The 538,170-nt window shown below is 37.5% G+C and overlaps 54 protein-coding genes, 2 long non-coding RNA genes and 1 other non-coding gene across 96 annotated transcripts in view; 27 read left to right on the plus strand and 30 right to left on the minus strand.

Annotated features, from left to right (window-relative positions):
* The first annotated feature begins 2,982 nt into the window (after window positions 1–2,982).
* On the plus strand, window positions 2,983–22,779 carry Kis (chromodomain helicase DNA binding protein kismet). 3 transcript variants are annotated; one of them, XM_076392630.1, is made up of 23 exons: window positions 2,983–6,287; window positions 6,363–6,787; window positions 6,864–7,217; window positions 7,305–7,593; window positions 7,679–8,179; window positions 8,374–8,598; window positions 8,685–9,001; window positions 9,073–9,547; window positions 9,634–9,998; window positions 10,127–10,322; window positions 10,561–10,866; window positions 10,951–11,242; window positions 12,535–13,054; window positions 13,611–13,700; window positions 14,342–14,533; window positions 15,113–15,527; window positions 15,600–15,885; window positions 16,443–17,701; window positions 18,071–18,314; window positions 18,382–18,658; window positions 18,736–18,880; window positions 18,977–19,759; window positions 20,126–22,779. In XM_076392630.1, the coding sequence occupies exons 1-23, from the start codon at window positions 3,018–3,020 to the stop codon at window positions 22,085–22,087; spliced, it is 13,188 nt and encodes a 4,395-aa protein (XP_076248745.1). In that variant the 5' UTR covers window positions 2,983–3,017; the 3' UTR covers window positions 22,088–22,779. The 3 variants fall into 3 exon arrangements, with proteins under 3 accessions (XP_076248745.1, XP_076248754.1, XP_076248763.1); XM_076392639.1 differs by having other exon boundaries at window positions 10,951–11,236; XM_076392648.1 differs by lacking the exon at window positions 14,342–14,533.
* Window positions 22,780–23,229: 450 nt separating this feature from the next.
* Window positions 23,230–25,333, minus strand: Prx6a (Peroxiredoxin 6a). The gene is made up of 6 exons (XM_076392717.1): window positions 25,317–25,333; window positions 24,512–24,680; window positions 24,084–24,240; window positions 23,744–23,961; window positions 23,588–23,660; window positions 23,230–23,510 (listed from the first exon to the last, which is right to left on the minus strand). Exons 2-6 carry the CDS (start codon window positions 24,595–24,597, stop codon window positions 23,373–23,375), a joined length of 672 nt encoding a protein of 223 aa, XP_076248832.1. The 5' UTR covers window positions 24,598–24,680; window positions 25,317–25,333; the 3' UTR covers window positions 23,230–23,372.
* Window positions 25,334–26,266: 933 nt separating this feature from the next.
* Window positions 26,267–60,287, minus strand: LOC143188420 (solute carrier family 2, facilitated glucose transporter member 1). Of its 6 annotated transcripts, XM_076392687.1 has the most exons (9): window positions 52,558–53,135; window positions 50,960–51,429; window positions 47,480–47,510; window positions 47,347–47,406; window positions 47,228–47,251; window positions 33,003–33,101; window positions 31,412–31,976; window positions 29,984–30,384; window positions 26,267–29,731 (listed from the first exon to the last, which is right to left on the minus strand). In XM_076392687.1, the coding sequence occupies exons 3-9, from the start codon at window positions 47,498–47,500 to the stop codon at window positions 29,384–29,386; spliced, it is 1,518 nt and encodes a 505-aa protein (XP_076248802.1). In that variant the 5' UTR covers window positions 47,501–47,510; window positions 50,960–51,429; window positions 52,558–53,135; the 3' UTR covers window positions 26,267–29,383. The 6 variants fall into 6 exon arrangements, with proteins under 6 accessions (XP_076248802.1, XP_076248784.1, XP_076248775.1 ...); XM_076392669.1 differs by lacking the exons at window positions 47,228–47,251; window positions 47,347–47,406; window positions 47,480–47,510; window positions 50,960–51,429; window positions 52,558–53,135 and adding exons at window positions 57,765–57,953; window positions 60,271–60,287; XM_076392660.1 differs by lacking the exons at window positions 47,228–47,251; window positions 47,347–47,406; window positions 47,480–47,510; window positions 50,960–51,429; window positions 52,558–53,135 and adding exons at window positions 57,765–57,953; window positions 59,337–59,612.
* A 1,102-nt stretch (window positions 60,288–61,389) lies between these two features.
* Window positions 61,390–67,515, plus strand: LOC143180123 (uncharacterized). Its single transcript, XM_076379658.1, has 12 exons — window positions 61,390–61,494; window positions 61,772–61,842; window positions 61,928–62,066; window positions 62,146–62,323; window positions 62,387–62,494; window positions 62,571–62,843; window positions 63,049–65,846; window positions 65,930–66,113; window positions 66,199–66,357; window positions 66,430–66,582; window positions 66,879–66,971; window positions 67,046–67,515. Exons 1-12 carry the CDS (start codon window positions 61,450–61,452, stop codon window positions 67,273–67,275), a joined length of 4,431 nt encoding a protein of 1,476 aa, XP_076235773.1. The 5' UTR covers window positions 61,390–61,449; the 3' UTR covers window positions 67,276–67,515.
* A 5,365-nt stretch (window positions 67,516–72,880) lies between these two features.
* LOC143177135 (uncharacterized) lies at window positions 72,881–134,129 on the minus strand. Of its 2 annotated transcripts, none has more exons than XM_076374947.1 (7): window positions 133,930–134,129; window positions 87,803–88,480; window positions 83,203–83,374; window positions 77,281–77,342; window positions 76,261–76,393; window positions 75,849–75,957; window positions 72,881–74,497 (listed from the first exon to the last, which is right to left on the minus strand). In XM_076374947.1, exons 1-7 carry the CDS (start codon window positions 134,021–134,023, stop codon window positions 74,399–74,401), a joined length of 1,347 nt encoding a protein of 448 aa, XP_076231062.1. In that variant the 5' UTR covers window positions 134,024–134,129; the 3' UTR covers window positions 72,881–74,398. The 2 variants fall into 2 exon arrangements, with proteins under 2 accessions (XP_076231062.1, XP_076231054.1); XM_076374939.1 differs by having other exon boundaries at window positions 75,849–75,960.
* Window positions 134,130–139,816: 5,687 nt separating this feature from the next.
* On the plus strand, window positions 139,817–146,757 carry Ir8a (Ionotropic receptor 8a). The gene is made up of 16 exons (XM_076382914.1): window positions 139,817–139,838; window positions 140,873–141,025; window positions 141,579–141,782; window positions 141,871–142,037; window positions 142,465–142,656; window positions 142,764–142,934; window positions 143,020–143,217; window positions 143,294–143,515; window positions 143,911–144,010; window positions 144,087–144,264; window positions 144,610–144,793; window positions 144,997–145,118; window positions 145,201–145,348; window positions 145,640–145,809; window positions 145,870–145,991; window positions 146,311–146,757. Exons 1-16 carry the CDS (start codon window positions 139,829–139,831, stop codon window positions 146,586–146,588), a joined length of 2,619 nt encoding a protein of 872 aa, XP_076239029.1. The 5' UTR covers window positions 139,817–139,828; the 3' UTR covers window positions 146,589–146,757.
* Window positions 146,758–147,692: 935 nt separating this feature from the next.
* Window positions 147,693–151,660, plus strand: LOC143182797 (uncharacterized). Its single transcript, XM_076384038.1, has 9 exons — window positions 147,693–147,705; window positions 147,851–148,049; window positions 148,102–148,229; window positions 148,271–148,389; window positions 148,468–148,690; window positions 148,737–148,901; window positions 148,966–149,031; window positions 149,066–149,967; window positions 150,389–151,660. The coding sequence occupies exons 1-9, from the start codon at window positions 147,693–147,695 to the stop codon at window positions 151,658–151,660; spliced, it is 3,087 nt and encodes a 1,028-aa protein (XP_076240153.1).
* Window positions 151,661–154,766: 3,106 nt separating this feature from the next.
* On the plus strand, window positions 154,767–178,678 carry LOC143183319 (uncharacterized). Its single transcript, XM_076384847.1, is given in 12 exon segments — window positions 154,767–155,035; window positions 165,936–165,958; window positions 166,338–166,420; window positions 167,033–167,486; window positions 167,730–168,205; window positions 168,470–168,768; window positions 168,843–169,018; window positions 169,561–169,686; window positions 170,057–170,113; window positions 170,197–170,322; window positions 173,607–176,071; window positions 178,181–178,678. Coding segments are annotated over 12 exon segments (4,371 nt in total). The 5' UTR covers window positions 154,767–155,012; the 3' UTR covers window positions 178,244–178,678.
* LOC143183308 (uncharacterized) lies at window positions 159,152–160,138 on the plus strand. The gene is made up of 2 exons (XR_013002581.1): window positions 159,152–159,580; window positions 159,677–160,138. It is a non-coding gene; the product is annotated as an uncharacterized LOC143183308 (long non-coding RNA).
* Window positions 178,679–179,439: 761 nt separating the features above from the next.
* On the minus strand, window positions 179,440–186,137 carry LOC143183330 (heparan-alpha-glucosaminide N-acetyltransferase). The gene is made up of 12 exons (XM_076384857.1): window positions 186,056–186,137; window positions 184,859–184,993; window positions 184,611–184,744; window positions 184,386–184,501; window positions 183,396–183,558; window positions 183,127–183,331; window positions 182,000–182,185; window positions 181,764–181,885; window positions 181,346–181,506; window positions 180,426–180,600; window positions 180,251–180,363; window positions 179,440–179,654 (listed from the first exon to the last, which is right to left on the minus strand). The coding sequence occupies exons 2-12, from the start codon at window positions 184,985–184,987 to the stop codon at window positions 179,473–179,475; spliced, it is 1,686 nt and encodes a 561-aa protein (XP_076240972.1). The 5' UTR covers window positions 184,988–184,993; window positions 186,056–186,137; the 3' UTR covers window positions 179,440–179,472.
* A 1,052-nt stretch (window positions 186,138–187,189) lies between these two features.
* Window positions 187,190–191,525, minus strand: LOC143187998 (gamma-glutamyl hydrolase-like). Its single transcript, XM_076392056.1, has 8 exons — window positions 191,384–191,525; window positions 190,687–190,813; window positions 190,210–190,260; window positions 189,370–189,444; window positions 188,530–188,684; window positions 187,998–188,104; window positions 187,682–187,910; window positions 187,190–187,396 (listed from the first exon to the last, which is right to left on the minus strand). The coding sequence occupies exons 1-8, from the start codon at window positions 191,475–191,477 to the stop codon at window positions 187,260–187,262; spliced, it is 975 nt and encodes a 324-aa protein (XP_076248171.1). The 5' UTR covers window positions 191,478–191,525; the 3' UTR covers window positions 187,190–187,259.
* A 5,714-nt stretch (window positions 191,526–197,239) lies between these two features.
* Window positions 197,240–237,457, minus strand: LOC143188370 (synaptic vesicle membrane protein VAT-1 homolog-like). Its single transcript, XM_076392583.1, has 7 exons — window positions 236,914–237,457; window positions 210,446–210,575; window positions 205,037–205,252; window positions 198,836–198,984; window positions 198,598–198,757; window positions 197,592–198,018; window positions 197,240–197,380 (listed from the first exon to the last, which is right to left on the minus strand). Exons 1-7 carry the CDS (start codon window positions 237,216–237,218, stop codon window positions 197,355–197,357), a joined length of 1,413 nt encoding a protein of 470 aa, XP_076248698.1. The 5' UTR covers window positions 237,219–237,457; the 3' UTR covers window positions 197,240–197,354.
* A 4,517-nt stretch (window positions 237,458–241,974) lies between these two features.
* Puml (pummelig) lies at window positions 241,975–245,743 on the plus strand. Of its 4 annotated transcripts, none has more exons than XM_076391927.1 (7): window positions 241,975–242,175; window positions 242,922–242,998; window positions 243,065–243,271; window positions 243,566–243,895; window positions 243,975–244,092; window positions 244,164–244,350; window positions 244,422–245,743. In XM_076391927.1, exons 1-7 carry the CDS (start codon window positions 242,144–242,146, stop codon window positions 244,656–244,658), a joined length of 1,188 nt encoding a protein of 395 aa, XP_076248042.1. In that variant the 5' UTR covers window positions 241,975–242,143; the 3' UTR covers window positions 244,659–245,743. The 4 variants fall into 4 exon arrangements, with proteins under 4 accessions (XP_076248042.1, XP_076248133.1, XP_076248079.1 ...); XM_076392018.1 differs by lacking the exon at window positions 241,975–242,175 and adding an exon at window positions 242,347–242,561; XM_076391964.1 differs by lacking the exon at window positions 241,975–242,175 and adding an exon at window positions 242,535–242,612.
* Window positions 245,290–246,560, minus strand: LOC143187883 (uncharacterized). Its single transcript, XM_076392041.1, has 3 exons — window positions 246,397–246,560; window positions 245,711–246,278; window positions 245,290–245,640 (listed from the first exon to the last, which is right to left on the minus strand). The coding sequence occupies exons 1-3, from the start codon at window positions 246,522–246,524 to the stop codon at window positions 245,341–245,343; spliced, it is 996 nt and encodes a 331-aa protein (XP_076248156.1). The 5' UTR covers window positions 246,525–246,560; the 3' UTR covers window positions 245,290–245,340.
* A 796-nt stretch (window positions 246,561–247,356) lies between these two features.
* On the minus strand, window positions 247,357–254,500 carry LOC143187616 (retinoblastoma-like protein 1). The gene is made up of 8 exons (XM_076391873.1): window positions 254,346–254,500; window positions 253,021–253,552; window positions 252,651–252,947; window positions 252,065–252,163; window positions 251,799–251,893; window positions 251,324–251,707; window positions 249,860–251,245; window positions 247,357–249,677 (listed from the first exon to the last, which is right to left on the minus strand). Exons 1-8 carry the CDS (start codon window positions 254,481–254,483, stop codon window positions 249,492–249,494), a joined length of 3,117 nt encoding a protein of 1,038 aa, XP_076247988.1. The 5' UTR covers window positions 254,484–254,500; the 3' UTR covers window positions 247,357–249,491.
* Window positions 254,501–255,713: 1,213 nt separating this feature from the next.
* Asx (transcriptional regulator additional sex combs) lies at window positions 255,714–264,132 on the plus strand. Of its 3 annotated transcripts, none has more exons than XM_076382551.1 (8): window positions 255,714–255,889; window positions 256,051–256,296; window positions 256,373–256,632; window positions 256,923–258,044; window positions 258,125–258,406; window positions 258,492–259,316; window positions 259,412–259,651; window positions 260,793–264,132. In XM_076382551.1, exons 2-8 carry the CDS (start codon window positions 256,113–256,115, stop codon window positions 261,207–261,209), a joined length of 3,330 nt encoding a protein of 1,109 aa, XP_076238666.1. In that variant the 5' UTR covers window positions 255,714–255,889; window positions 256,051–256,112; the 3' UTR covers window positions 261,210–264,132. The 3 variants fall into 3 exon arrangements, with proteins under 3 accessions (XP_076238666.1, XP_076238677.1, XP_076238662.1); XM_076382562.1 differs by adding an exon at window positions 260,198–260,241 and having other exon boundaries at window positions 255,714–256,296; window positions 260,793–260,917; XM_076382547.1 differs by having other exon boundaries at window positions 255,714–256,296.
* On the minus strand, window positions 262,700–281,088 carry Spir (spire type actin nucleation factor). 3 transcript variants are annotated; one of them, XM_076382575.1, is made up of 16 exons: window positions 277,833–278,010; window positions 276,965–277,293; window positions 275,935–275,966; window positions 275,723–275,846; window positions 275,488–275,645; window positions 275,185–275,406; window positions 274,769–274,798; window positions 274,063–274,326; window positions 273,851–273,992; window positions 270,391–270,524; window positions 270,060–270,318; window positions 269,349–269,659; window positions 268,657–268,905; window positions 268,288–268,574; window positions 267,438–267,790; window positions 262,700–263,173 (listed from the first exon to the last, which is right to left on the minus strand). In XM_076382575.1, exons 1-15 carry the CDS (start codon window positions 277,874–277,876, stop codon window positions 267,547–267,549), a joined length of 2,829 nt encoding a protein of 942 aa, XP_076238690.1. In that variant the 5' UTR covers window positions 277,877–278,010; the 3' UTR covers window positions 262,700–263,173; window positions 267,438–267,546. The 3 variants fall into 3 exon arrangements, with proteins under 3 accessions (XP_076238690.1, XP_076238708.1, XP_076238699.1); XM_076382593.1 differs by lacking the exons at window positions 262,700–263,173; window positions 277,833–278,010 and adding an exon at window positions 280,790–281,088 and having other exon boundaries at window positions 264,519–267,790; XM_076382584.1 differs by lacking the exons at window positions 262,700–263,173; window positions 274,769–274,798 and having other exon boundaries at window positions 264,519–267,790.
* Window positions 281,089–282,075: 987 nt separating this feature from the next.
* Eif2beta (eukaryotic translation initiation factor 2 subunit beta) lies at window positions 282,076–285,404 on the plus strand. 2 transcript variants are annotated; one of them, XM_076376885.1, is made up of 6 exons: window positions 282,076–282,264; window positions 282,758–283,018; window positions 283,109–283,274; window positions 283,629–283,816; window positions 283,886–284,170; window positions 284,254–285,404. In XM_076376885.1, the coding sequence occupies exons 1-6, from the start codon at window positions 282,247–282,249 to the stop codon at window positions 284,296–284,298; spliced, it is 963 nt and encodes a 320-aa protein (XP_076233000.1). In that variant the 5' UTR covers window positions 282,076–282,246; the 3' UTR covers window positions 284,299–285,404. The 2 variants fall into 2 exon arrangements, with proteins under 2 accessions (XP_076233000.1, XP_076232990.1); XM_076376875.1 differs by having other exon boundaries at window positions 282,077–282,264; window positions 283,626–283,816.
* Window positions 285,405–285,457: 53 nt separating this feature from the next.
* On the minus strand, window positions 285,458–287,338 carry LOC143178306 (putative malate dehydrogenase 1B). The gene is made up of 7 exons (XM_076376867.1): window positions 287,181–287,338; window positions 286,924–287,127; window positions 286,542–286,855; window positions 286,182–286,471; window positions 285,925–286,106; window positions 285,728–285,863; window positions 285,458–285,665 (listed from the first exon to the last, which is right to left on the minus strand). Exons 1-7 carry the CDS (start codon window positions 287,325–287,327, stop codon window positions 285,472–285,474), a joined length of 1,467 nt encoding a protein of 488 aa, XP_076232982.1. The 5' UTR covers window positions 287,328–287,338; the 3' UTR covers window positions 285,458–285,471.
* A 127-nt stretch (window positions 287,339–287,465) lies between these two features.
* LOC143178328 (uncharacterized) lies at window positions 287,466–288,932 on the minus strand. The gene is made up of 5 exons (XM_076376895.1): window positions 288,786–288,932; window positions 288,315–288,565; window positions 288,052–288,241; window positions 287,887–287,982; window positions 287,466–287,805 (listed from the first exon to the last, which is right to left on the minus strand). Exons 1-5 carry the CDS (start codon window positions 288,832–288,834, stop codon window positions 287,690–287,692), a joined length of 702 nt encoding a protein of 233 aa, XP_076233010.1. The 5' UTR covers window positions 288,835–288,932; the 3' UTR covers window positions 287,466–287,689.
* A 530-nt stretch (window positions 288,933–289,462) lies between these two features.
* On the minus strand, window positions 289,463–291,057 carry LOC143188476 (stress-associated endoplasmic reticulum protein 2-like). Its single transcript, XM_076392767.1, has 3 exons — window positions 290,682–291,057; window positions 290,249–290,321; window positions 289,463–290,166 (listed from the first exon to the last, which is right to left on the minus strand). Exons 1-3 carry the CDS (start codon window positions 290,763–290,765, stop codon window positions 290,129–290,131), a joined length of 195 nt encoding a protein of 64 aa, XP_076248882.1. The 5' UTR covers window positions 290,766–291,057; the 3' UTR covers window positions 289,463–290,128.
* Window positions 291,058–292,614: 1,557 nt separating this feature from the next.
* Window positions 292,615–295,755, minus strand: Tm9sf3 (transmembrane 9 superfamily protein member 3). Its single transcript, XM_076379484.1, has 10 exons — window positions 295,489–295,755; window positions 294,942–295,137; window positions 294,687–294,809; window positions 294,367–294,611; window positions 294,034–294,273; window positions 293,675–293,959; window positions 293,385–293,593; window positions 293,173–293,319; window positions 293,017–293,100; window positions 292,615–292,946 (listed from the first exon to the last, which is right to left on the minus strand). The coding sequence occupies exons 1-10, from the start codon at window positions 295,573–295,575 to the stop codon at window positions 292,802–292,804; spliced, it is 1,761 nt and encodes a 586-aa protein (XP_076235599.1). The 5' UTR covers window positions 295,576–295,755; the 3' UTR covers window positions 292,615–292,801.
* A 500-nt stretch (window positions 295,756–296,255) lies between these two features.
* Window positions 296,256–297,896, plus strand: LOC143180020 (pre-mRNA-splicing factor RBM22). Its single transcript, XM_076379505.1, has 3 exons — window positions 296,256–296,446; window positions 296,536–296,589; window positions 296,683–297,896. Exons 1-3 carry the CDS (start codon window positions 296,393–296,395, stop codon window positions 297,808–297,810), a joined length of 1,236 nt encoding a protein of 411 aa, XP_076235620.1. The 5' UTR covers window positions 296,256–296,392; the 3' UTR covers window positions 297,811–297,896.
* Window positions 297,897–298,296: 400 nt separating this feature from the next.
* On the plus strand, window positions 298,297–305,795 carry Rpii215 (RNA polymerase II subunit RpII215). The gene is made up of 9 exons (XM_076379475.1): window positions 298,297–298,603; window positions 299,324–299,593; window positions 299,677–302,338; window positions 302,565–302,770; window positions 302,852–303,508; window positions 303,591–303,979; window positions 304,055–304,173; window positions 304,253–304,441; window positions 304,523–305,795. Exons 1-9 carry the CDS (start codon window positions 298,526–298,528, stop codon window positions 305,662–305,664), a joined length of 5,712 nt encoding a protein of 1,903 aa, XP_076235590.1. The 5' UTR covers window positions 298,297–298,525; the 3' UTR covers window positions 305,665–305,795.
* Window positions 305,796–305,915: 120 nt separating this feature from the next.
* Mah (solute carrier family member mahogany) lies at window positions 305,916–309,876 on the plus strand. Of its 2 annotated transcripts, XM_076379498.1 has the most exons (9): window positions 305,916–306,867; window positions 307,733–307,853; window positions 307,913–308,025; window positions 308,100–308,232; window positions 308,336–308,470; window positions 308,542–308,651; window positions 308,737–308,943; window positions 309,022–309,234; window positions 309,316–309,876. In XM_076379498.1, the coding sequence occupies exons 1-9, from the start codon at window positions 306,732–306,734 to the stop codon at window positions 309,720–309,722; spliced, it is 1,575 nt and encodes a 524-aa protein (XP_076235613.1). In that variant the 5' UTR covers window positions 305,916–306,731; the 3' UTR covers window positions 309,723–309,876. The 2 variants fall into 2 exon arrangements, with proteins under 2 accessions (XP_076235613.1, XP_076235609.1); XM_076379494.1 differs by having other exon boundaries at window positions 309,022–309,876.
* Window positions 308,107–309,023, minus strand: LOC143180027 (uncharacterized). Its single transcript, XR_013002071.1, has 3 exons — window positions 308,735–309,023; window positions 308,311–308,657; window positions 308,107–308,244 (listed from the first exon to the last, which is right to left on the minus strand). It is a non-coding gene; the product is annotated as an uncharacterized LOC143180027 (long non-coding RNA).
* An 893-nt stretch (window positions 309,877–310,769) lies between the features above and the next one.
* On the plus strand, window positions 310,770–313,913 carry LOC143181922 (pyruvate dehydrogenase E1 component subunit alpha type II, mitochondrial). 3 transcript variants are annotated; one of them, XR_013002356.1, is made up of 8 exons: window positions 310,770–310,972; window positions 311,134–311,151; window positions 311,803–312,039; window positions 312,117–312,335; window positions 312,559–312,807; window positions 312,879–313,127; window positions 313,201–313,512; window positions 313,640–313,913. XR_013002356.1 is itself a non-coding variant. In XM_076382637.1 (7 exons), the coding sequence occupies exons 1-7, from the start codon at window positions 310,922–310,924 to the stop codon at window positions 313,384–313,386; spliced, it is 1,209 nt and encodes a 402-aa protein (XP_076238752.1). In that variant the 5' UTR covers window positions 310,770–310,921; the 3' UTR covers window positions 313,387–313,913. The 3 variants fall into 3 exon arrangements, 2 of the variants coding, with proteins under 2 accessions (XP_076238752.1, XP_076238767.1); XM_076382637.1 differs by having other exon boundaries at window positions 313,201–313,913; XM_076382652.1 differs by lacking the exon at window positions 311,134–311,151 and having other exon boundaries at window positions 310,773–310,972; window positions 313,201–313,913.
* Window positions 313,914–314,041: 128 nt separating this feature from the next.
* Window positions 314,042–316,108, plus strand: LOC143181931 (uncharacterized). The gene is made up of 3 exons (XM_076382665.1): window positions 314,042–314,401; window positions 315,273–315,395; window positions 315,484–316,108. Exons 1-3 carry the CDS (start codon window positions 314,241–314,243, stop codon window positions 315,659–315,661), a joined length of 462 nt encoding a protein of 153 aa, XP_076238780.1. The 5' UTR covers window positions 314,042–314,240; the 3' UTR covers window positions 315,662–316,108.
* Window positions 316,109–316,826: 718 nt separating this feature from the next.
* On the minus strand, window positions 316,827–341,946 carry LOC143181911 (zinc transporter ZIP3-like). Of its 3 annotated transcripts, none has more exons than XM_076382615.1 (8): window positions 341,781–341,946; window positions 332,869–333,156; window positions 331,657–331,824; window positions 331,192–331,353; window positions 330,941–331,105; window positions 330,230–330,437; window positions 329,426–329,552; window positions 316,827–319,358 (listed from the first exon to the last, which is right to left on the minus strand). In XM_076382615.1, the coding sequence occupies exons 2-8, from the start codon at window positions 333,126–333,128 to the stop codon at window positions 319,093–319,095; spliced, it is 1,356 nt and encodes a 451-aa protein (XP_076238730.1). In that variant the 5' UTR covers window positions 333,129–333,156; window positions 341,781–341,946; the 3' UTR covers window positions 316,827–319,092. The 3 variants fall into 3 exon arrangements, with proteins under 3 accessions (XP_076238730.1, XP_076238740.1, XP_076238720.1); XM_076382625.1 differs by lacking the exon at window positions 341,781–341,946 and adding an exon at window positions 341,603–341,621; XM_076382605.1 differs by lacking the exons at window positions 329,426–329,552; window positions 330,230–330,437; window positions 330,941–331,105; ... (2 more) ...; window positions 332,869–333,156; window positions 341,781–341,946 and adding exons at window positions 323,843–324,890; window positions 326,236–327,050.
* Window positions 341,947–352,514: 10,568 nt separating this feature from the next.
* On the plus strand, window positions 352,515–374,268 carry Jar (Myosin heavy chain 95F jaguar). 2 transcript variants are annotated; one of them, XM_076383179.1, is made up of 18 exons: window positions 352,515–352,605; window positions 366,520–366,713; window positions 367,041–367,114; window positions 367,221–367,350; window positions 367,431–367,595; window positions 368,160–368,572; window positions 368,874–369,133; window positions 369,204–369,361; window positions 369,431–369,595; window positions 369,669–369,892; window positions 369,982–370,173; window positions 370,250–371,233; window positions 371,445–371,584; window positions 371,812–371,856; window positions 372,191–372,311; window positions 372,405–372,522; window positions 372,612–372,827; window positions 373,310–374,268. In XM_076383179.1, the coding sequence occupies exons 2-18, from the start codon at window positions 366,533–366,535 to the stop codon at window positions 373,459–373,461; spliced, it is 3,738 nt and encodes a 1,245-aa protein (XP_076239294.1). In that variant the 5' UTR covers window positions 352,515–352,605; window positions 366,520–366,532; the 3' UTR covers window positions 373,462–374,268. The 2 variants fall into 2 exon arrangements, with proteins under 2 accessions (XP_076239294.1, XP_076239304.1); XM_076383189.1 differs by lacking the exon at window positions 371,812–371,856.
* A 101-nt stretch (window positions 374,269–374,369) lies between these two features.
* Window positions 374,370–377,010, minus strand: LOC143182805 (fatty-acid amide hydrolase 2-B-like). The gene is made up of 10 exons (XM_076384047.1): window positions 376,971–377,010; window positions 376,539–376,711; window positions 376,238–376,457; window positions 375,833–376,050; window positions 375,606–375,717; window positions 375,226–375,524; window positions 375,055–375,153; window positions 374,815–374,982; window positions 374,548–374,760; window positions 374,370–374,462 (listed from the first exon to the last, which is right to left on the minus strand). Exons 1-10 carry the CDS (start codon window positions 377,008–377,010, stop codon window positions 374,370–374,372), a joined length of 1,635 nt encoding a protein of 544 aa, XP_076240162.1.
* A 350-nt stretch (window positions 377,011–377,360) lies between these two features.
* LOC143182303 (fatty-acid amide hydrolase 2-like) lies at window positions 377,361–380,911 on the minus strand. Its single transcript, XM_076383244.1, has 10 exons — window positions 380,252–380,911; window positions 379,773–379,945; window positions 379,413–379,632; window positions 379,031–379,248; window positions 378,845–378,956; window positions 378,447–378,745; window positions 378,280–378,378; window positions 377,996–378,163; window positions 377,752–377,934; window positions 377,361–377,680 (listed from the first exon to the last, which is right to left on the minus strand). The coding sequence occupies exons 2-10, from the start codon at window positions 379,938–379,940 to the stop codon at window positions 377,588–377,590; spliced, it is 1,560 nt and encodes a 519-aa protein (XP_076239359.1). The 5' UTR covers window positions 379,941–379,945; window positions 380,252–380,911; the 3' UTR covers window positions 377,361–377,587.
* A 150-nt stretch (window positions 380,912–381,061) lies between these two features.
* On the minus strand, window positions 381,062–387,742 carry LOC143182290 (fatty-acid amide hydrolase 2-B-like). 2 transcript variants are annotated; one of them, XM_076383231.1, is made up of 10 exons: window positions 387,571–387,742; window positions 384,122–384,297; window positions 383,819–384,038; window positions 383,419–383,636; window positions 382,796–382,907; window positions 382,405–382,703; window positions 382,180–382,278; window positions 381,932–382,099; window positions 381,450–381,632; window positions 381,062–381,370 (listed from the first exon to the last, which is right to left on the minus strand). In XM_076383231.1, the coding sequence occupies exons 2-10, from the start codon at window positions 384,287–384,289 to the stop codon at window positions 381,278–381,280; spliced, it is 1,560 nt and encodes a 519-aa protein (XP_076239346.1). In that variant the 5' UTR covers window positions 384,290–384,297; window positions 387,571–387,742; the 3' UTR covers window positions 381,062–381,277. The 2 variants fall into 2 exon arrangements, with proteins under 2 accessions (XP_076239346.1, XP_076239341.1); XM_076383226.1 differs by lacking the exon at window positions 387,571–387,742 and adding an exon at window positions 384,709–385,227.
* Window positions 387,743–388,179: 437 nt separating this feature from the next.
* On the minus strand, window positions 388,180–396,066 carry LOC143182281 (fatty-acid amide hydrolase 2-A-like). 2 transcript variants are annotated; one of them, XM_076383203.1, is made up of 11 exons: window positions 396,003–396,066; window positions 394,822–395,001; window positions 393,893–394,112; window positions 391,392–391,609; window positions 391,212–391,323; window positions 390,665–390,822; window positions 390,438–390,575; window positions 390,251–390,346; window positions 389,808–389,975; window positions 389,523–389,705; window positions 388,180–388,997 (listed from the first exon to the last, which is right to left on the minus strand). In XM_076383203.1, exons 1-11 carry the CDS (start codon window positions 396,060–396,062, stop codon window positions 388,890–388,892), a joined length of 1,641 nt encoding a protein of 546 aa, XP_076239318.1. In that variant the 5' UTR covers window positions 396,063–396,066; the 3' UTR covers window positions 388,180–388,889. The 2 variants fall into 2 exon arrangements, with proteins under 2 accessions (XP_076239318.1, XP_076239327.1); XM_076383212.1 differs by lacking the exon at window positions 388,180–388,997 and having other exon boundaries at window positions 389,539–389,695.
* A 10,183-nt stretch (window positions 396,067–406,249) lies between these two features.
* On the minus strand, window positions 406,250–412,086 carry Mats (MOB kinase activator-like 1). Of its 3 annotated transcripts, none has more exons than XM_076376783.1 (5): window positions 411,858–412,086; window positions 410,476–410,633; window positions 410,160–410,387; window positions 409,917–410,080; window positions 406,250–409,834 (listed from the first exon to the last, which is right to left on the minus strand). In XM_076376783.1, exons 1-5 carry the CDS (start codon window positions 411,869–411,871, stop codon window positions 409,754–409,756), a joined length of 645 nt encoding a protein of 214 aa, XP_076232898.1. In that variant the 5' UTR covers window positions 411,872–412,086; the 3' UTR covers window positions 406,250–409,753. The 3 variants fall into 3 exon arrangements, with proteins under 3 accessions (XP_076232898.1, XP_076232886.1, XP_076232890.1); XM_076376771.1 differs by having other exon boundaries at window positions 410,476–410,642; XM_076376775.1 differs by lacking the exon at window positions 411,858–412,086 and having other exon boundaries at window positions 410,476–410,656.
* A 365-nt stretch (window positions 412,087–412,451) lies between these two features.
* On the plus strand, window positions 412,452–419,207 carry Glo (heterogeneous nuclear ribonucleoprotein glorund). 2 transcript variants are annotated; one of them, XM_076378313.1, is made up of 10 exons: window positions 412,452–412,577; window positions 412,645–412,944; window positions 413,331–413,597; window positions 414,217–414,360; window positions 415,181–415,319; window positions 416,472–416,644; window positions 417,147–417,358; window positions 417,441–417,560; window positions 417,635–417,734; window positions 417,872–419,207. In XM_076378313.1, exons 3-10 carry the CDS (start codon window positions 413,339–413,341, stop codon window positions 417,955–417,957), a joined length of 1,233 nt encoding a protein of 410 aa, XP_076234428.1. In that variant the 5' UTR covers window positions 412,452–412,577; window positions 412,645–412,944; window positions 413,331–413,338; the 3' UTR covers window positions 417,958–419,207. The 2 variants fall into 2 exon arrangements, with proteins under 2 accessions (XP_076234428.1, XP_076234436.1); XM_076378321.1 differs by having other exon boundaries at window positions 417,165–417,358.
* Window positions 419,208–420,646: 1,439 nt separating this feature from the next.
* On the plus strand, window positions 420,647–422,781 carry LOC143178764 (myotrophin homolog). The gene is made up of 3 exons (XM_076377592.1): window positions 420,647–420,823; window positions 421,034–421,144; window positions 421,549–422,781. The coding sequence occupies exons 1-3, from the start codon at window positions 420,755–420,757 to the stop codon at window positions 421,723–421,725; spliced, it is 357 nt and encodes a 118-aa protein (XP_076233707.1). The 5' UTR covers window positions 420,647–420,754; the 3' UTR covers window positions 421,726–422,781.
* A 92-nt stretch (window positions 422,782–422,873) lies between these two features.
* Egg (SET domain bifurcated histone lysine methyltransferase eggless) lies at window positions 422,874–427,824 on the minus strand. The gene is made up of 13 exons (XM_076377579.1): window positions 427,594–427,824; window positions 427,392–427,521; window positions 427,172–427,315; window positions 426,727–427,088; window positions 426,419–426,648; window positions 425,949–426,357; window positions 425,646–425,876; window positions 425,013–425,357; window positions 424,598–424,765; window positions 424,202–424,510; window positions 423,726–424,000; window positions 423,336–423,666; window positions 422,874–423,248 (listed from the first exon to the last, which is right to left on the minus strand). The coding sequence occupies exons 1-13, from the start codon at window positions 427,822–427,824 to the stop codon at window positions 423,042–423,044; spliced, it is 3,372 nt and encodes a 1,123-aa protein (XP_076233694.1). The 3' UTR covers window positions 422,874–423,041.
* A 1,696-nt stretch (window positions 427,825–429,520) lies between these two features.
* Window positions 429,521–437,295, minus strand: LOC143179513 (serine/threonine-protein kinase SIK3). Of its 4 annotated transcripts, XM_076378828.1 has the most exons (14): window positions 437,143–437,295; window positions 435,833–436,129; window positions 435,578–435,748; window positions 435,391–435,514; window positions 435,199–435,319; window positions 434,891–435,128; window positions 434,498–434,822; window positions 434,298–434,428; window positions 434,063–434,222; window positions 433,045–433,182; window positions 432,655–432,876; window positions 432,083–432,276; window positions 431,716–431,896; window positions 431,449–431,570 (listed from the first exon to the last, which is right to left on the minus strand). In XM_076378828.1, the coding sequence occupies exons 1-14, from the start codon at window positions 437,293–437,295 to the stop codon at window positions 431,560–431,562; spliced, it is 2,466 nt and encodes an 821-aa protein (XP_076234943.1). In that variant the 3' UTR covers window positions 431,449–431,559. The 4 variants fall into 4 exon arrangements, with proteins under 4 accessions (XP_076234926.1, XP_076234918.1, XP_076234934.1 ...); XM_076378811.1 differs by having other exon boundaries at window positions 429,521–431,896; window positions 432,655–432,873; XM_076378803.1 differs by having other exon boundaries at window positions 429,521–431,896.
* Window positions 437,296–438,022: 727 nt separating this feature from the next.
* Zip102b (Zinc/iron regulated transporter-related protein 102B) lies at window positions 438,023–439,991 on the plus strand. Of its 2 annotated transcripts, none has more exons than XM_076393380.1 (5): window positions 438,023–438,609; window positions 438,763–438,889; window positions 439,050–439,276; window positions 439,376–439,510; window positions 439,601–439,991. In XM_076393380.1, exons 1-5 carry the CDS (start codon window positions 438,514–438,516, stop codon window positions 439,844–439,846), a joined length of 831 nt encoding a protein of 276 aa, XP_076249495.1. In that variant the 5' UTR covers window positions 438,023–438,513; the 3' UTR covers window positions 439,847–439,991. The 2 variants fall into 2 exon arrangements, with proteins under 2 accessions (XP_076249495.1, XP_076249503.1); XM_076393388.1 differs by having other exon boundaries at window positions 438,030–438,609; window positions 438,710–438,889.
* Window positions 439,992–441,048: 1,057 nt separating this feature from the next.
* Window positions 441,049–446,311, plus strand: Lkb1 (Lkb1/serine/threonine kinase 11). Of its 2 annotated transcripts, XM_076392528.1 has the most exons (7): window positions 441,049–441,468; window positions 441,958–442,078; window positions 442,378–442,563; window positions 442,689–442,825; window positions 442,944–443,287; window positions 443,852–443,977; window positions 444,327–444,461. In XM_076392528.1, exons 1-6 carry the CDS (start codon window positions 441,125–441,127, stop codon window positions 443,926–443,928), a joined length of 1,209 nt encoding a protein of 402 aa, XP_076248643.1. In that variant the 5' UTR covers window positions 441,049–441,124; the 3' UTR covers window positions 443,929–443,977; window positions 444,327–444,461. The 2 variants fall into 2 exon arrangements, with proteins under 2 accessions (XP_076248643.1, XP_076248635.1); XM_076392520.1 differs by lacking the exon at window positions 443,852–443,977 and having other exon boundaries at window positions 444,327–446,311.
* Window positions 446,312–447,457: 1,146 nt separating this feature from the next.
* On the minus strand, window positions 447,458–452,620 carry LOC143188306 (vesicle-fusing ATPase 1). The gene is made up of 10 exons (XM_076392508.1): window positions 452,430–452,620; window positions 452,114–452,202; window positions 451,495–451,719; window positions 450,787–451,414; window positions 450,476–450,700; window positions 450,088–450,387; window positions 449,732–450,022; window positions 449,470–449,654; window positions 449,225–449,383; window positions 447,458–449,146 (listed from the first exon to the last, which is right to left on the minus strand). The coding sequence occupies exons 1-10, from the start codon at window positions 452,439–452,441 to the stop codon at window positions 449,029–449,031; spliced, it is 2,232 nt and encodes a 743-aa protein (XP_076248623.1). The 5' UTR covers window positions 452,442–452,620; the 3' UTR covers window positions 447,458–449,028.
* Window positions 452,621–453,196: 576 nt separating this feature from the next.
* On the plus strand, window positions 453,197–455,583 carry LOC143188158 (WD repeat domain phosphoinositide-interacting protein 4). The gene is made up of 7 exons (XM_076392243.1): window positions 453,197–453,399; window positions 453,750–454,017; window positions 454,102–454,342; window positions 454,570–454,718; window positions 454,813–454,914; window positions 454,990–455,108; window positions 455,190–455,583. Exons 1-7 carry the CDS (start codon window positions 453,351–453,353, stop codon window positions 455,297–455,299), a joined length of 1,038 nt encoding a protein of 345 aa, XP_076248358.1. The 5' UTR covers window positions 453,197–453,350; the 3' UTR covers window positions 455,300–455,583.
* Window positions 455,140–456,236, minus strand: LOC143188165 (uncharacterized). Its single transcript, XM_076392254.1, has 3 exons — window positions 456,048–456,236; window positions 455,755–455,874; window positions 455,140–455,668 (listed from the first exon to the last, which is right to left on the minus strand). Exons 2-3 carry the CDS (start codon window positions 455,870–455,872, stop codon window positions 455,607–455,609), a joined length of 180 nt encoding a protein of 59 aa, XP_076248369.1. The 5' UTR covers window positions 455,873–455,874; window positions 456,048–456,236; the 3' UTR covers window positions 455,140–455,606.
* A 139-nt stretch (window positions 456,237–456,375) lies between these two features.
* LOC143183394 (U6 spliceosomal RNA) lies at window positions 456,376–456,482 on the plus strand. The gene has a single exon (XR_013002594.1). It is a non-coding gene; the product is annotated as a U6 spliceosomal RNA (small nuclear RNA).
* Pig-u (phosphatidylinositol glycan anchor biosynthesis class U) lies at window positions 456,417–458,724 on the plus strand. Its single transcript, XM_076378715.1, has 4 exons — window positions 456,417–457,201; window positions 457,392–457,594; window positions 457,669–458,368; window positions 458,450–458,724. Exons 1-4 carry the CDS (start codon window positions 457,072–457,074, stop codon window positions 458,701–458,703), a joined length of 1,287 nt encoding a protein of 428 aa, XP_076234830.1. The 5' UTR covers window positions 456,417–457,071; the 3' UTR covers window positions 458,704–458,724.
* Window positions 458,725–458,935: 211 nt separating this feature from the next.
* On the minus strand, window positions 458,936–462,190 carry LOC143179455 (putative helicase mov-10-B.1). Its single transcript, XM_076378702.1, has 11 exons — window positions 461,932–462,190; window positions 461,786–461,843; window positions 461,286–461,726; window positions 461,040–461,204; window positions 460,801–460,957; window positions 460,583–460,719; window positions 460,391–460,513; window positions 460,104–460,312; window positions 459,745–460,021; window positions 459,383–459,677; window positions 458,936–459,301 (listed from the first exon to the last, which is right to left on the minus strand). Exons 2-11 carry the CDS (start codon window positions 461,839–461,841, stop codon window positions 459,161–459,163), a joined length of 2,001 nt encoding a protein of 666 aa, XP_076234817.1. The 5' UTR covers window positions 461,842–461,843; window positions 461,932–462,190; the 3' UTR covers window positions 458,936–459,160.
* Window positions 462,191–462,885: 695 nt separating this feature from the next.
* Bbip1 (BBSome interacting protein 1) lies at window positions 462,886–463,542 on the plus strand. Of its 3 annotated transcripts, none has more exons than XM_076379075.1 (2): window positions 462,886–462,998; window positions 463,299–463,542. In XM_076379075.1, the coding sequence occupies exon 2, from the start codon at window positions 463,306–463,308 to the stop codon at window positions 463,540–463,542; it is 237 nt and encodes a 78-aa protein (XP_076235190.1). In that variant the 5' UTR covers window positions 462,886–462,998; window positions 463,299–463,305. The 3 variants fall into 3 exon arrangements, with proteins under 3 accessions (XP_076235190.1, XP_076235182.1, XP_076235173.1); XM_076379067.1 differs by having other exon boundaries at window positions 462,888–462,959; XM_076379058.1 differs by having other exon boundaries at window positions 462,910–463,027.
* Window positions 463,543–463,611: 69 nt separating this feature from the next.
* Window positions 463,612–467,044, plus strand: LOC143179722 (LMBR1 domain-containing protein 2 homolog). The gene is made up of 10 exons (XM_076379047.1): window positions 463,612–463,785; window positions 463,868–464,208; window positions 464,270–464,480; window positions 464,552–464,728; window positions 464,806–464,983; window positions 465,051–465,232; window positions 465,309–465,548; window positions 465,623–465,824; window positions 465,892–466,011; window positions 466,090–467,044. The coding sequence occupies exons 1-10, from the start codon at window positions 463,612–463,614 to the stop codon at window positions 466,332–466,334; spliced, it is 2,070 nt and encodes a 689-aa protein (XP_076235162.1). The 3' UTR covers window positions 466,335–467,044.
* Window positions 467,045–468,241: 1,197 nt separating this feature from the next.
* LOC143180328 (glycogen debranching enzyme) lies at window positions 468,242–478,329 on the minus strand. Its single transcript, XM_076380023.1, has 26 exons — window positions 478,056–478,329; window positions 477,137–477,406; window positions 476,097–476,220; window positions 475,823–476,012; window positions 475,553–475,760; window positions 475,336–475,470; window positions 475,031–475,249; window positions 474,713–474,948; window positions 474,418–474,630; window positions 474,149–474,343; window positions 473,944–474,073; window positions 473,744–473,867; window positions 473,390–473,655; window positions 473,155–473,313; window positions 472,883–473,091; window positions 472,606–472,809; window positions 472,296–472,528; window positions 472,138–472,227; window positions 471,881–472,058; window positions 471,461–471,817; window positions 471,239–471,386; window positions 470,810–471,173; window positions 470,428–470,636; window positions 470,156–470,341; window positions 469,834–470,070; window positions 468,242–469,742 (listed from the first exon to the last, which is right to left on the minus strand). Exons 2-26 carry the CDS (start codon window positions 477,257–477,259, stop codon window positions 469,677–469,679), a joined length of 4,803 nt encoding a protein of 1,600 aa, XP_076236138.1. The 5' UTR covers window positions 477,260–477,406; window positions 478,056–478,329; the 3' UTR covers window positions 468,242–469,676.
* A 678-nt stretch (window positions 478,330–479,007) lies between these two features.
* LOC143180161 (proteasome adapter and scaffold protein ECM29) lies at window positions 479,008–487,844 on the plus strand. Of its 3 annotated transcripts, none has more exons than XM_076379815.1 (28): window positions 479,008–479,348; window positions 480,000–480,247; window positions 480,326–480,444; window positions 480,526–480,675; window positions 480,737–480,973; window positions 481,063–481,258; window positions 481,325–481,410; window positions 481,515–481,704; window positions 481,792–481,937; window positions 482,021–482,327; window positions 482,424–482,610; window positions 482,687–483,037; window positions 483,099–483,274; window positions 483,349–483,450; window positions 483,513–483,719; window positions 483,790–483,904; window positions 483,987–484,170; window positions 484,434–484,722; window positions 484,801–485,034; window positions 485,111–485,455; window positions 485,531–485,687; window positions 485,778–485,933; window positions 486,002–486,133; window positions 486,202–486,511; window positions 486,584–486,767; window positions 486,841–486,973; window positions 487,055–487,264; window positions 487,335–487,844. In XM_076379815.1, the coding sequence occupies exons 1-28, from the start codon at window positions 479,324–479,326 to the stop codon at window positions 487,532–487,534; spliced, it is 5,376 nt and encodes a 1,791-aa protein (XP_076235930.1). In that variant the 5' UTR covers window positions 479,008–479,323; the 3' UTR covers window positions 487,535–487,844. The 3 variants fall into 3 exon arrangements, with proteins under 3 accessions (XP_076235930.1, XP_076235856.1, XP_076236014.1); XM_076379741.1 differs by lacking the exon at window positions 479,008–479,348 and adding an exon at window positions 479,808–479,902; XM_076379899.1 differs by lacking the exon at window positions 479,008–479,348 and adding an exon at window positions 479,808–479,902 and having other exon boundaries at window positions 486,847–486,973.
* A 179-nt stretch (window positions 487,845–488,023) lies between these two features.
* Peng (Pumilio and CPL domain-containing protein penguin) lies at window positions 488,024–490,586 on the minus strand. Of its 2 annotated transcripts, none has more exons than XM_076392901.1 (2): window positions 490,384–490,586; window positions 488,024–490,098 (listed from the first exon to the last, which is right to left on the minus strand). In XM_076392901.1, the coding sequence occupies exon 2, from the start codon at window positions 490,090–490,092 to the stop codon at window positions 488,203–488,205; it is 1,890 nt and encodes a 629-aa protein (XP_076249016.1). In that variant the 5' UTR covers window positions 490,093–490,098; window positions 490,384–490,586; the 3' UTR covers window positions 488,024–488,202. The 2 variants fall into 2 exon arrangements, with proteins under 2 accessions (XP_076249016.1, XP_076249017.1); XM_076392902.1 differs by having other exon boundaries at window positions 490,366–490,586.
* A 665-nt stretch (window positions 490,587–491,251) lies between these two features.
* Sec24cd (COPII coat complex component secretory 24CD) lies at window positions 491,252–498,283 on the minus strand. Its single transcript, XM_076377115.1, has 18 exons — window positions 498,164–498,283; window positions 497,310–497,579; window positions 497,109–497,233; window positions 496,921–497,029; window positions 495,840–496,846; window positions 495,646–495,768; window positions 495,378–495,557; window positions 495,110–495,305; window positions 494,858–494,973; window positions 494,375–494,785; window positions 494,172–494,298; window positions 493,940–494,100; window positions 493,688–493,867; window positions 493,405–493,606; window positions 493,134–493,328; window positions 492,726–492,917; window positions 492,220–492,413; window positions 491,252–492,155 (listed from the first exon to the last, which is right to left on the minus strand). Exons 2-18 carry the CDS (start codon window positions 497,569–497,571, stop codon window positions 492,012–492,014), a joined length of 3,924 nt encoding a protein of 1,307 aa, XP_076233230.1. The 5' UTR covers window positions 497,572–497,579; window positions 498,164–498,283; the 3' UTR covers window positions 491,252–492,011.
* A 255-nt stretch (window positions 498,284–498,538) lies between these two features.
* On the minus strand, window positions 498,539–499,842 carry LOC143181017 (uncharacterized). The gene is made up of 4 exons (XM_076381162.1): window positions 499,773–499,842; window positions 499,032–499,625; window positions 498,699–498,958; window positions 498,539–498,633 (listed from the first exon to the last, which is right to left on the minus strand). The coding sequence occupies exons 1-4, from the start codon at window positions 499,840–499,842 to the stop codon at window positions 498,625–498,627; spliced, it is 933 nt and encodes a 310-aa protein (XP_076237277.1). The 3' UTR covers window positions 498,539–498,624.
* A 517-nt stretch (window positions 499,843–500,359) lies between these two features.
* LOC143177842 (steroid receptor RNA activator 1) lies at window positions 500,360–501,605 on the plus strand. Of its 2 annotated transcripts, none has more exons than XM_076376091.1 (3): window positions 500,360–500,500; window positions 500,654–501,139; window positions 501,212–501,605. In XM_076376091.1, exons 1-3 carry the CDS (start codon window positions 500,482–500,484, stop codon window positions 501,373–501,375), a joined length of 669 nt encoding a protein of 222 aa, XP_076232206.1. In that variant the 5' UTR covers window positions 500,360–500,481; the 3' UTR covers window positions 501,376–501,605. The 2 variants fall into 2 exon arrangements, with proteins under 2 accessions (XP_076232206.1, XP_076232214.1); XM_076376099.1 differs by having other exon boundaries at window positions 500,417–500,560.
* A 222-nt stretch (window positions 501,606–501,827) lies between these two features.
* LOC143188561 (uncharacterized) overlaps window positions 501,828–538,170 on the plus strand; it is a 121,208-nt gene continuing 84,865 nt past the window's right edge. Inside the window, exons 1-2 of one of the 2 annotated variants that reach the window (XM_076393399.1) lie at window positions 501,828–502,205; window positions 502,270–502,371. The gene's annotated coding sequence lies outside the window, so the exon portion shown is untranslated. The remainder of the gene's footprint in view (window positions 502,206–502,269; window positions 502,372–538,170) is intronic. The other variant, XM_076392922.1, reaches the window with a different exon arrangement.
* Window positions 509,006–538,170, minus strand: part of Tet (tet methylcytosine dioxygenase-like) — a 129,419-nt gene continuing 100,254 nt past the window's right edge. The window contains exons 3-12 of the mRNA XM_076393638.1: window positions 536,268–536,507; window positions 517,800–518,037; window positions 516,759–516,994; window positions 515,149–516,608; window positions 513,881–515,040; window positions 513,329–513,504; window positions 512,456–512,809; window positions 512,055–512,282; window positions 511,789–511,943; window positions 509,006–511,709 (exon numbers count right to left, since the gene is read on the minus strand). Of these exons, the coding sequence (XP_076249753.1) occupies window positions 509,075–511,709; window positions 511,789–511,943; window positions 512,055–512,282; window positions 512,456–512,809; window positions 513,329–513,504; window positions 513,881–515,040; window positions 515,149–516,608; window positions 516,759–516,994; window positions 517,800–518,037; window positions 536,268–536,507 (6,882 nt within the window). The 3' untranslated portion in view covers window positions 509,006–509,074. The remainder of the gene's footprint in view (window positions 511,710–511,788; window positions 511,944–512,054; window positions 512,283–512,455; window positions 512,810–513,328; window positions 513,505–513,880; window positions 515,041–515,148; window positions 516,609–516,758; window positions 516,995–517,799; window positions 518,038–536,267; window positions 536,508–538,170) is intronic.

A 538,170-nucleotide genomic window follows, 5' to 3' on the forward strand; every position in this document is an offset into this window, starting at 1 on the left:
ATCGCAATGCGTGCTCGCGGCACGGTAACACCGAAAACTTCGGGGGAACGGTCGAAAAAAGCGATTTCATACGCGCCAACCTAACGAAACAAAGATTTAATCAACTCGAACGCAAACTGGGGAACGTCTTATTGCCTCCTTCGTGTGTACACGTCCCGTACACGTGTGTGCATGTGCACGGGAAGTTTTATAAGCGGGCAAAGAGAGATGCGCGCGCCACCAGGTGGTGCAGCGGGTGAGTGTGTGCGCGCGATGCGAAAGGTAACCCTGCGGTCCTGTGTTTGTGTGTTTCTACAGATGTACGGCGCGTAACCTGGTGCGCGTGAACGTACGTGTGGCGGCCTCCGTCGCGCGTTGGACAGGACAGGATAGGATAGGGTAGGGTAAGAGAGAAGAGTAGTCCTTCGTTTGTGAACTGTCGTCGGGCGACGGGGAGGGGGAGGATCGACGCGTGGGGAGGGGGGACACGACGATGGGGGAGGGTAGGGGGAGGGGTAAGGGGACAGAGAGATGTGTAGAATGATTCGGACCTATGGACACGCTTGCACCTCGACGGTCCGTGCCGCCGCAGCCGCAGCCGCAGCCACCGTCGGTGAAAATCGTGTGAACGCGCGCGCGAACGAGGGTGGTTTTTCGATAAAACGTTAACACCGTGGCCACTTTCGGCGAGCAGCGGCGTTCTACAGGCGTCGCGATCGCGTACACGACGAGGCACACGAGGAACGAGTGAATCGTGGTAAAAGTGAAGTGACGCTTTGGTGGCTGGAATATCGAGCGTCGCGGTGGCCGCTTCGAGGTTCTCTCTCTCTCGGAAGCCCAAACGGAAATCTCTCCACGATAATGGCGTACTTTCCGCGACGATCCGTGCTTTTTTTTCGCATAGTCGCCTCGATTCGCCTCCCAATAGCGTAATATCGCGACCGTATTTTCGACTTTTATGCATCGCTCCCGGCCCTACGCCGGATTCGAATGGGAAATAATCGCCGTGGATGAAATATTAATCGGTCCCGGGTAGTCGAAGTGTGAGAACTTTCTATACACCCGTCCTCTTTGCCAAGTTTCTTTTCTGTTCACCCTTTGTAACATATACTTAATATGCGCACGTTTCGGTACGTTTTCGAATGAGAACGAGAATATTCAGTCGTACGTTTTAGTGCCGCTGTCAGTGCTTCAGGTTTGTAAGGTGCTACTTCTTTTTTTTTTTTTATAACCCATTATATTTCCTCCTATGGTTTTATGTTTGTGTTTCGGGTGGTATGGATGTTCGGTGATTTTTGGACATCGAACCCTCAATTCTGGCTGACGTGCAGTAATACCATATTGTTGCCGTTGAGAATTTTTACTTGTTTTAAAGGCTCGTTTAATAGCTTCAATTTCCGGTACTTTTTTCGAACGAATCGAGCAGCGAGAATCGTTGCCTTCTTGGAAATAATTCAGGGTTTCGGTGAAAACTGTAGAGATTACTTTTGTCGAATGTAGCAGCAGTTTTGCAATGTATTGTCGATATATTGAGGAAGTTACAACTGTGTACTACTCGATCGTGATTATTTTGCCTCTAATGTGCCTTTATGATAATTTTTCTGTATCTTCTTTGTAAAACTTTGTGAGTGGAAGTAGTAGTGTACAAACATTGTTTTTTATCAAATATGGAATGCAGTTGTATTTTATGGTATTTAGATTGCGTTAAATATCCTTTTTTCATGAATGTTAGGTTATGTTGACTACAAATTTTCATTAAGCATGAAATTAGTATATAAATTTATTTGATACTTATGAAGGTCTTTAGTCTTTAAACATCATAATCAAAATAAAATTATGAAGAAAAGTAAAAATTTTGTGTAACACAGATAGAGATATTTTTCAGAAAAGTGTTAATGCAGCCATTATTAGATTAAAATGAAGTTTGCAATTCTTTGTACTTTCTATTTGGAAAAGTAGGAAAAGTAATTAAACTGTACATATTATGTATATTATTTCATTGATAAATTTACTTTCTACACATACATAGTATAATACACTTATACATGTGTACATAATAACAAGTTTTAAGGCTTCTAGTAGTTTTTCATTATTACTTATATTAAATTTAAGAGCATTGAATCTATGTTGATTGAGAGACATTATCATTCAAAAATATGTCTTGAAATTCAGATGATAGATTTGAAATTTATGATTAAAATATCTGTGACTAAAAGAGATTCTATGTTTCTGAATAACATATAGATTCTTCCAGTCACATTAGTTTTACAAGGTAAATAGTGTATATATATAGTTACAAACCATAATTACATAGTTCTAAAAGCTTTATGTAATTGGAAATGTTAATGAATTGCATATGATAGTAATAAACCTTGGTGTATTTAATGATATTTTTTATTGTACATCATTAAGATTCTTGTTTACTATAATAGACTTATAAGGAAGTACAAATAATGGAAGATGTAAATTAATCAATTCTATGCATATACTTGTATATTATGTATTCTTTGTTACTTTATTCCACTGTTTGTATAAGGAATGAATATTTTAAACTTTTAGGTACATTAACTTTGAGTTTCTTTTCTATTGTAGTATCTTTTTATTTATAGGAAAACATAATGGATATATATGTACGTAACGAACCTTATTTGGACATATGCTTCATCTGCTTGAAAGTAACATTGGAAATCATGACATATTCCAAGGGGGAAAGGTTATAGCGATTATGAGAAATTAAGCCATAAGCGTATAGCTTTTCCCCTTTGGCATTTGTTACAGTCATCGGAGATTTTTATGTCAGTTTATTTAAAGCTAATAATTATATTAATGATAGAAATATTTTTGTAAGAAATTAAAACTATCAGCTCTATGAAATTATTAAGATTAGGTGTTTCATTCAATCATAATACGAATTTTCTTACACATTGTTTCAGGCAAAAAAGACGTGGATCAACAATGGGCACGTTAATGACTATAAAAGAGACTATACGATATCCTCTTAAGCCTGAAATAGAGGCGAAGAGTCCTGCAGCATAGACATGGACTCGTACGATCTGTTCGGTGAAGATGTTAGTGGCTCGATGCTTGATGCTCTTCCTGACCTCGGGGGGAACGATCATTTTGACCCTGCAGGCACGAATAATTCTGTGGTAGTATCTAGAGATGGTTCAAACCCTGGCGTTAATGGAGGAGGGAGTTATATTAGTCAATCTTATATATCTCAAGAATCTCCGCTTCAAAAATTAACTTCATTTGGCGGATCTGAATTTGGGAGTTCTACTCAATTGCAAAATCCATCACAACGCAACATGTTTAATCAGAATCTTGGAACGTTTGATAGTGGTGCGCCACAGCGTGCTATGGTGCCAGGAGCTTTTCAAAATCAAGCTCGGAATATGGCACCGCAACATAGAGGGCCTCATCCTGGTAGTGGAGGACAGTATCCTAATTATAATGATAATATGTATTCAATGGAACAGCAACACTCTATGACAAGGGCTAATATGTCTATGGATCCGAGTATGCAAGGCTGGCCAGGTACAGGAGGTGGTGCTTACCCACAAATGCAGAGACATTACAATCAAATAGCACCACAGCCTGGTACTTACAGGCAACATATGCCTCCTCAGTATTCTCATCAGCAAGACCAAAGTGGAGTTATGAATCAAAAGCTGCAGCAACAACATTTTGGTAATCAACAGGGCATGATAGGAAATATGGGTGTACCACACCAAGCGATGCAAGCTGGTGGAACTGGTAGTGTTTATCAGCATATGGTTGGGCAGCAACAACACTACCAGCAAGGGAATTCTGTACCAATGTATCAGACATCTCCTGCCTATCCTGGCTTTGCCTCAGCCATTCATCAACAACAGCAACAGCAGCAACAACAACAACAGCAGCAGCAGCAACAGCAGCAGCAGCAACCTCAGCAACCTCCACAAAGGATGCCACATCATCATCCACCTCATCCAAGTCATCAATCACATCCAACACACCCTCAACAATATCCTCAACATTCACAGCATCCAAATACACAACAACCACAACAGCAGCCACAGCAGCCACAAATGGATCCTCAATACTCTCATCATGCAACTTCAATGTTCAATCAACCACAACATTCTGGACCAGCATCACAGTTTGGTACAGCGAAACATGCTACGAGTCCTCAGTACCGAGCTACTTTTCCGCAATTATCACCTCAGATGTCACCTAGACCTCAAATGTCGCCGCGGCCGCCAGCGGTTCAGCAACAAATGTCTCCAAGACCTATTATGTCACCAGCTAAACCTAACACACTGTCTCCACATCCTCATGTTCAAATGCCGCATCAACAATCAAATCAACCTGGTACAATGTCTGTGTCGCCTTGTCCTTCGACTCCGATGCAAATGAATCCATCATCGCAGCAAACCACCCTTCAAGCATTGGAGCAAATGGTGATACCAGGCGTTGCTGTATCGAACTCGAGTGTCTCTACTACAGACTACAATCAATTTCAAGCACGTCCAACGATATCACAAGCGCCAAATATTTTACCTCAACCTGCCGCACAAAACTCCATGCCACCTATCACCGGCCCAAGGATGCCAATGCCAGCTCAGTGGCCTCATCCGCAGCAACAACAACAGCCGCAAATAAGGCCGAGTGTAAGTGAAGATAGAACTGTGGTGGAAACTCAGCCTCCAGTTTCTGAACAAAGTACACCAATGTTCCCAGTAGCTGGAACAGAACCCATTCATAGTGTCCCAGAAACTACAACTAGAGATTCTGCAGATTCGATTCATACTCCAGTCGAACCACCTAAACAGGAAAATGAAGCATTACATCAAAATGTACAGGACCCACAACAAGATTCACTTAATTCACAGACTGATACTTTGATGCAAAGTAATTCGCAGAGTAATTCGTCGTTGGAACATGCCTCTGGAAATGTTCCTCAGATCGAAACTGTACAATCCTTACCAGCAACTAGTACAAACGGAAATGTTGAGTGTTCTAGCTTACCGACATTATCTCAACAACAATCGACGCCAAGTCAAATACAGAATCCGGTTTCTACCATCGAAAGTCAACCTACATGTGACTCGAAACCACATGATCAACATTTGGAGATAAACTCAGTAAATTGTCCACCAACTAATAGTAACGTGCCTGCGCATCCTCAGCAACCAGCAGTTAGTAGTCAAACGACGCAGCAACAACAGCACAATCAACAACAACCCATTAATTGTCCACAAGTACAACCGATGCATGTGACTCAACCTCAAGTAGTTCCACCACAGCAGCCACCAGTACAACCTCAACCATCGTTACAGCCTGCACAACAGCCTCAAATCAGTCAAGTGCAACCACAAATAAATCAACAACCACCTCCTCAACAACCAATAAGTCAGCAACCAATCACTCAACAACCTATGCAACAAATGAGTACCCCTCAACAGCCAGCGCAAATTGCTCAACCTCAACCTCAAGCTCAGCCTCAAGCTCAGCCTCAGCAACCGCCTCAGCAGGCTACGTTAAATCAAACGCAACAATCACAGCCACAAATTTCTCAGCCTCAGTTAGCGCAGCCACCGCCGCCACCTCAGCCAATTCTACCATGCGTAACGCAAGTTCAAACAACTCCACCGTCTCAGCCTCATATAAGCCCACAAGTTAACATGATTCCTCAAAGTGCGCCACTGATTTCACCTCAGATACCGCATCAGCAACAGTTGCAATCGCCTATACAAAATCCAACCTCGCAATTGCCGAGCCAAACTAATCAAGTTCCACCTACGCATTTAAATACGCAACAAATGCCCGCGGTTAATCAGGCTAATGGTATGGTACTACCTCCCCATCAAGCTGCAGTATCAGTGCCAAATTCGCAAACGCCACATCCAGTGCAACAAAATTTCACGGACTTTACGAATATTCCAAAAAATAATATGTATCCAAATGATATGATTGTGGGTTCTGGTCAACAATATCCTCCTGGCAGTGACATAATTAGTGGTAGTACTATGCCGAATATGTACAATATACCAGCAAATCCGACATCGACGGCAGTTACGTCTGGTGGCTTTGGTACATCTTGTACTCCAGTTACACATCATCAGGAAAGAGCAGCATTGCAACAGCAATTACAGGAATTGTACTGTATGCCTCCAGCTACTGAGAATCAGGAGAAGATTGTTGCCCTGCAGGAAAAGTTGCAAGCATTGCAACAACATGAGACTAATGATCAGTGTAATGGTGGACCTCAATGTATATTACAGACTCCTATGTTTACTACGACAGCTGTCGTTGATAGTCCACAGGTAAATTCAGTGTCTACTTTGTGTATTTTATACGAAAACTAACACATTATTTCTAAAATGTCTTTTTTTAAATAGGTTTCCAGTACTACTGGTCGTGGCCGTAGTAAAGGTACACCCAGGACTAAAAAAAGTAGGAAGAAGGCTGACAAAGAGGCTGTTACTCCTGCACCAATTACTCAACAACAACCGGAACAACCAGTGTCAGACAATCAAGTAACTACTGGAGATAGTAGTAATATTGTTGATAGCGCTGCAGATTCTGAGGATATCAAGCCATCTTCTGGTGACATAGAAGAGGAATGGAATAAAAGTCGGAAGTCACGACCTCCTAGAAAGCCACGAAAACCAAAGGAGCCAAAGGAACCGAAAGAGCCGAAGGAACCGAAAGAACCAAAAGAGCCGAAGGTTAAAAAAGAACCAAAACCACCAAAGGAAGCGAAGTCTCCTAAGGCGCCAAGGAAGAGAAACAAAGATAAAGATTCGACGAAACGTAATAGGAAGTAAGTCATCTCAGATATTCAGTTTGTAATTTCCTTTTGAAGAGCAATTATCATTAAAAATATTGTGCATTCACAGAAAAGTTAATCAGTCTGAATCAGCTGATGACGACGCTATACAAGAAACGGAAGAAACTGCAGTTTCTGATTCTAGCGCAGTTAAAGAAACAGATACGAAACCATCTGAACCGTCCATTCAAGGTGATCAAGAGCAAGTAGATTCTTCGACCACAGAACCTTTAGTAATTGAAACGAAAGATCAAGATAAGCAAAAAGGAGAGTCAGAAGAAAGCCCAGCTGATGAAAAAAAAGAAGAAAATTCAGAAGCAGCTCCAGCCACGGAAACTGCTACTCCTAATAAAAAGAAAGCTGCTGCTCGGAAAAGATCTTCTGTTGGAAAGGTTTCAGCGGGGAAATCTCCTAGAAGTTCAAAGTACGTTATTTATACATATTTTTTTATTTTTCCATTATCTCAAGTAGAATATAATATTCATTTGTGATACTTTATTAAATTCTTTAGGAAACGTAAAAGTCGAATTGCTCCTGACTCTGATGGCGAAGAATTAGCAGCAACACCTCCACCATCTCCAGAAGCGGGAGATGACAATAAAAGACGTTCTGCTAGAAATACGCATCGTAAGAAATATGTTGATGATGTAATGCTTAGATTCTCGGACGATGACGTACCTCTTCAAGATGCTCAGCTATCTAAAAAAGTAGAGGGTGTAAATGTAGCAAAGCCTGTATCTGTTAAAAAGGAAAACGAAGGTGGTGAAGTTGGCCCAAATAAGCCTAACTTCGTATATATAGTACGTACTACACATGCATTTATTGCTTAATATCTTCTTAATTCTATATACAAAGTTTCAAACAATATTATTAATGGTCTTATAGAATACAACGGATGAAGATTCCATGGTTGTACAACATATATTATGTTCTCGAATGGGAAAAAGAGAAATTAAGCCACCAGCGCCGGAAGTAAAAACTGAGGCATCCACAGAGAAAACGGAATCAGATAGTAAAAATAAAGAAGACGAAAATCCGACAAAGGAAGAAACGACTGAGAAGGAACCAGATTCTGAGTCAGATAATAAGGATGTAAAAGACATTGAAACTTCTGAAGATAAAAAGGATAGTGACACTGAGAGTAGTGCTAAAGATAAGAGTAAACATGAAGAGGAAGTAACTGAATCCAAGCAAGAAACTGCTGTGGTAGAAGCGAAACCTCAAATAATAGAAGTTGAAGAATATTTTGTTAAATATAGAAATTTTTCGTATTTACATTGCGAATGGAGAACGGAGGAAGAATTGTATAAGGGTGATAAGCGAATTCAAGCCAAATTAAAACGATTCAAGCAGAGGCAGCAGCAGAATACTAATATCTTTGAAAATGTAATTATTAAATTGTTGTTCTATATTTCAATTATTTTTGTCTTCTAGAATATTTTTCGTTTAACAAAATTAATATCATAAAACTTTAACTTTCAGGTGTTTAATATTTATTGAAATGTTTAAGCTATTAATGATAATAAGAACTAGAGAAAAGTACATGCGAAAAATAGGAGATAATTTTTTTCTTTTTACAGACTGAAGATGATCCATTTAATCCAGATTTCGTAGAAGTCGACAGAGTACTCGACGAGGCGACACACACTGATCCAACTACTGGGGAAACTTTAAAGCATTATTTAGTTAAATGGAGATCTCTTCAATACGAAGACTCCACTTGGGAGTTGGAAGAAGATGTTGATCCAGAAAAAATAGCTCAATTTGTTAGATTTAATAAACTGCCCCCAAAAGATCAGTGGAAGGTAATCCATAAAAAATAATTCAAGTGAAATTAACTTTCGAAATATTTGTTTATATTCTGTTACTAATAAACTAATTTTTTGTCTAGCCTAAAAAGAAACCGACTGCATCAGCGTGGGTCAAATTAGAAGAGTCTCCAATTTATAAGAGCAATAATAGTTTACGACCGTATCAATTAGAAGGTCTTAATTGGTTGCTTTTCTCATGGTATAATGGTCATAATTGCATTCTTGCGGATGAAATGGGTTTAGGAAAAACTATTCAGTCCTTAACATTCGTGGATGCGGTTTATAAGTATGGAATTCGTGGACCATTCTTAATTATAGCGCCTCTTTCGACCATTCCAAATTGGCAACGTGAATTCGAAAGTTGGACTGACATGAATGTTGTCGTCTACCATGGCTCGTACGTTCTATCTATTTTTTTATGAGTACTATAATTAAAACGCTTTTTCTTACATAATTTTTTATTTATAGCGCAGCGAGTCGGACTATGCTTCAAGAATATGAAGTCTATTACAAGAATGAAAAAGGACAGCAAATCAAAGATTTGATTAAATTTAACGTGTTAATAACTACATTTGAAATAATTATAACAGACTTTAATGAACTACGGGGATATAATTGGAGACTGTGTGTCATAGATGAGGCTCATAGGCTAAAAAATAGAAATTGCAAGTTACTTGAAGGTCTTAGGCAATTGAACTTAGAACATAGAGTGCTGTTATCTGGCACACCTTTACAGAATAATGTCAATGAACTTTTCTCGTTACTAAATTTCCTGGAGCCAATGCAGTTTTCGAGCAGTGAAGCATTCCTTAAAGAATTTGGTAACCTCAGTAGTGAAAGTGAAGTTCATAAATTGCAGCTTCTTTTGAAACCAATGATGTTGCGTCGACTCAAGGAAGATGTGGAGAAATCATTAGCTCCAAAAGAAGAAACTGTTGTAGAGGTAATTTTAATGATTAATAAGCTTCTTTTTGTATTAATTGGTGAATCGCTAAACAATTCATAATAAATGATTTGTTTATTCGTCAGGTGGAGTTAACAAATATACAAAAGAAATATTATCGCGGTATATTGGAAAGGAATTTCTCTTTCCTTGCAAAAGGAACTACATCAGCTAACATTCCGAATCTCATGAATACAATGATGGAATTAAGAAAATGTTGTATTCATCCATTCCTACTTAATGGCGCGGAAGATCAAATACAATTAGATTACAAGACTGGTGAAAAAGAGGACTCTGAGGCTTATTATCATGCATTGGTAAACAGTTCGGGAAAGATGGTTTTAATTGATAAATTATTGCCTAAACTCAAAGCCAGTGGACATAGAGTATTAATATTTAGTCAGATGGTAAAATGTTTAGATCTGTTGGAAGATTATCTATTATATAAAAAGTAAGTACTAATTTTTTTCCCTTATCTAATGTAAGAAGCTTTAGAATGTTTGATCTAGGAGGAAAATAATTTTATTTTCAAAAAATAAATAAATTATCTGTATTTCTACAAAACAAAATTTTCTCTAGATATCCATATGAAAGAATTGATGGCCGCATTCGAGGAAATTTAAGACAGGCCGCAATTGATCGTTATAGTAAACCCGACTCTGATAGATTTGTATTTCTTCTTTGTACTAAAGCGGGTGGTCTTGGTATCAACCTTACAGCCGCAGACACAGTCATTATATACGACAGCGACTGGAATCCACAAAATGATTTACAGGTTCGCAGTTTAATGTTAATTACAATATTAAGTGCAAAGTCATTCTATTTATTCCATCTCTTTCACAATAAGCTAATTAACAAATACTAGTATTGGTTATTCGAATCGTCGAAGCCTTTTGAAATTCAAAAACTTTCGAGAATTTAAAAGTTAGGTTTCGATATACTCCTAGTAAATACATTAGTAATTACAATATTATGTGCATTGTCAGCTTCTAACATGTGCGGTAATTATCTAGGCGCAAGCTCGATGTCACAGAATTGGTCAGCAAAAGATGGTAAAAGTATATCGGTTGCTCTGCCGTAACACTTATGAAAGGGAAATGTTCGATAAAGCTTCGTTGAAGCTTGGATTAGATAAAGCTATTTTGCAATCAATGAATACCAGTCAAGGGGGTAAAGATCCCAGTAATAAACAATTGACTAAAAAAGAGATAGAAGACCTACTAAAAAAAGGTGCTTATGGTGCTATTATGGATGATGACAATGCTGGTGATAAGTTTTGCGAAGAGGATATAGAACAAATTCTTGAACGAAGAACACAAGTGAGTCAAACGATTACCATTTTATTTACTAAAACTGTTTTCTTGTACATTGATACTAATTTGAGGAAATTTCTTCATATATAGATTATTACCATAGAAGCGGAAAAAGGATCCACATTTTCCAAAGCTAGTTTTGCATGTTCCTCTAATAGATCTGATATTAATATCGATGATCCAGATTTTTGGAAAAAATGGGCGAAAAAAGCTGAAATTGATACAACAGAGAAGAAGGAAGAGGATGAATTAGTGATATCAGAACCAAGACGAAGAACACAAATTAAACGATATGGTCATGATGAATCAGTTGTTATGTCGGACCTCGATAGTTCAGATGATAATAGCGACGATGAAACAAGTAGTGGGTTAACAGGTAGAGGTATGTTCATTGTTGGTGCATGTTAAAGCACAACACCATTTCTTAGTATTATTACTTCGTAAAATACATCACTTGGTTGCTGGAGTGGATTAATGGTCTTCAATAATTGTGAAGGTATCAGACCATATTCAATATCCTTAGTTTCAAAAGTTTTCACTTTTTTTATTGCAACTTAATAATATGGCTACCAACCTAACCAATTTTACATGTATGAAGCTACTTCAATTCTTGTTTGATGAAGCAATATTTGAGTATTCAGAAATTTATAAGTATTGTTACTTATAAGCATTACCATTCTTAATACAAATACTGTGATACCTAAATGTTATGTGTTTGTTATACACAGTACTTCCAAGATTTTAATAAGAAAGTTATTTTTTTTTCTTTTAACATTGAGAGTTTCAGTTATATTTAATATTCAGTACAGCATTTTATATATAATTTCAAAAGATAAAACCCTATCTTGAAACTGTGAGTATATTTTATCACAACTTTTATAAAAAAAGATTATATACTAAATATTTTTACTATGAAGAAGTTAACATACAGAAAAGTAAGATTTCTTATTTTTGATTTATTTTCATAGATGCGGATATACACTGAATAATCATAGTAAAGAAATAATACTTTATTATTCTAGTACATACAAATATACAAACACGTTTACATGCATGCATGCTCACAGTGCTAATGAATACATTGATGTTACACACAACTACTTTCACAACACAATATTACTGTTTCTCTATCATATTTTCCAATGCATGTTAAGCAACCTTGTAATTTATAATACTCATAACTTCAGCTATCACAAACTGTAAAGAACATACATTATCATAATCAAACTGAACATACAAAACAACATTTAAAAACAAAATATCATTTCTACATACTCATATATTTCTACATTAACAGTGTATTTTAATTTAATGACAAAATAAGAATTCTATATTATTTATCAAACATTACAGATTTTAATTATCTGTTTTCATTTTGACATTAGTTTTATTATCTATATCAAAATGGCAAAGTTATTTTTAATCATGAGGGTAATTTATCAATAGTTTCACTTCATTTTACAGTATTTAAGTGTTTTAAACGATATTCATTCACGATATGAATACAAGCATATCACTTCTACGAATCTTATCCTTCTTATATCACTTTTGAACTATGGCTTGCTGTTACTATAAATACACTGTGTTGCTCTATCATACAAAGTAGGATTTTTTTTTTTTTAAGTATTAGCTTCCTAATAAAAAATGTAAAACATATTCTTTTCTTATTATAAGGTAAGAAACGACGAGACAAATTCGGCAAGAAAACTCGAAAATTCTGTGATGAGTACGTCCCTCGTGAAGGTGAAGTAGTGTACGGCAGTTGGGCACGAAGCGAGTGCTTCAAGGTGGAACGAGGCCTGCTCACGTTCGGTTGGGGCCGATGGGAAGAAATTCTTCAGCATAGCCAATTTCGTCGTGGATGGCGTGAAATCGATGTCGAAGACTGTGCACGAGTCATACTACTCTACTGCCTTCGTTATTACCGTGGCGACGAGAAGATTCGTAACTTTATTTGGGACCTTATCACTCCCATGGAAAACGGAGAAAAAGTTAAGAACGTGTGCGTCAATACTAGCGGAAGAAATAGTAGACAGAAGAAAAAAGGTCGAGTTAGAGAAGGTCGAGAAACGCGTGGATCAGTCGTCAATGGAGGTCCAAGTGATCCTAATCATTGGAGTAATGCTGAGAAGTATGATGGAGACATATTCCTTGAAAGTAACTATAGGAAGCACTTAAGCCGTCATGCAAATAAGTACGTAAAATACTTTTAAAATTACAAATCTTCGTACTTTGTACATACAGTACCGTTCATAAGTATTTGGACATTTGACGTTTTTAGAAATGCATGGAATACACTTTTTTATTCATACTAACCAATATTAAATGTTATTCTTATAGCTATTCGTAAACCTTATACAAAATGATCCTCTTGCTTGGAGACTCAGAGACAGTGCCACAGAAATATCGCTGCAAAAACACGGAGTTTGTATGTAGGATCTATCGATTTTTAGTTAAAAAACGCACAAGAGCACTGTGGACCTCTTAGGTCATAATAAAGTCCCGCTGCGATGTTTTCATGGCGACACTGTCTTTGAGTTTCCTAGCGAGAGGATCACTCTGTACAATAATCGTCTAAGATAATACCTATAGCCAAAGCTGTATTAGAGAATTTTACTTGAAGTGTATTTTATACATTTCCCATAACGTGAAAATGTCCAAATATTTATTCACGGTAGTGTAAGAATTTTTAATAAATATTGTTCATTTTTCTGAGAAAATATTTTAATTACTTCGTATGTTGTGTACAGAGTACTGCTACGCGTCCGAATGCTTTACTATATTAAGCACGAGATCATCGGGGATTTAGTTCAACATATATCTGATGGGGTTCACGTCAGGTTAGTGATTTCGTATTTACACATCATTTTATGAAACCTTCATTATTCTTTGCTAAACTGACCTATCATGGAATATTGTGCACTTACATATGTGCTTATACAGAGCTTTCATAGTTGCATGTGCAATGTCTTTGTTTATCCCTGGGAGCTGTAATTGTATGAGGAATGCTCATAGAGCTGAACTATGTTTACTTCGTAGCTCTGTAAACGGCTATCAGTCGCTGATCCTACATTACTAATATTTATCAAAATCTTCCCATCTTGTTCTTATAAACATGTACACCAATATACACACGCAAATTTTCAAATGATATCGTGAACACTTTGTACGCCTTAAAATGGTCAAAGATGGTCGACTCAGCAGTACCGTGGTAAGAAATAATTAAAAAGCAGTGCACTGTATTACAGGGGCGTACCGATAATAGGTATTTAACGAACCGTATATATGCCTTAATTTAAAGAAAAGATAATTCTCTAAATTTATGTTTCAATAAAATAAGCTTATTCGGTATATTCGTCTGAGAAAGAAGAACGTAGTTTGAAATATTATTAAGACTTATTAGAATGAAAAATTTCTGTAATCTTTTAACATTCGATTGGCATACATAAATTGGCAAATTGTAAATGAAACCGCCCTACAGTGCGTTGCGGATAAACCCTCCACAGTTGATGGAACGACCAGCGAAATGGTGGGACACGCAAGCAGACATATCCTTAATAGTTGGCTGCTACAAACACGGCTACGAGAATTACGACCAGATGAGGATCGATCCCGCTCTTTCTTTCATTACAAGCTGCCCTCTCCCTTCCCAGTCTCAGATCGCACAAAGCAAGTGAGTAATCATTCTTTTTTACGTTTATTTGTTTCTCTTCTACATATGTGCCCACCGCTATATCATTCTAACCATATACAGCTTTTGCACGCTTTTTAAATCTGCTTACAATGATGCCCATGCTAGAACTAGTCTACATTCTTTCTTTTCATTTTCGTTTCATACAGTTAACGGCAAAGAATTTTTCTATTACTTTCTACTGGCCTTTATTTACAGCAAGAGAGAATGATGCATATATAAGCAGACAATATGCAGAGATCCTTATGCGTTCTTTATAAACATCAGTTATATTGTATATATATATCTACGTCTATTTTTTTTTTATGTTTATAATATATCTTTTTAATATCTACAGCATTCTAAAATGGTAAATGTGGAAGTTCGTTTAGTTTTAATGTTGTGTATCCATAGATCATATTTTAAAAATAACTTGTATTTACAATCAGTTAAGTATTATGTAACTGTCTTTACAAATGCATAAATATTAGAAGTTTTTTATTTAGTAAAGAGTGAATTAAACGTAAAAAAAATGTATGTAATTATTGTATCAATTAAAATTGAGAATTGTTGAAATTTCAGCAACAGCAGCAGAGATGATGCTAGCTTAGAGAATGATATTGATGACAGTGAATCTCTTGGAATGATGAAAGATTCGAAGGATTGTGATAAATTTAATCGAGATACACCCACTGATTCACCTGCTATATCCAATAAAGCGGACACGCCTGTATCAGAACCTAGAGGCAGCCACGAAGGGAATGATGTGCTGCTAGACGACGATAAAACTTGGCCCTCCGTCGTTGATCTTAATACTCGCTTACGCAGAGTAATTTCCTCTTATCAACGAAACGTGAAAAAGGAGGATGTAAAAGTACTGCCAAAATCCAAGACTGGTATGGAGAGTGAGACCTCTATGAATCATAGTCCTTCAATGAATGAGCCACCATTAAATATGCAAGGATGGGACTTGCAACAACTTGCTATGTATCTTTTGGTAGGTGATAGCATTTAAAACAGTTCATTGTGTAACACGTTGATGTGTAATACAATTTCTTGTTCCACGTAGAAAATGGAAAGAAGAGAGAAAATGGAAGCGATGGTGAAAGAAAGGGAACGAACTCGTATCGAAGAACAAAAAGCGAAATGGTCTCGTCGGGAAGAGAGTGAATTTTTACGAGTTGTGTCGACGTATGGTGTTAACTATGACAGGAAAAAGGCGCAATATGATTGGACTAAATTTAAAAGCATTGCTAGATTTGATAAAAAGACAGATAACGATCTGACTGACTACTACATGTCATTTAGAGCAATGTGCAAAAAGGCATGCAACGCTAAGTTGAACGATGAGGAAGGTATGTTTGTAATATATACTCGTATCATATTGAACATATCCTACATTTATTTTAAGAGTGACACAACTCAAAAAACGCAATTTTCGAGTTACAACTACAAATCAAATTGGGTAAATACACCTGTATTCATTGAGCAAATTTTGTCAATTAAATTTCGAAATTGTAGAGTTTATTTAAAGAACTCTTCGAATGTAAATTTTAAATTATTTAAACAATGGCAAGAAAATGACGTATTGCTATTCTTCGGATGAATTATTCAAGCACAATTATATTTAGTAGATAAAACAACTATTTATGTTAATATCATTTATTGAGTAAACAGTTTTCTTCTACGTCCATAAATAACTTTTTACTTTTAAGAAACCACTTTTTTGAGTTATGTCCCTTTTGAAATAATTTTCAATATTCGTAATATTGTATAGAAAACTTCTGGAAGTGAATTTGATTTTTATATGTGAAAATATTGGCTACATATAGATATTATTTTTCAACTCAAAATTGAATAGTAGATTTTTGTTAAGTGTCAAAGTATTTTGTATACATACTAAATTTTTCAGACGTTCCTGATCATCTCAGCCCCATGAAAGCAAGGCAAATATTAGATCGAGTGGATCTTTTAAGTAAAATTCGTGAGGAAATTTTATCTCACCCTCACTTGGAAGAGCGACTCTTATTATGTCAGCCGTCGGCTGACACGCCTGATTGGTGGCAGCCTGGAAAGCATGACAAAGAGTTGTTGCTTGGAGCTGCAAAACATGGTCTAGGACGCACTGATATAACAATTTTAAACGATCCAGACTTCTCATTTCATAAGATTCTGAGCAAAACTATGTACAGTAATATTCAGTCGAAACTCGCAGAGAAGCCTGAAAAAGCAATTAAAATAGAAAATAGGGAAGACATATTGAAATTTGATAAGGATGAAATACTTGTAAAATTGGAAAAAGGCGAAGGCACCTTGAAAATAGAGAAAGTAGGAGCAAAGAAAGATAAAGATTTAAATGTCATAGACAAGAAAACAGAGAATGCAGATTTGGAAAAGAGTCAAGTAGAATTGACCATTATAAAAGCTGAAAATAAAGTCGAAGAAAAGCCCATAAGCAACGCATTAACGATCACAACCATTCCAAGAAATACATCAGTAGATAAAGAACTCGTGGCGAAAATAAAAACTGAAGAAAAAAGCGAGATAATAATAGAATCGATGAAAACTGAGGGTCCTCCTAAAGTTGATCAAATTGCAGGAAATAATAACAAAACAGATGAAACGAAAGTAAATAATGTGACTGCAGATGTTGAAGAAAGTGTACCTGTAGAAACAGAGAAAGAAAATCAAACTAAAGAGAAAGATCCGCCAAAAGAAGATGAAAAGGAAACTCGGGAAGAAAAGCCTGAAGAGTCACAAACTCAGAGTACTTCGAAAGAGACGACTGAGAAAAGTGTAGTAGAACAAAAAGAGAATACAGAAACGACAGAAAAACCAACCGAAAGTACTGAAAATCCAACAATTGAGGATAGTAATAAAGTGACTATAAAATCAGATGTTACTGTTGTTAAAGAAGAAGTAGAGACGCCTGAAGGAAAACCAGCAGATACATCCAAAGATAAAGCAAAAGTGTGCAAACTCGAGGATAAATGTAGTGTTCAAGCAGCAGAACTTAAGGCAATGTTTCCTGACTTGGAAGTTATTCAACCTTTGTCACGGTTAACACAAATTGATACGTTTGTTCTTCGGGACAAAGCAATAGATTATAATGAACCTACTGTTGTACAGCTTTTGTCACACAATTCTAATAATGCTGTGAAATGGCCGAAGGTAAATAGAATCCCATTTATTTATACAGTGTCTTTATGTACATTCTACCTTGATTCAAGGAGTCGTGGAACGTATGTGGCATATTTAACGTTATTAAAGTTGCTCTAACATATGTGGGGCAGTAGTCGGTGGAAAAATTATATTTTTGGAGTTTCTAAACATTTGATTGATGCGTTAAGACACGTAAAAAGAAGATTGGATATTAAAGAGAGTCTAAAACGTTTCTAAGAGACGATTACACTTGTCAAATTTGGCTTGTGTAAGCAAGTCTATACCAGATATATACTCATACTCATTTTGTTTATGCAAATATTTTCGTTATATATCTATCTTACTAGTCATATTTACATTGCTGTTTTATTTCTTTAGGAGCATGCTATCGAAGCTCGTTTGATGCATATCGTTCACGCGATTGAGCACAAAGAATGGCCAGTATCTGTAAACTTCACTGCTGGAGATGAAGTGGATACTTCTTCAAATGACAAGGAATGTTCAGAAGTGATAACTATAACTACAGATCATGGGGTATCGCGAAATACAACACCTGGAAATAATATGTCGTTGTCGAAGAAACGTAAAAGGCACATTGCTATCGATGTGGAAACTGAAAGAGGTAGTTAAAACAAAAGCGAAATTGTTTACTGGTTTTACGAGTTTATTGATTGTTTTTTTGTTTTCAGCGAAACTTCATGCCTTGTTAAATAGTAGTCACACAACTACTCAACCCCCTGCGGCTTTAAGTAAGCCTGCAGTATTGTCTGGATCTAATACGTGGGAAATGAATGATGAATCACAGTCTGAAGAATCTAGGCGCTCGACGCCAGTTCAGCCGCCTCCGGCACATCAACAAATACGAACGCCAAGTATACCATTTGATTTGAAATACACAGTTCCTGGGAAACCAACTGTGATTCCTGGCACTTCAAGTACTTTAACTCCCATCGATTTATCTGCAGGGTAAAATTTTTGATTTATCATAAACATACATCAATATATTTCTTACGATTTTTCTATTATCGTTTCGTATTTTACAGGTATCCAAAAACCAACACTGATACTAGCAAAGATATTATGAACGAAGTTCAAGACTTCTCAATGCCAAATAAAAACAAACAAATTAGTAGCAATAAAGGGAAATTAGATAGTATGTTAGACAAATTAATAAAGAGAAAAAGCTGTGTATGTATAGCTGTGTTATTCAATTTACAATTTAACTATTTGTAATATAAATTAAATGGGAACGTAAATTCGACCATGTATTCTTGTTTTTATTAGCCAACGGACGAACCACCTGTCATTGGAAAAGAGAAAAAACGTAGGAAACTTGATGAAATTGTACTAGGACTAAGCGCGGCAAAAGAACAACAAAGTACTCATTACCCTGAGCACAGTAAAAAGAGTACAATCACACCAAACGTTACTGTTACTCCGACATCTGCACCAATGGGTCTTCCAAATCCTCCACCAAGTACCCAGAAACCGTTTTCTATTACGGTCACGTCGATTCCTTCTTCACGTGCATCAAGCTCCACTTCTGGCTTGCCTCCTCCATCTTTGCATTCGCACAAAGACAGTTTCTCAGCTTTGCTTGCTCAAGCAGAGCAACAGAATCGTGAATTCAAAAAGCAACAGCAACATCAGCAATCTCAGCAGCAGCAGCAGCAGCAGCAGCAGCAACAGCAGCAGCAGCAGCAACAACAGCAGCAACAGCAACAGCAGCAGCAGCAGCAGCAACAACAACAGCAGCAGCAGCAGCAGCAGCAAAGTTTCAATTCAGCTCATTCATCGTCGTCAAATAGTCACCGAAAGAGCTATGAAGCGATGATCGCGGATATAAATAAGGTTGCTGAGTATTCTTCCAAAATTGGATCGTATTCCCATGAGGCTAAAGTGAACAAATGGCTGGCTGAACAAACTGCTATGTCCGAGCAATTGAGTGCAGAATATTTGAATGCACCTAGGCGACGACGTCCACGCGTTGATCCATCGCTATTGGATTGGAAAAAATTAACTGGCGATGAGAATGTTGCTGTAATTAACAGATTAACAGGAAAAAAGGTTTGAACAAAGTTTTTGTGTTTCTCTTTAGAAGTTGCTTTAAATGATATATAATTTTATACAAATTTAAAAAAATTTTTTTTTAATTATTTCCATTATACATATTTATTTGTATTTTAACGTTTTTATTTTAATTGCGCTGGTAAAAGTGGCCTAAGTCATACTTCCTGTGTTTAGAAATATTTAGACTCTTCCGTTTGGATAGATTTAAAAAACATTTTGCTGTTATACAGTACAACTTTCTGTTGAATGTTTTACGAAAATCTGTTATGGAAATACGCATATCAGAATCTTACATGACTCAGACCATTTTTAAGATCATCGTACCCAGAATAGTATAATAATTCACTCTACATGTTCTTTCAGGTTACTGGCAGTAAAGCCCCACAACTGAAACGTTTAGGTCAATGGCTGATCGAGAATCCTATGTTCGACGTAGACCCGAAATGGGCTGAACTAGTGAAAGAACGCGGTAACCTTCCTCACGATTTACAAAAGAGACTATCAGGAAACGATAGAAGTAACATGAACAAGGGTAAGAGTCCAGGAAGACCTCCAATGATGCCGAGCCCTACTAGTCAACAATCAGCGAGCCAAGCAAATCTAGCAGCCACATCGATGGCTTCTGGTTTAAATTTCCCTTCGCTGGGTAACTTAAACAACTCTCTTCTCTCTGGCCTTTCTCTCGGCAATTTCGACCCGAAGAACAATCCTCTATTAATGCCATTCGGTGGACTACCGAATCTGGGAGCACTGAGTGGCCTGGGGAACCTCGGCAATCTCAGCAACATGAGTTTAACAAACTCTCTGTTCGCGAATCTCGCTGGACTCGGCTTGCCATCTTTGGCAGGCATGGAAGCAGCTTTAGGTGCGACGGCGACTAGCACAGCGACCGACACGAATCCTGTCGTTAGTTCTGTCAGTAGTAAGAACACAGGTTTGACTAGTATTAGTAGCGCTGGTAAATCTCGTAGCAAAATGGAGCCCCCTACGAGCAAGTCCTCGGTGCCTTCGACTTCATCAGCATCGTCTACTATACCAACAACGACGCCGTTTCCTTTCTTCTTTCCGAATCCAAGTCTACTGTACACGCCACTGGGCCTGGGCGGCTTGAATCCCTTCTCGATGCAGCCTGGCGGAGTGTCATCGGCCTACGAAAGCCTCGCTCAGTGCGGTCTCTTGAATCCTCCGACGTCGACCAGTTCAGCTACGCGAAAACCCGCCTCGTCGGGAAGCAGCTCGAGACAACGGGACACGCTTACGGACTCGACAGCAAAGAGAAAGGACGAGAAGAAGTCCAGGTACTCTGTGGATCCTGGAATAGCCCTGCAACAGTACACAGACATGGCGCTGCACAATGAAGAGAGGCGCAGAGTGGAGCACGAGAAGAGAGAAACTGTGGAGCAGAATGACGTGGCGGATCTTTCTGACAAGCGAGTCGAGAGGAAGAATAAGGAGCAAGAGATAAAAGAGGCTCTGGAACATTTAACTAGAACCAGTGCTGAATTACTGACGAGGAATCTGGAGGATATTCAGCGATCCAGCGAGAAAAGAAGTCGTAGCATAGATCACAGTCAAGGTTCCGAGCAACAGACATCTGGCATGCTCGAAGTGACTCTGGAACCCGTGAATAAGAAACCGAGAATCGAGATTGAGGTTACGACAAAGCCCGTGACAACGACGACAGTGACAACTGTGACGCCTGCTGACGTGTCGGTGGTCGAAGTGGAACCCGCTGCGCGGTTGTCGTCGGCGACGGCGTCGTCGTCGTCGTCGTCGTCATCGGTGACGATCAAGCCGAACCCTACAGAGGAGAATAACGCTTTTAGTGACGCGTCTTCAAATGCTAATAAGAAGGAAGCCAGCGAAACGGCTGCTTCGGTGACGACGACAGTATCAACCGCGGTCACAGCTGTTACACCGACAGTTACGCCTGCACGTACGCCCACACCCACGCCAATTAATACACCCACGCCAGCACACACGCCCACGCCTACGTCTACGCCGATATCCACGCCGACCCCCACGCCCACGCCCACTTCTACAACGCCTGTAACGACGGTTTCGGAAGAGGCAACCGCGTCCCAAAGTGCTGCAAGTAGCAAGGGAGATGCGTCAAAGCCTCCATCGGAGATTGAGGAGGATAACAAAGGTACTAAAGGGAAGAAAGCGCGAAGTGGGAAGCGGCTGAGTGTGGAGCCCCCTCTGGAACGGAAGAATCTTCGTTCAAGCGCAGGGAGGCAAGCAAGAGCAGCGGCTGAACGACAGGCGAGAATGGAGGGCGAGTTACAGGCTGAGCAACAAGAGACTCATACGACGAGCGAGTGAAGTGAACGTTCTTTTTAAGTGAGTTTTGAGAATAGTATAGAAGTGACGATGAATGAACGATCGAATCTTCCGTTGTCGCGACTATTTTTATTGCAATAATTCTATTATGCAGTATTCGCACAACGATCCTTTTCCAGGAGATCGTCGATTAATAGAGACATTTAATAATAAATGACCCAATAATGCATCGACAATTGTTAGTTAAATAGAGCACAAGTGCATTCGAAGAACTTGGGGGAAAAAAGAACGAAACGTTTATAGAATTTGATTTCTTCTTCCAGTTTAATATGGAAGGGGGAACGCAGGGGACAAATAAGAAACGAGGTTCGTGCTCGTAAATGCACATGGCCACATTACCAATTACTCTGTCAGTGTGAATATATAACACGAAGCTGTTTTTGATGAATACGAAGGCTGGCAATAGTATTTTATCACTCGATATATTGTGTGGTAATTAACTTTTTAATTATATATAACATTACAGTAACAAAGTATAGTTTTGTTAAATTTATTATTCTTTATGATCTTTATTGGTTTCGACGAGGGACTGTTTTATATAACTGCTATCACACTATTGCGTAGTCGTGCAACAGTTTGCCGGATCATTCAGGCATCAAATTTAAGATATAACCGTAATTGTAGTAAAGTAAATTTAGTAATAACTTAATAAAAAGAAACAGAAACAGTGTAAATATTATATACATTATGCCTAGAGACCTTAAGCGATCTGTACTTGGAGAAATGTATATAACACAGTGTACTTTTAATTACAATTAGGTGATACAATAAACAGCTTCTTTTGTTGTTTGCAAATGCCAACATTAGAATCTTTGTTTTGATAATTATGCGCACCTTTATCGACACGGACCGCCTTAAGAGGAAAATGAATCAGAGAATATGTTCATAATTCTGTTCATAGAATCGATGAAAAAAAATGTGCGTTGAAGACATGGATAGCGGAAAAACCCGAAGGCACGAGGAATTCGAAGAAACTATTTTAGCGCATTATTTTCAATTATTTTTGTCGTAAAGTAAAAAAAAAGTTTTTAAATAAAAATTGTTCATTTTTACTGTATTCTCTTTAAATGATACGCTGTTGTGTACCAATGTTATGGCACTAAATGAATACGCTTATTTATAATTATATTTCAAAGAATATGACAGTACTGTAATATTACAAAGTTCAATATATTATTAGAATGTGTACTTTAATTTTTACAAACATTAATTTTGGTAATGTAAGGAAATACATTGTAAAATACGTTGTTTTTCATATTTCAAAGGATTATTTATCTGTAGTTGGCTGAGGTACGATACGCATGTAAGTTTTACCCGATGGTAATGTTACAGTTTTAATATTGTCATATACCGTTTTCGCTTCTTCGTCGGAAACAGTTGGCTGTATCATGACATTATCACCTTTCTGAAAATAACGAGCCAAAGGTTAATCAATTTTCCAAAACGCGTAATAGTGACGATCGAAATTAAAAAAGCGCAAACCTTCCAATCGACAGGAGTTGCGACCTTATACTTTTCCGTCAGTTGAAGCGATTCAATCACTCGTAAAATTTCACTGTGTCAAACAAAAATCATTATTAATAAATATACAATGGTGGAAATAAAAATTTGGAAATTGGAGATAAAAAAAGGGATTACTCGAAGTTTCTTCCAGTAGTTGCAGGGTATAAAATTGATAGTCGCATCTTTTTAGCGGGATCGATGATGAACACTGCTCTAGCAGCCAAAGGAATACCCTCGCTGTTAACTTCTGCAGGATCTAACATTCCCAATAATGTTGCGAGTCTCCGACTTTCATCCTCTATTATTGGATAAGGGAATTCTTTGTCGCTCAACTCGCTATAAGCCTTTATATCCTGCGTGTTTAAAATATGCGAATAGCGTTCGTTAAATTCTTATTTCGTTTGTATTAATTTATTACTCTTATAAATTCTCGAATAAATCTTTGAAACAAATGGTACATTGAAAAGAAACACACCTCTATCCATTTACGATGGGAGTCGACCGAGTTACACGACAGTGCAATTACTTTTACTCCCAATCTCTCGAACTCTGGCATCAACTTTGCTACACGACCCAATTCTGTCGTACACACTGGCGTGAAATCGTGTGGATGAGAAAATAAAATACCCCATCTAAAAGAAACATACAAATTTAATTCAAATCAGGCTCATGCAGTTACATTTTCAATTTAAATCCACGTTTGCGCGCTGCATGGTTTACGGTTGTATATTAAATAATTAAAGTATTTAAATAGTAATTACTACTTAAAGAATAAATACCAAAAACAAAGAATAATTCATAAAAAGGTAATAGTATAAGAATTGTCGTGTATTTTTAGAGAATTCTCTTATTACTTAGGTAATGAGTAATGTAGAGGTTATGTTTGGTATATAAACGTCTTACGAATTGCCTAGCCAGTCGTGAAAATTAATTGTGCCGATTTGTGTCTCCGCCACAAAATTTGGGAATGTTTCTCCTAGGAGGACCATGTTAATCTAAAAAATGTATTTCCCAAGTTATTCTCTTCTGTTCCTTTTAATATTCGAAACGATAACAGCAGGCTCTCACGCTTCTGTGAACATTTGAAAATTTGACTGTCTCTGATAGAGAACTGTTGTTAGGCAATCGTTTGATAATATCATTTATTAGAGTAAGATACTGCTAAATGGAAGCATGGATGTAGAAAATGTAAGAAAAAATTGTTTTTCTATATTTTGTGAAGAATTTCAATTACGATCTTATAATATTGTAAAAAGTAGACTAACTAATATGACCAACTTAATTATTTTCGTGATTACTAAATCGATCAAAATGTTTAGCTTTATCTTTATGAATTTTTACAATGATATTTGTTTTTTTGTATCTCTTTTTTAAGTTTTTAAGGTTATTTTTAACTTTTTTATGTATAATTTTGTAATGTCTTTTGCTATGAGTTAAGTGGTATCGATTCGAATTGATTCGAATTAAACGAGTTCAAAAATTAAGTATAGATTGGACATGCAATGCTTTTTTCTGTCCCATATCTTTGGGCTTTAGAACCTCATTACCACTTTCGTGTCACGTCCAACGTTACCGATTGTGTATGAAATAAGAATGCAGCGCTGCGAGCGGTAAAAATTACAATTATAATATCGATTCGAGATTAAATACATATAGAGGGCGTGCAGATACTTCGCTAACAGTAGGGCCTCTAGTCATTTTTACGTACTGCCAGCAAATCTGTACACACTTGTTCGCTCTTAAATCACTCAACGCCAGTTACGCGTTAATTTTAGACAATTTTCGCTAATGTTCAAACGCCTCACTGAAAACTATTTATTTCTAAGTGTTTATTTTCGCCGCGTTTTTGCAATTAATCTCGCGTGGCAAGTGGCCAATTGCAGCCTAGGCGAATGAACGATACTTAAATTCGATCAAAATGGAACCATTGACTAAGGATAGAGGTACACTTGACCTTGATAATTTATATATTTCGTCAATGATGGAACTTGACTGTTGCGTTGAACACGAAGGATGCAAAAGTAAAAGTTGTTTATTTCGATAGTTTTGTATATTGGCATCAAAAGTCATATAATGCGCGACACATATTCGTATAATAATGTTCTATGAGAAATCGTGAAGCTGAGCGAGACTTATGCAATCGTTTTAAATAATCGTAATGATCGCGATACAATGAAATCCTGGCAAGCAGGCTGACGATAATTGAAAACTATCGGAGAAGAACTTGATAAGTTCATTCTGCTTTTTATATTATATAGTAGTCAAAAAAGGAGTATTTCTGTGCAGGAGTTAACAACTATACATTCAAATATTTTAAAGGATTGTAGGAGATTAGGAGAGCTCAAATGGAATATAAAATATCCTATGACATAATATCCAATCTGCCTCCATTTTACAATAATAACTTTCCCTATATGCTAAACTGACAATTAGAGAATTCTGTAATTCTGCAGATGCATTAAAGTGTAGGAATAGAGCAAAAAAGTCTGAATACATTTTCTTGTATCTTCTATGGTTTAACTTTTATAAAGCTTTAAAAATCTGAGATCCATTTTCTTGGATTTTTAAATATACCAGAGATGAAAAGGTAAAAATCTTGAGAAACTCTAAGATATAGCTATTTTCATAACGAGTGTATGAAAAATAATTTGATAACTCAACGAGGAACTTGTATTTATTAAATAGTTTCTAATAACTTTATTGAAGAATGTTGGCTGCACTGATTGCACAATTCGTTTTTGGTATCTTCGCGTTTGTTTCAAACTTTAAATTGCGATCCTGTAAATTTTAGAAAATATCACTTGTCAAGTTCTTCCCTCGTGAACTTCGATTAGAAATAACGCAGTTTGAGCGTGCGGTTTTTATAAATCATCCATTATTTCTTAGAAGAGATATGTATGACCGATCTCTCGGGATAAAGAAGGATAACTGACTACAGGTGATGCGTATAAAAGAACAGGCTAACGACTAAATGCTATAATTGTACCGCAAAATACTTAGACGATAAATGATCGATGAAGCAACACTTGAAGCTCAGTCGCGAACACTGCACTCGTTCCGCAATTGAACTCAATTTGTTCTTGTTTTATGACATCAGCGAAACACGTATATGTGCAATAAACTTCGATTATGGACGAATTTTCTTCACTTTGACATCCAGAGTTGAAATACAGACAGTTTATTGCCCGTTACAAATTTATTTCCTATATATAACAAAAGCTAACTCATACACGTCAGCCAAGGGAAAGCGACTTATTCTCTTTGCAAATATTCATATACTTGTCTTTTTCTGCTATTTCTCATTGCTCAACTGACGTCTATGAATATCGTTCTATAATTAATATAAAATTAATTGGGAACACGAAAATCATTTCTCCGATAACACAGGGTAAACAAAAGTAAATCGAACGTTCTAAAATTTCAAGCTTACGTTATTGTATTGCTTCCGAAGGAAAGCATTTTGAAAATGTAATGAATTAAATTTGTAGTTAAGTAAGAAAAATATTTCTTCTTTAAATTCGATTATATAGGAGCTCTTTTTTTATTCAAAACGCTCGATTCTTTTTCGGCCACCCTATAAATCGTGCCGAGTACGACCTCTGCTTTTGTATTCTTGCAAGTTTATGTAAAAAAACGATAGATGGCGCGATGGGAAGAGCTAAACAATGGTGGGGGTGATTTCTAACGACTATAGCGGGCAATTTAATTTATCTCTACGACAATTTTTGAACAAAAACAAAACTGGGCTTCTTAGCTCCTCTGCTTGTTAAGTTTAGTAGACGAAAGTATTAACTACTTGTTGCCTATTTGCATTGGGTTTCAATAGCATGTCGGTGTACCTTATGGCAATTATTTAATTTCATCCATTTTAATTCGGTCATTGCCCGAAGCTTAGCTTCTAAAACTGTCTATGCGATTGATCGCGAAATAACATTACAACATCGTCAAAAATATCTCTCATTAATTATATTTTAAAAAATTTAATCAAAACACGAAACAGTCGTTATTTAGCATTTCCATCGCGCAATGATCTTTCTAAAAATTGAATTTCTTTAACAATATCGTTTGATCGACCTTTTTGCTAGAATTGTAAACCTAAAATGATCCGAATTTACATATCGCAGCTTTTCGATTCTATGCAGAAGGCTTCTATGCGTAAAAAGAAATGAGATTACGTGTTTTTTTTTGTTTTCATTTTCGTAACATTCACCGGCACACTGTAGTGTCTTCAGTATTAAAAAGTATATAGCTATGTGTATGAGTATTATACGGATCCCATGGATGCACACGATAAGTAACAAAAAAAAAGTCACATCGTCGATCCGCGGTTCGTTGGCGCAACGCCGCCTTCCTTATGCTTTCCTAAACTATGTGTACGATACTTGAAACATGGCTTCTTTAACCATTTACGGTTTACAATTAATTAAATATCTAATAAATATAATAACAACGGTTTACAATATTTAAACAGTTAACTAATTACATGCATACATAAATATAATTATACTATTTGCTATACGATGCTATTCTAACATATATTTCTATGTACAATTGTTATATAGTGCTTTTAGTTGCTCTTTTTTTCTCCTTTCAATAAAATTTCGGCCGCAATGACACGCATAACAAAACTTTAGAATTGCCCCTTAAAAACGAAATCTTTTTCGCTAGAATGAATCTCACAAGTTCCGAAGAGTTTTCCCAATAGACTTTTCGAGGAAGATCGAAACGCAGTTTACAATGTTATCTTCTTTAAAAAAAATCAAAATTTTTACCAATCCAAAGGACACAGAGTTTTACTAAAAAATGAAATTCTTCTGATATGTTTCGATGGAAAAAGAACTATTCTCATGACTAGAGTTAAAACTGTTTAGTATCAACGCGATTAAATAATATCGTTCCTTAACTCTTTTTTCTCTCAAGCACAGTGGTGTCATAGGAAGTGTAAAAACGAATAATAGATTCACTTAGTTAATTATCCAAGACAATCATAATCAATTCACTTAGTTGATTACTCATAAGGAACTGTGAGTTGAAATATTTTTTTTTTCCTTTTTTCGTTAATTACTCATAGAATGCTTCCTTTACCTTCAAAAATATATAATTTTGTCAATAAAATATTCATATTCCTAGAATTGAGCTTCGCTCGATTCCCTAAAACTAAAAAGTTTCGCATACGTTCTATCATAACATTTTGATTCGAGATTTCTGCAGCGTCTACGAAAGAGAGTGGCAAGGAACCGAGCAAATTTTACACTAAACAAATAGTAATTCGTAACACTGAGTCTGTCGCTCGTAACTCGATATTTTCCTGTCCTGTCACGATATAAGTTCACTGTGCCAGTAACAATAGGAACTAGATTTAAGTCTACAATGAAACATCAAACTCCTTCGAAAGCGTAACACGTGGCTCGACAGCAGCGACCAACGCGCGGTAAAAACGAGGTCATTTGATTCGTCATTACGTTAAAAACACAAACAATGTTCCAAACAATGTTTCTCTTTTTTTAAAAAAAAAGGAAAAGAAAGAAACAATGAAATGTACTTAACATTTTTAACGTTTGCTAAAACGCAACGGCAGCACGTGAATATCGATACAGAAACGCAGACGTCATTCGAGTCTAGTCACAGATTCCTCAAAGAAATTCACACATGTACGTTCGATTCATTCTCTATCCATGAACAAACGTTCCCCATTAAAAATAATTACTTGTTTGCTCATTTCTTTGCGTTGCAATCGATGTCTGAAGCGCATACTGCGAGACTCGCGCAAGATCCTTACTGATATGATATTTGTCGGAACATGCTACTGATCTCCTCCATCGTCTTGTTCTTCGTCTCGGGCACCTTTTTGTAGATGAAGAAGACGAAGAACGCCTGCAGCGCGGCGAATATGATGAACACGTAAGCGCCTAGCGCCTCTTGCAGAGGCAAGAAGCCGATACTGACGATGAAGTTCGCCGTCCAATTAACGGCGATCGCGATAGACGTTGCCGCGGGTCTTGCAGACTGGTTGAACAATTCTGACACCAAGAACCAGGGGATGCTTCCTGGTCCAGTCGCGAACAGGACCACGAACATGATCACCAGGACAATTGAGAAGTAGGCTGCTGTACGGGACGTGTCCTGGAAAAGAATTAAAAAATTAATCAATAAACAACGAGATAATATCTGACAGAAGAACTCGAAAGCCCAGGTGTTAACAGATTTTTACATCTGAAAGTTATATTTTCATAACTATCTATCAGAGATATCTAATTTTTGCAGCATGCAGAATTGCAGCTACATGAAAAATCAATTTTCGCTAAAAAAATGTAGTTGTTCGGTTCTTGCACTAAATCCTTCACTGAATTTAGCAGTAAACAAAGGAAAACTTACAGCAAATGCAAGACAGATCGCCAGCAGTGCGGTGTCAATGAACATTCCAGTGAACCCAATCATAAGCAACGTTTTCCTGCCAGCTTTCTCGACGAGTATCAATGAGATAAAGGTCATGAGGACGTTCATCGCGCCCACGCCCATCGTCGCGTTCTGGGCAGCGTTCTTGCTCAGCTGCGCCATCGTGAAGATCTTCGTCGAGAAGAACATGACGGCGTTTATACCAGACAATTGCTGGGCGAACATCACCATGATCGCGATTATCAATGGGATCCTGAGCGCTGAATTCACGAACAGCTCTTTCAGCGTGACCTTTGGCACCATCTTCACTGACTCATACTCCGACCTCATTTCCTCCATCTCGTCGTGAACTTCGATCGTGCCACGGAGCCAGGACAAAGCTGCAACAACAACAACAGGTCAAGCTGGCTCGTTAACCGATAAACGTTTCGCTCTAAATAATGCAAACACGATCGGTCGGCCCGTTAAGATCGATCGTGGATCTCGTGACCCAGCTATGGTAACGCGTAATATGAATTGAGGAGGGAATTTCTTCTTCTTTTGGTAAAAAATCGATTTCTTTAAGATTTTTTATTGGAGGAACTATATGGTAATATTTTCTTAAAGAAAATTCTAGGTATATATTAAGAAAATGACTAGGTATATGTTTTCCTCAACCACCATAAAGAAAGACTGAAGATAGTATGCCATATAGCTTCTTTAATAAAAAATCTTTAAAAATCGATTTTTCACCAACAGGAAAAGAAATTCTCTACTCAAATTTCGTGGTAGGGTTTTCTACATGGAAAAAATGTTAAGCTGAAATTACTGAAGTACTCTAACAGACCTGAGTTTAACAGAATCAGTAAGAATCGACTTTGTAGATTTGAATAAAAAAGCTACTTTTATTGTAGTCAAGCTACTTTTGTTAATCTAGATCTATAAAAAGTCTATAAAAGGTCTGTTACAGATCCTACAAGTCTACTCTTCTTGACCCTTTCAGACGTGGTACATATTACAATATACATTACTTTACTACTTCAATATTTGACTTAAAATATTAAAACTGTGACAGCAATCATGTATACGTCTCTCTATTATATTTTTGTTTTTCAAAAATCAGGTCTGAAGGGGTTGAATTTACTTGGGAGACTTTTGCAAGATCCTTATGTCCATTTTTTCCATGCAGGTTGTCGCGTGCGTTCTGACCGCTGCTAGGCCCCCGTTGCGTCAGAGTTCAAGCAGCAATCGAGATACCAAGGTGATTCAGATAAACGCAACGCTCGCCATGACAATAGTCCCGTTTTTATTACACCACAAACAATGCCAAGCAATTATTGCTCTTATCTGTCGGTTACGCACAAAACGTCGACGATAGCGGAACCACGCGACGACAACCGTTAATTAACAAACGATTAACAAACGTACCTCTCTGAGCTTCCATGTCCTTGCCTTTGCTCAACAGCAGATACTTAGGACTCTCGGGGCACAGAGGAAGCGTGGCGACTTGGAAGATCGCGGGAACGATCGTCAAGCACAATAGAAGGGGCCATTGATCAGATGTGCCCAGAATTTGCTCTAACCCGAGAATCTGCGATACCAGAATAGAGATAGTGATGACTAACTGATAAACAGTGCCGACGGCTCCTCGCAGGTGAATCGGTGATATTTCGGCTAGATACATGGGCGCTAAGCCAGCGTTCAATCCAGCGTTGATACCGATTAGGAAACGGCCGATGATTATCATCTCGTAGCTCTTCGCTGTCTTCGCGCAGCCCTCGAAGATGACTGTGAGGAGGACCAGGATGTTGTTCAATAACAAACCACCCTTTCTACCGAAACGATCGGCTACCGAACCCACCATCGAACCGCCGATCATACCGCCCACGCAGAATATCGACACAGCTATCGACCATATCATCGTCACATCTGACTGTTTCGTTGGGACACCGGTACGGTTCATTTTCAGGTCACTGATCCAGTCTTCGATGAGCTGGAATGAGACATTAAATAGTTGTAATTAGTTATGGTGTATTAATAATAAGACCTAGATTAAGGAGGGCTAGAAGGGGCTACAGGGGCTTCTCTATCTTTTTTTAAATATTTTAGTGTAGTATTAGCCCCAGGCCTCACAAGACCTTAATCCAACTCTATTAATGATGATCACCCGTGGTATAATGGGGTTAAGTTATATCTATACTGACAAGGAACATTAGTGTCACCTTCTGATTTTGATGAAACTCGGTATACCAGTAATTAAAAAACTATGCGTTTTCGGGCATACATGTATTTGAACTTTTCATTGTCTTTGTGTTTGAAACCTATCCTCCAATAGTACTCTACGTTTTTCTGATTTTTACACAAGAGGCAACAAAATGGTCCTCGATATTGCCTCTGTATAGATATAGCTTTAGATTATTTTGTCGCTGTAAGACAAAACGACTCGTGTCACATTTTTAAAATATTCGACTATAGAACTTAATTGAGATCTAGAATATAGTATTTATGTTTTCAGAAACAGGAAAGGATATTAAAAGATTTTTTTCACTTAAAGTATTTTAAGTGACTAGCTAAAATCTCATCCTTGCTAATTCCACGCGCCCATAACAAGAAAATAAAGCTCATAACAATCTTCGGTATTTCGCAAAATTCTGAATAATAGATTCCATAATCCATCCATATTTACGCGTACGATATGCGTCAAGTCGATGACTCGAACAGTCTTGCGATCTTCTTGCAAAAATCGGAACTCGATTGAATTTAAAACAGACATCAAAGTGCAGCTGCAGAAAAACAGTCCGTGACGCAAACGTAATTGAAAATATCTACATAAGAAAGATTAGTAGATTCTCGTGACTCGAGAAAAATTCCATTTCACAATTCGTTTCGTTGGTGAACGCGTGACGATCGATGATCAAGATCGCCAGCAAAAATGCGATCTGAACGTGCGAAGCCGCGCATCGGTGCCGTGAAGGAGTTCGACGAAAGTGCTGACAATGTGTCTTGTCTTGTGAAATACCTGCTGAGGTGCATTAACGACACCAGTGTTGTACCCATGTTGGAACGATGATCCAAGAGCAGCAGCCGCGATGGCGAACGCCAATCGTCCATTCAGACCCTGCAAAAATAATTCATTTTCAGCTTCAAGATGATAAATATATACTGGCTTCTGTCCTTTTAATAATAATAAATTAAATGGAATATTAAAGTAATATGAGGGTTCCAAAAAATTCTTAAGAAATAAAGAAGAAAATCTGTAGGTTTCTATGCTCCAAAAAAAACTGGAATTTTAACTGAAATTACTTAGTTACTATTACTATTATTCAAAATTAAAAACAATGAATATATGTAGTAAGATATACTCCAAGCGTTTAAAATGAAAATTTTTCATTTTTGACATCTCGCAGGGAAGCAAATTATTTCTGTCTTCCTTAATCCTAGAAAACAAAATCTGCAGGTTTCTAAATTCCAAAAAATCTGGAATTTTAACAACACACAAATGAATCCTTGCACCAAACAATGCAAGATGATAGAAGTGAAGAAACTAAACATTCTCCCTACAGAATCACGACCCCTTATCACTCGTATAAATTCAGAAACACGCTACATATATCTATAAAATAATTCCACGCGCGTAGGTCTAATCATAAAGTTAACATCATACTTCGTCCTTTATTCGCGATAAAGTTTCGCAGTCACCACTCAGCGAAACGAAGACTCGGTGGATCGAATCGCGAAACTAACAATTTCATTCTTTTCTCCCTCATGGAAAAGCTTCTCCGTTAATATTTCATTTGTCATCACTTTACTCTTTTCACCCCCTCACACAGTAGAATGGGACAGCGTCTTACCGTCCTTTTGAGATAAGGGAGGTCGATGTCGATTTCGATGGTTTTCAGAGTCATCGAAGGAGCTCTAGTTGATTCACAGACTCGAGAACAGTACTGCACTAAACAATTGCTAAAAAAAGAACGCTCGGAGGCTGCTTTATGTTAAATATCGTGCTCCGGTGTTTTCAAACACGTGTCAAAGACTATTCTGCGGGTCGGTACCCCCGCCGCGCATTTTTATACCGCTCCTGCCCACCGGCGCGCACACACGCCTGCTGGATAGGCGATACGACACGCATACACTGCGAACCTTGACGAAGCTAACGGCCAGTGGTTCTCAAATTCTGGACTTTTCGAACGGCGAAGCTTTCCATGCAATTTCTTTCGAAACTTTGGCTATCCTTTCAAACGAGCTCTAAAAAATATACTATAAGTGTCGAGTTACTCTGACAAATTAATCACAACAGAAAGTACTGTAAATCAGAGTTTCTTAAACGACGTATAAAAGATAGGATTCGAAGGGAGTAGTATTCCAACGAGATACATTCCTCTTATTTCATTACGCAGTCAGTGTGCACCCTTACTATCGAAGTACTAAAATACATTTTCCACGATCGTTCGCCACGAATATACAGGGTGTCTCAAAGTTGAACGTTTGGAAAGGCGGCGGCGCCAGCATTTAACATAAATACAAGGTTCGCGGTAATTATCTAATCTGTTTGCAGTTGCTTTAGAAGTGTATGCAAGGTGGTTCAGACGACTAAATATTGTGGTATAGTCATGATCTGATAATATGAGAATTGCTAAGTAACGTGCATACGTAGCAGCGTGAACAGGAATTTTTGAACGAGAAGAAGTCTGATGACTTAATTCTTAACACGTTTAACGAGGTGGAGATTATTAAATGATGTAAGATTGTGCAAAAAGGGAGACGAAAGAGAGGTTAAACCAAAGATTAACTTCTCCCGTGATGGAGAATCTCTGCAAGAAACGAAGATAAAAACACGACTCTCGCACGATCTTTTATTTTTCATGAATATGCACATTATGAAACATATTAAAAGCGACTCCCGTTTCCATGTGGGAGCATTGCCACAGGCGACTTCTAGCGCTTCCCTCGGCTCGGTCTTTAACCGATTTACTATTGCTCGGAGTCTAGCCAAGATCTCCCCTCGAATCGTCCAAAAATTCGAAGCATAGGGCGACGATGATGGACAATTTTCGGCGCCAAGGAAGACAAAGTCGCGATCAGTGTTTCTGCCCGCTTTGATATCCTTCGAATGTCATCAAGGTCGTCTACTGTTCACAAAAATACACGTGCACCGCGGTATTGTGTAATTACTTATCGATCACGACTCTCGAATATCTCGCAGAGGAAGGTACACAGCTTCCTTATCGGTGATTATAAATAATAAATCCGTCCCGAAAGTTTGGATTCAATCAATCCTAAGAAACATGAGCTCTGATTCGTTGAAAGTGTTATCGACGATGAAAAACTGAATTAGTTAATCTTAATGTCGATTCGAATCAAACCGACCAGAGATTAATTTCGAGAATATGATACCATCAGAAATTGCTTCGTCGATGAATTTCAATGTCACGATTCTACGAAGAACTTTGTCCTACATTCTACATTTACGTACATGCATAATTTGGACGATACTATAGTAAATAATATTCCCAAAAAATGTATACGCACTTTTGCAGCTTAGAATTTTCTATATCTTCGTTCTTTTCTTTTTATTCAAAAATATAACAGTCTAACCTCTTAAAGGAAATTGAGACATATGTGTGCCTTTAATTTTTCTTAAATTCATGCATAACTGCAGAAAATACAATTAAATGTCTTGAGGACAGATATTCCCTAGGAAATTTCCTACTGTCTATTGTTTTTGATGTCTTTAAATGCGTCTTATACAAAGACATTTACAAAATAAAATACAGTTATTCTGTTTATAGTGGCCTTAAAAAGAATTCCTCCTTCAAAAGGAGGTTAACCTCCTTCTTTAGAAGGTTAAAGAATTAGAGGTTAGAAAGGTGTGCATACGTTTTCTCGGGACACCCTATACATGTTAGCTTCGAAAGCATATTCGGCACATGCACGCGGGCCAAACGTGAGTGTTAAAGCAGCGGTAGGGACAGTGATGGTGGTAGTAACGAAATTCCATTCCGTTTCGTGACGTCAGGGAGCCAATTCTGAAATGGGAATCGTTACGACACGACGAAACAGCGAAAATTTCCCGCTCTTCTCGGCTCTTGGACGCCGATTGGCCGAGACAGAGGCGTGTCGCGCGGTCGGCGTCGCTGATTGGTCTGTGCCGCCGAGCCTTTCCTAACCAGTCTCGTGGCGAAGCTTGTGGCGTCCTAATTATAGAATCGACACGCCACACACGGGATACGCGAAGATTTTATCGTGTGCTTCGATTCGCGATAAGCGGTGTCAATTAACCAGAGGATTCGGTGAAATTCACGTGCTGTGAATTTAATGCCGTCGTAATCGTGCATGGGAAATCGCGTGGGAGGAGATCCAAGATTTTAAATTGCATGCGTAGCAATTTAATTTTATGGATTTATAGAATTTTATATACATGCGTTGGAATGTAGTATATTTACACTGTTCAAAATTCTTAGGGAATTTCTCCAAAATCAAACTATTATTGAAAGACAATATACAAAAAGAAAACAAGTCAAATTAATGTCCAAAATAATCTAAATTAGTTTAGACGTTAATAACCTAAAAGTTGATGCAGCTTAAAGCACAAGAAAAAGAATTAGGAAATCGCGTAGTTTAATGAAATAACTAATATCTAAATATTCTATTCTATTATTGCGTATGTATAGCACGTGTAGCGTTTTTTTTTTCATTTTTAATGTTTCTGATTAATTCTGCTGTTGTGCAATACTCTAACTATTCTGAACAATATGCAGATTATGTGTGTATAATACGAATTGGATTTTAAATATGTAATTATGTAAATCTGTATATATTTTTGTGCAGCTGTTGGAACCAAGGATAGTCCATATTCTAATACGCTATTTAGCAGCCTTACGTATCTACAAGTATGCACAACTTGTAATTATGCAAATGTTACAGTAACCGCGCATATAACGTAAGTAAGCCTGGAATTTAATTTAGACAAAACTTTCATTTATCCAACCCAGAAATTCTTAGGTTTTGTGTTTGCACTTATACATATATGTCAACGAATGGTGCGTTGGACTCTAGTCTTCTATCCTTAACCTCTAATCGTAGAGGTTAACCTCTAACCTAAGTACAAGATTTAGAAATTTACGATACGAGTGTGTGAATGCCCTGCTCGTTAAAAAAGAAAATAAAGAATTAATGAGCACAAAGGTGTGTTTTCTTCATGGCGAAAGGCTTAATAATGTCTGAAACCGGAAATATTAAGTGTAAAAATAGGGATTGTAGATAAAAGAATAAGCCAGAGATGTAAATTTTGGTCAAAGTTCAAACTAAAATTTGCTCAAAGTTTCAACTCAATATTCTTCAGAAGAAGACATAATAATAAAAAATGTTTTTCATAGTTTTGATTTACTTTCTCAACTCTTCAAAACTCTGGGGCACGCTGCATATAAGCTAAAATCTCGAAGAGCTGTGGCTTTGTTTGATGACAAATACGAAACACTTTCAAGAGACGATAAGAGAGCCAGATTGTGTTCTAAAATAAAAATAGCTTCACGCGACAGTGCGTAGTTTAAACCGATTCTTTTCTTCAGTAAACGTTCTTTTTCTACAATATAACCTTGATGCATTTCTAAAATTCTCCGACATATCCGGTAAAACCCTGTTAGCTCCCGCGCATGCGTACTATTAGAGATCCAGAAATTCCATTCGCGCCAATCTTCTAACAATAAGTTATGAAACCGAAATTTCAAATGCAAGACACATTCCTGTTATACCTTTAATCTTCCTTTATGTACACTTAATATGTATGATATTAAAAAGCATTGCGTGCTTACATTGCTGATTAGTTTGCGTCACCTTTCGTACGATGGAGAGAATATCGATTGTGGTTCTCAGACGGATGTACGAACCGATGTCACGAATGTCGTTCAGTTTACTATAATTTATTTAGTCCTTGAATGCATGATCGAAATATAATAAAATAAGATTGGACATTAATATGAGAATTGGAGCTGAAGGATTATCCTCATGGCTAATTTAAATATATTATTAAACTTAAATATATGATTAAATATATCACTACTATTACAGATACCTATTCTGTATATATAGAATCTAGATTCTACTATATTTTTATATTCTCAATTAATGTGCCCAAAAAAAATATAGAAAAATAATTAATGAAACTACGTGTGTTAGTAAATAGTAAAGTTAATAATCTAGTAACGACGGAAAATATCTAAAAACTGCAGTAAACTGTGCAGAAATTAGATCTTCCTCAAATCCCAATAAAAAAAACAAGATTAAAATAACAGATAAAAAAGGTTCTTTATTTCCTCTCCAATGATTCTTTTGGAAGACTATTTATACTGTCATGACGTGTGTATGAAAAAATTCGCTTTATCATCCTCCACCTTTCGAAAAAGGCGCTTCACCGGAAGTTCTAATCGATTCCATGAACCGCAACAGTAAATTCGCTTATCGAACACAGGAGAAAAATTCCCAATTTATAGGCAATTATCTCTCAATGAGAACAAGAACTCTATTATCGTGACCAATTATCGCAACATGTGTCCATCTCGGCCGAACGACATCGTTCGAGGGACATTTCCATAGACGTAAGCAGACCCAGGGAGTGGTAATTATCACTTTTGTCGAGCTGTCCTTTACAACGGTATTCTCGCACGCAGACGTGCCTCCTGTGATAGACAGGAAGCGTATGGTCATCGAGTCATCGAGTACGTAACTACCGAGGGGTAATCAAATTATTATGAACACTTCGATATTACCATTTATTTGAAGTTTGAACAAGACTAGAACATAAAATGACGCCTTTTTTTATTACAAAATATATTGCCGATTATTCAATAATATATAACAATTTTAAAGCTTCTGCAATCTTCATAAAAAATATATCAATCCTTATTTTTCTTTCACGCACTTTCAATGTTTTCTATCGTTCTCAAATCTTCAATGTAAAATTAGTTATAAAAACATTTATTCGTATTTCGTTCTTACGTCATCCTTCTCATCTATAATTGCTCGAATAAATCTCGACGTATGTAATCTGTACTCACACTATTATTTAACAATGATAGAGTACGTATATAATAATCAGAAAAAGCCGAAGTTAAACAAACACAAATTTATGAATCAGCAATATCAAGTCACATGCTCAAATGATCAATAGCAATATAATACAGAATAGTAATTTGTCACAAATCTGGGTCTTATTATAGACTGATTAAACAAGACACTGTTACAAATATATCACGTATATTCATATAATTAAATTGTATATACGTATACGTGTTAGAAACAAAAGAAACGATATAACTTCACCAATATTGAAATCATAGGACCACTGAAAGCACAGTTTGCTTATCCATTCATCATAATTTGATCACCCACTGTAATTGACCAGTACCGTTTACTTCCGGCACGCAACGCACCGACTGAATCGTAAACAGAAAGTAAAAGGGAAATTGCCCGTGAGTGGGAAAAACTGTTACAATGTTACTACTGGCAGACGTGTGACATACTTGAGTTTAGCCAGTGGTTCCCAACTTGTTTAACGACAGGACTCCCCTTCTATTGAGAGGCTATTCAAGGTCAGATTCGTCTCAAAATAATAAAATACAGAGTACACAGAATGGCCAGAGGAGAAACGGTATTATGCAATGGGAGGGGAGATTCTGTGTGAAAAAATAAAGGAAAACTATTTTTTCTAAATTGCGTAGGATTTGCTAATTTGAGGCTCTTGATCTGGTACCTTAATTAACTTTCTTTGATTTTCAAATCTTTGAATTTTCAAATCCCCACACTAACAAATTTGTAATACTTTAAAAGTTTAAACTCATAAATATCTAAATTCGATTTTGGGTTTCTTCTCTGTGCTTAACTTTGAACTGTGAAACTGTAGAACTTCGACTAACCAAATTAGTATGAGATTCAAACCTAAAAGATCCTCTATATATTATTTTGTTTATTTTTGTAGTTTAGTGTGAAATTCTCATTTATTTTTTAACCAAAATCCTACTGTTTTTTTTATCTATAATTATATAGTACGGCAAATAATTGAGAACTTAGATACCAAAAATTCAGTTTCCACGATTCCTAGAGACCTTATATGTAAAAAGAACGTTATACTAGAAAACTTCTCAAAACCTTTGTTTCCTCAGCTTTCTATTCTGGGAAAGAGTCCTTTATAGTAGTTTTAACACACCCTCGGCTTCCCACAGCGGAACCTAACTGGACCTGACCCTCCAGGAGCGATATTCCTGTTACTAAGACAATGGCTGCTTGTTCGTATCCTTCACGAGCTCTTTTCAAACAGATCCAGACCAATAAAGCGTACGTAAGTACCAAATGCTGGTCTCAAGCGGATGTTCGAGCTGTTTTGTGCTGAAGATCGTATTCAAATTTTATTATAATAAATTCCCACACAGCCAGACTGCTTTTAAGAGCTTTGAAAAGTATTTGGTTACCAGCGAATGGTACCAAGCCTCGAAAACAGTACCTCTGGTTCCAAATTATGAACTATTTTCAAAGCACTGATGCTGTTCTTTTCAGAGAAGACGAAAATCACTAAAGTTTATTCACCTTTTATAAAAGTAATTTAGAAACACTTGTAGTAATAATAATTACTAGCAGATTTGTACATTAGAAATGCAAAAAAAAATGTCACAACATTCACAGAAGATGAAGTTGTGTGAGAAAACATTTGTCCCTTCTTGGCGGCAAATTTGGAAAAAATCTGGTAACGAGCTTAAACTTTTAACAAAGTTAAATGGTTAAAGACCAGGTAAAGAACCACTGACCTAGAATAAGGTGAATGACGCATCCTCGGGCACGACACGACGCGTAACACAGTTTCAGATTAATGTCATCTCAATTTATCAATATCTATTCACCTACTCGAGGGGAACTGGCAACGAGATTCGTAAAATTGTGCGGTCAGACTAGGATTCAGAATCTTGTCCATCAGTGAACGTTATGCAAATTGATAGGATACTCCTATTTTCTACTTTACTCGACTATTTGATACTTAAGAAGAGGACGATTCGGGAATCTTGCCAGACAGTGACGTTTCACTACCTTTCGCGATTATAATACGAAATAAGATTCAACCTGCTAATCGAGTTTAAAATATGCTAATTAATGTGCAATATTTTTGTCAAATCATTTTTTTCTTTCCAGTTTTGCTACCTTTGGAAAGGCAATTACAGCTTTGTAATTTTGAGAACATGATCTGGGTCTTTTCCATAGTTTGAACACCTTTAGGGTCTAATAGAAAATTTACATACTCTGTTGTCACATTTGTTCAACTGTCGTCATTTAGGCTGCCCTGAAAAATTTCTTAACGTCACGGGTGTCTTTATATAGAGATAAATGAACACATCCAATCTTCCGAATGCAAATGACACTCCAAAACGAGTATAAGCGTCTGATCAACTAACTCAATTTGCTTTCATCATCCTCACGTTGGATCGAAAAATACATCGAGACTAAATCTTCACGAGACACAAACAGTTTACGTTCCCCATTTTTATCACGATTTAAATCTCTCCGAGTGATAAACGTGTCCGTTGCTTAAAATATTGTTGCAGGAGATTCTCATCGCTCAAAAAACCAGACATCTGATCAAAGTCACATATTCAATCTCCAAAAAAAAAAAAGAAAAAAAAATACGAATTATTCATGGAGGATGCAATGGTCCACAAATCTCAGTACCCTCATCTTTTGTATACTATTAGTCAATAACATTATTCTTTCCTCATGCGTACTTGGTACAAGGAAAAATCAATCGATTTTGAAAAATTCTCTCGAGCAAGTTTATTTTTACCCTCCGAGGAGGTTCCCTCATGTTTCAACGTCAACTTGTCAAATAGATACCACGAACTGTGGTGTCAAAGATCAAGACGAGGTCAACCTGTCCCCATAGCCAGAGAACGAGGGCCAGAGTAAACAACAGTTAAGCGTTGAAGAGGTGAAATTGCTATAGATTCAAGTCCTTCCGCGTTTCAAAGGTCTACCTATACCTCGAATGTTCAAATTGGGTATTAGCGTTCGAACGTTAATAATATTGTAGGCTGAGACAATAGGTCCTTTCAAGGCGTCAGAGACAGTAATAATTCTCGATCTCTGGAATTTTTTATGTGCAGTTAAATTTATATTGACTTAATATTTCTGGTGGCGTTTACTGGAATTCAATATATGAGCAAAAACAAAAATATTTATATTTATTTTAGATATAAGAAGTTAGGCATCTTTGGCGCTAATATTAAAAAAAAATTTTTTAAACGGTCTACGAATCGCTCATACATAATTAAGTATAGGGAATCAAGAACAATTTGAATATTTAATATTTCAAAAGTCAGCTCTTGGAAATCTAAAAAGGGCGGGAATAAATTTGAACATAGAATCTGCCTCTTCAGAGAGGATCAAGCGAAACACAAAAAGTGTTCCAAGGAAACATGATTGTACTGAGCTTGTTTCGAGGCAATTGAACTTGCAATTTAGAGTCAAAAGCTTCACGAGTTCAAAGAACTGATTTCCAAAAACGGTATAGTCACCAGTGAGTTGGACTTCTCATAGAGGACCAAGTACTTAAAAAAAATAGTATTGTAAGGAAACTGTAGTATATCGAGTAGAAACTATAACAATAAATTAACACGCTACTTATTTTCTATAAACTTTTAACTCAGAATCAATTATATTATTAAAACCGCCATTAATATAAAAGATTCCAAAGCCAGTACAACCACCAACAAATGCTCCACCAACCAACCTCCTCAACCAAGAGGACACGAATAGGTACAATCTAAACCTTCCAAGTTAAAAACCTAGTAACATACCAGCAAAACTAAATCCCCAAATAAATTCTGAAATTTGAAGAAACGTGAATTCCCCTCGTTACCTGTAGCCACGATTGACTCATGATCGCTAAAAGCCTCGAAGAAACGCTGTTCGGTCACAGTTTAAAAGGGAACTTCTTCACACCCGCGAAAACCACATCGAACGGTGGAAAGTAAGAGGGCAGAGACAACGACCGACTCGTGGTCCGTGTCACGGTCGCGTTTCTGAGACTACTGAGACGACATTCGGTGCCGAGAGCGGAACGAAAGCCGATTTTCGAAACCAGTATCGTATCTTCCCCTACTCTCTGGTTCGCGCGGCACTCCAGCCTGGTCGCGGTCCCTGCGAGCGAATCCCATTGGGCGAACGACACGCGAGGGGACGGGGCATTCCCTGAAGAAAAGGAATTCACTGGAGGGCCGTTCTCGATCATAAGCCCGACTCGTTCTCTTCACCCTTTCTCTCGGTAACGAGCTTTCTTCTAAGGTGAAGGAACTCTCGGTAGACTTCTATGCCTCGGACAGACGGAGGCGGGAAATTTTTCTTTCAGGTGGGGTACTTGGTCATGTATCTATACCCGTACCTATTTCTAGATTAAATCCTACTTTGGATTCAAATCATTTACGAAAAAAGAACTTTTGTGTATACACTGAGGGATTATCTTTTTTATTTAAGTTTATTTGTTAATATGTAAGGTAAAAGAAGTGTTAGTTTTAATATAAGCTCTGTTTTTGTAACTGATTTTAATCTGGAGGTACAGAAATATGGACAGCCTATCTATAACAGTACAAAGAATGGTTTAAATTAAAATTTCTATATGCAAGTAGTGGTACCTGTTATATTAAATGTATGATTATATTTGAAACACTTATTTATTTTAGTTTAGCTTTCAATCTCTCCTTTTTTTTTTTAGAATTTGTTCTATTTACCCTATAAATCTACTTTTGTTGCCACTGTAAATCTTTGAGTGTTCCTACACAGCTGTTTGCCTTGGGCTGCGGTGTTGAACATCTCGCAGCTGGCGACAGTGTCGATTCAATCGACCAATTTTTATTGTTATGTGCTATTGTTACTAGGTACAGTGATATTTTATGGGATGGTTATAGACTGAGTAATGAATTGATCTAATTGAGGCGATATTTTTACTAATTTTGAGAGAAGTATAATATATTTTGTTTTTTTTTTTTTAATCTGAACCGCTTTTTTGTTAAATGGTAGTTTCTTTGAAATAATAGAAATTATTTTGATTGTTGAAACTCATTTTGATTTCCTGTAGTTAAGCCTGAAGTGTTCATAAAGGAAAATTCAAATTAAAATTTTTCCCGCCTTCTTACAATCTACAAGTAGTATCGACTTTTAAAACAGTAAATGGTTACCAACTGTATAAATATAGAATTCCAAAACAAACAAAAAAACAGAATCTTTAAGAGAAAGAAGTCTTAAGAGGAATTCAACTGAAATAATCCCACCAATTTTCACGACTGCCTCACCGTACAAGATTTTGGATTTGCCTCATTACTCCATCAAGCTCAGAACGCTCGCGGGAAATTCAATTACAGAGCAGTCGCGTTAATATCGTCCCATATAACAACGAGGTACCAACGGCCCTGAGTACTGAGTCGAATCTCGAGAGGCGTATTATCATAAACGACCTCAACGAGCGTGTATCCTCTTAATACGCGTTGGATGAAACACAAACTGGTTCAGTGGAGCATTGGTATCGATGAAATCGAGACGCGGATAAACACATCGAACGGGCAAGGACGAGGAGCCTCGAGAAACCGAGATGCGTCTTCGATACGGATGCACGTTACTGCGTCTTGCCGCGCAGAATGCACCATAATTATGCATCGATACGCGATACATTCGTTCCGACCGCTTTGTTCGCGTTATCTATATCGCCGTACTGAATGTTTCGACCCTGACGTCGATTGCTCGCCTTCTGACGCGCCTCCATGCTGTTTTCACTTTCTTCTTTTTCGGTCGAACACCGACTTAATGCTTCCGGTCTTTGAACCGCGGGTCGACGTGGCTTCCGTTCGAAATTCAGCGCGCGTTGTTCTTGCATTCATTGAAGCCAGTCGGCTTGGGTACGACTTCCGGTCGAGGGTTATACGAGTCTTAGGAAGGAAGATGAACATCGAGAAACTGGACTCTTTAGTCTTTACCCCTATGTTGCATGATATTGTATTTTATATTGTATTTTAGCGCAGAAGAATTAAATAATGAATATTTTTGTTCCTGATGGGATTGTGTATGTGCAATATTGATCCTTGAATAGTACTTGCCTATTTATCAATTTTTATGTGAAGTTTATTTAGAATATTGTTATTAAGGGGCGATAACCATTTTAAGGTTTCTAAACATCAAGATTTTTTTATATATTTGTACTATAGTTTGACATTTTAACCCCTTCATGTATAATTTTCTTTTAGGAGCGCACGAGACTATAATAGCGGCCTTCGAGCAAGTGATCCAATTAACCCGACGAAAAAATCCAAATTTACCAAGTCACGCGAAAGCAATCCCAAAGACTTCGTTCGTTCGAAATCTTCCCACAGAGTCGTGAGTCGAGGGAGCACGCGAGACCGGAAGTGGCTAGGCACCGACGCTACATGGATGCCTTTGCGCACCAATTTTCCAATTAAGGAACATTGGAACAGACCGCTTATCAGCTGGTACCCTGACGATCTCTAAACGACGCATTTGTATTCTACTTCTCGAGCACGATTACAAAAGGTAACCGATGCCCTCTGACGATCAATTCTTGGAGCGAGGAGCACTGAGAACTAACGATAAGAGTACAGAGAATATTTCTCTTTAGCCGTTTATCAAGCTTGCTGGAGCATTTTTTATCTTTTTGAAGGAAAAGCCTATTGTGCATGAGAAATCACCAAGAACAATTGTGCTGGCAATTATGAAAGAGGTCTAAGTCGAAAATCTGAAAAAGTTGAATTAATCACCTATTTGGTAATGCAAATCGATGCAACAGTGACTGATGAAATCGACTTCCTTACATTTTTTACTTAGGCCACTTTCATAATTAGTGGCAAAGTTACGAATGAGAACTTTCGGAGATAATCGAAGTGTGATTCACTGGACGTAAAAAGAACTCTAATCGATTGGTAAAGAGAAAATTACGTATCTCTAAATTCGCTATAAACTTGACTAAAGGAGATTTCACCGAAGGAGTACCTGATAATGAAAAATAATTAACCATACGTGTTTTTAATCAGTCACCCCCAAGATCGATGGAATTAATGCTTCCTTTCTTTCTTCTCTGAGGATGTTTTCTGAGCTACCTATTCTGATCTACCTAAATTTACCTATAGAAAAGAGGCTGACGAAGGTGCGAGATTGTCAGCATCCTCCTAGAATGGGAAGTCAAACGGCGACGCAATTAAAATTAATTGACTGACAATTTTCGAGTGCAGCCGCTCGTTACGGGCAATTGTTGCTAATTGGGACAACGTACTCCCTGGAATGTAAAAGTCTGTAAAAATTTACATGTCGCGATTCGGGGCGTACCCCAGAGGGCACGGGAGAGAGGACAACGAAATCAGTGGGGACAGAGAGAGGCACGACCTTTATCCGTCCATTCGGTTTGAATCAGAGATTCCACGAGAAACAAGATTCTGCTTCCACGTGTGGGGGCGTTTCGTGAACTTGACGCAGACGAACTTTTTATCGTCAGAGTTTCGACACAGTGGAAATTTGGACTTTACGCGAGATTAGATTCCTCTGACTGTGTCTCAATTTTATGCGTCAACCTTCAGACGATTGATCCATTTATGATCGAGGTTACAAGTTAGAGATGTGTTTCTCAACCTCCTACGAATTATGACATCTGTTTATTTTTGGATTTTTCTTAATTAGTTTGGAAACTTCAATCCTTATACAGATACACACTGTTACGTATGGGTCATTTATTATGGAAATTGTATAAGTCCATATTTCCTAAATTAAAATTAGATGCCAATTTTTTTAATATTAAATTATATAGAAATTATTGGGTTTCTCAATTTTTTTGAAAATAGACTTACACCACTTTCATAGTAAACGATCTATATGTGCCAGTAACTATGAAAGTGGTCTAATTGTAAGTAAAAAAAATTGAAGGATGCTGAATTCATCACCTATTTGGTATTGCATCGATTAACATTATAAAATCCATGAGAAATTCAGTTTTTGTGAAGTTTTTTTACTTGAATCACTTTCAAAGTCAAATCAGAGGATTCCTCCGAGATACCAGTGAAACCAACGTAAATCGAACGAACAGGATGCAGAAACGTTGAGTTTAAAAACAGAACAGAAATACAGTATAAAATATTCCCAAAGATTTCTAGCACTGTGTCCAACCGAAGAGACCTTCTACACAATATTTAACTTCAACTTATCGCGTGTACTCACCCACTGCTTATCCTCCGTAGTAGACTGCGTGTAAAAAGAAAGCAAACAAGAGAAGTAGAGAGATAAGCGGTACCGGTTCGACAATGTTTGCTAATGAATTTTTGGAAATATTTCGTTACCTTCGGCGCTGGAGCCAAAGCGGTCGGCGTAGTCGCCTGTTCCTGAATCTCGTTGCTTGACTAAAGTGAAAATCGCTCGGTTAAACGCTTCAAATGCATCGCTACTATTCGTTGTAATATCGTAACACTCTACCTTGTCCTTTTCTGTCGCCATTGTAAAGCAGCTTGCAAAAAAAGAAACGAATTATCTTTCTATTCATTCTAATATTCAACATATACTATATTATTAAAGTATTGTCTAGAATCTAGACCATTCACGTTTTATGTCTACACATTCCACGCATACTTTTTTCACGTTTTTTCCCTCTAAAAATATATATCTGTGTATGTACAGTGCTTTCCAGGAAATTCAAATCTTTAGGTAGTGTCTTGAAATATCGGAGGCTTTCACTTCCCAATTTGATATTTTTAGTTGAACTTGGACTTGGAAGTGGAATTGGTATTTTTGAAATAATATTTCAAATAACGTCATTTCAAACTGTTCAGATTTTCCCGCTAAGCACTGTGCGCGCCAGTGCAACACATACGACGCACAAAAGCGTGTCGCGTGACTCAGTCATGCGCCACATATTTTGCACGAGCACTGAATGGACTTAAAATCCCAACAATCAAGGCCTTAGGCTTCTTCTCTTCGAGTTCCAGCAATGTGGTGCAACGAAATCGTGAATTCTGCGCGAATAGACAGCAGCTGCGAAAAGACAGCTTCGTGACAGTGAATGGAGAGGAGCGTGATCGTACATACGCGATCTATATTATCCATATTCATCCTGTCAGTCCATGTATGTAGGGACTGACGGAGCAATGGATCAACTTGCAACCGTGACGAAACTGTCGAGCAGCCTTTCTACGCGATCGAGGACTCGATCCTGGATCACGATTGACCGAAATCAGTGGGTAGATCGGTGTAGATCGAGCACAAGGAAATTGATACCAAAGGGGCAGGGGGAGAATAGAGAAACCGATCGCTGCATTTTTTAGAGAGGATGAATTTGAAAGAGTAAAGGCTTGTTCAGATTAGCCATGTTAGTCGAATTCGAGACACTTGTGTTCAAGTAGCTTGATATCAAGTTTGTATTCACATATGTTAAGTTACTTGAAGGGCTCGTTCAGATTAGTTAAGATACTTAAATTCAAGTAGCTGGATATCAGCTTTGTGTACATACAAGTCAGGTTATGATACTTGAATTCAAGTGAGGTATTACGCGTCAACAATGTTTCTACGTAAGGACTTATAAAGATTTTAAATGTTGAAGGAACTTCAACTTTACTTGAAGCTTGAAATGATATTCTAAGACAAGTAAAATAATATGTCTACATTAGTTAAATTGCCTTAACTGGCACTCAAGCTACTTGAATTGGAATATTTTGACTAGTCTAAACATACTTAGGCGAAATGGGAACTTAAAAGAATATTTCAAGTCAAGTTAATAACATGTTCATATTGGTCAAGTTGTCCAAAAATACTATATGTGTTCCATGAAAAATCTCCTGGAAAGCATTAAATACAAATAGTACTTGAATTCAAGTAATTTGACTAATCTGAACGAGCCTTAAGAGCAAAAAGGTATACTGAACTCGGGACTCCAAATTTCGAGTTACAATGTATGTAATTCCGAGTTTATAACGAGAGAACACTGCAACCCTTCATGTTACAGATACGTTATATGTCGCGGTTCAAGGAACGCGGTGAGGATTGATTGGAAGACTTATTTCTATTTGCTTCTCGTGCTACTGTTAAGTGTATCGCTCGTGTACGTTACCCATAATGATCCCTCGGCAATTGAACGTGATTATGATGCAACGCGATACGAGAACAAAGCATGAAGATTATGTTTGTTTGTTCTTCGCTTCAAACGTGTGCCTCTGCGTTACCAGAACCCACGCGATTCGCGATCGAGCTTCGGCTGATACACTGGGTGTCTCAAAAACACGTGGCTTGTTATTATATTTGACGTGCTTTGATAACGAAAGATTAGTACAACCACTATAAGTGTTGATAATCATGACAGTGTCAAGTAAAGTGAGCTAACAAAAAGATAGGAAAGATCACTTATTTCGAAATGTAATTTTTTTAGTATACTATACAGGGTGGGGACCACCTGACATGACCAATTCACTTACTTTCATTGTTAGTATACCGATCCAGATTTCTTTGAATAGATAATACGATTTTGATAAACAATCGGGAGCTTATTTAAAAATTTACTTTAAAAAAAGGGTACAGGAAAAATCAGCCATCTTGAAGGCTCCCCAAAATCGTATCATCTATAACAAAAAAATTCTGATCGGTTCACTAATAACGAAAGTAATTGAGAGCTGATTATATGGTTCACTTCTACTAAAAAGTCTTCAGAGTATTTACTGCGAACTAAAGATATTCGTAAGTGGAAAAATATATTAAAACATTTTTTATAGATTCTTGCAAATATTTTAAAATAAGTTTCCCTGTCCTTGTAGGTTATGTTTAAGACACCCCGTGCATCATCGTTGGCATGGTGAGTGGTGAGGCTATACATAGGGGTTATCGAAGGGGCCTTTAAACTCGCGTGTATATAAACTGTATAGGAACAATCTTAATCCCGATCAATACAAAGAAAACAATATCATTAAACATAATACACGTGGGTCGTGACCCGTAATAATTCGATGTGTCATTGCTGTCTGAAGAGATTAGATTAATTTCTAGCTAAATGGTGGTTTACCGACATCCTTAGATAATAAATCGTGATTCTCCGATTTCTTTTTACGGATCAGTCGGCGTGACATCGTTCAATCATTACTTATCCTCACGTGACTATTTTTATACACATACGCTAAAATAACTCTAATTTTGATTAAAACTATCTCATTCAATCAAATATGGCATACAACACCCATTAATTATAAAATAAAAATCTTTATAAAAGAAGAATAAAAGAAAAAATAAAATATTGGTTATAATATATAAACAAGGGACTTTCAAGAAGTTCCTTACATGTTCTCAAAAAAGTATTTACTAGTCTATTAATCTGTTCATCTAACCACAAAACGAAGTAAAGAGAAGACACAAACAAATCTATTTATTCATGTTCTTATCTGATCTTAGTCTAAACAAAACGATTACTCTTCCAACTCAGGCATGATTATAAATCTGCAGTTCGAAACGAATTCCTAGAATACACTACCCCAGATAGCAACAACGAAAAACTCCCAAAGTGTAACAGCTAGGCTGGAACTACTATCTAGACTTAGACTCTCAGGTTATGATAGGAAGCACAGCTGACTCTAATACTAGCCATGCTGACCGAAAAACAGCAGCACTGCGAAAGTCCGATTTTGCACTTGATAGAAAGGGTACGCAACATTGCGTGTCTCTGTCTATCCAGTGAAAAATCGAATTCTCGCAGTGTTCCTGTTTTTCCTTCAGCATGGCTAGTACTAGAGTCGGTTGTGTAGGAAGTCTCATTGCAAGAAAGGTTGGGAAACACTGTATTATGGCGTCCCGAGTCGTTTCTCAAATTTTCCCTCTCCCGTAACCGAGCATTTCGTGGAGACTTGGAGACTTCTAAAAGGAAGTGGTGGCGGTCTTGAGGCCCGAGTGTATCAATGGGAAATCGTATATGTATGTACGTACTTGCTGTCGGTGACGTAGCGGAAGGAAACGTGCGCGGGCTCGGCTGTTCCGTCAAACGTTCGATCCTCGTGCTCTTATAACCTCTGGATAAATGCAACGGCCGATGAGCGAGCTGTTCGACCGGCTCGTATGTATTTTCGAGCGCAGGCGCGAAAATTGACCGGCGTGCCCTTCCTTGCACCTTCCGCTGCAATCCCGTACCTAGGGTTGCTTCATCTTTACGACCCGTGCGCGATGCGAGAGGTTATGACCCCCGAGAGAAATTTTTGCGCGGGAATTACGGCGATCTGACGAAACAACGCTGGGGTCTGGCGGCGAGCGATGGTGGTTGGACCTGTTTTGAATATGGTCTGGAACACCGATCGCTTGGCGCAAAAATGGCTGGTTTGAAAAAGCTCTTGCTTCGATGTGCGTGCCAATTTTTTCGAACGTTATTTACGGTTGTCGAACTTTTTGGGGGTGGGAAGAATCTGTGGGTGTAAGGCGAAGTTATTTACGTCACGCGTTCCTTTTTTTTTTTTGAGGCGGAGTTTAAACTTTAAACTTTAAAGTAAAGGTGTGGTGGAACCTAACTTTTAAATTCTCGAAACCCGAATTTAAAACTTCGCGAGATTTCGATATTCTCGAAACTTGTTTTATGAGAGGAATTTTTTAGGACTGAAGTCTCAGCAAGATTTTTGTATGTTTTTACTAACCATAGTTAAAGAAAATATAAACGAAGACATTAGTACATAAAAAAATAGCTAATCCAAATTCCTGTTTAAGAACACTAATATTCGAAATCTGAACTCTTTCTTGATCTAATCTAATTCGTTTTATCGACTTTCAGAAAATTATATAAATAATTTTTGATAAGTTTTGATACATTTTTCACCTAGATTTCGAGAATTTCGAATCACAGTATTTTGTTATGAAAATTTGTCAACGCTTCAAAAAACGTGCATTTTTCCTGTTTTCTGTTTTCTGTTTTCCATCTTCAAGGTTATCATAGGTGGAATTTTACCTTCTGTAAATTTTGATTTAGTGTTATTAGAAGGACCATTAAGACTGATAAGTGTAACTGGTACTCGTTTAGGCGATAAAGTGTGATAATGTTATTTTAAAATTTATCAACTCTTTTACATAAGTACATGTATACTTCGTTCTGCATGTACATATGGAATACAGTTGGTAGACCCTGATGAGTTTTTTAGAAATATGAAGTAGACTACATACACTCAATTCTGCTTTTACATGGTTTTTATTTAACAAATTTAGAAATCTTTTGCATAATTTGTATTTAACAAATTTAGAAATCTTTTGCATAATTTTTATTTAACAAACTTAGAAAAAGAATCGAGTTCTCTTTTTCCATCATTTATTTCAATTGATCAAGAGCTACACATATGTTATACACATATGTATATTCATTGTTATATAGAATATTTTTTCCGATGTAAAAATCTGGTTTAAAACAGAATTCGCCAGCAATCTCTTACGACATCCAAATTTACATACATATACATATCAAACAGAAATATTTCATAATTTCCATAATCGCTGCGATTTTTTCCCTGCGTTCTACTACGTCTCTAAATAGAATATTAATTGTAAATAACCTTTGGCCTTTTGATACACGAGTCTCGCCACCCAAAAAGCCGAATAACCCCGAATCTTATCCGTTACGAAGTTTATTGCGTAATATTGTCTTACGTTTCTGGCAATTTTTACGACCCCCCTTATCCAGACGAGTTTCACTAACTCTTACGTAACAGACGTGGTCTAGGGATATTTTTTTATCAAGAGATTACGACACGAACTCCTACAAGCGATCACAGAACCTCCTGAGATTGAATTCTCGAACAAGTCAGGGGAATTCTACTTTAAGATTCCTGTAAATACTTGTCACATGCTTTTACTGGACGGAATGGTGTATTAAGCGACATGTTTCGTCGAGTAAGGACATGTACGCGCGCGAAAGGTACGAGGCATACTGGCTACCCAGTTTTGGCCGTTTTTGTCGAGCCTGCGCCTCCAGAGATTCTTATTTGGGACAAACATCCTAGATCGATATTGTTCAAACCGCCGCCTATAATACATTCTCATTCCTGCACGAATGTTTTCGGGCCATAAGCAACCATTCTGTAATTCTCAATCCTTGAACCAAAAGAATCACCAAGGGCGAGACAGTCTCAACGACTTTCCCTATTGATCGTTAAAACCTTCGAACACGTCCCATTTACATGTGCACATACACTTGGTCATACAAGTATCCGGCCACTTTAGTTATCAAGCAATTGTCACGTACACTGGCTCACAAATTCGTTCTTATGCAAAGCAAAGCGTTAATTCATTTTGAAAACTAGTGTAACCTATTTTCTCTTCTGACTCATTTTTACTTGTAAGAGTTAACTGTTGTATAACTCCCTTAATTTAAGTATAAAGAATTCGAATTTGTAAATTGAATCATTTTTAACGAACCGATTTGTCACTTAGCGTACATCAATGAAAAAATAACTAGAATTTTATACGTGACGAATATTACAATAAAATTACGAAATATTATCCTATCACTACTAATTGAAATCCATAGACCATAACAACCTACATGATCTAAAAAAAGATACTATTCAATACAAAGAAGGTAAAACTATAGCAAGTGTCATTGAAACTTAGAAAAAGTTATTTCAGTGTTGTTTATTCAACTCTGAGTAATAAACTTTACATAGTGAGGCAGAGGAACGGAATTTAGGTTTTTCCCTGCTACAAGAGCAAGTGTATGGGGTATAAGGGTATCCTAACCTCTTCATGCAGATAGGTAACGGTACTGTGCGTCTAGGAAACGTGCGTTCACTTCTGATTCAAGAACCGTTTACTAAAGTATTGACAGAGAAAATGGGGAAAGACACGTGAGCGAGTGGTAGAACGCACTTGGCTGTCTTATCTCAGGTAAAAACGACTGGCGCTTCTGCGTGGGCGAGGGACGATGGCTTCGAGCTCGGCGCAGCCTACGACACGTCACTGCTCGACAGATGGCGAGCCCCCAACAATTTATTCTCTCTCTCATTTCTCTAACCGTCTTTATTTCTCCTTCAATATTACGAGGGGAACGATATAGCTAAACCAAGCACAGTGCCAAAACAACTTGAACCTCGATGATGAAAATTATGGGATACATTGTACCTATCCATTCTGTAAACTAGCTTTTTCTAATTTTCTTTTTTTCTTAAACTCTGAATGAACTTCGATGCAATTCAACGAACTGAATAAAACTCACCTTTTTTACTACTAGAATACCTAACACGAACAAATGCAAGATTTTATTCTACTTCTTTCTCGTATTGAATAATTTCGAAAAAGTAACAAAAATGTTTCGGGAATGATTAAGTGGTATTATTGGTTATTAACGCATTACCTTTGTCAAACTTCGTAAAAAATTCAAAGTCATTTCCTTCAACACGTTCAAGTTGTAAAGCAATTATTTGCATTTTAAATTACGTTTCACAAGCAACTTAAGCCAGTGACGATCAAAGAATCCAAAGTTGCTGAGATATTCAACCGTGAACTATAACCTATAAACGGTCGCGATCCCATACAGAGAAAAATCGAATTTAATTTTTTTGTGTACTTAAAGAGAAACGATTCTATAGATTCTGCGTTTCAAGGGGAGTGAGTAACTTTACCGAGAAATTACGTTGCGTAGGACGTGCTACACGTAACGTAAAAATTTCAGGCGTTTCAGAGATGTGACATGAGAAATGTATGAGCTGGATTCGTAGTAAAACATTACTGTATCGCTGTCAACCTTTCCATCATATTAGCTGAAGTTTCATTAAAAATTAAAAATAGCTTTCAATACGTAAAAGGCTTCATTGATTTTTATTCACTTTTATTCGCAAGGCGATCTGTTTCTATGCATTATGCAGAAAGTTTAAAATTTGAAATACTTAAGAATATACAAATTTGAGAAAGTTAAAATTTAAAATTTTTAAATTTGAGAATCTGAAAATTTGAAAATTTGAGAATTTGAAAATTTGAGAGTGTGAAAATTTGAAATTGTGAGAATTTGAAACTTTGAGTATTAACCTTTGACCACGAACACTCAATTTTAATGTAAGAAGACTTTAACAGAAACCTACTGACATTAAACGTTTACAAAATTAATATGTTAATTGCAATGTAGTTTAAGTCTCTCAGATTTAAAGGTCAAGGTTGCGAGTTAAATATTTTAATATTACAAAATTTGAAACTTAAAGATTTGAAAATTTGAAAATTCGAAACTCCGGAATTCTAGAATTGCAAAAGTAAAGAATAATTCGTAACGAAAATCGTAACAGCTACTATGCATCTCTATCATTAGTAATTAGTTAAGTACGGCCTCAAGAAGAACAGGTAAACTTTCCGCGAATTAAAGAGTACGTAAACTTGTTTAGAGATATATCTATAATTCTGATCGTTCTATCGTAATTTTTATGTCTGATTGCGTCAGACGATATTAGATCTCGGAGGGAATTGAAGAACATCGACAGGTGACGTGCCTCAGCACACGCCCACCGAACGGACCAATGGCGTACTAGGCTATCAAGTGTTCTCAAACCGTCGCCTACTTGGGATCTCTTAAACAGATGTTCATGGAATCAAGGAACATTATTCGCGAAACGTTTATTTCTCTTTAGAATAAATAAACGATTACCTAAAATTAAAGGAGAAACGAAGGCTATAACGTTTTAAACTTAATAAATTCGCTTGTGAGAATACAGTTCAAGAACCACTGCTGGAGTCAATAAAACCGTCCATAGACTTGTATCTCTAATATAGAGGGGCCAATGAAAGGGAAAGCCACCTGTTGACGATATCACATAAGATTCTAACCTCTATAGCATGCAACGAAACTTAATTACGAAAAAAGTTCACGCGAGTCGAGTCCATACTAACCTCGAATACATTTGAAATTCAATGCACTTGGGCAGAGTCGATTTCATTATACTTCCAGCGGCAGTTAAAGCATTCCGTTTGAGAAACGCACGTCATTCGTCGCCATGAAAATTTATTACCGTTTATTTCGGTTTAAACGCGTTATTTTTAATCGTCGTGTACTCGACCCGATGACAATCAATGCAATTGCATTGCGTTGAGAGCGTCCCTTGTCGCGACGATTTTCAGAGGAACGGATTGCAATATTTACGTGCCTGTTATTAAGAAATACGAGACTGATTTCGTCACGCGTAATCTATCGCGTCACCGATACCAGTTTCTATCTTGTGAACGATAAGTATCGTTTAATTATCCGATAGGTACTAAGGGCATATTAATTGAATGCTTAGAATTCCATTAACTAGGGTCAAGTACGTATCTACGTGCGGTAGTTGAGAACGCGTCTTGCGTCATTCGCAGAAACCACACATAGAATCGTCCGATCATGACAGTATTACTGCAGCTGATGATATTCTCTGAGTGAAATCGATCAATGATCTGCGGCGCGCAAGGTCATGAATTGCTGAAGAAATTCTGCTTTGTCTTTCACCGTTCTACATGGCGATACGAATGTAGGGGGATCGTGGAAATGTTGTTTCTTCGTTATCATCCGACTGATATCGGCGAAGAAACATTCCTCAAGTTCAACGCTTCAATATTTGCAAGGATAATATTAGATGAACAATTAAGTGTATTAGAATCTCTATTATCTGGAATACCTAGAGATTCAAACCTAAAGTACCCTTAGTTGAATAGGAGATTATAATAGGCTCAGAAAATATCTTGTTAATTAAGGGATTACTCTACATTAACATCTCAAAAAATAGTGACAATTTTTTTGTGATTTTTCTCCTGATTTTTTAAAAATTCTGACTCTGAAGTCACGTAACCCTAATAAATGTTAATATTTTTTCTAATACTTTAAATATGTACTTATTACGACGCAAATTAATAAATACTCAAAAATAAATAAAATCGCATTCGTTTTTTTTTAAATTAATTCTCAAAATGTCCACTGTTTTCTGAGGGCGCCACAGTAAGGTGTCCCTTAAGGTATTTAAAGTTCCTGTATATATGGAAGAGAAAAGACAATACACCTGTTTGAGCCACCAATGCAACGCCACATCAGTCACACCTATTTATCATGAAAATCGCGCTATATAATTTTTCCTCACGATAGTTGCCATGTGAGTATCGCGTTTCCTCAGCTGTCCGCGAATAGATACAATTTCGACAGTTCTCTAAATATAAAGCGTGTATTTCGCGCTCACTTTTATGCATACACGCGTGGTTACACAGAAAGTAATCCCATTTGCACGGCTACCTTCGCTCTCCCATTACTCCATCTAGCAACGTGTTTCAAGATTACCCCTACCCTCCCTTATCTATTCTACGCACGCACAACCTTCTCGATGAGTGCATTTCGAAACGTTCTCGTCTACAATGTTGCTATTCTATGCCAAAATGTTGCGTTATTAATTACCCGTGAAGCTATGTTTATTTATCACAAATCTACATTACAACAATCCATGTACATCTAAGAGCTTTTCAAGACACTTGTTCTCAAGTGTACTCTCAACTTCTGTGTCCATTCTACTTTTTTCGGATAATGCTCTCTGATGAGCACTCAATAATTATGCAGATTTGATTCTTGAGAGCAACTCATGATGGTTACGTATACTTTCACGTGAACACCTGAAGCCTGCGTAACCTTACAATTAGCCACAACTGTTTTATGTTAAACCCTCATCGCAACAAGTAGTTAAAGCTGAACTTAGACAATCTACTTTTGTCAGGGTTGAACTTGCAGCCAGATGCTGACGAATCGGTTCAATGGCACACGTGTACTTACTTTCCTCGCGGAAACGGGTATAGTGGTCTCTCTGGTGTAAATTGGGACATCTAGATCACTGACACTGCTGCTGATACTCGGTGCTCTGGAATCGGGCCGACCACTGAGGGGGACAGATAGATGCGTCGGCCTGAGTGGATGGGATTCCGTGATGAAACCCTCTCCGAAGTCCTCGTCATCTCGATCCATCTGCGACACCACCGATAAACGATTAACATATGCGTCGATACCTAAGTGCAACAATTATATGGCTGTAAGGCAAAATGACACAAGTCACGTGTTTTTGTTTACGAGATATTGATATTTTAAGTTTTCCATTTCAATAGTGTCTTTTTAACTTGTGTCTTCTTCTTATTTTTAAATGAAAAATTTGTTCTCCCTTTTCCAAATATAAATCCTATATTCTAGATCTCAATTAAGCCTTCAGAATCCGATTTTTTTGCTTTACAGCCACAGAATTATCGTATCTCAGTTACTTTGTATGTACTTCGTTAACAGTTATCTATTCGAAATCGAAATGCAGCGTTCGCATAATATAAATGTCGAACGATTAAGGAATATTGATAAATGTTCGGTATCTGCGCGATGGTAATGTGATTAGAGCGATTAGAGCGGAAGACGATAGCGATTGTTGCAAGTGGATTTAGGGTAGAGCCGCCATTTTGGTTGTCACGAGTTTGGATGTACTTGTCGAGCGCAACGTGTCGGCTTCGATTAAATTGATTTTTAGATGGCTCGAATTTCAATAGGTTCCTTTGTTTTTTTTTATAAATTATTAAAGGCATGATTTGAGACACCGATGACAATTGTCAATTTGCGCATCGTAGATATTGCACCGGTAAAATTAGCGCGGGAATGTGACAACATTACGCTTTCCCTATCAATTATTTGGCAGACGATCAAGGCTAGTGACTCGATGACACACTCCCCACCCTTGTCCGAAAGCTCGTCCTACGATCATTCAAGAAAATCGGCAAGAAACGATGTTTCAAACGCGACACCAGTTGTAATAATATAACCAAGTCTCGTATTATTATATTTTCTATTTAAAAACTATATGAACAAACTCACGATTCATTGTATATAGAATTCAAACTCGAACGTGACCGAATAACTACAAAAAATGTATCTCGAAAGTTGCTTGAAATTAAAATTCAAGTTAAAATAAAAATAATACAGATAAACTTGTAAATATCTCCCTCAAAAGCGCTCGCAGCTTAGCATATATCGATAACAAACTCGCGATCGCGCTTCGACTATACCAGCGTTATTTGCAAATCATTCGTAATGAATTGGCAAACTCCACCGTAGCGTCCAGCTTCGATCGTCACTGAATCGTTCGCGACGAGAGCTAAAATAAAAAAAAAAAATGTCACAGGAAAAGTCGTTCTTCCCAACCTAATCCGTCTTCTGCACGATATGAAATATCCGTTCACCCGAGCCAATAATATCAACAGCGAAAAATCGGGACACGGACCATTGACGTCAATTGGACGCTCGAACCTGGTCTGCTGGCGCGACGTTTTCTTATTTTCCCCTCATTTTCCTCTTTCTTTTTCTTTGTTTCGTTACCTCGTGCTCGAGCGAAGCGCAGGAGGAACAGAGAGAAGAGACGAGTTCGGTAACACGGCCGTGGTATTCTCAACTAGGGAATTCTGCACCAACTCGGGCCGCCGATTGCGAAAGAGGACGTCGTCGGAGAATCGTCTTGGTCACCGATGACGAACGACGACTATGGTGGTCGACGACGGTACAGACACGAGTGTGCGAATGAAGCAAAAGATACGAGCGGAGGAAGAAGAGAAAAAAGATACAATGTCGAAGATCGGAATACACCCGTACAGCCGGGGTGTGCTCTTGAGACTGAGCTAGAGGACGCATCTCGTCGCGACGTCGCCGTCGTCGTCGTCGGCAAGACGTAGCCGTCGGCCTCCGGCTGGATTTAATTTTAACGCGTACGTCGTTAGACGAGCCTCCGACTTCCTCTAACAACGAACACACAACTACGTTCACGCGTTCATCTCTCCCCTCCCTCTGCCCCTCTGTTTGCCAACTCCTTCGATGTCGCTGCATCAATTGATTCCTGCTAAACTTCGCAATTGATTTCACTTGACCCGACGATGCATTCTACCGGCAGCTCACGACTGTCCGGCTAGCGATTGGAAATATCTTCGCGGAGAGTACCGCGTGATTTCTTGCTATTTTTCCTCGGGGACGCTCGAAATCGTTGGTCCAAAGAATCGTGGAGGGGATGTCCTGTGATCGTCGATAGAAAGAGAGTTGACTTTAGAGAAGGCGATGAAAGATTCATTTCTGTATCAACTTCGAGTTGGTTTTTTTTTAGCGATGGAAATTAATTTTGAAACGAGATGATTTATTTTTCATTGGTGTACCGAATTTTGAGGCATCCTGTAGATTCATTAGGGTAGCCAGTTGAATTGGTGGTGAAAAGGAAAAGGCTTCCGTAGGTTTTAGGGCTTCCTATTATTCTGCGAAGTTATTGTACCTTTCTTGTAATAAGCTGGTTTCTTCCAGTCGCTATGAAAACTTTCCGCTATGTGTCGATATTCTTGATAATCGAAGATACTCTTTCCTGATGGATGGGATCTGATAAAGGGGGATCTTCTGTGCCTCTTGCGTAACTAGGGAGAGATGCAACATTGTGTTAGTTATTACAGAAGAATACGCAAAAGTGTTTCGGTCACGAGCTATTAATCAGCGTTATCTAATGGTACTGATTATATTGCAAATACGTTCATTATACGTACTTGTATGCACGTGTATAAATGTGCTGATTTGAGTGTGTAGAACCCCATTTTGTTTTGCGCTGAGTAATAAAATAAAGTTTTCCTTGGACCTTGAAAAGATAACCTCAAACTTTCTATCGGAATTTCTTGTGTTAATGATGATGTTCCAATAATACTAATGAGCAATTTAACATGTTTCCCTGCTTTGGAGTTTAAATTGATCGCAAGTGGTACGAGTCAGTGAATATGAGGAGGAGAATAAGCTCGTTTTGGGCCTGAACGCATCAGTAGGGCCACCTACCAGTCCCAACTTTAAATGCAGAAATATATACAGCAGCAATAAAAAAATTAGGTTCGCTTTCCTCTGTCTCATGAAGCTAGATAAGGATCAAACTAGCTAGATTAGTCTTATGTCATTCAATATAATTCTTTCTCACTATAAGCTTACATATAATAGATGATATTATAGAACAAATTTATATACGTTTCTGACGAAGCCAACTCCTATTTTGATAACTTGCATTAATTTCGCTAGATATGTGAATAATAGTACTTAGATAGATTAGGTTTCTACTGTAGATAATTTTTTAAGATTTCTTGTATAGAAAAGGATGAAAAACCTTTGAAAATAATATAAAGGTGCTAAAGAATTCTATACTGACTATAAAGAGAACAAAAAAGATATTTGAAAGGGGCTATCTCATTGGCTGACCAGATATGGGTTTCTATTGGCTCCTTACAATCGATTTATATCGCGACTATTTAATTTAACGAATCGCGGACAACTTCAAGTACACTCGGCTATAGTGATTTTCGCTTTGATTCTAACTGGAATTGTAAACATCAAAACGAGCGCCGTCCAAAACGTGTTTCTTATTCGGCACTCGTAAATATAAATAATATTAGAATAAATAGTACTCCTTGTCATTTAAGCTAACATGGACAATAATCTTCAGGAATTGAAACCAAATGAACCTGTTCAAGTGTGTATTTTTTCCTTGAAGAGTTACCCTTCAACTGAATTTAATAATACTGATTGTCTAGGTTATTTTGAGGTTATGCTACCTGTAACCTCGCCGACAATTTTATATAAAAATGCGATTTAATGGTTTTGAGTGCAATATAATTTGTTGTTACTATCGATACATGTTTAGAGATTATTTCCCCATTTATGATTTTTTGTAGGATACATAAAATTACTCTTAACTATTATTTGTAAGAGTTTTGTGTGTCTATATTTATTTATTTATTTCGTTGCAGGATGATTTTTCCAATGAACACAAAATAATGGAATCCTATTTGTTATTGAAGCAAAAAATTTGTGAAACTCAGTAAGTCTTATGCCATGAAAATTATGAATTTTTCTTAATGCGTGATTTTACACATGGTATTTTAATGAATACTATACTTTTTCAGTGAAGTCATTAAACAGTATAATGATAAGCTAAAAGAATGTGAACGTTTAAAGGCAGATTTAGATATTGCGAATAAGCAAATAAAGAAAGTGACCTGTAACTATAATTCTACATTAGCTAAGGTTATTAAATTAGAAATGGTAAGAAAATATATTATTCTTAAGTATTCTTGCTCTGATTAACTCTTATTTTAACTTTGAATTAACATTTCCATTCTAGCAAAATACAGAATATAAAAAGAACATTGAAACAGTGACTATAGAAGTGAATGACTATAAAGTAAAAGCAGCAGCTGACCAACAACACATACAGCAATTAATCTGCAAGATAAAAGATGTCGAAAATCAGCAGAATGATAAAATTATGCAGTACGACTTAGAAAAGTCCTCTCTTCAGGGTGAGTTGCATAAATTACTGTTCTGTTTTTTTATATCTCTGTAATATTTTTAATCTATTGCAGTGAAAGTTAAAGAATTGGAACAGGAACTAAAAAATATTAAGAAATCCTATGATATGAAGATTAAGAAGATGGAGAAAAAAATTCCTACAGAAAATAGCAACAGTAACAGTAAGTAATGAAAATGAAAATGAAACTTTATATTCACCGTATTTTAGTATTAAGCATAATTTCATTCTTTTTATAGAAGTAAAAATGAAAGACATTGCAATAAATACAGTCACACCTAATGAAGTGAAAGTGAAGAAGCCAGAAGTCAAAGAAATATGTATAATGACTGATGAATTTTACAATACAAAAAACAATATGTATCCCATATTTTGTGATAAATGCGAGGATCTGTTAGAACCAGCACCTCTTGAGAAAATTTGCAAAATTATGACAAATTCGTGTCCACAGCTTATAGACAAAATCTCATCTCCTCCCAAGAAACCTCCACCACTATTTCCAGGATCATCCGGTAAGATATCGTTTAAAATCCGTGCATATAGTGAAAAATATGAGATAATAATAATAATAATAATACGTCTTTATTACATCACTAATTATATAAAGACATGATTTTTCTTCTTTTACAATTAGTGGCGTAATGGGCAAAATTCAGCATAATGCTGTTTTTAAATCTTACACTTATATTATTATACATTAATGCCTTGTGATTTTAGTTATCAATAATGAAGAATGTAAGACTGAAAATCCACCAAGATTATTAGAAGCACCGATACCACTTTTAGAGATTCGCGAAAATCATACAGACTTTATCCCAGCGAACATTTTATCCCCGCATACACCAATTTCATTGAATCGCACGGATTATTGCAACAGCTTCCATCAGACGCCCAGTTTAATGAATCAAAGCGCTTATTACATCGGATCGACGCCAGTTAATCCTTTATCGCTAACAAACTCGACTGTGGCTAATCAGAACAACAGTTGCGAGGACATGGGAGCAGTCGCATCTTCATTGTCGATTATTTCTTCGTTGCAAAAAAGAATCGATTCGTTGGAATTGAAGATGAAGAAACGTAATAAACGTGAATCAGAACAGAACAGTAATTGCTGGCAGCATATGCGTACAAATCCTTGTTGCATGTACGACATCAATAATTCTGTGCAATTCAATTTCATGGAAATGTGGAAGAGGATGACTGACTCTTATGATAAGAAGGATCACAGACGAATGGACGTAAATAAGTGTCGAGATGTACATTCGAAGCGTAAGCTATCTCGATTGAAACTTAAAAAAAGATTACAGAATGCGTCTAAGTGTTCTTGGAAGGTCGAGCCAGTTGCAATGAAACCTGAGCAAAGTCTTAGAAAGAAATCTAGGAAACGGAAGCATCGACATATTGTGCTTCTAAATAAGTCTGATGCCGAAGATTTAGATAATCCCGAAGATTTAGATAAGTCAGTGAGCGACTCAGATACAAATTTGTACGACGACGTATTCAATGATACTGTTGTTAATGTAAATGTTAGTACAGCGTCTAGAAAGTCTAAATCGCATGCAAGAACTAGTAACTCATTGCAGACATTAAAACATTCCTCTCAGTCTTCAGATATAGACGAAGCCGAAGTCGATGAAACGATACAAATTTTGGCAGAAGCATGCAAATCAGCGGGAGGTGAAACTGATTCGGGTATACTGTCAGATTCAGTCGAATCGAATAAATTGGGTCCAGTGGAGAGTAAGAATGTGACAACCATGAAGTCTTCCATGCGGGATTCGATTGTTAATGAATCGAAATTAAGGATCTCCGAATCTACAGAGAAATCTACGAAACTAGGGCGTAATAATCGATTGAAAGCAAGTATTAATTCGGATATATTACAATTGGATGACCAGATTGAAACAGCGGAGGATGAAAATGAGTCATTTCAGTTGAATGACTCAGTTCCTCTTACAACAAAAAGAAAATACTCTAGGAAAAGAAAATTATCTGAAACTCAGGAAGTGAAGAAGGTTTGTAATCGAGGAGGGTTATTGAAGAAACTGAAGAATTTAAAGAAGAACAGTAAAACTGTGAAACCATGTCAAAGTATTTCAGATCATCAAGAGGCACACAATATTGAAAATAGTAGCGTTTCTGTCTCACAAGAAAAAAAACATTTAGGTAATGATACAATTGTTAGTAATGAAGACGATTATATCCCCAAAAAGAGACCTCGTATTGCACATGTTCCTAAAAGCACAGTAGTCGAACAGAAGACCACATTAAAGGATTTGCAGAAGAGGATAAAAATAGCAAGAAGTATAGCAAGTAAGACGAATTCATCTAGCATTCCTGTTAACAATGTTGAAGCTAATGCAAACATAGTAGAGGAAAGAAAAGTAGTGCAGAGGAACTCTGTTGATGCAAATAGATCGTCTTTAGTTGTACAGGAAATAGGTAAAGATATTAATAAGGAATTACAGAATAAGTGTAACAACTGGGTGGCAAAAACAAAACTAAATTGTTTAAGTATATCAAATCCTAAAGCAATCGATGTTACAGAAAGTAGTAACACTGATACAGTGTCTAGTGAAGGTAGTAAACAGTTACCAAAAGAAACACTACCTGGTACTCCACTTAAATCAGATGTTAATGATTTGCCAGAAGAAGCAATAAAATTGAACAACATAAAAACTGACCTAAGCAGCCAGTGTGAGAATTTGAAACAGGAAATCGAGGTTAATTCTGTGGATCCGATAAAAGTGATTACCGAAACCAGTAATAGTACAAATAAAAATATGAGCGAGCCACTTGCAAATAAAGATTCAACTGTTGATCAATCAACCAACCACAGAAATGAGTCGTTGTGTCAGTTAGAGGTACAGCCTAGTCACAATGAAAATAATTCCTCTGGCAGTATCTCTATTTCCGAAATTGATTTCGACATATCTGACACCTGCATGCAAGATATCATAAAGAATGAACAATTACATAATTACAAGAGTTCATTAAATCCAGAAGAGTCTTTAGACGATAGCCAAAAGTGTGATGAAAAAGTAGCGGATTTAGATGTGAAAGAAGAAACAGTAAACAGTATTAACCAGTCGTGCAACCCGCTTGCAAAGTTGCAACAGTATATTACTCCAAATAAATGTTTAAGTAAAAGCTATAAGAATCAATATAAAAAACTTCTGCATGTACGTTTAATGACAGATAAATTTGTGAAAACCCAATTACAAAGGCTTGTGGATAGCGAGTGGGAGGCTTCTGTACATTGGGATGTAATTGAAAAGCTGAAGTCTGCTGCCTGTCCTCCACGCATCATAGCTAAAGGAATTGTTGACTTCTTAAGCACAAAACAAGAATGTAACGTGACTTTGGATAAGACTTATACACCACCTGCACCATTAATGACAAAAGCACAACAGAGAATTGCAGCGTTATTAGTTGACCTGCAAGACCCAATGACCTTCCGCTTTACTCAGACTGGCATAGAGTACAAACTCTTTAGACTCAATCAATCACTCGAGGTTGTATATAATTTTTTTTTTAAATTATGTTAGTTTACTACACAGAGCCTAATAACATTAACTTAATATCTTTGAATGTTTAGAGGTCGGTGATAGAGTCACTTGCGAGGATGTTTACAGTTCTGGCACGCATTAAGAAAGACAGAGAAAAAGTAAGGATATTTTGTTGTGATGCTCTCTACTGTTTGGGACTTAATGCTGTTATCGTTTTGTATACAGTATTTATCTGTTGGCCAGAAGTATTTCCAAATAACGAGACAAATAGAGGTATATGTATTTTTCAATTCATTTAGATTTAGAGATACTTTGTGAACTCAATTTTTCTACTATCATTATTAAATACTGTTTGCAGAATTACTACCAAAATGTATGGGGCACTTCATCACATCGCAACAAGCTACAGATTACCCTAAATTGTATGCTTTGAAAAATTTGGTCTCAGTGTTCTACAAATATCCAATGGGAACTTCCTCAAAGGATTTATTGAATGAACTTCTAATAGCTTTACAAGGTAAGTGAATAAAAATATTTCACTTTGGTGGAACACTATTGCGCAAATTTACAGTTACACAATGTATTCCAGAGAAGTCCTGCAACAAGGTAGAAACGGCTATTATTCTTCTTGCAAAGAGGGAAGGTACAACGTGGACGTATAAAAATATAATTCGTGGTGCAATATTACCAATGATAATTAATAATAAACTTCCCAGTACCTACAGAGCATTTAGCCTGCTTGGTAAGTTTAATTCAGTAAATTCCTTCGATTTATATTTCAATGCATCTTTACCTAATTGGAGTTCAAATAACATTTTGAATAAAACAGAATTCACATGACATGTTGAACGAATTCTTCGAATACAATTTTATTCGAACAACATTTTGGATGAATTCTTCGAATAAAATTTTATTCAAATAACATTTTGGATAAATCCTTTAAATAACATTTTACATAAATTCTTTGAATAAAACATATCCAACTCTGTCTCTAATGCAGTGAAAGCATTGCTAACATGATTATGGCTATTATTACAGGTAATCTTATGCGCGTATTCCCGACAGAAGATAAGGATAACTCAGTTGGTGAAATCGTGGAGCAATTATGTGACTTAATCAATTCTGGAGAAGGTATTTTAATTCTTAATTTGTTTTATACTAACATACCGAAAGTCATGCTAATTTTTAACAATTGTTTTAATTAGGGTCAGATGAACAACAAGAGGGTGTAATCTCAGCGTTGCTGAGTTTGTCGAGACACAGATTCGACGAGGTAGTGCAGAATGTAATAAAATGGAAACCAAAAGGGCCCCTGCAAGATCGAACAAGTGAACAACTCAATGGACTATTTAATTTGCGTACTATAGAATTTTGGAAGGGCTATTTAAGGAAGCATAAACTCATACCAAATTTCTCGAAACAGACTAAAACGTAACACTTCATTTTATTTAACGCAGACGGTACACGGTTTGTGATATTTGTTATAAAATAATTTATGTTATTTAGGTGTTCGAATTCTCGCGTTAATTGATTTGATTGATGCGTTCATTGATTTACCTTGTTTCGCGTTTGTTAATGTGTTCGTTAGAGTTAACTAAGACGAACGAAAATTATTTTTAAACGTACGATTTTTATATGTATTGCTTACTAATAGAGACACATCCTGTGTAAATAATCTCTTTCGAAGATCAACATACTGCTCTATTGTACATATTTACGCATTAAGGTAAATTCAAAGTAATGGAATTAATAACGTACAAGTAAACACTCAATGAATTTGGCGAACCAAAGAGAACGTGATTTGTGTAAGGAAGTCAATTTAAACACGAATGTGCAACACTTTTATGCATGAAACTGTTTTTCAGTTTCCTTACTAAAAATCGAGAGAACTGTAAGATTTCAAATGGAAAAATGAATGACAGCCATTTTGTTATACAATAAACTGAAAAATTGATTTTATAATTCTGATCTCTTCCATAATCCTGCCCATTTTAATGTCTGTGTTTTTACTCAGAAATTAAATGTTCGGACAAAAATGAACAAAATTAGAGTAAAATTGGATTGCAACTCGTTATACGTCCAATAAACTGGGGTTCTGTAATTTTTATCCCCGTATGTTTTTCGAACGCAGAATCTTGCTTAGAGAAGGATGCAGTGAAACGAAACATTGGTCGGACAAGACTGAATATTCATGAGATTCCGGTCTATTCGCATGAACGAGACCATTGACCTGGACTCAGGATAGCGTTCATTATCGGCGTAATGAACATTAAATAGTAATTAGAAGGTGTGCAGACTTACATAGCCGAGCGATTCTCAGCGGGAAAGATGACGCCAGCATTTCCATAAACCGCCACGGGAAGTCCAGTACCTTCATAATAGTAAATGGTATTTGAGACGATGTTAACTGAAAGACACTGATTTCACTGGACATTGACAGTGATTCTAACACTGCCAATTTACTAACACTGCTAATTTACTTATGGCGGTCACTGGTGACCTATAATTTAAGCATGCAGCTATTTTTTAAACACACTCGCGATAAAAACAATTTTAATCTTGTATTAACTATTAGTCTTTAAAAGATTTCTTTTATTCTAGGAATATACAGGGTGTCCTAGAATTGGCGGTACAAGCGTGAAAAAAATGAGTTGAAATGATGTAAGATACAATAAATCTGATTCGAGGAAGTGGGCTTCGAATTTTGACCGGAAGTGAGCGTCTAAAGAGCACCAAGAATTCTGGGTAACTTGATGCACTTGTTATAGGTTAAAATTCGAACTAAATGTTTTTGGAACAGGTACTCTATTTTCATTAGTATAGCGTAGTATGGATTAGTGTTACGTAGAGTAGCATAATATAGAATAAAATAGTGTTATATAGGATAATGTAGTTTAAAATAACGTGGAATATGATTAGTGTACAATACTAAAGCAGATTGTATATTATATAAAATAATAGAGTAGTGTAGGAAATGATAGTATATCACACTGTAGGCTAATATAATGTACTTACAATGGTACAGTGTAGCATAGTATGTGTGATTCTTAGACACCCTGTATATCACTCAAATCGAAAGGCCGCGAAAACTACAAAAAATGAACGACGAACTTTTACAATACGGTGGCACTTTAAACGGAAGTCAACGAATGGCAGAGATAAAACGACTGTTTAAAAAGAAAGTTGACTGTTGATGCGTTAAGTTTGACTATTCACGCTGTTTTATCGGCGAAGTCAAAATACGTCAAGACACTTAGACGATCACGCGAAGAATGACACTGTCTTTACCGCGACATTGTTTATAACCCCCGGAGGTAATTGTGGTTGGGTTCCCGCACCGGAAGTACTCTCAAGTCAAATGTACAAAATGTAAGTCAAGCGTCTGCTTATTACGATAAAGTGACTAACATCACTTTTTCAATTTTTTTAAAGTTTAGCGCTAAAGCATTTGACTGACGCTTAGTTTCTTATATTTAAAATAAATGTAAATATTATCGTTTTGTGTATTTTTGTTAACCGATCTGGCTCAATTCTAGAATGAAGAAAACTGATTATATTAATCAAGTTAATGAGTAGATTACAGATCTTCATGCGTTTATGAGTAATTTCAATATGCAAAAAATTCCATATAATATGCAAAAATGTACAATAAATGTAAAATATTGAAATTTAAATATACTTCATAATATTTAAAGGTTGAAAGAAATTCTTAATTAGATTTCACTTTTCTAATCGTGTTTACGAAAGCAGGAATTTGCATAAACATCTGTAATTTATTAATGAGTTATGCTAGCGTTAGTTTTCAAATTAAAGGTTAGTTGAAGTAATACTCAAGCAATGGTCTTTCGAACGTAGTCACTCAACTGACTTTGGCGCTGATTTGAATTTTGAAAGGAAAGGGCGCGAAGGACAGCGAACGCAAGTTTCTCGGTAATAATGACTCGAGGTGAATTAACGTGTAAGACATCTCGTCGATATTTATGCTAAACATTTCGGGAAACAAGATTACAAGTTTTTATTCCTTTCAATATAATAATAATAATAATCATAATAATAGATAATAATAATAATAAAAATAGATAATAATAATAGCAATAATAATAATAATAATCAACATATCGTAAGCTTCCATACGCAGAGCACGCTAAGTTAATACACATGTACATGGTTTCATTTACAAAAATAATAACAATGTTTCGATGCAACATTGCGGATCCGATGATCAATCTCGTCTAGCTAAATGACACTTTAGCAGCTTCCTTTGGATAGAATAACTTTTATATATGTATATATATATATTTATTTATTTATTCATTTATTTATATTCATTTATATATGTCCCGCATTTAATCATCGTTCTTCGCTCTCGCCGGTCGAGAGCGCTCTTGCGCGCGCGCGCTCGCGCCTCCCTTCTGCTTTTTCATCCTCCTCTCTCTCTTCCTTTTTTTTTTTTTTCACTTTCAAATCCTCCCTTCCGATCAACGCCCCACTCTTTCTCTCTCCCTTTCATCCTCATTAAATAAACTACTTATTATTTGTCAGTTAATCGACATTGTCTTTGGTACATTTACAACGAACAGCATTACAACCGCGCGAGAGACAGAGAGTACGGATTTTGGTAATTCGGACGGGGTACCTACCATCCGCCGTCGTTAAGCGTAGCAACGCGATCCGCGAATTCGACGTTTCGTTCCTCGTGGGAGACCTTGCGCGTGTCTCTGGCCGCGAAGGTGTCCCGTCTGGGGATGTATTAAAAAAAAAAAAAGAAATAAAACGAAAAAAAGAGGGAAACACGACTGCTAGAGACGAAGGAAAATGAACGGAGAAGAGAGAAAACCGACGGTTGAGAGACAGAAGAGGAAGGAAAGAAGAGAAGGGAAGCGATCACTTTCACAGAGAATCGATCGGTGGTCGAGGCTCGAGCAACGCCAGAGTTGTGCAGTTCCGGCGCCCCCGAGGCTTTCGATCGATCGCAGATCCTCTGGGATGGTTCGCCCAGTACGCCACGACCCAAAGAAAAATCGACGAATTTCTTTCTTCGAGGAACACTGTAAGAGAACGGTGTTCCTTTTTATTGGTCGAGCCACCAGGCGCCATCTTTCGTTCTCGATCTTCCCCTCTCTTCGACTCTTCTTCCTCGTCTTCGCGATACAAGGCGCTGTCTGATCTACTGTGATACGGCTCGGTCGATCTCGAGGCGATCGCGGAATACACCGATTGCTTCCGAGCAATCGCGATTTTCTTTCCATCCTGAAGAAACGGAGAAACCAGGGATACGTCTTTTGCGAAGCTGCCACGTGGCGATTGGGGAAACTTGAGCGAGCAGATGACGAGGATGAGCTGAGTGCTGATTTTAACAGATCGTGAAATATGGCGACTGTTTTTGCTCGGTAATCGAAAGATGTTTCTATGATATATGATTATAGAATGCAAATATTCCAGAGAATTTTAAAATAATTGAAGAACCCTGAATTTTGAATTATTTAAGGATGGACTGAGAAGAAAATTGCCGCCATTTGATTGGTTCTTTTCTCGATCGCGATTCAGCCCGCCCACGTTACCGATCTTTCCTTTCTCCCATAAATAATAAACGCCCCGTGTCCTCAAAACGTACATCGTTAACCAAAAGATAGCATTAGGAATATTAACTGACTAATCAATCGTTGATCGATAGCGATAATTAAAAAAAAAAAAGAAAAGGGAGAAACGAATAATTAATGATCGTTAACTAATGATCGCAATTAGTAACACTAATTATAATAATTACGAAAGTAAGAATAAATTAGGAACCAAGTACACGAAGTATCGACGAACATCGCGATGCGGGGGTGGAACAAAGAGGAAATTAAATTAGAAATTACGCTGTTATTCCGGCGTTGATTACGACTACTTATAAATTATGAACGTTCGAAGAGCGAAAGGGGCGAAGGAACACCCTCAGGCCACGATTCTCGATTTTCAATTACATCTTCATCCTTCTCGTCGCGACTCGTCGCTGTCTCTCGTTCTTCCTCCACTGCCATCGATTTCAGCCTTCCTCAAATAAATCGACAACCTATCGACGTCAGAGGGATGGAAGAAGGGGATACGATCTCGCTGAAGCTAGAGCGAACGGAAGAGACGAGAAGGGATCGATATAGATCACGGATCGATCGCGACGCGTTCTACTGTCGCGCCAGAAGAAGAGTTAAACGATTTTTCATGTGTTTCAGAGCGTTTGGAAGCTTTCTTCACTCGACAATGTATCTACAAATGTACAAATCAGAATACAGGCAGATTTTTTTAAACAGAGAAGCATATCTTCTCTCGTCGGGGACAGCGACGTTGCTTCTCAGCGCATCGTGGAATAATTTCAATAATTTTCATCATTGACTTCAAAACAGTGCTGATTTTTTGAAAGGCCACATCCACGCTGCGCTGATGAATGCATTATGGATCCACTACCGCCCTCTAGGACGCTTCGCAAGCGATCGCAGCGCCCCAAGGACCGCCGAAGCTCTCCCCGCTTAGGTGACCGAATTCCGAGCAATCGACCCCGACCACCCCATCGATTCGTCTTCTAATGAATTTATTTGCCGTCGAACTCGTCAATGAATCAGAGTGGTTAACGATAAGAGGGCTCTAGACACCTTTGTCATAATTGTAGTTCGTTCGCTACAAGGATCCTGAACGTCAGATAAATTCAACGAAGAACGAATCGATTGACCCCTCCACAACGGATAATTTACTATTTACAAGCGAGAGGGGTATGGCGCGGGTAGGACTTAAACTCGACAGCGGCCATTTTGGTTCCTCATGGCGTCGTGTCCCCTTGTTTTTTTCTTTTTTTCTTTTTTTTAATTCGATCGGTCCGTTCGTCGACGAACAATTAAATAATACCGCAACTCGCGCGCAGATATTCCGAGGCTTTCTCGTTTCTCGGCTGCACACGGAGACACCCCTGAGCGTCTTTCTTCTCTCTTCTCGATATAAATTATAAATTAAATTACGGCGTATTGTGCGAAAGTAACGGATAAAAGTAAGTATACGCTTAGACGTAGGACTTCGTTAAATAAATAGGGTTGCATTGAACGAACGAGTTGCACGCGACTTTATATACAGTTAGGCGATGTGCTCGCGGTCAAGGAATTCGATTAACATTCTGAGGGGTCTGGGAAATCATTGCCAGCAATCGAACCGAATTTTGGTCATTTTGGAGGGCGGGGAGGAGGAAGTCGATTTGGAGCTTTTGATAAACTAACTGAATTTATGAACTTGAAAAATAATTGACACTGAAACTACAGTTGAACAAAAATTCTCAAAGATGAAGGAGAAATAAAAAAATCGATGAGTCTCATGTTGCCAAGAAGAGAACAGAATTTTTTTCAGCAAATTTAAGTTTAAAAGGCAAAGCGAATATGAACCGAGAGCTGCTTAAGATAAATTTTCAGCTGACAGAAAAATCAACGAAAGAAGTCTGTTTTATAAGAATTGAAAAGAAATGTAAGCTCCTCCTCGACTTCGTCGCAAAGAAACGTGTGAAAAAAGAAATTGCCAGCATTTCAACAGAATTTCCCTCGAAGGAAAGAAGCGTACTCGGGGCTTAAAAAATTCTCTTCGCTGCTCGAGCGTAGGAGAAAGTTCTTTCGTCGATTCGGAGGCTCGAGTGCTGTATCTACGCTAATCCGTTCGACACGTGAATCGTTCTATTTTTTGCGTTTGAGTGGCGCTGAATTTACGAGGAACTTGTTGTGCTGGGCTCCGAGGATCGATCGATGAAAGAAGAAACGAAGGCAGAAGGAAACGGAAACGCACGGAGCAAAAAGAAAGAGGAAATAGACAAATAATAAGAAGCGCATCGAGGATAAAGTTTCCCCGCGCAAAATTTCCCGTTGAAAGTAATCTCTTCGACTCTCGTCGCTGAACCTCCGTTATTAATCTCTCGGTTATTATTGTCTGATCTAAACTATCTCCCTCTCTATTTAGGAACAATTATCCACGGGGTATTCTTCGGTCCGCTCTCGCGGCGAATCATCAGCTTCGCCTACTGGCTTTATTTTTAAGCCTCCCTTTCTTCCACTTTCCTCGTCCTTTGTTTCTTCCGTGTAGAGTCCAGCTATTTAAAGTTTAACCTACGTACTCCCTTTTTGCCTTTCCTCTCCCGCTCTCGATCCTTCCTACCCTCCACCGTTCTGCCGAGAATCGTTCTCGTGGATCCCGATCCACGCGTGTGTCTCTTTCTTCTTTCTTCGGCAGCCATCGACGCCTGGGGAGCGGCGCCAGGACGCCTGGGCTTGAAGACAGGTACGGGGGGACAAGGACGATGCTCTCGTGGAACGATCCTCCCTCGATATGCGTTCCGACGTGCACAGTTTTATTTGTGCACCTTTCGGCTTCTCTTCGCGAGCCGTCGTGAAGAGCAGAGGTCCATGGACGGAGACAGAAAGCAGGACACCGATGACGATGGCTGGGAGAGCGACCGTTTCAGTTCTTCTACACGTGGACACAGAATGTTTTGTCTACGCGGACACACCTCCACGGCTCCTCTCCGCGGTATTCAGGCACGAGCTCCTCGGTGGTCATTGGTTCGAACGCTTCCCTTCGCTGATGGACGCCATTCGCATCGACTCCGTTTCCGGGCAGCTCCATCCAGGCATTCTCGTCTGCTCTATCGGCGTCTGAGGACATCGTGGAGAGGATTTGCGTTAGTATTTTCAAAGTGTTAACATTAAGCGTAAATAGGGTAGAAGACAGTAGAAAAAGGAGATAAAGGGTTGCTAAACGATACAGTAGATCAGAGTTGCTGTAGGAATTCCCTCGTTGGGAATAGTGGGGGAAATTGGAAGTTGGAGGAAAGTACAACTGTCTTATCTAGGATCTAGTGTCTAGTGTCTAGTGTCTAGTGTCTAGTGTCTAGGGTCTAGGGTCTAGGGTCTAGGGTCTAGGGTCTAGGGTCTAGGGTCTAGGGTCTAGGGTCTAGGGTCTAGGGTCTAGGGTCTAGGGTCTAGGGTCTAGGGTCTAGGGTCTAGGGTCTAGGGTCTAGGGTCTAGGGTCTAGGGTCTAGGGTCTAGGGTCTAGGGTCTAGGGTCTAGGGTCTAGGGTCTAGGGTCTAGGGTCTAGGGTCTAGGGTCTAGGGTCTAGGGTCTAGGGTCTAGACCTATACAAATAGAATATCCGTTATTTCTTCCCTCACTTCCCAATTTTCCCCACTATATTCTAAGAGGGAATTCATATTGCAACCCTGGGGAATAGCAGCATTTCTCAAACATTTTGTTACGTGTTCCTACAGGTATATTCGTTTATAATGGTTCTGTTACTCAAATGTCTGTAATACAAAATTTTTTAAAACCTGGTAGGTTGGAGTCACTGTTCATTATATAAATGAATAAAATTATAATACTATTCAGTATACTATAGACTTTTTCTGAGGGCGATACTGGCAAATTTTAACTTACAATAAATATTGGATTTAAGCTTTAATTATGGAAATCTGTAAGACCTTCATTGATGATATGTATTATAAAATCATTCCTTAATATACTTAAAATCATTTTACCAGCTCTTTGATTTATCGTAAGGTAGCACCTATCGTATCATGACCCATTAAACATTTGATGTGGTCCAATAGTGAGTTGCGATCCATTGGTTGAGAAACGCTGCTGTGGATAGTATTGGCAACACAGATAGTATTGGTAGGATGGATAGTGTGGATACTATAAGTAGTGTAAATAGAATAGGTACAGTAGCTAGTATAAATAGTGTAAATAGTACAGATGGTGTAAAGAGTGTTAAATAGTTTACATAGTCTAGAAACCACAGATTCTATAAATAGTGTAAACAGTACATTGTAGATTTGATAAATATTTTTAATTGCGTAGGTAATCTAAAGAGTATAAAGTATAATTACAAACAGCGTAAATAATACACTGAATGTACATAGATAGTGTAGGTACTCAGAAACAGAAAGTCATGCGACACAGGACGATGGTTACATAACAGAAGAATGTTCTCCACTTGCTCTTCACTTACCGAGCTGTTAGGATTCTTGGTCATGAAGATCATGAGGGAGCGGCTACGGTTGCTAAATGGCCTCAGCTCCAGATCTCGGCCAGGACCATCCACCGTGTCGACGCAGTTACTGCTGGCACAGAAATAACGTCAAATGTGAAATTCGTGCACATTTAATACCTATAATACGAGAACACTAATTTCCTCTTTACTATAACTCCTCTATGCAATTTTGGAGCTATCTCTAAGATCAAACTCCAATGACATTCTAGATCCATATTCTAGAGTCAATTACACGTGCGTATATTCTCGTATTCAAATTCGAAGGAAATCTACTCTGATTATGCAGAAACACATAGCCGTCACAGTTCTCTGTTAAGTGGATTCTTTGGTGGCAAGAAACGAGGAAGAATAAAGGTAAATAGAGGCATACCTCGACCGCAATTCCTTTTGCTTTCGCTTACAGTGGATGTAAGCCGCTATGCAAATGATAACGACCAGAAATACTGCTATCGTGGCACCGCCGGCGATGCTTGCTGTCTCCAACATCACACGCTGCCGGGAAGCTGTAACACAAGATCGGCTTCTTAAGCTTCCCAGACGCGATTTCCTGTTTCTCAGACTCGCTCCGACGCCTTTTAGATTCAATACCAACTAATTGCGTGATCCTGGCCATTCGTGCCACACGCATACATGCACACCCAGTCACCAAACCAATGAGAGCTGCATCAAGCTTCCTGGTATGAATTCCAATATTTTCAGTAATTTGCATTTAAGTGTGAAGCTTTGTCATTAGATTAATAGGTTCAACTTGGAAGAAGTTTATGTAATAAAAATCTGAAGGCATTCGGTCATTTTTATTGAAATCACACGAAAGAAAATATAATTTTTCTTGATCCTTTTTGATCAATTTTTCGTTCATACTTTTTGTGTTAATTATTCTGTTTTAAGGGAACTCACATTTGTATTTTTATGTATTATATATTTGAAACGCATTTCAAATTATTTTCCTCTTTACTGATACAATCCTAGATAACCCTAACCAAGTAATGGGGCTGGATATTTTTATAATCAGTAACATCAATGTATAGCTGAGTCCCAAAGCCAAAGTGTACAGTATTTTCTCGATACAGGCTCACTACTCACCGCTGATCTCACAGCGTGAGACATCTTCCTCAAACTCAACCGATGCTCATTCCACTTTCGTTTTATCAAAACCTAAATATGCATGCAACAGCAACTCTCCTACCCTAAATAACTTCAAATTATAACAAATACATCCACGAGCCTATATCGAAGAAACACTGCATTAAGTCCACTCTTTATCCACGAGGATTAACAGGTACACTTTGGCTCAGCTGTCCAGACATGGAAATCCTCCATGGAAGCTCGACGAGCACTCAACTCTCCAATAACACGTAACACGTCAAACAATTCACGCGAAGACACTTACGTAAATAGGAACCATCTAAATCCTTGAACTCGCATCTCTGCCCGATATAGCCGTTGGCGCATCTGAAACAGAAGAAAGAAGCCCAGGGGCTTAGACACGGTGTGTATCAACCAGTGGAACGTCGACTTTATTGTTCCTCCACGCCGGCAGGAACTTCCGCGAAACACGCCGCGAGAAATCCAGGAAGCCATAAAACGTACTCTTTAGGCACGAACCGCTTTTAGTATCGGGCATTAATCCGATGGGTACACCGTCGCTCGAACCACCCAATTAGTACACTTAATTATAAAAAAGTCGGGAGAAGAAAAATCCGCAGAAAGGGGGAAGAAAAATGAGAAGGGAATAAAAAGAAAGAAGGGGGGCAGATATCGGTTCGCAAGGGCCCAGCAATTACGAGATAATTAAAAGGATTCTCACGGTCGATTTCGTTCAACGGTATCGCGCGGCGATTCGCCCTTCGAGCGGAATAATTAACCGAATACGCGTTTACCGGTTCCAGGAGAGACCGCGCGAAATGATCTACGATTAATCGCGATCGACACGCTTTGGTGAGTCGAACATCGTCGCGGACAGATTCGGGGGAACTGTTTTCTCAGATGTAATCGTCACCAGGGAATTTTTTCAGCGAAGACTTCTTCAATTCGGTAGAGAAGAAATGTCTCTCACTCTTGAAGTTGAAGTAAGATTGATTATATTTTTCATACAGAATAATTTTGTTTCCTAAGTCACGTTGAATTACTCTTCATTGGAAAGAAGATTGTCTATAAATTTCGTTTTTTTTATAGAACTTTTTCATTATAATCCTAGGCGACCTTTTAGTTTCAAAAGCAATAGAATTTTCTTAATTATCTAAGAAGTAAACGAAAGTTACAGGGTTATTAATTCAATGTTATTATTTCATTTCAGATTCACCAAGAGAATCACTAATTTTTTCCAATCGATAATAAGACAGAGTTCACACGATTTCTTACCTTCACCGAAAACTCAATTCTCACACTTGTTCCTAGTTCCTTTATTCATACAGAAATGTGTGAACAGTGAATTCAATTATTACTGATTCGGGAAATGACCGATTGGGTCAAAAAACCGTATCGTCTGAACTAGCTGTCAGGCTCGCTTCTTTCTTTCGCAGAATAAACCGCTTGAGTAACGCTTCCGTTACTCCCACGCGACCAAACGTTTGCACCGCGGATCCTAGAAGACCCTGCGACTCTTGTAAGCAGAGATTTCAGTGGAGAAGGTTTTCACGTGAGATGATAAGAACTTGGAGAGTTAGAGGACCTTAGCTAGCTGACAAATATTGTCTTTTAAAGAACACTTCTTGAGATATCAAAGTTTGTTAAGCTTTCTATTATGGAAGCAAAGAGTGGACTTCCTGTATAGGTCGCTTAAACAAATTTGAAACTTTCTTTGGGAATTCCTGCACATATGTTACCCTATTTAGATGACTTCCATAGATAAGTAACTAACATTCTAATTAAGCTTCCTCATGGTCCACGAGTCGTGGATTAAGATTGATATTCTAATGATCTCTAGTTTTGAAAATGATTTAAAACGACGCTAATATGGCGTCAAGCAGACATAGTATTGTCCTCATAGTATTAAGAAACATAACACTAGAACTACAGTTGTTTCGTTATAAATTAGTATTGCATATTTTTTACTAAGGATGTAGTAAATTCAGAAATTCACATATTACATATATATTATTATATGTGTCACTTTTGAAGTACATGTGTGATATGCAGGTACTAAGATGATGCCCTCACAACAGCAAACACTATCAATCTTCCGCGATAAAGAAAGAGGACACGAACGTGTAACAGTAAAACGAGGTCCAAATCGAAAGCACTGCGTTGACACAGTAAACAAACAATCCTCATCGAGGAACAATCGACCAGAGAGCGATCGTGGCGCAATGATTTACCGCGGCTGGCTTTCCGCGCCGTTTATCGATCTGATCGACGACCTTCCAGTATATTTCCCAAGCGGTCCCGAGCGCATAATTATAGCGGTGCCGATGATGAAAAGAGATTTGCGCGCCTCCGGATACCGTAAATCTCGTTTCCTCGACCGTTTTTCTCGCGTCTCTTGACGTCACACGCGTCCGCGGTGCAAATGGCGCGGAAAATTACGCAAAATCGTGATTTTTCACGCGCCGATCGTTATCTGGTCGGATCGTTACAGAATAACGCTCGTTTCGCGATCCGAAGGGGACTCGCGGGGAATCTGGGAATTCGAGGCGCTCGACGAACGCCGAGTGCCGTCAAGAAAGTGGAAACACGCTTGTTACTCAGCACTTTCCACGCCGAGGAATTTTCTCCGCGACTCGAGCAGGAATCCTCCTGTGCTCGTCTCGCGGAAATAATGGGAGCGCGAATGGGGAAAAAAGTAGCGCGCTGTCACGCGAGAGGAATCGGCCTCTCGCGATTGTCGTCGAGGATAGCTAATGCTGGGTCCACACTGCTGTTGGCGAGCAGCTCGTGAAGAGTTCGTGAATTGTGTTCGTCAGTAGTGTAGACGTTTTGGGAAATAGTGAATAGTAAATAGCGTGATTCTTAGCGAACAGTTAACAGATCGCGAATACTGTTCGCAAATATGTCTGCAAACAGTTCGCTAACTTTTTATCATACTTTTACTCGATTTTTCCACGAACACTAAGAACAGTATATGACTAGATACGTGACAGAGAATTTCTAGAAAATTGAATATCCTTACTGTTCGCGAAAGACGGTTCGTGAGCTGTTCGCCAACAGCAGTGTGGACCTGGCATAAAGCTTCTGCCAGTTCTGGTTTAATCCTTAGGCTGCTTGTTTAAATTTTTGGACGAGTTTTGAAACATGTTCAGTTTAGAGGAAAAGAAATGTAATTTCGAATTATTATTTTGCTGTATTACACTTATTAATACTAACATATGTATGTAAATATACTGTTAAAAAAATAAAGGGACAGTAGTAAAGTTGAATCTGCGAACAGGAATACAGTGGCGTTCGACTATATATATAAATACAGGAGAAAAAAAAATGAAGTAGATCTTCAATCTCCCCACAATTCCCCACCGAGAAAAAATATTAATGCCTCATAATGCCCCCCTCCTCAACATTCCAACTTTCTTAAAGCAAAAACATTTTCCTCATAAAATGACTTGTTTAAAAAAAATTCCACCCACAGCCTTAAAACACTCATCCTGTATGCAACCCTCAAACCCACCAAAGACCCAAAACCCCAGTTTCCCTCGAACCCTTCAAAAGCCATTCGAAATCGCCCGTAAAAGTGACCCCGACTCCCTCTTGCACTTTGCAGCGAATCAATCGTGTTTATTGATCCCTGGCAGAGCCTATCTCCTCGAAGTCCACGGATCGAAGGGAACCAGCGGCGAGGACGTGTCGGTCCATGATCGCGCCGCCGTGAAAAAGGGAGAATTTCGTAGAATACTCGAGCTGGGGGTGGTTTCCATGGGATTCCCGCAGGAATGCCAGCGTACGTGTCGACGACGCGCGAGCAGGGATTAAGCGTCGGCTGGAGGCGAAAGGAGGACGATCGGTCCCTTTTCCCGACGCCTTATTGCCACGAGATTGTTCCACCCACGCTCGCAAACGGATTCAACCCCACGGAGGGTGCGCGTGAGCGAGAAAAAAGTCGGCTCCCTGTAATGAATCCGACGGATCCTTTCCCTGGGCCGCCTGGACGCGCTCGGGCATTCGTTTTCCACATTTCGACATTCGGGGAATCCTTTGGGAAAGAACGACTCTTCAAGGCTGGGAAAAGGACGAGTCGTTGGGTTGCAGGTGCAGAATAATGAGAGGCGTTTCGGGGCAGTGCCATTTCTGACGCTTTCCTCGGTTTTGTGTTAAGCAGGTATTTGTGTCACAGATAGATCAAATAGTTGATTTTGACTTTTGGTGAAAATTCGTTACGTGTGGAATATTTACTACTGTTTTCCAGTTTCAGCGGTGAAAATAAAGTTTCTAATCGAGTATTTTCAAGTATGCATGAACTTGTAATTTTCGGATACTTGAACATAATATTAAAATATTCAACAGTTCAGATATGCAATTTTCAAAGTTTAAATTATCAGGTATTTAAATCTTCAAAATTTTGAAATAAAAATTTCAAAGTTTCAGGTATTTAAGGGTTTAAAATTTCAAATTTTCAAATATTTGAAGATTCAAAATTTCAAACAAATACTGAAATATTAAAAACGTATTTTTCAACCTACGTAAGCTTCTAAATCTCTCAGTATACAGATTTGAAATCTTTAAACATTTAAGTATTTAAATTTTCTAATAGGTATACAAAATTTTAAAAACTAAAACTTTTAAATGGTATTCTGTGCATGCATCCGAAAAATGTCCACACATTTTCTTGATACAATTTCTTCACTTTAATCCTCGCCTTTGAAAAGGAAAATTCAAACTTTTGGTGCAAAAAGTGACGACAGAATCGAGTCTTCTATATTCTCTAAGCTCCTAACAGACCCCAACTCACAAAGTTAATAGCGAGGCAAGCACTTACAGAAACAAGATCAAATATCTCCTTTTTACATTTGCCGTTATTGCAGGCATTCAAATCACTCAAATTAAAGCCGCTCGTATCGCGTGCCTTTGCACCTAATAAAATGTTCTATTATCGCTATTGCATTTACCCAGCAAGTTACCATTCCTTTTTAGAAATCTACCGTGAATAATAGCTAAAGCTAACTGCTCATCAAGCTTTTTGATCCTCGATGCCATTTGCACCTACTGTGCAACGCTCACGTGCTAAATAGTTGGCGACTCGTGTTTTGTCTTAAGTACTTTTCAATGTTGCTCGCGCTGATAAACATCGAGCTTCGATGATTATCTCTAGCCCCTTATCGCGAGCTTTGAGTATTCTATGGTACTTACTCCACAAAACTCGAAGTTTCCTATTTTTTTAACGACTTGGTTAATTGTGTCCTTGAAATAATTTACGAGCTCGTAAACCCATCGCCTCTGTTTATGAGGAGCTTATCAGGGGCCATTTTTAATTTCCATTTAACCACGCTTCACTTTCACGGGACCACGATTCTTTTAATTGTTTTACAGTCGAAATACTGGAAAAGTCGATTTGGAATTCATGGAATATCTTCTCTAACGCGAATAAGACGGTATCATTGTTTGCTCGTGTATCGACTGTGGCTGGCGATAAGATAGACTTTCTCGAATCGTCGATTTGGAAAAGAATCTCATGAAGAAACGATTGCGACATTACGACATTGCTACGTGCCTGGAATTCTAGCGGCGTGAAGACGTTCTGAGACTTTACGTAACGAGGCACCACCCTTTGTAAATATTAGTTGGATCTATTCGATGAACTGCTAGTTGGATTGGGACAATTGGGACTTGCTATTATCATTTGAAAGAGTCTGAGAAGAGTATCGAAATTCAATGGAATTTTTGTCGAAGCCATGTTGTGAGAATTGAGGTCTTTGAAATTGGATTTATTATCGAAGAATACCGTGAAAAGAACTGTAGGTGTATTGAGTGTATTAAGAGGCATATCTCCTTCAAGAATTAAAAAAATAGAGAAAAAGAATTTTTTAAATGTAGAAATTTTGAAGAGTGTCATAATTTTTATCAAATTTAGAAAAATAAAAAATGGTACCCAATTTTCTTAACACAAAAAAGCTTTCTTTCTTCATTGAAGAAAATTAATTTTGAATAATTAAGGTTCGCAGCAGCTCTATCAATTAGCTAAACTTTTTGCTACTTGTAGATAATTTTGTGAGAAATAATTTTTCAAAATTTGAAGACAGCCAAATACCTAATTTCAAAGATCTCGTGGGCGTCAAGCAAGAAAACATGGTTTTAAGTCCTCAGGTCAGATTATAAGACACGCAGTTTTTCACTCTACAGTGTACTAATTTGATCGATTATTAAAATACAAGTGAAATGTACTCACAAACAATTGTAAAGGAGGGAATCGACGATTTTGACGGTGAAACATGTGGCACCGTTCAGGCAGTACCATTCCGCATAATCCGGTGGACACGTGTACATGTGGAATGTGATATTTGGTCGCGGCGTCGGCGTCGGTGGCCGTGGCTTCGGCGTCGACCGCGATGAACAGGCGTCTGTCAACAAAAAATCACAAAATGTTACTTTTCCATACGAAAAAGTGCGTTAGCTTAACTCTTTCGAAACTAAATTTCGTTATACACCCTTACATTTCATCACAGGCATACGTACTTTCTATTAGATACTGTTAGCCAATGTGAACTATGTAATTCTGTACCAATTTATTCTTTATCTATGATTAATATGGTGGCTTCATTACTTTATTATTTAATTTTCAATGAGTAGGTAACATTTACTCTGTTATTAGAGTCTGGCCTCATACTTTTGGCTGATGTGTATTGATGGCTTAATACATAAGTGTTGTATGTCCACTTTTGGTCAAGTCTGAGATTTTATATTGACCAAGTTTGAGATTTTATATTAAAAATAAATTTTATATTGATCAAGTTTGAGATTTTATATTATAAAATATATAATAATTATAAACTTGACCAAGAATGGACGTACAACGACCGTGCATTGAGCCATCCCTATGAAGAGTAACCGATTGCTAATAAACATAGCAAAGTAATAAAAAAAGTTGCTTTATTTCCCAATAAAAAACAAGAGTTCCCAGAACACCGTGAACCTGACACACTTGGCAGGGGGCAAACATGTTCAACCGCGAGAGACAGTGCAGCGGTAGGACTGAGGGAAACTCAATGGCGTCAGCGGTGATACTCATAATCAGAGGGGGCCATTGTCCACAGTGAAATCACAATCGCCCCGTTTAACCGTGGATCAATGGAAGCACGACGAGAAAGCGGCGACGGGCAAATTTGCTCGATTAAGTTGTGTAACGACTACAGGCCAAGCATCGTTTATCCCATTAACAGGCACGGGGGAGAATTGTCGAATGGGCCCCGCTTTAGAAATATCCAAACGGCTTCCAGAGGCTTTACCTTCGGGCACAAAGGACGACCGTGTTTCGGCCCGGGTCCAAAAGTCCTCCTGCCCCACTCCCCCATTCTTGAAAACTTAACTCCGAAAACCGTTCCCTCGCCCCCCGCATTCCTGCGTTATCCCTGGCGAGTCTTTGTCACTTTGCCGATCTAAATTAATGTCAGCGATCTTGACGTCTTTTAGTCTCGGGGAATTTGATTGTGGATCGATGCTGGACTGAGGCTAGAGCAAATTGAGTTTATTTCTTTTGAAATTGAGATCTGATTTTTTTTTAATTTTGTTGGAATAATGGGAACGTGTTTATAACAGGTCTATGAAAAAGAGTTAATTGTATGAACTACATTTTTATCCCTGACGAGTCTTTGTCACTTTTGTGATCTAAATTAATGTCAGCGATCTTGACGTCTTTTAGTCTCGAGGAATTTGATTGTGGATCGATGCTGGATTGAAGCTAGGGCAAACTGAGTTTGTTTCTTTTGAAATTGAGATCCGATTTTTTTTAATTTTGTTGGAATAATGGGAACGTGTTTATAACAGGTATGTAAAAAAGAGTTAATTGTATGAACTACATTTTTAGGATAATGTCGAGAAATTAGTTGAAAAGGGTGCTTCAGAGACAGTTATTGTTAAAGTCATGTCATTGTAGCAAGTCAGAGATATTCTGAATATACATATGTGAATGAATCTGTGAGGCACTGTAATCCCTACAGCAGCGAGCTTACAACAAACACCTACTCTATTCATACCATCATTCCCTCTGTGAAGTTTCTCCCAAAGAACAGGTGCGGAGACGCTTCTAAAAACACGTACGTATGTACCAAAGCAAAAAATCGGTAACTACGAGTGCACCATCGATCCTCATCATCCCCTCAGACGTAATCATTGCACCGAGTGCTCACGATTTTCGCTGAACATGCAAGAAGGCGTCGAGAACTATGCAAGGAATCCCAAATCTCCAAGTATGTACACGACGTACAGCAGAGCCGAACGCGATAAAATTTTCGAAGACTCGCACATGCCGCGCAATGGCGAAGAGGATCGTCAAGGGGTGCGTTCCTGTGTGCACAGGAGTGCAGCACGTTGCATCCGCCCGTGTGCGGGCCTCCGCTCTATCTGTCACCTGTTATAATTTTGCAATCTGCTGTACGGCTCGTATCTGCCCCTCGAAAGGGGACCCGACAGCGCTGCGCGTGCCTGACGATCAGCCTACGCGACAATGCTCCCCCCCTCTTTGCAAATTTGCGCTTCACTTGCTGTCCTATCAAACGCAATGGGAAGAGAGAAAAGAAACTGACAATTTAGCAGGGATGGGCTCCTCGAAACGTAGAACACTCGAAACCCAAGAATGCTTTCAGTTTTGTGGATTCGAAACTTTGCGTCGGTTTTGTCTTGTTAATTTCTTTAGAAAGGGTCATCAGATCTACAGGTTCAAATTAGATAGATGTGGTTCTAAATATTCTATTATTTTTTGCATTAAAATTAGCCTAGGCGCAGAAGATGGACTATTTTGTCGATCTAAGTAAGGATCGATTACAGACTTAATAGAATTTTATGCAAGTTGAAACAATTTAATCTCCCAGGGTAAATATCTCGAAAAATATGAATGATAGGAAGATATGTTTCGGACAGAAGTTGTATTATTACGAGAGGGACAATTTGTGCTGTTATTTACTCCACCTTGTGGTGATTTTCGAAAAGCCTACAAAAGGCAGCTTCGAATTTTTAAATTAGAATCTGTATTTTTTATTACATATTGTAGCTGACATCAAGACGTTTACAAAACAGTACTTAAGTGTCTTCTCAAATGGATATGGATTGTATTCTTATCTATTAGATAAAAAAAGAAAAGCTGTTCAGTCTTTAATCAGCCTTTAGATAGACCGAGAAAATTGCTGGTCGTGGGCGCCTAGGCTAAAAAAAATTACTTAAACAGGTAAGAGATAAATAAGAAACTTTAAAAATGAGAAAGATAAGCTAAATTTAGATAAATGGGAAAAGTCGTAATTAAAGAACTATTAACAACAAAGCCTTTTGACTTCTTTTCAACCATTTCGACATGGTCCTCTTTTTCCTTTCTGTTAGTAAAAAACCGTGTTCTTAACTTCAATCGAGCCAGTTACTATGTTATTTCGAAAAGTCGCACGGTGGTAATTTGTGTAACAATTTGCGGGAATTGTTGCCATTTTGTGCACCCTTCTGACACGAATGCTTCGCAGTAGCTTTGTTTGAGAGAGATCCGAGACTTTTGGATACCATGTGTTCAAGTTGCAGCAATTGGCTCGCGGTATGCGTTGCATAGGTGCACGTGTTGCACTCTCGCAATCTGTCGTCGCGCGCGTCGAGGATCGTGTTCTACGCGGACGGACAATGGGCTGAGCTCTTTGTGAGACAGCACCGAAAAAACTTCGATCTAGCAGCAAGTATTCGGGGTCAATATTCAGGGTGGTTTTTGCCGAGAGGGATGGAGCCATGGAATTTTGCAAGCTGAAGTCTGGGGCAGATTCGAGAAGATCGCGGTATGTGTTCTGGAATTTCTAAATTCTGATATTCCTAAGTTTTTACTTTTTGAACTTCTTGAATTTTCTAAATCGTGAATCATTGAATTTTTTAAACTTTGGTCTTTTTAATTTTTTGGATTATTGTAGTACTGAAATCTAAGTTGTGTTGGGATTTAGAAAGATTGTCGTACAAATTTATGTGACGATTTAATTTCAAATTTTAAAATAATTTGGAAGTAATATCTCACGAAATATTTTTCTAGAAATGATAAAGTGTTCTTAAATAGAAAATTTATGTCGCGAGAAAATAATGCTGTTCCTACAAGCACTTATCTACAGTACTATAAAGCACACAGTGGCAGATGAAATAGAGTGCAAAGGGTCTACTCAAGAATAGACACGTTGACAATATAAGATGAATACACAGAAATGAAAAAACACTAGGTATTTGTACACATAGATATTAGTTGCAATCTTTTATCTGTCACTGTAGACTACGCAAACTTGACTCAAAAATCTACCTACTTAAACAAAACCTGCTGTTAAATCTCAAATCAGAAACGACCCTACAAAACATACCTACACTATCGTACACAAATATTTGGACACTTTCACGTTCTTAGAAATGCATGAAAAACACTTTCTTATTTATACCAATCGATATCAAATATTATCCTCATCAAACTTGTAGCCAAAATTATATAACACAATTTTACTTTAAGTCTACTTTACGCATGTCCAATGATATGAAAGTGTCCAAATACTTATACACAGTAGTGTAAGTTAAACATCTATCACTTCTCACGATCAACAAACAAAAAAAAGGGAGAGTCCTTGACTCACTGTACACAAACCAATAACTCTAAACCTTCCCAACCCTAACCCTAACACAAACCCACTTTAACACGTCTCCCAGCCCTCCCCTCAACAAAAATCACTCATCACTATCCACAGTGTCTCCACTAGGTCCAATCTCCTCGTCGCACCGAGCAGAAATAAACCAAAAAATGAAGAAGAAAAAAAAAAAAAGAAAGTACCACTAACCTGCTATACCGAACAGAGTGTAGGAGAGGATGAGTAGAGTGGCGAGGTAGGGCGGGATCCTGCATCCTCTCGTCATGGCAGTGACGGTGGCAGGGTGGTCGTCGATGGTGGTACCATCCGAGTGGCAGTCGCTGGTTGGAACCAGGCGATCCTCTCCGTCGTCTCTGTCGCGGTGCTCCTGTAGCCGCTGATGGAGACGATGCAGATGATGGGGGTGGTGGTGCAGGTGAGGGAGCTGGTGGATGTCCCGATGAGGAGCGTGGACAGGCTGGGCCTGACACGATGCCTCATCGTCGGCTTCCCCGTCGACGACGAGCTCGTCGCTGGGCCCTACGCAGTCCCTTCGACAGCGTTCACTGCGCTCCGATTGGCACTGCTCCTGCTGGTGCTCCTCGCTCGAGTGGCGGCCGTGACGGCGATGACCGAGGCGTAGGTGGTGCGGACGGTGGTGGTAGTTGGTGGTACTGCTGTCGCTGCAGCAGACCTCGCCATCCGCCACCGGTGAACTGACAAGAAGCTCCTCGATCAGGCTGGCTCCTACGGCCTCGCATCCTCCTGCTCCCCTTCCCTCGTCGCCACGCTCGCCTGGCCCTCCCACCCCCGCTGCCACCTCTGTTCCTTCAACGGCACGAGCTCCACCACCTGGCCCGGAGCTCCGGCGCACGTGCCGCCGCCTCCCTGTAACCAAATATCCGACCAGACCCGGCCGTTTACAGTGTGTTTTATCTCGACGGCCCTCTACTTCATCTAGCCGGCTGATCCACGCACGCACACCAGCAGACGACTACGTACGAGGCCGAAAGGGACAAGGGAGACAGGGCCAGACGTGCGCCCTGTCCCGGAGGGGTGGTTGAACGCGCGCGCGCGACCGCACGCAACGTGATGCCGGACAGGCGCTAATAGTGTCTTGCGAAGGCGATTTCTTCTTTCGAGGATTTCGAGGTATTGGGTGTGGAGCTTTTTTGGTGTTGATGAGGTATAGGAGGGGATTTTAGGGTTTGAGGGTTTTTGGGGTTATTGAGTTTTGGAGGATTTGGAGGCTGGGGCGAATTGCTGATTGGAGGAATTCGGGAGATGAGATTTGTGGTTCTTTTTGGTGTTGATGAAGTCTGAGGGTTTTTGGGGTTACTGAGTTCTGAGGGATTTCGAGTTTGGGGGTGATTTGGTAATTGGAGGCATTCGAGAGATGAGATTTGTGGTTCTTTTTGGTGTTGATGAGGGCTGGGGGTTTGAGGGGTTATTGAGTTCTGAGGGATTTTGAGTTTGGGGGTGATTTGGTAATTGGAGGAATTCGAGAGATGAGATTTGTGGTTCTTTTTGGTGTTGATGAGGGCTGGGGGTTTTGGGTTATTGAGTTCTGAGGGATTTCAAGTTTGGGGGTGATTTGGTAATTGGAGGAATTCGAGAGATGAGATTTGTGACTCTTTTTGGTGTTGATGAGGTTGGGTAGGGGATTTGGAGATTCTTGAGGTTATGGGATTTTGGAAGCAAATTTCTATTTAGAGAATTTTGAGGCATGAGGTGTGAGGTTTTCTAGTGTTGAGGTTTGGTTGAAGATTTACGGATTCTTGGTCAGTCGTGACAGATTTATCAACTATAAAACTACGGTTACTCCAGAGTGTCCCACTTCTCCCCCATTCCTCTGATAATTTAATGCAGATATTTGCTTATGCATATACAGCTTTTTTATAAATCACGATAAACCAACAGTACCTAGAAATATGCCCCTAGCACGCGATTATGTATTAACATTCACGAATTTCATCCGCTATGATCAACCGAAAATAAAAATGAGGTGAAACGCGATGGCCTCCATACATGATTGCGAAGTATTAAAACGATAGAATCTCCATTATTCCAGGGACCTATAAAACCCCCATCTCTCGACTGCCATCTAAACGTCCACAAGCCCCAATACACAGACTCCTACACTAAAAGCAACTTAAGGGTTTGCGTTTCAATTGATTCAAAGCCCCGCTGAGTCAACAGCCCTCTCTATCCTCGACACAGGAGACTCCCAGCATTGTACATAATTTACACACAAATAGATTAATAAACGCCGAAATTCCTCCAAATTTGATATCCCTATTCAAACACTCCGCCCAGATACTCGAAGTCCCCTGAACAAACACACTCGAACTATGGAACTCGTGGCCATATCGTGATCGACAAACTATCGCCACAATGGGGGAGTCGAGTGGCGGCACGAAATCTCGCGAAAAACGGAAACGAGGCCCCGATAGGGCCCACCAGCGCAACCTGATCCAATCACCCGTGAGGGAATAATCGCGAGCAGATGGTCTCAAGGGGGCACGCGGCAAAACAATTTCTTCTCGCGGGGCAAATATTTTACTTTCAAACAGAACGTGCACAATGCCAAGGGGCCCACAATGGCTCGTTTCGGCAGAGGAAAAGTCTGGGTTTGTGGAAACGTTGACCGAGGTTTTCGTCCTCAAAAGTATCGCGTTCGCGTGGCTGGCAACCCCGATTACACGTCACGCCCCTTTGGAAGAGGCGACGACCCTCGAAACCATGGATAATATTTGGAGCCTTGATTCTTTCAGAGGGCCCTTCATGTCTATTTATTGGTGGTTTGATAGGAAAATGATATAAATGAGAAAAGAATATTTCTTGGGAGGTATGTATAGGGGTTGAGTGGATTTTAAGTAGGGGGGAAGAAAAGTGACTGATTAGTATAATTAGTAATTAAATATGAATGTAATTCAGGGTTACCACGTGAATTCCTTCCTTGGATATATAGGATGATTAGTTTAACTGGAAACCCTTCGAGTCTTGGTAGCATTACATTAGTATATGTGTTAGATAGATGTTATAACATTTCTATGTAATGCATATTCTATTGTGTTGTGTTGCTAAGGTCTCGCTTAAGTACTAGAACCTAGACCTACACCAATAGGACACTCGATATTTCTTCCTTTACTTCACAATTTCCCCCACTATATTCAGGGAGGGAATTCATGTGACAACCCTGATGTAATTCAGAGAAGTCTCAAGAACTGTAATAAGTAGAATTTTAATCACTGTTTCAATTTATTTGAATTTTTGATTACTTGAATCCTAAATGTTTCAAAATCTTTATATTTGAATATTAGAATATTTGATTTATTTTCAAAAAATCTAAATACTTCAGCTCTTAAATAATCCCGAACTTAAAAAACTTTCTAAGAATTAAGTCGATAATTAGCTGTCCATTTTTTAGTATCCACTTCATTGCGCGATTAGATGCGAGATCTCGACCGGAATCGTTTTTCAGAAGACATTCCAGATTTCACGGCAACCTTGTCCCAGTAATGGTCGTGTCGTAAGCAGTGTACGATACAGCAATCAACAGTTACGAGGTTGAGTATCCCAGCAGTTCCTCTTTCCCGAAGAAAACTTCGAAACTCGCGCACGATGGGAAGAAAACGCGATAAAATCATTTCATATGGTACCAAAAAATTGCCTCTTGCCTCGAGTTCATCGTCACTCACAGAATGACTCATATGTCGCGCACCAACGGTGGAAAATCAGCAATTACCGCCTCGTATCGCAACGTTTTCACGGAACTGGAGAGTTCGGCGCTCCTATTCGACTGGCATGTTAAACGTGACACACAAAACTGACGTGTTTTGCGTCAGATGTGACGTCAATCGTCGCTGAAACGTTCCCACTCGACCAGAGTTTCTCACAATTACCGAGCAATTAACGGCGTCTTCTGACAGCCGTCCCACGGAGACTATATTGACGCCCAAGATTGGAACTCCTCGATTTGCATGACAAGACTCAGGTTCAATTCAGTGTATCAAAGTATTATTCTGAAATGGAATATTTTATGGCAGAGAATGGTACTCTTGGAAGTGAATCCTCGGGGAGAACTATCAGGCTTTGTGTTTTCTTTTTCTTATTTGGATTCAAAGTCGAAATTCGGTGCAAGTATGATGAGGAATTTTGAGAGTTTTTTAGAGAAAAGGTTCAGAATTGTTCACTATTTATTCTGAAAGATCAAAAGAATATTTCTTTTAATTGAACCCTGTAGATTTTAAACTTTTCTAGGCTAATTTTGTGACTACAATTCTTCCTCAAGAATATGACAATATATTTGCAAAATTCTGTGAGATTTTAATGACTTCAATTTATCAAGTACAGATTTAGAATTTTAAAATGTTAGACTAGGGTCTTTGAGAGATCCCGAGTCTTCAGGAGGTCTTCGAAAATAAAAGTACTTCTTGCATCAACATCGAAGAGTCTTTTCATTTTTTGAGCCAATTTCCTAATCACAATTTTTCCTCCAAAATACGATACCACAATTACGAAAGTATCGTGTGGATATTTTTAATGACCACAGCTTACCAAGAAATTTCAACTTAAAATATTCTCCTTCAATTTCCTCCTCTTTTTACCTTAAACCCAGCGAAGCAGGAAAGAAAAATTCGCCAATATCTCGACCAAGGATTTAATACTCTCCTATCTCGAGGTGACTCGTATAAGTGATCGAGTAAAAGTAAAAACCACCCGTTATCTCGTCCCTGATCCCGAGATAGCGATCGATCCAGCGAAAAAGCCGCAACCTCGCGGAGGCTCGAGACCGGAAGTTACGGTAAAGTGCGTGCAATTAGAAAATAACCTAAATTCACGGCGGTTCGCGAGCCTCTGGAAGGAGATCTCGCTGGGAAGGCGAGGAGGAGCAGACCAGAAGCGTTTAACGGCTTGTCGACGAGGGAAATGGTCAATTATCAAGAGCAGACCACGTGGGCCGCACTTTAAGCCACCGTAACGTCGTGTCACCTACTTATAAATAAGTTTCCTCTCCACCGCGTGAACAATGCGAGCAATCTCACTCGAGCGACATCACAGTGGCCCCTTTGTCGAAACTCAGCCGAACGATGAATAGAGAGCAGTGAATCGATCGCTGGTCTTATCGGGCAAGCGTTTAAAGAGAACGGTACATAATTAGAGACTTCGATGCGCGCATGAAGAGTCGCGATACTTGTATCGATTCTGGTTTTTGGCTGAGCACGAAGAAACGTGGGTGGGTTTGAGGGAAATGAGGGCGTTCGAGGTTGAGGGTGGTTTAGAGAAAGAGTTCATTGTAGTTCGATGGAAGAAATGGATTGGAAAAATATGTTCTGGGGGAGAAAATTCAGCTTCAGCTGGAAGTGGGCTTCTTGATCTTTCTGAAGAAAATTGTGGAGAAATTTGAGAAGAAAAATGGAAGATAATTGCAACTGGGGATTTCTAACGTTACTCTACTTAAAGTCACCTTAATTAGAATTAATTGGTGAAGAAACAGAGGCTATAAGTTTACATTATCTCACTTAGAAGTATCAAATTTTAATATGAAAGGTATCAAGAGATAAAAAAAAGCTAAGAAAAAGTCTCAAATGTGACGAAACAACGTAATTAAAATATAAATGCAACCAGGGGCCAGTAATTTCCATCTGAAACCACCCCGTAAAGTGGAAAAAACTTGTAGACAACAGTTGCTAGACCCAACACGCGAGCAAATTAAGGAAAAAAAATCCAGAAAAAGGCCCGATAAAATAATCAAAAAATAAATGAAAGCAGGGGTTCCTAATTTCCATCAGAAACCATCCCCACAGCGGAAAAAGTGCTCCCGGCAGCAGTTGCTCGACTCAACACACGAGCCCCTAATTTGTTAAGGCGATTCACAGCTCAAGGACACACGTCCTCGAGAGAAGCGTCATACATCTCGATCCAAGAGGCGTGCAACCCTCCCGTGAACCGGATAAATGTATCCAGACAGCAATTCTCGAGTCGTAGAAGAAATTCTGGGCGTGCCTGGTCACGTGTCCCCCGAAAAGCTGCAGCTTCTGACGAAAGGGAGTGTGGTGGCTCGAAAAGGCGAAGGGGGAAGAGGGGGTGATTTTCCAAAGGGGGTGAAGCCTCCTGGTCCTTCCGGGACCGGTCCAGTATCAGCTGCGCCTCGTTTAAACACAGAAATTCATAAGTCCGAGTATGTTGCACCCTTGAAAAAACCTCCTGTCTGGCAAGGGGGATGGAAGGGGCGAGATGGAACAGGAGAGATCGTGTCTGGACTAGTTTCAGCCTCTCGAACACCCCTTGCGATTTCCACTCCCTTGATTTTCTACTTCCACGCGAAATCGACGGAGATCGAGGGGTGGAGAGAAGAATTGCTTCTTTAATTTTTTTAGGGGTGTAGTGGGATAAAGAGGCCAAGCTTTTTGATTGGTAACTTATATGTATATGCACAGGGGATGATTTTCATCCCTACTTGAAATACTGAAATGGGTAACTGGAAGCACAGGGGTTTAGGATACTACTTATTTCTTTTTTTAAATAAAATTTTTGTGGCAGAAGAATCTATATTTTTTGTCTTAAAATCTCGTACCCCGAAGATATATATGGACCCTATTCTGCATTGGTATGCTGACAAATAATTACCTTCAATTTAACTAAAATAACCTAATCTGGCAATTCTTTAGCATAATTGCTAATATTATTCATTAAAATAACTGTTTATAACACTACATTCATAATTCAAAATTCAATTTATTCTGGATTAACACACCAATATAGAATAGGGTCCATACTTAAGTTCAATTTCTTTTAATCATATTTGCGAAAACACGAATTTGCATAAAAATCTGCAGTCTATTTACACTGTTGCCTAAAGTGCTTAAGAAAACATGTCCCTCCATAATCTTCGCCAGGGGGCTCAATGCCCAGACACCCGAGAGGTCAAGAGACAGAACCAGGGAGGGTTAAATGCCCTCCGAGGCTGCTTTTTAATTATCCCCTGCCTCTGGCCCGCCGTCCGTTCGCCCGTTGCATTATTTACGAAGGCGCAAGGACGATTGCTCTCCGCGAGGAGGGGCGGGGTGGTTGCTGGCCGATTTGCAAGCGGCAACGTCTTGGGAGGGTGAGCGTCCTCGGGGCAGACAGAGCAGCTGCCCCGTGTCTCGAAATCTCTTCGACCCCGCCACCCTCGAGATCTCTACTTTATAGTCCCTCTCGACGGGGGAGGGGCGAGGTTGAATTAGAAGGAAGGGGCGTTGGGGTGCGGAACGAGAACGAGGGGGGTGAGAAGATCCAGATCTATCTGGCTTTTTTATTCTTTTTAAAGTAGCTGTGTTAAGGTAAATGTCCCAGTAGTTGACCGTGTCCCAATACCTAGACACTAACATTAATTCTATTCATTTTTAGGCACAGATTTTAATGCATTAGGTAATGTAATTGAAAATAAAAACTAGTGTCATGAAATAGTAGATATTCTCAGTTTCTGGGATTTTATAATTAAAGTATAGGGATATACAGTTTTATGTTGTTTAATTACTGGGACATTTGATATCTTAAGTGTTATTATTTTTTGGGCCTCTTCAGCTTTCTGTGGTTTTAATTTTCTGGGGAAGTTTGGGTGGTGACTCTGATAGGGGGATTAAGGGGTGAAATTAGTACAATGATCGTAATTAACTTGTAGAAATTTGTAGAGCTGTGATTAATCGAAAATAAATATGAGGTGAAATCTATCTCTCACATATCTCAACCACCATTTCAATAATTCAGAGTTAATGTTATTCAGTGAACTTAATCTAATAGTAATCTATTGTAAAAAGTAGTTATAATTAGCCATCATGAGGATGCTTAAGGTTTAAGTCTCTTCTCAAGTCAATTTATAAACGATCTGTTCTATTTAAAATATTTTTCCAAAGCCTTACTGAATTCCCCTATTCGAGGATTTTTTATTTTTACTTTCCACCCTGCTACTAGTGGACAACTGGAGAGTTCCATTACCACCGCCATCCCTAAATTTTTCTAAGCTGACTTAACGTCTGGCTGTGCAGGAGCAGCTGGCAACGTGGGGGTGGCTCCAGCCACGATCTTCGACTGGCATCTTCTACGATTTCACTTCTATCGAATTCTGCTTTCATCGTCACAGAGGGGATGTAATCGAAATTGAAATCTCTGGGGCGATTGCTGAGCACCCCTGGGGTGAATGAATATTTTGGGGTGTCCTTCTGGGAGGCTGGATTCGATGGATGTGTCGTTGATGAAGATGGTAATCGGAGATCGATTTGAGATTTATGAAAGTTAAGTAGATCGTGATGACCATGAATTTTTAATAGAAAATTAAGTACTTTGGACGTTCAAATTATCAATTTTCCAAATATGTTACAGAAGGAAGGCACACGGAGTAATTTCAAATATTTAAGAATTTAAATAGCTAGATTTGCAAATATCTGTATTTTCGAATTTTTAAAATTACAAATATTCCATATCTAAATTTTCAAAGTTTCAATTGCATTAATATCTGTCAAACAACTGTCCATACATTCTCCAAACTGAACACAAACACACTCCCCTGACCCACCCTCAAAAACAGGCAAAGACTCACCAAAAATGGAGCGTTCCATAAAAAGCTAGCTTTCCTACGCTCCAATGCCAAAAATAATTAAATACCACCAGCGACTAACCACATTCACCCCGACCAAGAAACGACACCTTGAGAGTCCCTCGCAGCGGTTCGCGAGTTGCCGCGTCATCGACCATAGTTAGGCCGCGTGTTAGTCCCAAAATTTGCCCAGTCGTCGGGAAACGTATAAATGTCGAAAGGGAAATACGTATTGAAGTGGAAGGGGGCATGGTGGCGAAAAGAAGGCAGAGAAGGAGGGACAGCGATAGCTGAAAGAAGTCCGAGTGGATGAAAGGGGCGATGGGGGGGAAGAGGAGGGGGGAGAAGCAGGGAGAAATGGGCCTCTCCTCGAGTTTCGGCTCCGAGGGGAGCGGAATTTTGAAAAACAGGTTATGGAGGCAAGAGGCGCGTGCCGGGCGACGTGTCCGTGGAGTTGGGCAGCTGCGACCGTCTGAATGGGACGTGCCCCGGGACCATGTGCGATCCATGGTTTTCTGACGAGGCATATGCGCGTAGGAACCGGTGGGCCCACCACGCACGCCTTCGAATCGTACCGAAAGATTACGAAAGTGTGCGCGACTTCGCTTCTCCCTCCTCCCTAGGGAGCTGCCACCCCCCCATCACTCCCCCTGGGGCCCTGAAATGAGTCCCCTTTTCTAAACGAGGGATTTAACGAAGAGAATGAAGGGAGAAAAAGTTTCACCAGTCGTCTCTGTTCTTTTTTAAACTGTGGGGTAGGTTAAACTGCTTTTAATATTTGCGTGGATCGGGCCTTGGTTCTGGGAGCGAGGGGCCTGATGATACTGCAGAGGGGAGGAACTTGGAAACTATATGAAAAAGAGGAACAACCTGTTTTGTAGCTCATAAAATTGAGAAGTATTACAGGACCTCGACTGAGGGACTTAAGGCCGAATTAGAGACTGTAGTGTTCATCGAATAATTTTAAAAATTTTGTTAATTCGGAACTAGAGTTTTATTCTCATTGGGAGTTCTACTGTACTCTTACTAATCTTTAAATAATAGAGCATGTTGATCATCAGAGCTTGGTTAATCGAGGTTGGGCCAGAATGTATATAGATCATGGAAGAGGTTAGCGCGGGATTTTCATAACCTACAAAAATAGAGCCACCAGAAGCACAGTGTTCCAATTTTTTTCATCGTTTTTACTAAAGACCTACGTTTAAATTACAAGTCACCCCATCATCGAACCGTCATTTTCTATGCCCGTTTCCAAGAAATTACATCAGACGATTAAAAGTGCCGAAAGAAGAGGGAAACCGTCCCAACTGGGCATCGCGATTCCAAACAGACGAAAAACGAAAGAGGGACGGCAGCCTGTTCCAGCCAGCTGGCGGATGGATCCCAGAGTCGATACGATCGACAGAAATCGATCTAGCTGGTTAATCACCGTCGGTTATGCTATTCCACTTTTCACGCCGCGATGCGAGCTTTCGTCACGGCGCTCGTTCTGCCCCTTATCGCCGATCGTTTCGATCGTTCAGGAAACGGCAGGCTTTTAAAACCGATTTTAATCGTTCTGCCTCCTGGCTCCGTGGCCAGTCGTAATTTAAATTGCAATTAAATCGGTAATAAAAGTCGTCGTATTGCAGCTTCTCACGGTTGCGAGGGGAGCGCTTCGATATCTGGGAAAACGTTTACTGTCTGGACGAGTAGCGCCTCGTTGTTTATTCAATTGTGAGAATTGAATGCTCGTTCGAAGGATAAACTGTGAACGACTACTGTTTGTAGTATAGAATAGTCTTATTAGTTCTTAGAGAAAGTGATCGCGCAGCGCGATCGATTAAACTTCGCGCGAAGCGATGCTGCGTCTGCGCACGACGATTCCTGCGTGGCTGAGTAACTGCGCAGCTTGGAGGGAAGTTTAATCTTTGCAGTACAGCAGTTTATGAAGTTTGAATAATTGTAACTAGAATTTTTAATTGTGGTACACAGTTTTACCATATTTTGCATGACAGGATACCCTATGGTTATGAAATCAGTTTTAAGTATAAGTATACTTAATATACAGGGTGATCAGTGTAATTGGGAACACTTATTGTAAATGCTGTTAGTATTGTAAGTGCTGCCAACACTCATTAGAAGATTTCCAGATAAACTGATTATTCTGTATTATACTTACCACTTTAACTTGTTAATAATAATTATTTTAGCATGAAACCAATCACTTTTTACCACATAATCACTGTCTTCATAGTAGATGCTATTTAAAAGAATTTTTCTAAATACTTTTGGAATAATTACAGCTTTTTAAACATGTATCTTTCATTTCCATTTGCACATTGCTTCTAAAGATAAAAATACCCTATCCTTGGAGAGTTAAATAACGAATGACTCTATTCTGACGATGAAATCACTTTCTTACAGCGACTAAAGAGATGAAGGAGGATGTATCGAAGATGAGATCACCGAAGTGGATGACCACCAACGGGGTGTTACGAGGATCATCGTCTTGAGGACACCAACGAGGTGGCCCACTAGGAAAGGTACAGAGAAGGAGCGTGGCTCCCGTCGAGTGGAAAGAGGAGACGAAGAAGGCGTATCGTTAACGATACTATCGCAGAGTATCTGTTAGCTAGTTGAAAGGGAATCTCCGTTAGAGACCGATCGGACACCTCATCCACTGGGACCAATTTCAGAGAAAATGGAACTAGTTGAAAGCAGTGTGAATTTTTGAACCTTTCGAGGGTTCAACTCCTAGAACTTGAACTACAAAATAGACAAAATACTTAGGCGATTTTTTCAAATAACTATTACAATATTTAATAGGATGAATATTAAAGAAAATCAACACTAAGCTCATCCTACATTAGCTACAGAATACTTATCCCTCAGAATATGTTATTAGTCAAAGATGGTTCATAGTAAGTGGCCATTTTGTAATTCAATAAATAGTGGGTTATTATTTTATTTTCTTACTTCTGTTGTATTATTATACCAAAGAATTAACCTCCTGGTTTTATATGAACATCGGACGATAGGATCGTCCCGATACATCACGCGGATTATCCTCAAGAGGGACGCTTCACGCGCCTCTTCACCCAGAGGAGGATCAACGAGGTGGCCCACTTCAGGGAGATATAAAGAAGAAAAAGGGACGCGTCGAGAGAGGGTTGAAGAAGGGTTCACGGCACGTCGGCGTAAAAAGCGTCGTTCGTGGCCAACGAACCGACTGGGAGGACATTTATCGTCCCATTAAAGACCATTCCTGTTTACCTTTAGACCCTAGACTCGCGCTACATTACCAATTAGGTACGTCCCATTGCCACAGAAAGTGTACACAATAACAAATCTGTCGAACATAGTGGAGGGTGGGTTTTAGACACCAGACGAGTGAAAAAAAAGGCACGAGAATGTATGTTTTGAAATTAATTGTGTAAATATAATTGCATTAATAGGATTTTTAATTATATGACTATTTTACTGTACAGTATTGTTCAATAAAATATATCATAGCGTTCTAAGAGATTCAAGAGGTCTAACACAGTAATAATTATTTTTTGCAAGCAATAATCGTTGAGTGTCACATCATTCTGCCTGACAATTTTTTAATTTTTGTTTAGTGTTTATTAATACTTTTTCAGAATTACGGTAGAAATATGAATTATTATATTATTTGTCGTGTAAATAATGTACAGATTTTTCTATTCCTTTGAAACTGATAAATCATAAAAGAAAGAGTACTATTTTGCTAAAAATTACAATTAAGTATTAAATCAAATCTGCTTTACATTGCACCACACGCCATATGCTTATTAGATATTATTTAGACAGAAATATTAACAACTTCAGTGGGGGTAGGTAAAAAGGCAATTTTCCTGATACATTTCCCACGTCTAGTCTATTTATCTACTCCAGTGCAAATCTGTAATCGGATTTTATGTCATTTTTCTATCAAAATTGATATATATACTCTTCCATGTTTATCTAGGTGAGATCTATCAGTTTGCAAAAGATGATACCTTATCACATAGTTTAAGAAAAAAGCAAGGTAGTAATTCTTAATATGAGTCTATCTAACTTCAAAATTATTGCACTGAAAAATTAGAAAATCATGATATATTAGATTTAATATAAATACCCTATATTGCAAACTGAAATAATATATGCATGCCTCATCTGTGATTTTACAACTTTTATTAAAATAAATTTCACGTATGCTTTTAAACTAACCAAGAATTAGGTTCTGATCAGCAACTAGCTCTTTGACGCTCACATCTAAATACAAAAATCATCAAATCCTAAGTACCCATTAAGTACCCCATTTTTACCAACTCCACTCTACCCTACACTTCGCTTAGGATAGAACAATCTTAGTTTCATTCAAATTTCTGTGACTGTAAGTCAAAACGACCCAAGTCACAAGTTCTTCTTTTCAACACACTGTCATGTAAAATTTTCAGCTTCATTACTACCTTCTACACTCATATCATCTTGAACCCTTATTTTTATCTAAAAAAATTCTTTGAATGCCCTCTCTTCATTCTGAAAACACAAACATTATATTCCAGGCCTCAATTAAAACCCCAAACTTCTCAAAAATACGACATACATCTCGTTTCGCCTCACAACCGCAGATCTCATCGTTCCACGGCCACCGAAAGCAGGAAACACTACAGGCCTCTCGAGCGTCCGAGGATCCCGCGTTGAAACAGAGGTAGGTCGCTCGCGAGCACGAGGGGTGGCTCGCGGGGGCGTCGACGGCAGAAGTGTCGAGGAGACGGGGGAGAATCGTGTCGGCCCCGTAGGTCGATCGATGAAGAGATAAAAAACGTCGAGCTCTCGATAGCATAATAGCCCCTCGGGGCCGGATAGACGAGCAGGACGTATCTTTTCGACTGGATAGGGCTGGAGTGGGCCCGTGCAGGGGCATCGTGTGTGCGGGCATGGGTCCAAAGGAGACGGCTGCTCGCACATGTTCCTCGCCTCGTGCACAGGGTATTCATGGCGTGCAGCTGCCGAATGCACTTCAACGCCATTACCTGTTTTTCGCAACGCTCCCGCTCGTTTGCGCCTGGGCACGCGCCCGCCTCGTGTGCGACTCGCAACCCGCTACACGAAATGCAGCCCGAAAATCGAGGCGGCGGCTAATGCGTGCCGAAGGGCTCGGCTCTGCTCTCCTTTCTCTCTGTCCTCCTCGCTACCACCCTCGCTTCGGGGGAATAATAAGGCTTCCGGGTGTCCCACAGACTCTCCTCACCTTTTCGACCAACTTTTATCTACGTTTTCCACGGGATCGGCGAGGATTAACCCTCACCTGGTATGCTGGGATGGAGAATTTCTATTTCTGGGGGTGTTTCTTCTTCTGTTGTTGAAAAATAAGTTTCCCTAAGATTTTTTATTCATGAAATTATATGGTAAATTTGTTTTCAGTACTTCTGGATGTTCTTATTATATGTTCAAGTAGTTGTAATATGTTTCTGGAGAAGATTCGGTTGAATATTCTGAATATGCTTCTCGTTAATCATTGTGTCCCTTTTTTGCTGGTTGATATGACGAAATAAGAAACCATGTTCACTGTTTTACATGGTCTGGAGGAGAGATAATTATTTCGTGTAATATGTTGTTATTTGATGGAGAATAACAGAGAAATTAAAATATTAGAAAAAATAGTGACTTTTTGAGTCAAATAGTTAATTTTATTCTGAAAAATGATCCAATTTTTTGGAGGGTTGTTCTTTGGTGAATTTAGTTGAATTATTTTTGTTAAAATGGTAGTGCTTCTTTTTTATTTGTTTGAATCAAAGTAAGACTGAAGAAATTTTTCTTTAAGAACCATGATTTTCTGGGTGATTTTAGGTCAAGTAGAAATTAACCCAGAAAGTACCCACTGAATTACTATACAGTAGTGGCTATTGAAATTGCAGCACCTTAAAAATATCAATGCTTATGGTTTAATTGTCGCATAAGAAGTAATCGTCTGTGTTATTTACCATTAGAAATCTAATTCCCTTCTTCACTTGAAATTTTAATTTGCGTAACAATTTATAAAATATACAAGATGACCCATTTGAAGCTTCCCTCCACTAATTTAAACTGTGACCTAAAATGGCATCGAAAAACTACAAAATTGCCAACAAATTGAAAAGTTCTAAGCGTTGTGGAATATTCAGAATAATTACTCCTTGCATAATAAGCGCTAAATGGGCAACGATGGCGTCCCATGAAACAGAAACGGAGAGACTAATGCGCGTATGGCCCTTCTCGAGTTTAAGGGAAACAATAAGGCTTCCATGCGTACACAGTATCGTGGCGATACGTTCGATGAGAGTAAAAAAGTGGCGGTCGCTCATTATATCGAAGCGATTGGGCCCTCCGATGAGGAAAGTATATAAGTGCCGAAAGAAATTAGCGTTTTTGCCGAGGAAATGAACATGTTCACTTTAGCATCTTTGATCAACTTGCACGTCTGGTTATGATATTCATTAAGAACAGTTTTCTTTCATTTACTTCGATTAACGTTCACCCACAAATTACAATTACACTGTTAATCCTTTACCTTGAGATTGTATTAAGCTCCAAACACCCCAATTATTATAATTTAAGCGAAAAAAGAACGCATATAAATGAATCTGTTCCTAAAAAACAATAAATTACTCAAAATTCTACAATTTTATTCTCCTCTTTTATTCGCCTCGTGAAGGCAACACTACTTGCTCCAATATTCAAAATATAATTTTTATCGCGAGTGTATTCGTTATAAGGTAAGATGATCGTTATAAGATAAAGAGCAAAGAACCGAGTAAAGGATACTGGATGCAAGAGTGTCCTCGCTGACGCAACGTAACTGATATTCTCTTATTTAATATGCGCGTTAGCAGCGGTGCAAGTCGAATAACAACAACTGTTCGTTTTCTACTACGTTATATTCCCAAGCAACAAACAGTGCCCTGTTTTCCTTAATACGTCGCCAAGGACTTCTTGCGCAGACGATTTCCGTCACTGAGGTCGCAAACACAATCTCGAGGAGACGCGACTTCGCGGACATTAAGTAACAGCAGGTGAACTCTCCGTTCTTAAGTCTGACTTTGAGTCAAATTTATGTGTCTCGAGTTTCATGCTATGTAATTAATGACGATGGTTAATGGGAATGGGAAGTCCACGACTGTTACATAATTAGTCGACCCAATATAATTAGGTCAGCTTCTAAATAATTGCTTGTGTCCTGGGTCTTATATTAGGACTCGAAAAAACAGGGTTCTACTCGAATATGGGTCCAAATGTGAGCTGAAAATTGTATAAAATGGGGGTTTCACATGTGGAGTCGAAAAAACAGAATTTTATACAAATGTGCTAGAAATTATGGAAGTGGTCTAAGTCAGAATACTTAGAAAATTGAATTATTATAATTTATAAATAATACGTGATAGCTACTGTTGTCCTACGTTTTAGATTTAACTATAGACTCGTGAAAAGTCTCCTGGAATGCATTGCTCCTAACGCGTTTGAGAAGTCTTCTCACGACCTTACCCCTCTTCTAATAACCTAAATCAAGAAACATCGAAAGCTCGACGACTTAGAAATTCGAGATTTCCGAAACCTGAAGCTTTCAAAATGGAAATTCAATCGTATCGCGAAAATACGACTGGAATCCCCGAGTGACCACGCCTCGGATTAACACGAATGGAAAGTCCACGATCGTTTCATAATTAGTCACCGACGTCGAATCAAGCCTCTTTTCCTGGTCTCCAAGACAGTCGGCGTCAGCCAACGAAAATAGAGTCGACGTGTTCCGCAACGCGTTACAAAACACCGATCGTCTTCCGCGCGGGAAAGTAGGGCGACAAAATATCTGCCCCCTCCCCTCCCCACCCTCCTCCCCCTTCCACCCCACTGTTCCCATTGTTCCCAGTTTTCGAGCGATCGGTATGGAGTTATGGAGCCGAGAGCCATTGCGGAATCCGCGATTTCCTATCCGCGGATCGGCGGCAAGAAAATAAGGGAAAAAGGATCGATGGGGTACGAAGAGGGGGGAGGAGGGACAAAACGAAGAAGAAACGAACGCGGTTTATTGTCCGTCGTAATGAATAGCGGTTCCCGATTCCCTCTCTGTTCGTTCGGGACAATGAGTTTCTGAAAAACCGAAAGAACTCTTGCCTCGCCTACGGAAACAATGGAGGGGCCAGAGGAGATTGTAGGCGCCCCCCTTTGCGGCGTATTAATTTCTCCCGGGCCTCCTTCGAATTGCGACATAATCAACGGCTAGGCGGCAATCGGATGCTTTTATCTTTGGCTCGGGAGGACGCTGGTTCCCTTCCTGGCGGAACGAAGACACGATTTGGCGCGTTTCAACGCTCGGGGAACACCTTTCGCCAGGGAGTCCTGTTTTAATCTGATTATTCTACTTCTGATGCTTTTTAGGATGGCGTTAAATGGAGTTTTGTGTTATTAGATGAATGGGGCCACTCATTTGCCAAATCTGTTAACTCTATAAAATAAGAGTAATTGTATTTATTTTAATACGAGAAGTTAAGCTTTGGCACCAAAATTTAAAAAATTCAATAAGTCTACTTATGTGTTTGAAGTAAAAAGTGTCTGAATTTTTTAAAACCTAAGCCCCTTGCATCCAACAGAACAATAACTGTTCCTTAAATTGTCCTATCTCATCATTTCTAGACATATAATTGTTTTAAAGGAATGAAGCTTCTACTAACGATTGAATCAAATTTCAGTTCGCGGGCCACTGTGCCTACTGCGCAGGCGCACAGAGATAGCTGCGCGTGGCGCAACCGCGCAGGCAGAGGAGAGCACTGCTCGTTGGAATCTCCGAATTGTCTGATAACAGGGAATTCTCACGGTTCTGGTTTCACCTTCGACCTTACAATGTTAAATCGTGAAGCCACAATATCTTCTCCAATTAACAAAAATAATGCAAACAATTTAATTAGCAGGAATTCCGCATAACACGACGCCAGCCAAGTAGAAACTTCTCAAACAAGACCCTTTTGTCTTGTTTGCCGTTTTCTACGCTGTATCCTCAGTACGAAAACTTTTTGATAAGCTATCGCTTTATCTACCCTCGAAGATAGCCAAGCGCCACCTGTCGTGAACAATTTCGCTATTCAAGTAGAAACCTGTGCAGAGAATAACAGAGACGCTGTCTTTGACGGCACTCCCAATGTTAGACTACAGAATTATCAGGTTTTTGCGCTCCAATCGTAAATAAAGCTATCTGATAGCGACACTAATCTCCAGCGTATCAAGTGCACTGAAATGGCGCCGCCTTGAACCTCGATAAAGTCTCGATTTCTTTATCTATACTACGATAGAATCTCTGATCGTGCATCTCTCGTTGATCACTGACCACTCAATTCTCTCTTCACTATCATTCACAAATCCTTACGTGAAAGACCATAGTACTTATATATCTGGACTCCAGAGTCAAAGTATATTAGATCACGCAGAAAATACATGGACCTAATACACTCTGGCTCCAGAGTCTTCCAATTGTGATAACATAAAAAATATTTTATATGCAATTTGAATGGTAATTGGAATACCGAAGAACCTTTCCTCTTTTAAAGCGATCTTTTTTGGACTTTTCAGGATACCCTTCAGATAGCACAATAAAACATTTTATGTTTCATCGCAGTTGGAAGCGATATTTAGGTGGTCTTATTTCAGTGGATCACCCTGTATTGTATAAAAAAATCCTCCCCGAGATCCCTCAACGCCATTTAACCAATCGAAAGGAGGAACGTGGCAAAAACAGAATAGGATTATCGCCAATTTTTCGTCGCGGTTTCGAAGCCGCCGAAAGCTGACCCTCGACGGCAAGGTGAACGCGCGCGCGCGCGGGAACATGTGTAGGTGTACATCGTTCAACGACTTGCAGCGAATACTAAGGGAAGAGGGAGAGGACTCGAGTGGAAGAAAGAGAAGGGAGAACAGCCAGGTTATGAAGGAGCCCATACACGTTGGAAGGGTATCGTTGGCAGCCGGCACATGGTCCGCATCATGATTTTCGAAGCCGCAGATGGTTTCTCCTGCCGGCACACGATTATGGTTTTTTGTCAAGCACGCCCGGGGAGCAGGCGGCAGGGCACGTTGTACTTCTCGATCAATTTTCGCCGCAAAATTGACGAGCAACCGGGTCAGGCTCGATCCTGTCCAGCAGCGACTCCTAATGTACACACTGAGCGGTCACGGGCACCTTAGGAATCGTTTCTTGGTTATTTTCGAGCTGATGGAGGGGTAGAATTTTGGCTGGAGGACTTGACGGATGATTTATCGACCTTGGAAAGTGAAATTTGATGCTGGGATAGAGGGACGCTTGATATTCTGCTGGAGAAGATGGAACTTAAGGCTGGAGGGAGTTAATGGCGAGCTAGAGGGCGCAACGATCGCGTGGTCAATTCTGGGAGAGAATTGAGCGATTTAAAAAGAACAGTCTTGTCAATTTTTACTTTCCTTCCTTTTGAGGAGAACTTCTCCTTTTTTCTTCTTTCTGTCTTTCTTTTCCTCTCTTTTTCTACTACGTTAATTATGTTTCTACAAATCTTCTCAGTCACACTTGTTTAACATCTCAAGATCAAACTATCTTCGAGTAGCATTTCTAGTTTTAGATTTTCGTAACCTTTGCACTATTCACTACCAATAGAACAGTGACCTTATAAACATATATATCCTTCTAAAACAACATCAGAAACTTCCCACGAATAAAGCTTTCCCTACAACGCCCAGAAACACAGTCCAATGACCCAGCCACAAGAAATCAATCCACCCAATCACTCTCCCCTGCACCACAGAGAACCCTGCTCCACGAGGTCCCCGTCCCAAAAACTCGCAATTTCTCTCAGCAAAGAGTGACCATTTAACGACCTCCATCCTTCATTCATCTCCACACTAGCTTCCTCAAGGGGAGACCTCCCTGAAAAGGCGACAGGCCACGAGAGCGGGTCGATCAGGAAAATTACAACGCAGTAGGTCGCGTTCCGAGGGGTGGACGAAGGGGTGGTGGGTCTCAAAGCATCGATGGTAATTGGTCCAGCGAGAAAACGCGTCCCGGTCAAGGCGGACGGTGTTTGTGCGCGTTTCAATGCCGCCGAGGCAGCTCACGGCTAATCACGTAGCCAGGAGAGCCGGACAGACGGCGCGGGCTGACAAACGACGGCATTATGCTCCCGTCCTGGTGGGCCTGCGACAATAGCCAACCGTTAGGACACACAGCTCGAGATGAGAGCGAGAGAGAGAGAGAGAGGAGGTTGGCCAGGGGGAGGAAGCGAGAGGGAGCGCGGAGCACAATAAAAAAAAGAAGGAAGAGGAAAAAGAAGAAGAAGGGAAGGAGAGAAATAGGGAGGCAATCTTCCTCATTTCTTCCCATCTCGTCTCGTTTCGGCTACCAGGGGCTACCCCTCCTGTCCTCCCCACCGCCACCCCCCACAGTCCGGCCAATCTTGTTCAGGATGACTGTCGGCGAGAGCCAATCCTCTTATTCCGTTTCATTTGCCGATTGCGAGAGTCCTGTGTGCGACCGCCGCGTGTGCCCCCGCTTTATTATTCCGCATTGTGCCGCTAACCCAATTCAATGGCCTAATCTACTTTTCGTTTGGGCTTTTCTCTTGCTAATCACGGGGACCAGTCGATGCACCGATCGCTCCCTCTCCCTGGGGGCCCTTTCGTTCACGCATACACGTGGGAAACTTGAGGAATTTTGCTAGCTTTCCCCCTCCTCTCTCGTTCTAGCGTGTTTTTGCACGGTGAGGTTCAGAGGGGGTCGCGAGGACGATGGGCCTCGTGGGCCCAAGGCCCAGGCGTGCTTAGGTTTCCACGACTTCGATATAATAACGCAATCTACTGGTGCTTGTAGCATCCCCCTTGAGCCTGTATGTACAGGAACGAGGCAATTAATTGAAAAGGCCCCGACGGTGGGGCCCAGCGCACACGTGGCCGCGTTGGCTCGTCTTGATTTAAGCGGGGCCCAACGAGGAGTCGTTGAAACGGTGGATCTTGTGTTTTGGACCGGGGTATTAAGAGGAGAGACGGCCATGCCAGGATAATTGGGACGGCGGGAAAATTAAAGGGAGCCTCCGCGACTCTTGACTCTTCGGAGCAAGCGGAACGAGGCGGAATGATCTGCCTTGTCTTTAAGAGATTAGGTTCTTAACTGGCTCCTCTCTCTGTCTCTCTCTCGCCGCTTTGGTGTTCTAGCTGTGGAATACTTTTCGTGCCTCCTATAGAAACTCATCGCGGAACCAGGCTGGGCCTGTGTAGCGTTTCGGGGCAAGCGTCAACGCGCGAGCAGAGGCAAATTGCTTGGACCGAGAAGCTTGACCTACAAGCAGCTTCTCGGAACGATAATTAAAAGCAACGTCTGTGAAGAACTCAGAGACTTTGAAAGGAAAATTAACGGGGAATTTTGGAGCTAGGTACACCTGATCCTGTCAAGGTCTGTTTGGTATTCTTGCTAAGAGTGTTCTATAAAGATTTTTTAATTTACAGAGTGGGATACATTTTGGAGCAAAACACATTTGGCCCAGTCAGAACTCTTGTATCCGAATGAAATCTTCTCCTTAAGGGTGTTCTACAAAAATTTTTAGATTTATAGACAGTGGAATAAAGCTCAGAAAGGACTGCAAATTACTCCAACTTTTCTATTTAATTTACTCTTAATTTACTCGCGTTATACTTTCTGCTCAGAATACTTAATATTTAGAAGTACTGATTTTTAATTTTGTTTTGTCACAGTTTTCAAATAACAAACCTAGAATATAATCTCAAACAGTAATTCCTTATTTTCATTTAAAAGAAAATTTATCCAGGGCTATCGAAGAGAAACCATACCACCCTCAGTGTTATTAACATCATCGTGAACGGGGCGACGGTCAATGCGGAGGAATCATAAGACACATCGATAAGGATTCCTCGGCTTATACTTTCGGGGTTAATATTCATGAATGTCCCCGTCCCTGGACTCTAAGCGACGAGCTTAATCTTCTTCGATCGATGGTAAACCGGTCGATCCCGCGAGAGAGGTGTCGTTCCCGTTGTGGACGTGGCCTAAGGATACTTTGTATGCCGTGACTGACAATGAGTCACGGGGGACGAGCTTGTTAAGCGCGCCACCGATTATGCCGTTAATCCACTGACTGCCTCCAGTACAGCTCTGACACGTTTGGTTCATCCCCGAAGCTGTGGCCACTGACGATGCTGCACAGTACCTAAGTGTGATCTGGTGATATCGAGTGTGCTGACCCTCCTATCAGTCGAATATGTAATTTGGAGAGCTTGTTTAGGGTGGTTTGGTATACCGTAGTGTGAAACAGAACTCGTGGGAATTTGTGAAATAAATGTTTAAGAGGAGCAAATTTTCAAATATTCATAAGTTTTAAATAAGTGTCCAAATTTTTCTATTTTTAGATAATACAATTTTGAAATTTTCAAACTCTTAAACATTCAAATAAAGAAACAATTAAACACTCAGGTATTAAAATTCATTAACTTCGAAATATAGGTAATTTCAAAAATTCATACCTTCATGAATTGAATCAGATCTTCCAAAACAATGAGCCTCACTAATCATCAGCAGCTATTCTCTCGAACAACCACAGAATTACACTTAAGAATCTCTCGCCGCTACTACACACTCTGCTCTGATTTCACTCAATTCAAAGAGTAATAACCGATTGATACCTCAAGAAGATTAGATCAATCCGCAACTTTCTCAAATCGTTCCAACTATGCCCAAGAATTTTCACCACTAGACTACCCACGCGCACCTATTACCCCCATCGCTGGCAAGAAAGAAACCCTGTGAAAGAGTGAGCGCTACACCTGAGGACCTCCCCCAAGCGTATCCTCTACAATCCGAGTGCCCGCTAATTACGTTCCCCCGGTTGGGAAAAAGCGAGGGGGAGAGGACGAATTAGTCCCAAGAGCTTCTCACCCCGTTAATTTGTTCCTGGGTGGCCACCCTCGCCGTGGCCACCGAGCATCATAAATCAAAAGCGGGCAGAGACGCCATTGACCCAGTTGCGCTAATAGGTGGTGGCAGGCGGATACCTGGCGCGGAACGCCCGGTGGTTTTGCATATTCCCGAGTATCGTTCGGTATTTTTAGCCGGCCGTGGCCCCCACGGGCCCGCGCGTTTCGTTAATCGGAAATATGGATGACTAATATGTGAGTCGCGTCGCGACGCGCGCGAGACACGTCTCGCCGCTCGCTGTGTCTCGAGGTACGAGAGTCTTCTCTGTAAGTCTATAAATGTAACGAGATGAAGGAGCGGCCGTGGTCTGCCTCGTAAGGATCTACAGGGTGTGGGGAAAGTAACGATCAAGCAGCCCTTCGCTGCTGAGCTTGCGAACAGATGGAAGACATTCGAAGAGAGATATGGGTGATGGGATCTTTTCTTGAACGGCAAGTTCAAAGAAGGGGAGGGAAGATTGGGATTAACAGGGACTTCAGATTCACTCTGTGGACAAGATTTTTGATCGAAGTCGAGGGCTCTGTATTACTGGGTATTCTACTTGAAGAGGGGACTAAAAGTTTAGAGAAAACTAGGTGTCATATATGACTCGTTTCGACCAATCAGGTTGCGTAGAGTTGGTTCGAGGGCGGAGTGTTTCTCCCACTCTATTGTCTACAGCTGTGGCTCCACCAATCAATTGCTCTGGTCAAGTGGAAGTACATGGAGTGGAGGAAACGCTCTGTCCAAAAGGGTCTAGACTGTACAGATTTGATTGATTAGAATTTTGGTCATACTGTTCAAATACAGAGGACTTTCTTGGGTTTCCAGATTACCTATGGTAATCTTTGGAGCTAGTTTCTTTAAAGCAATGAAATGGAGTTAATATTGGGAATTGAGAGCCTTACTTTCTTCACACCCCGTGTGCACAGTGCACGCGATCGATGCTGCTCCGAAATCCGGGCATTTTTACCGCCAGACGACAAAAACGAACGCGAAGAATGGCTGACGCGCGCCGCTCTCGGCAAATTGTCGTCGCTGCTGATGGTTTTCCGAACGATTTCGTTCGAATTTCGTTTCCAACATTTTCCTTATTTCTACCTATAGTACTCGGTGAAAAATTACGATCAGCTATAACTTCTTCTTGAACAAACGCGAAGAAAAATTGTGAAGAAAGACGTTGGGAAATATATAAATCCTTTTTAAGTCCTCCTCTCTTTTCTAATTTTCCAATTTTCCTCCTCAATTTCCCAAATTTCCAAATAAACAAAATTCCCAATCTTCAACTACGTATTCAAATATTTAAATATTCAAGTTCTCAAACAGTCTGATATTCGAATATTAAAATTCTTAAATATGAATCATCATATGAGTCTAATTTAATATTTCCTGTACCCATTTTCCAAAGGAAAAGTTTTTTAATTACAGTTAAATCGTTAGCTCTGAAACTCAGGGATAAAAGTAACACAAGGTGATTCCCACAATTTGAGGTTATTAAAACATTGCGAGAAAAATTCCCAAGTGACACGTAATTCGCGATTAACATTCTCCGTAAATCGATCGCTCGGTTCGTTAATCGAGGATACTTCCTTATCGCATCTATGGCTTGTCGATCACGACGCTCCCATTTGCGCCGCTTTCTCGTGTAGTTTTCCACGCGATCGGAAAACGTGTCATCCATTATTATACGTTTAACTTCTATCCACTTTCCACCATTTCAATACAAATGATAGATACAATATATTTAGTATGAATTGAACAACCCCCTATGGCGAAATTCGTGAATCACTGTATACAAGAATATATAGTACACATTACTAATTATTGACTTAGAATAATAAGCTGATTTGCAGTAAGACTTATCCATAATTATTTTAAATCTAAGTACTTTTGTGTACTGACTTTTCTGTCCCAGAGGGTTTATCCCCTAAATAAGTAAAATAAAATAAAATTAAATATTTTAAATATTAGGTAATTTAAATATTAAGTAATTAAATACTAAACTTAAACAAAAATTTCCATAGTAGTTCCATTTCCAGGTACCACCACTTTTTACTCAAGACTCGCGAATTCCCCGCCCAAAGTCGCGGTTTCCTCTTTGACCAGCGCGAGAAACCGACGAGTATAAATAGTAGAAAATCTACCGACGCGTTGCTCGCGCTAATCTACTTGTCGCGTGTGATCCTCGACTTCCGAGAGTCTGGGGACACCTCAATCTGAGCCTCGAATTTGGGGTCTGAAAGGGACGAGCGCTCGCGAGAGGATCGCTCGCGATAAGGGGTCGCGGGCGCCGAGGACAGCTATCGATGCAGGTTCCTCGCAGCCAAGCTAGAAAATTCCAACATTCCTCGGGCTTCCATATCCATTTCGAGTGTCAGCGAGAATCGATATTCGGCGTTGGCCTTCGTGGTCCGGCGGGGCGTTGGTACGCGTGAGGTTGCACGCGCCTCGCACTTGCTTGGGTATTGTTTCTGCATGGCACCTGCTGGGAAACGCGATAATTCGTCTAATATCATATGCAATGGCTTCTCGCCAGTCGATTTGGCCCTTGACTATAACTGCATCAAGTTGAAGTTGAGTGAATTTATGGATACTATGTGCAGATGACCTTAAATGGAGAATGGAGATTCGAGCAGCAGGTAGAACAGAAACAAAATGGGAAACTTTGTCAAGTCTGTAGACTGCCACACTAATTCACTAAAAATTCTAGGTACCATTTTGTCAATTTTGGCAACAAATTTAAAAGAATTTATCTTACAGCATTCACATTTTTCTAGTTAAATATCGTTATATTTTTTTGTTAATACCATCCATAATTGTGGCGTTAATTACGAAAGAGGTCCAAGTTGAAATTCTAAAAAAATTGAAGTTATCACTTATTTATTGTTGCGTTACTGAATACTACAAAACAAGTGATAAATTTTACTTTTTTAGATTTTTGATTTAGACCACTGGCACAATTGTGTACGTTAACATTATTCACAATGATATAAATATGGGTGACATGACAATGTGTGTTAATACTGACTGTGAACCTAAGTAGCTAACAATAAGTTTCAGAAGAAATAAGGTCTCGAAGTTAGGCAAAGCAAAGAGCAGCAAGCAATTTTCGGTTGCAGTTCGTGCGCCCATCCGTTTTCGTGGTACGTGCGCGTGCACCGACAGGCCAGCCAGTAAATCTTCCCTATCTAGGGGCGAAAATCTGTCTCGTGCCGATGGCTAATGCAGACATTTTTTTATTATGCATAGCGTCGCGACGTGGAGCGCCGCTTTTACGGTCATCGCGTGAATCGCCTTCCTTCGAGATGGAAACAGAGGCCGCTCATAGATTTCACTGATTGATAACTTCGAATTTAAAAGGGACACAACGTAAAGCGCATGGCAACGCGCTGGTTCTGTGGACTGTTAGATCAGATGCGACGATTGGCCTTTGTTTCGCGTGAGGCTACTGGCGAATCGAACTTTCCAGTGGGCTATAAACACTCGTTGACTCGTTCGTGTTTTCCGTGATTCTAGGTGGATTTCAGTAAGACTGTAATCCTATCCAGGGAGTAAAGATTGCAGTAATGGAGACCCTTGGAGGCTTTGAAAATTAGTTGCAAGTGTTTTTAAAATGATAGTAGCGGTGATTGGGTTGGGTCAATTTCCAGACTTATACGAATGTACAATTTAGTATTATATAACTCTGGAGACTCTACGAAACATAGATTTTAATATTAGAAGTATACTCTTAGAATAGAAGTGGAAATTGCAATATTATGGGCCTTAGAAGGTTTTGGAAATTAGTTACAAGTGTTTTTGAAGTGATAGTAGCGGTGATTGAGTTGAGTTGGTTTCCGGACCTATACGAATGTACAATTTAGTATTATATAACTCTGGAGACTCTACGAAACATAGATTTTAATATTAGAAGTATACTCTTAGAATAAAAGTGGAAATTGCAATATTATGGGCCTTAGAAGGTTTTGGAAATTAGTTACAAGTGTTTTTGAAGTGATAGTAGCGGTGATTGAGTCGAGTTGGTTTCCGGACCTATACGAATGGGCAATTTTTCATTCCTTTCCTTCACTTTCACTACTCTCTTGCATTCTCAAATCTCCCATCTTCTTCTTCGAATCATTATACAGAAATTATAACACACCCTACCTTTCAGTACATAGTATGTAATATTAAATAGATCGCTGAAAGATTAGCGACTCCTACTGGGAAGTACTAGGTGTTACTGGAACATAAACTAAAGAACAAACTGTAAGCCAATCTTTATCTCCACTTCGTTAAGCAAAGCCCAAAATACCTTGTCCCTGAGTAGGAACGCTACATTCGATAGCAAAGGTGCTAACTTGAAAGTATGTATATGAACGACTACTCCGCACGTGATGCAATAAAACCTTATCTCGTCCGATATGTTGGATACGTTCAAGGCGCCTTTTCAACGCCCTGGGCGATTCAGTTTTATCTGTAACGAAGCTCGTTAGGGCAAGGATCATTGGGAACTTGTCGCAACCTGGAATTGGGGATCAAGTGGCTCTTCTGAGAATTTTCAGATTTCTATCTCAACAAGAACGTGTTTCCTCCAATAGCGAATCTGCACGAGTCGATGGCAGGCAGAGTGGGGGAAATACTTCACCCCCGCAGAAAACTTGGCACCATCTCATTGGTCAAACCCTAAGCGCTGTTACTTACCCTAGGACACGTCCTTTTTTGCATTGTCGTTGAAAGGAGCACAGTACTATCTCCAAAAACAAGCTCGTGACTTGAAAGTGTTAAGAGCTGTTAAGAGATCAGAACTTAGAGGATCTAAGAAAAGCATTGTCCATCTTAACGACTTGGCTTGCAGCTTCCTAAAGTAAGTTTGAATCCTCACATGATGAGACAGAACAGTTCCAAGAGATTCTAAGTGCCGAACCTTCATCAAGACAAAGCTATTCATATGGAAATGGCTCGATTCTCGAGCAGATCGATGACGAAATCGAAATCTCCTAGCAGGTCAACGGAACGCTGCAACAGCCCAGAGGTGCGAACGCGAGTTCGCGTTCCGCTAAAAGATCCCAACGAGCCTCGTTACGCAACGCGATAATAAGGCACCCCGTCGCGTTCCTCACAGCAAAAGAGGTGCAAATTACAGGCAACGATGGCGTCGCAGTGCAATAGGTCAACCGTGCTTGCAATAAAAAAGATGATATCATCGACGAGCAGACGTCTGCTGCTAGGCATGCTAATTCGTCAATTTAGTCGCTCTAACGATCCTCTGGCGACGTTCCTCGTTGCGACTCTAGAGTCTCTATTGATCAACTATCGAAGCGTTTCGTACCAACCTCGGTAAAAACTTTGTTAAAGTTTAATGATGAACACCCGATGCACTTCATCTATTATTCTCCTTTTACTAGAAGTCTGATGTACTGCTTTGAAGAGGCGGTATAATTTCTTTTCCCTTTGTTGGAGTACAACCCTCTTAGTACAATCGATGTTTAGGTATATGTAGATGTTCAATAGTGGTTTTTATTGTTTTCTACGATTAGCTTCGTGGTAGGTCCAACGTAACCTGTGAGGATAATTTAGTGAGCTTCTTCTAGCTCAATCTTATATCAAGACAGTACTGTACAATTTCTTGAGGAGTCCTCAGCTACCCAAGAACATCTACTTAAGCTACTAATTAAGCTACCCAAGGACTTCTTATCGAGACAGCACCCTCTAACCTTTCCAATACCCATGGGCTATGCCTAGAACATCAAAACCTTCTTAGAATCTGTTCCACTAGCAACCAGCTACTGAAGAACACCACAACTGTCTAAACTCTAAACAGAGCTTTGCTCTACTGCTTCAAGTGTCATGAGGAATAGAAATACTGTCTAGAAGTATTGTAGAATTTCTAACTTTTCCAAAGACCACAGGCCACCTATAACACCAATGCCTTCCTAAAAGAGTCATCCATAGAAACATTACTCTTCCACTCACAAGCTACCCAAGGACCTAAGTACGAACGTTTCCACTGAAAATCTCGCGGCAAGGGGCCTCAGACGAGCACCGCGACGCCTCAGCCGAGGTCGTCGACGGCCGATGGCGTCTCTCACGCTCGCAGAAACGCGAACCGTCGCGGCATAGTCCGAGGGTATAATATTACAGGGCTCGAGCCGCTAGGACTCTGCTCCTGGGTGTCCGTCGTTTCTATACCGGGTGACTTCGATCGTGCCAACAAGCGCCTAATATCGATTTCCCCTCTCGCCGTCGCTTTCGACCGCGACACACGCCGTTTCCCTCGTTCGATCCCGTTCGAGGCATCCGCTGATCAATAAGAGCGCAGCGACACGAAAGCAGCCCTTGGCGAGCCTCTCGGCCCTACGCTGTCCCTAGGAGCGGCGATAATGGGAGCACCGCTCGGTTTATTGCGGCCTGAGGGACCTGGGGCGGTGGTCCAGGTCGGAATTGCGAGATGACCGACACTGGGGGACCCCCCTCGCCTCGCTGGTGGTCTTGGACCAGGCTCCTTTGACACGGGGGCGGCGGCGTGTCCAACAGAAATGGGAGTTTGAGGAGAGCTCGAGATTCTGGGAAGACCAAACCGTCTATTAAGTGGGCATCACTGCTTGGGAGGCTGTCTGCAGGCTAAAGTAGTATTGCGATGTCTTATAGGAAGATGTCCGCGTAGGCTGAGCCAGGACGTGCAAGTGTTTGATTAGAGGTAGGACTCTCGGTTCAGTTTATGGTCGCAAGTGATACTCTTTCGAACTTTTTAACTCTTCTGTGGCGAAGTATTTCAATTAGGCATACTGAGGTAGTGTGATATTTCATTTCGGTTTTTAGAGTTCTTTCTCAGATACAAAACTCAGATGTTCTTACTGTATCGAATTTCCAAATATTTAAATTGTCAAGTATTCAGGCAAATTTCTATTTTACTAATGCTTATCGTAAATCCCATCTTGTCCTCCAATTTTCAGGCCAGTTCAACGCACAAACAGTTCAATCTTCCATGGTCTACCAGTAGTCAAGACACCCAAGTGTAAACCACGTTCCTGAGTCCTCAAACTTGCCCCAGAACGCCTCAATTGGGAAAACCTAAAGCGCCCCCGCACTCGTTTCACGCCAGTTTACCATTGGCAGCGATTCGCCACGCGACACCCGTTATAACGGGGGATCTGTCGAAACTATAGAGGCAGAGGTCTCAGAGTGGGAGGTCTGAGGCAGGAGGGCGGAAGAGGGACAAGGAGGGTGCAAGGGTGCGCAAAGAAGAGAAACAGGAGGCAGAGGGAACGTGCGGTCTCTATCCGCCACGGAGGGAGCATAGGCAGGGGGTGGTTCCGTTCTATGGTGCCCCATGGAACACCTGGCTCTGCTGGCTGTCCCGTGCTCTCCGACCGCCTCATGCCACCGATCCTCGTCACATTATCCTCGAGCTGCATTGGCATCCCCCTGGGCCCGACACCAGGGCACATCTTTGCACGTCAACCGACGCGGCGACTCGTTATGCCCTCGAAATATGTATCTATATATCCAACGAGAGGCGACGGATCGGACAGTGCTCCTTCACCTCCATTGATCCAGGTGTTGCTCTATCGCGGTTGGAATCGAGCTCCCAGCTAGCACTGGGACTCTGAGCCTCTTTGATCTCGTTCGGCGACCCCCGCGCGTTCAATGGACTTGTCCCCGTTTCGGGGAACCGCGAGGATAGGATAATAGGTGAATATCGAGCGACTGGAGTGCTACTGACGGTCGAATAATTTAAGAGTCGAAGGTTTTGATGAACTTTGAGGAGTGAGGATTCAAATGGAGGGAATTTGTTTCGAGTAGCTGAGAACTCAACTGTTACATATCGATGAACTCTGAATAATGGTGAGTTGGAATTTTATAAATAAACTTAGAATTCTTGAATAGCTGAATATTAAATATTCACCAAGTTTACAATCTTTTCCATAGCTTATTTTCTTCAAAAAATAAGTTTTTATTCTAATTCTAATATATTCTAAGTTTATTTTAATTCCCATTGTTCTTATTTCAAGCAAATATTGGAATAATTTTAGATACTTCAATATTGTTCTCCAATGGAAGAAAGTGACCAAACTCAATTCTTTAATTGGTCTTTTTTTTGTAACATTCTTAATTTCAAAGTTAAAACTAATGTTTTAATGGCAAAAGACTCTTCGATTAATCATCTAATATTCTGTCTCGACAGAATTCACCTAAAAAACTGCAGTGAACAATATTTTCTAATTTCCAAACATCAGAGTACTCAAACATTATCCAAACTACATTCGCCAACTGATTGAACTCCCGAAGCATTCAAATCCTCAAACATTCGAGTACAGACAAATTCGACAACTAGTCCCCCAGCCTTATTCGAGGCTGCAGTCAGAACGCGGGGGTCCCCAACAGAAGTGGGTGTGTAACGAATGGTTCGTTGCTTGGGACAAGGAGGCCCCAACGTGTATATACGCGGATCGGTGACGTCTGAGACCTCGCCTGGGGCGTAGAATAAATGTAGGTGTCTTAAAGGTCTAATAAACTTGAGCAGTGAACGATTGGGCGGTATAAGTTTTGACTAATCACGTACAATGAATGAAATCCTCGCTACAGGCTCACGGTACATATCCGAGTTTACAGCGAGGTCATGCTCAAACAGTATGAGCTTATGCACACTTGACTCTTATAAAAAATGAGAGTGATAGTTCGCACCTGAGTAGAATTTTTACGTTCTGAATAATTTATGTGACTGTTACTGGGTCCATCTTCATGATCTAATTGGACCCAGGTCTAGAGCAAAATTAAATCTAAAAACGTCAAAGATAATTTGCACCTATGGAACAAAAATGGAGGAAAATCGACTATTTTGTATTCTCCAGAAGAAAAAATCTTCCCCTCGCAATAACTCACAATCAGACGCTAATTTTCGCGTCTTTCAAGACTGTTCGATCGTTCAGTCCCTCCACAAACCGATTCGATCAATGTGGGTGATCCTAACGGTTCGCGGAAACCGACAGACAATACAGTAGTTTTTCGAGAGCATGGCGCCAAGATCCTCTGAGCAAGGAAAAGCCGAGGACCAAATAGAGACAGGAAGACGTTGGAATAAGAGAAAGGCGGAGGGAGAGACACGTCGAAGGCGAAGAGAAACAAGAGGTCGGCACCTACTCTCGCTCGGCGAGCGAAGCAAACGAGCCGAGGAATCGCACAAAGCGTTCTTAGTAGCGTGGACTTCTCTGGTCGCGTAGGCGGTCTTAGGATTGCGCAACGCCAAGGATTAGGATCTGCACGCGGGAGAAAGGGGTAGGTGGGAGGCTCGATTTCCGCAAATTAATTCATAAGAACGTCGCCGGCTGACGTCACTTCCTGGATACGCGCCGGCAAGGCGGGATACGCTCGTAGACGCGAGACGCTCGTAAGACAGTCATCCCCTGGCCCCCCTCGCCGCCAATTCGCCACCTCAGTCCCCCTTTCGTACGTTTCTCGTTCACTCGCTCCGCTCGTCTCCCTCCCAGCCGCGCTATACCCCTGGCGTTCACGGCGTCTCGCCTATACGGAGACAGGCAGGAACTAAAAACTGCCCGGTCTGGGCATAAATAGATTCCTGCTTAAAAGCGCGAAAATAAGGGCACTGACATTCGCGGTTCCTGGCCGAATCGGGAGATCTTCGCTGGCCACGGAACGACCTCGGGGTCCACGCTCCGAGGGCGAGAAGGACGGGGGGGATGGAATGCGGCCTGAGGCGAGATAATTGGCCGATGAAAGAGAGATTCGACCACGATGAAATATTTAGACGGGATAATGGGGGCTGGTAACGTGTCGTGGCTTCGGTCTCGTGGATGGCTATCGGGGCCACCGTCGAAATAAATCGGCTCGCTGATTAGACTGGATGATGCATGCCGCCGACGGTGTTCCGAGTTCAAAGGGAACTGCTGAGCCGAACCTCTGTTATCTACCCTCGGGCCCAGTCGATGAGAAAGCTCTTTTCGGCGGATCACGCGAATCGCTCGTAATACGTCAGCATTGTGAATAAATTAAATCGAAGTCCTTGCTCCGCTCTGATATCGACCTTTTCTTTTTTCTTTCTCTCTCTCTGTCGCGCGCGCGCCAGCGACGGCGTGCACGTCAACGCACACGTGATGCGAAAGGAAAATGCAAAAACGGAGACTGCATTTGATCGAGCGATAGGGAACGAGACGCTGAAACGCGAGCAAGAAATTGCGAGCTCGTTTCTTTTGTCGCTGGCGAGTGCCAGTGACGCGTTGCGCTCGTTCTTTGACAGCGCTGCCGCACTGGGCGGAGCGAGATAACTCGTCGATTCAAAGTAGGGGGGCTGTGGATGAAATAGTTCCTCTCACGCATGAGGTGAGACGACATTATTCGTCGGCTGGGAATAACAGTGGAATGGGCATGACGAATTAACTCGTCGGTGGAGAATAGTGTCGTAGTAGGCAAGACGAGTTCATTTGTCCGTGAAGGAAGGTACACATGACGAGATAACTGATCACGTGAAGATATTACCGCTGTGGATAGGACGAGTTAAATCGTCATTGTAGAGTAGTGTCATATTGGGCTAAATGAGTTCATTTGTCGGTGGAGGAAAACAGATATGACGAGTTTATTCGGTGATAGAAAAAAATAGGCATGACGAGTTATCTCGTCATGTGGAAACATTCTAATGGACAGGACGAATAATCTTCTCACGTGAAAATATCGTTTCAATAGACATGACGAATTAACTCGTCGTGTGAAAATATCGTTTTAAAAGACATAACAGTCAACCTCGTCAGTTCAGAATGGTATCACACTAGGCAAGACGAAATAACTCGTCAACTGGGAATAACACTACAGTAGAGACGACGAATTATCTCGTCGCGTGAAAATATCGTTTTAAAAGACATAACAGTCAACCTCGTCAGTTCAGAATGGTATCACACTAGGCAAGACGAAATAACTCGTCAACTGGAAATAACACTACAGTAGAGACGACGAATTAAAACGTCACATGAAAATACCCCCATACGGCATACAACGAGTTATCTCGTCCCCTTGGAAGTGTTTTCACACTAGATAAGACAACTGAACTCAGCTAAAAACATCAGAGCACGGAGTTAGACGAGTTAATTCGTTCGCCATCGTTCGAAAAGTGGCCCAGTCGGCAGGTTAACGTACGAGCTCCCTCTAAACTCTAAAGTGTCGATTTGCTTTCACCGTCGGATCCTAGTTGCGCGCAGCCTGTGAAAAACTCTCTGAAACGTCCTTGAGAAATCGAGGTTATTACCTAGTGCCCGGGCACGTACACAACTACAAGTATCCTACCGTGGATCTTCTATTTTTAAGGCTCGAACACGGGACATTCGCCCAGGCGACACGTGTTTCCCATTTCGACCGATCTGAATTAAATCAGAAAAATGCTTCCCATTCTACGCCGCCATTCATGGTCGCCGACGACGGAACTCGGCTTCGAGGAAATCCACTTCCTCGGAAAAACAAGATCCACCCAGGGCCATCGTCTTTCGAGCTCAACGAGCCACGAAAATCGAACAAACGCTCGGCATCTGGCCCCCAAGGAAGCGGATTATAATCCCTCAAAGCTCGAAATCTCGATTCCAGCCGAACACGAGGCCGCAAATCCCCCACGAGAGATCGATAATTCGAACGAGCAAAGCGCCACAGGATCGCCGTGAGACCTCACGTGCCCGAAGGCACGATCTCTGTAATTTATCACCTTCTTAACAATCCTCGACCTCTTTCCCCCCTCGTCGCCGTGTTCCCCGTTGTCAAAGAGATCGCACAGAGCCCGAAAGCAGCCGATAATGGCGGCGCCGCGCGGGTTTCGTGATCGCGAGAGGGTAATTTAGCATTAGCGCTGTGTGTCTCGTCGAAGAAAAAGCGTTCGTGAGGGCCGTGGCGTGGCCAGGCGAATCGGAAGGTCCGCCGCATCGAACAGGCCGAACGAAAGACACGCGGACGTGCACGCGAAAGCCGAGCAGCGAATTTGCATAACTTCACGCTGCAGGTGCCCGCGCCCGCGTACAGGGCGACTCTTATACGGGGTCTCGAACGAAGATCGTTTCTACGAAAGTCCGAGGACGTCTTGGGGATCAGGCACGAGGAACGACTGGCTTCGAGGACGTCGGGATTACCTCAAGGTTGCTCGTGTTTCTCTGACAGGGGAGGCATCGGACATGGCTCACAACGATTTCAATGAAATTTGGCAGAGTGGTACGTCTATGTCTACAATAAACCTATCTGTAATTTTAACTGTAGATATGGAACCAATTATGAGAAAATTAGGTGTGAAGCTTGTATGAACCGCGTAGTCAGGTATATTTGAATAGTAAGGGGAGCCACTCAAGGGCAGTTGTGATGAACGTCAGTGAGTGGCAAATGGTCGCTGACTGCACACTTTTTCTTTGGAGTTGATACCATCACGAAAATATCTTATGTTTTATGTTTTCTTCAAAATTTTGTTGCGTGAAAGTAATAGCGAAAAATCACTTGCAAATTGAAGCAGTTAATAAAAGGTTTCTGAAAGAATGTATCGCGAAGAAATTGTCTTGCAAGGAAAATAATGAAAATGAGATAAGGTTGAGAACCAGTGAGTTCAATAAAAAAAACTGATAACCTCCATTATTCGAATTTCAATGGCCCTTATTCTTTCCTAAGTTCAAAAGCCACCGAATGATTTAGGTGGCCCTTTAGGTGTACGCGCGCAGTTGTGTATCAGTGAATGCAGAGAGGTCGAGAGGGAAGAAAGGATTTCTTACAGAGACGGTTAGAAAACGTTGGTTTTCGTGCCAGACTGAAATCAGGCCGCGGCAATATATCGTCGCTCTTAACCCCGCGATGCCCTGCCACGCGGGACTTTATTTCCACGAAGCCACGACTTCCGCAACTCGCCGCGGCTTTTACACCCTCAGGGACTGCTGCAGTGGACGCAGTGCAGGCCTACTGCACCTGATGCACCAAATAATAATACTGGGTCGGTGCAGCCCTCCAGGTACTGTTGTAACGTACCTTCGGCGAATATATTTGTAATACCCCTGTAATATATGGCTTCCATCGCGACTGGTCTGAATAGAACCGAACTTTCACGAAAATTGGACAGTACGTTGCGATTTACAGGCAACGCATATTAAGAGTTTGAATAGAGAGGTGACCGGTTACAGTCACGCTTTTTGGATCTGCACGCCAAATTATTTCAGAAGTGGTAGCTAATAGTGTAATGGGAAAATTATTGAAATTGGTATAATGACTTCGAACGGCTGGAAATTAACAAATTTGAATATTTGAAATATTAAATATTCAAGTGTTCGGATATTAGAAAATTGAAAAGTTGAGGTATTTGGAAACTTCAATATTTAGAGACTAGAATATATACAAGCTCGAAAATATGAATATTTGAAAATGTAGAGATTGGGATATTTGAGAATTTGAAAATTTAGAGATTGACACATTTAGAAATCTGAATATTTAAAAATTGGGCTATTTGAAAATTTGAATATTTAAAAATTGGGCTATTTGAAAATTTGAATATTTAAAAATTGGGCTATTTGGAAATTTTAAATTTTGGTATATTTGAAACTTCTAATATTAGAATATATTTAGAAATAAGAATATATGACTGTTTCAAAAGCGAAAATGTTATACATAAGTATAATTTCAGACAAGAAAAATAATTTTGAAATAATAATAGCAATCCCCACAAATACCTAAGATTCAATTATTTCCCCTGTTTCCAGGCTTTCTTATTTCTGACAAATGATTTCATGCCACACACTTTAAGCGAAGTTCTACAATGCAATTAAAAGACTGCCTCGTTTAGTTCAAGCAAACACAAGAGTTGCACTCGCATCGAATAATCGACCATTCTCATAACTCTTGCCAGGCATTATCGTTCGAGAATCCAGTAACAGTAGCCGCAGCAATTTTTTTCTAAGCTTTCAATTCCATCGACTTCGATCCTTTCGAGCCCGAACAGTTTTGGAAGCGGATTAAGCCTTCAGAGATCAGCTATGGGGGACCGTCGTCGGAAGAATCAACGACCAGCAAGGATAATGCGGCGAAGAAAAATATTTTATGAAACAGAATCCCCGCAGGCTTTTCAGCAAAGGAAAACACGATTTTCACGGGATTTTACGACCTGCCGTTCGACGAGCAGGTAGACAGTTCTGGCACGCAGTTCACGCCGACGATTTTCACCGTTCGAGATCGGACCCGATACCGGATACACAGCCAGCATAATCATAGAAGCATCCTCGTTAGCGGACGCGGCGGGATCGCCCTTTCACATCGTCGATTCCAGACAATTTGCCTCTAAACCCACAATTAATAATAAAATTCAAGAGCTGACTATAATTCATTTCTACGACCATACTAAGGAAAGAATGCTATTTGACCTAATAAAAATCTCCAGGGGGACTGAGGATTTTAGGAAGAATCACTCTCGCCAATTCTTGGTAAAAAATACAGTATTTCCTCGATATAGGCTCACTGTTCAGTAATGATTTTATAACGTGAGACACATTTATCAAGTTGATTCATGGTCAGTGTTCCATTTTGGTTTTATGAAAAATTGTAGATGCAAATACGACTCCCCTATTATAAGTGACTTCATATTGTAACAAATGTAACAACGAGATTATAACGAGGAAATGCTGTAAATTGAATTTTCCTGAAAATGTTTTCAGATAAATTTGATTTTTAAAGAAACCCATTAATGTATCTATAATAATTTTTTGCTAAAAAAGAGGTCTGAGAGTTATTTTCAGGGCTATACTCTTCCTCCTCGTCTAACGAAACTATAACAGAATTCTATTTTTTTAATCTAGACTGGTAATATAATAGACGTACACATTTACAAAAATCTAAGTGTGCATAAAAGTGCATAAAACCCACAACACTAAAAAATGTACAAAATCTCCAAAATGAAGAATATGTACGCTACAGTATTCAAAAACTGACAAAAATTCCAATTTAAGTCTCATTTTTTAAAATATACATATTCATAAAAATATGAATCACAAATATCCAAAGACTTGCGATGCTTAAAGCCAAGACTTACGGATTCAACGATGCGCCACGTAATCCATGATGACGAAATGCGATATTTGGAGAAATTGAGGAAACACGGTCGCACCTCTGAACACATCGATACACGAAAGTTGAATACTGTTTAAATAAGAAATACGATACTTTCAAAATCATAAGTAGGCATCCCTGTAAGGCGCTTAGAATAATTATTTGCCAATTATTTCAGTATACATAATCTTTATCAATCAATTAGTAATAATGAGTCTTCCCAAAAGTGTTCTCTCTTAAAGGGCCAGCAGTCTTATAAGATTTTTTGTTTCTAAAATAAGGTGAAATCAATCCTCAAGATTTCAGCACTTATTTATGCTTAGAATACAATAAATTATGATCTAGGAATTTCTTTTACAACAGGCTGATAGAGTACCAAAAATGAATAAATTCTTGCAACCACAGATATAATCTGTTATGCTCTAGATGCAAACAAAATTTCACTGAATTCAGAATTTTCGGATAAAATGGACTTCCTTGTACTCAACGCGTGTACTGTGTCTAAACTTCTGTGACTGACAGTAAACGATAACTTTCATTTGATAAACCACGCTAGAACAGCCAGTCGTTTATTTATTGGCTGACCCTCGTACGAATCAAGTGCGTCGATGATCATCGATTAGCGCCAGATTTTGAAAGGCTCGGTCGCTGGTGATCCGTCGATATGATTCACGGTTCCGGTCAATCGATCGCGACGATAAAACTGTGCGTACTACCGGCGGCGATCGCGCGAGCGGCATATGAAATTCGCGCGGCATAAAAGCGTCCGAGAGAGTACTTCTGTCCCCATTAGCAAATAGCACATGAATTATACATGCTGGGTCTGTTAATTAGTAGCGATGTGTTATGTGTCGGGTTTATCGAGTTGGAAAATTAAATGGTTCGATACTCGCGCGTATAGAAACCGAGTAAGAGATACAAAAAATGGTAGAGAGGTCCTCGATGAAATTCTGCTTTGCGATTCTATCGATGGGTTTCGTTTGGAATTTGATCTTTGTGAATCTGAGTTGAGGTTTGTTCAGATTGGTCAAGTTACTTGAATCCAAGTAACTTGAAGCTGGATATCGAGTTTATGTTCGTGGAAGTCTATCCCTTTCCCTTACAATTTTCTGTCGTAATATTATCACCTTTACTGCCGATCTGAAACGTGTAACTATCTTAAACTGCCAACAGTAAAGCTCCCATTGCGCGAACATAGACGTCTCACGCGATGGTGCGTGATCGGTTACTTGCGAAAAATCCTCATCACGCATTAACGCGTAACCGGCAGCGAAGATATTGTAGAAAGTACACGAGCCAGGCTCGTCAAAGTAAGGCAAGGGGCTATTTACTTGGATTCGAGTGGTTTGAATTCAAACTGTCATGAGAAAATAATCAAAATGGCGTCGGAAGAGGTGATCGATGCTGGTTACTTGGTTATGTATTTTCCAAACGAGATATATACTTTTGATAGATTTCTTGATGTTCATATGTTCGTCGATTTACTTGAAATTGTCTTGTACGGTACAGTATACATCATGATGTATATTCAATTAATATGTATTTCAAGGCAAGGGAAAGTTGTAGGGACGTCAACATCACTTAAAGCTTGAAAGGATATTTCAAATCAAGTAATGTAACAGTTCACATTGGTCAAATTGCCCCAAATCATTTGTATTCAAGTCCCTTGAATTCGAGTAACTTGACTGATCTGAACAAGGCTTTAGGGAGCGTGGAAAGTTCGGTTAATAACCGATGCAGGTTGATGCACCAGCTTCTAGCGAATACGAATGATAATGGCTATGAAGAATTTGGTTGCGAGTAGTCTCGAGTAGTTAATAGTGATTAATAGTGGCCAGGAGAATTATGGGCGAAGCTGGGGCAATTAAAAGTGTGCGTCCTGTTGGTAACACGAAGAGAGCCTTAAGCTGCAGTTCTAGGTTTATGGGGAGACGATTAGGGAGCCATTAGGCTGCGGTCTTACAACTCTATTGTGAAGTAGATAGCAATATTTTCGAAAGTAAATTATAGATGTGGGAAAGGAACGAAAGGGGTGATAATATGGCCCTTTAATTTTGTATTTCTCATTCGTAAGTTAAACTATCCTAAACTTTTGCTTAAAATGTAGATAAACTAAGAAGTTAATGTGGCATAACAGGTGAAAGCAAAAGAAAAATAATTTAATCGATTTTAAGTTATCTATTATAAACGTAAATCATTTTAAGATTTCTAGAAAAGTAAGGGTAATAGGGTTCCTTAACAAACATAAAACAGATCTTTAGCAGAAAAATTTAGTAGATCAAAAATGAATCGATATCTAAACTAATTTTTATAGTAGGCAGAGTATAATGACGTCTTTTGCTGATGAATGTCTTTGCTATAAATATGTGCTAGTAACTGGACCTTGTTCTGCATTGGTATATTAACTCACAAAAAATCGAATTTCGAGTTATGGATTTAGTATTATTAAAAATAATATAATTAATGATATTTTTACTAGAAACTGCTTGAATAAAAATTGTTGTAATTTTGGAAGTCTAAAACTGTTTTTATGAATTGTCTTATCAAACAATTGTTAGCTTACATTCTATGTATAATTTTGTGTGCAATTTTGAGTGTAATTAGAATCTTTAATTCTTTAATATTGTATTCTTTATATTACTAGCAAGTCCAAATAAACAAATATTAATGATATATGCATGTATACTACCCTCTTCAGATCCTATCTAATGGTAATTAGACAATTAATTACCTCTCGCGTTTTAAACGAACTAGGTTATATTTTACTTGTAACCTACTATCCATCTATCTATAATTATTTTAATTAATAATATTAGTAATTATTCTACTAAATTTGCTAGAATAGGTTACTTTAGTTAAATTAAAGCTAATTATTTTGGGTTAACACACCAGTATAAAACTATACAAATGAATGATACACCATTTCACAATAATAGTTTTTTACATTTTTTGCAGTTTTTACATCGAATTAAATTTACCATTTATTTAACGTTGCATCGATTTATATTACAAAATATCTAACAAATTCGACTACTTTCGATTTTTAACTCAGACCACTTTCATAATTAACAGCAAAAATATGAAAGTTACGAGGGGGTCACATTTCCAGCAAGGGGCCACCCCTATTATCATCTCTTACCACCCCTTCCTCTACTATTTTCTCTAAATTTCTGAGTCTAATTCTGTACATACTCATACCCAAAATTTGTACCCTCACAATAAATTAATAGAATATTAAATTCTCAACACGAGTGTTCCATCGAGCTCACACCGAGACAACCCTTTACACAGTGCTATCTCGATACAAGTTCAGTGGTACCTTTTCTTAAAATTATTCTTTCACTCGACTCACCCCTTGCCTTTGAAAAATCAAATTCAAGTTTCTATCGTACACGTAAGCTTCCAACTCATTCAAAACCGTGAACTTCCGTCGACACAATAATCTAACTCCATGTGGACACGGTCCTCGAACTAATATCGAGGCAAAACTGTACCCTCATTCAGCGTTATTGCCCTCAGCCGACGGATCCTCCGCGCGAACCACCCCGAAAATAAATTTCGCGGGGTATTGCCGGTTCATTCTAAAGCCGCATAGAATGATAGCTATTTCCGTTAAGGAGAAAAAAGAGGCTGGGTGCTGGTGTCTCTGTCTCCGCGGACTTCTAAAGATAAAGCGTCTGGGGGCGATTCGTCAGGAAAATCGTCGATTCCCTCCAACCCCCGAAACCGCTGAGATATCTCTTTTCGTGAGATCCCCCGATCGAAGGGAGAGGGAGAACAGAACGATCTGTCCTAATCGAGGGTCCCATCGTGGCGCTAGAAAAATAGCCAGCCGCGGATGTTGACTCATTGCCACTCTCACTTTTGCCACGGCGATTTGCATCTCGCATATTTGCGCGCGATGCGCGCTCCGAACGCGAAACGCAACGCTCTCGCGCGCGGGTGCACCTTCCCCGTCGATGCATCGGATACTCCCTCCAGTCGGCGAGTTTCCTCGCGTTTCGAGCGTGTCTCGCGATACTCGGGACAGTAAATTCTCGCGTGGTTCGGTGAGCCCGCTGCGTCGACGCCCGGGGTCTCAGACACTTCTATTTATATTTTGATGTATTCGGGAGACGATTTTTGCGTAGAGGTTACTCATTCACTCGTCGATGAATCGGGACAGGTAGAGGAAGGGAGGCTCGCTCGACGGGCGTGTCCTGTTTAATTGAAGCGAGAAGTGTACGCTTCCCGAAGCGGGCTTGGAGCTCGAGAACTGATTCACTGTCTTTCGAAGGTCTGAGATGGGGACTCTTGCTGGGGATGTTTCGATTTCTCGTTAAGTTGATGTATGTCAATGAAGTAACTTGGCGAAATAAATAGTAGACTGAGGTTACAGTAAATTAGATGAATGTGTGATCAGATGGCAGAGTCTGACATGTGATTAGAGCTGCAAATGTTTCTGTGGGAGTAAGATAAAACGACCTGTGTCATATTTTTTAAAAATTCGAGCTGAGGCCTTCATTCGTACTACAATATAAAATGTAGATAGTCAAGGTTCTTATAACGTGATTAATTCGTACCACGTTGTAAGAAACTCAGAGCTAATGTAAATCAGAGTAATTCGTACTGTGTTATATGGAAAAGAGAGGAATTTCTCGTTAAGTTGGTATAAGTTAATGAAGTAATACCATAAAATAAATAATAAACTGAGGTTATGGGAACTTAGATGAATATGTAATCAGATAGCAGAACTTGACGTGCGATTAGACTGCGAATAAACTTAGGTAAATTAATTTGTAAATCCATGTATCATGAAGTATCACCTTTCGTTTTTCTTAACACTTTTAGGTCCCACTATTCTTGGACTGTACGATTCCTTTTCTGTTCTTTATTAATAATAGTAACCTAAACAAGTTTCATTTATTTATTTACGAGAAGAATCCCATTGGTACACAATAAGAAAGAAATAACAAATAGTAGAACCAAGCAAAAAAAAACGAAAGTATGAACAAGTCACCACATCCGATTTTTAATAAGTACAAGAATTATAATAATCTTATCATAAATCTTGTTATAAAATAAAATATAAGGATATTATTATATAATCTTCAAGTTTTCCTTATCTGTCTACAGAAATACTGTATTTGAAAATTATTCTTGAAAATATAAATGACTAAAAATAAAATACTGACAAAGAAAAGTATTTATGATGCTTTTAGAACACTGCCTGGGGCAATAATTACAATTAGTGATATTGTTCGAAAATCCTATGCGACAATAAATGTATAAATAACCCGACGAGTGAAAGGGTCGAAAGAAATCTGCGATTGGATCTACACGTTTCTGATTGGTTCGAATTGGTGATGCACATACCAAGCCTAACGAATTCAATCCCCCCACCTTCCATCCGGAATCATGACTTATCCTTTTCGTCGAATGCCCACCTAATCGATATAAATAACCCATCGATCCGATAATTGACACCCCCCGAGGATCAATCTCTTTCTACACGACAGAAATTACTTCTAGATAAGCTTAATCCTGCTGCACGAATTCTTATCGATAATGGATGCTCGCTAATCGCGAATAGTGACGAATCGACTATATCAGTACTGCAACTGGTGCAGTTAAAACGACAAATATTCTTTGAAAACATTACTTCTACATTTCGTGCTAAATTCGTGGTTGACTAATACATTGGCAGCTTAGTGCTTTTTTAAGGAGAGTTCAATTTACATAATATTCATTAACTTTTAATAACAGTAGATGTTTAAGGTACAGATTCTTATGTGAAAATATAATTTGCTCTGTTTTATACGATAGAAGTTTATTCACTTGTACTTCCATGTATGAAGACTGCACAAGGGTTGAAGTCTATAGTTATTTAAGGGAATCCTAGTTCTACATTTAGAGAATATAGTTCTACCTTATTTTAAAATCCACGCCTAAATATCAATATATAGTTATTTGAAAAATGTACTTGACGAATGGGTTAAAAAAGTATTCTCGCTTATTTGTTAAGGCTTTTTAAAGAAATCAGTGGATCGTTTTGTACCGACTTCTAACATGTATTTACTAAACTTAAAAGTACATAAATTATTTTTCCCAAGTGAAAATAATCTATTTTAAGTAATAATACAGTATTAATTATTTTCGCTTAAAAAAGATAATTTAAATAATAAATTTTAAATACTAGTAAATATACACTACCGCTCTTAAGTATTCGAACGATTTCACAAGTTTGGAGAATTACAAATTTACAAGAATACACACAAGAAGCTCGGTACAAAAGTTTTCAGATTTCTGCAAAAAATTCCCAAAGAAGACTAAAAGAAAAAGCGTGTAGACCAGAATATCCCTTTAAAGCAAAGTTTGCTTAGCAAACGAGAAGTAGCGATGTCTAGAATTGTCCAAGGATCGAACATAGGTACGAAGAATCACCCATCATGTATGCAAAAGAATTAGATGCCTGGGGTGGTCGTAGGACGCGGGGAAGGTTAATTTCACGCGACACGATGGAAATTCGAGTCGATACGCGTCAATCCTCTCTACAGAGGGGCTACACGCGCCTCGCGCGTCTAATACCCGCGACGCGCGTTATCCGAGTCTGTCTCGTTGCGTTTTGTTCCTCTTATTCTGTCTACGCTCGTCCGCTCGCTGTACGCTCGCATTTCACCGACGAACGGGTTAGCAGTGCACCGACTCAATGGTCCCTAAAATCGAAACGGTGCACGGATTCCCTCGTCGATGAAATACAGTATTCCCTCGTTATAAGCTCCTGGCTATGTTCACTATAACTCAAAATTCCAGGAGAACCCCGATTATCCAGATTTTGATATTATCTGGAGTCTCTGTTATTCAAGGCTTCGATTATTCGATATATAAGTAAGGCTAACGAAATTTAGAAAATTGAATATCAAAAGGTTACTTTATCTGCGAATTTAAAACATTTCAAGATTGGAAATTTTTTCCTAGAAAAGCACTGTACAAATTGAAATAAAAATTATACAGTAGAAAGTGTGTTTTCTGAAGTAAAAAACTTGCATGTTTTAGAATTAATAAAGAATTATTTAGAAGTATTTTCCTAAATTTACTCATAGTATGCACATTATGTATATCTGAAAAGTTTTGTAGGAAAAATGGAAATTCTTAGGAACTAAAACTGGGGAATTTCATCGTTGAGGGGTAAATCTTAAGTCCATTGATAAAAGTCATGTTTTTGCTTACATATACTGCCATTCGTATCTCTGACGACGGAAAAAAGAACTATCAGTGTATTGGTTAACCTTAGAATCGTGATAACGACATTATAAAACTTGTCAATGAGCTGTGGGTTTATAACGAAGAAACAGTCAGCGCAAGAGGAACCCAGAAAATCTCGCAATCAGATGAATTTCGTCATTTCGCAAAAATTCACGTCGATTACAGTGGGCACGAGAGAAGGTGACGGAAATAGGCGCGACAAAAAGTAACCGAGGCGAGCTGTCATAGAAACTGTCATGGAAACGGAACGTTTCGCGATCCTATTCGTCAAATCGGGAACTATGCACTACTAAGTAGGCATATCTCGTCAATGGATAGTTCGTGGCACTGCGACACACGCGAGATCACCTTCAGTCTCTCCTCGGTGACTTTTTGCTAAATCTTCAGAATCTAACTGTGTGTTTAGACCAAGCGAAGTTGTTCTTTCCAAACTTTATAAAACTGGTCGATAGTTAAAGGTCTTTGATTAATAATTGCTCGAAGCTGAATAAAAGCCTCGATTTTAAGCCAAACGAGCACGAATGAATATTCTAACTCGTTCAGCCCAAATGCACCTTAATCTCAGAAACATTCGCGAATTTACGACTTTTCTTAAAATTATATTTTTATGATACAATGCTGTAAACTGAATTTTTAAGTTATGCATTAGAAATAAATTATCTGGGACAATTAACAGCAGATTATTTGTCACATTAGTGTTTTGTGTAAGAAATTTCATCAATCGTAAAGACGAGTGTTTCTAGGGTTAAGAAACGCAATGGATTAGGAATCTCGCGTGTGGCACACGTCATCGCAGAGGACTTCTGCAGTGTCGAAACTCCTTCCTTTTTCGGGTCCCAATTTCCCCCGCGCATGCTCTTTAACTAGTATCGCGAACGTGGCCCCAAATTTAGCGATATTAATAGTCAAATAAAATGGGATTCATGAAACCGTGAAACACTGTTCCACGTGACAGTAACGAGTAGGTACTTGTCCACCTGAGAGGTTTTCACTATTAGTTACTCTCGGGAGCACTCTCAATACCATGTGCCACCATTCGAAAAGTACCTTGCACTCGACTCGCCACAGGTTACTAGCTTTCTCGTGTTACTACGCCAGATATTCATCAATCGCTTGCACAGTAGCAAATTCAACCCTAAAAAGCAACTTGCGGCGTCCGTGCTCTCAGGTGGACACGCTACTGAACATCACTTCACGAGGAACTATACTCAAGATAACCTCTCGCGAAATCACGCTTCAAATACTGCCGCGCTTCCCACCGTTTCTCCAGTGTCATTCCTCCCTCTAATCCTCGAGCCGCTAAAAAGCGACATCCTTACCCAAATCCTTACGCACGAACATCCCCAGCACGAACGAACCGTCGCCGCAATCTACGCACACCCAACATCGACAAGCTACACGTTATCCCAGAGCTCGAAGAGCACGAACGTGAGACAGTCCCCCGAACAGCGAAGTCTCGCCTGTGTCCTCTGCGATACTCGTATTCCCCGCGACGTGTCAGCTATAGTAGAGATGAGATTGCGTGCTAACCTGAAAGTCTAGCGAGGAATCGAAGCATGCCAGCGGCGGAAGACAGGCAATGAGCCGCGGTTCCAGCGACCAGAATTCCACCGGCGATCGGCATTTGCGTTTTTCCTTCTCTTTCCCCCGATTGTCCTGCGTGGTGGTGGTGGTGGCCCACTCGGCTCGGTCTCTCGTGTGTCTGCCGCTGCTGCTACTGGCTGCTGCTGCGTTCCTCCTCGCGTGTACGCCACAGCGAGAAAGAGAGGCTGGTGTAGGAGGGGAGGGAGGGAGGGAGAGAGAGGAAGGGTACAAGAGGAGGAGGAGGAGGAGGAGGATAGGAGGAGGTAACGGTCGTGGGAGCGACAAGGACGGACAGAAGAGTGCCGGGGGTGACGCGCGAGTGTCCTAGCCTAACCTAACCTCTCTTCCTCGTTCGGGTAAAGGGACACACACGGGGGGGCACACACACCGGATGAAATTGCAAGCTGCTCTGCCCGAGAACCGATCCCCGACGGCGTGACACACAACCGGGGAACACCAATCTTGTTCGCGCACTGTTTCAGTCCACGGCACACACTGTTCCCATGCCCCGTGATTTTTCTCCTCGGGATCTTTGACACTCCTGTGTTTCGTCTCTCTTGTCTCTCTTTCTCACACGCGCGCGCACACACACACACACTCTCTCTCTCTTTCTCCTCGTCTCTGTCCGTCTTTCTCCCCCTGACGGCCGGTTTCGTTTACGTGTCGTGGCGGTGTGGCGAGCGCGCGTGCCGTGTCGCGCCAGTGAAAACTCTGCTAGCGCGCGCGCGCGCGAACACGCACATAGAGCCCGACGACGGGGTCTGTCGCTGTGCCCGTGCACGTCTGTAGACGTGCAAGAGAGGGAGTGAGAGAAACCGCGAGGTGGGACACGCACCGGCGATACGGGACAGATAAATGGGCCTGTGGCGCGAGAGAGAGAGGGAGAAGGGACGAGCTGGGGGGGAGGGGAGAGGGCGTACGACGGCGTAAAGTCCCGACGGGATTCTCCTCTCCGTGGGTACACGCTCCGAGGGGCACACGACGCGTCGTGTCACGATTCACACGCACTCATTCGATTCCCGACGCTCGGACTGTGTGGAAGGGTCTCGCGCGCGCGCGCGCGCGCACACACTTCGCGAACCGTTCCCACACCGTTGGAGAGAGGAACGACACACCAGCGCGACGATACGCTTCGAAAACACTGTTATTCCTCTTCGAACCAGCCGACTATCTCTCTCTCTCTTTCTCTCTCTCTCTCTGTATCTCTTTCTAGGCAGAGGATTATATATGTTTTAGAGCGGATATCGAGGAGGAGTGAACACACAGTGAACGCTCGCTATCGTATTAACGCACGATGATAACGTGTCTCTATGATTGTCACAGCGATGATGCTCGTGCTGCCTGCTCGCGACCCTCTCGAGCTTGTCATCGTGAGAGCGCGGTGCGAGAATCCACGGCGCGGCGTAATTCGCGGGCCCTGACGGGCCCCTCGCGACTCTTGTTCGCAGCGACACCGCACTATCGGGCACGGACTACGACCGAACAGCCGAGCGACGACTGACTCCTCCGCTCGCGAGCCACCGGCAACGTTGCCACATCACTACTACCGAGCCACGATCGGGCGAGCCTTCGGCCACCGACGGACAGGTACGACGGTCACTGCGTTCTTGGTGCTGGCGCGCGACCGACTGTTCCATTCGATTCTATTTCTCTTCTTCCTTTCCACGATCCACGACGCCCTATCGATCCTCCCGCCGATCTCTTCGTACACCCGCTCCTTAATTCCGCGTGTCCCCGAACACGCCTGACCGCGCGACTTGTCAACGGGACTGCGAAGGCCTTTAAGCTCGCGGCTGTCCGAGGGTCAGGCTCGCGAGCCGCTAGTTCTCGACTGCGTGGAAGTCCACGGCACTCCGTGATCCAGGCGAGCACAGTGCACAGAGCTAACTGGCCACATCTGTTGTCGATTCGTCGCCGCGAGTGTGCTCCGCGAAGTACAGCGCGGCCGGCCAGTCCGCTCCCTCGCTTTCCTTACTCTCTCGCCTCGACAGCCTTCTCGATACGACCGAGCCTACCTCTCGCGTATTCTCCCCTCGCCCCTCTCCAACGCGCCGCTTTCTTCTCCCTTCCTCTCTCTCTCTCTCGCCCTTCCCGCGTCGACGCGCTCATTCACTCGCTCCCGCTCCCTCGTTCCGTTCCTCTTCCACCGTTCCTCTCGCTCGCGCTCGACACCTTCCTATCCCCCTCTCAGTCCCACTGCGCCGATCTCGCTTCGTCGAATGAATGGCTGTAGTTCGGGAGGGCGGCCGCGGCCGGAAACTGCCGATTGCATCCGGAAATCAACGAGCTTGGACTTCCCGCATTAGAGCGCTTCTTGAATAAAATGCCATTCTTTGAGGATCCTTCCTATGCCTGAGTCATGAAGCCTTTTGGTTCTGCGATTCTTTGAATTTTGTTGCTGTAGGGTTATGGCAGGGGGAAGTGTCCGCGATTTTTAATTGGGGAGGTGTTGTTGCAGGTCGATGGTGTGTGCGATTCGTTGCAGCCATCGCGAGTTCCTAGCCAGTCTTTCGGTGTACGTACCTTTTCGTGCGTGAAATTGTAATACCCTACGTTTTGACGCGTGCATTTCGTTTCTAGCGCACGCCTGCGCATTGTTCCTCTCTGTCCCTCTTTCTAGCGCCGACTCTCTCTGCCTTCGTTGAATCGACGGAACTGCGACTTGGACTGTGTTCCGTAACGGTGAGGTGGATCCTGTAGTTCTAAGGCGAAATTACCTAAGTCACGTGTTTTTGTTTTTGAGGTATCGGCGTTTAAAGTTTTTGAGTTGGACACTGTTTAATGAATTTGTGTCTTTTTGAAATAATCCTTTTAATGTTCTCTGTTACTCTTACAAATAGAAGTTCTAGATATATTCTGAATCTCAGTTCAGGCCTCTATTCAACTTTTTTGAAAATCGGTCAAAAGTCGTTTTATATTAAAGCTAGAGAACTGTGAACCGAACGTGGGTTGCGCGAATGTTGGATGTTCCGAGATCAATTGTACACATTTCTGTCGCACGAAGAGCTGTAATAAGTTCGAAGCTTCACACGCGGACTGATATGATATCTTCGCGATTTCGCGCCAAGGACATAATTTGTTTACCTGAAAATGTAATTACGTATCGCGAGTTGCTCTCGAGAGTCAAATGTACTAATGTTCACACAATTAAATGTGCTCCCGAAAGCACCTATTGTAGAAAACTCAGGTGGACATGACCCTTAGGGAAGTTATTGGCGAAGTTAGGGGGCGCTTGTTGCACGTTCCACAAAAGTGGAGCAGTATTTCGAGTCCAGGATTGGCGGCATTTAAGAGAGCCACAGCGTGTGGGGAAGTAAATTATGCAAAACAAATATACCGAAACTCTTCGTCGGCATACGTCAGCGGGGAAAGGCTACCGTTCTCCCGCGCGTATTTTTCAAACATCTCTTTACGATCCATTTGAAGCGAGCACGCTGAATGGGGCGCAATTTATGGGTACATTTATGAGGACTCGACTGAAACATCTCTATCCGAATTCTTTCCTGTTTATTCACGGGGAATTCTTTCGCGGATTCGAAAGGAAAGACATGAATTCAAAGGTTTACTGGCTTTTTTCCCCCTCTAACGAGATTGGAGGAGGTAGCAAAGGTCGGCGACGGTCAAGTGCAGTTTCTCTTTTTCACGGCGGCACATTCAGTCGAGGAATTACGCAGGGCGATGATGTCACTCTCTGCTTTATCGGCCACCTTTTATTCACCTTCTCCAGTTGTATCAAATTTTATTCACGCGAGCTACGATAAAATCTTGCGTTACGCAAGGCGTTGTGTGACGTAACGAGCCGATTCATAAAGCGAAATGCAGCGTGTGGAACGGTAATCAGATTTGTTTCCTCGGATGCACCGCTGGTGCACACAGCGACATCTACTGGTTTCAAATAAAGGAAACCAAGAAGGACTTGCCAGCGAGTACAATGTGTCGCCCCCTAGCGTTCCTATTAATTTCAATTTCGTAATATTCAATGCTAAAAATTTATTTCCCTCAAGCATTTCGAAATATTAAAATAAAATCTCTGGAAACAAGTAAAAACGATATGGTAGCAATTAATTTTTCAAGAAAGAATAATAATATAATTTACTAAAACTAAACATAACTGAAATTCCCATCTAAAAGGAGGAACTGAGGGTACTGTGTTCCCTCGATATAGACTCATTGCTTACTAACGAGTTTATAACCTGGAACACTCTTTAAAGACTGATAATATACACAATTAAAACTATTTGTAATAAGAAAATATACAATACACTATAGCATGAAAATGTCCTAAAACTGTCCAAGAACGAGTAGACAGTCACTTGCTTCACAGAATGATGAGTTCCTCTCGATCGCTTCGGCATAAAGGACACCGAAGATATATTTAAAAATAGTGCGAGACTATTGAAGCATTTCGCTTCACCTGCCTCCTGACGAGGAACATCTGCGCTGGTCAATCTCGATCCTCGCGGCATTATCCTTCGTGACCGCGCACCGTCGATTCGTCGGTTTCCTCAACCATGGAAATTAATCATCCTTAGACGATGATCAGAGAACTGATAATGGGAAAACGTGACGTCTGTTCGTTCGACTAGGATGCCCCGATCGAGGGAACCGATTCTTTCCGTCGTCCCTTCCCTCCCCTTCTCGTTCCTCTTCTTGCAATTCAATTTCTACGTTCGATCGAGCGATCCCGCCTGAAAGTGATCTCAGGGGGTTTATCGTCCAGCGGTCGTGAAAATAGCCGGAGTCGCGCGAATCGAATTTTTACGGTGTCCGTGAGCATGGAAAGAACGCCTCGGAGTCACACGCGATGCCTTCGTGTCGCTTCGACCGCGATACAATCAATTATCGATCGGAAAATTGGGGTTTTCAGCGAGCGATATATATATATATATATACACATGTGATTGCAAGCTTTTCTTTCGTAATCGTCCCATTTGCCACGGGACTGTAAACCTACGTGCAACGAATCAATACTATGCGTATCGATCATTTATTGCCGTGGAAAAAGGGTTAATGCGGTCGGAGAATGGTTGCTTGAAATATGTTGCAGTTGGGTGTAATTAATGGGTCTTTGGAGACGTGTTTTTGGAGTAATAGTATACTGTCTGCATTAACTTCGTTTTATATTTTTAATGGTTCCATGAAACCTCGCCCCTTTTTCTAGTGAAGGAGTGCAGCAGGAGGCGTTTGGTCGTCCATTTTCTTCATTTGATATTTCTCATAATTCATCACATACATAATTCATCTCATAATTCATAGGGTGATCAGTTTATCAGGCAACCCTCCGAGTGTTGGCAGCATTTATACTAAACACCCATTAGAGGGTTTCTACTTAAACTGATCACCCTGTAGTTCCCATAAACCCTCAAATCACTTCGAATTCACCTCGAATGACTCAAGCTCATACGTAAACGGTACCCCCTCACAGCAGTCAGCCTGGTTCGCCTATGAAATCCTTGGCAGTCGACGGACAGGTCGTCCAATAAATCGATGCCCCGTGGAAGACGCGACCCGCGGCCAGGACATCGTTGTGTGGCCAGGTTCTTCGTTCCCCTGTGCGACTGCGAACGCGTATCAAACGATAGAAATTCACGGGGGGAAAAAGGATCGTGATTTGATAGGCACCGGTGCAATATTCATAACTCAGCCGACGTGGCCATCGGGCGCAGGCGTCGTCGTCGACGTCGTCGTTGTCCTCCGGGTCTCTCTTCGCTCGTTTACGTTTCGAATACGACCGCTGCTCGTTCGTCCAACATCGACACGGTTCTCCACGATGTCGGCGACGACGCTGGTGACGAGCCTCTTCATCCTTGGCTCCCTCTTCGACTGCGCCTTGTGTCAGACGCCGATGACCATGCGTAAGTTTGTCGTTTGCAATACTTTCGGAGACTTTTTTGGTCATGTTGTGTATAATGAGAAGGAAATTTGCGTTTTTGTGGTAGCTAGAGCTGAAGGGAAGTGGAAAATAATAATAATAATAGTTTATTCATTGCCTAGATCCTTTAATATCAGAGTATAATACATGAAAGGGAAAGAAAAGATGTTGAGGAGATGTCAGGAGCAGTTTGGATCTTTGATTCAGGATTTTTCGAAAGATTTCTGCATTTTCTAGACCTGCGATGAATTTATTGGAATTTGATTGTGAAAGTTTTTTTGTTAAAATTGTTCTGAAAGTTCTATCGGAGGATTTTCCAACGAGTTTCAGAAATGAGTGCTTGACTTATTTGATTGGTACCCCATTCTCATTGTTCCTCAGGACGAGGGAAGTGTATATAGGGATAGGAAGAATTAGAATCGTTGACTGTATTTCGATCATTGATTGACTTTGACATGAAACTTTGATTTGTCCCCAATAGGAGAAGTTTCTATACTTTGTATGAATTATGCATGCGGCGTGTCTGTCTAGGACTTGTCGCATCCCCTGCACCTATTGCAATTCTTTTGACCTTTGAGAAGCATACTGAATACAGCAGTTTCAAAGTTTCAACATTTTAGATAATACACACCGTACATCTCAGAAATAAGCAAAGTCTTCAAATCCATTGATACACCCTAAATACACAGTACTTCACAATTTGCTCAAAGAAACACAGTGAAAATATTCCGCTGTCCGCTCGATAATTTGATGCAAACCCTTCCATAATTGGCATGCAATTTCTCCATTAATGTATGCAGATACCTGTCACGCTGTTCGATAGGATCTATCAGACCTACCTATATTTTCATATTTACCAACGTAGCAGAAAATGCACAAAACGCAAGCAGAGTATATTGAATACTCTCACACTTCTATCAAGAATCTTAGATCTTCTACTCTACTGTTTAATTACTTTTAGTGTTCCACAGACTCTCAAATTAACTCACACCACTGATTTCTTACTGTCTCATGCAGTGATAGTGGTCGAAGAGCCAGACGCGCCAATTTTAAGTGTCCTGAACGACGCAGTGCCCCAAGCAGAGAAACATTTCGGTGACGACATCATCACAGTCCACATTTCCACTGTCGAACTGGATCGAATGAACCTGGCGGCCAGTTTCGAGAAAGGTTAGACTGGTAACAGTGTTCTGAAGGCATTGGGCCTATTTTGAACACTGTCTCTATCGATAACAGGTGTCGTGAACCGTGTGCAGGCGAAAAAGAGCCTACATTTTAATTTCTATAACATATTTTACTTTGAACGAACGCTGAGTTAGTTTTGATTCGTGCAACCAAAGAAAAATCGTAATACAAAGGATCATGAGATTCCATTCCTTAAAACCCTGACTCCAGACACCTGGCTCAGTGAGTAGCTCCAAACACGCTTCACGATCTAACGCGCCAGTGATCGTTAGTGATAACTGGACTGCGAATATTTATGGAAATTTCTCTTTTCATAAATGCAATTAGAGAAGTGGAAGCTAATTGAAGGTTTCCTTCAACCTTTAAGTACTATGTAGTACATTTTTGCATATTATATGGATACTGTATGTGCTTCCCTGAATCCATAAAATTTCTCATAAATGCATAAAGCTCCGCAGTCTAGTAATAACATTACTGTTTAATCTCCACCGCAACAGTCGTTCGTTCTTATTCTGGTTTGGTTAAAATCAACTTGCAGTATGTGCTGCCTTATTTAAGGGAATCAGCATGATACTCGACATGACGTGGACAGGCTGGGACAGGCTTCGGAACGTGGCCGACGAGAACGGAATAATATACAAACGTGGCGACTGCAAGATAAACCCGTACGTCCAGGCGATCGATGATCTTTTGATGTTGAAGAACGCGACCGACGTCGGACTGATTTTCGAAGATGAAAGGGGTACGCGCGACCTTCGCCTCGCTTTCTGATCTTTCCCTCGCGCGCGACCTTCCTGCCAGCTGCTCGCCAAACGGCCCCCTTGTTGCAGAGCTGAACCAGAGCCTGTACTATCTGATCGGGAACTCGATCATACGGTTGGTGGTCATCGACGAGTTCACGGAGAAGACGGTGTCGAAGATACGGAGCATGAGACCATCGCCATCTTATTATGCGATCTACGCGAGCACGACCAAGATGGAAGACCTTTTCAGAACGGTGAACAATTGACTCTGATAGGTCCATTGTGAATGTCTATGTGAACTAGGGTCTTATATCGATGATTGGCATCACGTCATGTGAAAATTTGCAAAAATATTTGAGTTTTCATGTGACATCCATGGTGTGAGTCTATGTTTTTTTTTTGCTATAGAAATGTGCTCCAAGATGATAGCTAACCATCTAGGAAGAATTGTTAAAGAATAATGAAAATTATTGATACTATGTTCCTTGCTTACTTAATTGAAATATTTATATGGTAAATAAGCAAGAAAGTGTATTCCAGGATTTAATGAAAATCTTTGAAGCCAATTTTCTGAATTTGAGTTTAGTGTGACTTACGTTTTTATTGTTCTGAATGTTTCAAATCTACTTTCTTGTAATATGAAACAAATTTGTTACAATATGCAACGTGATACGCTTGCAGGCTGTTCAAGGAGGGTTGGTTAAGAGAGACGGGATCTGGAACCTGGTCTTCACTGACCACAACTACAAGGACTTCAAGTACATCGGCGGAGAGATGAGAGTGAATGTATCTGTGAGCGTCATGTCGATGAAGATGGAAGTCTGCTGTCGCCTGATCGGTGAAACTTCTTGCAACTGTCCCCCTGAAGTTCAGGTATCTTGAAACATTTTTTAAAAAAAAAAGGGTACCTTGGAACTGTGTATGCTTTATGTCAAATATATTTTGAATTCAAGGCTACTTGTTTCTGTATTATTTTTTAGATATTTTCTTATTACTTCAAGCGATTACTGGGTCTTGTAGTGAGTTTAATGAGTGAGCTTCAGAAGTCAGGGATCAGCGTAGAAGCTAAGAGTGGTCGGTGTACGTCATCAAATGGCACTCGTACCATTTCAAATGTCACATCCGAAGCGTTCAACAAAAATTTACTGGCAGTGAGTTTTCTCATAGAATTCAGATACAGAGAAGGATCTTATCAGATTTGTACAATTTAAAGTTTTTAATATTTCCTTCCAACAGAAGTTAGGAAGCAATGATACCTTCGAATACTGGCCCGACAAAGGAATGATCACATACAAGGCAGAGATCGAACTGGAGACTTTAAATGACGGTGCTCTAGAGCCACTCGCTACCTGGACCAGATACACGAAAGTAAAGGAAGTGGAAGGAAAAAAAATAGAGCCTGCGAGGAGATTCTTTCGTATTGGAACTGCACCTGTAATTGATGAACTCTTGTACGAATATCGATGGACCGAAATCAGCTAGGGAACTTCATAAGAATCTTTTGTATCAGGCAGTTCCTTGGACGGTGCCCAAAGTGGATTCAGTGACAGGCCAGGTCATAAAGGATGAGAATGGGAAAGAGATTATGGAAGGTTACTGCATAGATTTTATTAAGAAGCTGGCAGAGGTTATGCAGTTTGATTACGAGCTTGTTGTGCCAGAAGATCGACAGTTCGGGAAGAAGTTGCCTAATGGACAGTGGGATGGCTTGATTGGTGATCTAGCAAAAGGGGTAAGAAGTCATCATATTGTGGTTTTACTGAAGCAATGACACAATAAGAAAAGAAAGGTATATTTGGAGTAGTCTTAGTTCTAAAATGTGATACTTAGAAATTAATAATGGTTCAGGGCTGATCAAAAGTTAAACCAAGGAATAGTCCAAGAGCTAAACCAACTTTACAGTATTCATGGAAGTAATTCAGTGACTTACAGCATTTTGATTGAAACATTTCATAACACTTATTTCTCTATTATAGGTTTATTTAAACAGTGCTAATGATAAGTTTATCCCATACTTTGTTGATAGTGTTATTCGTTCCAGCATAGTGACAATGTATTAATCTCGCTAGCGCCAGTAAATGCAACCAGTCACGCATTCGTGCAATTACATAGTTATATCTAACACAGGAAACTGATATCGTGGTAGCAGCCCTTACGATGACGTCAGAACGCGAGGAGGTCATCGACTTCGTTGCCCCTTATTTCGAGCAATCTGGTATACTGATTGGTAAAATTAATTTCTACTTCTAACAATACTTTTCCATAGCTTCTATTTGTATTGCTATAACATCGCTCTGTTTAAGTGATAAGGAAACCAGTTCGCAAACCATCCCTCTTCAAGTTCATGACTGTCCTCAAAGTCGAGGTCTGGCTAAGCATAGTAGGAGCATTGACGCTAACGGGGATCATGATTTGGATACTGGATAAGTATTCTCCGTATAGTGCAAGGAACAATAAGCGCCTGTATCCATATCCTTGTCGGTGAGAAGTGTCAATTTTTATATAAATACTTTATTTTTTTAATACTACTGTATAACTATATTGTATGTATTGAATAACTATTGTACGTTGTTATATCTATTTAATGTCTGGTTCATCACTCGTAGGAACCAAATTTATAGATTATTGTAATTTTTTTATTACGACAGTATTTTGTTACCTTTTCTTTTTTTTGCTTAAATGCTCTTCTTTTCTTCATGTTTAAATATGTATCTTATTATGTATTACCACACTTATTTAATTAACTTTCTGTACATTAATGGGATATTAGTGTTTATAAATAAAAGTATTAATATGAATATCGATGCTATTATTCACTGTTTCAAGGGACTTCACGTTGAAAGAGAGCTTCTGGTTCGCGTTGACTTCCTTCACACCCCAAGGTGGAGGCGAGGCTCCTAAAGCACTGTCGAGTAGAACATTAGTGGCTGCTTACTGGCTCTTCGTCGTCCTCATGCTTGCCACGTTCACTGCCAATCTGGCAGCGTTCCTCACTGTGGAGAGGATGCAGGTACCTCTAATATTCCTCTAAACTTCAGAGGAACCTTGAAATCTAAAATAGCTTTCAAAAGAGCTAGAATCTTTTTTTCTACAAGCTGTCATCTAATTTTAATTTTTTCGTTTCACTCTACTAGTCAAAACTTACTACAATTGTCATCTTTTAAATCACTTTCTAAAATCAAATCTTCTAAATTATCTTGTGTAAACACACAGACACCAGTACAGTCGTTGGAGCAACTAGCCAGGCAATCTCGAATAAACTACACAGTTCTGGCCAATTCCAGCGTTCACCAGTACTTTATGAATATGAAGAACGCTGAGGATAAACTGTACACGTGAGTTGAAATCCCTTTTCTTGAGGTTTCCTTGAAAATTTTATAGTAAGTTATTCGAGTTGGTTATTGAACCTGTTCACAGCGTGTGGAAGGAGATCACACTAAATAGCACCAGTGACCAAGTGGAATATCGTGTATGGGACTATCCTATCAAGGAGCAATATGGACACATACTTCAGGCGATCACACAAGTGGGCCCAGTGAAGAGCTCTGAGGAAGGGTTTAGAAAGGTAATCCCTATAATGTTAGATACACAGGGTGGTAAAGAAAAAGGTCTAGAACTGGAAGTGCTTATAGAACTCTAGAGGAACAAAAAATGTCTAATCAACATACATATGTAGGTTTTACATATGTATATTCTCTTAAAGTCTTGAATTCTGTTTTTATCATCTTGCATATTATATGTAACATAAGTCTCTATATTTTTTATACAAGACAAATTTCAAATTCTCAAATTGTCAAATTCTCATTTTCCCTCCAAGAAATCGCTAATACCATATCCTCATTATTTTTCTCTTCAGGTGATAGAGAGCGAGTCTTCAGAGTTCGCCTTCATCCACGACTCATCTGAGATCAAGTACGAGGTAACAAAGAATTGTAACCTGACAGAAGTGGGTGAGGTGTTCGCTGAGAGACCCTACGCCATCGCCGTGCAACAAGGAAGCCATTTGCAGGAAGAAATAAGCAGAAGGTAGCTGAAGAAACATCATCCAAAACAAAAAGTATATTTTCTCTGCTTTCCTTTATCCAGGATCCTCGATCTTCAGAAGGACAGGTACTTCGAGACGCTGACCTCCAAGTACTGGAACCAGTCCCTGAAGGCACAGTGCTTGGACTCTGATGACAACGAAGGAATAACACTCGAGAGTTTGGGTAAATCGAATTGCAGGCTTGATGACAATTAATTCCTTAAGACATGCTGGTAACGTGAATTTAAGTGTCATGGAGACAGATTCACTAATGAAGGTTCCATGAAAAACTACATTTTTTGTCAACAATCTTGGACAATATTAAAAGTAGCAGAAATAATTATATTACCCTTTAACTGGTATAGTGTTAGTATTATAACACAATGTGAGCAAAGAATTCGCAACTTCTCGGTCTATTATTATCTATAAATAATCAATTTCTGTTAACAAGAATCTCTTTCGATTCTGAGTGCTCCTTTAAAAGTAATAATGAACTCTTCCAGGTGGAGTATTTATCGCAACCCTCTTCGGCCTAGCCCTAGCTATGATCACTTTGGTGGGTGAGGTCCTCTACTATCGAAAACGCAACGACACGCAGAAGGACAAACGAAAGAAGGAGAAGCCAAAGGGCATCGATAACGAGAAGATCATCCTAAAGAAGATGGCCTCGAAGCTGCAAATCAAGCCAGCTCCTACGAACGTGTTCTTCGACAAACAGACGAATCCTCCTCGCGTGTCTCACATCTCTGTCTACCCACGTAACTTTCCCTTCAAAGAGTGAGAACTATCGTTGTTAGAAGGGAAATCCCATCGACGTCGCAGTGATAGCGTTTTTACGGTGAAGAATGGTAATAGACGAAACATTGATTTATTCTGTACGATAGCGGTTGCATATTCCGAGCGTCTCAGTAACACACGTTGTTAATAAAAATGATCGCAGCGCAACCAGAGTGGAAATAAACCTCACAGCGACCCTTTACAACTGCCAGTGTCTTTCACTCTTTCATAACGACTTTAATATCGATCAGTCGCGTTCGACGATTCTTCACGGTTCTCGCGAGTCCAGGAACCAATCGACTGACGATCTCTCGTTTTTTAACTTAGGAATCGTTAAGGGTTCTTGCGAAATACGACAGACGTTGAAAGCGAAGAAGTAGTTAAGCCATATCCCCTCATTTTTCCTGTTCAAATCTTCAAGTTCTATAACAGTCTCAATTTTCAAACTTTCTAAGTTTCAGATATTCAAACACCCAAAGTTTCAAATATTTCTGTTTTCGAAGTTTGAACATTTAAATTTTGGGATTTTTAAATATTCGAAGTTTCGAATCTTTTAAATTTTCAACTATTGAAATTTCTATATATTCAAACTTTTTAATCTTCCACATTTTCAAATATTCAAATTTTTGAATTTTAAACATTTTCAAATACTGGGATTTTTGACGAATCAAATTAAAAAAATTATTATATATTCAAATTATTAAATATTTTAGATCAAATGTTTAAATATTTTAAATCCTTTAATTTTTCAAATTTTGAATTTTTAGAATTTTCAAATTTTGAATCCTTTAAATTTTCAAATATTGTATTTTCTAAATATTCAGATTTTCGAATCTGTCAAATATTCAAATTTTTAGTTTATCCAACCCTAAAAATCGTTTGCAATAGAAATCAACTGAATTCGAGCGAAAGATTTTCAAGTAGAATTCTAAGGTCTCGCTTGAAAAGCGTCGATTACGAAGAAACGGATTAGCGGTTTCTGGCCTCCAACAAAACTGCTCGCCAGAATTCCCTTTTTTCGAGGCCTCGTCTATAATCGATCGCGCGTTATGGGTTAGTGTCCTGACGCGCGACTTTTTTCGTCGGTCGCGGTAACGGAATTGCATAAATGAAAGTGAGCAGTTAGCGATCGGTCGGCTGTGTCGCGATTCGCAACGTTCTTTCGCAGTGACGGACCCAGAATCGCCCTATCAATTTTCAGTCTTCATCTAAAATTAGAAATAACCCTTCCCGACGAAAACTACTAAATAAACTACTAAACTCTAGGTTCCACAAATAAACTTTTCTATCTGAAATTTTCCATTCTTTTCGAATCCCACTTTCTCAACGTTCAACTCTTTCAAACGCGCAAGCGTGAAACGGTGGAGAACAAAAAGAGTCAGAAAATCGTTTCAGAGGTCTTTAGAGTCCTCATCTTGCAAGAACTCTCTCCCTTTGTGTCTAGATCAGGCCTAACACGAGCGCAGTCAGTCATTTCCCCTTTTTTTTTTTTGCTGTTAACGAGGGAAACGCTCGAGTTTTGCCAGTCGCCACGGGCGGGCAGGCAACGTCCGTCACTGTTTTACGCTCGCTGACTCAAATCTTTCTGATCGGCCGATGTGCTCACTGACTCTGATCAGCTCGAAGGCGGCCACCAAGGTGGGGTGTGTCCTTTTGGATCTCTAAGTCGATATAAAGCCTTTCCAGTCGACGCAGAGATCACTTCATGGGAAAGTGATGTGGCTCGTCGAACCGGAACCGGAAGCTTACTGAGTTCATCGTCTGTGGATCAGCACCATGACCCCTTACAAGGTTCGTCTGAACACGTTATCATCTTCATTTCACTTTTAGGCTGTTGACAAAAAGCTTGGAATTATAATACTTTTATTAATTTTTACTAAAAGCTATGTTGCTATGTTAATAATAATTTGGCTGTATTCATTGAAAACTATGGGGGAACCACAGTTCAGTTCCAATTATTAATGTCTCAATTCCTATTAAATTCAAAAAATGATTTTCTATATCTTTTCCCTGAGATCTTAAATTATTTCAAAATTCTTTATAAAAGGGTGTATCGATATTTCTTATATAGGATCTTTAACAAACTAATATTATTTTTTCTTGTATGCAAAATGGTCCCAAACTTCGGTCCTTGATCCATATTATTTCTCAGATCTAATGTGGACTCTGCACGATGAAACTTGCCTCGAGGTATGCCTCGCGACAAGCATTAGGTTTCAGACTACTTGGAATTATTTCGAATTCCTTTGCTTCTTCGAAGATCCAATAAGAGTCAAAATGATTCGAAGTGGTCTGGTGTCATCACTTATTGCGATACGTACCTCGAGATAAGCCTCATCATTAGGAGCCCGCATAAGACTATAAAATAGACCAATTTGCAGCAGACCAAGAATCCACATCCAAGATAAGAAAATCTCCTTCTAAGGCTACTGATTACATTTCCTCAGGTGTGCCTCGCTCTGACCATCCTCTGCGCCTCAGCAACCGCCAAGTACCAAGAGCGGTTCAAGTCCCTCGCTCACCACGATCTGCCATGGTCTCAAACCAGCTTCAATGGCCCTCAGAGCTTCGACCAGTCGCCCTCGTACACTCGCTATTTCGAGTCAAAAGCCAAACCCAGTTTCGACTCCATGGAACACTTCGATGGTCCCAGAGACTGGTACCCAGCCTTGAAGAAAGAACCCAAGGAGGATAAGCACTTCAAGAAGATGATTTCTCCATTCTACACCATCACTGATAAGGACTCACAACGATACAAGGACACTGTACTAAAATCTGGTGTCCCTTATTGCCAAGAGATCAAGACTAAGAGGATGAGCAAGGACAGCAACTCGAAAGACAGCCTCGTCTGCTACAAATGCAAGAACCCGAAGAATGGAGCCACTTATGAGCAGTGCTCTTATGTCTCTCAGCCTATGGCAGAGGCTAGCAACGTGGACGAGGTCCTCGAGACGCCTTCTGGGTACAGAAGCAGGAGGTCCAGTTCTGAGGGAGCTTCTTCTGGCTTTGGAGACGATGGTTACAGGAAACGCGATAGTCCTTACAGGTTCAGCGAAAGGATTTTTTCCGATGGCACTGAGGAGGTGCCCTCGGAGTACAAGGACAAGGATGAACGATGCGAGAAGATCATGAAGGACTCCATGGTGTGCATGGTCTGCAAGAATACTAAGACTAATGGCAAGTACGAGCAGTGTTCGTATGTCCACCAACCCAGCGAGAAAGCTTATGCCTACAGGAAGTCCAGCTCTTTTAAGAACCCGAGGAAGGACGATGAAGAAGATGGTAAGGAATTGACGGGTGGATCAGGAGAGCGACATCAATCGTATACTGCGAGCAAACCAGTGAGGGAGCATTCGAGTGGCGAGTCACGAGATGAATCTAAGGTAAGGCTGATAAAATGAGATTTGAGTTTTCAGTTTTCGAAACTCGAGCTATAGTTGAGGCTGTGTTCTCTGGAACACTTGGAATTTGAAGTTTAGACTACGAATTAAGGCCTATGTTTTAAAATTTAGGTATAGATATTTGAATAGTGAAATATTTGAAATTTTGGAGATTGAAGTACTTGAGAATTTGAATATTTGAATATTTGAATATTTGAATATTTGAATGTGTGGATATTTGAATATTTAAAAATTTTTAAACTTGGCAAGTTAACAACTTCTAAAATTAAATATTTGGATTTTTGACTATTTGAAAATTGAACAACTTGACTACTAGACAATTTGGCAATTTGAAGACTTAGCAATTTGAATATTTGAATACTGACGCTTCAAAAACTGAACCTTTATGTCTCACTAGTCTCAGGACTCCAGCAACTGCAGAAAAGTGGAGAAGGACTCGAAGACCTGCACCATCTGCAGGGACCCAGACACAGGCGGCAACTACGAGAAGTGTTCCTACACTTACCAACCCAACGACAAAGTATACAAGTTCAGCAGATCCAAGAGCTTCGGCAACCCTCGAGGAGGTTCCAAGGAGGACTCGCCCTACCAAGAATCCAAGCCTTCTCAAAACCTAAGAAGCCACTCTGACGATTACTCCAGGGATTACTCCATCCCCAGCAGCTATTACGAGAGGAGCCACTCTCCCAGATCATCCTCCTACTTCAAACGCGACGAGCCTGAGTCCAGCTACCACCAGGCTGCCTCTGAGGACTCAAAATCCTCACCAGAATCCTCCTCCTCAGGCTACTCGAACTCCAAGTCCGAGTCAGAGAGAATCGCCGAGAGCATGGACCCCAGCAGCTGCAGGGAGGTGCAGAAGGACTCGATGACCTGCAAGGTCTGCAAGGACCCCAAGACAGGCAGCAACTCCGAGCAGTGCTCGTACAAGTACCAACCCAGCGACAAGAGCTACTCCTTCACGAGGTCCAAGTCCTTCGGCAGCCCCAGCGAGTCGGAAGACAAGTCCCACGAGGCTGCTGAGTCCCGTGAGCCTTCCTTCAAGGACCGTGCGTACTTCGAAGAAAAAGGGGCCAGTGACAGGGACCTGAAACGTGAGTTCCACCAGTTCGCTGCTCCTAGTGAACCACAATCTCAGGTGAAGGAGGAGTCGTCCACGAAACCAACGCAAAAGAGTGACGGTGACTTCTACGATGCCTTCAAGAAGAAAGCTGAGATACAGAAGTTCCTGCAGGACTTCAGGAAAGAGGATCGCTCCAACTGCAAGAAGCTGATGCGAGATAAGATGACTTGTTACCAGTGTGTCGACGAGAAGGGCTTCAGGAAGGAAGAGTGCGCGTTTGTGACGTCTGAACCGGAAGAGGGTAAGGCTTCTGAGAAGGAGGAGGTCGAAGTGGAGCCCACGAAGAAGGTCCCCAGAGCAGCCATCTTTGTGGACGAGCTTCTTCTGGAGCCAGAGGCTTCAGCTAGCGAGAAGGTTGATGAGCAGGTGGAGAAATCGGCGATAAAGGATCTGGGAAGCACACAGGAGGCGAAGGAGGCTGAGCCTTATGAATACGTCGCTGAAACTAGACCTGTGTTTGATAAAGTCCTCGGTTTCACGCTTCCCGCTTTCATGCTGAGCACTTCGGAGCACGAGAGAGAATTCGATAGGGTTATGGCGTCTAGTTACTAAGATATTTATGATACGATGTTTCATGTATTTAATTTTGCCGTACGATTGCTTTCTGCGGTTTATGGATCGCGGGAGATTGACGCGCAGAGCTTTTGGCGGGAAATTTGAACGAGGTTCGTTTGTAGGAGTAGCAGTCGACAGAATATCTTCTAGGGGAAATTAGACTACAGATGATATTTAACGTTTTCATGGTCCTATGTCTCATATATGCGTCAAGACAATTTGATTAATGACACCCTACTATATTTTCATTAGTTGACTGAGAGTTTTTATGCAATTTCCTATTTTCATAAGTACATCAATACTACAAAAGAAGTGGAATCTGGTTAAAAATTTGTTTCAATTTTCATATATTGTAAAGATTATCTAATTTCCTATATTTTATACATTTTTATTCATTATGTGAATTCTCTACTTTTCTGCATATCGAAATTTCTTATAAATGTGTAAAAATTCGCAGTCTGTTTATTTAATTCTTGCTTATTTTCTGATTAAAAGATCTGTGGATCTCATTGACAATTTCTTCAGTTTTCACAGTGTCTTTTGGGTACCTATTTAACAGTTTTAATAACTTTGTGAAATTTGTTTCGATCTTCTGAATATAAACATGAGTTAGAATCCTTTTGGACTGTGAACGTGTTAAGTAATCATCGACTCTGCTCCATTTTCGCTGCACTGGAAAACGGAATTGATTACCGCAAGAAATAATTATACAATTGGTGTAAACCTAGACTAATTGCCCATGGTGCTACTTATCCGAAAATTGTCGCGATTATCGACAGTAAAACAGTCGATTAACGACGACACGCTATTAGCATTGTTATGTAGCGTTCATAGCTCGAATGTTTTACGGTTCATAATTAAATACTTTTCTTGTTTAACCACCGATGGAATCGATTCTTTGCCGAGTTAGTTTTCGTAAAATTGCGACAGCGGCTGGCGGTCGATCAAAGTACTTTTCTCTTTCTTCCAGGTAGTTTCCCTCGCTGTGGCAAATTTTGCGAAACGCAATCCTGCTTTTTTTTTATCCAGCCTTTTCGCACGAGACTCAGTTCTTGTTGGCGTTTCGTGAGAAGAAAGCGAACGATACGCGTTCTTATTTATTTCCGCACCTAATCCATCGCCGTTTTTCTCGTCACAGTTGACCAACAGCGAATAAACCCAATGATCGCGAGTGTAATACCAGATCGAGAAGAAGCGTTTTTACGGGACAGGTTCGTTTTGTCCAGCGAGAAAACACCTGCCGAGTTGAACCGTCGCGACGTCGATCGGCTGGAACCAATCTTGCTTTCCATAATCGCCTGAATCACCTGTTTTCACGTGGAAAGAGGAAGCTGTTTCTGTATCACTGCGTTTGTACTTATGTACTTTATGCTTTCGAGGAATTTGAATCCTTACGCCTTAGTCCTTGGAAACTTTATTTAGTTCTATGGGGTTTCTAATGTGTGGAGTGGATAGGTCTGATCGCTTTAATTGGTTGCAATTTTAGGTGAAGTTATAGTTGTATATCTATTGTCAGCTTAGTACCAAAATATGGGGAGCTTGAAATATTGAATTTTACAGATCTTGGGTTGGATCTTAAAAATCCAGCCGAGATTTAAAATTTTTGAATGTTTGATGTACCGAATACTTGGAAATTATTACATTTAAATGTTTGAGAATTTGATTATCTAAAGGTTTTAAGATAGTCGTTTTTAAACGTGCCAAACTTTTTAAAAGGTTAAATAGTTGAATATTTGAAAGTTCGCCAATTTTAAGATTTGAAGAATTGAATATTTGAATTTGGAGTGTTTGAAATCTTGAATATTTTAGAAATGGGATGTTTAGAAATTAGGATACTTGGAAATTTAAAGACTTGGAGATTTAGAAAAGTGAATATACGAAAATTTAAATACTTAAAGATTTGGAAATCTCTATACTAAAAAATTTGAATATTTTAAGCTGTCAATACTCCAATACTTAAAACACTAAAATCCAAAATACTCTAAGTACATACTTCAAGCTACTCAAATACTTGAAAACCAAAAAATGTCTAATCTTCAATACCCAAATACTAACTATTCCAAAATTTTAAAAGTCTCCTAATCCCAACTCCTTCAAATCCTCACTCCATCCAACCTTCCACATTTCTCCCTACCCAAACCTCTAATCCCACACACTCTTCACCCTAACCCATTTCCCACAAAACCCACCACCTCGAAAAACCTCACCCACCACCTCTTCTACAGACATACCAAGCAAACATGAAGCCTAGACACATAAGCTTTACACTGTGTCCAGGCCTCAAGCTTGCTCAGCAAAATAAATGTCCCAGTAGCCAACCATGTCCCGATCCCTGGACACTGACTCTAATTCTATTTCATTTCAAGCTTAAATTCTAATATAAAACAAGTACTACTAATAAAAAAAAGAAAACAAGGAATAAAATAGTTCATAAAATAATTCAATCACTTTAACGCAATTCAAGTATTAACCCAAATAGCACAGAGACATCTTAAAAACATCTTAAAAATATCCAGTAAAGTCCTAAAAATATCCAAAAGACGTCTGTAAGACGTCCAATGTTACAAATCAGTATGTCTTTAGGACGTCTTAAGAAACATTTATAAGACGTCTTAAAGACGTCCAAATTACGTATATAAGACGTTCAGACAACAATTAGACGTTTTTAAGACGTCCAAAAGCGTAAGTCTTTAAGACGTCCATGTAGTGTGTCTTTAAGACGTTTTATAGACGTAAACTTTGCATGTCTTTAAGATGTACGCTCTTGGATGTTTTTAAGACGACTAAATTATGTCGTAAGACGTTCAGGCATAAAATGAACATAAAATAGACGTCTTCAAGACGTCGTGTGCTATCTGGGAAGACATGTGAATTTCTCGGTTGTTCATTTACTGAGTCATTTGACATCTTAAGCCTCCAGGTACCGAGACATTTACCTTATACCAAAACTCACCCCAACTTCATCTCAAGAATCTTCCTTCCCCCATCACCCTTCACTCATTTCTCCTCCACGCATCACCTCCGCCAGTTCGCTCGTTCAACCGTGCGCGCCATCGAGGATCAAGCGTGATCGAGGCATGGCGTCGGCTGAGAGCGCGATGATCGAGCCAGGGGATCGACAGGCCGCAGTAGCAGCGGGCGCGCGCTAGTGTCGGCATCGGTGCTGCTCGTCCCTTTCCACGTATCCACCTTCCACCTCCTCCGCACGTTCAGGGGCCACCGAGGAGCAGGCACGGCCACAGAGAACCGGTTCCCATCGTCTGGTGGAAAGCGGCACGAGGCGGCGCGATCTGAACCGACAGGCATCGGGGATTTCGTATCGTCCAGCGGGTACCAAAGATTAAGCGACATGAGCACCTCGACGTTCGTGGGGTAAGACAGGATTTTCCCTTTGGATATTTCCCAGCCCTGGACCGCGCTGTCCCCTTCATCCTACGCGCCGAGAGGTCAGAGTTCCATGAAGGTTGAGGCAGCAGCCACCGAGGCTGAAGAAGTTCGGAAAGTTTGGGGTTTAGGGGTTCTTCTATTCGGTGTGACTGGTGAGACACGTTTCGGCTGGTTCAGCCTCAGCTGTTCGAGGATTCGTCGAGACTATGGCCTGCCAGAAATGGTAGGACGGGTGGAACTGGTTTCTTGTTTGGCACTGTTTTGCTTGGGAGCGAGCGAGGATCGAGATTCTGGTACCTTGTATAGTCATCCCTCCTGTAACACAGGTAATTCGGTGTTATTAGAATATCGTGATGTACGAGGCTTGCTCGAGTTTAAGTCGTGTTGTATGGACAATGTTTTTAGAGTACCGTGTTATGGAAGGGTTGAGTGTACTTGGAGGTCCAATTTGGAGTGTACTACTGTTTCACTTTGCCGAAGAATGTAGAACGAAATTCTGTTCCCTTGTATTTAGAGTTCAGTTTGGTTTTGTATTATTTCGTGAACGAGTGAAAATCGAAATTTGGTTCTCTTCTTTTTAGACTCTGATTTGATACTGTGCCACTTCGTGAACGAATGAAAATGGAAATTTAGTTGCTACGTTTTTTGGAATTTAATCTGTTACCAGTTTCCTTTAGGAATGAGTGAAGATTGAAATTCTGTTCTCTTTTATTTAGAGTTTAGTTTGATGAAAATCCAAATTTAGTTCCCTTGTTGTTTGAAGTTCAATTTGCCACTATTTCTCTTTGCAAACAAGTGGAGATTGAAATTCTGTTCCCTTGTATTCAGAATCTAGTTTGATGCTGTACCACTTCATGGACGAGTGAAAATGGAAATCGAAATTTGATTTTCTTCCATTTACAGTCCAATTTGGTACAGTACCACGTGACGAACCAGTGAAAATAGAAATTTCGTTTCCTTGCATTTGGAGTTCAATTTACTACTGATTGAAGTGAAGATTGAAATTCTGTTCCCTCTGGTTTGAAACCCAGTTTGAGTTTACTGTAGCTGATCCAACATGACTCGCCATGTTTTTTCAGAGATCTGTGTGTAGACCTTGTTGAGAGCATTGGAAGGTATCAATAGTTTGAATGGACAGTGGCGTGATGGTACAGTTTGGAGAGATGAGTTAGCTCTTAGGCTAAGAGGCGTTTGTCGCGATTTCGCTGACCCAGGCAATCTGTGCAGTCCATTTTCTCTGTTTCCAGGCTGCACGGAAATAGCGACAGCTTTTTGGAACACGTTAGGGGGTTGGGAAAGGTCGGTGTTTCGTCTCGCTTTCGTGCTGCTGGCGCGCACAGTTTTGTCTTCTGATAGGAATTCTGCAGCAGTGGATAATGAAATTGCGTCATCTTTTAAATTCGATTCGCTGAACGTGCCTGCGTTGCACATGTTTCAGCTACAGGAGATTTTGTTTAGAGATTTCGACTTACAAGAGTTTTATAAAGCCTTCAATTGAAGAAGATAAATCAAGACTTTCATGTCTAGAGTTAAACCAAAAATGCTGATTTCTTTAAGTAGTACAATTTCGATGACCACAGCTGTATATTATTCCATATAAAAGGAATTTCACCATCTTTCAGTTGATTAACTTCCATGCCTTATCTGTGGATATTTTCTACATGGAATATTAGAATTCTACGTAAAATATTTAGTTAGCATAAATACTGTGAGGCCATTATGTCATGCCAGGGGTAAAGCTTCTATTCTCCCGTTCGGATGATTTATTCTGAGCGTAATGACTCGTTCAAGCAGAAACGAAGTCTGATCCCTGAGAGGTCCGAGCGAGGTCCACTCGAGGCAAACATGGTAAATCGCGTGGAACTCGTTCTTTGAAGATGGTCATGTTTAACATTGGGCCTCGCGTCGGTTCCAAGAACGAACTTCTCGACCTATATTCCCTCATCCAAGAGAACGCATTGAAAGAGTCCGTTAAGATCGCTCCGAGGTCGATCTTAATGTATTCCATCCTTATTTCGCTTGTGGTGGAAAACAGGAAGACAAAGACAGAGAGTGGAGACATAAAGTGTCCTCTGTGAAAAACGAAACAGAGCTCCTCGAGAGGCATGAATCTAACTATCAGGAAAAAATATTGAGAGGAAAATTTCCCAAGTATAATGTTCACTTTTCAATAAATCTGCTAGGTTACAGAATTTGTCAGTATTCAGTTTTTGGCTCATAGCGCCAGTTGTTTACGAAATGTTAATAACTGAAATTGCTTCCTATGTCTTGTTTTCTTGAAAAAGTTGTGTCTAAAAATTTGAAGTAGGTAATAGTTGAATATTTGAATATTTGAATATTTGAGTATTTGAGTATTTGAGTATTTGAGTATTTGAGTATTTGAGTATTTGAATACTTGAATATTCGAATATTTGAATATTTGAATGTTTGAATATTTGAATATTTGAATATTTGAATTTTTGAATTTTTGAATATTTGAATATTTGAATATTTGAATATTTGAATATTTGAATATTTGAATATTTGAATATTTGAATATTTGAATATTTGAATATTTGAATATTTGAATATTTGAATATTTGAATATTTGAATATTTGAATATTTGAATATTTGAATATTTGAATATTTGAATATTTGAATATTTGAATATTTGTATATTTGAATATTTGAATATTTGAATATTTGAATATTTGAATATTTGAATATTTGAATATTTGAATATTTGAATATTTGAATATTTGAATATTTGAATATTTGAATATTTGAATATTTGAATATTTGAATATTTGAATATTTGAATATTTGAATATTTGAATATTTGAATATTTGAATATTTGAATATTTGAATATTTGAATATTTGAATATTTGAATACTTGAATATTTGAATTCTTGAGTATTTGAAGATTTTAGAGAACTCGAATACTTGAAAAATTGAGTATTTCATAACTGAATATTTCAAACATTGAGCACTTGAAAAATTGACTATTTCATAATTGAATATTTCAAACATTGAGCACTTGAAAAATTGAGTATTTCATAATTGAATATTTCAAACATTGAGCACTTGAAAAATTGAGTATTTCATAATTGAATATTTCAAACATTGAGCACTTGAAAAATTGAATATTTGAATAAGTTTGAATAATCTGTCTATATGAATACGTATTTAAATATTTGGATATGTAAATACTGGAGGAGCAAATGAAAATTAGATTACTGTTTGAGAATTTGAAAACTAATAAAGTCGTTCTCATTGGCCCACAATTCGAACTATGGGAATTGGAGCGTTAAACAAAGCTATAGGCATTACTTTAAAGGAAGTGGGGGGCTACGGTGCATCGAAGCAAGGAAAGCTTGGATGCGTGTTTATAGTCGCCACCCACGGCGAGTTTCTATATCGAACTTGGATGAGTAATCGCAGCGGGCAGCTTGATGAAATAATCGATGCATCCAGATCGTCCGATTACCCTTTCTGACACTGTTCAGTCTCCATTGATCAAAGCTCCTAGGACAGAAACACCAGCTCTCTTCTTTCACTTTCGCTTGTCTTCACCTCTATTCTCAAGTCTCTGTACACTGATCACTCTTGCCTGTCATTCGTCATTATAAAAACTAACTTGCGCATGCCTGTGACTTTTTACATATAACTATCCTATTTACTTTAAACATATTTTGTTCCTATATAATTAACTAATAGAAAATAATTTAACAGAATTTTCTAACAAAACTAGGTATATTCTCCAAAAATATAGTTCATAGGAAATTCTTCATTTCATCTGCAATATTTAAGTAAACAGTTATTCCATAAATACAATATTCTAGACTTTCTACTACACAGGGTGAGTCACACAACCCTATCACTTGAATTTTCTTTAAACCATTTATTGCATGTGAAAATATTTCAAACTAAAATAGTTTCGTGTTGAGGGTACACTCGTTTCTGATATCCTTCTCTTGATATAAGACAGCTTTCGTTTGAAACATTTGTTAATGTAACGAACAGTTTACAAGAAAATTCAGGTGATACAGTTACGTGACTCACCCTGTAGTAGATAAGAAATTAATTTAAAACTTCTTTTCCCTCAATTCCATCAGCTTTCTCAAACGCTTCGACGCCAGTAAAATTCCGTGTCCCCTGAGCTAGAGCGATGGTGCGCGTGTTCCCTTCCCCAAAGCGATCGACGCGATGGAAATACACCGTCGCGGGTTTCTAGGTCCACCGCCTACGAATCGTCCAATTTTGAACGTCTTGGAACCTTGCTCGAGCCGCTGGCTATCAACATCCCCGATTTCGTTCTACTCGTGGACGAACGACCGAGAGTGATCGAGGCAACTCGTCATCAGGGAAATTCGCAGGGGTGGATGACCCTCTTGATCGAGAGGCCGCAGGGAAATTGTTGTTCATTGCCACGTGCCATGGAGGGCTGGCACCAGTGTATTTTTAACGGTGCGTCCATCGCGCTTCGACGTCGCTCGAACGACCAGACGAACGCTCCGAGATATAGTCAAGCCTCTATTACGTTTCGAGGTATAGTAAGGCCTCCATTACGCTTCGAGATATAGTAGGACTGGCTTAACACGAGACTCAAACTTAAAAGACATTCCTGATAGTTAATGTTTTTAGTTTCAGTAGGCTACTGTTGACCCTTGAGGGGAAAATGTAGGGTCATTCAAAGGTCTGATAAGGGTTTATTCAGGAAATTGAGAGTGATATTTAAAGAGACTGTAAATTGGGAAAACATGGAAACTGGAGATTTAAATAGTGAACAAATTTTAAATATGGAGATATACAAATTTGGTGATTTTGGAGAATTTGAGAAAGTTGAATATTTGAAACATTGAACACTTGAAAAACTGAATATTCGAAAAATTGAGTAGATACTAAAAAGATTTTATATTTGGAACATTGTACGCTTGAAAAATTGAATCACTTAAAAGTTTGAAAATTTCCAGTTAAAAATATAAATTTCCATAAACATGGTCTGTCTTGTCCCAAATAACCCACAACGCGGAAGTCTGCACAAATCGATTCAACTTATATCCATGGCTCCAGTGTACTCTGATCAGGCTTTGAAGTCAGTTTAGACGGTCCATTCACCGATCGATCGACGTAACGCATCGCACGAGTGGACCCCTTTTTGCAGTCCCGCGCTTTCTCTTTCGACGCCAGGCACAATGGTTGCTGAGCTGTACGCCTCTTTTTTGCGAAACCAGCTACTTTCGCATTGACAACGCTCGCAGATTACGTTCTTCGTATGAACGCCGATTCACGATCGAGCGCACGTACTGTGGTTTAGAGAGTTCTATTCAGGGAGCTTTTTAATCAGTTCTTCGTTCTTTTTCTTCGACGCGTACCTGACTCATGAATACCTTGGAAACTAATTCGATCGAAATGTTGGAGCCTTCTTATTCTTCTTTTTTTTTTAGACGGAAGTTAATATTTTTGGACACAGCTGGCAGAAAAGTATTGAAAGCTGACTTACAGTCTCCTCCAAAAGTATTAGGACACTTGCTCCCATCATACACATTTGGAAAAAGTTCTAAAATCAGTAACGAATTGGACTTAAAACGCCTAAAACTTGTGCGAAATATGTCTGATTTATTCTACTACCGATGTACAGAGCGTGGTGAGTCTCAAGTCAGTAAAATCAGTGTAATAAGTCCCAAGTCAGACGTAGTAACACCAGTAGAATAAGTTCCAAGTCAGGACACAGAGAGATAAGTAGAATGAGGCTTAAACCAGACACAGAGAAAACAGTAGAATAGGTCCCAACTTGAGTCCCAAAAATTGATCAACAACTCAGGAAGGGCACTGACTTCCAGTACATACCTCTATCCAATCAGTATTATTAACATAAAGTATTAAAAACAGTTTGAAAAGCTCGAGCTGTCTTCCAAGACTTCCAAGAATCTCAGGCTTCGAATCACCTTCGAAGCGATTCGAATCTTCATAGTCTTGAAATCTTGAACGACTTCGAATCGCTTGAAAATTGAGACTCGAACTCCCATCGCTATTCTCAGGACTCCAAAAATCTTGGAGGAGATATTCCCAGTTAGCACGTTCGATTTTCCTGGTTTCGCGAGTCATTTTGATTGGGCACCGTCAGGTGTCTTCGACGCGGCGGAAAAACCGCGTCGTACCCTAAAAATAAAATAATCGGAAGCATTTTGTGCGGCGCGGTAACGCGCAGGTCGGCCCGCTCTAAATTTAACCGCGCCTCGCGTATCTACCTAAATACACTTGCACGATCCACGGCCTGTTGTTGGCTGGGTTCCGAGCATCGCGACATCGCGCCTTCGATTTCGCCGTGACCGAGCTTTTCCAAGAAACCCACGTTTTCGTCGGCGATCGCGATCGATCTTCGTTTACACGATAAAGCGTCTTCGAAATGCGCGCTGACGAACGCGCGGGAAAATTTTTGTACTTCAAGGTTGGTCGAGAGCTCGAAAGAGGGCGTGATTGGAGCTGTGGCGGGAAAAGGAGACCTTTCAAATATTCATTTCTGAATACGCTGTGCCTGGAGTATTAGAATTGTGGAGATTCGTAGAATATTTTCTAGAATCATTTTTTTGCTTCAGATTATTTTCTAGGTTCTTTTGAAGGAGTTTTTTAATTTTGCGAATTTTTTGAGGTTTTTTATTGTTTATTTTTAGTCGATACAGAGTGAGCAGTTTATCTCGAAACTCTCCAAGTGTTGGCAGCATTTAGAATAAATGCTGTTAGCATTGTAAGTGCTGCCAGTACCTATTAGAGGGTTTACAGTTACACTGATCACCCTGTACATGAAACGACAAATAATATTTGTTATGGAATGGAATTATACTCGGTTAATATATTTATTAAATTTCAAAATTCAAGATTTTCCACTGTGCTGTTACCAAATAGATTTAGAGTTCACAATTTTACAGAATAAAATTTGTGTGACACAATTTTCCTATCTTGTCAGATTATGTTTTTCTACCAGAGAGTCGCCGAAGGAATGTTCGATTCCTTTTTCCCAAAAATTGAATTCAAAGAGTTCACAATTTTACAAAAGAAAATTTCTCATCTCATTAGATTATGTGTTTTTACCAAAGAGTCACCATAGACAATGTTGAATTGTTTCTTCGAGAAAGTCGAACTCAAAGAGTTCACAATTTCGCAGTACAAGATTCTCATAATTTTCTTATCTCGTCAGATTATGTCTTTCTCCCAGAGAGTCATCGAAGGAAACGTTCGACTCCTCTTTCGAGAAAGTCGAACTCCCGCTGAGAATTACGATCCACGGATCCAAAGCCGCTACCGGTGACGTCACCCCTCTGATTCAATGTTAAATTTAGTGGAAGGCTCAAGATCGATGCGTCTACGGTCATTCGCGCGTCCCCCAGCGATTTTCGCGAAAATACCATCGACAAGACGTTGTAAACGATCTTCGAGTTCACTGCGACTCTGCTCGGGAAATTCGTAAATTTTCCACGTACCAGCCACCTGGCGCTCGCGCGCATAAACAAGAATATAATCGACACGTGCCACGATCACCGTGCCAAAATAAAAGCGCCTTCCGTTTCGCGGTGCTTCTCCAAAATTCTATTATTAAAAGCTGTCGGATGTGTGCGCGTAGACTTCGAGTCTGCCACGTATTCGCACGATGAATTGTTCTCTTGGCAGCGTGGATTTTAAGACAAGTCTAGGAGATTTTCGTATATTTCTTCCGATTGGTTGCGAATTTTCGAGAAGAAATTTTGTAAAATGGGATTACGATTTATAATCGATACTGACCTAGTCGAGTCATAGATATTTTCTGTATATTTAATTTAGACTTGAAGACCTAATTTCAAACTTCGAAAAATTTTAAATAGTGGCTATTCTACTATAGTGTGCATTGCGTTGGTATTCGATACTGACCTAGTCGTCGATATTTTCTGGGAATTTAATTTAGAATTGAGGATCTCATTTAAAACTTCGACAAACTTACAATAGTGGTCACAATACTATACTGTGCATTGCATTCGTAGTCAACACTGACCTAGTCATCAATATTTTCTGTGTATTTAACTTAGAATTGAGGACCTGATTTATAACTTCGTAAAATTTAAAATAGTGACCATACTTCTATAGTGTGCATTGCATACTATATCTACTATGTTATGAATTTTTGGCGAGCAAGTAGTTCGCTAAATTTTGCTCATGTCGTTTATTATCTCTTAGAAATTTTACTCCATTGCACATAATTTTGCTTTTATTCGTTAGAAATTTTCCAACTTTACGAGATGAACGAACTCTTCAATTCTAGTTATAAATATTGAAAAATGTTTAGACTTCTCGGTCATTCTTCTATGACTAACTCAAGAGTCAGTCAATGTCCACTGACTGTCAGACTTGAGACACAGAATAGCCTGATCATTCTCAGGGGTCCAATCACTCGGCGAATAGTAAAAATAGAGAACTTTCAATACGAAGCAAACAGCGGCTCTTCTCTGAATCTGTTATAAAAATATCGCCTCTTGAAATAGAGGATCACCATAATCATAACTGAATGCTGTTTCATCAGTGAAATAACTTCTGTCCACTTTCCACGTCATCAATATTTAATTACTTATTTAACAACGAAACAAGTCATATAAATAAAAAACACAATTTTCGAACCTTTTAGCAGAACAGTTAGAACAATTTAAAAATAATTAACAGAGAGAAAGAGAGAGGAAGAGAGACAGAGCGAGAGACATTCCAGAAACTTCTCAAAGTAGAATCAAAATTCTTCAAATAAATCTTCGCTCCGCAGTCCCAAAGAGATATCAAGATGTCGGCCACCGCTGGACCACTCAGCAAATATCCGACAAGATCCAAGCTATTTTCTACCGGTTCAAAAATAATCCATTGTCTTGAACTTCTTCCAATGTTTTGAGCTTTGAAGCTTCCCAATATCCTGAGAAGTAACTGCATAGTTCCACCACGGTTATGATAATTAAGCGAGGCTACCTAGCGACGAGGATGACTTCCTTGAGAGGATTAGGTAATGAAGTAGGGTCGGGTCATCGCGAGATAACGATGTGACAGTTGGGTTCCACCTTTATCCTGCTCGTTTCTTGATAACTTCTAGGCAACCGAAAGGTAGTCGCTGTAGTGTCACATGAAGATAAATAAGTCTCCATTGACGAGCGTTGTTGCACGTGAGAAGAATCATGGCTACATGCTTCAGATTAGCCTCTTTCAGATTATTTCTTATACTTTGTTGACTCAAGTATTGCTCGTGTTTTCTGAAATGTTTTACAAAACTTATCGTGAAATATGAATAGTACTTGTTAACATGTGTTTACAAGTAGATGTATTAGTAGATACGAGGTTTAGAACCACTTACCTGTATAAAACGCTAGAGAGTATACTAGTAATTGAAGAGGTCATAATAAAAATTACTCTTGTCAATCTTTGTATTTTTCTAGGAAAAGAAAAAATTAATTCCTGTCTAATTTTTATTAAACAAATAATTTTTAATTTTTAATTTTTGTTCAGTTTTTATTAAACAAATAATATTCGATTTTCAAGTACTGAATTTTTTAAGTGTTTAATGTTTCAAATATTCAATTTTTCGAATACTTAAATTCTCTACAATTTTCAAATCTTCAAACTCTCAAATATTTGATTCTTTAAGTATTCAATTTTTCCAGTGTTCAATATTTCAAATATTCAATTTTTCAAATATTTAATTTTTTACGTATCTACTCAATTTTCCAAGCATTGCATTTTTCAGTTTTTCAAATATTTAAATATTCAAATATCCAAATATACAAATTCTCTAAAATTTTCAAACATTCAAATTCTTTAAAGTCTTCAAACTTTTAAATCATAAAATGTTCAGTTATAGAAGTGCGACCTAATTCAAAATTCGACTCTCTATATTTTGCATATTGGAACTTGCCATAAATGCACAAAGATCCCCAGTCAAGCTACACGTCCTCCAATTGGTCAATTAAGTGTCAACATTCTAAAAGACACTATCCACTCGTAACTCGCTACGACCACTTCGGTGACGAAGGTCCCCTAATTACCGTCGCAGCAAAAATAGCCCTCAACGATAGCATTTCGTCAATTTACGTTCTACGCTGTCCATGAACCGTGTCGACATAACTTGATTCAGCGTGACGGCTCCGTTTCGCGGCGCCTACGTCCTCGAAACGCTAATTGGAACGCGAGCCGACGCAATCGCGAAGTCATCGGAATGGCCCGTTTTGACAGTGGCCGTGCGAGCGATATGCTCGCAAATATCGCACGGCACACGTAGCCTGCACCGAAATACACCGATACGAGGCGGCGTGACTCAACCGTCTGCGCCACCGCGTTCCACAGATAAGGCAGGAATGCCTGAGCGAGCGGCGAATCTTGCCAGATATCGGTCTTGCATTTTCCACGGTGCCGATCGCCGCGATCGACGCTCCTTCGCGCTGAAGAGTGCTTGAACTCTGAGCTTTCGAGATAAGAGTCGGGTGCATGAGCATGGCGCTGCACTTGAGCGCGATTCGATGTTTGGGATTGTTTGGAGGGTGTTCGCTTTGAATAGGTGTGGTAGAGACGCGTGGGAGGTATGATGAACGATCTTCTTGAGGTTCAATGATGAGGAATATCTTACCTACTGTTTTGGGACAGTGTCGTTATTCTCTTGTAAATGGTGTACTATCAAAATTGGCGATAAATAGAAATGAGACTCTTTTGATACTTTGGATTTATGGGTACTCGTGAATTTCCTTGAATTGAATTTAGTTGAATTGAAAAGTTCGTAGATTTGAGATTGCATTACGTTCACAAAAGTGGAATATTTATATGTATGTTTATTGAGAAAGATATTAGAGAATAGTGATAATTACAGTATTGATTGAAGCAAAAGTACTTATACAGATTTCTTTTGCAGGAATTCGGACGGTCTAGTGACAGGTACGTAAATACCTTAATTATGTATAAACATACATTTATGTTATGCTTACGCTGAATACTGAGATAGAAAATACGATGCCCTGTATTATTTAAACAAATACGAAATTTCTAAAATAATAACTTAAACCCTTCTTAATTTCACAAGAACTATATTAATATCTCGGTTTCATAAAAATCCTTATCATTAATCAAAAGACACACCCAGTCTTTTCTTCTTTATTTTTTATGGTTATTCATCCTACCAAAATAAACAGTTTATCTGATAACTAAAGACAGATAAAAAATACAAGCAATGAAATAAGATAAAAGCAATTTTTTATGAGCCAGGCGGCAGAAGCAAGGCGGTTCATAATTCACAATAAGCTGCTACTCGTTCCAGGACTTTGTCCCGCGCCTCCTCCACCTCCACCCCCGCCTCCAGCGCCTGGTCAAATGCCCGCCATGAGGATCAACACCGTGGAGGTAAGCGGAGTTCGGTTAGTTTGAGTTCGTGGCTCGTCGCGTGCGAACATTCGCGTTGAAACGACGTGTCGCTGAATTTTCGTGAAAGGAAGCCTCTTTCTTATCGTTCAAGTCACTGGTACACTGTGTGCTTCATATTTCAAACTATTTTTTAAACAACTGCTCTTCGTTTTGCGCGATTCAACAGATTCAGCATGGTGAGAACCACGTTATAATAACACTCATTGTCAGTTACTTGTGACAAAAGTGACTTCTTTCAAATAATCTCGACAAAACTTTTGCAAAATAAAATATTTTCATGTTTTGTTAACGTAGAGATAAGTTCAAACATACACACTCATGAGTAGCATGTATTTAAATACCCAAGCCTCGTTTAAACTTCTTCAAACTCCTTCAAACTCTTTCAAACACATTACTACAATTTGCAGACTGTATGTACAACTGCAACAAAAAACAGTAGAAAGAAGTTTTGTTCACTGAGAAACTTTCTTCGTTCTTTCACCGACTCCAGAACGTCTGCGACCTCGACAGATAAGAGCCGCGCCGCGACAGTAGACGTCACTTTGCATACATGCATATAATCATAACGACTATTTTTGCCGTGAATCGTAGCCACCCACGATAAGGAGACCTCAGATCGCTAACAACGATGCATACGAGCCCCCAGCGGCCATTCAGAACGCGATGCTGACGAAGGACAAGAAGCCTTTCACGTATACACCCGGAATGGGTGGCAAGCTGGACCTATCTCAGATTCGAAGCCCTCGAATGGCCCGACGAGTGGCGAAGAACGCCAACGACGAAGGCATCGAGGGTCCACCCAAGTCAGCGATCGAACCGAAACCGACGCCAGCGAATGGTCCAGGGGCGAATCTGTTCGTTCAGCCCCAGGTGGCGATCCCAGTCTTCCCGACCAACGTTCCAGTTCAACCCTCGGCTAACAGGACTCCCGCGACACCGACTGGCAATAGGACACCGCCGACACCACCTGCTAACAGGACACTACCCACACCGCCTGCCAATAGGACACCCCCCATGTCGCCTGCTAACAAGACTCCAACAAATGGTGAGTACTTTGTGTGTTGTTGAGGGTAGGTGAATGTGAGCTTCAGTTCAGGAGGTAAAGTGAGATAAAGGAGAATTGGTATGCAAAAATCTGTGGCTTCATTTGGCATCAAGCGAGCTTGAATCTCAGACTAAGGTTGATCATTGACCTGACTCTCAGTAGGAAAAGGGCTCGTCACTTCTAACCTGTACTGCAATACCAATATCTTATATTTATTTAGTATCACTTGTCCAAAAAATTCAGGTCCAGAGAGGCAAGCAGAGCCACCCAGACCCGTAACAAAAGTGGAGACCAAAGTGGCGTCAGTGTCGCCTCCTGTTCAACCGAGCAGCCCCGACAGCCCCAGCACACCGACTCAGGTGACCCTGGCGAAGGCCCCGACGCCGTGGCTGCAGAACAAGAACAAACCCCAGGAGGAGCTGCCTGAGTGGGCGAAACGATCAAACGTGAACAAACAGAGCTCGTCACCTGAGAGTCCAACGTCACCGCCAGTTTATGTATCGGTTCAGCAGCCATCTCAGTGGCAGCAGGCTCAGCAGCCACCTCAGTGGCAGCAGGCTCAGCAGAGGCCACAGTCGCAGCAGCCTGTCCAGCAGAGGCCACAGCCTCAGCAACCTCAGCAACCTCAGCCGTTTACTCAGCAGCAGAGACGTCCATATTCTAGTCCCCCAGTGTCGCAGACGAGTCCTCAGGGTCAGGAACGCATGATACCCATTCGTGTGAGTTCCATATTAAAAGAATGCAATACGATTCAAGAATTTATGTTGTCTTCTGATATACACTGTGTCTTAGGGAAACAGAGAATTCTGAAAACTGTGTTGGCAGTCCCAATATTATTTTCTTATAAATTTTTACTTTCCAAGATCTCCCGTTTCCCTGAGACACCCTCTATTAACACTATGACGACTAATCACTTCAAATGACAAGAATATGGCATCAAGTAGTCATCAAAGTGTTAACTTCTGCTTGATCGATCTGCCTAGATCGAGGACAGACCATCAGTGTTCGACGCGCCCCGCGAGTCAGGTCATCACCAGTTCAAGCAGCCGAGTTCTCACCATCAGCAGCGCTGGGGTCAGCCATCGCAAAACCAAGTGGTCAACCAGGTGCAACAACCTGTGGCACCCTCTCAGTCTCAGCAATCAGGTGGTGGGTATATCATCCCCATCGTAGTAGAAGGCAGCGACAGGAAGCCTGTTGGGGGGCCAGTCTCGAACGTCTCCTATCCGCAACAAGTAGTCAGAAACAGTGCGCCCAATATGGAGAATCAGACTGTGAAGGTGTAAGTTCTTGGCGGTTCTTTCAGAAGAAGATTTCCTAGAGTATGGATCTTCATGTGTGTTGGAATTATGACAGGGTTCCTCAACGTGGACCAGCGCCTCAGGAAGGAGGTCCAGTTCAGTCTCGATCCTTCCGTGTCCTACAGAAGATCACTGACACAGACTCGGCGAATGATATTGAGCCAGAACAGCTACGCAAGCTGCAGCTGACGGAAGATGACAGGAATTTGATGAACAGAGTCAGAGAACAGGGTACGGATGTATTTAGAGTATTTGTTCCTATTTCTTTGTTTCTAGGTTAGAATCATTTTTAAAAGGGAACTTTTATTAAAAGTGTGGTACTTTTTTTAAGCTTACATGTCAATAGGTAAACGTAGTGTAAACTTAATTCTTCAGTTTATTTATAGGAGTTCTTTTTTTGTAAATAATTTTAATCTGAAGGCACAGAAATCGGGATAAGTACCCTACTTAACACTCACAGGGCCCTCGGTAAAAAGAGTCTTTTTAGATCCTAGTCTTTCTATGCTAATATTTACGTAAAAATACTTATTTACATTTTCACTTCTGTAATACTTTAAAACACACCATTTTTTTTAAATTATACCTTAAAAATACTTCTTAGAAAAAGATTAAGCAACGAAACTCTAATTCCTGGGTCTATTAAGCCCCGCCAACAGCTCTGCAAATGTTGAAGAAAGTGGATTATCTTGAGTTTTGTTTAGTGATTCTTCGTTTCTCTGTTTTACTAATTTTTTTGGACTCTTAGTGAATTGTTGCTTTCTATGCTTTTGCAGTTGACAATGACACTTTCCTGCATCACGAGGAAGATCCCAGATACCGCGGTGCAGCGATCCCTTCTCGCGCGTTCCGCTTCTTGCAGACCATGACGGAGTCTGGGGAAGTTCCTGTCGCGCCTGCAAGTAAGTTTAAGACTCTTCTATAATATTAGGTCGTCTCATAAATAATGCTTCTAAATACAATATTATTTTATTCATAAAGAAATTAATACTGTTATTTGTAACTGCAGTTCTGTTAAATAATTATATTTTAGTGCTGCTTTCTACATATTAGATAATTTGTTAAGCTCTTCTTCGAAGGATTCATAATTCTATGAATTAAAATGTAAAACAGAACGAGAAACAGATCAACGAGGATCTATAAACTTTTGACTCTAAATTAAACAAAAATTATCCTTCAAATTCCCCTGACCCACACATGGGTCATAGAACTGTGAACTTTGTGACTAGTCGTAAAATAAATTTTATTCTAATAAATTCGATTGCATTGCAGCTCCAAGACCACCATCCGCCATTAACAAGCGACAGAACAGAAATTCGAAATCTTTTGGTAAGTACATTCCACCATCTTGTTTCTCTTCAACTGGTCAGCGATTCGAATTGAAGAATCCTCATTGTGTGAACAATTTTCAGAGGAAACACAAGCAAATCTACCACCCAGCGAGCAGCAGGTCCCAGAGCCAAAGAAATACATGGGCAGCGCGATCCCCTCGAGATCCTTCAGAATATTGCAGGCGATGACCGCGCCAGAGAGTGTCGGTGAGTATCGACAGACCGGAAACCATCCGGATGTCGTACCGCCATCTTGAACTCGTTCTCCGTTCAGCGTACACACACCACGTCATGTCGCACATGTGTTTCAAAAGTGACACAATTCAAAAAAAGAAAGTAATTTTTGAGTTACAACGTTATAAGCATAGAGCAGTTTAATAAACACGTATCTATTTATTGTAAACATTTTCTAACTATCTGAACTTTGAAATTGGAGGTTCTATTCGAAGAATTTCTTAAATAAGTAGCTACAAATTATTTCAAATAATATGGACAAAATAATTTATTGTGACTAGAATTATCTAAGAATTGCAATAGTAAGATTTTTGTTACACAATTCTATTTTCTTGTGGTTTTACTTTTTATTTTATTTTTGCAATTTTATTTAGATACTAATAGAGTTGGGCATTATTCGAGTGACATTCAATTCGAGCACTTTCAATCAATTTTTGGAATAAAATTTTATTCGAATAACGAATAAATTTTTCGAATAATATTTCAAATGAATTCGTGTGATAAAATTTTATTCCTTATTCGTAAAATATGCCAAACTCTGGGTACTAAATATAAGTATTTGTACATTATCTAAATATGTGCTCTAAGTACATTCATATATATCTCCTGAAAAATACACCCGAGTTCCGTCACTTTTCAATCATACATGCGATATAATACTTCACGCAGGAAGGTAGAAACACGCTAAACTCGTCCATCAGATTAATCGCAGAAAGCTTCTATTGACCAGTTTCGTTTCTTTGTACCATTAATTTGTTCAGTGACAAGCGTTCTAATCAATGATCAAAGTAATCGTTGCGTCGCTGGTACCATTCCCGAATCCTGTGTTCACAGGAATAACGAAAATTCCTTGGTGTTCAGGTCGATTCCAATTCTCAGACTCCCTGTCCAAATTTCTTGAGATCGGTAAATGATAATTTCGACGACAATTGCGAGTGCTATCGAATGAACGTTACGATCGCCGCAAAGAAATTGAATTTCAATTTGAAATCAGTTCCAACGCGTGCCCGGTGGATCATCGATCTATTCCACTGTTCGTCGTTGAACCTTAGCCACGTGGTGCAGGAATATTATGTTTATATATATTATTCTTAGAGATATTAATACGACAAGCTACTACGAATGGACTTGGGTACTTAACCGGGAATGTTGCATGTTACATTAATTGGTTTCACGTGCTCACTATCGCTGGGATTTACTTATAATTACAAGTGATCACTTGCATGTATCTGGATACGAATATTTTGGACTCTCTGTGTGCAGGACAGAACGTCGAGGGGATAATTAGAGAGCTTTTCGTCTGTCTCGAAGGAATAATCCCAGAATATTATATTCCTATTCAAAATCGAAAATATCTTCCCCGAGGCTGTGGTAGATTTACTTAAGGCAGAACAATATAAGTCACATATATCTGTTTTCGAGATAGTAATCTTCAAAGCTCTGAATCTTAATTCTATATTTTATATAGACCTGCATCCCATAATAGTGATCTACAATTTTTTTGAGACAGAAAAGTTCATTTAATATAATGTGAATTAAGGTGTAAAAACACTTTAAAAATGTGAGCAATGTTTCGAAAATGTGACTTACGTCATTTTGCCTGAGAATCACAGAAACTTCATCCAATTTCCTGAATTTTTCTCTACTTCTTCCCCCTTTTGATCACTGTCATGACATACCCAGCATTTCCTGGGTGTTTTGCTCGAGACAGACGAGAGCAGAGGAGCAGAGTAAGAGCAAGTAGAATACCTCGACGCAAGAACTCCGTCCAGAATATTGCTAGCATGTCTTCCTTATCGAACGCAATCGTCGCTTGTTACACGAAGAAACGACGAGTCATCGACGAGCTGGTTGTTGCGTCGACGAAATTTTCGATGGTTTCCTTTGAACACAGGATTTTTTTTTCTTTTCTCGTTCACTGTGCGATTACACGTCGCTTATCCTATGCCGTCAGATGCTCCAGTTTCGTGTCACCTCGCTTGTCTATCGATCTCACGTCACCGAAAGCACGTACGACATGGTCCTCATTTCTTGTTCGATCTGTACCATGGACCCAAAGAACGGTGCAAGAAGTAGGCTTTTACAAAGGGTGAAACTTAAAAAGGAAGAGGGAAAGTCGTGCAGGTGTCTTTTATTGCTTAATTGGCGGTGCATTCTATGGGCAATTGTAATTACTTCTATTTCTTTTTATTGTCATGGAATATTGCCTTCATTTAGAAGCAATATGTGTGAAATTATGTCTCAGCAATGAACAATTGTTCGTATTTCTATACAGGGTGAGCAATTATTAGTGTCAAAAATTTTAAGAGCTGATTCTACATGTCAAAATAGCACGAGAGTCAAGAATGATGAAATTTCATTTGGGACTTTGTTTCAGAGTTATTAATTATTGCAAAAACCTTTAAAATTCGAGTGAAATGTGTCTGACTTGGGACTTCTGCTACTACTCGCGTGCATTAGTCAGATCTGGTGTAGAAATCAGTAGAACAAGTCTCTAGTCAGACACACTAAAGTCACTAGAATAAACTCCTAGTCACACGCAGCGAAGTCAGTGGAATAAGTCCTAGATCAGACATAGTTCATCTATCTTCACTTTTGCCATATTTTAGCGTGTAGAATCATTCCTTAAAATTTCTGACACCAATTGTTGAACATCCTGTACATCATTTTACTGTTGCATTTCCTCTCTCATGTATATATTGTAATGTAAGCAATTTACAAGAGTAAGAACAATAATCAACTTCGAATTTTTATGCAAGTACATGTATATTTTCAAGAATGCAACCAAAAAAAAAATAGAAACTAAATAAAAATTTGTTTCACCCTTCATGTAACATAATCTGTATTTTACATTGTATATTTTGTATTTCATATTTTTGCGTATAATTTGCATATTCCATCTTCACATAACCAGGCACTGTCTTTTAGATCCATGGTACATGGAACTCTACTCATAGGAATAAACGAATCACAAACATTGCTACTTTAGAGTACTCTAACAGAGTTCTAGAAAAGAAGGTTCTAGGAAGAGTTCCATCGCGATCAGATAGCGAGGATAAACCTCGTCGTACGTTCTTGAAAACTAATTCCGTGCTCCAAAGAGCTCGAGGACGCGCGTGGAGAAGAGACCGAAACGAACCACGAAAGACAACAGATTCGTTGCTGGAGGGGGAGGAGCCCAGGACCACACCACAAACCCCCAAAATGGGAGCAGTTTGGAACTCTTTGTCTGAATGCCATTGTGCTGTTTGTTGTAGCCACGCAAGAAAATCGTCAAGCAGATTACACCTGCCAAACAGAGAATAACGTGCCGGGCAATCAGCAGGGTGTCTTCCTCCCTCCCTGTCCGCCTCCCTTTTGGACCCCCGAGGGTGGTTGGTGGGGCTACTACCCCCTCCCCTGTCCAGGGACGCCCAACGACTCCTACCCCTATCATCCCGACAACACTGCCTACATTTACTTCCCTATTTACAACCAGGGCTACACAGGTTACCCTCAGTATGGAATCGATCCTTCAAACAATGGGAAAATCGCTTGCAACAACGTTTATCCGCCATCTTACGTCGTCCCTGTTTCTCCTCCGAGCAACTGTAGCAATCAGACTCGTGGACAAGCAATGGGAAACGTGTCCAATGGGATACCAAAGATACCAGAAATTGACCCAGTGACAAATGTCACAGGCTCCAAAAGCAACGAGGCCAAAGTACCCAAAGACAATGGCGAGCTGAATGGTTTGAACAGTGTCCCTCGATGGGATCGAGGGAGCAGCGTGTCTAGAACTGCTAGCACCAACAGCAGAGACAGCGATTGCACCACAGCGATGAATATAACTGATGAGGAGGAGATCCCTGAAACGATTCCAGAAGCAGATGGTAGTGTCCAAGAGGCTGGGTCAGAGAAGAAGCCCTGTCCTAATGGTAGCCTCAACGTCACAGTGCCTAATTATACTTACATTGACACTAGTGACTCCAGTGACTCGAGTGACTCGGAGAGTCAGTTTGACAATGAGTCTATTATCGAGTCTTCCAAGGTTGAGAGCGATTGTGATGACACGTCTTCGGATAGTGATGACTCTGATTCCTATCTGGCATACTCTACTGGATTCAATACTCATGGGAGGTTTGAGAAGGAGGTTGAACGAAGTGGAACCAGAGCTAGCTCCAGCAAGGTATCTACTAGGGGTGAGTCTGAGTCCTCCTCGGAGAAGAATAACACTGACTCAGAGGAGGAGCAAGAGGAGGCTGATGAAGGGAAAACAAACTGTGGGACGTTTCCTCATAAGCTGAGTGTTATTTATGAGGACGTAGAGCAAGCAGATGCTGAGAGTCCCCGGCTGCACGAAGCCAGGACTGTTCAGGGGTGGATTGGAACACCTTTTGAAGCCACTGATGATCCTCCCGATGAACAGGCGACGACAACTGTCAGTGTTAGTTTGCCATTGAGGTTCAAGTTCTCTGTGTCCGAGAACAACGAAGATGTCACTACGGTGATCGTTGGGGACAGCACTATCAAGCCTGAGAGGCCTTGCGGTAAGGAGGATGCTAGAGGCTCGAAGGAACACAGGGTCAACGAGGTCTCTGCAGACTTCCAGGTGAACAGTGACACTAGTGTGGACTTCACTGTCACGAGGGAGACTATTGACAGTAAACAAAAAGCGAAGAGTCAGAAAGAGGAGGTAGTTGAGAGGAAGGTGGAGAAGAGCGAGGAGCCAGAGGTTCCTCACGTGAACTTCACTTTAAGGAAGATTCCAACTAGAACGAGCAGGGTCAACTGTGAAGAAGTGGAAACAGAGTTCACGATCAGGTCGAGGAAAACAATAAAAAAAGAAGAAAGTAAACTCGAAAAGGAGTTGGAACAACAGTGCTCTGTCAACAAGAGTCTCTCGAACTCTCAAAGTTTTGACAGTTCGAAGAAGGAGAAGATATTTGAATCTCTCAATAATTCTACATACCCTCTGAAGGAAGAGACTTCTCTTCCCTTCGAGACTCACGCCCACAACAAGAACATCCAGAAGCCAGAGGTCATAGTCTCCGAGTGCAAGGAGACTTCAGCTAGCGTCCAGAGGTCTAAGGCAACCCAGCAAGAAGAGTCCTGCGATTCTGGGCAAGTTGGAACCGAGGTCGAAGAAAAGAAGGAACCAAAGCACTTGCTAAGTGTACAGAACTCCAGAGACGAGACCGACGATGAAGACAGTGGCGTCACTTCTGACATGAGCCGAATGATCTCCGAGGTGGACACAGACTCAGAATGCACTTCATCGAAGAACCTGCGCAAGTACCAGCGCACCCAGACCCACTCTAGACTTTTCAAACTCCTGAACGACGACTCGATCTTGGAGAACTCAGAGCCCAGCAACGACGTCCCCTCCAGGAGGAACTACTTGAGCCTGCCTCTGAAGACCACCTCCAACTACGACGACAATTACTGTTCAAACTACTCCAGCTGCCACACCTCGCCAGACTACTCCCCCGTCTGCGAGCAGTCATGGCGGAGGCTCCACGACTCTGACTCCAGCGCCTTGACCTCTGGTCCCAGAGTGCCAGAGCAAGGCGAGGCCCTTCGCCAGGGCCAGGCCCTGACCCGCCAAGACCGCCTCTGCAAGGACGATCCCTATTATCAGGCCTGGAAGAGGTCCAAGTCGCCAGCGCCTGGTGACATCGACGTGGTGCCTTCCTTGGCCTTCAAGGTCCTCGAGAGCAAGAGGCCTCTGTGGGCCTATAAAGTCAACGTGCTGTGTCCTCGGATCAAAAGCACGAAGAGTGTTCCCCAGACGTTGGAGGGGAGGAAAATGAGCGATCTGTTGATACCACCCTCGTCGACCAATCCCTCGATGCTACCTCCTGCTCCTCCCACTCCCGTGATCTTGAGGAGCGATCATTGCTGATGGCCCGGGACAGAATGAGGCCGCGAAGTTTGGCCGCGAGCAACCGGTCCACGGACGAGCCTCGCGCAACTTTTCTCTAGATTCGCAAGACTGGGCTGACGTTTATTGCCCGGGGGGCTACAGGCTACGTGGTTTTTTTTTCTATCGGTACATATCGTTTGCATACTCATATATTCATCTATACCGCTCTGTACTGTATTCTTTATTATTTTGTTCTTGTACCTTGTTTTTTTTTTATCACTATCTTCCCTGTTTCTTTTGTTTCTTCTTCTTGTACTCTTCTACTGTTATCTTCTTGCCCTGATCGGTGTTCTGTTTCTTCCGTATTCGCAACTGTTTCGTTTTTGCTGTCGACGGCCACCGACAGGTCCACTTGGTGATCGTTTGACTCTTTTTTTTTTTATCTATTTTTCTGTTCTTTTTGGTTTTATTTTGGAGAGATTTGTTTCGAAGTAGCACTCGACCCGTCTATAGTCGCGTGACTATGTTCCTTTGTATCATGTCCTTTTTTTTTTGTTTTTCTTATTTGTTGGAATTTGTTACTAACCAGCGAGGAACGAGACGTTCGCCTCGACGTGTGACTCGGTTTTGTGTTTACGATTTTGGAGCGGATTAACGCTTGCGTTGATTCTTTTACCTGGGAGTGTTTTTTTTTTTTGCCGAGTTCTTAGTGTACAAGTTCGAAGAGGTTCAGGAGTCGATTGTCCGTTTTCGTTTAGTTTGAGAGCGTCGATGGCATCGCTGGTCGAGGAGAAAAGGAGGCCAGCGATGATTGCAGTTTTACAGGAATCTGCAGGCGATCTACTCTGGCGACGCCTCCAGTCGCAGAGGACTTGCGAGATGGTCATACACGGGATGTGTAATTTCGTGCACGATTTACTGTGTGCCATATTTGCATCTTGCGGTACTTGCACGATTATCAGGAATGGGAGACATTTCTAATTCTTTTTTAGGGAAAAAGGAAAGTTCAGCTGGATCGAAGCGGTTTCAAGAGCTTCTGAATGGGTCATCTGATCTTACTTTTTATTAAAATTGATGAGTTGAAGTACAGTACAAGTCCAAAACCTATATTTGACTTAAACAAGTCATTTCAACATTGACTCTACTTTGACTCACCATTGACTAAATATTGATCAAATATGGACTTGGTATTAACTCAACTTTGACTTGAGGTCGATTTAACATTGACTCAAAGTTGACTGAATCACCACGTAACATTGACACAAGTTCAGATTAACTGAACTTATCAAGTCACACATAAAACAAGTGGACTTAATAGACTTTGTTTCTAGCGTGCAGATACAGCTTTGAAATTATTTGAGAATAGCTAATTTTAGACGTGTACTGTTCTTCAAATCTGATCACGAAGGATATTAAAATTCCAGCTCATCTTCCAAACTCATCCTGCACTTGCATTATCATTAAAAATGCATGAATTGCATGGTTACAGTGTGCCACATTAACATTTATATGTATCTTGATCAATAAGTATTAGTTTATCCCATTGAAGCAATTGATCCACCCGAACAGCGAATGCTATTTAATAATCGTTAATAATTAGATACTCTGGATAATCAGTCATCAATTTGACAGCAAAGCTACGATCGTTCATTAAAATAATCCACGCTTCGCGAGAATGCACATTAACGTCATTCATTGCCTCGAATAGCTTCATTTTGTCAACGAAATTACCATTTACGCGACTGCAACTAGAAATATAGTACTTGAAGAAGTTATACTGACAGTGAGAGAGCATAGACGTCACTCCTGCACGAACAATAGATAATTGTTTCACGAAAGAAGTCGTGGAGGAGTGAAATAAAGTGTCATGGTATGCTCAGTACAATATAGAAGCACTATATTATTTTTTTGTTTTCTTTTTTTTTTTTTTTTTAAGAATGTTATCTCAAGAAGAAATGCTAATTGTCTTCCTTTCTCGGTTTCTAGGTCCCGATGCAACTGACTACTGAGCGAAGATGGGTACCACCTTAGGAAACATGGCATTGCTAGTGTGTTTTCTCTTTCTTTCTTTTTATTTTATTTTCTATTTTGTTTACGACGACGATCCGTGGCGATCGTAAACGCGATGACTATCGATGCTTCCCTGCGTCTTTGCCCTGAATTTATCGACCCTTCCCGAGATGTTTTCCCTTCTGTTTTCGTCTCCTTTCCCGATCAGCCACGGTGTGCACTTCATTGCTAGGGAATGAAAGAGCACGAGAATCGTGACGCGGCTCGTTCAGCTAGTGAATCGTGAAAAATCGATCGTTGCCCTCGATTTGCCTCGCGCATTCTTCGTCGTTTTTAGAGAGAAGCGAAGGGAGACAAGTGAGGCGATGTAACCGTTCGAGCGTGTGATTTGTATCGATACTGTCGTTACCTCAAACTGTCATTGTGCTATTTATGTAAGTTGTGTAAAATAAATTATTTGTAAAGTTCACCGAGTGCGAGGCAGACTTCAGTTAATGAACCTAAGGGAACTATTGGGATAGAGAATCGATGATGACCTGAGCTCGACGTGACTTCAGATTGACTTAGGATTGATTTGGTTGGGACTTAACTATGACACGACTATGACTTAAGACAGATTCAACCATGATTTAAACTTGACCAAAGGTTGACATAACATTGACTCGACTTTAATTCATAATTGACTCAGGGTTGATTTGATATTTACTCAACTTTGATTCAAAACTTACTAAAGATCAACTTAATGTTGTCTCAACTTTGACAGATTGTTTGACTCAATTTTGAGTCAAAGTTGAGTGCAGATTGACTCAATTTTGTCTAAACTTTGACTCGTTTTTCTCAGCTGTGACTCAAAGCTGGCTTGACAATCATGTAAAGTTAGCCCAATTTTAAGATTCGAGATTGGCTCAACTTTGACTGCGTGTTGATCCCAGTTTAGCACAACTTTGACTTGGCCTGAGTTCACCATTGACTTAAAGTTGACTTTACATTGACTCAATCGTAACGCAAGATTGACTTGACTTTGACTTAAAGTTAACTGAAGATTGTTTCAACATTGACTCAACTGTGACTTCAACCTTGACTCAAGACTTACTTAAGTCAAAACTAACTCAAAACTCGATACTGACTCCCTTCTGATTTTGGCTTAAATTTAAGTTTCAGTATTAAAAAAATACAGTTGCATACAATCGCGTTTGTTATACCTTCTAAAAGAAAAACCATCTTACACTGTCGCGTCTCTCCTCCTTTATTGTAACACTTCTTCCATTTCACAGAGTAATATAGCACCGCTTTCTGTGCATAATGTAAGCAATAATCGTCCACAATCCAACGCCCCAAATCGCTTCGAGTAAGCGCATGGCTCGACTACTCATGGTACCAATAGCCCAATGGAAAGGGAACATCTTGAAGCACACAGTATGCCCAACGTACAGCAATAACGCATTCATCCCTATAAAAAAATGAACCATGCATTACCATCTCTTAGAATATCAAACAACAGAAGTACAGTATGTATTAAAATAACAGGTTGAACGTAGTGGTACAATCGTAATACAATTAAATAATTCACAATATCCTGGAACTTGTAATAGTTACCATATTAAAAACTGCGGATTTTTATGCATTTATGAAGCACTTAAATGTGCAAACAATCCATATACCTAATGTGGAAAAATATAGAAATAATCGAAAAATAAATACAGTTTATAATATTCGAAGACTGAAACAAGTCCTCAATTAGGTTCCATTTCTCTAATTTTGTGTATATCAATCAATTCGTATTTCAAGGCAAGAAAAAGTTGAAAAAATGTCAGCTTCATTTGAAGCTTGAAAGGATATTTCAATTTAAGTAATATGAATTCTACTAATCTGAACAAGGCTTAAAGTACCAAAAAACAATGGCTCTTTAATAGACCACAATCGAACCATTACCCAATCCCCGTGTCAGCTCAAGCATACACGTGTTTCATAAAAACGAATTCTTAAATCTGGCTGTTCAACCTGTTTGCTCTTATTATTACTCAATCGCGTGAAAGTATCTTATACCAGGTATTCGGAAGGGACCACCGTTCCATACTTTAACCACGTCCACCAGCAGATAACAGGCTGTAAGTAGAGCGAGAGAGAAGGATGTGGTGACGAGGACGAACGACAGTGACCTGTGCAGAATAAAAATTCAAGTGACGCCGACGCATGGCACTGTCAACGTTCCTTCACGTACCATAAACTCTTATTGACTGGGATCACGTTGGTGAAGTGGAGGGCGCATCCGATGCAGCCGAAGAGTGCCGCCCACGCTAGCCACCTGACCACGCGTTGTTTCCAGTCCTTGTACGACATCATAATTATGCCAGCGTGCAGGCCAAGGAACACGTGGAACGTTGACGTAAGAGTACCTTGAAAAGAGAAACTTGTTCGCGAATTTCATTCTTGCGGGATTCGCGAGTACAAATGGGGTAAAGTTGAGGATGATGTGGGCCCTCGCTGATTTCAATGATTTTTAAGTATGTTATAAACATTGCCACTTTGTACAACTTCTTCCTTTGACAAAAATGGCGGTCGACCTTAGTTTCTGAGATATTCATAAAAAGCTTGTTAGGTCTAGGTTAGGTTTAGTTTAGGTCTGGGTTAGGTCTGAGTAGGTATATAGTACTAAAAGTAGCGTGTTCAGAAGTGCATGAGTTGTTTGAAAAATTTATTACCATGTAACCAGCACCACATCACTTCTTCCGACTCGATTTTTATTTTTTTTATGACAGCTTGGATTCAAGATACTTTTAAATTCAAACTACTTGAATTCAAGTAACTTGACGTATGAACATAAACTTAACATAAAGCAACATGAATACAAATGGCTTGATTTCAAGTAACTTGACTAACCTGAAGGAGGCTTAATGTAGTGTTAAATTATTAAAAATATTTTAAGACCCAAATTTGTAGATTAGGGTCCTGTGTCATAGAACATTTTGTGATCCACTTGGGGTACCCTATCACCTCTTAAAATATTTAAATGTATACTTGTTACACTCTGTATGATACGATATTATAAAATACTAAATGTAGCATATCTTCAGAATATAATATTGAACGAGTCATATCGACATTGAGTTAAATACGAATCTTCAATTCTCTAAATCTTACCCAAGATTCCCTCTGGATCGTATGGTCCAGACTTATAAACAGTCTTCAAATAGAGCAGATGATCTTCCTTCAGCACGAGTCTGTCGATATATCCAGCAGCTCCGCCGACACAGCCAAAATGTTTCCCTTCATCGTGGAGGCCTCCAGGTCCAAGGTATCCGCTGGCAAGAATTCATTCAAAGACTTGGCTAGGAAATAAGAGTGGCTTAGGGTGCGAACACATTACTATCACGTCACGTGAGCTCATGTTACATTCTACAGCAAATCTATAGTGTGAACCGCGATTTTTCCCTTGTTTTAGACCTATTTTGCTATAATATGTAAAGTGATTTCACGTGACGTGTATTTGCTATAAGACGTGAAGTGATTTCACGTGAGTGACAGTAATGTGTTCATACCCTTACTGACCTATACGTACGTGGGACATCCAGGGACAGTCAGGCAGAAGGTGAGGACGCAGTGAGTGGCCAATATAGCCAGCATCACGCACCATTGAGGCAGCAGCAGAAGCAAATCTTGCAGATGCCTCAGCATTGGGGACTGAAACAAAAGTTTCTGTTAATTTCATCTTCTGGCTTTGATTCGGTGTGCACTTAAATTTTTCACAAGTCCATAAGGGTGCACAAAGTGTGTAAGGATAGTTAGGATCCTAACTCTTTTGGTTATGTTCATCTGCACCTTGAATGGTTTCTTGGACATCAAACACAGATACGTTACAGCGACGATGAAGTAGGTGATACCGAAACGCTGAAGAACGCCGAACACGCGGATACGTTCCAGCTGAGGTCCACGGTATGCTGTACCCAAGGACACTCCGATAAGAAACAGAAGGATGCTTCTCTGTGAAATATAATGAAAAAAAATAAGCTTTAACGTTATGCAAATGGGCTTCGAGTTCTGAGTTTTCGAATGGCTATTGGAAGAGGTATCACTTGGAAGGTACTACTGGGCTTTGTGTAAAAATCCCTTGAAGTCCTTATTTAAACTTTAAAGCTCAAACCGAATGGAAATAAATAAAATATATCACAGAGTCATTATTACTTTCATTAGTTTCACCACAACAAGCTTTGAGGGTTCTAAACTTGAAACACTTTATGATATTAGTCAGCTGAATTCCATATAATGTTAATTTCAAAAGCTAAACCTTTGAAAGTTGATCTTCAGAGCTTCGAAAACTCAAGTTTTGTACAGGGTGTTCGACAACAGGTGTCAGAAATGTTAAGAGGTGATTCTACTTGTCAAAGTAGGACGAAAATGAAAAAGCAACGAATTTGCATTCGTGGATACGTTTCAGAATTATTAATCGTTGCAGAAATGTCTGTAATAGAATTTGCTTGAAATGTGTCTGACCTGAGACTTATTCTACTGACTTCTTTATATTTGACCTGAAGCTTATTCTATTGATTCCACTATATCTGACCTGAGAGTGATTCTACTGACTACATTTGACGTAATTATTTCGTAATTAATAATAATTATCTAAGTCATTCTATATCTGTCGTAAGATTTATTCAACTGACTTTGTTATGTTTAACTTCAGACTTATTCTACTGAATTCCTCTATCTGACTTAAAACTTATTCTACTTACTTCTCTGTGCCTGACATAATTAACACTAGCAGTAGAATAAGTCCCCAGTCAGACATATTTCAAGCAAATTTTAGAGATTTTCACAACACTCAGTAGCTCTGGAACGAAGTCCCTTAAAATTTCTAACTAACACATTTCTAACAAATCTACTCTTTCTTGTCGACCTAATTTCTTCCACAAACTATTAATCACCCTAATGATTCCATATAATATAGTACTCCTCGGCGTCATCCGTTTCATCTGACTGGACAGCGCCACAGGGATGCACACTCCCATGATCCAAATGAAACAAGGGAACACCAAGTCCCCAAACAGCAAACCGTTCCATGTCGCGTGGCCCAGGATCTTGTAACCACCCGATCCATCATTCACGAATATCATGAAGAGGGTGCTCGCCCTGGAACATGGAACCCTACGTGAGCAGAACGAACAAGAACTGGCTTAGCTCTCGATAAGCGTACCCTCGAACGGTGTCGATAGCTTTCACTCGACGTTTAGAAGGCTGCTTTGCTTCCTGGTCCACCTCACGTTTTAAGCACTGTCCTCTGCAAGCGCGCCACAACGATCTCAGCCCCGACAGGCCGAACAAGACTAATATCAGCACTCCGAAAATCACGAAGAACTCTGGAAGAAGTACATTTCAAACTTAAGTGTACAGTGATTTGAAAAATGTGTGGATGGGAACTGTTCTGATACAGGAGTAGAAATGCAGAGATGAGAGAAATTAAATGAATTTTGAATATTGGAAAATTTGAATATAGGAATGTTTGAATATTAAACAGATTGAATACTAGAAAAACTAAATACTTGAAAAGTTGAATATGTGATTGAAAGTTTTCAATATTAGAGAATTTGGACATTTGAAAAAGTGTATGCTTGAAAAATTGAATACTTAGAAAATTGAATACTTGAGAAATTGAATATTAAGGAATTTGAATACTTGAAAAATTGAGTACTAGAAAATTTAAATATCTGAAAATTTGTATGCTTGAAAGTTGAATATTTGGAAAGTTAGAAACTTGAGAAGCTAAACAATTACAATTTTGAGTATTTGAAAATTTGTTTGAATATTTAAAAGATTCTATATATGAGGAATTAAACATTTAAAAATGAGATACTTGAAAACTGGAACAAATAATATTGTACAATCGACTCAGCATAACAGATAGTACATTTTGCACTTCCAAAGAAGATTTTGATAACACTTTGGCTTATATCACCAACCAAAATCGTTTACTATAACGTTTTTTAATTCAAATCGAGGTCAACAAGAGGAACTTGAAATTAGTTCAGCGCGATATTCGTTATCGATTATCTTATTATCTTCTACTCGTAAATATTATCCGCAAACCATCATTGAACTTAACGAACTAATATAAGCGATAAATCACATCTTTCACAAGGAATGCTTAGAATCAAGAAGAAATATAACTCCTTCAGTAAAATCTTGCCTGTGTAAGCATAAACAGGGTCGCTTTGAACTTTGATATTGCAACTTCTACCCTCCACTGTCAACTCGTATAGACCGAACTGTCCCAACTTTGGCGTCAGCTCGCAGATCACGTTACTGAAACATGAACACGTAAAAATAAAGCATGCGTCAACGCTGTCGACTCGAGAAATGAAAATAATCGTAACATAATTTGATTATATAAATTCTTGAACTAAACACGCACCTCGTATTCTGAACAGATACATATTCGCTAGGATCTTCAGCATCTATCACTCTGAGGCTCGTCAGCCTAGACGTATCGACTATCACTTTGACCTTCGACGATGCAACAATTTGTTCCAATCTAGTATAGGGGCACTGCAACGAACGATTCACAGATTTTCGTATTATTTCAAGTTCGATTACCACGTCAGGATCATCCTTCGTCGACTTTTATAATGTTGTCTCAGTTCTAAAAGTATCGAAACTCACCGACGCACAGTCAGACGACAACGAGTAAAGCCACGCGTTTAGATTCTGATCTTCGTTTCGTAAATCGATGCAAGCCTCGTCGAATTTCAGGCTCCCTCGGTCGCAGGGCCAGTCGTCAGATGTGTCCATGTTAATCTACCAACAGAAGGAACAGTGGTAGAAGGAATGGTCTCGTGTCAGAACCGTTCGAACGTCGCGCGAGAAATCGTGGCGCCAGCGAGAGGCCTAACGCTCATCCTTAATTTCAGACAAGTGTTTACGTCTGCTACATGAGGAGAGAAAGTAGAACGCTACATTCTGACGCGGAAAGTACGACAACTGACTTCGCTGTGTAATAGATGCACAGCGCTTAACATTTAAGGTTGTCTGAATGCTTGTGCTCCTTCAAAGATTTGACGATTTCAATATTTGAATAGACGAAAGTGAGAAAAATTGAAAGTTGGTGGACTCTGAAGCTTCGGAATTTGAATGTTTAATCATTTCGCTGTTCAAAAATGAATGTTTCAGAATACAACAGTTTCAGTATTTGAAAATGAGAAATTTTGAGTGTTTGAACCTCTGAATATTTGAACGTTTAAAAAATCCCATTTTTACATAAAAATTAAAACCTTGAAAAATTTAAATGTTTGAACAGTTGAATATTTGAAAATTTAAGTACCTGAAAATTTGACTACCTGAATGTTCGGGTACCTGAATGTTGGGGTGCCTGAAAATTTGAGTACCTGAATGTTTGAGTGTCTGAATGTTGGAGTACCTGAATGTTTGAGTGTCTGAATGCTGGAGTACCTAAATGTTTGAGTGTCTGAATGTTGGAGTACCTGAACGTTGGGGTACCTGAATATTGGAGTACCTGAATGTTTGAGTACCTGAATGTTTGAGTACCTGAATGTTTGGGTACCTGAAAATGTGGGTACCTGAAGATTTGAATGCCTGAATATTTGAATACTTGAAAATTTGAAAATTCATATATTGGAATACCTGTACTCTTGGAAATGTGTGTATTTGAATATTTAAATACGTCAAAATTTGAATATTTGACAGTTTAAGAATGTGAGTATCTAAAACACTGAAAATTTCTAGATTTTCCAAAGAAGTAAAGAACGAAGCAATGTCAAGGACTCTCAAAATGAACGTTACGCGTAGGGAACTATCCTCTTTAGAACAGGAATCTGTTCCAATCTGTTCTTGGAATCTTACCTATTGACCCTCCGAGGTTTGTCGACCTTACACGAAAGCAATCTCCACGATGTTGATTAGCAATACCAACGCTTACACAGAGCACCGATCAACACTTCTTCGACCAAATATTATTCGCCATGGTTCGATCGAGCTATCGAATGGCGCACGCGCCGATCGTCGCAGCCTCCGTGTGGCACGGCAACTTTTCCGTGTGTCTCATGACTAGGTACATCGCGACGAATCACGTGGGTGCATCGACTGACATTTCACCTGGTATTCAGCAGGTGAGACCTCGGCCCACTGCGCGCACACGATAACGGGCCCACTCGCAACGACTTTCCTCCTGTCGACCTTGCGCTCGGCATTTAACATCAGCTCGTTCGACACTGTAACAGCTGTTTACACGTGTAACACAAACACATAGTCTAACTAATATCTGTGGAATTTTATATGTGTAAGTGGACTGTGGATTTTTATGCATTTAGGAAAAATTTGAGCGCGCAAGAAAATATAGATCGCGCATGATATGGCGAAATACAGTTGGTATTAGGTATAATAACGAAGTAGATTAAAATATTGAAACTTAAGTACGCGTTATGATATGTATTTGAAGATTGGAGCGAAGTTTTATTTGGTTTCCATTAATGTGATAGCATTTATGAAGATTTGAATCCGATACGCATGTAATACGCGTGAAATGTGTCTGACTTGTTGCACTTATTCTACTGACGGCGTGCATTTGTCTGGGGCACTGTTGGACCTAGCAGTTTCAGTAGAATAAATCGAGTCAGGCACATTTTCCATGTATTTTAAGCGCTTTTTCGATAATTAGTTACTCAGAAACGGAGCCTCAGATTCAATTTCTGATTCTTAAATTTCACCTTATTTTGAAACAAAATTTTTTACTTTCACCGCATTTTTTCCTTTCATCGGATTTTTGACACAGAATTTTTTACTTTCGCCTCATTCTTCACTTTCGACATATTTGTGACACTTAGAACGTTTCCTTAATACTTCTACTCGTTATTCGAAGACATTGTATAGTCTTCGAAGCATCTAATGTTACCGAAAAGTTTACATTGAGTTGAAGGGACTAACTAACATTACAGGACAGACTAACTCATCGTCTAAAATAAAAGAAACAAGAAGATCTTATAATATTCAAATATATTTTACTTTTTAAAATATTTTGATCTATTTTTAACTCGATCTTATTGTACAATTATTCATTTTTTTTCTTGAACATATAACACTGTTGGAACAAGATGTTTTTCGATCCCGTGTAGATCGGCGTGTAGTTATAGATCAAGTGACGCATTTCTTCTCTCTCGCTTTGGAAGCTGTTGAAGTTCTTGCGAGCTGCACAAAATCGTTTTTCATTATAAGACACGAGAATTCATATTTTCAAGAGATGTACCATCATCAATTGCTACAGATATACCATTATCAGTTCGAAAGAATGGAAAACTTTATCCTTGTATTTTTTTATACTAACTTTAAATGAAATTCAAATACTGATTAACATATCTTTAAAAAATTCTGATGTTTTACACAATAGTTCTCAAAATAAAGGTGTCTAAACTCGATTGTATTCTTAGACCCAACGACTGGAGCTCCACTCAAAGCGAACTAAAACACGCGTACCTTCGCTTACGAAAAAATTAGCAAAATATTGAGCAGCTACGACAGCTCGTTCCGAGTGTGGAATATGTTTCCCGATTATCCACTCGTACAGATTCTTTTCTGGATGGAATTGTAATCCATAAAATGGATATTCGATGTTTTCCAACGATGAAATGAACTTCACTCCATTAACATCGTGATTGTAAGACATTATTCGGAATTGGTCCAACACTCCAGTCGTTCTCAACATCTGTAACCACAAGCCATTGATACTGATCAACCCTGCACGTAAATTGAATAACAGTATCGAATGTTTGAGAGAAAATAAATGACGTACTTTTTGAGTGACGCAGAAATGATGGAAATTCGCAGTAATATTGTAACTGCTTAGCATGTGTATAAACTCGGGTGTAGCGTTTTGGAACATACTGCTGTTTCTGTACTCTGAAACATGTGCGAGGAATAAAAACAGATCGATAGAATTTCAATTAAATTTTGTCGAACTGGTTTAATAACAGTATTTATTTTACTCTCGATACAAATGTCCCTATGGATATCTTAAATATTCTCTACAATAATTGAGCGAGCTCTGACTGTTGCGCAAGAAGATGCACAAAGGTGGAGTATACCTAAATTCTATTGGCTAATTCAGTGTGAGGGAAGATAGGGAAAAGGAAAGATTCTATACATCGTCACAGAAATTGCTTTCTACTAAACGCGTAGCCTCAAGATCTGGAGTATAGTCGTCCAAGACCGTGCACTATTACCTAAATTTATGACCCTTTGACTGGTCGACGAGAAAATATGTACAATAGCACAAGATACGCAACAAATTTCCTGAAATTACCTTACAGCTGTTTGCAGATTACCTGGCGTAAACTCGAGAGGAATTGTCTGCCCCTCACTATTGCAAGGTATCAGAGTCATTTGGCGATTCGCCGTGATGTATGTTAATAATTCGAATCCTAGACAGATGCCAAATATCGGGAAATAAATGTCTTGGTCGTTCATCCTTTTCGCGATTCTACGAAGCAATAAGATCTGAGTTAGGTCTGGCAAGGAATATCACTTTAGTGTCATCTTCCTATTTTGATGAAGCTTGGTATACGAGTAGAGCATCGAAAAATATTAGACACGTGTTTTTTCAGCTGCTGTTCATGTTTAGAGGGTGAAAACCATCCCCAAAGTTGGGGTGGAGAAAACACTCTCGCAAATATCTGGAAAAATAATGCAGGTAGGAAAAATTCAAAATACACAAAATGCATGGTTTTTTATAAGCAATAAGATGACGTCAACAAAATACCATCTCATATTGTACACCCCAACTTTGGGGGTGGTTTTCACCCCCTAAACAAGAATATCAACAGCTGAGAAAGAATATTTATTTAATATTTTTCGATGCACTCGTACACCAAGTTTCATCAAAATTAGAAGATGAAACTAAAAGTGATGTGTCCTTTGAGTTAGATTCAGTATTGCCAGATACCAGGACAAAATGTCTTCCAGTGACGTCATACAGTGGAAAAGTGTTGCACAGCACAGTATTTGACTACATTGACTGCGGCAGACCCACTTGTCTACTTTTATGGCGTCACTGGGAGACTGTAATTCTACATATATGATAATACTGGTTAGGTATAAAAGTAGAACTGGAAGAATAGTGGAGGCAATGGCAACTACAAGATTCTTGCCTAGAAAATTGTTATTACTTGTAGATTTTGTATGCTGCATCAGCGTATCCACCTTTTCTAGTTATATCTGCTGCTCCTCCTGGCCAGAGAACCCTGTGAAAACATTGACAATAGATATGTATATATATGTAGACACAGAGAAACTTAGATGGCAGCTTAATCTACAACTGGTGTGGTATTACAATATAATCTAGCAGGGTTATTGAAACCTATCAGGGTGTTCGATAACAGGTGCCAGAAATTTGAATAGATTATTCTGTATGTCAAAAGGATGAAAATCAAGAATGATAATCAGAGTTATTAATGGTTATATATACGTCTGAAATTGTTTTAAGTCTGTCTGACTTAAGACTCATTCTACTGTCGTCGCTGTACCTGACGTGAGACTTGTTCTGCTGACTTCACTGTGCTTGGCGTGAGACTTATTTTGCTGAGTTTGCTGTGTCTAACTTGAAACTTATTCTACGATCTGCATACATTAGTCAGGTCAGATGCAGCGAAGTCAGTAGAATAAGTCTGAAGTCAGACGCAGTAACATCAGTAGATTAGGTCCCAAATCAGACACTTCGTCTATTTTCATTTTTATCTTATTTGAGCATGTGGAATCGCTCCTTACCATTGCAGACACTTGCTTGAAGTTTAGACACTCTATAATAAAATAATGATTAGTACTATACTGTACAGGGTACTTCATAACATATGGGACTGATTTCGGGAGTTGATTGTTGGTCTCGAAGTGGGTCCCACATGTTATGAAACAACCTGAGTAGAAAATTCGCAACTTTTCAGTTAATTAATTTCTGTAAATTATATTTTAATATTTTTCCACACCAGTCAAGTCGGTCTATTTTCACTCACCCATTTATTTTACTCAAGATGTCCTCGTAATAAGATTTAGGCTTATCAATCCTGAAATAAGAAAAGCAATTACAGGACAACAGGGTTTTCTTTTAAATTTCGTACGACTTTCAATAAATAAAATTTCGCCCAGAAAAAGCTCGAGTGAAAAAGATTAAATGAACTCAATATTTCCATTGGAAAACTAGAATTGAAATTATTTAGCAATACATTTCAAACGAAGCCCAGTTGTAAGTGTATATGTATTATTCTCGAGCTTCTCTATACACACTTGTCTATGATTTATTTATATCTAATCAAACTGTACGAATCTGCTTTTCTAAGATAACTGATTGCTAAGAACGAAGAGTATGATAAGGGCAACGAAATCTTCCAGAATCTGTATTATTCAATAGCGAATGTTAGATAAGAGAACTCGTTTAGAGATTAACCAGTGAGATTAAATTATCTGAGGTGGCAAAGGCTTCAGGCGCTTACCAAATCGGCACAACCCTTCCACCAGCTCCTTCAATGAATTTCACGTAGGACGCGGCGATGTAGCTGTCATAGTGATCGGGATGCAATTGACCGTTTACGTAGTTAGTGACTTCTTGCGTCAGAATACCTTCGAACAGTGAATTCGTAGTGACTAATAATGAAAAATGTTCGTGAAACAGAACCCAAAAATGAAACTAGAAAAGATTTCTATACTAATTAAGTAAAGTAATAGTTAAATTCTAATATTGTTATTTGACAAAAAATTAGCTGTAATTTTAAATGCACTTTTAGTCGATCCTTGTATTAAAGAATCCTGCTTATAAACTTTCTTATATTCAAAGTGTTAAAAGAAAATGATAATCATTGAGAATAGGTAAGATAAATGTTTCAATACCTGGGCGCTTAAGATGTCAAATGTCCCTGTAAGGGGACAACCGAAAAAAGAACATCCTAATACTTGAATTATGTCCCAGTGAATATACTACTTCTTTATTTTTTATTAGTAGTGCTGGTGTTTCATTAGAATTCTTGAATTCTAATTTTTAAGTTTACTTATAATGAAATAAAATTAGCGTTAGTGTCCAGGTACCAGGACATGGTCAACTCCTGAGACATTTCCCTTGCTAACATCAAATTATTTCATATTGTAAGATACTGGACGCTTCAACTACTACGACTGTCGAAAAATGACACTCACCAATGATGGGTCTATTGTTCGAGTTAAGTTGACAGGCAGTGAAATGTAAACTCGCAGCCACGAAAAGTGTAACGACCACAGCTATCGATACCATCGTGAGGAGTGTTGATCATCGAACGCACAGTGTACGATTAAATCTTGCTGCTTAATAACGTTACATTTATAGGAACCCAATGGAGTATTCCTCTCGAAGTTCCAGACCAATCGTTTTATTTATCAGTAGGATAAACGTGTTTGACCTATTCGGGGTTAGAGATCATTGGCAACTAAACGTGAGTCGATTGAATAAAGACGTCTATGCGTTCCACGAATAGCCTATTGTTTAAATATTGATAGCCAATATTTCAATAATGAAAGATTTCTACAAATGACTGTTATCAATAGTGATAACAGCTGATGCCTGATGGAGGTATTGGAACGAAGAAATTGATTTCACAAAGCTGACTTTGTTTCATTTCATCGTTAAGGGAGAATACGAGTTATTCGTTACGTGATAAGTTATTGCATTGTTATACAATTATGGAGTCGTAATGACAGATATAATGGCAGGTCGCTGAGAATGAAAATCTGTTAATTATCTTGTCCTATCGACTCTCGTTTTATGCAAGAATAGATTTCTTTTATATTCTCTTGCACAGGAGCAGCAAAAGGTGTTTGCTTTAAAATTTGTAGTTAGTAATTTGGCGATATAGAATTATTATAAGAATAGTATACAATATTATACGATCATGAAAGACTGCAGAATTTGTTTATTCATTGTGAAAATAACATTTGAAAAATTTTGATAAGAAATGAAGGTACTAGTGACATCTAGTGGTGGCGTCTTAGAACTAAAAAAAACTTTTAACATTTAGTTTGAAGGCGCCACCGCTAGAAACGCCACCAGTATCTTCTGCTGACTTTTAAAAACGATCTTTGCTCCATCTAGCGGTAACACGTGTAAACTAATTCTCGAACTACAAAGATTAGTTCCAAGACGCCTCCGCTAGATGGCTAAATTTTTCAAATGCCGCTTTGGCAATGAAAGAACAAGTTCCACAGACTTTCATGACCGCATAATATTGTATCTAATTCCTACAATAATTCTACATCATCAGATTACCAATAAATTAACCAGATCAACGAGGTAACAAAATTTAATTACGCAATAAACACTGGCATAATTCTCAGGTATGAATCAGAAGTTTCCTTCCCATGTAACAGTTTGAAACAAGTTCCAATAATTTCACTTTACAAATACACCATACTTCTTTAAACCAACAATAAACCACTTGCAATAAATTAGCAAACGTTGCGGTATAAAATCTTCGAATTTAAAACGTTTCAGGATAGGGAATGCGAATAGGCAATTAAATAAAGCCAGTTACTTATTTTCCAAGCAATCTTTAATATAGCAACATAGTCAGTCTTACAGTAATAAGCCAAAAATACAATCTATATATCGAGCTTTCAGAGAGCGGGCGAAAAATGTTCTTTTTTCTTTGCGAGCGTGCCCTTGGCTTTCAGGTCTGCCCAAAACGGCCAAAATCGTATTTCTCGTGGGCAAAGAAAACGCACGTAATTTCGCCCGAACCCCTCAGACGAATTTTACAATTTTACACATAATTATATGACGTATCACGGTTGCGAAACTGTAGCTCCTGTTTTCCCACGATGCACGGTGGCCTCGATAAAGGGATACGTAACGGAATGATATTATCGGGTCCTATCCTCCATGATCCTTCTTCTGTCGAGCCCTAGCTGAAATACCATGACCCAATTCGAAGCGCTGAAATGTCGATCACGCAGATTGTTCGAAAGAAATTAGCATTTTGAACAAATGTACGAAACTTCAAATAAGAGACAATTTCCACTACACAAATACAATAGAATCTCGATTAACTGCATTCTCTATTAATTATTTAGTATTAACACGTTCACAGTTCATTGAAAATTGATTCGCTTCTACAGGGTGATCAGTTTAACTGGAAACCCTTTAATGAGTGTTGATAGCACTTACAATTCTACAGCATTTATTCTAAATGCTGTCAACACTTGGAGGGTTTCCTGTTAAACTGATCATTGTGTACATTTAGGAAGGTGATACAAGTTTAGGAGAATGATTAAAAATGAAATATAGTGACAAGAATACGCCACTAGCAATAGAATCTACAATTCTATACTAAGAATGTGAAAAAATCTGATAAAAATATCAGATATCGTTATTGTAATTTGCCTGACCCGTATAAGGGCCATGGGACTGTGAACACATTAACAATAGAGTACACTAGGTCACAGATTAAAGACTTAAACTTCGATTTAAGAATAGCTTAACATTATTCCAAAAATTAGGCGTTAAAGAGACAGTTCAGTTTCGAATCTGGCCTCGAGTCAATTAATCCAGATCCTATTGCACGAATTCAGTGAGACGAAGGTTTACATATCGATGCACATTCTCTAAGCCATTATAGAAGCTTTCAACCATCGTTAGGCAAGAGGCCTATCAACCCTTTTGATGTCAGAATACTAACGATCAGGATACGTCGATCGCAATTCATCAACCATAAATATAGCATCGAAAGGGTTCAGAAGATAAATCAACCTCGATCTCTGCGATTTCATGTCACTGCATCTGACACCTCCAGATGACTCGAGCACAAGTATCTCAATTTTCTTGACTCTCAGACGCAGAACAAAGCGTCGAGGACAATACAGAGTCATTAAACAGTGCAGGAATGACATTATCTTTAAACGAGATGGAAAAGTTGAAACTCGAAGGGAAGTTACGCGTTAATCTATAATTAAGGCTCGGCTAGTCACATTTTGAAGGGATGGTTGGCTCACTTTGCGACAAATTACTGGCCCCAGTGAGTCTAATAAACACTTCAACACGTTCACTGTGGATCATGAAAGCCAGTTGCATCAGAGACGTCTGTCAATGCGGTAGATGAACACGTTTTTTCTGCCACAGTGAACGTGTTACTAAAACAGTCCAGACCAAGGAGAGCCACAGCTTCCTCTTCACATTCTGTGTTTCCTCGTTACAAAGATAACACTAACGATACTGATAATACGTACAGTTAATAACGCAATGAACACCTGATTATTGTACGGTTACTGCAAGCGCGTTTTCAATGAAATCTTTGATCTATGTGGCACTGCCTGTGGTCAGAGACTGCTCATGTTTTATCCCTTCGCAGATTCCTTAAATGCTGGGTCTTAATTACAGAGATGCTCTAGGACACGCCGATACAATTCCTAAACGAATGACCAGGACAGGGGAAAACGATCGATACAAATATATAGATATATTATAATATAATAGAGTTATTTGATGAAACATTTAAAGCCTTACATAAAATATACAATATGATGTGTATCGTCGCTGGTTGTGTACGTGTGAATAAAGTGTATCAATGGTTCCTCGCTTGGAGATATTACGTTTGCGTTGAACTTAACTATCAATATTATTATTATTATTATTATTATTATTATTATTATTATTATTAATATTATTATATTATTATATAGCTGTACGTTTTCACGCGCGTTTAAAAGATGTCTCAAAATATGCAGACGCAGTCGATCTTTTCACTGCGAGTCTAATTTTACTCTCTTCTATTATCTTCTTTCCCTTTTTCTTTTCTCTCCTGTTTCTCGTTTGTGAAAGATTGATAGAATTCTTGTTTATGAGATACAATATCGTACTCTTGGACTGAGACTCGAATACGGCAGTAGTAGTAGTAATAATAGTTAATAGTAATAATCCTTATATAGTTCTTACACTTTGTCTCGCATCGATAACGACCTGCAGACGTCACCGATTTACTTTAATTATTTACTCATTTATTTATATTTATATTTATATATAATATGTATAGCTCCCCCCCTCGTCCGCAACTTCTTTCGTTAATAGTGATTTTTTTTTTGCTTTTAATGTAATTATAGATAATATCGGTATACAGAGCCTAATATCAAATTCTAACAGAATCGAGCTACATAAAAATTGTTCCAACCGTTTCAGAGAAGATATGCATGTCACTCTGCATTAACGCGCTCTCATCTGAGCCATTTGCCTACCAGTTCTCTTTCCTTAACTCTTTTTCTTTATCCGCAGTTTTAGCGATCGAGTCAAAATCTCAAGTTTCACAGCAACATCTCTACTAATATGACGACGAGGATGATATCTTTGTTTGTTTTCTCTCTTTCTTCTCTCTCTTTCTCTCTCACTCTCGCTCGCTCGCTCGCTTTCTCTCACTCACTCTCTCTCTCTCTGTCTCGCTCGCTCGCTGGCTTTCTCTCACTTTCTGGCTCTCCCTCTCTTTCTCTCTCTCTCTCTCAACCCATTAGAACATTCGTTCTTTCTTATTTTAACAGATCAATTGCGCTAGCAGGTTCGCAATCTCCTGTGCGATCATTCAGATTTGCAAAAGATAGAATAGGTCGATCGAGAAGTCAATTTAAAGTGATTTACTCTGAAATTGAGATACTGATCTGTTCATCATTCACTGTGACATTTAAAATTACAAATTATTATTAAAAGGTGAAAGAGATCGTTCAGTGAATTGAAAAGTTTATCAGTCTAAATAGATCTTCATTTAAAAAATGGAATATTATTAAAACCGTAACGCTACTTTTTCGTTACACGCAGGATGTAATGAAGTTAAAGCAGTGTGTCGTTGACAGATCGTTGCAAAAGTTATCCGTCTCTGCTTTTTTTTTCTTTTAATTGCTCAGCAGTTGCGACTAAATACTTTCGTCCATTTTACAAAGTTAAAAAAGAAATAATCATATCACTAAAATAACGCTATCATCTTCGTGTGTCAGTGCACCTTTTTTGTCGTCAAAATTGTCAAGCTACGGCTGGTAGCGTTTCGCGATGATACAATTGGTGATAAAAATCGGAGTAAAAACATTCTTTTCTCAGTAAAAAATAAGACACACACGTAAAAAAGTAAATACACAGTCGCTTCTTCCTTTCAGCCTGTAAGTGGGCTCTCTTGCGCGCTCTCTCTCTCTTTCTATGCGATAATCCTACCCACGAAGCTTCAATCAGATCACCATACACTATTTTAAATTACAATAAATGGTACTATAGTAGTGTAAAATGTTACTGCATATTATATATATACGTATCGCAGCAGCGAGATAGTAGGTCGATGCGAGTAGATAAAAGTAGCGATCTGCTGGTCAGCACAGTATCGTTGAACGGTCTTTCCTATCTTCGCTAGAATATTTTATCATTTGTTTTTGAACATCTTTTTGATAAGTACAGGTAGAGTCGAGTACACAAAAGTGTTAAAAGTGATATCAAAAAGAAAAACGTCAGACTGTCCAACGAAACTGGCAACCGACAACGTTTCACTCTATGTAAAAATTAATTCGAGTTTTGGTCAGTGTGAAAAAATAAAAATAATAATTCTTTTATATTCTGCAAACTACTGTGGACCGCGTCGAAATTGATATTTTTGTATTTGGTAGTCATTTGTTTCCCCCTTGTTTAACGGGATGATTGTTGCTTCTTTTTTTTTTAATACTTTTTTTGCTTTTTTATCATTTTTGTTTCTTTCCTTTTCACCACTTTCCACTCACGACTCCCTCAAACTCTCGGTGAGAACAGAAACAATGCAGAGACGATTCTCTTGGGAAAACGAGCCTGTTTTATATAGATTGAGCTAAACGGCCATCGTCGTATCCTCAAAAAAACTTTTTAACATGGAGATTCTTTACTGAAGTTTAGTTCGTTCCTGTATTCTTTTTTCTTTCCCTCAAAAAAACAGTCGTTCGTCGTCAAACTACTCAATCATTGAATTAATATCAGGTTTCCTCGTGGCGCGACGACAACCTGGATTCTCTTTTAATAACGGATACGGTAAGACATTTTTATCTGGAAATTCTTGATCTTCGTGGGATATCAGTTTTGCATTTTATATATGTATATATATTTATATGTATATATATACGCATAATAGAATTAGCCAGCGCCGCTAATTCAGCTCGATTCTTTTTCTTTCGAATCTGAAAGCAAACAAAGGAGAGGCTCGTCAATCAGTAGGATGGATAAAAGGAAACACATGTTATTCGAGGGATCGAATAATGTATATGTTTCTCAGTGTATGTGCAACCGTGTCTCTGTGTGCACGCGTAACACGCTTAATCACGTATCATTATCTCGTAATTCCAGGAACGATAGAAACACAAGAGAGAGAATCTGGGTTCTTTTATTTACCGCTATCGGATTTGTCTTCGGACGTGCCGTTTGTCAATTCAGGCTCTTTTTTCTTTTCGCCCTCCTCGGACTCTACGCTCGACGCTTTCTTCTCCTCCTGGCTCGCGGCCTTCTTGTCCTTTGCCTTCCCCTTCGCCGGCGTCGCTGGCTTCGGTTTCGGCTCCAGGCTCGGGTCCAGCACGATCTTACCAATATTCTTACGGTCGTGCATTTTCTGCATGGCCTCGGGCACATCCTCCAAGGCCCACGTCGAGTCCACCATAGGCTTTATTTTGCCCTCGTTCCAAAGAGCGAACACACGCTCCACTGCTCGTCGCACGAATGCATGGCTGCCCTGTTGGTACATCAGGTGGCGAAGGTTCAAGCCAGACAGGGTTTTGTTCTCGTCGAAGAGCTTAATTGGGGAGACTTTGTCTACTTGCCACCACTGAAAAATATTACACGTTAATCAAATCTGAAGATTACTGATGATGAATTTTTTTAAGTATTCTGTTCTATTTGTAAAATGTCTTCAACTTTTTTTAAGGGGAATATTCAGCAGATGATTTTAAGATTGTCTTAATTTTTAACAAGCCTTTTTTGGAGGCTTCCTCAATGTCTGTTTCCATATCCACATACAGGGTGTAACAAGCATAGGTTGAAATATTCTAAAGGGTGGTAGGGAAGCTCAAATGGAACACAAAATGTCCTGTAAATTTTAACCTTAAAGTTAACATACTTATATATTATTATGAGTCTAGTATACACATGTACTAACTTTAAGACATTATTATTGCAAATTGAAAGCAGATCAGACAGTATATCATAGAACATTTTGTGTTCCCTTTGAACTCCCCTACCCACCCCTATTAAAATATTTTAACCTATACTTGTTACACCCTGTATAAATTGCAGATCACGTAACAGAAGATTAGAAATCTGATATACTAATAATACATCCCTTCCAAGAAAAGCAGCAACCCTCTGAAAAACTAACTAAGGGAAAAATTAAATCTCAATAACGTACTGATCGCGCTGCCGAGAAGAAACTCTTGGTCTCTCCAGTCACCACATTGCTGGATCCGTAAAGGATGTATTTCCCCATAGGTTTGAGCAAGGCGTATCCCTTGTTACATTCCTCGCCGCACAAGCAATCCAGAACGATATCCACACCCTCTGGGGAGATCCTGCGATAGAAACAAGGTGAGTGAAAAGAAGTTGGACAAAATTGGAGACGGCCATAGGTAATACAGCTGTGTACATACTTCCTGACTTCGTTACTGTAGTCTGTACCGCGTTCGAGAAGGTGGTCGATGGTGCCAGCTGCTTTCAGGGCTTCGTGCTTTGATTTACTGCAGACGCCAAAGATGGTCACGTCTTTCACCGTCTTGGCGAGCTGGACCACTGCTTGACCCTAGAACACGAAGAAAATGAATTCTAATTACGTGCCCTGTTCCAGAGTTTGAGTTAGTAATCTGAGCTTTCGTGACTTTGTATCGATTCTGTGAGACCAAACGAAAGTGATCTCATATTCCCACTGGTTCGAGATATGGATTGAAAAAGTACTTCCAGGAAAACGATTCCCTCGAAACTCGTAATCTGACCATTCAAAAGCATTTTCTTAAGTCCTTTCATGAAGCCTTAAAGGGGAGCGAGGCTGTGTTACATCAGTAAGGGTAAAAATTCAGCAAAACTGTCGGGAGATTTTCAACAGAAGCGGCATTCATTATTTCCAAGAATCGAGATCTGACCACTCTTCTGTTCTCTCTTCTCTGTCTGCCTGCGCCGGTTGTCGAGAATTCGATACCCAATAACATGACCAATCCCGGAGCTTCGAGAAGCCAGGAGATAGCTGGGGGAAGAGGCACCAAGAATTTAAGGGAAAAAAGAGAAAAAGAGGGAGAGGTAGCGAGAAGGGAAAGAGAGAACGGACCTGGGAGCGGAATGTTAAGGAGTCGCTCTAAATTGCACGTCATAAAGGAGCCCGCTGACAATGAGCGAGATTAAACTAGCTGGGAAATATGCTCGCGCATAATTCTTCGATTTAAACTAATAGTAACAAATATGGCGAGGCGCATTAGTCGCATGCACGATGTGCGATCAGCTTTTATATAGCTCGAAAATAATGCAGTTATGTTTGATTCGATGATTACGCTCATTGGGAAGGTATGTTTGCATTGTTGAAGTATGATATAGATATGATACTGTGCGACAAAGTGTATAGTGGACAGATTTCGTTCAAATAGTTTAGGTATATAGACTAGGAATTACAAAAGGCATTAAAGTGAGCGCTATCGATAGCAAGGAACACAGTAGACAGTACAGATGGCAAAAGACAGCGCTATGGACAGTACGCTGCATTAGAAGACAGCGTTATTGTCAATAAATATCACAATAGACAAGCACTCTTATAAATAAGTTATTGCAATCAGCATTCACACTCCAAAAAGACTGTACTACTGTCAATAAATGTCTCCATGGACACAGCTCTCCAATAAATGATTACAGACAACACTCATGCTACAAAACGACAGTACTAGTTTTAGAAAACGGTACAATACATAGCACCCTCCATAAATAAACGATTATAGATAACAATTGCACTCTGAAAGGCAGCACTACTGTCACCAAACGTCTCTATGGACAGCACTCTCCATGAATAAAAGTTTACAGACAGCACTTACGCTCAAAAAAGACAGCACTTCCACTAGCAAACATCAGAATAGACAGCACTGATCATAAATAACTGATTACAGACAACGCACACTCCAAGAAGACAGCACTACTGTCAACAAACATCACATCAGACAGCACTCATCTTCAATACACACCTACAGACAGCACACCCTCTGAAACGCGGAACTAAAACAACAAAAGGTCCTCTAGACAGCAGAGAAATTCGAAGCTCGCACAAATATGAAGTTTCAGCCACCAACAGAGTTAATAAACCGAAGATTTATCTTCGTGAACGCGTTAATTATCTCAGATAATCTCGCGAAGATCTCTCTGCCCCTAATTCCAAGCAACGAGGAAATACGCACGGATTTACTGAACGACCCTACGCGTGATACAAAAGGATATTGCGGCGTGTAGGTATACAGGAACTAGTTAGCGAAGAAAAGCGTGTGTAACACGCTAGGAATATGTATACACCGACGGTAGGGAGGATATGAGAGTTCACGGGGGGTCGAGGGGATCGAAGAAAGTGGGAAAGTACGACGTGATCGGGAAATGCAATTTTTCGAGTCAAGTGCTTTTTCCAGCTTTCGCTGGTCTACGTGACCCGACTTCCCCGACGACGATGCGCGTTCTTCGATGATATATACGCAGACAACAGGGGGCAAAGTGCGGTTTTCGTGCGCGCGAACGCAGCCTTTGCCAACATGCTATCCGTGAAGCAAATTGTCTTCTGTTTCAATCTAGACCAGTAACGAAGCGCAAGAAACAGAAGGTGCTTCTCTGTTAATTATGAGACACTTCACTAGCTCGTTTCCCTTCATTTCCTCTCTTTTTCACCTCGATAAAGGTCTGGGGTAGAACATCCAATCACTAACACTTGCCAAATTACTGGCCCCCTAATTTGTTTTGCTTAGAATAACGAGTAAACTTTGGGAGATCAAATACAAAAAGGGATTTTGTAATGTTAGGATTCAGACCTGAGTATTGTAGTAAAATAATTTGGGATTATGGAAGAGTGAGAAATTTAAAGAGATTCAGAAAATTATAATTATTTCTTCCCTGAGATAATTAAAATCTTCTACAAAGGTAATTCAACGTTTTCTGAATACAAGTATGCAGAAGGTAATTTAATTTTGAAGTTCGTTTCTTGTTAACGTGTCTACCCTTGCACTTTAGGAGGGCGCACGTGGAAACTTCATCTAAAGAGAATGGCAGCCACCCGAGAGCACGTTCGGTTACTAAAGTGAACAATGCGTCGAATAACAATGGTTTAATCTAAATTCCACGGATGCAAAACGCAAGAATTCCTTGTCTACGCGCTCGCGCAAATTTTACAGCAGTGTTACTCCAAATACTTTGCAAGTTCAAACTATTCGAAGAGGAGAACGTGTGCTCGGTTAGGCGGCGAGCCACGTCTCGAATAACGATTGTCTTGTCAGGAAATTGAAGAGAGAAGGTGTAAGATACGGTAAGAATTTTACATTGACGTTTACTCGAATTTTATAATGAATTTACTATGATTTCCTGTTTTACAGAAACTTTTAATTAATTGGATTCTATTTTGGATGGCATATTTTAGTCCTGAGAGATATCATTTTTGTGATCTTCAGTCGGGTTGAATAGCTTCTTATCTCAAGTAATGTGGTTCAGAGAATCCACCCTCAGAATATAATTCTTGGAATAGTCTCAAGCAATCCTGAAGATCACATGATACAGTGGATACTATATAAGCTCATATGTACTATATGAAGGTATTAAGTAAGGTGAAATAGTACATCTACCTCCCATATTTTCTCGTCAACCACCCACATTTTCTAATCTATCCCCAGTACCAGCAACAGAGCTCTAATCAGCCTAAGCACAATAGTACCCTCACTAAAATGGCCATTCAAACGACATCCTAAGTAACAAAAGTATTCACCCCTATCCCGTGGGCTAAACCTGAAGCAATATTCCATCTCTGAATTTCCTTTTATTAAAGAGATGAATGCCTTCCATTAGAAGGGCGTCAAAAAAGAAAAAACATGGAATAATCTCTTGGTAAGTAATTTTGCTAGCTTTAAAATATGAATACTAGTTTCGTACTTCAACTCTACAACTTAGAATTTTAGATAACATCTTCAATATCAGTTTCTCATTATCTCAAAATTTACTTTTCTAGTGCTGAGGGAAGTAATTTATACCTTGAAAAAAAAAACAACAATAGACCGTTGTCCAACACTAAAAAGGTTAAAAAACATTACTGTAAATTGAGGTAAACAGAAATATAACTATAGGTGACAACAGGTAGTATTTAAATAATAGATATTTACTATTATTAATACTAGTATTTAAATAGTATTTTCCATCACCTAGAGTAATGTTTGCATCCACCCCATCTGCATTCAAATTTGGAGAACCATCTTTAAACAAAATGAAAAATCTATTCCCGGATAGTCCTCCCCCAGGCAACGCAAGTACTTTCACAAGTGTATATTTAATTATTCGGTAAACAACGAAGCGAATGTACGTGGCGGAGGGTGGAAGGGGATCCAGGAAGCAAGGAGATGCAAAATCGAATTAAGCAGGTCGTGTGAACGGGGCTTAAAGGTAACCAATGGGTGGGATACACGTGCTGTTGGGGGCGGCGGTGGTGGTGCGGTCTCAGACGGGCGCGGCCCGATGACGGTGGTCGATGAGAGAACGAAGGGTTGCCAGGCAACCCTCACACCCCCGTGTCGTCCCGCGCCCTCGCCGCGCCAGCATCCCCCGCAGACTTGCTTCATCTCAACTTGCCTGGCGGTGCAGGTCTGCGGGGGCGAATGTAGTTAGCTTCGAGTCTAACCTGTTGAGCCGTATTGATCCCGACACGACGCCTCCCTCTCTGTCCTCTCTCGACGCTGGCTTTCCTCTCTTTCGGCGACATTGAGAGAGAAACCGCTTCGCGAGTGACTCCGACCGACTCGTCCCGTCGCGGGGGCGGTAACCTTGTCGAGTCTCGTTGCAATTGCCAGCGATTCCTCTGCCCACCTCTTTACTTCGGTTTCTCTTTCTCTGGGAAATGTTTTCCTCGACACTCGCGCTTATTGCCTTCGCGTAGTCCTGGTGGAAGGGCTGGTTCGTGGATCATTTTGGGGAAATTTTTTTGTTGGGAGAAACTGATATTGGATTGTCTGCTTAAAGTGTTAGATGACGAGGGTCCTGAATCAGTGGCTATGACTTGGTCACTAGAATGAGGGATTGATGAGCGCAGAAAAAGAGTCCTAATTCTGGATTTTACTTTAACTTTAAAGTATATATTGATAGAGGATCAGGCTTACTTATGATGGTAATTTAAGAGATTGTAATAAAAACGACCCTTGTCTATGTTCGCCTTCTTTTATGATAAAAGAAATAGTTTAGATACTTTCAATTCTTATTCAATTCATTAATACTGTTTGTAATAAAATATTCATCTTATGTTTAGCTTGTGATGGGACAGAGTCTATTATTTTCTCAATCTTGTTTCTCCAATTAAACAAGAGGACTTTACCATGCAGTGAAAGTTTCTCGAATCACTCTATAAAACTTTAATGTAGCAGGAATCTCGACCGAATAACAGAGAGAATGTTAATAATGTTGATAATCGGTTAATAGAGTTTCTAGAGTGTCTTGATCTGGTCCATTGGCTTTAACGAACGACCTAAAGGTCTCAAAGAGTAATCGAGTGGCGCTCTGCTTCTGACACGGAACTTATGCAACTTCCTAGGGCTTCTCAAGGGATCGTAGAGCTTGAAGAGGTGACAATGATAACAGGCGTAAGATCACGAGTGACTGACTCCGCAAACACATCTTAATCTTGTTCGGTATCGGCCAAGAACACGAAGGGAGGACAGGGAAGGGTTTTGCTAATAGGATCTAGTAATAATCCGTTACTAGATTCATTGAACAGTAAACGCCTGCAATAGGTGGAGAATATAATTTTACCTTCAGGGGGAGATACAGGTAGGTTTCTTATAACACAGTAGTTGTGTTTCTAAAATTGTGTTATATTTCATGCTAACTCTTTATAGACATAAGTACGAAATTACTACTAGAAATTACTCTGTGCATTATTTTGGTTTCAAAATCTAGGGAATTCTCTTCAAGATCTAGGGAATCTCTTGCTTAAGAAACTAAAGAATGTTTGTATTCAAAATCTAGGAAATTGTCTTCAAAATCTAGGAAATCTACTATTCCTAGTAAACAGTCTCAAAAAATCTACTCACACCAAAAGAGTACGAAATTCTAAAAAATCAAGTTTTTCATCCTCCCTAGAGTAGATACTGTTCAAGAGCCTATTCTATCCCTACTTTCCAAGAACGTATTCTATCTTATAATCATTTATGAAACTTCAGCCCTCCTAGTACTTTTACTCAATTCTCTATCTATTAATCATTCATGGGAACTTCAGCCCCCCTAGTAGGGTAAATCTGTCAGTACCTGAACACTTAAGATGTCAAATGTCCCAGTAAATGCACCTCAGTAGCTGAATATACTATTTTATGATACTACTTTTTATTCTTTTATTACGTACATTAGAATTCAAGCTTAAAATTAAATAAAATTAGCATTGAGGTACTGGAACATGGTTAGCTATTGGGACACACCTTACTTTTACTCAATTCTATCTTTGATGAAGCTACGAAAGGTAGCTATGGTATGTAGACTCTTCCTGGAACTACTAAAGTTCACGTCTGTACTATACTAAACAGTTGCATCTATTCTCCTCCACAATGTTTCTCGAAGTTCTCAACGAGAATTTGTTCGAAACGTAACAGGAAACTTACCACACCGCCGCCAGCGCTGTGAAGCAGAAGGCTCTTGCCAGGCGTTAAGTTGGCCAGCTCGAAGAGCAGAATGTAAGCCACAGTGTAGTTCATCGTAATTGCAGCAGCATCGAGGTAGCTCATTCCAGGCGGTAACGCGAAAACGGACGTCGCTGGTACGGTGACGAGCTCCGCCCACGCCTTGTGATCAGGAAGTGCGACCACTCGATCGCCCACCTGAAAATAAGTAAAGAAAGGAATAAGAACAGTTCCATTTAACAACAATAATTCATTTAATCAGACATTTAAACAAATTATTTTTTATGAATTCTTCTTCTCATTCTGCAGAATGCAGAAGATATTCTGCCTAACTTTGGAAACAATCAGTAGCTATAGAAAAATGTGAAATTAAACTTTTTGCATTTCTGGATAATTTTGAACATTCTTCGTCTCGTTTTAGTGCAAAGTTACAGTAAAATATTTGTAGTAGATACTGCCTTTCTTCACATGGCAGAATTAGACTTCAATCGTTTCAATGGACTCCAAGAAGTATAGTCACAAGAAAAAGGTACCAGGCTAATGAACAATTACAAACCATAAATGACTTTCCTGGGGAGAATTTTAATTTCAAAGTAGAAACTTAACTCGTAGAATCTGACTAATTTAGTTATCCTTGATGAAATCTCTGACAAGAAATCCTTACCTACAAACAAGCTAAGCCAATGAGAAAATTTAAAAGAAAAAGGGGGAATAATATCCCAATTACATAAAAATGATTACATACGAATGGCACAGCAGTCAAAATGTTAACACAATATTGAATGAATTACTTAAACCCACTAAGAATTTTATCAAATATTAAAGAAGATAATTCGATGCACCCATTCGAACATTTATCTCTCCCTCGACATCGTATGCCTATCTGAATATTTAACTAGAATTTCCCTGATTTACAATTCCACATCTCGCCGTAAAATTTCTGTACGTGCCAGAGTACACCTCGAGGGGCAGCATGATTGAAGCGTTTAAAAGATAAGAATTCCAGGAATGCACGAATGCATACTCCACGTGCACGTGTGCGTGTGTATTAACGTGTGGGGGTGAGAGTTCATAAGGGCAGCCAATACATCGTAAGAGTCAATTGAGCTTTTGAGAGTCGGTTTGGCGGGTGTAGCGGGAGGAAGAAAATAAAACGGTAAATGGTGAGCTTTATAATGTGTATGTGGGAAGGGTAGCGGGAAAAGGGAGAGGGGATGGGAATAATCGAAGGGGTAGAAGAGGGAAAGAAAGAACTATGAGGCAGAATAGAGTCGACAAAAGATACAGTAAAAGTGTACAAGGGATGGAGAGGAATAAGAAAAGGAGACAAAAAAGGGAAGAAATTACAACTGCACATGTTTATATCCGAGCGTATTATTGCCGTCCAACTCGATTACCTTCTTGCCAATTAACTCGCAACCAATTAACGTTAGTAGTTAATAAAAAGGCACACGGTATATTACAGAAGAAATTCGAGAAACGTAAAGAACCAGTAATTATTGTATAGTAAATATACTATATATGGTTGGACAGTAAATATTAGTCCTCTGTCCCTCGAAGCTCCAAGACATTAGATTGTCGGACATAAAATATAAAATGGTCAATTCTCACAATTTTTTCCACCTTACAGCGAAGTTAGTTCCTCAACACACAAATTCCAGCTTCAAACCTTACTTTATTCACCACTGGATCAATCAAAATTATGTTCAACGAAAATTTCGAGTAAAACTTCAGAAGAGCCATTTTCTTTGCAAAAACCTGGAATATCATCGAAGGAGGTCACTCCAAAATTTAAAAACTGCAAATAGGGACACTATCTTTAAACGAGTTCTACGTTGCTTTGAACACAGCCAGTTCTCGCCTTTATTCTTTCGTCCTTGAATTTCTCACCCACTAATCTTTCCACGAGGGTGGCGTTCCATGGTACTTTTCCGAGTCCCTGACTCTTTGGACGCGGCAGGGAAACGTTTCTCTCCGACGTTCGCTCAGGGTGGTCTATTTTCGCGACTCGCGAATCTCCTCGAGGTCACGGGTAAGGGGAGGGCCACGAGGTCTGAGGTTCTAGGGTCAGGTATCCAAGCAGCGTATAAATGACCGACCATTGGAGAGGGAAACTGCGTGGCCAAGTCTCTGCCAAGATGGAATATCTGAGGCTTCCTTTTGCGCAGTGGACGCGCCCTTCTCATCCCTTATTTGCTTGAGATCTTGCCACGTAAGATCGTACAGGATGTTTCAAAAATATCCCATTCGATTATTTTTTATTCTATTTATTTAGATGATCACCAGTAGAGCTATTGTGATATTTTCTTAATATTTTTTAAAGATTCGTTTAATTACGGAGAAAAGATTTATTTAAATCTCAGGTGGTGCGATGCCAGTACAGTGGAATCTCATTTCATGGAATTACGATTATTCGTAACTTCTGTTATTCAGGATTGCTGATATGCTAAGTGTAATAATAACAAAAGTAAAGTCGAATAACGAATGGGAATTGAACAGTGATCTAATAGTAATTTTCTGAAGATAAAAAGATAGTTGTCGAAAGGATGTTTCAGGTTTTGAATATGATAGGAATGTCCTATCAAAGAGATTTTCACTTTTCAAGATTTTTCCAATATTTGAAAAGCTTCAGAAAATATCCTATCAAACAAACTTTCATCTCTCAAGATTTTCCAATTCTTTGAAGCTTCAAAAAATATCGTACCAAGCAAACTTTCATTTTTCAAGGTTTCTCCTTAACAAATATTGGAAGCCCCACGAAAAGTCCATTCAAACAAATTTCCATTTTTGAGATTTTCCAAATAAATATTTAAAACTTCAGAAAATGTCCTATGAAACAAATTTTCATTTTTCCAAGTTTTCTAAATATTTTGTACTTCAGGAAATATTCTATCAACCAAATTTCAATTTCTTCAGGCTTCCCATACAAAAGGATTTCTAAATATTTTCAGCTTCAAAAAGTGTCTTATGAAACGAATTTCCATTTTTCAAAATTTTCCAAACATTTAGAGTTCCATAGAAAGTCGTATCAAACAAATTATAATTTTTCTAGATTTTCCAAATATCTAAAGCTCGACGCGTCTTTTACCACACAAAGTTGAAAAATGAATGGGACGAGGACAGGAAGCGCGAAGCCAGATATGACAATAAATGCAAATGATCGTCGGGGCCAGTCTTTTGAAACGTTGTGTACCCTCGGCGATAGATGCACAGTCGAGCTAGTCGAGGTCCCATCGATTTCCCCCGTGGTGGTCGTTTAATATTTTCCGCGTGGATACGACGCAAAACGAGTGCACGTCTCCCTAGACAATATTGCACCATTAAAGAAGAAAAAATGACGACGTCCATTATTCTCGCTGAATCAGGTTTCTCGTAAGAAGCTAGTTAAACGACACGAAAATACTTGATAAAAGCGCAATAAAATTTCAAAATGGCTAGAATGGGAATAAAAGGTTTCTAAGAATATACAGGGTGTTTTATAACATGTGAGACCCACTTTGGAATTTAATTCTATATGCCTGAAAAAATGTCATAAGCACATGTCCTATCTGTCTTGGTTTATGAGATGTAATGAATTTTATGAACATACCAAACTTTCTGTTTGGCCTCTCTTTCCAGAGATTGCAATAGTTCGTAAGCAAGATTTTGAATTGGACTTCTTTCCTTGATGGGAAACTAATAGGCACAATTTAAGTTGATTTTTCGAGCACGCGTTTACACGAAATACTACAAGTTCTAATCGATATTAGATTTCTTACGTGGTTTATGCATAAGTTCCGCTGCATTTTAGCCGATTAACTAGGCAATTTTGAAATCAACATTTTGTAAATAAATAGACTGGTCGTAGAGGTCCTATTGCATAGTCTACTCGTTCTCTGGATTTGAATTCATTAGATTTTCATTTGTGAAGGCATTTAAAATCTACTGTATACGCAACATCGATTGAAAATACTGAGATATTACGAAATAAAAGATAATTAAATATATAAATTTAAAATAGAGCAAGACTACAATTCAAGAATTACCAGGAATAATAAAGAGAGTAATCAGATCGATGACAAGACGTGTGCAGGCTTGTCTTCAAATGCAAGGTGATCATTTTGAGCATGTCTGTAAAGACAATTGAAACAGAAAATTCATTATATCTCATAAACGAAGACAAATAGGACATGTGTTCATATTACTTTTCTTCATTAATTTTAAACATACAATCAACTCCCGAAGTGGGTCCCACATGTTATAAAACACCCTGTATTTCCTCGCTTTTTTCACTCCCTCGATATATTTTCGTATCTTTATCAAAATCCTTCATTGACGTCAAGCCTAAAAAAATTCAAGCGTTTCGACTCTGATGCTCGGTAGAATCCTCTTAACGGATCGGCGAAGCTGTGCTTTCTGTATAACGATACCCGCCCTCTCGACTCCTCGATAAGAATTCATATTCATAGTTTGCTCCTGGGAAGGCAGACGTTGGCGAGATGGGAATTATTAAAGAATTAAGTGGCTCTCGTTATCCGACGACCTTTGAGGAACTAGCTGCATTGTAATCTTTTGTTTTCGACTGATTCTATGTACAAGCAAGTTTTAATACATTCGAAGGGGATTTTGTCTGTCAACAAGAGGAGGGGGGATTCGAATATCAAGTGAAAAAAATACAAGAAACACTTGGTAGCTTGAAACACCATTATTCAAAAGCTACCAATTTTTCCTTGAAAAATATCAACTTCGATGCTTCTCTATTTTTAGATATAACTAATGTCTACTATTCGCAATAACGAAATTGCCATGATTGTACAGTGTTTCCTCGATATAGATTCACTAACTCACTGGCGAGTTTGTGGCGTGGATTTTCGAGGTCAACTAATACTCATGCTATTCCAGTTAATTCTTATCAGAAAAACATGAGTGACAGAGCACGCAAATGAAATTCTTTCGCTCTGAATAATTTAAAACTGTAGGAAAATACAGTACCGCTCGTAAGTATTCATAAATATTACAGATTTTGTTGGTAGCAACGGATATTTACTGCTTGGACTAACCATTAATTACTGCTGAAAATACAATTACTGTAATTATTAAATTTGTACTTTTAAGATAAAATAAAAATACAAAACAAATATACATCAGTTACTACAAGGAAGCCTGTATCTTCCTCAATACGTGAGACCCTTCGAATACTTACGAATGCTATACATATATCGTCGAGCCTATAACGCAGAAACACTGTATTAACTATGAAATATTCTTATTTTTCCATAGACTTTGATAAATAGAGGAGTGCGATGAACGCAGCAGTGAACACGCTGATAAATCGAGTAATGGAACTCGGAGCTCAGTGCTCCGTAGATGCATCGAATATTTCAGCGGCTGGGAACGCGACCGTTTACTCACTTTAAAGTTCTCCACGCCCTCGCCGACCTGCTCGATGTCACCTGCGCACTCGGATCCCATAATAAAAGGAGTTTTCGGCGGTGAATCGATAGCGCCCTGTCTGGCCATCAGATCTTGGAAGTTCAGTCCGCTGGAAACAGAGAGGCACAAGGTTTCACGTACAATAATCGTTGCTGCGATCGACCATCGTCGATGATGCCGTCTGAAATGCGCTTTTGCTCGTTCGAAATATTCTCGGGAGTAATGTGCATTGTTCGTGTTTAAATATCGTGCATCGATGGTGCGAGATATTTGAACCGAAACAGGATGGTCGAACACGCGTGTACGTGGAAACGCGAAACGCGATCGATAACGCGTTACCCACGTAACGGGGCTTATTATTTTTTAATGAGTTGCGACAAACGAGCGAATTATCGGGACGCGTGTCACGAGATAATTTCGCGCACGACCATTGCGGCTATTGCATGAATAAACAGCAAGCATGTTGTTGAGTGAATGGACTTTATCGATGTCCTTTTTTTTTCCACGTTGTGCTTTTCTTTTGGACGATTTCGCAAAGCATCGTGAAAAGGCAAAAGCTTAAAATCCTGACAGTAGTGATAGGAGGTATTGGTGATGGTAGGTATTGTTATAGACGTCTGCTGAATATTCGAGTTCTCCTAGATATTCAAGTACCTCTGAATATTCCAACTCGCGAAAAATATTCGAATTCTTTTGAATATTCAAATTCTCCTGAATATTCGAATTCCCCTGAGTATTTGAATTACCGTTAGTATTTGAATTCCCCTGAATATTCGAATTTTCTCGAACATTCAAATTTCTTCAAATAATCGAATTCTCCTGGACATTTGAATTTTCTAGGATATTCTGGAATATCCTTGAATATTCGAATACTCCTGAACATTCGAATACCCCTGAATATTTAAATTCCCCTAATATTCAACTTTTCCTGAATATTCGAATTCTCCTGGATATCCGAATACCTCTGAATATTCGAATTCCCCAAGTATTTTTGAGTTGCTCTGACTATTTGAATTACCCCGAATATTTGAATTACCCCGAGTATTTGAATTCCCCCGAGTATTTGAATTCCCCCGAGTATTTGAATTCCCCCGAGTATTTGAATTCCCCCGAGTATTCGAATTCCTTCAAATATTCGAATTTCCCTGAATAATAGAATTCTCCAGCACATTCGAACTCTCTAGGATATTCTGGAATACCCTTGAATATTCGAATACCCCTGAATATTCAAATTCTCCTGGACATTCGAATACCCCTGAATATTTGAATTCCCCTAATATTCAACTTCCCCTAAATATTCTAATTCCCCTGAAAATTCCAATTCCCTCAAATATTCCAATTCTCTCTAACATTCCAGCTCCCTCAAATACTCGAAATGCTCAGATATTCAAATGTTTAGGTGTACAACCATTCGAACATTCTTTTCATCATAACTCCAACTGAATCAGCCCCAACGCCACAACCCCACAACCCCGTGCCTCGTTTTTCCAGAAAGGCACGAGCAGCAGCGTCGGGGCAAGGAAGCTTCGATAAAAAGTTTCATGGTCGGCGTCGTGAGAGGCACCGGTCGCCCATTGCGTGCGTCGCCAGGCGTCGGTCTAGGCGTCGTGGCGCCTGGTCGAACCCTCCCGCGTCTGTCAGTCGACCCGCAGGGGTACGATCTCTCTCTCGAAGGTAACACACGTGCGCCTATACCAAGCGAAACAGCGTCGAGTCCTGAAACGTTCTATTTCAGCTCCCTTTAGGGTCCCTATACGACACATATGTACGCATTTCGCCTCACGTGCGTGCATTCACGCATGCGTGACTCCCGCCTGTTCGCAGGCCACGATCACGTGCGTACTCACTTTCCGCTGCGAGACCGGAACCATGAAAATCCGTTCCCCCTCGAAGATGCTATTTTTATCTTTTACAGATAAGTATTCGTAACACTTTCGCTGGAATTTAAAGGGACTGGAGGGACCCAAGAGGAAGAAGCTCCCTTTCTTTTTTTTTCTGCGCACTCTCCCTTCCCAACGATCGTCGACTCGAGGGGCTGCTCGTGTAATGAACGTACGCTTACGATCGTGTACTCTATTTCAGGATTAATAGCGGACAAAATAGAGAAGCGATGGAGTCGTTGATGACACACGACGATCGCGAGCCTGTGGCTTTTAGAGACGCGAGTGAATCATAGTTTACTGAATTCCGTCGAGTCAATCTGCGAAGGGGCGTTAAGCGAATTGCTCGGGGAACATTAAAGTCGTGTTCCTTCTTCGCGCCTCTCATTTTTCCTCTCTTTTTACGCTCTTCCTCATGGTCATTCCGAGCGTACGTCGCCATCATCGTTCCTCGTAATGGGGAGAGAGTCGGAAAAGTTGGACCATCGAGGAGAGTCCAGCTGGAGCACAACGTTGCCTCGGGAGATGCATCGTAAACGTTTATCGACGACCCGCGACACCAGTGTAATTTCCTGGCATCAGTATCGACGCTATGAATCACCGCGATTCGCTGCGAGAAACTGCGCAAGGTTAAACGCAGATTAGAGAATCGCGCCGATAGCGAATATTCGGAAGCGTGAGTCAGAGCATTGTGCCCTCGTTATTTCTTCCACGACAGGCGTCGATTTTCCATGACAGACTCATTGGTGGCTTGCAATCTTGCAAAGCACGCAGTAGTACGCTGTGATGTAACGCTGGACTTGTTTGCGAGTTTATAGGAAAAGGAACACGCTGATGATGTAGCTGATAATACGGTTCAAAGTTCTGACGAATGATTATATACAATACGAATGTACACGACAGGTTGTACTACGTTTTCAAGACAATTAGCATATGTATAACGTAGTACTACGTTTTCCACAGAAATTACTGTATCACGTAGTACTACATTTTACGCTTTGCAAGGTACAACAAATTCATCAGTTGTTCGTATTAAAAGCAACAATAATCCAAAAATAATGCATGAATCGTTTCCACCAAAAATAATTCCCATACGACGTAGTACTACGTTCTCACAATTTATAAAATATACCTAATTACTCATTTCCCGCCCTATTAAAAACGATAACACATCCAATTGATCCAAATGATCTGCGAATTACACACATGTAAATATGTATTACGTTTTAAGTTTTAAACAGAAACGCTGATACCGCGAAATATACAATAACTTCTTATCATTTGCTATAAATAACCGTAGCAAGTCCATCACACCATATAGCATTGAAAGAAATGACTTCCGAACGACGTAGTACTACGTTCTTAGAATTCTATAGAGAAGACGCAGTATCGCGTCCCCTGTCACGCAATAACAGAGCAACAAAACACTTTTTATTAACTCAGTCTATTGAACTGTGGAGTGTACATCGTAGTACGTATTATAGTATTTTGGAGCCCTTACTCATCTTCCTCTCTTCCCTTCCCCAAATATTCAGTTTAATTAGCGAACGTTCCATCAAGTTTCCCAACATTTCATCAGTCACAAAGAGTTCTTCCACCAATGAAAATGACGCGCATTATCCCCGCGTCATGCGTCATTTACTATCGGCCTCGCCAATAATAACGCTCGAGTTTACCGATCTCAATGAAAGCGAACCGAACGCGACGAATCAACGGTGAAACGCAATATTTCCACGCTCGCTGGATTTATCGACAGCTCAGGGAGGAAATGGCAATCGACGCGAGTTACATTTCACTTCGACGCGGATTTAATGGATTTCGCGAGAACACGGTCCCTGCTCGTGTTCCTTTTACCTCGACACGACCAGCATTTTTCTAGGACCAGAGAAAATACAGTTTGACATTGGACGATGTTATCGCTAAAACTTTACGTGACTGGGAACACCACCTCTCATCCCTTAAATACGAGGATTAATTGAATGCAATTAAAATAAATTGTATATTACGTAAATGTTGGTGTATTTGTTCTCTAAATACGTTAGATGGAATACTACGTTATCGTACAATTATAGGAAAACGTTCTTTTGGGAAATGATAACCTCTCGAGGGTGCGCTGTATTAGAGGGAAAGAGGGAATCTGGATGAATATGATAAGACAATACCCCGCGGTGTGCACGATTCGGTCTAATGAAATTCAGCCCGACGCGTCGACCCATTTGCAGTTATCACGGCGGCAACCGGATAACACAGTACGTGATTTAGAGCTGATCGCGTGACACGAAACGTTTTCATTCATGGGAAGACGCTTAATCGGCCATCACACGTCCAGCTGTGATTTATCGCCTGCTGTTTTCGATCGTCGATCATTTATTGGGACCCATGATTCTGTTGCGGGAACGAAAATGGTCACAAAAGTATCATTCTTTAGTCATCGTTAAGCAAGAATTTGAAACTGGTAGAAAAACTGCAAGGGGAACTAAGAATACTCCATTTTGTAGCGAGACCAAAATGGTCAAAAAGTACCATTTTTCATTTATAACTGAACAGAAATTAGAAACTCGTAGAAAATTTGTGTAGAGAATACAGAATACTCTATTTTGTGGTAAGATCAAAAATGGTCACAGAAGTACTACTTTACATTCATGGCTGAAGAAGAATTAGAAACTGGTAGAAAATCTGTGTATAGAATAAAGAATACTCCATTTTATAGTGAAACAAAAAATGGTCGCTAAAATACTATTTTTCATTCATGACTAAACAAAAATTGAAAGCTAATAAAAAATCTGTATAGAGAACAAAAAACATTCATGACTTAACAAAGATAAGAAACTAGTAGAAAATTTGTATAAAGAATAAAGAATACTCCATTTTGTAGCGAAACCAAAAGTAGTGACAAAGGTACCATTTTCATCACTAAACAAAATACTAAAACTACCAGTAAAAGTGCCTCCATTGCGCAGGCCTCTTTGCCTTCACATGACAGACCGATTCTCTTCCCTAATAACAAGCTTCCTTCGCAGTGTTTGGGATAAGTATTCTCTGCTGCGACCAGAGCGAAGCTAACATTGTATTTCCTCGCGAACTTCCAACGAGCTGTCCCGCGCACTCGTGTACATTTTTACGTTTTCGTCGTCAGAAATAACACGCTACAATATGTCGCTCGCGAGCGGGCGAACGCTCGGCAAATATTTGAGAAGCTCGCCTGCAAAGGACAGAAGCGTTTACTACCGCCTCGGGAGCTGGTGCGTCGCGAAAGCTACAAAGGAACATTGCGATTGCCCGAGTCGACCGAAAACAATTTCCTCTAGGTGTTACCTAACGCGAATCAGTTGCTTCGCTTTGTCTACACTGCCTTCGAAGCGTAACGAATCGCACACTGTGACTGCACAAACAGAATCTAATATTAGACAAAAATGAGAACGAGGTTTTTCCAAATATTTTTCTAGAATTCTGATACACTTCTTTCTCCTCCATCTCTCAGCTTATTTCGTTTTTGCTTTCGTGACATTGGCATCTGTGTCCTCTTAAACCCTTATTCTTAGATGAAAAGATTCTTTTAATGCCCTTCCTTCTTTCTCAAAATATACATTTTATATTCTACATGTCAATTAAGTCCTTAAGCTCAAATTTCTTGAAAACGTAACATAGGTTCTCTGCCCTTTATTCACAGATTTATGAAGTACAATGTTTGTTTGCTACAGAACTGATCGTTGGACCTCAAAGCCAGAGTATAAATCCACTTTCTCTCCTCTGACTGAATACCTGCACTTTGGCTCTGGAGTCCAGGTATACGATATGTTACAGTATCGCTACAATGTTTCATATCATTTCACGCTTGAACCGTTTCCAATAATACAGCTTCTTAACGAAGGGCACGTAACAGAAGGTTTCCAGGACTTACGGGGACTGCAAACGTGAGGCACGGCTCGCGATCGCTTAATTCCTTTAAATTGCGCGGAATTGAGGGGAATAATTTTCTCCTGGCACCGGCCAATTGTACGGGAGGAGGAACGGCGACCATCGTGGACGACATGCAACGGGACGCACCCCAGGGTCACGCACACCATGCGCGCGAATAAAAGGGGATAGTAGCCAGAGAACGCTGGCGAGGAGAGACAGGGAGAGCCTCCGGCTACGAAGGGGCCAGAGAAAGCGAAAGGGACGTAGAGAGAAAGGGAGATAAAAAAAAAAGGGGGGGAGAGCACGAGGGAGAGGCGAAAGGAAGCAAAAAGATAAGACAAAAGTGGCGGAGGAAGAGAGTACACAGGGACTTCGCGAAAGCAAAAAGCAGAGTAAAATAGTCGATGGGGGAACGAAGGGAAAGACGGGCTTGACCGAGGGCTCGGAAAAGAACTGACCTGAGCTCCACTCGATTATTTCAACCGAGCTGAATTCTACGTACAGAGGTAGCTTTCTGTTTAGCTTAACTATTGTTGCATCCCTGGGTGAAGTCAGAAATAATCGATTGTTACTGTTTCCACAGTCTCGTAGAGGGTTGGCTAACCAACGCTATTCGAAGCAAACCTAATCCAGATTATGCACGTACAGGGTGAGTCATGTAACTGTATCGCCTGAATTTTCTTGTAAACTGTTTATCGCATGAACAAATGTAAACGAAAGTTGATTGGCATCGAGAACATGCTCTTCTTTAGTATGCACCTTTCCATACCAAACAACTTTCGATCGATACATTTTTTCATGATATAAGTAATTTACAAGAAAATTCAGGTAATACAGTTACGTGAGTCACCCCCTATAAGCTATCCCTAGAATAATCCTCCCCTACAGGGTGAGATAGAGTAACGTCACTTTAATAGAAAAAAATTATCCAAAGGCTTTCTAGTTTAACTGATCACTCTGTATAAATAGGTACTTAAATTCTATAGGTGTCCACTGTACAAACCCTCAACAGGGTTCAACCTGGCAGAATAAATTCTATCAGAAGGTGCAACCCTTCAAACTCCACCATTATGACGAACTCAGCTTTGTAGAATATCTATTATTGAGAATTTAGAAAATATCACTCTTATTAACTACAGTACAGTAGCACCAAGGTTCACAATAGTCAAGTTGCTTCAAGCTGCTTGAATTCCAGTAACCTGACTAACCTGAACAAGGTTTAATATCCAGTATCAGCTACTGTCCAGCATTAGATACACTTACTTTATAAAGAAAATCAGTATCCACTAAAAATATTATACTACTCCATTGCGCTAGACAAGACTGAAAACGTCGAAAATTATCCAAAGCACCTGAAACCCCAATTTCACATTCCTCAATAGTCACTGCTTTTCCCCATAGTTGGACAGTATAGAGCAATGTCGCTGTCCTGTCCCAATTGCCATTACGCTACCCGATAGATAGTGAAGGGACAGGTGAACCTGCGCCAGCGTCGTCGATCGATCGTCAGGGAAGACATCGAGGCGCCAGTGAAACTATAAACCCGCCTAGCGAAATCAAACGCACGAATCTCGCGTGACTCGGCGTATCGAGGCGGGCAGCGTTGATTGAGCCCGAAGCGAAAGTGGTGTGTAGAGCTCGGGTTGTCTGGCGACGCTCGGTTGCGGCAATTCCTGCGTATCGGTCGGGGAAAAATGCGCGCACGTTGTCGGCGATTATTTTTCAAGGAAGCCCCGACGTCCTGGCGCACTCGGGGAAATTAAAACCGTGGCTCCAATCGATTCGACGTGCCCTCCGCCACGTCGGCTAATTTCTTTCTCGATCATCATTTATCTTTCTGGCGACACGTCGCGTTGTTCATCGCCGCTGCGTGATTCTATAAATAAATCCTTACTCATGTGGGTTTCTCACTTTGCTCGAGAAAATCGGAGTCCATTGTGGACACCATTTACACCCTGGGTCAAGAAAGTTTGAACTTTTAGGGGAGTAGCTTCTTAAAGGGTCAAAACACTGACGCGTTCGAAAATTTCCTAGAAATACATAAAGGTGTGCAGTCTAATTACAATGTTGAAATATATTTAGTATATATTTTGTATATTGCTACCTCGTTTTTATATATTTATTTAGATGTAAAATGGTTTGTAAAGCTTGTTATTAAAGTATTGTTATTATTAAAATTTGCCTTGAAGTGTATGGAAATTTATTTCACTCGATGTAGATACCGATATCCATCGATGTGTATCGACCGTTTCAACTATCGATTATCATTGATATACATTACTTGGATTATTGATACTCATCGATATCCATCGATCGCTTCAACTGGCGACGTTTATTGACACGTATCGATAACTTGAGGCCATGTATCGTTACACATTGATTCCATTCACCATCTATATTTACATATCGATACATGTTGAATGTTCTGTTACCAATATTGACGGATACATGTAGATATCTGTTCAAAAACGGTCACACTTTTTCAGAGATTCATGATAATCCTATTCTCAACATAAAATAAGGAATGTCTACATTCTTCCCAATGTTTCGTTCGAAATTGGGAGCTCGAGGTTACGCTTTTCCGCCCTTACGTCATCGCTGTGGGACTTTCTCACTCAGGAGGGCCTTAACTCGGGACAATTAATATGCCTTCGCGTAGAAACGCGTTATCCCCAATTATCATCCATAAGGCTTCCGAAGAATTTTCTGAAGGAGTCATGAGAAACAGGGCATCCTTAACGCTAGAACTACCAAGTTTAATACGTATCTCTATTTTCATTAAAGTACCCAGTAAAATTACAGCTTTCTAAAAAAAAAGTCCATAAATCATAGAAATAATAATTTATACATTTCCTTGTTTTTATTCAGTATTAATGGAGCAAAAATATCGCATTTACAAGGAATAAAATCTACATAAAGAATAAGAATACGGTCCATTTTAAGCCCTCTGGTAGTTCTAGTGTTAATCCCATTATCCCTTTATGGTCCAGAATATAAAACTGGGAAGATACCTGGGATATACACTGGGAACTGGGAAGTACACGCTCACTTTAACTTAATTTGATAACAACCTACAAACTGTGGTTTGAGTCTGCAACCACGTGAGCCACGAAAGGTTAGGGCCCAAATTTGCATAAACGCAATATTTCACTCGACATCTTTTTTATTTTTAATGAATTTGCATTACTACATTCTATTTCTTCATGCTATTGTTATAAAAGATCCCAAAAATTAGCTGAATATTTTTTTCGTAACTCACGATTTATAACCTTAAACTATACTAGTACATGTAAGAGTATTTATAACCTTAAAGTATACTATTTAGTACAGTATTTATAATATTAAAATATACTAGTATAAAGTATTTACAACATTAACCTTCGTACAGCGGACTATTTCACATTTATGTGTAGAGCCAGCGGACTCAGGGTCACTTCTGACCCAGCGTTCACCATCCAAGGGTTAAAGTATACTAGTTTCTTGTAAATCAGTCTTCTCTTGTGGATCTTTTTCATTTCCATAATGGACGTCTACATAATATTAAATGTTTCTCTTTTATTATCTCTATAAAATGTTTTTTCTTGTTCCAACAAGAGAATACAAATGTGCATACATTTACATTTGTCAATAACGTTGCGTTTACGCAACTTTGGGCCCTAATGGGGTAAACCCAGCGTTTGAGGAGCCGCGCTCAACATTCTACCGTGTCAGTTCCACAGCAAACATCGACGTTCCGCCGTCCACGTTAATTATAGCAGAAATTCCACCTTGCCTAATATCCGCTGACACGTTATTTGAACTGGCATAAAGTTGTTGGTCGCGTGCCGCGCAGCAAGGCTTAATGAAGTTTGCACGGGAGTCGCGCGCGCGAACGGTGCGCTATTATCAGCGCAAGGGATAGGTGGGCTTCGCTCGTGGAACGCAGAAGCGAAAGGAAGGCAAACCTCGATCAGGAGGAGCGTGTAATCAACCAGACTCGTACCATTTGTTTACCACTCGCTCTCCAATCAACGTTCTTTGTTTTCGTTCTTTCGCGAGCGAACACAGATTGGTGCACTATTCTTAACGAGCGTATCGATTATTGAATTGCGACGAAACGATCGCGAGGACTCTAGTATCTGCGCGCGAAACGCTTGGAGGGAGATCTTGAGAAACACCCTTCGGTCTCGTGTCGAACTTGTTAATCGAAATCCTACTTTATTTACAAGGTGTTTCAGAAAAAACGAATTGGTTGAAGTTAGAATCACTATTTATGTAATGAAATTCTTTTCTTTCGAACAATTTTTAGATGTCTATAGCTGGTTGGTGGAAATGTTCTACGTCATTCAACTATGGATTTTCAAATTACGTAGAACTACGTTCTCAGCAGCCAACTATTGACATTAAAATCGATATTTAAACTTTGAAAAACTGCCACTTTTTTCATTTTCGAAATTTCTTTACAACTCTGCTCCCTGCCATAGTCACGTTCCATGCTAATGAAAACTATTTTCTATTTTTTCATTATAGATAAGGGGTACAGCCAAAATCAAAGCAACTGTGAAGACACTGAAGTAATGTACTAATGATTGTACTAATTTATTTGTTCTTCATTTAACTTTCATTATTTGCATTTTTAAAAAAAGTTATTTATATTCCTGGAGTATAAAGAAATATGCGTGCAAAAGCTTATTAAAGAAAGTCTGATGGACTCCTCATGAAAAAATGCCAAGAAAGACCTAAAAAAATAACACTTTAAGCTAGAATATCCTCTTAAAAGAATTTTCCTCAACACTCCAAATATTTATAAAACTTAGCTCAAAATAGCACAATTAATACCATTTAATTTAAAGAATACAAGCCTTCCAATGAAATAATTTTCATTTCCATTAGCGCATATACATATATTTATATAGTACTTCCACAGGCAAAAATAGTTAATCCTCAAAAAGTGAATTCCGAGATAAACTCGATAAATTTTGGAGGACAGTTGTTAAACCGAGGGAACCTGCGACTTCTTGGCTCGAAGGTCGGCCACTGCGTAGCGGGAAGAATGGAAAAACACGAGAGGCCGAGGGACAACAGGGGAAAACATACACGAGCCAGGCAATAATTATTTTGCACGACAGATGACCCCGCCGTCACCGCGGAGTTATCAATTGTTTTCAAACCGGGCGCGAATACCGATACAGGAGCCTCTTTGTTACTTTTTATCGGCCTCGATGCGACCGCCGTGCTTTCGCCAGCTCGCCTCTGTGTGCGTGGAGGCCTCAGCCGAGACGGATTGCTCCGCGCACTGTACAGGGTGGCTCCGAGAGCAAGTTTTCGCGACCTTCCCAGTTTCGCCAGCCGTTGACCTCGATGAGTTCTGAAACTCGCGATGACTTTGCACCACGAGTTCGAGCAAAATTAGACGGAATTATGAGGAGAGGAGGCGAAGAGAATGAGGCTGATACGAAGACGAGACGAGACTTCTCACGCTCACTACCGGGTGGCTTTTCGTCTATTCGTGGTTTTAAATATGGCTGCATAATTATGTTTGTTATACAGGGTGTCACAGAACTGGTGGTACAAGCGAAAGGAATGTAATTCTGTATGAAAAGGACAAGTCGAAAATGTAATACCAGTTCGGTAACACTCTCTTACCGAAGGGCGGGAAATTTTGAAATAGTACATAAGGAAAATCCTTGAAAATGAGATTATTTCGAATACTAACTCCTTAAAAATTAAATTTCTTTCAAATTGATTGCCCAAGAGATCCACGAACCTTTTTCTTTGCAATATTTTTGCATACTTCGAGTATTCGATCCCAAACAATTAACCATGACTAAGAATCCTGACGACTATATATGCATGCCATGCACGTATGCAGTGTTTGGAAACATTCTATCTGAGAAAGTGTCGTGTTAACGGCATTCACGTCATGCCTGAGCGGTTACCAAGTATTAAATGTACACGCGAGGCTGACAGAAGGCAATTAACTTCGTAAAATAAAAGTGGAAAGTAGCGAGAGGATCGTCGACGTGAATGTTCGAAAATTTCTCTTGAAAAATTCGAAGAAGAATACGAGTGGATCGATCAGGCGTCTGACTCGCGTGGCGAACTTATAGTAGCATTCCATTCTCGGCGAGACCTTTCCATCAATTTCTGTTCTCACAGCTTCCTGTCCACGCGATGCCCGATTCCTTTAAATAGATCCTTCGTCCTAACACCAAACGTTCTCGCGTTCAAGGCACGCATCTGCTAGGTAGACTGATTGATGAGTCCACCAGCAGACTCCGGATGGAACGCACTCCCTTTCTCAGTTCCTTTCTCAGTCCCCACTTTAACTCCATGTTCCAGACATCTTTTCATCGAGACATTATTTCCAATTTTTTGCCTCGCCAAATATGGATAGAAATATTTCCTCATTATACAGCTCAGAACTTAAGCCTGCAGCGTGCAACGATGCATATGTGTTGGTACCTATAAAAGTAGTCCAAATCGAAACCTTAAAAAAGACTGAATTTATCACTTACTTCATAATGTAAATCTGTATAACATTAAGTAAGTGATAAATTCGACCTTTTCAGATTTTTAACTTGGACCACCTTTCGTAATTAACACATATATATGTACAATATGAACCATACATCATATATTTTTAATACAGCAATAAAGAAAAAATGAAAAACAATTCTCACACTATTCTTTCCTATTTTCCAGCCAAAAATTATTTTATTTCAGACCAAAAAATAACAAATTGCAGGGTTAAAATTATGCCAGTGTCTGAATATTAATGGAAGTCGCTGTACTTTTCTCATAATGCTTATTTTAGCGAGACAATTAGAAACAGATGTGGATTATACTAATTGAGTAACGCACGATGGTAGGATACGATAACAACTGGCTGTTATTCGATGGAAATTTATTTATCCGACGCCTGACGAGACAACGTGCAGAGGTTCTATCGCGAGTTCAGAAGACATGATTCGTCAACGATGCGTGACGTACGCGGCAAAGGTGAAAGCGAAGATCATGCGCGATCGTATATGCAAATCAGGTATAAGCTAGCGCCACGTTACGTCTAATTACACGGGACGCTTGCTCCTCTGTGATCGGGGATGCGACAACTATTAAAGTCAACACGGGAAGCGTCGAAAATTAACGTAGCTATTAAACGTCACGCTGATTGGACGTTACAGGCGTGCAACCAGGACAACGTGCTGCTTGTTTCGGGAGAAAATCGTGTTTCATACTGGCACATGCGATATCTATGAATATATCGCGAGTCTTCATGCGTCGATTGTAAATTTTAACATAAAAAAGAAAATCCACGTAACATGGAAGAATGTAAGAAATGTGGAAAGATAAATACAGTTTCTACTACTGGAAAAGTAAAATAACTCTTTAATGAAATTCCATTCCTCTAATATTGCGTATGAAAGCAGGAATTTTCATAAATATCAGCCTAGATATCAGGAACATATTTAAAACTCTCGAAAGACCCATTGTAGTCACGAAAAGTGTAAAATGAGAACTGCAAAATTTTCTACAATAACTCCTACATCTAAAATTTTCTACATTAAAAATTGTCTATCTTCCACATAAGTTCTATACGTATAAATTACCAGATACTTTATTTCACAAGGTTTCCATTCTATAAAACGATCCAGATAAAACTTATGTAAACATGACTTACATTCTCAGTGATAAAAACGTCTATTCAATGGATCAGAAAAAGGGGGAAAAAAGACACTGATTAAATCAGGAAAATATTACAGAAAAAAGTCTAGCCTCTATTGCGTCCCCTGAGTAATCAGAATGAAATGCAAACGAATTTAGAGGGGGAGATATTTCCGATACAATATATGTATGCTCCAGAATTTTCCGATCGGGGCAGTAATATATGAGACACCCGATACGTGCCCGACCAGATGTAGGCACGAAGAATTGAAACGGTAAGAACAGCTGCAGGGTCCAAACGCGAGCTGTTATTGTTTTTGTGAGTCATGAGTGGCAATAGCGGAATGTCAACAGAACTGTCGCCTCTGCTCGACACCGCGAGAACCATTTTACGTTCTACATACGTACATACTTCTGAGCAACTATACTTATTAGCCTGTAAGGACACGCATTTATATTACCGATCGGCTTCACAGCCAACAATTACGTATTTCCGCGAAGTGAAATTGCGGAGGCAAGAAAATTATCGATCGACTGGGGAAAAAAACTGTAACAGGCGTTACCGACATGATATTACTGCCAATCATGGCACAGAATGTGTTCGTTTAATGAGCTGTGTTTGCATCAAATTGTTCCAGGATAATTATTTAAATAATGCGTCGCGTTATTTAATCAAAAATTTATTGCAGATAAATTTACCCTCATTCGGTGTATTTATAACAGTATTTATACTGTTCTAAAAAGAGCAATATTTCATTTATTTATTACCTTTAAACAAATTTCTGAAAACACTGTTTAATCAATGTCTCTCTTAAGAGACATATGTAGGTAGACAAAACAGGCTTCTTCTTGATGTTCTTATTACAAATAGAAGTCACTTTAAATTCATATATATAAAGAAAAAATCGAACATTTTAATAGTTTGTTCATATTTCAATGTTCAATGAAAGAATAAACTTCATATTCTTTATTACACAATTACATCTAATAATCCTTCGTGAAGAAATCTCTGAGCCATTGTAAGGACATTCTGCCCATCCACAGAATTTTCGTTAAAATCTAACGAGCCAAGTAAACCCAAATAATTGCATTCGAGGCGAAAGAAACGAGTCGAAAGGAAGTTGGAAAGCATTCGAGGGACACTCCACTGAATCTCGAAGTCCAGAAGACCATTCTAGTCCGAGGGGTGGCGCGTTCGACTGTATCATGGGGTGTTCACGGTGTTCCATGAATTTCGTGCGCACGCACGTACGTGTGTATCCCCTGTGCATGTGGGGGGCGCACAAAGTACGGGTGTGGTTCGATCAATACGGACATCCCATGGATCTATCGGTGCGTGCACACAGGTACACAACGTACGAGGTGAATCACCTCCAATTGCGACCGCCTCGAACATTCGCGGTAACGGTCGCACAATTAACGACTCCTCGCTTTTCCAACCTTAACAATCTGAATTCCGGTCAAACAGCTTAATTATACCATTGACTCGGGAAAAGGTACCATCCATTGCAGTGTTTCCCCGTTAAAAGATCGTTACTGTAATCGCCCATCCCTTAAATTATTCCTAGCAAACGAGTTTCACTTTTATGCGATCTCATTCATGCCCGATCTCTTGCGATAGAGCGATCCATAAAATGGTTTATTACTTCGAAACGATTTTTACACTCAGTGAGTGTTAATAAAATTCGCAAAAGCCTGAAGAAGAGAGCTATTAGTAGATTAGTTGGTTTTTGACCATTTTAGTACCTTGCAGGTATTCCAGTTATCGCCTAGGAATTCCTTGAATAAAGGAAGAATTTGCAACGCTGGGTATTCTATAGATCGAGTCAGAATTTGAAAAATGAGGTGTGTATCGGTCTAGAAATTATTGTTACTTAATCAAAATTTTATACTGTTGGTAGCAAACATGTATTATACAGCCTGAAGAAGCGAGCTATTAGTAGATTAGTTGGTTTTTGACCATTTTAGTACCTTGCAAGTATTCCAGTTATCGCCTAGGAATTCCTTGAATAAAAGAAGAATTTGCAGCGCTGGGTATTCTATAGATCGAGTTAGAATTTGAAAAATAAGGTGTGCATCGGCCTAGAAATTATTATTACCTAATCAAAATTTTGTACTGTTGGTAGCAAACATGTATTACACGCTATAACTTCGATTTTTCTTGTGTCCAATAATCTAACAAACATTCTATGTTGAACACGGTGTTACACTGTGTCCGTGTTTCCACAGCCCTTATTTTCATAGTAGACAATAGAAATTTCCCGAATATCCAGAAGGATAATACTTCAAAGTCCAAAACCTCGACTCGATCTCCCCAATCCTCGTACTTCTAAGATCGACTACGAGAAGTTCGAATTCAAGCCGCGTCTTCGCGCACCCTTTATCCCGCGGGCAAACTTCGAACAATGGATTTCTGTAGGATGGAAACGGCACGGTCTGATCCTCTTACGGGTAATCCCCAGTTCGTGAAAGCAACCGAGTACGATTCTCAAATTGATTTACCGAGCGCGATAGTCTCGAATTGCTTTCCGCCCGAACGGTCGTTGAAATTGATGTTTCGCGTTTGAACGCTAATTAGATATCGCGAAACCGTTATATTACAGCTGCGCCCCTGAGAGACACATGCACGCGTATTTAACTACGGAACGATAAATTAATCGCGGGGACAGATAGGATTATTCTGCAAGAAGAAACGTGTTATCGCGAATTTCTGACGGCGTCGAATTACAAACGCGAAGGAGGGCTGGTAACGTTTCTCCTCGTCCCGGATAAACAGATGTACGACCAATATTTACCGATCCAATATTTGAATGTACGGAGGCAAACACTTACTTGACCTTCCCAATTCCCGAGTCGAACGGTTCGTACTTCCGCCATTTCTCCTACCTGCCTCGTGCACACGCCTCATAGCGCGCGGACGGCTCCAGCCCGCTGGAAAAACGGTTAACCGTTCCGCGGTTTCACTGTTATACAATGCGATTACGCAACGATTTATTAAAAAACGACGAGGATGTTGTTTTTGCTTACCGCAGTGACGCTGGGCCTTCCGTGGAAAGAGGTTTCAAAACCTTCTGTTTATGAAGAGATTGTATTTTATAGGTATTCATGTACTTAGGGAAATGGTTTAAACATAGCTATTCATCAGAATCAGCTTTTCAGACATTTTTAGAGAGTGAAGTATTACAAAATTCATATTTTAGAGGGTTCTAGTTTCTCCAATACTTCAGTTTTTAAATATCTATGCGAATGCTCAAGTACTCAAATAATTGTCGAAGTACTCAAACAATATTGTTGGAGTACTCACAGAAACTCAAGTAATTCTTCAAATACTCGATTAAACAATATTATCGTAGTACTCGAACAAGCAATACTACTGTCGAAGTACCCAAACAAACTCAAATAGCTGCCCAAGTACTCGAACAAACAGTATTTTGCGAAGTACTCGAACAATTAATATTTTGCGAAGTACTCGAACAATTAATATTTTGCGAAGTACTCGAACAATTAATATTTTGCGAAGTACTGGAAGAATTAATATTGCTGAAGTACTCGAACAAGTAATATTTTACGAAGTACTCTAACAATTAATATCGTCGAAGTACTCTAACAATTAATATTTTGCGAAGTACTCGAACAATTAATATTTTGCGAAGTACCGGAAGAATTAATATTGCTGAAGTACTCGAACAATTAATATTTTACGAAGTACTCGAACAATTAATAGTGCTGAAGTACTGGAACAATTAATATTGCTGAAGTACTCGAACAATTAATATTGCTGAAATACTCGAACAATTAATATTGCTGAAGTACTGGAAGAATTAATATTGCTGAAGTACTCGAACAATTAATATTTTACGAAGTACTCGAACAACTAATAGTGCTGAAGTACTGGAACAATTAATATTGCTGAAGTACTCGAACAATTAATATTGCTGAAGTACTCGAACAATTAATATTGCTGAAGTACTCGAACAATTAATATTGTCGAAGTACTCCAACAATTATCAAGGTACTGAACAGTGAAGTGCTTAAATACGGAAGTACTCAAATACTCAAACATCCGAATTTCCAATTTCTTTTCCCGTTTCTAAATAAAAATCCCTCAAACAGAATTGTCTCTTTCCCACCCAAAAGCATCTCATGCATGCCTAAAAAAATAAGCATAACCGAGATGCACTGCACTCTGTAATACTCAACCCCTCGCCCAACCTTCACATTTTTTCCCCCCCTGATGCACGGAATTCCATACGGCAAGTTTACTTCAATGAATGCCCAACATTCAAGTACTCATTATACAAGACTCAATTGCGCTGCCGAAAAAAGAAAAAACAGAACAAATTCCCCTGAACTCCACCATCTCGACGTAATAACTCATTTCCATGTCATGGTGTATTACACGTTACGGAAGATTCTTCAGGATATTCGGCGTTGCTGCCTCAAGTTTGCCACGCAAACCCTTCAGCGTGCTTAATGAAAGGCACCATTATATCTGACGTAGACGGGTTTATCGCGTTAACGAGGTCTTAATATCAGGACTATGGGAAACTGAACGGATACCATTCAACAGTCGATACGCCCGTAATCTCGTCTCGGTGCAGGCCTCGTTTCAGACAGATTTTGCCACCGATTTTTCTCCGCGCGGCACACAAACGACGTCCTATATAGGTAGACGGTGTAAAAATAACCCTCTCTGCTCAACATCTGCTGGATTCTGCCACGCTAACGAATTCACAAATCGTTAATAATACTCGATTCGATCGAGATACGAGTCTCTGTCTCCATTTCTTCGTATCTTTTCCATTTATTAGTCGCTAAATTAACCCTTTCCCTTACAATTTTCTTTCGTAATATTATCACCTTTGCTGCCGATCTGAAACGTGTAACTATCTTAAACTGCCAACAGTAAAGCTCCCATTGAGCGAACATAGACGTCTCACGCGATGCTGCGTGATCGGTTACTTGCAAAATATCCTCATCACGCATTGTCGCGTAATCGGCAGCGAAGATATTGTAAAAAGTACACGAGCCAGACTCGTCAAAGTAAGACAAGGGGTTAATATTTCGGACAGTCGACAGTATTGAATTCTTACCAATATTGAAGTCTACTAGAGTTCAATGAGGCAACAAAGAACAGATATGTCAGAATAAAAATAATGTAAGTCGAAAAATCAAAAAAATTCTTTTATTAATCACACGAAAATGAAGAAAATCGCAAAAAATAGAAGCATAAATTCTAGAAAAAACTGTACACCCCTTTCATAATATCCAGCACAGGTGACTAATGCCTATCGCGATAAATGGTAGAAAATTTGTGACTCAAAAAATAGAACTGCATTGTTCGTCAATTTATGCTCGCTGACAAATAATAGAGATTAAGTGGAAACGCTTCTTTATCGCAGTTTCGCCTGGTAAACAGGCTGGTTCACAATCGGGAATCACGCGTGCAGTGAGTCACACGCTTCACTTGTGACACACAACCTGGTGTGGAAGCCGCGCAATCACGGCGCGGAAAATTGCATCTTAGAAAAGCACGCGGTTGAATTATCATTGCGTTACAGTAATTCCTCTGCGACGTTCCAGAAAGCCTTACTGCTAGACACCTACATTATATATATGAGCCATCTATTTGCCAAATCGATTAACTCCATGAAACGAAAGTATTTATAGATATTTGTTTTAAATATAAAAATTCAGTACTAAAACAACTGTGGTTAATGTGCGTCTGTTTTTAACAGTGTACCACAATTACGAATTTCTGAAGAAATTTGTAATTCGTAAAAATAAGCTATATTGATGTATCTTTTTAATATTATTCAACATTACTTAAGAAAAAAATAAAGTTTGTAAGGGATGAAATGTATATAAGGAACAATCAAGAACTTTGATACTAAAATTTAAAAAAATTCCAGAAGTGGAGGTATTAACTTTGACCTTTGAACAACTCATGTCAGGGGGCAATGAAGAATGGGACAATTGTTTTAGAAGGGTTTGAGCAGCAAACTTAATTTAAAAAATTAAAAATGTAATCAACTGCCTAAGGGTGAGGGTTACTAAATGTTCTTTCTAAATTTGAAGGCGTGGAATGTGTTCTAATGGGGTTTCTCGTTCTATTATCAGCACCCTGCTGATGCTAAGCGAAATATGCTAAGCGAAAAACGAGGTTCAATTAGACAGCCACGGTTTTTTGCGACAAGAAATACCGCAGGGACGCGTGGAACGCGATATCTAATGGATGAAAGCAAGAAAAACTTTCTAATGAAATGTAGGGTATCATTTACCACCTCCAGAAACGTCTCATGCTGTAGTTTTTGCTGTGTTCAATGGAACAACTAAAAACTTGATGCCATAATACGAAAAACGGATATATTGTGTAAGTATCTATTTTATTATAATAATTTGCTGTCGACTGAAAGGAAAGATTGAATGAAGTATCAGTTGAGTGCATTTATTATTCTTATAAAATTTATCTCTCCACTTATAATAAACTCATAAATATATTCGTGAAGGATTACTAAAGTGATTTCTCTAAATTCTAAAAATATATATTATACTTTACTTTCTCATTGCTAGTGTTAAAATTCGGAAAACTAAATTAAACACGAATTGAACTTCAAACCTAGAGATAAAACAAACAGAAGAAAAAATATCACTCTAACTGCTGCAATTTACTATTTTAAATACCTACATTTGAATAAATCTGTAAATCACTGTACATTGTACATAGGTATGTTATTTCATAGTTTCTGGAACAATCAAACTGAGGAGGAATTGAAAACAGAATACCTAGAAAATAGAGAGTATAAAAAAAAGAGCAGACGATGAACGATAAAAGTTTCTCCGCCTAGTTATCGATTTTCTCCAAAAAGAACTCGCGCAGGGATAGCAAAGTGTATTTTTTCGCGTGAAATATTTCCTCCAAGAATTTCAGCAATCCGCTCGTTCCGTTTCCAACATTCCAACTTTCGAGTATTATTAATGAATATACATTTAACGAACTGGGTGAAACTGGAGTGAAATGTGGAAGATAGCTTTTACGTAGACCAATTAAAAAATAGAAATTCGCCAGTTCAAATTCTAGAAAATGCTGCTAACATGAATTTTCTCTCTCGAAATTCGAGTCCAGGTTCGTCAACCACCTCACCGATAGAGGGCTTAAAGGACAAATTAGATTTATGACGCTCGTTTCTCACGAGGCAATTCACTGTCGTTCGACACACATTCCGTAAGAAGGCGAAGTGTTTGTCGAAGGGTTAAACATTTGTTAAACCGTTATCAGCCCTCATCAATTTTATAGCGATGACGCACGTACGCAAACGAACCTCTCACACCTCCACTTTCGCGTTTTATCACCCTCCAGGCATCGAACCTTTATCTACCGACAACCTCCTGTACCACAATCCACGCTTTTCCACGTCGCGGTTCACAGAAAAGGAGCTTACCGACTCTGCTAATCCCGATTCCCAGAATCCCCTCTAACTCTTCTTTAAAACGCTTGAAAACAAACCAGGACGAAACGAAGGAAAATAATCTTTGCTCGAGAAGGGTACCCTGTCTATCTTTTACTCTTCCCGCAGATTTATTTACCCTCGATCAACATAAAACCTTCATCTTCGACGACAAATAATTATCAGTCGACTGCGGACTTCTATGCAAATGCATATTTTCGTAAATATAATTAAACACGACTAATGGAAACTAAATAAAAACTTCTCAAATAAGTCACAGTGTACTTTATTTTTTATATTTTGTATAGTTTTGCTTATTATATACACCCCATAACTTTTTACGTATTAATTCTGCTTCTTATAAACATGAGTCTCTTTTGTCCGAACTGGTTCCATAAATATTAAGTTCTAGACTTTTTAGGAATATTTTTCACATTCTTTTTGAGGCTTCTACTTACTAAATAACGTGTCAATAATAAATAACCCTCAGAAAAATACATTTTTTAGACTGAGGGTTAAATTCCCCTAGATGCATAAAAATCCCCAGGCCACAAATTAACGCCAAAGACCCACGTTTAGAATAAAAAACGTCTAACAACAAAGCTGCCTCGATTCGACTACCCCTCGCTCCGCTCGTGCGAAAAATTTCAGGACACCCTGTATACAGCTTCAAGGTCAACTTTCGGTCATCGCCACAAGAGTGCCCTCTGCTTTTCCCAAACGCAAAGAATACAAAGTTCGCGGGCTAGCGCTGCACCCCCTCCCTCCTGGCCGCTTGGAGAGTCTAATGATAATAACAACAACAAAGGAATGTTATTCTTCAAGAGTAAAAATGCTCAAGCGCCAATTGAATCGGCTCGAGTAGCAATCGCTAATGTCCACGGGTCGTCGGAGCAGGGCGCGTCGCGCAGAGAGAGCAGGGGTGCCAGCGTAACGAACGCCTCTCCCTCTCTCTCACAGTCTGTAGTCGTGCAGACAAATTCATTCGAGCCCAGCATTGGCAGCGTGATATCTTTCTATGGGGGCTATTTTCTCATCAATCCCAATCGCTTTTATGAAACGTGACTCACGCGTGAAAAGGTCCCGCACGCCTTTGGCGAATTCGATGCTCCCCTGTGCTTCTCTCTTTCTCCCTGGCTTTCTATTGCTGTTCTTATGTGCTCTCCTCCCGCCTGCGCGCGGCCACCGCCGCGAGGAAAAAAGAATTCGCCTGGCTAGACACGCGAGACCGCGCAGAAAAAAAAAGAACTGGTATACCTAGAAACTGGACGCTTTTGCCCTCGAATCTCGTAAAATCCTGACCTTCGCCGCCTCTGCTACGAACAAAAGAACGCGCCTCCGCTGCACTGGTCCTGTTCCGTTTGTTGAACCGAGGAAGAAGTAAATAGAAGCTCGTGTTTGGGGGCGATAGCGATGCTGTATCGTACGTTTCGATCTGGTTTGCTTTGGGTCTCGTATGGCAGGTTCTGGATTTATAAGCTTCTCAAGTGGAGACGTCAGAGGACACTCTAAAGTATTTTCGTTTTGGAACTATTTGCAGTATCTCAGACATCATTTAGATTTTATTTCGAAAGAGCGACTATGTGGCTCACAGAGGTCTGTTATATATTTTCAGTGTTTTTATAGAAATTCTTGAAGGTCCTGGTTTTGTGGTAAGAATCTTTCTAGATTGAAATTCGGTCATTACAATTTGAGTTCTTCATTGGGGAAAGTAGACATTTTTGAGGGCGTTTTTTTAGTCGCCATTTATATAAAAAAAAATTAACTACTATTTAAAAAGATCAAAATGGCCCATAACAAACATATTTAAAACTTTTTTTTTTTTGTAGAAAAAATTTTTCCTGTTTTGACACTCGTGCTACTTTTCACGAGAACGCTTCAATTATTCCTTATCTAATTTCATGGCCTTCGTTATTTCATTATTATAACATTCTTTCTCTTGGGGAAGCTGAATGTACAACATTTTGACTCATCAAGTCTTTCAAATGTTAACAATACTCAGTCCAAGAACTTCCGTTTCAGAAAAGCTTGCAAACTACTCGAAATATTAAGTGAAGCTGTTGAGAGGACCCAGAGCCACAAGCAGGATTTACAGAACACATGGTCGAGGAAGTTTTTACGTTATGTAAACGTAAAAACGCAGGGAGTATACGAATTTCTCTAATATACTATTCTTTCTAAAAACAAACAGCTTTAGGGGCGAAGTCAGCGTAACATAATTTAACCGAAAATAATCTGGTGGCTTGAAAAAAAAAATTTTTAAACGCCCTAAATCACGATTTCAAGATGCAAACTCGCGAGAGCATATAAGCGCGTGAATATGTATAATGAAGAGGCACAAAGCGTTCCTTAATATCGTTAAAGGTTTACTCATATCACGCTACCTAATAATCCTTTTTCCCACGTCTGAATTAATGGCAAGCGCGTAGCAGCTATCAAACGTGGCTCACCGAAGCTCGTCAACTTCCGTTGTAATATATGAGTCGTTCATTTGCCAAATTGGTTGACTCCACAAAACATAAATGATCATATTCATTTTAAATACGAAAAGCTGTAAGCATCAGTCAAGCACTTTGTCACTAAAATTTAGAAAAAAATCAAAAAGTGGAGTTAATCGCTTTAACATGCGAACAACCCTTATATGCATTTATGACAAATGAGGCATTAAAAGCAATAAAGAACTAATTTCACTACTCCACAAAATCGAAAAACTGAGCGATCTAAAATATAGAATTTCTTTGTAATAAATTAGTGCCATTAACTCAATTTCGAAAAAATGTAGCTTAAACCACTTTTGCCATCAATGCCTCAAATTTATATCTGCAAAATAGTGTAGAATACAAATAATTTACGAGAATATACAAAATAATATCTAAAAAACAGTATTTTTGGGGGGATAAAATGTGAATGGCTCGTATGTATCCATTATCCACAATTATGATAACGCATTAATCCAATCCCACTGACTTTCACGGCGTAACCTGTGCACAGGGCACGATCGACGCTCGCATTAGCGACGAACAAGCCAGAGAGACAGAAAAATATGCACGCGGACGCTCGACAATAACCACGGCGCTGGATGCCAATTAAACAGCTTATCAAACTTCGTTTCGCGTATCTGCGAACGCATGCACGGACACGAAATGCACGGATAAGTATTCTATAAATGTAGCCGCCTACTTAGCGCGCAGACTGTGTCGCGTCCTGACAAATACTTAATAATAATAACACCTCGCTGTGGAGGGACACCTACGTTCTGCGAGGCTCGAATTCTCGGCCTTCGATTCGAAATTTCAAGCACTTTGAAATTCGAAAGTCAAGGGCTCCTAGGATGAGAGGTGTATGCTCTTGAGCTTAACCTTTTGAAGGAGGGATCTTTTTTCAGACCAAAGAGAATAATGTTATTTTGTTTTGTAAGCGTAAAATGTGTTCAAAGAAATAAAAAATAATAGGGAATTTCCTAGGGATTATTTATCTCCAAGAGTTTCCATTTTGAATATTTTATAATTTTATTGTGCATGAATTAAGGAAAACTAAGTGTGTATGCACATAGTGATGGGTGAAAGAAAAAGAAAGTTTAAAATTAAATCTTCCATGTATTAGTAGTAGTAACTATGTTAGATATTCAATTTTTTATTTAAAATACTCATTCATGTGTAGGGTACCTTTTAAACTTTGTTAAGCTTTCTTTTGTTTGCTACTGTGCAGGCAAGTCTCCTTTAAGAAGGCAGTTAATTATTCACAAATTACAGCTCAAGCCACTATTCGTTTTAAAAAAGAAAAGAAACAAAAAGGAGGCAATAAATTTAGCAAGTAACGGACATAATGAGTTTATAGTGGGTGCATGCTGTACTCGCTTTTCAGAAGATATTGGACCACCTCAAATATAAAGAATTATTGGAAGATATTTTGTATATGTCATAAACTTCCCACAAATACACAAACACTCGTGGTCTAGTTACAAACTTACTCATCCGTTCATCGTAACCGTATTAAAATTCTAATTACGGTGCGTCTCGGAACAGATACCACGCCTTAAATTTCAAAGATGCAGCGGTGGTCGTAACGGTCTGTTTGTTCCGGGTCGAAACCCCGCGAGCGTGTATTTTCTATTTATTTTCCTGCGATTCACCTTCGAAACGAATAACGGACAATTGGGAACGTATCGAGGTTACATCCGCGATACCTGCTCCAAATCGTATCGTTGCAAATCAATAAATCGATCAACCTTCAGCGTGAGAATCTTAAAAACTTCACTTGAAGTTAGCCCAACCCAGAACGATTAATTTCTTTAAAAAATTCACTCCGTAAGCGTCGACCTTGCAAGTTTCAGACAGGATGAGCACCACTGCCGAAACGACGCTTCCCTCAACATTATGTCAATCTTAATCAACTTCCTGTTATCGCCATCTGAATTTCACCGGTAACGACACATTTCGTCGAAGAATTAATAAAGTCCCTGAACAGTACCGGAAGAACAGAGAGATCTGTAATATGGCTGTCATTTCGATTGACGCGGTCGCAGTTTCGACGTACAAGCTTCGAAACGAACAAAAGCGCAGGGAGTGCTATAGGGTGTCTCCGAACTACGATACAGCTCGAAGGGAAATTCTGCGTGAGAAAATATGTCGAAAGTGTGCAGTAACACGTTTCTCTATTTAAACTCTATTTAAAGAGTATTAGAGATTTTGCTGAGTATTCGTACTTATACGCATGACCGCGCTCTGTGACGAGCCTGCTACAATATAACATATTGTAACAGACTTCAACAGATGCCATTGGAAACAAAAACTGTTTCCATCATTTTTAGAACTTATCGTAATGCAAATTAAATAGTAAGGAATGGAACAAAGGTATCTTTACTGGATAATTATTTCTTTTTATGACGATTTCTTCACATGAAGCTTCAATTACTCGCGTGGGATCCTAATGATCTGTTGCTAGACTATTTAAATATAATTCCAAAATTAAATATCCTTTTTTCCATTTCTCAGAATGAAAATTAAGTTCTCATTCTATAGTTTCTTTTGTGTATTATTATCATTCAAATTCTGATGAATATAATACTAGACGCACCAAAAATATAACAAATTCCTAAGAATCTGCGCAAGTAATCAAAAGTAAAAACAGTTCAAAGCGACTCTCACTTCGCAATCAGCAATATTCAATAGTACGTGTATAAATTGAAATGAGAACGCAGCTTCCTGTGAAGAATCAGCACTTCAAATTTTCGCCTCATTTTCCCTTGCAGAACCACCGTTCGAGTCCAGAGACTCACCTCATCATAAAAAACTGAATCAGTGATTTAAAGAACAGTACAAGCCCAAAGCTCTCCATTTTCAAATAATCTTAAGCCTGCACACAGGGTGATCAGTTAAACCAGAAACCCTCTAATGGGTGTTGGCAGCACTTCCACCTTTAACAGCGTTTAGAACAAACCCTGCCAAACGCGAGGGTTTCCAGGCAAGCTGGTCACCCCGTAAACATTCCCACCAAATACCCGAAGGAAAACGTGGTCCTAGGGCTTGCGCTGTTCCAAACCTCGCCTGAAATCTCGAAACTTGAAACAACTCACCATGCTTTGACTCGAATGAGTACCTCTCCCTCGGCGAGGGTGGGCTCGGGCTTCCTGAGGGCCTTGACACTTTTCAGCCCGCCGAAACCGTTCAGTACTATAGCCCGCATGTCCTTCGGCTCCGGCGTGGGTTTCTCCTCGCCGTTCTCCTTCGGCTTCTCGCCATCGCCATTCTCCTCGACTTTCTTCTCCTCCTCTTTGCTTTCCTTCGGCTCCTCCTTCTCCTGTTTCGCGGCGGGCGCCGCTTCCTGTGGCGGCTTTTCACCCTCGGCGCTCGGGCTGGTCTCGTTCTTGTCCTCTGCCATTTTGCCGCTCTTTTGCTTTCCCTCGGGCTCGGTTACAGTATTTACGCGTGGATCGTGTCCCTCCTCTCGTCCTCGCTCCTGCTTCCCGAAACGAAAACAACCGACAGAAAGGGAAGGGGGGCCTGCTGTGCGTCGCGACGCGTGCGTGCGAGGGAGACAGAGAAAGGGAGGAAGGAAGAGAAGAAAAGGCTGGCTATCCTAGCGCGTATCCTGGACCGTACCGCGTTCGCACCCGACGAGAGCCGACGTCGTTCTGCGCAGTTTTACGCCAGCGGCGCACCAGGAACGCTTCGTGTGCCGGCGTAGCCGGCCGGTGACGCGCGCGGTGTTGCCGTTGCTTAGCAACCGCGCGCCCCTTTCGCTCGGCCAATCGGAGCGACGCCTCTCCCCACCGCGCACGCGCCGCTGCGTTCGGGTACTCGCGCATAGTACGACAGGTGCCGCGAGTCGCGGAGCATTGCTCTTCGCGATTAAAAAGTAGTCCCCCTCTGTCCTCGCCGCTGCTCCTGCTCCGCGAAGAGAGGATGAAATCTGTTCGTTACCCAGGGCATCGTCGACTGCGATTTTTGACGATCCCTGTGACACTTGTCGCTGGTGGTGGTGGCTGAAAGATCTCGAATCGGCTCGAATCTGTATGCACGACGAAAATTCGAATCGCGAGTATGCTTCGAGGATCGGAGCTCGTGATGGTCTTGATGGTTTTAGGGTTTGGGGATTCGATGGGTCATGGGAAGTGGGTAGTTCAAAATGTTGGGAGCATTTTTAATGTGTATCTAATGGTTAAATAAAATCTGTTAGATGTATTAATATCTGAGAGGTCTTGAATATCTGGATTGTACAGTTTTGTACGCCAGGGGTGTATTTATATGATCGTTGATAAAGAAATAAATGAATAAAGTCTTGGTAGTTTTAGAGGTTTGGGAGATTCGAGATAAAATGAATTTTGCAGTAGAATTTAATAATACTCGTCATTTAGTATCTAATTTATATATCACTTAAAATAAAATCAATATGATCCCGTATTGTATTTTCTATGAAAATGAATTTTTCTTCAATATGCTTTTCTCCAAAAATATGAACATGATCTCCTCATGTGCCTCTGTGGTTGTAAGGGAAAACGACCTGTTAGATTTTTAAAAAAAATTGAGTTTAGTCATTCAGATTTAAAATATAGAATTTATATTTACAGAAACAAGAAAGGGGTTAAAAGAATGTTTTTATTTAAAAATAAACCTTCGTTTGAAAAAAGATACGAATCTATAAAACAGTATTAATGATGACTTGGGTCATTTTGATTTACAGTTAGAGGTATTTGCATGTCTCTAAACAAGCTTAGATTTTTTTATCAATTATGGGACGAGGGTTAAGGTTTTTGAAGAGCCCTCTAAAGGCTATTAAAATAAATAAAGACACAATTTGAAAAATCGCCTAACGACCTCCACTTAGGGTTTTCCTACAATAAATCCATAAAATATAGATTTTCATTTTTCAGAATCGGCAGTATACTTTTTCCTATTTTAGAATACTATTCGGTAAATGACAAGAGCTGTAGTATATTATAACTTTGTTATACAATAGGTTAAATTCACAAACTATTTTTGTGAACGATTAGATTAAAAAGTAAATGAAACCTGTAATCAAGTAATTTAAGACTGGTTTGATGATATTAAGAGCTTTCGTATTTGATTGTGAAATATCGTTATCTGGCGTCATTAGCATACGATAGTAGTATCGTTTGACTAATGTTTTGCTTGAATTTTAATGCAACTTACCGTAAACAAAAGATAAGAATGGTTCGGAAGAAAGAAAGCAGTGAAACATGAATAAACTCCCTACTGATGTGTTCTACTATCGACATCTTTTATAGGAACATCATATATTGAATTATTATACTGGAGCAATATCATTCATTTTGAACAGTTACGTTTTTTTTAATACCATATGCGCTGATAAAATGACTCAGCCTCCATATTCATGTAAAAAATGGACAATCAAAATCGATTGATAAGCCTGTTACCATATCGATTATGTCAAGTTATGTTGGTTATGTCAAGAACGTAGATACTCGAGTTTACTCCAAAAATGAGGTTATGAATACCGAGTACCGAAAAATGTGAAATAAATTCAACAACTTCAACATCTGGCACGACACAAATCGGTGCAATTACCGAAGGCAGTAATTATCCATCGTAATTTATATTTTAATGACTATTAGGGGAATATCCGTAAAATAGAACTGGAAGCAACAGAGGAGGAATTCGAAGGACACGCCTTTGTATTATGAATCACTAGCACAGTCGCGAAGAAAAACGGTTCGCTTCTTCGCTGCTGATAGCTAATTGCGTCGTCAAAGAACAATGAAGAATGACCGATACGCATTACTCGAGCATTAACGATACTCGAAAACAAGACTCGTGTTTGAGACTTATCGATTGGATTTAGTTATCAAGCGCCATATATCGTACCACGAAAATAATCAAAATAACAAAAATCAATATTACCCTATAATCCCATTAAAAAAAAAGTTTCTCATTTTTCAAGTCACTTCAAAAATCTAAAATCTGAGATATAAGTGAGACTTAACATCGAATTGAAGCTGAATTATAATACATTTGAATAAATTATATCGACAAAAGTATTCTGTTAGAAAATTGATTGCTAGATGAAAAACGAAATAATTTAATCAGTAGGAAAATACTGCGCGATCTGAAACGTGAAAATTGCTCGTTTCGTTGGGGATCCTCTTCTCTGACTGGCAGACAGGAAAGTAGTGCCAGCAGACGACGCCCGAGCTACACGTGTATCCTTACGCCACGCATGCTATGCGTCATATTGTAATATACACACAAGCACAGTTCACATCCTGCCTTTCCTTGAACACGCCTTTCCAAATGTAAACTCTTGCTACCCTCTCTGTATTTCCTATATGTTTCGTCCACGAAATAAAAATAGTTTGGTTACTATTTTCCGAAGAGGAAGGGAAAGGATGCGCCTTGTACTTTCATTTTCATCGGCCAAAACTAAATAAACTTCCCTATGCATATCTCGCTTCGCCAGAGTTGTTATTGCGTCGTTTTTATTGAACTTGTACCTTTGTGAATGATATCTTCCCTCCTCAGAAAAACATAAATCCTGAAGCACAGATTAATAATGTACTTTCGTTGAGAGACAAAGTTATCGATCTCTACCTACCCTCGGATTGAACACTACCTTTTGTATTATTCTATTCTCTTATCTCCTTTTCATAGGACAACATCGAAAAATACACGTTTTTTCGTTATAGACTCACGACTCTTCGGCGAGGTTATAACGAGGATCAAGATTCCTAGATTAATCTTTGTGCTCTAGGTCTGCTTTTTTATACAAGTTTTTTTTTATGAAAATTTAATTTAAGTAAAATTTGTTGCCTTTAATGCGTAATAGTGTTTAAGGTATATATTCGATGTTTATACATTTAGAATATATATTCGAAGTGTTTGTATACAATAAAGAAGCAAAAAGCTTGAGAAATAATGTTTTCCACAATTTCTTCCCTAATTATTAGATCTGTTATTTTTAATCACAGCTGATATTACATTCTACCACCATTTCCTCTCTATCGAATTCTTCAAACTTCTCTTCAACGAGTTCTCAATTTTTTGAATTAAAATGTAAAACAGGAAGCAGCGTTGCTCATGGGAGAGCCTAATATTTCTCTAATTCTATGTTAATTCGCTTATGCACTGTTAATGGGCTACAGCCAACAAGTGTTCGTATAGAGGATGCAAGAGTGGAAGTGTGATCCGGCGGCTATCGTGCAAGTTTGAATTCCCGAAACAATTGGACCGAATAATGAGAATCATGCACGAGTGCAATGAGGATGTGCTGATTGGGATGAATAGCTCATATTGTCGGGAGAGCCAAAAGCACCCAGAGCCTGTATACAGAGGCTCTCTGATCATTATAGAATGCCTTGTCTGGTATTCTTTTCTTCATTACGCAGTGCTTACACTTTATCTACCGCACGTTCAACAGATAGAGCGTTAGATTCATTCAACATCGTGGCTCTGAAGAGAGACATTAATTTTAATAAATGCAACCACGTTTCGTACATTTCAATCGATTAAACGAGAGAATTATATTGCAAGAGGTCGAACACTTCTAGCTTCTTTTTATTTACGCGAATCAATTTTTAACGCTATAATTGGTACTATAAATAGCATCGGGGCGATGCGCAACATTGATGACCTTAAACATTTTTCAATAACAGGAAATGACTATAATCGATCTCTATTTTTGTTGATAGAACTGCAAGGGGAGTTAATTAGTATTTATATTATGTAAAACGTGATTGAATGGTGTATTACTAGCAAAAAATCTATGAATGATTAATTAAAGCAATTGTAGTACATTGATCTATGATACGATAAACAGTTAGTAAGAAATGTAGGTTATTTATTATTGTAACCAAAATTCTAATATACTTCGATTTATGAATTATGAAATAAAGTAAACTGTGATATTTAAACGAGAACGTCTCTTAATTTGAATGGATAATCGTGTAAATGTTAGGTTATGTTACTTCTGCCGGAGAGATCAATTTCTTTTTATCTAAATTATCACAGGGAAAAAGAAAAAAGCTAATAGAACAAAAGTGCTGACTAAATGTTTTGAAAAGAGTAAGGAAATAGTATTAGGTATATGTCATAACCACATACGTATAGACACGTATGTAGATATATTTTGTAAAAGGCCACAGAAATTCTCCAGTTCTCTAATGTACATCAGCTGAGCCTCCCACCCATCCTTCCATTTTTCATCAGACACTGTACTCGAATCGACACATTGACTAGATAATAGAATCGGATACGTCGGCGTGCTTGTTTTTCCACATTATCGAGAAAGAGATCATCGCGAAAGACCGAGCAAAAGCATCTCTGAAGCTAATGGCAGATCATGAAGTTGTCAAATCGAAGAGGTACGCGTTATTAACGATTGCTTTCTTCTTGTTTTCACAGCTGTCAGTTAAAGAGCTTTCGTTTAAATTTCCCGTTTATTTAACATTCGCCTCATCATTCCTCGTGCATCACACTGACAGCCTACGCATTTTCGTAACGTTGCATCATTTCGATATCACGGGTTTCCGTGTCATGGTTTGAATGTTCTTGACATTTTCCGATCAAGTTTTCGCGTAGAATCGGCTTACATGGCAAATGATAAGACCGTGCAATTATTCAAAGACGAAAATATGAAGAGACAAGGAGGAGAACAATTACGTACGTGAAAGAATTAACTGTGTCACGTTGGATCGTGTTTCAAGGCCACGTGCTGCTTATAATTTTAGAACGAAGAATCATGGCCAAAGTAATGTGTAACTAAATTAATTTCCTAGTTGTTTTGAAAAATAAGACGTAGGTAGGAACATTTGTCAAGCTCGACTGTCCACTCATTCATATCAGCATTTTGCTTCTGAAAATAACATTGTATCATCGTACAGTATAATACCATGATAAAGATTGATGGTATGTATCTTGTACATTAAATAACTTTCAACAGTTCCATCTGTTTGATTTTTATGTAAGAATGTGTGTGAGTATCATAAGCATGGAAGTATTCACTAACATCCAAAAAGCAAGATAATGTAACTTATTTGAACGAGTAATCTAATTTTCTTTTAATAATGTTTGTAATATCACTGTAAAAATGGATCTCTGATTTTGTTAGCTGGATTTGGGGATGGCTTAGCTGGACTAGCACATCTTCAACTATGTTACGTGCTGCGGAGAAGAAAATTCTTTCTTGTAAGTTCTTTTTCATCGATTAGACTTTGCCAATGAGTGGATCGTAAGGTGAAATGTATGATACAGATTTGAAAACTGCATATCGTGGATGGTATGTGGACATAGGACCAGTCGTAGGAACAGCAGACAAAATATGGACTATATCTTTAAATGAGGAGTCGCCAAAGACACCAATTGTTTTGTTACATGGCCTGGGAGCAGGGGTAGCGTTATGGTGTTTAAACCTAGATGCACTGGCTTCCCAGAGGCCAGTGTACGCTATTGATATATTAGGTAAGCATAGAAGGGTTAGAGCTCAACATTTCTTCAATATGTTCTTTGTTCTTAAGAACAATTATCTTATATGATTCATAGATGAGTAAGATTGAACTTTGGAGTTGTGTAATCTATGAGGTAGATGTTATTGCAGATTATTAAGATACTTGCAATTTGTCACCAGAATATCTTTTTTTTCATCATTTGAAATTTGTATTTTTCATATTTAATGGTATTTCTGGTGTCATAAAAATTATGTAAATTAGTGTTGACTATTTCCATTCTTTTTACTATTAATTTTCTACAATATAGGTTTTGGTAGAAGTAGCCGTCCTGTTTTCAGTAACCAAGCGCAAGAAGCTGAAGACCAATTAGTTCGTTCTATTGAAGAATGGAGAAGAGAAATGCAATTAGAGAAATTTGTGTTGCTGGGTCACTCAATGGGTGGCTTTCTTGCAGCATCGTACACTATACAACATCCTGAAAGGATTAAGCATCTCATTCTTGCTGATCCTTGGGGCTTTCCTGAAAGACCCGTGGAACCAGCTTCAAGAGCGCCTATACCATTATGGGTGAAAGCCATAGCATATGTAGTACAACCATTAAACCCTTTATGGGCAGTCAGAGTAGCTGGTCCATTTGGTTAGTAATCTTTATGGTGTATTACTTGTATCAGTTTATTAGCATGTTTATATTATAACTTAAATATTCCTTTCTTTAGGACAGTGGCTGATTGAGAAAACTAGACCAGATATTATAAAGAAATTTACACCTGTGTTAAAAGACGATATTGCTGTGATTTCACAGTACATACATCAGTGTAATGCTCAAACTCCATCGTAAGTGTCTTAAATTAATGCTTAAAATGTAGAATACAAAATTAAATATAAATGAAATGTTCATCAAATAGCGGTGAAAGTGCATTTCACGCGATGATGCAAGGTTTTGGCTGGGCTAAAAATCCTATCGTTAGGAGAATCGACAAAATGAATCCAGAAATTCCGATAACTTTACTGTATGGTAGTCGATCGTGGGTCGACAATTCGTCTTGGGAAACGCTTAAACAAGCTAGGTCATCGTCATACATTAATGTACAGGTAAATATATTAGCTTGGTTAACTTTCTTAATTTGTAATTATAATAAACTATGCATTTTGGATCATTGTAGGCGATAACAGGAGCTGGCCATCATGTTTATGCAGATAAAAGCGAAATTTTTAATAAGTATGTACTAGAAGCATGCAATTTAAGTGACTCGATAGACCACTTAACCGCGTCGGATGTTCGTCCAAATAATAAACTAATAAGTGAACAACAAATTTCACTTATTGTAACGAACGATAAAATTAATCCAAAAACTGTGGAAGAACAAGAATTAAATACATCACAGTCACAATCTAGTTGAAATTTAGTACAAAGTTTTATTGTTAAATCGTATTTTACTAATTTTATTGTGCAGTCGGATGATCTGCACGATTTATGTGATGTAGATTAGGTACAAGTGCCCCAACATACCAAACGATTATTGTGTAATTTAGTTTTGTATTTATATTATGCCATGTTAGTTTTGGAATGTATGACTCATTGTACCGTTTCGGCGATAACAACAATCGGTTCATTGTTTGTATTCCTTGATTCTATATATTTTTTCAAATGTTGATCAAGTCATTCACATTTTAATTTTATAGTGTTTGATTTACTTCAGAAGTTTAACTGCAAATAGTACATATAATATGAACTAAAAGACACGGGGTATTGCAAATAATAGAAAGTCTTTTTCCTCCTACATCGTGATGTGAAACCAAGTTAAATTATTGGGAACAGTGATTTACAAGCGTATTTTAGATAAATTACGTTAGACGTGTAAAGTAATATGTGAAAGGAACTGAAATTGTAAATTCTGTACAGTTGTAATATAAGATAAGACGAGCTTCATCAAAAAATAAATGTTGTTAATACTAGTTTTTGTTTAAAAAATGGTTAACCAGAATAAAGAAACTTACTTACTTAGTTTGCTTATACTCTATTCAATCAATTGCATGTACAAAAATTAATGATAAAATATTTTACGGATGAGAAATCCTTTATTATGTCTCTTCAGAATCATTATCTGTGACGAAAAAATCTGTATCATCTTCATAATCAGACTCAGAATTATTTTCATCATAAATATCGTATATAACATTTTCCTTGGAACGTTTATATTTCAGTCTTTGTTCTTTTCGTCTTTGAGCCAAGAATTTAGAAAATTGTTCTTCTTGTTCTTCTGCAGTCAAAAACATTGGAACATCTTGTACTTTTGATCTAGTGTTAAGAATGGAATCTGATTCGCTATTTTCTACTCGCTTGTTAGAAGTTTCTCTTGTCTTATTCAATGTAACTTTAATCTATAGAAGAAGAAACATAGTTTTTAAGTATGTTACTATTTATACTACATACTCTATCTGTAAAATATACCTTTGACATGATTAAAGCATGATTTAATCCAAACACATTGTATTTCATTACTGGTAAACTTATCTTAAAGATGTCACTATTTTCTGTTTCAGTAGAGCTATCAGTAGAGCTATTAGATATAACATCATAGTTCTCAATATATGGATATGAATTAGGTTCATAGTCTTCCCCAAAATCTGCAATTTCTAATCTTCTTTCTATTTCTTTTAACGTATTATTGTGTTTGCATCTTACAAACTGAATTGGAGGCACATAGCCTATGACATGTAGTTCGGTTAACTTGTACCTTAACTGGGATGCACATTTACGTAACATTTCTTCTGTGTCAGACTTATCAATACCATTGTCTATCCAATATACATTAATTTGTTTAAAATCTTGAGTTACTTTCACTTCAGAGATTTGTATGTTTTTATTCAGAAGATTTGGCTCAGCTTCTCCTGTTGACATCATATCCGTAATATGTTGCATAAAAATTTTATTTAAAACAGTCATCCTTCGTGTTGTGTGTACAGAAGGCTGCTTTTTCATTGTTCCACTACCAAATAAATCACTAACTTCGTAGGATCTATATCAAAAAATTGGTCATCTTATACTTTTTGCGAAACTTACATTTAAAATATTTTAAAAGATCAATACGAAAACTAGTTGCATAATTTACCAAAGTATCTGTAATTTATGTTTACCTTTTTGTACGGTTCTTGCGTAAAATTTTGTCCAACACCATACTTTGCTTTGAAGTACTTTGCCTTATACTAGTTGTAGACAAATGTCTACAGATTTGATTCATTAAAAATATTTGTACGTTTTTCATCTTGTTGAAAAAGTACACTCAGCTCACTGCATTCTGGCCGCACGGACTCATATGCACATAGGATACAAGACTGACAGTAGTTATTTTAAATGTCGCCAGATGGTGTTGATTACCGAATTCCTCATGGGAGATAAACACCCCTACATGCATATGTGTCGGTGTGGCCAGAATGCAGTGAGTTGGGTGTACATCGTTTTTAATAACCTAGTTTTCTTCATTCATCACTGCAGTTACATAAATTTATTTAGTGTTCATTATACTTGTTCCTATATTTAATTTAAAATAATATATACTGTATTTAATGTAAACTTACTCCTTTATAATATGTTTGTCAATAAATTCGCAATCTCTGTTTATACAAATTGGTTTGGTTAATCGTAATAGGTTATATTCTACAATCATTTCATTAATTATTGACGTTGTTACATATCCTTTATATAACTTAATTCTATATATTTACAAATAATCTAAAGTACTTATTAAATGTTATCAGTCAACTTTGTTATTAAAGTAAATAGATACATTGTGATTTTCATCGTGAGATGTTTATAAGTTTTAGGTCTCTCAACCTGAGTACTGTACCAACTATCTACAAATTCAAATTTTGTATACTTGTAATAGATACATTAACAGAATCTATTAATATAGATATAATTGTTAATGTTATTCTAAAGTAGATATAACATATAAAATTTCCGTTTTTATTTTCTCTAATTTACTTTCGAATTACAATACTATGTACATAGAAACTATTTAATAATAATTCTATGCCAATAAAACTTTACATTTTCATTTTACCTAAAAAGGGGGATCATTAGAGGAACTGCTATAATTGTGCAACGAGAAAGAAAATCTCGATCGATTTAATTTCCTCATCGAATTGGCGTTTCAGCTCGAAAATTTGCAAATACATACATTCAGAAAATTGTTACGTAAACGATACAGGACAATTTGTACACGATCAAGTTATATCCTCCATCTGAGACGACTGTTGCTTATCAATTTTGTTACACGAAATTATTTCACACTGTACAAGACACTTTCTGTGGGAAAAAGTGAAGACCCTTTTTTCCAATTCTCAGTCAAATATGTCACGGTCTTATCTTAAAAATAATAATAATATTAATAATATTAATAATAATATTTGTAATTTATATATATTGTTTGGTAATAAAAGACAGATTAATGAGATCAAAAGTCAAATTTGAAAAACACTTATATCTAATGTACGCATCACGCGTAAACGACAACCGCTCTCGGCTTGCTAAACGAACGAAATCTCGAGGGACGCGAATAACTTATTACACTCAAGGATCAAGAGTACATTGGACGATTAAATTTTTCGTAGTTTCGAACTTACTAGCCTAAGAAATTTAATTAAATATCACCCAAATCGTATTTGCATGCTTCGAGCATTCAGCCTTTCAAGCACGCTTAAATCTACTGGTAAAAATAGAGTCCATCTACTTGTCTATGGCTGTAACTTACAAATTCATCATACACAAATATATAAGTTATATACGAATATATATATAACTTCAGAGAGTACATAGCTCGATCAAAATACCATTGATCAGTGATATCCTTAGACTATATAAGAAATAGACACGGCCTGTATATAAGAATCCACGAGAAAAAGCGAGGCAAAAATAACGGGGAAAATTTGGTCCTCGTGACGTCACAAGATAATTTAAAATGACGTGTAATACTAACTTCAAGGATTCAATTCGTATGTAATCACTTATGTCTGTTAACCTTATATTATTTATAAGCGTTTTTCTGTGTTTTTGAAAGAATAATTAAAAATGTTGAAGAAGTGTTGCTTGATAAATTGCACAAACCGTCAGACCGGCAATACGAACACATCTTTTCATCGGTATACAACTATTCCATTACTTTCAAAACTTAATACTGACTAATATAATATCGCATAATCTATACCTGAGATTAAATTCTTTATAGCGATTTTAAATAAATTTATTGCAGTTTTCCAAAAGATGCAGAGGTAAAACGCCTATGGATACAAGCAACAAAGCATGACAAGTTTGAACCATCAGTAAATTTCAGAATATGTTCCATACATTTTACAAGCAATTGTTTTGTTCAAAATTCTTGGAGTTCCCAATGAAGATTAGCAGCTAATGCTGTACCAAATACATCAAATACTCCTGAAATACAACATATTCTAGAAATAAGTACAGTAAGACTTTCAATTTTGATAGCTTCACCATAATTATTCTTTAGCTCAACACATGAATTTGATAACGATTGTTCACCAAAAGAGAAGAGAAAAACGTATGCTGCCGATTTGAAAGAATACGATATATAATAACGCCCCTGAAGTTAGTGTTACATTACCTTGTGACGTCACGAGGGCCAAATTTTCCCCGTAAATCTTTGCCTCAGTCTAGTTATCTGAAGCCGTGTCTATTTCTTATATGGTCTAAGATGATATCAATGAAAGTCAGAATCAGTTCCAGTGAAATATTATACAAAATCACCTCTCTAATTCAATTTTGTGCTTCTTAATTTTGCATTAAGAATCAATCGCTCTTTAAATAATATTGAAATTTACGAAAAAATGCCCAGTACATTATACTTTCTTGTATCTTGGAATTGTTCCCTTCAAAATGCAATTATAAATTCATATCTTGTTCCAACTTTAGACGATGCTGGAAATAGCATTCTGGCTTTACTCAATATAACGTATCGTACTCGTACATACGATTAAATATTCACACGGGCCTTTTTCCTTCTCTGTTCCGAAACATGATCATACCTGAGAAGTGAATATTTCATTTTAAGCCACGCACAGCCAAGAAACAAAAATTCGGCCTTTAAAAATGTTTTCCCTGTCTCGTTTGTTCTTCGATTGAAATTTTTTATTCGATGAACGGAAATGAAAATAGCACGTAAACGTGCTCGTTTACCCACATTTCATTCTTCATAAACAACTTTAATTCTCTCTTATTGATTCTGTGTACGTCGTTCTCCGATAATATTCTCTAATTTACGCGCGACGAAAGCAGTTGTCTTTTTGGAGGGAGACGATGCTTCTGACATTTCCACATCGGTATCGTCTGATAAAAGTCGTTTGCCCATCAATCGTTTTGTGTCAACAGAAATCATCATTCTATTAATAGCCTCTAAATCCTGAAAAGGGAGAAAATTTTATACGATTTTAGTTTCAGAATACTAATCTTTATTAATAACTACTTGAACATGTAACAAAAACATATAGAAAGACAGAAAATAATTTACCATATAGTTTCTTCAATAAAATTTTACCCTTAGATTGTAGTATGACTGATATAAAAATGTAACTTATGACTTACCTTAGCCGGACTACGACTAAAGCAATAACTGAGCTGTGGCGCTGGAGAAGCTGAAATAGCTTTTTGATCCAACGTACGCGTCATAATACTATTAGTGACGTGCCTCACAGGAGAACTAGCTGGAGGTTTCCCCTTCGGCAGCGGACTCAACGACAGATTCATTACGCTGCCACGCGCCAATCCTAATTTATTCGCTACTTCTTTGACTTGTGGCACGTAAACAGTGTTATAAAATTTGATCAAATCGCCACGCGTTTCTTCTCCAAAATTCTGCGAAGTTCCAGCCATATTCGTAGGCGTGGGAGGCGCGACGTTTGGCTCTTTATCTGTCGTATCTTTCTGTCCAGACGCTTCACTGTTCGTTTGCGATTCATTGCCTGGTGTTTTAGCAATAAGTACCGATCTGTATATATGGGACTCTGCTTGTGGCTGTAATCTATAGCACCGCATTATCTCCGTGAACGAGTTCTTCTCCATTTTCGCCAGTTTGCAGATTACATAGATTGCACACATTAAAATTTGGTCGAGGTGTCGATCTTTCATCAACTCTGTTCGTTCTTTGATGGAGTACTCGAATATCGTCCATATCTTCTTCTTCAAGTCGATCTCCATTATATCTAACGAACTGCACAAGTCCAACATTCGTACGCTGGCAAGATTATAAAATTTTCTAAAGAACAGTGCCACGGAGCCAGTTCGTTTCGGTTTCGCTGGTTCTCTATTCATCGTTACAGACTGAATAGGAGTGGACGCGCTCGGCACGGTGGACGATCTCGGGACTGTGATTTGTTCAGGTAAGAGAAGTATTCGCGGGTTACCATCTATTGTCAGAACCTTTGATGGTAAAACGCTTTGACCAGCCACTCGTAGCACACTCTGTCCACCGATTCTGGCGTCGGGAAAGAGACGTTTCTTCGCCACACCAGACGCTGCAACTGGAGACTGAAATCTCTCCGAGGCGGAAGATATAGGACTTTGTTGGACATCGTGATGAGTTCCTCGATCTAAAGCGATTCTCCTTAGCACTGGTTGCCCAGGAGTATTTGGATCGACTGTCTCCAGTGTACCTGGCAGAGAAACTTCTTCGCAACTTGGAACACCTTCTGGCGTGGACTTGATCGCTGCCCAGAGAGGGCTGTCGCTTTGCCAGGCTAGCGATTCTAAAATCTTTTCCTCTATTTGATTTAAATGTTTCACAACATCGCGCGATAACTGATCCTCTGCTCTGACTATGATCTCTATTACTTTGTAGAAATAGTAAGCATCCAGGTTTAAAGCGTTCAGTATCCATGGGAAGACTTTGTCGTTACTTTTGTACGAATAGATCACAATTTCTAAGCAACAAGCGAAGAGACACTGAATGAAGATCTCGTTCATAAGAAGATTCTGTAACAGATTAGTAAGAGCGTGAATTAGTAAAAGATTTATAATTTATTTTGAAATCCCAGCAACTATTCAACGTACCGTTACATCATAGTTTGGTTTCTTCCGCTTTTCGTCATTTAAAATCATTTCGAGAAGTCTATAGAACAGAGTCTGACCTAGGTAAAGTCTTTTCTTCCCGAAGTCTGAAGTAGTCTCATTGGCGTTTGTACTTTTGTTGTAATTAGCGCAGAACTGTTCCCCGATTTCTTTGACCTTTGACTCAACTAGAGATTTTACATCTTGGGAACAGTTGTTTAAAATTTGCAACAAATTTTCGCTTGGTGAAGTTTGCCCCGCTAACATAGCTTGAAGTCTGATTACGCTCTGTGTCGCGGTAGATACTGGCGTCGCGTTAGTAATATCTTTTGGTCTAAGATAACCACGTCCAGTTAATGGAGTGGGTGGAGCTAGATGTTGAATCGGCTATGAAAATGTTATGATACACGTTTAATTAAAATTATACTTATTACATGTTTAATTATAATTTATTGTATAACTTATTTATAACACATACCACATTGTATTGCTCCCGTTTTATTTGAAACTGTTCATGTAAATCACCAACATTTATTTGCGTGGGAGAACCAATGTTACTACTGGCATCGTGACCTGAAACAAAATGAAATTATTTGTGATACATGTAAAAATGTATTTACATAAAAGCAAAATAATAATTTATGTATACTATAATAAGAAAATGTTTTTTTATGGCAATTTTTATTTATGTTGATATTTCTGTATAAGACATTCAAACCTACTATGTACACATCATAAACCTACCTTTCATAGAAATATGTTTGGCTAATTTAGCATAAGCTATATCTCCTCCAACTATTTCCAAGCTCGATATTCCATTTAGTCTGACTCTCCTCCAATCAGCTGCAAACCACAGCCAAGACAAAGCAGACACAAATTGGTTAGCAGCAAGGAATGAAAATTATTGTAAGACAAAACAAAAAGATAATTAAGTGCTCTGTCCTTTTTTAAACAATGCAAGTCAGAAAACATAAGCATATCTATAAGATAACCTTGGAGATTAAATTAAAATAAATTAAATAATGAATGGAAATACATAGAATATTTTAATGTAGATATATACTTAAAACAATAGAATGATACTACAATAATATAACTATATTTTAATGCATTAATACTGATTAAAAATTGTATAAAATTATATACAGAACACTTGACTTAAAAGTAATTTTCATTGATAAATATATTTCTCAAAGCAAAACAGCATGAAAGTAAGCATTCAAGCATGCAACTGCAGGATTATTTTGCTTTATTTACAAGCATCACTCCTGTATCTTTAAGCACATCTATGAACTGTTTATTCCAAGAATATATTAAAATAAATATTTACCTAAAAAAATTCTTTCATCGAAATCTCCAACACTCAGCACATGTTGTTCATATACTTTATTGATAGCTTTACTGTTGCCATCAAAATTTAAAGCTTCTAGAATTCCAGAAAAATTTGATGGTTCTCCACGCAAAACTCTTTCGCTAAATAATTTATTAATATGATTTTTTAGGTAATACTCTTTAATGACTTTAGCTTCAACAGCAATAGCTTCATGACGTTCACATAGCAAACTGACTATACAATTTGCTGTTTGAGGTGGAGTATAATTCTCGTCATTAAAATTTGATGGTAGGCCTGTTAATATAGAAATGGTTAAACAATTGCAAATGAATATTGTATACTGTCAAATTGGTATGTATGTATTTACCTGGAAAATTAGGATTTAAAAGATCTTTTCTATTCGATAACAGGGCATTACTATATATAAGATCACAACAAACCAACAGTAGGTGGTAAGAGTTAACCAGATCATCAGAGATATCTGGAAATGCTCCTTTTATACAAATAAATAATGTCCAACAGAATTCAAATACTCTAGCAGGCGTGCAAGGTATTGCTTTATGACGCCTAGATCTTGGTGGTCTCGAAATATCATCCACTGGATCTTTGAATATGTCAGTAAAGATTGGTTGATACTTTTTAAATATTACCATAGAAACAGAAAAGTTTCCTTCAAGCTTCTCAATTTTAGAACGAAAGTCTTGGGGCATATTTGCCATATCTGCCCAAGATTTGCTCTTTGTAAAGAACTGTATCAATGGAAGATTGCACAATTGCAACAGACGTGTCAATGACACGCAATTGCCTTCTACATTTGTACCTGTTTTTCCAACAGTGGGTATAGAAGACTTACGACATGCTACATACAATGCGCATCCTATCCAATGAAGTTGATCACCCTAAAACCAAATATAATAATATCTTTAATATACCAAATGAGTAATTTCATATGGGTACATAAAGAGTTTCAGAATATGAGTAGAATTATTGTTCTTTAAATAGAAATACAAACATTCTATTAAATGTACGATCAAACACTGGTTACTCTTTTGATTCTCACATTTTTAATCAAAAACTTTTCAAAGATTTTCGATACAATAATTAAAGAAATACTTTGAGTACCTATAATTATTAGAACCTCTAACTTATGTTGATAAATCAATCAGTGAAGTCTGTAACCACAACTCCACAAATTCTATGTATGCAACATTATCCATAGGCATATTGTTTAAAAAAAAGAACTCAGACACAAATTCCAGAAGTTAAGTTTCCAAAACAAATAAAACAGAAAAACTAAAACACATTACAGGACTAATAAAAGGCATATGATGTAAGATTGCAACAATTTAAGCACTAAATACAAATAACGAAGTATCAAACACTGGCAGATATAATCCTCCCAAAAAATCGTTCCCTCAACGTAAACATATTTATCGTAACTTCGAAACCAATGACAAACACAAACACTCGTATTATTTTAAACCAGTGCGCTTTGGTCGCCCAACTAAACAAACCGCGAATTCGACGTCCGATATCGAACGACAGAAACTTGATCAAATTGTCATGAAGAACTAAAGAACTGGTGTAAACGATGCCACAGCAATTCGCAAGTAGAACGCTGGAAGTGTCGTGTAAACAAGTCAACTCGATACGATAGAAAATAGCTACGATTGGAAGTCATTCGAAAGGTACCTCGAGAGTGTAATTCTGTCGAATGGTCTCGTAAGATTTCCAGGCTTCGGATGCGGCAGTCGCATCCATGTTCAACTTTTGACACAGATCTTGATGTCTACTGTAAATAGAGTCTTCAATGTCGTCCGACTGCCCCATTTTCGTCGGGAAACTCGTGAAAAACCTCAGGAGAAACACGATCAACTATACCGCTGTACACGACTGAGCTGCGCCATACGAGAGCTCCGCGGAGGGTTTGGCGGGAAACGACACGAGCTCCGCCATATTTGCCATGTTGGCGGGAAATGTAGAACGGCAATTACTTATAGGAAAAAAATCCTTAGGTCGATCTTGCAGAAATATAATCACACGTTCGATGGTTATTTTATTTTTCGAATAACGTAGCTAAGAGAACCAATCGAATTTTATTTCAATCCTAACAGCAGTATTATGATTTTTCGAATGTATTTTTAGGTATCGATTAGGTTCTAGGATTTTTAAAACGATAGAATTCGGAAAGGCGGCAAAATTTTCAGGATCGATTCTTGTATTTAAGTTCAATAGATTCTACACAATCGCGATAAAAGAGGGAAAATCCCCACTCTTATACTTGTTTCAACTTCAAGTTGCTGACGATTTCGGATTCGTGGCACTGGCGTGATTGGGCAAACTTTAAGGCGCTTTTATTTACTGTCCCTTGGCGCAAATTTTAAATCTTTAGATATATTAATTGCAAGCTTTTTTTAAATGAGGTCTCAGTTTGGAAATGTTTGTAGACTTGAGTCTTCTAATCGAAAGTTTTCTTCTAGTTAAATTAATGACGCTTCACGACATAGACTATGGAATTACTAAAGTTAGTAAAATTACTAGATAAATTGAAAATTACGATACCAGCGCTGCTGGACGACTCACGCGAAATTCTAATAGGAGTGTCGAGACTCGAAATGGCGCGCATTGTCCAATCAAGAATTTAATTTGATTTGAAACACTCCTCCCTTATTGGCTTCTCGATACTCAAATTATATATTTGCTTTCTATATGATTCATTAAAAAAAGAAATACGATGTATAATATATATTCCAGAGGAAGTAAACTACTTTTTATTGAAAGAATTTTATTACGCTTTCAAATAAGCTCCATTTAAGTTCTCTATACTGCATATCGAACTTTTATGTAGAATAGATTCCTTTTCTTACTCCTTTCTAAAATCATAGTGACTGTTTATAACTTTAATATGCATAAAACAGGGTGTTAAATGAAAATTTAATCGAAGAAAATACGTGTGGACGAGGAAAGCGCTCTATGTCGACAATGCGCTTTCATGGTATAAATATGTAAATACAATATGGCCGATGGAAGCGGAACGTTGAGAGTGTTTCCGAATGGCATTCTGCCAATCGAGTGAGGAACAGTGAAATTCATAAATTCGTTGAAGTTTGACGAGCTTAGGACCGTACGAACGACATGGATTAGAGATTAACGAGTGAAACGTTCCGACCCAATTTTCGATCGCCTCGAAATGTCATGTAGGTGCTGTTACTGAGGGGGAGATGTTTATTTCTTGAGTAAGAGATAGTTTATTATTTGAGCCTAACCGCCGCAATATGAAATAAATCGTCACGAAACCCGTGTTTCCTGGAACACAACGGTATCGTGGATTTACGTTCGAGTTGCCGGCGTTTCGCACACAACAATGTCTGAAGTATAGGTACTGTCATGGACACAGATGTAGAGCTTGCCAAAGGTGAAGGGTGTGAAACTAGTCCAGGTTGCTCTGGCTATTCTAGCATGGTGCACAGTAAAAAAGTTATTAAACATGCACTACGACAGCAGGCCAAGAGGCGCAGGAAAAATACAACCATCGCTGCTGGCAATTCCCGTACCCTGCCTAGGATCGTTGTCAAACCATTGCCTCCACCTCCGCAAAATGATCCACCGTCGCCAGTCAACAATACACAACACATTAACACTAGTGAGTAAATTGTTCTGACTCGTATAAAATCTAGTCTCGATTTCTGTTTTTCTAATACAATATTAAATAAACATAGCAACTGAAGAGCCTGCTGCCACAATGAGAGAAGTTCTGGCTAGTTTGCCAGGGTTTAGTTTGAAACCTGGGCGTAGACGATCGACAAAGAGATTGTCGGCAACTGCACAACTCGAGGCTGGTCTTGTGGATCTAGAATCTCCAGCCAGTATCTTAGCGAGCACAAGTTTACGTGCTCTTCTAAATAGGCATACCTTTCAAGGTTTACCACCTTTGTATCAAAGAAAACTTGCACAACTTTTGCCTGCAGTCGATAGACAGGTATCATGAATGCGAGCCTTTTAATTCTTATCAAAACAAGGTAGAGTTATTATTCGGAGTTCAAATACAGATTTTCAAAAACAGATTCAGAAAATTAAAGCAAATACATTTAAAATTTTTTAAAATTTAAACGATTGGAAATTTAAGGATTTGAAAATTTGAATTTGAAAATTTGAATTTGAAACAGTATTGGTGTCCCTGAGTAACTCCACCTTAATATTCTAAAGATTAATTAGAGCATGTTAATGTTGTAAATTAGTATATAAATGCATGAGCTATTTTATTTTTAGGATGCTGCTACATCCGGATTAAATAATGAATTCTTTACGCGAGCGTGTTTAGAATGGCGTAAACGCTTAGCGGAAGGAGAATTTACTCCAGAGAATCAGCAACGACTGAAAATGGAAGCGGAGAGAGATAAGAATAAATTAGATCCGTGGAAAGTAAAACACTTTGAACCTATATGGGGTGAGAAGCGTGAACCTAAGCTTAGATCAGGTCTTCATTGTATTTCGGAATCCAGATCGGGTGGGGCCGTCACGCGTTCAAGTTTAAGACTTCGTTTGGAATCCAATGTAGATACTCCTGTATTAGATACTCCTTGTCCTATTATTATATCCGAAGATAAAGTTGAAGAAGACACCTGTAAAGTCGAAACTAGCATAAATAATTCAGAAGAGTTGAATGAAACAGCAGAAATACAAGAACTACTACCAACTGAATATAACGAAACAGCGCATACATTAATTGATGAAAAACATTTAGAGTCTGTAAACGTAAGTTCTGTAGAAACAATAGTAGATACTGAAATGCATCAGGATAAACCAGAGGAGGACGAAAAAGTGATTAATCTTCCGGAAAAGCAAGATAGAATTGAGGAGAGCGAAGTAGTAACGCAAGTTTGCCAGGATAATATTTCAAACGCGTACGATGAGGAGATTCACCTACCCGAGGCAGAAAAGAATTTTCAACCGATGGAAGATCACATTCTTGAGGTTTCAGAAGAAGACACAATACTTCTACCCGAGGAAACTGCTTCACCAAAACCCAGTGAACAACCAGAACAAGTGTCCCATACGTCTATGGAAACGTCGTCTCAGTTATTAACAGAATGCACGTCTCAGACTGCTGTAGATCAAGTACCTCAAATACCGAAGGAGCAGATCCCTCAAATATCCGAAGAACAAATTTATCCAATGTCAGACTGTGAAACTACAACCATGCTTGAAACTTCACCTACCCATGAGCAAGTTAGACCAACAGAAATTGTTATGGAAGATTCGACGTTGATTAACAATAATCAAACCGAAACAGCCTCGGTTTCTCACGACAATCCTACGGATGGAGAATCACAAATTCCCGAGGGAATGGAAATCGACAGTGAAACGTTACAACGCATTCATGAATTAGAGGTGATTATTTCTGCCACTTTTAGAGGTAGAAAATGTAATTTCTGTTACCGTTTTTCAATAATTAACTCCTGTTTTTGTAGGTAAGGGGAGAAATGCGAGAAGCGTACGAGGAAATTTCGGGCTGTCCTGAGGAAATAATGTATCCCATTCTTGAAGGAATGGAAATGGGTACGACTAATACCGAGGAGACTGAAACACAGGTGGTCTCAGGACAATCGGAAGCTAGTAGAGATCAGCAAGACGTGACTGGTGGAAACGAAGACGAGGCTCTACGAGAGGCAAATAATTATGTTTGTTCTGAAATGTTAGAGTGTAGCTGGTCAGTGGACCCGACGGTTAATAGTATGAACAATAACAATAGGGTAAGTACATAAATAATACACTACATGTATCTCACGTTCTCTAAAAAGTAGCTTCAAGATTGAAAGATGTTTTGACTTTATGAAGACACAGGAAGAGCTCCAAGTTCCTTGGCCACTAGTAGCCGCAGCTCTCGATGGATCAGTGGCTGCAAACATTACAGTGACTACTCAAGATGAATGCAGCGACACGCCTACTACGACTGATTCGACGAGTCAATCTCAGCAGTTCATCAACACAGATTCCAACGTGGAACCAGTCAACTGTATCCAACTACCAGTAGTCCAGGGAACCCCATTTCAGCCTGAGAGTCTCGCGATCGGTACACCAGGCACGAGTTGTATAATGAAGAATTTTCAGTCCCAGAGTTCGCCCATCATCGCCTTCCCACAGCTGCAATCTATCAGATTCGTGCAGACAAGCTTTCATTCTGATCAAAACGCCGCTCCAACTTTAAACAACTCATCCCCTGTGCCTGCTCAACTCCAAAATCAACAGAACACAAATTCGCAAGTGAATATGATAAGACCGCAAGAGGAGGTCGTTCAAATGAACGCTCAGAACAACAATACGAGGAATGTTAGAAACAACGTGACGCCGAATCAAGTCCCAAATACTATACCAGCCACGATCGGTGTGCAGCCTCAAAATCGAACACAGAATACCATCGTTATTCAGCATCAAACCTCGGTGCCTGCTCAGCCACGGCAAGTGGTGGCGACTATACAACAACAGCAATATCCTGGAGCAACTGTGGCAGTGTCCTCGAGATCCTCGCGTTCGAATAATCAAGGGAGTCAGAGAGGTTCTAGAAATAGCAACAAAGAAGCAGGAGGAAGCAGATCTCGCAGTACCACGAAAGAACCACCTGGCGCTGTGAACTTGGAGCGCAGCTACCAAATATGTCAAGCGGTAATGCGACAGATACTGTTATGCAAAGCGTCGCATAACTGATGGTATAGCTGAAGAATTGTAGAATACAATTAGCTTACTTTGTGTTATTACAGGTTATACAAAGTTCACCGAACAGAGATCAATTGAAAGCTCATTTAAAGCCTCCGCCTAGCTTGCTCGCTAAAGGTGATGGCGCGTTCACTACTAATAAGTCTGGTGGTCGTACAGTTACTACGGTCAAAACTCAGAAACCACCGCAAACGATGCAACACAATAAACAAGCTCAAAACAAAACGCAGGCAGTTATGTTAAGACATGTGTTTACTACAGCTCGTCAAGCTACGTCAGCAGAGGTAGGATACGTTCTTCAAAACAGTATATTGTAGCTTGCACTGTGTTTCTTCTTTTTCGTTATCGATTTAAAGTATGCAAAATTTCGTGAACAGGTAAGAAGGGAACGTGTAATTTATATTTATTTATTTATTTTTTTTAAATCTAATATATGAAAATAGTACTACCTCTGGCAAAAAAATTTCGACCAAACGCAACAAGCTAAGTTATTTAAAAATATTATGGTTTGTGATGTAGTTTTGAAATATTGTAGTATGAATATAAAACATATGGAAATATTAAATGAGTTTCATATGATGTCATTTTACATTTTAAAAACAATAATATTTTTAAGTAATTGCGTATTGTTGTGTTTGGTCAAAAACATTTTGCCAGGGGTTGTAAATTAAAAACTGTATGGAAATTTTTATGATATTTGTGATATGTTAGAGAAGTATGCAAAGCTTTTTTTCATTTATATGATTTCGCAATTTGCATTTGAGTCACTCGTATGAAATAGAAACTCAAGCTTTTAACACGTACTATCTCATATTTTTCTGTGTGTACAGTGCTAATCTTGCGGGTGGCTTGTGATGATCACTGTATCATACAGGTACCTAAATAAATAAATTTTATTAGTTTTGAGTTTCTAAAAAGGTAGTGGAGACAGTACTACGATCTTTAGTTTCAGAGATATATTATCAGAATAAACGAGTGAACAAAAAGCATAGAATAGACTGAATAGAGAATAGGAATATTCGATTATGTTATCATTCAATTGGAGAACGTTTTCTCTGTTACTGTTACAACAACTTAAATTTTAACAAAAAAAGACTACAAATTTAAGCGGAGGTTCTGATCTAGAGTTTTCGAAAAATACGTGCTTAAAAGGAAATCCCAAAATTCTAAAAATTACTAATGTTATAGGCTTTTAAGTAGCAGCTGTCCATTATCAGCGACTCAACTTTAAATACGTTTTTGGGGGACAAATATTTCAAAAACTAATCGATCAATTTCAGTGAATCTCTTTTTAAACCAAAAACCATACTTTTTCGCAGGCAGTGACCTCCTCTCAAATTGTAACAAAAGAAGACTACAAATTTAAGTTGTACCAGTGTAAAAAAGCTTATGATTTATAGTTCCTAACGAAACGAAATTTTGTAGGTTCCAGAAAGCAATACTGTAGCACAGTTAGGATGCGCAACGACGGGTGGATTAGGGCAATACATACTTGTACAGAGGACAGGCGTCGGAGACAGCGCACCAAGGGCGTCCTCCGCTCCGCCCCTGCCTCCTCAGATTGCTGGAATGGGTGTAGGAGTTCATCTTGTACGAGGTAGACCAGCCAGCGCAGGAGAAGGTTCCCATCAGGCGGTGACACTGAAAGCAAGGGGCACCGATGGTAGAGGAGGTGGTGGCGCCGAACCTGGAGCACCTGGTATGATAATGGGTGGGGATCCGCCACCCCCTTGCGAATGTAACATGCGAGGTGCTATGGTAATATGTCGGCAGTGTGGCGCTTTTTGTCATGATGACTGCATCGGGCCTCAACGTATTTGTGCTACCTGTCTGATACGTTAATCATTGTTTATCGAATTGTTTATGTATAAATTGACAGCCACGCAATAAGAGTGCTGAGTATCAAATTACGGAGCTAGGGGGCAGATGTTAGAAACCGTGCGTCGTTGTTTCTTTGGATCTTTATAAAAAAACAGAAAGGAATAAGGATAAAGTAATAAACATATATTGCATGAATTTCAAATAGACGAGAGACTTCGCGTTTCCAGTGAACAGCCGAGTTTGTTGTCCAGCACTTTAGCGTGAACGGTGGTTTATGTAGTTGAGAGAATTAACGGATACAGTTGCAACTATAGATTTGTCTCTGTGATCTTTTCTCAGTATTAATCTTATTTCATGCAAGAACCTTTTTTTATCTCTTGCCGCGTTTTAAATGTTTTTCTTAACTCTCCGTCTGCAACCTGGGTCGTTTATGACCTAGATTTTGGTTTTGAATATTCTCCTGCTTATTTTAAAAGATAGAATAACATATAGCAATAAAAACTATTGGATAATTTTCTAGAAACATGGAAGAATATTTAAGAATTGTTTTGGATTTTTTTAAGTAGAAAGACATAAATAAATGCAGGGATCCAGTTTGTAGATAGCATCAGTAAAAATGAGGTTACAGACTGAGGGTTAATTAATTTGGTACATTTGCATACTTTTGAGAACATTTTAACGATACGATTTTAGGAAAAAGATTTTTTTGGACTGTCTTTTTTAAAATTATTTTTAGAGAGTTTTTTTATGGAACAGAAGATAGAAGCGCTTTGATAATTAAATGATTACAATATTACAACTGTGTCCTTGTGTCCTCTCGTCTAAGAAAATGAAAATAAATCTCTTACAGTCAGACTCTAATACCGTCTTCCAGTAAGCATCACATTCTTTAATATGAGTCTTTAATATTTATTTATTAACAAATTAAGTTTTGTTTTTATTATGTGGAAGATATTCCTGTACACGTTGATCTCAACACTGACTAAGAATATTGGAAAGTTATTCTTACATGCTCTCTTATGATCTTTCCTCTCGATATAGCTTTTCAAGCACAGGAAGACAGACATTTTTTATTTGTTATGGACGAGTTACTATGCGAACATCCTGTACAGGAATGTTGTTTGAAACGAATATCGATGATTACTATTATTAATCTATTGCCAACAATGACATTAGATACTAAAACGTAGGATTTACGTATCTTAGCTTTACCTCTCACTTTGTTGTAAAACAATCTCCTAGGATAGCATCAAATACGTTATTTGCTTCGCGTTAGCGTGAAATAAAACGTCACGAGTGAGGTATAAAGTTCACAGTTCTACTGACATCGCATTGTGTATAATTCGCATTTCAAACCGTTCATTTATCAAGCATGTTTTCAGATCACGAGTTCCATGACTCTTCTTTTGCGAAAGCGAATTCAGAAGGATCTAAAATTGCATTATTTTCTTATGCAACTGTATAGTCGAGCATCGGATCATGATCGTTGGCGCCTGTGCATAAACACGATACATAATTCACGATTTTATTAAAGAGAAGTAACAACGCATATGCAGTCATTATCATTTCTCGAGGCGCGCGTTGAATTGCGTTCCTACAATTGTATATCGATGGATTTTTCTATTGATACTCCTTTCATTTGGAATCATTGATAAGGATAAGTAGTATTATTTGCGATTCGATAGAAAACTATTGTGTATTTGTCGCTCAAATTGTAAATAAAATCATATTCGTTTAACGTGTAAATTCGTTTAATATGCGCAGCGTACGTGATGACTAAAGTGCGGATTTGGCGGTCGTGAGCGTTGTGGAGAAATGGCACTTGCGTGGAACACGCCGAAGATGGAATTGTTAAGTTTCTCATGCAGTTTGCGCCCTCCCCTCCTATAACTATATGAGGCTTGTTATCACTTTTGCCGATTAATTCGTCGCCAAATGCAACGTTGACGCGCGCTGAATTCGTACTTTACACGATAACCCATTACCTGTCGGAAACAACAGTAGCCACTTTACATATATGTACAAAGATATTCTATATTTAAAGGTGCTGCAATTAAAGGGCAGTATTTTGCTTCGTTATAAACTCGTGGCTAATTGGCTATGCTCAGTGTACCTAAAAAATTACGAGTTTTGCTTATAGGTACTATCATTCACATCTCTAACGAGAGAAAAAGAGCTACCATCAGTTAATTTTAGGAACTTGTCCCTCACAATAAACTTTAATGAGCCGTGAGTCTATAAGGAGAAAATACTGTGTTGGTCAGACATGAATATTCCTTTTGGATCAGAAATTATTTTGACTGCTTCTCAAATCTTATTACGAATATTACAAATAATATAGCGCGATAAACATTTTATCATGGACATTGCTTTGTAACAGTTTTCATTGTGAGTCACGAAAATATTCGAATTCTTGCTCGTTATAGTCGAATGACTACAAGGAACAGAATATAGAAGTTATACAGCATGTTAGAGAATATTGTTATGAAGACATTGAAACGATATTTCGATCAAATTTTGTAAATATAGTTTTAATAACTATCTCTTGCTACGGTTTCAATGGCGTTTTAAAGTTTCTAATTTCTGTTTCAGATATTTTCGTGACCTATCATGCATCTGCAAATCGATTTTCTATGTACTTTACACGATATTTGTATTACTTTTTAATACATTGTCATGTATAGAATATTTTGTGCATATATTCATATAATTTTTTTTTTTTTTTTTTGTCTCCAATGATATATTTAATGTTACTTCTCTTGTACACTTTTATATTTTCAATGAGACTTCGACATTTTATTGTATTTATGATTTTACATTCACCCATGTGCATCTAATAGAATCAACGGCTGTGATAATGTTTCTCACTGGAATTTTCGCTACGCAATATTGTACTTGTTTTCCGACATGAGTTTCATTCTTTCAATAAAATCATTGGAAATTCTGATGTGTCAGTATTACATGTAAATATTACTTTTATATATGTAACTATATCACTTAGGCTTAATGTATGTCATATTAATGAATCAATAAGCAAGTTTCAGCAGATATGTTGCGAAATTTCATTGAATTTCATTGCAAAGTAAATTAGCGTATGAACGTCAGTAGGTAATTGATGAAGGAGTGTTGCCTTAATTGTACTAGAAGTTATGTATAGGTACAAAGCATTTTAGAGAAGAATTTTCAGTAATGTTTTGTAGCCTGGAAAACAAATTGAATAATTTAAGTATACATGCATTAATATTTTAAGAAACTTAGGATATAATAGATTTTTACGTTCGAGTTAATTAAGATTTTGACTGACATAAATAAATGTAGCGATTAAGAGCATGTGTAAAATCTTAAATAATCAGTTCAAATATTTGGAAATTTGTCATTCCAGGAATTGATAGTAAAAATATTTTTATTAATTTAATTATTATATCTGAACATAGATTTATGAGAATGATAGATGCAATATACAAGTTGACTCTTATAAAATGAGCAATATGATTATTTTCAAAGCCTAAGAATGGAATTAAAAAAATGGTCTTCGACTTTAAAGATAATTACATCTAGCGACTTTTTATAAGAATCATGTTATGTACACATAAAAGTAGATATAAGAAAATGAAGTAACAATAAAAGTATTTCAAGAAAAGAAATCACTCATAACTTGTACATAAAAAAAGCCTTCAGTGAAAAACAACTTTTATAAACAGTATAATTATCTTACTATTTACAATAAGATGCAGAATAAGAAAAACTTTTTTTCAAGATATTTTGCTTGATGGATTAGAATATAATATATTTTGGTCACTTTCATCATAAAAACAAGATTTCTGATAATCATTCATTGGTATACATATACACCACACATAAAAAACAGTAAATCAATATAATTAATAACTTTTTATAATTGCCATCATGTAAATTCTCTTACACCTTGTGATGTCATACCATTGTGACTCTGTTGTAAGGAATTTTAAATTTATTGTAATAACATTCTACAAATAGAATTTTTCTTGTTCATGTCTTTTGCACAAAATCTTGCAGTACTTTCTGTTACATTTTTCTCTTTCTTTTCTTTTCAATAATCTATTACTGTACATTATTTCGAGGTATTATGGAGTGTATCATTTTGATTTTTGCTAAAAATGATTGGAAACCTATCTGTGACTAAAAAAATAAATAAATTTCATTTGAACTTAAACAATCTGTCCATTCGTAGACTTTACCGATATTCTTTACGTATTGACAAATTTATAGTTTCACCGATACGTATACGATTCAGTGCTAGACCGTAATTAGAGTTAATCATAATGCAATTCGCATCCCCAGCTTCTTTCCTTTTGTACTCTACTATTATCGGCCTACGTTTGTACATTTCCTTCTCAACAGCACTAATCTGTGCAAGCAAAACAGCCACTTCATTGTACTAATTTTCTATGAACGTGACTGCGACGAGAGTCACCTCTTATCGACGCATTTCCTTCCTCAATTTTCGTTTATCGTAGCCTACAAGTATAATAATTTATTCGAAAATACATTAGATACGAAACAAACTAAAAATATTTTGCCACAAAACGTTAACTGCATACAGATAAACCGTACTATAAATAACAATAATACATAACAGAGTAAGAATATCGTACTACACGTTCGTTCAAATCGCACAAAATATACGCATAATCATATTTACAATATAAAGAAACCACCTCTGCTCGTTAATGACGCAGAGTTCAATAAATAATCATAATAAATATTAAACATACAAAATAATAAATTAATATCACAAACATCATACAAAAATTTAAATTAACGAATATTTTCATACAGTTACTTATTATACAAATTGTGCATCCGACTTTTGACTCTGTAAATTAAATATATCTTTTGGGTTACACTAATGTCACGCGGACGCAGAAAACAAATTGTTTCAAGGGTTCATAGAGTAGTTCAATCAATTAATTTCGCTTATGTACGCGTACCTCCCGCTTCAATTAAATGATTAACAAAGGCGACTATAAGAATGAAATACAATTAACAAGTGTACATAGCTCATGACGTGAAAACAAAAGAATCGCACGACGCAAAAGTGTACGTTATAAATGCATATTACTGAATCGAAATGGGGCAAATTATGATTTACTGATCCACATTTGCAATCGCTTAATTAAAGTTGTAATTCCTCATAGGACAGAGTTTATCATAATTCGTTCTCATCGCTAATAGCGTGAAATAGATGTTGTGTTCTGGCACATATACGTATATAGATTACACTTAATATCTCAACATTTTTACTTTTTTTTTGTGGTATCGATCCCCTTAACGATAAATTCCTCAACTAAATTTCAATTTTTAAACGCGATAGTACTTAGATTTAGTGTTCACAACAATGTAGGAGCAAATGTACATAATATATTCGTGCCCGAAACAATCGGTCGAGTTGGAAACAAAGATTCCCAGTTTATATAAGCTGAGAATGCACAATGGCGCGCGTTAGTGTTGCATTTTCTTATCCTCTCTTTTTTTTACCATTAAGATTATCGCTATAATAATTATCTTTGAATTGAGAAGCGAAAATAGTACACCACCATTCGCGAGAACCAAACGGAACCTTAGCCTTCGTAATGAAATATTTGACTCTAATATATCATTTTCAAATTTGCATGCATTAACGATCTCTACTTAGATATAAGCCTGCATGTAGGTACGTAGATTATAATTAGATGCCACTGTATGCCGGTTTCTCACACTAGAATCTTTAAGTTTCATCACTCTTTACTGACGCAGTTTAGACCTATCTTTGCTTGCACATTGTACTTCAAACATTGATTATCATTAATTTATGAAACAAGTAATTCCCTGATCTCCTTTTTCTTAATAGTAACAGATTTTTGTTGTAAGCAATCGTCAAATCTTACATCTTTAATCAGAAATACCGCCCGCAGCGTCAACTTTTTCATTAGAATATTTGTTACTACGCGAAAAGAAAAAAAAAAACGAATTATGTATAAAAGAACTACCGTTCAATATTTGTTAAACATAAATAACGATATATAATTCTTCGTTATCAACAGTATACTGAAGTTTTATAGCCAATGCACAGCATTTAAACCTTCGAAGTACGATTGCAATTCACAGCAACTGATTTCATCGTTGTTTCAAGAAGACCCTGGCAACTACTCGCAGTAGATTAACAGTGAAAGGGGAACAAGTGGGTACTGGTACAAGGAAAAGGAACTCTAGTCTACATGTCTCACTTACTGGCGTAGCAGCATTTTATCCATTATCAGAATTAAATCGAACAAGATGCATCCTTTTCTCGGATAAGAAATGTAGAGCATGGAACATCGTTTCTCAGGGGGTAAGAGTTTCAAACGTAGGCTGGTGAAAGGTTCAATGTGAGTCGTGATATTACATTGTTGCGTATCATAGCCCGTGTCGTTCTTGAGCTTTTAATTATCTGTATCACCATTATGCGACAATCGTGGCAAACGACCATCGAGACACCTCTTAATCGTTCCGAGGCCAGACGCTGTTCCGGGCCTTGACCAGCAAAACTAGAAAATGCTTTTGGCGATGGTACGTTGGCTGGACTACCGCTGCTTTTGTAACTCCTATGCAACAGAATTTTTAATTATTATACATTTGAGATTACCATCAACATTGCGCACGGTATTAACTTTCTTTCATGGATCGTAACTACACAGGGTGAGGCACATAAAGCGTGGCAACCTATTATCGCCAAAACTATTCCAGATATTAGCAACAATTTTTTTTTTAAATTTGAGACTTTCGCGACCAGAATTATTCACAAAATTCATGACTTCCTAATGGACGCCGCATCTAACTTCAATATGTTGCCAATGTTTCGCAAACGTTTCAGTCTGCATCGTCAGGACTAAGGGGCTCTGATACTGAGGTCCCCTGTTCTTGGAAAGTCCTTTTATATCCATGATCACTGGAGCGAAACCATAGACTAGCCAATCAGCGGCCTTTTAATAGATCAACTGGTCTATTGAACACTTTTTTAAAATTGAAATAGCTTGAATTAAAACAACTCACCCTGTATAACAGAATCATGAAATATTGACAAATGTTTCACTGTAATCACCTCTTATCTTGATTCTCTAAATCCTTGCGCACATGAGAAGGCGGTGTCGACTTCGGTGTGAGTATCAAAACAGGTGTCGTAGTCGGCGTGGATGAAGGTGTCACGCTTTTTAGCGACGAATCCTTGCGTCTAGAGGCTGGTGATGCCGGCGCAGATCCAGCTGCTCCGTTGCCCCTCAGCCAAGAACTCTTGCTGGTATCTGGCTCCGAAGACGATGGAGAAAGGAGCAGACCAGGCGATAACAGAACCACGGGCACGTGTGCAAAATGCTCCGTGGGAATTCGCATCTTAAACATTAACAGAGTTTGATCAGTTAAATACAATATTATTATTACATTGGTTTCCTTTTTAAACAATAAAATATCTCACTTTTGAGTAACACTTCACACAGACGGTCCTTTCGCACAAACGGCAACGTTGTCCCCAAGGTCCTAATAGCCCGAATCTGGTCTTCAGACAAAGGAAACAGACACGCCTCTTTTCTACATCCTCTTTTACACGGCCTTCTACAGGTAGAGATTCTAATTCAGCTTTAGTAAGCACACTACGGATGTGTACGATCTCTTCGAGAGTCAAGGAGAGTCTTTCATCCAGGAACATATCTCCTAATGTAGGTTTCTAGAACGTGGAAACATTTTATTAATATCGTACAATTCGCTAATAAACATGTTTCCTTAATCCTAGAGCTCCTAATAAGGGATTCCTCGAACCGACAAATTGAAAACGTTTAAACTACACTTATTTCCTTTAAATAAAAAATTCTCTAAAAATTAGTTACTATCGTATACACAATTTGAGTACAATGTTCTGAAGTCCCCAGTGCTACGTATTGAAAACACTGCACAAGAAAAACAAAACGTTCTACGTATTAAAGACTTAGGAGTTCTAGAGTTAATTTATTGGCTATATGACTTTTAAGGTCGATAAAAACTGGTATACAATCGCTGTAAACACATAACAGCAACAGTCCTTCTTTTTCTATATAATAAATAAGAGATAGTCGGTATAAAAAATTTCCAACGATTGTATTCCAATCTATACCAATCTAGATGCTCCATTACCTGTCCTTTGTCGTCTTGCCAGTCTTCATTTTGATCTTCAGTATCGTTTGTACCTTCAGCGATCGTTTGAGATCGACGGGGTTGCCTAGATCTTGGCTGAGGACTCAGACTTGGGCTAGGGTTGAGGCTAATATTAGGACTCGGCCCTTGACTCGCTGCTGACTCTGTCACGCCTGTATGTTGGCGGCTTTGTGGCCTCGAATGAGGAAGAGAAGCAGTACCGCTTAATGCTGTGAGGGCTATACTGCGTCTGGCTGCGTGTTTCCTTGCCGATGCCCTTCTAGAAGGGCATTGCGTTGCGAGATCATATGCTGGAAAGTAAAATTCATTAAAATACAGAGAAACTGGTATTAATTTATACAACGTGTTTCAGAAATATGTATCAATACTTTAGGAGCTAAATCTACACACTAAAATAAGTAAGAAATATCACATAAACATGTATGTCCTTCCTTTTGAGTTATGAATGATTAAAGAAAATGTTTTAAAGTGTCTGCCACATTCTTGTTTACCTTTGACTTTTATCTTTGGAGCCATTTAAAATCTATTGTGTATTAAATACAAGTGAACAATGTGCCTGAACTGCAAGAAAGAATACAGAATAGATGTGAGACTATTCGAGGAATACCTGATATTTTCTGAACATTTTCTTTAATCATCTATAATTATGATCTTATCTGAATCACTTTGTTTATGCTAAAAGATAATTACATTCCAGCTGAGTATCACAAAATCGGTGGTATTCGTTTCTGGTTAAACGAAGTCCGCCTGTTTTTCGCCAAGGATTTGCAGACCCTGCTTCGTCGTCATCCCGATGATCTTTGTGCCTGTTACGAGCACTGCCCCTATCCGCGAATGCGTAAGCCTCCTTAAGTTGCCAGTAATTTGTAGCTTCATCTTCTTCTTCAAATCTTGTTACCGCGAATTCTTCATTATAATCTTCGTCATCGTCTTCGTCTTCTGCATCGAGCTATTTATTACAAAAACAATTTTATTGCGACTTTAAAAATCGTATCATAAAAAAAATATTTCTTCGTCATACCTTTAAATCAAAATCCACTGGTATTACTTTCCGCCTGCTTGTTGTAGAATTGGAACTATCCAAATCCCTCCGAGGAGGTTTCGGTGCTGTAGGTGATTCACTTTCTTTGACGTCAGCACTACTTTGTGTTTGATCTACAAAATTCAATTCCGGTAATCTAGACGCCAACTGGATCAACGATTATCACAGAAAGCATAGTGGTATGTATGCTGATGACCAGTGAACATGATACATGAGAAAATCAAAATTCCTTCATAAAAAGGAAAAATGTTCACAAACTATGGTACCTCAGTAAATCTTAAATACATACATTACTGCTTCCTGTACGCGCGCTTAGGGAAATCATTAAAATTACGTATGTATGTATGTATAAATGTCTACGTATATACATCATACAAAAACAAGTCCTCATAATTTAGAATCTAATTTTAATTTACTTTCATATAGTCGAGTGGCTGTAGGATTGAACCTTCTATTACAGTTTTCGAATTTCTTTGCTACTCAGATGTTCAGGCATGCTCAGGGTTACTAATCAAGTTTTGGAACCCTGTACCAACTGGGAACAGCATTCATCACCAGATTCCACCTTTATACGCATTATCCATGGTGTTGGGCGAAGAGAAGATGAATGGATGATTACCTGCGACCGTAATGCGCCTTCTACGCGACTTACGATTCCTGTTTCCCGGTACCCTGATCTCGGGCTTGCTGACTCTCTGTCTCGGTTGCGGTACTGGCGGCACGTTTGTTCTATTTCGACTCGCGGTAGGCGGTACCATTGTCGCCGCGGTGGTGTTAACCATCGCAGTTGTAGTCGAGGCATTAGTCTGATCTTCGGTTTGCAACCACTGTGCCGCCACATCCTGCGCGGATTCCTGTTCCTGCTCCGGCTGTGACGGTGGAACTTCGCCCAGAACTATCATGCGGGATTCACCGCCTGCGATCAGTAAGTTTATTCCTTCTTTCGCTTACTCTTCAGTCTCGCTTTTTCCCTAATATACAAGGCATCTTGTAGATCTTGGAGAGTTTGAAGGGGGAGAGAGGGTATAAGATAATATTAAATCATTTTAGATGCCTTAATTTCTATTACTATTGTTATATGTTAACGTATGGAAATATCTAGGCTGCAGACTCATCTTATATTAGGTTATTCCATAGGTAATTCTTCTTCCTGTTTTACATTTCAATTCAAAAAGAGTCCTCTGAGAATGAGCCTCAAAAAATATCTGAGAAATAGAAAATAGTGGTAGAATATAATATTCGACAGAGCTGTCACTAAGAACAACAGTACGCATTAAATGATCTTCAGAGACATTACTTATGGGATGACCTGATATTAATAATAAGTTACTAATCATTTTTAGCAAGGTCTTCTTAAAGACATAGAAAAACAGTCTTCAATGTGAAGTGCAACAATGATAGTGTAGTAATTTATGTACAAGTACTAAATAAGAATCACAGAAAAACAAAGAACCCCTAAAGCATCTAAAACCATCTAACTCTTATACCTTCATGTCACACTTCAAACCATCCAAGTTCTGCAAAACAGCCAGTGTTTTCTTTCAATGGTTCTTTACAGTGACTCTACTTGTGACAACCACGACGTCCAACCGGAGACTATTGCTTCTCCCGACTCTCCTAAGATCTTCTCCTTCGACTTGAGGAACTCGCGGCCTATGAACCAACATGTTTATCAACCGTAATTCCTCCAATCCCTTCGTCCTTTCCATCATCACTTTAAATCTACAAATACTCTGAAATGGTTACCAGCGTTCAGGCTGTCTTCCCCATTCATCTGTCCGTCTTTTCCATCGTCCTGGATTGCCGATCCGCCGTGATGCTGTCCGCAGATCCTCGTGTAAGGACTGTACATCAAGCACACGTGCTCGTTAGGGTGCTCGATTCTCTCTGTTCGCTTGATTTACTGGCACAGGGACGCGTTAGACACTCGATTTCACGGCCGAGCTGGCGCTTCCCTCCGCGAAAGGGCAACGAAAACAATAACAAACAACCACGGACCAAGAGCGAAGAAACCAGTGGCGAGAGCGCATTGCACGATGACGTTTTCTCGGGCGACGACGTCACCTCTCGCCCTTTCCGCGCTTTCGGTTATTGATCGCGCTTGGTCTGGGGCTCTAAGCCGGCCTACCCTCGCCAATCATGATTCATTCAGACCGACCTTTTATCGTGAACACGATCGAGAAACTAGTCACCGCGTAAAGGGATGACGAATGATCACACAGACATGGATATTGTCTTATGATACTTCTATCGGGGGATACAGTCTATACTGTTTTAAAGGGAGAAATGTGTGATGCTAATGTACTAGTAGATGAGTCTCATTAGGGGATGCAATCAATAATTTGGATCGTCTTTAGAAGAGGAGAATGTTGGGAGGCAAGCATTAAGAGGAAATTATTATTGTAAAATAGAATGAAGACACGGATACCACTGGTTCTGGCTCGCGCTGCGTGGAATTTCCAGGCTCTACTCTCGAGAGTATCTAAGGGGAGAGTACGTCCGTGTGGCACTGCGCCCGCGCGCACCTCGGGAGATCCTCGCGCATGGATACTTCTCGTTAAATATATTTCCGTGAAAAATGCGGTCGCACGTGTGCACCGCGTGGCTGTGTGTTGCATCGTTGGTCCATGATATACATGTATATATTCACGTCGATGTTATTCTGCTTGTCTGTTTCATTTTTTATTTGCAGGAACCCTTGTATCTAGTTTCTTAAATTTCTTTTTCAATCAGTTTCATTTGGAAAACTATTTGATACATGTAATTTATTAGTAGAGTGCAGATGTTATGATAATTTCTGCTTTCATAACTATAATTAGAGAAGCTCAACCTAATTAGAGATTTCCTTCACCCTCCAAATACTATACTATAAATTGTATTTAATTTTCAATATAGTATAGAATTTTGTATCTTACATGAATTTTGTATGTTCTTGCATATCACGATTTGCCACAAATACGTAAAGATTCTATTTATTAACATTTTATTTTGAACATCCAATGCCTAATTATTTAGTTTCTTTTATATGAAGATATTTAGTTGAAATGTCAAACTATTTGTTTTTATATTTCTGGTGAAGTTTCCTAAAATACTGAAATTATTTCTAAAAAAAATATATATTCATATTTAATATTCCTTGTATGACTTGTAGCTACACCACAGAATTGCATAATGTGCTTTATGCAATATTTATCCATTTTATCTATACAATATGACTAATTGAAGATTTATTGAGGTACCACATAAATGAAAAAATTCATGAACAGTCTTAATCTATATGAAACAAAATTATTGGTGCACAAAATATAAATTAAATGCGTTAGTTTTTATCGATTTATTGAACTTCTTGATACACGAAAGAGAATATGCTTCATAAAGCGAAACGACATGTAACATGCAAAAATTATCGTGGAGCTAGATAACAGATAACGTAACTTACCATTTTGGGGTGACATTCTTTCATTCTTGGGAACATATCTGTTGCGCGAGGATCTTAAGTTCGGTGGTTTTTTAATGCTTTCCATAAGCAATTCGCGCAGTGTCCATTCCTTCTGTAATGGCGGTAACTGCCTTTCGGAAGCCTGTGTAAAATCAAGTCACTAAAATCTACTGAAACTGTTTGACAAGCTGCAAAATTACAATCAGTAATACCTTTTTTAACGGAGGCCTGCTCCGAATAAACTCGAGAATAACAGCGTGGGCGTCTTTTCGTAAATGAGGGGTTGGTGACGGCGTTTTCCTGAGACGATATCTTCTCTCTCGAATATCATCCATCAGAATTTCATACGGTGTTAATTCAAACTCTGCCCCTTTTCCACGTCCACGAGTTGTGGTCTTTGTACCCAAGTTGGCTTCCACCTTTTTTAGTTTCACTCCTTTCCTCAATTCTTGGATAACTTGTACCCAAAATCTTGCCTATTGAAACCATTTCCTTAATTCTTCCAGTGTTACTTGGAATTTTGTTTGTTTTTTAAAAGGAAAATCTATGTACAGTGTAAACAAGTGGTTTTCACAAATCTTAAAAGGCTACTTTTCGCGTTTACTAATACATTAACACTCATTATATAATACAGAATAATATAAACGTGATTGTGACATTAAGCGTCCTCAAAGATTGCGAAAATTAAATATAACTTTTAAAATGTTGTATATACTAATCTAGTTGAAATGAAAAATAGATACATGCATTTTTGCAAGGTGATAAGTGTGAATATTTGTATGGAGTCTTTATAAATCAATATTTTGAAATAGTACCAGTAGCAACTGCTATTCATGCTACATGCCAAATGTCAACGATTCTCTCTACACTCTAACATTTAGTTTCTACATGCGCAAACAATTATTAACAATGACATACTTGTATAGCCCTCCAAATCCTAATGTCAGTCTATAACGGTAGAGAGTCAAGTCAATAAATCTCAAATATCTTATCTCTGCAAAATGACAAATGACTTAATGCGACACGGCTATGTTAGTTGCTTCATTTAGGCGAGTTACAATTAGACGAATTACAATTACAATTGAATCCAATTGTTCTCGGATATTCTAAAATATCTAACGAATGTAACATGAATATTCACATAGTATTAACGTAATTTCACACTGTGTACAAAGCGATTCAAAATTACACAGAAATTATAGAGAAAGCGAATTTTGAAATATCTTGTATGTTCTTTTGGAATAAGGAACTGATTGAATTGCGTTCATATGAATCTACAGTATAAATCACGTTTTACATAAATATTGTTTACAACATGATAATTGGTATCTTACCCAATCAATGAAATCTAATGTATCAAGGTTCTGAACAGACATCGAATTTTGTTTATTGCCATCGTTGTTAGCAGCTCCCCTTTGACTGGTCTCCAGTTTATCAGCTACCACTGTATCCAGAAATTGCGATAGTTCCAAAGCCTCTGCTACGATTGCCCTTATTACAGCCTTATAATGTGCTTCGGCAGACTCAACTGTAGTTTGTATATGCCTGGTGCACAACTATAAAATTAATGGTATATATTAAAGGACAGAAAGAATGATATGTGCGAACTTATAAAGTAAATGTGATAGGACACTTACTTGCATTACATTTTTTAAGGTATATATTGACGACCTTTCTTCGTAGGAATCATTACTTTTCTGTACTGAAAATTCATCTACATCGGCATCACTGGAGTCCCGCTCGATGCCTTCGTCATCCGTTTCCTGCGGACGTTCCTCCGTTTCTCCTACACATTCTAGATATCGTGAAAAATGAATGACTAATAATTTAATAATTTTAAACGCTGTGCAATAATTATTTGTTAATTTATACCTTCATTCGAGCTAGTCATTAACGTTATAAGAGCTTCTAGATCTGGTGATAAAGGCCTTTCTTCTTGTTCATCTAGGCCGAAATCAAGTGCATTGAAGATTATCATTCCCAATGAGAATATTACCTATAACATAAAAAAGACACATTTCTTCTAAAAAAAAATACTATAAAACACTTTACTTCTTTTTTTTAATTTGATTTCATATAATTACCTTTCGTTCAGAAACTGGGGGTTGTTTTGATTCTGGAACAAGAATTCATAGAAACTATAATATCAGTATAAATATAAAGATTTCTCATGTATAAGTAATATTTAAAAATAATTATTTCCAAGAAGTTCATTAACTTTTAATTATTCTTTCCTCAAAACATTTGATTATTAAAAGTCTTATTAATAGACTTATCAAAAAAACCACGTCACTAACTAATTCTTCTTATCATTGCTCAAACATTTAAACATACTTATCTCAAGCAATTGATAAACGTAATGTATGATTTATTATGGAATAAGTTTACAAAAAAGTGTCACATTTTAAAGAAAGTTTTTATGTAAATCAGTTTGTCTATAGAGCATCTCTATAATGAGGATAGTGACTATTTCTATTACATTATTATACATTACACAAACAGCAATTGTGCTATAACTATATTATACATATATGTATACAGTTATATTGCAAACATAATACAATTAAAAGAAATCATATTTCAACTATTCCCTAACTATACTATAATTATACTGTAATTGCATGTTACTATGTATTAACTATATCAATACTATAGTGTAATTATTGTACAATTTCTACTACGTATACAATACTATACTTTAAAGTACTAGGTGGTCCAAATAAAGTACTATAAACCACTTTATCAGAACCAATAAAGATATCAACTTTTTTTTTGTTTAAATTAAACAGTTCAGGGGGGCTAATGTTTCATTCTGCAATGCAAAGATTGACCCCTTCTTCTCTGAACCACTAACTTAAAAAAAAAAAAAAAGAAGTCAATTCAAAACAGTTTGGAACACATTATTTGTACCACCCTGTATATTCAATACATATACTACACAATATGTTTAATACGTTTCAACAACTTAAACAGTTTCACACGTACGTAATACCTTTATTTGAACGACATTCTCATCGTGTTAAAAATAAATGACAAGAACGATAAAGCGGCATATAACAAAAAGATTCCTTCCATGAAAAACACCTCAGCTAGATAAGAATCCAATGATCTTACCGATTAGATCGCCGAGCCAAACGTCTCCATCCTTGTGAAGGACGATCTGAGATAACTCCGTGAGTTCGTAAAAATTGTTATCCGGCAAACGTGACAAACTCTTGGCCGTTTGATAGCAAAGTGCCCATGCTTGTTCCTGGCTAATCGGCGCATTGAAGGATAATAAAATATTCTTTAAATTTAGTCGGCCATTGGCATCTAATTTACACTTCGTCCTCTTCATCTCCAACTCCTCATCCTCTTTATTCTCCACCGCTTTTCTTTCATCGTCGGAGACTTCAAGGCTATCGTCGCACGATGGTGAACTTCTTTCGTGCGTCGTCATTTTCCTGGAAATTTCATTAAATAATAGAAAAGGATCACTAAAATTTCATGAAATAAGATATAAAATGAAGATGCTACCGCAAGGTAAAATTTGACTAAATTATTTAGATTTAAGATAGTTTGAAATATTTTTACCAGCGGGATTTCTGTTTTTAAAAATTCGCGGGTTTTCAAATAATTCGAAACAGTTTGAATTTGCTTCCGGTTGGGTTTCAAGAATCAGGCATAGAGCACGAGATTAAATTAGATAAGAATCTCGCATTAAAATTTTATCGAAATTCCTGAATATTCTCGAGCATACTGGGTGTCCAAAAATAGATGATATAAATACACTAATTTTTATTCTAAAGAGAAAGTAAATTGAAAATACATCTCCAAGATATTATTACTTTTCTTCTGTTATTACTTTTTTCACGCGCTAGAATGAACACGCTGCACAAAATTTATTATATCGACGTGGCTTCTAGTTTTTACGACGATAAAGGTCATGACATTTCGTGCCATGGGAGTAAATATCATGATTTATTGTCACGTGAGAACATACCTTAACACTTTGATCTTCATAACTTTCGAGTGCCTTCGATGCATGCGTACTCGGTTAAAGTTCAAAGACAATTTTTTCTGAGACGCAACCTGACATTAAAAAATTGCATTCTATGTTCCTGACCTATTTCCTCTACGTACAATGTACAATCACCAAATCATTACTCTTTTGCTTGTATTATCACTTTCGAGGCACCCTGTATATTCGAAATTGTATCGCAGGAACACACTATAGATCAATTTCTAAACAGCAATCAATAAAACAACTTAGGCAAAGATTTTTACTTTTTTCGCTCTGTATTTCTACTTTCAACGCAGATATCAGTTGCTTGAACAGAGTTACACGACTCTCCAAACAATCTAGAGACATCCTAATCTAAATTACCCCAAAGATCGCGCACGTACTCTGGATCAAGCGAAAATGAACTGACTAAAATATCTTTTCTGTTTCTCTGCACGCTCAGCAATAATATTACAGCAGATAAACATTTATTACCATCTGCCGCCACGCATACAATTCCACTGACAAATAGAAGATATAATGGACCCTTAATGTGTTCACATCTATAATACGCCCCTTTTTACTGCATACCGAGTATTCTCATAAAAAAAATTGCGCCACAGAATTACTGTCCGAATATCGAAAGCACAAAATAAGGAAAATAACTGTTATAAGTACAGGGTGTTTCAAGGAAATGAGAAATTTTCAAAAGCAAATATTTTTGAGATAATATTTGGCTACCAACAGATTTCGAAGTTTCTCCTTTCTCTGAGACACCCTGTATATAAGACGAATTTAACCAGAAAGTTTTTTCTTCCTTTACCTTTTTCTTCCGAATACTTTCCCTAAAAAGTTTTCCAATAAGTAATTTTCGTAGCGTGTAACACTTCCTATAAATGGTTGCTTCTGATGATAATCACTGATTATATTGCAAATGATAATAAAAATAATTACGTCGTTGCGCAGAAAGATTCATATCAGTCCTTGTAATTGAGAAAAGTTTATAGATCTATTATTTCAAAGTACAATATTAACCAAGAAAGTTTTCTTGTAAAAAGTTCTCGTATATAAACTCGTGATTGTTTCTTGAATTCTTTAGGACTCTCGTTTTTTTTCCACGCTCTTATACGCTCGTAGCTTGTATCGAGTCATAAGCTTATAACGAGTGAACCCTATACAGTGAATCCTACTCAAAAATCAAATCATATTTAATCCTGAACTAGTATGGTGTCAGTGTTATAAAATAATATAGTAGAATCACTATCATTTTATTACTAAAAATGATTAATAAAAAATAGAAAATGTATAGGTTTTCAGTCTACTATTTATAATTAATTCGCTGATATTTTACACAGCAAATATTAAAGGTAAGGTAGTATAAAATGTATAAATACTACCTAAGGGTTAAATGTACATAATTTTGTAAACTGAAATGTTCTTATTTGCAGTATTTGGGATTTTTGTAAAAAGAATCATGTAAGTTAGAAAATACGTATCGAAGGTCAACCGAGGATATGCAATATCGCAGTATTGTATTAAGATATCTAATCTAAGCATAATAGAAACTTTAGCTTGATACATCTTTAGTAAAAAAGCAAGAGAATTGTAAACGTTCGAAGGTATCTATCAGTCGCAGTTGCACTTTAGTCGATTTTTTAGAAGTCACTCATATATCTTTTATAACTTGTGTTAGTTTTACTTGCCTGAAAAGAATTTCATTTTTCAGACAATAGTTATTTAATACCTTAATTATAAATAATATTAAATCCTTTAGACAGGATCCTACTAATCTATTCGATTTTCGAAATTTACTGTCAAGTAGATGATGATCAAGAAAAAATTCATGAATCTTTTAAAAATAAAACGAATTAAAAATTAAATACGCGGTGGAAGGATTAAGAAATGACTGTACTTCTCTATTATTTATACTTATCAATCACATGCTATGCCAGTGGGGTACAATTTACGCATAAATATGATCAATAAAGAAAAAGATCCGTGAAACAGTTCAAGGTTAAGTTTTCGTATTCATGTCGGTCATAGTTCATACACATTTCCCACTGACCCACGTATCTCGTGTTTTCGAGCGAAATTTCCTGAAATAAATCCGCCCATTCCCCTACAACAATTTAGTTTACCATGAAATTCATCGAATCAGAAAAAGAAAGACAAATAATCCATAACAGTTCAAAGAAAATTGTCTCTACAGGCGAATCATTTCCAAAAACATTTTATCGCTCGACTTTACGAAAACTGTCCAGTGACTGATTCTCGCTTTCCAAAGTCAAATTTTTCGCATTGCAGTATCACCTTGCGAACAGTATTGTTTCTCAATACCTTTCTCGCTATCTAATCGAAAACTTCAACCCTTAACTGATTACTATTATGACATAATATAGTAAGATAACTATTTCATGGCAAATGACTACTAATAGGTAGCATACAAAAAATTCACAACTTCTCGATCTATTAATCTCTGTAGAATTGAATCCATCAGATAAAAAACCCATAAAAATAACAATAACCAAAATTCTTTTAAAATTAAATCACCACTAAAAGACAATTTCCATAAAGAAAATATAGACAACCTTATCAAGCTTCTAAAACAATCTGAATATCAAAAATAATTTAAAATACAGTGTACAGTCACCAATAACCAAGAAGTGACGTGACTTCAAACCACGAGAAAAAAAGAAATCTCTATAAATTACCCTTGAATATTTCTTATAAATACGTACACACGATAAATAATTCCTTTCATACATATACTAACAGATAACTACAATTTCACGATAAAAGACTACTAGTATAGTTTACAAAAAATTTATCAGTCTCCATATCCCAGGATATTTCTCATAAATATCAAAAGCTCAGCTCCTACAAACATCGTAAACCCCATGACACCACTTAACAGTTAAGAAGAGACTGCTCGTAGCCATACAGAGTTGAATACATACTTTTGGTTGTACGAGCGGTTGACATGTAAGAACGGAAACGCACACGTTGGGGATCTTCACATCACTTTCTGCTCATCGTTCGCGAGGGATCCTTCGCGTCGGTTTTCGAGGCAAAGTGGAAAACAGCTTCGTGCACGAGCGATCTTTCGCACTGGACTTTCCCTCTGGACCGCCCGACGTGGACCATATTCTTAATTCTCCCCGAGCACATTGACAATCGAGGCACGACGCGACACTTTGTTTATAGACGATTCACGGCCGCGACGAGATGCTCCCTTGGACATTGCGGGATTGTACTGGATTGTACTAAACGAGAAACGAATAGTGTATATACGTATATGTCCTGTTCGATATCATCATAGCAACGCCGGTACAAGTTTTCGGGGGTTCGATTATTTTATTGGAGCCATGACATAAAGTTTCGATGGGTTTTGTAAAACTGACGAGCTTTGTATTCATTGTAACGTTACATTATAATGTCGATGTTCACCGGCAGTTGAGGCGCGAATTACGATGTGGTCTGTAACTGCTGATTGCTACCACTCGATCCATAACCTGTACTGTTCATATGATGTATATATGTGGGTAATCTGTAAATACGAGCGACTGAAAGTTGCACGCGTAGAAAGTTTGTATCGTATGTATGTTTGTTTGTAGATAAAGACGAATTGAGTACTTTCGAATATTTATCGCGAAATGTGAGATAATGCTGTTTGCGAGAAACTGGGCTTAATACACATGAGAAGTTTGTTTTGAGAAATGAGATACGAGATGGAGTGTCTATTAGTAAGCAAAATTTCCTGAGAAAAGGACGTCAGAAATTCTGGGTACTTTAGATAAAGAAACAATTGAAACGAGTAACAATGGATGTACATAAATGTTGTATTTATGAAAATTGGATGCTTGGTGTGCAATTGTGATTCAATGTGCTTTGTTCCTATTGGCTCGTTTTTTCATTTCAATTGACCAATGAGAAAGCTTGTTAGGACGTCGCGTCGCTGCCAACTTAATATTTATTGGCGCTAATTTTAAAATTCTGTATAGTTTCAAATTTATTTGAGGAGATTTTTGTCAATATTTTATCAAATAAAGTCTTTATATAGATAAATTTGCAATTCTAAGTCGTCTGATTTTAGAAATTCCTTTATAATTAGAATAAATTGTTAATTCTTCTCGAAACGAGTAAGCTGTCTGACAAACTGTATAAATACTAAAGTTACTAAGATTACTAGGACGAGATGCTATAGTATGCCAGAGTATTCGGGAGTGTGAATTACACTTTGGATGTAAAAGTCGAATTTCTGATGCAATATTCGTTAATAAGACGTGCATGCACTGTATAGGTAGTAGAAACGAGGAATCCGAGGCCTGTGTAATTAAAATGCTCGTTCGTGTTTAGAAATTCAGCAAATTGATAAGTTTGTCGGTGGCACCAAACATTTAGAGAGATATTCAAAATGACTGAGGAGGACTCGGTACGTACGAATATTGCAATGTGGTTTTGAAGGTATCATGTCGTTATCGGTAAAGCATGGGAGCGTGGTCATCTTGACATACTTTTCGATTTTTTGACAACACCTTGTTACCTCCAAATGAGAAAATGAAACATCTGTCCCTGTAAAACGAATATTTCGTAACAGAATTATGAGGGAATACAAATAATACGGCTTTAGGGATTCCAACCTCAAAGCCATGTGGATGTAGTAAATGTACTTTTTAAACAATCTGAAATAGCAATGATCAACTGCTCTGAAAAGTGGTCACGCCTTTTCCTTTGACATTTAATAAAATTTTATTTCCTTTTCCTTTTCAACATAAACAGTTTATTTTCTTAACTACAATATGTGATACTTGCATTTAGTCCAAAAAATAAAATAATTTTTTATACATTTGATGTAATATTTTTTTGGAGCACTATATGCAAAATTCTTGTGACACTTAATAAAGTAAAATTTAATGAATATCTAGGTGTTCGATCCTACCTTGAAGAAGAACAAAAAAAAGAAGAAAACGACCTTTGATCTGGATGCTGCATTTAATGATGGGGGTAACACTGGTGACACGATAGAATCAACTGGTGATAAAGAAAATCAAGAGCCAGATCCTCTAGCTACAGCCGAAGATGATGAGACATTGGATTTGGAGACTTCTGGAAGGAAGAAAAAGAAGAAGAAAAAAGCATTTAATTTAGATGAGCTTGATGCAGCCTTGCCAGATACAAAGAAAGAGGTGCAAAGCAGTCTTTTTGTTTGGAATTTGTTAATGAAGTTTATTCAAGTCCATGTATTAATATATTTAATTACGTATTAATGTTAAAAGGATGTTGTTGAACAACAAACAGAAGAGGTTGCTGTGGATGATACCTTTGATTTGGATATGGACTTTTCCAAAACGAAAAAGAAGAAAAAGAAAAAGAAGGATCTTGATGAATTAGTGGCAGAAGAAGAACGTAAAGAAACAGAGGATAAAGAAATTATAGGAATTGGTAAATATCATATATTAAATGAATATTATTGTTTTGAGTAACTAGTTGTTTATGTTACTCGTTATTTGTTAACATGCTGCACTGAATCTGAGCGAAGTGCAGAGTATGGTAAGGAATATACATTATTTCTGCACTTTCACTTATGGTATTTCTGCTCCATATAAGTAATCTATTCTGTTAATAAAACAATAAAATGATTGTATCTCACTGGTTTTAATGCAAACAAAAATCAGAATTTCCAAGTATAAAATAATTCACATTATTAGAAGTAACTGGAAACAATATTTAAAGAATCATACCTGTAACTTGTTTTGAAAATAACTGACTATTTTATTTCTATTATAATTCTAGTAGAGGAAACGAATTTATGGGTTGGATCGGATAGAGATTACACATATGATGAACTATTGGTAAGAGTATTCAACATTATGAGGGAAAAGAACCCTGATATGGTTGCTGGAAAGAAACAAAAGTTTGTTATGCGTCCTCCTCAAGTAGTACGTATAGGAACCAAAAAGACATCTTTTGCTAACTTTGCAGAAGTAAGTATCTCATTAATATTCGTATTATATTAAATTACAAGTCTCTTATTTCAATTCTTTTACTTGCAGATATGTAGAACACTTCATAGGCAACCAAAACATTTACTTGACTTTTTACTGGCTGAGTTAGGAACAAGCGGTTCTGTCGATGGAAATAGTCAACTTATTATTAAAGGCCGTTTTCAACAGAAACAAATAGAAAATGTTCTTAGGAGATACATTAAAGAATATGTTACCTGTCACACTTGTCGTTCGCCAGATACCATTCTTCAGAAAGATACTCGACTATTTTTCCTACAGTGCGAAACCTGTGGCTCAAGATGTTCAGTAGCTAGCATAAAATCTGGCTTTCAGGTAACTAATTTTAATTTCAATGTTTTTGAATTCAGTATTCATATTCCCAAGAATTTGTGTAATAATGAATTATTCATTTTCAGGCTGTTACAGGGAAACGTGCTGCGATTCGAGCAAAAACTGCCTAAAGAACTTTTCATACAACTCATCTATCAATTTTGTAGCATAATTTTCAAATTGACAGAGATTTTTTGTGTTAGAATACAGTTTTTACTATACCTATTGTAACGGCGTGCAATCCGAACATCTTTTTACTCGTACGAAGTGAGCATCGTCAGTTTCAGAATGTGATTGTGAAATTTACGAGGTATAATTCTTTTTACTATCAATATGGAAAAAAGTTTTACAGTAAATTATGTCTCAAAATAATCCTCTTGATCTCTCATAGCACGTTTTTAGTATATGTTATTCCTCTAACTTTCAGTTCATTAGTTTTGATTTCGAAATTTTTTACATACTATTCATTCATAAATGTACAAAGAAGCTGTTAGAAATCTGTTTGAATTTTAACTTTTCGTACATCTTGATTTTCAAAAAATTGCATGATCCGTAAATATTGTTTAAATAATAACGATAAAACAATAGTACGGTAATATGATATGCATTGCTTATCCATTTGTCTACCATTGTGACATGAAAATTCTGTATAAAGAACTATGGATTGAGTGTAAAATGGTATGGATTACCAGTTGTTAACAATAGATTTAAGCAGGTAATAATAATTTGTTATATCATTTTCTGTATACAAAGAAATTGTAACATTAAATTCGAGTACATTATTATGTATGGCGGAAAGTATTATTCCTGTAAACTAATTATGTTTTCAAAGAACTGTCATTGTGAAGCATCACGATCTTCTTTCGAGTAATCAACGATAACGTTTCATAGCTAATTTATTCAATTGTATTTACTAGGTAATAAATCTATCTTAAGAAGTTCCGTTACCATTCTTCTTCTGTTCTACTTAAACAGAAACATAAAAAATACTCACATTTACTAAGATTTATGATAGTATTCTTTTAAGTGTTCACACTTTATTACGAGTCACAATATGTCGATATTTTGTACTTGAATCACTCGAATATCGAGTAATAATGAAGCATCAGTAAATCGTCAACTACGAAAACTGTGCAATTTTAATAACCATGTATGTATAATACATAGTAACATAAATATGTTAAATTTGAATAAATTTGTACTATTTATGTATTTAAATAATAAAAGTACGAATCTATTCATTAGCGAATATTCACTTATAGTCGATGCTATATGTAATTGGATCTTTATTTCTAAACAATATGCTATTTCTGATCTCTTAGTTCACTTATTTTGTTATTGATCATAACAGCAGTTTCTATAAAATTCTGAAATATAGGAATTGGCATATTTGGCATTGGGAAATCTGTAAACGGTACCCATATTCGTGATTGATCTTTTAACACTTTCAAATAGACTGGCTGTGAAAATACTACTCCCTTTGGAATACCAAAGGAACCTGCAAAGAAAAATATTAATACTGACTCTATATCTACTTTGCGTAGTCATTTTTATATTTACCATCAGAAGCAATTCCTAGAGATATAATTTCATCTCCAATATTTCCGTGTTCCGTGTACCACAGTTTCAAAAGATCGCATATTGCTCTGCATGTTTGAAAATCTTCTGATCTACCAACTTGGTATTGAGAAAGTGCCTAAGATTATAAACACGAAAATTTATATTCTCTTGTGTAACATTATTAACGAAGAACTTACCTTGCGGCGAAAATGATCTTTATAAGGATTTTTGTCATGTGCCATGTAGAAAAACCATCTTAATTCAGAACGCTGAATCGCAAGTGGCAGAGCATTTTCATTTGCTTTTAAAGCTCTTTTATTTAGTTGATAAATATCGTGTTTTTGAATCATATGATGGACATCTACAAACTGATTGATTCCTATAATTATATTGAACTGATTAATAGATTTATAGTAGATAAATGAAATTTGATTCTTTTAATGCAACGACTAACCCAAATATCCCCAAACGGGAGGGCAACCAAAATTTCGTAAAGTGAGACCCAGTGAATTTACAAATGCATATATGAGTTCTAATCCATAATGAGAACTGACAGCTATAATGTTTGTTTTCGGTAACTTTTTAACAAGTTCATGCATAATATTAACATAAAAACACACGAGACCCATCGAACAGAAAATTACTTTCATATGTGAAGGTGCATACTGATTAATTTGTGTAGATAATTCTTCTATGGATGTGTAGTTACGTTGCAACCAACTGTCTGTTCCTTCATGGTCTTCTCTGAAAAAATATAGTTCAATATAATAACTTTAATTTACTTTTTTAGTAGATACTTAGGCTTCCTTTTTACCTTGATAAAGAATCAAGATGAATCAGTATATCGCAATCTTTTAATCCTTCGGATACATCTTCCAAAATATTTACTGCATTTAAACCTCCACCAATTGCTTTTGCATCTTTGAAAATTCTTTTCAACTTAAAATAGCATCCTGGCTCATCATATAAATTAATAACAGTACCATGAGTTAACCAGAGCTCTTTGAGCATTATTAATTGAGGAATTAAATCGAAACACATAGATCTTCCTGCTCCTAGTACTAGTATACGTCGATATTTTTCTGTTATACATGAGGATATACTTTTCAGTTCGTTCACCTCGTAAGCCTATATAAAAAAGTGGAATGTTATTAATTAATTGATTTTGAATAGACTTCGTTTAAGTTTTGATTTACATATAATAAGTCTTTCTGCAATGCATCAAGTTCCTCTTCAGATAGATGCGATTCAATATTATAATATTGACGCAGTAACTCCCAAAATTGGTGGCCACCTCCAATGTAAGTTACTTTAGCACGACTTATTCCTATTTCTTTCCATATTAGAGGAGATCTAGTATGATCCCAGCCATACATTTTGCAAGTCTTTTGCAACCATGACTGGAAAGTAAGTTCGTTAAGTACCTCCTATGTATAAGACGATTTAAACTTACTTTCCATTGTGCAGAATTTTTACAAACGCTCCTAAAATGAAAATTGGGCAATATTGTGGCTAAACTCTCGGCGACGTAACGTATGTGATTGAAAGTACGATCTTCTAAAAGACCAGCTATTACAATCACACATCTTTCTTCTGACATTTTTGTGCATTTAACAATTGAAAGATGTTTAATTGATTTACAATTTCTTCAGTCAATTTTGGAACATACACGATGATAAAATTTCGATAATGTATATTCGCATTAAAAAAAATAATTTATTTATTTATATATAATATTACGTTTAACATATTAATTAAAACACATTATGTTTGTTCTTTATAGCTTATGTTTCTCAAGAATACTCGAACTATACATAAAACAAACTTCTTTGGGATAAATATAGCATTTTAATTTATTATTAATTAATTACGAATACGAATTTTAAAAATAGTTTTAAATTAAGGGATTATTATAATGTAAGAAATTAAAAGCAATCATCATCGTCTGAGATTCCTGGTAAATCAATGGTGTAATACTGTCCCCAATCTACCCAAATCTTTTTCGCAGTCTTCCCCATTATTTTTCCATTCATTTTCCCAATCAATTTTTGGTAAATTAAATTCAACTGGTTCATGAGCTAGATGGGAAATTAGAAACTTTAAAGAATTTGTACATAATGTTTACAAATGAAGACTTATGTATAATTTAAGTTTAATACCTAATAACAGTTCCTTTTCTTCATCCTTAATTTCATTATGTTTCTTTGTACCAAATAATGTTTCGTCATAAGCAATGATTTTTGTGTGCATGATATCTGCAAGAACAAATTATATAGCTTCTTTAGATCCTTAATTTTGTGTAAGACAATTCAAAAAGCTCATACCAAATTCATTCTGCATATCATAATATGGTGCCAAAATTTCTGGTTTAGGGTATGACTTTTTAACAAATACTTTTGGTGGTAATGGTTTCTTCCAAACATGTTCTTCAAGTGGTCTTTGGTGTTTTATATTTTTCTTATCTGTTATGGCTTCTTTCTGAGCTAAACCGCTTAGTTTAGAATGATGTTCATCCTGTAAAACCAATAACTAGAGTGTGATTGGCAATGTCACAGATTGTTTTTTAGAAATTGGTAACTATCTATACCTTTTTTGCGAGCTCTTTTGAAGGCGACACAGGATGGCCAACATAGTCTAATTGTGTCAATTTTAGCTTTATAGACTCTTGCTGCTTACTAGATCCATCTTGACTTAAGTTATTTAGGCGTGAAGTAGGTATATTCAAATCAGACTTGGTTCTGATGGATAATCCTTTAGGTCTCGCTTGACCAATAGCTTTTGCAGGAGTCATATTTACTCCAAGAGAAGTTTTTGATCTTGATAATGGCACAATTTGACCTGAAATAAAAAATCTCTTAATTTTATATAAAAATATCAAATCTCTATAGAACAATGTGATTTTATTTTTATGTTTATTATTATGACTGTATTCGTATTTGATATCAGATTTATTTGTTAAAAGTAGAATAAGTATAACAATATTTCTAATAACAATTATATATTTTTAGAAAATATGTGTAATAATAGAGAAATCGTAACCGAAAATTTCAGCTTGTACCTTTGTCAGGTTCTGTTATATCGCCAAATAAATTAAATATGCTAGCCATTTTATGAGAACCTTGAATTAAAGGGTTCTTTTAAAGTATTCAACAACTTTTTCATACACAAACTATTAAGCACACCACGTGCGAATCTATTTTTTGAGGAATCGACGTCTTCGTTGTTTACTTCACGTTTCCAGTTTAATTTAAATCACAATACAATGTCAACTGATTGGAGAAAGTATGTTGGCAGCACTGATATATCAAATTCGTACGCTTTGCCGAATGATGATTAAGAAATGAAAAGTTAAAATAAAAGAGATTAAACGACACGTTAACTGCGAGTAATTTTGTTTAACTGCCCTCAAAATACTTAAATTGAAGTTATCAAATTATAATTATTGTCGAATAGGTTTATCTCAGAAAATGTAGCAACTTGTCGGTTTCATAAAATCGAACATTGTTTTCTTTACTATTTTATTAAATTTCATGTGTATAGAATATTTTGATAATAGTTTTTTGAAACTAGAATAATTGCTGAGGTTCTTTGAGTATTGAGAACTGCATTTCATCTTCAAAATAACGTGAACATAAAATTTCAGATTCTTTTTTTGTAACTACATTTGTTAAACTTAGCAAATAAATGTTTTTCTTATAGTTTTATTAAAAAGGTCAATGATGAGCACGCAATGAATACTTTCTCATAGTATAATTTATTAAAAGAGACAAAGAATTGTCAGTAGCAAGATATTTCATTAGGATAAATTACAATGACATTATATATAATATATATTTTTACATGTATAAAGACCTATTATATCCTTAAGGCCTCTAAAATATAGACAACCAAAAGCTACCAACTGCTCACAGTGGAATGCTTTGATTAACGAATCAATACAATAAATTGATGTATATACAATTATTTACTATGTACATATCGATGGAAGAATTCACGTTCCTTATGATGCATAAGAATCGTTCTGCAAAGTGACAAAACAGAAGTACAACAAAGGATAATCATTAATATACGTTATTCCACTCGCAATTTCTTAATAAAACATACTAAATGCAAACTTCTTTCATCGATACAGTCAGCACATAATGCAATCAAGAGAGATATTTATATAAATGCTAAATTATTATAAATTCTTTCAAGTTGTAGTAAAAAGAAAAAAGAACAAAGATCTAGCAAGACTTTGAAATCAGTTTTGTGTCAACAGCATTACAATGCCTACATCTTCACAATATGTAATGAAACAGTCTGTTAGTCTCGTTTGTGTACCAATAAATTGTAGACAGTTTTTCATATCTTTTGCAACAGTAACAGCAACATTTTCTGAGCTCCATGGTTGCAGATTTCTTAAGCCATTCTAATACTTTGGATTATTTGAAATATAGCTGAAAACAGAGAGACAATCCAATTAATTCAATGACAAAGGAATATGATAGAAGGTATTCGTTAAATGAAGCAGGAACTTACCAGAACCACACACAACAAAAAGGAAAAGTGCTAGAAGGCAAGGTCCAACTGGAGATCCTTCCTCTTGTGGTTTCTGCAACATGCAAATTAGTACATTAGTGTTGCATATGTTTATACAAATTACGTACAATAAAAGTATTTAAACAATAAAATATTCAAAATAATTAATTCAGTAACATACTCTAACGATTTACAAAATTTCCAGTTAATAAACAACAAATATTTATCTCTAATAAACTCGAAATGTATCACACGACAATGTTGTCACAAACGTCATTGTCACGATTAAAGTTTATATATATAGATATCGCTGTTTATAACCTTAAAATGATAAATTAACAATAACATACTTTTAAAAAATTCACGTGTCTTATTTTATTCAGAAGATAGTTAACCATGCGATTTCAACCAGAGAATGAAAGAAATAGCTTACCGACGATTTCGGTACGTTTCCACGAAGTGTGATGTTTTTCGTCGCTTTTTCGTTGGCGATGCGCATCCTTTGTTTCGGTGCCATTTTTGCCGCTTCCTGCTCGCCGAAGGTACTTGGTTGAAACTTGAAAGAAACTGAGTAACAGTCGAAGTAGTTACCCTGTCACTGGTGTACTCCAATATGTAAAGTCTTTCAGGGCAGTGAACAGGTGTGTAGGTCCAACATGCTTTGACTCTCTTGGACCGCGTCGACGTGCGCAGTGACACGTGAATATCGCGGATTGTACCACGGAGCAGCTCCGAGTGCCACACTGGCACCATCGAAGTCAATTCAGAAACTATGCCATTTATCTGAATATTTCGTCACCTAATTTTTCTCATTATCATACTTGTGCCTTCATTTTATTTTCATTCAATTAGTTTTCTGCTCCAAAAAGTAGCATTTATTATCGTGTGATTGTTTCGTGAGAAATCAAAGCGAGCAACGTAGTATAGCGGTACCCGTTTAATGGTCCGAATCTTGAAATTTTTTGTAACTCTTAACGAGGGAGATAGCGCAGGGATCGAAATAGTTATGGAATTTTTTAATAGGTTCTATTTGAAATATGCACCTTTATGACTGTTGTTAGAATGTTCTCACATTATGAGTTCTGATGAGAACAAATAGAAAAGGTTCTTTAAAATATAAAAGTAGAAATTGTTCTGGAATAGGAACAGATTTTGAACTTCTTTGTCGTTTATTTTTTGAAAAAGCAGTCTTCTTATTAGGTATTGGAGCGATCAAAATTCAGTAGTAAGACAGTAATAGGCGTCGAACTTGTTGTATGTAGAAATTTTATATTTCTTAGAACTGCTATGACTAACAACAAACCTTATATTCATTCGAATTTCCTCACTGATATTCATTATTCGACAGTATTTTTACTGTAAACACATTCATCGTGATTCCCGAATCCCAATCCCCTTCGCCCTGTCGCTTATTATTTGGTGACAATAAATGCGTACATAGATATTTTTATATTCACATGAAGAGGATTGCAATTGAAGGGATCATTTTATCCCTTGATTATAGGCTTATTATGCTTAAATGTTACCAATGCACTCACAAATTTCTAACAAAAGGAAATTGACGTAAAGAAAATGTTCATTGTGGTATATAGTACGAAGCCGATGGTAAAAAAATCTCTTACGTTCGCTTCCTTACTTTGATCTAACACCTAGCTTATCTATAAATTAATCTTTATTTATAGTCGAATCGTCGGTGATCGAATGCCGGCCCTTACATGACTAATCTTCCAGTTTAGAGTCACATAACCGAGGCACTGTTCTAATTGCATTAACCGAAATATTGTTTCGATAAGCGTAAAACTTACATATAATTTATATTTCTTCATTAAAATACACAAGCCTGACTTTTGTTATCTGAATTCCAGTCAACTCTTGATATTCGCTGATGGTTTGGAATGTTCTCTTGTTACTTTGGAAGTTAGTTGTTTTCGTCAATGCATTTGTCACAAAAAAATAAAGTTTTCATATGCGAAATTTGTACGACAGACAAAAAAAGAAATCTAACAAGCATCTAATATTTCTCCATCCCACAAAATTATCCCTAATTTACCTCTATGCACAATTTTATACGTTAAAAGAAATCGATGATCTTCCAGTAACGTCCAGCGAAATTGAGCAATATTACATAGTTTGCTTTTTACGTAAAATAGTTGTTATACACTTGTGTAATTATTGGAACTTGTGTTTGTATAATATGGAACTGTGACTCGTAGGATGAGTAATATATGTGACTGTTTGAATAAATTGGTGAGCAGTTCCTTTCGTAATTTTCGAACAGCTTGTAGGACTCACCTTCAGGAACCTACTATATGGTAATGAATAAATTAATCGTATATTTAAAAGAATGAAGATATTTTATCGATATCTTATGATAAAATACTTTTTGTTTTGTTTACTTTAGAAAATCTTTTTCTGTACGTTGTATTTGCGCATTATAAACAATGTAAATAATTAAAACTACTGAAGGAGGAAGAGTCCTACGTTATGAAGAGCTGCAGGTACGCTCTCATTTGAATCCACGTGTCTAGACATCACACTAGACTCGTGCTTTATCTAGTCTATCTTGACTGTGGAATAAATTTTCCGCACAAATGCATTAGTACCAACGTAACCAACTGTTCCGCACATTATACCCAAGGCAAGGCTAAACAATGCCATGTAACCAAAATAAAATGCTGTTTGGAAGAGACCATACATTCTGAAAGGAAAAGAGTCCAATTAAGTCTTATTAGCATTAGAAACTTATCATTACTATGTTAAATACTCACTTAGTTTTGAAAAAGAAATAATAGAAAGAATATAGGTAGACATATCCAGCAGTCGAAGCTGCAGCTAAGAAACTTGTCCACTGCCTGTGAATATAAAATGTACACGTAAATAAAACCAAATAGATCCCTTTTATCAATAGTTGTAATTAATCTTACCATCGGTAATCTTCAGCGTTCAGCAAAAAGTATGTACAGACGATAGTAACGCACACAGTTACTATCATTAGAATAACAAATACTAATAGCATAAAGCCATAAACATAGTAGATTTTATACGCCCAGAATGAAGTAAAAATGAAGTACCTGGGGAAATACAAATAATTTTAGTCTATTTGATAAAGATTGAATGTTTATGCGATGGAACTTACATTTCGATGAATATTGATCCAAAAGGCAAGATACCGCCAAGCATTATGATGACTAGCGGTTCCATGAACCATTTTTTTTCAGGAATAGGGCGAGGTACCGCATTAACTCTACATGGTGCGTCCGGTGTTCCGGCTAAATTACGGCCCAAAATTGTTCCAACCAGTGTTAATGGTAATATAACAAATATACAAATGCATGTTACTGCCACCTGTAAATACCAGTTTCGTTATAGCAACAAGATAACTAAACAGATACATAGATATACATCAAAGTTTAATGACCAAATTACCATCGAGCCAAAAGGTATAGCACGGCTTGCGTGATAATATATTGCAATGAAGTTGATGAAGAACGCAGTGCCACAGACGATAAGAGGTAACATAAAGGCACTGAGGACCATCTGTTTGATCCAAATACGTCCTCCCATACGGGCATACAACCCTCCCCCAGCATAACCATTTATAGGCGATGTTGCAGCATATACAAAAATTGCTGTAGACAGCATTGATCCTCTTTCGGTGTAAAGTTCTCCAAGGATAGCAAAAATGATAACACTAAGTACAACTGCTGTCACCTGAAATGAGATATGTTATTAAGATTCTGTACACAAAAATTCTATATAAATAATTGTATCTAGATTTTTATTACCTGATAACCTGCGCCTATGAGAGCCGAGAAAAGCATCGCATGACTAGCTGGTCTGAATACATCTCCGTGAACTTGTTTCCATCCATACTCATCTCCTAAATCTCGTTCCATGTCATCCATATCTTCATCTCTGCTATACCTAGCATAATCCTTCCTTAAGGTACGCATTAAAATCATCGAGACAAGTCCAACGAGGAACATTACCATCATGAAACTGTTGAAGATACTAAACCAGTGGATCTGTGAGGAGGAAGAATAAGTTTGTTTTAAGAAATATAGATGCCTGATATTTTCTATAAGTAGTTTAAATTTGTGAAATAATAAAAAACTTACTCTGTGCTGGAAGAAATTGGGGTCTAAATATTTATCAAATCTATCTTCAAACTTAACGTTACTCTTCTTCCAATTAACTTCATAGCTGAATGAAATAGCTGCTCCTTGTACCAATTTCACCTTATTTTCACTAGTTAAGTTTACATCAACTATCTGCTTGCCATTGTATCCTATATCAAATTTTTTATGTGTCCAAATGTAGTAAGAAATAACTCCTTTATCTTCTTCTGGCTCTCCTACAACTCCTAATTAATACGAAAGAAAAGAATTTATTAAAACAGGAAGGTACTAAATGGAATGAAAGAGACATTATTATTTACCCCATATTGGTAAATCATCCATGTACATCTTATACCAATACTGGTTCTTGACTGCATATACAAAAGCTTTTTCCACCTCTTCGGTTAATTTTATCTGGCAATATTCCATTTTCGCAACATCAGCTGTAAACATGCCAAATATAAACTGTATTACTATGTAAAGATTCAATATAAATGTGCACAGAATTCAATAGACAATTATACAAACTCTCAGAAATGAAATGACTAATGCCAAGCAACAAAACCACAGATTACCTTTGAATTCAATTTCCAGTCCACTGAATTTGAGTTCAATGCCTTGCAGCGCCTCAGAAAATGTTTCATGATAGTGATTAATAACATCCTTTGTGCCTTTACAAAAGGGTAGAGAATAATACGAATAAGTTTCCTGACGATTATGATATGGTCCAACCGTACTCATCCATAGTACAACTTCATCGTTATCTTCATACTAATAAAAGAAATTACACTATTAGTACAATTTTCATACCTATAATTAAATACAATTAACATGCATCTAAAAGCATCGTAAAACATAGTTCCAAATCAATAAACGAATAAACGTTTCCTATGCAATAATGCAATTTAAAATAATATCTCAAATCATGAATAAACAATTGAATGATACGATAAAATACATTGGACATAAAACTTTACAAAATTAATTCCCCCTGGAAAGGTTCGAAAGAATGCGTTACAAAGATAGAAATTACAAAACAGGTATCGCGAGGGCAACGAAGAGGCGCGTACAATAGGCGTGTAACTTTGACATTTCGAAAATGTGTCAATTCGTGATACTCACAATGTGAGTGTGCTCGTCGGGACGGGCAAAAGGGAGTAGGCTAAGCGCCACAAAGTGGAATAACAATCGAACCCGACACATGTTCATCGTGACGGGAAGGCGCGCTAGGCGCCTTATGCTACTACAGACAGAGATTTAATAATATCCGACAATAAAAACACTCCATAGATTGATGGAACGCGAGCAACGTAGCAGAAACACCGGACGGACATATACCAACGGACACGTATCAAATTGTAACGATGACACTCGCAGCCACCGCTAATACGCGCTCTGTCTCTGAGGATGTTCGCCCATTGACACATTAGATGGTGCTCTTATCGACTTTCTTGGGCAGATTTCTATGATACTACAAATCTGTTCGCCTTCAGAAGAGATGCTAGTGATTTCACATTTTCATTGATCTAGTACTCGAATTTATATCTGAATATTTGAGTACTCAATGTCAAATTTTGAATTCAAGCTCGAGTTACGATGAGTACTCGAATACCACTCTCTAGAGATCGAAAGAAATTCAATGGAAACGGAAGCTTTAACATGAGTACTATTTTGATGTTTTAATTAAATGCTACTCGATATTTGATCATTATTGTGTGTTAATTTAAATTGTTTCCTACAGTGATCTTTAAGATGTATTTGAAATAATTGTTGAGAATTAATAGTGAGAAAGATTAACGATAGAACTTTGTTTAAAGATTGATTCTCAATGAATACTGATTTAAGTTAGTGTGAGAATTCGCCATATGGTGTTCCATGTTTGGCTTCTGTCGCCATCGAGTAAACATCAATGTTCGCTCATGTTGTGTTGAAGGATAATTAATTCTAATTACTTTCTTCGTTGAAAGTGGAAGAATATATTATTTTGTAGTTACACGAATATAGTATAATTGTAAAGTAGGTAAAAATGGCTACGTCGAAAACAACAAATACCTACAATAGACAAAATTGGGAAGATGCTGTAAGTATTATTGAATCTCTAGTCAGATCTTAAGTCTACTAAAATGAAACAAGTAGAATATTCCTTATATATATTGCGTTTTCTCTTAGGAATTCCCAATATTGTGTCAGACTTGTTTGGGGGACAATCCATACATCCGAATGGTAAGCTAATGGGAAAGAGTATTAATAATAATATGACTCATAGAAATTGTAAATATTTCTATTCATAAATTTTTCATTTCAACTGTTTTACAGACGAAGGAAAAATATGGGAAAGAATGTAAAATATGCATGCGTCCGTTTACAGTATTCAGGTGGTGCCCTGGTGCAAGAATGCGATTCAAGAAGACAGAAGTTTGTCAAACTTGTAGTCGTTTGAAAAATGTGTGCCAGACGTGTTTGCTTGATCTGGAATATGGGTTACCAATTCAAGTGCGGGATGCAGCTCTCAAGATTAAAGATGACTTGCCTAGATCAGACGTGAATAAGGAATATTATGTACAAAATATAGATAGTGAAATTGGTAAAATTGATCCAACATCGCCGGCAGGAGCTGTTGGTAAATCTGCAGCAGCCAGTGATCTGTTAATGAAACTGGCAAGAACGAGTCCTTATTATAAAAGGAATAGACCGCATATTTGTTCCTTTTGGGTCAAAGGAGAATGTAAGAGAGGAGAGGAATGTCCATATAGGCATGAGAAGCCAACTGATCCTGATGATCCATTGGCTGATCAAAATATCAAAGATCGTTACTATGGAGTAAATGATCCTGTTGCCGATAAATTGATGCGTAGGGCAGCCGCAATGCCGAAGTTAGACCCACCAGAAGACAAGTCCATTACAACTCTATATGTCGGCAATTTAGGCGATGTTTTAACAGAGAAGCAATTACGCGATCACTTCTATCAATATGGAGAAATACGTTCTATAACTATGGTTCCTCGTCAACAGTGCGCTTTCATTCAGTACACACAGAGAAGTGCTGCCGAGGCAGCAGCCGAAAGAACATTTAATAAGCTAATACTGGGAGGACGAAGATTGACCATTAAATGGGGACGTTCACAGGGAAGACAAACTGTATCTGCAGCAGAAGCAACTAGAGAAATTCTAGAACCTGTACCAGGTCTACCTGGTGCTTTGCCACCACCTCCAGAAAGCATGGGAAACAACTTCTTCAATTTACAAACTACACCTGGCATGATGCCCCCAATGATGATTCCCCCTCCTCCAGTTGCTCCACAATTCATTTATCCACCTCAAATGGCAGCAGCTGCTGCAACACCAATTTTCCCTCCTGGAACAACTCCAATACATTATCCAAGTCAAGATCCATCGAGAATGGGAGCCTCTCAAGGCATAGGAAAACCTTGGCCAGAAGAATAGTAGTAATGATAATGTTTAATCTTTTATTCAACGTAATTATCAAAAACGACACAATTGTAAAAAATAAATATATATCTTTGACTTTCTTTAAACTACTTTTAATCTGGAAGTTATACATTCCTAAATTAAACTTGATCGCTCTTTGAAAATTCATTTTATACGTATTGTGACTATAGATAACGTTATGTTTCGTTGTAACGCATATCCGTTGTTATCAATTAGTCATATAATTAATACTAAGTATCAATCTAAATATCTCATGACCTGCATCAAAAAAAGTCCTAATATCAAGAAATCGTGTAAAAATTAAATAATCTTAACAAGCTTGAGCTCCATAAAAGATATTATCATAATTCAAATATGCTTCTCTTAGAATCAGCCTTAAGACCGAATTTATTATAAATTCAAAGTACAAATGAATAAGCAGCAAAATAATATTTATTTTATTTTTCCTTCATAATATAATTGATGAGGATATTATTGTAAAATTTGAATCAAATAAAAGCTCAATATATCGCTTAGTAATAAAATTTTAGAAATAAGCTTTAAGTGCACAGTTCGAATGTGTTTAGGAACACACATGTAAATGGAGTAAAATAAAAGTTAACGGCGAACGTAACCGTCAGGGGAGGGTGATGCTTCCATCGAGGAAGAACGGTTAGAGGGAGTCGCGACGCAGAAGGCCGCGGGAGAAGCTGTACGTGCTCGTTGCAAAATGGCCACGTCCGACTCCAAAGCGCCTCTGCGAACCGTAAAAAGGGTCCAATTCGGCATTCTTTCTCCCGATGAGATAGTAAGTTCGTTAATTGTAAATGAGTAAACTCGTGAAATATGTTTTTCTTGTGGTGCGCGAAGCTATTTCGTCATGAGTCGACATTTTATGAAACCTTGTCGCGTGAAGCACTCGATGTTGCTTCTGTCGCGCGTGTTGATTCCTTACAATACTTCTTGTTTATATCAGCTGATACACAAAGAGAAATAAAATTCAGAAGGATGCAATGTGTGAATTAAATATTATTACATGATTATCATCGCTTCTCGTGAATGTCGTTTATAATACGATTTAGCTTTTTTTCTGAATTAATTGATTATAATTATTCTTCTGATAAAAATTTAAGAAATGTAAAAAACCCCCTTTTAGAGTTACCTGGGTTAACTAAATATTGGTGAAAAATAAAGAAACAAGAGTTTATGTAATTTTGTATGATTCTCATGCAATTTTGATAATAAATGAATATATTATCTAACTGTTGTAATGAAAATGCAGTTGTATTTCTTTCTCACTTTGATGCCCTATTATTCCTTTTATGGTCTTAGTTTCATCATAAATACATTTATTATATCCATGTTATATCCATATTATGCTACAAAAAGAACATATAGAAATAGTTTCAGATATTTTTATATTTATTTACTACCTTCTAAGTAAAAAACAGTTATTTAGTGTCACTGATTAGAATTTCATTATTTTAAATAATCAATTGTGTGTACTTATATATGGTGTTTTATACAGCGTCGGATGTCAGTCACAGATGGCGGCATTCGCTTTCCAGAAACTATGGAAGGTGGCCGGCCAAAGCTTGGAGGACTTATGGATCCAAGACAGGGTGTCATAGACAGAAATTCACGATGTCAAACGTGTGCTGGTAACATGACAGAATGTCCTGGTCACTTTGGTCACATAGATTTGGCCAAGCCAGTTTTCCACGTAGGCTTTATAACAAAAACAATAAAAATCTTAAGATGTGTATGTTTTTATTGCTCAAAACTTCTTGTTGGTCCAGTAAGTATAAACAATCTATACTTAACTGTTTATTTAATCTATTAATTACGTTTATAATACTACATTCTTTTTTACAATTGCAGCATAATCCAAAAATCAAAGAAATTGTTATGAAAACTAAAGGTCAACCACGTAAACGTCTCACATTCGTTTACGATTTATGTAAAAGCAAGAATATTTGTGAGGGTGGAGATGAAATGGATATCAACAAAGAAAATCAAGAACAACCACCAGCAGACAGAAAACCTGGACATGGCGGCTGTGGTAGATATCAACCAAATCTTAGAAGATCGGGTTTAGATGTTACTGCAGAGTGGAAACATGTAAACGAAGATTCTCAAGAAAAGAAAATGGCACTTACTGCTGAAAGGGCATGGGAAATTTTAAAACATATTACAGACGAGGAATCGTTCATCCTCGGTATGGATCCAAAATTCGCTCGACCAGATTGGATGGTGGTAACAGTCCTACCTGTTCCACCTTTATCAGTCAGGCCAGCAGTTATTATGTATGGTTCTGCCAAAAATCAGGACGATTTAACGCACAAACTTGCGGATATCATAAAAGCGAATAACGAATTGATCAGAAATGAACAAGCTGGAGCAGCTGCACACGTTATATCAGAAAACATAAAAATGCTACAGTTTCATGTAGCCACGCTAGTTGACAACGACATGCCTGGAATGCCAAGAGCCATGCAGAAATCAGGAAAACCATTGAAAGCTATAAAAGCAAGATTGAAAGGAAAAGAAGGCAGAATAAGAGGAAACTTGATGGGTAAACGTGTTGATTTCTCAGCTCGTACTGTCATTACCCCAGATCCCAATTTGCGGATCGACCAAGTCGGTGTGCCTCGAAGTATCGCTCAGAATTTAACATTCCCTGAAATTGTGACACCTTTCAATATCGACAAAATGCAAGAACTCGTAAGACGTGGAAATTCACAGTACCCAGGCGCCAAATACATTGTCAGAGACAATGGAGAAAGAATCGATTTAAGATTCCATCCAAAACCGTCTGACCTGCATCTACAATGCGGCTACAGGGTGGAGCGTCACATTCGTGACGGAGATCTAGTAATTTTCAATCGTCAACCAACTCTACACAAGATGAGTATGATGGGTCACAGAGTGAAAGTTTTACCATGGAGTACATTCCGTATGAATCTAAGTTGCACATCACCTTATAACGCCGATTTCGACGGTGACGAAATGAATCTGCACGTGCCGCAGTCGATGGAGACTCGAGCAGAAGTGGAGAACATTCACGTAACGCCACGTCAGATTATTACACCACAGGCCAATAAACCAGTCATGGGTATTGTGCAGGATACGCTTACTGCTGTCAGAAAAATGACAAAAAGGGACGTTTTCATAGAGAAAGAACAAATGATGAATATTCTTATGTTCTTGCCCAGCTGGGACGGTAAAATGCCTCAACCATGCATCCTAAAACCAAAACCATTGTGGACTGGTAAACAAATCTTCTCCTTGATTATACCTGGTAACGTAAACATGATAAGAACTCACAGCACACATCCTGACGACGAAGACGACGGACCATATAAATGGATTTCTCCTGGTGACACTAAAGTAATGGTAGAGCATGGAGAACTTGTCATGGGAATACTCTGTAAAAAGACTCTGGGTACGTCTGCAGGGTCTCTACTCCACATTTGTATGTTGGAGTTGGGTCATGAAGTCTGTGGACGGTTTTATGGAAACATTCAGACTGTAATTAACAATTGGTTGCTGTTGGAGGGTCACTCTATCGGTATTGGAGACACCATTGCTGATCCACAGACATATTTAGAGATCCAGAAAGCGATTAAGAAGGCCAAAGAGGACGTGATAGAGGTCATCCAGAAAGCTCACAATATGGAGCTGGAACCTACTCCTGGTAATACTTTGAGGCAGACCTTCGAAAACCAGGTGAACAGGATCTTGAACGACGCTCGTGACAAGACTGGTGGCTCTGCCAAGAAATCTTTAACTGAGTACAATAATCTGAAGGCTATGGTCGTCTCAGGATCGAAAGGATCTAACATTAACATCTCTCAAGTTATTGCTTGTGTGGGTCAGCAGAACGTTGAAGGTAAACGAATTCCTTTCGGTTTTCGAAAGAGAACTCTGCCACATTTCATCAAAGACGATTACGGTCCTGAGTCCAGAGGATTCGTCGAGAACTCGTATCTTGCTGGTCTGACTCCATCTGAGTTTTATTTTCACGCTATGGGAGGTCGTGAGGGTCTTATCGATACTGCTGTAAAGACTGCAGAAACTGGATACATTCAGCGTCGTCTTATAAAGGCTATGGAGTCTGTAATGGTACATTATGATGGCACAGTCAGAAATTCTGTGGGACAGTTGATTCAGTTACGTTACGGAGAAGACGGTTTGTGTGGCGAGACTGTCGAATTTCAGAACTTACCTACTATAAAGTTAAGCAACAAAGCCTTCGAGAAGAAGTTCAAGTTCGATCCTACTAACGAACGCTACCTTCGACGCATCTTCAATGAAGATATCGTGAGAGAAATGATGGGATCCGGCGAAGTGATCTCTGAACTCGAAAGGGAATGGGAACAATTGAATAAAGACCGAGCAGTACTCAGGGAGATTTTCCCTAGCGGCGAATCGAAAGTCGTATTGCCTTGTAATTTACAGAGAATGATTTGGAATGTACAGAAAATATTCCATATAAATAAGCGAGCACCCACGGATCTTAGTCCTATGAGAGTGATAGAAGGTGAGCAGAATAATGATTGTACTAACAATATTTATTAACGTATGATCTAAAACTTTTATTTTCAAGAACTTATTTTTATCCATTTTCATTGAAACTTATAATGTAAGCACTTTCTTTAAAAAGGTTCCATTGGTGATGTTCTGAATAGAACCTATTAAAAAGTTCCATAACTGTTTCAATCCCTGAACTTATCGATACAGTTTACAATGAAATTTTTTGTCCACAGGTGTAAAGGACCTCCTAGATAAGTGTATCATTGTAGCTGGCGATGATAGGCTCAGTAAACAGGCGAATGAAAACGCCACGTTATTATTCCAGTGTTTAGTTAGATCTACTTTGTGTACAAAATGTGTTTCTGAGGAATTCAGATTATCCAGTGAAGCCTTTGAATGGCTTATTGGAGAAATCGAAACAAGATTCCAGCAAGCACAGGTATATAAAGAATACATTATATATTGATATAAATGTAAAGTTGTTTATCAATTGTTAACGTTTTGTTAAATATATTTTTAGGTATCACCTGGTGAGATGGTAGGCGCCTTAGCTGCCCAGTCTCTTGGTGAACCTGCCACTCAGATGACACTGAACACTTTCCACTTTGCTGGTGTGTCGTCGAAGAACGTAACCCTTGGTGTACCTAGGCTGAAGGAAATTATAAATATCAGTAAGAAACCAAAGGCTCCATCGTTGACGGTGTTCTTAACAGGAGCCGCTGCAAGGGATGCAGAAAAGGCAAAGAATGTACTTTGTCGATTGGAACACACAACACTGAGAAAAGTCACAGCGAACACTGCGATTTACTACGATCCAGATCCACAAAACACTGTGATTGCGGAAGATCAAGAGTTCGTTAATGTTTACTACGAAATGCCTGACTTCGATCCAAACAAGATATCACCGTGGTTGTTGCGTATTGAGTTAGATCGAAAGAGAATGACTGACAAAAAGTTGACTATGGAACAGATAGCAGAGAAAATCAATGCTGGTTTCGGAGACGATTTGAACTGTATTTTCAACGACGACAATGCTGAGAAGTTAGTGTTACGAATTAGGATAATGAACAGTGATGATAAGTTCCAAGATACTGAAGAAGAGACTGTCGATAAAATGGAAGACGATATGTTCCTCAGATGTATCGAAGCTAATATGCTCAGTGACATGACACTACAGGTATGGTTAATTTAATTATAGAATATAAGAAACATAGAATTCGTTGTAATCGCATCTAACAATATTTGTGATATTTTTTTAGGGTATCGAAGCAATTGGAAAGGTTTACATGCATTTACCACAAACTGATTCCAAGAAACGTATCGTTATCACAGAAACTGGCGAATTCAAGGCCATAGCAGAATGGTTGTTGGAAACTGACGGAACAAGCTTGATGAAAGTGTTGAGTGAAAGGGACGTCGATCCTGTTAGGACATTCAGTAACGACATTTGCGAAATATTCCAAGTGTTGGGTATAGAGGCTGTGAGAAAATCAGTGGAGAAAGAAATGAACGCTGTCTTGCAATTCTATGGTCTTTATGTAAACTATCGTCACCTTGCTCTGCTTTGTGACGTTATGACTGCTAAAGGTCACTTGATGGCTATTACTCGACACGGAATTAATAGACAAGACACTGGTGCCCTTATGAGGTAAGATACTAGAAAAAGAATACAACGCTTGCACTTTAAGGATCATTTTACATAAACTCTTCCATATTATTTCAGATGTTCCTTCGAAGAAACGGTAGACGTCTTACTGGATGCAGCATCTCACGCAGAAGTCGATCCCATGAGAGGTGTATCTGAAAATATTATAATGGGACAACTTCCACGCATAGGAACAGGTATTGTTTCTTGTATTTAGTGCAGCAGAATTCAGTAAATCCCATTATCTGTATCAATCTAATATTCTTATCTTTCCAGGATGTTTCGATTTACTATTGGACGCTGAGAAATGTAAAGCTGGTATTGAAATCCCTATGGCAGTAGGAGCTGGTGTAATGGGAACTGCTGGAATGTTCTTCGGCAGTGTTGCTACACCAAGCATGAGTCCACAAATGACGCCTTGGATGGGCGCTACACCTGGTTACGGCGCTTCCAGCATGTCACCTGGTATGAATAGTTTATGTAATATATAATACAATATAGAAAGTTAATGGTTTACTTGAATGCTATTATAATCTTGTTCTACAGCACTGGGCAGCGGCATGACTCCAGGAGGTGCCTGCTTCTCGCCATCAGGAGCATCAGACGCTTCAGGACTCTCACCCGCATATTCTGCGTATTCGCCACAGCCTGGAAGTCCAGGAAGCCCAGGACCAAGCATGAGTCCCTACCCAATGTCACCAGCTGGTGGTGCATCGCCCAGCTATTCACCCACGTCTCCTGCATATCTACCAACATCGCCAAGTATGACGCCGTCGAGTCCCAACTACTCGCCTACGAGTCCCACTTACTCACCTACTAGTCCAAATTATTCACCAACGAGTCCAAGCTACTCACCAACATCGCCAAGTTATTCTCCAACGAGTCCGAGCTACTCACCAACGAGTCCAAGTTACTCGCCAACGAGTCCAAGTTACTCACCAACGAGTCCAAGCTATTCACCGACGAGTCCAAGTTACTCGCCAACGAGTCCAAGCTATTCACCGACGAGTCCAAGTTATTCGCCGACTTCTCCAAGTTACTCACCGACGAGTCCAAGTTACTCGCCGTCTTCTCCAAGTTATTCGCCAACGAGTCCAAGCTACTCACCAACGTCGCCAAGTTATTCACCGACGAGTCCAAGTTACTCACCAACGAGTCCAAGCTACTCGCCGAGTTCACCAAATTACACACCAGCCTCTCCATCATATTCGCCAACGAGTCCGAGTTATTCACCTAGTTCCCCGCAATATTCGCCTGCTAGTCCAAGTTACTCGCCGAGTAGTCCAAAGTACTCTCCAACGAGTCCAAGTTACTCGCCCACCTCGCCATCCTTCGCTGGAACGTCGCCACAGTACACGCCAGCGAGTCCCACGTACTCGCCAACGAGTCCAACGTACTCACCGACGAGTCCAAGTTACTCGCCAAGTTCGCCACAACACACAGCGTCGGGAAGCACGAGATACTCTCCTAGCAGTCCGAATTACTCGCCCACTAGTCCGACGTATTCGCCGACAAGTCCACAGTACTCGCCATCGAGTACGAAGTATTCGCCCACGAGTCCAACATACACACCGACCAGCCCCAGTTACTCACCGACGAGTCCAACATATTCTCCGCCAGTTCCTGGGTACTCGCCAACGAGTCCTACCTACTCACCGGCGTCACCAGCCTACGAGACAGACGAATAAGAAGTATTACGCATATCTGTACGGATGTTCTCTACTGAATACTTACTATATAAGTACTATAAGTTGTAATTATTACTGCTACGATTCTGAATTTTCTAAACCCGTAAATATATATTTAGTGTATAAATTTATGCACAATTTTTATAATTGTCACGACCCATATGATCATAGGTCAGAGGGTATGTTTTATTTTCGTCCGTATTGAAAAGATGTACTGTACAGAGCTGGAAAAATGTGTATCTAATTGGTTATAGTATTATTCGGAGCTCGGAAGGTGGTCTCTGGAAATAATGTGAATCTGATTGGATCCAGGCACAATCAGAGCTCTGAACAATAACTAGGGCCGTCTGATCTCGCATGGGCTTTCGAACGTAGTGTATTATTGGCCGAAGTGATCATAAATACTAGTTGAATCGAAGTGTCCCCTATATACGAAAAATTATTAAGTCATTCCATAAGTAATGCCATTTTCTGTTTTATATTTTAAATCAGAAAATTAAGAATCCTTCAAATGAGTCTTAAAAATGAATTGATGAATAGGAAATAGTGATAGAATGTAACATTCGACAGAACCGTGACTGAAAATAATAGTACGTATTAATTACTATACAAATAAAATGATTTTTGGAAACATTAGTTCTGGGATGACTTAATTTACGTCAACATGTGTATCGGGTGCAATTTTTCCAGCTCTGTTTAGTAATTAGTGTTTCGTTTAGAAATGTTTAAAATGAGCAAAAGTCAACGCGCTATCAGAAGCATCCAGAGAGCAACTGTTCTGAGTTACAAAACATTTGTTGAAGCTATTCCTTTTTTTATTTATTTATAATTGAATTTTAATTCAATGAGTTCTAACGATTTCGTATTTTAGTTATGTGATGCATGGCTGATATAACTAAGAAGGAGACACTTAACGCGTTGTGGGTCTTCCTTCGTTGCTCTCGAGCCTTGGTAAGCCATTTACGCTCGATAGAATATCGAGTTACGTTATGTGCGCGGTGTCCGCCACCGCAACAAGGAACCGGTTCGTGGTCTGATGTCGAGCAACGCGTAATTATTCTTCTGTCATGAATCGCGAGAGATTGCCGCTACTTTTCGGAGACTCCAATTCGGATTTGTCACTCTTGTTTGCTACGTTATGCGTTATCGACATCTTCGGCGTTTTTCCAATCATCGCATTGCCGCGCGCGATCGTACAATGCGGTAAGTTTCTTATAACATTTTTAAACACACTTAGAAACAATGAGGAAGTGTAAATTGTGGCGATTATTTCTGTACTTTTTTGTTTCTTTTTTTCTTTATTTAAACGCGTTGACGTTTATGTGAATAGATCTTCTAAAGTAAAATACACTGTCTTGTGAGGCGTTTATATAGAGTGAATCTAAAAGACGTGCACATGCGTCATTCGAGCTTCTTCAGAGATGTATTTTAGAATATTTTAATTAAAAACTATTAACGTAGATATGGACAGTGAGTCACTAGATTATGGAGAAGATTTCATTTTCAGACTTTATTTTCATGTTTCAGACTTTGACCTTTCTTTTGTGTAGAAATGATCAATATATCATTGGTCATTGTAAAGGAATCATGTTATTGCAGCTGTGGTAATATGTATTGTTAACACAGTACTTTATGTTTATACACATGCATTAATTTTATACACTGCTGAAGAAATTCGAATGTGTCTAGTAATCTTTTGGCTTCATTACCTACACTCACTTTAATGAATTTCAACTATTTTATAGCTATATGTATACACACACATTTTGGATTGTATGTACAATGTGTTTTCTTTCACAAAATATTTTATTTAATTTGAGTCGATTTATATAACTGACCTATTATTAAGATATCATTGTAAGAGAGATTGAAGCCAAGAATACAGGAGGCATTGTATGAAAGAGTTGATTCTATTTAAAGTAAATAAAGTTGGTTAACTTGTTAAGAACTTGTTATTTGATACCTAATCTACAATCTATAATTCACGTTTATATAATAATCTTGACATGATCATGAATAGGTTTCTCTAAGTGCACCTATAATGAAGATATTTTTTCCATGATTTTAGGATTATATGGAATTCCTTTGGTTCTTATTATATTGGGTTTACAAATATATACAGCTGTTCTCTTAGGAAAATCATGGATGATTGCAAATACCCTTGATCCACAAATATCAAGGAAAAATCGGTAAAACTCAATATTCATTTCATTGTTAACAATGATTCTTACTTTATTATTTTTTACAGGCATCCTCTTACTGCTGTAACTGAATTAACTCTGGGTCCTCGAGCAAAAACTTTAGTGACAATAATTCTAGACTTCACAGTCTTTGGTTGCAGTATACCTAACTTATTAGTCGGTACGTTTCCAGTCCATTTTTTCACGATAATTTTCTCTACATGATGTATACTTATTTTAAGTGATAAATTACAGCATCGCAAAATTTACAAATGTTTGGCCTGAAAGTATTAGGTCAACAATTCGAGCTATCATTCTGCTATTGGCTTTTGCTTGTGGGAGTGCTTTTGTGTCCTATTATGTGGCTCGGTAGTCCTCGCGATATGAAGTAATTCTGTAACTTTTGTTTCATTATTTTTAAATAAAAAAAAATATAACAAATTAAGGAATTGCTCAAAAGTATTACCTGCTCACTGTATGAACATTTGCAGACTATTGGCCTCGGTTTCTTGCACCATGGTTTTACTAACGGCGTTTTTAACTTGGTGGTGTATAATTGCCGATGATCGAGAGTTGAATGCTATGCCAGTGCCCACTGCTCCAACTTGGGACAAGTTTATTTCTGGGTATCCAGCAAAATACTGTTTGAAATTACTTTTTAATTACGAGTGACATTTAATATTACATAACTTTTCAGATATGGCATGCTGGCATTTCAATTTGACGTGCATCCAACACTAATGACTGTACAGGTAGATATGCGTCGTCCTCAGGATATCAGTAAAGCTGTTATAACTTCCTTCTTCGGTACAACTGAAATATTTACAAAACATTTAATTCCTGTTACAAGTTCCCCATTGATAGCATCATTAACTATTATTGCCATTTACAGTAAGTGGTTCCTTATTTGCTGTTACTGCTGGCTTGGCAGTTTGGAAATATGGAGGCAGTACAACAGCGAATGTTCTGCAAGTGATTCCAGGAAGTTTCACTATGAACATCGCTATACTACTTGCTGCTCTTCAGCTATGTTTGTCGAGTGCTCTAGGTCACTCTGCTCTATTCCAAGATCTGGAAGATCAATGGAATATTCGAAGAAGTAAGCAAATATACATTATGAAAATAAATAGCAGTGTGTTGAAAGTCTGCTGTATAAAATAAATATCTTTATAAACAGCCTTTGGGTGGAAAAGATGTGCCGTACGATCAGCCGTTGTTTTTCTTGGAGTCGCTGTCGGTGAATCCGTGCCAAGATTCGATATCGTAATGGCTCTAATCGGGGGATCCCTGACTGGTCCATTAGTGTTTGTGCTTCCACCGTTGATGTACTCGAAAGCCATGGCTTTGAAGGCAAGATCGATGCAAACGTCCACTCCCGAGATATACTCAGGTTCTGAGAGACGTCGAAGCACGGGGGGCATGATAACTGATCCAAGGATTCACTCAAGATCAATTTATTACGGTGTTCTAGGCGTACCTAAGACCGATTACCACCGATACTCGTATGTTTATTACGACGACCTAGACGGCGAGTTCGACGATGTCTTGGACGATGAAAACCTTGCTTCTGATAGCGGGCTGACCAGTGAAGAGTTTCTAATGACAAGGAGAGACCATGATGTTAAACCAGTGTTCGTAGACGCTAGTCGACCGTTTAAAATCTACAGAAGGGTTTCAGCTCCAGTTGAGCCGGTTCGAAAACCGCTGATAAATTTCAGTGCTCGAAAATGGAGCGATTGGTTCGGTTGTTTAATTGTATTCTTCGGCATTGCAGTTACTGTTTCCTCGACGTATATTAATATTAAGAACACGATTCGTTTCGTTCAATTTACACCTCCTTGTATTGTGAATGCTACTATACTACAAAATCCTACATAAGCGAAGATATTCTTTATAGAAAGACAAAAGGATACACTCGCACACAATCTCTGCGTTATAAGGAAACTTACAATTATCGAGTATATGTAATAAAGATTTTTTACCAGTGTACCGTTCTAACATTTTATCGATTAAAAGTACAAATCACATTTTGTATATTGAATATTAATTATGGAAGTGAATTGGTATTTTAGTTTACAATACTACAAATTTATTATTTTCTTGAAGTTGGTTTCAAATTTAAATTCTTTGGCGCCTTAGTTTCTAGAAATGTTCGCCGCGTGGCAGCACTGGGTTAGAAAAAATTCGCGCCCTTACAAACACGTGGAACTTGAAAATCTATCAAAAATTCCTATTTATAAAATATTATGGATATATATTTTTATTATTTCACGTCCTATAATAATCAGAGTAACAAATAAATTATTTCGTAACGTAGCTACATGTCTCAAAGCAAGCATCAGCATAAAATCAGCTGATTTGAACTATTCTTACCCGTGAAGGTTACCTTGAAAAAATTACTTGTACAAATATATATACGTATTTCCTGTATGCAAATAGCAAAATTTCCACAAGGTTAATTTTTATCTGAATTATTTATTATATTTTTTATTCCATTTAATGACTTTAGAATTAATACGCAACGATATTTTACGAGCCATGAACTGATGTTACTTATTGTTAAGTAGTGAGATATAAATAATAGATGATCATTTATTTCGTGATATTATTTAATTCTCTATCGTTAATAAATTCAGATTTTATCGAGTATACGTGTCTGAATTTTAACTGAATCAGTGAACAAAAGAACAGTAGAAGTCCAAAATTAGCCATTTTCAAATAATCTCAAAACTATACATAAAATGCATAGAACTACACATTGGGATCAAATATCTGAAACTGTGGTTTTTAGATTTACACCACTGACTATTCTTCAACTCACCACTTTAATTATACAATTTTGTCCCTTACGATCCCTTCGTTGTGAACGATCCATTACGTCACATCGTCCAACATTTTTTCTAACATTGTGGAGGGGACATGCATGTACCAACCTGTGACGTTTACGAAGCAGATCTTACGATACTTGGCCGCGCCAAACGAATGAGCCGTTCCTATCGGGTCCATTTTGTTCGTTAACTTCGATACCACCGTCTCTTTCATCGATCTCGAACCCGAGCAAACGGAGCCCTGAAAAAATGCTGCCCAACTGTATCAGAAACATAGGCGTGCAAACGTCAAAACGAAACGTAAGTGCATTATCCAACGTACGACAAATGACCTTTAGCTAGCTTTTCGCCAACACGTTCCATGCCAGGGTCTTGTTAGAATTTTTGTATTGTACGATCTTTCTGCGCGACTCAATGTTTGATATTTCTTTTTTTTTATATATTTCCTGGTGTCTCGCCAGTTTGGGAGTTGGAACGAGGTAATTATTTGTTAAGACCTACCGATGTGTTTTTGTCACCGTCATTGTTCTCGCATTTTGTTAATCGCACCGTTGCTAAAGTTTCCTCGCTTCTATTTCGTTTCCTCCCCTTTGGCTTTGTCGCGAGCTTGTTTCTTTCTGAAATATTGTCATTGGAAAGCATAGAAATACTGTGCAGCTTTGGAAGTTGATGGACTACTTTGTTGAAGTGTGTGCTACATTTATTGTTGAAGGAACAAGTAGTAGCATTTTTGCATATTATCAGTTTTGAGACAGTTTTCGTAAGCAGTTTTTCAATACTTGTAATATTTGTGTGAAGTATTCAAAGTATTAAAAATAAATTCTCTGTCATGAGTTTCATTTATATTTGCACAGTGTATACGCAAGTAAAAATGTATTATTATTGAAGAGTCAAAAGCAATTTTATTTCATTTGTAATTACTGCATATTCCATAATGCAAAAAATCATTATAGGTTTCATGTCATTCTTTAATTCAATTTTACAAACATATATTTTTGGATTAACTTTGTTATATCTCTTTGCTTCATTTCCTTTTTTTTAAAATTACAAATTATATAAGTTCATATTATGGATCTTATAGTTCGTTCTAAAAAGTTAAACACAAATTTTAATGTATTTTGTATTTGTAGGTGGTATCCTATTTCTTCAACAAGAAGAACAATTATGCTACAGAAGCTACTTTTGAAGTAAAGCCTTTCCGATTACACAAACTGGATAGTGGACCGTCCACCACTGTTAAGGTTACTAAAGATGAAGCTATAGAACTCTACAAAAAATTACAAACAATCCGTCGTATGGAAACAGCAGCAGGAAACCTCTATAAAGAAAAAATTGTCAGAGGTTTCTGCCACTTATATTCTGGCCAGGTAAGAATTATTCAATGTGAAAGTTTCTTTTATAAAGATTGTACATTTTCATTGATAAACATTCGTATTTTTAACAGGAAGCCTGTGCAGTTGGCATGAAAGCTGCTCTTAGATCACAGGATTCTGTGATCACAGCCTACCGTGCTCATGGCTGGACCTATTTAATGGGAATCAATCCATTTGGTGTGCTAGCCGAATTAACTGGTAAAAAAGGGGGTAATGCAAAAGGTAAAGGTGGTTCTATGCACATGTACTCCCAGAACTTTTATGGTGGAAATGGCATTGTTGGTGCTCAAGTGAGTATCACTTATTAATAGACTGCAAATACTTATGCAAAATACGAACTATTAAAATTTCTCATTATAATATAATTATTGGAGGATGAGAAAGATCTTTATCTACCTTCCATTTCTTCATAGACACATTTATAACGATACGAATTTGCGTAAATATCCGCAGTCTACTTATTAAAATCATTAAATAATCACTAGGATATTACTATAAAAAAATAATTTATAGGTGCCATTAGGTGTTGGTATCGCGTTTGCTCAAAAATACATGAACACAGGAGGAGTATGTCTGGCCCTGTATGGAGATGGCGCAGCCAATCAGGGACAAGTATTCGAAGCATACAACATGGCCAAATTGTGGGACGTTCCTTGTATCTTTATTTGCGAAAATAATGGATACGGTATGGGTACTAGTGTTGACCGAGCTTCTGCAAGCACAGACTATTATACAAGGGGAGATTACGTCCCTGGAATTTGGGTAGGTTTCTCCTAAGATTAAGTACAATATTTATTGTGCTCGAAATAACACTAAATAATTGAATTCAATAGGTGGACGGTATGGATGTGCTAGCAGTCAGAGAAGCTACAAGATTTGCCATAGATTATTGTACATCTGGCAAAGGTCCTCTTGTCATGGAGGCTGCGACCTATAGATACAGTGGTCACAGTATGTCAGATCCTGGCACTAGTTATCGTTCAAGAGAAGAGATCCAGGAAGTGAGACAAACCCGTGATCCTATCACTGGATTTAAGGAACGAATCTTAAATGCGAATCTCGTCACACAAGACGAAATAAAAGTAAGTCCTAGCTAACCAATTTTTCATTCTCTTGTTTTTAACATCGTTTATAATTAACATTGCTTGTTTACAGGCGATAGAGAGCGCGATAAAGAAAGAAATAGACGATGCTGTGAAAGCTGCTAAAACAGATACTGAAATTCCATTGAGCGAACTCACTACTGATATTTATGCTCAATGTTTAGAAAAAGAAATTCGTAACGTAACTCCATTCAATCCCTTGCCACACGCGAGGCTGGGCCCTGCTGTGAACGCTTAAAGCAATTTCTTTGAAAAAAAGATTTTAAGCGAATATCGTATTCAATTGCCTATATTATACCACCTACTACTGCAAAAGCTCATAGTTTGTACAAAAAAATTTCTCTGGAGGGTATTCCCAATTTAGGTAAAGTAAACATAGCGAATCTTTGAGGAACGATTTCGTTTATTCTTACGGTTCGGTTGTATATACAAATACTGTATATTTATTTTATTTATGAATGTACCGTAAGGCAAAGATTCGATTTTTTTAGATTAATCATTAACGAACGATGATATTCACTGCCACATTGTAGACGGCGATCGAATGTGTACATAAAGCGCATACAACTGTGGATCAAAATAGTAAAGTGTAATTGAGGACAATTCGAAGGACAATACGTTCTTTGTTCTTTTATCCTTTCTAACGCGTAGGGTATATCATTCAAGCTTACTATATCATAGTGTATAATAAATCGATTGAAATTCCCCCAACATACTTTGTAAAATAGTCGAATCACAAATAGTACAAATATATAATCGAAGAGATAGCTGTCTCCATTTAAGATTAAATAAATTTACGTTATTTATAACTTGCTCGAGTTTATTTCCAACCCGATAATATAACAAATTCGTAATTTAATTTTAGAACGCATGGCGGCAGCCCTCGCGGCGTTAATGCATTTAGGAACACGCTATCGAGGAACCATTTCTCTGTCCTTGTTTCTATCGAGGTGTTTGGTGCCTGTCGAGTCGGTGCGACCTCGTGTAAACATTTTGCGCGCAGAGAAGGTCACACGATCGACGAACACGAGGATTTTTTCTAACTGGGCGGACAGATTGACGAAATAAGAGATCGAGAAAGCAGGACGAACGATGGCTGCTGCAGGAAGCGCGAACGCCGGCACGATTCTTCAAAAGCTCGGCTTGCAGCCGATCACGAAATGTAGCCTAGCGAAATTTTACGTCCCGGCTGTCGGAGTTGCTTCCTACACCGCTTTGTCAGTCAATGTAATGAATCCGAGTCTTGTCATCAGGTAAGGCTGAAAGGAATCCATCGTATCGTTAACCTATAACGTTAAGCTAGTTTCGTCATTCATGGAATGTTACGTAATCTTCGAGCGGACGAATACGATTTGAAAATTTTAAGGGAATATCCGATTTTAATTAACTGGGATTGAGTTTAATTCTAAGTATCGCAGAGGCTTAGGAAAATGTGAAACGTGAAGGGAAGAAACGAGGAATGCCGCAAACAACTTTATTGAAAAATTCTAATTTCGGTTCTAGGAGACTAATCCATCAGTAAAGAAATGAGATTTAATGTCTTTTATTGCAGTATTCGTAACATAAAGTTTATGTTTTAATTAGCATAGTCGTCTGTCAAGCGTGACGGATGGCTATGGTTTGATGCTAAATTGGAGCTTTGCAATATAGGTATAGTGCACAATACAAGTGTCATTTGATAGGAAAGTATTCAGTGGTTTAAATCCTTGTAGCTTGTTTTTTAGGTAATGTTTCTGCAAATTAAATAGCCCATCTTTTTCGTCAGATCATGAAGGGTATTTTAATAAAATTTTATATCAATTGAACGAAAATGGGAGCTATAAGAGAATCATAAACACACAGGTGGACATTTCTCGTTCTTCCCTTTACTTTTCAATTTATCTTAAATAAAACTAATAACATCTTGAAATAATCAATTGTTTCAACTTTTATTTTATAAATAATCTAGGGAAAGTAACTTTGTTTTGCTTAAAGATCGAATAAATCATTCTCAAATAGTTAATTCATTTAAATAAAATAACAGATGATCTTGCTGTAAGAGTTTGTGGCAAGATTACTTGATATTTTATTTGAATTTGATCTGTTAATTTGTGTCATGGTGTTGTTACTGCTATATATTTATAGAGTATTTCCAAAGAAAGACATCACAAACTTTTTACTGGGTAGTGCTCTCGTTGGCACTGGGTCGTATATATATAGCCGTGAGCACATGAAAAGTGCTCCTACAAGCATAAGAATTGCATATAGGTAAGAACTTTAATTTATAGTTTATTTGAATGCTAAAGAATGTTGAAATTACATGGACAGATTCTCATGTGACCTTTATTCTGTATAGTACTGCCGGTGCTGTATTGCTGAGCTTTGGGTCAGTTTTGGTATGGGCAGTACTGCGGTCTATTATACCACCTAATCCTACATTATGTACATTAGCCGGCATTGGTTCTGGACTTGCATTCATAAAAATTGGTTCCAGTTATTTAAGCTTTGTTGATGGGCAAATACAAAAGAAATAGATCTATAGTGTTTTCACAAGCAATGAGACATTAATGTGTATTAAATGCATCCAAGCAGAAGTTTGCAATGAAATAGTAGATTGTGAATTGAAAATAAGAAAGAAAAATGTAATGTTAAGTGAAGAACTTTTAGACATCTACAAGTTTGTACATTTTGTATGGTCTTTGCTCTACAAAATGGCTGAAGATTACAGGCCATATTATGTTGAATATAATTATAAATCATTTTGTTTTTTGTCCTCATTAATCACTTCTAAGAACTGAGAAGTACTTTGAGGACATGCATAATAAAAGTTGAAATATTGTTACTATACTTTATATGGAATGTATAAACTATGAGAGTGGTTTCTTGAAATGCAAAATATACCTCACACTATACATTAATGTTACCATGAATGTATATGGAATTGCGACTCATGTAAAAATATGACAAAAAAATGAGCAATATGTGTTAATTTCAAATGGCTTAACAACATGAATGCATTTTTCAGGGCATACAGAAGTGCCTGCCCAAATAATTTATTAGCAGTAGTATTAGTGCTAGACATGTGCAAATTTTTTCAACAGTTTTAATAAATGTTGCACTGAACAAAATCGAAAGACTTTATGTTGTATATAAAAAAATCAAGTTTCTTTTAAAATAAACGTAAGTATAACAAACTTATTTGTTGATGTGCATTCGCACACATTTATAAAATTTTCAAAATTCTATTTGATCGATTATATTGCTTACTACTTACACTGATATATTTATCACATATTTATCTGCTAAGAAGAACAGGAAAGTTTTGTGTTTTGTTACCAAAGTTTTATATTTTATTAGTAAGTTCTGCAGTATATAAAATAGAATTGTATAATATGTGTGCGCAGATATTATTTGCTGAACGGTAAATTAGCTATACAAACCAGTCATACAATATATTCAATAGCTCACAATTTTCTGTGAAAAATAATAATAAATAATAAACGTGGAACAATAAACCATTCATAACACGCTAGTTATTCTTTATATCAAGTAAGTCATATTTATGTTATCTTAATTATAAACTTAACAGTTGTACTATACCAAATGGAAATGAATTATATATTATGTAAACTTAACAATGGGAAGTTCTTAAATTTCATTGATTACTTAAATTTTGAAAGGCAGAGAAATACTGACAGGTACAAAGTGTTTACCTTTATTGATCTTATATTAAATATTCTATATTAAAATTACAATTTTATGCGCTCTTTTTTTCATTCGTTGTTTCACGTATACGTACACGTACATCATCGTTGTACAATGAAGATTATAGAAATTCTTTGGTATGAAAAATATGCTTCTCGCGATGTTATTGAAATGTTTGTATACAACCGTGTACCTGTCGCCTTATGAGTCTTATGATTTGTATATACGAGCGATGAGACAAACATGATAACGTGGAATTGCAAGCATCTGTAAAATATAGTTTCCCATGTTTAACGTGACCCATTGTCTTCGTACTTAATGATAGCATATTGTCATTCCACTTGGATGCTCGATGTATATACATAATCTCATGATGAAAATGGCAATGGCTATCTAAAAGTCATTCAATTACAATAAAAAATTGTATCGTTCCTCAAAAGTATACTATACGCGTTCATATTAGGTATGCAAATTAATTAGCTGCTCAATATAAATAAATTATATGTTCATTTCAAGTTTAAATTTTTTCTCATGTCATATTAAAATGGTAATTCTTTAATAATGATAATTCTAGACAGTTGATGCAGTATTAAACTTCGATAAAGAAAGAATTCTCGTTTATTTTCATCTGTTATTAAGTAACAAAGAAATATTTGTAAATGAGGTATAATCATAAAAAATAATAATTAAATTATTCTGAATTTCCTCTATTGAATTTTGCAATAAAGAGAATTAATTTGTACACCTAATAATATTCTATTTTGGGATTCGATCTTCACGAGTGGAAAAAAATCGATATTAATAGTTACAAAATATACATCATGCAATATGCATATTATATGTGCAGGTTTTAAATATTCCTATATACGAACAATATTAAGATGGATTTTACTAATTACAGTATAAAAGGTAATAACTCGATATGGATATTCCATACAGTCTATATTGCATAAAAAAATAGAATAAGTAACGCGATTCCACGGCTGGTGCGTATGTGCATACACACATATATTTTCGTGAATCGTATCACATAAATATACCGCCTTAAGGGTATTGGCAACACTTCCTGCGTCACGTGATCATTTTTCGCGCGTTTATGTCTGTTCTTCGCAAATCTCCACGTTCAGTTTGTCTTTGATTCTTCAATACGCCAGAAATGTAAGTTATATAAGATACAGATTTTAACAAGATTGCTTTGAATATTCTTGCTACTTTTGTCGATCTAAAAAAGTAATTGCCCTGTAACGTGTAAATATAATTTCGAAGATTTCAAGGTTATCCAATCCCTCGATTCTAAAAATTAACAGGAATTCCCTTGCATAACCATTACATTAAAAACGTATATTAGCTACAAGAAAAAAGGGAATAATCTTGAAATCGCAAAAACTGGAAACATTCCGAATCTTTCCTTTGATACAAATTTTTTCGCGTTATAGAGTAAAGATGTTGATAAAAATGTGGGGCATTTTTGTAGAATTATTTGCTCTCCTTTTTTACTTTTCTTTTACAACTAGCCCAGATGACTTTTTGCGGTTTTTTGACCAATTAGGAATTTTGCTGAAACGATTAGGCAGTGTTCACACGATTTCATATCTTCGCTTATTACTAGACTACGAATATTTATGCAAATTAAGAAAATCAGAGCTAACAGAACATTCGTTTCACTCTTCAAATATTTAATTTTTAATATTCTATACATTTTTCCATACCATATATGGATACCATGCTTTTCTATAGTTCGAAATTTCTCAAAAATGCATAAGGTACCGCAGTGTAGTACTACTGATTGAAAAAAAGTACCAAATTGGTCAAAAAACCTACGTTTGAACTATTATTAGACCTAAGATTACACATGAATTTGTGTCACTGTTTCCATATCTAAATCCACCTCTAAAAATGCCCCGCACTTTTATTACCACTCTGTAAAATATTGCAAAGGCTTCGCGTTAGAAAGGGACATTTTCTATGTACGATAGACGCAGAGCAAGAGTATTACACTATTTTTCGCCTAAAGGGATCGCCCTTGATTTTTCTCGATCTCGAAATGTCGATCGACCAGTTGCTTTCTAATACTGTCCTTTTCCCCTGGGACCCTCTTCCACTCTCACGTTCTTTTACACCTTTTCCCAGACTGCCTCGGCGTATTCTAAGTAGCACGATTGAGATTGATCCCCGAAAGTAAGTACCGATCGGGAGACGCCAATCCCATGGAGGAACTAATGGCACCTCAGCCAAAGGATTCACTCCTTGTGAGCGAACCCTACATCGTCGTATCGCTATTGTTCCTTAACGAAACACTCGCGGGACTCTTCGTCGAGGACAAGAGGCTGCTGACAGTTTCCGCGATGCTGCCTGCCACCCTGTCGATCGTGTCGGTGAGTATCCTTTCGCCTGTTTTGTTCGAATGAACATGCTCGTGGGAGACCAATTCGTGGACGTGGTCGGTCTCGTGGTCGTCTTCGTGATGGTCCCCATCGTGGTCGTGGTCGTGCTGGTGACCATGCGAATGGGAATGGGAGTGCGCGGCTGTAAATGAAAAAGTACAGTTTAAATGGTTGTATTAGCAATGGTGTTTACAGCAGAAGTGAGAACTGGAATTGATTATTTTGGCACTGTCTTGATCTTGTTTCTGGTGAGAATTTTTGTTCATAAATGGCTTTGAGTTTTGATCAGTAGGAACCAGGGTTGAGCGTTAATAGAATACTTGTCTCTATTTTTGTACATTATGGATAAAATCATGTATTATAGAGTAACTATTATACATAAATTGTTTTGTTTTAAACTATTATACATGAATTTTTTTTATAACCACCTGCTACTTTAGAATAGACCACCATTTTGCTAAGGGGTTGAACATTCCTCAATTCCTATAAATATCTCACAAGTAGCAATTGTAGATTGAATCACGATAGTCAGTCGAGAAAGCGACCAAAAGTCGGTCGGATTGTCAACCAGTCTTGAGTCATTGTCATGGCTAGAGAAAGCCCACAGACATAAACCCCATTTCTCTAGAACAATTTTCTTTTTATGAAATTCTGCGAGAATATTGTGCAACCGTTGTTTTTATCGGATTCTCGAAGTCTCTAACACAAAGTGTACACATTACAACATACAGTTTACATGCAGGCATACTAATCGTGAGAATGTAATTACGAGTCTTGTGCGAGATTACACTTCCTGTAAGCACTCTGCTCTGATACCGATGCATCGTACGTTCCATTCTAAAAAGGCAGCTAATGGTAGATGCAACGCGTGTAGCTAATTGACGTAATGGCTATTATCGAATCTCTTGGTGAAGTGAAGATCGTACAGATATCATATTATTATCTATATAATTAATATAGATTTATATAGATTACTATCTATATAGTTTATATAAATATGCTATTAATACTCGAATTTTATAAGTTACTCTTCTACCAGATAATTTTTAAAATTCGTTTTTTAGCGGTTAATGTCATTCTTTGCAAATTCTAAGGTTCAATTCATTTCATAAGGTGTTCACTTCTTCATAAGAAGATGATTATTTTAATTTTCAAACTTCAGTTTGTAAAATATCCGAATATTTGTGTAATATTAGGAACTTGCATATTTTTTATATTAATATTTAAGCAATAATGTGTAACAAATCAATACTATTTTTCCTCTTGAATATCTATACACTATTAGAATGATCCTTAGTTATGCACAGACGATGAAAAACTTTTTGCCGAATTTTTTAACTTCACATCCTAAAATGGTGGGGATTAATAAAAAACTAATATCTTTAAAAGAAGTGCACGTTTTTCTGTTATCAAATCGAGCCCATCTTTTACCCACATTATTTTTTCATTAATACTGACCATTGGCGAGGAGGAGGGGTGAAACCAAAGAATATTCGAAGTCGAAAAATAGGGACCACCCTAATACACCCATTATATCATACTATAACATACTGTAATGTATTTCTCTTTCTTCTTGTATAGTTACTCAATCTGCAGAGCTCAGAAAATTATACGCGTTCAAATATTAATGGCACTCGCTGTGATAATGGAATACTGCTGGCCATCAGAACACAAAGGTTAATGACTGACAAAGTAAACAAACCGGAATGAATCGTAATACGGGCAAGCGGTTATTGTGTTTGCGCCTTCCTGAATTGGATAGTATAACGTGCCTTACGTGTACGCCAGTGATACACCGTGAAATCAAATTGCATAACGGGTGACACTTCCGTAAATGTAGTCGTTACCACTGACTCCTTCTGGTTCTATCTCTCGACTAACACGTTCTCTGTTGCTACATTGGACGAAGAAACGCGTCTCAAATGGCGCTCAAGTATGCGTTTAATCGTGCTCGATGAAGACCTTGCACTTGGCCACGGTCTCAGACGGCAGGTGAAAATTTGTAACGTGGGCACTGCGTGGAACGCGTGATCGATCAGCCACAACTTCGAGTTCGTAGCGTGAAAGCATTTCAACATCTTGAACGATTTGACGCCAGTACTCTTGAAATCGATGTTAACGATGATGAAGATAACTGAGATATTGAGTGTCTTGCGATAGGCCTCGGAACGAGCAAGTTTTAAAGTGATTATAAATTGTTGGATTGCAGGTATTTATGCAATTTCATGTCTTTATAGAGATAGTTAAAGAAATGAAGCCTGAGAAAAAATAGGTTTTATCTTTCAAATAGTATAATTTGCACTCTGTTTTTCATGTTGTCTAGGTTTTTAATATATGCATTCTGTAATTTTTTACACACTTCAAATTGTCATACATGCAAAGCTGCAGTCTACGAACTATTAATCAACCCTGTGCTTAGGTCTGCATGACCCGAAATGTAATTTGAATTTGTACTGATATTTAAAGAACAATCAAGTTTACATAAAATTCACTGGTATTTTAGGAAAAATTCTTGAAGAATACATCTCCATATCTGGACCCCAGAGCTAAAGTGTATTAAGTCACACAGAAAACAAGTGGATTCAATACACTCTGAAACTTGACACTAATTCTACAACAGATACTAAATACCTTGCAACTACAACCAATGAAATATTGCTTCCCACTAGATTCCATTCAAAATCCACGAAACGAGTCTTCGATACTGAACTCGAATTCGAATTGACTCGAATTCCTATACTCTTATTGAACTTGATCCCACCCCTACTCGGTGCTTCAGTATTCCTAGGGTTAATAGGTTAATAGTTACATCCGAGTTTCATTGTCGCTCGACGCGAGTCAGCGACGATTCCTGGACAGACTTCGCCACGAGGCAAAAGTTCCAGTGCCTTTATGCCCTGAGTTATCGGGAGTCATTAACCTAATTGCAATTGAGCTGTCGTGTGGCCAGAGCGACGATGTGCCACGAGAGGGGGAAACAGAGTGGGAGGCGAGAAGGGAATAAAGTCAATCCGTAAATTCGCGGTAATCAGTCGCGTAGACGGCTTAAAGTTGCCTCTTCGAAGGGAACTTGCACGCGAACAGTCTGTCAAGTAGACGTCTGCCCACGTTCGAAGACTATTCCGACTTCCTTGTCGAATTAGCCATTGAGGATCGAGTTGTCTCAAAGATTCTAGGTATCTCGAGGTTTCATAAGAAGAATGTTTGCGTCCACGGTCCAAGATGAGTCAAATATTGTTGGACTATCTTTCACATTTGATCCTGTACGTTTTATCGGAATGAGTAACAGCTACTGTGGGTTGCTAGTTCGATAAGACCATCTGAGAATGCATTCGTTGATAAAGACAATCTTGGTAAACGTAGAGATAATGGTTTGATCAGTTTTGATCTAGTATATTGTTTGTTTATTGATATCGTGAGTTGAATCTGTAAATTCTTCTGTGTTGGAATACTAGAGAAAAAGTCTGTGATTGTAAAGCAATATAAGCCTTTTGTTTTTATTTTGGGAATCTATGTTCCTATGTGTTAGGAACTTGCGACTTCCCATGTCTTAATTATGGACACCTAGTTTTGAGAAAGAAGTTTCTTTCATTCCATCTTCTTTCGCTAAAAATAAGGCAAATGCTCCAGTTCCCACATACTGTTCTTTGTTTTAAATTACATTAGAATTTAAGCTTAAAATTAAGTAAACCTAGGATTAGTGTTTAAGTACTGGGGCATGGTCAGCTATTGGAATATTTACTACAAAAATTTTGTCCTGAGGGCTTTGAGTAAGACACAGACTCAAATTTTCCTAAAGTGTAGCTTGCCTTTCTTGCTTAGGTCTTATTGACCTACAGTCACAGAAGTAATGATGGTATTAGTGTCGGTTGGATTTCTTAAAGGTCTTCGTGACCGTGACTTTTTGGTCGGTAGGTTTCGAGGTAAATCGATAGGTACCGCGTAACACGTAGCAGGTGATCGCATCAAGGGCGTACCTGCGGTAGGTTTGCACCGACATTGATGGGCTATGAAGAATGAAAGCCTGCCAAAACGTTCGTTAATGACGCAAGAAACGATTTCGATGACGCCAGCTGGTAGGGAGTTTGAAGCGCATTCAATGTGCTCAGGAGCCTGTGCTCTAAATTCTCTGTCAAGGCTCTGAATGCGTTCCAATTTTTTACGGCAGAATTCTTCATGAAAAGATTGAAATTTCACTCGTCAAAACTGTCCAAGTTCAATAATTAATGAGAGCAGCCAACTTTCATTACCAAAATCTGGTCAGAAGAAGTTATTTAAGACTTATGAGAATCAATTCCCCTAATTCCCACTAACGAAACACTTCTAGCAATTTTTACTAGTAAAAGATAGAAGTTTTACTCATCAGAACTTCTTTCTATCTTTACGAATATTTAGCAAGAATACTTTTTCTTGAGATGAAAGGGTAGCTCAAGCTTCGTCTTAAGATCTCTAAATATCCAGCCACAGAAAAAGGAAAAGATTGAATTATTCCTGAGATCAAAGGAACCTATTGAGAACCAAGCTCAACAATCAACAAGAATATCGTATTCCCCTGAAACTCTGATCATTCAAAATTTCACAAATTCAAGACCCACAGAAATCACGCCCCCCCACCAAAACACTCACTAGCGATTTGCAGGCCAAGCATCAGCATGAACCCAATGATAATAGCAGTCAGCTGCAAGAGTCCACTTTTCTCGTTGGCCCTCTCCCGCGCGAGGACCTCGAAGAAGACCACATAAAGCAGCGTCCCAGCCGCCATTCCCTGCAGTATCGTAGGGGTTGGTCCTAGGTTCTCACTGTCATTCTTAAAATGACCCAGAGCCAGGCCCACGGCGATACCAATGGGCGTGACCATCGAGAATATCGACAGATACCCCAGCGTGGTCCTGGTGGAAGCGCCAGCGACGTAGAGCTCCATTCCAACGCAAAACGAGATGACCAATTTGTGCGTGGCAATGGCAGCTGCTAGATAAACAACAGACGCAATGGAGGGCTCTAGTCCAACAGCTAGGCCCTCGAAAATGGCGTGGAAGGAAAGGGCCAGGACAGTGAGGAGTCCTTGCACCGACGTGTTCTTCGTCATGGGCGTGTGTTTGTGTTCATGGTGGACCGTCCTGGGGTAGTTATTCAAGTTCACGTCCGAGGGGTGCCTCGTGTTATCTGGATGACGCTCTATCGAGGACAGCCCCGTCGGTGAGGACAGGACGAAGATCGCTGGCAGAGTCTTGTCCTGCTTGCCATCGCGAAGATCGTCCAGGTGATGGGTGGATCGTTTGCTGGACTCGGTGTCTGTTTCCTCCAGGTCGTCGGTGTCCTCCTTCCAGATGGGTCTGGTGGTGGTGGAAACGGTGGTCGTTGAGCCTGTCGACGTGGCCGCCGACGCACCTGTCTGATTGTTGCATCTGCGCACCGACACTGTCCTGTATAGCAGTGCCTCCGACGACTCGGGTTTTCCCGTCAACGCTGCGTGCACCGCCTCCTCAACGAAGTAGACGAGGAAGAAGCCGCTGCAGAACAGCAATTCGGAGAGACTCAGCGTGCCTAGGGTCGGCAGTTGACCATTTGTCTGGTGCCTCTCCACACTTGCGCGGACTTCCGGCGCTAGGTGCAGGAACGTGGTGAACAGGAGGACCCCTCCTCCGAAGCAGAGGAGCAGGGATGTCTGGAGGCCCTAGGAATTTGCTGGTCATTTCGGATTGATCGCCTGTTTCAGTAGAGTGTCCTTTCTTGGACTAGGGAATTCTATAGTGACTTGGAAAATATTTGTACAACTGGTTTTTGTATAGTAATATTATATAGAAGAGTAGTGTGCTAACAGAGAATGTTTTTTTAATGGTATATTGCGTGTGAAGATGATCTCATTGTGCAATAATGTAATTAAAGAGCTCGTAACAAAAAGGAAGCTGGCCAATTTCTGTTCTCTTTTGGGAGGGCAAAAAATACTAGAGTATCTTTCATTTTTGTTTGATCGATTAACGCTCTCTTTAGCAAAATATTAATTTTGTGTTTTTGATGGGATAAGTTCTATTATATTGTAACTTGACAACTTCTCTTCTGACTACTAGAATGTTTTGTTATTAAGAAAATGGTGAAATTTAATAAGAGAAATTTTTGTTACGAGCTTTCTATATCTTAGTCTTATTAAACAAAACAGATGTACAAATATTTTTTCCCATTCGCTGAATTTTTACTGCTTTTGATAATACCAAAGAGTTTGGAAAGAGGAGATAGGATTTTGTATTTCGTTCTGAAGACTAAAATAATGTAGGAGTGGGTTTAATAGCAACAGTAATACTGTAATTTATTCACTCATAATCTTATACAGTTTTTTTTTATTAAAAGCGTTGCAAAAATAAGGGGCTAATTTTGATAACTGATAAGAAAAATTGCTATCTTAAGGATCAGTCAGACCTTGGGCACAGTTTCTGTATTGGATAGAAGCTATATTAATATTTTGTCATATCATTTTGGTTCTCAATTAAAGTTCGTTGTTAGAAAAGAAAGTTTTGGTATCATTAAAATCAGTAGAGAAAGGACACTCTATAGAAGCTATTCCTTATGTAAAAAAAGATATGCAAAGAATGGAGAATGTACATATTACCATGCACAAACATTAACTCAGTTCGTAAAAATCAACTATTCTTACATAAAGATAAATTGTTGTTTGAGTGTCTATTTGCTATGTTAACACCATGAAAGCTGCGATATTCTGTGAATTTTTTTGCCATTCAACTGATAAAAGCATTGTGTTATATGTTATTGACAGTGTTAATTTGATAAGACAATTTTCTTTTATTTCAAGGATTTTTCTTCTCTCATTTATCTTTTAAGACAATTCTTTCATCTTAGCATTTTTCAATTAAAATTTACTGCTAACGAATAAGCTAAAATTCATAACTACAAATAATTTAAAAATTGTATTACGAACTGTGTTCTTCATCCTACTGCTTAAAAGTTAATCTATAGAGATCTTCACCATATTAAAATAAAGGGAATAGCTTCTCCTCGAAACATACTTGAGAATCTGAAGTCGAAGTTGAAGCAACACTCGAAGAGAAAGCGTTGGAAATGGAAGCAGAAGTGCAGCTGCTGGAATTGCTAGATATCCCTCGGTGTCGTTTTCTCTGATGATTTATTCTATATCTCCCAACAATCAAAGGCAGCGTGCCCAATATGAGGGACCCAAAACCAAGCCCAATCATTGCTCCAATCTTAGCCACTAGTAATATCGTAGACGTCGTTGCTTCTTCCATCTTCAATCCTTATTATACTTCCTCCAAATGACACTTAAACCTTGGCTCAAAAACACTAATATCCACGTTGCTTCTTCGCTCTAAACTCAAAGTCAGAACCACTCTCAGCCTCTCCACTGTGCCCCCAATTCATCACGCTGAACTATCAACGTTCAAATAGTCTTCAACGTTTTTTACTTCAATTACCGCTTCACCGTCTCCTTCCTCGTTTCTTCGCCAACTGCCATCTCGACCTTCAAGCTCCACTCGTTCTGGCCCACAGGTGTTCCACACTTCTTACTCTCCTCGGCGACTTAACGTGGCCACTTTTTCACTTAGCACTGCGAACTATCTAATTAAGACACTTGTCGTGCCCCCTCACTGACATCCTCGAAGACTTCTCTATCAGAGAAATCAGGAAAACCCTACGCGAATCGATAACCACCGAAGAAACACAGAAGAGAATCTTCGAAAACAAGAAAAAACTATCGCCCACTTTCTCCGACTTTCGTTGGCACTGCCGAAAGCGAAAAATAACACACTTTCTATCCCGTGTGATTCATAATCCAGAGACCAACGTGTTGGACCTCTGCGAATCGCGTGTCCTGGTTCCAACCGAGTGGATCCACCCGCCCCCTCCCTCCCTCTGTGGTTTTGTTTCAACCTGTCCAGCGAAGAGCGCGATTGAAACTGATGGACGTTGCGAGATTCGTCACAGTTGGATCGACGATGATCCAGAGATGGAGTACGATCTTCGCTCGTGTTCTGTTTGAGATGCTAGGAGGAGGATTCTGAGGAATACGAGGAGGAACGAGGCTCGTTCCACGCGGCTCGACGGTGAATCGGACACTCCAGGCCTGGTTGGAGACCCGACTCGATCCCCTCGCGTCTTACAGCCCAAGCCGAATCGTTTCCTGCTCTCTGCCCCTTCCAGCTAGTCTGCTTCCCTACCAACGTTCTCTCCTTCCCTAGCCCCCTGTCTGACTATGTACGCTACCGAGCACCGCGTGAACGGCTCGCAGGTACGTGGAGAATGGTTGGGGGTACTGGATGCTTCAAAAACGAGGGTACTGATAGGGTATAGTCGATAAAGGATATAACGATTCCAGTAAAACGGCAGAGCCTTGGCTTTTTGCGTTTCTGAAGCTAGAGTACTTGGTGCATAGTTCTGTGCCTTTAAATTGAGACGTTTATAAAGAACTTTTATAAAAATAATATTTATTATTTGTACTGAAGCTCCTATTTCCCTTGTTTGGAGAACTCATCGGGCTAAAATCAAATTGTTACGCTATTTTTCTTATGCGTGATATTGTTTTAAAGATTGTTTTGCGGAAACTCAGGCTGCGGTATTTTCTTGAATATTTCTTGCAAATTTAGAATTATATCTAGAATTCATATTTCCTGTGGAACTTTGGAGTTTACTTTGACTCAAGGATTGAGGATAGTTCTCCTTCATAAAAATTGTTGTAAGTGCCAGGACTCTCTAATATTGTGATGTTTCATATTAGGCATATATTCTACATTAGGACAGTTATCTGACCTTACTTAATTTGTACACATAATACTTGTAGAAACAAGAATTGAAGTTGTTTTCATAGAATAGCGCATTCTTTTGAATTACTCCGTAGATTTGTTTGGTAACAGTTGAGCACCTAGAAGGTAAGATTCTCAGATACTCGCTGACGCATACAGAGGAGAATGAATGATTGTCAAGCATGGTGTCGATTGATTTCTTTCATTGATCGATCGATCGAAAGATAACACATATTCGACAATAATAGTGTATTTCAGTTGAGTTGAGTCAGTGTATTTGATACTCTCGATTTCTTTTCTGAGAATTCCTCATTGGAATCTAGGATATGGCATTCGATTCCATACTGTGAAAATTGAAGATAGAGGGAGAATCAATTGCGTGTTTAGGTTTCAAGTAAAGATACCATGTTGATCGTGGATCCAAGTGTGGTCGAACATAAATGGAGAAGCTGGTTTCGTAGTGAAAGGCAGTTCGGTAATGGTAAATCAGAGTTCGAATCATTGGTGCAGAAAAAGCAGGCTTTTCGTTACGTGAGTCATATTCGGAAAGTGTAACAGCGTAGGTGTGCCTTTTTTTACTCGATTTTCCAATGAAACATTTGTTCAGTGGGGACACTTAAGTGTTACTATATTTAGTAGGTTTACCTAGTAGAAATCTTGTAGTTACTATATCTAGTAGATCTACCCAGCGTAGACACTAGCAGTCCTATCACATCTGATCATAGTAATGTTCCTATATCTAGTAGATATACCTAGTATAGACACTGGCAATTCTGTCAGATTTACTCACAGTAATATTCCCATCCTCCCCAACATGGAACCTAGAAACACATCTTCGTGCCATAAACAGTCATTATTATTCTAGCTTCTCCAAGAAGACGAAGTTAATATGGAACATAAATACACTTGTCTTCGGAGCTGACTTTCTCTTTGAATAATTTTCTCGCGCTCTCATCTAATAGCCACGCCATCTCGAACATTGGCCCCTGTCTTTTTCTTGCAGCAGGCTGAAATCGCGTGCTCCAGCTGCTGATAAGTGACTATTGACCACCCTGGCAATCGATAATCCCAGTCGCACTCGACTCCCAACTATCATACTCTTTTGTGCTTCTCGTCTGTCACGATCGCACAATTTACTGTAATTTATTGCATCGCGTTTGTTTTGCGAGGGTTGCTTTAATCAGTTGTTGACGCCTCGGTCGCGTGATTAGTCGCGGCTACTGCTAATAATGCTCAACAACGTTCCTCGTTTTCGAGGGGAATATTTGCTCTCGTCGCTTCAACGATAATTTTGATAATTTTCAGTGAAGTTAGGATGTTAAATTTATGGAAAGATAAGTCTGTGTCTTTTGTGCCTGGCTGACTCAGACCGTATCATTGTTTGCGCGTTTGGGGTTCGAGTGATACTTGAATGTTATTTGGGAGTATGTCTTGTACTTACTTAGAAGCTGCAGCCCAAACATCACCACGAATCCGAACAGAATGGATAGGTATTGATTGAGACCGCTTCTGTGCTCTTGAAGAATCTCGAAGAACACGACGTACAATAGAGTGCCGGAGGCCAGGCCCTGTATTGATGAATAGACACTTTTCTATTATACGAATTTTTCTAAGTGACTCGCGAACTTGATCGTGAAGGATTATCAAGTGATCGTGTTCAAATTCTAAGAATATTGAAATACTAATTTTAGAATTGTGAGAATATTAAAATACTGGATAAAAATGGGAAACTACTGGAAATATTAGGCAATGAAGTTGAGAATAATACAGATAAGGAAGAAATATGTCGCAGTAGTTTTGACTATTAGGGAATTTCTCCCTATTTCTGTGCTTCTGAATTAAAATCACTCTTACAGAACAAGAACTTTTATTAAAAGTGTAAAATACTTTTTTTAATCTTACATGTTAATTAGTAAACTTCAATAATAAAAATAATTCCTCAATTCATAAATTAAGAAACTTTCATATGTATGTGTATGAAAAATTTTTTTTATTTATGATTTTAATCCAAAGGCGCAGAAACAGAGTACCAATCTACACCTGTAGTATTAAAGTAATTATGTCTTCTTGGAATACGAGAACCCACGTCATTTAAGTAGCAGATGATTAGATATATTTCTATATTTTGTTCTTGGATTAAGGGAACTCGATTTCGATAGAAGAATTAAACTATTTTAATTAAATTATTTCAAGTTGAGAATTAAGCAAAAGTAGATGAAGTTAGAGTTAAAGAAGTGATATTTACCTGGAGTAGAACTGGAAGTATGCCACTGGCAGCAGCGCTTTCGCCTCCAACTAGGAGCATCCCTATTCCGATTCCAATAGGAGATACAACAGCGAATGTGCAGACGTAGATAACAGAGAGATACTGTCTGGTATTGGAGGCCATCAGTTCTACACCGATGCAGAAAGCTATGACGAATTTATGAGCAGCCACTGCGGCGAACATGTACCTACAGATGGAAACAGTGATTTTATCAGTATGGATATATATAGACAATCTATTATTACAGATTTGGGACATTTAACGAAAGAAAAAGAAGCTTTGAATCTAATGGTCGGGGTACCACATTTTTTTATGGAAATTATTTGAAATTTCTCATTTTTCAAAATCTATTTCACCTGAAATTTCTCATTTTCTTATCATTACACTACTGATTTTTATCCATTTATAAAAATTTAAAATATGCAAAATATATGTAATATTCAGAGACACAGAACATATGAAAAATGGGGTACAAACTGTATTTTTTAAAAAATGGAGTAAATTTCTATCCAGGTTTTATTTCTTTAACTGTGTTTATATAAAAATATGAAGTTACATAAAAATCCGCAGTCTACTCTATAAAAAAGGGTAGCAATAACGACTCTACGTCAGGGACGTTAACACCTGCGGGTATTTGCATTCTGTTCTAAATAAAATGGCATGCCGTTAATTAACTGACGTAAAACGTACCAGACGTAAGTAGCTGAACTTTCTAGTCCGATAGCGAGTCCTTCGAATAATTCATGCACAGATAAACCAAGAACTATTAATAACCCTCTCAGTGAGCTTATGACGAAGTCGTCATCCTTCTCGTCCATTATGACTGGCAAGTGATGCGAGTGTCCATGTCCATTGCTACAATAAGATGTTCATGTACCTTTGCTCCGTGTAATTTGCATACTATCCCGCACAGTGTGTGTATAAATAATAAATCTACTCACTAGTGGGAATGCCCACTGACGCAATTTGACATCGATTGTCCATTTTCGACCAATTCGTTTGTACTTCTCATCACGTCTCGCTTCTCGCATTCCTCCTTGTGGGCCTGCTTTTTCCTCAGATGGGTGTGCACCGATTCTTCCACCAAATACATGATAAAGAATCTGAGAAAAAAGGTCATTCAATTTTTCTCCTTCACTCTTATATGTACTGGAGATAATGAAAGTGGTCTAAGTCAAATATTTAAAGAAATTGAATTTATCATTTATTTTGAATATTCTAAATTGCTGCAACATCACATAAATGATAAATTCAATTTTTTTAGATATTTGATTTAGACCACTTTCACAATTACCAGGGTATGTAGATATATTTTATAGGATGAAGGAAAGGAAAATTTAAGAGGAATTCTGAGGTCGATTAATTAAGTTTCTACTCTAAAAATAATTAAAAATAATTTCACTCACCCAGCACAGGTGAGTGTCTCAGCTAACGAGAAGCTGAGGACAGGAAGCTTCCCTTCCTCTATAAGATGCTCCACCCCTTCCTTCACTTCCGGTAGCATGTGGAGAAACGTCGTGCAGAACAATACTCCTCCGCCGAATCCTAAAAGCAGGCTCACCAGTCTCGTTGACCTACCACAATCAAGTGAATTGTTAGTACAATGCTCGTTTATCGACCCGTGGTTCATTTGTAATACAAGATTACGTCACTGGAGTCGTCACTGTAACCATTACGACATTGGCTGAGCCAAGCGTATCGCGATCATCGCGCTGATAATACGTTCTGCAAACCTTTAAGTCCAAAGATGTTTGCTTTTTACTTTCTGCGTGTGCAGGGGACGATTGAACTGGGTTATCAATTTAAATTCCAGGGAGCTATCTATTTCTCTAAGTATATTATATAAGTAAGCGTGGAAGTATTTATAAGTATTTGTGGATTTGCTATCGCAAAGTTCTTCTGTTATTAAAAGTTATTCAATTATTAGTAATTTAAATCATCTTGAATTTGCAAAGAAGATCCATTAATTTTATGTTTATAGCAATTAAAAATTACTTGAGTTTGCAAGTTCCATTAATATTGGGACACTCATTTTATATTGTATGATTTTATATGGCTTCTTTTTACAAAAAACCTTAAATAAACGAACGTTAAGTAAAGGAAAAAATTGTTATCTTGACAATTAGTTGATTAGTAGGTTTAGTAGACCTTGGACACAGTTTCTGTATTGGATAGAAGTTATAGTAATATTTTAGCACATCATTGTAGTTTTCAACTAAAGTTCAATGTTAGAAAAGTATGAGAATTTTTTTTAGTAAGGGAAGTTTAAGTATCATCAAAATCAGTAGAAAAAGGACACTCTATAGAAGCTATTCCTTATTTAAAGAAAGATTTGCAAAGAATAGAAAATGTACAATGTTTAAGCTACACTATACCCAAAAGTTTGGAAACACTTGCTAATTCTTATTAAAGTTACACAACATACTTAATAAAATATTTTTGACTTGAAATTAGTATTTATAGCTTCCTGTACGTGACAATGAAAACAGCGGAAAAAATTCACAGAATTGTTTATTGTTACTCGAATTACGTGTTTATAAAGGAAGCATTTTTTCTTGTATTTCCAAGTCGCGTCAACTCAACTTATTCAAAATTACGTGATAGGGAAAGCTTGATACCTGGGGTTGGTGACGTCAGCGGTGTTCCATTTCAAGCGTTTTGCTATTTGCATCGGCAAAATGCCCATGCACGTGCTGACCGCGCATAAAATTACCATGGTGACACCTTTGGCAATTAGTACACTCGACATGTCTTCGTCATGGTGGTGGTGATGATGATCCGTCTCATTGTCATGGTGATCCGTCTGATTGGGATCGTGATACATATCCAGAGGACTCATCAGTCTTTGCATCAGCACGTTATCTTCAAATGGAGACATGTTTCCCTTTATCGACCGTCGAGACGCTCTGGTAACAAAGAGCGCGGCAAATGCAATTAACATTCAAATATCCATATAAAGGGAAATATCGAACGATTAATTATCAATATAAATCGATATTCCTCATAGAAATTAAGTTTTTAGTGGATAGTGGGACAGTGTGCCTACTATACTTATTTATACTTTATTTTTTTCTGTTATCGTACTTAGCATGGCATTGGAAGCCTAGTTAACAAAACAAAAAGGATGGGAATAAAAGATGCCAAGAAAAAATAATTTTTTAACCCCTGAAAGGGTTAATATTTCTATTATACCTGTATGTAATTAGCAAGGAAATTTAAAAGTTTCAAATATCTCCGAATCGTCTTTTAATTATTACTTATTCATCGATTTCATCGAACAGTTACTAAATCGTGATTGAAGATATATTGCTTCTTGAATAATTATGAGACTTAATGTGACTGTTCGATCTACACGTCGGTAATATGACGTAGGACACTTTTAATATGAGCTTGCTTAACGCATATGCTGAGTAGATTCTTATTTTTGAAAAATTGTTTTCGTTATAAAAATGATGGCTCCATAGTATTTAATGGCAATTATGGATCTAATTATGATATTCTCGGTAAGTACGTGATCCTCGGAAAACGAAGGACTCTCTTTTATCTAGAAATCAGATACGCGTGTTTCGTCATTCGACTCAAGGCTTAATGTTATCGACTGTCACAGCGATGGATCTTTGTATTATCGCGCCAACGACGGTTTTATCGCCGTTTTCACGAAGTATAACGCGAAAACAACTTATTGACGATGTGAACGGAGCAGAAGTTGTACTTGACAACTTCAGTATTAGAATTTCCTAAGCTTATGCACGAAGAACGCCTGCATTAAACTCGTGACATTATCGCGAAATACGTGTTGCTTTGTCCTCAAATTTAGATAAGTCGTATCTTGTAGTATTTAGAATTCGCATTTTAAGGATACCGATGTACTTTTAATAGATACCTGTTTACAAACGACCTAAAAGCAAAAGATTACATTTAAATTTCTGTTTAAAGAATTAAGGAAAATACATTTTTTTTTTTTTCATGTTATCGAAATAGAGGAAAAAAGATATAGGTCAGTCGTGAATATTAAAATCTATTCATTGATTCAGGTGTTCGTCTAGGAGTCTCAATATTTCGTAATTCGACGTTGATACATTAATCACATGTCTAGGGACAAATTCGATAAAAGCTAAGAATTCGTTAGAATTATGGATAGTTTTTGATGTTGCAAAGAATTTAATGTGTACATTCTTGCGAGGTGAAATTAAGGTGTAAAGATAGAAACAGAAATAATTATTCAGTGATCATATATAATCGTTTTACTATTTTATCGTCACTTTTCCTTTATGTCAGCCGATGCTTGAAGATGTTGGAATGTGCAGATGCGCTCGTAAACTTGATTCATGTGACCGTTATTAAATTACTACAGAGATTAAAGTAAAATAAATATATACTTCAGCTGCATTAATAGCAGAATGAAATATATTCCAACTTTATTATAATTTTTCTATCTATTCTCGAAAAGGAAGACTTATAAAAGTTTTTAAATTTGAAAGCCTGAAAATTTGAGTATTTGAAAATTTAAGAATTTGAGAATTTAAAAATTTAAAAATTTGAAAATTTGAAAATTTGGAAACTTGAAAATTTTTAAATTTGAGAATTTGAAAATTTAAGAATTTGAGAATTTGAAAATTTAAGAATTTGAAAATTTAAAAATTTGAAAATTTGAAAATTTGAAAATTTGAAAATTTAAAAATTTGAAAATTTGAAAATTTGAAAATTTAAGAATTTGAGGATTTGAGGATTTGAAAATATGAAAATGTAACGTTCAGAAATGATTCAACTGAGAAAACAGGAAATACAATTCCACAGAATAAGAAAACAAGAAAATTTTAGAGCACTCTTGGACACAATTTGAGACTACTTTCAAGAGCAACTTTCCTAAGAAGCTCTAAGATGAACACTTATACCTACCACCTGAATTGAGAATTGTAACTATTCCGTAACACGTCTACAACTACTTCTGATTCATATAAATTCCCTATCAACCGATGCGCCATTACTAATTAAACACCACTCCCAGTTGAATTGAGCCTGGTCAAAGCTCTGTCCACATTACATCATCTAGAGCAATAATTACAAAGAAACCAATCTTTAATCCTCGTACACACCACCTTAAACTCGCCACCACAAATTGTCGCTACCAACTTACCGCGATTCGAAATTGACGAATTGTCGCGACACCTGTTCGCTCCGAACGTTATTATCAAAGAAGGCACGCAAGTCGTTCGATATGATTATGAGAGTTGACGAGCTACTAATCGCCTAACTTCTTCCAGCAGACCGATTATATGTCTGTATCTAACGACTGTTCGTCGGGAGGTCTCGCGACGATTGGAATCATTGGTCGACTTCAGCGCGATAACATTGTCCTAATGGGGAAGAACCTCCATTCAGAGCTGCAGGCTCGATATGTATCCCTTCTTTTTTCGAAACAGCAAAGGTCTACAAGTGGTATTAACTCGCGACGTTGGGGGGAAAAAACGATAGCGATCTTTTGGGCAAAAGGGTACAGTCGATCGATCTTTCCGTCTGGCTTTGTATACACTTCCGTTCATAAGGCAGTTGATAAACACTTAATATACAATTACTGTAGTTTAAACATTTTCCATTATTTTGGGTGGAATTTTTCGAAAAGGATGTCGATAGACTTTGACAAGCGAGCGTTTTGAAAGGCAAACTTATCAGCGTCAGTTTTATTTATATCGTCTGTGCACATGAGTGGTGATTAATTTTTCTATAATCGGAACAATTATCGATATAAGTGAATTTACTGTTAGTAATAATGGAATTATTTATGACTGTTGAATAGTGTTTAATATATTTTGGGAAGCAGTTTGAAGAATGTTTAGTTCTTGATGAAGAGTTGAACGTCTGAGGAAAATTGATCATGTCTTAGATAATTCATTGTAATATGTTATTTTCTCTTTACAGTAAGCTCAAGTTTCTGTTACAGCATTTATTGTATCAAGTTTTACTGTCCTTTAAGAAATTGAATAGTGCACAATGGATAGTAAAGAACTCAAAACAGTAAAAGCTCAAAGAAAGTAAAAAAATTGACAATGCAAAATAGCCAAGTGACTCTGTACTGTATAATGGATGACATCAGATTGAATTTGAGGAAATTTTCCTTAAAAAGCAAGATTATGAGAAAACCTAAGTCCACAGGTAGAGATGTTTAAAGCACATTGGGTAGAAGCTTAAGTTCGTCAGTGAAGAAATTTGTTCTTTAAAAAATTGATAGGGATCGTGTTTGCAAAAAGTTATGTATAGTTATTATAGTTATAGTTCCATAGTGTTTTGTTAGGTGTATGAAGCCTGCATACATTCACCAAGTTCACTGCAGACAGATCATTACAAGATAATCTCTTTACTACTTATTCATTTTATAGTAGCTTACGCCGAATAGTTTTCCTCGTAAACATGAATCACTGGATACCTTTGCGGCATGGAGGCTGACGTCAAACGTATTTTTATTATGCATTAATCGTAGTAAACCACATTCTTTCCCGATAGTTTGATTTGATTTAACTGATGCATAAAAGATAATTACTAATAATTTTATCTGTAAAAATTGTAACAATCTTTATGTGAACCGTGAATTTATGGATCTATATTTTAGAAAGTCTGAATCTGTTCTGAGAAAGGAACAATACTCTCCCCTAGAAATTGGGATTTCCTGTCATAAGATGGTACCGTGTCGCGTTTCTCCTTTTTCATTCGATTCTGCTAAAACCAATCGCTCCGAACGAGTCGTTAAAAACGAGGAAGCAGAGCCAACGAGAGCTATATAAAATCTGTGCTACCATGTAACAAGCTTGGGTAAATTTGATTTGAAGCAGAGATGAAAAATTACAGTTTGAAAAAAACCAATCATTTCAACTATTTTATCATTTTTATTTTTGAAAGAGTCTAGAAGAAGAAAGCTTATTTTGCGTTACTTTATTTAATAAACGAATAATAAAATTCTTCAAAAAAATCATTTGCTAACCCAAATAAGCTTGGTTAAAAATATTTCAAAATGACGGTCAGCTAAATGAGATGGTTAAATTTTATATAAATAATACCTAAGCTTGCTACGTAATACCAGCAGGTACTGAATGCAGTGAAAGTATGCTCGCTATGTTTCCTCACCAGGGGAGAACAAAGAAGGGAGAACTGACTTCTGCGTTTGGCCAAGGTAAACTATAACAGCCTTTGAAGTCAGTGAGTATTCGATCGAACGTGATCCTTTTTCGCGGTGGAGTAGCAACGTTTCATCGTTGAAATGTCACAAAAGCAGTTTCAGATTGAGTATCTCTTCATATATTTGTGGTTGTAAGGTAAAACGACCTGAGTCACATGTTTTTGTTTTCAAAATATTGACGTTTAAGGTTTTTAGCTTTAGATGAAAATTTTTTAGATGAAAAAATTCATTAAATGCCCTTTCCTCTTTCTAAAAATATAAATTGTATATTCTAGAAATCAGTTAAGACCTTAACTCGAATTTTTCCAAAATGTGACATAAGTCGTTTTGCCTTACAATCACAGATATATCTGTTGCTACAAGGGATAATTATGTAAGCTACATTTTCAAAAAGTTGAATTCATGACTTGATGGAAGTCTGTAAAAAGAGGAACATTTGTAAAAAAATTGAGTTCATGATTTGATAGAAGTTTATAGAAAAAGAAATATTTTCAAAATATTGAGTTCATGAGTCGATAGAGACCTCTAGAAAAGGGGAATATTTTTCAAAAATTGAGATCATGACTCGATAGAAGTCAACAAGCAAGGAAAACTTTTTCTTAAAGAAAGATAAGATGCAAGTCCATAATATAGAATTAAGATTCAAATCTTTTGTATATCAACATTTCGAAAATATAAATACGTACACTCCCGCTCATAAGTGTAAGGACACTTATCATATTTGCATTTAAGTCTGAAAAAACAAATAATCTTTCAGAAAAAGGTAAAAATTTTTTTCATTCAATTATTACATTTATGAAGGAAAGAATGGTGTGTTCACAGCTTGAAAATCTCACCAAAAAATAAAATAATTATTATATTTTCAAAGTATGATATATCTGTATATCAGTACAAATGGAAACAATGAATTATTACTTGTCAAATTTATCACATTCGTCATAAACCAATAGGAAAACAGTTTTTTATAATTCTTATTACAAACTAACTAATATATCACTATTTTTATATCATAGAACTAATATTGAACATACGAAATTACATATACTATGCGATTACTGTGGTTAAATGTTGATAGACAAAACAAATAAGAGAATTTTATTACTAACTACAGGTGTCCTATCACTTGTGAGCTGGAGTGTACATGTTACTTGTACTGTTCTGTTTTACAACTACAGACACAATAATCGAATTCTACCTCCAACCGAGCTGAAATCATTTTTAATCCATTATTTATCGACACTTCACATTTGGCATGGATTTACGGTTACGCCGTCAATATTTTCACTCACGAGGCTGTTATCCACGTTTTTTATCAGTATTTACCCACTGACTCGACGCATATTTTCCATCTGTTGAGTTCTACTTATTAAACCGCACTCATAAGGAGTTCATACAATGCACATGTATTTAGATTTCGACTCCAGGAATTTCTCCCTCGATAACTGTTCCACTAATATCCCTAATTTCACTCATATCGCTAACACAGTCACGTACGAGCCGAATTCTGATGAAAAGCGCTCGATCCTCGAAATCTTTCTCGAAGCAATTAGGGCTGGCGAGTCTTGTCGCTTCTGTGCACTCTTTGAAGGGTTTACGATCACTGTGTTGGTCGAGTGTCCATCGCTCTGCGAAACCTGTTTCGAGCTGTGTGTAATCGTCCAAAAAATCGATTCGAACAGCAACGAGTTCCAGCTGTTTTTCTTCGCTAATTTGTACCCTTGACGTCCCCTTTCTTTGCAGACTGCGACTGTCTGCTCCAAGTTCGAACTCTCGATGATGGATTGACAGAAATTATTTCAAACTTTTTAATAAAAGAATCACAGATTTTCCTGGACTGTTCAAAAAGAAGAGGACTCAAAATATCAAATTTGTTTTGCACTAAATTTTCTGTGTAGATTCTTTTTTTTAATGATCTATAACAAAATCAAAAGATTCTTAAAACGTTAGCATAGAATCAGAGATTTTCATTGATTACTCAAATGAAGAAAAATCGAAATATCAAATTTGTTTTACATCAAATTTTATGAATAGATTCGTTTTTGAATAATTTTTAAAAATTCTTAAAACGTTAGTATTATAGAATCACAGATTTTCCTTAATTATTCGAAACGAAGAACTCTCAAAATATCAGCTTTGCTTTTCACTAAATTGATTAATACATACTCTTTTCAATAATCTACTTTTATTGGCACTGCGAAATTCTGAAAACGTTAACATCCTGTGAGACAAGATTTCGAGTCAGCCAACGAGATTGCAGATCAAACGAGAATGTTGGTTAATTGGCCGTAAACGAGGATCATTAAACCGTAAACAATCGTGAGAGTGGAATTGTCTCGGGCCACCAGCTAACGAAGGAAACACAGCTGATGAAAACGTTTACTTCTCATTTGTACAGTATTTGATTATCTAGAGTGCCATGAGATTGAAACCTGAAGCATCCTTTTGATAGCTAATTCTATTATCTTTGGTGGAACATTATTAGATCACTATCTACCTTTTAGATAGGCTGGTATGGCCTATGTATGGGCCAGTAACAGTAGCAAATTTGGAAACTGTGGAAAATAATTAACTCTACTTTACTAATTTTTTAAAATTTTAATACCAAAGCACTTGATTGATGCTTAACTTCTTACGTCTAAATTAAATATAAATATTTTTATATTGTGGAGTTAATCGATTTGACAAATACCTATATTTACAAACTTTCTAAATTTGTAAACTGCATCAATTTTTCGCGATAAAAATACAAAATTTTTCTGAAAAACTGCCATCTCTCTAAAAATTAAATCTCTATTATCTATTGTATCTCTTTTACCATAAAATTGCCATTTGTACCTACAATGAAACCCCAGCATCCTAACTATGCAGGTCATTAACACTTCAATCTGCTATATATAATCGAATAATAATAATTTACGAGACTGTCGATTACATTGCCAATGAAGGAAGAATTGCAATTAAATTAGATATAACTTTGTCTAAATTTAGGATCACTATAGAAAGTCTGATAGAAGTTGCTCTGATTGTAACGTGGCAGGCAACGTGTTAAACATTTAGCCCCATCATCGACCTATTGCAAAACTTCTTTGAGGCGATCGATTATAATTGATGGAAGGATAAACTTTTAGCAGCTGTACATATTCGATGATCAATCTTGCTATAGGTAGAGGATAGCTGCCTGATAAAAGACAAAGATAACAGTACTAGCAATTCTGATAGACTATTTACATGAATAGAAAAGACATGGAAGAGGCTGTCATTCATTCAAAGAGGATGATTATCTTCTATGATAGATTCAAACTTTGTCACTTCTAATACAAGTCTTGTATCGCCTACCAGCATCAGTGCTCATTAAGATTGAAATTTTGTTCACACTGGAAAGCAAGTATTTAGAGTTCTCATCGAAATGAAGTGATGTAGGTTATAGCATAAAATTGTCGAACGTTATCAGAGACGTGATAAATGATAGCATATAGGCGAATAAGATTTGCGCGAACTTTGGTATATAAAATTCACTTGTCTTGTTACCACTTAAAAATGGCGAAGGAAAAGTTAGAGAATCATGTGTGTTGGATTTTCTAAGTAATTAAAGCAACAAAGTGCTCAAACTGTTATTTCAAGACGGTAGATAAGAAAATGTAATACCATCTTTGGAAAGATAAACCCTTTCACGCGAATTCGACGATACTTCATTTGCAAAGGAAAAAACAAGAGTGTTCTTTGTTAAATCGATGCAAAAATAAAACACGCTCTAATATCACAGATAAGAACACTAATTAGGGTAAGACTTCCTGAAACTCCAGCACAAAAACTTTGCTTAATCCACGACTTGATTGTTAATAAAAAAAACTCTTGAAACACTTCAATTAAATCCACAGACCAACAGAAACTTGAAATGCAAGAATCACATCATTTTTATGACACATAAGAAAACTCTAACACTAGTTAAAATTAAGTTTCCAAAAGAATTAGAATAAAAATTAGAATAAAAATTCTATCTCATCGCCAAGCAATGATATTAAAAATTTACAATTCACACTATTCACCCAAAAATAACAAAAACGATATTTTATTCGAGAGCTCCAGAGCACAGGTTCACCAAAATTCAAATTAAAAGGGATATTATAATAAAACGCATGCGTGTACGTAACTGTCCCCCCAAAAAAGAGAAAAAATCTCACGTTAGGATAAGAAGCGAGCTAGCTGTCAGAGTCTTCAGCGAAGGACGAACTCCGAATGGTTTCAGGGCGCTCAGGAGGCACCAGATCGCGAACCACAACGCTCCGAGTTGGATGCGTGAATGAAGAATACAGCGTTGCAGGAGAGAGCAACCAGAGGCGATGGAGGAAACTTTCATACCTGTTTATCGGGATTCCCTGAACTGTACGTGCATCTCCCTTCTCCTTCACGGGGAATCCTGGGGATGAGTTCAACAATCCACGATTCACCCTGCTCACGTGCTGCGACGTGATGTATTCAGAAGGAGTACGTGCCGATAACTCAACATCTGTTTAATGATGGCAAGATCAAGGAGACTGTGCAACTGTTCGTTCGAGCTCCAATGCTGAGCAATTTAAGAGGAATAGAGTGAGAGACTTCAGATCTATTTTTAATTCCTAGTGGTGGAACTATTGAATTGTCGATATTTACTTTTTATGTGTAGCGGATATTTCATTTTTATCTTCAGGCGATATTTAGCTTTTAATATTGTTATTATTACTTGTATTATATTTGGTTTTTTAATACTTTGGTCTTTATTTAAATAGCGGTTCTGTTTCTCTATTTCACTTCAAAAATATCATAAAATAACACGTAGGCTATAATATTTAGAGATTAACGTGAACATCTATCTAGGTTCCATTTTCTCAATTTATTTTTCTGAATTTCTGAATTGTTTATTTTTATTATTATAGAATTATATTTAGTTCTTTGACGAATTCGCATATATGTAGTTTATTTATTAATATCATTCAATGATTAAGGTGTCTTTTTTTCAATCTTTTGATTTCCAAGAAAAAATCCATAGCTGGCCACTAAGAAATTCATTAACAATTTTTCATGCAAATTTCACGGATGAGACTCGCATTAATCAGTAATTCTATCAGCGCCAGTTAAGCGTCACATCGTTTCCACAAATGTAATTGTCTTCTGCGTCTTTCGGTTTTCACGCCTACGCAGCATCTGCATCTTCCATTTTTTTCCCTCGCCTATTACGTGTCTTCTTCCGTTCGCCTAATTATGCAATCTGCCAAGGTAACTGCTGATCAGCTGTTACGGTCACGCTCTTGTCCGTTTTTCGATTTGTTCGTTTCTTCGTCTCGATCTTACGTCACCTCTCACTGTGAAAGGTAAAAAAAAGAGGGGGACCATGCTCGATCTATTGGCTTTTACACCTGTGGAGCGCAGGTAACCGTGAACATCCAAGCGAGATTAATTGTGCTGTTCACCGAGGCTGCTTGGGTTTTTCAACGATATTCGAGCCACTGATTTGTGCAACACAAAATACGGATTTTTTTTTCCTCAAACTCGTTAGGAACTTCGTTGTTTCAGCTGGTACGTCATTGTCGTGACTAATCGTGGGGATTGGTAAACAATGAATACCTGAAGATTGAAAATCCAGTGTTCGAGTAAAGCTATGTTCTCAACGAAGCAACAATGAGGGACATTTTGTCGCCTTTTGTTGCTGTGTGTTCCAAAAGTGGGCTTTGGTTTGGTTTGAGATTCTATAGAAACATTTGATAACTTGTGACGACTTTTTCGAGATACATGGAACAGCAATAAAATGTTCCTTGTTGTTGCTTCAGTGGATGCATATGTTTATAGTAACTCTTATCCTTTGTTCGGATTACCCAAGTGACTTGAGTTCAAGCAGCGTGTATTTGAGTACGTACATTCATTAATTCAGAAAAATGTTCAGACGCCATAAGTGTTTTTGCTCTTTACGAAGAGGATTGAAGAACCAAGCAATAAAACCTAGCAAGTTATGGACTAGTTATGGACCAGGACATAGATTTAGAAGACAGAATCTCATAAACATAAACACAGTTTATAGAAATACGTCTGCAGGGATAACACTACCTATTTAAAGAGAAGATAAAGAAGAAGAAAGAGAAGAAAAAGAAAATGAAGGAAGAAAATGCTTACTTATTCTTTTGAAGCTTCTTCATAGAAATACTTGACAATTACGTGTTTAAATGTATTACAAGGAAAGAAAATAGAAGTAGAAGAATAGGTTTAAGAATTTACTTGAGAGAAGTAACTCAGATCTTCGCTGGACGACTGCCCTAACAAGATTTAGTCATACAGCTTCTGAGAACACTATTGTCTTTTTAATCTTCGATGGTTTGGCTCGCTTCAAAAATGTGACCGTCCTTGATCACTAAAAGTCTCAGAACTGAAAATAAAATAAGCAGAAATAGTAAAAGCAGATTGGCAAAGATACTTCAACGACCACTAAAGGAACGGATAATAAGTGGTTTTCGAACCTGATCTCTGTTTTATGATAACCGAGCAAGTGAACATCTCTAATCTATATAGAGAATCGAGAAAGAAATTCACGTGCTGAGTTTCTCCACGAATTCACATCTAAAGAATTTTTCATGCAACTGGTACTCGAGGACTCTGCTAAGTAGAGCAAACTCCCGCCGCTGATATGCAGAAAATGCAACACGACACTCTGAAAATTATCCCCGAGGAAACAAGAAAAACGCAGGAATAGTTTCTGACCTAACAGTGTACAGCAGGGTTTCTCAACCATTTTGTTGCCTGACCGAACATGTTTATTAATGGTGGCCTAATATTAGCTCGCGACCCTTTGAGAAATACTTGTCTAGAAATTACCAAACCTATCACATGCTTGCAAACGAAAGTTCGAAAAGTGCATACAGTAGAAAGCCACTTGTCTTCATCGTAATCTTATCGCTGAACTTTCAAATCTTTAATCCTCTATAAGCCTACGGCACTATAGATCATAATCACCTATTCCAGAGTTCAGAAATGTTCAAACTATCATTCTACTGTAATATATCTATCATTGAATAACTTAAAATATATGTTGTACATTCACGAAGATAGAAACACAATTGAAAAAAAAAAATACGTTTTTCAGAAGAAGTGAATTACAAATTTTTTATTATTCTTTAAATTCAGTTACTAAAGCTTTGGCAGTCAATAGAAGGGTGTTCATGAAACGTCTTTATGGCTTAAAATTAAAAATCATGGCTAATTAAAAAATCAAGTTTCTGGACTCGTGACACTTCCTCAAATTCGATCAGAGGAGATTATCTTACGCTGTGTTAATTATAACACGTGGCAGATTTTTCATTAGATATCAGTCATTGATGAAAGGTCTCCGGTAATAAATCAAGGAAATGTTGCGATACGATTCAATACGCATTCTGAAAATACAAATAAACTCCCCTGATATTGATAACAGATTTATTCTAAATATATGCACACTAAATACACTGTGCAATTATCTAATTTTGAAGAACAGAGACGTAAAATAAATGTCCCTGTGCTTAAACATTCATTCGAATTTTCATTTATATTGTTTTTTTTTAATGATATTCGTAATATCCAAAGTATTAAATAAATTTTTTGTTCAACGAAGATTTTTGTAACTCGTTATAAATTATAAACTAATCGTGAAATAAAATTAAAAGAAAAAAGGACTCGTTTAAGTACTGGACCATAGTAGATATAGTATAATTCGAGTAACTTAATTTTTTTGTTACATATTAAACCTGCTCTTTTAAACAAGTACTAATAAACAAAAACGAGAGCTAAAAATACAACATTATAATCTCCATCAGTTTAAGCAGTGAGACATTTACATTGAACCTAGAAAATTCTCAGAAATTCCACCATAAATGCAACCACAAGCATCGATCATTCAATCGTATTTCATCCTCGCTATTCGCGAATCTATGAATCACTAACGTGAATTAGGCACACTATAATAGCGCAATTACGCATAGATAGAGGACACAGTAACATTATCGTTCACAGATTGATAGAATCTTCTGCACGAGCTGTGAAAATTACTTAATGTACCGGAATTACCGATGCGTCACGTGTAATCGTTAGATTCTTCACAGAATCATCGCAAAGGAGGAGAGTCCATTTATTCAAATGGTCCTTGCCCACGCGGAGGATCGTTAATCGCGTCAGGTACGCGAATACGTGCCGACAAGAGTTCGAGCGAGCGCACCTTCTTGCGCAAAACATCTAAGAATTTTCCTCGTAGAGGTCATCGCTCGCTGAAACGAACCCAAGCATAGCCTATCGATGGGCTAGTTAGAGATGGCATGGTGAAAGGGGACGGAGAAAGCTTAGGGATGAGAACCTCTTGCCATTTTCTACTGGAAAAGCATTGACTGGATAAACGAGATCCAAAATGTGGCAAATGAGAACACTTTTCCAGGACACACAGATTTTCCCTATAGCTTTTCCTCGATATACGGTGTTTTGCGACGATATTGGATATAGGATGTTTTCAATGTTTCCATTGAAGTGTTTCAATGTTCATGTGCACAGATGTTCTGAAAGACAGTTCTTTATTTGTGTCGCTAATTATGAAAGTGGTCTAAGTCAAAAATCTAATGAAGTTGAATTTATCATACATTTTATGATGTAAATCGGAGCAGCACTAAATAAGTTATAAATTCGATTTTTTTAGGTATTAGACTTAAACCACTTTTATAACTATCGACACATTTATACTCTATTTTATATTATCCACAGTGTTACACTCTCTTCAGTATTCGTCACAGTGACCACTCGTTTAAGCTGCGTTTACATTGAGCAATTTTTGGTCAGCAACCAAGTTGATCAAAATTGTTCGTGTAAATAGAATTTCAACCAAGTCGAAATGTAGAAACTAGTTCATTAATTTATGTGTTACTGATTGTAACACAGAACTTTTGTAAATTTTTTAAAAGTTTAATACATCACAAAAATCTGTAATGAGGATAAAAAACACAGTGTTGCTTACAGTGTTAACAGAAAAGAAAGATTGCTTATGAAGCATTAACACGCCTTTATTCTGAATAATTTTAAATATAGAGAATACTGAAGCATGCATGCAACGACGATGTACTGATAGTGTGAGACACGTGAATATTTCCTAGCGTCGCAACTATATCAATTGATCTCTCGAAGTCGTTGAATGTTCCTCAAGTGGACAGCGTAATGTCGATCTTCGATTCGGTCGCTGAAAGGCGTGGTAGAATCTGAGAACGTTTCACTTAATGATCTCAATTGGCAAGGACAGAACGAGCACGTTTTCTGGTCGAATAATGAAACTGTTGGCTTTAGAAATTAAGGGAGGGGAAAGCGAAACAAAATGAATTCACCGTGTGAATGTTTTCCTGGTGAGTAACGACTACCAATGGCAATACGAACCGAAGGACTGGCGCGTCAGGACTTAGGTAAATGCCAAGGATGAAGGGGGATTCCGCATTTTTCTTATATGTTGCCTACACGAACAGGATGAGAAAGGATGAGAAAGTAACAAAGATCAACATTCCACGGGTTGGGATAGATATGAGAATGCTGTATTTCCTAACTTTGTATACAGAATTGTTTGTATATTTTACTTTTTATATGTTTTAGAATTCTGAGCGTTACGTTTTTTCCTCTGATTCTTGGAATGACTATAAATGCTGGAAGAAATGACTTTTCGGAGAATAAGAGGCGGAAGAAATGTCAGTGACTATAGAGACACAAAAATTTAGAACATGCAGTTTAGGTAGATGTTTGTACAGATTTCGCTAAAAATGAAGGCAGTCAAATTTTGGCGTCGACATAAAATAAGGAATTAGTTTCTTTCGTACTGCAAGTTTAATGTTTGTGACTTGGTGAAACTGTTGAACTTCTTCCACTTTATTAATTTTAATGTAGAATTTTTAAAATGAGAATATTTGCATTTTATAAAATATTAATTAGAAAAATCTTGAAGTTTCTGTAAGGAGATGTTATGCTAAGTTTTGAAGAGAAGGAAACTTATGTTAGAATATTAGTATAAAGCCTTTTACGTATTAAACTGTAGAAATTACTTATCCGTTGTGTAGAAATGCTTTAACCATCTGTAGATAAGAAACTGTAATGTTTCCTTGTTAGCGACAGTAGATTGATGCAAGCTATTACCACCGACTATTATCTAGTCGGTAGTTTTACCACAAGGAAGTTACTATGAGAGCAGGTACACAGAGAAACAGATGAAATCAATATTCCACAGATCTTCCTTTAAAAATATATTTAAAAAACCTTCTAAAAAGGAAGCACTGATAATATCCTTCGAAGGATGCAATTCAGATGCGGATGCGACCAGCGATCTTCAGATAAAGAGTAAAGAGAAAACCATCGAAGAATCCCAAGAATATCAAGAGAAATACACCAATAATTCAGGAAGCTTCCCCAAAAACTAACAAGAAATTATAGACCACCAACAAAAGAAACAAGTTACAACACTAAGCCTATCTTTATATCTAGTACAAAATGCACAGCCATTAGCACGGACAGAGCCGCCCCAGGTCTCACCACGAGGAGGTTGCTGTGCTAGAGACCCACAGGGAGATAGATGGAGTCAAAGTTCCATCGATCTCCCTTTACAAAAATCTTAAACTAACAAGCCAAAGACATGAATGGAAGCTAAGTTCCATGCATGCCTTTAGCTTGGACCTTAGAGTAGGACATTGTCGAGTTATCATTAGGAATGGTTTGATTAAATTAGACTCTACAGCTAATGCAACCGTGAAATAGACGAGCGATAGTGCGAGCTCTACGACCTTGAAGGCCGGTATGTCGGAGAGGCGTACGGCACTACACGATTCAGTCAATTGTCCATTGCTCCCTGCTGCCACACAGGAGCTACCGAAGTAGACCTGATTCCGACAGGCTGGTAAAGAGAATGTGCAAAAGGCGGAATCGTGTAGTTTCCACAGTCGAGTGTGTCTTTCCACACACCCTACTGTGTCTGTGGCGTCACTCCTAGTACAGACCCCCAAGGGGAGAACACGCTCCACCGACCGACGATTCCACGGTTGGTCACATGCTTCTACCAAGAGAAGCAGCGGTGACTTCCTCACCAAAGATGAGGAACAAGTATCAAAAAAGGAAGTTAAGAAATGACAACTCGACAATTGTACAGTGAATATAAACTAGAGAGGCAAAGACATGGATGGAAGCCACGTTCCATCCACGCCTTTTCCTTGGACCTCAAAGTGGAGAAGTGCCAAGTAATCATTGAGGGGAGATTGAGAATATTTAGAGTCTACCGCGTAAGGCAACCATGAAATAGACAATCGGTGGTGCGAGTCCTTCCACCTTGAAGGCGGGTACTAGGAGAAGGCGACTGGCACCTCACAGCCCAGTCAGTTGCCTGACTGCACTGTGGGGTTTCCACCTTCAAGTGTGTCATACCACACACCATCGAGTGTCCACATCGTCTCTCGTTAGCACAAACCCCCAAGGGAAGAAGAGCAAGCTCCATCGACCGCCGATTCCACAGTTGGACATTTGCTTCTACTAAGAGAAGCAGATGACCTCCTCACAGAAGGTGAGGAGGAAGTGACCGAGCAAAGATAGCTAAGAAGTGACAACTTGGCAGTGTTACAATAACTTTACAATGGAAACTTAGAAATAGGGTCTTAAAAATATTCTAAGCGATTACGACTTATAAACTATAAGCGATGAATCCCTCGGCGGATGCGACGTCTTCATTCAGACGAACAATAAAGAGTAAAGACAGAACTTTACGAACCAAAGGTGCTGAATCCCTCGGCGGATGAGCTGTCTTCCGTAGTCTTAAGGATACGATCTTAAGTTAACATCTTAAAGTCTATAGTTTGAACTAGTAAACCAAAGACATGGATGGAAATCAAGTTCCATCCATATCTTTAGCTTGGACCTTAAAGTAGAGAAGTGCCAAGTAATCATTGAGGGGAGATTGAGAATATTTAGAGTCTACCGCGTAAGGCAACCATGAAATAGACAATCGGTGGTGCGAGTCCTTCCACCTTGAAGGCGGGTACTAGGAGAAGGCGACTGGCACCTCACAGCCCAGTCAGTTGCCTGACTGCACTGTGGGGTTTCCACCTTCAAGTGTGTCATACCACACACCATCGAGTGTCCACATCGTCTCTCGTTAGCACAAACCCCCAAGGGAAGAAGAGCAAGCTCCATCGACCGCCGATTCCACAGTTGGACATTTGCTTCTACTAAGAGAAGCAGATGACCTCCTCACAGAAGGTGAGGAGGAAGTAACCGAGCAAAGAGAGCTAAGAAATGACAACTTGGCAGTGTTACAGTGACTTTACAATGGAAACTTAGAACTAGGGTCTTAAAAATATTCTATGCGATTGAGACTTATATACTAGAAGCGGTGAATCCCTCGACGGATGTGACGTCTTCGTTCTTCAATCTTCAAGTAAAGAGTAAAGAAAGAACTAGCGAAAGAAAAGTATGTAGAGTAATATATCAATACTTGGGGGAGCCTCCCCAAGAATACCCCAACGTTGGCACAGCCATTGGCCCGGACAGAACCGGCCCGGGTCTCACCACGAGGAGGTTGCTGTGCTGGAGACCCATAGAGAGATGGATGGAATCGAAATTCCATCGATCTCCCTTTACAAAAATCTTAGAATCTAAATCTTAAATAGGCGTCAAAGCAAGAGGCGATAGAATCCCTCGGTACATTCGATTTCTTGATTCGTTGAGTGTCATTTACATAAGAAGGAAAGCGTAAACCAGCATGCAAGTAAAAGAAAATCAAGAGAAGTATATCAATAACGGGGGAGCCTCCCCAAAGGCAATAGAGTATAGACAAAACTTTACAAAATAGAAGTAATGAAGTCCCTCGGCGGATGCTGTATCTTCTTTTAACGTAGATATTATGTTCACCTAAATCCTAGAAAATAATAAAATTGAAAGATCGCTAAAGTAATGAACATTAAGATCAGCAATGGGTGCTGAAGAGCCTTTTGCTGAAGAGGATCGATCGGAAGACCCATAGTCATTCGAAGAGAATGAAAAATTTCATTACAAGAAATAGGAGAAAATATAATAGAATGACCTACTGAATCTTCTTAGGAATATTATATAGATGAAGAAGGATCGACACAACTCGAACCCCGAATCAAGACAGAACATATTTAAACAGAAAACAAAATTGAACGACGTTGGCATTTAAATGAATTCTTCTTTTAATACTTTTGTTCAATGTTCAGCTAAACCCTGAAATGTTAAAAATTAGAAATGGAAATGAAATCCCTCGGAGGATACGATGTCTTCGTTCGATGAATGATCTTCATGTGAATGAAATAGGAATGATAATTATAACAAGTGACGAAATCATGAAGAGAATAGAGGGCGAAGCAGCAGAGAAGAAGGGGAGGGAATAACAGAAACATGTCAATGATTGCAAAAACAAGGCATGAATCAGAAATCAAGAGAAATACATAAACGATTGAGGAAGCCCCCTCAACAACAATAAAGAAACCATATATAAAGCGTAAAACTTCACCAGGCAGGGGGCGGGGTACATAAAAGAAAGGAGGAACCAGAAAATAGAGGCAACAGTAGAAATAAATTCAAAATTTGAGCAAACACTCACTGGTTGTCCAAGATGACCAGTGGTCAGTTGACCGATGACCAGTGGTCAGGGGTGTCCAGGGATCCAGGGTGGTCCGAGGTCCAGGGTGGTCCAAGACCCAGGAGTCCCTCCAGGGTCCCCAGGCAGGTCCTCACCCGCCGGAGGACCCGCGACGAGTGAGACACTCGTGCTCCTGCAGGGGTATTTATACTATCTCGAGGAAGATGAGAAACCAATCAAAGAAGTTCTTCGATTGATTAGAATTTCGAGACCGATCTAACGAACAATATTTGGCGTGAAATTGATATTTTTCATAAAATACTCACCCGATCAACAATTTCTGGCACACATGTTGTTAATAACAATCACACACAGTGTGCATTTGTGTCTTCTTAGTTAACAAATGTGGAAATTATTAACTTTTCGTATATTATTTATCGTTCGATTAATCTCGCAACTCTTGAAAACTTCTTAATATTTCTTTAACTAACAATTGTAAATGTTAATAACTTGCATCAGTCACTGCTTGCGATTGTTATTAACCCTCGGGCGACAAATGCTGGGTCAAAAGTGACCCTCAGACCGCTGGCTGTGTATATGAATGTAAAACAATCTTCTGTCCGAGGGATAACAATCTTCTGGTCAGTTGCTTCGAAGTTTCCAGCGGGTGTGAATCGTCCTGGCGATCCTCTGCAAGAATTTCCTGGATTATCATGGACTACCTTGGGTCACTCTCAACCACTCTGTCCACTAACAGCTTGACCATTGATCAGGTGTCTTTGGCTTACCAGTTTACTATCTACCTTTAAAGTTTTCAATCATTTTTCTTTACCACTTTTACTAAGCCATCCGTATTTTTTGCTGGAATTTCGTATTTCTTGGGTGTACCAAGTAATCCAAAGCATATTTTGATTACTATAACATAGATACAACTATTTCGGTATCAGTGAATGCTTCTTAGTACTTTTACATAAAATTCCTTATTCCACTGAATTTAGCCATAAAAAAATAAGCATCTTATTTAGAATAAATATCATCACTCTGGTATATATTCTCTGCAACAACATATTTATTGTAAATAGTATTTTCGCTTATTATTGAAATTATAGGGATAAATAAGCAGCATAGTTTAATGGGACACCTTATATATTGGGTGGTATGGTAGGAATATTTTGCTCGTTTGCCTGCACTATCAGCGTGAAAAGAATACGTTTCCTGCGTCCACCGTTCAAAAATCGCAGAGGACGCTCGAAAACCAGTGGTTTCTCGAGCCGTCGGTATTTCAGAACGTGAGACACGGAAGTCCATTGAATGTCCAGTCTATCCTGTATACTCGTCTGTGGTTATACTTGGAAAAAACAGAAACCAGCGAACATTTACGCGCCACTTTATTTTTGAATCCATGTTACCACCTGTTGTTACAGCGATGACGATCGCGGTTGAATTCTTCGATTCGCCAGGTGATTGCCAGTTGCCGCGTGGCACGTCCGAAAAGACACGGAAATTGTCGATCCTCTGGGACTGACGCGCCGAGGCGCCAGTTGCGTGTCGGACGTTGGACCGATCGTATCGTGGCTGTTCTTCGAATCGGTGAGTAAATCTAATACACGCGTTTGCTTTTGTGATTGGTGCACCTGTTAGCACATTCACAGCCGATTCAAAGCCTATTGATTCGTCTCTGCGTTTCAAAAATCGATCCAAGTCACACAAAATTGTTAAAAATCTCGAGTGAAGAGAATGAAGACAATATGCCATCTTCGATGAGATCTACACGCGTTTTTGTCAGAAACTGAATAAGATCCTGATGGAAATATCGTCAGAAATCGTGAACCTAATCGCCCTAATGCATATATGAATCACAGGTCTGTGAACGTGCTAATGTTTTGATACGATGTGTACTTATTTCGATTTTAGAATTTTCAATGTTTTATATTTCCTCTTCCATTATACTTTGTGTATCGATACTCAATCGTCTCGTCAAATAGGATACAGAGTGCAGTGTTTCTAGTGATACAGTGGACAAGAAGAAAAAGTTCAATATCGATATCCCCTTATACGTGGAAAAATAATTTTTCTAACTAGCACTTATCATATTTGTAGTAATCTATTTCGAAGTGATTTCGTAACTTCATATTATAGAGAATGAGTGATACAATTGTATTTTATCATGTCATCTTATTCGTTATATTATTTAGTTCCTAAATTTTCTTTTGGCCAGCACAGTACAGTAAAAAAAGCTACAACAGGTTCTTCTTCACGATCAGCACTTTATCATGTTCGATATTTTTCACGAAATGTTCAGTTTCTACAGTGACAAATTGTCTCGCGTGTATGCTTGTTCATCGCACACCGGTTGCCATAGGAGTCCATTATGCAATTCAGGAAGGTGACAGTTGGTTCAGTAATGCAAAGTAAATGAAATGGAAGGCGATAGGATAATGTTGGCCATTCAGTTTTATCGTAAAGTTTTGATCTTGGACAATGTGCTTGTTAAGAAGGTATCGATGTTGGAATTATCGATCGAATAATGATACGATTCTTTGTGGTACGTCAACGTAGATGTGTGTACTTAAGGATAAACATAAAACTATGAACTAGTTACTAGAAAGTTGTCAGTAGAATAGAAGTACAATAAGACAATTTTCCCAGAGAAAACGAAGACAATAGCAAATTTTTATAACAATCCAGACTAATGTTCAAAATAGTCTAAAATAGTTTACTATTGCTAATAACCAAGGAATTAATGCATCTTTAAAATACAAAAAAAGATATGTTTTATATATGAAATTAGTACTTTCATTATCCTCATTTTGTATACTTGTGCACCTATCTTGCTAGTGATAATAACTAATTCATAACTCGACTCGACTTTATTCTGTTTTGTTTAGATATTAGAAAATAATTAAATGTACTAAAAGCTAAGAACAATAGTTTGAAAAAATGATAAAAATCCAAGAAATATTGTCCAGCTTGTAACAAGCATAAATATAGTATAGAGAAATCTTGAATTTTCTGACTGACGTAGTGGGGATGATATTCCATAAAAATAATTAATGGTTGGTAACGGTGGTTTCACATACGAAGTGCTGACACCAGTGGAAGTGAAATATTGCAGCTCCTCGAGAACATGCGTTCGTTCTTCAAAAAGAAATTGCATACTTTCTCAGGCTTGATATAAGCAAACTTAAATAAGGATAAGACTGAATACTTATTTCAGAATTTTCTATCTACAGCGGAAGGAACTAAAGAACCTTCCACAACTTTTTCCAAATTTACATATGTTACATATATCTATCGTTAATTAGGTTAGAAAAGCTTAGTATAAAAATTTCTTCAGAATTATATGCATATGAATGTTTCCAATATGATTCGAATTTTGTAGTACAAACGAATCACGCTCATTATTATCTTCAACAGCTTCAACTTTTCACTATTTAACAGATAGTGATTTACGTTTCTACCAGCGATATACCTATCGATTACTCTTCGTTTGTTTGCTGAAAACAAATAGGAATAATTGTGGGTTGGTGATTAGATATCACGCTATTTTACCTTTATTGACAATCAGCAATTAATTATCGCGATTTACAGACTTCTGTATTGAATATACAATTTTTCTGCAAGATTGACTCAGTATAAGTTAACCTATTAACGTAAAATATCCTATCTCTCATTTCAATTATTCGAAATCAAATCTAGTTAATTTATTACTCAAATTCACTCGTTACTGAAAGATAAAGTATCACATTGTTTTCTATCTTTGTTTAGTGAGGTTAATTTGCCATTTAAGGAGTTCATATATGGCAAATAATTTTACTAAAACAGTAAATTTACATAGAGCATAGCAAACTTATTTAAACATCAACTATATAAAAATTGTACCATAAAAAATGAAACTTTAGGGTCGTCGAAGTAGGACACTACGTTAATGAGGTTAAGTTGGTTAGGTTACATTAGATCTATGCTAGATCGAGTCAATTTGGGTTAGTTCTGGTCGTAGGCCAGATTAGGTCAAGCTAAATCCAGGTTAGGTCAAATTCGGCTGGATCAGGCCACGCTAAGTTGTAAGTTGGATTAGGTCGGGGTTGTGTCTGCACGACAGCAAGTCATGCTCAAGTAGGCTTGGGTCACGGCTAGGTTCTATGGTCGCCTAGTTTAAGTCACGCTTCGGTAACATTCAGATTCTCTCTCTAAATAAGAATTGACACGATGGAGCCTCCTTTTAGGACACTCTGTGCCTAGAACGGAAGAATGGCGGACCGTGCGACACGTGTTTCTCATTGTGTATTGTTGCAGCGTGTGACGATGTAAAATTCGCGATACGTTTCTTCTAGTCGCTATGGTATTAAGGCGCGTTTAGACTGAGCAAGCGAGGGCTTATTTTTCTTCCATTTTGGCAAAATTCAACCTACGAATTTAGGGGGAAGGAAGATATCGAGTGAGTCATTTACCAGTCTCACAAAAATTTACTTATAAACTATTTATTGTATACAAATATGTTTCAAAGGAAAGTTGTTTGATATCAAGAGAAGCATACAGTACCATTAGGTTTTCGCTATTTTCCTTTTCTCATTCCATATATGAGGTCCATGTTTCTTAATATTTTGTACTCAACATTCAGTATTTCTTCGAATCACATAGTCAAATGTAACAGATTACGGTTTAAGAACTCTTTTTATCATGACAAAAAGGTGAAGTAGTAAAAACTCATTAGTACACTGGTATCTCTTGATACTAAACAACTTTCGTTTGAAACGTTGTTTTGTACAACAAGTAGTTTACAAATGAATTTAGGTGAAACAGTTAAATGACTCACCCTGCATAGATGGAGGAATTCCATGTTTCATCTTACTTTTTTTTTTAAGGATAATTTGTACGAGATCAATTCAGATAATAACACTAAGTATTATAAAAATGAGTTATTTTCTTAATATTAATTTACAAAATTACGCGTGAGGAAAAAGCCTTGTCTTTTTAATAAATATTGCTTGCAAATGATAAACCAAAATAACCTGACAGCTTCCTGACAGATTCTTCTCATTTTTACTTATTGAAACAAGGTACAAGCTATCAAAACGTTGCCATGTTGATCTTGCACAAATTTTCTTCAACAAAAATTTCAAATAATCCTATATTTTTCTTTCCTCGCGTTTTGTGCTCTCATTCATTTGGTCTAGACGCACCTTTAACAAAACGAAGATGTACAGATGCGCGAAAGTAGACGATCCAGCGTGTGAATCGCGCGCGCTTTCGTTCCTCATAAATGTATCTGATAACCGAGCAAAAAGACAAGAAAATTCCGGTCTCCAGGTGCGTGATGAAAACCCATTTGGCTTCACCTACTATCTTTGAGGATGCGTCTGTTCTACGATTGCGAAGCACTCGTGCAGAAAGAGGCTTGTGCACGTTTTATTTGAACTAAAAATAAAAAGAACAGTTGGAAATAATAGGCAATTTCAGCTACTTTATTGTTTCTATTTCAGAACTAACATAGAAAACGTAACTGTATTTTAAAATTTGTTAGCTCTATTACCTGTGATTTTATAGGAAATTAACAAATATTGACCTTTAGATATGAATTAACATTAAAGTTACAAGATTCAAAGTTTTCGTTACAGGAAAAAAGGTTTGTTAGTTATATAGCTATATATGTATACAGATTAAAAAAAAAAGATAGTATAGCCACCTAGTGGACTAAACATGATCTAAGATATAAAAGTTAAAAAAAGTAGTGCTATCTCGTTAAAAAATTCTGTCCCATTCAGTGACTTGCTCGAATACTGAAAAACTCATTCTCCTTCCCACGTGATTCGTCATCAGCGTTACATTTCCTAACACGTTAGGAGGGAGTCAATGTAATTAGCACGGAGTTACGTATGGGGACGTACGACGCCATCTTTGTTGTCAGGCTTACTCTTCTCTGCATTGTTATTACTGCCTCTGCTAGATGCTCGTAATTAACCCTGAAGAGGATCGGTGTTGGTATCTAGTTACACACGTTTCGGCCGCTGGCGAAGCCGGTTCCGATCAGCTGACGAATTAATTACGAGACAAACACCAGTGTGTCCTTAATCGTGACACAGCAGCTGAGGCTAACGATTCTCCTCGGGGTCCTTGGACGAACGAACAGTGAGTCACTGGCAATTCGATTCTCGTCTCACGATATCAGCTCACCTATATGGGAACGAACGATCCTTTTTCCGCGATTACGTAACACAGTCTCGACCGTCGGTTGCAATTATCTCGGCTACGCGAGTCGGATGACAGTGAACGACTGATCTTCCGCATTATGGAGATATCGAAAAGGAATTTCGGTATTTCGAGAACTTGGATTTTATGAGAATATTGTAGGATAGAACTGGAGTTTTTGTGTTTGTAGTATGTAGTTAAACTAGAGTGTCTTTTTACAAGGGTTGAGGAAAACAGACTTTTAAAATAGATCATTATAATTTGAAATAGTAAATAGTATTTAGTGACTTAGGCATTAACTGAAGTAGTATCTTCAAGTATTATTTGTTTATGAAAATATTCTAGTTTTTAGTATTTATTTTAAATGCCCTCTAGTTTAGACTGACCTTCGTAGCCTCCTAGAAAGTTTTTTTCGTGAAATCGATAGCTGTCGTTCGCCGTGTTCAACACTGCATTTCTCCCCGCAGAACACTTTCTTTTCAAGCTTTCTAGATGTTCGTGTTTTTTACGAGGCGATTAGTGTCTCTGGTGCCAAGCCTATTACCACGATGATAGGAAATGGGCTTGTAAAATTGTACGTCAAAATGACGCGACAGAGAGAGGGCGAAGAACTAGGCATGGACAAGAGAGATTAAATAGCGCAGTGAGCCACACGGTCGAAATCACATCCCACGATTCAATTTAATCGGTTGAAAGCGGCTGATGACGATGATCGCGCGAAGGTTGTTCCAATTAATATTAAACGGCCTGCGAAATGATGGTACTATCGTACGTATGTAGTAACGAGACGTGAGCGTTATACAGCACACTTGTTGCGTTCCCTCTATGCGCGAAGTATACATGTTCTGAATCGTAATTCACATTATAATGGGGCATCATTTTTAGTATTTTTTATTGTGGTCTCTTTATGAAATCATTGATACCTATTTTACTATAACCATTTTGACAATTTTACTAATATCATTTTTGTTGAAAATAGAATATCAAGCTATTCACATTCGTATTTAAATTTAAATTTTTTTATTTATTATTTGTTTTAACATGTATAAAGAAATTGAAAATTTACTAGGTCTAACGCAGTCTAATATCTAACTACGAGTAGAAGTTACAAGATAAAAATAAACCAGTAATTTTAAATACATATCTTGAAATTAAAAATGTTCCATCGTCCATATTACCATAAATAATACGATTTAGCAACCGAAAGTTGATAAAAAATATCGATAAGCTATAAACATAAAGCCCAGATGCAGGTGCATTAATGATACCGCTGAAGAACTTCATTTAAAGTTTTAAATCCAATTTGCTTGCAAGTGTCATAAGCGTTTAAAGCATATTTTCATGACCACCCGTGCCTGCTTCAGCATTTTAGCTGTGACTTGATCCGTGTTTATGTCACATTTCTAGTAAATTCCATCATGCTCTGCATATTTCGAGTAAGTACCGTCAAGGACTCAGTTCTTGAATACTTAAGATCATTTGAGAAATATAGTTTTCCTAGCGTATTCACGTAAAAATTAACCAACTCCAATAAATTTTTTATTATTTATATGAACCTGTGTCATCTTCAATTTATTATTGAACAAAGCGAAAAATAATAATAATTAAATCATAATTTAGTTTTTAAATTATGTCTCACTACTAGTTATTCAATTTCACGGATAAATATCAAAATAAGTAACATTATTTGCTAATTTTTTGGAACAAATTTGTATTAAAATAAATTTCATATATATATTCAACCTTTTGCACTCTGAGTAATTTTTAACATAAACTTTCAACAACTCTGAGTCATTTTTACTATGAGCTACGAGCTACTACTACTCCAGGAGTATTTACAATAGTGCAAACGCGCCTCTGTGAAAGATTAAAGATCCTACTTCGTCATTAAAAGAAACTCGCATACATTTTAAAGTTATGTTTAATCAATACAATTACAACACAAAAAATATAACAAAACGAAGAATAAAAATTATTTTTCAAATTTCTCCATTTCATGGTATCTTGAACACCAATCCCCAAGGTACATCCTTGGCTTATTAGAACAAGTATCGCAGTACATTCCCTAGTTTCACGTCTTTCACCTTTCTTCTGCCTACTGGAGCAATCTCTTTTTACCTTCGCACGCTTAATGAAGTTTCCCAGCTTGCATTAGAATCTCGCCGCAGAGGCGACAACAGAGTGCAAAAGGTTAAATACTAAACTGCTAAGGAATTGGGTTCCGATCAGCGACTGGGTCCTTGACCGTATCGAGATTTCCTTTTCTTTCGATCTTGCCTTTTCGTCGAGAGAGAACGGGTCGTTGGCCGCGCTTTATGGCTCGAGGTGCCAACGGCGCACCATTCTAATGTAATCTCCATTGTAAATCCGTTGCTGGGCCTGTTACCACCGCGCTTTCGCCTCGTTTCGCCTGCCTTCCCCGCTAACACGCATGCTTTATCGCGTAGGACGATTACCCTCGTTCGGATCTCCTTGAAACCGTGTCACGCGTGCGGGCAGGCTCGGGCTCTTCGCTCGAGTTACGAAACGGACAGAAGCGTAACGTTTAATTACACAGCGGCCACGCAACGCGTGGACGTAATGCGTAATGAGCGTTGTATCCGCGGAAGGTGAAGTAGCTGTCCCGAGTTCGTTGACCATGACGACAGATAGACGGCTCTTACTTTCTCGCGGTGACTAAACCAAACACCACGGGAAGAGTCGTCTAGGCGAGGCCTCGGGGTGAATTGACGATACGCATCGAAGGACAATCGTTCGAATGCGATTTTTAACCCCTTTCGTGACATGTAACGCATATGCAGTTCAAAAGTGATGGAACTCGGAGAACCTAGTCTTTTAATTACAGCTATGAATCAGTTTCATTAATACACATCTATTGGTTCATAAAAAGTTTACCAGTTAGAGAGATCATAATTATAGAATTTATTCAAAGAATTCTTCAAATGGAAATTACGAATTATTTAAATAGTAATAGTCTAATGCAAATAACAGGAAACTATTTTTCAGGCTAGTTATTCAAGCACGATAACTTTCATTAAGTAAAACTTCTCTTAATGTCAATATTGTGTATTTAGTAAGTAATTTTCTCCTATACTTATAAACAGTTTTGTGCTTCTAATTATTACTTCGTATTTAACACTAGAACTACCATGGTTAACCTATGGCTATTTTTAACAATGTGCCACAACCACAAATGTCTGAAAACGTATGTAACTTACAGAAGTAACGTTTACTAATATGTTCCTCTTGTATTCTTCAGTATTAAGTGAGAAAGAAATAATGTTTGTGAAAAACAAACTGTGTATAAGGAATAATCATACCTGTCCTAACTGGTTTGGTAGTTCTAGTGTTAATAAAATTTCATTTTTTCCAGTATTAACGATACTGAATCGCCATAGAATATATGTGAATATTTTTACGTAGTTTCGTATTCCATTGTCAATGGAGTATCGAGTGCGCGATAAGTTGTAATAGAAAAGTGCAGAGCGCGCGGCGGACGTTCCTCTTTTTTCCATTTGTTACCCATAATTCTGTGCTCGAATTTCGTCAGGAAACACGTGACCACTGACGCGTGTCTCCCTGTTCCTGAGCGTCGGGTTCCACCTGCTACTTCCTGCTTCCTTTCCTGATTCATTTGTCTCGTTTCACTGCCATGCGTCGTTTTCCGTGGCGGATAAAAATAGAACGCAAGAGCCATTGTGAACTTGCAGCAAACAGGCGACAGGCAATCGTGTGCTTCTATAGATCGCTGCCATTAAACGATGCTTCTGTCATTCACGGTCGCCATGACACTATACGGTAGTAATTATTCGCTATTCTACTTTCTCTCTTTCGTTTCTCACGAGACCACTAGAAATAATCGAAGTAAATAGAAAGTAGGACAGATCTCGTGGATTTTGTGTAATTATTAATATCGTTGTTTTGGAATATATAGGGTGTCCTGAGAATAAAGGTAACACAAGCGGATAGGTTTTCTTTTTATTTTTCTAACTTGAATAGTGAATATCTGTTATTTTTGGAGACAAGGAAAAACTTTATTTATAAAAGTTGTATGATAGGTGGTCCATGACAAGTAATATTTTTTTATTCTGATGTTTTTGTGGTTTTCAAGGTTACCTCTATTTTTTTTAAATGTTAGGTTATATTTCACTATTCCTAGTAAAATAGCGAGTGTTCAGACGATTTGAAGAGCCTTCATGCAAGGTAATTCATCATTCGGTAATAGATAAGAGAGTAAAATAAGGTGACTTATATTATAAGTAGACTGTAAATATTTACACAAATTCTCATGCTCATGAATACAATTAGAGAAGTGGAATCTACTTGAAAATGTGTTTCATCTTTGAAATACTATAAAGTGTATTTAACTTTTACTATTGTGTACATTTCTGTATATTACATGCGTTCTGTCCTTTTTGCATACTGAAATTTCCCATAAATGCAGAAAGATCCAAGATTATATGCAAGTATGTTATGTATAGAACAGCGTAAACTTTCCCCTTGGGATACTCCATAGAATTGAAATTTACTTTAGAACAGACGATTGAGGCGTCAAGACAGTTGTATACTGCCTTATGGCGAGGACAAGGTGAACGAACCTTCCCTTCTCTCTTTAATCACTTTTGCCGTGCTGATACAGAAATTATCTCTACCTGAATCGCCTTAACGGGATCTCAATTGAAATCGTATGATATGCAATCCAGCATCGTTGCATCAATATAACGGTAATATTTAATGTTAAATTCTCGCGTACCTAATAACAGACAATCTTACATCTGTTTAATTCTCGTACGCTCGTCATTAATTAACCAGACAGCATACGACGCCTTGAAAACGTCTATTTTATGTCCATTTTATGTCTGAACGTCTTATGACATAATTTGGACGTCTTACAAACATCTGACGAAATATATCTTAAGATTTTTGAAATTTACGTCCATGGGACATCTTAGAGACTTATGCTCTTGGACGTTTTAAAGAGGTCTGTTTTTATCTGAACGTCTTATAGACGTGATTTGGACTTTTTTAAAGAATTCTTATGAATGTGTTTTAAGTTGTTCTAAAGGCATACGGATTTGTAACTTCGAACGTTTGAAAGACTTCTTTTGGACATTTTTGGGACGTCTGGATGTCTTGAACACATTTTTAAAATGTGTCTGTGTTATATGTACTCTGTGAACAGGGATCATTTGTATCTAACACGTTTTTGAGTGAGTAAGTCTTTGAAAAAATCTATAAAATATCATGTAACATGTTCAAATATTCCACATTCAGATTTGAGTAAAAATTAATTTTTCACAAACGAAACTAAAGGTTCGATACTAATTTTTTTAGGAGATATGCGGCTTTTTCAAAAATGCCAGGACAAAAATGACTCCTGTTGACAAAGTAAGGATTAGTTGATCCAACGTTGCAGCGAGAACACGCGGTATAGAAATCTATGGATCATCACGATGCAGTCTGGAGTCGTGTTTCAACGATCGATGCAAGGATCTACCGGTTGCTTTTACCGTTACGATACTCCTAACGGGATGCTGAGAATGCGACGACAGAGGGAACTAGCCGAAACGATTCCTTTCTCGCGCTTTCTAGATCAGCCATGCGACCGATTTGTTAATATTCGCGACGAATTCACGTGTATTCGTCTCCTCACGAATTTCTGCGAACCTCGTGGCTAGATTACTGTCTTTTATGCAAATTTACGCTTCCACGAATACGACTACAGAAATGGGGCTTAAAGATAGATTTTGACTATCCTCATAAACTAATATTATAACTTGTACTTTCGATATTTTATATTCTTTCGCAAGTTATGTGTATTCTGTGTTATTTTGCAAATTTAAGTTGTTTTGTAAATGCATGAAATCTTCGTGGTCTACGTATGAGGTTCTGTCCTTGAAGGAATCGAGCAGAAAGGGGACGATTCTACTTGAAGAAATGAGATGAAAATGTAAAATAAACATTTTTCATATTACGCTCCGTTTTCGAGAAAACTGACTTCGAATTTTGACCGAGTGCAAGTGTACCGAACTGCAGTTTTAGGCGGCTGAGGGGTTAACAGGGAAAGGGGAACGCTTCTAGCGTACAGTCAGTGGTCAGACTGAAAGTGTTCCCCTTGCCCCAAAACTGTCCTTTCGAATGCTTGCACACAAGCATAGTTCTAGCTGAATTTTCTCGAAAACTAAGCACGATCAAGAAAGTCTATTCTATATTTTCGCCTTATTTTTCATGTAGAATCACCTCCTTTCCGCTTCTACCATCAGTTCTGGAACACCCCGTATATGAGCCTTTCTAGAGCTAAACTGATCAACTCCACTTTTGGTAAAAATTTCATATTTATCGCCAAAGTAGACTGAGCTTTTCACAAACTGAAAAACTTAACTGTGTAATTGTATCTCCTCCCATAAAGTAATAACACTATACATGGCAGGTAAATAACATTTAGCATATGTATTTCTGAAGCCATTTTGATAAAGTACAAGTTCTAATCGTTAGTCATATATTTAATACCTTTGGAACAAAATTAATCATCTCTTAAACAATTCGCTATAGTAGATTACTTTAGTTCTTTTCTTCAACTTAAATTTAAAAAATCAACATTGTTTATTGCATCACCACTTTTCCTTGCTCTCTATGTTATGGAGTTGATCAATTTGGCATTTGAGTGGTTCATATGAAAGTAATGATTGAGATTAGCAATATTGTCCGCCGTAGTGAGTCAAGTTTTAGAGCACAGTGTTACGTTACACGATTCCTGTAGCTTTTCGTAAGTGGTTCGGCAAGAGAAACACGTTTCACTGTAGCACGTGTCGCGGAAATGGCGTGCCAACATTCTACTTTTAATTTCGTCGAAAACTCGCGTTCCACGGGCTCGTTTTTATCGTTCGCAAAATCATTTCCACGCAATTCCGTTGGCCACGGTAACGTAACGTCCCGCTTGAAAGCGCACCACGCCACTTTGATTCGCAACGGGGTTTTCAAAATTCTGTTACGGTGGCCTGGTGTTCGTGCAACACCGGTGCACCGACTCGTGACCACCTTTGATCGTCCAGTGACTGTCATCCATTCACAGGCACACAAAGGAATCGAAATTCAAATTATCTTTCCCTACCATCGATCAACTTGACAATGACTTTTATACCTCTCGTTATTTACGACCATTTCCACTTCTGTATTAGTTTCTTTTTTACCCAGAAATCAGCTAAACTGCTGTTGGCTGATTCATAAAGGTCCTCTAGGTTGCTCTCTAAAGTCTTGTCAGGTTTATCTTGATCGTGATAACACGGTCTGACGTGTGGATAAAACTCCAGAAATTTCGAACGAAATGCGACGTCAGTATTCGAGAATGTTTACACTTGAGATCTATGTTAGAGAGATTTGAATGTCTGATACATTCACGAGTTTAATATGGTTTTGCTTAAGCTTAAATTTTATTTTAAAAAATATATCTAGTAATTTTATTACTGTATGCGCTTTTTTTAAGTTTTGAGACTTGTATTCATTGCATAACATAGATTAGGTCTAATGCTTACAGTAATTGGGCCAGTTTCCCTTTAATTACACGCAAGAAATAGTCATGTAGATCCAGCAAAAGTCTTCTAAGGAAATTTAAACAGAGTAGACTTTTGTAGGACGTGTTATAGGCTTTTGTAAAATTAACAAAAGTGTTAGACTACAGTAAGAGCAGCAGTGTTTAATTACACAATTCACTCTCACTGATTCTGTGTTAAACTTAGGCCTGTTAGAATACTTTTGTAAATTCTACAAGCGACTTCGATAGCTTTAGCTTCACATTTTTTTCTGCTCAGGGTAAAAATACCGAATAAGGCCCAAGTTTCTAAGTACTGCAGTGCCATGAGATTAACAATTATTGAAGAGGAAGTATTTTACTGAATCTGACTAGATACAAAAATTTCTCTTTACTCTGAGACAAATTAGGTACAAAAATACCGATTATCCTTGAATTCACAGCGATTTAACTTTCACGAGCTTCTATTAGCCCTTAACTATTATTGTCGGTCTGCGAGACTGCTACTAATTACTTATTCATACCTATTTCCCTTCCTGCATGACTGTCTGTCCTGAACACTTGATTTTGATTTTTAATTTGCCACTTCTATGTTATTAATAACGCAATTAACATCAGCGGTCCGTGAGAGCGCTAATAGTGGTTATATAAGTTTTTATAGATGTAGTAGTTAAGGATTAGATATCGTCACTCTACATATATGACACCTTTCTCGCGCGAAAGTCTTGGGTTCGTTAAAATTTCGCGTCAGTGTCATGTCCTTCGTTAGCAGCCTCTGTCCGTTTTAAATCCCCATCGAACGGCTTTAACGGCGGCACTTCTGATGCTTCCTCCATCAATAACATCGCGCAACCCGACTCCATCGTGTCGTCTAATCCTTTATGAGACGGAAACAGGGCTAAGACCGTGGTCAGTTTAGTCTTTATCATAATTTCTTCGTTTGAGTAATTCTAGAAAGCTCTTGTGGGGAATCCTTCTGCTAGAGTTGATCCGTTTTGTTTTGAACTTGAACAGTATTTCCCCGAAGAGCAAGTTCGGCACGGCTCTATATTATCGACAATGATGTATCACATTTCTTCGAGAAAAAGAAAAGAAAGAGCAAGAAAGCGTTTCCATTAGCGATTCTCTACGCGTCACGCCGACTGAGTTAAGGAATTTCTTTTTACGTTTGCGATCCTGGGGCCGGAAACTCTAGAGGATTGTTCTTTCGTTTCACCGGAAACCTTCGTTTCCAGAGAAAGTGGTGGATGTTGAACGAACTTGCAAATTGTCCTTTTTGGCGTAATGGGTTGCACAAGTATCTTACATGCGAGTTCGGTATAATTGGGTCGCTGTGTTTGTTGTTTACGTATACCTAATTACTCCTATTGTGTGCAATTAGAAGCTACTTGGTAAAATAGATTACACATATCTGCGATTATAAAGCAAAACGATGCAAGTCACATTTTCAAAAAAATTGAGGTGCTGGTTTAACTGAAGACTGCAAGATTGAATTTATATTTTTAATATAAACAGATTAAGATTGATGGGCTTTATCCTTTTAAAAAAGTAAATATAATAACACTCAAGTCCATAGTAGAGGATTAAGATTCAAAACTTTGAATATTAGATTTTAAAAAATAGAAAAATGTGACTTACATTGTTTTAGAAATATGTTGCATTTCAAAAGTTTGAAAATTAATATGCATTATAAAACTGAGCACTTAGTTGTCCAAGGTTGCTTAACGTTATTTTATAATACAAGTTTAAGTGCATATTTAACTTTGTTCTGGTTGGTTTGATTGCAGAGCGTAAGCCGATATGGAGAACCAGCAGGTGTGGGTGAGGGACCCCCAGGAGGGTTTCATAATTGGGAAGTTTGTGGACATGGTCGATGGGGATGCGTTAATCGTGCCCTTGGATCCAAAATATCCTCAACGCACTTGTCCTCTGGACGAAGTTTACCCTGCTGGAGAGTACACCAAAGACGTCGAAGACAATTGTAATTAAACCGTACACTCTCCTTTCCTTTGTGTTCCACTTTTTTTTATCTCAGCGAGCGGTAAAAAATAGTATATCAAGCTGTGGGTATATCTATTTTTATCAGGTATGCACACAGCAAATATTTGGTCTTACACGGTTTATTAATTAACCACGGTCTCGAGATAATCGTGAAACCAATTTTACGAAATCTTTGTGTAAACAAGGCCAGGGATATTTATTGGAATTTTCAACGCGTATGATGCAGCATTTTCTTTATCTTTCCCAACTGAGTTTCCATGTTTTGAATATTCACTTTCACCAGCTCGGCTATTTTGTGTTTTCCCAGGTGCTCTGATGTACCTGAATGAGGCCACGCTGCTGAACAATATACGGACACGCTACTTCAAGGATAGGATATACGTAAGTAGCCTGACCATCATTATTCATTTTACAAGTTGTTAAAGTAGACCCTCTGGTTCATTTAAACATCGCTGTTGTATAACCAATTTTCTCCTGTTTCTTGCAGACCTATGTCGCCAATATCTTAATTGCAGTAAATCCTTACTGCGAATTGGGAGATCTTTATTCTACTCAGACCATCAAGGCTTATCAAGGAAAGTCTTTGGGAGAGACACCGCCTCATGTTTTCGCTATCGGTCTGTAATCTCAATCGTATCGATATCATACACTTTGCATTGCGACAAAGGTGAATACCAATTGAGTCTTCTTTTTCCAGCCGATAAAGCATTCAGAGACATGAAAGTTCTGAAGCAATCGCAGAGTATTATCGTTTCCGGCGAATCTGGGGCAGGAAAGACTGAATCTACAAAGTATCTGCTCCGATATCTCTGTGATCTGTGGGGCTCGACGGCTGGACCGATCGAACAAAAAATTCTAGATGGTACGCGGTCAAGCTAGTTTCATAGGGGAGAAAGTGGGAATATGGACCACTTTTTTTTTGTTTTGAGGGAAACGTTTATTAAAAATATAAAAATTGCACCAAAAAAAGGTGAAAATGGTAGTTCCCAGATCTAAGATAATGTATCAGTAGCCTTTTAACGTGAAAAACCATTTTTACAAAATTGTGTCAAAAAGATGGTTTTAGAAATTAAGGTGGTAACAGGAGTCAGAGCTGAAAAGCTAAAGATAAGAAAATAAGGAACAATAAAAAGTAAAAATCGTATAAAATTTTTTGAAAAATATTAATTAATAAAATTCAGCATAAGTTTGACATTTAGTGAGGTTTTAAAATCTGACAAAAATTACAAATAAGAGCATCACTCTGAGATCCAGTACATAAGGAGCGAGCCCATTCTTGAAACAAAAGGAAAAGAACAAAACGTAATAAAAAGAAGTTGCAATATTGAGTCACCCTGGTCCATATTGCTACCTTCTCCCCTAGAACTATTTCGTGTAACCGTCTATTATAATTCAATGAGCAACACCATGTTTTTAAATTCCTCAGCTAATCCTGTATTAGAAGCCTTTGGAAATGCGAAGACTAAACGCAATAACAACAGCTCACGTTTCGGTAAATTCATGGAGGTGCATTTTGACTCGAAGTGTCAAGTGGTCGGTGGTTATATATCCCACTATCTTCTGGAAAAGTCGAGAGTGTGCTTGCAAAGTCCTGACGAGAGGAACTACCACGTTTTTTACATGATGTGCGCTGGGGCTCCGCCTGAGTTACGCGCGAAACTTGGCATTACGAAACCGGATGACTTCCATTATCTGAAAAACGGTTGCACACAGTATTTTTGCAACGAGGAGTCGGAGAGAAAATTGAACAATGCCCAAAAGAGCCGCGATCAAATATCGAAGGGTAGCTTGCACGATCCAATTCTAGACGACGTTCAAGGGTTTGATGCCATTGATCAGGTAAATACTCTGATTATTTTGTAATAATCAGATAAATACTCAGATATATCTCTATATCCAAGTTATTGATATTGATTTTGTATTTTGTTCTCTTTTTTTGCTGATTGGATTCTATTTTCAACGCAGCAAAAAGCAACGGTAATTCTATTGCGGTCTTTAAACGTTCTTCTTATCTTAAATGAATTTTTTCTAGATTTTTTATGTATTTTACGTATTTTAGTATTACATGTATACTTTCCTCATTCGTTCATACATGTTGCTTATACGGAAATACGTCTATAATATTGTTTCTTTTATATAGGCTTTAACACGATTGGGTTTGACCGAAGCAGAAAGAATGGAAATTTACACAATGGTGGCTGCAGTGCTTCATCTTGGAAATATTATGTTCGAAGACAACCCAGAAGACACGAAAGGAGGATCCAGAATATGCGCAAACTCCGAGAAGGCGGTGCTAATGAGCGCAAAATTGTTGGCTGTTGATCCAGAGGAACTTAGACAAGCTTTGGTTTCAAAGGTTATGCAAACTAGCCGTGGTGGTATTAAAGGAACAGTTATTATGTAAGTACATAAAAAAATAAGAAGAACAATGCAGACAATAAGTATTATATACATTCAACAATTATTTTAGGGTACCATTAAAGGTTTACGAAGCTAACAATGCCAGGGATGCTCTGGCTAAAGCCATTTACAGCAAATTGTTCGATCACATTGTAGCTCGCATAAATAAAAGCATTCCTTTCAAGGCCTCTAGCTACTACATTGGTGTTTTGGACATCGCAGGGTTTGGTATGAAAATCAGTTTAATTGAAAGAGAATATTGTCTTTCAGTTATTTAACAAAAATATTTTTTTACAGAGTACTTCAAAGTCAACAGTTTCGAGCAGTTCTGCATAAATTATTGCAACGAGAAATTGCAACAGTTTTTCAACGAAAGAATTTTAAAATATGAGCAAGATCTATATGCCAGAGAATCTCTCAACGTGCCCAAGATATCTTACGTTGACAATCAAGATTGTATAGGTAAATATTGTTAGAGAATTTCAAATGTTCTGTAGCAGGATGGCGGAACTTAACCTTCAATTTACATTTGCAGATCTAATCGAGTCAAAAAACATGGGAATTTTCAGTTTATTGGATGAGGAATCGAAATTGCCAACTCATAGCTTCGCGCATTTTACCAGCGAGGTCCATCGTGTTTGGAACGGTCATTTCAGGATAACTTTGCCACGTACGTCCCGTCTGAGAGCCCACAGAGAGTTGCGGGATGACGAGGGATTTGTTGTTCGCCATTACGCTGGCGGTGTCTGTTATCAAACGGTATGTTATCATATTTTATGTTCTACTGCTTATTTATTACAAAGTGCATATTTGAGTTGTTATTTTATCAATTCTTCTTTTATTTCTAGAATCAGTTTATCGAGAAGAATAACGACGCCTTGCACGCCTCCCTAGAAGCACTAATCCAGGAGAGTAACAATAAATTCCTCAGGACTCAATTTGCCAATAACTCTTGTCAGAAAGGAAAGCTTACTTTTATTAGCGTTGGTAGCAAATTCAAAACTCAACTAGGCGAATTAATGGACAAATTAAAGAGCAATGTAAGAATACTATATTTAATCTTAAAAGAATTACATCGTACAAGATTCTTCAGGTTATCTTACAATTTTTATTTAGGGAACTAACTTCATTCGTTGTATTAAACCGAACAACGATATGGTAGCTCATCAGTTCGATGGAAACAGTATTCTGGGACAGCTTCGTTGTTCGGGCATGACGTCTGTCTTGGAGCTCATGGAGCACGGTTATCCCAGTAGAGTTCCGTTCCAGGAGCTCTATAGCATGTACAAATCGTACTTGCCACCGGAGCTGGCCAAATTAGAGCCCAGATTCTTCTGCGAAGCATTACTTCATAGCTTGAAATTGAACAAAAAAGACTTCAAATTCGGTATAACTAGGGTGTTCTTTAAGCCAGGGAAGTTCGCTGAATTCGACAAGATCATGAAGTCTGATCCAGAGAATCTAAGAAAATTAGTAGCCAATGTGAAGAAATGGCTGCTCAAATCTCGATGGAATAAGATGCAATTCTGCGCGCTCTCCGTGATCAAACTGAAAAATAAGATTATTTATCGCAGATACCATCTGATCATTCTGCAGAAAACTGCGAGGATGTACATAGCTAAGAAACAACATCGGCCTCGTATAAAGGGAATCATGAAGATAAAAAATCTGAGGATGCAATTGATTGGTATGGAGGAGACTTCGAAGCAGTTAAAGAACCGAGAGAAACCGATGAGTGATTTGAAGAGGCTCCACGATGATTTAGACGCGGCGATTAAGAGAGTCAAGGATAATGAGCGAATAAAACCTGCTGAAATTGATTCCCTTTATACGAATCTAGTTAATCAAGTGAATAAGCAGATGGCATCGCTGCAGGATTTGGTCAGGCAACAGAGAATCGCTGAAGAGCAAGCGAGATTAAGGAAGATTCAGCAAGAGCTAGAGGTCGAGAAACAGAAGAAGGAGGAAGAAGAACGAAAGAAGAGAGAGGAGGACGAAAATAGGAGAAAGAAACACGAGATCGAGACGAGAAGAAAAGCGGAAGAAGAACAGAAGAAGAGGCAAGAGGAAGAGGACCAGAAAACTGCCGCAGCTCTTCAAGTAAGTGCATTATAAATTAGAGTAGAGCTTATCTAATTCGATTTAATAAGTTCAGCGCTTAATTTTCTAGTATATTTCGGTTTTTCTTTAATTTTGCGGATTAAAGTTCATACGTGCTTTAAATATGTTTTATCAGATTTCATTACCACTATCAGTGTATTTAGTTCTAATCTTTCTTAGAGATAATGTGCCATTTCCATTTGTTCTGAAGGCGCAACTGGAGAAAGAAGTAATGGAAGAGAACAGATATCGTGAATTACTGGAACAAGAAAGAAGAGACCATGAATTGGCAGTTAGATTAGCCCAAGAATCGAATGGTCAGGTTGAAGATTCACCGCCACCCGTACGAAGGTATTACATTACTATTTACTTAGATATTCATATTATAAATGTATCTCTTTCCTGCGTAAATTGGAGAACAATAGAAAAAATTACGATTAGTAATAAAAACATTTTACAAAATGAAAATTTCTCGAGATTGAAAAATTGAATGAATGTAACTTTGATCGATGGAAAAAGATTTTTAAAAATATTTGTTTAACTAGACAATAAGATTTTACTTTCATAAATATGTATAGTGTTTCCGACGTGCGAGTATCGTCAAACAACAACAGGCTAGCAAGGTACTGTAAATTCGTTGATTATTGCATGCACGACTAACAATATAGAAATATTTGTGTGATATACTAACAGTTAGTAACTAACTCATTAGCATGCCAATTTTTTTCTTACTAAAAATTTGAAAAACCTACAGTTCTTCATCGATTAATAAAAAAATAACACTCTTTTGCATGGCGAATATTCCTTGTATGAATTCAATTAAAGTGGAATATTTCTTTCATTGAAAAATTAAAATGTTCATCTGATATAAAGTGCACTGCAAGTTAATTTGTGATTATCCTGATAATAATATGGACAATTCTTTTAAAAAATAATTAACATTGTTTAAAATCACAGGTCAGAACAGGTGCGGAACCATCAGGCATCTATGGCGAATAAGAAGTACGATTTATCTAAGTGGAAGTATTCTGAATTGCGAGATGCTATAAACACATCCTGTGATATTGAATTATTAGAGGTAAGTGCTAATCAAAATTATCTGTCTCGTAAAATAAGTAATCTACTGACAGCGGAGATTAAAACACATTTTTTATGGATCTTTTTTCTCTAGGCTTGTCGTCACGAATTCCATAGAAGATTAAAAGTTTATCATGCCTGGAAAGCGAGAAATCGCAGGCGAACCACAATGGACGAAAATGAAAGAGCACCAAAGTCCATTATGGAAGCTGGTAAACATTATAATATTATGCTTTTTGTGATTAGTAGTACGAATAAATAAATCTTGGTTAATGGTAATGTTATTTGTTACACGTTTCAGCTGCTAAAACACCTAGGACTCAGTTGAAACAACCGATAGTCGAATCTTCGCAGAGATACTTCAGAATTCCCTTTGTACGACCAGCTGCAGGTGGCCAACAGGACAATTCGCACACGTCTGGTAAAAGAGGATGGTGGTACGCTCACTTCGATGGCCAATACGTGGCAAGACAGATGGAACTGCATCCAGACAAACCACCGATCTTGCTCGTCGCGGGTGAGTCTCTAAAAATTTATTCTCAATTTTCTGTATTGTGGTTTGTTGGAATATTATGTTTCTAATCTATGCTATCATACCAACACCAGTATACAAACATTCTTTTGTGTGCAATATGCAAGTTTATTTAATGCTATCTCTACTAATCTTCCACACATGTTATCACATCCAGCCCTAAGTAACTGTACTGCTTCCTCTCTTGATATCACCAATGAGAAAAAAATATGTATGGGTTTGATAAAAGGATTGCTTTTCATTCGACATCACTCTTTTCGTTACTAAAGTCTTCTTCTTATTTATTAATCATTCATGGCACTTCCAGCTGCAATGCACCTTTGTGTTTTTTAACACTTCCTCAAAAATAATCCCACTCAAAGGACAATAACACCTCACGCTTGTAATGATTCACACGCTTGTTCCTCGCATGCAAGCAATCACGATCCTCTCCGAGTTTTCAAAAGGAACATTACTTTCTGTGAAAGGTATCGACGACATGCAAATGTGCGAGTTGAGCCTAGACGAGACTGGGTTGACTCGGAAACGCGGGGCCGAAGTGTTGGAGCACGAATTCAATCGCGAATGGGAGAAGTATGGAGGAAAGCCATACATTCCTCCCTGCGATCGAAAGAAATGAGGACATCCCTTGGAATGCTCCACCGAGTGTATGAACGTAGCTCTATAGGTCTCACGAATTTTGTATTTGTTATTGTCGATTCACTTTGAATGTCAAATTGCAGCACAGTGCCTTAAAATTCGTGCCCTTCGTGTTGAAAGGTAAATCTTCGGAGAGCTCGATAACATTAATCAATTCTATTATTGATTAAGTTGTTATGGAAACGTAGAGTAATTAGATGTGTGATGGATCTACGGATCGATAGATTTTGTATGTCCGGTGTGTTTTACAACACACCGTTTCCATTTCTTTACGAAAGGTCAGGCATTTTCGTGTCAGATGTGAATGATAGCGATTTCTAGCGTGATCAATTTTAATATTCAGTATTTGAGGTATCAGTATCGCTAAATTACAACGTAGAGTTTTGTAATTGTTTAAAATTGTAATTGTCTCTGATGCAAGGCGGGGAAGGAACATTTGTGAAACAAAAGATCTCATTACATTTGGATTTATATCTTTCTATATAGAGAGATTGTTCAGCTATGAATATTCGCCTTGTAATAAATTTACGGTATTAAGGGTGATATAAAACCGAGCATTTAATAGAAGCTCCCTTTATATGGCGTCAATGTTCCTTTGATCATTATAGAGTTTCATTAAAACTTACTACTTCTGGTTTATTTAATGAAAATAATTTTAATATTCATATCGTATATTATTGCACATTTAATGCAACTTGTAGGTATGTCTTTGCAGACATAAAAGAAGTCGCAGTGGAGAAGGAATGTGTATCAGTTAAGTGATTATAAATAAATAACATTCACTCTATGCGTTTTATACTAAAATGACAATTTTTTATAATCGCCTAAACTTATTTATATGGAATAGATAGCATGCTTTAATCGAACATAATTAATAATGGCAGTAATTTAACTGGGCGGAGGTACCCAACCACCGAACTCTTTTTCTAATTCTTTTGCAACTGCTAGACAAAGACGATCTTGATCGGTTGCAGCAAGTACCTATAATATTATTTCATGTACGTAACTATAAATCTCAAATAATTGAGAACATCTACAGTAGATGATCTATCTGATTAACAAATACCTGAAATCCAATTGGCAGTCCTTTATTGTTTAATCCTACTGGAACATGTGTTGATGGCAGTTGCATTAGATTTGCAAGGGCAGAATAAACACCGCAATCAGTCTGATAGAAACATAATTGTGGAATGGGTGCTGTTATGGGATAACTAGGACATATTAATACTCCATCCTCCTTCAATAGATCCTGCAAATACATTAGTATATGAATAAAGGTCTATAAGTAAATTACAAATTATAAAGAGTAATAATTAGATTAAATGTGTCGTACGTGAAGTTTTTCACGAATATCCTTCCCAATTTTAACATTGTGTTTCAAAGCAGACTTGGGTGCTAGAGCGTGTATATATCTAACTGCCTCCAGAAAGGTGAGCGTCAAGATGTGCTCAGATAGGCCAAATATTGCTTTGATAAATTCAAGCAAGGGGTTCTTTTCTCTCTACAGAAAAATGTAGTGATTAATTTATTGAGAAATGGCTCACTTGAATGAATATAAGAACAGTCTTATTACCTTAGGGTCTTTGGAGTCTAAAAGCAATGAAGGTCCAGACACATCTTCGAAAAGAGCTATTTGCGTATTTACCATGTTACACACCCAGTCTTGCGTCAACTGAAAAAAAGATTAGCCAGTTATTAGTTTTAGCTTGAAACAGATACATCGATTTTATCGTAAAATTATTACTTTGCGCACTCGTGCTCCGTTCTGTGCGAGGTGTCGCACAGCCTTCTTGATCGCCAACCTTATTTCAGATTTCGGTTTTCTTATGCCACAGAAACTTTTAAAATTGTCAATGAAGAAGACCCTGACTGTCTTTACGTCGACAGGCTCGTCCAAACCTAAATTCTTCTCTGACCTGGAAGTCATTATTTTCACAGCTAAATGAAGATCTTCCATGTACCTGGCCATTGGTCCAATGTTAAATATGTTAACGAAATTAGGATCATCAGATGCGGGAAAATGTCCCTGGATGGGAATAATACCTGCAAACGAAGTAGCAAATCTTCGCTGTCAGAAGAATTATGTTTTCAAAGATGTCGAGAAGAAACGACTTAATCAATCACCTGGACTAGGTTTATGACCACAAATACCATTGAAAAGACTTGGTACCCTTATGGAACCGCCGAGGTCAGAAGCAATTCCAAGAATAGATGCTCCTGAAGCTATCAACGCACCCTGATTTAAAAAAAAGAAGAATAAGACCTTTAAAGTCAAGCAGTTGTCGTGACCACAAGATTTTTTAATTAAATCTTTGGTAATGCAGAATGGCCATTGAGGACTCCACTGTTACCTCACCACCTGAAGATCCTCCTGGCGTTCTTCTTCTATCATATGGATTTTTTGTCGCGCCAAAGAGGAAGTTCTCAGTATGATAAGATGCACACATTTCTGGAATGTTGCTAACACACAGAGGAATAGCTCCAGCGTTCTTAATTAATTCTACAGCTGCTCCATCTTCTGAAGACTTCATTCCCCTCCTCGCAACTGCACCTCCAGTACAGCTCAGCCCTGAGGCAACAAAAAATTTTACTGCCGATTATTATGTAAAGTATTCAATTTTATTAAGGGGAAGTTCAAACTTCAATATCTTCAGATTGATAATTTTTTGTCTTTTCGTTGTTACTTCATTTTTTTCTTATGCTCTAAACCTCAGTGAAGTTTTCTTTTGAATCTGCTTTTAATTGAATCATTTTACCTTTAAGGGAACAGGTTTCTTTGACAGTAAATGGTATTCCATAAAGTGGTTTTTCTTGTTCTAACATTGCAGCAGTGACTTCTTCTGTTTGCAGCTTCTCGTCGCAGATTTTTGCATCGTTTAGGGCTTCTTCAAACCTGTCTTCCACTACTGCGTTTATAAAAGGATTCACTTCCTTGATACGCTCGATGTAAGCTTCCACCACTGCTTGACTGGAAATCTTTTTCCAATGGAGTGAAGTTACAAACTAGGATTTCCTTGTAATATGAAGATTTTAATGGAACGATGATATACAACTTACTTCTTTGTTTCTAATCATCCTAGCTAACGTGGTTACGCTTAGTTTTAGTAGATGATTCTTAATTGGCGGTAAATTTGTTGGTCTTCTGAGGTAAATCAAATGATAAAATGGCCGAACGATTACGAGCAGTACGTGCAAGAACAGAATTACTAGATTGGGTATGATCATTTTCCCTGTTACAGGAAATATCATTTTTTGAAGTCAATGAAGTATTTCTGAGTTATATTTATACTAGTTCTTAAAAATGATGGACATTATCGTATGAAATTGTATTAGCAAATTACAGAGTTAATTTTATTTATAACAATTTAAATTGAAAACTATTCTGGTGTCATCTATCGACCACGCTGGAACCATCGTTTAGGCTATTAAGATAAATTCTACCAAAATTGTATAAAAATATAACCTTGATTAAGATTCTGTTATACTCACATTGGAACTGCTTAGGTGGGTCAGACATAGGTATCTCCATTTTATAGTTTTCACCTATATTCACCTATGTAGTTTTCACCTGAATTCTTGATAATTTTTAATAAATTTTCCACTGATAATTGTTTGCTTTTCTTGTCAGTAAGTTCTTTAAGCTACGAAAGTTTTAAACCAAGTGTAGCAGAAAACTCTCAAGCATGTTTATTAATGCAAATACAATTCCAGAAAAACGGTATTTGCATTGAAAACTTTACGTTAACATTTAGTATGTATTTGTCATTTATGGTCATTAAAAGCATAGACATTAAATTACATTATAAACTATGAAGGTTTTTTGAGTCATATACAACTTCATTGGAGGATTTAATTCTGAATTATTTAAGAAAATTAACTTCATTATGCGTGCGATTTATTGTTGCATATTTTTTAAAATGATGAGTATGTATCTTCACTAATAGTGAAAATTACAGTAAATAAAGTGCATATACTTATGAAAAAATATGATATTCACACGTTAAATATGATATTCATACACAATAAATAAATATTATATTCTAATTAGAGGATTATAATTCATCTAAGGAATTCATCTAAGTTCATCTAAGACAAAGCACAGAGGATCATTTTGAAGGAGGTGTCCAACCGCCAAACGCTTTCTCCAGCTCTTTCGCTACAGCCAAGCAAAGACGATCCTGATAAAGTCCAGCAATTACCTGCAGCATAATTATGTACACTTACAATTAGTGAATTACAATAAGTATACTATTTACAATGAATGAAATACCTGAAATCCAACTGGTAGTCCAACAGCATTCAATCCCATTGGCACATGAGTCGATGGTAAATGTAACAAATTGGCGACACCACCATACATACCATAATCACACTGAAAAACAACTAATTCTGGAAATGGAGCTGGTTGAGGATAAGTGGGACATATCAGTACTCCATCGTCTCTTAATAGATCCTATAAACAAATGAAGGTATAAAAGGTTCTCTGTATCTACTATGAAATGTGTGTTTCATACATTGAATTTTTGATGCAGTTCCTCTCTAACATTGGCATAATATTTCACCGTGGAAGGTGAAATATATTTGTTTGAACATTGAACCAGCTCCATAATGATGAGAGACAGTGTATGCTGAGACCGACCAAATATTGCTTTGATGAACTCAAGAATTGGATTTTTCTTTTTCTGGAAACGAATTTATGAAACTTAGTTTTCTTTGTGTACACCTATCACTTTGGAGAACTTATTCAAAAGTCTACTACATTAGCAACTAGGCTTGATACATGCTACATAATACTTACTTCAGGATGCTCAGGATCCATGAGTAGGTTCGGCAGACTTACATTACCAAAAAGAGTCATCATTATGCAGAATAAACTGTTGATCCAGTCTTGCGACAACTGAAGAAGAAATAAGTTAATAATTCCTTCAAGATGAAAACAAGTGCGCTTATCGAAGAAATTCTTACTTCTTTCACGGTTGCTCCATTCTTCTTTAAGTGACCAACGCCATCTTTAATCGTCTGCCTTATGTCCTTCGTAGTGTCCCACACACCGAAGACGCTGTCGAAATTCTCCATGTAAAAAACTCTGAGCTTTCTGAGATCAACAGGGTCGTCCAATCGTAAGGGCTTCTCGCATTTGGAGCTGAGTACTTTCATAGCCAAGTGGAGATCTTCTGCGTACCTCGCCATTGGTCCGATTGCAATGAATTTCGGAAAAATAGGGTCTGGGGACATGGGAAGATGCCCTTTCACAGAGACGACCCCTGCAAGCGCAATTCCAGATATTTGGTATTAGAAGAATATACTGAAATGAATTGATATCAGAATTATCAAGTATAACAAGAAGAATTGATCTGAGTCACCTGGACTAGGTTTATGACCGAAGATACCATTGAAGAGACTAGGAACTTTTATGGAGCCAAGAAAATCAGAGCCAAGTCCAAGAATGGATGCTCCTGCCGCTATTAACGCACCCTGATTTTAGAAGAAAAAATAAGATCAACTGTTGAGTACTAATTTTGAAGATTCCAAGATGATTCGATCATCACCTCACCACCTGAAGATCCTCCTGACGTTTTTGTTCTATCGTATGGATTCAGTGTCGTACCGAAAAGAAAATTTGTAGTCTGAAACGACGAGCAGAGTTCAGGGGTGTTGGTGACGCATACAGGAATAGCACCAGCGTTCTTCAGTATTTCTACTGCTGCCCCATCCTCTGAAGCTTTCATCCCTTTTCTTGCCAGAGTGCCTCCAGTGTAGCTCAAGCCTAACAAAATCAAGAATTTCTTCCTAATTGGGGGTCAGTCTTCCTGTCTCCCTTAGACGGTCGACAAGGAACTTGAAAGATGGGAGAAAGGATTAGCAAGAGAGAAGAGAAGAGAATGAAAGGAATGGAGACATGTGAACCTGTTTTTAGCGAGAATAACTAACCTTCTACACTGCAGCTTTCTTTGACAGTAATTGGCACCCCATAGAGTGGTTTCTCCTTCTCCAGCTCTGCAGCAGTCACTTCCCCTGCCCTCAGTTTGGCGTCGTAAAGTCTAGCTTCGCTGATTGCTTCTTTGAATCTATCTTCTACTACTGCATATATGTAGAAATTTATTTCCCTAATGCGATCGATATACGCTTCCACTACTTTCTCGCACGAGATCTGTCCCCAGAGAGGAAAAGTCACAAATTAGTAGGCTTGAAGAATTAACCCAATTTAAAAAATGAAGATCTCAGTTAGGGTTCAGTTAATCAGACACAGGCTAAACATTTGTTTATATACATGGATTCTACTCTACTTACTTCTCTTAGCCTGATCTTCTTGGCTAATGTGGTAGCGCTTAGCTTGAGTATGGAGAATTCAATCGGTAATATGGGTACAAATTTTTTGCGGTAAATTAAATCGTAGATGTGGCGAAGAATGAAGTGCATCAGGTGCATACATTGCATGATCACATGGGCCAGGATCATTTTCGCTGTAAAATATAAAAATAACAGACTCTTGGAAACTTGTGTAATATACACGAAAGAATTATCCACTTTTTATTTGATTAATTAGCTTCGTTATAAATAGAATTGTCCTTTCTGTGTCTTCTGATATCATTCACAGCATGAGTGACTTATTCTATTATTTGTTTATTGCAATTGTTTCTTATTAGCTGATCATAATAACCGGTTACACGACATGCTTTATTTCCATATATTTCTGAACAAACATAAGAAAAACTTTGCGGTTGTGATGATATTACGAATAACAGAAATATCGAGATCACAAATCTTACCACATGTGTAACTAAATAATCTCTCGTTATAGCCACGTGTATTTTGTTGTTACTCCTTTTATCTATTTTGATAAAATTGGTTCTCATATCTTGAAAGTAAATGCACTTTAGAATTAAGTGAAAGTCGAAGTATGTCACAACGCTGATTACGTGAGATTAAAATGAGAAATCACTTATCAAATTTGCTTTTTTTCTTCTTTTTTTTTTTTGTTTTTAAAATTAAATTTAAGCTTTCTCAAGTCACGAATGAAAGAGACTCACAATTAAAGTGCATATCACTTACAATAATTATAGTAATTATAAATTCCACTATACTAACGCTGAGAACAATCTCTGTGCCCAAGCATCGGTGTCTTCTCCATTGCACGGTATTTCTCTTTTCTTCGCGGCGGCTGCTTGCAAACTGCCCGATTTCACTGCCAAGAAAGTGCAACTCAAGATACTTTTTAACGCAGTCATCGTGATTTCACGGGAGGGAAAACGCTGATTAGCAAGGATTTGCATTTGTCCTACGGGCATCAGGAACGTGAATATTAGATAACGTTGCATTTTCCCTCAAAAAAGTTCATTTAATCGTGAATACCTATAAAGCCTACTCTTCCCTATCAATTATAATAAAAGTAACTAAAAATAAGTGTCCTTGGTCGTAATTACTTTGATATCGTGTTACTTGAAACCAAATGAAATTGATATTAAAAATAACAGTAGACATGATATTACCGTACACGAGTGCTTACATAATAAAGTTAATCGCTTAGTTATCTGAATCTTACAAAGTTGCGCATTTAAAATTAATAATAGAACAAGGAATCAAGTTTTTATTTGTTTAATCAAGTATCATTATCCATATCGTATGCTCCTGCACGTGCGATGCAATTTATACGTATAAAAATATATTGAGTAGTAGATACACCAGTGATTATAAATAAATAAAATTTGTTCTCCACTTTGTTACGAGAAAATATTTACATTCAGTAGACAGCATAATTTAATTGTATAGTTATCACAATGAATAATAATATTGACTCAGCTAGGAGGTGGTACCCAACCGCCATACGCTTTTTCTAGCTCCTTTGCCACTGTTAGGCAAATATGATCTTGATAGGAAGCAGCCATGACCTGTAGCATGATTTTTGACAAAGTGTAAGTTAGTGACGATTAACTCTGCAAGATACGTGATATTTAAATGTATTAGTACCTGAAATCCAATTGGTAGCCCATTGTCATTTAATCCCATTGGTACATGGGTTGATGGCAACTGCATCAAATTTGCGAATCCAGAGTATACACTGCAGTCGTACTGGAACAAGCCCAATTGGGGGAAGGGAGCAGCTTCTGGATAAGTGGGACATATGATCACTGCATCATCTCTGAGTAGACTCTGTAAGCAAAATAGTGTTAGTTTATTTATAATCCTCCTATAATCTAAAAATAACAAAAACGGTACAAAATTGCTTTTTCTTATTTTTTAAGTTTACATTAATCCTTTAACTAATTTATTGTTGATATCATTCTATTATTATTCCTTTAATTTATTTATTTATTGACGACTAAAAAGAATTAAAGTATATTCTCTGATCATAAAAACCTAAAGAAAAACAAATTAGTATCCAACAATTAAAACAATAGATCATAAACATGGATTGCGTCTATTAATAGAGTATTGTTATTGTCCCATACATTGACTCTTTGACGTAGATCCTCTCGAACGTTCTTATAATGTTCTAAGCTAGAAAGGGACATCAATGCGTGTGTGTCCTTAAGCAGCTCCACAAACGTGAGTGTCTGCGTGTATTGCGATAGGCCAAACACTGACTTGATGAACTCGCATACTGCTGTCTTCTTCGTCTGGAGAAACATTTATAATTAGATAACAGGTGTGAATTATGTTTTTTGTACGAATTTTGAATGACGCTGAAAGTGTTTACTTCAGAATGCTCAGGGTTTAAAAACAGGCAAGGAAGATTCACTCCACCGCAGAGGGTCATTAGTATGAAGAACATGTTGCTCACCCACTCCTGGGATAGCTGCAACATAAAGCCTTTTGAGTATAGAAATCTTCATCAGAAATGGAACGTGAAATTATGTTCAGAATTTCTATTCATTTAGCATCTGAACTTTCAAATATGTACATTTCTCCGTGAAAGCATTACCTGTTCCACATGTGCACCGTTCTCTGCCAGATATTTCGTAGCTTCTTTAATTTTCCTTCTTATGTCCTGCGTGGTTGACCTTACACCGAAAAGGCTGTCGAAATTCTCCAAGTAAAAGACTCGAAGTTTCTTCAGGTTCACAGAGTCGTCCAGCCTTAAATTTTTCTCTGAATTGGTTGTCAGTACTTTCATAGCCAAGCAAAGATCATCCATGGACCTCGCCATTGGTCCTATCGTCAGGAATGTTTGGAAAGTGGGGTCGTTGGATGTGGGAAAATGTCCTTTGATGGAAATGATGCCTGTAATTAAAATTGAATATCCATGGGAGGTGGTTAGATTAATATCTGTGTTAGGAGAAGTAGCTTAAATTTGTAGAAAATGGCTGTGTCACCTGGAGTAGGTTTGTGACCAAAAACACCATTAAAAAGACATGGTATTCTTACGGACCCTATTAAATCTGAACCAATTCCAAGGATGGATGCACCTGCACCAAGCAGCGCGCCCTGAAAAAGAGAAAGTGTTTCTCTAGACAAGACTATCAGGTGGTGGCAGGTGAAAATATGCAGGTAATTTATTGTCCATTTCTGATAATGGAAATTCTTAATATACAGCATATCTTGTGGATTTTCTAATGAAATCTTTCATTTTCTTCATTATACAAGCTTGCATTTCTAAGAAAACGTTGCTGTTAAAAATTTTCAATCTCACGAAATGAATTCTGCGGTGTTTTCTAAAACCTTTTAACGAAGAAATTAACATGTTAGGAATCACATTACGTCAGAAATATGAAAAACTTACTCCAAGATGTTTTGCTATCTTATTTGCTTTGCTATCATATTACCTTACTAGCCGTGTCATCAAGACAAGTAGTTACTACTACAAGCTCAGGATTCTTAGACTTTTGACATTCAAAATTTGCTTACCAAGAGTACTTTAACTTATTTAAATATTGTACAAAATTAGACATTTGATTAGATGACTATAGAATTGTTTTCTTCGTAGATATCTAAATACCTCGCCACCTGATGATCCTCCAGGCGATTTCCTTCGATCATACGGATTGCACGTTTTCCCAAAAAGAGGATTGGCGGTGTGAATTGCTGTACACAGCTCAGAAGTGTTGGTAACACAAAGGGGAATAGCTCCAGCATTCTTCAGCATCTCTACTGCTGCTCCATCTTCTGATGCCTTCATTCCTCTTCTTGCCAGTGTGCCTCCAGTGTAGCTCATACCTGATAGGACAAACACACTTTTCTAATTATAGAAGCTTTCCAAGTGAGAAGCTAGTTTCAGACTTTAGTGTTTTTAAACTAGCAGTTTCCCTGCAGTTTATTTAACTCCTTTCTTATTTCCTTGTCCACCTAGCTACAACTTTTTCTTATCGTTAAACTCCTTTCTCGCAGAGATCTCTTACCTTTAAGGGAGCAGCTCTCTTTTATGGTAACTGGCACTCCATAAAGTGGTTTCTCCCTTTCCAGCAGTAAAACATTAACGTCTCCTGTCTTCAGTTTCTGGTCACAGAGTTTAGCTTCGTTTACTGCTGCTTCAAACCTATCCTCGACTACAGCATTTATGAAAGGATTCACTTCCTTGATTCGCTCGATGTAAGCTTCCACGACGGTCTGACTAGAAAGCTGTTCCCAGCGAAGCAAATTTATAAATTAATATACTTGAAGAATCACTGGACTCTTTTTAATCACACGAGATATCTACTTACTTCACCCTGCCTGATCTTTTTGGCCAACGTGACAGCGCTCAATTTTAGTAAAGGATTCTTGATGGGAGGTATATTTTGTGGTTTCCTGAAGTAAATGAGAGAGTAGAGAGGTCGAAGGATGAAGTGCATAAAATGCAGCAGCACAATGCAGAAGTTGAGCAGGATCATTTTCTCTGCTGTCAGAAATAAAAGACGAAGAGAAAGTAATATATTATCGAAGTAATATGTTTATCTATTAAAAATATGTGTAGGTGTTGCAAAGGAGATTCTTGTTTTAGAATTGCTCCTAGACTTTTCAGCCTCAAGTGTGAATTAGTACTCCATCAAAAGCCTCAAATATCAATTATTATCTTCTCAATTTTTCTAAATACATATTTCTCTCATTTATCATCATATTATCTATCAGTTCTCCAGGTGGAGATCATTGGCAAACGTTGGCCCCCCACAAAATCAGTGTTAAGAAAGCGTGGCTGGACAATTTTACCTATGCTTCGCATACGCAACTCCTACCAATGATTACTACTCATTAACCCACTTCGAGCACATACTTCGCCCCGCGCTTCGAAATTCACCAGTTTCTCCGTTACCTGCTCTAGAGCAATTTAGATGACCACAGCGTCGTAAGAAACGCGCCCAATGGCTCGTTTAATGAGCGCATCCCGCAATCATCTCGCGATCGAAGCCACAAATCGATGGCTGCATAACGCTCATTCGAATCACGCGTTCGTGGATATCTTTAGACACGGTCTGCATAGAACGATCGCTCGAATTAGTTTCGCGTTCGTGACGTGAATTTCAGCGATGTTTTTGAATCGAAACATCGAACGAAGAGTATCATTTATTTACACGAGTTCAGATATATCTAGCCACTTCGTAGCGCCAGGATAATTAACTTTCGTATCACGATTCGTGAAATCGAAGGAGTTCGGTTGATCGTCGTTGGGGGTCCACTGCCACCCTGTACTCTGACTTCAGCGAGGCAGAATGCTTTTCACTTTCAGGGTCGCTGTTACTATACATACAGTGACTGCTATTAATATATGGACGCTCGGATAATTTTGATTTCTAAGCTATATGGTTCGAGTAACTGTGCAAGGAATGGCAAACATGTATTGTATTACTGTATAGTATAGTATAATATACAATTTTTTATTTTGAAATAGAATCATTTTTTTTCCTCTTTAACATGTGCTGGGAAATAATAAAAAATTCTTTTTCATCCTTTCATATCTTTGTATTAAAAACGTATTACGATTCATGTATGCATCATTGAGTGTACCTAAGTGTTACATTCTTGGCATATATTTGAATTTTTTTTTAAATGCATATTCAGGTGTCCCAAATGTTTACGATCAAACTTCCAGTGCATTCCAAAGGTCGTTAGGAGCTTTATTCAGAAGTTATAACAGGAATACGATGTATAATAACTTAGTTGATGCATTTCTTCTTTACTATGTACTGTACAGTGTTCTAACATTCTTTTTCTTTATATTTAATATCTCCTTTATGAGTTATATTTTGTCTAATATTCTATTAAACAGATTTTTCATTCTCTCATATTCATTCAAAGTACAAAGCTTAGAAGTTAAAATTACACTAGGGTCCAAATATGAAGGGCCCATGAGGAAAGCTAAAAAGCTGTCTGGACCAAAAGCTAAAAAACGAAAACACTAAGATAAAATCAATTTTCTTCTAACATTCCCCCTTTTTTGATATAATATTGTTGGAATAGTTTTCATTTTTCAGAGTTTACTGTGTTACATATTACGAGTACTAATACTTGTAATTAATGCAGAATAAAATGAAGAATAAAGTGATGTTCTAGTTTCACACATGAGAAGACATGGAACTGAAACATGTCGAAAATTCTCGTTTTCTGATAAAGTCTGAAGTTTGACATTCCTCTTTTCTCTCGTGGGCTCCTCATATGTTGCTGTTTAGCTCTCATTATTATTAATTAGAGTTACTATACGTGACTTTATCCGCCACGGGCTATCGACCGCTGTCGCGTTTGCGTGACTTTGAGGCTGCTCGCGTGGCTCCTTATGTCAACATTCAATTTAGTTATCTTATACTTTTCTCTCTTTTTGTGGAAGTAGATAAGGAAGCTTCTCGCGTTAGACACTTGATAGTGAAAGTGTTAAAATAGAAATCATTTTCATCTAAGTAAATGGAACTTTATGAGCCTCTTTTCTTTGATTCATTGAAAGATTTCACCAAACCTTTTCTGTTTAAATCGATAGTAAATAATAAAAGAAAATTCTCCAAAATTATTATTATCGTTTACGAAGAATCGTTACAAAGGAAATCGCGTAGATCTGTTTCAGAAAGTGAAACTTCGTCTAAAGAACGCTAAGTGCAGCGATTATCTCAACAATTCAGTCGAATCGATTGCAAACGAATGCCATACCGAAAGTCAATATTTATTCTTCAATTGTTGGAACGAGCGACTCCACATGTGGAGGGGCTTTGGGTACATATTTTGGTGAACCTCTTTGCATAGGTTTTATCAGTGTTACGTAAAACGAATATTGTCCGACGCTTCAGTATTCATCGATTCAGATTTATTCCATGATAATCACAATACTTCATCAAGGCACGCCTGTTTTCAGCAGGTCTCAAAAATAGTGGAATTGATGAATGAAGTCAATGAAAATAAACAATCAAATTGCAATCTCTATCTATTGTTAGATCTATTGTTACACATCCTTACGCAATATTGCTTGCAGGAGTAAATATTTAAAGCATCGAAGTTATGAATGATGGTCATTGATAAGTCACTTATTGTGTAATGAACTAGGAATCGTCATGTTTATCAATTCTGCAACAGTGTTACGAATGAACACTGTTGAATAATGGCATAAATGAAACTATTACGTACAGGAAGCATTCAAAGGTTGATGTTTTATTAACAGATAGCAGAAAGAAAAAACGATTCCACTTGAAAATTAAAATTTTAAAAAGAATAAGTGGTATCAGAACTTAGAGTGTTATCACACTTTTTAATAATAACACGCTTATAATCGAGCTGCTCAATTGCCAAATGGATTAGTGCCAGAAAACAAAGATATTTATGTTTATTTTAAACATAAAAAATCAAGTATCCATCAAGTGATCAAGTGTTTTGGCACTGAAATTTTAAAAAATTCAAAAAGTGAAGTTAATCACTTTGACCTGTGAATGAGTCGTTTAATACTCACCAAAATTAAAAAAGGAAATAATATTTCAATTATATATTCTACAGAACCTAACTCACAAGGTAAAAAGAATCACAAAAAAGCATCGAAAAAACATTCAACTCGACATCATCAAAACTTTTCACTCATAAAAGTATTCCCAAAAATCAGTTTTCAAGAATTTTCTTCTATTTTCAAGAAGTTCCTCTAGAAAATTCCGTTCCATATTTTAGAATGAAGAATGCACTTTTGAGTTAACATACTGGACTTTACCTTTGTTTTCACAGTCTTCTTCTTTCAATTAAACCAAATCGCTGAAAGATTTTAATTTTTAAGGCGCTTCACTGAACCACGCATTGATATCACCACCTTCGTACAGTGACTTCAGCCACCGTAACTAAATCTAGTTAGAAATTATTCGCGAATTTTTAATCGATATTTGACCACTGATCCCTCTTCGAGACTTCCTTCGTCCGCGGACTCTCAGAACTCACTGAAAAGACGTCACGAGGCGCAATCGCCTCGAGCCAAATCGTAGGAACGCATTTGATTGCATTTACGTTCCAGAGGGTGGACCAGCTTTCGCTGGCCAATTGAGATGCAGGTATCTTGATGGAGATAATAAAGGTAGCTACAAGCTTTTTATCGTTAATAGTATTATCGGTTTTGGGGATTTCAGAATCTCTTAATAGATAAAGTGCATTATGGGGTACATTTTAGAGAGAATATTAACGAGAATTTCGAGAATGGATTGTGCATTATTATCATAATGCTTCTTTGGATATAATTTGAATATTTAATGACAGATTTAGAATAAAAATGTAGAATATAAGGACAAGAGAAGAACTGGTTTCTCGTAGGAAATTAAAAAAACTGTTATTTTCGAGTTCAACAGACAACGTGTATTTATTTGCAAAAATAAAATAATACTATTATTGCCTACGTAGAAAAGACGCTTCAATTATAAATGAGGTAATTTCGTACAAAAGTATGATAATTTATTCCTTGCAGATATTCTTCAAGAATTCGCAGATAATTTACATTTACAAATATTATAAAACTAGAATGGAATAAATAGTCATCTATTGACTTACGCTATTTTAATTGAATAGTACATACATACTATAAGTTGCGAGTCTAACTTAAATAATATCACTATCTATCGGGATTTTATCTACTAGTCGTTTCATTAGTGACTAATTCCACACATCGTTTTCCGAATTTTACTAGTCTTCTCAGAGCATTGCAACTTAATATTTGAACAATTGCAATATTCTGTGCCATCTCTTGCGGTTCGACATTTAATCAGAAAGTATACACATATCAATTATACTTTCTCCCATTTAAAGTTACTTTGCCAATGCACTGTCATAGAGCAGTACACTAGCAGCTCCATTTACGAATACCCTGGTTGTTCTTTGAGCAACGAGTTAACAGTCTACTTTTTTGTCGTGATTCATTCAGACTGTTCGAATTTACGTGATTGAATGCAGGCACAATTTTTGCCGAAAAAGTAAACAATACTATCACTGGTTTTGCGTCATTGGAGGTACGAGATGTCGTTTCAATTTCTAAAGTGAAATATTAAAATCTTATACTGCTAGTTTGGCGGTCGGTGGTTGTTGCCAACCACCAAAGGCTCTCTGGATTTCTTGGGCCACTGCGATGGTTAGATGATCGTTGCCTGGGTTTGCCACGATCTGCAAAAAAGAGAATTTATGATTTAGTATTAATTTGGACTCAAATTGATTGTGTTTTGAGCCTAGTTAAACTTAGAGAAGAGTTTTTAATATAGTTTGAGCAAGTTTTGTAGTACAAGAGCGAAGTCCTTGTGATATTTTGAGCTCATGTTTGGAACTAGTTTCAGTATATTTATGAGCCTAATTTGAGCAGAATTTTAAGTAAAATTTGGGCGCAAGTTTAAGTCTAATTGAATTTTGAACAGAACAGGATTTTGAATCTAATTTGAACAGAACTTTGAGCCTAATTTGAGCGGAATTTTGAACTTAATAAGAGCAGGATTTTGAGCTCAATTCAAGCAAGACTTTGAGGCAACTTTGAGAAGATTTTTAGTAGAATTTTATGCTCGATTTGAGCACAATTTTGAGTCTAATTTAGACGCAAGTAAACATATATTTAGGTCCTTTTGAATGAGCTAGTATCACAAACATGAGTCTATCAAATAGCCTATCAAATAGTTTTCTAGGAAATATAAAATGAACTACCTGTAGACCAACAGGCAATCCGTCACGATTTAATCCCATAGGACACTGTGTCACTGGCAATCCAAGCACATTGTAGATCATCATGTACGAAAAATTCCCAACTTTAACGAGTGATTCATATGGGTAATGTGCTGCTGACACGAACGAGGGATAAATCAGAACACCATTGTCACCTAGAACATCCTGTATTGAAGAAAAGAATAGTTTATTATTATAAATATAGGCCACTAAGATCTTCCAAATTTCACACTTCTTTTTTTTAACTTTAGAACCTACAGAACATACCTCGAACTGTTTCTTCAAAGAAATCTTCTTTTCATGAAATTTGCCGCGGTATCTCTTCAGGAACGTATCGAATATCCATTTCAGGAGGCCATATCCAAGCGTGGGAAATGTGTGTCGTGATGCGCAGAAGTTGAATTTCAAAAGCTCCAGAAAGATTTTGCCTTTACCCTGTGAAATTATTAAATATTATTAACTGTCTAATACTTCCATCTATTTTTATTTGCTTTTAAGTCAAACAAAGACTGCGTATTTTTATTCATTTAGGAAAATTCGATATCTGTAAAAAATTAGTCTGCATACAGCATTCAAAAACACAGAAAATTCGAAAAATAGAGTGCAAATTGTAATATTTAAAAGATGTAGCAAATTTTTATTTAAGTTCTGTTTCTTTAACTGCGTTTTAAAATTATGAAATTGCAGTATAATAATTAAAGACTGCATACCGCGGCTTTGACTTCGTCAGTAATTCCATCGACGTCCATTTCCAGTAAAAGATGCGCGGACGTATCAAAAGCAAACTTCATGTCAGTTAATTGAGCCTAAATAACATACAAATTATACATAGAATTTTACATAATCTTCTGTTTCGTATTTGTATACTTTTGTTTAGTTTTATAAAACTATTACAACCTTTTGCACATTGTGACCATACGTGGTCTCTATATGCTTCCTCAGCTTGTTCATGGCTTCCTTCATCTCCCCTTTGACGGAATTCGTTATTCCACAACACTCCTCCATATAAAAAAATTGCATATCCTTCAGCGACACCTTCAAAGATAATCAAAATTTTCATATACTTCCTGGTTTGAGGAATTCAGAGCATAACAAGATATTAAAAGACGCGCATTAATTGTAACCTTCTGAGTAAAACTACGACGAGCTTCCTCCGTCTGCGATATTATCTTCATCATCAGGGAAAGATCCTCAGCGTACCTGGTCATCGTGCCGATGGTGAAGTTCTGAGTCCATTTTTCGTCAGTGGATGATGGTTTATGACCCTTGCAAGACACCATACCTGCAATATTAATTACTTTTTATATTTTTGTACCAAGTTAGAATAATTTTTAGCTCTTTTAAAATAGTTTTTTTTTAAAGCAATATATTATTAGCATTCAATGCAAAACCGACTTTTTCTGTACTAATAATTTAAGAGCTACAAAATTTGGAATTGCGTCACTGTTGCAGAAAATCAATGGTACCTCTGACATGATAAAAACAGGATTAATTCTTATTTGTCTCTTTAGATTATTTATGTACTATCGCGTAGGGAAAGCAATAATTTTAAAAGCAAAAGTCCACGGTTCCTTTGAACCTATCTAAAAACACAGAAAACAGAACATGATAAATCGATTCTTGTCCCAGTGAGCTACGACAATCATTAAATATTCAATAAAAGACGCTCACAGGCTGTGGGTTTGTGGCCAAAAATCCCGCAGAACAGTGCTGGGAACCTTGCTGAACCTCCTACGTCAGAAGAAAGGCTCGCCACGGATGCTGCAGAGGCCAAAAGTGCCGCCTGAAAAAAAGGTGATTTAGGATCCACGCTTTTTCTTGAATCGATTAAAATTGTTTCGAAAAACGAACCTCCCCACCCGAGGAACCGCCAGCGACTCTTCTCGTGTCGTAGGGATTCCATGTGATGCCAGTCACTTTGTTTGTACTCTCCCAGAACAGGCAGAGCTCTGGTGTGTTGCTCACGAGCAGAATTATCGCACCTGCTTCACGAATCATGCTCACAACGTCAGCATCTTCTGGAGCTTTTTCCAGGACCTTCCTCTTCACTCCGACGGAGTAAGACATTCCTGAAAGAGGACAGGTGTTTTTAATAACCTGATGAATTAATTGCCCGGAGCTCTGTTTTTAAGCTAATTATTTATAAATTCGATTTGCGTAGAAGGAAGTTGCAAATGACGAAAAATGTATGGTAAAAGTTATATTATGAGTATAAATTATTCATCGTGGTTGAATAATGCTTGGATCCTCAGCGGTGATCGAGGAAAAGACAGAATTTACGAAAATGAGAATTAGGAAGTGAGGAAGTATTTGTTATTCTCTTGAATTGTCGATTGCCCTTGCATTGAGAGTCTTTTTGAGCTCTTTTTAGATGATGAGTTTCTTGTTTTTTCCTTTTGCTTCAGATTTCTGATACTTTCTAAAAATTCTGATAAACTTGAGTGGTTTTGAACTCTTTGAAGTATAGCAAGGTGTTACAGTTTTTGAATAGGTTTGAGATATTTGAGTCTTTTGACTCCTTTTTAGATGTTCGAGACATCTTAGTGCTTTTGAGCTTCTTGATGTATTCCGAGGTATTTCAATCTTTTTAGCAGGTTCGAAACGTTTGAATATTTTGACTACTTTTGAAATGTTTGGACCACTTAAGGGCTTTTTAGTATCTCGAGGTATTCTTAGGTATTTTAATTTTTGAGCAAGCTTGAGATCTTTGAATCTTCAGAGCTCTTCTAAAACGTTTGAATTCCTTTTTACTAATTCTGAGTTCTCTTCAGATATCTCTAGGATATTTTAATTTTTTTTGACAGTTTTGAGCCATCTAAATACTTCTGAGCTCTTTTAAAACGTTTGAATTCCTTCTGACTGATTTTGAGTGCTTTTAGAATATCTCCAAGCGTTTTAATTTTTTTAAGCTGTTGTAAACAATCTGTAGGTATACCAAGCAAACTTAAGACCTAAACACATAAGCTTTACACTGTATCCTGGTCTCAGCTTGCCTAGTATACCAATACATGCTTTTGAACTCTTCGAAGTGTTTCCATATATTTCAATTTTTAGAGAACATGTGAATACTTCAGCTCTTCTGAGGTCATTTTGACGTCTTCTGAGCTCTTTCGTGCCTCTTTTAAGCATCTCCTATAACTTCAAGCTATATCAATCCTACGAGCGTTTTAAAACTCCGAGATTTTTGAGCGTCTGAGTAATTTAATTTCCCTTCGATCCAAAAATCCCATTAACGTCAATCTAACAGTTGCGCATAAGTTATCCACGACTACCCATAGTGGTTGCAGCGGACCTTGAACCTATTCGAGCTAATACCGATGCAAAACCGGTTTCTCGGTTTACGGGATACCTTTTTTTATTTGAATCGCAGTGCGTAGGTGATTTGCGCCACCGTAATCAAGCTCAGCAATGTGACATTCTATCCCGCATACTTTCCACGTTCCTTTTTCGCTTCACATTTTTACGGCTCGATGCAGAGGAACGTTTAACGAGAAACCAAGGATCACTTAAAGACCTGTCATAATCGACTGTTTCCTCGATCAACGATCTTGCAAGGATGAATAGTTTACCATAATTTTGAATTCCATTTTCGCCACCGAGGATCGGAATTTGAAAGGAATATTTATCTGGAGACCTCAGGTACTACTGTTCAAACCGCCTTCCGGTGAATTATGTTTACAAGAAACTCTTGCCCACATAATGGATGATCTGAATAGTTTCTCTTGAACCTTGAATGCATGATTCTTTTCAGAACTAATAAAGTAGTTTAAGATTATTAAATTTATGGGCTAGAAAATCGTAGGAAAATTAACAATTATTAAGCCTACGTAATGCATAATGTAGTCATAAATAATGGATACAGTACTACAAATTGCTAATAGCTATGCATTTTTATTAATCAGGAATTGGAGAATTAGTTACATGATTTCTGTGTACAGCAAAATGAACTAAATCACTTGTTTTCGAGATACTGCTGTTTAATGTGTTTCTTGCGCTCTTATTTTTAAGTAAAAAGATTCTTTTAACACCCTTTCTTCTTTCTCAAAATATACATTCTGTATTCCAGATCTCAATTAAGATTTTGATTTGAATTTTTTGGAAACTTGACATAGGTTGTTCTGCTTTATAACCACAGATTTATGGATGATTTATGTTACAGTAATATATACCTGTCTACATCTCCAAATGAATATTCTAAGTATGCATTTAATACCTAAAACGACTTTCGTTTCGGTTTAGAAGGTTTCTTGTTTCCTTTGCATTTTACTCCTATTATTAAACTTTCTTCAATTCTGCTAGGGTTGTTATTATCGTGGGAAAACGTTTCAAGACGAAAGCAAAGTTGAACGAACCTTTGACAGCTATACTCTCCTTAACAGTCATGGGGACGCCCAGCAAAGGCACGTCGCGCTCCAGTTCCTCTTCCGTCTTCGTGGTCCACGTTAAAAAGTCATCCACCTTGCGTGCCTCTTGAATGGCAGCGTCGAACCTCGACTCTACTATCGCGTTCACTATCGGATTCACAACCTTGCATCTGTCTATATACACTCGCACGATTTCTTCGCTGCTGAGCTATTATCAAAAGGATACCATTAAAAAATAAATTCAGAAAACTGCAACGCTTTTGAACCCCAAAGCCAGAGTATCTTAAGTCCACTTTTTTATATGTTCCACGCGTCAAATTTTTGTATGGTTTTTATGGTAAAAATTATTACGTTTTAAGCTGTTTAGTTTGAGATATATCAAGGTAAAAGTTGTATTAAATTCATATCGCTCATTTGCTGCAGCAAGTAAAAAATCAGTTTTTCAAGGAATAAGGCTATAATTTCATTTTACGCAAGAACTGGTTTTATTGTGCTAATAACTGGACTTCAGATTTTTATGCAACTTCATATTCTTATGAATACAGTTAAAAGATTAAGCATGAATATTAAGCTTTATCTTTTAAATACTTATTAGATACAATTTGCACTGTGTTTTTTATATCTTCTATATTTTTGAATATTGTATGCACTTTCACACAGATTTCAAGTTTTTATAAATTCGTAAAAATCTGCAATCTACTAGTAACTCAGAAACAGTTGCTGTTTATTAAATAGTAACTCAAAAACAGTTATTTTTTAGTTATCTTATTGTTGCAGCAAATCAGTGATCTTCTCTTTCGAGCTAAATGGCGTAAAGGAATGCTAATATTTTCTGGCTTTAGCACACTTTAAGCCTCTAAATGCGTCCCACAGTATTAAGTCCCAAAATACTGAAATTTGAATTTATATTAGTTTACCTGTTTTCTTCGAATCCGTCGTGCAATTTCGCTAGCAGAGATTAGCAGCAAACGATTAGTGATCGGTGGTAGGCGCTTTCGTTTCCGGAAGCATTGCAGCTTCAAGAACGGTGTTAACAAGCATGATAATAAAAACAAGACGAACTTGAGCACCTTTTGAATGATTAACACCATCGTTTCCTGCAACGAACAATACCAGGAAGAAATATAATAATAATATTATAATAAAAGGTCGCGTAATAAAAAGTGTCGCATGGATTCTTCGACGATTCATGAGGGCCCATTCGCAAGGTTAATACGAGTTAATTTAGTTAAGATTAAAGGTGGAGCAAGGTCGAGGCAAAGGTTGTAGGTGATCGATTGAAATGTGGTTCCTCGGTGAATATACCAGGAAAGATCGTGACTAATTTGGCGAACTAATTATGATCAATAAATCATTTTTTAAATTATGATTTATGGAGATTCGTCGTACACAGTATTTCTGCTGTTTTTTATCGTAAGTTCAATGGAATTGCAAGTTCAGAAATATAGCTAGAGAACTGTCGTCATCTACTAATGCTTTTTACTTGTTAGAGTCTGATGTTCAGAAAAGTATGTATGAGTTTCTCGAGCACCACGAGAAAGTTCGATTTAACATCGCTAAAGATGCTGAACCATCCACTTGACATTGTTAAAAGGAACGAGTGCGTCAGTCTTTGCCTTCGCGCTGAGAACATCGCAAGATTCGCCTTCTAATTAGCTCTTGTTAGAAGTTCTCAGTCAACATGCTCTAGACGCTTCCAAAATGTTTATCGAAATTTATTTTACAGATATTGTATATTCAGACTCTCAATTTAAAAATTTTTAAATTTATAAATTCTTGAATATAATTTTCAAATTTTTAAATTTTCAAATTCTTGAATATAATTTTCAAATTTTTAAATTTTCAAATTCTTGAATATTATTCTTAAATTTTTAAATTCTTGAATATAATTTTCAAATTTTTAAATTTTCAAATTCTTGAATATAATTCTTAAATTTTTCAATTTTCAAATTCTTGGATATAATTTTTAAATTTAAAAATTTTCAAATCCTTGAATATAATCTTAAATTAAAAAAATTGTTGAAGTCTTGAGTTCTTAAATATTTAAAATGTTTAATTTTGCAAGATTAAATTAAATTGTTGGTCCATAATGACTCACCCATCGAGTGATCAGGAATTTGGAGAACAACAATGGCAACGCGCACAATAGAAGTTCCATGTTTATGCCTTTCTTGAATAACCGGTATCAATTTAATAGTCAGTAGGTACCACGATCTTTGGTTCGAGTTTTTCCAGTCGAAAATTACGAAATTGGATTGTTGTGTTGTTGTTACGTCATCAAATATCTCAAAGACACGGTATTAATTAATATCTTGTTGTGGCGAGAGAAATGAATGTTATTATTCATGTATGATGCCCCGATGTACTCCTCTTATCATCGTCTCGTGTTGCGTTATCGATGCACAGTGTCCTGCGGTTTCAGAACTACAGTGACGTTCTTTAGCGTTCGACGCACTGGGACTCGTGGGAGAGTGTGCAAATTGCAGATTTTTGAAGACCATAAAAAGATTTTTACGAGTCTACCATTTCTGCCTAAATTTCTTACACGATGAGTATAACTTTCTATTTTTATATAAGTATTTTTATCGCTGTGTAGCTAAATGGTCCTGTTTTGAGAGATACCTCCAGCTTTTGTCACTTTAGATTTCAATTTCGAACCACTGAATCCTTATACCCTCTAAAAGGCTTTCCTGAGGCTTCAATCTTTCTTCTACTGATTTTTATCTAAACCTTTCTTTCAGTCTACTACTATCCACGATTCATAAAAAAAGGTCCTTCGAATCTCCTGTTCTTCTATTGCACCAGTCTCTCTACCCCAAAATCTCAGCGTGGATCACTGTTCTGTTTCTAGTCACTGGCAGCATGCAAATCCCTTATCTTTCTCTGTCATCTTCACGAGAATGGGCGAAGGGTTGATCCCAGCGGGAGGGTGTCACACGATCACGATCTATCGAGCCTTTCTGTTCGATATCAGTGCGTCATTTCGAGTGGTCACGGCATGCACTAAGCGGCCCCGACACGCGGCCAGCATACTTAAACGAAAAATAGCGATGGTGGGGCGTTTCGTGAAACCGTTGACGACCTTCTGGGAACGAGCCGATTAATAATCAACCGGTTATTATGGACACTCGATATTTACTATTCGTCGAATTCGATCGCCGATGGCTCTGGGACCGCCCCAGCTTCCTTTTCTTTCTAATCTGGAGCGGGACATTACTCCGAGCGATCGAGGAATCTGGATGGGAAAAGAGATCCTCGATCTTGTCTTCTTTAATCTTGTCGAGTGGTATTTCGACTGACCCCTTAACTATTGACCCTTAGCATGAGATGTGAAGAACTGAAGGTTTGAAGGTTCTGATAGATATTCATAATTGCTCCCATTTGAACATGAAGGAATTTATATTAGGTCATCCCATAAATAGGTAAACTTGCTTCCTGTTTCGTAGTTTAAGAAAGAAAATTAAGAATCCTTTGAAGAAGAGACTAAAAAATTATTTGATAGTTAAGGAATGGTGGTAGAATGTAATATTAGAAGTATTAATAAAAATAACATTACACATTCATTTCTTTAGGAATAAACTTATTTTTGGAAGCATTATTTATGGGATTATTGGGATTATTACTTGATGGGTAATAAAATTTGGTAGTATATGTCAAACTCACTTTTTTATGTAATAATTAACGTCATGTTAGTTTGATGAATGTTTCATGCCAGTGAGTTTTGGCTGAAGTCTTCTTAGCCCAAAATTCTGTGTCTGTTGTTGGGGTTTATATAAAGGAAATCTATGCAATTCTAGCTTTTATTGAATAGTGTTGTTTATGATGCAAATGTATTGAATTTTCAAGTGTTTTTATAAACTTATATGCAGTGTGATAATAACATAACATATGCATTTGATACTTTCGTTAAATAGGTATTTAAAAATGTTGTAAATAATGACTTAAGCGTTAACATGACGAAATTGTGATCACCTACCTTATTCAATAAATATGTACATATATGTACATGAACTTTGTAAAGGAAAAAACGATCTACAGGGGTTGGAAATTGAACAAAATCAAAAGAAGACTCGAAAGAAGAGACTCTGTTTTCTCTTCTCTATTTTGAATTAATTTTGAAACTGATATGTCTGGATTAACTTCTAAGTTACTTTCCTAAATATACATAGTTTAAATAATTTCAAAAATTATTTGGAACCTCCAACAAAAGGAGATCCTGGCTTATATTCGCGAACATTGCGATATGCCATCTCGATTAATATAAAAGGAAAAATGTATGCAACTCCATCAACTGAATCGTGTTGCTGTGAGAGTACACTTCCTGCGATGTAGAGGCTTCGAAGGCGGAGAAACAGGTACGTGCTGCCTTGATTTGCTGAGAATTGTGAAACTTCAACTAGGGAAAGGTCATAATATTCCTGTCAGTAAACGTTCCTCCGATCTAGCGAAGATACCCACTCGAGTATGTAAAAAATGCGTGAACAGCAAAGAAGACGTGCCCCTTTTTCATCACTGTGGAGCGTCGAATTCTGGACGTTAGAATTCTGAAGAAGAGGTCCTCGTGCCACGCTTGCCAAACGAAAATAATGACGGCAGCAGAAAAACAAAGCGAGGCGTGAGTAAATAAAAAATCCTATTAAATACGCAGGTGAATGGATGAAGAGGACTTCGTGGAAAGAGAGTTCTAGGATCGGTAATGGATTTTCTAAGAAGGCAAACGAATATAAATAACACCTGTTGGGGAAGTCGCACCTCGTAAACTGGCGTTGATGAGTTAAGAATAAAAAGTCGATCAAACAGAAGACAGTAACCGCAGACGAGTGAATTAGAAATGACTCATAGAGAAATATTTTAGTAGGCTGTCGACAGGCGTCTCGTGAAAGCAATGAGGTTGAGGATTATAAAATATCCTCTTGAATCAAAGTATCAGACAGGCGAGAAAAAAACGGGTTTTTGTAGCAGAGTGCTCGCTTGGGACACCAACGGCGCTAATAAACAGCGAAAAAATACTTGGATGTGCCGTAGAAGACAGTGACTGGTTGGATATGCAAATCGTTGATCTATGATCTGGGAAGAAAGATGGAGATAATTTGAGAATGGTCAGTGGAATGTCTTACGAGACATATTAAATTGGTGGTATTGTCTCTGGTGAGACGTCTTCATAATGCTCGATTGGTTTCCCATAAGACAAAAGAAACTGAAAGTATAGTCTCCTTCAAAGAAGACACTAGGTTCATGTCTGAAAATAATAAATAAGAAAAGAAACTCACAAGAGATACAGCAAAGTGTATTAGGACTTTTCTGCTCTATTTCTACTCCTCTATGTGTCTGAAGAATTAAACAATCCTTTGATCGTTAGTTTAGAATATAGATGTGTTAACTTTAAGACATTATTATTGCAAAATAATAGTGAAATTGTCATAGGACATTTTGTGTTCTAATTTGGATTTTCTATCACCCTTTAAAATATTGAAAGCTCTATTTATTACATCTTGTATAAGAGAGTTAATAAGTAATTAAAATAACTTCTTTAGTTAAGTTTATTTATAACTGATGCATAAATTGTATACATTCTTTTAATTAACTTTAAAACCTAGCCAACTCTAATTTTTTATGCCACTAAAAAAAAAAAACACCAGAGGGAGTCAGTTTGTGAGTGATGTGCAGCAGAAACTATCAATATTATTTCTACTCAAATGCAGTCTCTAAGTTTGCATCACTATGCACAGAGTACGTCGATGCACGATCCTTCTTCCAGAGGCTACACAGAAAATTAATCAGTGTGAAGTTCAACAATGACACTTGAAAAATGATTCCCATGTATTTTCATTTGCTTAAGTTAAACCAAGCTGTGAAATAAATAGACTGCAGCTTTTATGCATTTATGAATATTTGAAATCTGTAAAAACTTACGAAATGCATGTACTATTCGAAGACATAGAAAATATGAAAAACAGTGCAAATAGTAGCATTTAAAAGATGTAGCAAAATGTCGAGGTTCCATTTCTTCAACTGTATTCATAAAAATATAAAATTGCATAAAAATCCACAGTCTAATAATAAACAAAGATTGCAGTAAAGCAAAGAAACTGAGATCATCCCAACTCGAAAAATTAGAAATTTTTTTAGAAAATCAAAATAAGCATTTCACAAATCTTCAAACTGAATGGCGGAACTGAAGAACTAGAGTGTCATCTACTGACAGTATTGACACTTTGGTAGCAGTCATGGCTGACAGGACCCATGCACCAACATTTAAGGACGATACTCAAGTGTCAGTGACTAATCAACAAATAGTATCTGTATATAGACACAATGTGCACCTGAAAGGCGACGTTCAGTCTTATTTGCAGACTTGCAACACGTCTGAGAAAAACACTGTCGTCCATCGAGGCACGTCCTTCGCGCTGAGGTGGTGCAATCGTCGACCTAGACCTAATGACAGGCCCCGATACGTGCTTTTGGGTCTATCGATCGTCAAACGCTTTCACGTCGAAAATACCTTTCCACGTGGTAGAGCTGTCAGTTCCCTTTAATCGTTTGCTCAAACAAATTCCTTGAGCCACGAAAGCGAAACAGGAAACGTTGAGCTGATGTGCCTATGTTGCGTCAATAGTGTTAATTGTGAACTACTGACACTTGTATGTTAAGTGGCTCATGATGCTTAAATGTGAGACTTTCATTATACAGAGGCGGTCAAAAGAAAGTTTAACACCAATGTTGTTTTACGCGTCTTGAGTTTATGGTTGAAAAAATGACAAGTTTCACAGGATTTCCAAGGTATAACTATTTTCTGTTTTCATAATAAGTGTGCAGAGAAGCAACTTGACAAGTCCAAAGGAAAAAGTTTCGAGGATAAACTGAGAAATAATAAGAAAAAGTGATTGATAAAAAGAAAACTAAGGGAATAACAGGTGCAATGTAAATCAATTTTTGTTATATTTTTAATAGGAGCTAGAGAAACACAAATTTAATCTAAGTGCCAAATAAAAACACAGTTTTCTATCTGGAATTGATTTAGAAGGATTTGTATTTTGAAATTACTGTCCTTCAAAATTTGCAGAATGACTCATACTAATCAAGTGTTTCCCGCGATTTTTATCTACATTAATAATTGTGTTGCACTCTCTCGATTCTACGATTTCAGCATCGATTAAAAAGTGTTTCTAGCCTGAGTTCCTCGTCGTGACGCAATTTTTCTTGTGATCCACGAGTATATTTCCAAAGTGGATGTAAATGTATCCCCTCTGTGTTTCCCTCATTATCTAGTGTGACGTGAAATCGGATGGAAAGTGAAGAAGCCGATTAAGAGGCTCCATTCTGGAGATAAGAATCGCGGAAGAATGTCGATCCCATAGAGAAGAAGAAATTTATTAACCTACTAATAGAAAATAAGTGAAATTTATTGACATTGGGAGGATACATTGATCCACAGGGAAAGTGTAATATTAACATTCAGCATAAAGTGAGATAACACGGCGTTACGTTGTACATAGTAATTGCTTCTGTAAAGTGAATCGATTAATACTAAAGAAAATAATGGAAATTTCTTACGAAATAAATGAACAAAAATTGGATGATCAAGATCTAATGAAGTGGAGTCAAAAAATAAATAGCAAAAACCAAGATCATAAAATCGTATTTAAAAGACAGCAAATTGATTATTTCTCGAGAGAATATATTAGAGAAAACATAATATTTATGTATTTTAAAAATAATCGAGGAAGTTCATTATGAAATGCAATATAGTTGTCAGGGAATGACTAGCAGGGAATTTTATCTATACAAATCTGAACACTAATTGTCAGATGGAGTTCCTTAAAAATAAATAAAATAATAATAAAGCAGTGGAGCGATGGGTAATCCACTATGAGGAAAAAGCGTGTCCCTAGAGATTCCGTTATTGTAAATAGATGCAAATTCACGCGCGCGAATTGATGTGGAATTTGTAATAGGAATTTTGTAACTTTATTCTAGAACCGATGTTTCGGTTCCTTTGCCTATTAAGCTCGGTATTCCGCGGGCATCTGCGTCAATTCTTTTTAACATAATTTTATACAATTTTTCCCAAAATAGCGTTACCACAAAAACTTCGTCGAATGATAATCTGCATAAATGTACATTTTATAACATTAAAACAATTCATGACATTTCGGCCGATTCATTTTTCTTCACTAGTTAGTTTTACTGAATAACTTTGAATGTCCATTAAAATTTCATGTCATGTATAAAAACTGTTTGAATATTACTAAAATTAACTACAATATACTTGGTATTAATTACAGCGTTTATTTCTTACAAGCTTATGATTGAACACAAGCAACGACTTCATAGATAATATGCATTCTTGGGAAACGAATTTATTTATTGCTGATTCGTTCTTGTCAGACACGAGATCGAAAGAAAATGAGAAAACAATTTTAAAGAATGACGATGAACTTATCGATGACGATAAGTTTATAGCGGGGAAGCATTGTGCACGAGGACTACAGTTAAGCTTTCTCTTTGCTTCCGGTTTTCTTGGTCCGTGTGCCAACGAAAACCGAGTAGTTATGGAATTCACTGCAAGTAGTTATTTTCTCTATTTTCTGATGGCAGAGGTTGTAATCTAGTAGACGCTAATGGTCCACGCCGACTCCGATTACGATGATAACAGTTTTCTCAATCCTCTAATTGTTGCTCCCTATATGGTATCATTATTGTTACTACATTTTGTTTCAATTTTCTGCAATCCCACAATTACGCCATTTCTACTTCTCATTATACGATTCTACCCTGCAATTTTTTAGCTTCACTGAATCTTCTCACTTTGCGATTTCATCAAAATTTCTCATTTTTGGTCTCACGAAAGTTTTGCGAAATTCAGTTTTTAATCTCACAAAAGTTTGGCAGTCTTATTGTTCCACAGAACTAATTTTCTCATTTTCTAATAGCACATGTCTAGGCTCTCATTTTCCAATTTCACAACACGGTTCTCTTCATTTTCGAATCTCACTCTCGAATTTCTCAATTATTTTCTTTAACTTGAGATCCTAGGCTTCTATTATTGTGTCCTTTTAATGTCACCGCACGATCTTTTCAATCCTCCAGTTCTCAAATTTTCAGTTCCCAGAAGTCTTATTTTTCCAGCTTATTTTTAGTCTTCAAAAAACCCATTTTTCAAGTCATCTTTTAGTTCCCAAAAATGTTCTTCAAGCCACTTTTCAGCCCCCAAAAATGCCATTTTTCAAAATACTCTTTAGGCCACGAAAGAATCTGTTTTCCAATACTCTTCTTAGTCTCCGAAAAACTCATCCACCGAGCCTCCTTTTAGTCCCCAAAAATGCTATTTGTAAGCTACTTTTTAGTCCAAAAAACTTATTTTTTCCCCAAGTTTCTTTTCAGTCTCCAAAAACCTCATTTTGAAGCCTCATTTCTACCCCCAACTATCTCCTTTTCAAAGCTTCCTTTTAGTCTTAAAAAAACTCCATTTTTTAAACCTTCCAGGCCCCAAAAATCTCATTTCCTAACCATACCTTATCCATACGAGGGAGTTCCATCGATTTCCTGACCCCAGAACTTCGTTCCCCTGACGTCCCAGTTAAAAAAACGCTCTGAATTGCAATCCTCGAGGTCCAGGCAACCACCACGCTCTGCTCATCGAGCAGCTTCTCGCGGTACAGAATTCGAGAAAACGAAAGGACAGCAACGTGCCTCGGCAACTTTCTCGACACCCGAATTCAGCCACGGTCCATTCTGACGCTTTCTCGAGCCTCTTCCGACCCAGCCCTGTCTTTCTCTCACGTGTCGAGTGAAGCAAGAAAAACGGACGCAAAGGTACGAGATCGCGCCAAGAGCCGAGGGGAACAGAGGCGGGCAGTGTCCTACTCGGCACATGAGCGACACTTGTCAATGGTTTTATTCCGCTTATTGTATGTTTACCATGTCCTTAATCCAGATCCACGTAGACGCCTCGTCGAACTCAAAGTCGAGCCTCTGTCCGTGCTGGGTGAATACTAACTCCGAGGCTAATTCCTGGCAGCCTCGATACGCGACCACACACAAAAAGAAAACGGTTTTCTTCGAAGCTTAGAGTGGGGCGGCTGAATCCCTCTAGAAAATTGCTCTTCCGCTTCGTCCCCCTCCTTTTTGATGGTACATCTTTAGTTTATCTTGTGTTTCGTGAGTGCGTGATACGATCTTTTTAACGTTCTTGGGAGTACCATTTGGTTTTTATCTAACCAGTTACCTTTTTTATGTTGATATTTTTGGGGAGGAGGTAAAAGATTTTATGGTCTTCTGGTTTAGGTTGCGTTTTTTATGGCTTTTGGGGTGGGATGAGTCTCCTGTGAAGAGAGTTTCCATGAAGAATCGATACATGTATAGAAGGATTAATAGGACCTTAATTAATCGACTTACGAAGAATTTCGAAGCTGAAGTGTAACGTCAGATCTTTACTTTTCAAGATTTTGCTATGCTATCATTAGCCCTTATACCAAGGTAGGCTCACCTCGTGTCCAACTATAGGTTTTCAAGAACTGATTTTAAGGAATGACTTCTGGTTCTTTTTTTTGTTTTTGTTGGCTTTTGGGATGGTGTAACCTGTTTGTAAAAAGGATTTCCATGATGGAAGGGTCGGTATACAGGGTGTTCGATAGCAGATGTGAGAAATTTGAAAGAGAGATGAAACTCCAGGGGAAAATCGAGAATGACGAAATTACATTTGATGCTTCGTTTCAGAGTTATTCATTGTTGCAAAAACGTCTAAAATTCATGTAAAATGTGTCTGAGTTGAGACTTATTCTACTGCTAGCTTGTACTAGTCAGGTCAGACACAGCAAACTCAGTAGAATAAGTCCCAAGTCAGGCATATACAGTTAGTAGATTAAGTCCCAAGTCAGACACAGTCAAATCAGTAGAGCAAGTCCCAAGCCAGGTACAGCGAAGTCAGTAGAATAAATTCCAAGTCAGACACATGAAGTCTGATCCCTACTTTTTTAAGTTTTGATAGACTATCATTAGCCCTTATCCTACCAATGACTTGCAGCTCGCCTACAGGTTTCTAAGAATCAATTTCAGTGGATAGCTCTAGAGACATCTTGTTCCAATTTCTCTTCTTCCTCCTACTCGAGGAGCAAGCACTATTCCTGCCCCAGAAAAAATACCCTGGAAAGCATTAAGGGCAATTTTTTCCAGGAGACTTCTCGTAAGCATAAATAGTACTCTTCATCAATATTCTTGATTTTGAGAACCTGTTCAGTTTTTTTTCGACACCACTTTACATTTGCTCCATTTTCCCTCTCAACTCAGTACAGATGTCTCTCATCATAAGTTCACGCTTCATTAACATCGAAGAATTAAATCGCGTATTGTCAATATAGTTTTATTTTATGAAAAATATACCTGACAGTATTAACATAAGAAAAAATCTAGCTGCTCTTTTCCGCGGCTCACTGAATCACCGAATTTTATCAATTGTCCCATCACAGATCATCCATTTCTTTTTTCAGTCTCATGTTCCTCTATTTCTTCTGCTCCAACGATTAAAACAGCAATACGGATAAAAAGTGAGACTTGTTTTTCCAACTTAAAAAGATATTTCAAGCAGTCAGATTTGATATCACTCTCGTAGAGTCGACCCGGATCTCGAGTCGGTCTGCAAACATTTTCTGTCAAGATTGAATGCAAAAAAGTCGTCCCGAGGCAGGATTTAGGTTTCAGTTTCTGACACCTGTTAATGTCCCACTCCCTCGATCGTGAAATTCTTTACGCGCAGTGATTGCATTGTTTATTGCACTAAAGATTTGCGAAACGGCGACAGGAAAAGGAAACGACCTCGCGTGGACTGGTGAGTCAAATTTCATAATCGGAACAGTGTTGACATGAAGAAACAATTGTGCAGGCGAATTGCATTAGGAGAAATCTTTTTGTTAATAAACAGGAATTGCGTAGCGATGTTTAAATATAAATGCAGGTTTACCTAAGTGAATTTATAAGTAGATTTTTTTTTCATTTGATGAACATGTTCGAATCTTCTTCAATGACTTGACACAGTATCCTCTTGAACCTCTCGCAAACTTGAACCTCTGACAAACGATACTCGAATGACTGTGATAAAGATATATCGCAGTGCATTTGCAGACGAAATTGTTATTATTATGATAAACAGCAGAGGTTGAGAAACAGATGTTTTGCGAGCAAAGGATGCAATTTATTATCTTTGATGAATTAGGTCAGTAATATTTTTTAACAAAATTTTTACTGAAATGACTAGAAAAATCGGTTGCATCTCGAGGCGAGTATGCTCTTCTAGTTGCATAAAATCCAGATTAATGGGAGCGCGTAAAAAATGCCATTGTTTCGTGGTTACGCGTGGACTCTCGTTTATTTTGAGAAAAATACTATTTACATTGCACAAATATATCACCAGCGTCGTTTACGAAACGATTGTGGACAATGAATCGATGCTCTGAAAGCTCTTTGCAAAAAAAGAGCTTGAAATAATGCTGAATTTATGTTATCAATTTTCCTTCACACAGTTTTTTTAATGAGACTTGTAAGAACTAATAAAATTCTTAAACATTTAATTAAAAGAATTGTACGAGCGTCTTCCTTCTTTTATTTACAAAAAGAGATAGTAACAATTATAATCATTGCGTTATACAATTTTGCGTAATTATGGTGGTAATGGTAATCCGTCATTTAAATAAGCCTATTTGGTAATACATTTGAAGCTTTTTCTATTTTTCATTTTCTGAATTTTCTCATATAATTCATATGGAACTGAAAAGAGAAGAAGAAACGCTCGTGTAGCGCTGTCAGAGTCGGAACAATATCAACTGGCTGCTCAAGTATCCATTTCTTTTTTATAAAAGAGAACTATTTGACATTGTATAAAGTTGAAGATCCAAATGTTCTTGAGCAACTAGTTGACCTTATTCCAACTGTAATAATTATAAAGTGTCAGTGAAACAATTGAAAATATGTTCAACTTGCAATTGGAAAGAGCTTTCAGTGATGCCAAGAAGATACCGGCTTGAAGAAAAAAAGCATAGCCTTGAAAAGATGTTGATCGTTGAAATTTCATTCATCGTTCTCGTACATATGCATAGAAAATAATTTTCCTCCAGATTAGTCCAAAAAGAACGTGGAACAGATTCAAAGATGAAAGATGATAATTTAGCGCCATACGTTTGTGTGTATAAATAGCAATAAAGACAGTAGTAATAATAGTATCAGTAATACTAATAGTAATTCATACAACGGTGTTATTGTGTAAAATAACATCTAGCTGACAACACTAATTCAACGACCATGGTCCCAAAGAAGACCAAAATCGTTACCACTGTAGGAAAAACTGTCTCTATAAGGTACAACTTCCGGTTCCTTCTTTAAGTACTGAATACAATATATTAATCGTCGTTACGAGCCATTATTATTGTTATTAAATATACGTTTTACATTTACCGCGTCTGTAAACACCACAACTTCAGATTCCATCATTGAAAGCTATCTTTCCGTCCTCCGTTTCCTTCCTTATCGTCGATAAATATCAAAGCTACTCGTTTACAGTCGTTCATAATAAAATACATTTTTATACTAGTCCTGGACCTCGTGAAATTCCTCATTGATCCTCGCGATTAACATGAAAAGTGTATCACATGAATTACGATGTCGCGACGTGGTTTTACGGTCCCGGTCGAGAATGAAAGAAAACGCGTCTTTTTGTGTATGTGTGGGTGTGTGTGCACGTGTGTGTGTATGTGTTCTCGGTCCGCAAACATTTAAAAAAATATTATTTATTTTAAATGCGAACACGTACGCCTCTCAGTATTATATACGCGATAGAAAATTTAGCTCGTCTGTGTTTTTCCCCCGTACAAATGCCTCGTGAATTCCTATTTATTTCTAACTTTAGGTACACTGAAGATACATCCAGACTGCCATGGCATAAGCGATTCATAAAATAATTACCGAATGCAGCGCAGGGCTTGTCTGTTATTTTTCTGTATTAAAATCTAATATTAATTCAGCGATAAAACGTCTTACTCCTCCATTAAAATCGTATCCAATTTCAGTTAGAAAAAGCAATGGAAAGCCCTGTTGCTTTTCGTTGTTTCCCTCGAAATTTATTAACTATTTCATGCAACGCTTATCCTCAGGCTTCTTTTCAAAGCAAAGACCGAAGTGCCTGTTCATCCCTTTCCCTTTCTCGAATAGTCATCGTTTACATTGACAACGATACGGTAGCTTACATAAATTTATCTGTCCACGTAAGCCTTGCACATTATGTTCAAAATGCGAGCTCTGATCACAGCGAAGGGCAGAGTGCGAACAGAAAACATCTATGGAGTATTTCTAGTTACGGTGAAGCGGATACAATATGCGTCGCTTTAATACTTGGTTGCAACGATGCAGCTCGCTGCGTGTGGAAACAGTAAGCATTATATTATGTATACATTAACATCTCGTCTCGTTCTAGAAGCAAGAAAACGATTCGTACGTGGCAGAACGCGCTATAAACGAATATATTCTATTCGATATCGCTATCAAATTACTCTTAATATCGCAATAACACACGGGTACGTGTACCCTATCAGCAGTACACGCTTGTTCATCAATTTGTATGCAAAAAGTTTCGCCCTTTGCGTTCCTTCTGGGATACCCTGTATCCATCGAATTAATTTCTAAAAGCAGTAAAATCGCGATTGATCGAATAAAGATTCTATCTTCGAGCAGAAGTGTCGTCGATCGTTAGTGTGCGTCGGTTGATTGAAGGAATAAGCGATTTTATCGTGATGCAATTCGTTAGAAATTTTTCCCAGTACGACGCAAACGGCCTAAAATATAACTATGCTTTCTAAAATAGAAACAGACTCAAAACTCACTCGTGTAAAGGATAAAAAGTGTAGTGCGTATAAAATCCCTAACTCTATAAATAATTTCTATTAAGCGCTTAACATGGTAAACGTCTAAACTAATTACATATTATGAAATAATATAATAGCATTATATTAACTTAATAACATTATATACCAACAATGTGCAGTATCATGTGATATAAACATTTATATAGTCCGAGTCATTCGATTCATTCGACAATCATGAACATGTAAAATCTCAAATTGTATTTCAGTGGAAAAAAAGAGAACACAATTTGAGATAACTCGTTCGTCAGATAAACCGTGTATCGTCACTATCATTTAAAAATGATGATACTTTCTAAAGAAAGATAATGGGTAATAAAATTGCGTAACATGGTAGTTGAAAAGGGAATATCGAACGATGAAAAAATAGAAAATTGAGTATCATCGTTGTTTGAACGTTTTTCTAAACCTAAGTCTGTTCTACATATACGCGATACGGATCACAAACCCTCTTTTAGAACTCGAACGCCACTACAGCATGAAAATTTCCAATATAAAAACTTGTTACGCATTAGAAATCACGAATTCACAGAGACATCTCGACTAATAAAATAAACAACGTTTCATTGTTTTTTCAAGAGATAAAACAAAACGAGGACTATAACGCGTATCAGATGTATAACTATTTTACAAAAGTCTACATTAGTGTTCCTCACCCCATCGATTGTTCTTCACAATTTTACCGACTTCCTGCAAACAATCAAACCTTTCTTCGAGTATTGTTTTTCATTTAATGTCCGCTGTTAATTTATAAAATGTGTACCATCAGTCGCTTCTCATAAATGATTAGAATTGTCGTACGATCTGTAGAATTCCTGGTTCGAGACAATGATTGCGTTAGCAATGGTTGGATCAATTAAATAACATGCGCGGTTAGATGTTTGTGACAAGATAGCATGGGTGAGATTCTTTGGAGGAGTTTTAGGACAACGAACGAGACCGTTCATCGGGCGTCTTTTGCTGTTAGTTTCTCTATTAATTCCTGTAATGGTGCTAGTTCTCTTCTCTCTATTAAATTGAATTCCTGCAACACATGCAAACAAAAAATTAGAATTATCTAATGTTTCGTCTCTTTGAACGATTTCATTTTATTTCATGCCCTTTACCTGAACGAAAAATATAAAGTGCTTGAACGATGTGTTTAAATGTGCCTCCTCCCCGAGCTGTACCACTTCACTGAAGTGTTGGTGATAGATATGCGCATATACTCTGAACAATCGCTTCAATATTGTCTTGGCAATGGACAAGAAATTTTTTGGGAAGGGAACACCTACGCAAACAGAATTTTTTAGTATGTTAATGCCACTGTTTGATCACAATATTTTGTCTGATAGAAAAATATTATTTACCAATCTTGGAAGGGAAGAGTGTTTCATCGTCTAATTGATCCTGCACCCAGGTCATTAAATAGTCAATATATTTTGGTGCAGAACATTTAATTGGTTTCTTAACAGTATGCCCATCAGCCCAATGGTACTCATATTTTGGTCCCGCAGACATAATGGGGCAACTTTCTTCTGTACAAAATTCTGTGATGGTGCCATATAACATGTTGATTTGATTGAAAAAATCAACAGCTGAAACAGAACAAGCAATTACTTCTATTGTTCCAAGGAATGCATTCATATTAAATTAATGTAACTAGGTACATAATTAGGTACATACTATTTACTGCAACCCATTCATTCAAGTCTTCTCCTTCCGGAAGCATAACAGCTAGTTTCAAGTTCCCTGACCCTAGGGTAGCAGCTGCATGTTTCATCAAGTCATACTGATGAGTTCCCTCAGGAATATTCTTCTTTGGCTTGAAGGTTTTCGAGGACCTGCTTCCACTTAAAAAACCCATGAAAACAGTTTTTTAGCTAAAGCTGTATGTGATGAATATATTGCAAATGAATTTCAAAAGTGACACAATATTTATACTTCACAAATTTTATTCTTTTCTCAGTTAATGTTGAGTACAATAAAAACAGCATATAAATAAACGTTATTTCCATAAATTAGGTACTTTTTTAACAATCTACGATTTTGACATACAGTTAAAAATAAATAATGATTTCCATAGTTCAAGTGTTAGGTAAGAAAACATGTATGAGGTAAAACTACTCTTTATGTGAATATTATTATTCATTTAGTAAATAATTTTCTTCCAAGCTCATAAACAGTTTTTTGCTTTCTTTGAAAAACATATTTTATTTAAGTCTGCCACTTTTGAAACATTATGCAAGTTGAAATAAGAGAACTAGTATACATGTTGCTCATTTACAGCGCCAATGACATAACTCAAAATTCACAATTTTGAAAAAAATAGAATAATATTTACATTCACTGCAAGAACCATTCTCTCCATACAAATAACTCAAAGATAAGAAATTTGTTAGTTATGTCATTAGAGCAGCAAAAAGAAGCGCTATGAAACGGAGTTAAAGACAGGTATGAAAATAAAAGCTCTGCAAGCAATCCAGTTTGGGTCATCCAAAACGTCTCCGATCGATTTCGATCACGTCGATGGCAGAAGGAACTGCGGAAAACAAATTCTATTTCCAAGCGATGCGATTCACAGATAACGAACGTCCACGCGATAAATTTGACGTATGACGAATGCGAGTGAAAGCGGGCAGGAAGGGAGGAGGCCAGGATCGACCAGGAAAAACGAAGAAATTTGAAAGAAATTATGGCATCGCGCTATTTTTAGGTATCCACCGATTGGTCGATCGCGATGTACACGAATTCGAGTGGAATGGGTCGAGGACCTAAATTAGCTGTGCTTAGAGAAGCGAGCGTGAGCTGACCAGGCGGTTTCTGTCAATAATTATTCCTCCTAACAATCACCCGGTCCTACGCGACAAGAATTGCCGATTCTCCTACGCCTGTCATTTGTCACTCGCCAACGAAATTGGCGAGAATCGTCGAACAATAAATAAGTATCCACGTTTAGCTAAGTCAGCTTGTGATCCTCCTTCGTCTTGCATCGAGTGGACGAGGGACCTCGAAGGAAACAGAAGCACACTTGAAATTTTTACTTGATTCGAAGGGAAAAGACTTACAATAGGAAGCTCATTGTGCGCTCACGGATGACCTGTCGGGTGATATTCGATTAACTGCCACACAGCTGCACGTGTCGTCGATCTTCCTCCAGGTGTCGATCACAGGGGAATTTAACTGCTGATTATGATCGTTAAAGTACACCATGCACCTCTCCCCGCAATTGCACGATAGACGTTTTGTCAACTACCTTTTGCACGATCTCTCGACTTCAATCGTTTCACTGCTGTACGGGAGTCTACCTTTTTGGGACTCGGTCACGACCTCTACGTGGACGTGATTTTAGACATGTAACTTTCCATTTTGCGCGGGGATTTTGCGTTTTATAGGACTTTCTGTTCTTACGTTACCTAATGTTTGGTAATTCTAGTGGAAGATCGATATAGTATGTATTCTAGATTTTCTGACCTAAGTTCGAGTCGTAAGGAATATCTTCAGTAACTTGAAGTTTGGTTTAATTTTAAAAAATATATTTTCTGTTTATTACAGATTTCCTTTTATTGATTTTATTGTAAACGCGCCATTAATAGGAATCGGGTAATTCTTGATAGATTTAGGAACACCGAAGAAAACCAATAACTTAAGTTACGTGTAGTTGCGACATAATTATTTATTAATTGGAGCTCGCATATGTTAATGCACTCTATCACGTCTTTAATATAATTCTTTTGGTAATGAACCAACTTTCTTAATTAATTTTAAACAAGATTTGATTTGTGTGGGTGGGTATATATTTTATGTGTTCGTAAATTTCGGTCTACGATTACTTTACGTTTTTCTTTTATGCAGATCTTGTGTGAAAGAAGGAACGCATTAAAATCAACCTCTATCGCACGATAAGCTATCGCGGTGCTAAAACTTTTGATAAACTGAGAAGTTTCATATTTCTTGGAATGGGAGGAAATTCTGTAATAAAATTGCAACGTTGATGGTGTATATCTCATTGATATTTGTGAACCACCCTTAAACATTAGTGAGACGAACGCCATTTTGCTGATAGTCTTGTGAGCGTGGTGTTGGCCGAGCATTTACTGTCAATTAAACTGTAATTGTGATTCCTTATAACTTGTAACCCGTAATCGAGGATATGTAAGTATCTATAAAATATTTGTAATTAGAAAAATAAATAAATTTCATTCGTGGGAATTTATAAAAGGATATCGATAAGTTTCTCTTGTTGGGAATTTACTCCGAAATTTTTCCAGTTCTGTATTTTGAGTCTTGCTTGTTCTTTGTTTGCGTACAATCAGCATGTATTTTAATGAATACTAATTATACAGCATTTACGTCATGCTTCAATGTATTTCAACCTCTTGATCCCCTGTGACCTTCAAATTGCTGAATTGCTGTCTCAGCTTATTGTTAGTTACCCTACTGATAAGTAGTGATTACCAGAAGCTTCTAATTTCCATTTGAGCTGATGCTTTATAATTTAAAAAAGGAGTGTGTTTACCTGTATTTATAATTTGTTTTAGATTAAACCATGTCAAACGGCAGTGGAGATCACGATGATGAGGGCTATGTTGTTAAATTACGTGGACTTCCTTGGTCCACCACTGTTGATGAAATCATGAAATTCTTCAGTGACTGTTCTATATCTAATGGTAAAAATGGTGTCCATATGACTATGTCTCGAGAAGGTCGTCCTAGTGGAGAAGCTTACGTAGAAATGGACACACCTGAAGATATTGCAAAGGCTTGTAAAAGAGATAGAGATCACATGGGTCACCGTTACATAGAAGGCAAGTTAAATATGTGTAAAATAACATACCAAGATACGGCCTCTCAAGGATTCTAATAATGTGTTTAGACTAAGTGAACAAATACTTGTTCTTCTCCCACCTTCAGAAGAATTGAATTATTATGAATGAATGAAAGAATGCTTATGTCACTTACATTTTGCTGAAGTGGGAGATAAACAGGCATTTGTTTGCATGGTTTAAATGCACCATAATACTATTTCTTCAACATAGGTGATTTAAAATTTTCAGATTCTCAAACATTAAGTCCTTTTGCATAAGGTAATACTCTTATTTGGGAACTCAAAGACAGTGATAACACCAAGACATCACAATAGGATTCTATTTTGACCTAAGAGGCCCACATTGCTCTTATGCATTTCTTTACTGAAAATCAATAGATAGTGTATAAGGACACAGTGTTCTTGGTGCAATGCTTTTATGACAATGCTGTCTTTGAGTCTCCAAGTGGAAGAATTACCCTCTTTTGCTTCCATTTCTAGTTTCTAATTGCTGAAACTCTGCATTTAAGCTTTGAGTGACTTCATCTTGGTACAATAAATGTTGATATTTGAACATTAAAATCTCTAAAAGATTATTTATTAATTTCTTTTCACCACAGTTTTTAAAGCAAAAGTAGGTGAAATGAAATGGGTGGTCAAAAGAAGTGGTTTGAATCTGGAAAATGCTATGGATGATGGTTGTGTGAGGCTACGAGGGTTACCATTTGGATGTTCCAAGGAAGAAATAGCACAATTCTTCTCAGGTATTTTATGCAACATACATATCTTTGTATTTCTAGCTACTTTTTCTTTATTGTAATATTAGAGATTCACTTAAGCTTTGTTAGAACCAACATATCCTTATTTTTTTTATCAAATTATTTCCCTTGTATGATTTTAGTTAATTAAAAAATTAATCTTGAACCACAGGGACTGTATGCCTCCGATGGTTATAGTTCATTACATGATATGTAATTAATAGTAGAAAAATATTTTTTTATTTCCCTTTCAGTTTGCAGAATAAATATGTACAATCAATATTGGAAAAAGATCTTTAACTAAGATAGACACGTTTGTCTTAAATCAAATTCAAATAACAGTGATTCTTCCTTAAGGTAGATAATTACATTAAAATTCGTTCCATTACATTACAACTAAAGCAAAGATTTTTCACGATCTGAAGTTGTATACCCGTCTTAAGCAGTGTCTCTGTGTTTCTAATTGAATGGCCTGAGTTAAGATTTAAGACTGGAAACCGAAGTACTTATGTTTGACTAGCCCTGAATTGAAGAACTTTCATTATGATTTACATGTACTTTATATTTTATTTACAAACGTATACCTTTGTGTTTTTAAAGGTAGAACTTAATTCTTAACTTCGGCGTAATAAACAATTTTTTTTTTATTGTTATTATCTTTTTGACTATTAAAAGAAAGTACATTTTTGGAGCGAGACGTTTTGCACGTAACGTGCAAAGGATCTTAAAATCTTGCTTCTTTGTAAGGGTTTTAATAAACTGACGATACTTTAATTAATAATGGGTGATACGCTACAATGTCGATGTTTGATTATGTGTGGGTCAGGGTTGGAGATATTGCCGAACGGGATTTCACTACCGACAGACTACACGGGCCGCAGTACTGGGGAGGCTTACGTTCAATTTGTTAACAAAGATGTTGCGGAGCGCGCTCTGCAGAAACACAAGGAAAAGATAGGACACAGGTGGGGCACTGACGCTAGCTGGGTTTGGGTATACTTATGACTTTTCAATATCATTTTATGATCGTAGTACATGTAGGTATATCAATTTTGTTAGTAAATAGCGGGAACGAGCTCTTGAACAGATGCAGTTTCTTTATTACTCACGCCATGAACAGAAAAGCAAGAAAAGTAAGAAAACATTTCCAAAAGCCAACCACCATCAATTCTTCTAACTCTTCTTCATAATAAATGCACATATATTTTTAATCGCTAAATAGAAATTGGTCGCATAAGGAAACTGCTTCTCTCTAAATATAAATAAAAGGAAGTTAGTCGTACGTAAGCGAAAGTACTGTTGGCCCAACTGAAACCTATGGGTGGGTGCCGGGCGGGAGGTACCCCCTTACATCGTCACCAAACCCCATGGGAGGTGGGTAGGGCTAACCCAGAGGATGGGTGGGCACTCCAGAGGTAGTAATCATCGATCTAATTTGGCACACACCTGTTTGACAATTGCACAATTGTACAATTTTATGCAAAAGGATCATTTAAGCCCGAAAGCTTTGCACAGTTTTTACAAAGTCACCAGTAACGTATCAGTTCCTAATTGCACGGAAACGTTTATTGTCATGGTAGTATAATATGATATGCTAACTTGAACATTTCCTAGCTTTCTCTAAGATCGTTCAACTTCTGAATTCTAAGGTATTCCCCTTTAGTTGTATCGCTTCTCGATACCAGTGTTTATTTTCATTTGACTGCATAAAGTGCAATTGTAATTGTCATATATGCCTGAGGATCATCAGCATCTCGAGGGCTAGGGTGGCATAAATATGTCAGTACGCAATATCCTCGAGGGAGGGTATCTACACAATGTTTTATAAATACGTGGAGGTGTAGTATGAGCCGTTGATCCGTTAAAAAGTTTCTTTAATATGAATATTTTCCTTCGAATCATACCTTTGTTTCAACATTAGGATTAAACTATATACCTACTCTGTGCAGATTTCAGATTCATATTTCATACTTTGTATATCTCTCTTTAATTTCAAGATCCAGACTTTTTGCTCATTGATATATTTGCATCGAATTTTTCTTATTTAAAGGCAGCCGATTATTAACGGCAGTAACTCGATTGCCAAGATATTAACGGCTCGATATCGATCTTAACAGGTACATCGAAATCTTCCGAAGCAGCTTATCGGAAGTCCGCGCTAGCATCGGGCCAAAAATGCGGGGAGGACCAATGGGTGGGTTTAATCAGAGACCAGCTCCTTATGATCGAGGTGCTCGTTTCGGTGGGATGAACCGTTTCAGCAACAATGCTAGAGGTTCCAGAAATAGAGGTAATACATTATATAAAATATAATTAACCCTTTTAGTATTTTACAAGATTTCTATCTTGTGCCCTAAAATTCTCTGGAAAAATTTCTGCAGACATTTGGTAAAATTAGAATATTTTTCTTAAAAATAGAGATACCTTTACACTTTTTTACTATGAACCAGGGTTGCCATACTAATTTTCTTCTTAGGAATTGTGAGGAAAATTGGAAGGTTGGAGAAGAAATAACAGCTGTCCTATCTAGGGCCTAGATCTATAACTATACTTATACTAAATAGAACATCAGTTATTTCTTCCCTCACCCAATTTCCTCCACTATATCTAAAGAAGAAATTCATATAGCAACCCTGCTATGAACTGTATGTGGTTTTACATAAGAAAAAGAAAAAAAATTGTTTTTCATAACTTAAAGCTTGTAATTAATGACAAAAAACATATACTAAAAGGGTTAAACACTTGTATTGCTCACGTTCCAAAATTTAAGAAAGCAGAATAATTTTAATTAGTATTTAAAACTCGCACAGATTTCGATGGAGGCCCATGGGGAAGTGGCAACAATTTTGATTCTCGTGGAGGTGGTATGGGTATGCGAGGTGGTATGGATATGAAGGGTGGAAATTTCAGGGGAAGTGGTGATACATGGGGTGGTAATTCTGGTATTCACAGTATACATATGCGTGGATTGCCATTCAAAGCCACTGAGCAAGATATAGCTGACGTAGGTTTTCTTAAATAGTAAAAATTTATCATATTGTCTTCACAGATTTGTTACTGCTATATTTATAATTTTTCGATTATAGTTCTTCAGACCTATCGAACCAGTGAATGTTCGAATTATTCTTGAAAATGGTGGGCGTCCTTCTGGAGAAGCTGATGTAGAATTTGCAACCCATGAAGAGGCAGTAAAGGCAATGTCTAAGGTTTGTTTAACTTTGTCTTATTCTTTGCAAAATTTACCTAATAAATTGTATCTAACTATTTTATTCTATTATAGGACAAGAGTCACATGTCTCATAGGTACATTGAATTATTCCTGAACTCAACTGGCGGTTCAAGTGGAATGTCACTAGGTGGCATCGGAAACTTCTGTGGTGGTATGTTTGCTGTTTGCAAAAATAATTTTTACTGTTCGTTCATTCTTTTGTATTAACCAATTGAACTAACAGATTGTTATTTAATTTTTTTTTTTTCTATTATTGGAAACACTGAAATGTTTTATTCACGTTGCTAGGTTTGGGGAACAACTTCAGGCCAGGATATTCTCCCAACAGAGGTTTCAGTTCCCAACTAGGGGGGAATAACTATAATAGTTTTTGAGGCCGGATGTCGCGTTTCTTACGCTATCGACGATAAAGAACGTATTGCGAATTAAAGTTTTAACACATTGAATTTTATCGTCAGAATACAAATTACGTTTCTGTATTGCAATGAATTAGATCACGATTGATATTTTTTCACTACGTTCTGTGAACTACAGTTATTCATTAATTATAACATAAAACTTATGTTTCAGTTTTGATAATATCAAAATATTGATAGACGTTAATTAGTTAAATCTTATTAAAAGGAAAATCAATTTATCAGAATTTATTAAGTTTCATTTCGTTTACTGTTTCTTTCATTTTCATTTGTATTTTTACGAAAAACATTGAACATTACATTACATTAAGACGACATCGCCTATAGTTCAGTCTTAAATCGAAAGCACTTTTTAAAAGACAATTGATATTTTAAAAAATTATTAGTGTATTATTATATAATTCCACTTTATCTTATAAAAATCTAAGTCATAAAAGTTCACTCAAACTTCTTTCTGTTTTCGTATATATCCCTATTCGACGCATTGTACATCCGTTGCTTAATCGAGACCTCACGGAAGTGTTCCAAATTCTGATAATATTATAAAATAAGTATATTTATAAATTATATAACAGCTTCGACAAGTTATCGGCAAAGCTAGGAAACAATACGTTTGCATTCGCGCGGGATATAGTTAGTTCACATCGAGTGCAAGCGCTTCAATGTTTTATTTCAATATCTGTAAAATATATTTATCAGAGTAATTCACAGTTACATTTATAATAGTGTTACGTTAACTTTGTCGAGCACGAGTCTTTCTAAATAATAAAAGAGAGAAAGAGAGAGCGAGAGCGAGAACGAGAGCAATTACTTCACACGAAATACAGTTTGACTCTATTCCACATTTGGCATTTACAAAGAATCTAGTATTTGCTTTGGATCGTGTGAATCTTACTTGTAGTCAAATTTAGCTCTACGAGCGTTTTGAGGATAGATATAAAAGAAAAGAAAATTGTGTAACGTTTCGTCGTGTATAAATGAAAAAAGATAGAATACTCCTTTATCTTTCATTGTGCAAATGAATGTAAACGATGCGGGAATGCTTGTATTCATTTAGGACCTTACATTTTGTACATGAGAAGAGACTATTCGTAAAAAAGAAATTGTATCCTTAGAAATTATCTTGTGCATGAAATTCAAATAGAAATGGCGTATGTTTGATGTGACCTGTGTTTTATAAAATATAACAATAAATATTATCTTCATAATTACTGCCTATTCTGTTTTTTTTTGTGGCCATATCATAACTAATATTTTTAAAGTTTAATGATAAAGTTGATATCCATTTTTTAAAACGTATGTACGTATTTACCTACAAATTTAATTAGTTTCTTCTGAGATCTAAATCTAATATTAATTTATTATTCTTTAACTGTGCTAAAATTCATTTATTTATTTTTAAAAGGAAGGTAACAAAATCTGTTCAAAATATGGACAACGAAATGCCCATCCATCTAGCGGCGAACCTATGAACTAATCTATCCCTATTCAAATTATATAAAACTAGAACAACTTAATTATTTACTAATTTATTCATATAATGAGCCTTTAGAACACTCAAAAGAAGATTAGAATTTAATATGTAAAAGTTTCGAACGAAAATATTGCGTAATTATTCTAAACATGAGGTTTTATGAATTCATAAGGAGGCGACGCCTTTGGATTTAGAAATTTTTTGTGGCGGCGCCTATGGCCCTCCCGCGTGAAAGTTTGTGGGCGAGGGACGCGCGGGTGGAAACTCAAAAAAATTCTCTTCACTAGATGGCGCCACTAGTACCTCAATTCAAGATCGTATTATTAGGTGTTGGTACCCCACAGAACAAAATGTTAATAATATTAAAAAACTGATCTATGAACCAGTTTTTAATCTTAAAACGTAGAAAAATATATAAGAGGAGCTTGGAAATTGTCAAATATATAAATAAATAAACGAACACTTTATTATTAAAGCTACAATAAGTAATTCATTCTTCTTTACCTACTCGTAGCATTATTTGTTACTCTATCGACATATACACGTTATTTATAATTAATCAGAGCTACTTGCCACCGATTTGTATTGTAATATTGCTAACTAATTGCTTTATAAAGGATTAATTAATTTTTGGAAAAGGGGCATCAAAGTTTGATAATATAGTCCTAAGTCAGAGGTGATAGTGGCGCCATCTAGGGAAGAGAATTTTTTTGAGTTTCCACCCGCGCGTCCCTCGCCCACAAACTTTCACGCGGGAGGGCCATAGGCGCCGCCACAAAAAATTTCTAAATCCAAAGGCGTAGCCTCCTTATAAATTTATAAAACCTTATTTTTGCAATAATTACGCAAAATTTTCTTTCGAAACCGTCACATAATAAATTTGAATACCTTTTTGGATGTCCTGAAGGCTCATTTTGCAAATAAATTAATAAATAAACAAATTTCAACAGTATTGAAATATTATCAAAACGTTTTAAGTTTTATTTATATTTATGTCGTGCCCATAGTCTTACAATCTCCTATAAAGAATAAAATTTGCAAAAAATTATCTTGACTCCTCGTGAATAATTACTTTTGATGTTGGTACTCTAAACGATTCGAAAATCCTACGTGTTACTGTTACATATGTTGGCAACATGGAAAATTGTTCTAGCAAAATTCACTATTTAACCAAATTTAATGAACGTGAACTGTACGAGTGTGAACCAAGTAGAATAAACGTGGACATTGTGAAAGCTCTGTGCACCGCTGACAAATATCTCTCGATAGATCTCAACGAAAATGAGTGAACTTGTTTGGGGTATAAAAAATGGTGATTTGGAGCAAGTGCGGGATATCGTTGAGAATAAGGCAAATATAAAACGTCAAATCGTCCTTGTTTTTCTTTTGCTGCTTTCTGATTGTTAACTAATTAGATATGTCATAATGATATTTGTTTTGAAATTTCCTAATACATTTGATAAGCTTCGTACAAAACTTTGTATATATCTATTTTAAATGTAACACATTTTCCATGTCGCTAAATAAACGTGAAATCATGTTAATATTTTCTTTTAACAGAATATTGATGTCAATCAAATGATTGATGGAAGGACACCTTTGCATTATGCGGCTGATTATGGTCAAAGTGAAGTAGTTAGATACCTGTTGGATAAAGGTGCAAATGCAAATGTAAGTATTCTTTAAAAGTTAGATTAATATCCATGAAAGTGACTTAATTTGTGACACAGACTTTTATATAGGTCTTTTATATGAATTATTCTTTTACTATGTTTTCTAATACATTTGATTAAGATTAATCATAGTAAAACCATATATAGAAGTATTAACTCTTATCTTAAAGGTAGAATTACTCAGAGTTCAAATACGAATTTTCAAGGACTGGAATTCAAAAATTTTAAACAGGCATAAAAAGAACTTTAAAAATTCATAAATTATTTGAAAATTTGACAACTTCAGTTTAATTTTGTTGGAATGATAGTATCAGGACTCTTGAGTGGCCCCACCTTGATATAGTGATGTACAGTATGTAAAGAATACAGTATAGTATAGTAAATGATAATATTTGTTTGTAGGCAACAGACAAACATGGCATAACAACATTACTAGCAGCGATTTGGGAGGGTCATACAAATTGTGTTAAATTATTATTAGAGAAAGGAGCTAAACCAGATGGACTGACACCAGATGGAACCAGTTACTTGGACGTTGCAGAGAAAGATGAGATTAAACAGCTGCTTAAGCTTCACTAGCACAAAGCCAAACAGAACACAGAGCGATAATTTTGTTATTTTAGTACTTTAATGGTCCTCATAGAAGTATCACCATTGCTTTATCTTAATTTCTTGCATATGACTAAACTATCATATTTATGCACTTTAAATTAAAAGAAAAGTATAGGTACACAAATGTAGTTTTATAATAATATATTGCACGTCTGGAGCGTATAATCATAAACTCATATTCTTACATGGTTATTCTTAGGAGTTCAAAGTGTATGTATAATTTTCAGCTTTAAGGTAGTATATCGTATGAATCTTTTTTGCAAAGCTAATAGGAACAAATTTATTTTTAAAGCATATAACTGCATATAGCAAAAGATATTTTGATACATTCATATGGAGCAATGTGTCGTGTTTGAAATATTTGTTGTTGATTTATAAATGTTGCGAGTTTTTTTATACATTTTTTACGAATTTTTATCAAAACAGTAATTCTGCTTTAGTTCCATATTTTCGCGGGGATGAGCTATAAATATATAAAATACTGAATACTCGGTTCGAGATATACATACATAATTTAACTGAGTTTTAACGAAGACATGTATAAGTTATAGAAGATTAAAGAACTATCTTTATGGTACTAATTACCTGACATGTCTTTTAAGAGGTTTTAAAGGTGTACAATAATCAAAAATAATAAGCCAATGTATCATTGTTATGTACATCGTTGTATTTTATTAAACCCATATTTATCATTTATTTATTATTTAATATCAATTGCAATATATAAGCACAGAATTCGCAATACTATTGAATCTTTTTATAATGCCAAAATTCTTTTACCTAATGTCAATTATTAAGAATAAAGACTGTATTAACTTTAACAGCCGCGAGATATATATCTTTGCAAAAATTTTATGTTCTTTATGGCCACATAAAATATATTGTAATAGTATATTAAAATAACCTCAGGAAGAAATATTACGATTTGTAAAATGCAATACAGTTTATTCTGTACTATAGGTATACTTTATTTTGTAAACTAGCTTATATTTTAATGAACAATAAATACAACAAAAATGACAATGACAGTAATTCCTTTACAAATTTTCTATTTTCAAATAAGAAGTACTGTATAAATATGTTTACAAGCACTTAAAAAATACAATCACAATATTTTCTTTCATTACTGAAAAATGACAATACAACATTCTTTTTAGTAATAAAAGATGAATTTTATTTAATATATCTCATACAATTCAGTACCACATAATACACAATTTAAAAAAGGGGGAAGGGAGAACTTTGATCGTTAATTTATTATACCTATTTGAGATCCTCATACTTTATAAAAGTCGACCTCTACAATTAGAGGCACCACATTTGCATATGATTACCTTGCCTGGTATACTTCCAACATCGTAACTATAATTCCATGTTAATTCTTGTCCTGCTCTTATATAGTTCAAGGCGAAAAATGCCACCCATGGAAATCTTACATCATGCGTGTCGACGAATACGTTTTGTACGAAAACATTTGGATCACAGGAATGCTGAAAAAGTATATTAAACAAATTTATAGTTTACGGTTCAAATTGGGATTTTAAATATTAATAATGATAATACAAAGCTAAAATTACATTTAAATAACGTCCAATATTTCCAGTTGTTTTAGCATCCATTATGTAAACCGCTTCATCTTCTCCAAAGAAGTCTCTCACTGACTTGAATTTAGGTCTTTCTAGCTGCGCTGGCTCTACAGTTGGATCAAATCTACTAGGCTCGCGTCTACCGACTCTGTTTTCTTCTTCATCACTCACAGTGACTGCATCTTGATCATTAGATCGGTTATCATTATTGGAAGATTTGACGAGACTCTCAGAATTTTTCGTACTACTTCCATCCTCGCTGTTTTCTTCAGAACCGTCATGATTAGCGACCTCGTCTCGTTTTCGTTTTCTAAGTCGCTTCCTACGAACAGATGTAATTATTTTACAAACTATATCATTGTTACTATTCTAGTTACTTACCTGATGGACGAGGAAGGTTCTGTCGTAGACTCTACATTGTAATTTACGTATTTTCTAATGTCGAAGTCTTCATCCGAATCACTGCCATTTGTTTTTGCGTTGTCCTCATCGTCGCTTGTCAAACATTTCTTTTTATCTTCCTCTGGAGTGGACAGTGGCATTTCTGGCTCGAGAACATCGCTTTCATAGCCTTCCTTAATACCTTCTACTACTTCTACGTAATCTAATTCAGCGAGATATTCATCTCCATAATTTTTACCTCCTTCATTAGCTCCCTGCAATAAAAAAAATCAAAAACTTTGCAGCATGTAAGTAGATAACATTGCATGGCTGCATAACCGGCGAAAATGATATCAGGTCAAGAGGGTCATACAATAATTATCCCAGAGCTAGGTCTTCCCTTATTGACAAGAGCAAATCAAAAGAGTAACTTACATCATCACCAATCAATTCTAGAGATATTATGTTGCAATTACCTGTTCGGTAAGTAATCTACCAGCGTATATACAAATGAAAGATCCTAGAGGAATATCGTTTAGACACCTTATGCCCCAACCACGAGGAGCTGTCTTAAATACTTGTAATTTTAACGTCAATGGATGTTGCACCACCCTATTAAGACAAGTTTTTACAGCACATTTACATCTCGAATTACACTCATAAATTCCAGTAGTTACCGGCTCTGGTAAACGTTTGTATACATAACCAACAGATGTGTTAGGTACTCTTCCACCAAGAGTTGCACCTTGTATCGTTAGTTGCCAACATTGACACTTTGTTTTATCCTGAAAAGAAATGGCGCAATATTTTATGGTAATACAAAATTTCTTTTGTCACTCTCAGTTATATTAAATATTATTACATTGACATACTTGACAATCATCTTCGCAATCACAGCTACACAGAAAATTAGGATCTAGATTAAGGTTGACACCTTCCGTCGGTTCTCTTTGAGTGCTGTACCTAATGGTATCTGGTTGAGTATGGTCAAGCTCATTGACACATGGTATTGGCACATTTTCCACGCCGTAACTAAGATCCTTCAGATAAAGAAAATTTCATTATAGACACGTTCATCATTAAACTGCGAATTTTTATGTATATAGGGTTTACAAAAATGTAAAAAATTATACAAAACATGAAAAGTAAAGTGATACAGTACTTGATAGATAAAGCAAATTTTTATATTGATTCCATTTCTTTAGCTGTGTTTATAAAAATATGAAGTTGCGTAAAAATCAGCAGTCTATTCATCATCGAGATCGATGTTTTCAAGATTTCTCGTACCTTGATATTAATAAAACACTTGTCTAAAACGAATTCTGCCAGACAGTGTACCCAATAATCAAAATCGAACAGATCGACCGACATAGGACTTCCTGTCCTACGAAGGTACTGGTGCAATTCTTCCATGTTTCTTAATCGGACGCCGCACGGAGCTTGATATAATGTGACCTTTTTGCCTTTTGGATATTTACACAATTGTCGGTTCCAGCCGCAAAGTAATGGTATTGACAGAGGCGAATATCCTCTTAAATCGTCGGGCGTGAAAGATATACCCTGAACACATTGAGGACCACATTTATGTGGGATGAATTTCTTCGTTTGAATTTTGTTCTGCGTTTGATAGTACTGAAATGAAATAATAGCGTTACACTGATAACTCTGTAACTTTCGTTCAGTTATTAGGTAATTAAAGAGGTTCTGTTGCTTTTGAAATTAAGAGGTCGCTTAGGATTATAGTAAAAACTCTGAGTTTTATAAAAATGGAGTTATAAACAATCTTCCTGTTGGGAACAGGTAGTCCAATGTGAATTGGGAAATAGACTTATTTTGTTTAACAAAAGCAAGCGATCTTACTGTAACTTCAAGAGCGATAGAACTTACTTGTTTGCCTGATATTTTATCTGATATACTCACAACTATGCTGTGCGATGGTTTTGTTTCTGTACTAGGTGTATAAGAACTTGCATCTACGGTTTGTTTTTTACTAGTACTTTTTCTAGCAACGGCACGCGCTTGCGGTGCAGTTGGAGTAGTTGTACTTACAGTCTCAGTTACTATAGAATTCTGTGCTTTTTCTGCTTGAGAGATTCTTTCTTCCTCCGCTTCTATATTAGATGTATATTCAACATATGGTAAATTACATTTCTGAAATATAAATTTTGTTTTTGTGTTAGTATCGTGCACAAAAGTATAATAGATACTTAATAATTTGCATACATTAGAGATAACAGGAAGTCTATGTCTGCTTGGCGTATTCACAGAAGCATGATGTCCTTGCTGTCTGGCATTGGCCTTCAGAAGTTCAAGATACAGAGGCCCTAATCTGGCAGAACCTCTATAGATCCATTCTGTCCTGCCATCAGCATCAAAATGCATTTGCACTAAACTTGCATCAACCTGCACTACTCTGGCAATCCACCATTTGCCATTCCATTCTGTTTTAACTATTTGGCCCGTTTGTAATTTCACCATTGGCCTTTCAGGGTAGGATTCTATATACTTCTTCACAAAATCTCGAGATTCATTGGGAATATCCTCCCAGACCTTGTTGCAAGCTTCAGCAACCAAATAAATGTATCTGTGTTCAACGTACTGAGCATATCCGTCATCAAAAAATACCAAATACCTAATCATAAGAAATCATGTTAAATTGTAATCTCAAGCCAAATTTTATGTAAGAAATATACCTATATTTATTCGTTGCTTTTGGTGGCTCAGCAATTACTCCACTATAAAAGTTACTAGAAGAAACATCTCTAAAGACTGCAATCACTCGCGTAGCAACTGGAATTATGACTTGACTAACTACGGCAACCGCAATTTGTTTGCCGAACACGGATTTAATAACAGAGTTGTACTTCTTTTGCAACAGTTTCACGCGGCAATGCAAAGGATTCCTTGAAACTACGGTTTGTACCTGATAGATAAAATATTAATTAATGTATGAAATTATTCTGACAAAATCTAAGTCTATACGAAAATAACGTGTATTAACTTTTGCTTTAATCCATGGCATAAGTGGATGTTTCATAATATACACAGTACTATCTATATCTATCGGCGGCTTTACAAGCAGTCCTACTGGAGGCAAATCTAAAGCTGCAACTTGTCTATTCTCTTGTTCAATAGGCAAAATTTCGGGTTGACTATCTTGTATCGATATTGGTGGAACTCGGACTTGCGTAACTTTCTTTGTTGCCACCAGTGGATAGAGATGATTATCCGTAACACCATCGTCTATTTGAAGCTCTTGAAGCATTTGAATTTGTGGTCTAAATTCATTGTATAAACTGTTACGTAATGTATCCATAGTACGCATCAGATCTCTAACTGTATTGTCCAGAATTTCGTTCTCTTCTACTCCAAAAAATGATATATGATCTTATCTATAATTTACAAAAATATATATGTACACATGCATGTTACTGATAAGTATATACCATTTATTTTATCCCATTGACATTTTAGTGTGTCATGTGCTTCTTTGATTTGATAGTCAACATCGTACTTTGTAATGACACTTTTTAACGTGCTCTCTAGCATACCCTCTATACTCTCAAGCATTTCCTCAGGCAAGTATTTTTCTGTAATTAAATATAATGCATAATATTCATTAATAACATATATTATTTACAAATTACAGTCACATTTTAGTTTTACCTTCTTCATTTGTGTCCTTCTTTTTATCATCATCAGAATCATCGCTATCAGAGATTTCTACTTCCATTGTATGATCAGGAAATTCACACTTCAATAATGGTTTACGGTCTACAAAAGCTGTGACTAATTGCTGTAAATATTAAAGTTTTAAATGCTTTGTAATATAATTCTACGCGTGTACAAATATTTTGAGAAGTTCCACCTTCTGATGATCTAATGCAGCATTAAAACACATTTTGCATATCATCCGTTCCTTCTTTTTCTCTGTGTTTACTCCATAAAAAGCGCATGCAAACAAAGGCGCTGATTTCATGTCCATGCCAGAGGAACATTGAAAATTTATACAATTGCTATTACAACTTTTAGGGCTTTTGTTTTCCTTCATGTTGTCCTCTGATGCATCATCATCTGAGACAAGCTCGATAACTTCCATCCTGTAAACTAATTTCTACCGATAATTGAATAGTCAACAAAGCAATATAATGACTGCATAAACAAAAACATATAAAATTGTAGGTTAAGTTTAGTGATTTTAAAGATTAAACGCTTAAAATGTGAAATAATCCCTAAAAACGGAAGTATTTCTAATAATAGCAGGTTAAATTATCTGTTTTAACAAATTATTTAATATACTTTCTTAATGGAGCATTCTTACCTGCTAAATGTTTAGTATCACTTTGATTTTAATCTCTGTAAAAACGTTTCAGCAGCACACATTATGACTAATTACATTATATTTATTTACATTGTCCATAATTGTACTGTAAAAATACTAAAGATCACTTTATTATCTAATTTATTTACATAGATTCAAGAAAAAAATGCCAAACTCGATCACCGTTTTCTATCGACACGCTGCTCCGAGAATAGCGGCATTAGCGGTCACTTCGAAATTTTCGAAAAATATTTTTTATTAGTTGTGTCACTTTTGAAATGTATGTGCGATATAATTATAAGAAAATGAAAATGTATCTTTGAAAAATTTATATATTGCATTATTTTTATTAATAATAGTGAGAAAATGTTTTGTACTAGAATAAGTTTAGAATAATATTTAATAACTGCTGAAAACTTAAAGCAAGATTTGTCAAATACATCAGATACTAGTGAACAGTAAAATTTCAACGAATAAAAATACGTGTATCTTGAATATTTCTTTTATTTTTATTTTATCATATTCAATTAATATGTATTGTATCTACCTAGCCATTAGTATATTTAAAAATCACAGTCTTAGTTGAAGAATTGACAGCAGAAAATACTATCTGTATCCTATCCATATAATAAATGTTTACAATGTACATAGTTTGTTTCTGCATACACACATACTGTATGTATCTTGAACGAATAGTTATGTATAGCATATTTATGTACAATAACTTGGATTATGTCGACCTATGCTTTTCATTGGTATGCACTGTTGTGCGTAATTGATAGTGTTACTTGCCCATCCTCCATCAATCATTTCTTATTTGTCAATAGGAATTACTTTGCTTATTGGATACCATTTGAACGAAATGAATTTATGTAATAACAGACTGAAATACAATTTAGTCGACCAAGTTTCTTCATAAAAATCAATTATTGCCTTAGGACATTCGTGTACAGTCATAAAAAATGCATTTGGCAAATACACTCTTTGACATCTGATATCTAGTACACTATGAAATATCCAAAAACAAAATTCTTCCTACAATGATCTATAAAGATATGCACCATTTGTATTGATATAAATGTATTGCAAGTTAATCTTCCAGAAATTGCTGAAATATATTGTACAATATTCAATGGTACATACTCATTACGATCTTAATATAAGTGCATATGTAAAAGAACTCTGTATAAATGATGGAAATTGGGCATTACATAATTTGAAAAGGCTACTCTCAATTGGCTAACTAATGAAATAATACGACTATATTATTAAGAGAAAGCATATAAATTAACATTTTGATTGAACTAATGCGAACGCACTTTCAGATAGTTCTCGAACTACTATAGTATTATTTAAATACATAATCAGTATTTACACATTTTTATAAGAAACTTTATATTGTAAAATATATTGTAAGTATATTCACATATTAATAAAAATCCAATGAATAAAAATATTAAAAGTAGTTAGCTCAAATAGAATAGCCTGTATAAATGTACATTTTAGAGATCTCTAAATAGTATCTTATATTTACATTGAATTTCATTATTTACAGAAGTACCATTACTTCCAGTGAACTCAAATTAACTCATGATTCAAATTGGAATACTCAAATAGATAATGTACTAGTATAAATATCTGTGGTTCCAGTTGCAGAATACAGCTTATTTTTTCTATACTTATTTCTTTGCATGTATAGTAAAATATAAAAGTCAATTTAAAAAATCTATAAACATAATTAGTTAATTTGTTAAAAGAGTAAACTAGTCTGATTATTTAAAGTACTACTTTCTTATAAAGAAAAGAAACGAGTATCAATTGATTTGTGAGTTAAAAGATATGTGCATAAGATGTATTCTGCAAAGTACATGCTATAACTTGTACCAGAGACAAAAACTTTTCTTTATGCATTCTTTTCTTGCTTACTCCATAAATAAGTAAATTTAGAAAAATATTTTGTTTACAATTACGTGAATTAAATCTTCTATTCCATTCGTACGCGACACTAATATAATGTCTTTTATCTAATTATTATAACATAATAATATGTGCCAGCCTAGTTACAATTTTATCTTGCATTAACTAGCGATTACTATGCTTGTATCATCTTTTTTGTATTTTAAGATACGAACAGTTAAAAGTACTCTTCGTATTCGACGATATAAAAGCAACTCAACTCTTTGGTTACACGAGGAGAGCTAGGTTGCATACTTTCCTTTTTAAATCGACAAATTAAATGCTCCATAAGCACGACAGATGGAAAGTACACTTCTCCTTATACCAATACTTTACAATTTCAAACATTAATTAAATCATCTCTAATGAAATTATTAAACGAGTTAACTATTCTCTTATGAATTGCCATAAAAGTGACTTTTAAAAAAGAAAGATATACAATCGTAACTCAGTCTGTGTAGTTTTTGAACTACAAACGCACGACAATGTGTTCGTACTATATAAAAGATTATGTATACATTTGTAACTACTAAAACTAAACTCAACAATGTGGTATTTGTACCAGAAACAAGGTGATCCGTCTAGTCCAAAACCAAAAAAAGACAATTACAATCTCCGTAAAAAGAATATTTACAAGCGTGGAATACGTATATATCGTAAAATTAAAACTGTTCATAATGGCAATCGAATAAATATATAGTAAATCCCATATAAAACATCTCCCGCTACGTTAGAAAGACACATATATTATGAAAATGCCTGCCATCTAATCCGGTACAAAAGACGCTTTTTCTTTTACCTAAGCTAAAAAGGGCACCTGATGACGATTTTAAACAGTAAAGTATGAATTCACTATCTATTAATTTCTAACATGAAGACAAATATCCTACAAAAAGGAATGGTGTGTATATGTGTGTGATGTATATTAACGATTAAACTTTCATGAAAATCGTCCTGATTCGTTAATACTTAAATTGTTTAAAAACAGCAAAACATCGTCTTGCCTATGTAAGGCTACATATACATATATATAACATTATATATATGAATATACATAGATCTTTTAAGGTCTTAACACCAAAAGACTTTAAAAGAAGTTTCTTCTTATTTATATCCCACGCTAATGTTATATTATGCATAAATTAATGTAAATTGTTTCTTTTTTTTCAATTCATATTGTTAAAATGAACAAAAGAAAAAGGAAAAAAACATTCGAAAATAAAGCACACTGAATGTTACATGAATGTATCAATACAAAGACTGGTATGCTTAAAGTACCGTTTGTATTTATGCAGCATGCATGTGCAATACTGTAATAATGAGTGGTGTGTGTGGCACCAGGAATGTAACGTAATATATGAGAAAACATTATATTATATGCTGGTTGTCGTCAAACGGTAATGCACGAGATCAGCTCCTGACAAAGTTGACTGTACTGCAATTGGTCCCCACTAATTCTTCGCATTTTAATGCCTTTTACCTCCTTCTCTTCGGATTCATAAACTCTAAGTTCAATCTGAACACCACCTGGATATTCTAAACTAAGCCCACTGCCTTTCACTTCTTCCCTAGAGAAGATAAACCCTTTTGGAGGGGCTTTTGCGTCTATAATTTGTTTTACACGTCCTAATATAGCTTCAGAGTTCAATCTACTCGATTCATCTGATAGAGTAACTTCAACTTCTGTAGGTATTAATGTGTTCAATGGCCTACCGATACCACGTGTGATACTGGGCCTCGAAGGATCACATGGTTCAGAGATGATAAAGCTGGGAAGAGGGTTATAGTGAGGTAACGTATCCTCAAGCGAATCAGGTGATGGAGATGGCGAAGGTGAACAACTAATAAGCGTTACTTGTCCTCCAAGATCCGTTACAGATATTTGAGGTGGCACCTATAACAAATAATAGCAAATAATAGCATTACATTTGTTTTCATGGAATTACTAAATAAATGCATAAATACTTAATACAAAAAGAAAAGAAAGAATGAAAATAAGTATGTAATCTATTATAACGTAAGCTTTTCATTACTTTACAGGCCCATATTAATTGCTTAAGATAGAATTAAAATTACTTACTCTTGGTATTTCAACAGGATGTTCCTCTTGAATCATATCCAAAGCTGGACTGTTACTAGGTGAATAACTGACTGGTGTTGTAGCTGGTGATCTATGATGTCTTAATGGACTCAAATCTAATGGTGTTGCTGGTGGCTGTGTTGGAGTACCATGCACAATGCTACCTTGCACTGCTGTGGTTAATCCACTTAAACCTATTAAGAAATGATTAAGGATCTCAATAAGTCATGAGTATTATCTTCTTATTATTTTGGAGAATGTTTAAAATTTGATGAGAAGTATCATTTGATTCGAAAATCTGGGTAGAATTTATTAATTTTTCAATAAAAATGAAAATTCGTAAATACTTATAACTAGACTGCGGATCTTTATGCATTTATGAGAAATTTCAATATGCAAAAATATACAGAATTCATATAATGTACAAAATTCCACAAAATATCAAAAGTTAAATACACTTTATAGTATTTGGTGGGAAAAACAGATCTCTAATTAGATTGCACTTTTCCAATTGTATTTATAAAAGTAAAAATTTGCATAAACATTCAGAATTGTATTATAATATATAGTACCTTGTGTGATCGCTGCTACTCCTCTCTCGTGTACAGGAGATCCAGGAATACTTGCAGGACTATGCGATGGAGATGCTAGCCTCTGTAGTTGCTGATACTCCTGTTGAAGTGCTTGAATTCCAGGTCCAGGTGGACCTGAACCTTCTGATGCTCTCCGAACAGGCGAATATCTCTCCGTGGAAACATGAGTGCTGGGCTCCTTATATGAATCTCTGTTACCTACTGAGAACAAGAAACAAAATTAAAGGAGTTTATTTTTAAAAGTAAATGTAATCACACTATAATATACATCATATAATATACATAAGCATACAATTACTAGCCAATACATTGTACTTGAACAAATTCTTCGTATGTGTACAGAATGCAAAAGAATCACACAAAAATTACCAGTACTAGCATGGTACAAAGAAGTCTTCCTGTGATGTGGAAATGTTGATCCTCTAAGGTGAGTTGGCAAAAGTCGCGTTGGGAGGTAAGCTCTATTCATCCTAGCTTCCACCTCCAATACCATCTCCGGATTTATAACTACATGCATATTATCAACCAACGAGGCATGGCAGTGCAGTGGACACAAAAAAACATGCAAAATCAAAAATAAAATCAAATGAAACATTATATGACTGCTAAAATCAAAATATATTAACCCTCCATCTGTAACCTGGGTTATTTGCAACCCAGACCATTTTTGCTTTTAAATTTACTCTTGCCTTATGTAAAAAAGTTGGAAGAAAACTTGTTTAGAAAACTTAGAAGAATATTTAGGCATTTTTTAAAATACAAAAACGTACAAAAAATGCATGAACCCAGTTTGCAAATGGCGTCAGTAAAAATAAAGTTACTGACGGAGGGTTAAAAGATACGTTGCAAATGAAATGCACACGTGAGTTGTTTTAAGAAAATCGTATGTAAAATTAAAATTCGATAGATTTAAGGTTGTATTTATAAATAATATACAACTAGTCGCATAATTACACTGATTACATATGTACACATATGTGTAGATAAAAATTCAGTAAAATATTACACAAGTGTATTTCTAGGTTCAAATAAATATTAATGTTGTCTTTTCTTCATTACAATGCAACTTTGATAAAGAAGTAATTTGTACCTTTTTTTTCATATCAAGGGATATTTAATTTTAATTCTTATAAAAGAAAAACATCTATCATGCAATATAACATCATAAAAAACATATCAATATACAAATATTGCAATAGCAAAAAGGTATGGAGAAGGCAATGATCATACTTACAGCTTTAAAAACGAAGAAATATAGCAAGCTTTCAAACTAACTGGTATAGCAAATCATGGATAGTCAAATCTCACTAAGGTGAATGGAATACAATGATAATAAAGTGCACTGACTATGTGCACGCGAATACCTGTAAAATATAATCCACAATACCTGGTCTTTGCATGACGGCAGTAAGACCACTTCTCCTTCTTCTATCACTGCCTCCACTCCCACTCCCACTATTATTGCCATTTGCATCTCCACTTCCATTGTTGACTCCTACATTTAACGACTGAGCGCACTGCACAAGTGTTGGACTTCCAGTTTGAATCTACACACAGCATAACATTCCTTTCAATATGAACTCTTAGTCATTTTTCATTTTTCTTTATTTTATATGTCTTACAGGTTGTAAATGTTCTCTACTGCCAGGTTGGCTCCAGCCTCCATCTTCCCCACCAGAATTACTACCATGTTGTTGATAAAAGACATGAAGATTAGCTCCGCCGTCTGAAGCTCTTCTTCCAAAACCTCCCGCTGCAATTAATCAAACATGCATTAAAAGTTGAAAAATGAAGTTTCAAAGGCATTCAAATAATTACTCACTTGCTCCCATAACTGGAGGTGGTTTTAATAAATGCTGATCCTTGATTTGAAAGTTTTGGGGAGGTTGATGTTGAACTAGAGGAAGGTTTAATGGTAGATTTGTATGAGGTAACACCTGTGGATCAGTGTTATTGCACTGTAATATAGGAAGGAGTCTCAGTGCTGGATCCCCCGATGTATGATTATAATTATAAGGATATGACGTGGGTGGCTGATGAGCTGTGTCGCCAGGTCCCACTGTGTGTCTTCTTGTTGTGTGGTAAGGTGTGCCAGGGGTCAGTTGCATTCCACTCCTTTCTTCTGTTTCTGCTTCTGTATCACCGAACTTGAAAAAAATGTACGAATTTAAGTTAAATATAAATTCAAAAAGACAAAGCTATTTATAAGCATTACCTTTTCTAGTTGATGTGCTCCATCAGGAGCATAATCTCCTGGTATACTTTGAATACTGGGTAAACTAGGCATTGTAGGTTCTAATCGATCAACAAGAAGATTATATATTGCTGATACATGATCAAAAGCATTTCCTTGAACTGCTTTCAGTAACGTTTCTGCGCTGAGACCTGGTAATCTTAACATATTTTCTATTACTAACTGATTTAATTGTGGTGGCACATTTTCAGAATTACACCTAAAAATACATAATCTTTAAAATGACATTTTTAATGGACATAATGCAAATCATTGATATTCGTATGTACCCTCCTGGTTCAGGTTCTGTTATACCATCTCCACCCATCCACGAATGTGCTAAAATCTGTGAAATACTTAAACGCCTTTCTGGTTCCACCACCAACATGTGCCTAATCAGTTTTTCACATTCTACAAAAAGGCAAAGAAGGTAATACAATGAACTATTTCAAATTTAATTATATGAATAACATATGTTTTACCTGCAGACATGAAAAATGGTATTCTGAATTTCCCTGAGATTACTACAGAGCGTAGTAGCTGCATTGTAGGTCCATCAAATGGCAATGCACCGCAAACCAATACGTACAAAACAACGCCGAGACTCTGAAATCAATTACTACTTAAGTTACTTGTCTTAGACTAAATAATAAAAAACTTACTACATACCCATACATCAGCTCTTGGACCATCATATTGTCTTCCTTCAAAAATTTCAGGAGCAGCATATGGTGGTGATCCACACCAAGTGCTAAGCGGAACACCTGGAGTATATTCATTACTAAATCCAAAGTCTGCAAGTTTTATATTATTGTCTGCATCAAGGAGTAAATTCTCAGCCTGAAATAATAACATGTAAGTACATGTATAGGCATATAAAATTAATATTATATCAGTATTTAAGAGAAAGATACATATAAGAACCTTAAGATCTCGATGAACAACTCTTTGTTGATGGAGATAACGAACAGCAAGAACAATCTGACGAAAAATTCTTCTAGCTTCTGGTTCTGGCATTCTTCCATTCCGCACAAGATGATCAAATATTTCTCCTCCAGGAGCAAATTCAGTGACTAAGTATATCATTTTTTCTGTCTCCATTACTTGGTATAATCTTATAATATGCGGATGTCTTAACCGTTTCATTATGTGCACTTCACGAAAAATCTTGGCCAGATTTTCTTCGTTTAATTTTGTTTTATCTATTATTTTAATAGCTACCTATAACAAAAGAATAATTGTTAAGGACTTATAATAAAGAAGAAGAGGATTTATTTAAAAAGAACATTAATATATAAACATAAATAATATACAATTAATTTAATAACTACAATGACTCATGCAAATAAAATTTAAAAAGACATGAATCTCCTGAACAATTCAATGAAATAAACATTTTCTTATATTTATTAATTTTTTAGATTCATTTTCATATATGTATGAAACCTGTTTGAGTCAATAAAATCATAAAAGTGAATAATTCATTATCATATTGTACGTCAGATCATGCAATATATACATTCCAAATTTATTACAAAGGTAATATATTACCATTACATTTAATATTTATCTGATGCCAACCATGTAAAAAAGCCTAAAGTAGCCACTGACAGCATACTTTTTACTCAATAACAAAATTCTTAAATGTTCTTCAAACTATGGATAAAACTTATTAACTGAAAAAAATGCTATACTTCTTGTAATTCATACTTCATAACAGAATCTTATTGAATTACTTTATCAGCAAACCAAAACCTTAAATTGTAACATAACAATTTTTAAATCAATCCCTGCATAAAACAGAAAACATACAAAGAGAAAAATCAGTGCAACACAAACGAAGTTAACAAAAAAAAAAAAAAAAGAAAAAAAGGGAAAAGTACTGCATACACAGACGTATATGGTATCAATAAACTTTTATACAAACTAACGTACGATACATTCATTTTTATTTCTACGAGAATACTCGACCCGTAATCATTGGTGATAATTTGAAAAATATCGAGGAAACATATTTCAATCGATGTAACAGTGTCTGTTGGTAATATCGGTTCGCGAAAGGTTCACCGAATTTATCGGCCCTCTTTGCGTCATGACAGTTCGCCGTCGCATAGAAAATCATTGGGAACCGTAAAACAAAGCAATATTTACGTGTCCACACCATTATCTGACGATATAACGACAAAATGACGGATTCCGTGCTTGCGAGAAAAATGTGTTAACAGCGGGCTCACCTTGGATTTCGTTACAACGTGGGTGGCCATTTTAACAACGGCGAAATTCCCCTTGCCGATTGTTTTCTCCAGCTCATAATAACCAACACGGATAAGTTTGTTGACAGAAAATTCCTGCGAAACCTCATTGTGCGACGTCGTCGCGGATGCCATTTTTTAATCACTTGTCTCGCTCGACTCGTTACCAATCGCTCACTGCTTAGTACACCGTTATTTCCGATAGAGGCGTCATTGACTTTCGCGACGGTAGCTCTAGCTGCTAATTTCAATACGATTGCTTTGGCGGAATATTTGAAGTTCAGAGTACTGAACATTGTCTACGATATCTCGAGAAATATTTTGTATATACAGGTACTTTAAATTGTTAAATATGGATTTTTGGATGATGCATTTAGTGGTGTAAATAGAATTTCAAAAGTTTGAAAATTTAGAATAGTTTAATTCTAGGTACCTCTTGTAATGGTTCGCTGCCGACCACGCGTCAACGCGTGATAAAGAATTTTTGTAAGCTGCCGGTCACGCACCTTCGCGTGAGACTTTTGTGTGCAGTTAATGGCGAGCTGCGTGGGCGGCAGTTTGGAAGAATGTGTCCTTTCTTATTGGCAGCGAGAGTGAAGTGTTACGAAAGAAAACTAATCGTTGAAAGGTTAAGTCTTTACTACACGGACAACAAGTTTACTTATTTAGGAATTGTTTGAAGATTGAAATAATAAGTTCGAGTGAAACAAAATTTTTTTTCTTTCTTTTATGACTTCTTTGAACATTAATTTTGATTACGATAGAAATTTCAATATCATGTAGTATCTATAAAATTCATGTTTTTTGTAGAAATATTGTACATAATATGAATATATGTAAATTTAAGTTCATTGATCCTTTTTTTAAGTTTACAGACGTCAACGCCATCTTCATATTTAACAAAAATATTTTCAAATGCACAAAGTAGTTCCGACTTTTTCCCTTGGATAAGTCAGTATTTTTCTGCTCCCCAGCTGACGTCGTTTGCTCTTCAATTCTGTGAACGATACATCAAACGTTGATTCCACCTTTAATCGAATTAACGAGTATTTTTTGTGAAGTTCCATATGATTACATCTGATATCGTCTCTTCTATGGCTATAAAAGTGGGTTGCTTTCGTGTCGCTGCTACGGTCACAGCGTTCACCGCGAAAACTGCAACGTAGACGAAAACAGATTGCGAAGGATTTTTAAGAACTGTGTCTTAACAAGAATGCGCTGGACAAGAATTGAATTACTTTATCGAATATAACAGAGTTAATAGTTCGTTTGTGACCGGCAATGTGAAAATATTGATTTAATGAAGTAGATACTTTTTATTTATGTAAAAAAAAAAATAATATATCTTAAAAAATGGAAGAAAGTTCGGTTTTATGGATGCTCTCTCTAGTGATGCTAATTGGTTCCTGTATAGCAGGATCCCTGCCACTAGTTATGAACTTGTCAGAGGTAATTTTGTTTTCCTTTTTATGATGGAGGAAAGGATTAAATGTTCTTTCTATATCTATCATTTTTTGTGACTGTTACGCACTTGAACTGCTGGTTACAGATCCTACAAAGAACCCCATGTTCACGAACATCATGAAACTTTAATCTTTCTAGGATAAATTACAACTGGTTTCAATACTTGGTGCTGGACTTCTTGTAGGCACTGCATTAGCTGTTATTATACCTGAAGGTATAAGAGCACTATTTACTCCTGGGAGCAGTAATGATCAAGGATTACACAGTTAGTATTTTTTACAGTAATTCATTTGAATTTCTTCTTTTTTATACGAAGCATATTAAGATATGTACTTATATCTTTGAGCAATTGATTTGTTTAAAAAGTTTCCATATTTGCTAGCTTTTTGTTCTTAATCTATTGTTTTTGTTCTTTATCTTTTTAGATGATCCTCACTCCTTAATAGGCATTAGTTTAATACTTGGTTTTGTATTTATGCTTCTGGTTGATCAGTGTTCAGCTAGAAGAAGCGGAGGAAGAGAAAGGAGCGTTACTGCTACTTTGGGTCTTGTAGTTCATGCAGCAGCTGATGGGGTAGCATTAGGGGCTGCTGCAACTACATCCCAGGCTGATGTAGAGTTGATTGTATTTTTAGCAATAATGTTACACAAGGTAAAGAAAATTTTATTATACAATATCTCTCTGACCTAATATGTCTAAAATACTTGAATGATTGATAGTAGATATGAAATAAATAAACATTTTTTATAGGCACCTGCTGCATTTGGTCTTGTATCATTTTTACTTCATGAGGGAGTGGACAGAAAAAGGATAAGTAGACATCTCCTAGTATTCTCTTTTGCTGCACCTTGCCTTGCACTTGTAACATATTTTGGTATTGGGAAGGTAAATTGTTTTAAATTTACTCAATTTTTCTGGTTTCATTTATGTATCTTAAATATTTTTTTATTAATAAAAAATTATCACATGTTTTAGGAAGGAAAAGAAACACTTAGTAATGTCAATGCAACTGGTGTAGCAATGTTATTTAGTGCAGGTACATTCTTATACGTTGCAACTGTGCACGTTTTACCAGAACTAATGACAAGAAATAGTAACTATACACATTTGCCTACTACTGAGAATACAACAGTGTCTCCAGGACTTAAAGTTAAAGAAATATTTGTGTTAGTGATGGGTTCATTTTTACCTGCTTTACTTACAACTGGCCACAATCATTGACAAAGTATCATTTAAAAAATACATCTGTGTCTTTATTATGTACATTATAAAACATTCCCTTTATTGAAGGGTATAATTTTTTAACAAACCCCATGATTTTATCGAAATCGTACAATTGAACATGGAAAATTTGTCAATTTAGGCATCTTTTCTAATAACAAGTGGTATACTTTCATATATTGTATATAATTGTAGAAAGATTATATCACAACTATTATATATTTGTAAAAATCTAAAAATAGAAGAATAGGATACATACAGTGTAAGATAACAAACAAAAATCCTAAATAAGTTTTCCTTTTTTTATAATTCATAGATCTTTTGTCGACAAATGAAATTTTTTATACAAACTATATGTTTACATATTTTTCTTCCAAATAGTATATACAAAATTATATCTTAAGAATCATGTTTCATATTCTACTAGTTTATATTAATTGTACAGTACCTGATTGATTTTAAAGAAATCTGTTCATTGATAATCATTTTTCCAAAAAAAATCAGATCAATTACTAGGATAATTTTGTCATTTATATTCTACTAATAAAAGATAATCAGTAATTCAAAATACACAGCATGAATTCTAATAATAGTAAAACCTAATATTCACACTAATTCCTTTGTTAATCAGAGATTATTACCACTTTCCTCACCAAATGTGAAATTTGACCAAACATAATTGAATAAATAATTTCCTAATTTCTTGTGTTAACTGATTACAAAGGAAACTAATTGGATAATCAATTAAGGATTCAAAATTTTGTATACCTTCAATCTTCAAATTTTAATAAAAAAATAAAAATTATTAACAGAGTTAATTCACAATTAACTGAAGCCACGTATCAGATAGCTATTTTTAGTTTCTAATAGTTATAATAGCTCTATTATTAGAAACTGTAGATAACCTCAAAAAAGCTCTTTATGTAAAAATATTCAAGATAACTTTACAAAGTATAAAGCTACGCTGAAATAATCAGTTTTTTGCTGTCCTGTAAAATTCCATTTTTGTCAGATACGCGGTATCAGAGCGAATCTATCGATATTTTAAATACTCGGATATCCGGTTGGCAAGGACTTTAGCACAAAGTGCTTCCGAATTGGAACGCTAGAGTAGCCAAGTGCGCGTGTCCCAAAATCGCTGTGACGATCGTATACTTTGTTATCGAAAGTTTGTGGTGGCATACAGCTGTAATTCACAACAATGGTGGTGCCGGTCGTGTTTTAGGTTAACTGTTGCGTGGTTTCGAGTAAACTTTAGTCCAATTAGCGTTGTGAAAAATGGACAATAGGATCACAATATGTGACCCGGACGAAGAAGAAATCGATAATGAAATATCTCGGGACATCGAGCCGGTCACGTGGATCAATGACGATCCAAACTATGACTTGGATGAAATCAACATGTTCTTCCATAGGGTGGATTCCGATCAGATCATATATGAAGAGAAAAAGAAAAAATGTAAATTTATTGGTAAATATGTTATGGGTGATGTTCTTGGTGAAGGTAGTTACGGAAAGGTGAAAGAAGTGATGGACTCAGGGACACTTTGTCGTAGAGCCGTGAAAATTTTAAAAAAGAAGAAACTTCGTAGAATCCCGAACGGAGAGCTTAACGTTCAACGGTACGACAAACAAATTTTCATATACTTTCAGTGATTCCTCTTTTCCTCGTGATTCGCTTATTATAAAGTCCTTGTAATTATTAGTACTATGAGTATTGGTATCATTCGGTCTTTACTTGAATTTAAATAAATGAACTCCATTTTTGTGGTTCTTTATCGGGTGCCAGAAACATGACTGTAACAGCTATTGAAACTGTAAATGCAACATGGACATCTGTAATATTGCAGTCTTAATATTACATAGCATTTGTAAATATACCAGCAACAGTCTATGTCTATCACATGAATATTCTTAATGCTAAAGATTTAATGATACTTTCAGTACAAGTTTTATGATAATCTGTTAAAAGACAGTATAGTTTACATAACAGTTTCTTCTGAAAAAATTATATTGATGTTTCAAAGAATAACGTATAGTTTTTCTTTTTAAGCAAATTAAGTAATTGTTTTGTACATTTCTAAATACTATTTGTTCACATTCGTTAACAGGGAGATAAAACTATTAAGGATATTAAAACATAAGAATGTAATTAACCTTGTAGATGTTTTATATAATGATGAAAAGGAGAAGATGTACCTAGTTATGGAATTTTGTGTATGTGGATTACAGGTAAAGTTTAAAAGCCTTCTTTAAAAATGTGTTGCACATATACATCTGTAAAAATTGATACTTGTTTACATTTATAGTGTCAGACATAGCTAAAACTAACTTATTAATGTTTATAAATCCTTATGCTTTTACAGATTCGTAAATCATAACTTGAAAGTTATTTTAATTGATTTATTGTAAATAGTATAGCATAACAGTTTAAAGTATCCAAGAAGAAACCTATTTTATTTAAATATTATATGTAAGAGCTTGCATGGAATTAACAACAATTAGATTTCTATTTATTAGATCTTTTACAGGATATGTTGGGAAGCACGCCGCTCAAGAAGCTTCCAATTTGGCAAGCGCATGACTATTTTTGTCAGTTGTTGGATGGTTTAGAATATCTCTATAGTAAAGGGATAGTACACAAAGACATAAAACCAGGAAATTTGTTGCTAGCTTTAGATGGCACCTTAAAGATTAGTGATTTTGGTGTGGCAGAGGTATATATTTAGTTCACTTTATGTTTTGGTTTTAGAATCTTTTAAATTTTCCATGATAATGTTTTAGAAAAAGTAATATTTAATTTTATATAAATTATAAAATCATGCAATTTTCTATTCATTAGGCATTAGATATGTTTTCTGAAGATGACACATGTAGAATGGGACAAGGATCACCAGCATTTCAGCCTCCTGAAATTGCAAATGGCTGTGAAACATTTTCTGGTTTTAAGGTAGATATATGGGGCAGTGGAGTTACTCTGTAAGTATATTTTATGATCAAAATTTAATATTATACTTGAATGTTAGTCAATTTTCAAATAACATCTAGCGTAAGAGTTTATTACTCATTTTCTAATAAATATATAAACATTTCATAGGTACAATATAACAACAGGTCAATATCCTTTTCAAGGCGATAATATTTATAAATTATATGAAAATATAGGGAAAGGAGAGTATACAATACCTGAGGAAGTAGAAGAACCTTTGAAATCTCTTATACAGGGAATGCTACAAAAAGATGCAGATAAGAGGTTTACTTTACAAGAAGTTAGAAAGCATCCATGGACTGTGTGTAGGCATCCTAGAACACAAGAAGAAGTGCCTATGCCACCACTTAAAGGACATAAGTGGCACAGTATGACCGTATTACCGTACCTGATGGAATATCATTATGGAGGTGATGACAATCCCACATATTACACAGAACATCAGTTAAATGGTATGTACTTTCAATGTTCTTGTTTTGCATCATGTAGCATTATATTATAATTATATATTTATGTTAGTATAACATATTATAATACTTCATGTATTTGTAACTAATATAAAGGTAAGATGCATGCATGAAATCACTGAAAAGAATTGTCAGAACTTCTGAATATTGATACATTTGATGCTTAACGTATTATGATTCAAAACTAGCATTTGTGCAATAGATTGTTACTAAACAATATAGGTAGCATATTTTCTTAGCGTATATGTGCAATCTATTTAATTTGTATTGGTAATTATTTTAACAAAACAAACGCAGTATTTGCATGCATTCGTTTATCGAATTTCGGACATTCGCATTCAAATAAAATTCTTATATTCTTTCAAATTTTAGACTACAAGAAAATTCAATTAAGAATAAAGAATTCATCAGGTTTCTTGTTAAAAATAACGTTTTGTTACATATTATAAAACAAAAATGTAATAGAAAAGAACTTCTTATTCAAATTTTATTCATAACAAAAAATGAAATACGTAGATAATTCAATAAAATATAGCTTTTGCTTTTCAGATTCTAAACGGAATACTGAACAATCTTTTTCAAATCGACTACTAGTATTCTTATCAAAGACATGCACCATTCTGTAACAATGATACACTTATCTCTGCCTATGATGTTGCGAGCTGATAAAAATGGGTACTCTTTATAGTGTATACCCTGTTTTACTTTTGTGTATTTCATAGTGTTTAAAGGATTATATGAAGCAATTTATTAGATTTAAATTTTTAACTTAATAACGTTTGTTCTGAATAGTTCTATGCTTTAGCTTTCGCAATGTATCATGCATGTAGTAAATTAAGTAGATAACATAATTTCATTAAAAGAAATATTTTATGTTGCATACTACACGCTTAAACATAATTATTAATTTGACTAATGTATCTAAAATTACATATTGAGTAATTTAAAAAGGAATTAACGTATATATTAACATTTACGAGAAAAGCGTATAACAACTACTCATTGAGTTTCCCTCTTTGTATAGAAGAGAAAAGGCTTCAAGAAATGGACAGAACCAGTGAAGACCAAAAAGCTACATGGAATAGTCATAACAGCAAACCAAATTCACATCAAAGTAAACGAAGATGGCGTAAACCAATTTCATGTATTAGCGTTAAGAAATTTCCATCTTGCAAACCATCGTGATTTGACTCATTGTCACGCTTATTTTTTATCACGTATTTTTCTGACTATGTCAGATGCAAAGATTCTCTACGGTGGAGATGACTGAAAGTTTAATAAGTGCTGAATCGCTAGGAATAATTGCCTAGCCATAGCTCGAATTGAATATGAAATTTGAATTAAAGGGGGAAAAAATAAAATGTTAAATGTAAACATTTGTGATATTAATATTAAATAGTCATAGTAGATACATCATCATGCACTATTAATTATGAGGTGACTAATTCTACATTTAATAAAGTGATTTTATTTCACGTGCCATATTGAAGTTACAAATTATTAATGGTATTTGTTGTTGAAAATTTCTTGTACAACTATTTTCTCTTCTCATTTTTTGTTGACTTAGATAGTAAAAACAAATGAATCGAAGGAAAGAGTGCAGCAATTTATAATATTGTTTTTAATAGCAATTTTTGTTACTGTTTGTTTCAATCAAACGTGTACTATTAGCAAATTCAGGATATATTATTCTAAACGAAATATGCATTGTATTTCTTATTAGTTTCAACGTTGTTAAGTAAAAACATTTGTGTTCATTTTATCCCTAAACCAACAATAAGGCAATTCAGTTCATTTCAGGAAAACCTTCACATTTCACAATAATTATGTTGTTCATATTGTAAGAGAAAACGAGACACAAATTATTCGAGCACATAAGCTACTTGGTGCTGGTTGATGTCGAACGCGTTATAAACGTCGTTCTTATTAGGCATTGAGGACTTTCCTCTAATGTATGTACATGTTAAGAGTATTTTATATATAATTATTTAGAAGACATGGTCTGTGTTTGTAGGTTCTACATATATTATAGTATTCTCATGAGATGGCTTGCAAACACTTACATAATGCTTCTAACGTGACTTAAAGGATAACAGATATCAATTTCCCTATGATGCAAAAATGTAAGGATTGTTTCACACACGTATAGTTATAATAGATATTAACGAGGCGTACTTGAGTATTATTAAGAATAAACACGATATTGTTGATTCATCTATTCGCGTTTGAACTGCGTACTAAATGTTTGAAATTCATGCTTTAAAACTGTATAAAATATTATCAATGTGGTCTGATAAACGTTGCATACATTACAACATTTTTGCGTGTACGTATTTACATAATTATGCGCGCATATACGAACATACACACATCAAATACAAACTTTAAGTATATTTATGAATGGTAAATTGAAAATTTTGAAAAATGTGTGACTGACCAATTTATTTGGGATAAAGATATATATCTGATAACGCTTCCACTGTAGAATTATTTATTTTGTAAAAAGGAATATTACTAATTGCTAAAGGGTAATAGAAATTTTATTATGGCAAAAATAATATTCTTTCTACAGTAAGCAAAAATCAAATGATATTGATAATAGTAAATATTTTGATTTCATTGTGGTAATTTATATAGAAAACAAACAAGATCATAATGAAATGTTATAAAGTTACATATTATGTAAAAATTCGAATTCTAGTGAGTATGAAGTTTAAATCGTTTTCTCGTTGGAGGAATGAAGGTGCCTAAATACTGCCAAGTACTCAAAGCACATGAAAAATAGTCATACTTTTTCTGATTGTACATATTATAAATATATATTATCTTTATCTTCGTGTACATTTCAAGTAAATAAATATGGATTTATAGTTATGTTCAGTTACACAAATAAGAATTGAAAAAATGATAATAGAAAGTAGATGTTTGTATCAGATTTATGTGATAATCTAAATCTTGATTTTCTTTTGTAAAGGCCATTTTACTGTAAAATTTATTACGTACGCTACATTGCAATAACATATAGAGTGGTAAATAAGAAATGTGTGATAATTTTATGATGAAGTAAAATATGTATATTGAAAAAACACGATAACGAAATTTGTATACTACTCTGTTAATTTTTTTACTTATCGTACTTCGCAAATTTAGAAATCTACAAAATAAAAATTATCGATACTGATATTAAATTTAAAAAGAAGAGAGAACTTATACACATAAAATATATGCGCATTATTTTTATATATCCATAGTATATTATGTTCCCTAATATCTTCTTCACATGTATCTATATTTAAAGTTGCCTCTGTATCATACAAAAATATTAAACGCGCATGATACGCATACACATTCAGACGTACACGTTTACTATGATTAATTTCATTTCTAATATTTTGTTAAATCAGCTGCAAAACTTACGTTCAATATGAATTTTGCCATTTTAATTGTAAAGTGACATAAATTTTGTAAACAAAAGTAATCTTAATTTAAAAATATTCATAAGAAAAATATGGAAGTTAATAGATTAGTCTCGAGTTTATTCAATCATTGTGTTATTTTAAACAGTTACATAATTCTAATACGATGCGCTACGAATTTATTACACTGGAAAATATGTCTTACATATTTAACTATAAATAAATTTATGCGCATAATAAGTAGTATTAATATAAAAATGGATCATTCAGTTCATTTAATTAACTTCATGGTGAGTGAAATATAGGAAACGCACACAAAAGAATGTTTAAAACTTTTTGAAGTGAAATATATGTATCTTTGAAAGGTACTATGTATTCAAGAGATTATATGTATAAAAAGTACATATTATAGATAGAAAATAGAATTGTATATAGATAACGTTTGTTATGGAACATGTAGTCATAGAATTGAAATTTATATTATGTGTGAATGTCTTTTTATTTGATTGTCCTTCCTTGTACAAGGTTTGCCCTTCCTGTATTCGAAAAAATGTTCAAAATTATTCCTAAGAACTGTTGCTGTCAGCATTAGTAGATACGAATTGTACCTCAGAGTTGTAACTAGCAATTTAAATTGTAAATAACTTCTGTATGTTACAAGTTTCAGTAAAAAATATATTTTAAATCCAGAGAGTATGGGGTGATTTAATAGTTTCATTAGTTTAATTTTATTCACATACACATTTCACACATTTGTAAGACATAAATTTATTATTGCAGCATATTGATACATAGATTATTTGTTACAGATACTGTGATACGAATCACACTATTAAGTAATTAAGTGCAACAAGAAGTCTAACATGGTACATAGACTGTTTCACAAACCCTTCAATTCTATATACACATATAACAACTCAAATAAATTGTCAAACTACTTGACAGTATATGTATTTATATATTACATAGATACATCGTCAGAAAACAAATTATAAATCAAACGTTACTGGAAAAATATATTTTTATCCACAATATACTGATCAATTATTTTCATTAATGATAGTTTAAATAATATAAAATGGACGCAATTAAAATATATTAGTAATAAAATAAATATTTGCACGCACCATATATTTGGAATGCTTTTATAATTCTCTTCAGAAATATTTTCAAAAGGCATTAATCATGTAACTGCTAACAAACGACGAACAGGTAAATGCATACATTTACAACAAGAATCACAATAAACTTTTAAAGTAATAGTACATACTAAAGCTCTTATTATACGGATATCCGAGTACCTGAAATACTTATTGCAACTTTAACTTGAGTTCGAAATCCGGATATCCGAACTTAAATTCGAGTATGTCGGATATCTGAACTTGGATTCGAATATTCGTGTATCCGAATCTAGATTTTTTCTCTTATTTAAGAGTCTAGATCCAAATACTTGAATACTCGGATCCAAATTCAAATATCTGAATTACTCGAATGCTCGGGACTCGGACACTTGTAAATCCGAGCAATATTAAAAGCCCTAATACATACACAGCAGATAACTATACAGATATACACTGCATACAAATGTAGGCATGAAGGTACATGTTTACAATAGTAACAATTGATAGAAACATTACTGTCACGAAACAGTTAAAGGAAGCATCTCCTGCAGTTTGCAGAAATAAATTTCTTTTCTACATAAACGAGAAAGATGTACATATTGCCATTGCATTGAACAGAGTTCCCGTAATGTAATTACAATTTGCAAATTACTTTACGGAAAAATGCACTGCAAATATTTAATGCTATTCTCTTTTAACAGAATTTTTACCTTTACTGTTAGTATATCTTTTCCTTTTTACATTTTAACTGTACATCTGTCATATAATCTTTCTCTTTAAATTATGAGATTTCATTAACATTTTTAAACTATATCTGATAAATTAAGAAATGAAAATAATGTGTAATTTAAAAGAGCATAAATGCTGACTATTTGAAAAAGTACTAGTTCTCTTCGATCATTTTATAAAACTGCTTAGGAAAAATAATCGGAAATGTAATCTTTTTACATAAAATACTATAACACAAATGAATGTCATGTTAATAAATAATTCAAATGGTTGGCTTATCATCTTCTACGACACATATTATATTGTATAACAACTTTACCTGATTTTCGTCAATGCATTAACGTTCAACGTGCATGTAAACGCAAATCAGTTGATTAGTTATGTACTGTGTATTATTTTTCAATAAACGACATCTAATTCATTCCTACATAAATAATTACAATATTAAGTTAACTACTTATTACTCTAGACCACCTTCCTCTTCCAATTTCGAAAGGAATTTCGGAACTCTATAGCTTGGTTCTACTTGACGTGCCATGTCTATCAGACATAGTAATTTCTTTATACCAATAAACACACTGTAACAAAAATATAAAAATTATAGATATCATATGTACCATTTACTTAAAACATTTATTTAGTATTTAAAAATATACCGTTTTCCTTGAAGTTTAGCATGCAAAGATGCCATTTCATCTTTACTGAACAAATCCATTTCTTCCAGAACACTCAACAGATGATCAGGCGTCGACAAATTGGGTACATGAAGGAGTGTACTAAATGCTGATAACATTTCCATGTCATCCAACACTTGCCTATTAAGAGTATGTTAATAGTGCTTATTATTTTCTCAAAAATAATAATTTTTTAATAAGAATTTTAAGAAAGTTAAACACTATACCTGCGACTGGTGGTGCAAAGTATCAACAATTTGCGACCACGGGGTGGTTGTTTTTTCAACAGAACTAGAAGTGCCTGTAAGGTCAAGTTTGAATATCGTGGTCCAATAGGACCATAATCTAACAGACGCTCAATATTATCGACCAAGATACAACTAAGTTGTGACCGATATGCATCGTCGAATATCTAGAAAAAGGAAATGTATCGTTTAATTTCTCTTAACTTTACAATTATTCGACAATTATTATAGATAATGTATTTACCTTTCGAATTGAAAGACATTTTGCAGATTCGGTAAAACCAACCATGTCTTCTGGCGTGCAGACTTTGACAAATGGGAAGTCCGAGTTTTTGGCTATTTGAGCAGCAAGAGCTGTCTTTCCGCTGTTTGGTGGTCCTTCCAGGAGAACAGATACAAGACCAGAACCTTCGGTAGAACGAGCCTCTTGAATGTAAAGATTGCCATCGGACAAAATTTCTGCCACTGGTTTGCCCCAGTTAATAATTCCACGTATGAGAAGATGATCCAAAGCTTCTGCACTTGTTCCAAATGCCTAAAATACGTAATAATGGTAAATAATTCTATTAGTACTGTTACAAACTTTTTCATATGACTTACAGGTTTAACATCGTTTTCTAAAGCATGTAGGAAGTCAGTCCTAGACACCATCAGTTTCTCCATTGCAGCAGGATCTACTTCAACTTTGCTAGAAGCTTTAATCAATCTGTTCATAGCAGTACTTTGTGCAGCTCTGACTAAACCTTCTAATTCTGCACCGCTGAAATTTTTTGTTAGCGTAGCTAATTCTTTCAAATCAACGTCGGGTGCTATTTTCTTATAATCTCTCATTCTAGATGTATGAATATTAAGAATTTGGAATCTTCCATGTTCGTCAGGTAAACTGATTTCCATTTGTACCTTTAAATATAAAAAGATTTTGTTAAAGAGTCTCTAGATGTATTCTTTTATAGATAATTGTTATTCATTTAAGATTATTCAACAGTACCTCTAATCTACCAGGTCGTAACAGTGCTTCATCAATCATATCCCTTCTGTTGGTCATACCAATAACAAGAATATTATTTAATTGTTCCACACCATCAATTTTTGCAAGCAATTGATTTACAACAGTATCATGTACTCCAGTATTTCCAGCAACGCTGCCTCGAGATTTACAAATAGCATCGATTTCGTCGAAGATAATGATATGTAATCCACTGTTTGGTCCCAGCTGAAAACCAGATTTTATTTATTAATATTAAGATAATACGTTGCAATGGAATATTTATTAAAAAGGGGACATTTTTTTCTCTGTACCCTCTTTTCTTCATCTTCAGCATCCGCAAATAATCTTCTAATGTTGGCTTCACTTTCTCCGACATATTTATCCAAAATTTGAGGACCGTTGACGATTTTAGGCTCCCTGGCGTTTAACATAGTTCCTATCTGTCGTGCCATTAACGTTTTACCTGTACCTGGTGGGCCATAAAGTAAAATTCCTTTTACATGCTTGCAACCCAACTGAGTAACAATCTCTGGTGGAAAGACACGGGAAGCAAATGCTCGACGGAAGATCGCGCTAAATTCTTTGTCCAGTCCACCAATTCCCATTTTCTGGAAATCCCAATCTGGGTTAATTATCGACTGACGCACGACTTTTCCCTTCGCTTTGCCAACGAGATTCAAACTTGAATTTTCAGCTTTTTCAAACTGAATAACCGTATCGCCCAAACAGCGTCCCATTTGAGTTTTTTTTGGTACTGTATTTTGTCCAGAATTTATCGCAGATAGGTCAGCAGCTTCCAAACTCTTAACCACAAGACCAAGCATCTTCTTGTCCTTGAACGAGAATACCAGCTGCTGACCCACGGTGAATGCCTGACCCGAAAATTGTAATAAGAAATCTTTGGCCATTTCATCGGTATTATATGGTTCCAAAGTGGTTCTAAAATAGATTATATTATGAATTATGTTACAAGTATCACTTTTCTAGATACTATCTGTTATATTCGCTAATATACATACGACTTCTTCTGTAGAAAATCAGCTTCCAATACAATATTGCACAAGCATTCTGTACTTGAAGTTGGATTGAAATGATATGGTCGGACTTCAATTTCCTGATTGAGAGAAATTGTAGCCCATTTTCTTTGGGGCAAGCTAAAGCCCACAGTTCCTCTAGGTACATCATGATGCTTTTTTACAGTAAATACAAAATGATGATTTGGTGCAGTTGTGACCTCAATATGTCTAAAAAATATAATATCATAAATTTTAATACTAAGATATATTCAGTTTAATTATTTTTAATATCATATAACTACATAATAAAATAAACAATTTCCATTAAAAATTCTAAGTAGAAAAATTTTGGGAATTTAAAAGCACTTTCTGTTTTCCTTTTAAAGTAAGATAAAAATAATTAAATAGAAATTAAAGTAATAATTTTTAAGTGCTTTACTCTGTGTACTAAATTTTAAAATAACTATTACTAAAAAACCCAAGAGACAGATATTAAAGAAGGCTTAGTTACAGTTACTTTAAAGCTTCTCTAAAACCCAGGTAGCATAGATATATCCTTTTAATTCTAAAATCCTATTACATAGGTATTGAATCAATCAATCATAAGATGTCTTATTTATACCTGACATCATCTGGGAAATCATCTTTATTAATTATAGCACAGTTGGAGATGCTGAGCTCATCCGTAGGACACTTTACTGCTTTCATCCTCTATGAAAAAATAAATTTTGTTACTCGAGAATCGATTAACCCCTACCGAATACGTGTTACAAGTTTCAAAGTGAAAAGTATTGATGAAACTTGAAATAAGGAGGGGGTAGTCATAAATAATTATCGCTAGAAGTCATTTGAATAAAATTTCTTTTATGCATATCTCTCTGAATACGTATGACATAAGACAGAATGAGGTAAAAGTGACTTTTTTTATTCAGACTTACCATAGCTGACATCTTTTTTGACAGGATCTTGTAGACACGGGCCCCTACGAGTATGGAACCTGCAATGCAGGATACGAGTCTGTCAGTATAGCCAATAGTAGAAACCTAACGCCACATTCTAGGAATTTTTTTTTGTTGAATCTCAGTGTAGCCACCATTTAGTAATATTAATATGGATATGTAAATTAGAACAAAAATTGAGACTGCTACATAAATAAAAAATATGTTTCAGTTGATAAGTATCTTGCCTAAGCAAAAACATATTGCTGTAGTAATAAAATTGGATTGGCAAAAATTAGTAAAAGTTTTCAAATCTCTTTTGTTTCAAAACTCGCGCTAATTAAAGTTCCATGAACACCAATCCACTCTTGTTCAAATTTCCAAAATTTTGTCATAAAATAACATTTATTCATATTTGATTGGAAAATGTTTCTATAACTTTTCATATTCTTCAAGATAATTTTTACTTGTCTCTTTTGATGGCAATGGCAAATTTTTGTATTGAATACAAAACTATTGGAAAAGAAGTATGTAGTGATTGAGTTGGCAGTTACAGAAATACCCTAAAAAATTTATCAAATTCATTCAAATATTCTTATCACATACTTATGTACATTTTTACTTGCTGGACACAAGCGAATAAACGAAAATTGTTTCCTTCAATTGTTTATATTTAAAACAAGTTTCTTAAAATTCTATTTAAATCGAAGATAGAACTGATTCAATTTAATGATGAGAATCAGCCTTATCCATGTTATCGTCATGCTCACTCATAAAGAATGAAATACTATACCAAACACTGTGTCACAGGTGATTGTGAAATAAGAATGTAAACAAAAACACTTACTATAGTTATTAACAAAAAAAAGAAATATATCTTATAAGAAGAACTTTAATTCAGTCGACTTAATGTAAAACCAAATGGCTGGAGAAAGAAGTATTCTTAGTTTACGATTTAATCAAGACCAAGGTGACTGTTGATAATAAATTTGACTGTTGAGCTATTAACAATTACGACGAAGTTTATGAATATTCTTAATTATGTCGTTCTTGCATCATTTTGTATTTCTAACTAGGTTAAACATCGATAAAAAATAATGTCTAACAGTAGCTTATATGCTTAATTTTAGAAGTAAAATTGTAGACAAAAAAGACTTAAAAACACAAGAATACAAAGAAAGATGTATAATTATCATAAATTAATATGTGAACTTAATTAGTAAAAAGTCAAAGTAGTGTGATAAATATTAATCCATTATGATTTCTTTCATGACTTTTGTTATTTGATAGATAATGTATATTCAACTTACATTCTTTTAGGATGTTTTACATGTTGTATGGAATCTGGTCTAAGAGTTTATAATGTAGAGCCATTAGTTGAGAAAGCACATTTGGAGAATGACATAATGGGAAGTATAGGCATCGCAGAGATGCTTTGGAGAACAAATATTATTGCAATAGTAGGGGGTGGCACAAGACCAAAGTTTGCAGAAAATACAGTACTTGTTTACGATGATTTATCTAAGAAGTTTGTAATGGAAGTCACATTTACCAGTCCCATTAAAGCTGTTAGATTACGTAGAGACAAGTAAGTTCACTGATAAAATTCATTTATATTTGTGGTGCATATCAATGATGCATTTACTTACTTAGGAATAATTTTAAAAAACAGAATGGTAGTAGCACTTCAACGTGAGATACATGTATTCTCATTTCCTATGCCAACACGAAGATTATTAACACTAGAAACAAGAGATAATCCAAAAGGATTGATCGAAGTTGCTACTTTAGCTACTGCACAGAAGCAACTTCTTGCTTTTCCTGGCCATAAACAGGGTAGTGTACAACTAATTGATCTTGGTGCTACAGAAGCTGGAAGTTCCAGTGCTCCTGCAACTCTTACAGCACATCAGGTATATATACATCTACAGGAATTTGAACAATGATAATTAGACTGTGAATTTTCATACAAATTTCTATTTTCATAAGAGCAGATAGATTAAAATCTATCTTGATGTAGAATACATCTGTACTTTTTTTGCACATTGAAATTTCTCATAAATGCATAAAGATCCACAGTCTAGTGATAATGTTATTCTCTGTTACTTTAATATCTTATATATGCAAACCATATTGTCAGGGTGCGTTAGCTTGTCTTGCAGTTAACAGTAGTGGAACTATGATTGCAACTGCTTCCACACAGGGTACATTAGTTAGAGTGTGGGATAGTATACGTAGACATTTATTAGTAGAACTAAGAAGAGGTGCTGACCCAGCTACACTTTATTGGTAAATATAAACTTCAATTGTTTAAATACTTCTTTTAGAGCATTTTCAAACTTTAATTTGAACATGTAATAATTTTATCTACTGTTTGTTTCAGCATTACATTTAGTAGGGACTCAGAATTTCTATGCGCTTCTAGTGACAAAGGAACTGTGCATATATTTGCATTGAAAGACACACAATTGAATCGTAGATCTACGTATGTAAATAGAGTTCAAACTTTGAATTTGTACAGGGAATGGATTAATGAAATTAATAATTAATTTCTTTATAGTTTCTCAAAAATGGGATTTTTGGGAAATTATGTTGAAAGTCAATGGGCATTGGCTACTTTCACTGTACCACCAGAATGTGCTTGTGTGTGTGCATTTGGTACTAGGAGTTCTGTTATAGGTACTTAACATACAATTCAACACACGAATAATTAGTGCAACATAAAATATTTATACATTATATATACTTATAATTTTACAGCTATTTGTATGGATGGAACTTTTCATAAGTATGTTTTTACTGCCGACGGAAATTGCAATCGTGAAGCATTCGATGTCTTCCTAGATGTATGTGATCATGATGACTTTTAACAGAAATTGTATATTATGTTCATAAGATTTATGCCTGTAGGAGAGTTTCTAGTCACATTAAGTAAGAAACTTCTTGCAGCACAACTTCTGTACAACTATGTAATTATATTAACAATTGTAAAAAGAGTACAAGTCACTATGTTTATTGATTTTTTAATATAATACGCTGTATGTTCATTAGCTTGTTTTATATGCACAAACCTTTAGTGACTTATGCCCTTTCCACAAATAGCGGTCCAACTATAGTGTAGAATAATAAAAATATATTTTATATGATACATATCTTCTAGTTAGTCTTCTGTTAAACTCATTTTTCTAGATCCAACTGTATCTCTGGATGTTTTTCTGCTATTTGCTCCCTTATTTTCTCTAAAATAATTACAATTTTTATAATTTATGTACATGAAATGTTAAATGAAAAAGACTGACATCAATATAGATATAATTATACATACTATATGGCTCTGGATTTAACATAGGGCTTATCATTGTGAAATAACACTGTAGTCCTACAAGTCCTATAAAACTTCCAATAAATATACCGAATCGCCATCCTTTTAACTGACGACGCATTGCTGAAAAACAAAGAAGTAAAATAAGAAAACCTTATCACGTATTGTTGTCAAAAAATATTTACAGACTTGTAGATTGCATAGAAATAAAATCTAATATGTGATATAAAATTATGTAAAGTTTACGAATAAACAAAACAAATCACATATAGCGTAAATTTTCATTTTAATTTTACTTGCATAATATTATTAATATTTTGTAGCTAACAGTTCCTAATTCATAGAGACTTAATCTAAATTTGTTTTTTATATTACGTCCAATTACAGTCACACATAGGTACAATTTTTATTTAATACAGAAATTTCTTGTTTAATATTTAAAGCAAAAGGTTAACTGCAGACTGCAGACGACGATTCCATGCATACATGTGTGTGTGTATGATACATTTTACATGTGTATAATACATAAATCTATCACTAGATGGCTTATAAGATTTAATCTTTCTCGTTGGTTCTTGCTAACTCGAATTTTCCTATATATACAAGAATTGAAAGAGTGCAAGTGTACTTGCTTCGGCAGTACATATACTAAAATTGGAACGATACAGAGAAGATTAGCATGGCCCCTGCGCAAGGATGACACGCAAAATCGTGAAGCGTTCCACATTTTTTGCTACTTTTGCACCTCAAACATTTTTCCTACCCTAATACAACAATAACTTTACATACTCTCAAATGTCAAACATCAACTTTTAAGTCTATAAGCAGAGAAAAATGTCAAGAAAATAGTCTTGAGTGATTTCAATCAATTTTTTCCATTATTTCAGGATAAAAGGATACATATAAAAGTTAAATATTGCGAATAAATTATATCCTTCTAATTAAATGAAAAGTCGTAACAATGTAATAAATTTCTATATTTCACGAAACAAATTACAACAGCAAAGTTTGATTGAAAATTTTTGAGACATCCAGTATAGACGAAACCAACCTATCTATCGATGCGATATGTGAGAAACCCTGTGTTTTGAAACGTGCAAGTTGTTGCTTGAATTTTTGATAATGGAGAGCACATAATTGATTGAATTTCGATTTAACATCGCGAGAAATCGAAATGTTACTGTTAGAAACTGTGTTTAGAAAGATTACGAAAATTCGCGATTGGAACTAATGTACTCCAGAATTGCTTAAGTACCGGCTACACATTCCACAAATAAGTTGCCTACTAAATAAATGAATGATTCTTAAACTATTAGAAAAATGTCGATACAATGGTTATCAAATTATATTTTAGCCGGTACTATTAGATTTCTTTTAATGAACTCTGAATACCAAAAAGTCATCAGCGATCGTGTAGAAGTGTCTACTGCATTGAATTCCTGGAAAAGAGGTTAAGATATATATGTCATTTTTTTGTTTTTAATAAAAGTAAAGCTGACTTGTTGTCAGTATTATGACAAAGTTGACAGAAATAACTGCATATATGCAATATAATAATATAATTAATGATGATCATGATAATATATTAATTTTATTTATAGAAAAGGTTACTTAATATTTTAATTCTTATTTATTTTCAGTGACTGAAGGTGTGCATTTATATAATTTTGGCATTGATCCTTATATGGGCGATTTATTTCATGAAACACCTATTGGTTTGTACATATTTGATCTCATACAACACCATTTGCCTCGTTGGCTTTTGTTCGTCTTGTTTATCTTCACCGATTTGTTGACTGCTCTACTTCTTGCGTTTACAGCAAAACAATATGCAACTGAATTGGTTAGTTTAATTTTGTACAGGATATTAAATCTACGTATTAAAAGTGGAGTAATGTTATTTAATGTTGATTACAGACTTCTAAAAAGGAAGGAAAGTGCAATGAAAATGAAGAGAATAATGATGATAGTTCTATAATATCCACATCCATGATGTATGTCTCAGCAGGATATTTATTTAATCCTTATATAATATTAAACTGTGTTGGACATACAACAACTGTATTTACAAATTTATTGTACTCTATAGCATTGTTATCAATGACAAAATCTTCCATATTTTGGAGTTGTTTGTCAATTTCATTATTAACATTACAAGGACTTTATCCTGTTTCACTAATGGTACCAGCTAGTATTTATATTGCTCGTTCTAAGAGTACAAAGCAGAGAATAAATGCTATAATTTTCGTTGCGGCAGTATTTGCGAGCATATTAACAGCTCTATTTTGTATTTCCTATTATATCATGGGAAGTTGGTCATTCGTTTGGAGTACAATTGGTTTTATCTTAACAGTCCCTGATCTACGGCCAAACATAGGACTGTATTGGTACTTTTTTACAGAAATGTTTGAGCATTTTAGGTGGCTCTTTATTGCTTCTTTCCAAATAAACGTCGGCTTATTGTACATAGTACCATTAGCATTAAGGTTGCGACATGATCCAATGCTGTTAGCATTTTCTTATTTAGCAATTGCTGCCATATTTAAGTCATATCCTTGCATAGGAGATGTTGGATTCTATATGTCTCTCCTGCCACTTTGGAAACATTTATTTCAATGTAAGTTTTTAATGCAAACAATGTTATTTTCCCTTTGTTTATTATGTATAAAATATATTATGAGCATTTTTTCGTTTCTAGATACTAACCAAGGATTCACTGTGGGCTGTTTCATGTTATTTTGTACAATTTTTGCTCCCACTGTTTGGTACCAATGGATATACTCCAGATCAGCAAACGCAAATTTCTACTTTGGAGTGACATTGGCATTTGCTATAGCACAAATATTTCTGTTAACAGATATTCTTTTCGCAAGTGTAAAACATGAATTTGCTATACGTCACGGTATTAACAAGGATGTTACTGGTAGTAAGGCAAAATTACTTTTAGAATAAAGTTGTACCTTACAAAGTTTAGCATTAAAATTGTTTACTAATGTTCCAAGAGTTATACTTTTGCTTCAGAAACATGAATTCCAATTTTTCTATTTATGAATAACTTCTGTTTACAATAAAAGAGTAATCAGTTGCAATTTTGTTTCATTTTAATTCTTTATTTTCAAGAGTTAATGTTACAAAAAAATTTCATTAGTAAAATATTTTGTAAAATAAATCTGCAATAATTTTTGTTAAGAAAATAACTCTATCCTCGTAAAACGTGCTACTATCTCGTCATAAAAAGATAGCACACATTTTACTACATTTTATATAATTAAATTTAATACTTTATTCTCTCACTATTCTTCTTTTCTTTGACTTATTTTCATAAACTCATTGATGATACATGATGCTATATAATAAATTTCTCTATTGTACATTGAAGATTTTCTTCGTACATTGTCTATGTACATAATTATTCTGGAATAATACTGTATGCATTATTTTCCACACAATAATCCCACAAGGCTTTCCAAAACTCAGATTTACAAAGAATCGGTGGGTTTCCTATTATGAGAAGGAAAGTTCTTGCTCTTGTTACAGCAACATTAAATCTCTAAAAAATGATTTTATTCTTATATTTTGAAATTATTAAACTAATAATGATGAATATATTTTATTACATGTAAGTTCATACCCTTGGATTAGATAAGAAACCAATGTGTTCTTTGCCTTCATGTTCAAAGGATTTAGATCTCACAGTTGTTAAGATCATAATCTCTCTTTCTTGTCCTTGAAATGTCTCTACTGTTCCAACAGTTACACCATTTAATCTATATTTATTTAGATCTTTTTCAATCATAATTCTTTGTTGTTTGAACGGTGTTACAACGCCAATATCTTTTCCCTGAATTTTATGTGCACCAAATTTGGTACGCATCAATGTTCTTATACAATGCACCACAACCGAGATTTCATTTATATTATAAATACTAAAAAATATCTTTTTTAAGTTACAGAATTGATTCTTTAATATATTTTAAGTTAAACGATAATTACCTTTTGTTTGGTACTCTTACTTCCTCACCTTTAACTCCTAAAAACAGTATAGGAAACGTTTTATTTAGCATTATTGGCCAATTTAAAGCCAATTTTTTTATATCTGATTTGCTATAACATAATAATTCATTCTCATAAAATAAATGATTAGGTACATGGAAAATAGGTTCTTGACTTCTATAATTGCGAATCAGTTTCGTTATATAACGTGGATTGTACTTATTTTCCACTTTTTGATATGGCTCACATTCCATTAATCTTTCCAAAAGTGACTTTCCTGAAAGTATATACAAAACTTCTGTAAAATTACGAAAGTATTTATTTAGATTCAACTTCGAAAAATTTGAAATTGTGTTCACCCAGCAAATGTTCAATCAGTTTACATCGAACTATGGGTCCTAGTTGATGGGGATCGCCAGCAATAACAATTTGAGCATGCAACGTTCCTTTAGTTTTATTTGATGAACACAGTGTAAATGGAATTAACGATACCAATTCCATACTTTGGCTTGCTTCATCAATAAATATATATGAAAAGTGATCAGGTAATAAATTCAGCTTTGCTAGTCTGTAATACATTGCAAGCAGTATCAAGTAATTGTTATAAAAACAGTAATTTATAAATTAAAACAATATTAAAATATACCTTGTGCATGTCACTAGTGTAGTAATAACAATCTTTTTTAAAATAAAAATTTCCTTTGGCAGAAATAGAACTACGTTATCAACAAAATTTGAACTAGGACTGATATCTTTATCCAAATCCTCCCTGCACATATGTGTAAATATAAAAAAAGAAAATAAATCAATACTGATTTGAGAAAAAAAATTATCTTACCATCGTTTAGATGGTGCATACATTCGAAATACATCTTTACAAGGAAGTTTTGTTAACAATCTTTTTGCAATTTCATCTGCTGCTGCATTAGAAGATGAACATACCAAAATATGTTTGCATTTGTATTGATTTCTAATCTATAGAATAATATAAATTGTTAAATAATACACTAAGACTGAATTAAAATTTTCTTTCTAAATAAACGTAATATTTTATACTTGACAAATGGCTTCAACTAATGTTGTTGTTTTTCCGGTACCAGGTGGACCAAATAATATGTAGGGTGCAGGATATGCTGAATTATTTAATATATTAATTACTGCTTGTTTCTGTTCTGGATTTTCTGCCACATTTGTATGAATCCAATTTAAGTTACTATAACATAAAAAATTGGAAAGTATAATACAGATACAAAAGTATGAATAAAAAACAATTATTTATCCTCCATGAAACTTACTCTTGTGGTGCTTTATAATGATTTGTATTTATTTTTGGATAAATTGATTGGACTAAATGATGTTCATGTATAATGTGCAAAACATAATGTAAACACTTAATTGGCCAACGTGAAGTAGAAAAATTAACATTAACTGTACAATTCAACAGTTTTTTCCTATAGTCCCTACATAAGTTTACAATTTATTATCACTGACTGTAATTCTTGCATTTCATTTTTTAAACTCTAAAACTTCTCTATACTTACGGTTTGAATAATGCTAGGAATATGTTTTTCCCTTCAATATCTACAATTTTACAAAAGTAATTTTGTTTTGAATTTGTATTCTGAAGTATGACTGTATCGCCAATCATAACAAATGGATCATCTTCATCTAATGTATTTACAGTAATAACAAATTTGTCAGAAACTTCTCTAAGCTTTTGATTTGTTAAATTATGTCTTGCTGCAATTACTTTAAGTTCATAATCTTCCATGTATAACAAAATCTTAAATAATATCGTATAATACTCAGGTGGTATAGTTTTTACATTTTTAAGAGTACTAATACACTCCATATATCTTTTACGTAAGAATTCATTTCTAGGACAGTCTAATGGACAATTTTGTAAAGCTTTATATAAACTAAAAGGCAGATTGAAATTTTGCAATGTTAATAATTTGGCTGTACCAAAACTAGTACAGTGTCTGCAACAGAAAAGTACATTAGATATTAATTGGAAGAATTATAAAATTATTTTACTTACGTGCTTTGTCCAATAACTGGTCTTTGTCTAACTCTGAGTTTTATATTACTTGCCATTGCTAAAAAATACAATAATTTTAAAAAATGCAATACAATGATACTTGTTCAATAACTAATGTTATAGTTTCACGAGATGAACATAAATACCTCTTACAAAAGATTATTTAAGTAATTTTTCTACTTTTCTGATAAGCTGTTATTCATAGATAAAATTATTACTTGTATACGTTTGCAATCTTTTTAAAGTTTAAAAGCAGTAGTCAGTAAACAGTAATAAATAAAATAATCTTCCGCTCCAGTCCACTCCTTTCTAATTGTAAAACGCAACAATAACAAGTTACGCATATTTCAAGTCTTAAGAATTTGTAGGATTCAGTAGAATTTTTGGGCCTACACAAAGCTAACAGTTTAGCCATCCTCGGTCACCGCTAAAAGAAAAAAGCTCAACATATTATATAACTTGGTAAATATTCAACGCATATTTACGTAGTGTATGTATTCAATAGTATGTGTGCAGTATATGAATACAGTTAAACATAATATAAACAAGATCTATACGATAACAATAACTACTTTAATTAACAATTGTCACATTTATTCATAATTTATTGTATAGTAATTTATTTTATAGTATTGGTATGTTTAATACGGGAGTTTTTTGGAAATCTTCATTTATTCATGTGATGAAATAGAGCAAATTTAATATAAAAATCATGATATATAATTTCATATGTGTCAAACAAAAACGGAAGCTTAAAAGGAAGATTGATTTAGCTGAAATATGGTAATTTAGCAAGTATAAAAAGCATACCGTTAAACATTTCGAAATATTCTACAATTTGAATTTCTACTGTAATTGCTACAGTAATGTGTGATATCGTGATCAAAAATTTGTAACTTAATATACATATATTGTACTAATAAAGTGAAATGGATTAAAAATTTCCCGCTCTCATTTTACTTTTAGCATATATCATTGGAGGCGTTGTAAAATGTATCGTTAAACTAGGGGAGTTACTTATCTATAGAGTACTATCACTTATCTAATCTATGATATTTTATTCTCCGTTTGCGAATGACAATGTGACGTCGTCCATGTGACGTCGATATTGGCTTTACTGTTCATTACTGTATCGCATGGTGTATATTTAACGATTTCATTGTGATAGAAAATGGTAACACTATATTTCTTGATGATAAGAATATATTAATTTGTAAGTGTAGACCATGTGAAATATAAATGGTACTGTAAGTCGTCATAGTAGATACCTAGATTTCGATTCTAAGTAGTCCGTCAATTTTTATTCGATGTTATTATTTACATCTGTTATCTATCGTTATCTTCTTTTTTAAGTTAAATCGATGATAAAGTCTTTCATGCTATTTTATATTGTCGTGTACTCTTATACCAGTTAATTTACAGAAAACAGAAAAATATGTTTACAATGAATTGACTGTTTAGCTTATAGTTTTATTGTAATAGCTCAAATAAGACATGTATAACTTGTTCACAGATTTCTTATGGTTTTGGCAAAAATGACGGAATCAATAGATAATTCCATAGACAAGATTGATGTAATCCTTTCCAGGCAAGGCTTGCTGTATCAGGAAGAGAATCTGGATTATGTACTTTGCAAACCTAAGCTAATTCCGTTGAAGTCAGTTACATTAGAAAAATTAGAGAAAATGCAAAGGGATGCTGAGCTAAAGATCAAGGAAGCTTCGGAAGGAGAGAACGAAACTAGCCATAATAAGTGAAATGTAAAAATTGATAGAAAGACATGTAATAGTCTCAAAAGTTGTGCAATAAGATTAAAGACAACCAAAATGATTCTTGGAGCCTTCTTGACACAGATTGTAGTAGCCTTTTGTCTTACTGCAACATTGTTGTATAAATATGGGAATATTTATCGACATCATATCATTGTTACAATCTCTGTGCTCATAGCATGGTACTTTTCACTATTAATAATATTTATATTACCTCTAGATGTTTCATCTGTAAGTAAATACAAACAAATAAGTGGTATTGTATGAAACAATACATGATACATAAGTCAATAATCAATATATTTTCTTGCAGACTCTTTTCAGACAATGTAATGAGCAAAATATTCATAATACCAGTAAGGTAAACTCTGATGGCACCACAGCAATACCCTTTCATATGTGCGAGGAACCTTGGCCTAATGTACCAGAATATGTATTTCCAAATTTGTGGAGAATTGTATATTGGACTTCACAATGCTTAACGTGGTTAATACTCCCGCTTATGCAGTCTTATATCAAAGCAGGAGATTTCACTGTTCAAGGAAAATTGAAGTCTGCTTTAATCGATAATGCTATATATTATGGGAGTTATTTGTTCATATGTGGCATTCTTTTAATATACATAGCATTAAAGCCTGGATTAGATCTTGATGGGTAAGTATATGTTAGTAAGTTGAATTATATCAATTTATCTTATATTTCATACATTTTATAGTCAGAAGCTAAAAGCTATAGCATCATCAGCATCAAATACGTGGGGTCTGTTTCTGTTGGTATTACTGCTTGGATATGCACTTGTAGAAGTTCCCCGTGGATTATGGAATGCTAGCAAACCTGGGTATACCTTAAACTACAGCTACTTTAAAGTTGCTAAGTTAAGTTTAGACAAATGTGAAGCAGAAGAAACAGTAGACGATATACTTGAGGTAATAATACTTTGTGCAAGTTGTCTATGGAAAGTATTTCTATTTTATTTAATAAGAACTTTGTTATTTAGTCTTTGCAAGCTGCTACAGTATCTATTAGGCCAGGACATCCTTCTCATTGTAACTTGGAGACAATTTTTCAAAAAATTCCTGCAGAACTGAGAGACAGGATGAATAGAAGACAGTTACCAGATGATACACCAACTGATACACCATCTGAAAAATCTTTAATCCGTCTACACAGACAAGTTTGTTATTAATGAGGCACACTAACTTGTTAGATAAATATTTGTGTGAATAATAATTTATTTTTTTTTTTATTTAGACAATAAAAGCATTGCAAACTTTGCAACGTATAGAAACTCAGTGGGGAATTTTGGTTGATAAAATAATTGATTTAGAAGATATAGCAAAGAATCAAGTGAGTCATGATAGAAGATTTAAACCTATGTTCCCTGTACATCATTCATTTCCTCTCCGTGTTGTGTACAACCCAGTTATTGGTAAGTATCGAGTCTTAATGGATGTAAAAGAATATAGATTTGTCTGTTACTTATTAAAAATTTTCAGAATGGTATTGGAAATGCATTATAAAAAGTTATGTTCAGAAGGTAGCAGCTGTTCTTGCTGGCTGTCTTTCAGTAGCTGTTGTATGGTCAGAAGTAACATTTTTTAATAAATCTCCTGTATTGTCATTGTTTGCCCAGTTTGTAAATTTAGCTAAGAACAATTACGATTATTTTACAATCGAGGTGAGAATGTATGATCTTATTTAATATTAATGAACACTCTTTCTGTTTACTTGAGAGTCGAAATATTTTTTTCCAGTTATTGTCTATGCTTATAATTGCATACCTCTGTTATTGCGCTTATTCAACTGTTTTAAAAATTCGTGTCTTGAATTTGTACTATCTGGCACCACATCATCAAACTAATGAATATAGTTTAATATTCAGTGGTATGATGTTATGCCGTCTTACACCACCCATGTGTTTAAACTTCCTGGGTCTGATTCACATGGATTCACATATTATAAAAACTCACATACTAGAAACCCATTATACTCAGGTAAAGATGTCAATAACAAATAACTGTTAGATTTTTGCAAGCTGTATTACATATTCTGTAATTTATTTACTCAGGTAATGGGTCACATGGATGTTATTTCTATTATATCCGATGGATTTAATGTGTACTTTCCAATGGCTATTTTGGCATTTTGTTTAGCAACATATTTTAGTGTAGGAAGTAGATTACTCTCTATGCTTGGTTTCCAACAATTCCTCGATGATGATGAATTCACAACAGATCTTGTTGAAGAAGGTCGAGAATTAATACAAATAGGTAAAATCAAATTTGTATTAACATTGTATTGTTACATTTATTTATCACTTACGTGTTCTATGTTTAGAGAGACGCAAGCGACAAAGAACAGAGGACTCAATGTGTAGAAGACGTGAATTCCAAGAAAGATTCAGCAGCTCTACAAGTGCGACTTGCTATAGAGCATCTCGGCAAAACGCTGATACAGGTTCATAGCATTCATTATGGGATAGTAAAAATCTCTGTGCTCATGAATGTGTGATTAATTAAGTCTCATACATTACAGTGCGACCTCTGAAGCGGGACGAGTCAGTAGAATCAGCTAGAGCTGGTTTATTACGTGACTTTGATCCTGCTGATTATTATATTGGCATGACGTCAAGTGCCAATAGCTATGGTGCAAATAATACTTATGATAGGGATTATCAGGTAGATGATTTTTATGAAGAACGCGTAGATAATGTAAGAACATTCACTACAAATACAAATCGTGTAGGACCTCCGCCGAGAGGATTATTTGATGATATTTAATGAAAATCTATAATAGTGTTTAGTTTTCATCACAGCAATGGATTACCGAACAAGTAAGCTATGTACTTTTAGTAAATAATAGAGCTTTGTTTTTTAAAGCAATGGTTGTGAATATAATTGAATTTTGCAGTAGAAAAATGAATACCATATAAAGTCGTATCATTAGTGTAGTATCAACTGAGACATGAATTAAATATTTTGATCTGAAGTATCTTATCTTAAAGCTTATCATCAAATCCTTAGGAAAATAAAAATTGCATGTATACGTAGAATACGTACGTGTACGTTATCGTCAAAGTTGTCGCGAGTTTGGTTTATTTTATGCACATTTGTATATTTGTATTTTTGACAAACTTTTACATTTGATAAGCTAATATACACAGTAACTGTGTACGAATTGAAAGATAATAGAAATAGTTCTATTAATCTATTGTAAAATATTATTAAAATTTCATACAGTATTTGATATATTTTTAACAGCGTATGCGTAGCATATCTAGGTAAACATAAAGTAGTGAACAAGTCAAAAATATTATAACAAAATTACAGAAATTAAAGATTCAAGTAAACTTTAAACGCTATTTCTCTAGATCTTTCCTTCGGTTTTAGGCAATATTTAAAATTCTCTGTATAGTATTCTGTATAAATTTTTGAAAATGTAGACAAATAAACATTGCGTAAATCATAATAAAACAAGAAAGATAAAGAAACCATGATTTTAGATATTTACATGTACTTTTGTAATTTACATTTTGAAAAGATAGAAGCCATTTATACATACATTATGTTTAGAACGATTAACTATCATTATATAGATATACATCAGTTGGTACTTATTCTTATTAAAATATTGAAATGTCACGACATCAGTACAAAACAATTTACATATTATATGATTATGTTGCATATGGAGGATATTATGTATTTAAATATTTATAGTAATCTCAAAAGAAATATTTATCCTTGTTATGAATGTTAACATTCAATGTTGCTTCGATGAATTTTTAACAAGCTATTTATTTGTGTATTCATATTTATTTAACGTTGTATATTCTTAGCAATGTTTCAGATCTAAACGGAATTTTATTTAATTTAGTACTGGTAGAATATTTTATTAAAATAGCGAGTAGCTTTTTATATATTATTTTGTATCCTATAGTAGGCATAATGAAAAGAAAAACAAGGAGCTTAAAAAGGGAAGACATCAGTAATAATTGCTGTATTATGCATAATGATGTTATGTATACCAATTTTATTGCAAGTAATGGTACAGATACGAAGACAGTTAAGAAAATATATGTTTAATATATACGTGCAATATTCATGGTATCTGCTAATAAATATTTAATGTATTAACAAATAGAGAGTAATAAATTTTAACAACCTTTTTCAATTAGATTCAAAACATGCTTTTTAAGATTACATTTATCCAATTACATTGCCTGTCTTTACAATATTAAAAATATATAAACAAGATGTGTGTTTAATTATTGTATGTTAATTTTTTTTGTATATTTTTGTACTGTTACATTTCTAGTAAAATTGTAGGAACACATTTTTTATATATATATATAACTTACACGATTATGCTGAAGTCAGAACAGAAACTTCACTTTAAATTATATTAACAAATTCTAATCAATTACTAAAATAGTTATAATAGGCAGTACAATAGTTAGTGATAAGCACATTAATGGAGTACATCTCCAACAAGTTATAACAAAAATTTGAAGGAATAACAGTTCTATAAACATTCAAGATAAAAAATGTAAACAATTTGAAACAATCCAAATTTTGTTTTGCACAAATAATGAATTGTTAAGATAAATAATTCTGAATCAATAGGGTATTCAATACACGAAAATTTGTACATTCGGTGTGAATTTGAATTTAATAATTCCTTTAACGATGCCAGGAAGTATCATTTATTATTATTTCACATGCTTATCATACGTATGTTTATTAAGTGAAGTAAACTATATAAAATGTAATTCCCGCTAGGATAAAAAACGAAAGGGTATAGGCGATCACTATTTTCACCAATTTCATATGCTCTGATTGTGAAATACGATTTTTACCATGTCTATACCGAGGGCTTGCTAATTCTGGCATTAACAGAAGTGGTTCCAACAATAATAAACTGGACCTATTTGCTCGATGATCAATCGCATCATCTTGCTTAAGACTATACGATCGAAATACATCGTTACGATAATTCATCCAATTCTGTAAATCAGTATCGTATCCAACATGTTTTATTGAGCTCAAAATGTTATTGTGGTTCATACGAAACGTAGTTGGCGCTACACCGTTAGTAGATATTCTCCCATAAAAATCACTTGCACAGCGATGATACAATTCTGTATTAATTATGTCCCTTTTACCGCCATTCATTAAAAAAATATTTGGCTTCAATGCTGTTTTTAAATCGAAAACATCTCGTGGTGGGCCATAAAAATAGAATATACTGGAGGCATTGGTTTTTGAATGATTATAAACTAACAAGCAATCCTGAATATTATCGTACTGCGAGAATAACATAGTGCCACCTTTGCCATTTTTTAAATCATATTTAAAGCACAAATTGTCGTTCTGTTGAAACAAATGAACTTCCCTGGCATATAAAGGTCTTTTTCCATATATTAAATTGTCAGAATATACCGGGCTTTCTTGAGAATTGGCACATTGTTTGCAAATTTTCTGTCGTGGAAGAAATAGTGTATTTATCAAAGTCTTTGCTGTTGTTGGGCTATATTTTTCATAGTAATCCATTATATCACATTCAAGCGCGTTAACTTCTTCGTAAACGTGATCCATTTTCGTTGAGTATTTTAGACTTTCGTTTTCCTTTTCATCATTCTCTTTTACAGTTATATTACTTTGATCACTGGTTTCGTTCTTGAATTTCTGTAAAGATTTATTTGAGTATTTTAAGCATTCGTTCCCGTACGTAAGTTGTGCCAGTTTGTGACTTTCGCTTCCAGATATCGTTGAAAAATTCGTATTGCTCGACAAGGTTTCGATTGCTTCTAAAGTATTAATGAAAGCAGGAGATACGTATTCGTGTTTTATGTCTAACTCGCTTTCATTTTCCTCGGGTTCTTGAATAGAGAAAAAACCGTCGCTTGCGGAAGTTACATCGGTCGTTACCAATTTGCATGGTGGCAATCCCCCTTCACCTACGTGCGAAATATCATATGCGTGTGTCTCCGTGCATTGTGCCCCTATAACTGTGGTGGAAAGGTGCAATTTATTGTGCCCTTTGCGTCTAATTCTACGTTCCTTCTCTAATCGCAAATGTTCTAAGTGTAACTGGCGGTGGTGAACACACGCAAAATTATATCAGTTCGTTCTTTCAATCTCCTCCGATCGTAATTCCCGTTTAACTTTATCCAAGTCATAAACAACCTGAAATAAAATATAAGTACGATATAAATAGTCGACTCTTCGATTAAACTTTCTTTTTTCAAAAGTATCAGCAGCATATGTAAATACAAACCTCTAGTATAGCAGAAGCGCTCCAAGCTTGAGTTCTACAGCTATCTTTGCAATATTCTCCATCCTTGTTGGTAAGCTCTGGAAGACCTCTCCAATGATTCGTCGATGCTTCTATAAGGTGTCGAGAAATGATGCCTTCGACTAATTCAACTGTACGGCGTAATTCCTCCTTTCCTCCGACCAGTGGAGCGAAATATAATTGAGCACGAAGGAAGTATCCCATTGGCCAAACCCATTCCTGTTATGATTTTAATAGATCATATCTTCTAGTATCTCGAAACTCTTCACGATAAATTATTTCACGTGTTGGTGAAAGTACTTACAGGACCTTGATGATAATTCCAACCATGAGCTACCTTAGGGTCTCCACTATCATTGGAGTTATCATAATAACCATTGTATGCCCAGTCAGCAGGATCTAATGTCTTCATTCCAAGTGGTCCTAACAAAATTTTTTCAGCGTTTTTCAATGCTGTCCATGCGTGCTGAGGATTAAAGAGTTCTGGGGCCTATTCAGAAAAGAATATTTGAATATGACAATTGACGCCTATCATTATTTGAAATTATATAAGAACTAAATTATAGAAATACTCACAGCTACCATCGCAATTGGGAAATTTGGTCGTAACTGATAATCAGCCCATGCTTGAGTTGCTCCATGACTGTCTTTGAAAATTCCACGACGATGAATAAGTTCTGGGTTCAGTTCTCCCTCTGTTGGTACTTCATTGACGTAGAAGTATTTCTCGAAGTTCAATGAAATCTTTTCCGCCCATTGTTTATAGCTCCATGTTATTGCACTTCCTACATAAATTGAGATTGTAGTAGAAATACTTATGAATATACTGTGGATTTTTATGCAAAATCTGAGGAAAAGCTTGTTTCATTCTTTAAATATGGTAATGTCTACTTTGCTTTTGATATTTTATATATTTTCGTATATGGTGTGGGACTAGATAAATGAAGCTCTTTCTTACCATCACGATTCTTCCTTTGCACGCTGCCATAGGGGAAAAGATTCTGTTTGTATAATTCAGCTAAGAAACTGAGAATACTCTTACTGAGTCCTACTATTTCTACAGCCGAACCATCTCTCGGCGTAGCAGGTTTTCCTTTATTGCCAGCCTTTTCAGAGGATCCCATTTTATCCATCCACGTTCCACAATTCGCATCATTTCCTCCAAACACAAAACCAGTTTCTGGGTGCACCCCGATTTGATTATTAAAACCGCGATCAGTCATATGTTCGTCAATCTGTCTTCCAGCATTTCTTTCTCTGAAGCAAAGTCCTTGGAAGTGCACTGAAAGAGCTTCTTGAATAACATCGTGCAATGGCTGATCCTGAAAATGCATTAAAAAATGCATCAATTTAGTTCACAATGAATTGGTTTTTTACGATTATTTACCACTTCTCCTGCGGGGAGAGCTGGAGAGTCATCAGTTGGGAATAGTCTTGAAACTTTATCTGTTAAGATCTTCAAACCATTTGGCACTTCTTGTATATAACACTGAATCGTGTATAGCCACCACCATAAAGCATCTCGACAGTTGTATCTAGAAGATATTAAAAAAGTATAAAAGAATTTGTAGTAGTCATAGATTATTAAGTATATACGTTCATGTTTTACCTAGCGCTTTTTCCTTTGTCAAGAAGATTGGGAATAAGGCCGTGTCGTAAAGTTCCTGCATAACCAAGGATAATAAATCTCGCTTCGCTGTGTCTGCCTGTTAATATGAGCAATCCCCTCAAAGCAATGAACGTGTCTCTGCCCCAATTTCTCATATACCCAGTCGTAAAGTGTGGCAAGCCAGCAGATAGCGTCATACACAGTTGTTCACTTTCCCCGTCATATTGTTGAACTTTTGGTTTAGGAGGATCTAGATTTGGAGACAAATCTGGCAAGGGAGACGATCTCACTACACCTCCTACTTGTATCGAAACCAAAGACAAGATCTTGGCAAAAGTGGTACCATCCTTCACGAAACTGGAAGATGATAAATTATTTTGTAGGTATGTAAAAGATCTAAATAGGTATTTAGTAATGTACCTTGACATTAAGGTGTAGCATTGCTCGAGTAAAGTCATGTAAACGTTTACAATTATAACGTCGAAGTAGCTAGGTACTAAGTAACGAGGTATAAGTTTAAATGGTTCTGCAGCTTCTTCGAGCCATTCTCCAAGGGCTCTGGTTCCTTCGTCTTCCTTCAGTCGTTGCCATGTGTAATCTATATATTTTTTAAGATATTTTGTCTTTAATTATGTTATTTAGTAATGAATGAAAGTTAAATTGAAAAGCATACTTGCCTATTAACCAATTACCCTGCCTGAGATTAATGCACATTGGATGGCCCAAGTCATTATTTGGACGAATATCGGCCAACAAGGAAACGATACCTAAAAATAAAATATTGTTTGACAAATGTATGTATATAGAAAATTATGTAAATAAGTAGGCAAATTACCTTGTAAGCCTGCGTAGACAAGAGGACCATATCCAGGAATATCGTAAACTCCAAATCTATTTGAAGTTTCGTCACGCTCCTCTTGATCACATCTGTATAAAGCTTTATTCAAGTCTATCAAGTCCATGCGAGAGGCAATAACGCGTAGATCAGAAGTCTTTTGTGATGTGATTAATGAAATAGTGTTATGAAGTTTGGCAAGAGCTGGTTTTATGTTGACATGAAGTGATACACTGTAATTGTATTAAATATCTGTCAGATATACATATTTATATAGAAACTTTCATAAAAAATTGTAAAGAAATATTACCGAATAGCAATAATGGAACCTGGTTGGAAGTTCACAAGATTTAATTGAGTGATCTTAGGATCTCCAGAATCAACTTTTTCTACTATTTCTGAATCACAAATCTGAATGTGTTCCTTGATATTTACGACGTATTCAGATAATCCATTTATGTACGCTTTGTCTTGTTCATATTTTTCAGGGTAATGGAAAGGTGAAGTGCCATTACTGAAACCAGTATATTAATGAATTTATCTTAAAATACAGAACAATTATTATCAAGAGATACTGGATATCTTACCTTACTCCTACATGAGACAAACATGCTTCTAAGATGATTTCCTCCACTACACCTTCTACTCGTAAAGGTTTCACATGTCTTCTTAAGTCATTAGCATTTGGATCTGGATGTTTAAAAGCTGTAAAAGCAACTAAGACGACACTATCATGAGTTGTTGGAGAGTGTCTTGTTACAGCTACTATATCGGTGTCCATTTGATCGACAAAAACCTAAAATTTTTTAAATTAACGTAAATTACTTCTATAAAATTAACAATCTTTGTTATAACATACTTGAGAAAATTTCTGTTGCCCAAGAGTATAATGCAAGTCATTTAATGCTTTCTTTGCTGCAATGATACCAGTTTTACAGCCTACAAGCTTAATGCCATCTATCAAACATTCATCGTCTGTCCAAGAAGCGTATTGCCTTGATTCGTCTACCACGTGTATCTGAAAAGATTTGCAAAATTAGCTTACTATGTATCGACTAATAAATATTTAAAAAATTGTATAGACTGAAATTTACATGATGAGGGACGAGTTCATCATAACCACGATTACTGCCACTGGCACAAGCTGCCATTGACACAAGTGCAGCACTTGGAAGTAAATCAAAGACACTGCGTTTTTCCACTGGACTAGGATTATCATGAGTTAAGTCTAAGAAGAGCGCATGAGCTATACTCGGTACAAGAGGTCGTTTACGTGATTGTAAGAACGCTCCAACTGGTTCACCTCCATATCGATACACTAATCGGCCTTCTTCGTGGCTGTCCCACGCAGACATAGCTTCTGTTGTGAAAATGCAAAATCAAATGTTTAATAATAAATTACATTTATTTCCAGATTTATTACAATTTAACATAATGATTCTACGTACCTCGAATTAAAGAAGTGATGCCAAGTCGATTAACAAATATATTATCCTTTTGATCAGAATTGGTAAATAGTTCTGCAACAACATATAATTCTGGACGGACCCGACGAGCAACGTCAAGCATGTACTAAAAGATTTTAGGATACATTATAATAAGCACAAAGTCAAACGTGTATTTTGCAGTTTTCGTAAATTAAGCATACCTCTGCAACTGGTATAGGCGTTGAATGGCAGTTGTCTAAACGAATGCCATCAAATATTTTGGCTGTCTGTTCGACATAAGTAGTCATATGCTGCCAGAGGAAGGGACAGTCTTCTGGCTTGTTACCATATCTGAAATAAGTTCCATGTATTGTTAATATTTGTTTTTACAATGCAGTAGTCACTTTCCATGACTAATTACATCACCTTAATTTTACACTGTCACCCCAAGCAATGAGTTCTCTTCTTATATAAACATTAGAATCAGGGTCTGCAAAATTTTTCAAAGGATCACCATTCATGACCCAACCATTATGAGCCATCAGATAACATCCTGCATCTGAATACATAGTTGCTTCTCTCTCTGTCAATGTCTGAGGTGCTCCATAGTCAGTGAAATATCTACACATCATCAAAATTATGATTACAATATTTAAATAATAGATTAGTAAAAAATTTCTGTGAAAATACAATACCTAGGAACAAGTGGATTCCTTTCGCTAATTTCTTTAAGTTGTGGTCCATCGGGTTGTACTCTGAAATATCTTATGCCAGCAATCGTATTCTCGATCGCTGCATTCAGATGATTTTGTACTTCGTTAATAATTACGTCATTGAGTTCTTGCAATTTCTTTCTTAAATCTTCTGCGCAACGCTTCAATCGAGTGTCTTCGTCGAAACAATCAGCTCTGTAATGAGAATATAATGAACAATACACTGAGAGCTAAATATTAAAGAAACAAATCTAATAAAAAATTCAATTTAATTTACCTATATACATTATACTTTTGTAATGCAAGTTGCATATTTATAGTGGCTTTTAATCTACGAAATTGTGGGTCTTGAATTACTTTGATTTCTTCTACTATCTCTTCAGTAATATCTTGAGGCATCTGATTTCGTGCTAAATTTAAGAAGTCAGCAATAGTTTCATTAACGTCTAATATGTATAATTCGTGTATTTTTACGAGCGGCAAGAAATATGTATGGAGTGCATGACGAATTGACTGAAAATATAAAAAGAAATAGGCAATAAACATAACAAAATTCATCGTTATTATGTATAAATAATAATAGAATTTGTTTTACATTTAAATGTTCTTCAGTTTCAACTACAGAAGGAATACCCTTGAACTCCCAATCTCCAGCTGCCACTTGTACTGTTAATTCAAAAAGCGCTGCATCCAAAATATATGCAGGACGTAAATGAGGACTATTAACACAATTATATGTACATTCTGGATGAGATACTAAGAAGGAACTTTCATTTGCTGTATGATTTAAAACAATATCGCATATACTCAGCATCTGTAAATATAAAATATATATGTTTTTAAATTGTAAAAACTATTATGATGAAATAAGTTCTATTTATATGAAATTGTATTACTTACATTCCATTCATTACGCATTTTATTAATAAGCCCTTCAACATCATCGTATGTAACCGGTTTGTCATTGTCATTAAAAGAAGGATTTAACTTTAATTGATCACTAAGACTGTAAGATGATTTAGAAAATCCTAGTTCCTAAAATATATATGTAATAAAAATAAGGTATATATTGTGCACCACTATAAATTAATTTAATTTTGTAGGTTGAATATATTACCTGAATTGGTGTAAAATGAATTACATTATATCCAGAGTTTCGAGCTACTAGTAGTTTGTTTTCCCAAGTAGAGAAAGGTCCCAAACATTTTGCTAGAACAGTTTGACATTGAATGCAATCCAATGGTAGAGTTTCTCCATGTTCTCCAACTTTAAGTTCTGGATCTACTAATAGGTATCCAGAAGCGATGGGTTTTACACCTTCAGAACTAAATAATTAAACATGGTTAATATTTGCTTATTCATAATATTTCCTTACATTGATACTTACTTGGAGTCTGTTAAATAATAATGGAATGAACCAGCTAAAGACAGACATATGCTAGCTGTCTCATTTACCCATTCTAATGGATAATATGTATGTCTCTCAAATTTCTGATTTTCACCCAAAGGATGATTTATGAAAAGATCAAGTGTCTTCCCAAGAAGAGAAGCACCTAATCGAAATTCTACTACCCATCCTATTAAAAGGTATATTAATCATTAATATTGTATGATTAAATTCTGACTTATATAATTAGAAATAAAACAGATCTTTCACATACCTTTTTTTAATCTGTACAGTATGCCATCAAGATGTTCTCCATTATTTAAAGTTAGAACTCTGATTTGTTCAGAGTCATGACTCTGTGTTGATGACGTATTCTCTGTCATATTATCAACTAATGCCTGAAAACACAAAGGAATAGTTTGTAATGTATTATCACAGAATTTCAGAATTCTGGGATTACTTTGAACACGTATATCTTTACATCTGTATATTGTCAATGTCTATACTTTTTGACATTTAGTTTGCAACACAATATAAATTATACCACTAAAATTTTTAATAACACAACACAACATATACAGTTCTATATAGATTACCAACATAGAAAAATATGCTATTTAAAATATAGTTGTAAACTATTAATTAATAATTTTAATTGTACAGTACAGGTATTCACAATATTCTTACAAGGTGAGTTCTTCTTTAGGAAATGAGTACTTACACTTGGAACTTGGTAAATGGATAAATGTCTAGCCCTGAAGACCCTTAATATAAGTTATGAGCACAAAGCAATCATCAAGCGTACAAAAAGCGTAATACTATATTGCAGTGTTACGCTGCACGAACATGCATAAAGCTTAACACTATTCTCAGTCTACATGCTTGGATTACCTCTTTGTAATAGTATAGACAGAAGCAGACTTCCTACCACATAATATTAATTGTACATTTATCACTATCAGTTTCTATCCACCTACTGCACAATACAATTCTAGCAGATTTAATAGACAAATTACTACTTCCAACACCACCACTATCCCAGGCTTAATTAGTTTGGAAATGTACAGTTTTAGTTGAATAGAACCAGAAGTCTGTTCTACTGAGTTCTTGATAGATCTGGTGTAAATACATATTTTGCAATATCTTTGGACATAGGAGATCTTTAATTAGATCTTTAATATTGTGCTAAGCGGGTGTTGTAATAGTAAAACATGTTATCAATAGTAATTAAATGAATTATGGTATTCTTATCAATTAAAAGATACAAATGCAAAGGGTTATTCATGATGTATCGTTGTGTCTGTTTGAACTTACATAATACCAAAGATATTTTAAGTAGTGGCATTTGTACAATTGTTGAAGAATGCATCTAAGCTTCCTGATTAGTGCCCTTGCTGCATTCCGAAAAAAATTACTTATCACAAGCAGGGAACCCATTCTCAAAATAAATAAATCATATGGCAGAAATCACTTGTTACTAAGTGCAACGAATTCTTTAAATTAGGTTTATATTATCACAGCTCTTATCAATTTCTTTTTTTTTTTTTTTCGTTTTATTTAAGCAAAGGCCACTTTGTCTGTTACCTACAACAAATACAGAAGAAAGCAACTGAAAGATTAAAAAGAAAATATTATTAATAGCTTTTAACATAGAACAAAGTGATTATATTTTGTTGATAATTATCAAAATGTAACAATAATAAGCTAGTTACATCAGCTATTAATACTCATTATTGCAGCTATCATTAAAACAAGATAATGTATCAGGAAACAGCTTTATTTAACTTTTATCAATATACATAATATGTATACAGAAGTACAAAGTATTCACATCTAAAATAAGCAATTACTGTTGCATTTGTGTATGGGATTCTGGCAAAATATTCTTATATAATCTACATATTTACTTGTACGAATAAAAAAGATCGAAACTGAATCACTAATTAATATAATAAATTATCTGAACGAACATTTACGATGATAGTGAACGAGGATTATAGATAACTTGATTAAAAGCCATTAATAAAACAACGATTGTTAGAAATCGAACTGTACATCGATATAAGACCGCTCTTAGCAATAATACGTTATTATATGTATAATTGGTTAATAAATGCGAACAAAATCGTAATTAATATTTTCGGCTCATGCAACGCGCGAACAGTTACGATTTCCTAAGAAACACATATTACAATTTTCTCCTGAGAAAACATCTTGCGTTTGTTTTTCATACCTGACTACGCTGCTACTGTAAAGCTTTCCAAAACGAAAAACTTTTACGCTCTCATTCGAAACAAACAGGAGAAAACTGTAAACAAAATATTGTCAAATAGGTCAGCGATTCGTAAAACAAGCCCTAACGCTGTTCTATTGAGGAACGAGATTTAATTTAATTCTCACTGTACAATGGGTTATTTTCTAATCAAATTTGGGGACGTGACTCTTTCGAATTTGACCTCTATGATAACAGAAGAGAACTTTGAAGGTCACGAAAAATACAAGCATGGTTCAAGTTAAAGGGACTAAGCAGCAGACGACAGGTTGCAGTTGATACAAAATTCGAGCTCGATGATTGGACGATCAAACACGGCAACTTCGTACTTAACCATTTAAAGCGGCAAAACCTTCCTCTACGATTATTTTACGTTTTTGATGTTGTTAATACGTCTGAGCAGTTTTATACGTAGCATAAATAATTTACCATTTTCATCGTACAACTTCTAATGCCATTTTAACTCATTCATGCTCGCTGTTTTATTCTGACGTCAGGTTTCCATCTTTTGTGCTACTTGTTAACAAGTTTTGAAGCGTTCAACTTTTCTAAACGCTTCTTTGCCCTAATGTGTCCCACTAAATTTGTTTCAATACACGAGTGCATGTAAACTTGTTCATAGGTATCGCTAAAAATAAAAATCACAGGGTATCAAAGCAGACACTGATGATTAGAGCTCATCAGAAGTGAGGTTTGAACGAGAAACTCTAAGACACCCTGTATATTAGAATTTTTGAAGCTCCTTTTTTTAGTTTTGCCCTTACGTATACACAGAACTCCAAAATATACTACTTTTTATTCGGTTAGAGTCACACGTAAATGAACCTCGATAAAACATAATTAGGCCTAACAAAAATTGAATGCAAACCTTAGCGGAAACAGGAAACGTATAATAAGTATTTTTACGTCAAACAGGTCAACACTGCGATGGAATGCTAAACGATTGCATGCTATTAAAAAAGATGTTCATTCGAGGTTTTTATTACGTGTATACAAAATACTTAACGAAAACGTATTAATGAATAGTGAATTTTGTTGCTTCGCGTATACGTGTCGTAGGAAAAATAAAATCGAACGTGGTGCATTCTCGTGAATAACAGTGAACGCATAAAACTGTTGGGAGAGACGCTGCGTGTCTACATTTATTAAAATTAAATAATACTTCTGTAGAATAGAAATATTTAAGAACCGGTATCATTCGCTTTCTCTTTCGCACATATAATATCAAAATGGCAGCCGCTACGGATGAGCTAAGTAAGTGGATCCTGAAGAAAAATCAGTTTATTTCTCTCGAAAATGTTCTCTATGTCAATGACACGAGCCAATTAGTGCACTGTACTTTCGGCTGTTCGATGGTACTATTATTGTTGACGATAAAGAGAGTATCAGAAATATCGTTGCGTTGAAAGAAAATCAATTGTCAAGCCGTCTTGGGGAAGGCGACTTCGAATGCATATATCGTTTCTTTCTTTTTGTTTTCCTTATGATTTGCATTCAAACTTTCACTTTACAATCTCTGCCTTTAATAGTTTACTTGTACTTCTCTATTTTGTCTGCAGAATGTGTCCACACTTGATAAATGAATATTATGGAAGGACATGTTTGCATCCTTTTCACGATTTAAAGTTTCATATCTTTTGTATTATTCGGGCAACAATGCCTTTTCATCATAAGAATACAAATCATTATGTTAGCTATACAAAAGTTTTAGATGTAATATATGTTTTACGATGATTAATAATCATTTGATAGAAGTACGATCAAATCTTACAGTAATATGTTTCTTTATGCAGTACAGTTAGTTAAAGGTAGTATAATTGTAAGGTTATTCCGTACTTGTAAATTTATTTATGTTATATGTATACTTGTGTCTTAATATGTGCTTAATTTTTTGTTTCATGAAAGTGTTGTTGGAGCGTGTGTTTTTTCGTTTGGGAGCTGCAGAGACAGATGAACAGCTACAGACATCTGTTTGCAAATTTTTACCACCGGTTTTACTTAAGTTATCCAGCGCACAGGAAGGCGTTAGGAAAAAAGTAATGGAGTTATTAATTCATATAAATAAACGGATAAACAGCAGACCCCAAGTTCAGTTACCAGTCGAGGCACTTTTATTGCAATATCAAGATCCAGCTGCCAGTTCGTTTGTAATTGTATGTAACTATTAATAAATATCAACTTAAGTCATATTTTATGTGAGCAAAATTTATTATTATAGTATATATTTACAGAATTTCACGATTATATACATAAAATTAGGATATCCTAGAATGGAAATGCAGAAACAAGCTGAATTAGTACCAAGCATACTAAATGCCATAGAGGGAAAGCCATTATCTCACCAAGATAGGTTTGTTAAAAGTCTTATTTTTTTTTAATTATGATATTAATTGTAATTTAAGACAAATAAATATGTTTGTAAATGTTTCAGTTTACTGCTTATAATTATGCCTGCATTGAGCCATATCAACATCCCTATGGATCCAGATAAGCGAGCATCTCTCCTCGGATTGCAAGACAAACCTTATGTAGCAAAACAATTAATTAGTTTTATGCTTGATGTTTTGTTATTGCCTTATGGGTAAGATTATCAAATTATTCTAATTGTTTTTATTTAGTACTATAAAATGCTATTGTTGTAGATCGATAGGACAAACGGAAAAGCCACCAGGGTTGAGTGAATATGCATTTAAACGTGTAATAGGCGTAAATCCACCTACGGCAGAACAGCTGGAGCAAACAAAATTAGGAATTGTTAAATTTCTTACCGGAGGATGTTTTCCTGATTCAGATATTCTTATACATTTGATAGTAGCAGCTGCAGACACCAGATTTAGTGTAGCTAATTTGGCAGATTTGGAACTGAAAAAGATTGTTAAGTAAGTCTTAGGACACTGTCATATAACTTTTGTGATAAATTTTCTATCAGTGTGTATTAAATACCAACGTTTTTTTTTCAAATGTTCAGTACATTGGATTGGTCTTCGATGCAATTAGCTGCTCCACTTTATACATGTTTTTTGGGTACTGATGCTTTGGCTACACAAAAGGAAGTTGAACCAGATTTGAAACGAACGCCTGCGAGTACTCGAATTCGTCTTAAATTGTTGCATTACCTTTGTCGCGTAACTAAAGCTGGTTTTATTATACCTCCATGCATTCAGGTATATTTTACTTTTTGTTATACCTGTACTATATTTTATGGAAATATAATTTCGATTAATTTGCAGGTAGTTTTTGATTCGCTTTATGGAAAAAACACAAATCAAAAATTGAAGACAATGGCTTTGCAATTTACATCCAATATTGTGCAACAGTAAGTTTGGTATCCCATAGTTAAATTACATTAATGTACATTTTCAAATGAGTTAAATTAAAACCTTGCTGGTATAATTTTTTTTTTTTTTTTAATGTTTTAAGGTGTAGCCTTACGCCATTAACTCGTGTGGCAGGTGTTATTTTGAATGGCATGATAAAATTAATTTCTGAAGGTGACGACAGTCACAAAGTGATGGCATACACTGTTATTGGACAACTAGGGCAAAGAATCCCATCACTGATTAATAAAGATTCAAACTTGTTACGTAATTTATTTGATACACTTGTAACGGCAAGTATTTCACACTAAAATAGTAACAAGCGAAGGTGTGTACATTACTAAAATTTTTTATTTTGAATCAATTGTTTTGTATTCCAGACGGATGGTGATCTTCGAAGAGCAGTCCGAGATGCGCTGATTTCCGTAACACCTGCATTTGTACTTAGCAAAGATGATGAAACTAATATAGCTTTAATGAATGATTTATTGTCCAATTACATTACATCGCCAAAATCTAGCGTCAGGTATGTACACGTTAAGTAAATTATGTACATATTTAAAAATAATATTTTTATGTTATAATATAAGTTATTTCCCTTAAAAACAGATTTGTGGCTATGCATTATGCTGCAAATATCTTTCCACCCGATGATGCACCATCGCGCTATCTCTTGTTACTAGCATCTGGGGATAATAAACATGAAATAAGTACAGAAGCTACAAAGACTCTGTATAGCGCTATGCATAAAAATGAAGGCGATAAACAGGATAATAATCAAATATTACTACCAGATTTTCAAAAACTAGTTATTTACGTTTATTCAAAGATGCAGACGAGAATGCCAACTTCCAGTAGTGGAAAAGTGAATGTGGGAAGCAAAGTATTGCCTTATCCCATTACAACATTTACGGAGGTAACTAATTTCATTGTAGAAACGATGCATCTTTGACTTGAATTATTTTTCTTTTTTTAATGAAAAGAAAAAGCAATAATACTTTCTTTATTACAGATAATCACTTATCTTCGTATTTGCTTAGCGAACAGTGCTAATGTCATCGTACGCAATGAGCAATTACAGCATCCTTGCGAGCATACACCATTAATTGCTCGTTATCTAGAAAATCTGTACAAAAATCAACCAGAAACATTGAATAGTTACCTTGACATGATCTTAATTCTCAATCATGCTTCTGCAGGTAATTTATAATGAAACGTAGTAACAATTGGATAATAAGATGAGAACTGTATAATAATATATTTCATGTAATGTAGATCAAACTTCATTACAAGCTTTGTTGGAAGTGGTTGGTTGTGTTCCACAATATGTAACCAAAATTTATGAAAAAGAGTCGTGGATTCGTAATTTACTTACGTCTACTAAGCCTGGCGTGAGGCAGTTAGCGGCGAAAATTTACGGTTTAATAACAGTTCAATTGCGCCCCAATGATTTTGAAGCTCAAATTTCTGAGATTATGGAGCTGTTGAATAAGAAGAATTTGGAATCACAGCATGGATCACTGTTGACCTTAACGTACATGATGGAGAGAAGATTAATTTCTAATAAGAGAGACATGAATAGTACTTTCAATCTAGATACTTTTGTGAATGTTGTCAAAATGATATGTAAGTATACATATTTAAATATGCAATATTCAAACCTTTGATTTTAAAAATATTTCTGCAGGTAATTTCCTTGGTCATAGTACAATTTTATTGATGGATGCTGCAATTCAAAGTATTGGAGTTTTGGGAAAAGCCCATGGTTTACCATTACCCGACGGAGGTGAAGATAAGCCAAATAAGAAAGCAATTGTAGAAATATTATTTTCTGTAGTGAATAATGTAAAATTCAATACTAAGGTTCGTCTTGTAATAATCCTTATCTCTTCAATTAAAGTCGTAAATACTGTAATTAAAATTTCAGCTATTTACAGGTGAAGGAAAATGCCGCGATTTCGCTAGGATATTTGTGCGTAGGAGAAGATTTTCCACATACCTCAGAAATAGTGAAGAAAATAATAGCAACAGTTAAAGAGGTAATTACGAAAGTAATAAATTTACACATGTTGTTACAAATTTGGTTTTATATGTTTTATAGACGAAAGACATCGAGATTCATTTGATTATGGGAGAAGCACTAGTTCATTGTGTTCAGGGCCAAGCATCACCAGAAGCACGGGATGCTTGGACAACTTTACCAAATGAATATAAAGTATCTTACAGTAATACCAGTACAGAACTTTTAATGCATACTTTAGACGAATTACTTAGGATATACAAAGATCCACATCCCAACTTGAGACAGGTATTTGCATAATTGTACCTGTAAAAACGTGGTGTGTTCATTCTGTTTATTTTAAATATTTTTTTACAAGGCGGTCTGTGTGTGGTTATTAGCACTCTTAAAATATAATATCCAAAGGGAATGTATTAAAGAACGATTTCCATCGTTGCATCATGCATTTATAGATTTTCTTTCTGACGATAGTGGTAAGTAACGTCACAATTATTATTCAAAATAGAAGGAAAGTCTAGCATTTGTTGTAATTGAAATGTATTACCTTAATTATAGATATAGTGCAAGATATAGCAGCGAAAGGACTCAGCTTGATACATATAAATAGTACGAAAGAAGAAAAAGACTCTTTGGTTTCTAATATAATGCAGCAATTTACGCAGGGTCGTAAAACTGTGCAACAAGTTACTCCTGATACAAAATTGTTTGAAGAAGGCCAATTGGGAAAATCTCCCTCAAAGTAAGTTAAATAGCTATGTAGAAATTGGAACTCGATTACATTCTGAATTTAATATGTACATATTAGTGAGAAATATTTAAGCTTAAAATCGAGACATAGTATCTTCAAGTAAAGATTTAAAAGACAAATCATGATCCTACAATGATTTTTTGTGGAGTAATCTTTAGTCAAAGTTGGCCAATTTTTGTCCAAAATTTCTTTATGCCATAATTTGTTTAAACAGTGTATTTAGTTTAATCATGTAAATAATATTTTACTTGTAGCGGCAATTTGACAACATACAGAGAAATTTGTTCTCTGGCTACAGAGCTACAAAAGCCAGATTTAATATATTACTTCATGCATTTGGCGAATCATAACGCCGTATGGACATCCAAGAAAGGTGCTGCATTTGGGTTCGCTGCGATCGCTAAAGTAGCGAACGATGAACTGAATAAATATTTACCTAGTATAATTCCACGTTTATACAGATATCAGTTTGACCCAACACCCAAAATTCAGCACAGTATGTCTAGTATTTGGCATGCAATTGTTCCGTCGACGAGCAAGGCCGTGAGTAATAGACTTCGATCAAATTCTCGGCTCTTTATCTATAGTGGACATTTACAATTCTGTTTCGCACGTTGATAGATTGAACAATATCATAAAGAAATATTAAATGATATAACTGATAATTTAAATAATCATGAATGGAGAGTGCGTATCAGCTGTTGCAATGCGCTTGCAGATCTATTAAGAACGAACGTTCGTTTTAATCTTGCGGAATTTGCGCCTGAATTATGGAAGAAACTCTTTCGAGTAATGGATGATATCCACGAGGGCACCCGATTAGCTGCTACGAATACAACTAAAGTACTCAGTAAAGTATGTATTGCATTAAAAGATATCTTAAAAACAGCATGTTTGTAAATTGACGTTCCATATTAAATTCATTTTTTAGGTTTGTATTCGTTACTGTGATTCTTCGTACGGTAAAGAGGGCGAAGGAGTTATACGAGCAATACTACCTGTATTATTGGATATCGGTGTTATTCACACCGTGAGTACTATAAGATCAGTATCTTTGCAAACGATGTCTCAGTTAGTTTCAAAGGCTGGTAGTTTGCTCAAGCCATCTCTAGTCACTTTAATCCCTGCTCTTCTGGCTACAATCGGGGAATTAGAGAATCCTAATTTATCATATTGGAGTAACGTTTGTGCAGCAGCGACAGAAACGAGGGATGCTATCGATAATCTTAGAGCTAGTGCTGCTAAAGGTCATTATGCCACTGAAACGATAACGAAGGTAAGTTTTTTAACACTGACAGACACGAACGTTCAACTATATTAATGTTTCTTTTTTGTTCATTTTCTATTGCAGTGTGTGCAATACATTGATGCAGATATTTTGAAGGAATTAATGCCAAAAGTTACAGAGTTAATCAAATCTTCTGTGGGGTTCGGAACAAAAATTACTTGTTCACATTTTGTCATTCTTCTGAGTAGTCATTTCAAACGAGAGTTACAACCTTATAGTGGCAAGTAAAAAATTCATTACTGTTATATTTATGATTAATTATTAAAAGAATTATGATCGTAAATTATTTTTATTCATTGTTATCGAATAGGCAAACTTATATCTGCTTTGATGAATGGCTTGTCGGATCGTAACTCCATCGTTAGAAAGAATAATGCAAATGCCATTGGACATATAGTTGGGTCAGCGAAAGACTCGAGTCTTGACAAATTATTTAAGACACTCTACACATGGTATATGGAACGAGGTGTGCATTAATAGTAATTTTCAAATGTTTGGGTGAAGAGTATTATCTCATACAATTTTAAATTTCAGACGATTCAATTAGGCTAGCGATTGGGCAAACTCTGCAAGCTATAAACAATTATAATCAAGAAGTATTAAAAAATTACTCGAATATTGTTATTCCTCTTACTTTCTTTGCAATGCACGTGCAGAAGACACAAGGTTTGTATTTCCTATTGGAATTAAATCATAGTTCGATATATTACTATTTATGAATGACATTTTAACAGAGAATGAAGCTTTGGTCGAGTTATGGACTGAGCTATGGAATGATATAACTCCGGGAACTGAGGCTGGAATTAAACAAAACTTACAGCCGATAACAGAAATTTTGCAATCATCTTTGGAATCTTCATCATGGAATACAAAAGTGCAAGCAGCTAACGCAATTAATACATTGGCCCAAAAATTAGGTAGTGACATTGATCCTACTGTAAGACGTACATTATTAAAAGTGTTAACAGATGGTTTACGAGGAAGAACTTGGGATGGAAAAGAACGACTGCTAAATGCTCTCGCCACGTTGGCATGCAACAGCAAGTACGTAGATTTTTTGTTATTGTTTGGTCATCTACTTTGTTTCGTTTCTAAAACGTGATATTTTCGTCACAGAGAAATTCTCAAAGAAGAGACTGAAATGTGCACAGTAATAGTGCAAGCATTATACAAAGAAAGCAAGAAAGAAGCTCTGGAATATCGTCGTCAAGCTCTTCAAGCATTTGGTACGGTTTTGAATGAATTAGATATCGACAAGTTCGTAGAAACTTACGACATTGCTCAAGAAATTTGGAGAACAGTATGTATTATCAATTGAAAATGATATTAACTTTTCTTTCATAATATCTTTACACTAGTTCTGTATGACGTAGTTACAGAAAAAAGATGAGAGCGAATCTTTTATCTCTGAGGACAAGAGAAAAAGGGATAATGATATCCTGAAATTAAACGAGACTGTTTATGAAATTCTTGGAAAAGCATGGCCAACTTGTAAAGAGACTCAAGGTATTCATATTTAATTAAAAAAACATCTCCAGATGAAATGAAATATTTGCATTATTCTTTGACTTCTATTTACTTTTTTAGATAAATATTGCGTAGAATTTATTACTTCTTTCGGTACAATATTTCCTTCGCAATCAACGTCAATCCAAGTATCGATGTTAGCAGCACTTAACTTATTCGTAGACAAACTTGCCTTGCTCAAAGTAAATAGTTCAGAATTGTCAACGAAAGAAAAAGAAATGTTGGATTTAGTTTGCAATACATTTTATAAAATACTGAGACATAGTATAGGTAAGTGTGATTATAAATTCTGAAACATAAGTGAAAAAACATGAGCAAAAATTTAATGTATTTATTACAGGTATTTCATATACCACTATAAGGAAAGAAGCCTTAAATATAGTTTTTTCTCTTGGCAAGAAATTACGTGATTCAACAAATACTGAACAGTTTAATCAATTAACCACAGTATTGCAAGAACATATGCCGCGTTTAACGAAGGAGAACGAACCAGAAATTCGAATCAGGCTAATGGATATTAAGGAAATATTTAAACTATAAATATAATACTATTACATTGACGTTACGTATCTTTAAGTTAATGATTTTCTTTTCAGTCACTTCGGAATAATGATGCAAAAATGTAATATCGACTAATATTCGTTCATTTAAAGATACTTTGTAATTAGCGTCATTAGTAATAATCATGTAATATCTACTAATATATAATTTACATGTAACTATACTATTAGTACTTCTGATGATTTCCTATTTTTTTACATTGTATTGTAAAAATATAGGAAAATTATGTTTAGACAAACGTTTGTTTCCTTGTGAATTCTGCGCGAATAATATAATATACAAATTATGAAGGTCATAAATATTCTCATTTTTAATAATATTAAAAAATGGATTTATTTAAGGAGCTGTTTTTAAAACTTTTTAGCATATTTACGCTTACTTATAGGTAAGTAGAATAATGTTTAGTACACGAATAACGACTATGATTACGTATTATGTATCATTTTTACATAAGCAGTTATTTATATACATACAACAAATGATGGAATTAAACAAAAGTAGTCTTGATCTTAGAGTTTCACTGATTAAATTATAATTACTTATATTACAAATAAAAATACAGTGGATTAATTAATGTTATGTTCTCGTATTATATTTCAACTTCTTCAAATTGCTTTGAAGAAGTTTTTAGTTTGCTAGAAGGATATTTAATTCAATTTTTTTAGTAAAATTGTAGCTCCTGAAGTCGATTTAGATTTTAAACTATCTTTCATTTCTCTTAATTTATCACGTAGAGTATCTACAACTAATTGTGATTCATTTTCTAGTAATAGAACCAATAGAAAACATCCTCTGTTATATTCTATCCATTTTTTTATAGTCTTTATTGTTAAATGATTTACTAATATTTCTCCAAAAGTGATGTTCTCTTTTACATGTAATAATTTATCGTTCTGTATAAGTTTCTTTAACATCATGTGTAAACCTCCATGATCAACTAGATCACGTTCACTATCTCCTTCTTTAAGTTTTGTTTTAGAGTCTGTGATAAATTTAGCAAGGGAGTCGAAAGCTTGCTTTAATTGTTCTCCTGTGCCCACTTTCAATATTGCCAGTGTTACCATGGCAATCGAACTATTTGACATCCAAGTTGCTGTATTTTTTGCGACGTTTTCGAGAAGCGAACTAGAAATTGTATCCATAAGTTCCTTCTCTCTGATGGAGGCCAGTTTTTTACTCGATTCATTATTATCTCCTTGTTCTAAATATTTAACTATACTAGGAGGAAAATATAGAGGATTTCGTCTAGCTACTAAGTACAAAATTACGTGTTTTCCATGCTCATTTAGTGCTATGTCCATCAGATCCTTTTCAATTTCTGATATTATAATTTTCTTCATCAGTACAGTATCGTCTACTGAATCAAATAAAGCTAGCAGAATGAGATACCCATGTTCAGACATGCAGACAGTTTTTACATTCTCCTTTAGCGTTTTCATTATGATTTTTCTGTCTTTATTTGTACCATGCCATATGCACTGTGTGACAATCTTTGCACCAGGCTTGGTGTGAGATAATTCTACTGCTGAACCTCTGCACATAACAATTATCTCTGTTCTATCTTCAACAGAACATTGCTCTAAGAATTCTAAAAGAACACATTGTACGAGTGTATAATTCAAAAGTTTTTTGTTTAATATCCTCATTAAATTTCCTTTCACAGCAGATAATGTGGCAGATTTCATGTTTTCTGCGGATTTGAAGACATCAGATAAAGATTTGACATCTTTTTCTTTGGCTTGTTTGTACATATCACCATAGAATTCCTGTTTAAAATATATCTTCTCTATCTCTGCTGCATATGTTGAATATATAAGCTCTACCAATGGTGCAGTTACAGAACTGCTCATGAATTTTACAATGTTTCCATAACAAGCAGATTTAATTCCCTTTTTCATTTCTTGGGTTCCATATTTCAGCATATTCTTTACACAATTTTTTGCATATTTCGATTGAATCATAGACAAGAGTGAAGGCTTTAATTCATTGAAAATGGCCTGTCGTATTTCTGAATCTGAATACTTGACCATCCATTGAACAATACGAGACATATCATGGGTAAGGATAATTTTATTATAATGAGATTGTAGTAAATCATGTGCTTTCAGGATTAATTTCTTGCGTTCCAGTGGTGTACAGTCAGATCTCCGTAACTTTTCTCCAATCTGTTTTGCCATTATTGATATATCATAAATATCATTCAATTTTTTTGCTTTATACTTTTCTTTGAGTTCCTTCTTTTCTTTTTTAAGTTGAACCCAATCAGGTTTTTCTGTAGAATTTCCTTGTGTGAAGTTTTTATGCAGTGTCTTGCCTTTTCCCTTTGCATCTTTACTATGTTTATCTTTTTTATAATTTTCTTTGCTAACATTTGTTGTCACCTTTTCATATTTTCCCTTTTTCTCTTTTTTGGTCTTCATTGTTACATCCTCTGTATTCCCAGCGTCATTACTTGTATCATTAGCGTCATCATTTGTAGATTTCTTCTCTTTCTTTACTTTATTTTTAGCGTCAGACTTTACCTTTAGTTTCGCCATTTTTGCCTGAAAAGAAGTAAAGTACAATTAACTTCTACTGAAAAGAACTGAAGTTTAAACATCTGTAGACACTTTGTTATTCTATCTTCGACTTCTTAGTGTTAATTATATGCATAACCTATATTACTAACCTAACTTAAAACTAACTGTAATAACTACTCGATGCTTTAACTCACAGAAACTTGTATAAATATATAATATTAAGTTAAAAACAGAGAAAACTTATGCACAAAACTGAAATTTCATTAAATAAATACTAATAATAACACTGACTTCTACACGTGCACGTACCCAACACAAATCCACAAGTGAATCCCTTCGTTTAGAAATATATTTCGTTAACACAAAAGCGTTAATTAACAGAACGTACTAATTATACTTGAGCAGGTAGAAAAATTGAAATAAACTGTAAGAACTTCGTTTGTAACATATTTAAAATTCTACCGCTTGATTGCCATAAAATGTTTCAAAATTTTGCTCCATTTATGCGGTGAAATGCTATAACCATCTAGCGGCGAATTTGTGAACTAATTCATTTGAAAAATAATACTTTTGGTGCCATCTAGCGGTAACATGTATAATTACTCTGAAAAGGGAGGTTCTGGTGGCGCCGTCTAGCGAAGAGAAATTTCTGAGTTTTCCCCCGCGCGTCCCTCGCCGTAAAGCTTACATGCAGAAGACCCATAGACGTAGCCACTAAAAATTTGTAGATTCAAAGGCGTCACCACCTTATGAATTTACAAAAATCACTTTTTTGCAATAATTATGCATTATTCTATCTCCAAATTGTTATATAATGAATTGTAAGTCATTTATGCGTACTCTGCATTCTTATTGTGTAAATAAATTAAGAAATAAACAAGTTTTAGAATTATTTAGGTGATCAATCTTTGAAGTGTTTTTTAGTGTCAAATGAGCAAGTTTGTTGTTCGATATTGTTATATAATCGACCTTAGAGATCACACAATAATTCTACATGTATGAATTGCAAGTAAATTAGTAAATAAAGAAGTTTCCATAATCCTGTATATTTTAAATGGGAGGTTAGTTCATAGGTGTCGCCGCTAGATGGACGGTGATTTCGGCGCCCATGTTTTGAATGTTTTTCCACCTTTTCAGGAATTTCAAAAATTTCGTCGATTAATCAGTTAAAATCCACTTTGCATTTTTGCAGCTGAGAACACATTTTATTTCACTATGTACATGAGTTAATAAAAAAAATTGATAATCACAAATAAGCCGAGCGTACTGTTAATGCCTATATGAAATTTATTAGTCACCAATCATAACAGCGCTATATTTAGAAAATTATAATATAATAGAAATTATATTACGACTGTCTCAACGTGCACCTAAACGTGAAACAGTTTGATGTTTACAAAATACAGTACACTAGTGTTAGCAATTAATATATAACTTTCATTGCGGAATTACTATTCAAGTAACACAAAATATTGTTTTAATATATAAATTTATAATGATTTAATACATTCTTTTATTATTTAATTTAGTATAATAATAATAATAACATTAATGAGCTAGTTAAAATAAAATGTAATAATACAATTTTACGTTTACAATTATTCGTGTATAAATCACTGTGTGAGTGAGTGCATCCAGATGTTTCCCTTTACATGCGCCGTTCTTTCTCGCGGAATGATTGGTTATTTCATAAAGTTCATTGCTCTTCAATAGGTATCCGTATTATATAAATGTACCGTTAGTTTTGTTTCACATACGTCTCTTATCCCTTTTCAAGCGCGTGCAGTACATGCGCGGTTCCATGATCCCCGGGTTGAGCTTCAAATGAACTCTTTGATAATCTAAACTGACCCTTGAGATAATGTGACAAACACGTCACGGACATGTAGCAAGCTAGGATTCCAACACAAGGTAACTGGATTGCTTTTAAGATTCGTTTATGAGTTAAGAAGTAATCTTATCTCTTTGTGCATATGGCAAAGGAAGTCGACGTAACTAGGACTTCCATCGTTCCCTCTATCCTCGATTAAGAAGTGACGTAACACCATTTCAAGCTTCTCCCGCTGTCTCACTATAGTTAACTGGAAAAAAAGTTCAATAAATCGTGGGCCCACTGTGCTTCCTGTTTGTTGTTTTTGCACTTACCCTCATGCAACGATGCCTTTCCATGCGTACACGATTAATAATATCAGTTATTCGTTTGTTCATTGGAGTATCTAATACTGGCAGCGTGGGACGGTCTGTGTCAACTTGGACTACTGATGGAACTCCAAACACTGCCTGTACCCACTGTGGGGAGAGTGACATGCCTAGCCACAGGAACATGTGGATACTGTTTTCTAAAAAGATATGGATGTCAAATTAACAATCATGAATGTTAAAACGAGAAACTTTAACCCTTAACTGTTGGCACAGATTCGATTAGACTCCACATAATATATTTTTATTATGACTCTCATTTAAATATGAAAGATTTTATAATGAAAGTAGGCAATGTATGTCATACCTAGTTTCTACGTTCCAATTAACGTAATATTAATTTTGTGAACGTTTAATATCAATAGATTTCGACCAACGTTTTCTTATCTTAAAATTAGGTGTCTATAATAGTTGAGGGTTAAAGAAGGTTGAAAAGTAATGAGTATGCGTACCAAGTAAATACGCTCCGTCATCGGTGAATTTATCAATAGAACAGCGCAGCATCTGTGGTAACTCTGTATCTTGTGGGTCGATATTGTGTAAAGGAAGTAATCTTGGGTAAATGTACACAACTGATATCGAGATTGGCATTGTCGCAACAGCTTGCATAACGAAAGATCTATCATCGATAGACATATCAGCACCTGGAATTTCATTTATCATCTTGATTCTGTTTGTGATATTGATATGCAACAGCATTGATTCCTTTCTATTGGCAAACACTAGGTAATTGCCTTTAGACTGCTAAATAAAACTGAGTAGAAAAAATCGAGAAAACATTAAGGAATAATCTTTTGGGAACAACACTAGGGAATAACCTTTAAGCTACTAAATAAAATTGATTAAAAAAATAGTCATACCTCCAGACAACGCATCACTCCTTATCAACGAGTTGATGTAAAGTGGGAGTAGCTTCATGCATTCCGGTAATATTAATTGACCAGCGCTGGATGGAGAAGCGCAATGTTTCCGATACACAGCCAACGTGTTCGCGCATCGTGAAATTAAATTATCCTTTACAGTTTTCGGAGTCGACTCGGTTAGTTTGAAGACACCTGTTTCAAAGTCAATTTCAATTGAAATGCTGTTTTATATTTCAGTGTTTGGCTGGACCAGAACGAGCCAACTTACTTTGTTTGGAGAAGTAATTTATAATAGCATCGAGGTCACACGCTCGATATAATTCAGCCATTTGAGATGAAGTTTTTAGACTAAGATTAATAATACGCAATCTTCTGATTCCGCTGCAAGAAGTATACAGCAACGCTGCTTGAATGTATACGCCTTCATCGTCTGTCAATTTGTCATCATGTTTTACTTCTATAGCAATGGCCTGAAATATTAATGAGATATATTTATATACAATTTATAATATTATTCCACATTGAAGCTCTTAGAATGTGAGCAAACTTACCTTATTGCAGTCTATACTAGCTAATTCCATATCTGTTGTGTTTGACATGTAGAAATGTCCGTAGAAATCAGTTGCTCGAACGCCAGTGGATGTACGTACACGCATGATGGCGTCGAATGCAATCGGTCTACTAATATTGTTAACAACATCCGAGATTAAGCGATCACCGTCCACATCGGCCTAAAAATTATAAGTTTTATATGATATATTCCATTTTCTTGTTATAACAGTTCGCATGTCAATGTTTCTTACCTGGAAATAAGTGTATTTATAAACTTCACCACCAGTTAGTCTAGAGATCTGACCTATAGTTGCGATATCCACGTATGAATTATTAAAAATAAACAGATCTACGGAACATCCTGCGGCTACACATTCTTGTCCTAAATTATTGTAAACGTTATTTTGTGGTGCTGAAAAAAATGAATTCGATATTACAGAGATGTTCAAAGTTTCATTTGTTAATGCTATATGAACAATGTACCTAAGACGGTTTTTTCTTTCTCCGTGCCGAGAACTTTGCGATCGTCGCGATTTTTCAGTTTACCAGGAGCCTCAGCGATTGGTAAGGAAGAATGGAAAACCATTAATTTTCCAGCACAGTCTGAAGCCTTGAATATTAATCATCACAATGTAACTTACTGAATTAATTTTGTATTATATTAAAAAGTTAGTGTATGAAAATACCTTTAATGCTTCCAATCCAGCTTGTATCGCAGGTGCGAGGATCGTTTCCGTTTCGCGAGTGTCCTCAAACATTGCTGGTATTTGTGTCATTAAACCATCAATAACTGCTTCGCTTTCTTCAATGTCGCAAAGGAATCCGTCAAGAAGTGGCATAAATACGTCTTGTATGTCTCCCACAACCAACATTTGCGGTTGAGCAAGGCAAGGGTTGATGTTGTAGAAGTGTACAGTGTTATTATAAGTTATAAATCCTACTTTCATGTTTGTTTTTGATTGATCAGAGTCTACAGGCAAGTGCCGCAAAATAGATTTCATTTCCATACAGAGGAGATTGACTAAACCGGATTTGACTGTGTTATATGACACATCAATCACGAACACGATAGCTGGTGGTTTTGGGAAAGTGTTGTTCTGAAACAGAAATTTCAAAATGAGGCTAATTACGTAGGTATATTGTCGATTTCTCAAATTCATTTCTCTTACCCTACAATAATCCTTTGTAGCAATGTATTCGTATGTTCCCAACATTAATTCTGGTCTTCCATAGCGATCCATACGTTGACCAGTATGGTCCAGGTGTTGGAAGTACTCTGATGGAACTGAATAGAAAACAAAAAAATAAAATATCACTTAATGATTTGTAAACTGAACCTGTAAATACTTTTCTTTTGATGATACATAGTATTAAAATGAAGGTATCAATATACATACTACTAAAAATTAAATCATTTTTACCTTCTGTTGTTGCTTTACAAAACATGCACTGGAATCTTCTACCTGCATCGATAAATTGCATATACGGACTCATGTATGCTTTGCATCGTATGCAGCGAACGGGACCAATTTCTCCCATATCTACAATTGGTGGTTCGTATTCGCCTTCTGCTATACGAGCCATTGGACTTACTATTAGACCAAACGGAACATTCGTCTATAAACAAGATTATTATAAAGTTCATATGAATTTGAATGAACAATTTTATATGCTGAATATTCAACTAACTTGTTTTATTATGTCTGCTGTAGTAGGAACAGTGTACATAGTAGATCTGATGTATCTAGGAGACGCATTCCCCTGATCCTGCGTCACGAATTTAGTAGTTACTAATGGCGGAACCAATCCCTTTTGATTTGTTACGAATACTCCACCCCTTGTGTGTTGGTCATCTTCTATTACTTGGATCTAGATAAACAATTGTATTTTATAATAGTAATCTGTTTAATAGACTGATTATAGCACAATTATAACGATTCTTAATGTAATTTCTTACTGGGCTCGGCATGTGGTCAGGATCTAAACGTCTAGCTTGCTGTGGTTGAACACCTGGTTGATATCCACCCGCTGCACCCGGTGTACCACCTTGATACGAACCTCTCTGAGCATTGTACATGTCCTGAAACAAATTCAAGTATTTAAAATAACAGAAACTGTTTCTATACAAAGTTACTGCTTCTATAAACACACATTATTATAGCTTTGATATCCAGGATGCTGGTAATTAGGCATTGCACCAGGTGGATTGCGATTAAGCCCCAAAGGGCTTCCCATATTTTGTCCCGGCAAAGGCGGCGGTCCAGTCGCGTACTGTCTTTGACTTTGTTGCTGTAAATTCGCAGCAGGATTCATAACGTCTCTCATAGGCTGACCAGGCAATGGAGGCTGCGTTTGTGGACCAGACAAATTTTGTCCCAACAATGGAGGTCTGCTAAAGCTCTGTTGATTTGTCAGCGAAGACGGGGCAGAGCTTTGTTGACCCGGTAATGGAGGAGGAGGTATAGTCTGCTGACTCATTAGAGGAGGCCCAGGTGGACTCGCTGGACTATGTAAGTTAGGCATGGGCATATTTGAAGGTTCTGAGTAAGAATGACCAGGTTTCTGTTGCCCTTGCAAAGGGGGATACTGTTGCCCAGGTAATGGTGGTCCTGAGAGAGGAGGTCCAGACAAATTTGGTTGTCCTAAAGGCGGAGCTGATAAATTCTGTTTAGACAGAGGCGGTCCCGCTAGTATCTGTTGCCCAACCATTCCTTGCGTAAGTGTATTACTATGACCTTGTTGACCCGGTAATGGAGGCCCATGTAGATTTGATTGACCCGTCATAAATGAACCAGGATTTGGTGGTCCAGTTAAAGAACTGGACACATTTTGTTGCCCTGGTAATGGTGGACCTGTCAATCTATGTCCCATTATTGGTGGTTTGGGAACATTTGGTTGTCCTACTGATGCATCAGTGACATTTCCTTGGCCAGGTTGGTGTTGACCCGGTGAAGGTAATCCTGAGTTAAATCCCTGTTCAGATGAAGCAGTTTGTCCAGGGTAAAACTGCCCAACATTAGATCCTATAGAATGTCCTGAAAATGGAAGACCAGACTGGGGCGTAGAAAGACTTTTTGAAGGTGCTTTCTGTTGCTGCATATCTTGTCCAGGAACAGGTGGCCCAGATTTTCCACCGGGATCAGTTTGACCAATAGATCCTGTTACGATAAAATGTATACTTATTTGTATATGCTGTATACTTACTTTTTATTATTCGTTTTTTAATACTAACCAGCAGTTGATGAAGTTGCATCTAGTGTGTTATTAAATCCATTAACATTTGAAGCCATAGATACTGTTGGACTACTTTTCCCAGGTAAAGGTAGGGAAGAATAATTTTGCTGTACATTAGATAATACACAATTAGAGTTAATTGTACACAGTCAATTATAATGGTATTCTAATCTTATTTTTAATTACCGCTGATGGTGGTCTTTGTTGATCCCCTAAAGACATATTTGACATTTGATTAACAATATTATTTTGACTTGTTGGAGGTGGCATCATGTGTGGACTATTTGTAGATACTTCATACTGAGTATTTTCTAAAAAGAAAATATAATGTATTACAAAATTAATCACAATTAAAAAATCTACAGAAACAGAAATAGGTCACATTACCTTGTGGTTGTATATTATTCATGTAATATGGAGACTGGGATTGATGTAAGTTGGTCATAGGAGGTCCTTGCATTGTTTTTTGAGTTGTGTACGTTTGAGAGTTCATTGGTGATCCCTTCAATGCATTTGGAGGAATATTAGAATTAAGTTCTCCATATGGAGATGAAGTTGGAGGTCCAGGAAAGTAGCCAGGTTGTTGCTGTGCCTGTTGTTGTTGTTGTTGTTGTTGATGTTGTTGTTGTTGTATATATTGTGGATTCATTTTTTATCCTAGCAGAAAAAGACATTATTAAATTAAATATACATATATATATCTAGTAATAAATAAACCTTTATAATTAGCTATTCAAAAATGAATGACAATTTCCTTTCCCTTCTTGAATAAGCGCAAAAAAAACACTGAATATATAATGTTATACAGTGATACCATATTATAAAAAGAATACATACACAATATATTAAATTCATTAGAAACAATATGTCAATCAATTTAAAGATTTTCTTTTAGTGGATAATTTAAGTTTGTTCAAAATCTTGAGAAATATGTTTACTGGTACTCCACGAATTTGTAAATAAAATGCAAACATTCAAAATATGCTACATATTGACAGACGTAAGATAACCTATACAAAGTGAACTTTGTGATTAACGTCAGTCATATTAGATGTCGATTACATGTGAAATTGACATGTTAATGACGCGAGAACACTAATTTTATACGACGAGTTATTGTTAAATGTTGTTGTATTACAATAGCAAAAAAGAGAATGGGCCATTTTGCCCATGGTAATAATAACGAGAAGACTGCTACGATAGGAAATTCACGAAATACGTGTGAAATATTTCATACTTACGTTGTATCTTTAAATGTATTTGAACCATAACAAAACTTAATATTTCCACAAATGTTTACACTAAAATGAAGAAAATGTATTTCGCTGCAATAGTGATTGCTGCCGATGCCACGTAAGGTGGCATTGCGCATGCGCCTGGTGCACGCTGACGGGACACGTCATGATAAAAATTAGAACATTGTAAAAGGGAAACATTGAACAGAAACAGGGACATAATTTGTCCTATGGTGTATTTATTTCTGAAGAAAAATTAATAAATTAGCCAAATAAGCTATAATCATTGAGTAATTATAAGTATTTGCTTTTTACGAGCTGATTCAAGTTTGCCTAGTTACTTTTCAGTTGATAGTTTGGTACTTCATTGGCGCGTGATTTAAAAAAGCCTTATCATTCCTACTTTAATCGCTATAAATTGTAAGTTGTTAAATTCCTCATTGAGATGAAAATATATTGCCAAGTATTCAAGCGTACTGTAAAATAAAATGAAATAATAATATAGTAAAATATAGAATGGAAAATATATTTACAAAATTACCTGTATCATCAGTATTCGGTATAAATGAATTACGAAGATGAGTTTTATGATGTCCAAAATGCCCCATAGAACACTTATTATGACATCGACCGTATATTCCTGTTTATCGCTTTCGATATAAATGGTGCTCATATGCAGGCATACGTATATTATGTACAATATTGATAAAATTATAAATTGAGTTCCGTACGCTTCATTTATCAGCGACACCGTTTTGCATAATTTCATTTGAAGCAGTTTGATCAATTTCAGCCTATAAGCTAAATTTCACCTTGGCATATTTATTTCTACCTAAATTAACTTACCAAAGACCAGAGGTACATAAGAACTTACCATTATTAACGTTGGAGGATTCGATGAAAGGGACATAATTTTTGTCCTTCGTGATGGTCTTCAAGATCTCGTTTATCTTTTTAAATCTGAATTTCGTTTTACTTATAAGGGCAGCGAACGAGCATATTACGACTACATTGACAAAATCTGGTATTCGATCTAATATCCACATTAGAACATACATATAATTGCTATTGTTATCTCGTAGTCCATAATAATCCAATAAATTGAAGAGTACTACAATGAATAGTACAGTAGTGATTTGAACGATGTCGTTTTTCATGCATATGATATGGTTTATATCAGTGTTTAAAAATTTGATACTTGTGTCGAAATCATCTATGTGTTCGTATACGTTTTTCACTTTAGAACTGTGGTGCATACATAAAATCATCATGATTGGTAGTAAAATGACGTTCATATAGTATCGAATTTTTCGAATTTTGGCGGTGGCGTTTATATCGAACAGAGCATCGAGTTCATTGACAGCATAATTGTGCACGTTTGAAAAAAGATTGTAATAAAGTGACAATAATATTATTACATATATGTAATTCGTTCGAGATTTTTTGAAAACTTTTAGAGGGTATATTCCTAAAAAAATGATTTTTTTCTTGAATAATAGTATCTAACAATTCATAATGTTTGCATTCCTTATGTAAAATATTTTTTCCATGAATAATCTTTTAATTCTTTTTTAAATAAATTTTTATTTAATATATGTTTTACTTGACAACTCACCAAAGAATTTTGTTACGATTAACAAGAACCAAGATTCTTCGTATACGTTAGAGGGACGAAACAATTTCATATTTAATTTGCGTAATTACGTTTGCTCTAGTAAAAGTACAACTAAATAGATTTATAAAGTGTTTCATATTATATGCGTTCATGCTTAGATTTGTCAATAAATGCAATTGCATGTTAGGAAATGTTACATAATTAATTACATGATTGTTTGCTGTTGCTAATTCTAACACGTAATTTAATGTGAAATTTTTTAGTTCGATTAATAAGATATTCTCTTAAAAAAGTAAATGCATTACATTTTAGTAATGTAAAGTTATGGAATTTTTAAAAGAAACATGAGAAATTAATTGCACAAATATTACATATGTAGATTTGTAATATATGAAATTATGTTGTATTATTTCCAATCTCATTTTAAAATTACGTAATGAATATTTTAATGCAATTGATATTTTGTACCAATATACGAGGAAAGCAATGTTTCTAAATCTAGTAATATTTTTTATTTCGAAGTTGTTAGCTTTGGAATTCTGTATAAGTTGGCATGCTTACAGGAAGTGAGATTACGAACATATGTTATTTAATAAACACAAGATTACACTATGTAAATTAATGTAGCATTAGATGCATCTGTCAAGTTTAAAGTCTACTGTAAACTTTATTCTTTGTGACGTAAAATAGAAGAGAATTTTAGTCGAGGATGAACGAAAACGATCCAAGTAATATGAATGTTTTGATGTCATTTGTTTTATAAAATTTCAGTAAACAACAATATAGGAGTATGATAATTATTGATACATTAACAAGTCATATTTGTAATTATGTAAATACGTTAGTTATGTACATAATGCTCATTAAACTTCACTTTACAGACAAAAGTCTTTCTATGCAAAAAGTCCTATTGCCTGGTCATGATCCAGGGTGGAATGACCCTCCAAATTGGGCTTTCAGTGCTACCCAAACTGCTGCAACTACTCCTACTAAACGAGTGTTAAACAAGAGGGTAGCGTTTCCTTTAGCATCTGCACAAGCTAGTAACAAAGAATCTTCATCAGGGAATAAACCTATGAACCTGCCACCACCATTACAGTCTTCCGTTAGTTTGACCACAGCATCTCATCCTCCATTGATAACTCCTTCCAGCAAAGACACAGAGTCAAACACAGAGGAGATAGAAATTGATAAAGAGCAGGCATTAAACGATGCTCTAGCAAATTTAGAGACTGTGGTCAATGAGCATATATTAGAAACAAGTAGAGCAGAGGAAGTGAAGAGACGGTTGGATGTACTAAAGACTATGTGGCTTGAAGATAAATTAAATAATACAGTACATAAAAATATTTTAGATCTATCTATAGGTTTGTACTGCAGAATATTAGTATGCATTAAATATTGTAAGTTAGAGAGTAATTCTTTTTTTTATTTTCCAGCTTTAAGAGAAGGAAATGTTGAAAAAGCAGATCAAATACATCTTGCACTGATGATGCAAAATGCTAGTTTATGCACCTCTTGGATACCTGGTATTAGGCATATTATTTTAGGATTAAAGACAAAACAGCAAAGCTCAAGTGCAATACAATCTCAGAATTTATAAGATGAGAGAATTATAATGAATATATATTTCAAAATTAAATAAAAAATATTTTCTTGTAAGAACAGCTAACTTAATATTGATAAAGCTTCTGCTACTGCACAGTTCTTATTGCTTTAATTTCCTTGGCTGTTACATTTAATTTTATTAATGAGATAAATATAAATTAAGTATTGTGTACACAAAATAAGGGAAAAACCGTACTACGAGTATAACAAATTTTATTATAATAAAATGAGATTTCACTAAACTCGTGTAATTTTTATTGTATTCCTACCATATAGAAATCTCCAATAATACAGATTCTATGTATTTCTTAAAATTCGATAATAGTTCAGTAAAAAAGAAACTAATCCTGCAATTTTCTAACATAAATGTTAGAAAATAAATATTTAAATATTTATACTGAAAAATATAATGTTTTTAGTTCCACAAATTTCGTCAGATGGCGGACAACATCCAATTGCAATAGTTAAATTACAATATAGTTTTCTAATTCTCCGCTAGATTATACCCCTTTAGTTCCATTTCCGGGCAAACGGATGTGAAAATATTCACCAACATTTAGTACCGCAGAAGCTGACATGGCGTCATTTCCATAGGAATCATTTTATATCGAATTAATCTAATTTAATTATTTGTTCGACGAGTATAAAACATCGTATTTTGCTGCAAAATATTCGTAAGGTCATCTCGCGAAACCAGTGACAAAAATGCAGTGACAATCTACCATGTTGATAGATAAATCGATGGACCATCGATGGACCATTATCATGTGGTGATCGCAACCAGTAATACGATCGATTGATTCTTCTCACCGAATTTTTTCGATGGTATGTCGACGAGAGATTATTTCGGTCGTGTTCAGTGAAAAATGATCGACTTAAATGATTTCAGAAGAGAATTTCATCAGACGTCTGCGTTGAGGCTATTGGATCGGCAAGAAATCGTGCAACCTTAAAAAACAGGAAGGAAATGAGCTTTTCAGAGGATCGTTTGGTGAGTACGACACACTGAACACGCATGTTAAATACATAACGTCTTTATTGTACCATGATATGCAAGATTATCGCTTGAATTTGTGTTCTTGCTTCGTAAATGCGTCGAAACTCTGCATACCTTTTGCTACAGGATATAAAAAGCGATAGTATTGTATTAAATAAGAAAAATATATTAAAATCGACACGCGTTATGTCCAAGCGTAATACAAAGGACATATATGTACCTATATATATATATATAATCTGGACCGTTTGTTGGCACGTCCATGCAACTTAATCGATAATGTCGATCCTCGAACAACTTAATGGACATTTACCAGCCAAAAAATATCGATCGAGCGTAAACTATGATTAGAATCTTTTGCTGCCGTGCGATCGGTTCGGTATCGCCGTACATTGTTCGAAATCATATATATTATTCGTCAAATTAGTAGCATTATTATACGTACAAAGGAAAGTACATACTCGTGTTTGGGAGGGAATACTTTCAACGCTTCATAATTATCTCGCAGAACATGTACATGAGTGATCAATAGTCGTCCAAAAATATTTATACACGCGGCTGGCCATTTCACCACCGGCGCTGAACGTTAAACATTTTCCATTCATTTATTTATTTAATCCATTTAACTTCGTCCACGATTGGTTCACGGTTTGCGAAAAAAGATTAAGTCACCTTTACTCATAAAAGTTTCTTGTATTTCTCATTTCTCTCTTATGTATATTCACAAAGGACAATTACATCTTACTTAATTAACATATTTTCCTTTTTCATCTAAATGTACTCTTAATGTCGATAATAGTCATCGATAGCAATGATCAGTTTTTTTTCCTTTATACTCTATTACTTATCGTCTATCGAATCGCTACTAAACTCTAAGCATACTGTGATTCATCGCTCAAGCACACCCGCGTCAACTGGTCGCTCTCTCCACGCGCATTTCAAAATTCCCGCGCTTCCCGCGTGCGATCGAAACGCGCGTCGATCGATCGACTTCCGTCCCCATCGACTTTGTTTCCTCTTTCCCTTCTTTGTCACCCTCTTATGCGATATTAAAAATCAGAATACATTAAAAAAAAAAAAAGAAACAAATAAGAAAGATAAAAAGAAATGTTACATCGGCAACGATTCAAGATGATGCGACGTAAAAAAAAGTGAGGTTACAAAAATTTGTCTACGAACCGAGAATTAGTGTTTCCGCTTTCACTTTCACTTTTCAATCATCCGTCCACCATTGCTTCGCTATTCCTTTCGCTGGTTCGGCCTTTTCTTTTCATTTTGTTTTTTTGGCGCGCGATCGAACGGCGAAAGGCGGTAAAACGCTTTACAAGTAAATATATATATTTATATTTATATATATATTTATAATATATTCATTATAAAACTTACATCTTAACTTACGACCATCTATTTTAAATCGTCAAATATATTAGATTTTTCTTCCATTCGTCATTTTCACTTTTTTTATCTTTTCATCATTTAATCTCGCGTAAATAAATATTCATAAATACATTTCGGCCCGACGCGAGCGGAGAGCCCTCTCGAAGGATCGCGCCGTCTCCCTTCCACGCGTTTCTACTCTACTCTTTTATCTTTTTTTCAATTGAATTCCCATTAACGATCGAGGGAGACTCGTTTATCCGATCATCGACTGGCACGAGAATCTCACGGCGATCTTGGCGAAAGGCAATCGACGTGTACCAGCATTCGATCTCAATTAATTAAAAGAAAAAAAAAGAAGAAGAAAAAGGAACACTTTTTCTCTTTTCCATTTCATCTATCTTTCCTCTCCGTGGGTTCTCGATAACGATCGATCTCGAGAATCGATCCATCGGGACAACCTCTGGTCGCCGTCGTGGCCCGAATTTCGATTTAAAATTTCTTCGTGGTTCATTTATCCAAAAATATATGTACACATATATATGTAATCGGTGTATACGTAGCGCTATATTCGTATGCCCTATTCTTTCATTTCTTTTCTTGGGTGGGGTGGTTGGGTGGGTGGGGGGACCCAGGGGATATATTTTGGTACCAAAGTGCAAAAATTGTGAGCGAGCCATCTATTCGGTTCCATTTATCTCGAATCGTGCTTTTCTTGAACGTCCTGTATGCATGTATATACGAAAGTGTATATACATGCACGTACGTCTGAATATACGTACGTATATATATTTTTTGAATTTTCTTGTATATATATATATATATATATGTATATATACACATAAGTAATAAGTGTATAAATTACGCGTGCGTCTCACGATTTTCGCACCCCAGGTATGCTCATTATAACTACGCTGTTTAATTTTATTTTGTTCACCTTTCTTCTCCGTTCTCAAACCTCTTCCCTCGCACACTGTCGCGTCACACTACAAATAATTATCGTTAATTATAATTATTATTTTATCATTACTATTATTATTCTTTTTGTCGATTCTTATCAATCAATCACCCCTAATCGTATTCTGCATCTCGTCAATCGTACATGATCGTTAAGGCGGACAATTGTTTTATTTGTTCTCACGTGACAAAGATATACATCAAGTATATTTGCTGTGTCGTTTTCTATATAATCTTCACCTTTTGTTCCTTTCCCCGGTCGCGATTAACATCTATAATTACGTTCAACTACAAACTATTTAAAAAACTCTTGTTCACTCTCGTTTCTACTTCGCCCCTCTCCTACCGTTTTACACTCCTCCCCTGGCGCTTCCTATTTCGCTTCGTCCCTTCTATCTCTTTTTTTGCGGGTTTTTTTTTCGTAGGTTTTTTCGTACAAAACAAAATGGCATCTTTTTGGCATTGGAAGAAAAAATACAGTTTTCAACCTCTCTTTCTTTCCTTTCTTTCTTTCTTCTCTATTTTTCTTTCCACTTCACTCACTCCTACAATTTCCCACGCGAAACATAATCGGCAATGTTATCCACGCGTCCCTATCGTTTTCTTCCTCCTCTTTTTCGTCTTGTACATGTTTCTTCGAAAATAAACGACAAAATGAAAGATAAAACCGATCGATTCTCACGCTCGTACACTCAACCTGCATCCCTCTATCTCAGACCTGACACTGTCTCGCAATAATAGCTAGAGCTCTAATTATTATTTTTAATACTATTTTGGCATCGTCGCGAGTTCAAAATCCCGAGTCTCTGCGTGTCGTCTCAAAAGAAGAGAAGAGAAAACTAAAAAAAAAAAAAATAAAAAAAAAATAAAAAGAAAGAAAGGAAAGGAAACGGAAAACGATAATGCGATGATTCGATCGTTTTCTTCTTTCTCGCTCGATTGTGGTGTCGATCCTCTGGAAGATCCAAGGATCGCCTCTGAGCCTCGCGATCGAGGAAGGAAACGCGCGCAAATTTTGAAAGGGGCGAGAAAAGAAATGGATGTCGAACTTATTTTACGGCGATTTTTCTGAGAGGAAACGATTAAAAACTTCGAAAGCTGCTTCACACGATTTTTCTTCTCCGCTTTATTTCTCTCTCGGAGATTCTTAATTGACTGATCGAGATCGATACTCGTTCCCGAGTGAAACTGATGGCATCGAATTAAAAAATAGATTCTATCGTCGACTTTCCTCTTTACAACCTAGGGACTCTGGAGTCGCGTAAAAAATGGAGGAACGATCACGCCCCGGCGAACAGGAAGTTCGTACGAATAAAATGCAACGTTAAAAAAACGGAAGGACGACTAGCGTGATTAAAAACTAACGCGATCTTGTCGCAGACGATTTCATTTTTTCTTAAAAAAAAAACAAGAAGAGAAAGAAAGAAACCGATAAAACATAAAAGACGGAAACTGAACCAGGAAAGGCTGCGCACTTTCGGTTCGACTAAAACAAAGGTTAACAAAAAAGGAAAGAGAAAGAAGAGAGAGGAAATGATAGAATAAGTAGAATAGCGAATAGAGAACAACGCGTTTCATCAAAACTTAATGAATAAATAATCGATTAAATTAGATTATATTACTAATTATTACTGTTTGCCGCTAATTATTATTACCACTACGTTTATGATAGTAATGAATGATAATATATTAATGATTCTTATTAATACTCCGATTGGGCGAGGGTTGGACGCGTCTTTCACTTCCCTTCCTTCTCGCGTCTGGTCGATTCGGTGTGTCCCTGTCCTCGAACCACTTCCTGACCCGTCAACACCCTCGACGCCTGTACCACCCAGGGTCGAGGATCAGGAATCATGGGAAGTCTTCGAGGAACCGCGTTGGTTCGCTTCAGCGCGAGGCTAAATCATCTACCCCGCGTACGAATAAATAAACCAATCACGATCGTTACTGGAAGCTGGCCCAGAGCTTCCTCCTACCACTCCCTCGATACCACGTACGTTATCGACCCTCGATCCCTATCGATCGCCACGACGATCACGACGAACAGAAAATGAGAAGCATCGAACGGAGGAAACGAAAAACGTGCAAGTTCACGTAGACCTAGAACCGACTGGGAGTCGGAGGTGTGACTGGCAACGGAAGAAAACACAGGATTCCCTCGATATAAGCTCATCGCTACGTTCTCCATAATCTGAGATGAAACCATTCACTGCCGATCTGAAACGACGCAGCGTCCCTAAACTGCCGGTCATGCAGCTAGCTATTAACTAAACACAGATGTCTCACGCGATGGCGCGTGAATGGCACCTCGTGGAAGAGTCTCATCACGCGCCAGCGCGTAACCGGCAGTGAACGTGTTCAAAAAAAGTGAGTTCTGTTGACGAACACTTATTCACACGTCTTTGATGACACCAAAATGGGCCACTGTGAATCGATCTCAGAATAGAGCTCCTTGGTTGCTAATTTATCAGTGAGTCTACATCAAGGGGACACTGTATTCATAGAAAGACACGGGGCTAAGGTTCGTGGATCGTTTTCGACTCAGACTTCCTCGAACTTGGCAAACTTGGTCAAACCTTGTCAAACCTTCGCGCTCGAGTCCCCTTTGCTCGCTTTTCAACGCGCGAACGATCTCGACGCGTGTCCTCCGCCTTCCTCGATAAAGGGAGACGCCTCTTGGTAGGCTCGAGGTACAACATGGGGGATCCATGGGACCCACGGTGCTCGTGGATCGAAGCTAGACTCTAAAAGGCTCTGGAAAAACAGTCGGAAGAACACGTGTGTGGCTGACGAAGAAGACGACACAACCGAGACGCTTCTCGTCCCATTTGCGCTTCGCTCGTTTACGTCACTCAGGCGATTATTAGTTAGAAGGATGCTTTGTACTCAGCCGACCCGAAGGACGAGGATTGTTAGTTTAATAGTAAAAATTTGTATCTTTCCCATTCTTGGTTAACAGATCGCGCGTCTCACCGTTCTAGGCGGGAATATATCGTCGTTCCTTAACTGGTACGTGGATACACAGTAAATAGATGCTACGGGGTGCAAACACGTGCAAAAATTACAAATAAATATGGTATGATGGGTTTAACAAGCGCAATGTACAATTTGCGAACGAAAGATAAGAAAAAGAGAAACAACGAGAAAGAAAGGGAGAGAGCGAGAGAGAGAGAAACAGAAAGGAAAAAAATTAAACGTTATACCGTTTAATTAGCTTAAAAACTTGAGATCATTTTCATGGGTACGCATGTATATGTATATGTACGTCACTGTGTATGTGTGTCTAAATTGTGCAAACGACTTTTCGCGATAAAACGTGATTCGACAAAGAAACTACCACACTCCGTGGACTTGGGATACGAATCTATCGATTAATTGGACTGGACCTCTGTGCGGTGCGTCGATGACGTAAAATATCGGAAATTAAAAAAAAAAAAAGGAAAGAAACGTGCGGATAAAACGGCAGACCACTCGTCTGCGTGACTATACAAGGTAAATTGGCTTTGTACAAAAATTGTGTACGTATCGTCAACATGTTGCCCCTTCGCGAACATCGCGAAAAGTTTGTCACCTAGGCGTGGACTAGCTAAATACGATTACGACTCTACCAACACGAAACCATTTAAAACTGTACACAATCGGATACGTTTCATTCTTCCCTCATCTTCCACTCTTTTTCGTTACTCGTTTTCGTCTTTCTCCTCCTCCTCTTTCCTCTCGTTCTAATCTAGAATGTCTCTCCAAGACAAGACCCCCATCGGTGCAGTTACCATCAATCAGGTTTGTCTACGATTCTCTACTCTGTGCCTCTTCATTGTCGTTTTCCCTGTCTTCGGCTTCTCTGTTCTCGTCAGGGATCGATGGGATCCCAGTTTCACTCTTCCGCCTGGTTCATCCTCGCGACACCCTACGGCGATTCGTGTAAAAGATCGATATAAAAAGGGAAGACCCGATTAAAGTCGCGGACTCCGCGACGTTTCCACGCACGATTCGCTCTCGGTTCATCCCTCCTCCTCTGGCTCAGTGTTGCTATTATCCCCGAAAAAACGTGAAATAGAAAAATGGCAGTGCAAACGTGTCCCTTTCTTCCTTCTGTCTTCATTGCTTCTGGACAACTGTACACGTCTGGAACGATGGCGAGTAGTTCCCTGGGGAAGCCCCTGGTGATGGTGTCTTTTGAGGGTGTCCTTTAGGACTGTCCCTCGTCTGTCGTTTTTAACGAACCCCTAGCTCCACAGCGTTCGCGGGGTGAACGTAGAAGTCGCTGGTTCACGATGCTCTGTCCTGTTCAGCGACGAGACTCATCGATTCCCGGCACGGTCCTTGGTCATCGATGGCTGGGACCGCACCCCGCGACGATCACTCATCCGATGGCCCCTCCCTCTTGGTAGGGGCCAGTAATCATGCAAGGGTGCATGGGGAAAAGCGTGGTCCAGGTCATCGTGGTGTACGTCGGTGACCTCATCATGAACTGGGAGCTGGGGACGTTGGGCACATGGGGTAATGGTATGGGTTTCTCGGTAGTGGTCCCACTGGCAGGGCTGGTCGGCGTCGAGGGGGTGGACGGCTGTGTGGTGGTAGGGGTGGTCGTACTGGTCGTAGCCGTGACTCCGAGTTTCCTGAGTCGCATCTTCTCCTCCCACTCGTCCCAGCCGTGCCTGGGTCGGTTCAGGTTCCTATGCTGGTAGAAGACCAGGCTGATCCTGGTCGGGTTCAGGCGATTCGGCTTCTTCAGGGCCGTGGTAGCGTGCATCTCGTGCTTGGCACACTCGAATAGGACACTACCATGGCCCAGGGCGATCGCCACCCCGCCCATCTGCGAGTCCTTGAAGCATTCTTCGTTGTCGGAGTAGTCGGCCACCTCGCCGAGGGGCTCTGCTTTCGGTGGTGGCTCTGGCAGAACTGGAAAGTATGGCGGTGGTCCGTAGATGTCCCAACGAGGAGCGTCCCACCTGGCCCAGCTGGGATTCAGGCCTTGGTAGGGATGAGACGGGGGCACTCCTTGGTAGGGATACTGCGGCGAGGGAAAACAGGCTTCTCTCTTTGGCTGTTGATAGAACTGTGAAGGAGGGTACTCTGGTGTCTGAGGGTGGTATGGTTGATGGTAATTGTACCCCTCCCACGTGTTGGAGTAGGGTTTGTCGAACACTGGGTACGTTGGGTATCCGTACTGGGGAAAGGAGTGTGGATGGCTGAGGCTAGGCACTGCGTGGAAGTCCTGCACCTGCCTCATCTCCTCGGGCCACGGGAAGCAGTTCGAGTTCGAGTTCGGGTTCCCCACGTTTTGCCTGGCTTCGTGGAACTCCTCTTTCGGCTTTTCCTCTGGCCAGTCAGGTCTCCTTTGATTGCTGTGGTTCATATTTGGAATCGCGTTGTTGGGACTGTTCGCGTAGACTCCAGTTCGTGTCGGCTCCTGGGGCTTTAGGAATGTTCTATTGGAAGAATTTTGATATGTATTGTCGGGGTTCTGGCTCGACGCTGTCCTCGAGGGCGGCCTGCCCTTTGGCACTCGGAAGGGAGACGGGTCTGAAGGTGCCTCCCAGCAAGGTGGCTTCGACTGGTCTGGATATGGGACCCTGTCGTTCCAGTTCAAGGCTTTCTGATGGTCCATAGCTTGCTGGTGGTTTCTCTCAGGGTTCATTTGCTCGTTGAAGATTTGCTGCTGCTGCTCGAACTGCCTAGTTTGCTCGGGGTACCAAGAACCAAGCATGTTCCAGTTTCCCACTTGGTCGGAGGGCGCTGGAGACATTTGGTTCAACCCAGGTGTCTTTTGCTCGGGCCTGTGGGCTCGATATTTCCTCTGATCTATCGTCCCCAGATTCTGAGGGTCGCTGTGAGGATTGTTTGATGCACTATGAAGCAGGAGATCCGGATTCGTAGCACCGAATGGTTTATGACTAGCGTTGTCCATGCAGGAAGACACAGAGAGCCCCGAGAACATGTCCATGTTAGAATCATTGTGCTGTGGTGCTTGATATGGAAAATTTCTCTGGCCAGGATGGGGTGTTGGATAATGTCCTTGTATTCTGTTGGCGAATTCGGTCTGCGACTTCTGCGCCTCTAAGTAGTTCTGCGTCATGGGGTATTTCTGCTGACTAGAATCCTGCACAGGTTTGAAAAACAATTTTGTCTGATCGCAGTTCTGCCCAACGTTGCGAATGTTATTGCCGCCATGAGGCTGATTCGTTCGAATTAGGTGGTTCTTCTGGTCCAAATGGGGCGGGTAGCTAGGACAGGCTGTCTTCGGGGACGCGCTACATTGTCTATTATCGTATACGTTTGGATAGTTTCTGGGTGTTGGAGGGTGAGCATAGCCTGCTTCAGGGTACCCCGAGTTCCTCGGCGAAGCCATCTTCTGTTCCTGTGGTGTTGGAGGACACCTGGGTGACATGGAGTACACATCTCCAGGAGTGTGGGTGTTTCTTGGTGAAACAGGATGACCTCTCGGCGAGTGTGGATAACAATTTCTCGGCGAGTCCATTGTGGAATTGGGCAAGTTTCTCGACCCAGGCCTGTGCTCTTCCTGAGAAACAGCACTTCTAGGTCTTATGTCGTCCAGGCTTGTGCTATCTGGGTCGACCTTTGTGTCTCTGTCTAGGCCACCGAAGGAGTACTCGCCCCAAGGATTTAGCCAGTTGTTCTTTCGTTGATCGAGCCAACCGTTTCTACCCCACTGTTGTTCATTTTGATAACCCCAACCTTGATACATGGACACTGGACTGTCTAGAACGGTAGATGATACCTGAGAGCTCTGCAGCTGGGCGTCCATCCCCTCGAACATCGACGCCATTTCCAGGGACAGTTGTGGGTCCCTGATTTGCTGCCTCGTTGCGTCCTGGTGATTCGCCACGCGACTTTGTTCTGCTGTTTTGTCGCTGTTGTTCTTCGAGTTATCTTTCTTGCTGCTCATAGTATCAGGCTCGTCTTCCTTCCTCTTTTTCCCATGGCGTCTACAGGGTTGAAGGGGGACCGATCGGACTCTGACCTCGCAGGGATACCTGGATCAAAGTTAAGAGATGCAGGAAGACGATCCAGAGAGATTTATACTTGGCAGATTTAATTATGTAAGATGCTTACTTTGTCAGAGCTTCGACTGCCCCAGCGCGAACCTTCTCGTCCTGACCTTCCTTCGACCCATACTCGTCCGTGGTGTCCATTATGTAAAGGGGAAGTACATGTAGTTGTTCGTCTTCAGGCTTGGACAGAGTTCTGTGTTTTGTTAGGGTCACCACCTGGAAGATGAACAAAAAAATAAGCATACTCTACCTAAGTACAAGAATTCTACTTTTCAAATAGTTTATTGATCATGTAATTTAAACAAGTTTAAAAATATCTGTACCCACCACTGTGCATCCGTTGTTCATGTTGTGAAGGTCTCGATGAGAGTGCGCGCAGAAGTCAATGCAGGCCGTGACCCCAGAGAAAGGTCGGCCAGGTTTGAATCCCAAACGGCATTCACTTGCTTCCCGTTCGAACTGTGTCTGGTTGTTGAAAGCTTCTGGTGCAAGGCTGAGGTAAAGGGGCGACAAAAGTGTTGCTAGGACATGCATTTTTTCTTCGACTTCTTGCTCCTGGAACCAGAAGATATAACTTTGCAATATTCCAAAATCACAGACTCTTTATTCTTAATCAATCTTTTACACTAGAATCTCAGAGTTATCTCTATTTACACTAGTCCCATCTAATTATGAATTCTGCGCCTGAGATCTAGCGTGAAAGATGAAAAGACTAAGACGCAACTCACCTCTGATCGTACGGACAATCGAAATTTACGGACGGTTTTGCTTCTGGCGTACTTGCAGCCATTATAATACATGGACCAGGAACAGCCAAAGGAGAAGCTTGCGCCGCAAATGTCTGGATCGAGGCCTTGGCAGGCGCAAGTTCTCGGCTCGTTCGTTCCGCATCTCCTGGTTGTGGGAAGACCGAAGCGATTGAGCTTGTGGCTCAGGAGGGAGTAGATCCGATCAGCCTCGTGGGTTGGCACACCCTCCCACGCGACCATGGCCACGACGATCCAGGCTGTGGGGCACTTGTGCCCCTGACGATGTTTCACTATGGTCAGGATCTTCTCTTCTAGGCCAGACCGTCGTATGATCTACCGAATCACTGATATTACAATCCCATCACCAGGGTGGAACAGATAGGTCTTAGCTAATGATTCAAAGCAGTCGACTGTAATATTGTAAGGAGATGTGAGAGGCTTTGGTGGGGGTTTGGGTGTTTTACCATTCAACGTGGGTGGGTAGTGTTATGCTATTGGAGACCCTATTTTGTGTAAGACATAGACAGTGGAACTTCGTTTTACTTAGTATCTTAATCCTATTTTCCATAGAAGTTTTTAGAAACCAAGAATTCTATGGAGCTATTCTTCCTAGGACTACACGGTGCCATTTTTTCTATGAATCTATGGATTCAGGGATACCATGAATACTATGTCCCTATTTTCCCATGTTATCTAAGATCCTAGCCCCTGAACATTACAATCTTAATTTTCCTTAAATCCCATAGGACACTACTCTTCACAAACTCATCTATGCTCTCAATATGCTTGACGCTCCACGTTAATCGGTAAAAAGACATTCTCTAAAAAGCTGCACACAGACAATTCGCTTACCCACTTGGCCATCGGACACCCTTGCGTGGTTTTCCCCTCCTTTCCCGTGTAGATGACCTTTTCGAATCTAATGGCGTTTCCCTTAAGGCCGGTTCTTCTTTCAAGATCGTTCCGTAGATCAGGCAGGCTTGCAGCCGCGCCGAGATGAGTGTAGTACGAGCCGGGCTCTGGTGGACCTTGTGGTTGAACCTCATTTTACTTACGAAACCGGACGTTTCAACGAAAGGAAGCAACAGAAGCGGAAACATTTATGCCACGTATGTAGGTATGCCCCCTGAGAAAGGGGGTGTAAGTTAGGTTACGTGCATTCTTCTTTGGGTCACTGTATCGAGCCGCATATATATTATATGATCGGTGTACTGTCGGCCGGTAATTAGTAGTACAGTAGTAGTAGTAGTAGTAATAGTAGTAGGTAGTTGTTCTTGTTTAATTCTTAAACGAATTTTCGTATGCATATATACTTTTGAACATTTTTCGTGTGATATACGGATAGTCGTGGTTAGTGTGTTCTCTCAATGTTAGTGTCGTGCTGAATACGCAATAGCAACTCACATTTGTCGGCGGGGAAGCAGTTGCAGTCCGGGACCTCGGTCCTGACATTGTTCTTCAGTTTCTCCAAGTGATCTTGCAATTTAGTGGTCGTGGGCACGCTGCCGCTCCGAGGGCTCTGCGGGCCCTCGTTCTTTACGTCAGCTTTCTCAGGCGAGTCGGCCAGTATCTCGTCCCTCGTCTGGAGACCTTGGCAACAGCCATCCCTTAGGTGTTCAGGGGTCGGCTGCTCGGTGCCACCGCGTCGACAGCACCAGGAGCCGACCCCAGCCGACACCTTCGCGGGTCCTCCGTCCCCGCGGAACTTGTAATCGGCACCATCGTGCGACCTTTGATCTGGCTCGGTCTTGATCTCCTTCGAGGAGCAACTCTCAGCCTTCGAGGAAGCCGCTGGGGACGGGACACAGTCGGAGCTGGAACAGCCGTAGTCCCCAACAGTTTCCTGCTTGATTTGAGAGGAGTCGTAGGTTGTGTCCGAAGATGTCTTATCAGTGCTCTCCACGTAGGGTCGATCCTCTTCGTTCACCAGGGACACTTGTGACGTCTCCATGAACCCAATTCCATTTTCTGTTTCGTTCTTCTCTTCTGTACTCTTCTGACCTTCGTCGATGGTCTTCTCAGTTTCCATATGGACATCCTGAAAGGACTTATCACCGATGGCTTGATTGTCTTGACCCTTGCTTCCCTCTTCCCATTGGTGTTGCTCGTTTTGTGTCTGCTCTCGCTGCTGAGGCTGCTTCTCCGACTTCTCGAGCCCATTGGTCTTCTCCGAGTATTTCATGAAACTCTCAATGCCCGTCATCCCGTTTTCAGGCAGTACAGTGTTATTGTTCAACGCATTACCTCCTCCTGACCACTCCCATAAGCCACCACCGTCGGGCAAGCTATCGACCCGAGGGTGGTGGCTATGCAATAAAAAATTACCGGTCAGAGATTCGTTGGATTGCGCCATCGAGATCATGTTCGACTGGCTGAGGTATTGGTCCGCTTGCTTCTCTTGGAGTTTCTCGGTGCTCTCATGGGACTCCCGCATCCTGTCCTCCGTGTGGTACTCTCCATTGGCACCATTGTTAGAATTCACGTGCTGGGACTGCATTTGATGGTGCATACTGTGGTGCTGTTGCTCCTGGTGACTCATCTGATGCTGGGCCTGTTGCTGTTGCAGCTGCTGGTGCTGCAACTGTTGTTGTTGTTGCTGCTGCTGCTGCTGCTGCTGCTGCTGTTGTTGTTGCTGCTGCTGCTGCTGCTGTTGTTGCTGTTGTTGTTGGTGTTGGTGTTGTTGCTGCTGCTGCTGCTGCTGCTGTTGTTGTTGCTGCTGCTGCTGCTGCTTGTTCAGGATCATCGATTTCAATCGGCTGTTCAAGTTCACGCGGTTGGATTGAGCAAATACGTTACTCTCCTGAGCATCTTGATTATCCGAGAATCCATTCGGTTTTGTATCTGTCTGCTGCTGCCAAAGCACTCTTTCCCCGGAGTTCTGCATGTCTTGCTTGCTGGCCTGCTGGCCCCAGGTGGGTTGGTTTTCAGTCACTGAGCTTGGCGACCAGGACATCTGGTTCTCCATTTTGTTCTCCTGAGACTGCTGTTGCTGCTGCCAAGCAGCTGGCTGATGGCCAGGTGTTCTCCTCGGACTAGGCTGAGAGTCTGGCCACTGTTGCTGTGGCTGCTGACTACTATCACTCTTCATGCTGTTGGGTGACCAATTGGGTTGACTAGTTGGCGTGTCTGGCCAGGACATCTGGTTAGACGGCGTGAGCCTGGGACTCTTCTCGATCTTCGTTTGCTGCGACCACTGTTGCTGCTGGGACTGCTGTTGCTGCGCCATTTGCTGACCAGACGGTGTTAACCTAGGATTCTGTTGGCCAGTGTTCTGCTGCATCTCTGGACTGCTCTGCTGCCAGCTGTGCTGACCAGAGGGCGTCATCCTGGCGTTCTGATGAGACTGATTCTGCTGATGGTCCGACAGCTTCGGCGAGTGCTGCATCCAGCCCTGGTGCTGAGGCTGTTGTTGACTAGACGGTGTCAATCTTGGGTTCTGCGTGTCCCTCAGCTTCGGGCTCTGTCGCGACCAGTTTCCCTGAGTTTGCTGTTGCTGATTATCGCTATTGTCCGTCCACGACTGCGGTGTCTGCGGCTCCTTCACGCTACCGTTCTCCCAGCTCATGTGGCTAGCTGGCCTGGGTAACTCTTGTCCCTGCATCTGCATATTCTGCTGCTCCTTCATGCTGCTACTTTGCATAGTCTGTTGGGCTTGAGAAGATTTCTGGTGCTGGGACTGTTGCTGCATCGACCCATCGGACCAGTTCATGTTACTGCCAACATTGTTCACCTTAGTGTTGGTGCTAGTATCGGACCATATGTGTCGCTGGTTGCCATCAGGCACAGAGTGCTGCTGCTGCATGTGCTGCTGCTGTTGGTGCTGTTGAGTCACTTGGGGCTGCTGCCACTGGTTCTGTACTTGTTGCTGACCCATTTCCACGTAGCCTGGATATCCGTTAGAGTTGTGTAAACTCTGTGGGCCCGGTTGAAGTGGATACCCAGGCATCTCGTTTCCCGACACGTTGGTGGCTGCGATCGTCGCGAATCCCTTCACCTGAGTGTCTGCCTGTTGCTGCTGTGACTGGGACTGCGACTGTTGGGAGGCCTGTTGCTGCTGCTGCTGATTGTCCATGTGCACCGAGCTACTGCGACTCGTGGGGGTGGTCGAAGGCGGCGGCGCCATTGTCACGTCCTGAAAATCAGACCCGTCGATATCTTCATCGTTCGAGCTACTATCGAAGTCATTTTGGTTATAGGGAGATACAGCTGCGCGCGAAATTCACCTAAATGCGCCGACACGTCTCGAGTCCTTTAATTAGAAACGATTCAGGTGTAATTGTACCTGTTGTTGGTAACCATTGACGTAATCCTGCCTTTCATAACCGACTGATTGGGTCGCAGTGGCGGCTGGATCCATGAATTGACCGTTTAGTGGCCTCTGAGCCGTCGATGCTACCGTTTGCGGGGCGACTGGTGGCAAGGGCGAGGGCTGCCCCGTGATTGTGTATTGTCCTGTCGCCCCAGCACGCTGAAACGCCGACTGATCCGTCGTAATGAAAGTCTGTTGCTGATACGCGACTGTAATCAAAAAGTTCGCCTGCTGATTCCACGGAATATCGCGGATCCTCGTGGCAAACACCCCCTCATGCAACCCCCTGCGCGATTTGCTTCATCCATCTTTCTGGGACGATGAAAGGATTGGCTCTTGGGTCGGAGGGTGGAATTTTGTTGGGCGTAGGCATTTATTCAGTGCCTCTTTTAGTGAAAATTGGTACATCGATAATTACTTAGCGAAGTTTGGAAACAACTTTGAGCATTCATGGCACTACTCAAATATCTATTACATGTAGGTAAATGTGTATCTACTGGGTGTCTCAGGGAAGCAGGAAGTCTTGAAAACTGTGATGCCAGTTTATATATTATTTTTTTCAAAACTGACTAAAATTGAGTAAAATTCAATTAGATTTTTGGCGCAAATAAATTCGATGTAAATTGAATTTTTCTTAAGAAGTCCTTAGTACATATTTAATAACCTGCATTTTTAGAAAGTGATACAATTTTATTAGCAACTAAGACCATCGCTAGATATTAATACAATGTCTAATATTTCTATAATATTCCTCATAGCACTATCCCAATATTAACTCTCTCATAATACTTCTATACTACCACATACTGCACTAACTTTTCCTATCAAAACTATGATAACCCACACTGCCAGTAAGGCAGCCATTTGCTTTTTCTCCCGAAGGGAAACAGGATTTCTAAGACCTCCATATTTCAGCTTTCATAAAGATTGAATGTTATCCGTTCGAGGTGGATGGAAGAGGGTGGATTGGGGGCCATTCATAAATTCCCCGAAATCGATCCGCGCTTCAATTACCTGGCTGCGGATGGTACGGCGCGGCGGCGGTGTACTGAGTGTGGTACCTCAGCTCCTCGAGCTGATTCGGTGCTGGGATTTGTTGGATGAACTGCTGAGGTGGCCATGGTGCTGCTGACGTTTCAACCGCGACTGCTCCCACAGGAGTGACTCCCTGATGCCAAACAGTGTTTCCGAAACCAGCTGCTGGCCGGAAGCCTGCGCTGGTATCACCGTAAAATGGCATCACTCCGGGGGACTGTGAACAGAAACGACACGTTTTTCAGTTGGATCGAGCGGGACATTTTTATTGATTTATAGAAAGTCAATTTTTGGGTCAGAGTATTTATGGTAACTCAATTTTTAATATTTATGAGGTAAAATCTGTGTTATTCAAAAGTGGAATAGCTTTGCATGTGATAGAAATTTTTAATGGAATTCTTTCTGGTCTGACTATGAATAGCCTTTTCTACTGAAACAGTAGTGTCCATTATATTATACTATATGGGCTGAGAGATGATTTCTTTTTAGTTCATTTCGCAATGAATTCAGGTTCTGAGAACCCTACATGATTCTCAGGAATTAATTTCTTAAAATTTCTTATATTACAGATAGATAAATGTATGTAAGAGGTTTCTGTTTTTACAGTCTTAGGTCTCTTTGTTTAGAATAGAAAATTGTAGAATTCTTCTATAAAAGGAGTTGATAGCCACTGTGCATATCTTGGTGGGGGAGTAGCCATTCGTCAGCAATGGTTCTTTAACTATGCACGAGCCAGTGGTTCTCAGCTGCACTGAATGTTCATCTTAGAACTCTATTTATCTCTCGCTTTCTATGCACACACCTTTATGTTTTAATTAAATAAAACTCGTCAGTCGAGTTTCTAAGAGTACTATCTAATTACGACACAATAACCTGATCAATGTTACGAATTAGCATCGTTCCCTGCGTCTCAGAAGCTACTTCCTCTCTCAGGAGGGGGCAATCAATTTCTCGGACGCAGAGATGCGACTAGTCAACTCTGCGTGGGTGGGGAATCGTTCCTCCGAAATATGAGGAATCTGAAGAATTTCGCGTGTTTTGTGAAATTTTTTCGTGAACGATAGATTCGTGAAATGGTTTTCTCTCGCGAACTCGTCGCGAGCACAATGAAGCTGCTTCAAACGAGGAACTGTACCTGTGTGCAGTTTCGTTTATTTTTATTTGTTCGGTGGTCAGTGATGGCTTCGAGAAAAGATTTTTGAATCTTGCTCGAGGTTGAAAGCTGTAAAAATTGAATCCTCCTTTCTATTGGTTCCAGATTTTCCTCAGTGGGGCCTGATATCTAGTGGATTTTATCCTCTTCTCTTTTTTTATGTTTTCTACCTTTCTCGGCAATAAAATTATTTTCTTTGTAATTCCAGTTGGAGATCCGACATGTAACAGATATTATCGTTTTTATGCGCGTTCTGAACTGTCTGGCAGTGAAATTGAATTTTTCTACAATTCTGGGATTTACCTTGCCTTATTTTGTATTTAATCTGGATCTCTGCCTGCGTTCTTCGGTTTTATGGGGTAGTAAAATTGTGATTCGTGCAACTCTGTTGCGATCGAGCTATCTCGAAGTGAAATGTATAATTCCGAGATTTTACTTTCGCATAGTTTTCTGTAATTATTTTTGTATAGTCGCTGTTTCATGAGGCGATGACGTTAGGCTCTTAGCGGGAGCTCTTTCAGGAATTCAGTTTTATTCGTTTGGGTTTATTATTTCTCGTTTTGAACTTGGCTTAATTAGACAAGGTTTAATTAAGCTTTCTGTTCTATGTATAAAATTATAATGTTGAATCCACTTTCTTTCCTTTTATACCCAAATAGTTTCTAAACCCAAGTTTATATTCAAGAAAAAATAAGAAAGGAAAGAATTGCTATTACCTAAAATCTTCAATTATCACTTATAGTGTTCTCCGATATTACCTTATAAAAAGAAATAGAAAGAGAAGAAATTGGCATTATAAAAATCTCCAATTTTCAAAAATACCGAATGTTTACTTAGCATCCTCTGATATTGCCTCACAAAAGACAAAAGAAAAAGAAGGAAAACTGCCATTAATAAATATCCTCAATTTTCAAGAATCCCCCTTTTTCCTTACAGTATCCCCTGACATTAGATCACAAGATGAAAAAAAGAAGAAAATTGCCATTATTTAAGATCCCCAATTTTCAAGAACCTCCAATTTGTATTAATAGCGTCCCCGATATTATTCGAGAGCACTAAGGTCAACTCAAACTCATAGCACTCCAATCTTAAATTAAACTCTCATCAAAGACATCAGTAACAGTACATCTATCCCCCTAAATAATTTCAGATTACATACACCAAACATATTAGATAATTAAGAAAGTTCCCGCGCTTTCCAAGTCAAAACAAGATTCCTCAACTCCCACACCCTTCCATTACCATAATTACAATTCTACTTATCAATGTACCCATCCCCACACTGAACTCCTCTTTTCCAACAAGAAAACAATTTCCCTGAAAATTCCTCAAATCTTCCTAAAAACTTACAAGAGATCCGATTCCCCTTGAAAAACCGATAGAGCTCTCTTGGTCACCTTCCAGCGATCTCGTATCAAAGGGGCACTATGTCTAAGGCAGTCGACAATTTCCCCTTGGCATTCTGAGCGTCTTGAGGCCATCGCTACTCCGATCCGCTCGCGCTCGCTGGGAGCGAGAGAGGCACAGCTTCGATCCGCGTGCGCGCGGTTCTGTGTGTCGTGGCTCTGCGTGTGGTGTTCGAAGCGAGACAGACACAGTGCCCATTCGAAGGAAACCGCGGTCGACGGGGGTTGGGGGCTTGGGGAGGGGAGGAGACGGAGAAAGGGAGGGCCGCAAATAGATTGAGAAAAAGAGGGAGTGGGACGGGGCTAAAAAAGAGAAGCGACGGGGAATGAAGGAAAGAACTGGCAAACTCGCAACCGGACTATAAAACTTCGTACAAAACGAAGACAACGACGATCAGTTTGCTCGTCTGTACGCCTCCGACGAGCTCTGTCATTCTGTTTCACTTTCTCCCCGTCTCCTATCCTCTCCTACTATCTCCCTTCTCCGACGATCGATTTTTCGACGTCCAGTCCTGAACGCAGGTTTAAATAAAAGATGTCCCGTCGCGGACTTAGGGAATTTCTTGGCTGGACTTCTTTCTCTTTCGATATTTTATGCTGGTTTCTGTTACCCCTGTTATCCGTCGCATATGTGAGTTGTTCGGTGGGATGATCGATGGCTCGATAGTTTGATTTTGTGGCACAGTTGAGGGGTGAGTTTTGAAGGGAAATTGGAAATGAGGTTTGATGAAATTGAGAGATTGATATTATAGAAATTGGGTTAGGTTGCAGGTATAATAATTACTTAATAGACTCGTTGTTCATTGGCGAGTTTATGCATCTCTGTATGTGCTAGTGAATTGATAATTCATTAATTGTCTTGTCAAAGGCAGGAATATTGGAAGGTGAGACACTGACTTTAAAGAGGAAGATATAATAGTGTGTTTATAATGAGAAAGTATCTGTGTAGATCTTGCAAATTTGCATTATTTTCGTACTTGAAAAAATACAGATGATACACAACTACATAGAATATATACAAGGGTGTTCGACAAGAGGTATCAGAAATTTAAAGAAGTGATTTCAGATACCAAATTAAGAGGAAAATAAAGAATATCAAAATGGCGATTGAGGCTTCGTTTGCAAACTATTAGCTCCTGAGAACGCAGCTGAAATGTATCTGACTCGAAGACTCATTCTACTGATATCCCTGAGTCTGACCTGGCTCATGTCTGCCAGCAGTAGATTGAGTCCCAAGTCAGACACAATTCTCGCGCATTTTAGGTGTATTTTTTACAATTAATAACTCAGAAACAAATCCTTGAATGCAATTCTGACATTCTTAATTTCTTTAATTATCTTTTGACACGTTGAATCACTTCCTAAAATTTCTGACATCTGTTATCAAACACACTGTATAGATCCTCAGCACTGCGAGTAGTAACACGTTCCTACTTTCTATTCCTCAATACCGTAAAATAGAATGGATAAAAATATAACACTAACTAAGAGTAAATATCATTTAAATAATATTATTAATAGTATCAGTAATAGTAAAAACTAAATAAAAAATTATTTACCATTTACTATTTAAATAATATTTACTATCACCTACAATTATATTTCCATTTATTTTACAGTACATCCTTAAATAAAAAATTCTATCAATATAAATTTCTTAATCCAAAGTCTCCTGTTCAAGTTACCCAAAATTTCGGAGCACCCCTCATAAATTCATCCCTCCAAACGCCCACAGCCTCCCCCGATTGCCAAGGTTGCGAAACGCAATTGCAGGGGGAGGAATAAAAAAGACAGGAAATTTCGAGTAATTGTATTCACGGTCGCGGTTACACCGAAATTCGCTCAGAAATTCGACGCTTTCCCGAGCGGCGAGCGACGAGGAAAATTAGACAGTCGATCGAATAAAATTTGGTGGACGTGCGAGGGGCGGTCGAGCACGCTCGTATATTTTCCGCGCGGCATGTTTATTCGGTGTTGCTCTCTGTGCAGCTACAGACCGTTTTGCGGGTTATTACCCTTGTTACGCGGGTACAGTTCAATTAACTGAGTTACGATGGTAATCCCGTTGACGGTGACCAAGGAAGTGAAATTTCCTCGTGGTACGCTTGCCCTATGGAAAACGAGCGTCCCTTGCACTTGATACTCCCCAATGAAATGTGACAACTCTTTTGAAGGGGATTAAAGAATATCGGTTTAAGCGAATGGACCTGTTTTTTTTTTGGATTGCTCCGAGAGAATTCTTTTTCTGGAGACTGGGGATTTTAGTGGTACAGCCAGATATAAAGTTCCCTAGTCCCTATCTAAGATACGCTTGATTTATACAACTTTACTTTTGAGGCGAATTTACACTTCTTTTATTTTGGATGTGGAGGATGATTCATTCACAGTGAAAGGTGGATAGTTTATAGTGTAAAGTCTAAATTTGACTTTAAAATTTGAACTACACTTATATATTTTATATTACATTGAGATAAATGTCTTTATAGAAAATTAAGATGTCAAATGTTGTAGTAAATGCAATACCTAAAAATGTATGTATCGATACTGGGATTATAATTTCCCAGTACTTGAGTTTACTTATTGTTTTTTTTTTAATTATCAAATATATTACAATTTAAGTTCGAAATGGATTAAAATTAGTGTTAGTGTTTAGGTATCGGGACATGGTCAGCTATTGAGACATTTAGATTATATCTAAACTCCAGAGTTTGAGTGTATTAAGTCCACTAACTCTGGAATCTAGATATTCAGTCTTCAAAAGGACCAAATCCTTCACCTACATCCTCAGTGTCTCCGAAACTGAACAAAATAGACCTCTGAAAATGAATAAAATGAATAACTTCTCAAAGTGCTCCAAATAACCCAAAATCTCCAACAACCACAAAATAAAAAAATCTAAAATCTAGAAAAGCCAAAAAATTCTGAAACTATCGATCTCTGTATACACGTTCTCAGTCTTCTCTATCCATCACCCACGCGTACCACAGAAGCCCCAAAGTGGCACGGAGGTGTCCAAGACCACAAAAGAGACCAGAGAATCTGCCTAGCGAGGTTATCTTCAAAGGGGACAACTGGGCTGAACTGGCACAGAAATCCTCGGATATCGAAACGGCGTGTAAACGTTCGAAAAAGTGGGTCGTCGGTGGAGTGGCTCCAGTGGAAGCGGAAGGTGGCTGTGAGCCGAGAAACTCTCTCTCGGGGGAACCCCCAAAGTGGCCGTGAATCGGTGTTTGTGGTCGAGGTTGATAGCATCGAAGACCCGGGCGTCTCGCCAACCGAGTCAGCGATCCCTCAGAGCCGCCTCCCTCGGTTTCTCCTTCGTGTTTTCCTCCTTTCCTCGTCTACCACAACTCTCTCCTTCTCTCTCTCGTCGCGAGTCTGTCGGTGGTGGCCTCTCAGGGGGAAAATCCTTCCGTTCTCTTGACATCGTGACCTAGGGCAACGTAAACCCGAGGCGTGATAAAACGGGATGCGCCGCGACAGCACCCAAACATAACCCTCAGGAGCCACGCTACTCTCGTCGACTCTCTCGTTCTCGCCTTCTCTCGTCCTCTGTCGCTTGTTCGCTGTCCCTCCACCCTCTTCGCCGTGGAGCTTCATCGGTGCGTTGACCTCGACCCCTTCCCCTTCCGGCTCCTTTCTTTGCTTCGTTTTTCCACCCGTGGCCCGACCCGACGACTGGTTCCTGAGCCTCTCGATGATTCATGGGACAACTTGGCTGGGGCACCCTCGAGAGGGTGAGTTGATATTTTGAGATTGTGTTGGTATTTTATGAGGGGTGAGCGGGTATCTTGAGAGACGTGGAATTTGGTGAATTTTTTGGAGATTTTCTGGGAGGAGATTGGGTTCTAGGTGAGAAACGGAAGTGTGGGTGATTTTTTTGATCGATACTGTTGCCACCTTGAAAACAGTCAATTTATATTGTATCTTTCTTTTACTTCTTATCTGACTTTAATGCAACGTGAGAAAATTCAGTAAGACAAGAATTTAGAAATATTTAGAACACTTAAAAAGTCAAATGTCGCAGTAAGTGAACAATCTAAATATGTCCCTATACTTTAACTATGAGGTTCCAGAATCCGATGATACTATTTTAAGACACTAGTTTTCATTTTTATTTATTAGGTTACTTGATACATCAGAATTTAATTCTAAAATTGAATAAAATTATCGTTAACGTTGAAATATTAGGACACGATCATCTACTAGGACATTTACCTTAAATATTCTATACATATAATAAACTTTCCTACCCTCAGCTGCCACCTATTATCGAACATATTAAATTCCTCCGAAATTTCCAGCTCCTTAAATCCCTCAACAAGACCCTCTACCTCTCCCTAACTATCAATTACCCCTCATCAGTCCCTCAACAAGAATATCCTCTGTCACGTGCATCGACCGATATTCGATTACGAGCGGCTCGAGCCGCTTTGAAAATCGAGCCAGAAATTAATTTCGCCGCCCCTGTCGCGCTAGCGTTCCCTCTCTGTCGGCCTACACGGAGGGGCTGCAAATTTATCGACGAATTAGCCACAGCAATCAGTCCCGCATCGATACGTTTATTTCATTAAGCGTTCCGCGCGCGCGGACGATCACGCGCTCGAACAGCAGCGCGGATGGTTACGCGTACGTACGCTGGCGACGCACTGAAAATTCATTTATCAACGCGAACCACCATCCCCTCGACGGCCATCCACGCGATAGCGGCGGGAAAATCGTGCATCCACGCGGCCCGCTCGGTCTTCTCTTTTTTCGGGTCGCTCGATCGCGCGGCACGCCCGTGAAAAACCGATAAAACGGGACGTTTGCGCGGCGAAACAGCTTTTATCGCGCTATTTATATGGTTGGTACACGGGGAAGAGGAGGCACAGTTTCTGATACTTCGATCGTTTTTCTGCAGCTGAACGAGAAAAGGAAGAGCAAGATGGCAGGGTGGAGGGTTGAAACGTCTTGCTTCTTTTGAGTCGTTAGAGTTTGTTGTTAGATAAGCGTACATTACTGTGCAGAAATATTTGGAGACTCTCATACTATAGAAAATACATAAAGTACACTTGAATTAAAATTAAAATTCTGTGTCTTCAAAAATTCAGATTCAAGTCCCTCTTGCAAAAACTGAATTTATAAACAAATTTCCCATATCTCCTAAGCCTCTAACTGGTTCCAAATCTCGAGCCTATATCGAGACAATACTGCCTTTATCATAGTCGACCAGTATACCCTAGACCCACCCCTACGCTCCAAAACGATACTCCCCCTTCCCACCCCATTTTTGCATCGATTTGACTTCGAGATTTTTCCCTCGGCCAGCCTTGGCCAGCAACGATTTCCCAGCGATTTTATCGTCTTTTCGCCCCCTCTGACCTCCCTCCTTCGCGAGCACACAGATACAAAGGATTTATATTCGCTCGGCCGTGCACGCTTAAATCGAGGGGTACGAAAGGGAATCGACAAGCAGGAAAGGGGGGGAGGGGAGAGGAGGGGATGAAAGGGGGGGATATTGCAGAGACGGGCTCAGCCTATCTACATCTTGCCAGGCGGTTTTATTCGCGACGCGAACGCTCGCTTTCGGCGAAAACAATGCGCCTCAAACGACTCTCCCCCTTTCTCGCGGGATGGGGAAAGAGGGGGAGGAAAAAAGATTGTCGTGGAACAAAGCCCCGCTACACCTTTCGCGCTTTTTCTACGGGGAACGCGAGAGCCCTGCCAGCAGACTCCAATGCCTCGCGGAGGTGGGCCCGAGATTTAACGCGCCCACAGGAATTCGAGTCAATTTAGGCGGGTATTGTTTCGGCTCGGATCCCCCTGCGTTTGTCTCCGAGATGTAAAGTGGACCCACTTTTTTATGGAGCGTACGAGGCGGATATGGCGAAACTGCGATTATTTGATTGCGGTCGATGCGTGGCGACGCAGCGCTCTCAAGTTTGGACTTAGTGGTCCAGATGATTTTGGATCAAACGAATCGAAATTCGATTCAGGGGATGTCTTCTGGTTTAGTAAGTCCTGGTTAAATAAGTAATAAATGAACTCGATAGGATTTGAAGCTATATAGTGGATTTGCAGGGTATTCTAAGGTCTTAATATTGCTTGAATTATTTGAAGGCCTGGATTGTTGAATAGGAACCTTAGAACACTGTACTGCTGGTGGAATTTAGTTACGTTGGGATGTAGTATCGCAGGCGGTCTTGAAGTTGGACTGGTTGATAAGGGACGTTTTGAGAGTTGATTATGAATTATAGAGAAGGTTTAATGTGAATTTTTCGCATTTTTAAATATTTAAATTCTCAATTCTTACACCTCAAGTGTGTCTGATTCAGGACTTACATATTCTACTCACTGCGCTGTGTCTGACTAGAGTAGGACACACTGACAGTAGAATAGGTTCCAAGCTTCCGAGTCAGACACATTTCACACGAATTTGGTCACGTAGCATAACCTCATAAAATGTCTGACACCTGTTATCAAATACCTTGTATATAAAAGGATTTATAGTCCTTTAAAGGAATATTGCTCCGACAGTTGTTGAATTCACGAACAGTTGCAGAAATCTAAAAGATTATGATCTGTAAGCTAAACAGTAATACTAATAAAAAATCTTTAATAAATGAATATCCTCTCTCATGCCACAAAAATAAAAAGCTACTTGTCTCCAAAAAGAAAAATCAAACCCTCTTCAAATTTAAACAGTATCTACTTTAAAACACTTATAGTACAAACAATGGCCCATTCACTCTGCATAGATTTACTATCTAGCCTCGATACTCTGAAGTCTGGACTCATTTCTCAAAATTGCTCGGGTCAGGTGGCTTGTTTTTGCTTACACCAACGTGAGAAAAAAAAACACACGTATTAGCAAAACAAGATCGACGTCGTCCACGCGACGAGCCACTGATCAGGAAGGATAGAAAAAACTGCTTCTTGGCTCTCGTCCGAGGCAAGCCTACGAGAACCGGTTTTTTCAAGCCGCTTGATTCTCCACGAAGTAGAAAAAACATGTCAGCTTTTCCTAATAGAAGCGTGGGAAAAAATGAGAAAGACAGAGTATCGCAGGTTCTGCGGTTTACGAGAACCAGTTTTTTAGAGCACCCTGGTCTTCCGTGAAGTACAAAACGCATGTTGTTGGCTTTTTCTAGTAACCACGTGGTAAAAAACACAGAGATAAAATATGAGAAGTTGTACGCTGTTCTATGAATGAGTTCTTCGCATGGGAGAGTTCGTATGTGCATACATATGGTTTCTGGAGATTTTTGCTCGTGTGAAGTTGATCACATTATGTTACTATGATATAGCATAATGTAGCATGCTACTATCGTAGCATCGTAGGTGGTTCTGATTATCGAGAATAGCTACTTGATAAGTGAATTATGCACATACAGTACACTGTAGAGGAAATTTGGAGCTGCGAGTGTTTGAAATTCTTTGATGTTTGAACTTTCAAATTTTCGTACCCTGGAAGTTTCAAATATTCGATATTTTAAATTTCCAATTTTTGAGTCTTAAACGCTCAAATTTTCAAATATTCGAAATTGTAAAGCTTTTAAATTCTGAAATTGATAGGTACTCCAAATTTTAAATATCTGTGGGTACCTACAATTTTTCAAATATTTTCAAATGTACGAATTCTTAGTTTCAAATATTCAAATATTTAAATATCCAAATTTTCAAATATTCAAATATTTATAATGTCTTATTCCCACAATATAACAACTTTCACAATTCCTTCTGGTGTTTTTGATTTTATCATAACTCCTGTAAGTATATTCAATTTATACATTCTTCTCTTATTTTTGAAGCAACTTTATAGCACGCTACACGAGACAAATTTACAAGACAAGATACTACAAATATTTGGCAGAGTTCCTAAAGAGGGTTGATTTGAGTATCTACAACGAATCCTCCAAAACAGCGTCAAACGATTAAAAAAAAATTTTCTGCAAGTATCAAACTTTCTACACCCACCTACAAATAATCAATGAAATATCTACGATTGAAAATTCAATATCAAACATTCTCCTGCTCCCACAGCATCATCCCCATCCCACTTCCTTACCCACCCTCGCCTCGCAGCTCCTCCAAAAGAAACATTCTCCGAGGCCCCCCCTCACAGCTCGTTTCTTTCGCACTAAACGAAACAGACATCATCCCGATCGCGTGCCGCTGGCCCGTGTCCCAACTTCATCAACGATACTCCGAAACTCGTTCGCCCATTCGCAACGCTCGCGGCGGGGGCTCGTGCACGATCGCGACAGAGAAAACCGCACGTGCTTCGCGGTCGGACGCAATTCGCGTGCACGGGCAGGGCGCCGCGGCGTTTCGTGGTTTCGGTTTACTGCATAATGGCGCGCCCCGCAGCGAGCACGCCACACCGGCTGTAACGTTGATTCCTTTATCGACGCCGATATTGCCAATTACCGTATCGCGGGGCTGACCGCGTTTACGCGGACCGACAGCGCCGTTTAACGCGCGCGATTAACGCCGCGCCGCTTCGGGCGAAAATCCGCCCAGAGAATAACACGTGTTCGAAACGAGCCACTCGCGCCTCGAGCGTCTCGGCTTTCCAGAGTCGCGAGGGTTTGAGAAACGTGTCGGGGATACTTTGGCGACCGTGACATGCTGAGGACGCGCTGAGGACGTGTTGAGGACGTGTTGAGGACGTGTCGAGGACATGGTTCGCCGCAACTATTCGTGACTATGGGGTGGGATTGTCGAGGTGGCGACGGGGCTCGAAGCCACTGCTCCCTGGCGCTAGGGAGTTCAAGGACACGGAGGTGGTTGGAGATGATTGGTAATTAACGCGTTGGGTGCTGAGCTGATTTCGGTAGGCTTTTCGTTGGGCTGGTGCACAGTGGTACAAAATCTGGGATTGGTGGTCCATGTGATTTAAAAGCAGATGAATCGAAACTGTGGAAAGGGATGTTTTCTGGTTTTGTAAGGGTTGGTTAAATAAGTAAATAACGAGGTTGGGATTTGAAACTCTATAGATACATAGAGTATCCTAAGGTGTTAGTATTGCTTGAATTATTTGAAGCTCTGGACCTCTAAATATTGACTTCAGACCACTGTGGGGCAGAGAGAGCTCAATACGAGCTAAGCTAGAGCATACGGAGTATAAACAGAAAATAATACTCTCGGCGCAACCATTCTGCAGTATTCTGTTTTATAAGTTCGACACTGTCGGTCTACAGGGACTGACACCTACTGCTGGGAGCTCAGAAGTTGTCAAGGAGACAATCCCCACAACAGTGAGGGTGCTCGGTTCGTTGCAAGTAGGAGTAATAAAACCAGTTCGGCCAATAAGAGAAATGCGTGTGTGCCATCTTTATGCACAGAAAGGTCAGTGTTAGATTTGATTCTTTTCGTGGAAAAACACAAAGCCAGTACACATACACGGAAAAAATGGTAATACAGATCTTGCAGAAGTCTCCTAAGTAGATTTAACTCTTTGACTTAGATTTAATCGACTCAGGCACACCTTTTGAGCTCTCAGGAGTATTTAACCCTTTCAGTACCTTAGAGCCCATATATGGGCTTCGTGTATATAGGTATACAAGATGTTTCATTTAATCTAAGTATGTAGTACTGAAGTTGGTACAAATATTGATTAAAAATACTAGGTATTATAGTTAACGAGTGGAATAAATAATTATTGAAATATCAACTTTAATTATTTCCCCATTATCTGTACTAATACTAACACTGAAATTGAAGGTCCAGATACAATTACGTACATGCATTATCGACTTCGAACACACAAGAGAAGTATGACAATGTCAGCATAAATTAGATAAAAAGTTAAAAATAGGAAATAATGGTCTTTAGGAGCGTAAAATTTTAATACAGTCACAAATATATCTTTGCTTGAAAAATTTATTCAATCTTTAATTTTGAATGAAAAATCGATTTGAAAAGATCAATATAAATACTCCCACTTATTTTTAAAGTGCATATTTTAGCATAGATATTAGTCACTATTTAATCCTCAATTGATATGATAGAATCAGAATATGAACAACATTTATAGATACTAATTCAAATTTTCGAAGCTTAAATGTCTGATCGTAAGCTTCATCTGACCAGTCTCCAAAAACCAGCAAACCCTCCCTCATCCAATAATTCACTCCAATCCCCATTCAATAATCATACCTCCCCCACAATCCCAATCCACCACAAAACGCAGTCACCCAGACCTCTAATTAAACCCTCTCCCGACCATTAAAAGATCCCTTACACCTCAGTTTCCAAAGACTAAGAACCATCGAGACGCTCCTAGAAACCAATACTTCCCCTTTTCCCGCCACGACTCGCCACAGCAAAGACAAGTATCGAAACAAAAGAACAGATCCAGCTCGGGGGTTTACAGAAAAGACTGGAAACTACAGAAAAAAAGTTAAGCCAATACTCCTTTACACAAGCAAGCCAGAATAGCCTGGTCGTATTAAGCCAGCAGAGCTAACTTTTCAACCATGCTAATCTTACTCTTCAAGTGATGTCAACTAACTGAGCAAAAATACTGCAAATATGATTTACTATTGCCAAGCCAAAATAGCTTGAGCGTCTAGGTGTAGCTGTGGCTTAAAAAACTATAATTGTCTAATGAAAGTACTGTGCAGAGCTGGTAAAGTTGTATCTGGAAAAAACGTGGATCTATATGGTTACAGGTTACATTAGATAGGATCGCCTGATTTCACACACGTTTTCAGATGCAGTATATTATTAGCCACGCCAGGATAAGTGTACCTAATACTGGACATTAGTTATATCCTTAACAAATGAAATGTAACAAAGTGACCAAATTGCAACAACAAAGAGAAGATTCCCTACTACAACTTTTGCAGTATGGCTACTTTGATACGTTTCAGGTATTAACCCTTAGTGGACCGTCTTGTCCCATACATGAATCAGCAACAGACTCAGACACTCCATGGACCACGTAGGTCACCTACGTCCACAAATTTTGCCTAAAAAATTTGCAATTTCAATGGAAAAATCCCTACCCTCTAAAGATTAAAGATACACCTAATATCCAACATTAGGTACACTTACCCTAGCCATAACCAACAGAATCTACCTATCCCCTAAAACTGACTAGAACATCAAATCATGTCTCGGGTGCAAACTCACAAACTCACCATCTCTGCACAATACATCTACTCAAGTCTCTTAAGCCAAAAGGGCCGAGGTCTCAGCTATCGCGACGCTGCTTTTCTCCCGCGTGAGAACGAAGTCGCGAGGGGGGAGATGGCTCTTACCCTGGTTGCCTGGCGATCCACCGTCTGCGACCGTTTTCGCGGGTTTTTCCCTCGTGACAAGGGCTGCTGGGAGATCGGCCGCCGAAATAACAGCATAACGTCGGGGGCAAGGGTAGACTACCGGCAGACAGCGACTCGTGGGGGCGGTGACCGCCCGCCAACGCGAATCAATACCCGCAGGAACAGGAACCGCCGAGCTGGCGAGGGAAAGGGAGAGAGGGGAGACGCGTCCCGCAGGGAACGAGAAAGAGGCCGAGGGCGTTCGCGGCGTCGGAGGGGAGAGGGAACGGAAAGCGAGCAGTATCAAGAGGAGCAAGAGGTGGCGGCGGAGGCGGAGAATGACGGGCGGAGAGGAAGCAGGGTGGCTCTCGCGAAAGGGGGTGAAAACGGCGGGGCGAGTGCCGATACCTGTCTGCGTTCCGCGATTCCTTCCCACACCGACCCTGCCACCCTCTGCCCACTTAAAAACCACGGAGATTGAGTGGAGACATCAAAGGGGCCAGACGTCCGTGACGCTCGGGCTTTCGATGCGAGAGAGTGGCGAAAGTGGAATTGGCTTCTTGGTACGGCGTTGTCTCGATAGATAGATGGTGCGCCCGTGTGGCGCTGGAATTGCTTCTTTTTGGTTTGTTTTAGGCTCGACTGAGCGGGGTCGAGGACTTCACGCTGGGTGATCGTGGTATCTGGGGTTATGGAGTCGAAGAGAAATGCTTGGGTTTTGTACTTGGGTATTAGTAGACTGCGGGTTTTTAGGCAATTTTAGGTGTCTATAGACAGAGTTAAGAAAATGTAGCCTCTTCTTTTAAATACATACTATAGTTTTTTGTTCTAGGTTTCATATTTTATTGTAATTTTGAATGTTATATGTATTCTGTTATTTTTTACGTATTTCAAGTTTCCATAAATGCATAAAGATTTGCAGCCGACTGATCAGGAATTTAGCTCGTTTAGACTAGGTTATTTTAAGTGATTGGGATTCCTGAGGTCTTCGTTGAACGAGACTTCATAGTAAAGCACTTGAGTTATCGATCGCCAGAGTGTATGGTAATTCTTACTCATCTTGAGAGCCAGGTAGATGGTCTTGGACGAGCTTCTATCTGAACTCTAAAGGGAATTCAGGATGTCGTGAGATAAGCGAAATGCTTATCAGTTTTGCTATATAACTTGTCTCCGTTTGTAATATCTTTGATACTGACTCACGACAACAGTACATACTTAGATAAGACAGTATGCAGTAAGTTGTGGACATTGTTGGATCTCGATTAATCGGCTTATCATGGGACTTAAACTTGATGGTTAATTTTATCAGTTTTGATAGACTACTACTAAGTCATTATAACTTAAATTAAATTATTATATCGAATAACATCGATCCTGAATAAAAGAGATTGTTAACTGTGAACAATTATGAATGATCGAAATTCTATTCTGCTACTGTTTCTCAGATTTTTTTATTTAATCTGTATAAGGAAAATAAAATTTAAGAGCTTACAGCAAAAATAATTCCTGTTTTAAGACCTTTTCTTTTGCTAAATAACATTATAGTATAAATACTAGGTATAAAAATGTCAACTAATCTTATGAACTAAGCTCAATGCAGAAATAGTAATTTTTGGAGAGTATCCTATTGTCATGGAACATAGATCTAAGGGTTCTTTTCTTATTTATTTCTTAGAGGTCTTAACAAATTGAAAGAAGAAATTCTAATGGTTACAAAAGAGATTCACAACATAATGAACCCTCTTCCTCAGAAAACCTAACAAGTATACTATGCTAAACATCTTGCCCAAACTAAAATGAATCAACAGAAAAAGAATTAAAGATGCAATTAAAAATGCATACTTTCTACTCCCCTAAAAAAACCCAAAGCTTGACAACTCTCCTCTACCACAAGTCTCTTCAATTCACCTACCCCCATTTACATACACCTTTATCTCTCCAACCCCTAAAAACAAACCCTCGCTCCCCAGCCACGACTCCATGCATCCTTCAATAACCACTCCAAGCGCCAATGATCAAACTACCCAAGTTCCCGTTGCTAACCAGATATTCAAATCATCAAACTTCCATCTAAAACCAATTTACAGTAGGCTCTCGAAACGCCGTGGGACTGGAGCTCGAAGTTGCTCCAGTGAATCCCCAAACTGACAGATCTTCGAGCACAGTGCGCCTCGAAATCCCGAAATCCCGCGGGGGCGATGTTCCAAGAGGCGTCGTCGAGGAACGCTTCTAAGCATCCGACGAACTTGAACCACAGCCCTAATGGAGCAGTAAATCTCGGCCGCTCGTGCAGGGAACGGCGTTCCAGAGATTGAATTCAGGGTTCAACGAGGCGCGACCTTGGCGGTAGCCGATAACCGGACAAGTAGCAGACGAGGTGGAACCTCGTCAGACACCCGTGCCCGCGGTTTTACCACGCGGATTATCCTCACACGTGTCGCGGCGAGTGTGCTGGCACGGGAAACACATGCCGTACTTGCAGACTGGTTTGCCCAGTAACCTCGCCACCGGACGGGAGGATCGAGATATACGGTTCGAGACGAATGCGAAGAACCGCATTCCTTCCTTCCTCCGGACGCTGCATTCCCGCCTCCTGTCCCCGGATGATCCTCTCTTTCTCTCGCGTCGAACAGAAAGCGAAAGCGATATTAGGTGGAGGGGTGTCGAGGAGGACGTTTTTGTGGACGAAAGTTTTCGACTTTTTTAGTTTTTTAGTTCAGAGTTTTGTCAAGTGTTTCAGAGTTCAGATTTTTGGACACTGAAATGGTCGAATACTTGAAAATAGGAACACTTGAATTTCTGGGTATACGAATTTTTAAATATTGAAATGTAATTTAGGAGTATTGAAATAGTAAAGAGTTCAAATATTGAAACTGTTAAGTATTCAAATATTGAAATTGTAAAAAATTCAAATGTTAAAATTTTTAAATATCTAAACAATGAAATATTCAAACTTCGAAATACTCAAATATGTATTCAAAGTTTCAAACATTCTTCTCTAAAAACTTTTGGCATTGCTACTTGAAATTTCATAGTTTCAAGTATTTTCAATCTCTGAACACTTTGTCTGGCATTCTATAATCAGTAAAAATTTTGTAAAATTGAACGACATTGTGTCACTCGATCTAGTACCTATATGTATAAAAATACCCATCTTATATGAGGAGTGTAATTTCCAAACTAAGTAAATTCATTTTTGAAAAATATTGAGATATTTATTGCAATCTATTTCCTAAGATTTCCTGCTTTTACTATATCAAAGTCCATTCTGAAAACTAATTTAAACCTTTCGAAAATGTAGTCTGAAACTGGAATTATCAGTAAAAAATAAATGAAAAATCCCTAAATAAATATCTCAAAATTATTTTAACACAACCCCTTTGATAATTATTTTCCTCATTGAAAATACTCTCCCATTACTTAAAAAATAAATATTAATTCCAAATTCAAGAAAATGCTTACACACTTCTAGAGCAATACATCATCTCTCTCGCTACCCTATTAAGGGTCTAAACTACTGTACTCATAGATCGAAATCGAAGCTATGTAGTACAACGGAAGCAGAGGAGAACCCAGCGTGTTCCCTTCGAGGGTGAAGACAGATTGAAGTAATGAGCCGGAATGGTCTAGGTCAAGGCCCTTGGCCTGGATCTAGAGACGGTGTACACGAAATACACGAAGGGGTCACCCCGATTGGGAGCTGTTTATTCCCAGAAGTGTGCTACGCGTTACATGCCGATATACGGAGCCAGATTACGGTCGGGCCGGAAGGGATCGATGAGATCCTTGGGGACCGAGACGCTTGGAATCCCCGTTAAAGGATTTTCACCTCGACTTGAGCTCACGTCAAGCGATACCATTCAACGCGCAACTGGGAGTTCACTCAGTTCTTTCAGGCAGTAAACCTTCCTCCAAGAGAACAACTTTAAAGAGATACTGTTTATCGATTCTTCGAAGTTCTGAAGTCTCAAATTTTTTAATTTTCAAACTTTTGAGCTTCTACATTTTTAAAGATTTAAAGATTTAAAGTACTGAATGGACGAATTTGGGAGGTTTCGAAATTTTGACATTCTCAGGATCTCAGAGTCTCAAATTCTTAAGGAGGCAAAGTCTTAAGCTCTCAAAGTTTCAAGGTCTCAAGGTCTCAAGGTCTCAAGCTCTTAAGATCTCAAAGCCTCAAGGTCTTAAGCTCTTAAGATCTCAGAGCCTCAAGGTTTCAAGCTCTTAAGATCTCAGAAGCCTCAAGGTCTCAAAGCTTTAAGATCTCAAAGCCCCAAATTCTTAAAGTCTGAAACTCTCAGGGTCACAAATTTTCAGTTTTATGGTCTTGAGGTTTCGAGATCCTTGAGGTCCCAAAGTCTCGAGGTCCTAAGGTCCCAAGGTCCCAAGATCCCCAGGTCCCAAAGTCCTAAGGTCTCAATATCTCAATATCTCAATCTCAAAGTCTCGAAGTCTCAAATTCTCTAAATCACAAATTGGCAGGTTTCCCACCCTTCAGAATTACAAATACTCCAATTTCTATACTTCTAAAAGATTCTTTCATGATTACGAAATGTACCAAATACATAATTTCATATGAGGATCCAAAAAGCTATAGATGCTCGTCACTCGAACGAACGAATAAGATGTTGGTACTCACCATCGAGACGACAGGAGGCGGAGGGTTTCCGTTCCTGAGGGCCCCGGTTTGCTGGTTCGCCGCGGGATTCAGATTGTCCTTGGACTGCTGCATGGGATCTGGCTGATGGAGCGTCTGTTGCGTTTGCTGTTGCGGCTGTTGCTGATGCTGTTGCAGCCCGCCTATACCAGCCTGTGGACTGCCCAAGCCTGCAGGTGCGCTGTCCGGTGTGCTCACTTGCCGCGCGATCTTTCGATAGCTCTGCAACAACAACGGTTAATCTTTCATCAGAAAGAGAGTCGAACATTCGTTACCCCTTTGGGGGGACATTTGCATACGAGCCGCGTACACGCTTCCGTGGCGCGATCGTTGGAGTAAGGATCGCGTCATCCTCGAGCTACCATCTAAGGTAGAAAATAAGGCCCCTTGCTGGCAATAAAATTCATGTGATAACAGCTTTTGACCCTTTCGTTGTTACCGACGACTATAGTTAGGGTGATCGATTCAGAGTGTGAGGAGAATTCTCAGAGGTGATTGAGAATGTGGTTGAAAGATGGAATTATGAGATTTTTGAAAGGCAGGTGCGAAGTATTTGGAATGCAACGATCATTGGTGTTGAATTTTAGGATACCAAGGTAGAAACTCTCAGAGACTCTTTTATTATCTCTTGACAGTGTAAGGGGGATTTTGAATTTCTAAGGTTTTGAATTTCTGAGTTTTAAGAATTTGAAATTTTCTCATTTCGAATTATTAACTGGCGGAATATTTTAATATTCAAATTTTAAAATATTTAAACTATTGAATTTTTTCAAATATTCAACTACTGCAAGGCTTTAACTCCTTCAAGCATTCAACTCCTTCAAGCATTCAATTCCTCCAAGCATTCAACTCCTCCAAGCATTCAACTCCTCCAAGCATTCAACTCCTCCAAGCATTCAATTCCTCCAAGCATTCAATTCCTCCAAGCACTCAACTCCAAATGTTCAACTCCAAATGTTCAACTCTAAATGTTCAACTCTAAATGCTCAACTCTAAATGCTCAACTCCAAATGCTCAACTCCAAATGCTCAACTCCAAATGCTCAACTCCAAATGCTCAACTCCAAATGCTCAACTCCAAATGCTCAACTCCAAATGCTCAACTCCAAATGCTCAACTCCAAATGCTCAACTCCAAATGCTCAACTCCAAATGCTCAACTCCAAATGCTCAACTCCAAATGCTCAACTCCAAATGCTCAACTCCAAATGCTCAACTCCAAATGTTCAACTCCAAATGTTCAACTCCAAATGTTCAACTCCAAATATTCAATTCCACTAACTCTTCAACTTCAAATTCAATTCCACTAACTCTTCAACTTCTTATTCAATTCCCAAGTTTCCATCCCCAGAACTGTGTACATACCCTAACTCCAAATGATCTCTCGACACGATAAGGGCCAGAAAGAGAAGTCTCTGCTCATGCAGATGACAATTATCCAATAACTTTCATCGTCGATTACCGAGGGAGGTCGAACGACTCGCGTGGTCTCGATCGTTCACCGCTTTTCCTTCGGAGGAAAGCGTCCCCTCTAGATCGCCCACGCGCCAGTCGTTGTAAAGAGGCCCCGTTGCCTTTGAAACGAAGGAACGGAGGAAGGAAGAAAGGAAGGAAGGCGAGGATGGTGTGCGGTAGCCAGTCGTACGACGGTGTGACCCTAATGCTAAAAATAACAAGGTGGCCTAAGTAGGCCGAGTCGGCTGAAACGGTTTCCATAGTTCAACAAGCGGCGTTGGCCGACAGCTATAACCAGGGCCCTTCCCCGCGGCAAACTTGATCAATTATTACGACGTCCCTCGAGCTACGCTATCAACGTGCCACCGTTCCCCGAGAATTATCGGGGAACTTAACTGTGATCTCCGCACGCGAGTCTTCGTGCCCCTTAAC

This window comes from Calliopsis andreniformis, chromosome 1, assembly GCF_051401765.1.
Source record: "Calliopsis andreniformis isolate RMS-2024a chromosome 1, iyCalAndr_principal, whole genome shotgun sequence".
NCBI lineage: Eukaryota > Metazoa > Arthropoda > Insecta > Hymenoptera > Andrenidae > Calliopsis > Calliopsis andreniformis.

Excerpts from the sequence above, each read along its gene's own strand:
- Mats (XM_076376771.1), bottom strand. Across the intron at positions 410,388-410,475 it reads TGAATGGGTTGCAGTAAATA|CTGTTGATTTTTTCAATCAA; the intron begins GTATGTACCTAA and ends GTTCTGTTTCAG. Across the intron at positions 409,835-409,916 it reads ACTTTATATTTTTCGTTCAG|GAATTCAATTTAATAGAGAG; the intron begins GTAAAGGGCATG and ends CATGTGTTGCAG.
- Peng (XM_076392901.1), bottom strand. The coding sequence starts at position 490,092 with ATGGCGAAACTAAAGGTAAAGTCTGACGCTAAAAATAAAGTAAAGAAA.
- LOC143187883 (XM_076392041.1), bottom strand. The coding sequence starts at position 246,524 with ATGAAAAACGTACAAATATTTTTAATGAATCAAATCTGTAGACATTTG. Across the intron at positions 246,279-246,396 it reads CGCAAGAACCGTACAAAAAG|ATCCTACGAAGTTAGTGATT; the intron begins GTAAACATAAAT and ends TTTTTGATATAG. Across the intron at positions 245,641-245,710 it reads ATGCTTTAATCATGTCAAAG|ATTAAAGTTACATTGAATAA; the intron begins GTATATTTTACA and ends CTTCTTCTATAG.
- LOC143182797 (XM_076384038.1), top strand. Across the intron at positions 148,230-148,270 it reads GGCGGCCACCAAGGTGGGGT|TCGACGCAGAGATCACTTCA; the intron begins GTGTCCTTTTGG and ends AAGCCTTTCCAG. Across the intron at positions 149,032-149,065 it reads TACTGATTACATTTCCTCAG|CAACCGCCAAGTACCAAGAG; the intron begins GTGTGCCTCGCT and ends TCTGCGCCTCAG.
- LOC143179455 (XM_076378702.1), bottom strand. The coding sequence starts at position 461,841 with ATGGCAAGTAATATAAAACTCAGAGTTAGACAAAGACCAGTTATTGGA. Across the intron at positions 460,958-461,039 it reads CATTATAAAGCACCACAAGA|TAACTTAAATTGGATTCATA; the intron begins GTAAGTTTCATG and ends TTTATGTTATAG. Across the intron at positions 460,022-460,103 it reads ACTGATTGAACATTTGCTGG|GAAAGTCACTTTTGGAAAGA; the intron begins GTGAACACAATT and ends ATATACTTTCAG.
- LOC143188306 (XM_076392508.1), bottom strand. Across the intron at positions 450,701-450,786 it reads CTGAAGATGAAGAAAAGAGG|CTGGGACCAAACAGTGGATT; the intron begins GTACAGAGAAAA and ends TCTGGTTTTCAG. Across the intron at positions 450,023-450,087 it reads TAGAAAACGATGTTAAACCT|GCATTTGGAACAAGTGCAGA; the intron begins GTAAGTCATATG and ends TACGTATTTTAG.
- Lkb1 (XM_076392520.1), top strand. The coding sequence starts at position 441,125 with ATGGACAATAGGATCACAATATGTGACCCGGACGAAGAAGAAATCGAT. Across the intron at positions 441,469-441,957 it reads GGAGAGCTTAACGTTCAACG|GGAGATAAAACTATTAAGGA; the intron begins GTACGACAAACA and ends ATTCGTTAACAG. Across the intron at positions 442,079-442,377 it reads TTTGTGTATGTGGATTACAG|GATATGTTGGGAAGCACGCC; the intron begins GTAAAGTTTAAA and ends GATCTTTTACAG.
- LOC143188476 (XM_076392767.1), bottom strand. The coding sequence starts at position 290,765 with ATGGCACCGAAACAAAGGATGCGCATCGCCAACGAAAAAGCGACGAAA. Across the intron at positions 290,322-290,681 it reads GAAACGTACCGAAATCGTCG|AAACCACAAGAGGAAGGATC; the intron begins GTAAGCTATTTC and ends TGCATGTTGCAG. Across the intron at positions 290,167-290,248 it reads TTTTGTTGTGTGTGGTTCTG|CTATATTTCAAATAATCCAA; the intron begins GTAAGTTCCTGC and ends CTCTGTTTTCAG.
- LOC143178306 (XM_076376867.1), bottom strand. The coding sequence starts at position 287,327 with ATGTCAGAAGAAAGATGTGTGATTGTAATAGCTGGTCTTTTAGAAGAT. Across the intron at positions 286,856-286,923 it reads TGCAGAAAGACTTATTATAT|GCTTACGAGGTGAACGAACT; the intron begins GTAAATCAAAAC and ends TTTTTTATATAG. Across the intron at positions 285,666-285,727 it reads TCTAGGAATTGCTTCTGATG|GTTCCTTTGGTATTCCAAAG; the intron begins GTAAATATAAAA and ends TTTTCTTTGCAG.
- LOC143180161 (XM_076379741.1), top strand. The coding sequence starts at position 479,872 with ATGTTTCTTTATGCAGTACAGTTAGTTAAAG. Across the intron at positions 481,938-482,020 it reads TCGCCAAAATCTAGCGTCAG|ATTTGTGGCTATGCATTATG; the intron begins GTATGTACACGT and ends CCTTAAAAACAG. Across the intron at positions 485,934-486,001 it reads CACATGGTATATGGAACGAG|ACGATTCAATTAGGCTAGCG; the intron begins GTGTGCATTAAT and ends TTTAAATTTCAG.
- LOC143177135 (XM_076374939.1), bottom strand. The coding sequence starts at position 134,023 with ATGCCGATCGCCGGTGGAATTCTGGTCGCTGGAACCGCGGCTCATTGC. Across the intron at positions 83,375-87,802 it reads CACTCTGTTCGGTATAGCAG|ACGCCTGTTCATCGCGGTCG; the intron begins GTTAGTGGTACT and ends TTTTGTTGACAG. Across the intron at positions 76,394-77,280 it reads TTTAGATGGTTCCTATTTAC|CTTCCCGGCAGCGTGTGATG; the intron begins GTAAGTGTCTTC and ends CTTGTGTTACAG.
- Rpii215 (XM_076379475.1), top strand. The coding sequence starts at position 298,526 with ATGGCCACGTCCGACTCCAAAGCGCCTCTGCGAACCGTAAAAAGGGTC. Across the intron at positions 302,771-302,851 it reads CAAGATTCCAGCAAGCACAG|GTATCACCTGGTGAGATGGT; the intron begins GTATATAAAGAA and ends ATATATTTTTAG. Across the intron at positions 304,442-304,522 it reads CGCTTCCAGCATGTCACCTG|CACTGGGCAGCGGCATGACT; the intron begins GTATGAATAGTT and ends CTTGTTCTACAG.
- LOC143178328 (XM_076376895.1), bottom strand. The coding sequence starts at position 288,834 with ATGGCTAGCATATTTAATTTATTTGGCGATATAACAGAACCTGACAAA. Across the intron at positions 288,566-288,785 it reads TATAACAGAACCTGACAAAG|GTCAAATTGTGCCATTATCA; the intron begins GTACAAGCTGAA and ends TTTTTATTTCAG. Across the intron at positions 288,242-288,314 it reads CAAAAGAGCTCGCAAAAAAG|GATGAACATCATTCTAAACT; the intron begins GTATAGATAGTT and ends TTGGTTTTACAG.
- Ir8a (XM_076382914.1), top strand. Across the intron at positions 141,026-141,578 it reads GGCGGCCAGTTTCGAGAAAG|TATGTGCTGCCTTATTTAAG; the intron begins GTTAGACTGGTA and ends ATCAACTTGCAG. Across the intron at positions 145,119-145,200 it reads GCTGAGGATAAACTGTACAC|CGTGTGGAAGGAGATCACAC; the intron begins GTGAGTTGAAAT and ends ACCTGTTCACAG.
- Sec24cd (XM_076377115.1), bottom strand. The coding sequence starts at position 497,571 with ATGAATCCACAATATATACAACAACAACAACATCAACAACAACAACAA. Across the intron at positions 496,847-496,920 it reads TGCAACTTCATCAACTGCTG|GATCTATTGGTCAAACTGAT; the intron begins GTTAGTATTAAA and ends TTATCGTAACAG. Across the intron at positions 495,306-495,377 it reads CAGCAGACATAATAAAACAA|ACGAATGTTCCGTTTGGTCT; the intron begins GTTAGTTGAATA and ends TCTTGTTTATAG.
- LOC143188158 (XM_076392243.1), top strand. The coding sequence starts at position 453,351 with ATGGCTGGAGAAAGAAGTATTCTTAGTTTACGATTTAATCAAGACCAA. Across the intron at positions 453,400-453,749 it reads ACGATTTAATCAAGACCAAG|GATGTTTTACATGTTGTATG; the intron begins GTGACTGTTGAT and ends ACATTCTTTTAG. Across the intron at positions 454,915-454,989 it reads CAATTGAATCGTAGATCTAC|TTTCTCAAAAATGGGATTTT; the intron begins GTATGTAAATAG and ends ATTTCTTTATAG.
- LOC143180020 (XM_076379505.1), top strand. The coding sequence starts at position 296,393 with ATGGCTACGTCGAAAACAACAAATACCTACAATAGACAAAATTGGGAA. Across the intron at positions 296,447-296,535 it reads GACAAAATTGGGAAGATGCT|GAATTCCCAATATTGTGTCA; the intron begins GTAAGTATTATT and ends GTTTTCTCTTAG. Across the intron at positions 296,590-296,682 it reads ACAATCCATACATCCGAATG|ACGAAGGAAAAATATGGGAA; the intron begins GTAAGCTAATGG and ends ACTGTTTTACAG.
- Spir (XM_076382575.1), bottom strand. The coding sequence starts at position 277,876 with ATGCATCGAAGGCACTCGAAAGTTATGAAGATCAAAGTGTTAAG. Across the intron at positions 274,327-274,768 it reads GGATTTGGAGGGCTATACAA|GCAAGATTTTGGGTACAAGT; the intron begins GTATGTCATTGT and ends TGGTTTCAATAG. Across the intron at positions 273,993-274,062 it reads GCAGGCCTCCGTTAAAAAAG|GCTTCCGAAAGGCAGTTACC; the intron begins GTATTACTGATT and ends GATTTTACACAG.
- LOC143180123 (XM_076379658.1), top strand. The coding sequence starts at position 61,450 with ATGGACAATAATCTTCAGGAATTGAAACCAAATGAACCTGTTCAA. Across the intron at positions 62,067-62,145 it reads AGGTTATTAAATTAGAAATG|CAAAATACAGAATATAAAAA; the intron begins GTAAGAAAATAT and ends TTTCCATTCTAG. Across the intron at positions 62,844-63,048 it reads ACTATTTCCAGGATCATCCG|TTATCAATAATGAAGAATGT; the intron begins GTAAGATATCGT and ends TTGTGATTTTAG.
- Zip102b (XM_076393380.1), top strand. The coding sequence starts at position 438,514 with ATGGAAGAAAGTTCGGTTTTATGGATGCTCTCTCTAGTGATGCTAATT. Across the intron at positions 439,277-439,375 it reads TAGCAATAATGTTACACAAG|GCACCTGCTGCATTTGGTCT; the intron begins GTAAAGAAAATT and ends CATTTTTTATAG. Across the intron at positions 439,511-439,600 it reads CATATTTTGGTATTGGGAAG|GAAGGAAAAGAAACACTTAG; the intron begins GTAAATTGTTTT and ends CACATGTTTTAG.
- Jar (XM_076383179.1), top strand. The coding sequence starts at position 366,533 with ATGGAGAACCAGCAGGTGTGGGTGAGGGACCCCCAGGAGGGTTTCATA. Across the intron at positions 370,174-370,249 it reads TGGACAAATTAAAGAGCAAT|GGAACTAACTTCATTCGTTG; the intron begins GTAAGAATACTA and ends ATTTTTATTTAG. Across the intron at positions 372,312-372,404 it reads GTGATATTGAATTATTAGAG|GCTTGTCGTCACGAATTCCA; the intron begins GTAAGTGCTAAT and ends TTTTTTCTCTAG.
- Asx (XM_076382547.1), top strand. The coding sequence starts at position 256,041 with ATGGACACAGATGTAGAGCTTGCCAAAGGTGAAGGGTGTGAAACTAGT. Across the intron at positions 256,633-256,922 it reads TGCCTGCAGTCGATAGACAG|GATGCTGCTACATCCGGATT; the intron begins GTATCATGAATG and ends TTTTATTTTTAG. Across the intron at positions 259,317-259,411 it reads GCTACCAAATATGTCAAGCG|GTTATACAAAGTTCACCGAA; the intron begins GTAATGCGACAG and ends GTGTTATTACAG.
- Puml (XM_076391927.1), top strand. The coding sequence starts at position 242,144 with ATGGCAGATCATGAAGTTGTCAAATCGAAGAG. Across the intron at positions 243,896-243,974 it reads CAGAGTAGCTGGTCCATTTG|GACAGTGGCTGATTGAGAAA; the intron begins GTTAGTAATCTT and ends TCCTTTCTTTAG. Across the intron at positions 244,351-244,421 it reads CGTCATACATTAATGTACAG|GCGATAACAGGAGCTGGCCA; the intron begins GTAAATATATTA and ends GGATCATTGTAG.
- LOC143179722 (XM_076379047.1), top strand. The coding sequence starts at position 463,612 with ATGATTCTTGGAGCCTTCTTGACACAGATTGTAGTAGCCTTTTGTCTT. Across the intron at positions 464,481-464,551 it reads CAGTAGACGATATACTTGAG|TCTTTGCAAGCTGCTACAGT; the intron begins GTAATAATACTT and ends TTTGTTATTTAG. Across the intron at positions 465,233-465,308 it reads ACGATTATTTTACAATCGAG|TTATTGTCTATGCTTATAAT; the intron begins GTGAGAATGTAT and ends ATTTTTTTCCAG.
- LOC143182805 (XM_076384047.1), bottom strand. The coding sequence starts at position 377,010 with ATGGAGATACCTATGTCTGACCCACCTAAGCAGTTCCAAT. Across the intron at positions 376,051-376,237 it reads AGAAACCTGTTCCCTTAAAG|GGCTGAGCTGTACTGGAGGT; the intron begins GTAAAATGATTC and ends TTGTTGCCTCAG. Across the intron at positions 375,154-375,225 it reads ACGGAGCACGAGTGCGCAAA|TTGACGCAAGACTGGGTGTG; the intron begins GTAATAATTTTA and ends TCTTTTTTTCAG.
- Prx6a (XM_076392717.1), bottom strand. The coding sequence starts at position 24,597 with ATGGTCCTCCTAGGAGAAACATTCCCAAATTTTGTGGCGGAGACACAA. Across the intron at positions 23,962-24,083 it reads CCCATCGTAAATGGATAGAG|GATATAAAGGCTTATAGCGA; the intron begins GTGTGTTTCTTT and ends TTAAACACGCAG. Across the intron at positions 23,661-23,743 it reads ACTACTGGAAGAAACTTCGA|TGAAATTTTACGAGTGATTG; the intron begins GTAATCCCTTTT and ends TGTTTGACACAG.
- Pig-u (XM_076378715.1), top strand. The coding sequence starts at position 457,072 with ATGTCGATACAATGGTTATCAAATTATATTTTAGCCGGTACTATTAGA. Across the intron at positions 457,202-457,391 it reads ATTGAATTCCTGGAAAAGAG|TGACTGAAGGTGTGCATTTA; the intron begins GTTAAGATATAT and ends ATTTATTTTCAG. Across the intron at positions 458,369-458,449 it reads TTGGAAACATTTATTTCAAT|ATACTAACCAAGGATTCACT; the intron begins GTAAGTTTTTAA and ends TTTCGTTTCTAG.
- Kis (XM_076392630.1), top strand. The coding sequence starts at position 3,018 with ATGGACTCGTACGATCTGTTCGGTGAAGATGTTAGTGGCTCGATGCTT. Across the intron at positions 8,180-8,373 it reads ATACTAATATCTTTGAAAAT|ACTGAAGATGATCCATTTAA; the intron begins GTAATTATTAAA and ends TTCTTTTTACAG. Across the intron at positions 9,999-10,126 it reads GATTATCTATTATATAAAAA|ATATCCATATGAAAGAATTG; the intron begins GTAAGTACTAAT and ends AATTTTCTCTAG.
- LOC143187998 (XM_076392056.1), bottom strand. The coding sequence starts at position 191,477 with ATGGTATCGATAGCTGTGGTCGTTACACTTTTCGTGGCTGCGAGTTTA. Across the intron at positions 189,445-190,209 it reads ATCTTGAGTAAAATAAATGG|GGTTCTCTGGCCAGGAGGAG; the intron begins GTGAGTGAAAAT and ends ATGTTTTCACAG. Across the intron at positions 187,911-187,997 it reads ATTTCTGCGTCACTCAAAAA|ATGTTGAGAACGACTGGAGT; the intron begins GTACGTCATTTA and ends TTGTGGTTACAG.
- LOC143179513 (XM_076378803.1), bottom strand. The coding sequence starts at position 437,295 with ATGGCATCCGCGACGACGTCGCACAATGAGGTTTCGCAGGAATTTTCT. Across the intron at positions 435,515-435,577 it reads GTCCAAGAGCTGATGTATGG|AGTCTCGGCGTTGTTTTGTA; the intron begins GTATGTAGTAAG and ends AATTGATTTCAG. Across the intron at positions 435,320-435,390 it reads ACCATTTTTCATGTCTGCAG|AATGTGAAAAACTGATTAGG; the intron begins GTAAAACATATG and ends GCCTTTTTGTAG.
- LOC143183330 (XM_076384857.1), bottom strand. The coding sequence starts at position 184,987 with ATGGACACATCTGACGACTGGCCCTGCGACCGAGGGAGCCTGAAATTC. Across the intron at positions 183,559-184,385 it reads CCCTGTTTATGCTTACACAG|AGTTCTTCGTGATTTTCGGA; the intron begins GCAAGATTTTAC and ends TACTTCTTCCAG. Across the intron at positions 181,886-181,999 it reads AGATGAACATAACCAAAAGA|TCCCCAATGCTGAGGCATCT; the intron begins GTTAGGATCCTA and ends CTTTTGTTTCAG.
- LOC143188420 (XM_076392669.1), bottom strand. The coding sequence starts at position 57,953 with ATGGATCGAGATGACGAGGACTTCGGAGAGGGTTTCATCACGGAATCC. Across the intron at positions 33,102-57,764 it reads TACCCGTTTCCGCGAGGAAA|GGTCTGAATGGACGATTGGC; the intron begins GTAAGTACACGT and ends TTATTTTTGCAG. Across the intron at positions 29,732-29,983 it reads CGATCTGTCTTGCATTTGCT|GACACGTCCCGTACAGCAGC; the intron begins GTAAGTTTTCCT and ends ATTCTTTTCCAG.
- LOC143177842 (XM_076376091.1), top strand. Across the intron at positions 501,140-501,211 it reads TATTTTAGATCTATCTATAG|CTTTAAGAGAAGGAAATGTT; the intron begins GTTTGTACTGCA and ends TTTATTTTCCAG.
- LOC143181922 (XM_076382637.1), top strand. The coding sequence starts at position 310,922 with ATGCTGCCCAACTGTATCAGAAACATAGGCGTGCAAACGTCAAAACGA. Across the intron at positions 312,040-312,116 it reads GCCACTTATATTCTGGCCAG|GAAGCCTGTGCAGTTGGCAT; the intron begins GTAAGAATTATT and ends TATTTTTAACAG. Across the intron at positions 313,128-313,200 it reads TCACACAAGACGAAATAAAA|GCGATAGAGAGCGCGATAAA; the intron begins GTAAGTCCTAGC and ends GCTTGTTTACAG.
- LOC143180328 (XM_076380023.1), bottom strand. The coding sequence starts at position 477,259 with ATGGGTTCCCTGCTTGTGATAAGTAATTTTTTTCGGAATGCAGCAAGG. Across the intron at positions 475,761-475,822 it reads TATTATTTAACAGACTCCAA|TTCTGAAGGTGTAAAACCCA; the intron begins GTAAGTATCAAT and ends TTAATTATTTAG. Across the intron at positions 471,174-471,238 it reads CTCTCCCCGCAGGAGAAGTG|GATCAGCCATTGCACGATGT; the intron begins GTAAATAATCGT and ends ATGCATTTTCAG.
- LOC143187616 (XM_076391873.1), bottom strand. The coding sequence starts at position 254,483 with ATGGGGCAGTCGGACGACATTGAAGACTCTATTTACAGTAGACATCAA. Across the intron at positions 251,708-251,798 it reads AACGGGAGCAATACAATGTG|CCGATTCAACATCTAGCTCC; the intron begins GTATGTGTTATA and ends ACATTTTCATAG. Across the intron at positions 249,678-249,859 it reads TTAGTCGTAGTCCGGCTAAG|GATTTAGAGGCTATTAATAG; the intron begins GTAAGTCATAAG and ends CTCCCTTTTCAG.
- LOC143178764 (XM_076377592.1), top strand. The coding sequence starts at position 420,755 with ATGAGTGAACTTGTTTGGGGTATAAAAAATGGTGATTTGGAGCAAGTG. Across the intron at positions 420,824-421,033 it reads GGGATATCGTTGAGAATAAG|AATATTGATGTCAATCAAAT; the intron begins GCAAATATAAAA and ends TTCTTTTAACAG. Across the intron at positions 421,145-421,548 it reads ATAAAGGTGCAAATGCAAAT|GCAACAGACAAACATGGCAT; the intron begins GTAAGTATTCTT and ends ATTTGTTTGTAG.
- LOC143182303 (XM_076383244.1), bottom strand. The coding sequence starts at position 379,940 with ATGATCCTGGCCCATGTGATCATGCAATGTATGCACCTGATGCACTTC. Across the intron at positions 378,746-378,844 it reads CGGTCATAAACCTAGTCCAG|GGGTCGTCTCTGTGAAAGGG; the intron begins GTGACTCAGATC and ends TTGCGCTTGCAG. Across the intron at positions 377,681-377,751 it reads GACTACCAGTTGGATTTCAG|GTAATTGCTGGACTTTATCA; the intron begins GTATTTCATTCA and ends ATTATGCTGCAG.
- Eif2beta (XM_076376875.1), top strand. Across the intron at positions 283,275-283,625 it reads TAAAGAAATTATAGGAATTG|TAGAGGAAACGAATTTATGG; the intron begins GTAAATATCATA and ends TTATAATTCTAG. Across the intron at positions 284,171-284,253 it reads GCATAAAATCTGGCTTTCAG|GCTGTTACAGGGAAACGTGC; the intron begins GTAACTAATTTT and ends ATTCATTTTCAG.
- LOC143181911 (XM_076382605.1), bottom strand. The coding sequence starts at position 326,472 with ATGGAAGAAGCAACGACGTCTACGATATTACTAGTGGCTAAGATTGGA. Across the intron at positions 324,891-326,235 it reads CTTCGACTTCAGATTCTCAA|GGCCTCCAGACATCCCTGCT; the intron begins GTATGTTTCGAG and ends GCAAATTCCTAG. Across the intron at positions 319,359-323,842 it reads GCTTGGCCTGCAAATCGCTA|CCGCGCACTCCCATTCCCAT; the intron begins GTGAGTGTTTTG and ends TTTCATTTACAG.
- LOC143182281 (XM_076383203.1), bottom strand. The coding sequence starts at position 396,062 with ATGGAACTTCTATTGTGCGCGTTGCCATTGTTGTTCTCCAAATTCCTG. Across the intron at positions 389,976-390,250 it reads CTGACGAAGTCAAAGCCGCG|GGTAAAGGCAAAATCTTTCT; the intron begins GTATGCAGTCTT and ends ATAATTTCACAG. Across the intron at positions 389,706-389,807 it reads CTTTGAAGAAACAGTTCGAG|GATGTTCTAGGTGACAATGG; the intron begins GTATGTTCTGTA and ends TCTTCAATACAG.
- LOC143188370 (XM_076392583.1), bottom strand. The coding sequence starts at position 237,218 with ATGGCAGAGGACAAGAACGAGACCAGCCCGAGCGCCGAGGGTGAAAAG. Across the intron at positions 210,576-236,913 it reads CTCATTCGAGTCAAAGCATG|CGGACTGAACTTCCAAGATC; the intron begins GTGAGTTGTTTC and ends CTCTGTTTCCAG. Across the intron at positions 198,019-198,597 it reads TCTTCTCGGCAGCGCGATCA|TGGTGGCAAGTAGACAAAGT; the intron begins GTACGTTATTGA and ends AATATTTTTCAG.
- LOC143188165 (XM_076392254.1), bottom strand. The coding sequence starts at position 455,872 with ATGCGTCGTCAGTTAAAAGGATGGCGATTCGGTATATTTATTGGAAGT. Across the intron at positions 455,669-455,754 it reads GTTAAATCCAGAGCCATATA|AGAAAATAAGGGAGCAAATA; the intron begins GTATGTATAATT and ends TAATTATTTTAG.
- Glo (XM_076378313.1), top strand. The coding sequence starts at position 413,339 with ATGTCAAACGGCAGTGGAGATCACGATGATGAGGGCTATGTTGTTAAA. Across the intron at positions 416,645-417,146 it reads TAGAGGTTCCAGAAATAGAG|TATTTAAAACTCGCACAGAT; the intron begins GTAATACATTAT and ends AATTTTAATTAG. Across the intron at positions 417,359-417,440 it reads CTGAGCAAGATATAGCTGAC|TTCTTCAGACCTATCGAACC; the intron begins GTAGGTTTTCTT and ends TTTCGATTATAG.
- Egg (XM_076377579.1), bottom strand. The coding sequence starts at position 427,824 with ATGGAAGTTATCGAGCTTGTCTCAGATGATGATGCATCAGAGGACAAC. Across the intron at positions 424,001-424,201 it reads GTAGATTACTTACCGAACAG|GGAGCTAATGAAGGAGGTAA; the intron begins GTAATTGCAACA and ends TTTTTATTGCAG. Across the intron at positions 423,667-423,725 it reads GAACCTTCCTCGTCCATCAG|GAAGCGACTTAGAAAACGAA; the intron begins GTAAGTAACTAG and ends ATCTGTTCGTAG.
- Bbip1 (XM_076379075.1), top strand. The coding sequence starts at position 463,306 with ATGGTTTTGGCAAAAATGACGGAATCAATAGATAATTCCATAGACAAG.
- LOC143181931 (XM_076382665.1), top strand. The coding sequence starts at position 314,241 with ATGGCTGCTGCAGGAAGCGCGAACGCCGGCACGATTCTTCAAAAGCTC. Across the intron at positions 314,402-315,272 it reads AATCCGAGTCTTGTCATCAG|AGTATTTCCAAAGAAAGACA; the intron begins GTAAGGCTGAAA and ends ATATATTTATAG. Across the intron at positions 315,396-315,483 it reads AGCATAAGAATTGCATATAG|TACTGCCGGTGCTGTATTGC; the intron begins GTAAGAACTTTA and ends TATTCTGTATAG.
- Mah (XM_076379494.1), top strand. The coding sequence starts at position 306,732 with ATGAATCGCGAGAGATTGCCGCTACTTTTCGGAGACTCCAATTCGGAT. Across the intron at positions 306,868-307,732 it reads GCGCGCGATCGTACAATGCG|GATTATATGGAATTCCTTTG; the intron begins GTAAGTTTCTTA and ends CCATGATTTTAG. Across the intron at positions 307,854-307,912 it reads CAAATATCAAGGAAAAATCG|GCATCCTCTTACTGCTGTAA; the intron begins GTAAAACTCAAT and ends TATTTTTTACAG.
- LOC143182290 (XM_076383231.1), bottom strand. The coding sequence starts at position 384,289 with ATGATCCTGCTCAACTTCTGCATTGTGCTGCTGCATTTTATGCACTTC. Across the intron at positions 383,637-383,818 it reads AGAGAGCTGCTCCCTTAAAG|GTATGAGCTACACTGGAGGC; the intron begins GTAAGAGATCTC and ends TTGTCCTATCAG. Across the intron at positions 382,704-382,795 it reads TGGTCACAAACCTACTCCAG|GCATCATTTCCATCAAAGGA; the intron begins GTGACACAGCCA and ends TTTTAATTACAG.
- LOC143181017 (XM_076381162.1), bottom strand. The coding sequence starts at position 499,842 with ATGAAATTGTTTCGTCCCTCTAACGTATACGAAGAATCTTGGTTCTTG. Across the intron at positions 499,626-499,772 it reads AATCGTAACAAAATTCTTTG|GAATATACCCTCTAAAAGTT; the intron begins GTGAGTTGTCAA and ends TCATTTTTTTAG. Across the intron at positions 498,959-499,031 it reads ATCCTCCAACGTTAATAATG|CTTATAGGCTGAAATTGATC; the intron begins GTAAGTTCTTAT and ends GGTGAAATTTAG.
- Tm9sf3 (XM_076379484.1), bottom strand. The coding sequence starts at position 295,575 with ATGAACATGTGTCGGGTTCGATTGTTATTCCACTTTGTGGCGCTTAGC. Across the intron at positions 293,960-294,033 it reads TCATAGGCGCAGGTTATCAG|GTGACAGCAGTTGTACTTAG; the intron begins GTAATAAAAATC and ends ATCTCATTTCAG. Across the intron at positions 293,594-293,674 it reads CTATACCTTTTGGCTCGATG|GTGGCAGTAACATGCATTTG; the intron begins GTAATTTGGTCA and ends TGGTATTTACAG.